The 536,501-nt window shown below is 39.3% G+C and overlaps 1 protein-coding gene across 7 annotated transcripts; it reads right to left on the bottom strand.

Annotated features, from left to right (window-relative positions):
- Positions 1–94,088: 94,088 nt before the first annotated feature.
- Positions 94,089–494,500, bottom strand: VAV3 (vav guanine nucleotide exchange factor 3). Of its 7 annotated transcripts, none has more exons than XM_033862681.2 (27): positions 493,825–494,357; positions 410,106–410,222; positions 318,216–318,274; positions 315,752–315,817; positions 311,058–311,166; positions 308,926–309,018; positions 306,427–306,495; positions 303,922–304,025; positions 302,530–302,629; positions 298,524–298,619; positions 294,391–294,459; positions 292,664–292,750; positions 289,647–289,732; positions 288,005–288,137; positions 287,499–287,608; positions 249,687–249,788; positions 249,281–249,381; positions 237,617–237,642; positions 232,026–232,071; positions 188,092–188,228; positions 144,430–144,495; positions 134,786–134,820; positions 123,115–123,231; positions 122,464–122,551; positions 116,571–116,700; positions 96,987–97,138; positions 94,089–96,324 (listed from the first exon to the last, which is right to left on the bottom strand). In XM_033862681.2, the coding sequence occupies exons 1-27, from the start codon at positions 494,347–494,349 to the stop codon at positions 96,283–96,285; spliced, it is 2,865 nt and encodes a 954-aa protein (XP_033718572.2). In that variant the 5' UTR covers positions 494,350–494,357; the 3' UTR covers positions 94,089–96,282. The 7 variants fall into 7 exon arrangements, with proteins under 7 accessions (XP_033718572.2, XP_019774906.3, XP_033718573.2 ...); XM_019919347.3 differs by having other exon boundaries at positions 311,070–311,166; positions 493,825–494,356; XM_033862682.2 differs by lacking the exon at positions 144,430–144,495 and having other exon boundaries at positions 493,825–494,370.
- Between the last annotated feature and the right edge of the window lie 42,001 nt (positions 494,501–536,501).

Genomic DNA, 536,501 nt, shown 5'->3' with positions numbered 1-536,501 from the left:
GATTGATGTGATCATGTGACTCTAGGGATGCTGATCTATGTATCTTTCCAATTACAGTGTTTACATGGAGTATCATAAGAGGCAACCTGGGGAACCAGGAAAGTCGCAGGGAAATTGAGTGATTAGCAATTTGACTTTGAATATATTCAGACTAGGTATTTACAGAAATATCAAAATATACAGCAGCAAGTAGACATAACTGCTGTTCCTGAGAATAAAGTTTGTTTTAAGTACTGCCCAAGGTGTAATCAATTCTTGTTTCTGCCTTTTATTAGGCCAATTACTGTGCAAAACAGCAAGGCAGGGAGAGGAGGGGAGAAGCACTGCAAAGTTTCAAAGTGACTAAAACAGTGTGTATTCCATTCCCAGCACACTGTTGTCCTACAGGTTACAAATGTGTTCGCAGCAGCATCTTCTGGCATCAAAAACAATGAACAGCCCAAGCCAGAGTCTGGAGGACAGTGAAGTCTTACATGACTTGGTAGAGCAATAGCCTATGATGGTGTTAGGTCAGAAGCCCACTTCCAGTCTGAATTCTTCACCCTCCTGCCACTCTTTGCTGAAATTGGGGTAGGGGGAGTCTTCTGATAAATATCCTCGGTAAAAACTAGACTAAGGAACAGCGTGTCTTATTGGTTTTGTTCCCAGAAAAACCAATTCAAAGAAGGCAATAAAAGGTAAACAGGTAACGCCTGTGCTGCCTGCCATCCCACGTCTAAGTCGATTGAATGTTTGTTATTCAAACCCACAGTCTCTTTTGATGTAAGAAATAAGAAAAGATAGAAATAAATTAGAGCTCTGGCTTAGTGCCGGCGTGGCCAACCAGAAATTGGAAATTTACATTAGAAGCATAAACAGCAAATTATATTTCAGGCTCACCAAAGACTACACGTGAAAATGCCGATAACATACAGTTTGAGATTACTTATAATGAGGTGGATTTCTAATATTAAAATTGGAGTTGTCTTATAGTTTATTAGCACAAACCAAAGGTAGACTGTGTTATTTCCAGCAATGATGCACTTTATCATTACCCACTCATGGCTTTGTCCCTATGCTCAGGAATCAGACTGCACATTTCAATACATGGTATTTGAAAGCTAATTCTAACATTTAATGAAGGCCTGATCTAAACCAATTCATCTGCCTTTTATCTTTATGAAGCTATAAGGATCTAAATTGATGAGGCATATCTTGCATTCAGTGTATTTAGATATAGTTTTCTGAATTTCCTAAAGTGATGTGACCTGCTTTTAATAAATTCACTTTTAGGTATATAACAAATGGAAATGAAATGTTCTTTTTAATCTGGATTCTCAAATTCTTCTAAAGGGTGCATTACTTTGGTGAAACCCCAAATCAGTAGATTTTATTCATCTGCTGTTTTCTAGCATTCTTGCAAAGCTGGTTCCATCTACAATATTATGTCTAAGGACAGGATTGGGGTGAAAAGTGGATACTAAGTTGTTCACATATTTAAGGTCCTAATTCTTGCTTTGTCTCTACTTGGATTAGCCCTTAGGATTGGTTAATCTATCAACTTTGCCACAAATACAATTTCTTCCGTCAACACCTCTGATGAACATAAAACTTCAAAGAAATCTTTGTCCCAAGGTTCAGCTATATAGAAAGTGTTGGTATTTATAGGAACGTAATTAGACTGCCCTGTGATGATGTGGGATTGATTCATTTCTGAGCCTGTGCACAGGGTAGAGGGGGAATTTTAGTCCCAGAAAAGAGCAGCCCTTGCTTAGTGGGGCCCATTCTGACCCTCCTCCCATTTTGTCTCAGTAGCCAGGAACCTAGAATTCTGTCCTCCACCTACTTTTAGGGTGTATACGCCTCTTCTGAGGGTCCAAACTCCTGAAGGCAGGCAGCATAATGAGTGCACATCCTTGAGTGCAAGAGGTGGCAAAGGGTGAATATGTATGGATAGATGAGTGACTTGGGCCTGGGAGTATATGCTGGGGAATTCACACGCGAGTGAGAAGAGGCTCCTTGCAGTGAAACCCAGAGCTCAGGGATAGAAAAGAAGGGGCTAAGGGGTGGGAGAGAGAGTAGGGCTGCCTCAGGGCCAGGGTCCAGTACAGAACTCTGAGCAGTCTAAAAGATTCTACACCTATACCTGGGTTTCCGATTGTTATGAAGGTATTTGTGTTAAAACAGCAGAATGGAACATAGTGTTATGTAACACTATGTTAGCTTGATGTATAACTTTTAAATATTTAAGACATGTGGCCTATGGGCTTCCATTGGTACTTTTGTCCTGGCCCCTGCCTGGTGGGTCTGCCGGGAGATGAACACTGCATGAGGTGCCCTTGAGTCAAATGACTAAATGGGTCAAATCACTTACCCAGGTACAGGGTTGGGAGAAGGCATACCGGTCACAGTTCAACAATTCCTATAGTTAATGCTCCACTTCACTTTTTCTCCAACCTGTGGCCTTACTGAATATAAGAACATTTGGAGGGACTGGGGGCAGCTGTGAGGAAACCCTGAAATCGGATCTTTTGTCCCATCATCTTCACTCTCCGCCATCAATAATCCAGTATTTTGGGGATGTAAGGACCCCATATTCTGAGATGGGGTGCTCTGTGTTATACGGGAAATGGGTTGTTGCACTTCACCTGTTGTTAAATACTAAATAAAATACCTATTTAACAGTTTGTCTGCTCAGAGAGTTCCACAGAATATGTGAGAACTTTGAACTACATGTTCTATATATTTGTTATGCATTGAATTCTATCTGTTTATGATCTGATGCAATTTAGAACTTCAGCTTCTGAACTAGAATTTCTTACCCACCATTTTGATTCCCAGTCTTTACCAAGAAAGATGACAATGGTGACAGCAACTAAGCTGCATCTTAGAACAATCTGAATAACTAGGTAAAACTCTAGGATTTTTTTTTTTTTTTTTTTTTTTAGAAAATCTAATTGGGCACCCTTAATGGCATATAGGAATGAAAAACACAGATAAGGAACACCCCTAGAGTGTGGATCCAAATATGTGGTTGTGAAATTTTCTTTCTTTGCCTCAGGAAATCAAGACTGGATTCTATTCAATTTTCTTTCCAAGAAATATCAAATGTCCACTTGGTATAAATATTCTGACAGTTCTGACCATTTCCATATGGAAGAATTTTTTACTTTTAACTATGTTTTCCCTTTTTTTACACTAAAAGTAGTTTTTTCCTTTAGTTATCTAAAACAGTTGCCAATAAATTCTCAGCATAAACTGCACATAAACATAATGTCAGAAAGAGTTAAGAATGCCAGTTATCATATTTTGAAGTTTCACCAACGATCTTGGGAACATGGAGAATTTTTATTCTTTACAACACCTGGTAAGGTGTGACTCACATATTATCATCTTCATTTTGCATCTGAAGAATCAAATAACTAAGAAACAGACATATCCCTTGTATAAATCATGTTATTGCATTTAACTAGAAAAGAGAAAATAACATCTGGGAAAACTTTATATTAATATTGAAAAATGCAGTTATTTGAGATCTATTATGGCAGAAAAATTCTACCCCTAATACATTTTTAGAGTAGGTCCTGGAATATGTCTACCAAGAAGACTTAAATGATTTTAGGGGGTGTTGTTTAGATTAATACAGTTGAGCATTTAACTATTGCTGGAATCCCCTCTCTGCCTTTTCCCATCACCCAAGAGCTCTTTTTAATTGACGATTGAATTAAAATGGAGTAGTAACATTTAAAATTATGTGATGTTTTTATTAACCTGAAATGATAGCTGGTAAAATGGGCCATTATTCTGCAAGACCTAATTATGTTAACACTAAAGATTTAGCTAGGCTGGCTGGAGCAAACTGCCGCGAACTGGAAGTAAAAAATAGTATCATTTTCTTAACCTAGTCTCATTTTTTTCAGAGGTGTCGCTTTTAACTATTATTTAATTAGTGAACTATGAAATCTATGGGAAAAAGAACCTGACTGGAAGAGAGAAAAATAATAATTACTACCCCTCCTACATCTGTCTGAATAGACGCCAAAATTCCTGTGTGGCGAGAATGTGTCATTATGTTAAAGACACAGTGTACCATGGTGTGTATCCTCTAGCCACCCTGCCCTGAGAGTACCACATTACAGCTTTGCTCGTACCGGGGGAAGTCATTCAAATCTAATAAAAGAAAGAAAATGGCAGAAAATCACACACCGGAAGTCCTGTTAAGAATAGGTGATTCTTTTTGACCCAGACAGGAAAGAACACAATGTCATCTTTGTTTACTTGTATTTTGCTCTGAAGGAGGGGTCACTCCTGTAGGGGTATGATTTTCCCTCTACCCATGTGAAACATGGCAAGAAAACATTCTCCAAGGAAATAGCATTTTGCTATTTACCAGTCGTGCCTACCCCATGAAGCCCTTAGTAATCGTTTTGGCTTTCATGGTGTGATAAACACCTAAAGGCAAGAGATTAGTGGCATCACTCTTCGTCTCTTTTTCTCTCCCTTTGGAAAAAAAAAAAAAAAAAAAGGGTCCAAATATAGAATGATGCCATTTGCAAGAATCCTTCAGTTAGTTGATGCCTAATTATGAAGACTCCAGCTAAATATTTAGTTTATTAAATTAATAGTGTGGCAAGTATTGGAGCAGCTTTACAACCACTTAAACTTGTGTTTACATCCTGTGTGATTACAATTCATAATTGGGAAAGCAGTCAAAACTAAATGCATTCTGATCAATGGTTCCCATTCTGCAAATAGACCCAACACAACACGTTGCAGTGAGTGACTTAAAAGCGGGACTTCTGTGTCTAGAGTTCCAACTAGACTTGGGAAAGACAATGGAGGGATTCCAGCACTGAAGTGCTTTAACTTAGGTGTAAGATTTTCTGTATAAGTGATTTTTTTTTCTGGGCAGAGGGTCTATTATACTCTCTTTCTCTTTTTTAATTTGTAAAAGGCCTGAAAATATAAGGATAACTGCACTAAAACCTCAGGTTAAGATTTACCCTAACTATGGAAGTTTTTTTTTTTTTTTAAATAATAAACTGTTGAAAGGGGATGAATGAAAATAACACGTTGGTACTTGAAAGCACGTATTTTCCAGCAATTGGCTCTTTTTTCATCTCTTACTGACCTTATCTCTCCTGAGCTGCTAAGGGCATCTATATTCTCTTTTGTAGATATATATTTTAACATGTTCGTGTTTGTTCTGGAAGCCACGTGAAGTAAAAGTGAAAATAACCTAGGTCAGGAGTGTAGTGTGAGTGGCAAATGATGAAAATGTCTCGGCAACTCTGCTATATTTCTCATGGCAGCATGTAGTATCAATGGACACTCACTTCCTCTGGGTCCCTGGGTCAACCTTCCTTTAAACTTTGAAGAATATTGGTTCCAATAAAGAGTCCCAAATAAAGCTCTTGGGAGAATCTGAATAATATAAATATCTGCATTAATATGTTGATAATAAAAGCCTCATACCTCATAATCAGTTCCAATTAAATGGTAACTAAATCCTGGCAACTGGATATATATCATTTTTCATTCAATCTGAATATGTACATATTTCTATGTAAATTCTCACTTTAATGCACACAACATATTTTCATTTACAATCACATACCTGTACTATTAAGTGTGGGCTACCTCTAATCAAAGGCAGGTATCACTAAGTTGATTTGAGACTTGTCTATTCGAAGATGTTGCCACTGAGACTTAAATCCCTCCACATTAGTCAGTTTCTGTCACCTGAAATATGAACACACTCTGAAAAAGTCAGAAATAATGTGGGTTCTGATGCTGTTCTCAGGGTTGTGAGAAACACAACCACTCTGACTTCTCTGTTGCAGACATTTTACTAGAAAGGGCTCAAACTTGTACACACTTGTACATTTAAAAAAAATAAAATATGTGTGACATTGGAACACACTCAGGTTGAATGGCACAAACTTATTTTCCTTTTGGCTGGTTTGTTTCATTTTTATGGTGACTCTCGCTACAAGCATCAGATCAGGAGCAAAGGTCTTTCTAATTGTCTGTATGGTTCCCTGAGTTGTGAGCACTATTCTCTCTGTTCTGTTTGGGGGCCCTGATTTACATTCCCACCCTGTGCCCTAGACCTGTGCTATTCAAATCGGGAGCTACTAGGCACCTATGGCTTTTGAGCACTTGAATGTGGTTAGTCCAAACTAACATGTCCTGTGAATATAAGATACTCACCGGATTTCAAAGAGTACAAAACAAGTGAGAAAAGAATGTGAATTATCTCTTTAATCATTTTCCTATTGATTACATGTTGGAATGATAATATTTTGGACACACTGTGTTAAATAAAATATATTATTAGAATTGATTTTAACTGTTTCTTTTTCCTTTCTAACGTGGCTACCAGAGACACTTTAATCACATAAATGGCTCACATTATATTTTTATTGGACAGCTCTGCTCCAACCACCTAATTTCCCCATCTCTAAAATAGGGCTAATAGTATTCACTCTCCAGAGTTAATGTGAAAATCTAAGTGAGCTAATGAACGTGAAATTATTGGCAAATTGTAAAGTGTAGGAAGTGTCTAAGAGTGTTGATGACCATGATGGTGATAATCATGATATTTTCAAGCTGTAGTTCCACCTTTCTAGATTTCTCTGGAAATTTTCAGCCAGAGGTCTCACCAAAACTTTCTCTAAAATTGCTCCAGGGCAATGAATGCAAGGTTTTAAAAGTTTTGAATGTGACATATGACCTGAACAAGAAGCTTACATTTGTAACAATATCAACAAAGAGAATACTAATGGTGGTAAAAAATCATAGTAATAGCAACCACACAGCTAATCTTTGATGAAAGCCTTGAGCCAGGAACTGTGTTAAGTATTTTCACCATCTTTATTCTAAATAATTCACTGCGTTTCTGTTAGTGCCGTTTACGAGCATATTGCTGACTCATTTTCTTTCTGCACACTTAATTGTTTCTAAGTTCTGTATGTAGACAATGAATGAAAGATGGCAAATTGTGACTTAGCAACAGCAACTCAGGGGACAAAGGCAAAATGTGAGTCGACAATATGTGCATAAACTTGCATAACAGTTCTCGCATCGTAATGTGCACGGTGTTAGGATTTCTATATAGGCATTCTTCATTTTACTGCACTTCACTCTATTGCTCTTTGCAGATAGTGAATTTTTTACAGACTGGAGGTTTATGGCAACCCTGAGTCAAGCAAGTCCATCAATGCTGTTTTTCCAACAGCGTTTGCTCACTTCGTGTCTCTGTATCCAATGTCGGTAATTCTTGAAATATTTCACATTTTTTCATTATGATTATATGTGTTATGGTGATCTGTGATCAGTGATCTTTGATGTTACTATTTCAGAAAAATTACAATTCACAGAAGGCTCAGATGATCGTTAGTGTATTTTAGCAATAAAATATTTTTAATTAAGGTATGTACTTTTTTTTTAGATGTAATGCTATTGCACACTTAATAGACTACAGTGTAGTGTAAACATAACTTTTATATGAACTGGGAAACCAAAAAATTTGTGTGACACTTTATTGTGATATTCGCTTTATTGTGATGGTCTGGAACCAAACCCGCAAGATCTCCAAGGTATGCCTTATAGTTAGATTCAAGTGTTGACCCTCTCGTTAATTTAAATTCTGTCTGCTTAAAGGATGGTTTTCATGAGAGAACACTTTTGTTATCTCACCGCTCCATTCATAGCCTCTTGAGATAAACTGCTCACTCCGTAGCCTTGAACTCAATCCCCACCTTCATATTGTCCTCAGTACACCTCTCTAATCCATGAAGTCTGAAAATGCCCTGCGCGTTCTCATCTTCTTGACATGTTTAGGTCTTTTTTTTTTTTTTTTTAAGATGTTGGGGGTAGGAGTTTATTTATTAACTTATTTATTTTTGGCTGTGTTGGGTCTTCATTTCTGTGTGAGGGCTATCTCTAGTTGTGACGAGCGGGGGCCACTCTTGATCGCGGTGCGCGGGCCTCTCACTATCGCGGCCTCTCTTGTTGTGGAGCACAGGCTCCAGACGCGCAGGCTCAGCAGTTGTGGCTCACGGGCCTAGTTGCTCCGCAGCATGTGGGATCCTCCCAGACCAGGGCTCGAACCTGTGTCCCCTGCGTTAGCAGGCAGATTCTCAACCACTGCACCACGAGGGAAGCCCCATGTTTAGGTCTTTTTAAAAACCTGGAATGCCTTTCAACATTCTTCACCCATAAAAATCCTACCCCAAGTCAAGTTCCACCTCTCCAAGAAGCCTTGTCAATCATCCTCACTACTTCTACTCATGCTTAACGATCTGACTCACCACTTAGCTCTTGTTACATGTGATTTATACTGATTTACTTGTTATCTCTCCTAATAGATTATCATTGTTAATACTAACATTACACATATAGACACACACACACACACACACACACAGGATTTTGCTTATAACAGGGCTCCGTACATTCATTCACAAATATTTATTGAGCACCTATTCTGTGCCTGGCACTGATCTAGATGATTGAAGCAACAGAGTCTAATACAAATTTGAGTGTGTCCCTCTCATTATATTTAAATAGTGCAATTTAAGTAAATTACTATATTAAATAGTATAAAATAAACTGAATTTCTGAAGAGAAAATGTGTATACATTAGATTTATAGATTGAATATCATTTTAAATACTTTAGGGGAGTATTCCTAATTAAAACCTGTGGTTTTAATTAGGAATACTCCCCTAAAGTATTTAAAAAGCAAGCAGTCCTTTATAATATCATCAATGTATCCCAGTTTACCTTTACTAATTTCAGATTTTGATATACATTGCTTTTTCTTAAAATAGAAACATCTGTATTCCTCATTCTTTGTTGTACTTTGCCCTTGAGCAAATCGTTGTCGACTTGAGCGTGCACCAGAATCATCTGGGGGGCTTTAGTAAAACCGAGTGCTAGAGCTAACTCCTGAGTTCTGACTCAGGGATTCTGAGGTGAAGCCCAAAGGTTTGATTTGTAACAAGTTCCCAGGTAAGGCTGTTGCTGCTGGTCAAGACATCAACCTTTGAGAAACATTGCTTTAAGCTAATTAAAAACCTGATGGCAATTTCCTGAGAAGCTCACAGGGCTTAACCTAACTCCCCTTCCTTGAGACTCAGTGACCTAACATTAAAATGGGTATCATGATTTTCACCCCACAGACTTGTGATGAGGATTAAATGAGATAATGTACATGAAACTGTCTTATCTGAGGTTCACATTCAGGAAATGTGATTTGAAACCACATACTTTCAATTTAGCCATAAAATAAGGCAAAGGCATTTATTTCACTAGATTCTCTCACTCCAGCAATTCAAGCTATCTATTAGGAATTCTGGTCTCTAAATTCAACTGATTTCACCTACAAAATGATAAAATAATAGGATCTTACAGTCGACAAAGACCTTAGAGATTTCTGGAAGGAGCCGTTAAATGTTTCGGACCAAGTAAATCGTCAAAACTTTTTTGTTTACTTTCTTGATTCAATAAAGTGATCAAGACAATTGAACTGGTTGCTTGCATCTTTCCTCAACTTGAATATTTGGTTCTTCCTAAATTGAATTATTTGACCGAAACAAGCTCCATCCAGACTAAAAGAAAAAAAAAAATAAGATTCTCGTTCTTCTTGTCAGCTCATGGTTGTAGCTTCCACACGGAAGCTCTGCGGCCCTTAATTAAAGCCCAGTTCCTTCTGACTCCGGCTTGCCCTCTAACTCACTCTGTGGCCTCGCTCTGTGATGTTTCTCTACCCACTGGAAGGGCTCAGAGGGCTATTAATGCAAGGAATCAATGATCAAAAATTAATTTTGAAGCCTATGTTAAGAGCCCATTAACAGTGCAGCTTGCCTAACCAAGAGTCTGAGCAGTGCAGCTGAGATCTTCCAAAGGATTTGAGAGCAAAATTTTGCAGGTACAATGTATCTTGAGAATAATGATGCATGTCCCTAACAGCCTAGTGCTAAGTTATAAGCCTAAATTGGAGACTTTAAAGAGGAATACACAGCCTCTGTAATTTCCAGTTTGGTGTAATAATATGGAAATGGCTTTTGATGCCGGGATTGGATCAGCCTAAATGAGCTGGAATTGATAGATGCCTGTAATACCAGGGGCAGGAGAGAGTGATCACGTCTGTGTCCTTGCTGACTTATCTAGGGCTCTCCAGACGTGACAGTTTTAAGGAGTGAGACTTTAAATGTGTTACGGAGACGCACTACACTATCCTTCAGCACAGAGCAAGGTACTTCTAAAATTGCCTCCACGAGAATACAGAATGGGGAGGCTCCTTTCCAGGAAGGGAAAAGGGCTTTTGTTCCCTGTAAAAAGTAAAAGGAGATGGTAAATTCAGAAAAAATGTGATGGAGGTGTTCTGAGGGCACAGAGAATTAGCTCTTCCTCTAGGAGACCCACAAGCCCAGTCCACCCACTCTGCCGCCTTGAAGTGATAGCATTCCAAAAGGCAGACACCTGCACCCTTTGGGGGGGGCAACGTAAGGGACACTCAAGGGCAAGACAGTTACACTCATGATTAACATGTTAAAACAGCAAAATTCAAAGCCTGTGGTGACATAGGAAATAAGGAGCTTCTTTAGTTTCTGTATAATCGATAACATCTAAAGTATTACCTAACAGTTTCACTAAGAAGTTGTCACGGCATGGATAAATCATCAGGATGTGTGGAACAGTGGCAATTTTAGACTAGCCCAAATGGAATCAAACTTGATGAGATCCTTACAAAGCACATAAGACTTCCTATTATTTGTTTGCTTCAGCCTCATCTTCTTGCCAACCTGTGCTCCAGCTGAGTGCGGTGATGGCAATTCCCTGAAGGCACCAGACTCGGGTGTCCCATGCACCTTTGCACTTGTTGCCCCTTCCATCTGATGGGCACCTCTCCATTGTGTCCATCTAGTGAGCTCATCCCTTAAGACCCAGTGGAGCTACCTCCTGTTTCATGTACCGTTCCGGTTATTTGCTGTGTACCAACCACCCAAAAACTTATTGGGATAAAACAAGACCAGAAAGGATGGTTTGTCCCTCCTCCACAATGTCTGGTATCTCAGTTGGGAGTGACTCAAATGTTGGAAGACTCTCAGCTGGGACTGGGAGATCCACTGAAATATCTGGCATGTTTTCAGGGAGCTTGAATGCCAAGCTTAGCTGGGATCATCAACCAGACTACCTACACATGGCCCCACCGGCATACCAGCCATAGGGTTGTCAGGTGTCTTATATAGAGGCTCAGTATTCCAGCAAACAATATGGAAGCCAGAGGCCTTTTAAGACCCGGCTTCAGAACAGATATAGTATTACTTTTTTCACATTCTATCACTCAACACAGTCCCAAGATTCAAGAGAAGGGGACAGACTCTGCTTCTCATTGGGAGAAGTGTCAAAGAATTGGGGACCTTTTTTCTCCTCTGATCCTCCCAAATAGGGTGGTACTTTCTCCTTTACCCACCCCTGTACCATGGGATCTCTATCAACACCTGCTTCTGGCTGTACTGTGTGGCTGTTTAGTCCACTGGCTTCCACACTAGACCCTGATATGCTAGCAGCATCGTATTTGCAAGGCCTGGCAAAACTCACGTAAGACATTGGACAAAAAGTGCTTAATGAATACTTCTCAAATGGAGGGTCTGTTTTACATTTAGATTCCAAACAAAAACTCTTCCACCAAGGGGTGTGTAACCCCTGCCCCAAGCGCAGCCCCACTGTGCTGTGTGGAAGAGCAGTGTTTGTGAGCAGAGGGCATGGTGGCCAGGAGAATGTAGACTCAGACTTCTCAGTGAGAGGGACCACCAGAGGCCACAGCCCACAACCTTGTTAGGGCGAGTTATCAAAGGCAAATGCCAGTAATGATCAAACACCCACCAGGGCTGTCAGAGGCACAATCTTGCTGTCATTCTCCTCTGCCATTGCCATCTCAACCTTCCCCTGGAATCCAGCCTCATGTGTCCAATGGCCTATGGGACACCTACCTGGATGTCTAATAGATGTGCTCTACCAGCATGTCTCAAATACCAAACTCTCATGTGCCCACCTCCTGCAACTCCCATCTGCTCCTCCTAAGCTTTCCCATCTCAGGTCGTGGTACCTCCTTCCCCACCCCAGTTTCTCAGACCCCAAGCTTCTGATCTTCTCATCCTATCATATCTCCAGTCAGCAAGCCCTTCCAGCTCCACCTTCAAGTTCCATTCCAAACTCAGCACCTATCCCACCTGGTCTTCTGCAACAGTGCCCTTACTGGTTTCCTTTCTTCCAGGCTCACCTCTCTTCAGATCTCCCCTCAGCAGGCAGAGTGACCCTTTATATAAGGAAATACGGCCGTGTTCCTCCTCAGCTGAAACCCACCAACAGCGTCTCCTCACACGGAAAGTCCAAAGGGATTGCTAAGACTCAAAAGGCCTACATGGATAGCCCTCAGCTACATCTCTGCCCTAACTTCCCACCACACCACCCCTCACTCTTCCCACTTCACACGCACTCTGCCTTTCCCTCCAGCATACTCCAAATGAAACCTCTCCCCTTGTTGCTTCCTCTTCCTGGAATCTTCTTCCCTAGATATTCTTCATAATTCATTCAGGACTTGACTCAAATGTCTCCTTGTTGGAGAGGCCCCTCTTCCTCACCAATCACCTTTTTTTTTTTTTTTTTGATGTGGACCAATTTTAAAGTCTCCACTGAATTTGTTACAAAGTTGCTTCTGCTCTATGTTTTGGTTCCTTGGCCGCAAGTCATGTGGGATCCCAGCTCCCTGACCAGGGAGCGAACCTGTACCCCCTGCATTGGAAACCAAAGTCTTAACCACTGGACCGCCAGGGAAGTACCACCAGTCACCTTCTATTCCTTCATCCAGCTTTATTTGCCTTCTTACCGCTTATCACTACTGACGTTATATTTACTATCTGTTTGTTTATTGTCTATCTCCTTCCACGAGAATGTCTGCTGTGTTTACTGCTGCATTCCAAGCATTCAGAACAGTGCCTGGCATTATAGAAGGCACTAAATAAATATCTGTGGAATTAATGAAGAAATTAATGAATGCTCCTGGAAGACATGGATCACAGTGCTCTTGCCTGCAGATAAGGCCTTAGGACCCCTCTGATCTGTGCTCCAAGTGACCACTAACAATCTAAAAGTATTTTGGTTCAAGAAATGAAAAGGATATGCCATCCCTGAATGAAACTGTGGGATGCTTTTGTTTTTGTTTTGTTTTCTTTCTTTACAACAAAAACAGTTTTGTCTCTATATTCCCAGTACCTCACAGTGTCTGGAACTAACAGTACTTGATAAGTGTTCGCTGAACTCATGCTCAGTAGACTAGAAGTACACAAGATGCCTTGATGACTTACCATGTGTAAAAATTAACCAGTGAAATCGTAGCCCCAATTTAATTCTGCAAATACTTCATTGACACCAAGTATGTATCAAGCATAGTGCCTCCGGCACCGTGTTTCTCCCCTCTCTGCTCCATGGCTCATTTGAGGGTTTGGAAGAAAGGAGAAAGTGGTCCTCACTGCTAACCAGCTAGTTCCAGAGAAAAGTGTACCTGGATCCTCTTACCTTCGTTAGCACAGCCTCTCTCCCAGCACAGGCTAGAGTGATGTGGCTGGTCACTCCATGCTGGCATCTCTCCCTGAATTTCAGGGAGATAAGAAATAGTGCTGTCTTTATTCTGTGCTTACATATATATAGGATAACTTTTAAGGAAATTAATGCTTGAGTTGGGACAAAAGCCCTTAATTTACATTTGACATTTCCTGTCTTCGGATGTTAACATTCAGTCACTCAGGTGGCGTGATCTTTCAATAGTCCCAAGACACTGTGCTTTCTGCATTGCTTTTTGCCAGAATGGCCCTCTTACGATAGGTGCTAAATAAGGACAAAGTGAGACGGGGATGCTGCTTTGTGTTTGTAAAACTTCTTTCAACCCAGGCTTTCCAAGCATGGTACAAACATTAAGAGAAATTATTATCCCCACTTGACAGAAAGAGGAGAAACGTTTGATTTCTTTAGTAATAGCCTCTTATAACAGTTTCCAAATGTAATTACATTGGTTGGAAATGCCAACTTGTGCAATGAAATTATCAGCACATTATGTGAAACAAGTAAAGGGAAACAGTACTTCCTAGGACGTATCACGTACAAGAGGAGTCTCCTCTAGATCCTGACTCCCACTCTAGCTGGGGGTAAAACACCAGCGTCGCCATAATGAAGAAATCTGATTCATCTTTTTAGGTCATGGTCGAATGTTCTAGCATTATCATTTGAACATTATTATTTGGGCCCTGACTAAACCTTGCTGTGCCTCAGTTTCTTCACTGCTAAATGGGTTTAATAATTCTACTTCACACTGTTATCATAGGAATTGAATGTATCACTACAGATTCCATTATGGAGGTGCTATTCAATCAGGAGAAACAGAACCAAAGGAATGACCATGGAAAGGTTTCCAATACTACCTTAATTTCCCAATTATAGGCAGAGTTCAACATTCTAAGTAAAATACAGTCATAATCAATGACACCTGGGTCCCTTTGCTTTCCAAGCCTTCCCCTCTTTTTCTCAAGACCTCTTTCTCCTTGGTATAGCTGCCTACAGATAAGACCAACTCACAGTCTCTAGATGATATTCCATCCCTGACCTACTCCTGTCACTATAAGATGGGAAATTGTTCTCTGAAGACAGAAATGTGCTTACAGTACATATACACATTCTCATCCCCTTTGGCAATAAAGCCTTAAGGAAAAAAAAATGTGTTTTTGAAGATGTGGCCATAAAACTATCTGGTAGGACCTTATCATCTCAGGGCCAAGAGAAAAAAAAATAGCACAAAAAGGGAAATTTCAATCAATGTTACAGAACCACAGCAGTAAAGAAGCTGTTTCCGGAACAACATAATTGCTGAGCCACGTGACCTTTGCTGTCACGTGAAGAGCGAGGAAATTCTCTAAATTAAATCGGTCAGAATGGTGAACCCGAGAGGTGCCTCCTGATTGAGACCTCCAGCGGCAGGGCAGAGGGCCAGGCTGGGAAATCAAGCAGAATTGAAGTTTCCCTGAGAGAGCAGTAAAGAGCCAAATGGTAGGTGTTTATAAGTTTTGCCAAGTCATCTCTTGCTGACAGACTGTTGCTTCTCAATTGAGTATTCCACTTCTGTTCTATGCTTCTGCTTCTGTGTCATGGCCTTGCAAATACCATACTGTAATCACAGCTTGTTTCCATCCTCTGAACCTGTACCAGAAGGTAACTCCCAGCTATGTGTGTGTGTTGGGATTAAAGACCAAACAGGCTCATAGCCTCGTGATACTCAGATACACTTCTTTTGAAACAAGGCATTTGGGCTGAGCAGATCTGGGCTTCATATGTACCTGGGAAGAAGAATAGATGACGTCTCCCTGACCTTATTTACATATGGCCGAGCTGGAGCTCAGGTGCTGTTCATTAATGGTGTTAAGAGGCACCTTCCCCCACTCAGCCAAGAATGTTTAGGGCTCAGATGCTACCAAGGAGTGGGGTAAGGCAATGTCCTCCATTCTTGTCCCTCCCCACCCCCATGTACCAATTTGAGTCTCCAATTTATTAGAATGCTAACTTGGAATGGATCACACCCAAAATCATATTCCAAGAAAGGACATAAGGGTCCATGGGAGGAAAATGACTTTGGAGTCAGTATCACAGCCTAAGATGCAGGGGAGAGGTTTGGAGTCCAGTCCAGTCAACCTCCTGCTATGGGGGGTGCCTTGAGGAAATGGCTCTGGGTATAGTCAGAGTTCCAACAGGAAACAGACATCATGCTCTAGGAGGGGGCAGTTGAGGAGAATTTAATGAGGGGACTATGTTCACAGACTTGAGCTAAGAGAAAAAGAGTGGTGAAGTATCTGGGTTTGGGGAAGAAGCTACCACCCCTGGGCCAGAAGGGCAAAGGTAGTGAGCCATCCCCAGAACCTGGAGAGACTGGTGGCTTCGGGAGAGGTGTGGGCTTCCATAGAGGAACCAGCCTCTGCCAACCTGCATCCTGCGAGAGGGGATCCTGGGGAAAATCTCCAATACTTCTCTGCCCTTGAGTCTCTGTCAGTGAGAAGCTCTGTCAGTGGCCAAACTCAATAGGGATCAAGAGGGCAAAGGAGCCTATATGATCCATGAAGCATTACCCAAGCCAGAAAGAAAGCAGAGAAGAGTGGTGGGTAGGTCTGTATGTGCACATGGAGAACGTGCAGCATCATTCTTCTCGCCCCCCAAGGTCCTGGCCAATTGGGGAAATCTGAGACTCTTCATGGAAGTCAAGCCAAGTGACTTGATTAGGCTTATCTCTGAGATGCTGTCTTGGTTGGCAGCACCCCAGAATGTTGACAAGTTTATGGTTCTACCAATAGCAACTAGGACATTTTGCAACACGGTAACCAGTGCAGAGGTGGGTGGTGGAAACTATGGCCATCAGGAGTGGATGATCCTGCTACAGTGGCCCCTCTGCAGGATGACTGGAGGCCAGCAGTTTCTGAGCCCGGCCTCAAAGGACACATGCAAACTCCCAGTTCCCCAAAATGGACATCTGTAGAGCAATGACCAGAGTCGACATGTAAGCACCCTAGGGGAACCTCAAAGATTCTGGAGGCGTGGGAATAGGGCTCAGCAAACTTTTCTGTAAAGAGTCATATGGTAATATTTTAGGCTTTGTGAGCTATATGTTTTCTGTTGTAACTATTCAATTCTCTCATTGTAGCACAAAAACAGCTACAGTACAGCTACTTTACAGACAAGTAAACAAATGAACATGGCTGTGTTCCAATAAAACTTTACAAAAATAGGTGGCAGGCTAGATCTGACCTTCAAGTAGTAGTTTGCAGACTACTGGCTTAGACCATTGAGATTTAGGGGGTTCATGTAATCCTGACCTCATTTGCACCTGCAAGATGGCAAGGCTGGGGTCATATCGGTTTTATGTATTTACATATCTGATTTCTATTAGGTCGTAAGCCTCATGAAAACAGGAGCCATGTCTTATCGTTCTGGGCATCCTTAATACCCAGAACGACACAAATGAATGAATGAATGAATGGATATCCACAAAAGATTTACTATAATTTGTAGTTCCATTGTAGTTCTTGTTAAGTTAAACCTCCTGCCTCGTTCATATATTAAAATATTGAATGGTCAGAAGATAGGTAGAGAAAAAAAAACTTTGTATGGGTCCTAAATCTCTCATAAAATTGAGACACAGTTTTATGTGCTGACTGGTGCTGCTTTACTTCAATGAAAGTGGAATAGGTTAACTCAAACAAACAACTGTTGACAGTAGAAAAGTAAACAAGATCCTAATTAATGCCTTTGCTAATGAGACTCCCTTAACCATGACACATGAATTAGGTGTTTATTCCTAACATATGCTTAACTTACGGGGTTGGGTATTTGGTGCTTTATTTATCACACATGGCCTTCAAAAACTCCAGAAAAAAAAATCCTTGCAACTCTGTTTTTTTTCATTTTTATTGGAATATAGTTGATTTATAATGTTGTTTTAGTTTCAGGTATATGGCAAAGTGAATCAGCAACTCTTTTTTATGATCTTGCATAAGTTCCCTTTCTATTCTCCCTTCCTCCCACCCCAGGGTACTTATGGTGCACCTGCTATCATTAGTGCTCTCATAAAAGATAACTTTGGAACTGCCTGTGAGACACTAGTCTTAGCATCCCAACCACTAGTGCAGATCCAGGACTATATAAACCCATTTGCAGTGAGGTGGAAAGAGCTGGAGAGGAGAACAGCAAATAGTTTTTGTAGTATAAGGTCTCACCACCACCCTCCTTCCCAAGTGAAAAGCAAAAGCACATATGCCTTCCATGTAGTCTGATTCTTCTTTGTGATGAATGGAATACGGCCAACAAAGAAATGGAAGAGTGCTTTTGCTTTTTACTTAAACAGTAGTTTGAATCATTTGACCATAAAATCTTGAAATAAGGGAGTTCTTAGCTTTCCCACAGCAGAAACAAATTTTGGGGGATGGTGGAGTTTAGGGAGCCCAAAGACTCTAGTAAATGTGTTTTGACATGAGTGGTTGGAAATGTCTATGATCAAGCATCAAGAAAGAGATATAACCTTCTAGGTCACTGAATTCACTCAATAATATTTATTGTGCATTCACCAAGCACCCAGCAGAGATGAATCCGTATCTGGATGCTGGTACTTCATCCAGTCCTTTGTTGAGCCTACATACAAACTGTTTTGCAAACTTCTTAGAAGGTATATATTTGATACTTGTTTGATAGTCATCACAGAATCAGAAACAAGTTCCCTGGACACTGACACTCTTGTGTCTGTGTTTGTGTCATGTTTTGCCATGCCTTGCCTTGACATAGCTAGCCAAGGGAATGCAAAAAAGAAAAATTGTAGTTTATTGACAGGCAATTGATAAAGTATTATTCTCATTTGTTGGTGAAAACAAAAAAAACTTTTGTAGTTTATTTCAATCTAAGTAAAATGTGAATTTCATCTTTTTATTTTTTAAAAGGGCAACATTTAATTCTTCATAAAACCTGTGGTCCAAGTATTCCTATTTTGATAAATTATAAAATGACTTTCTCTTCTCCCACCTTTTCCTGCTGAGACCTGGCACTACCTAGATCTTCCCTTCTGCCCTTGCAACCCCTGGTGTATGTCTATTACTCAGAGCACCAAGTGGAGGTCAACAAGTTACTGAAAAAGGCCAGACTAGTGAAAGAAATCCTACTGCTTCTCAGTGAGTGTTGGCCTGAAAGCACAGTGATTTGTTTTACACTGGGGGGACAAGTTATTGTATGTCAGCCTATGTATGGCAATACATACAGTAAATGAGCCAGACTAATAGCAATATTAAATTGTTTAGGTGCAAATATATTTAAAACTCTATGAAATAAAAAAGGTACCATCCTCATTCTTCTGCTAAAATTAATTCTTATGAATAGTATGACATGAACACAGACCATGAAAAATACTGGAATTTTAGATCAAATAACTAATGTAACTAGAGCTGATTGGTGGCAGATAGTTACAAATTGAAAGGCAAACTTAAATCAACTACTTTCATGCTGTTTCTGGATTTCCCATTTACTTTGAAAAATAGTTGTTTGGTTCTAAAGGAGCTATAAGTGTAAATAGTAGAAGACATACTCAGCTGTGGGTGCTGAACCATCAATGAACAGCATTATTGATACCATCAATGAACAGGATTATTGAGCCATCAATGAACACCATTATTGATACCATCAGCTGTGAATTTAAAGCTCTTTTAGTAAGAAAACAGGCATATTTTCAATTCAGATTGACACTATTCAAGATACAGGCACAACTGACATCTCTTAAGTAATACTGTACTAAGATATATCACAGGATCTGAGAAAGTGTCTGATACTTAGAGGAAGCATTAAGTCAAACACTGGGAAAAATACATTCCAACTGCCACAGATGTTCTCAGCAAAAGTGTGTAGGATGTTCAGCTGATGGAAAATTCAACATAAAAGCACTATTTGATGAATTATATTATGTGCTTAAAAAATATTATCCAGGTTTCTGTGTGGTGTGATTCTTTGTTTTGAATTTGCTAATTGGAGATAAGATATAAATGCTAGTCCTCGTTCAGCTGTTATATCCCTCTGGGTCATCTTTAAGAGAATTATGTGGGAGAGAAGGGGTTTTTAAATGCCATTTTAAACTCTCTTTGGGGAAATGAGGCAGTGGACTAAAGATATGGATTTGACAAAAGTGTTTGAGAATTAGAGAGCTCAAAATATGATCCTGTGATTGCATGAGAGCATTCTAGTTTGAGTGTGATAGTAATAGAAATATTGAATAATGTAGTCACACAGCACAAAAATTGTTTGATTTGGGTAGCAGGTTAAGACACTAAAATAGAGACCAGAACTCAGATGATCAGTCAAGGGGCAAAGATTACACAACCAAACTCAGCACATGGAATGTGATTCCTACTTGCCAAAGAAAATGCCAAACCCTAAATTAGAAGCATCAGCAACTGAAAGAATGTTGGTTATATATCACCTCCAGCCCTCTTACCCTAGATCCATTATTTTGCAGATAGAGAGACCAAGGTCCAAAGAAGAAAAGTGATTCCTCTGGTCATATTTTTGTATTCATTCATTCACTCAATAAGTATTTAATGAACATCTATGATGAGGCAGGAACCATGCTAAATAGTAGGCAGGAGTAGATCTGTTACTGAACAAAACTTGGGTCCACCTGCCTACACACAGTAAAGCCAATCTACTGACACCATGTTGTGGTGAAGGAAAGTGCAGCGTTTATAGCAGGGCACCAAGCAAGGAGTACAGGCAGCTAGTGCTCAAAAGGCTCAAACTCCTTGATGGCTTTCAAGGAAAGGTTTTTAAAGACAGGGTGAAGAAGAGGGTTGTGGGGTGTGTGATCAGCTCATCTTCTGATGGTTTGGTGGTGATGTAATCAGGAGTCAACATCATGAGACTTCTGAGGTCTATGTGCTTGTGGGTAGAATATAGTTAACTTCTTCTACCTAGTGGGGGTTTCAGTATCTGCAGAACAGCAGATGTCCTTTGAAGGACATGGCTCAAGATATTATCTATAGCCCTTGAGGAGGAATTAAATGTCCTTGACTTTGTTTAATTGCTAATCTATTATTATTTTGTCTTGCTTGACTATTTTCCTCTCTTTCTGCATTTTTTCACTTCTCTGGTTAAATTTATTCTTTGGAACTCAGGGAAAGCCTTGGAGGCTAAAGTTTTCTTCATGCAAAACGCAGGTGGAGGACATGGGGGGATCTGTCCCAGGAAGGCCCCATGGGGTCCTGCTTGGTTACAGATCCAGCTTTGTGAATCCTGAAGCTTATATAGTTTTAAGAAAATAATGTAACTAATACAAATTGTAAATCAACTATACTCCAATAAAAATTTTTTAAAAAGGAAAAGAATATAAAATTATGTCAGAAAGTAGGCACTCATGTAGAATAATAGAAAAATACAAATGAAAAAAAAAGTTAAAGCCAACAATCAATCATCACAAGCATCACAAAATCCAGAAAAATATTTTTATTAATTGCCTAGCACACTTTTTTCTTTTTTTAAATTTTTATTTTATATTGGAGTATAGTTGATTAACAATGTTGTGTTAGCTATCACACTTTTATAATATCTTTTCCTGACAATTTTGGCTGCATATTCATTGATCACCTTTTCAATGACAATAATTTTATAATATTTTCTATAGACAGAAAGGAAAAATATTTTAGTCTTTCCTTCGACATCATTGACCAAAATTTGTTTCTGATAATTGGCAATTTGAAATGATTTTTTTCAGCTTTACAACTCATTATTGGTTATATAATATAAAATTTCAGAATTGCCATCAAATTGGGGAAAACATTCATCAAGGAGAGAACTTCTCATTTGATTTGGTTCCAGCAATGAGAACAAAACCCTCTATCACTTTATACAGCTAGTGATTGGAAGAATTTTTCATAGACTAACTTCTGGCGCCATATAGTTCAAACCTTGTTTCTCTTCTACTGCCCCCTTACTCCTCTGCTTGAAGTTGTAAGAACACACTCATTTCAAACCACAACCTCTGGTCCTTCATCGTTATATCCCAACCCCAGATGAGTGAGCTCAGAAGGCAGTAGGATCCTATCTGGAAGCCGTTCTTAGACTGGATCAGCAAGCAATAACTTAATGATACAAAAAAGTGAATATGAACCACGTAAATATCTCTCATTAAACCAAAATTAAATATATACGCAACTCAGCTCTTTCTTAGCTGAATCCAAAAATCACTGCTGGACCTACTAGAGAATGGGCTTGAGGACACGGGGAGGGGAAAGGGTAAGCTGGGACAAAGTGAGAGAGTGGCATGGACATATATACACTACCAAATGTAAAATCGGTAGCTAGTGGGAAGCAGCCACATAGCACAGGGAGATCAGCTCGGTGCTTTGTGACCACCTAGAGGGGTGGGATAGGGAGGGTGGGAAGGAGGGAGACGCAAGAGGGAAGAGATATGGGGATATATGTATATTTATATGTATAGCTGATTCACTTTGTTATAAAGCAGAAACTAACACACTATTGTAGAACAATTGTACTCCAATGAAGATGTTAAAAAAAAAAAGTCACTGCTCGTCACATAAACACTTCTCAACATGAGGAAAGTGTGACAGAGGGGAAGTCAGTGGGGAAAGACCTGTAAGTTTAACTGATTGTGTTTGAAATATTTTACTTATGCAAAGTTTACCAAAAATAAATGGCCATGTGAACTTTTGTTAAAGACCTCACAAGTAAAGGGACAATGCAAGTTGGGAACCTGAAGCCTAAACCACACTAGCTTTATGGTAAATGCACTTCAGGTGGTAGTGATTCAATAATGAACATCAGGAAGCCATTTGAAAACCATCCAGTGGCTCTCAGTCTAAACCAGTAAATCAGCAATTACCACACAATGTGTTATTTGCTGACATGGAGAATAAGCACGTGGTCTACTTATAAAAACACTAGAAAACATATCTGTTCCTCAGACCTGTCAGGGAACAAGGGAAACTGGTTATAATTGAAAGTAGAACCCAGTCCCATTTCACTTTAACCAGTGCCTAGAGCCAGATAAAAGATATTTTCCAAAGGCTGTATGCTATTCTTTTTTTTAATATAAATATATATATTTATTTATTTATTTATTTTTGGCTGCATTGAGTCTTTGTTGCTACGAGCGGGCTTTCTCTAGTTGCGGCGAGCAGGGTCTACACTTCGTTGGGATGTGCGGGATTCTCATTGCGGTGGCTTCTCTTGTTGTGGAGCATGGGCTCTAGGTTCGTGGGCTTCAGTAGTTGTGGCACACGGGCTCTAGAGTGCAGACTCAGTAGTTGTGGCGCATGGTCTTAGTTGCTCCGAGACATGTGGGATCTTCCTGGACCAGGGCTCAAACCTGTGTCCCCTGCATTGGCAGGCGGATTCTTAACCACTGCACCACAAGGGAAATCCCCCAAAGGCCGTTTGAGCTTATGATGAGCAGAGTTTTAGTTTATGATCCACATGATGGCCACTAACGAAGGACACAGTGAAGCTAATTGATAAAGGAGTCTTGTTAGATTTTCAAGAAGTGATAAACTAGATAGAGCAGCCCCCAAATTATTTATCATCTGCCAAGCAAATTTTCCAAGAATTACATGTTAGAGATCAGCATCTTGTCCCTTAGACAACGTCTATAGCCCCTGGAACCCTGGCACCCATCTATAACGCACCTATAACTGCTTTGTATTGACCACTCATCATCAACAGGCTCTGGGCTAAGGGCTATATACATGGTGTGCTACATTTCATCCATTTGAAAACCTTCCTGTTTGGGATTCTTAGTCTCTTTCCAAATATGGAAACTGATGCTTCAGGAAGTTTAAATGCTTTGCCCAGGATATACAGATAGTAAGTTGTGAAATGGGATTTGCGATAAAGACTTTCTGACTCCAAAGCCTGTTTTGGGCTTACTATGTGTCAGGCACAGTTACTGCCACAGGAGATAAACAGGTGAAAATAACAGTCCCTGTCCTCACAGAGGACAGACTAACAAGGAAAAACAACAAAACCCCAGGCATGTCGTATCTCATGGGTGATAAGGGCTGTGAGAAACTCTGTTCATCCCCAGCTATCACTGCCCCCCCTCACTCATTCTGCTCTATCACTCTAGACTCCTTACTTGTTCCTTAAATACACAAACATTCACATCTCAGGGCTTTTGTGTTCGATGTTTTCTTTGTCTTAGAACAATTTCCTCCTAGTTTCCATATAGTTTATTCCTTACCTTGCTGAGGTCTCTGCTCAGGTGTCATTTCCTTAAAGAGAAGTTTGACCAAACTGCCTGCCTTTCACTATCTTCTTCCTCTGTTTTATTTTTGTTCATATCACTTAGCATTACCTGTATGCATGAGTTTACGTACATTTACTCATTTATCTGCATTGACTTTCCCACGAGCATTTGAACTTCATGAGATCAGGGCTTTTTTTTTTTTTTTTTTTGATAAATTTATTTTTATTTATTTATTTTTGGCTGTGTTGGGTCTTCCTTGCTGTGCATTGGCTTTCTCTTGTTGCGGCGAGCGGGGGCTGCTCTTTGTTGTGGTGCACAGACTTCTCATTGCGGTGGCTCCTCTTGTTGCAGAGCACAGGCTCTAGAGCGCAGGCTCAGTAGTTGTGGCACACGGGCTTAGTTGCTCCACAGCATGTGGGATCTTCCCGGACCAGGGCTCGAACTCGTGTCCCCTGCATTAGCAGGTGGATTCTGAACCACTGCGCCACCAGGGAAGCCCCAAGGCTTTGTTTTATTGTGTCTCTGTCTCCAGTGCTCAGAACAGCATCCAGTCTACTGTAGGTGACTGGTGAATATTGGTGAATAAATGGATGTGCCTCCTGTGTGGCCTGATATCACGAATGGTCAATGAGATAGTCTGTCCCTGAAAAGCAAAAGCAAAAGAAAGATAAAAGTCCCTATCGACCTGTCTTTCCACTAAAGGTCTGGATCTATAGTCTGAGTTGTTAAGAGTCCCAGAGAAGCCTCCTGCTTCTACAAGACAACATTCTTTTTCTTGGTCAGGTAAACTCTTTTCCTGTGAGAGGGCCAGATTTAAGACCAAAACTGAGATTCTTGGCAATACATTTGGTACTCACACGGACTTTAGTACTTTGCCATGAGTCACACGTACCTCTACTTGACAGCAAGTCTGACTCTTAAGTTATACTTATTGTGTTTCTCTGGGAAGCTGTTTGTGATATTTAGAACAACTTTGTCTGCCAGGTTATAAAGTAGACATGTGCTATGGAAAAATGGCTAAAGTTAGTCATATATGCCTAGTGGAAGTGGGACTAAGGATTTACTTGGCAAAAAAGCTGGCTTTGAAACTATTGTTCCTTGGGCCCTATAATGATAGCCTCCTAGTAATAACACATTTAATGACGAGGATGCATTCCAATGAAACCCTTAAATGCAACAATTCATCAGAGGAGTAATGACCTGGAAAGTGGCAGGGTGTGCTCCAGCTTTGGTGACTAGTAAGTTGCTTCCATTTTCCTAGATTGCCTAAGAACAGAGTGGGTTCAGACAGGCCAGTGTGTACAGAAGCATCACTGCAGCTCCATTCCCCAGTTGAGGCCTCAGCCTCATCCCCTATAGCCATGGCTACCAAGAATTTGTGTTATTAAAAATGTACCATTACCTTTTAGAACAATGATGTACTTTATAGATACCGGATGCTCCTGAAATCTTTGCTGGTGAAACCTCATCTCTTGCCATTTGACCCAACCCTGGACACATAGTATGGTGGGAAAATGCATTTATACTCCATAGGCATAGATATTGATTTAAAGCCTTAATTTTGGGGAAGGATTGCCATCACGCCACAGCAGTACAGGAACACCTCCATGCCCTGCAGTCGTCAGGTATGATTTATGAGGTCAGAGGTAGGGCTGGGGAGATAAGGTCCCCTCTGCTCCTGGGGCTGTACCAAATTCAGTCATTAGGATGGAAACAGCAAGTTGTGCCTTGCCTGCGCTCACCTATTCTCATGACTGGGCAAGGACCTATCTTCTTCTCGAGATAAATTCCCTGCATCTTCAGATGCTGCCTTGTTCACCATCACCTCAAAACATAGACATTAACTGGAATTGAATATTCAGTAAATTCTTTGAAGTCTGAGACCAGAAATTCTCTAAGCCCACTCCAAACGCTGGTCAAAGGATCTTTGCATCTAAAGGTCTATAGACAACTCTTATTAATTGAGCCCTTTACTATTTGCCAGTAACGTTGATGCGTAGTAGGCAAAGGACAGAAACATACCAGGTGAGGGCAAACAGGTAGTTAAGGGCCAGATCAAGAAGAAACTGTTCATGAGGATTTGGGACACCTCCTTTTGCACTAGGTCACAAAACTTGTTATTGACAAAGCTGGGACAAATATCCAGGCCAGTCTGATCCCACGGCCCAAACTTTTAACAATAATGATGTATCCCTAACTGTAGTTATTACCGTTATAAGTCAATTGCCTATAGAAATTTCAGTCTTATTTGTATTTTATCTTATTTCTGTTTCCAGTCTAATTTCTCATTCTTTTTACATCCTTTCATTTGATGAATTTCTTAAAATAGCTATCTCTACCCATTGCCTCCCAATTCTCACCACCTCTTGCTCTCTGTCTCTTAAAATCTGTTCTCTGCTCTCAATAATCTCTCATGAAACCCCTTCCTCAGAAAGTTCTAGTGTGGTTATTGAACTTCAGCTCTAATGGGATTATTTTAGTCCTCATTTTTCTCAGTGTCTCCACAATGTTTCATACCCTTTCCTTCCAGAAAGCCCCTTCTCCTTTAGCTTCTGTGACACAGCAACACCCCCTCCTTTGCTCCTTTACTGTCTACTCTTCCTTTCCTGCCCCTAAATGTGTGATTGAGCTTCTGTTCCCAGTCCTCTTCTCTAGGTCATCATTTTCTTCACTTCAATTACCACCTAGACATAGGTGATGCCTATGCTCTGGACTCTATCCTGAATTCTTCAATTTTAATTGGCCCCTGGACCAAATTCTTCTTTCCTCTCCAACTCATTGTTCCTACTGCATTTCTTATTTCTGCTAAAGGCAACTTAATTCTTCTAGTACCCCAGGCTGGAAAACCTAGTCATCCTAGACACTCTGCTCACCTCTCACAGGTAACCATTCAACGAGTCCTGTAGATTCAGCCATGACAATATTTCTCCTATCATCTCTCTTCTATTCCACTGTCAGCATCCTAATTCTTGCTCTCACTATCTCTGACCTGGATTATTGAACATATTTTCCTGCTTTCCAATAAACTGATGTGAGAGTAGTCTTTCAAAAATGTAAGTTCTGAGCCCATATGCCACTCCCCTACTATTTAAAAAATAACACTCCAATTAGTCCTCATTGCCCTCATAACAATATTGAGACTCCTAACCATGACTTGTGTATCAATCAGGACAGGATACAGTCTGCTGAAGTAACAAACAATCCCCAGTGTCAGAGCCCTTTAAAATAATGCATTTATTTCTCATTCACACAAAGTCTGATATGGGTTCAAATGGCCCTCCAGGGACAACATCCTACATGTGATGGCCCAGTGTTGAATTTTCATGTCAACACATGTTTTTGTAATCTCATAACAACCGAACCAGATATAGAGTTAGGCACCAGTAATTAAATGTTTCTTCCCACATGCCTCCCATTAGCCAAAGGAGATCATGTGGCCATGCCTAACTTCCAGGAATGCTGAGGGACAGTCCTCCCATGTTCCCAGAAAAAGAGGGCAACAAGACTTCAGTGAACACTAATAAGGCTGTCCACACCTCACAAACATTTGCATGGTCTGTTCCCTGCTTATCGAGCTAAGCTCATCTTTGGCTACTCCATCTCCCTTTGACAATCTAAGTTCCAGCATTCCTGAGATAATTTCAGTTTTCCCAAATATGAGATGGCTTCCATATATTTTTTTAAATTCTCAGGCCTCAGAGTTAAGGTCATCTATCCAATAACCCTTTTCTGACCCCTAAAGAATATGTTAGGTACCCTAGTAACATGTCTGCATAGACCCTGAATTTATTGTATTTCCATGAAGTTTTCCTTTTGTACTATAACTGCTTTTTGCATTGTGATATCATCCTCAGAAAACTGAAATTTCCTTGAAAGTAAGTAGCATATCTTATTCATAGGGCCACCCATTTAATAGATGCTCAGTAAAAATTGGCTCAATAACAGCATCGTCTATCACATAAAGTCCAAGATTTTTGGCTTAACCAGAATCTGACTCGTATCACCTTTCCAGAGTTATCTGCATTACATGCCTTCATGAACCTTATTTTATCACACAGTTATGTTACTTAATACATCCACTACATGCCCCACATTTTCCCATCCTTGTATCTTTGTTCACACTGCTTCCTTATCCTGGAAGCTTTCCTAACCACATTTTTTTTTCATGTCCTACAGATATTTCAAAGACCAGCTCTAAAGACAATTCTCTTTCCATCCTGAAATAATGTCTCCCTCCTCTGAACGCCCATCAAATTTTACTCATAGCCTGTAATACCACTTTATCATACAAAGTGCTCAATAATGGTTTGTGGGATGAATGTTGAATGCTTTAAGTAGTATAAAATCCTTTCCATTTCCTCCCCACCTCAGAAACAAGATGTGGACATCAAAAATCTATGAAATATTCAACACCCTATTCAGTCCCTATTAACAAGCTGCTGGAACAATGACCCTAGAGTGCAGAATTATCTGTGAAACTTTAAATGAGTTATCAACAATCAACATTTGCCAAGGAAGACCAATAGGTATATCGTATTTGTCGTTTTGCCTATTCTTTCTTCCTGTTGGACTTATTAATGCCCATATCATCAGAGATATAATAAGCCTTAAAATTAATGTCTGATGTCTTTTATAGCTTAAGACTTAATGTATTGCCCAAGCCTTAGACTCTGGCACAATTAGGTTTGATACATGGGCATTTCTGCTTACGCGGGACTTAGTAGTAAAGGACTCCACATTTTGAACAGCCTCATAAATATATATTGAATTTAACTTTCTAACATGCAAAACCCATTTTTCTGTTGTTTGGAGGTTTTTCTGGCTTGGGGTAGAGCAAGTTTCTATAAGTGTTTTTGTTGTGTGCCATTAATTAGTTCATAAATCAAGGTGTCTTAGAATCGCACAGATTACCCTAAAGCCAATACGGTTAGCATCGCAACGTACAACTGCATTCTTCGATCTCACCTAGGTCTTGCAAAGGTTTTGTCCCAAGCAATTAAGATTGCTAGGATCACTTGGACATTAATAAGGAGTTAGTGATACTTCAACAGTTTTTACTGAATTCCTTTTTTTAAAAAAAGGTTAATTTTTTTGTTATAAAATTTTATCTATGAAATTATGAGCCACTAATTTTCCAAAGACTAATGAGCAAATGTTACTATCTTAAATTACACAATTACATAAGTTTTCCCAAAAATCGGTGGAGAAAGATAGAGAAAATACTGATGAACTAAAAGATAAAAAGTTGAGTTAATGTCTCCCAAGCTTCTCCTACCCAGAAACAGCCACAATCAATATACATATATTTTATTACATCCCTTAGACCTTTATTTGTGGGTTTTTTTCTTTCTCATTTATGGTCAAACTGCCTTATCTGCTTTGTTGCCCACACTCCTCTGTTGGTTGTTATGCATATTTTTGATGAGGCTGTGAAACTGTGAATTCTCTCACTCCGCGATAGAGGCAAATAGGAGCAAGACACTCAGAGGATAGGAACTCTCTTACACTGGATATTCTCCAACACTTCTGGTTTCACCAAAGCAACAAATGGGTCTGGCTCCATTATATCCTTCTTTGGTGTAGCCACTCTACCCTCACCTGGGCACATGCAAGGAGTATGCCCAGAGGCCATGCACTACCATTCCTGGCCTGATTTTCACTTCTGGCTTTGGAATTGATAACTTCAATGAGGAAGCAAAGCCACATGATGGAGAAAAATAACAAAAGATTGAAAAGTGACTTTGGCTGAAAGCAGGTTAGCCTAGAGATAGATTCATTTATTTTTCTTTACCTCCAGCTCCCAAGCTCTTAAAGAGTTAAATAAAACCAAAGTGATCATCACTGACCATGCTTCAGGGTAGTGGTCATTAAAAAACAAGTATGCACGTTATCCAGATACTGTGTCTGGTTAACTACCCCAGCTCCCCCCAACCCTCCTAGAGTATGATTGCACAGAGGATCTTTAGATGGGCCTGAAAAGCTCAATAATACACCCCTGATTTAACAGGAATATAGAAGAGTAGGCCCATTCTCATTTCAGGTCATCCCCAAAATACAGCCCCAAGCTTTCTTGACATCTAGACCCACATAAACCTTATTTTCTAATTTATGAGGTAAATTCAAAAACTTATAATACTTATTCTTTTCTCAGAGATGGTAAGACTGATATTTTCTCTTCAATCATCCACTAAAATAGATTAGTCACGTTAAGGTTTAAAAACAAAAGGAAGCAGAAAACAGAAACATTTGAAATAAAGATTTACCAAATATGGGCAACAGAAACTTCTTTATGAGAGATACTGGCAAGTATGGCTGCAGTACAGGGTTGGGTAGAAGAGATTAGCATGCAAAACTGAACAGGAGAATAAAGAATGGAGAAGAATTGCAGGGGAGCAGAGCAAGAGACATTTCGAGGTATTCAAACAGGTCAAACAGATACACACAGGGGAGTCTTCAGGAAAAACAAAATAAGCTGATATACCTTGGGGGGAAAATATTATAGCAGAGCATGCTATATGTCAATAATTAAAAGAAGAGGAGAGAGAAGGTGAAGAGGCAGAGTGAAGGAAGAGGCTGAAGAGGAAGAAGTGAAAGTGAGAAGGAAGTAGATGGGGGGAAACTCCCAAGCATTCTGCATGCTTCCGCATGTGAGAAATGGACTCGAAGCTGCCTTTCACATTCTTACCAAGGCCTTGAAAAAGGAACTTCATTGAGGGAGAAAAGCAGTGGCCATGTCTTCAGTTCAACTTGAAGTATAATTTTCTATGTGGCCTACGATGAAATCTGTAGTGCAGATGTTGCAATGTCTCCTCTTATGTTTTTCCATATATTCAGCATCTATTTTTTTAAATAATTATAATTATTTAAAATAATTGTAATTATATTATATATAATTATATTAATTATATAATTAATTATATAATTTATAATTATATAATTAATTATATTATATATTATAATTATATTATAATTAAAATAATTATAATTATTTAAAATAATTCCTACTCTTTAGTAAGTAAAAAACAATTTTCTAGGCCAGAGAGGCCTCCTTAAGTGATGACACTGTGACCATGGAGAATCATGAATCCATCCATCCATTTATGCAGCCATTCTTTATTCATTTATCACCTGTTCAATTATTCTTTATCAACTCTTATTTATCCATTCTTTATTCCCTAAAGGCCCTGATATTAGGCATGAATAGATCAATAAGATGAAGACCTTAAGGAGTTTACTCTCTAGGATATCATTACATTTCTATTCTGGTAAAAACACACAAGTTCCTTGTTTTTGTCTTAATCCTGTGGTTCCTAAGATTATATTGCACATGCACACACACGTGTGCACACACACGCACATACACACACAGCCCTCTTCAGAGCAATAACCTAATAATTTTCATCAACTTCAGGGAAAAAATTATATTTGTACATTTTTCAGAGTTCAACAGGTTTCTTTTACTAGAAGAAATAAATCATGCCAAGCTCCCAGCCTTACATTACCTGGCATGCAGTGAGTAGCTGACTTTTACTTCCCTTTTCTCTTCCCCCTGTAAGAGCTGTCTTATGGGATGTTCACATCCACCCACCCTGTGAGTTAAGCTGAATAGGGTTTGATCACTCTCATTAACATATGCAGAAAAGACAAATCTAAGAATAACCAAAGTGACAGAATTGGGAAATCCATGACTGCTGACCCCTAATCCAGTATTCTTTACACTCAACATGAAACAGCTATTGCTAGGACAATTATAGGGGGGAAATTGCAGTGCAAAAGAAAATCCGGTTTGGAGTTGAATAGTCAGAGCTGTTACATCACAGTGATTTTTCTGACCCTGCTTCTACATAACCGACCACTATCAGCTCACTCTCACGTTGATCTCTCCAGCATATGAAGTCCTCTACTGCGACAGCAGCAAGAACTTTGGTTTGCTGTCATCTCAGAAATCCCATGTCAGATAGAAAGAGAGCACTTTCTCAGTGACAACCACTGCCATTCCCTTCTTATGCCATCAGCATAAAAACCAAAGTTTTCATAATGAGCTTAAGGTGAGATGCCGTGAGGCCCTCAGTCTTCTGCAACACCCCCTTCTCTCTGCTCCAGCCACACAGGCCCCCTTGCGGGTCCTCAGAACAAGCTAGGCCTACTCCTGCATTCAAGCTTTTGCTCTCCTCTTTTCTCTGCCTGGAACACTCTTTTCCGAAATATCCTCATGGAATCCTTCCATACTGCCTTCAAGTCTTTGCTTAGAGTCACCTTTTCCATAAGCCTCACCCTGTCCATTATACTGCAAATGTCAATTACCCCACCCCTGCCATTCCGCTTCCTCTACTTTTTTTCCATAGCGCTTATCATCTTCTGAAGTATATATTTACTTACTTAATATATTTATTATTTATCATCTGTCCCCACGTCCTTTGCCAGTCTTATTCAAAGATACATCTAAAGTGGCGCAGAGGAAATGTTTATTAAGTTTTTGTTGAATGGATGAATGAACACATCCCTAAACACATCCCTGAAGAAGTCAAGGATTTGATTAAGATGGATGCATGGGAGATATTGTTCATATACTGAGATTCATAGGAGGACTCAAGCCTTTCAAACCTTACTTTTTATAACTATTACAGTTACTTAAATATCTTTGGTTCTGTTTTTTTCCCCTCATGAAAATAATTCCCAAAGGGATCCGGAGTTCCTTTAATCCTGCATTGTCTCCCTGTAGGAGCCAATTTCCCCCAGGGCTGCCAGCGCTGTCGAAGCAGCATGGGCGTTGCACTAATTGGCGCTCGTTCCTGCCCCCACCTGAGACAGCAAACGCCTTCAATCTGCACGCAGTCTACTTGCAGACACACTTCAGCGCCCAGTCAAAGCTGGTACACCTGGGCTTGCCTTGCCAGCAGCATGTTTTCCCGTTCAATCCGTGTTAACATTCAGTGCAATCTGTCCTAACTGGCACGTATTCTGTCTGATAAACCTCATCCTCCCCCTTCTGGCTTCTGGCTTCTTTTCTCTTATAGAAACGTTATTTACTTATAACATTTGTAACAGACATCTCTACAGCCAAGAGGGAAGTGTACTTCTCCCTAACAATCCCCACATAAGATACTAAGGGTGATATTTCCACTTGCAAGATATAGGCTAGGAAAGTAGCATAGGTTTGACAGGAACTGGAGCTGGAAGGAGAAGAGATGGAGATCCGAGGAAGCCCCTGCATCAGGGTAGGTTTGCTAAGCCATCTCCTCACAGAGCCAGCTCCGCGTGCCTCAGCCTCCCAAAGCACTCAGAGTGCTTCTTCCTTCACATGACTCTGATGAACATTTGGAAGTGGACAACGCTGACCTCTGATCTGTTTGACTGAGCCGTACCCCACAGAATATATCTTGCCGGGAAAGGAGCAAAAACAGCCTTTAATTTTCTTTAATTTTCCATGGTTTTCATTTCCATTTGAATGGTAGGTGTCAGAAGACCTCTGTGTCTTCCCCTTGTCATCACATCCTCTCCACAGTCAGCCTCATGCCCATGAACTACACCCTGGAGTCACTTCTGGCAGGAACCCATCCTGCCTGAACTGCCTGGAGATCACTTCCTAATTCACATTTGTTAGTGTTATAACGAAGCTCCTGTGTGAACATTTTTAAGGGAAGGGACATGTGCTTTCAGGATGGTGTTTTGCTTGGCACACAATAAATAATTATTGACCAAATGCTTAACCACATAAGACGTTTGTAATCTTGCCATTATGTTGCACATCTGGAAGGCCACACGATCCATTATTGAAGAGAATCCAATCTTACACTTAGCCAATCACAAACATGATTGGGAGCCAGAGAAGGGTGCAAACAGTATCTTTATTGCTCTCCTTGGAAACAGAGGGAAGCCTTCCATTCTTCCTCCCTCCTTTTTCCTTTAGGTCTCTCTGCTCCCCAAGGTCCTGGCTTCATCTAGTTGTGGCTCCCACATCACAAATCTATGGGATGCATTTCTGGCTTCATTTAAAGAAGTGAAAACTAGGTAGATAATCACACTCTTCAGCATAAAACATCCAAAAGATGGACTTTCATTTGCTAATATCTATCATCTCTCAAGCATAATATTAAAAGCTACAAATCAATGGAGTTCTGACTATATGCCAGGCATTGTGCTAAGCCCCTGACATGTACTATCTCCTTTAAAGTTCATGAAACCTATGGGTTGAATACTATCATTTTTCTGATGATTTCCTAAACTAAAAAGGTGAGATGTGGAGATCATACAGCTAAGTATTAGTAAAGAATTCAGAATCCAAACCCAAGCCGTCTAATTCTAGAGCTGGCATGCAGTAGGGTCTAGAGCAGTGCAGAGGAGATTAAAGGAGCTGAGACATGCAAAGAACTTAAAACATTGCCTGGAAATCATGAGACTCAATGCAAAGACATGCTTCCCATCAGGGACAAACGTGGAATGGAACCAAATGGTAAAAAGGAAAGGAGAAGCGAACGTTGCCACACACTCGTTATTTGGAGAGTGTATGTAAAGAATGAAGGTGAAAAAAAAGTTGCATTGGGAAGATTTCTTTCCCTTATCAAATATATAGAGAGTAGCTCTCATACTAAGGGCAAGGCCCTGTGCTAAGTGGAAAGATTCAGCCTAATTTTCACCCCAAAAGAGACAGAGGAAGAGACTGATAAATGGATAAGCCCATGAAGTGGCATAGGCCTTATTAGAACAAGATTTATAGAGAAGGAGGGGTTGATTCCTCCAGGGGCAGGACTCAGGTAAGGAAGGACTTCATAGAAGTGCCACTGGCCAGAATAAAGACCTCCAATTTATAATACAACTGCCATAACAATAGGGGTATGGAAATCAACATTTTCCTCAATTCCATCTGCCAAGACTGGAAGCACCCAGAAGCCACTCACAGAAGTCTGAAGGGTATTCCTGGTCACATTCCCCCTCATCAGTACAGTGGGAAGCAGACATTCACTACCATATGCTTAATGAAGGGTAGAGATTAAATCCAAACAGGCAGTCACATAAACCTGCTTCAGCTTGGATGACTAAATCATCTCTTTCTTTTGTTCTAGAAAGGTCATGTTCACTGTAGATATAAAGAGGGTGTTAGGCAATGAACTTGGGTTTACATTTCAGTGTTGTTTTGTGTACATAGCCCCCAAATTCTAATAATTTTCTATTATAGCCATATTATCACGTTTTCCTGTTGTCGATATACTAAGTTAAACTGACTTATTTCCCTGTCTAAATTTTATACTTACACAGTTGGAATAAACTCAACAAAATGTGACACAGTGGAAAGGATGCTGGACCTGGAGTTGGATGGTTTGGCATCCAATCTCTGCTTTTCCATTTACCAGCATCACTTTAACTTGGATTGCTCATCTATAAAATGGGTTTTATAGATTCTCTCTTTTGAGAGCACCGGATCACAACTAACTGCTGAACGGTCATCGACAGGAAGACACTGGAACTCACCAAAAAAGATACCCCACATCCAAAGACAAAGCAGAAGCCCCACTGAGATGGTAGGAGGGGCGCAATCACAATAAAATCAAATCCCATAACTGCTGGGTGGGTGACTCACAAACTGGAGAACACTTATACCACAGAAGTCCACCCACTGAAGTGAAGGTTCTGAGCCCCTCATAAGGCTTCCCAACCTGGGGGTCCAGCAATGGGAGGAGGAATTCCTAGAGAATCAGACTTTGAAGGGTAGCAAGATTTGATTGCAGGACTTTGACAGGACTGTGGGAAGCAGAGACTCCACGCTTGCAGGGCACACACAAAATAGTGTGCAAATCTGGACCCAGGGGAAGGAGCAGTGACCCCATAGGAGACTGAACCAGACCTACCTACTACTGTTGGAGGGTCTTCTGCAGAGATGGGGGTGGCTGTGGCTCACTGTGGGGACAAGGACACTGGCAGCAGAAGTTCTGGGAAGTACTCCTTGTTGTGAGCCCTCCCAGAGTCCACCATTAGTTCTACAAAAGAGCCAGGTAGGTGTCAGGGTTGAGTCACCTCAGGCCAAACAACCAACAGGGAGGGAACCCAGCCCCACCAATCATCAGACAAGTGGATTAAAGTTTTACTGAGCTCTGCCCACCATAGAAACAGCCAGGTCTACCCACCACCAGTCCCTCCCACCAGGAAATTTGCACAAGCCTCTTAGATAGCCTCATCCACCAGAGGGCAGACAGCAGAAGCAAGAAGAACTACAGTCCTGCACCTGGTGGAACAAAAACCACATTCACAGAAAGATAGACAAGATGAAAAGGCAAAGGGCTATGGACCAGATGAAGGAACAAGACACAACCACAGAAAAACAACTAACTGAAGTGGAGATAGGAAACCTTCCAGAAAAAGAATTCAGAATAATGAAATTGAAGATGATACAGGACCTCGGAAAAAGAATGGAGGCAAAGATCGAGAAGATGCAGGAAATGTTTTACAAAGACCTAGAAGAATTAAAGAACAAACACCTAGAAGAATTGAAGAACAAACACCTAGAAGAATTAAAGAACAAACACCTAGAAGAATTAAAGAACAAACAAACAGAGATGAACAACACAATAACTAAAATGAAAACTACACTAGAAGGAATCAATAGCAGAATAACTGAGGCAGAAAAATGGATAAGTGACCTGGAAGACAGAATGGTGGAATTCTCTGCCATGGAACAGAATAAAGAAAAAAGAATGAAAAGAAATGAAGACAGCCTAAGACACTTCTGGGACAACATTAAACACAACAACATTTGCATAGAGGGGTCCCAGAAGGAGAAGAGAGAGAGAAAGGACCCGAGAAAATATTTGAAGACATTATGGTCGAAAACTTCCCTAACAGGGGAAAGGAAATAGCCACCCAAGTCCAGGAATCACAGAGAGTCCCAGGCAGGATAAATCAAAGGAGAAACATGCCAAGACACATACTAATCAAACTGACAAAAATTAAAGACAAAGAAAAATTATTGAAAGCAACAAGGGAAAAATGACAAATAACATACAAGGGAACTCCCATAAGGTTAACAGCTGATTTCTCAGCAGAAACTCTACAGGCCAGAAGGGAGTGGCATGATATATTTAAAGTGATGAAAGGGAAAAACCTACAACGAAGATTACTCTACCCAGCAAGGATCTCATTCAGATTTCACAGAGAAATCAAAATCTTTACAGACAAGCAAAAGCTAAGAGAATTCAGCACCACAAAACCAGCTCTACAACAAATGCTAAAGGAACTTCTCTAAGTGGGAACAACAAGAGAAGAAAAGGACCTACAAAAACAAATCCATTACAATAAAGAAAATGGTAATAGGAACATACATACTGATAATTACCATAAACATGAATGGATTAAATGCTCTAACCAAAAGACCCAGACTCGCTAAATGGATACAAAAACAAGACATATATATGTTGTCTACAAGAGACCCACTACAGACCTAGGGACACATACAGACTGAAAGTCAGGGGATGGAAAAAGATACTCCATGCAAATAGAAATCTAAAGAAAGCTACAGTAGAAATACTTATATCAGATAAAATAGACTTTAAAATAAAGAATGTTACAAGAGACAAGGAAGGACACTACGTAATGATCAAAGGATCAATCCAAGAAGAAGATATAACAATTATAAATATATATGCACCCAACATAGGAGCACATCAATACATAAGGTAACTGCTAACAGCTATAATAGAGGAAATCGATAGCAACACAATAATAGTGGTGGACTTTAACACCTCACTTACATCAATGGACAGACATCCAAACAGAAAATTAATAAGGAAACAGAAGCTTTAAATGACAAAATCGACCAGATAGATTTAATGGATATTTTTAGGACATTCCATCCAAAAGCAGCAGATTACACTTTCTTCTCAAGTGCGCATGGAACATTCTCCAGGATAAATCACATCTTGGGTCACAAATCAAGCCTCAGTAAGTTTAAGAAAATTGAAATCATATCAAGCATCTTTTCTGACCACAATTCTATGAGATTAGAAATCAATTACAGGGAAAAAAACATAAGAAAAACAAACACACAGAGGCTAAACAATACATTACTAAATAACCAAGATATCACTGAAGAAATCAAAGAGTAAATCAAAAAATACCTAGAGACAAATGATGATGAAAACATGATGATCCAACACCTATGGGATGCAGCAAAAGCAGTTCTAAGAGACAAGTTTATAACAATACAAGCCTACCTCAAGAAACAACAAACATCTCAAATAAACAATCTAACCTTACACTTAAAAGAACTAGAGGAAGAACATACAAAACCCAAAGTTAGCAGAAGGAAATAAATCATAAATATCAGAGCAGAAATAAATGAAATAGAAACAAAGAAAACAACAGCAAAGATCAATAAAAATGAAAGCTGGTTCTTTGACAAGATAAACAAAATTGATGATATATTAGCCAGAATCATCAAGAAAAAGAGGGAGAGGACTCAAATCAATAAAATTAAAAATGAAAAAGGAGAAATTACAACAGACACTGCAGAAATACAAAGCATCTTAAGAGACTACTGCAAGCAACTCTATGCCAATAAAATGGACAACCTGGAAGAAATGGACAAGTTCTTAGAAAGGTATAACCTTCCAAACTGAACCAGGAAGAAATAAAAAATATGAACAGACCAATCACAAATAATGAAGTTGAAACTGTGATTAAAAGTCTTCGAACAGGGCTTCCCTGGTGGCGCAGTGGTTGAGAGTCCTCCTGCCGATTCAGGGGACAGGAGTTCGTGCCCTGGTCCGGGAAGATCCCACATGCCGCGGAGTGGCTCGGCCCATGAGCCATGGCCGCTGAGCCTGCATTTCTGGAGACTGTGCTCTGCAACGGGAGAGGCCACAGCCGTGAGAGGCCTGCGTACCGAAAAAAAAAAAAGTCTTCCAACAAACAAAAGTCCGGGACCAGATGGCCTCACAGGTGAATTCTGTCAAACATTTAGAGAAGAGCTAACACCCATCCTTCTCAAACTCTTCCAAAAAATTGCAGAGGAATGAACACTCTCAAACTCATTCTTTGATTCCACCATCACCCTGACACCAAAACCAGACAAAGATACTACAAAAAAAGAAAATTACAGACCAATATCACTGAAGAATAAAATCCTCAACAAAATACTAGCAAACAGAATCCAACAACACATTAAAAGGATCATACACCATGATCAAGTGGGGTTTATCCCAGGAATGTAAGGACTCTTCAATATATGGAAATCAATCAAGGTAATACACCATATTAACAAATTGAAGAATAAAAACCATATGATCATCTCAATAGATGCAGAAAAATCTTTTGAAAAAATTCAACACAAATTTATGATAAAAACTCTCCAGAAAGTGGGCATAGAGGGAGCCTACCTCAACATAATAAAGGCCATATATGACAAACCCACAGCCAACATCATTCTCAATTGTGATAAACTGAAAACATTTCCTCTAAGATCAGGAACAAGACAAGGATGTCCACTCTTGCCACTATTATTCAACATAGTTTTGGAAGTCCTAGCCACGGCAATCAGAGAAGAAAAAGAAATAAAAGGAATACAAATTAGAAAAGAAGAAGTTAAACTTTCATTGTTTGCAGTTGACATAGAGGATCCTAAAGATGCCACCAGAAAACTACCAGAGTTAACCAATGAATTTGGTAAAGTTGCAGCATACAAACTTAATACACAGAAATCTCTTGCATTCCTATACACTAATGATGAAAAATCTGAAAGAGAAATTAAGGAAACACTCCCATTTACCATTACAGCAAAAAGAATAAAATACCTAGGAATAAACCTACCTAGGGAGACAAAAGACTTGTATGCAGAAAACTATAAGACACTGATGAAAGAAATTAAAGATGATACCAACAGATGGAGAGATATACCATGTTCTTGGATTGGAAGAATCAATATTGTGAAAATGACTATACTACCCAAAGCAATCTACAGATTCAATGCAATCCCTATCAAATTACCAATGGCATTTTTTACAGAACTAGAGAAAAATATCTTTAAATTTGTATGGAGACACAAAAGACCCTGAATAGCCAAAGCAGTCTTGAGGAGAAAAAAACAGAGCTGGAGGAATCATCCCTGACTTCAGACTATACTGCCAAGCTACAGTAATCAAAACAATATGGTACTGTCACAAGAACAGAAATATAGATCAATGAAACAGGATAGAAAGCCCAGAGATAAACCCACACACCTATGGTCAACTGATCTACGACAAAGGAGCCAAGGATATACAATGGAGAAAAGACAGCCTCTTCAATAAGTGGTGCTGGGAAAACTGGACAGCTACATGTAAAATAATGAAATTAGAACACTCCCTAACACCATACACAAAAATAAACTCAAAATGGATTAAAGACCTAAATGTAAGACCAGACACTATAAAACTCTTAGAGGAAAACATAGGAAGAACACTCTTTGACATAAATCATAGCGAGATCTCTTTTGATCCAACTCCTAGAGTAATGGAAATAAAACCAAAAATAAACAAATGGGACCTAGTTAAACTTAAAAGCTTTTGCAAAGCAAAGGAAACTACAAACAAGATGAAACGACAACCCTCAGAATGGGAGAAAATATTCACAAGAGAATCAACGTACAAAGGATTAATCTCTAAAATATATAAACAGCTCATGCAGCTCAATATTAAAGAAACAAACAACCCAATCCAAATATGGGCAGAAGACCTAAATAGACATTTCTCCAAAGAAGACATAAAGATGGCCAAGAAACACATGAAAACTTCTCAACATCACTAATTATTAGAGAAATGCAAATCAAAACTACAATGGGGTATCACCTCACACCGGTTAGAATGGGCGTTATCAGAAGATCTACAAACAACAAATGCTGGAGAGGGTGTGGAGAAAAGGGAACCCTCTTGCAGTGTTGGTGGGAATGTAAATTGATACAGCCACTATGGAGAACAGTATGGAGTTTCCTTAAAAAACTAAAAATAGAATTACCATATGACCCAGCAATCCCACTACTGGGCATATACCCTGAGAAAACCATAATTCAAAAAGACACATGCACCCCGATGTTCATTGCAGCACTATTTACAATAGCCAGGTCATGGAAGCAACCTAAATACCCATCGACAGACGAATGAATAAAGAAGATGTGGTACATATATACAATGGAATATTGCTTAGCCATAAAAAGGAATGAAATTGGGTCATTTGTAGAGATGTGGATGGATCTAGAGACTGTCATGCAGGGTGAAGTAAGTCAGAAAGAGAAAAACAAATATTGTGTATTAACACATCTATGTGGAACCTAGAAAAATGGTACAGATGAACCAGTTTGCAGGGCAGAAATAGAGACTTAGATGTAGAGAACAAACGTATGGACACCAAGGGGGGAAAGTGGTGGGGTGGTGGTGGGATGAATTGGGAGATTGGGATTGACAAATATACACTAATACATATAAAATGGATAACTAATAAGAACCTGCTGTATAAAATAATAAATTAAATAAAATTCATAAAAATAAATAAAATGGGTTTTATAATAGATACAGAGCGAGTCGCTGCTCTGGAACTTGGAGAGACATAAGATTGGCATCTGGGAACTCAACTAGTAGAATTCCACACAATGGATGTGACAAACATCTACGGTAGCAAACCAAGAGATTCTCTGTGACTTGTAGCTTTAGAAAGATCCCAAATTCCGATCAGGTTGCTCTCAGGGAGGGTTAACTTGAACCTAATTAAGATTTAGTAGTAGAAAAAAAATCAATCATATTGAGCCCTTTTTGTAGAAAGATTTTGTGAACAAGGAGATAATCTAGGACAGGCCGGGGGTTGGGGAGGGTCAGTCATCCAGTATGGCTCATGGACCAAATCCAGCTTGTTGCTTGTTTTTGTAAATAGAGTTTGACTGGAACATTTGTTTACATATTGTCTATAGCTGTTTTTGTGTTATAATTACAGAGTTGACTAGTTATGGCAGAAATCATATGACGCACAATACCTAAAATATTTACATCTGACCTTTCACAGAAAAAGTTTGCTAGTCCGTATTGTAGAAGATCAGTCTTTGATCTCTTCTGGCTCATCTCCAGAATAAAATATACTCCCATTGGTTCCCAAAATGGGGCTGAGCGGTCCTGGTTCTTATCAGTATCCCTTTGTGTGGGGTGTACTTATAAATGTCCCCTAGTGTGGATATAGTGATAGAAACTCCAGAGTTTCCAAGTTTGGAAATGTTTACGGTGAGATGCCTGATGAGTCCAATACAAGAAGTTAGAGCACCTAATAGCCACATTCCCATCTTAGAGATGAATGCATCAAGCTATCAGAGCTTAACACTGTTTAGTATTCAAATATATAATTCCCAGGTCTATTCCACACCCCTAAAGCAATCTTCTAATAATTTGACTTGCCCTAGAGAGCTGGTCAAGTTGACATCTTTCTGCTTGCCTGTTGTACTGCTCTTTACACATGGCTGAATTGCTGTTCTGGCATATCTTTGTCAGTCTCTGTGAACTTGGTTTTTGTGCCTCAGTCCCTGAATGGGAGACACCCTCTCAATGTACTAATACATTCAGGGTTCTGAACCCACAATGTTGTCATGAGAATTATATAAATAATGAGCATGGACCCAACTTGGTAAGCTATAAAGACCCACTGTGCTGCTTTGATCCCAGTGTGCATAGTTAGTAAAAGCTGGGGGAGGAGGGTGGGACTATCCTCTGTGGAAGAGGCTTTGCTAATAGTGGAAATAATGTCATACAGTTTGTTAACACTTTTTTATTGAGGTGACTGGTAGAAACTTATATGCCAGTTTCAGTTCAAGTTCTTATTTAAATGGCTTGTCAATCTATCCTGCCCTCCCCCTTAGCCCCCTCCCAACCCTCAGTGAAGCCCTCGTCATTTCTGACCTGGGCCTGCAACACCTGCCTGCCTCGAGTCCAGCCACACCAAGTGATCTCTCAACCACCAAGTAATAGACTGCTCTACCCAAACATGGAGCTCAGTATGTTGGCCCCATTCAACTTTTTTCAGTAATGTACTTTCAGACTCCTCCACATCCGGGTCCCACCCCGCCAGACATCACCGGCCACACCGGCCATGATCCAGCTACCCTCCAACATGTACAAATTCTCCAACTCAGTATTCCCATTAACTCCTTTACTATGACAGGCTGCTGGTTGTTCCCGACAGCTCATTCTTTCTTTTCTCATCTTATTAAAAATACATTTCCCTGCCTTCCCATCATCACTTGGTAGGCTCCAGTTCACCATTTTTGCGAAGAACCACGATGCCCTCAGGACGAAGCAGAATTAATCCTTCCTTGCCTATGCACTCCACAGCTCATTTACTTGATTATATCACCAACACCAGCCTGCTGTAATTTGATTTTTGACAGTTCAGATATACATATATATTTTTTATGGCTGCGCTGTGCAACTTGCAGAATCTTAGTTCCCTGACAAGGGATCGAACCCAGGCCCTGGCAGTGAGAGCGCCGAGACCCAACCACTGGACCCAGGGAATTCCCTGTAATTTGAGTTTTGGCTTGTCTGCTCCATAACCATACTCTCCCATCAGCAAGGTGAGAACCATTTTTAGTTCATCTTTGAATCTTTAAGCCAAAGTTTAGCATGTGGTAGGAAGTCAATATGTTTTAGAAAGTAAATGAATAAAAGCTCATCTCCTCATCTTCTAGCTCAGCAGGAAGGAGCATTTGAAGGGCCAAGAAGCAGAAGACAGCAACTAGAGAAAGAGGGTAAATTAGAAGGAAGGAGGGAAGGGTGAGGCATAGACCCTTCCCTCCAGGTCTTCTGCATCCTCACCAGCACCCGGCCCTCTGTAGGACACAATAACCGCTTATTGATTGGACCCAATCTTTGCTTGTCATTATTGCTTCCTTCTGTCGGATCCCAAGGAAGCTGTTATAGGAAGTCACTCAGGAGACTAAAAAAATAGTGGGGGCAGGGTGTCAGATTGGCTGTTAATTAACAACACCCATCACTCAAATCATTGAGTAAGCACATCTACCTTAGATGTATGCATGTGTTTGGACATATGGCTTTATTTAATTCAATATATTTCAGTTTATAACATGTTTCACAATTACATGAAAGTTATTAAAACCCGTTTCTTTATACAATATCATCGGATTTTCAGACAGAAACTTTCAAAGGAGATTTCTTCTCTAACTGATCCTATTTCTTTCCTATAGTCATGTCCACTCATGATACTCTGTAAATACAGCACATGTTGGTTGTATTAACACATGCTAGTGAAAGAGCTGGGAAACTCAGTGGCCTTTAATTATTCAGGATTTAATCATGCAAGCATGTACAATCAATATTTGTTCACCTTAATCTGATTACCAGCTAGTGGTGTTCAGTACCTCCATCAACAGGATAACAGTATGACACATCTCATAGACTTTCCCTGGACTTTTCTAACAAGCTTATTGGGAGGATTTTAATCAGCTAATGAACTCATCAACGGCATTTTCAGGAACCAGTGCACCTTCCTGCACTTCCATCCCATGACCATACCTTTCTGACATCTTGTGGCCACAAGGAACATGACAGTCTATAAACCCAACATCTGTACCCAGTGCGAGCAGCATCTTTGAATGCTAATGTCAGCATTACAGTTAGAGCAAATACGAAACTGCTTAGAAGATGTGTGACATGTAATTGTTTCATCTAATTAAAATGGAAACTAGCCTTTTTGTTTTATATTTATGAGTCAAGTTGGAACACGTGGTTCAATTCTTCTCTAGGAAGGAATGGGGCCTCTACCCAGGCTATACATCTGGCTTGATGTCAGCTGCCTTGGCCACAGAACATTTCTCCTGTGAAAGATCCACCAGAACAGAATGTGGCTCACTGGGCTGAGGAAAGAAAACATACCTGCAGTCAGCTCCTCTGGGAAAGAGGATTTCAAGCGGGGATTGTTGGAACAAAGAGTGAAGAATCCTCTGAAAGAGGAGACTGATAAAAGGATTTATTTTCAACATATATAGTATAATTTCGTGGCTCACAAACTTCTTTTTAGCACTAGAAGCATTTTGTTTAAAACCAAGTTTAGTGTGGAGTCCTATAATATAAAGCCGGGGGGAAAAAAGGTGCTTTGATTGAATCAGGGGTTCTGAACTCCACTGGCTTAGCTTTGCTCACCGCCCTGAAAGACCTCCCCAAATCCATACCTTTAAGGAAACAGCTTGATAACCAATGGAAAGATGGAAAGAGTTTAGATTTGAAATTGGGACTCCTAGCTTTGTATCCCAAATCTAGTCCTTAGTAGCTGGAGCATCATTTAATAAGTCATTAACCTTTCTGAACCTCAGGTTCTTCATCTATAAAACAGGGGAAATAATATTTATTCCACAGGGTTATTGGGAACATGAAAAAGAGGCAGTAAAATGAAAGTGCTTTGTAATTACTAGACAAATGATCATGTTGTCATCATTAGGCAACCATAATAGGCAGTCACACAACCAAGAGGAACAGGCGCCAGACAGTGCCTGGCCTTGTCTTCTTGCCAAGCTCCATGGAAATCCGGAGGAATCTATTGGAAGTCTTGATGGATGAATATGTGTCTGAATAGCTTAAAATAGCTAAGACACAGCAGAATGCTCTGAACACTGGTATATAGGGTCTCCAAACACATGTTGGTTCATTGTCATCACGTTGTTTGTGAAGGATAGCTATCCCTGAATCCGTTACCCACTCCCACCTTATGTGATAATGAAATCAGAAGATCTATACTTATATGTCTTAGAAGAAGGTACAGATACAGAGTCACAGAGAGGATGTAACTTGTCTCTGAGCATACAGCAAGCTTATGACTGAATTGGGACTAGGTTGCATTTCTCTTGTCACTCCAGTGACCATTCACCTGCCTAGGACAGCCTGTTTTATAAAGAATACGTGTCTATGTCAGTGAAGGAAGGATGGCGAACTAGTCAATTTCAGAATCACTTCTAGGAGCTGGGAGCTGGCTGAGGACAGCAGATAAAACAGCATTGAAACATAGCATTTGCTTCCCTTGCGAATTTAATGAATGGGGGATGGAATCTGTTCTCTCTGCTGGGAAAAGGACCAGGAGATATTTCTAAGTGTTTCCAAGGGAGGAACACTCTTCACTGATCAGCAGTAGGATGTCAGCCCTTGGAGCCCATGACTCTGGGCACACAGCACCATGAGTGTGTGACACCAGGTGAAGAGATGAAAGGAGGTGTCACTATCATGACAGCCAGCTGGGTGTTACCGGTGAGCTAGGATGTGGTCAAACACATAGGACCTGGCTTATCCCCCAGCACACCTTGAACACTTTAGAGTAAATTCTCAAGGAAAGGTATATAATTTCCAGTGGAGAACTTTACAAATAAGCTGTCCGATGTGTGCTCCTGACCCCAAAAAGAAGATATAGGCAGAATCAGCTTAACACCTTCCTTTTAAGCTGAAAATTATATGGTTGTATTGTGCCATTAAAGATAATTTTAAAGAAAATGGATATTTAATTTAAAGATCATTTCTGGCAAGGCTGACCCCTATCTTCACCAGCATTTGAAGCTATTATATAAACCAGCAAATTCAGAACCACGGCAATCTTGTCTATTAATGGTCCACGCACTAGTGCCTTTTCTCTCATGCTCTTTAATATTTGCTATTTCCTTTATTTGAACCAAAAGGAGAAAAAGCTCAGTCGCAGAAATAGAACATGTCACACCTGAATTCAGTAGAGTCTTTTTTTTTTTAAAGACTCTTCCGAGGCAAAATGATAAATGGCTAATAAGAAACAGGGGTGCCTGGGGGCTGGCGAGGAGGGGCTAAGTGCACATTGGAGAATTCAGGATTCAGTGATAGGGAGATGCCGTTTGTACCCTTGAAGAAGGAGCTATTGATTCCCTTTTAAGGAGAACAGTTTGGATCCTGGGCACTGCTGAAGGTGGAGCGGCCGCTTCTCTGAGGCTGCCACACCGAGTGACCTTTGCACAGGGCCGCAGCAAGAACAATGGAGAGGGGCCACTCCGAAATTACTCACTGGGGCTGTTTGATTTGTTTCTGTGCCAGATGTTTTCTCGTTGATCCCTGCCTGGCCCATATGTCCTCTGTGAACAAGAGAGCAAGCAGAGCCAGCAGCCACCACTTCAGAAGCAGCCACCAGAGCGGGCTAATGGAGTCCTTGGCAGGAGGTTACCGTCTGATTGGTTCTTCAAGCGTTTCTCTTAGAGATCAAGGGCATTATGTAGACAGCACACCTGCCCACTCCCGGGGCCAGGCTCAGGGCAGCTAGGCAGCCTTGATTCCCACTGAGCTCTAGTGAGCGTCACGGAGCCCCTCAGCTGTGTCCCTGGACCGCTCCCTCTTTTCATCTCCTTCACAAGAAGCCCCTGTGGAATTTAATAAACAGCAGCGGCCGTGTTCAAAGTGGGACCTAATCTGGCCAGCAGGTTTTCTGTTCCCACTAGCAGTATCCATCTGCTGTTCACCGAGCTGAGGTCGGGGGTGCTCTGCCATCCTCCGAGTGAAGGGGGGAGGGGGATTACCATTTTAAACTGGCAGGTAGAGACAAGAGACTTGAGGGCTTGTTCATTTGGGGAGTAGGCTGGGTTTGTCCTTTGTTTCAAGAACTGCATTGTGGTGTAAAAGGCAAATGCACCTTTCCCAGCTTCTCACAAGGCCTGTAAGGGACATCGCTTTTGTCTGCTCACCTCATCCCCTTCTGGAATAGCTGCCTCCCCCTGTTCTTGGGCACCTATCTCATGCTGGAAATCTAAGAATTTCTCGGCAGTTTTCAAAACAAAACTGGACCGAGAGTCAGTCCTGCTCCAGGAATGGGAACTGTAGGATGTGAGTCTCATGGCAGAAGCCAGAGTGCCATGAACAAGGCTGGGTAGACACCAGCAGTGGGCCAGCCCATTCCCAGCCAGCGACTGCTGAGGCCCCGCTGCAGCTCTGCCCTTCCCGTTTAGCTGTCTGACCCTTCTTTCAATTACACAGGATACTCCCATAGCCTTCTAGTAAATTACTATTTTTGCCAAAGCCATTTTGAGTCTCTGCCCTTGAATCTGAAAGAGTCCTGACCAGTAAATTGATCACATCAAATGGAAAAACAGGACAGTACCCTGAAACACCACATTTTTGAAAGCCAACTCTCTGATTAACCAATTTGCCAAAAATCAGATCCTCAGATAATCTATCAGTATTTACTGGGAGACCTAGTCACAAAGCTGAGGACTTCCCCAGACTTCGGCTTAGCAGTGGCTTCTCTGAGGCTGTCACCAACTTTTAGCTATGATGTCATTCAGACTCTTCTAAGTCTGAATGTCAGTTTCCTGTGGATTTCCTATCTTGAATGCCAGGACGTTTTGAAGAGTAGAAGTTTTATATGCAAGTGAAATGTTTCCCTTAAATACAGTTTGCCAACTTTCTAAGTTGAGACCTTATACCCCTATTTCTGCCTGTTTCTTTCCTTCGTCTTCTACGGCTGCTGCCTTGTACCTCATCCGTATCCATGCCCACAAAACAGTTGTGACGAACTGTTTGAGATCCAGTTAAAGATGGCATCTGACCAATTTTAGTAATCTGATCATTCACAAGTTAGTCTTCAGGCGAAGTGTGAATAATTTATTTCCAGTGACTTGACCATGATCCCAAAAGCACCCTTACCATTAAGGATAGGCTGGAAATCCAAGAGGAACCTACATAACCCAGCTTTTATTTACGCCTTTACCCTTCCCGTTCAGTAGTCTAGTTCATTCACCTCGGTAGTAGCTCTCCCCATCCTCCAAGACAAATTCTGAGCCTGTTCTGTAGGGTCTGTCCTGTTGCCCTGAGAGGGCCATGGCTCCCTCTCGGACTGGGCAGAGTGACTGCATTACCTATACCCTCATTATAGCTGTTACTTCTTCACAGCACATCAGTCAGCTGCATTCATTCATTTTTAGTTATAGCTATTTGCTTCCTATATCCTTCCCCGCTAAACTGCAAGTCCTTGGGTGCAAGAACAAATTCAGTCCGGCGTCATCAACGTATTCCGGGTACCTGGCCAGTCAATGGCACCGTTTGGAAACGATCCTATCTTCAGCTTCCTGTACCGACTCTGCCGTTGCTCACTTAAACCTTCTGTCTTCAGCAGACTGAGGATCAGACCCCAGTCATCCATGCCTTCTCTAGCAATCCTGGCTCTTCCAATGGCCACGTGACTGGAAGAGCCTGGTCTTACCTGCTGGACAAGCCCAGCCTAGGCTTCTGCTTCCAATTATTTGACCTGAGCAACTGTTTCCTTCACCTGTCAGGTAAATCTTTGCCACTTCTGGGTCTACCCAAGAGAGGAGCATGAGACACCTGACACCCATTATCTGCGATGACAAGAGAAGGAGACTCAGGGAGATGCTTCAGAAAGAGCAGGGACTGCTCCTGTGGAATGAATTGAGGTTAATATCAGGTTCTATCATTTTGCGTGATGTGACGTATTGTGAAGAAGAGTTAATAATAACAACTGTTTCACAGTGGCTGTTGTGAAAATAAATACAGGAGCAAATAGAGAATGCCTGGCCCAGAGTAGATGCTCATTAGTATCCTCTCCCCCTCTGCCCCCTGTTGGGTCACACTTACCAGCTAGCTAAAGAGATTTCACACTTAGAGTCTCTGCCTGAGCTCACACCCTTGGCCCCTAGGACTTCCTACACTTCTCTTGCTTTAAGGGAAAATTTAAAAGCCCTGGAGAAAGTGTGACTGGTTTTAAAATTACCATCCAGTCTATACTCACATCAGGCCAAAGTCGGGCTGGACACAGAGGTGCTGCCTACAGCTTCCCCCCGGACCCTGGTGAAAGCCAGTTTCCTGATTTCCCCACTGACTGAGGGGTCTCTGCAGCTCTGCACAGCAAGCCTACTTCCTGAGCAGAGCCTATGTGTCCTGTGCAGCCCACCTCCTCTAGGCTGCTGCCCACCTGCTTTATTTGACCTTGACCTCTTAATTTAGGGTGGACAAATTTAGCAAAGAAAAATATAGAAATACAGAGTATCTATTTAAATTTCAGATAAACAACAAATACTTATTTCATGTATGTCCCAAATATTCATTGTTTACCTGAAGTTTGCATTTAACTGGGTGCCCTGTGTGTTTTCTGGCAGTATGTGACTTTGCTGGTTTCATTCTCTTATGTGGCTTCCTAAATACTCCCTACCCCGCCTCTCCACCCGGGTCTCTCTCTGTCTCTCTGTCTCTCTCTCACACACAGACAGACACACACACACACACGCACACACACACACACACACACACTCGTAACCCAAGCAGACCCATGGAGAGAGCTCAATAAAGTGAATCCTCTCCCCACCCTTGCCTGTCTGCCTCAGTCAGGAGTCTCTAACAACAGTCCTGTTCTTACTTGTTTATCCAGCTGCTAGCCTCACTTTTCCATGTCTGATCATTTACACTGGGCACTAGCCTGGTTCAGGCCCATAACAAACCATGCCCTTGGCCCAATACCAGCCGTTTCTGTAGCCAGAATGGGTACCGTTTTTCCTTATGCACTAAAATGTAAGAAGAATAACTTAACCCTTTCCATTTCAAGTCCCTGTTTTGCATCTCCCTCTAAAAAAGTGATCACCCAGCAAGCAAGGAATCATTCAAGGTCCTGCACTATTTCGTTTTCCCCCTCTTTTCTAGGCATCAGTGATATATTCCAGAAAACCTCTCTGGCCCTCACTTTCAGTCTCTGCTGAGCTCTTTGTACTGCTTTCGTAAGGTGTTTTTGTTGTTGTTTTGGGTTGTTTGCATGAAGCTACACTCCAGAGTGCTTCCCTGAGGTAAAATTAAGGAGGGGCAGACTGTATCTGGAATTCTCAAGTTTGAGAGTTGATAAGTCTTGGATCTCGGACTGGAAGAATGCCAAGGTCTGGTAGTATATCCAGAATTCTTTCATTTGACTTTATGATTTCCAGAAGCCACAGATTTTCATCTGAGACTAGAAGAGCTACAGTTTAAATTGTCAGAGATCCCCAAAACACAAAGCAAGCCCCAGGCCCCATGACCTCATGATTCCGAAGGGAAAGAGTGAGAAAAAAATCAGAGAATCTGAACCAGTGCAGCCTGCCAGATATCAGAGAGAAAGAAACACCTGCTCCAGCCACATTGAGGACAAAACAAAGCAGTGCTCAAACTAGAGAAAGAAGGAAAATCTTTTGTCATCGCACACGAAATGTTTGGCAACTGAATGAACTTACGCATCAAGCTCATTTTGGTAAGGGTTATAAATACAAACATCAAAAGATTTTTTTCAGCGTGCCCAAGAGAGAGCAGGCGTTAATGAGAACGAAATTGTAGCAAGGCAGGCTGAATTTTGTTTTGTCCTGGTGTGGCATTATTAGTTCATCACATCCACTTAGCACTCCAGCCTGTGCAGAAAAGAATCTATGCAAATAGTCTGGGCTACAGAAGCCCTGATCAGAGTGTGTTCCTGGGCCACAGGCATCAGCACAGCAGAGGAATGTGTTAGAAATGCAGTTTCTTGGGTCCCCCGTCAGGCCTGCTGAACTCAGGCAGTGGGGCCCAGCAAACCCTGTTGCGAGCCCTCCAGGTGACCCTGATGTACTAGAACAACCACTCAGACATCACCTCCATGGTTCATGGTGATTGCCTGGAAACTCACACTCTCTAAGGCTTTGGGACAAAAGAAACGGCTAGTGGTTTTTTTTGTTTTGTTTTTGATTTTGTTTTTGTTTTAAATATGGCCGGAGTCTAACTTGGTCCCTACCTTGCTTTGCATCAATATCAAAGTCCATGTGGTGTTAATTCCGGACACAAAGAGTTATTTATTTAGTTACCCACAAATAACAAAAGCATTGTTTTCTTACTCCTTACCCTTGTCTGGAGTTCTGAAGAGGGGGAACCAGAGGTAGAGAGAGAGAGAGAGAGAGAGAGAGAGAGAGAGAGAAGGGTCCAAATGCCTGTCTGTCGATATGGAGCAACAGTAAATGAAAACAGGTCTCTTAGGGGTTGCAAAACTGCCTTTACATATTTTCCCTGACCCTGAATACAACTGACGTACCAGTCAGTTTACTTAAGAAAAGCAAAAGGGGGACTTCCCTGGTGGTCCAGCGGGTAAGACTCCGCGCTCCCAATGCAGGGGGCCCAGGTGCATCCTTGGTCGGGGAACTAGATCCCACGCGCATGCCGCAACTTAAGAGTTCGCATGCCACAACTAAGACCCAGTACAGCCTAGATAAATAAATAATAAATAAATATTTGAAAAAAAGAAAAGCAAAAGGGAGACAGTGAAAGGGCACCTGTGCCACTCACAAGTTTTTAAGCCAGTTTCCCACTGTGATGGCAAAATAACTCTAGGTTTCTCTTGAGGCTGATTGATATTTAATGTAAATTTGATAAAGTGCTCACAACTTCTACGCCATCTACTTTTCCCCTACATACTTCACTATAATATTTCTGAGACACTCTTTACATTAGAAAAAAGATTCGAATTATGATTTTTTCAAAGACATGATGTTCATGAAATGACTCGTAATTGTTGCCAGCTGGGCGGCCCCTTTCCCACAAGGTGAGGGCTCCTAAAATGATGAGGAAAGCATCCGAATTTTCTTTTGCAGTCAGTGAAAATCAAGCTTTCGAATGAGAATTAAGCTGGCATTCTAGAATGTCTAAATGTCTCCGTTTTCACAGTGGAAGACTTGTGGCTTTGGTCTCTGTCTCAGAGGTCAAGAGGTGAGAGTGAGGTTGCTGTGCTTGAGATCTAGTAGGTGGCTCGTTGCCCCTGACTCAAGCCCCATCTCAGCACATACAACCTCCATCTAGATTATTTTTGCCCTGTTATATGGTTCTTAATTAGAAGCCCATACATTTTTAAACCTTGGGTAACTCTACTGATCTTAAGCAACGATTCTTGGTAGAGGCCTGACAGTGAATGAGTCATATCATACTCTATGGCCTTCCCAAATATAACTTTGCATTAAAAGTATGCTCACAGGGTCCTAAACTTCAGTGTGTTTATCAAATATTAAACACACACACAGTGAGTAGTGAGATTTTGGGGTTTTGTCTGTGAGATTGGTGAAACTCAGGCTTTCTGCTTTACATTTACTTTTGTGATCAGGAAAAAAAAGTCGATTTCATTTTAAAATAATAAAACTATTTGGCTTCAAAGTAACTCCCCCCAAGTATTTATTAATTTCTGTGGTGGTTTTAGCATATGTTCACCTTCCTCCTCCCCCAAGTGTGGGCTGGAGTTAATGTTTCTCTTCAAAGGAATAAAGTAGGGAAAGGGAAGAACAGTAACTTTACAGTGGAAGGTCCTGGAAAGTACCACCTTAACCAATCCAAGGAGAACATCACCAATAATAAGTCATGGTGATGTCATGTTGATATCACGTGATGGGAAGGTTAACTCAGTGGCATTCTACCCTGAAATCCAAAACCCCAGTCTAAGCATGATAAAGCATCAGACACACACAAATTGAGGGACATTCCTCAAAACACCTGACCAGTACTCTTCCGAAGTATCAAGGTTGTAGAAAACAAGGAGAGACTGAGAAAACATCACAGATTGGAAAAGACCAGCCAACTGAATGCAGTGCGGCATCCTGAACAGGATCCTGGAAGAGGGAAAGGACATTGGTGGAAACAGTAGTAAAATGTGAACAAAATCTGTCTCAGTGTGAATTTCTGTGTTTTGAAAAATGTACTGTGGCTGTGTAAGGTGTTAACATTAGGGGGAAAGTATATGGGAACTCTCTGTACTGTCTTTACTTCTCAAATGATTTCAAAATAAAAAGTTAAAAATATAATAAGGCTGGGGGCATTTATAAAGACACTAAGCCATCCCTCTGCCAACCACAGCTTATGTACCTAGGAAGCTATTATCTGAGGGCATTGCAGTCAGTCCTTACAGACACAAGAATGCTCATAACTTTGAGCATCCTTTTGACCACCTCCCACAGGAACAGCACATCCTAAGAAGATGTGAAATCACCCTCTGCTTGGGGAAGAGAGGAGTTGGGACAGGAATTCTGCTCACAGCATGCCCTGCATGGCTCCACTGTGGCATGCCCTGTACCTTTCTTGTGGCTGCCCTGGAAAAGAAAGGGTGCATCTGAATATTCAGCCATTTCATCTCTTCCAAGCGAGCCCAACCAGCCAATCTGCTTAATTCTCCATTTGCCATAAACACAAGACTAGGACATTTTAAATGCACTTTTTGCTTGGTTTTGTTTTTTTCTCCCAGCATGAAAAGAGCTCTTTTACCTCTGAGGGTTTATGTTCCGTCATTTCATGGGCATTGATCTCTTTGCCACATAGCCCAGTATTTCAAACGCCTGAAATCTCTCCTCACTATACTTTGCCACTGGATTTCATTTTCTATACTAGTTCCCAGGGATAGCTTCTCTTTTTTGAAAAACAAAGGATCCTGCCAGTACAGCAACCTTGCTCATAACCTATTTCAGGATGACATCTGACCCAGGAGGTTTGCGTTTTAGCTCAGCTGTTGCTGGTACTGTCATCACACAAGATTCTCCCGTGAGCAAAAACCCTCCTACGCCTCTGTGGATCGCAAAGGGCGTAATTGAATAGACAAGAATGGTAACAACGGGCATCCGGTATCTACAGGGCACTCCACCTTTGGAGACCACTGGCAGTTCATCTTTATGATCATTTGCAAATATACACTGAGGAGACTTTGATGAGGAGATAATGAAAACATTGAACCAGACAAAGGAGAACCTGTCTCAAAGGTTCTGGCCATGAATTCTTACTAGGTTCCTGAGGCAAGTCAGGACCAGAGGAAAAGAATGGGAAGAGATTAATCATGTAAATATTTGGTTCCCTAGTCTCCACCTAGTCTCAGTGGAGACTCACATGTGCTCCAAGGAGCGCTGACTTTTTTTTTTGGCCGGGGCGGGGGGGGGGGGGGGGGGGGGGGGGGGGGCGGGGCAGGCGGGAAATATTAGGACATGCTCAGAAATGAGACTCCTGAGTCATTGTGGGTTGATCTGGGAGATGAGATCCTTGCTGACAACGTCCATTGAGCCATGCGCAAGTATTGAACTCCAGCTCTGCAACTCAGCAAGATAGTGCCTATGATTATATAAGACGGAAACTCATTTGCTTCAAAAACAAAAACAAAACCATATTTATCTTACTTGTTTGCATGCTTAGTTTACAAGTAACATTTTCACAATATTTTTTTTTAAAAAAACACCATAATTCCAACATTTAGCAAGTCAACTCTTTGTTTATTCAAGTGCCCTTCTAGGAGTTGTTCACGTATGGCCATGTTTTACAAAATTGTAATCATAGCATAAACAGATTTTTAAATTTTGTTGTTTAGATTTAAATGACACAGCATTTTTCTAAGCTCCTATAAAATATACCTAATTACTGTTTTTTAGTAACTGTACAATATTCTGTTTTGTTGGTATACTGTAACTTATTTAACTAGCCCTTCTTACTGGGTATGAACTTCTTTCCAGTTTTTTGCTATTATAAATCAGAATTCAATATGTGTGGCTTTTCTCTTTTTCTGGATAATTTATTTGGGATAACTTCCCAGAGGTTGAATTTAGAGGCTAAGGAAAACTTTTTAATTTCATTTTTATAGCTCATCAGTAATTTTCCAGAGGCATTATCTATAATATGTTTCCTTGTCTAAATGAGTCGAGAAGGCTGGAGATAAAAGTGGAATAGACATGCAGCCTTGTTTCTGTTGAGCACCGGAGCCATATATCAAAGTGTCTACTGGACATCTCTCTTTGGATGTTTTGTAAGTATTTTAAATTCAACATTTCCACAACTACAGTTGTCGTATCCTTCCCACCTCCTCAAACCTGCCCTCCTCCGGTGCACCCTGGCTCAGAGAAAAACATCACCATCCACCCCATTGCTCAAGCCAGAAGCCTAGGAGTCATCCCTGATTCCTTCTTTGCCCTCACCTCTCCCTCCATCTAATCAATCATTATGTGCTGTGGGTTCTGTCTCCTGGGAATCCCTTGAACCTGACCATTTCTCTAAATATCCACAGATCCCATTCTAGTCCAAACCCTGTTGTCTCTCACCCGAACTACTGCACCATCCAAGTAACTGGACCCCATGCCTCTGGTCTTATACCCTTCTAATGATTCTTGTTGCACACAGGCAGATCTTTCTAAAGCATTTCATTCCTGTGCTTAGAATTCTTTGTTTTGCCATTTCCCTTTGCATGATTCTAAACTCCTCAACCAGATTCACAGGGCTATGTGGGATCTGACCCTTTCCAATCTCTCCAGTTTCAGTATGAGTCATTCTCCTCCTTGTTTTCTCTGCACTAGCCGTTCTTGTCTTATCTTTGTTCCTGAAATGGCCCTTGCTCCCTCTTGCCCTGGGGCTTACACATGTGCCTTTCTCTCTTTTACCGCCCCCTGACCCCCACCTCCTAATCCTCCTAAATCCTGCCCACCCTTTGTATCACATCTCAAATATGTCTTCCTCAGAGAGGGCCCCGGCCTCCATCACTCCCACCACCTGGACTGTCGTAGTGGAGTGATACGCTCTCGTAACACTCTATGCCTCTCCTCCAGTAACGTTTATCTCACTCTGTTATTAAACATCTGTCTCCACCCACAGATTGTTAGCTCCATGAAGGGAAGAACTGGTTTTTGCCTTGGTCATCACTGCATCCTCAGTGACCAGCATGCATTTGAGACATAATAGGTACTCAATCTATATTTGTTCAATGAATGAACAAATGAATGAAGGGCCTAACCCTATTCTCAGACCCTATTTTTAAGATGTCTCCCATCACATTAAACAGGATATTCCAAGAATCCTACTCCCAAATATATTGCTTATGATTCACACCTCCACATTTTATACTGAATGTGCACTAAACTGCAATAGGAATATTTTAACGGTTGACTTTTCTCCCCCCAAGTGGATAGATTATTAGTACAACAGCAGACCAGTGACTAAAGGTAAGGCTAATCCTACGTATTTTCTCCTCTTCCCTGCTTCTCAGACTTGTCCTTTTGGAGAGGAGTGATAAAGCGGATGGATTTAGTTTTTATGTCAGTCATCATCCGCTGAGTGGAGGTTTTCTGTGTGAAAGGAAAGGCTAGCATTAAACTGATTGATGGTTCATTTTTCCTATTTGCTCCTTGGCCACTGGAGTGACACAGGGAGGGCTGTCTAGTTAGAAGTGTGCGAGACAATGGCTCTGACAAAGGCTGTTACACACACAGAATTCATTGCTTATAACTGATCCCTGGAAATGAGCATATTCACACGTAGTCACCTGCATGTTGAACTGCTTGGGAAAATCCATCCTGCACTTATTCAAGGGCTATAAGAAATTAACATTAGCATGTAATCTCACAAGGAATATTTGTAATTGTATTTCTCTAACAAATGGGAGATGACAAAGAATTCATATGTATATTAATAATTTCACCTTTGAGTTTTCTTCATTTCTCGTCACACCAGGTCCTGTAAGATATGCAAATATGTGATTTCCATGCACTGCTGTAGTTGTATGCGGCACAGGTGCTGTATCCTACCAAACTTCAGCCTTAGAGCCTATTGCTGTTATCACTTCCCTTATTAAAACATCCACGGTTTTTGCCCTAGAAGGTGAAGCTCCAGGCAGAAAGAAAGAATTCACCAAGTGGATCCAATATTGTCTACCAGGGTTTATTTTCCCCCTGGGGCTTGCTCACAGAAAATTCCTCTGCCACCAGCCTGCCACCGGAAATGGCTGCACCCTCTTGAATGCTCCAGCACAAGTGGGGACAAAATCTTCTGCCTCTGGCTGTCCTTAGCACAGCTAAGCCTGGCTGGGCCTGTCAAAAAAATTAAAGTACAAAAGGAGCACACAGGAGGGATAAACACAAAGAAAGCAAGAATGATAAAATGCCCTGCTTAGAAAGTACAGATTTCTGAGCCTGCCTTAGCCACCTTGTTCTGGAGGCTCAAAGGCCCCTCTCTTTCTATAATTTTCCCCTGAGGATGATGTTATGCTTTAACCTGAAAAGGGAGCAGTGCACCTGACTTCCTGGCTTCTCGGCAGTGGTGTCACTAGTTCCAGACGAGCCTCCATCCGAAGTCCAAGTGAGTTCTCCCCTTGTTCCTCCTGTGCAGACAGTATAAGAGTATCTCACCCCTCTCCTTCCAGCAGGAAATGTGAATATATGAATAAGAGCAACCATCTGTTGGATTCTGGTTCTGGGCCCAGCATCGCAATAAGAGAAGTTTCTTAAAGTAAGGGGCAGGGGTAGGGTGAGAGGCAATAGGGGAGAACTTGTTTTGTGATTCACAGGAAAGGGCAAGTTCACAAGAAATGGAACATGAGTCCATGGGGGTCATTGGTAACCAGGTCTCTTGTTTCTCTCTTCCTCTCCCTTTCCCTCACCTTCTCGGTCTCTCTTTCTCCCTATCTATCTATTATCTATCTATCTATCTATCATCTATCTATCTATCTATCTATCTATCTATCTATCTACCTATCTTTGGAACTGCTAATGGGAATGTATACAGATGCCAAATGTGGCAATTATCTTATGCCATACCTACTGGCCTGCTGGTGAGAAACACGCTCTAGACCAGCGCTGTTTGCAGTGATGGAAATAGTCTGTACCCAATGGTGCTGCCCAAGATGGTAGCCACTAGGCTCATGTGGCTACTAAGCACTTGAAATGTGTGACTAAGAAAGTAAATTCTAAATTTCATTTAATTTTAATTAAAGTTAAATAGGCACACACGGCTGGTAGCCAATGTTTTAGGCAGTGCAGCTCAAGAGGCTAAATGTGTCAGGGACCCAAATGAAAGTTAGGTACAGCATCTCTGCCACAGGGGTGAAGTCCCACACCCACCAATCCACTTGTCAAGCCATCTGGCCCAACAAAAGAGACTCTTCAGGAACCCCTGTTTATTTCATGAGACCTGCACACATCCTTGATGATGTGCTCTCACAGCACTCTGTGATTTTTCCTTTGGGGCACTTTTCACAGCTGTAATTTAGAAACCATTTGTGAGATTCATTCATTATTTATTTTGTTTAACAAACAGATATTTATCTAGTGTCCCAGGCACTGTTTCAGGCACTGGAAATGCAAAGTGATCAAAGTAGGTAAAGACCCTCTCAGGAGCCTGCTTTCCCGTTGGCAGAGCCAGACCATAAACAAGTAAAGGAATAAATGTATTTATTTACCACTTCACTCAAGAAATTCCAAGAGTTTTACGCGTTTTGTGCCAGGAACCAGGGATGAAAACCATATATACATTACTAATATTACAATGTCACATCATTCTTTTACCACCATTACCATAGAGTAAGTAGTCAATAAATATTTGTGGGCTAAATGATTTGCAGATAGATGATGGCAGGGGCAGAGTTAGGGGAGACTTTGCACCTTCTAGCCCACCCTCTGTATTCACTGTTGCCTTCACACTGACCTAGCCGCGGTCAGGTTTTATGAGCCATGGCCAACCATGCAAGGAGGCAGGTGAGTTGCTATGAGCGAGGTAGAATGGCAGGAGTGCCCCTTGGCCACCCTTCCCATCAGTTGACCCCGTGCCTAGTTGACTGAGAAGCTGGAACAGCGTGGTGAGGAAGCAGATGGAGGGCGCAGCGGAAGAGGTGGTGTCATGGCTCGCGCTGGCTGCTGAGCTCCATGGGGAAATGGATGCTGACGGCTCAGGTGGGTGGTGACAGGAGAAGCCGTGTACGTTACGAGCTTGCTCCGCATTTCTGTAACAACAACGATGAGGGCAACTGTATCCCTATCCTCCCCCAAGGAGAAAGGTTGGTTATGCTCCCGCGCCCCACTTTCACCTCTTCCTCCCGGGCAAGACAATGCCCCCAGTGTGCCTGGGTCTAGCAGGTATATGGGGAGACTTCACGTGGGGATGAGACCTGTACATCCTCTGGTTCAGGATGGGCGGAGGGGGGCACCCTTTTCCCAGGAGCCTGATGTAAGCACAGGACTGAGGAAGCAGAGCTGCAGCTGCCCTCCCTTTCCTGTCCCTCCTCCAGGAAGAACCAGGTGCCGCTCCTTCTGCTGCCGCTGCTCTTACATCCCGGCTCCTCCGCGGCTGTCCAGTTACTAAAAGATAGTTGCCAAACGCCCGGCCCGAGCCCCGCAGGTGACGCACACTGAACACACAACAACTTCAGCCGTCTGAAGGGCCCATCCTCCACCTGCAAGGGGTACCTGAGTTACCAGTTACGTGGAGATCACAATGACCCCCAGCGATTTGTATGCACCGCCCTCTCGCCACCACCCGACTCCGAACCAGCAGCGACCGGAGAGTGAGACATAACTTCTCACGGGGCAAACGTGGATTTGAGACATGCAAGACCAGACTGAAACCCTGGGGAAGGGCACCGTGACCGCTGCTCAGGGCTGGCCCTTCAGCCTACACCTGGCCTCTGGACTGAAAGGTGAGAAGTTCCCAGGCAGAAGCGCAGGGAGGAGGGGGAGGGGCAGCTGAGATGGAGGCAGGGCTGGAAGGAAGAGAGCAGACCAACAACAAAGGCGCCCGCATGCCAGGCGGGGAGGGTCTCCTTCCAGCCTCGGGGCTCTCGGTGAAAATCCAGCAGAAGGCAATGTGTGAAACTCCCGCTTCTCCTAGGGGTCCGGCCCTCCTGCAGCTCTCACGCACCCCTACCTTTCCCCTGTCACATGGCCTCACTGCTCCCTGCCACGTGGCCTCCAATCCTCTCCTGTGCTTTGCACCTGCTGCCTAACTGAGTGATCATCCAGGGCTTTAGGGTCCCCAGAGGGAGGCTCCTCTTCTATTTTACCTCCGTTTCTAGAACCTGCTGCATCATCACGGTGGAGACCAAGAGCTAGACCCTACACCTGGGGAAGTAGGCTGGGTGGAAAGGGTGGAGGATTGACTGTGCCCCACCACCTCAGTTCTTACCACGTTCCCTGTCATGGGTGCTAAAGCAAGGATGAAGACGGAGTGTGGTGCGAGACACAGCCCTCCTCTGTGGGCTGTGCAGCACGGCCTCGTCAAACCAGACCCTGGACCACACTCTGCCCCTGACTCTCAGACATCCATCATGTCCCTGACTTCAAGCCCCACAGTGTGGAGCTCCTCCCAGGGGAAGGAGAAGGTCCAAGGAGGAGCTGGGAGGAGACAGAAACTCAGCTCAACTGGCACATCAAGGTCAGGGGCCTCACCTCTCCTGCTATTAAAGAGGAGGTTCTGTAAGCAGAGAAGGGAAGCCAGCTGAGTGACCTCTGAGTGGAAATCAGGGCAGAAGTCTTTTGCAACAGGATCCCCATGGGAAACATGACAAAATTAGTAATGGGAATGAGGTCTCCCTCAGAGGATGTAAGAATCACTGGCTTGAAAATAACCGCAAGGTCTAGTCCAGCTGCCACCAGTTGCCTGAATTTTTCCAACAAATTTTTGGACAAGCAGTTATCCAGCCTCACACAGCAGCTCAGTGCACCATGTGGCAGCCCCTCCTGTTGGGGGACAAGGTTTTAAAACCCCCTGCGGGTCTAGCACTTCCAGGGGCAGCTCACGGTGGGCAGAGGGCAGTACACAGGGGCCTGGATCCAGCACATTCCTTCATCAGGCTGGTGTGCTTATCCTCCCCTGATTTCCAGCAAAGACCCTTGGTGAGATCAAGATTTCTTTACTTTGGCCTGCTTATGTGGCTGCTTTAGTGAACCAGTCTTAAAATGTTCCCCAGGGGAGGCCAATCTTTTGTTGTTATTGGCTTTTATTCTTATGAAAGCTCTGGGAATCATGATTTCAGAACCAGAAGAAACTTAGTCATCTAGTCCAACCTCCTCATTTGACTCATGAAAACTGAAGGGAGCCATGAGCCTTGGGGTGGAATTCAGACAACATCCCCGCTGTTTCCACCCAGTGTGTCCTCTGAGGTTGCAGCTCCTGTAGCTCTGGGACCCTCATAAAGGTGTTCAGTGCCCTCCCTTCAGTTTCCCATTACCTGATCCACTGGAGCACTGGCCCTGTTGACTCTTCCCTTGTTGTCAAAATCCTCCTTCCTTGGGCTTTGCATCACCGTTCCTGGTTTCCACTCACCTTCTTTCCAGTCTTCTCGGCTGGATGTTTTTCTACCTGCCCTGTAAATGCAGGTATTCCCTACAGCATGCTCTGGCCCCACCTTGCTACTCACTCCAAATATTCTTTCTCTTGGTTACAATCACTGCCTATATATGGATAATTTATCCATATCCGTCTTCAACCCACAGCTCTCTCCCCAGCTAGTGGTTGTACTTCAGAGCCATTGATCCTACCACTTACTGTTTCCTTCTCAGTGTCTCATAAGCATCTTCACTCAATATGTTAAAAAATGGCATTCATTATCCACTCCCCCCAACCTTGTTCCACTCCTGCATCCCCTACCTCCCCGATACCTGCCTCTAACTGTCATAACACTCAAACCCAGAAGTTATTCTAGACTTCTCTATTTCCCTCAACTCCTACTTCCAATTTGTGCCCACCATGAAGAAATGATGGAAGGAGTACAGCAAACGATTGCAACAAGACTGAGGAAAGTGGACTTGCTTCCCAACCTTGAGGGATGTCAAGACTGTGACAAAGAACAGATTCTCAGACTCTTCTGTTAAGGTCAGCAGACAAACCAGGTTTGCATTACCTCCTACCATTGCACAGGGCAAGGTCTGGGGAAAGGATGTGCAGCTTCCATGCTCTCTTTGAGGGCATCACCTTCCCCATGTCTCCATGTGTTCACAGACCTAGGAGCGCTCCAAACCCTCTCCTTTTGGGTTTTTTATGGAGGCCTCATTACATAAGACATGCTTGATTAAATCATTAGCCATTGATGATTGGACTCAATCATCTGCAGCCTCTCTCCCCTGCCAGAAGACTGGGGCTGGAGAGGGGCTCAGGACTGAAAGTTCCAACCCTCTAATCATGTGGTTGGTTCCCCTGGTAACAAAGCCCCATCCTTAGATGCTTTCCAAAATTTACCTTATTAACCTAAACCCAGTTATGGGGGAAACGGGCTTGTTATGAATGGTAAGACATCCATTTCACCTGTATGGCTCTGAAGAGACTTTAGGAACTGAGGACAAGAAATCAAATATTACAACAAAAGATGCTCCCATTCCTCTTATTGCTCAGGAAATTCCAAAGGTTTTGGGAGCTGTGAGCTAGGAACGATGGAACCAATATCTATGAGAAATATATTTTGGTCATCTGAATGAGCAAATAAATATTCTTATACATCACAATATCTCAGGCTGCCAACGTCTGCGCAGCCCCTCCTTGACCACTGCCTCCTCCAAACATTTCAGCCACTTAAGCCTACTCACCTTAAAAATAATGTGCTCATTTGGGCAGCTTTGCTCCACTGATTGTGCCTCTCACAGCTACATTTCTTATCTCCTCTATGCTTCCATTTCCCCACCTTCCCTTCTCTCACTGCCTTATCTGCCTTATGCCCCAATGCTCCCATGAAACTGCTCTCACCAGTGGCCTCCATGTTCCTAACTCCAGTGTTTACTTTTAGCCCCTGCCTTGCTTGATCTCTTCATAATATTGGGCACAGCTGACTGTACCTTCCTCTGTACCCTTGGCTTCCTTGACATCTTTTTCTCCTAACTTCATGGTAGCCTCTTTTGCCTACATGACCCAGGCCTTGAAATGTTGGAGTCAGGTGGCATTCTGCCCCAGCCCTCCTTCCTTATTCATCCTAACCCTTTCCTTGTGGCCCCATCCACCCCAATGACGTGGCTCACCATCTGTCTGTAAACTAATGGCTCTTAATATCTGTTGCACCTGCTCAGGCTTGCTCCTAAGGCAGGAATATCACCACAGGGATGTTGCCTATGTATACGTCACACTCAGAACCTTCATGTCATGACTCAGAACCTTCTCCACCTTCTCACCCTCACCACCATATCACTCTGCATCCCAAACCCCACTTACTTCAGGAAGCCTCCCAGAAAATGACACACACCTGCTGTTCAAGGCTGACCGTGAGGTTCATCTTTAACCCCTCTCACTTCCAAATCCACCCAAATCCTATTCAAACAGGCTCTAAGTTCATGTCCTTCTCTGTAATGCAGACTGCCCCAGCCTGTGACCATCACCTCTCAACTGCACTACAGCAATCACCTGTCATCACATCTCCCTGTGTCCACTCTTGACCTTTCCCAACCCATTCTCACACTGCATCCAGAGAGGACTTTATAAAATGTACACAGGACTATGTCACTTGACTGCTTAAAAGCCTTCGATGGTCCCCATGGTTAGGGTAACACCCCAAACCAACAACCAAATCAACGTGGCTTAATTTCTGTCTCACAATGCCATTTCTCAAACCCAGCTCTCCAGCTTAATTCAACATTTTCACTTCTTCAAACGCTTCAATTCTTTCTCATGTCTAATTAATTAATTACTATTCCCACCCATTAGACTTGAAGATCCATGAGGTCATGAATCTTTGTTTTGTTCACCACGGTATATACAGCAATAAGCACAGTGCCTAACACATATTTGGGAAATATATCATTTATTTATTCAGAAAATAGCTTTTGGGCTTCCCTGGGGGCACAGTGGTTGAGAGTCCGCCTGCCTATGCAGGGGACACGGGTTCGTGCCCTGGTCTGGGAAGATCCCATATGCCGCGGAGCGGCTGGGCCCGTGAGCCACAACTACTGAGCCTGCGCGTCCGGAGCCTGTGCTCCGCAACAAGAGAGGCCACAGCAGTGAGAGGCCCGCGTACCGCAAAAAAAACAAAAAAATAGAAAATAGCTTTTAGGTGCCTAATGTGTATCAAGCTCTATTCTTGGTTCTTCATGATATGGAAATAATAATTTTTTAAAAGAGAGACAAAACTCCTTGCCCTTAAAGGAGTGTATATTCTAGTAGAGAGAGACAGAATAAACACAATGAGAAAAATATACAATATATCTGATGGTGATAAATTCCACAGAAAAAAATTAAGTGGGGAAGGAGGAGGAGGATGGAAAGAGAAAGAAAAGGAGGGAGAGGGAAAGAGAGAGAAAAAACCAAGTGGATATTTGGAGGAAGAATGCTCCAGCAAAGGGAGTGGACAACTTCAAATGTCCTAGATGAGCATATGGCTTCAGAGTTCATGGGCCAGAAAGGTCAGTGTGACTGGAGCAGAAAGAGCCCGGGGAGAGCCATGCAAGATCAGTGCAGAGACACAAGGGGCTCCCTGACACAGGAGCTGAGGGAGCTTTCATGCTGTACAATGTGGAGCCACTGAAGTGCCTTCAGTAGAGGAGTGCCATGGTGTGTCAGGGATTCCAGCAGTCTCACTCAGAATGCTAGGTTGGGAATCGACTGAATGGGAGTACATATGGGAGCAAGAGTGCCAGGTAGGTGGCTTCTGCCACCATCTGGATGGCAGCTCCAACCAGGGTGGTAGCAGAGAGGTTGAATACCATACATATTTTGAAGGTAGAATTGACAAAGTTTACTGATGAACTGGATATTGCATATGAGAGGAAGAGGAAGCAAGAATGATTCTAATGGTTTTGGGCCTGAGCAAATGGATAGATGGAGTTGCCACTGAGATGGGAAAGACTGTGGAAGGAGTAGGTTTGAACATATTAATTTTAAGCAGCCTATTAGACATTTGAGACATTTCATGCTGATCAGAGTTGCATTTTTTTAATTAAAATATCACTTGTCAAAATGCCTGATATCTTTTTGCATGAGTCTCATTCCTTTCAGGTCCAAGGCTCTGGCCCTATCCCAAACTTTATAGATGTTGTAAAACTCGTCTAAGGGGATACATTAGTTTGCTGCCGTCTGTGGTGCCAGATCTTCAGAACTGCTGTTGTCTAGATTTACTCTGAGCATCGTTTTAAAAATTTAATAAGCAAAACATTCCTGGTTGTGCAGAAGGATTGGAACTACTCTTCACTCTAAAACTTCCCAAACTCAGAGGTATTAGATGAGGTTTTCTTGGCCAAACCATGTGCCAGGTCCTCTGATAAACCATCTGCTAGGAATCTGTCCTTCCCTAGCCCTGAGCCAAGCTCTCCAGATGGGGCTGGGAAAGGACTCCAGTCTGGATAACGAAGGCAAAGGAATAACCATGGGCATGTTTTCAAATCATTGTGCCCGGGTCAGCAAGGACATCTTCAGCTAATGCCCTTTCAGGCCTTTCTTAGACTGGTAAAATCATTGCTGGTCCAAGGATGGGATATTTAAGCTCAGCAAGTCCCTGAAAGAACCTCTGTGGGTAAATTGGGGGCAGATGTTGCCCCCATGAGTAAAGTGAAAAAAATCAGAAAACTCCAACCTGCTGAAAGACAAACGTTTTATCTCAAATCTACAATGCTAAACGAGTGAGTGCACTTTCTTTTCTTAAAATAACTTGCTTGCTAAGGAAAAAGATGTGCACAGTTCTGAGACTCAAAAGTGCATCCAAGGAAAAGAGCCAAGTTCTACAGACAGTGCATAACCCACCCGCAGGTTCTTGTGACAGACCTTCGGGTGATTCAAATTTTAGTGTCTCTGTTTGGAATGAGTGGTCCCCTCTTGAAGAACTTATGAAGCAAGGGGTCCAGCTGAATTCCTAGGGTAGTCCTGGACAGTACCTCTCTTGCTATTCTCATATCGAATAGAGGAACAATATTTCCTGGTGCCGGGGACAGGAGTATCCATCAAATAACCAGCCTGGTTTCTCCGAGAATTAGCTCACAGGACTGATTAGCAACAAGATTTCCAAACCCTTCAGGGAAAAAGGCAACAGCAATGAAATGGGGATAAAGCTCTTCAAAGGGAGGCTTTGAAGACAATAACATGCAGTTGGATGTAGAATCACTATAGGTTTACTGTTTAAAAATTCATCTAGAATAGATAGGTAAGTAATGCACTGGGTAAATAAGAATAGATGGAGTCATTTTATTAATAAATGTGTTAAATAACATGATACTCATCTATCTAAACTTTAAAAAAACAATGTAAATAGTTCAAGTAGATTCTGTTTTCGTCAGTATCTAGGGTAGGGGTTCAAATGGGGAGACCCCTAGAGGGATGCACGAGAATCTCAGAGATGTAGAAACCACACTTGTCTCTCCCAACCTGGAAACTGTGATCTGCTGCAGGTACAAGACCCATAACTCTATCCCCACAAAATACCCGCAGGGGAGCGCGGGTATTCTCCAGCTGCACTGGGGCAGATAAATTTTGGGAATGAATTGATGTGTATTCATCATAATGTACATTTGTAAATTTGTGATGGTAGGTGGCAGTGATCCTGTCCTGAAAATTACTCTGGAATCATGCCCGCAACACTGACACGCTAATCACGTGTTTGGGGGTTTAACCAGGGAGGCAGGGGTCCTATGTGGGCCACTTGCTAGCTGTGTGATCTTAAGCAAGTGAAGAAAGCTTTATGTGCTTGGTCTCTTCATCTGTAAAGTGGGTAATAATAGTACAGCCCTCATAGGAAGTTGATGAAATGACTTAGTATGTACAAAGCTTTTCTTCCGGTTCCCGGCCCATAACAAGTGCCGTATAGTTTTTGCTATTTTAATGTCCCCATCATTGTTGGCATAGACACAGATCCTATACAGAATCTGACCAAGAAATGGATTAAAAGGATGCAAGCAAACAAGTCACTGTGTCCCATATCCTGAAGTGACTGCCACCCGAAAATGCCCAGGAACCAAGGCAGGATGGGAAATCACAGAGCGCAGGTTGAGCACTTTTAGACCCTGCTGTGCAGGGAGAATGAACTGGCAGAGCTTTGTGGCTAGAGGACAAAGAGGGAGTTCAGACAGCTTTTGGTCTTTTACAGAAATTGAAATATGGTAGTATCGTTCTCTCTTCCACCATCCCCCATCAAAAAAGAAAATAACCCTAAAGACTGTGGCATCAACGTGTAAAATCAGAGGAAAACATGAAATTCTCAGCTTTTTCCTAATCTGCTGATGTTCCGGACAAACACAACACATTTAAAAATTTTGCATTTTAATGATTTTAGTAGATCGGGCCATATAAAATTGCTGATCTGTGGATCAGATAAGATGAACTATCAGCAATTTTCATAGGGGTCAATTTATAATATGCCCTGGATATTGCTATTCTGTGCAGTACACTTTAATTGTTATTTTTTATGCTTTGTACCTGAGGGAAAATTTATTAAAAGGCATGTTTAAAAAGATGTATATGAAATAAAAACATTTCAAGGCTGACCTATGGCTACATAAACATTGAGTTTGCATAAAAACTTCCATTTTTTCTCGCTGATACATGGAACTTCTAAAATTGGAAGGGGCTTTAGGGAACACCTTTTCTAAACCTTTCTTCTGATGAGGAAACTGAGGGGTCCTGAGAGGTAAATGTATTTGGTCAAGGTTACAGAAAGTTTCATAGCCAAGAACAAATCTGAGGTCCCCCGAGTCCCTATTCAGTTTCTCTTGTGGGAAAATCGAATCTCTATTGTCAGGAAATTTGTCAGGTGCAGGCTGTGTTCATAAAGAAGCTATATTCATGGTGTGGGTAACACGGGTCTGAGCAGATCTACTCTGACCTGAATGCCAAGACCCACCTTCTTCTTAGCCAGGCTCCTGATTCTGGGCATAATAAAGCTTGAAAAAAGAAAAGCTATCTGTATCCAAGAATTCTCAAACCCCTTCAATCAAGTGATGCTGCTGTTACAACGTCCAGGAAAGAAATATTGAAAAAGAAGGTGTAAGGGCATCTACCGTGCTTTCATGCAAGGTACCTGATGTTACCCCTGCTTTACAGATGAGGAAACAAGTTCAGAGAAGCTTCCAGCACCCATGTCTGTCCATATTAGCATAGAAAGAAGGGGCCACGTTCCTTCCAGCTTCCAAATCTCACAGGAGTATATTCAGTTGGGAGAACTTCATGGGAGAAACCTGGTCTCAAAGAGCCTTGAACATGCAGTGGTTAGCCTTCTAACCTCCCAAACTGAAAAAAAACATAAAATAGAGATAAAGGCAATCCTAGGAGGAGGCCCTGTACGGAATGCCTGGTACTGATTGGTTTGGGTGTCTTTCCCTGACCCAATAACAGAGGCATAGTCTGATGGCCTTAAAGCAATCACGGTTTATTTCTTAAGCTGAGGGTTTGTTCATTTCTTGAAGTACAGCTGAGCCTTGAACAACACAGGTTTGAATTGCACAAGTCCACTTATATGCGTATTTTTTTTTTCAAAAAATATATGGGTAAATTTTTTGGAGGTTTGCGACAATTTGAGAAAACTTACAGACGAGCCCTGTAGCCTGGAAATATACAGAAAATTAAGAAAAAGGTATGTATGTCATGAATGCATACAACATATGTAGATATTAGTCTATCCTAACACAGGCATGAGTGATACTTAACATAAAATTCATAATGTGTTACTTTTCTTACTGTTTTATAACTTTGCTTTCGAATAATTACATTATCATACAGTATGCCTCTCTTGTCATTGTGAAACTGAGGGTTAAATCCACTTCATCTGCCTTCACTAATCAAGGTAGTTTTAACACTTGCATGTCCTCGTAGCAGCACATAGCCTAAACAATTAGATGTTTGCCCCAGTTGTTTTCTAGGAACTTGAAGTCAGCTGCGTCTAGTTGGAGCTGAGCTGGTTTAAGACCACCGACCCTTCAACTGGGCATGCGCGAGTGACCTTTGCAGCCTGCAGAGGCCTGTAGCCTGGTTACGCCTGCGCAGAACCATGACTACCGCACCTTTTTCCAATCACTGTCCGCGCACCCTCCAAGTGCCCCACGCCTCAGACTGCCTTGCTGCTTTGTTCGTTACCCCATAAATACCCCGAGCTCCCTTGCTTTTGGAGAAGCTGATTTGTTCTTCTGCCTCGTCGCTTGCTGCCTTGCGAGTAACCTCCACACACCCCTCTCTTTGCTGCAAACCTCGGCGTCTCAGCGTTCTGGCTTGCGGTGCATTGGGCAAGGTAAACCTGATTCAGTAACAATTGACGCAACTGCATATCTGTTCGTTTGTTTGTTTGTTTTAATGTAACATGTTTCCAATATGATATTATGAATATGGCTATAATACTGTATGCCATAAAAAATGTTATAATTATGCATTCATTGGTGTATAGGCTAGGCCGCCGTGAAGCCAATTGTATCGATTACACTAAGCTGCCGTAAAGCAATCATGTTGCTGTTTCTTTGTTATCAATGCATGAATCGTTATATCTGTAAATACAAGTTTTTCACATTTTTTCATTTTTGATACCTAGTGTTGGTAATATGTGTGATATTGACTGTCTTTTGTATGAGACAATATTGACGTAGGTACCGACTATCCATCTTGTAAAGAGATGACAAAAGCTTACGGTATTGATAAATACAGTACAGTTCTTGTAAATGTATTTTCTCTTCCTTATGATTTTCTTAAAAACATTCTTTAGTTTGCTTTATTGTAAGAATACAGTATACAGTACATGTAATATACAAAATATGTGTTAATTGACTTTTATCAGTAAGGCTTCTGGTTAACAGACTACTAGTAGTTCAGTTTTACTGAACTAGGGGTGTCGGCAAAGTAATCCCCACATTGTTCAAAGGAAAACTGTATATGCGCAGGTGCCGGTGTAGGTAGGAAGAATACCCAAATGAAATGTGATATTCTTAGTAAACGGAAAGGGGAAATGGGTGCTGGGTAATCAGCCAACAGATACCTGGTAGCATAGCCTGTATTTAGATATGCTATAATTTATTCAACAGATTTACTACTGTTGGACACCTATGTTCTTTCTGATTTTTCAGTCTTCTGAGTTGTCTCTGCAAACACTTTGTTGGTAGCTCTACATTTGTACACATCCGTGATTATTTTCCTAGAACAAATTCTTAATGTTGAATTGCTGGGTTAAAGTAGATGAATGTTTTAATTTTTATTGGCGTATAGTTGATTTACAATGTTAGTTTCAGGTATACAGCAAAGTGAATCTATTATACATATACATATATCCACTCTTTTTTAGATTTTTTTTTCCCATATAGCCCATTACAGAGTACTGAGTAGAGTTCCGGGTACTATACAGTAGATCCTTATTAGTTACAAAGTAGATGAATATTTGATTTGGTCTTGATAAACTTTCTCCCAGAAAGTTTGTTTCCCACCAGTTAATACCTCATAACCCTGGGAGTTGCACGTGTACACACACACATGTGCGGGTATGTTTTAATTTTTGCAAATTTGATAGGTAAAAACCTGTGCTTCTCAGCTTATGTTCCACAGTGGTGTGCTGGGGTGTGTGAGGCCACAGAAAAATTGTCACATCTTCATGCAACTGCAATTCTTTCAGACTTACAGAAACTATTTTATATTTCATGATATCATAATGCAGAATGAAAAATCCGTACAAATTTTATTGATAAAACATGAATCTTCAAATGAATTTCCTGTTTACAATGGGGTGCACCTATCATCTCCTTCCCAAGATTCTCCCTAATTCCAGAAATTCACTTTCCTCTGTATTAAGAGACCTTGGTAGAAATATTGAAATAATTGCTCTTCACCAGGGTTCTCTGATTATAATCATTGATTAAATAAAGCTGTGAAGATGCAAAGAGATAGTGCTGGCCCTGAGCGTAAGAATCATATTCAGAGGCAAGAAGTAGGAGAAAGAGGAAATGGATAGAAGATGCTAAAACCTGACATCAGAGGGCAAGTAGTTTCATCAAGGGTAAAGAAATTACTCCAGAGGTTTAATGATAGAGCCATGGCCTACCGTTTCTAGTGACAGGATCCAAGGCTCTTGCTTTTTGCCTCAGGAAATCCCAGCCTGCAGTCGCCAGCAGATTGGCAGGGGGATGAAGCCTGGCAGCTGTGTGTCCCACCATCATAGGGAAACCCTTGTTAATTCTCAGCACAAGTCAGTCCACAGATTCTTTGTGATCGTATGCCATTTATCTGGTTAAAATGGTTTGAATTGTTTTGCTTATAAGAATCACATACTATTTGGAATGCAGTGACATTCAATGAAAACTCCAATGGTGAACGAGGAAGAGGTAATATCCAATTCAGTTCACTTATGAATAGCAGGTGTCATTGTGAAGGCATCATTGATGGGTTTTCTGCTCCTCAATTTTCCTAATGATAAAATTCCTGTTCTCTGGGCTGTCCCAAATTGTAGGGGTCCCAAAACAGTTCAAAAGGTTTTTTCATGCACTGCAGCTAAATTAAAAATCTATGTCATCATAGCTCTTAAAGACAAAAAAAAAAAAAGACTTCATAGCACTCAAGCCAAGTGGTTTCCACCTGAATGAATATTTGCACATCAAGGTTAGCAAGATAGTAGCAGATAGAGCTTAACTGCACCCTGCTGAGTGAAGAGTGCCCTTTCAGGCACATTCATGCAGGATGTCTCTGATAACATGTAATAGCATGGTGATTACGTCTGGGATAAGACTAGTTTTCTCCCCTATAAATCTGGATGCAATAGCCTGTGTGGACATCCTATTTGCCCCTAGATCCATGCTCTACCCTGTAGGCTATAGGCAGCTGATCTTTATGGACAGCATCAACCGGAGGCCCTTGACCTCTTGCTTACGATTGTGTTTGGAAGTGGGAGGTCCTGGCAGAGATGGGAGGGTGGAAGACATTGAAGCAAAGGTATTTATTCCCCAGACCTCTCTGTAGGGCTGTGGGTTGGCAGTGACTCGTCCCAGGCCCTCTCCCCAGCTTCCTCCACCAATTCGAGTTCCTGAAACCACTCATTCCTCTTGCTCCTTTGGTCCCTTGTTCTCCACTGTTGCCAGCCCAGGGATGCTTCACCAAGCCTCACTGGTTTCCTTTAACCCTGTCCTGGGCTCTGTAAACAGTCTCTTCATTAAACTCTCCATTACTCATGTGCCGTATGTTTCTTGCTGGGACCATGACAAATGAAGCTCTTGTAGATGCTTGAAATGAAATGTAATTCCATGATTTACATTGCATGAAATGTAATTCCAAGAAGTGCTTGGGGAAAGTACTCGATTTCCCCTAACCCACACTCTGAGTAGAAATGAGCACTTGACCAACCAAGAATTTATTTGGGTTTTTGAAAGTGTTTTTACTGTCTTTCAGAGATGACACTAGTCATCCTGTTCATGACTTGGTGTCCTTTCCAGTTGTACCCCCAAGAGATTAAGTAGCACTGATACACAAACTCTCCTCTAAGGCCAAGGGTATTGGTATTATTGGAGGGGGTGGGGGGGGGGTGCCTAATACTCAAAAAAATTCTAACATTAAAGAATATGTTATAACAATACACATTCCATAAAGAACAGTTAGTGTCATTAATGCGACCTTATTTTTGTTTGTTTTTGCGGTACGTGGGCCTCTCACCGCTGCGGCTTCTCCTGTTGCGGAGCGCAGGCTCAGCGGCCATGGCTCATGGGCCCAGCCGCTCTGTGGCATGTAGGATCTTCCCGGACCGGGGCACGAACCCGTGTCCCCTGCATCGGCAGGCAGACTCTCAACCACTGCGCCACCAGGGAAGCCCACGACCTTATTTTTGACTTGTAGTAATTGTTAAATGGATTAAGGGAGGTCTTTGGCACTCCTAACTCTGGTCTGCAATAAAACATTAAATGTCTTGTCTATCCTTCCAGTGCCTAGTAACTTAACATGAAAAATCCAAAGTTGCGTGAAATTTTGATAACAGAAAATGCATTCCTTGCCCTTCTCCTTGTAACCAGTCTCGAGAAAAAGTAAAATGCTCTCAGATCCTTCTCATGTGGGAACTTATAGGGCTACTGTGAGAACAGAGATGGTCAGGGCATTAGATGTTGGACATAATGAAAGTTATTTGTGGAGAATTTTAGCTAGTGAATCTGCCAGTGAGGGAAGTGGAGTCACTATGAATATTATGAGATAAGGGCTTTATTATAGGAATTAGACCTCACACAACAGCAGAAGTAAAGGTTGGAGGGGAGTTGGAGGAATAGAAAATAAGTCACAAACTATACCTTCTGAAGCACTGGAATGGTAGGCAGGTCAGAGCAGGAATATCTAAGAAGTCACTGGACCACAAAAAGGAAGCTTGTGGAAAGGTCTAGGAACCTGTTGCCTTTGTGGAGCTACCACCTCTGTGGTTCCACCATCAAGCATCTGGTAAGAGGCCTAGCACTGCTGTTGGTCCATAAGGCCAACCAATAGGAAGAAGAGCAGGAGGCAGAGTAGAGGAGAGTTGGGAAAAGCTGTAACCTCCCAGGCTCTCCCATGCTTGTCCATCACCATTTATCCAACATGACTCCTTCTGGGAGTAATGGACACTGTTTCCTTTCTGTCTTCCAGATCTCAGGCAAGTTCCTTGGTTGGCTCTCACTGGGAACCACACAGAAAAGGGAATTCTGGGAAATGTATTTCCCAGATTAACCAAGTCAATACAGCATAATCCAGCACAGTTCATTCCTTTTCAACTATACATTCCTCTTCAAGCATATTTAACTTCTGAATAAAGACAATAACAAAATCATGCTTCTACCTAACACAGAACAACTGTTTGAAAGTGTACAACCTCTCCTCCAGAAAGGGCATATGAAAAATCTCCTATGTCACTTTATCCACCTTTTGGTGATATTCATTCCTCTTCTGAGTCACACTCCCACTCTGATAGCCTAAAACCTAAATATTGAGATGTGAGGTTAATCACTATGAATACATCTTATGTTCGATAGTAGAAAAACTGGTTAAATATGTCTATATCATCTATATATCAGTACATTTATATAAAAGCAAGAATGGATTTATCACTACTACATTCCTCATTTCTGCAGCTGACCGTGTGATTACTGGTATTTCTAACTTCTTTCCTCCACTGTTTATTCCATATCCCTATTTTTTCCTAAGTTGGTCATAGTTCCTTCTTTGATGAGTCGCCAAACTTTGTGCATGAAGGGTTTGAACATTAATAGTTTACTGTTCTGTTGTAGCTTTCCATTAACTTTTATCACAGGTTATGGTAATACTAATACACAGCCCAGAGGAACTCTGATTCTAGACATACTCTTCTCTGACCTGTTGTGCAGTAGCAACTTAATTTCCCCTTGATAATCAGGTCTCAGTATAGTAATCTCCTTTTTGCCTATTGGCTCAGTGACTTGAAGCCAAATGGCCAGGTGGCAGCTTCAACTTCCAGCTTAATGGATTTGTTGAATCCCCTGGTGGAAGCATTCTGCCTTAGAAACTAAGGAGTCAATGGGTTTAGCCCAGAACTAACGGGATAGGAAGCAAAATTTCAATAAGGGTCACTAAGGGTAATTGTGAAAGGACCCACTCCCATATCTATCCCTTGATTACCAGACCTGAAAATCTTGGCTATGGGAAAAACAACATATATTGATTCCTATACTATACTGGAGAGTATTACCCCAACTTTATAATATTGCCAGCCAGCTGGACCCATAACTGAATCTTTAGTTCCATCAGGTCAGCTGCTTCAGCAAGATGGGGAAATATGGTAATACCAGTAAATTCTGTGAATACAGGCCACTGTTGAACTTACTTTGATACAAAATGAATTCCTTGGTCAGAAGCAATGCTCTATAGAGTAATAAGACACTCTACAAGTCCATAGATGGTGATTTTGGCAGAAACACTCTGGGCAAAGAAGAAATCCATATTCAGAGTAAGCATTTATTCCAAGGAGAACAAAGCACTGCTCTTCTATGATGGAAGTGGTCCAAAGTAATCAGGTGGCTGGCTGGTTCCCCTGGGGAATGGCGCCATATTTGGTACTCAGGCCTGGTCCCTGTTGTTGGTAGGTTGGGAGCTCAGCATAGGCTATAGTCGGATCAGCCTTGAAGAGTGGAATCCCTCGTGGCCGAGCCCATGAATATCAATGCCAATAACCAAGGTTTAATCAGGAAACTAGAGCCACTATGACTGTTATTGGATAAGAGATTTATTACGGAATTAGACCTTATACAACTGTGGCAAATACTTGAAGTTTCAGCCAGAAGGGAATGTTGGAGGAACCAAGACCGTTGCCAGTCAGTCCTCTTGAAGCACTGGTGTAGGGTGGACGAGTCCAGGCTTGCAGGGAAATCTAGGTGACCCTACAGGAGCTGCAAAGGGGAAGTTTTTGATAGTTCTGTGGGAAGCTGTGGCCTCTCTACTCCTGACTCTGTGCATCCTAAGCCAAACATCTGGTTTTGAACGTGAGAGTCAGGTCTAGTAGTTGGAAAGAAGAGCTAGATAAATAATGGAGAAGAGAAATGACAATTGGCATCCCCTGGGCACTTCTGAATCTGTTCTCTACACATTTGACTGAAAGACCTTCTTTGAGTAATGCCTATTGCTTTACTTTTAGTTTCCAAATCTTGCACTAGTTCATGTTTTGCCAGCTTTACTCCAGGGACACGAAGGGAATGAGAGTCTGGGAAATGTAATTCCATTTTAACCAAGTTGATCTGGCACAATCCAGCACAGCCCCAGAGGAAAAGACTGGTTAATCATTCGTTCATTAATTCAAGCAAGAACTCTATTGTGCCAATAAGACTCTAGGTACTCATTTTGCAGACCTTAAAAACAGCCTTAATGAACTTGAATAATAGTGGGACAGATATTATATGTGAATTTCAAACACTGAAATCCATAATTATAAACATGATAGTGTAGTGATGGAAAATAAGATGAGACCATGAGAGAGCATGACAGAGGAAGAAACCTTAGATTGGTCAGAGAATATTTTGCTGAGGAATGACATCTAACCTGAGACCTAGAAAAAATGCAAGACAATGTTTCAGAGAAAAAAGTAAGACAAAGACATTGCAAAATGTCTTGAAAGGAGTTGAGGACGCTTGCTATAGACTCTTCCTCACCTGCCATTGTATTTGGAATCCACTCCACAGTTTTTTTATCCCTTCACTAAAACTCATGATGTCAGTGTTACCATCAAGCCCCTAACTGTCAAATCCAGTGGTTAATTCACAGTCCTCATCTCCCTTGATTGCTCAGCATTACTTGTGCAGCTGATCACCTCCATTTTGAAACATTGTCTTCACCTGGCTTCCAGAATGCCACTGTTTGTCTCTACCTACTAGAATGTGCTATGCCTCAAGACAGCAAGGGCTTTGGCTTGTTCGCTGCTGTATCTCCAGCGGCAAGGACAGTGTAGGCCCAGAATAGGCGCTAAGCATCAATACTTAATGAGTTAAAGGAGTCTAGGAAGAAACAGCTAGGGATATAGGAAAGGGAACAACCAAAAAAATGGTGTTCTAGAAGCTAAGTGAAACAGTTTATTTCAAGAAGGAAAATGTAATCAGCCATTTAAGTGCTGCTGAGAGCTGACTTTTGGATTTGGCACTGTGGAGGTTTTATTTATTTATTTTTAAAATTTTCATTGAAATATAGTTGATCTACAATGTTGTGTTAGTTTCAGGTATACAGCAAAGTGATTGTTTTATATATATATATATTTTTTTGTTTTACATTCTCTTCCATTATAGGTTATAACAAGATATTAGGTAAAAAAAAAAAAAAAGATACTGAGTATAGTTCCCTGTGCTATATAGTAGATCCTCGTGGGTTCTCTATTTCATATATAGTAGTGCATATATTTTAATCCCAAACTCCTAATTTATCACTCTCGCCTCCTCCCCTTTGGTAACCATAAGTTTTTTTTCTATGTCTGTGGGTCTCTTTCTGTTTTGTAAATAAGTTCATTTGTATCATTTTTTAGATTCTGCATATAAGCAATATCATATATTTGTCTTTATTTGTCTGGCTTATTTCACTTTGTATGATAATCTCTATGTCCATCCATGTTGCTGCAAATGGCATTATTTCATTCATTTTTTTATGGCTAATACTCCATTGTATATGTGTACCGCATCTTCTTTATCTATTCATCTGTTGATGGACACTTAGGTTGCTTCCATGTTTGGCTATTGTAAATAGTGCTGCTATGAACATTGGGGTGCACGTTTTTTTTTTTTTTCTTGCGGTATGCGGGCCTCTCACTGTTGTGGCCTCTCCTGTTGCGGAGCACAGGCTCCGGACATGCAGGCTCAGCGGCCATGGCTCACGGGCCTAGCCGCTCCGCGGCATGTGGGATCTTCCCAGACCGGGGCACGAACCCGTGTCCCCTGCATCGGCAGGTGGACTCTCAACCATTGTGACACCAGGGAAGCCCCATGTATTTTGTTTTTAAATGATATCTTAATATATTTTCTTTACTGCCTAGGCCATTCATTCAAGACCAAGTAGCACAGTAGTATTCCTATTAGGGACCACAAGTCCTAATGAAGGAAAATTATCACTAATTCTCTTTATTTCCATTGGTAAGTTTGAATTCAGTTTCAAAGGTTTGAAAGGTGTTTTATTATTTTTTTAAATAAATGTATTTATTTATTTATGGCTGTGTTGGGTCTTCGTCATTGTGGTGGCTTCTCTTTTTGCAGAGCATGGGCTCTAGGTGCACGGGCTTCAGTAGTTGTGGCTTGCAGGCTTCAGTAGTTGTGGCTCACGGGCTCTAGAGTGCAGGCTCAGTAGTTGTGGTGCATGGGCTTAGTTGCTCCACAGCATGTGGGACCTTTCTGAACCAGGGTTTGAACCCATGCCCCCTTCATTGGCAGGCGGATTCTTAACCACTGCGCCACCAGGGAAGTCCTGAAAGGTGTTTTGTTTTTTTTTTTAAGTATAGTTGATTTACAATGTTGTGTTAATTTCTGCTCTACAGCAAAGTGACTCAGTTATATACATATATACATTCTTTTTAATATTCTTTTACTTTATGGTTTATCCCAGGATATTGAACATAGTTCCCTGTGCTATACAGTTGAAAAGTTTGTACATTTATATCCAGAAAAATGATAGAGATGGGAAATTATGATCAGGAATGTGTTCCCTCCTGTGCTCACAATGTGTCTTACAATAAATGGATGGAGAGTTACATAAAGTTAAGATCACTGGATGAGATGGACTTGGGATCAGGCAAACAAAATCAGAAAAGAGAGCCCTCTGAAACTGATGATCATAAAAATAATGACTAGAATCCACTGTAACTCAGGCTACATCACAATTTGGAGAGTGCTTATAAATGAAATGAAGCTGCATCCTTTCATAACATCAGAAAACAACTACTTTTTTTTTCTCATGCTAGATTCTTCCTTCTTTTATTGGCGTATAATTGCTTTACAATGTTGTGTTAGTTTCTGCTGTACAACAAAGTGAATCAACTATAGGTATACCTATATCTCCTCCCTCTTGGACTTCCCTCCCTCCCCCTCCATCCCACCCATCTAGGTCATCACAGAGCACCAAGCTGAGTTCCCTGTGCTATATACCACAGGTTCCCACTAGCTATCTAGTTTACACATGGTAGCATATTTATGTCAAACCTAATCTCTCAGTTCATCCCATTCCCCCCTTCCCACCCTGTGTCCACACATCCGTTCTTACATCTGTGTCTCTATTCCTGCCCTGCAAATGGGTTCATCTGTACCATTTTTCTAGGTGCCACATATATGTGTTAATATATTTGTTTTTCTTTTTCTGACTTACTTCACTCTGTATGACAGACTCTAGGTCCATCCACAACTCTACAAATGACCCAATTTCATTCCTTTTTATGGCTGAGTAATATTCCATTGTATATATGGACCACACCTTCTTTATAAATTCATCTGTCGATGGACATTTAGGTTGTTTCCATGTCCTGGCTATTGTAAATAGTGCTGCAGTGAACACTGGGGTACATGTGTCTTTTTGAACTATGGTTTTCTCAGGGTACATGCCCAGTAGTGGGATTGCTGGGTCATATGGTAGTCCTATTTTTAGTTTTTTAAGGAACCTCCATACCATTCTCCACAGTGGCTGTATCAATTTACATTCCCACCAACAGTGCAAGAGGGTTCCCTTTTCTCCATACCCTCTCCAGCATTTATTGTTTGTAGACTTTTTGATGATGGCCATGCTGACTGGTGTGAGGTGATACCTCATTGTAGTTTTGATTTGCATTTCTCTAATAATTAGTGATGTTGAGCATCTTTTCATTTGCTTCTTGACCATCTGTATACCGTCTTTGGAGAAATGTCTATTTATGTCTTCCACCCATTTTTTCATTGGGTTGTTTGTTTTTTTGATATTGAGCTGCAAGAGCTGTTTGTATACTTTGGAGATTAATCCTTTGTTGGTTGCTTCGTTTGCAAATATTTTCTCCCATTCTGAGGATTGTCTTCTCATCTTATTCATGGTTTGCGTTGCTGTGCAAAAGCTTTTAAGTTTAATTAGGTCTCATTTGTTTATTTTTGCTTTTATTTTCATTACTCTAGGAGGTGAATCCAAAAAGATATTGCTGAGATTTATGTCAGAGTGTTCTGCCTATGTTTTCCTCTAAGAGTTTTATAGTGTCTGGCGTTACATTTAGGTCATTGATCAATTTTGAGTTTATTTTTGTGTATGGTGTTAGAGAATGTCCTGATTTCATTCTTTTACATGTAACTGTCCAGTTTTCCCAGCACCACTTACTGAAGAGACTGTCTTTTCTCCACTGTATATTCTTGCCTCCTTTGTCATAGATTAGGTGACCATAGGTTTGTGGGTTTGTCTCTGGGCTTTCTACCCTGTACCATTGATCTATATTTCTGTTTTTGTGCCAGTACCATACTGTCTTGATTACTGTAGATTTGTAGTATAGTCTGAAGTTGGGGAGTCTGATTCCTCCAGCTCCATTTTTCTTTCTCAGGATTGCTTTGGCTATTCAGGGCCTTTTGTGTTCCCCCACAAATTGTAAAATTTTTTGTTCTAATTCTGTGAAAAATGCCATTGGTAGTTTCATAGGGATTGCATTGAATTTGTAGATTGCCTTGGGTAGCATAGTCATTTTGACAATATGGATTCTTCCAATCCAAGAACACAGTATATCTTTCCATTCATTTGTGTCATTTTCAATTTCTTTCATCAGCATCTTATGGTTTTTGGAGTACAGGTCTTTTGCCTCCTTAGGTAGGTTTATTCCTGGGTATTTTATATTTTTGGTGCAATGGTAAACAGGAGTGTTTCCTTAATTTCTTTCTGACCTTTCATTGTTAGTGTATAGCAATGCAACAGGTTTCTGTGTATTAATTTTGTATCCTGCAACTTTACCGAATTCATTGATGAGCTCTAGTAGTTTTCTGTTAATATCTTTAGGATTTTCTATGTATAGTATCATGTCATCTGCCAACAGTGACAGTTTTACTTCTTTTCCAATTTGGATTCCTTTTACTTTTCTTCTCTGATTGCCAAAACTATGTTGAATAAATTGGCTAAGGGGTACATCCTTGTCTTGTTCCTGATGTTGGAGGAAATACTTTCAGTTTTTCACTGTTGAGAATGATGTTGGCTGTGGGTTTTTCATATATGACCTTTATTATGTTGAGGTAGGTTCCCTCTATGTCCACTTTCTGGAGAGTTTTTATCATAAATGGATGCTGAATTTTATCAAAAGCTTTTTCTGCATCTAGAAATGCTGAAATGATCAATGATCATCATTGAGATGATCATTTGTTTTTATTCTTCACTTTGTTAATGTGGTATATCATACTGATTGATTTGTGGATATTGAAAAATCCTTGCATCCCTGGCATAAATCCCCCTTGATCATGGTGTATGATCCTTTTAATGTACCGTTGGATTTGGTTTGCTAGTAATGTGGAGGTTTTTAGAGGACATTTTGTTGGAGTCTTTAGGTCAAAGGTCAGATTGGAGTAGTTTCAAGAGAGACTAGAGGAAGAAGTAATGGTAGCTACTTTAGCTCTTTTGAGGAGTGTTGCTTTAGAGGAGATTGTAAAATGGACAGTAGCTGGAGTGAGATATGGCATGTAAAGGAGCTTTTCCTTAATTTTTAAAAGAAATTTATATCCTGATGAAAAGGGTCTGTTAAAGAAATGAAGCTTGAATTTTCAGAATGGAGAGGGCTAATCACTGGAGTGATGTCCTTGAGGACAGGAGAGGAATGGGATTCCATGTATAAGTGAACTGGTGGGCTTTGGACAGGAACATGGACAGTTCATGTAACAACAAGAGGGAAGGATGTTGGTGCAGATGGGAATAGTTAAGCAGTTGTGGTAGGGAAAGTCTGTGGATGGGCTTCTGTGCCTTATCTCCAATTCTGGCATCTTCTCCACCTCAACTGTAAACGCTGGAATGCCCCAGGGCTCAGTCACTGACTTGCTTCTCCTACATTCGTTTGCTAAGATGATCTCATTTAGTCCCATGACTTCAAATATGCATCTCATTTCCAAATGTTTGTATCCCTCCTCAACCTCTCAAACCACCAACTCATACCCAACTGTCTACCTAGTGTATGTGCTTAGATGGCTAACAGGCATTCTAGGCTTAATGAATCTACACCTGAGCAGTTGACTTCTCATCTCCCTTCCCAAATCAGCTGCTCACCCTTCACCATGCATGCACATGCTTAAACATCATTTAAGCCAAGATGTTGACATCAGCCTTAATGATTCTGTTTTTCACATCATTCCACATTCACACTGTAAGCAAGGCGAGCAGTGATTTCAGTATATATCTGAGATGCCAATACTTCTCACAATCCTATGATATCATCCCAGTATGAGCCACCATCGTTTCTCACCTGGATTACATGATCATGATTTTATGGTCTCTGCTTCCACTCTTGTCTCCCTTTAGTAAAACTTCCACCAATAAGCCAAAATGACTCTTTAGAAAGAAAATCGGATCATGCCACTTCCCTGCTCAAAACTCTCCAATGAGTTTTTCAAAATTAAATCTAAATTTCTTTCCATTTATCTGCAAGGCCCTCAGTGATCTGGTTCAAAATTAGGTTTCTAACTCATCATCTGCCCATCTTTCCCTTGTTCACTCTGCTCCAGAAGCACAGGTCCACCTGCTGTTACTTGGAAATACCAAACCAAGCACACCCCACCCCAGGATTCTGCACTGGCTCTTCCCTCTGCCTGCAGTGCATTTTACCCTGATATTCGCAGGGCTCCCTTCCTCACTTCTTCAGGTCTGTGTTCAGATATTGCCCAGAGAGGCCCTCCATGGCTACCATGTCTAAAGTAGCACTTTCCTCTATCTCCTTCCTCTGCTTTGATTTTCTTCATTGTATTTATCACTTCCTAAAATTGTTGTGTGTATTTGTCTGTCTCCCTGTTCTTGCCAATAAAAAGTAGGCTCTACCAGAGCTGAGAGTTGTCTGTTTTGTCCACCACATATCTCCAACCCCATGCCCATACGTCAGTACTCAGTACATGCATTGAATGAATGGGAGCTGTTGAAAATTTTGAAAACAGAAATGAAGTGATATAATCAAAAGAATGGCTGCCTGTTAGGGGCTCTTGCAATTGTCTAGGTGAGATGAGGTTGACTTGGAGTAAGGTAGAGGGAGTGGAGCTATTAAAAAGAGACTGAGTTAGGTCTTCTGCCTTTCAAAGTTGTACACCCCAATTTTGTTTGAGCCTTTCTCTGACCCATTTACAAATTTGATTCCCTGGCCAAATATCTATCGAATGTCTTGGCACAGAATAATAGAATGCTAAAACTGGAAGTAGGCACATAAATTATCAAATTTGATGCCTTCCTCCTACAGATGAGGAAACTGAGCCCCAGAGAGATTAGAGATTCCACTCAGAGTCTCTTGACTTGTTAGTGGAAGGAGTCAAGACTAAACCTGCTTTGCCTTATTCTCACTCCTATGCTTTCACCTCCCCACTTGTTGTATTACAGATTTTTAAAAAAAATTACATGTACTTGTAACATCTTAAGGACTTTGAAACTGCTAATTGTTTTAAAAATAACTTGCTATGTGATTACAAGTTCAAGTTTGGCTTTTTGCACAATTTTAATTGTATTTTGGACTGTGCTCAGAAGTCCCAAGAGAGTATATCAGATTTTTGTTGGAATCTTTCTGTTCAATGGCTTCAGACTAGTGGTGCAGCAACCAAGGCATCATTCCAGGGTTGTTTATCCCCCCTTTCCTTTATGATCCTCCTGGATATCTACTCAGTGTCATCTTTGAGGCAGGATCTTAAAAAGTGGGATTATGTCCAATGTTTTAAGGAGAATGAAAAATAAATTGAGTGGTATCAGTAGACCAGACAGTCTGAATAAAGGTAAAGGTAATAAATTTTTTCACACTAATGTAGATTCATTTCATCACGTACCATTAATGTAAATTTTCACCTTCAAAGCACCCAGGCAACAATACTGTCAATGTTAAGTGTAATAAATGCTGAGGGCATTTTCCCGCCTCTCTATAAAACCACAGCACACTTTTCCTTCCTCCTTCATATTATGCAGGTCTAATTTGCACAGGATTCAGGAGCATTTCACTAGTTCATTTAAATAGGTTGCTTGTTCCTAATGAGCTCATCACACAAGAGCACTTAAGAGCTTCCCTCTCCTTAGCGAGATGATGTGTGACCCTGACATACAGGGTGAGAAAAAAAGGGGTCCTTCACTTGGGCCTGATGGCCTGAGAAGCTGAAAAATAAATGGGTAGAAGTAATATTGTTTCTATTGGCAACTACTTAATATCTACTGAAGTTTGTCTTTGGTTTACACCCCTTGAACCTGAGCAATACAGACCCTGGATATGTTTGAGAGGTGTGGCTTTGGCTTCCCTTTGCCACATTTTATCTACCCATGCTGCACCTTCTCCCTACTAATCTCTGCTGAAGCTGTTTATTTTAATTAATTAATTAATTAATGTGTCTGGACTTCGTTGTGGCATGCGGGCTCTTCGTTGTGATGCGTGGGCTTCTCTCTAGTTGTGGCACGTGGGCTCCAGAACACGTGGGCTCTGTAGTTTGCGGCATGCAGGCTCAGTAGTTTTGGCACATGGGTTTAGTTGCCCCGCAGCATGTGAGACCCTGGTCCCCTGACCAGAGATTGAACCCGTGTCCCCTGCATTGGAAGGTGGATTCTTCACCACTGGACCACCAGGGAAGTCCCTGAAACTGTTTATTTTCTAGGAAGCTGTCATATTTTGAGAATATGAGGAAGAGAGCTGTTATGGGTTGAATTGTCTCCTCCCAGAATTCATATGTTGAAGTTCTAACTCCCCAATACCTCAATGTGACCTTATTTGGAAATAGAGTCCTTGCAGATGTAATTAAGTTGAGGTCATACTGAAGAAGGGTGGGACCCTAACCCAGTATGACTGCTATCTTTACAAAATGGGGAAATTTGGACATACACAGGGAGAGTAGCATGTGAAGATTAGTGTCATAAACCAAGGAACTACCAGAAACTCAGAGAGAGCCCTGGAAACAGATCCTTCTCTAGTGCCTTCTGTGGGAGCATGGCTCTGATCACACCTTGATCTTGGACTTCTGCCTCTAGATCTGTAAGACAGTAAGTTCTTGTGTAATCCACAGGGTATGTGGTATTGATACATTGTTACAGCAACCCTGGTAAACTAATATGGGAGCTGCTAATGGAGGAGTGGCAGAGTGTTAATTTCACAGGTTTAGCTCTGTGTCAGGCCAAACCATCCCCTGTAGCTTCTGAAATGTACATGGGATCATGTCACTGCCCAGCTTAAAACCCTCCAATGGCTCTCACCTCCCTCATTAGAAGGCCTACAGGACCTACCCAATCTGCCCCAAGAAACTCTCTGACGTAACCGCCTGTTACTCTCTTCTTGTTCAGAAACTCTCTGACGTAACCGCCTGTTACTCTCTTCTTGTTCACTCTCTCCAACCCCACTGCCCCCTGCGGTTCTATACAAACTCTAAGCACTCAGGTATTTACAGTTTTCCTCTCACTTAAATTTGGGTTTTGTTCAAAAATAATTTCCTCGACCACCCTATGAAAAATAACACTCTTATTTTGCTTTTTCCCCCTTCAATAACACCTATCAGTACCTAACTTGATGTATCTCTTTATTACTTGTCACCATCTGCATGCGTATAAGCTCCTCAAGTGTAGGAATTGTCAGGTTTGTTGTTGGGTCCTCCAAGCCTTTGAATGGTAGAGTACATCAGAGGATCTCAATGTATCTTTCTTGAATGAATGAATGATTTGCCAGATATTTGGATTTTGTAATTTGAAAATTTCAACAGCTATACTTCCAAGGCATGCCTGGCTGCTGCTTTCACTTTTCTGTTACTGTGAGATTGATTCCACTTCCTATGTGTCTGAAAATTCTCCTTTCTCATTCTCTCCCAACACTTTGAGCCTCAGGAAGGGCATTTTCTAAATGAGAAAAGACAGAAAATTAGCTCCTCTGAGAAGTCATTCCTCTCTTATTCTTTCCTGTATCCTCTGCAAAGCCTTGCACACAGTAAATATTGATTTAAGGAATCAACAGGAATTTTTTTTTTAAACAAAGAACCAAATTTTAATCAACTAAATTTCTCCAAAGTAACCCACGCTTTCCAGGTGAACCTCATACTTGGCTTAAATGATCTTTCAATTTACCCACCCATGGTAAGCAGCTGTTGCCATGGCTCACAGTGATCCTTTGGTCTTGGTATTCACGCCTTGGGTAATCCCCTCCCCTTGAGTGTAAGCTGGTTTAGTAGCTCACTTCTAAGGAATAGACTGGAGCAGAGTGATGGGCTGTCACTTCTGAGGTTAAGTTATAAAGAGGCTAGCTTTCACCTTGAGTCCATTTGCTCTTTCCCTCTTGGATGGCGCGGTTTGGGGAGAGGCCAGCTGCCATGCTATGAGGCAACCACGCAGGGAGGCCCACATGACCTAGCTTGAAAGCTGATTATTCCCCACTTGAGCCATGAGATGACTGCAGCACTGACTGACTTGATTGAGGGCTCATGGGAGACCCTGAACCAGAAACCCCGACTAATCTATTCCCCGATTCCTGACCTACAGAAACTGTGGGATAATAGACATTTGTTGTCCTCAGCTGAAAGGGCTGGACTAATTTGTTATATGAGAGTAGATAAGTAATAAACCATGTTTAATTTGTGCTCATCACTTCTAAAGCACTACTGATGTGAAAAGTTATCTTAAGATGTTTCTTCCAAAGGCTAATATACATACAAGAGGGATTTTTTCCATGTCTGAGTTTAGTTTGTAACATTTATTTTTGTAAAATGGCCAAAATGCAAATATAAAACCTCTGTTTATACATGTTATCCCACTTAATCCTCATGAAAACTGTCTGAAATAAGGTGCTATCATCACCGCATCTTTTTTTTTACATCTTTATTGGAGTTTAATTGCTCTACAATGCTGTGTTAGTTTCTGCTTTATAACAAAGTGAACCAGTTATACATATACATATGTTCCCATATCTCTTGCCTCTTGTGTCTCCCTCCCTCCCACCCTCCCTATCCCACCCCTCCAGGCAGTCACAAAGCACCATGCTGATCTCCCTGTGCTATGCGGCTGCTTCCCACTTGCTATCTACCTTACGTTTGGTAGTGTATATATGTCCATGCCTCTCTCTCGCTTTGTCACAGCTTACCCTTCCCCTTCTCCATATCCTCAAGTCCATTCTCTAGTAGGGCTGTGTCTTTATTCCTGTCTTACCCCTAGGTTCTTCATGACATTTTTTTTCTTAAATTCCATATATATGTGTTAGCATATGGTATTTGTCTTTCTCTTTCTGACTTACTTCACTCTGTATGACAGACTCTAGGTCTATCCACCTCATTACAAAGAGCTCAATTTTGTTTCTTTTTATGGCTGAGTAATATTCCATTGTATATATGTGCCACATCTTCTTTATCCATTCATTCGATGAAGGACACTTAGGTTGTTTCCATCTCTGGGCTATTGTAAATAGAGCTATAATGAACATTTTGGTACATGACTCTTTTTGAATTATGGTTTTCTCAGGGTATATGCCCAGTAGTGGGATTGCTGGGTCATATGGTAGTTCTATTTGTAGTTTTTGAAGGAACCTCCATACCGTTCTCTATAGTGGCTGTACCAATTCACATTCCCACCAGCAGTGCAAGAGTGTTCCCTTTTCTCCACACCCTCTCCAGCATTTATTGTTTCTAGATTTTTCGATGATGGCCATTCTGACTGGTGTGAGATGATATCTCATTGTAGTTTTGATTTCCATTTCTCTAATGATTAATGATGTTGAGCATTCTTTCATGTGTTTGTTGGCAGTCTGTATATCTTCTTTGGAGAAATGTCTCTTTAGGTCTTCTGCCCATTTTTGGATTGGGTTGTTAGTTTTTTTGTTATTGAGCTGCATGAGTTACTTATACATTTTGGAGATTAATCCTTTGTCAGTTGCTTCCTTTGCAAATATTTTCTCCCATTCTGAGGGTTGTCTTTGGTCTTGTTTATGGTTTCTTTTGCTGTGCAAAAGCTTTGAAGTTTCATTAGGTCCCATTTGTTTATTTTTATTTCCATTTCTCTAGGAGGTGGGTCAAAAAGGATCTTCCTGTGATTTATGTCATAGAGTGTTCTGCCTATGTTTTCTTCTAAGAGTTTGATAGTTTCTCGCCTTACATTTAGGTCTTTAATCCATTTTGAGCTTATTTTTGTGTATGGTGTTAGGGAGTGATCTAATCTCATACTTTTAAATTTACCTGTCCAGTTTTCCCAGCACCACTTATTGAAGAGGCTGTCCTTTCTCCACTGTACATTCCTGCCTCCTTTATCAAAGATAAGGTGACCATATGTGCGTGGGTTTATCTCTGGGCTTTCTATCCTGTTCCATTAATCTGTCTTTCTGTTTTTGTGCCAGTACCATGCTGTCTTGATTACTGTAGCTTTGTAGTATAGTCTGAAGTCAGGGAGCCTGATTCCTCTAGCTCCGTTTTTCGTTCTCAAGATTGCTTTGGCTATTCGGGGTCTTCTGTGTTTCCATATAAATTGTGAATTTTTTTGTTCTAGTTCTGTGAAAAATGCTGGTGGTAGTTTGATAGGGATTGCATTGAATCTGTAGATTGCTTTGGGTAGTAGAGTCATTTTCACAATGTTGATTCTTCCGATCCAAGAACATGGTATATCTCTCCATCTATTTGTATCATCTTTAATTTCTTTCATCAGTGCCTTACAATTTTCTGCATACAGCTCTTTTGTCTCCTTAGGTAAGTTTATTCCTAGATATTTTATTCTTTTTGTTGCAGTGGTAAATGAGAGTGTTTTCTTGATTTCACTTTCAGAGTTTTCATCATTAGTGTATAGGAATGCCAGAGATTTCTGTGCATTAATTTTGTATTCTGCTACTTTACCAAATTCATTGATTAGCCCTAGTAGTTTTCTGGTAGCATCTTTAGGATTCTCTATGTATAGTATCATGTCATCTGCAAACAGTGACAGTTTTACTTCTTTTCCAATTTGGATTCCTTTTATTTCATTTTCTTCTCTGATTGCTGAGGCTAAAACTTCTGAAACTATGTTGAATAAGAGTGGTGAGAGTGGACAACCTTGTCTTGTTCCTGCTCTTAGTGGAAATGCTTTCAGTTTTTCACCATTGAGGACGTTGTTGGCTTTGGGTTGTCATATATGGCCTTTATTATGTTGAGGCAAATTCCCTGTATGCCTACTTTCTGCAGGGTTTTTGTCATAAATGGGTGTTGAATTTTGTTGAAAGCTTTCTCTGTATCTATTGAGATGATCATATAGTTTTTCTCCTTCAATTTGTTAATATGGTGTATCACGTTGATTGATTTGTGTATATTGAAGAATCCTTGCATTCCTGGAATAAACCCCACTTAATCATGGTGTATGATCCTTTTAATGTGCTGTTGGATTCTGTTTGCTAGTATTTTGTTGAGGATTTTTGCATCTATGTTCATCAGTGATATTGGCCTGTAGTTTTCTTTCTTTGTGACATCCTTGTCTGGTTTTGGTATCAAGGTGATGGTGGCCTCGTAGAATGAGTTTGGGAGTGTTCCTCCCTCTGCTGTATTTTGGAAGAGTTTGAGAAGGATAGGTGTTAGCTCTTCTCTAAATGTTTGATAGAATTCGCCTGGGAAGCCATCTGGTCCTGGGCTTTTGTTTGTCGGAAGATTTTTGATCACAGTTTCAATATCAGTGCTTGTGATTGGTCTGTTCATATTTTCTGTTTCTTCCTGACTCAGTCTTGGCAGGTTGTGCATTTCTAAGAATTTGTCAGTTTCTTCCAGGTTGTCCATTTTATTGGCATAGAGTTGCTTGTAGTAATCTCTCATGATCCTTTTTATTTCTGCAGTATCAGTTGTCCCTTCTCCTTTTTCATTTCTAATTCTATTGATTTGAGTCTTCTCCCTTTTTTTCTTGATGAGTCTGGCTAATGGTTTATCAATTTTGTTTATCTTCTCAAAGAACCAGCTTTTAGTTTTTATTGATCTTTGCTATCGTTTCCTTCATTGCTTTTTCATATATTTCTGATATTTTTATGATTTCTTTCCTTCTGCTAACTTTGGGGTTTTTTTTTGTTCTTCTTTCTCTAATTGCTTTAGGTGCAAGCTTAGGTTGTTTATTTGAGGTGTTTCCTATTTCTTAAGGTAGGATTGTATTGCTGTAGACTTCCCTCTTAGAACTGCTTTTGCTGCATCCCATAGGTTTTGGGTCTCATCACCCCATCTTAACTATAGAGAAACTGAGGAACAAGCAGTGTAAGCAGCTTGCCCAAGGCCATCCAGCTAGTAAGTGGTGGAGCCTAACAGTCCAGTTCTAAGGCTGACAACTTGACCACTAATCTGTGCTGCTGCTTAGATGAAAAATTCGATTGTAATATTAAAACAGGCCAAACTGCCTTAAAAACTAGCTCTAGCTCTAGTGTAGAAGAGTTACTCTCCAGGACTAGAGTTTTCATGATTCAAAGATGGGACGTTACCAACCTTTGAATTCTTAGAAAAATTACATGAGGTGAGATTTAAAAAAAATATCCAAATGGGAAGAGACAAAACCTAAATTATCATTGGAAAAAAACAGAAACATTTCCCTCTCTGAGGCAAAGTCATTCAAATCGCTAGAAAATCCAAAAGCATTCGCTGATCAGACTTTGAGTCATTATGAGATTTACTGACACACTTCCAAGTCCTCAGTATGTGCTGACAGCAAGAGGCACGAAGATTTTTGACCCAGCTGCACTGCCACCTGACCTAGGACCTCAGCAAATGCACACAGTGTAGACAGCAGCTCCCCAGAACGACTCTCTGAAGAAAGGCCTTAGGAATTCTGAAATCTTGGAAGCTCCTGTGCATTGTCGTATCACAGATGAGGTTTGCCCTACCTGCCTTTCAGGGCTGTGCTGCTCCAAATTCAATGAGATGAAGTATGTGAAAAGGCTCCGTGATCTGTAGGTCTCAGATGAAGGGAGACCTTTTATTTTTTATCATTGGCAGAAGGAAAAGGTGACTAAATGAGATCATTTGTATTGTGCCTTCTGTGGGCAGAGAGCAGTACAACTGAAATGTACTGCTGTGGTGGCAGGGCTGGTGTGCTGTCCAGAGCACACGTGCCAAGCAGTTAATTCAGAAAGAGAGAGAGGTGGCCGGTGTCATGACACTGGCCAAGAACTGGCCAGTCTCCAGTGCAACCATGAGTAGTGGTGGTTTCAGGGGTTCGATTGTAACCATCCACACAGAATTCAACTGCTGGAGTCAAAGCCAAAGCACATTTAGCTGTGTAGCCATAGAATCTCGAGCTAGTGCCCACAGGTCCCCACATAGGAGTGCTGGGGACTCGCTCACTGTACAAACATCCCCTGACTTCTGGCATGTGGTCGTGGACAGGTGCTAAGGGTACCAGTGTGAGTACAGCAGACCCTCGGAGCTGCCCCTGTGCCACTAACAGCCATGAAATGACTGTGCAAAGAATTGTGAGTACAACTGGACAGATATTTGACTTTCACAGTTAAGTGCTAGCATATCTTAAAACCTCTGCGTTTCAATGAAGTCTTTGAATTTCTTTGTGTTTCCTCCATGGTTCAGAATAATTTCGCAAAACCACTGGAGTTAGGATGGAGTCACAGTTTTCAACCAGTTAACCCCTTCATTCTCCAAATACACAGGGGCTCTGTGTGCTTTGCCCAGGGTCACTCGGCTGGTGAGGGGCGATGGCTGTGCCTGCAGAGGGCAGGTCGGCCATTCTGGAGTTCACTTTCCCCCTCAGGACTCAACACGGACGCCAGTGTCCGTTAGCGGACAGGGCATGGAGTGACTTTTGTGTTCATTCTGTTTCTGCTCTGAGGTGTCTCGATTTCTGGGTCACTGTGATTGTATTGTGCCTAGAAATTTTGGAACCTTCTAACAGGGCCAGTCTAGAGTGCTTCAGGAGGAACTGTTTGCTCTTCTGTCACTATGTCCCCGAATCCTAATTGATGGCGCCTAACTAGAGAAAGGATTCCTTTCTGACCTGTTTTTCAGGACTTGTTCATTACTTACAATAAGGTACCTTCCAAAGTCTGCCAGATGCGAGTGCATAACGTTTCTAATCAGAGTCCAACCAATCCCAGAAAACTAGTTTCAGTGAAAAATGAAGTGACTAATGGACTAAGTTTAAATGATTATGAGCTGGGTGAAAATCTCATTTTTCTAGTCAAAATAGTGTGGAGCTGTTAAATTCAACTTCTGAGATTGTCGGTTTGAATATTAATCTTCCTGAACACACACCTTTTTATTCCATCTGTAATTGGAATGCTTAAAGTGTAATCATATGCAAGAAACAAAGCATGTGCTCTAGTATTCAAAATAAAAACTGCCAGTCCATAATTTGGTTCTGAAGTATTTTACAGTTCTTCAGGGGAAGGGGACCAACATTTCCTGAGGACCTACCATGTGCCAGGCTCTTTACTGGCATCTTTTTTCATATGTTATGGTTTATTCTTCATAACAGCTCTCTCAGACACTTATGATTATCCCTTTATTATAGAAGATGAAATTGGTGCTCAGAAAGTCACTGACAGGGCTGGGGTTTGAAGCCAGATGTGACTGCTAAAACTTCCACTTTCTATAATACCAAACGATTTAACTTCCTTCCTGGAGACACTGTCTAACTGAGAATCTATAGTTTTGCCCCTTAATCCAGTAAGTGAGTCTGAATTATACTGAAGGAATTCAAAGATTAATATAGCAACTACCCACATTTTGCCAGCAAATCCATCTGACAATGGTAGCCATGATGATGATGATGATAAAAATGGCTCAATGTAAGCAAGGCACCATTCCACTTTATATCCTACGTATGGCCTCAGTTGAGTCTCACAACCATCCTGTGAAGTACCTGCTGTTATTATACTGATTGGCTGAGGCCCTGTGTGGCAAGGATGGGATGTGAACCCAGATACGCAGTCTGAGGTCTGGGGTTATGCTTTCATCACTCTTCTATACAGCGGTCAAATTAAATAGAACAAAGCAAGGCACCTAAAGACTAATTATCAACATATTTTACTTCAATTACTTGATGGAAGACAAAATATTTGAATGTTTTATAAAGGATATTCCCATGTTAACTAATAAATCGAGGGAGTTCTTATCATGATTGGCAGTGGTGGTGAGAGTGGTGATAATAAGATACAAGGTCTAAAGTCACATAAATGTTAACATGTCGAAGAGAATTCCAAAGGAATCAGCCCTTCAAGTAAAGGGAGTAAGGGTTGGGATAACCCACTGTACTATAATGAAATAGGGGAGATCTTATATTTCTGAGCATAGTGGTACTGGTGACATCAACCAGAAGCTACTACCGTGGAACTGACTTTTCCTTAGAAGGAACGGGCTTCCACCCTCTCCTGAGCTAGCCGGTCTCCACCACTGTGGACAGCCCGCAGGCCTGCTCTGCCAAGGGAGACTTGCCTCTGTGTCTCTCTGGCTTAGCAGTTCATCATTTTCTGTGGAAAAGTTGAATCAAAATAGAAAAAAAGCTCAATCTCCTCTGACACCTCTCTCTCCAGGCAATATCTGTTTGGGGCTTTGTTTTAAGAGGCAGGAATAGGAGAACATTTCTGAATTCTGTGTTCATCTTCTATCGTTACGATATCTTGTATCATAGCTTCTCAGCTGTGCAGTCTTAGAAACATCCCTAATATCCCTCTTGACCCTAGTCTAAGTGTCATGGTACAGGCTCTGGAGCCGGACTGTCCAGCTTGGAACTCCATCTCCGACGCTCGTCAGCTCTGAGCGCTGAGTCAAGCTACAGCCTTTTGAAATGCCTGTTTCTTCACCTGAAAAGTGGAGATAATATGGGATTATACCTCCTGGGGTTACTGCAAGTTAAAACACATAAAGCATTTAGAACAGTGCGAGGCACATGGGAAGCATGTCAACAATATATTATTTGCAACTACTGAGTATGTCTTACAGGCCACTGTTCATAACTGTTCAGGCAGCAAGCCTGAGCTAAACCAGATCAAAGTTAGGGCTTCTAGTCCCGTGTTTCTGATGAGGTTGGTACATGTTGAATTATGTATGGAATTGTTCTATGGAAAGACTTCAACTCTCGATATAATGCAAGTAGTAACTATTTATTATATTGACATATTTACAAAATATTACAAAGTGAAATACCACTCTAATTCACCATATTACACAGGGCTGCATACAGGCAAGACAAAGTATGGAAAAACATTTACTTCTGTCTTTGGTATTAGAAATCTACACAAATTCGCAGCATTAAAGTTTCCAATATGAAGTATTAAACATAGACAAAGATGTAATTGGCAACGTCATGAAAAGGGACTCTAATATCCTCTGCTGGGAAACCCCCAGGCCCATGAAATGCAACAAGAAAGAGAGGGAGTCTATCGGCTAAAACAACAATAAAAGAAACAGCACAAGTTACAATACTGTACACAGGAGTGTTTATGAAGCTGCCCTCTCCATAACATTTGGCAGACAGTAACAGACAAAACATTCCCCAGACACAGTGTTGCAGATAAGACTTTATGGGAAAGAATCCACTCCAAGATACACCTTGAGGGTATAACTTTACTGTACAGAACATCTTATAAAACTCAATTTCATGATCATTTACACATATACAAAAACTTAACTGGTTTTTGCAAATAACTTTTCTAAAACACAATCACAGTTTACATAATTCTGAGGTAAAGGTCCTGAATCTATTCTATTTAAGAAGTCCTAGCCCACGAGGGTCTCTAAAGGGAGATGTGTCCAATGAACATCAAGTTCTGGCCCTCAAGTGGGTTGGGGAGAAGGCCAGCCACGCCCACCTCATTTTAGAGATGGTCCAAAATTTCAGAACTAAATGTTCCTACTTTGGCTCTATTAAGTTAATGCTTTTAATGTTCTCTGCAAACACTCTCCGAGTCTTGTCAGAACATGACTTCCGCTATGGAGAAAATATTTCATCAGGAAAGGGCCAAGTTAGTGTCTTAACTTGACTGTCTTGACTGGGCACTCTGTACATCCCAGGAAAAATGTACTTAGACTCCTCACATAAAGGGTGAAGACTTGGTCAAATAAGTGCACTGCAGACTGATCTTGCCACTGGTTAATACACACCCAGAAATGGCCTCAGATGGGAAGAGCCTCAGTGAGAGCTGGGATCCCCCAGTGAATAAGACCAGAAAAGCCTAGTGACCCTCCTTCTGTCCCTGAAATGCATAAAGGACCTTGCTGTGCTTTCCTTCAAAAATCCTCGACAAGGTTGTTTGTGCTACTGTAAATCCTCTAGGAAAATGTGGGAATCAGCAATATATCGCAGGTCTTTTTTCTGTGGGTGGGGGAGGGGGGGCTGGGGGGGAGGTGTCAGGGGAGAAAAAGGCATATGTTAATAGATGTTGCTTCTCTAAAATGACTTACTATAAATCATAGCCCTTGGTCTGTTTCTGTAAACAATGCTACCTTAATTCAGATTATTTGTGACTACCTAAAACATACCCAACCAAGATTATCTCATAAGTGAAGTACTACATTTCCAAAATAACCCTATGAAATCATGAAGGTTGTGAAGATTTAATATGAAGATACTCTTTTATGTACTCTTCTGTATGTCTTCTTTTTATGAAAAAGTTTACAAATCTCATCAGGACACCAAATGAATAATGGACCCCCCCTCCCATATAATATCACTTATGAAGCAAACCTGAGCATTTGTCTCTTATATTTTAACATGAGTAACATCGGGGGGTAAAAGTGTTTGCCAGGCAATGAGTCACCTTGTGAAGCAATTTAAGACAAGTAATGCTGGATCTTTCCAATAAGCTACCCCAGTGGCAGAACTCCCATTTTTCTTCATGCTGGGAAAGGCAAAATTAAACTTCTGCTTCTATGTACCATCAAAAATTCTGGTGAATGGCACGTGAGAAGAAAGTAACGATGTGTTAAGCATTTACTAATGGCTGGCTGGCATTCATGGCGTCTGACTGGACGAAGGAAAAAGAAACATGAACCAATGTGTTTGCAGGAGGAAGAAAAGCTTTTGGCTTTGCCCTGGTCCCTGACGATGACAGGCGGGCAGGCTGTTTCTTGCACAGCTCTAGGCGAGCCATTAATCTGTCCGTACCAGCATCTTTAGAAACCCCAGCATTAAGACTTAGGAGGGGAAAAAGAGGGAGGATGTTGAATAGCCAGAAAGGCAGCTTTTTAAACACTTCAGTGAATTCATAATGCTGTGCAGGCTTCTGTGTATCCCTTCTCTGAAATTCCTGGTGCGGGGCGCAACGCTGGATTGGAATTTATTCATCTTCTTCCACATACGTGGATGGAAACCAGCCCACCTAAAAGGGAAAAGCAACCAACACAGCAACGTGACTCTGCATCTGGCACTTCAAAGGACTCTACAGAGCATTTCATTTTCATAACACTCCGAATTAATCTGGCCTTTTATGCCCACTGCAGGTGAAGAGGATCGGTTTAAACTGCTCCTGAAAGCCCAATAGAGTGAGTGACAGAAAGGGAGGAATACAATACCCTTAAACGGTGTTCTAACCTGCTAGCACACAAATATGTAAATTAAGGGACTCTACTAGTTAATGCTTCCTATTTCTGCTGTAGAACAAGATATAAAGACAGAGGTCCTATGCCCCACTCTTTCCAATTTAGATCATCAGCTCTTACAGATATTTTGTACTCCACATAAAGTTTATGCTCTAGACTTAAAAAGAGGCTTAGAGACTCAAAAGAACTGATATGCTCAACCCTTTTCCCAACAGAAAGCCATCAAACTTGCCCAAGTAAACTTTATCGATGCCCCTATCATATTCACTCAACACGTTTTTCTTGAGTGCCTATTTTCAGGAAGGAGCACCACCGTGCGGAGCCAGGGCCCTGGGGGGTGAAGCCGGCCACACGGTGTAGGGTTCCCCCCACCACAATGGGCGCCAGCGGCTGCCCAGCCCCCTTCATTCATGTGACGAGCACATTGAGAGGGACAGCTCACCCTGCCATTTACTTCTCCTCTCCACCAGCCATTCGCACTCATCTTCGTGTAAATCTTCACCACATCGCCTTTCAACAAGGACAGTTCTCGCATGTCTCTTGCACAGAAGTCATACCGAGCGATGGCGATGCCCAGCACCTTTGGACTTAACACTGTAAAGAAAGGATGGGGCGTCAGAATTGATGTGCAGTTTACCAACCATAAGCCCCTAATCAGATGGATGTCATAGATGCTGTCAAAATGCGCGGCCGTGATTTTGTCACAGACTAGTGATGATGGCAGAGGGGCTTGAAAGCAGCAGAACTGCTGTTTCAATTCAGTCAGGTGTAGTCAAGTTCATTTCACCAAGTTTAAAAAACTTGTTCTGTTTTCACATTCTTCATAGGAACTTCGAAACAGGGACTAGTTTTTGTAGTTTAAAAAAAACAAAGGCTAATATCTAAGTTACTACCTAAGGAGATAGAATCTCAAATAACTAGCATAAATTTCCTATTGATGGCATAGTGATCCATTTTTAACTTGAACCTCTATGGTCAAAGCTTCACATTTTTATCTTGTAAACTTTTCAACTTAAGACTCAAAGCAACCAACTTTTTTTGCTCTGAAAGTCTCTTGTTGAATCCATGTCATCACTTCTATCCTCCCCCCTCCCCACGAACAGCCTTTGCTTTCAGTTAAAACTATTTAGGGACAGTTACTCTTTTATATATAATTGTACTCGTGAAGAAGCTTAAATCATGTTTCACAGAATAAATAGATTAACACCATCCATTTATCTTGTTTCAAACAAGTACTGCCTTATAGAAAACCTTTACTGAAATACTTAATCAAAAAGAAGATTCAGGGCATCTGCTTCCTATATTCAGTTTTTTTTTTTTTTTTTTAAAATGGTAGGAGAGGAGCTAACTTCCTCCCTGCCCTCACCTGCCTGTCCTGAAAGGAAAATTCTGTTCAAGCTGGACATTTGTTTGCCTCTAGTGTTTCAGGACACATTTTATATTAACATCTCTACCTGTTGCTCCTTGGGGTTATAAAGTGTTTTCAATCATATGTTCAGTGATTCTGAGAATCACTCACTTGAGATTGGTGGGACTTTATCAACCTTAAATGGTAGAGAAACTGAAGTATAAGGAAAAAAACATGGGAAACGCCACACATCCATATTTTTAACAGTTCCAAGTGCCTAGGCAGCTGCAGTTATGGCCTGTTACCCTGGAAGAGCCTGCCCACTTGGAGACCGGGATCTCTGGCCTATTTTTCAGGGCTCTGCAATGACAGAAATTTTTTTTTAGTCTCCAGGTGTCCGTCATAAGATAAACGAATAGCAATGCTGTAGATTTCAGAACTGTAAAGGAGCAAAAATAGGTCATTTTATTTTACTGTTCAGACACAAACCACTTTAATAGTTTTCTTACTGAAAACCATCCCATTACTGGGGCACTACTCTTAAGAGTCGTGCACATAAAAACATCCCAGTGATGGAAAAACCCATCCTCAACTTAACTGTGTGACCTTGTACAGGTCTCTAAACCCTTCTGGGCCACATTCTCTTCACCTAGAAAATGAAAGGTCTATACTAGATGACTTGTAAGGGCCTTCTGGTACTAAATTATTCCACTGGGACTTAGAGGTTAATTTTTAAAAATCTGTAAGAAAACATACTTTATCCAGCCATCATGTACTCCCCTATGTGTCACATAAACAGCCCTTACATTCTCTGGCTAATGACAGAAATCAAGACCAGAATGCCCTGCACAAACTGATGGGCACAGTCATCCTTTAAAGCAATTTGGACCGAATTGTACTCTTATATTTGGAGATAAAGTTGGGATTTGGGTCCTATTTATTTTCTTAATGGAAATACATGAACACTGGCTTTTCTCAACTCAAATTTCTGATCCTCAGGAAAACTAGTTTTATGGAGTGCTTCATTCCCCCTTTATACTTTCGGCTCTCAACTCTTTCCAGCTGATGAAAGAGAAAATGTCTTGCTGAAATACATAACATGAGCACACACACAAAACCAGAGGAGTGGTATGTCAAGACAAACGATGACTTGATGACAGAAAAGGCAAGTGCATGGTGGGAATGGGACTCGAGGGGCTGTTTGTGAGGAGATGTATCTACATGAGAAGCCATACACAGAAGTCAAAATATTTTATTTGCAAACAAAAGCAAGTTGAAAAGACATATAAAAGCAGTAAAGCAGTACCTGACCAGAAAGGAGTGGAAGAAGGGGGGACAAAGCTGTAGTCTGGAGGAGTTACAAAAGAAAACCCACAGAACAAAGAAGGGGCTTAGAGAAGGAAAGAAAAAGAGAGAAGCAAAGACCATTTAGGTGTTGGCAAAACATATTTCGACACAGCTATTTCGTTGTCTATAACCTTAAGAAAATTGTCATATCAAAGTTGAAATATCAAGCTTTGCTTTCACCCACTTGTCTCCTATCACCATTTCTAAATGAAGAACAAGCCAGATTATTACATTTTTGACTGACATTAGTTCTGCAATTCACAGCGATCTGTCCCTTTATAGGTGAACACAGCATACCCACTCTATCCAAGGACGGCCTTCTCCTCTTGATGTGGTGCACAATTCCCACTTTGTCACATCAGTGGAGAGGGGGATCCTGTAAATTCTTAACGTAAAATATGCTTCACATCAAAACTGATACAAGAAGTAAGAGCCTATAGGGTGGTGTCAATGAAACATGCAGCGCCCGTTGAAAATTCAAGAAAATCACTCAGACGATTTGTTAGGAACCACACTCACCTCCAAACAAGCATGCACATGCTAGGTTACTTCCAAAAATAAAATGTAAACCACTTTGAATTATATCTGGAAAAGAAAGTAAATCTATCCCCAACTTGTAGGAACGTACAGAAAATTTCTATGCATTTGGATGCTCAAAAACATCTCACGTTTTAATAATCAGAGCTAAAATGATCAAATGGTTTGGAAGTGTTAGATGCCATGCTCAATGTTTTATATTCATTTAATTATCACAGCAACGCAAAGGGGAAGGTACCATGCTATTTCTTCTTCAGATTTGAGAACAACCTAGATTCAAACCTAGGCAGTGTGACTCCAGAGCCGGGGCTCTTCACTGCTACCCTGCTCTGCATCTACCCCTCTGCTTCAGGTACCACCTTAGGCAGTTTTAAAACTCTCCCTGCTGATACCATGGTGCCATTGCAATGGAGAAGGAAGGTGTGGTTGTAAACTTTCTCCCAATATTTATCCCTCCCTTAATCCATGTAATAGGTTATTTTGTTGGGCTATGTTTGCCCAGAAGGGATACTAAGTTCTTGCTACTGGGATATATACAGAAGTATCATAAGGCAACTTCTGGTACCTTTCCTGGGAAGGCAGCTGGCACACACCTTCACCCTTCTCTTTGATTCTTTATTCTATGCTGCTGTCTGGAATGTGAAAGCTACCATTCTGCTTCTTGAGGAGGCTGCCCTCACCTTAAGGATGAGCTTCAAGGAAACTGAGTTACTGAAAATTTTATGGCAGAGATACTCCTGTCAAGAAGGGGCCCTAGAGATACTAAGAACGTCAGTAGCTCATTAACGGGATACTTAGATTCCAACCAAGTAAACTGGGGAAAGGAATTGGAAGGAAGGGTTCAGACGTTCTTTGGTTCATATATACATTGTTGCATTCAATGACACTTTTCTCATAAATGGCTTCGCATACTTACTTTTAACCTGCCCTGAAGTATATCCTTGTTAATAATCAAGGTTCTTTTCTAATCCATTGCATGTTCCAAGTTACACTTTTTTATTTTAAAATGCAGCAGTACATGCTATTACAGCTAATTTTACGATCTGCGCAATTCACTTATTGCCATGCAGTGTAACTGGTTTGTTTCGTGTTCCTCGAGATCATATTATACCCACTGTTAGACAGAGGAGAGGATGTCATCTTTAATTTAAGGAGGAAAAGGCACCCTAACGCTACTTTCGGCAGAAAATCTAGTGCCAAGATTCCTACCCCACGTTTGTGAGAACTTAAATGAGAACTCCTCATTCTCTCCATTACTTCTTTGTAATGAGGGGCATTTTCTCCCCAAACTGCTTTCTCAAGTGTCCATCCCCGATTCTATCTCTGGGACTATTTATCCATGGAGTAATAAGAGCAGACAGTATTTCCCCAAAATTTCTAATGAAGGTAATTCAAGAGTCTGAAATATAACAAAAGATAAGTTAACTCTAGAAGGAAGAAATAAGAAATCAGTGAAAACACTATTAAATGCTATTTAAATCTCAAAAATAGGTTATCTAATCTATCTACCTTTCTCTCATCTTAAGATATCTGACATTCCTGAATATGGATAATGCCTCACTAGAGGACTTGAATCTGTTCCAAATATATAACATCGCTGTGCTACCTCTCTCTCCTAACCCTAAAAGCCCTGCAAACATTTGCATTCATGTCAAGTACCTATAATTTGAACCATCTGAAATCTTATCTAAACATTATCATCTTTACTAAATGGTAGCTCTTCCCACCGTGGTTAGGCCTCCGCTCCTCTGCTGGCTTCACTCTAATTTTTTCCCCAATGAATGGAACAGATTCTTGGATATGCCTTGGGGCTCCTCCCCTGAATTCCAGTCTGTGATTTCACACATTTTCATCACCCTGCCATGAGGTACAGTCATGATCTCTGATTTAACTTGTCTGAAACCAAACTCATCATCTTCCTCCCTGTAACCTAGCTCAACCTCCCACAATTGTGTTATTTTTCCAACTACTCCCACGTTCTCTTTGCAAACCATCTTTGCAAGGTCAGTATGCCTCTTTAGCTCTTTCTGTCCACTCTCTTCTTCCTCTGAGATATAAAGTTGTTCCTTCACTAAATTCTCAGTTCCACCATCCCAACTCAGGGACTTACACCATTTCTAAACTAAGACAACTGCCTCCTAATTGGTCTTCTTACTTTCAGCTTTCTTTCCATTGTATTCTAAATGCCGCCTCTCAGCTACTCATCATAAACAGACTCATCATTCCTTTTCCTAAATTATAAAATCCTAACTCTTGACTTCAATTCCATAGCAATTCGTAGTCTGGCTATATCCTGCCTTTCTCACCAAGTCTTCCATCATTTACCCACACAAATTCTTTTCATCCCAGCTTCCTAAATGCCCCCCACCCTCCAAACACCATCCCCACCCTCATTCTGGCACGCTGTTCCTTCACCTTGCTTCTGCGAACCTTAACCTCCTTGTCTCCGAAGCTCAGCTCAGGCCCTTCCCTGACCAATCCAGATAACACTCGTCCCCTTTTCTGTCCTCTGCAGCCATCTGTTAGGCACTTACATCATGGCGCTCCCCGGCCCTGCTGTTTAATTACTGCATGTGCTCCTGTGTTCTATCTCAATGAATCGTTGATTCTGGAGAGTAGGGACTGGCTCTTACGCTGCTTCTGCATCCCCACGGGATCAGGCCCAGGACTAAGCAACTGAAGCTGCTAAGTGGATGAGGATCTCGGCAGGCTATTTAATTCTGCAAGCTCCTTATTTCTCCTCCTCCTGTTTGTTGAGCTCATCTTTTGCTCACTTAACTGCTCAAAGACTTCCAACAAAAGCCAGCACAACATAAAGGGAAGAACGTGAAATACGTTCAGGTTTTATTCCCCAGGATCCCTGAGAGCCATAATCTATCCATGATATTCCTACAATAACTATAATATTTCTGAATGTCTCATGGCATTAACCATACTGTACACCTGAGGAACCTTCTCAGGAGAAACTGATTAACCTTTTGCTGCTGTCACCCAGTATGTAGCTCTCAGCCAAACACTTTAAAGCTTGGTAAGATGCTTTCTACTTCTCTACACAGTATAGCGTGACTTATTGTTGTCGCTCTTTCTATACATAAAGTTTCAATGTGTTTGGGTCCTTAACTCTCGTAAGCTGGCAAAACAGCATTTGAATGTCTGGCACCTATGCAGACGAGTATGAAATAATGTGTTTCCCTAGGAAAGTATGGATTTAAATCTAGATGTAAGCAATGTCAGAATAAGGTATTTGATAAAAATATTTTGCAGAATGGTTTAACCTGCAAAACATATTTCTGTCCATACTGAGAATACATCCACCTATTTCTACACACACATACAGATACGTGTTTTCTTCATCAGACTCCTCCGACTATACCGAGATGACGCTAATATAAGAATTATTGGTATGTGCAGATCCTGGAATGGAATAGAAATAGCTGAGTAACAGTGACGTTCAGATGGGAATGTTGAGGGATAATTATTTCCTATCCCTTCACTTCCCCGCCTAATATTCACTTCACCACCTGATATTATAGGAAGCCTGCTGCTAGTACATTACATTATTCTGGGAAGCTTCTTGAGAGAAAGAACTTTTATTCATATCTGTATCCACTGAGATAATAGTAAATCTACGTTGAGACCTTTTTCATTGAAGTAATCATTTGCAAACTGCATGCTTAGTTAAGGGCCTAACTTTCGTCCTTCCTCAAATACTTCCAATTCCTTATTAGCACAGACAAAGGAGAACCTTGCTCAGAGAGACCATCACACTTAGGTGGGGGTCTCTGGTTATTTTCACATGATACCTGGCACTCAAATGGGCTAATGTTCATGGAACATTAGCAAATAAGTGGCTCATAGTTTAGTGACTTAAAAGGTCTCGTTAGGAGTTATTAAAATATTAACTCAAATATTAAGTCAAATATTAACTTTTCCAAGTTAAATGAAACTTGAAGTACTAAAATTCTCTAATTGAAACAGAAGCTATTAGCATAGCCATAATAAACTGACTGGTACATCATAAGTGAATATTATCCAGTTCTGAGACTTGACGGAGAGGACAGAGCCACAGAAGCATGTCAATTAAAAGAGGAACACAATGTTCACAGAATAATAAATTACTAGTGAATTGGTATCTGATACCTATACTTTTGTTAAGGTTAACTAAGCATTGCTTTAAAGTATTATGCTCTGCTTTGATTAGGCTATTCATGTTCACAAGCAAATGAAAATCCACTCAAATTTCAATAACATTTGAAATTTGTACACAGCAGAGACCAAGCTCAATCAACACTAGTCCTTAAGGTACTGGTGACCAAATCAAAGTATTTTTGAACTACCACTTAATTATCCATTATATGTATAAGTGAATATGATACTAAGCATTTGCTAATTATTCTCTGGGATAGACATTACCTAATGCTCAGCCTTAAGATGTAACAACCACATGTGTTTACACTCAGTTATGTTAAAAAAAAAAAAAAGTAAAAATATCAGGCGGTTGTACCAATGATACCATCATCAATACAGCTATCCCTGTGAGTTTGGGGCCCAGCAGTGGCCTAGAGATTTTCCTGAAGGACTACGTCCCCATGTGGGACACTTTGAGGGATCCAGGAGGTTCCTTTTACCAAGATTGTATACAGATGGCCTAACAGCAGAGAACATGCTGAGAATTTAATGAATGTTTAAATTTGTGACCCTGAACCTGGTTTTATTTTAGAACGTAGCCATGTCTTCTTCTTAGACTCCCAGAAACATTCATAGACATAGTATCAAATATGTGCTCCCCATCTCCCTCAAATACATCGTATTTATAGTATATTTTATATATTGTCACTGAAAAAGTAGGAATGATTCAGATTGGTTTCATTTAATTGAATGCTGACATCTGGTAAATGGACAAATCTCTTTTAACCTAAAATTCAAAGATATGACAAGGAAAACTTAGAATTATTGTGAAAAGAAACAGCTACTTTATATTCAGTACTGCACAGTCTAAATACATAAAGCCATTAACAAGCAAAAATATGAGTATAAGGCCTTATTGTTATGGAAAATTAGATCATTTGACATTTCAAGGGATTTTGGATTATTTCTAGGCATCTAGTTTATCAAGATGTGACCCTGATCCTAAATCCTTACTCTTTAATGATAATTGGCAGACATCTATTAAATAACTACTAATGTGCCAAGGACTGTGCTAAGGTGCTATTGGAGATTAAACAGATAAGACAGAGCATCGACTCTAAAGGAGCTTACAAATTAGTAAAGAGACAGACACAGAGATGATACAGAGATATGGAAATTACCCATCTTGGATAGAGTGCTATGACTAGACTTTAGGCTCCATTTGAGCCTTTCCCTACAAAAATCTCCAATCTTCCGGTTGCTCAGGCCAAAAGCCTTACAGTCACAGCCTTGGGTCTTCTCTTGCTATTCTGTCTTACGTCTGATGTGTCTGCATGTCCTGTTCGGTTACATATTATAAAGGTGACCCATCTGGCTACATGTTGTTCCAGGCTGCTACCATCTCTCACCTGGATTGCTGCATGAGCCTCCTAACTGGTCTTCCTGTTTTTACACAGACTCCAGAACAATCCTGTTAAAGTCAGACCGTGTCTCTCCTTTGTTTAAATCCTTCCAATGGCTTCCCATGTCTTCTGGAACAAAAGCTAAAGTCCTATAAAGCCTCACAGAGGCTGGCCTCCCTTGCCCCTCTGATTCCATCTCTGCTGCTCTGGCCACATTGCACATGTCATACATGCTCCTTACTTTGCACTGGCTGTTCTGCTCGCACTTCCTTGAATCTTTATTCAAGTGTTACCTTCACAACGAGGCCTACCCTGATGCCCCATAAAAGAGTCACAGACTCATAGCACTTGTGCCATGTGGTGCAGAGAGAAAGCAGGGTTTATGGGGGGAGGGAGTGATATACAAGCAAAGAAGTAGGCAGAGGGTCCTCAATCCCCTAATTTCCCACTGTCCTACTGCTTAAGTTGGGCACGGATGGTCTGTACACGCCATGGTCAGAGTTCCAGTAGCCTGCTCTTCAGATGGACGGGGTATTTATATGAGTTTATGATAGCAGAAACTCCTTGTTTGCTATGGACCGGATATTCGTGTCCCCCTCCAGACCCCAAAATTCATATGTTGAAACCTAATGCCTCATGCCATGGTATTAGGAAGTTCGGCTTTTGGGATGTGCTTAGGTCATGAGAATGAAGCCTGCATGAATGGGATTAGTGCTCCTAAAAAGGCAATCCCGCAGAGCTTCCTCGCCCCTTTCCACCATGTGAGGACACGGGTGCCTTCTATAAACCAGAAAGCAGGCTCTTACCAGATACCAAATCTGCCAGCACCTTGACCTTGGACTTCCCAGCCTCCAGAACTGTGAGCCATAAATTTCTGTGGTTTGGAAGACACTTGGTCTATGGTGTTTTGTTATAGCAGCCCAAACAGACTAAGACGCTGGTCATACAAATGACCTTGTTAGAAAGGGGAGCTTCGGAAGCCAGTGGCTAGTATTAGCCTGTTCTACTGTTGAGAACTGAAAACTGCTGCACCGGCTCTCTATTAAGCTACCAAAAGGAGGAAAAATGAATCTCTACTTTTGTTCCTCATCATCTGACCACCCCAGTTAAAATCATAAACCATCCCCAGCACTCCTGAGTAGCATTACATTGTTAGATTATCTTTTCCAGAGCACTCACCAACTTTAATATACTATATAATTTATTTTTAATCTATTATTTGCCTTCCCCATTATCATGTGAGTTCCACAAAGGCGGAGACTTTTTTTTTCCACTGCTGCGTATCCCCAGCAATTTGAACAGTGCCAACCCTGCAGTAGGCTCTCAATAAAGGTCTGTTGAATGAATGAATGTGGGGACCTGTGGGGTTATTGGTGGGAATGTAATAACTAAAGATGAGATGAGGAGAGAAGTTCTTGGAGAACTGCCCTATGAGGAAGAAGAATAAAGAAAAAGAGGGAAAATTAACAGGGGAAGATGGAGCTTTGAATAGAAAGACTGAGCTTTGAATAGGAAATGATCTGAACGAGCAAGTCAGATATCTTGAAGTGTTTATGCTCAATTCTGACAAATTTGAGTGTATTCAGAGCAGAGTGGCCAGGATGGTGACAGATTTGGCAACCACGTGTATGACAACGGACGGATAAATCTGAGTAGCTTATTGAAAAAGAAAGAAATACAGTGGGGAAGGGAAAAAAGCACATCAGATGAAAGGTAATCACAGTAGAGTGTGTATGTAGTATATTTAACTTTGAGTAATTCTGAAGAGATGAGCTAATGATAGTAAATAGCTCCAATAAGTCAAGTTTCTGGATCAACATAAGCATTTAAAAAATTCTGTTCAAAAAATAAATTGGGGGGCTTCCCTGGTGGCACAGTGGTTAAGAATCTGCCTGCCAGGGGCTTCCCTAGTGGCGCAGTGGTTGGGAGTCTGCCTGCCAATGCAAGGGACACGGGTTCGGACCCTGGTCCGGGAGGATCCCACATGCCGCAGAGCCACTAGGCCCGTGCACCACCCCTGCTGGGCCTGAGCTCTGGAGCCCGTGGGCCACGGGTACTGAGCCCACGTGCCACAACTGCTGGGGACTGCGTGCCTGGAGCCCGTGCTCTGCAGCAGGAGACGCCACGACAATGAGAGGCCCGCACACAGCAACGAGGATCCAGCATAGCCAAAAATAAATAAATTTATTTAAAAAAAAAAAAGAATCCGCCTGCCAGTGCAGGGGACACAGGTTCGAGCCCTGGTCCTGGAAGATCCCACATGCCGTGGAGCAACTAAGCTCGTGCACCACAACTACTGAGCCTGTGCTCTAGAGCCTGTGAGCCACAACTACTGAAGCCCACACGCCTAGAGCCCATGCTCCACAGCAAGAGAAGCCCTTGCACCACAATGAAGAGTGGCCCCTGCTCGCTGCAACTAGAGAAAGCCCGTGCACAGCAATGAAGACCCAACACAGCCAAAAATAAATAAGTAAATAAATTTATAAAATAAATAAGTTGGGTGATTTGTATGGCCGTAGACATAAAGTCACCTGAGTGTCAAGTAAAGCCAGAGGATGACCTCTCAGCAATGTCACAAAAAAATACTTGCTAAAAAAGCCTCTACCAGGGTTGACATTGCTGCTAAGTCTGAAGTGCCTCAATACCAGAGTCCCCCTGCATTCCTGTCCATTGTTCAGCTGTTAAGCTAAACTGTATGTAACACCCAAGGGATATGTGCAGTAGAGTGTTCAGTGCAAGTAGATGCTCAAAAATGTTGAATGCATAAAGCAGTGAATGAAGGGAAACCCTGGCCAAGTCGGACCGGCTCCCTTATGCAGATCTGGAATTCAGTAGGGGAAGCTGCGTATCAGTGGTATATATGAGGAAAAAAAGAGCTCTCAGCATTGTTCCTCAAAGCTAGGAGACTGATCCAAATTTTAGCAAGAAAAAAAGGAATTCCTCTTGATTTATGTTTGTTTTACAGGGAAGAGAGACTAGAAAAACCAAAAAGCCTTGGATCAGGGTTGCCCCATGAGGACACTATAGTCAATTAGGGAACATTACACATATTGAGACCAGTTTTTAATTTAGAAAATAAGGTTTATAGAAAGAACAGTATACAAAATGAGACATATTAAAACACAAGGACTGCTTTTTGAGTTTTGAAACATGAAAAAGGACAGCTTTGAATGAAGTTACTTGAATCTGTAGAATTTCGACCTGCAAGCTGTCGATTTCTGAAGGGACCCTGGGTACTGGCTACTAATTCTTAAAGCCATCAGGTTCAGGATAAAAATCCCTCACAGTAGCTACTAAAGCTCCTGAAACAAGTAAGTAAAAAAGGGAAGCCCAGAATGACCTAATAATGAACATGTTCGGCCGTAGGTGATTAGTTGCCCAAGAACAGCAAGTTCTGTGGACATGATAGACATCCTGAGAAAAAGAGTATAAAAATGCCAGCAACGTGTTAGAACCACCTTAGCCCATAGAAAAGCATGCACAGAGCACTTCCCATGTGCCAGACATTGTTCTAAGTATATCACATACACTAACTCTCTCATGGCTCATAATACAAACATTACACATTATGAGACAGTGCTGCAGGATGAAATAAACTAGGGAAACTCATCACTTTCCTATATCATACAAGCAGCACTTCTGGTACATCTGTTTAACAAACGAAACCTTTCATGATGCTTCTCACAGGACTGGTGATTCATGAAACACTCAGTTGGAGACATTAATATAAGTGAAAGGGGTTTGAAAAATATAGTGTTCTTTTAATCATTAAATTATTGAATATCAGACAGAATTACTAGGTTCTTATTCTATATCAAGTATTTTATATAGTGTTTCAAACAATCGGTCATGTAGACCTTTTTGGGAAACTTTCATTGGCTAGAAGTGCTCTCTCTCAGGAAGACAGTGCGTTTCACTGCAGGAAAGTTACAAGCCATTGAAAACACTTCATTGTATTAAGGTAATGTTTCCCTTGTAACTCCCCATCCGTTGACTACCCATCTGTCCTAATAGTGCAAAGTCCTCTTATAACTCCAATAAAAAACAAATAAGGATGGAAAAATTTGGAGAAAAATTTAAAATTAGTATGATGAGATTATAGTGAGTTGAATGGTGCCTCACCTCCCCAAAGACATGTCCGCCTAGAACCTGTGAATGTGATCTTATTTGGAAAAATGGGTCTTTGCCGATGTAAGTTAAGGACCTCAAGATGAAATCATCCTGTATTATGATGAGCTCTAAATGAAATAAGTGTTTTTATAAAAGAAGAGAAAGGGAGATGACACACAGAGGAGGAGGTTATATGAAGACAAGGCAGAGATTGGAATGGTGTGTCTGTAAGCCAAGGGACAGCAAAATTTGCCAGCAGCCATCCAGAAACTAGAAGAGAGGCATGGTAATGGATTCCCCCTTAAAGCCTCCAGTAGGAGCCAACCCTGCCAACACTTTGATTTCAGACTTCTGGCCTCCAGAACTTAAGAGTAAATTTCTGTTGTTTTAGTCCCCTTCATTTATGGTAATTTTTAAGGCAGTTCTAGGAAGCTATTACAGTGAGATTAAAACAGATATTTAAATTACCAGGATAAAATTAGATTAAATCAAACCCAAATGCCAAATGACCAAGGAAAAAGATGACAAAAGACTGAGGATAAAATTAGGAGATCAGAATAAGAGTAGATAAATATAGATATGTTGAATTACAAGGGCAAGAAGGTAAAAAATAAGTGGATGTTTGAGGAGTGTGTATGAAGGAGATAATAAATATTATCCACTATTACACTGTGATAAAACTAATAAATAATGGTTAAGGCATTATCAGATGTTTCAAGAATTATCAGGAATAAGCAAGTTATATAATGTGACAGTGAGTTAAATAAATATGAATGATACAAATTCTCCAAGTTTCTAAAACACTGGCTAAAATGAAGCTTAAGCACCTTGTCAGATGGCTAATAGAATAACAGGACTACCTGCGTGAAAGGAACGAGACCACAGTAGGGAAAAGCAGCCTGGGCCCTGGCTCTGGCTTTTACTTTTTCCTGCAAGGTCATTCGCACAGTCCCAAAGACCCAGGAAGCCTTTGACAATTTTTGAAGAATTGCTATAATATTTGTCACCACCTCAAAGGATCATGCTGTTCTATATTTTGTTTTCAAGCCCACCCATCTCTCCATGCTTTTTCAAATAACAACTACACATAGTGCTTTTAATACCTGCTATGTCTCCTACAGACCTTAGGCTCTGACTTCACTCATTTAGCCCTTTCTGAACACGTGTTTCATGAAAGGCACTGTGCAAAGTGCAATTTGAGAATGGGAAGCTCAGGAGCCTGGTTCCTAAGGCTTCAGGGAGCAATAGACCAGAAGAAATCATTAAAACTATATAAAAATAATGCTATATTTTATGTAAGCTGAAACGAAGTGTGAGCAATTCATAAAACTCTATCTTCAACTCCAACCACTCTTCTTAGTGTCAAATGCCTACTGAACCACTGAGTGTGCACAGGCACTGAAAGTCTGTGCACAACTGAATGTATTACCTTCTCCTCTATACATGTTATGTCTCTTTTGCTTCTTGATCAGTCCAATGGTTTCACCGTTTGCCAGTCATCCAAGGCAAATAATTGTGTATCATACATGTACCACTTCTACCTCAATTCCTTTATCCAATCAATTCAACTTCCAGATTATACCAAAATCTGCCCACTGTCCTGCTCCACTGTCTCTATTCAGTTTTTGTCCAAACCTCCATCATCCCTCCCTTGGACATCTGCAGTAGTTTCCTCACTCATCTCTTTGGTCCATGCCTCCCTTCAAGCCACTCTCACGGAGTAGGCAGTGATCTTTCAAAACAGTGTAAATCAGTTCATATCATTTCTACTTCTAAAGCGTCAGTACATTCCCAACGTATATATTAGAATCCACTCACTATGCTTTAAACATTTCAACCCCCTTCTAATTCCTTAAACGTGTGAAGTTATTTCCTGTTAAATGTCCTTCACACAAGCTGCTTCTTCACTGTGATGTTTCCCTACCGCCACTAACCCACACCTTGCCAATCCACATAGATCCTTTAAGTTTCGTCTAGATGCCACTTCTTCAAAATGTCCTTCTCTGACCCTACAGGTTAAATAGGCCCTCTTGTTGTACACTTTCACTTTGCTTCTGCTTCACAAGACTTATCAAAATTTGTGATTATTTATGAAGTTATTTGTTTTATGTTTGTTCCTATCCATCTTATTCACTGTTATATTTAGCATCCAGAACAGGACTCGGCACATAGTAAGTGTTGAATAAATAACTGTTGAATAAAACAATGAAGGAATGAGTAAGTAAATACAGTGAGGTTACAGGTAAGGAAGAGATGGTTCAAATACGTCCTACTCCGTACTCTACACACCCTAAAATCAGTGCACCAAGCTGCCCCTGCTCCTGGAACAGGTGAAAGAGGAGAATGCTGCCATTTTCTCCCAATTCTGTTAGTTCTCAGGTAAACGGATCATCTCGAAATTTTAAAACTTTTACTTCTGAAATAGTTCAGACTTAAATGTAGCAAGAATAGTACAAAGAATTCTTATATATTTTTTCACTCAAACTCCTCAAGTGTTAATATTTTACCATGTTTATCATCTCTATATTTTCCTGAACTATTTTAGAATATGTTGCAGACAATGCCCTTTATCTCTAAATATTTCAGTGTGTCTTTCCTAAAAACAAAGGCATTTTCTTCTCTTATATAATCACAGTACAATTATCAAAAACAAAAATTATTTAATCTAGAAACTTATTCAAAATGTGTTAATTGTTCCCTGTGTGTCCTTTATAGCAAAAAGCAAAAAAAAAAAAAAAAAATTCTGGTCCAGGATTCAACTTAGGATCACATGTTGCATGTAGCTGTCATGTTTCTTTGGTCTCCTTCTCTTCAATTTGAAACAATTCTGCAGTCTTTCATGACATTGACATTTTTGAAGAGCATAGGCCAATTATTTTGTAGAATGTCATTGAGTTTGGGTTTCTCTGATATTTCCTCATGATTAGATTCAAATTGTGCACCCTGGGGGGCAGGAATACCACAAAAGTGGTGTTACATCCTTCTCAGAGCATCACATTAGGAGGTGCATGATATCTAGTTGTCCCATTACTGGTGATGTTAACTTTGATCACTTTTAGGTGTTTCTATTTTCCCCTCTTTAGTAATTAATAAGGTCTTGTGACTTTTTTTTTAAACATGAGCCACCTCTGTGGTCCAACTAATTCTCCATTTACTTGGGAAAATGCTTAAGGTCTATTAATAGGTAATGAAACAGCTAATTGTGCAACTTTTCCAGGTGTAACGGTCTATTACCATTCTACCTTACCTCCTTCTCTCATGCATACAAAGAAAGAAACCTAGCATGCTATTTTTTAAAGAACATAATAAAATATCTAATCTCATTCCTTATTCATCAGGTGAGAAAGCTGAGGCCCGAATAGGCTAAGTGACTTGCCTGGGGTCAGACAGCTACTCAGTAGCAGACCTGAAAATAATTAAGCGCTCACTGTACAGAAAGAAAGGCAAAAGTCAGTTCAGTGCCCTTCAAATACACAGGCCCTAGGGGTACACCCGCAGCAGTCTAAGGCACGTTTCCTGCGACCGTTTTTGGAAAGTAATGGGATTCTTACACAGATCCACAGAACCACGGAGCCACTGCAGTTTCTAGGGAAGCACAACGGCTCACTGTTGTGTCTGACTGCTCTTTGTTCTCTTCCTTCCTCTCGTCATCTCTCTTGAAACACTCAAGTCATTGCGGAGGCAAAAAGTCTCACAGCCCTAGGAAAGAGCCTTGCTTACAACGGGCTCCTCACCTACAAATGCTACACGCTCCTTGCCCAATACTCTGGATGTCTGTTTAATTCTAATTAGTGTCTTTATATATGTTTTTTGTTTTGTCTTGTTTTGTTTTGTGGTACGCGGGCCTCTCCCTGTTGTGGCCTCTCCCGTTGCGGAGCACAGGCTCCGGACGCGCAGGCTCAGCGGCCATGGCTCACGGGCCCAGCCGCTCCGCGGCATGTGGGATCTTCCCGGACCGGGGCACGAACCCGTGTCCCCTGCATCGGCAGGCGGACTCTCAACCACTGCGCCACCAGGGAAGCCCTATATATGTTATTTTGCAATTGCATGAGGTAGGCCTGTCATAATCTTACCATATTTTACAAACTTGAGAAGAGTTTTTAATTCTCCCAAGAACATCCAAACCTAGACTAATACAGAAGCAAGCAGCCTCTTCTGCGATGCCCTGGGACTTTCTTTTCCAAGGTGACTATGTAGCATGTAGGAGAAAAATAATAATAAATCGCAGGTTTCGGGAGTTAGAACTCCAATCTCAACCTCCACCCAGAACACAGCGTGGTCCTAGGCTTTGGCTTGCCTGCTCTGCTTCCTCCATTACTTAGAAGCAATGAAGATGCCATGCCCTGTCCTGTATCCCAAGGTACTACTTCTTCATAAAAGTTATTCTGAGATGGTTTTCAGCAGCACACCCAAAGCTGTGAACCAGAGGTAAGGACTCTAAAGACATCCTACACAATCTTTCTATACAGAATATGTAGAGTTTCCTCTTTACCACTTCCTGAGAGACACGTGTGTAAAAATTGAAGCAGTGTTTTACTTAAGGGTTAACCTTTAATCAGGACTTGGTATAAAATAAGCAAGGGGTATTTTAAAAAATCATAAAAGCAACGATGTAAATTGCTATGAGTTAAAACTAGTAATTCAACAATTAGAAATACAGGAAAATGTTTGCTGTGTTAGAGGAGTGACTAGTAGTAGTAGGAAAGCAACAGCTGTGGTAGAAGTGGTAGAATCAGCAGCAGCTGACTTGTATGGCGTGTTTCCCATGTTACCAGCACTCTGCTAAATGCTTTCATGTATAGCACCTCATTCAATGCTCAGAATCATCATAGTGTTCTCATTTCATACGAAACGTCAGCAACAAGTAAATGAAACACTGGGATAATATACACTTGACCTAAGATTATAATCCTGCCGAATAATCTTGGAGTGTAGACCATCAGGAAATTATTGCTGACTGACATACCAACACATGCCCTCACTTCTTTCTGCTCACTTTAGGAGTGAGATCTTCCCTGATCATCCTATATAAAAATATCAAACTCCTAACCCAGACTTGCCAGAGCTGCCTCATTAAAATATAAGCTCCATAAGGATAGGGACTCTGTTGAATCCCAATACCTAGAACAGCGCGTTTTCTGCGTTAGGTAATTATTATATGCTGAAGGAACGAATAACTGAATGTAGCTTGCATGGACGCTCAAAATCATGTTATTGGTCATGCTTCGAAAAAGAAAAAGAGCCTGTAACGCCATCCCTAGTGGCTAAACAAGTTTGAGCACTGAATACTTGGTCAAACACTAGAAAACAATTTTAGCTAGGCAACTTCATTCGTAGTTGACCAATATTCTCTGAGCACCCACCTGTGCCAAGCACAGGAGTGCCTGAGAGTGACCACACAGTGAAAGAGAGGGTTAAGAACCTTCCACTGACTGCGATACCGGCTCTCCCTGACTGCCAGTCCCTCTCACCCGGACTTTCTAAAACTAAGCAAACAACTCAGACAGGATTTTTAGTGTAACTGACCTCCTGGGCAACTTTATCTCCTGCTACTGGGAAGGCAAAGTAAAAGAATTGAAAGTTATACTTTTCGTGTAGGGAAAAATGTCATAACCCTGGTAGGCTTTTAAGAAGTTTGTAGAAAAAATTGTTTCTTAAGGGGAAGTTCCATTTTTTTTCTAGAAGATGTTGGGGGTACGAGTTAATTAATTAATTAATTTTTGCTGTGTTGCGCCTTCGTTTCTGTGAGAGAGCTTTCTCTAGTTGTGGCAAGAGGGGGCCACTCTTCCTCGCGGTGCGCGGGCCTCTCACTATCGCGGCCTCTCTTGTTGCGGAGCACAGGCTCCAGACGCACAGGCTCAGTAGTTGTGGCTCACGGGCCTAGTTGCTCCGCGGCACGTGGAATCCTCCCAGACCAGGGCTCAAACCTGCGTTCCCCCACATTAGCAGGCAGATTCTCAACCGCTGTGCCACCAGGGAAGCCTGGGGAAGTTCCATTTTTGAATGAGCAAAACTTATGGCCTATATGAGCATCTAAGATAACTGGGTAAGAGTGGGCTAAAAACTGAAAGATAAATTTTAATGTTTTTACAGTTTCAACAAAAAGTGTGCTCTGACTACTTTCATTGCACAATCTTGTTCATTTATCACTGATCCTTGTGAAGAGAACAGCTATTAAGTTATTCAAATTGAAAAAAAAATGTCAGTTGATGTGACAAATTACTTGTATATTTACTTTATGAAAATGTTATGAAATTTTACTGGTGGTGTTAGTGCCCTGAGCGTTGCTTCCCTTTCAGTTTCTGCTTTTAGGGAAAAACAGTTATATTACATGATGCAAATTCTTTTTATTTCAAATACCTCTAGATATTCCTATTTTGCTTAGGCTAAACCTTCTGAGGGTAGTAAAATTGTATTCCTTTCTCTTCTAAAAAAGTTTTATGAAATTAAAATAAGAGGATGAAATCACACTTTATTCATAGCATTTTTTCATCAAAGTGTTCTCTACATGCTATATCTATTACAGGAAGATTATATGACATTAAACGGTGACGAGAAAAACGTTTTTGAGTTGAACTCACACTCAAACTATAACACGCTTTCTGTTTGTGTGCTAATCTTTTGTGATTATTTGTGGCACAGTACTCATTCTGAAAAGAAGTGGCTAATGTTTACTTTTAAATATTGGCATCAGAGGAAACATGCTTTTAGCTATTTCAAAGTTCCGAAAGTAATCATTGAAATAGAATCTATAAGAAGACTTGCAGTGCAAGGTTAGATGGGAGAACTGTGCACCAGCCTTGCTTAAATACTGTTAATCAAACAGGATTATGACCATAAACATGTATCAGTTAAAAAGCGTTTGGCTAATGTAAAAGTCAGTGAAAAGTACAAAACTTACATATTAACATACCCTATATTTCTGATGGATTTAACACACACATGATTTTTAATTTGGCATGAAGAACTAAATCTAGGCATGTTCATAAACCTGTTGGTCCATCTGATTCTGCTTTGCTCCAGAAAAATTCCTTGTTAAACACATCAGCATATTAATTGGTTCTATTCCAAAATCTGGAATGAAGATGTTTAATGTTATCATGCCTTTGATCCTTAAGTGACAGCAAATTGTATTCTAAATTACAATACTCACAGCTGTTGCCTGCTCTATTACCCCTCTGTCCAGATGAATGTTCTGGCTCCTTGTATGGAAACTGCAGAGTTGTATCCAAGGTTCTGAATCCTTCTTTAAGAGAGTGATGCTTGTAGTACTCCACAAGTTCCTTTAGGAAAAAAGAATCAAACACATGAATTCCTTGACACGTAATTATATACAATAGAGGGATGATCAATTTAATGCTAAATTTTCCATAAGCCTATCTTAGTGTGAGTAAATGATCATCTCTCCCTGCAGCCTGGAGGTGCATGACACCTAACTACCCAGGCCATTTATAGTGTGAGTTACCCCCTCTTGCTGCCCAACATCCTGCAGTCTTCAGTCAGTTGTAGTAAGTAAAGAGAAGCCATACTAAACCTCAGTTTCAGAGCAGTAATTATTGTTCTTATTTATGAAATAACTCCCTTTATTTTTGTTTAGAAAGGCAACAGCTGTTTTATGAATATATAGCAATTTCTAGCTTCCTGCATTTTCTTTCAACATAAGCAGAAAAACAAACTCAATCCTAAATGTACTCTTCCATGGTAAGCCAAAGTTGTTAAGCTACAAATGCTACTTACTTGACATTGTTTCTGGCTTATGAGGAAGTGTTAGTGCCCTTCTCATAGCTGTCATCTGGTACTTAATGTCATCTGGTACAATAATGTAGTTCTTTCCAATTTTCTCTTATACCTAATTTGCCCCAAATGCATCCAAGCCTAATATAATAACCACCCACCATCTTTCATACTAAAATTTCAGGAAATTTCTTTCAAGATGTTGGTTTCATAGGTTCTGCACAAATCTGAATCCCTCTACTTTAAACAGAAATTGAAAAATGATTAATTCATAATGGAAAAATGCATACTATCATTAGATGAGTACTATAGACGTTTCTTAGAAAAAACTGAAATGAAAATAAAAGCATAATCACTTTTAATCTAATTAGTCAGTGCTTCTACTACAGCACTATTGTTTAAAACAAACAGTATAAAAGCAACTCATTTCTTTAAAAAACCACACTGTCGTCGATTCAGTATCTCCATTCAATGGGTATGTTCAAAGTTCCCCAAACAAATCAGTCGGGCCAAAAATCACCCAAAAGAAGAGAAAGAGGAGCATCAATGATTTATTTATTATTTTTGACCAAACTCGGATGAGTTGTGGAATGCATCGTGTGGGGAGTTCCAGGGGGTCACAGAGATTTTGAAGATAAGGTTCCTAGGTGTCCTCACCCTTGACGGAAAGTGAAGGATTATGGGAGTTCAAAGGCAAGAAAGAGAGCTTCCTTTTCTGAGTCCAGTGGGGAGGATGAGGGAAGAGTTCATGATGGAGGTAGCTTGGCTTAAATTGAAGAACAGGTAAAATTTCAAAAGCCAGGAAGGAGGGAAGGATTATTTTAAGTAGAGCAGTCAGGCTGGGAACAGACACAAACATAACAAAGACCACGTTCATAAACTAAAAGGAGCCTGGTTTGGCTAAAGTACTGGATGAGGCAAATGGAGATTCTTTACCTTTCACATCTGGGGATAATAAACCATTTCACAGGCTATAGCGAAGCACGTATAAAGTGCCTGGTACGTGTGAATAATCATGAGAGTTACCATGATCCCATGTGCCAGGCCTTTTATATAGTTTCTTACAATCTTCAAACAAGAAACAAGAGATGGGCCTTTTCCCCCTGATGCTCAAGGCTCAGTGAGATTAATCAGCTTTGGGCAAGTCTGTATAATTGGTGTCTGGCTCCAAAGTTTGTGCTCTGAACTACATCATATTATTAGCAGATAGTACCTGGCAAATGTAAATATGCAAAAAGTGAAGCAAAGGGAAGGAGCATTTTCTAAGTATCTATGGTATACCAGGAATTTGTTCTCTTAGACCCAAGATGCTGTGGTTTGACACTTAAAAATATTTTCTTCCATCCTTTCTTCCTTGCTTGGGCCCAGATTATGGGTGCCCTTGATGAAGCAAAGGAATGTGGAACCTGACCAACTTAAAAAAAAAAGTTAAAATATCAGAAGATTATATCCTCAAAATGACTTCACTGATCAGAATATGGCATTTATATTATGGTGATTTTAGCATGGCTCGCAAAGGCAATGTCTGGAATTAAATTCTACTTAGAGACCAGTATTATCATTTAATTTCTTTAAATGCAAAATTTTGTAAGGTCTCTGGAAGAACGGTACACTTTATTATCATTTGCATCAGCGACACTATATATATATATATATATATAACAGTTCTCTTAGTCTTCTCATTTAAACTGAATGAAATGTGTTCTTTTCTTTAGCAAAAATGTGAAAATCAACCTGAGAGTAATTATAAGCCAATAACTTTGAACTTCAGTGTAATTTTGTTATAAGTAATATGAATTTTATGCATGATATCATGAATTAGTATGAATTAAGGTTTATGTGAAGTTGGCTAGAAACTACAGAATTATCATTACTGAAAAGGACTTGGTCATCATTTAATACCTACCCACCTCCAAATTTTATGGAAGAAAAAAATGACTTTTCCAAGGCCTAGGGTCATGTGGCTTGGTAAGCTGTAAAACACTTTTTTATCACTTCACTGAGCATGGAAGATATTTTAGTTCCATTTTTACAGTCTTATGAGGGTAAATCTCCCTACATCTTTCTAACTGGGTAGAATTAAATAGTGCCATGGTGGATCTCTTCCAACTTATGCCTTTCAGTATTTTAGTCTAATCCACTTCTGCTTTAGCAATCATTGACCTTCAAGTACTACAAGTAAAGAAGAAGACTCTAAACAAAAGAAATTGCTAAGCTTTCCTTATCTCACACTGACACAGTGGTGTCAACAATTCAGGTCTCTCTGAAAAATAATGAGTGAGAGCCAGTCATTCCAATTACCAAGGAAACAGGCAGTGGAGTTGATTTATAAACAGCATTTGGACATGGACTGTCTGGCATACATGAAAATTAGAACAAAATTAATGCCTTGTAATCTGGATACAGAAATTCATTTAGAATTTGGATTTACTAAGAAAAACAAAGATTTTGATTAACCAAGCCATTGAAACCAGAGGGAAAAGGTTAGGTCATAACCACCTGAGGCCAATCTTCTTTTCGAGAAACTGGCTAATTTAAAACAAATTCTGGATTTCGTTTTCATTTTACATCCTTTCCAAATTAAATTTAATTCCAGGCCCTAATGAGTGTCATTAGGTAGATGAATATAACTTTACCAGCCATGATGGGAAGATACTGAACTAAAGAAAATGCATAGACTGTTATGTACTTATAATGGGAACTGTGTTATTTGACACCAACACGATAAAATGTAACCTCCTTGAGGTTGCATGATGCAGGTTCAGAGAAGCCCCTACGTTCCCAAGGTGCCTATCAACCTTCTCTCTTCTTCCAGAGGGGCTAGTTACTGAGATAGGAGCCATTCCTTCTGATCAGGTATCCATGTGGCATTTCCCAGCGGAGGGTCAAAGGACAGCACCGTTGTGAGGTTCTCAGTACACAGAGATCTACTAATTTGAAAGCTGTTTTGAACAGTTGAGTCCTTTTTGAATTGTGCAAAAGCACAGTAACTTCACATAGTGAGGACTCAATATAAATTTGTTCAACAAATGAACAGAAACAAAGAGGAGGAAGTAGGTCCAGACAACTTCAACACTCTCTTCAGCAACGTTTACAGTGATTTTGTAAGAGCTGACAGAAGTATTCATCTAAGGCTGAGATTTTTCAGCTCCTTGTCTGTCATATCCTTTTGCTGCAGTTTTTTTTTCATTGTAGTTTTGCAGTTAATTCTTAATCCCCTCCCTTTAACCCTCTGCACTATGTACTTCCTTACAAAAGATCCCCAGATATGGAGGAAAAAACATGCATGTGTCTCTTGCAGTGGCATTTCTGATGTCTTACACATAGCATATAAGGGGAGCTTATTTTAGCTCTGTGACAACTACTTTTAATTCCCTTTCCAGAACATCATTGCAGAAACTTTTACTGCTCTCTGGTCCAAGTTATTTGAATTCTGGGTCTTTATTGCTTATACTATAATAACAGCTTTACATGCAGATAGGAACTTGAGGATCTGTGTCCACTAATCCAGGTCATGCAGTATTTACTGGCTTTTCACATCTGACCTTAGAGGATGAGGAACTTTCTTGAGCTGAATCCAGGTGACAAAGAGCTGAATTGATTGGCCCTCTCCAGTGACTATTCCTTTCATCCTCTTCGCTTATCTGCTGTGATGGAAGTCCCTTTTGTTGCTTTCAAAGTCATCAAGGCTGGTAGTCAGCTTTGGCCCTACAGCATTTTTTTTTTTAAAGTCTCATATTAACTATAATACCACGGAGCAGCTTCATTACCAACCACCCTAATTTCTTCAGGTGAGTCAGGCTGGTGTGTCTCGCAGCGATGTGGAGACTCCCTGTTCACGCTTTTATCATGTCTCGGCTGGGGCTGTTACTCATTATTTGTGCATCCACTTGCTACCTCCCTGCTAGGTTTTCCTTTAGGGAAGAACCTCCTCAGGTCCAGTTTTCTCTGTGCACAGCCTGCTTGTTCCAGCAGAACATAACTCACTGCCAGCAGGGAGGATACCTGGATCTTGGTTGCCAACTTGACAGGGTTTACATTTTCCAGGACACAGTCTTGCTACCCATCCTTAGCTTTTGAATTGGGAATGTGATATTTATGTCCAGAGAGGTTTTCTTACTTTTCTTTCAACTCAAGATGCTTCAATTTCTTTAAAACGCTGATTCCTGTCTTGAAGCAGTTCTAAATTTTTAGATAAGGCTTTCAAGCTGGCTTATTTTGTAAGGCTCTCTTATGCTCAGTTTTAACTTTAATGTTAACATCTGCAAAGTGCTTTGAGATGTTTTCTGGAACGATGCAGTGTGTATCATTTGACTGATGGTTCAATCAATGAGTGGTCCTTCCCAATGTTACTCAAAGTACTTAGCAGAGTGCTACAAATGCATCTTATGTCCTATCTCCAAATTCTTCATTATCTCAAGAAATGCTTGCAAACTTGAGAAACACACTTGAGATCATTTTTCATGAAATAAGAACTTTCTTCTTTACTGTCAATGCACAAGCATTGACAGTAAATGCACAAGCATTGACAGTAAATGCACATGTGCACAAGCAACGCACATGTAATGACATACTGATATATGTATTGTTGATATGACATATACTATTCTTATATGCTAAGTTACACTTTTAAAAATCATCAGAATTAATAATCTTTATTTATTTGAAACAACTTGGTAACAACATACTGTTCAATTTAAATGTAAAATTCCTATGAAATATCACTGTCATGTGGTAAAAATGCCACCTTGTTAATGTTTAATTGTCCAAGGTAATGAAGGAGAACTGTAGTACAGGTCACCTAAAATAGCAGAAAATACAAAAAGGTTTTCCATTTGACAGTATGTTTTGCATGAAATGAACCTAAATGTGAGCGGTATTTTACCAATTACAACTTTTTAATGTTATAATTTAAAATATCTTCCTCTGCCCGAATGAAGAGATAGAGGCAGAGGAAGAAAGAAGCACGTTAAAACTCTGCTGTGTGTCATTCAAACAAGGTAAAACACAAATAACTGAAAGTTGATTGTTTTGAACGTGTCTGTGGCTCTAAGAATCTTCTAGTGTGGACTCTGAAATATTATCTAAAACTTGTAAACTTAGTTTACAATGAAAAATATGTCTAGGGCAATATAAAACTTAACTAGAATTCTTACAATTAAAATTTTCAGGATTCTGCTGCATAATTATGGTATGATTCTCTTTAAACAATGTTTCAGTGAGCAAATACTCCAAGAAACTAGAATTAAACTGACCTTTCTAATAGAAGAAAAATAAGGACCACAGATTGAAAAGAACTAATCAATGCTTACCATTAAGCTTTTAAACTTTCTATTTTCTGCAATGTGAAAAAAGCCATCTCTTGTTAAAATCTTGATGTGCTTTGCTTCATTATTGTACCTGTGGGCAATGAATAACTTATGAATATAAATGTGTTTTTAATCAGTAGAAATCAATAGTTACCAGAGGGCATGCCCCAATAACATTATAGGAATTAATTCTGAAGACAAAATATATACCTATGCCAATACACTGGTGACAGCTAATTAAAAAAATATATTCACTAGATTGGTTGAAGATACAACCAATATTTGAAGTGAGACGAGGGGGTTGGGTTAGATTTGATCAATCACTATGCCCAATTTTTTTATAAGATCAATTTGGGAATATGGAAAAACAAAATAAAATCTAGTAATTTATAATTCTTAGGATTTACTAGAAACATACACATATCAAGTACAATGTTATGAAAGAAATGTAGTATGCCAATTAGCAGCCTATAACACAATACCATTTTTTCTAACAGATATTTTCAAGTATTAATGAACTGTCTGGAGAGATGATACATTATTTCTGCTGCAATTAGAACCTTGGTTTTCAGCTTCAGTGTTATATATGTCAGATGATCTATGCAATTATGAAAACAGGAAAGCTATTTCTGTAAAAGTACTTGTCCCACTTACTTAATGCTAATTGCATATTCTCCTGACTCTTTGGTCCTGTGCCTCACAAGGTAAGTACTGTTTACCCTGTTAATAAGTTCAGTCTCTGCCTGCAATCTTTCCATTGCTCCAGCATACCTATAAGAAACAAAGATGCAGAAAATTTGGGTAATGTACCTGGAAGAGAACAGAAGCTAAAAATATGTATCTGTTAGGATTTTAATTTAGTGGCAGATCTGAACTGTTTTTACTTCTGTACCAATTATAGTACTTCAAAAAAATAATGCAGAAAAAAGTCCTTTAGATACGTCCAAACACAAATGCTCTACAAAGATTACAACAGTGAAGTGAATATTGCCTAACATACACTAAATATTTATCAAATAAATAAATGGGACAAAGACAAGAATTAATAGGCATCGGGTTAGAGAGAGAGTTGTGGGGAATTTAAGGACAAGAAAGAAAAAGATTTGTAGGGAAGGGTTGCCCTGCCTAAGACACACACAGATGTACATACACGTATACACACATACACGCACTCCTCCAAAATTTCACCTTTTCTAGGTAAAACAGTATGAAACAAAATTTCCTTTGAGTATTGTTGTAAGAAAATTCAGAAACAATTTAAATTATTTTAAAATAATTATTTTTTGGATACAAGATTAATTCTTGTAGTCCACAATTTTGATAACCAATTTTGTTAAGAAACTGGTAGTAATGAATAAAATTTTTAAAAGGTAGATATTTTCAAAACCAGAATTCAATTCTTCCTAAACTATACTGGTCTTAAGCATACTCAGATCCCATAACAATAATAATAAAAGGCCTAAATTCAATGTTAAAATATTCTTCAATGACCCTTCGCATCAAATACAGGTTTAGCATTTATTGACAAAATATATCAGATTATGGGTAATAAAAGTTAAAGGAAAAACTTTTATGTTGAGATCAGCTATCTTTCAAGTCAATATTCTAGAAAATTTTCTGATTCACATATGGACTCATGTAACCCAGTGAAAATACCCACATCTAATCTATGATAAATATTGGGTTGGCCAAAACGTTTGTTCGGTTAGTGAATATGTTCAATAAAATTCTTTGTGAAAATGAAAAATGTTTTATTTTTATTTAAAACCGAACGAACTTTTTGGCCAATCCAATATTTAAAATACACATGGTAGGCATTTGACAAGTTTGTAAAGGGAGGAGGACATGTGAGGTTTCCACCAAGTACAGAAGAAAAGCTAAGGGCATTTTATGTAGATGGTACCTTGGGTTAAAGTTAGGATAACCACTGACTCATTATTACCTAGTAAAATCTGACTCACATCTTCCTCTTAAATCTTATCTCTAACAAACCCCTTCTTTACTAGTCTCCAGGCTTCTTTCAGGTTCAAGAATTCTTAGAGTTGTGCATGGACTATATTCCTGTGTTGGAAAACTCTCACCCTCTGTCAACCCACATTGCTTCTCATCCTTCAGGTTTAGAGAGTCTTTTCTGACCATTCCAGCTAAAGAACACTGTCCTGTATCTGGCACTCTCCACTCCATTATTCTCATTACAGTATCCCTAATTTCCTTCATAGCATTTATGGCAATTAGCATACAGCATAAGCATTTTTATCAGAGTAACACATGAACGTAATTTTTAAAAGTCAAGTCGTACTATAAAACTATAATGAAAAAGCAGCACTACCCCATCTTATCATATTCTACCCCAAGTCCCATTTCAAGTATTTCACCTATTTTTCCTTGTTATTTTTTAATATCTACTTGAATATTTCTAAATAACATGATTAAACTACAATTTATCAATTTTATTTTTATTTTATTTATTTATTTTTTTGCGGTACGTGGGCCTCTCACTGTTGTGGCCTCTCCCATTGCGGAGCACAGGCTCCGGACACGTAGGCTCAGTGGCCATGGCTCACGGGCCCAGCCGCTCCGCAGCATGTGGGATCTTCCCAGACTGGGGCACGAACCTGTATCCCCTGCATCGGCAGGCGGACTCTCAACCAGATTCAGTTAAACATATACATATATTCATTCTTTTTTGGATTCTTTTCTCTTATAGGTTATCATAGAATATGGAGTAGAGTTCCCTGTCCTATACAGTATGTCCTTGGTTATCTATCTTATATATAGTAGTGTGTGAATGTTCATCCCAAGTTCCTGATTTATCCCTCCCCACAACGTTTCCCCTTTGGTAACTGTAAGTTAGTTTTCAATATGCCAAAGTCCATTTCTGTTTTGTAAATAAATTTATTTGTATCATTGTTTAAAATTAGATTCCAGGGCTACCCTGGTGGCGCAGTGGTTGAGAGTCTGCCTGCCGATGGTTGGTTTCAGATTGCTAGTATTTTGTTGAGGATTTTTGTGTCTATGTTCATCAGTGATATTGGCCTGTAATTTTCTTTTTTTGTGGTACCTTTGTCTGATTTTGGTATTGGGGTGATGCTGGCCTCATAGAATGTGTTTGGGATGTTCCATCCTCTGTGACTTTCTGGAAGAGTGTGAGAAGTATAGGTGTTAACTCTTCTCTAAATGTTTGATAGAATTTGCCTGTGCAGCAATCTTGTTCTGGACTTTTGTTTGCTGGGAGTCTTTTAATCAGTTTCAATTTCAGTACTTGTGATTGGTCTGTTCATGTTTTCTATTTCTTCCTGGTTCAGTCTTGGGAGATTGTACCTTTCTGAGAATTTGTCCATTTCTTCTAGGTTGTCCATGTTATTGGCATATAGTTGCTTGTAGTACTCTCTTATGATCCTTTGTATTTCCGTGGTGTCAGTTGTAACTTCTTTTTCATTTCTAATTGTATTGATTTGAACCCTCTCCCTCTTTTTCTTGATGAGTCTGGCTAAAGTTCTGTCAATTTTGTTTATCTTTTCAAAGAACCAGCTTACAGTTTCATTGATCTTTTCTATTTTCTTCATCTCTATTTCATTTATTTCTGCTCAGATCTTTATGATTTCTTTCATTCTACTAACTTTGGGTTTTGTTTGTTCTTCTCTCTCTAGTTGCTCTAGGTGTAAGCTTAGGGTGTTTATTTGAGATTTTTCTTGTTTCCTGAGGTAAGACTGTATTGCTATAAACTTCCCTCTTAGATCTGCTTTTGCTGTGTCCCATAGGTTTTGGATCATCGTGCTTTCACTTTTGTCTGTCTCTAGGTATCTTTTGATTTCCTCTTTGATTTCTTCAGTGATCCATTGGTTGTTTAGTAGCATATTGTTTAGCTTCCACGTGTTTGTGTTTTTTTACAGTTTTTTTCCTTGTAGTTGATTTCTAATCTCATAGCGTTGTGGTTGGAAAAGATGCTTGATGTGATTTCAATTTTCTTAAATTTACTGCGGCTCGCTTTGTGGCCCAGCAGGTGATCAATCCTGGAGAATGTTCCATGTGCACTTGAGAAGAATGTGTATTCTGCTGCTTTTGGATGGAATGCTCTGTAAATATCAATTAAGTCCACCTGGTCTAATATGTCATTTAATGCCTGTGTTTCCTTACTGATTTTCTGTCTGGATGATCTGTCCATTGATGAAAGCGGGGTGTTAAAGTCTCCCACTATTACTGTGTTATTGTCAGTTTCTCCTTTTATGGCTGTTAGTATTTGCTTCATATATTGAGGTGCTCCTATGTTGGGTGCATGTATATTTACAATTGTTATATCTTCTTCTTGGATTGATCCCTTGATCATTATGTAGTGCCCTTCTCTGTTTCTTGTAATAGTCTTTATTTTAAAGTCTATTTTGTCTGACATGAGTATTGTTACTCCAGCTTTCTTTTCATTTCCATTCGCATGGAATAGAATTTTTTACATACCTTACTTTCAGTCAGTATGTGTCCCTAGATCTGTAGCATTGCTACTGCATCTTTCTTTTTGTTTTCATTTGCATGGATATATCTTCTTCCATCGTCTCACTTCAGTCTGTATGTGTCCCTAGATCAGAAGTGGGTCTCTTGTAGACACCATATATATGGGTCTTGTTTTTGTATCCATTCAGCTAGTCTGTGTCTTTTGACTGTTGCATTTAATCTGTTTATGTTTAAGATAATTATCAATATGTATGTTCTTATTGCCATTTTGGTAATTGTTTTGGATTTGTTTTTGTTGGTGTTTTTTCTTCCCTTCCTCTTTTGTTCTCTTGTGACTTGATGACCAAATTTATAGTGTTGTGTTTGGATTCCTTTTTCTTTTTTTGTGTGTGTATCTATTGTAGATTTTTGGTTTGCAGCTACCATGAGGTTTTGATATAGCAGTCTATATATATACAAGATTGTTTTAAGTTGTTGGTCTTTTAATTTCAAATGCATTTTCAGTATTCTGCATTTGTGTTCTCCTCCACTCACAGTTGCTGGTTTTGATATATTTGTGTGGAAATGATTTCCTACCTTTACTGTATGTTTGCCTTTACTGATGAGATTTTACATTTGTAATTTTCTTGATTCTAGTTGTGGCCTCTTCTGCCTAGAGAAGTTCCTTTGGCATTTGTTGCAAAGCTGGTCTGGTAGTGCTGAGTTCTCTTGGCTTTTGCTTGTATGTAAAACTTTTGATTTCTCTGTCAAATCTGAATGAAAGCCTTGCTGGGTAGAATATTCTTGGTTGTAGGTTCTTCCCTTTCATCACTTTAAATATATCATGAAACTCCCTTCTGGCCTGTAGAGTTTCTGCTGAAAAATCAGCTGATAACCATATGGGAGTTCCCTTGTATGTTATTTGTTGCTCTTCCCTAGTTGCTGTTAATATTTTTTTCTCTATCTTTAATTTTCATCAATTTTATTACTATGTGGCTTGGTGTGTTCCTCCTTGGGTTTATCCTGCCTGGGACTCTTTGTGATTCCTGGACTTGGGTGACTGTTTCCTTTCCCATGTTAAGGAAGTTTTCAGCTATTATCTCTTCAAATATTTTCTCAGATCCTTTCTCTTCTCTCCTTCTGGGACTGCTATAGTGTGAATGTTGGTGTATTTAATGTTGTCCCTAAGGTCTTGTAGACTGTCCTCATTTATTTTCATACTTTTTTCTTTATTCTGTTCCATGGCAATGATTTCCACCATTCTGTCTTCCAGGTCACTTATCCATTCTTCTGCCTCAGTTATTCTGTTACTGATTCCTTCTAGTTTATTTTTTCATTTCAGTTATTGTACTGTTCATCTGTTCTTTAGTTCTTCTAGGTCTTTATTAAGCATTTCTTGTATCTTCTCAATCTGTGCCTCCATTCTTTTTCCAAGCTCTTGGATCATCTTTACTATCATTACTCTGAATTCTTTTTCAGGTGGATTGTCTATTTCCACTTTACTTAGTTCTTCTGGGGTTTTATCTTGTTCCTTCATCTGGGACATATTCCTCTGCTGTCTCATTTTGTCTTTCTGTGATTGTGGTTTCTGTTCTGCAGGCTGCAGGGTTGTAGTTCTTCTGCTGTCTGCCCTCTGGTGGATGAGGCTGTCTAAGAGGCTTGTGCGGGCTTCCTGGTGTGAGGGACTGGTACCTGCCCACTGGTGGGTGGAGCTGGGTCTTCTCCCTTTGGTGGGCAGGGCCATGTCAGGGGGTGTGTTTACTGGGCAGCTGTTTATTCAGGAAGACTTTAAGCAGCTTGTCTGCTAATGGATGGGGCTGTGTTCCCGCCCTGTTGGTTGTTTGGCCTGAGGTATCCCAGCACTGGAGCCTACAGATTGTTGGGTGGGGCCAGGTCTTGGTGAGATAATGGCAGCCTTCAAGAGGGCTCATGCCAATGAGTTTGTCAAACCTGCCACTACCAGTGTCCTTGTCCCTACAGTGAGCCAGAGCCACCCCTGCCTTCACAGGAGACCCTCTAATACTAGCAGGTAAGTCTGGCTCAGTCTCTTATGAGGTTACCACGTTTTTCCCTGGGTCCTGGTGCACATGAGATCCTGTGTGCACTCACCAAGAGTGGGGTTTCTGTTTCCCCCAGTCCCGTGGAACTGCTGTGATCAAATCCTGCTGGCCTTCAAAGACAGATTCTCTGGGGGCTCCCTCTCCTGTTGCCACACCTCCAAGCTGGGGAGCCTAATGTGGGGCTCAGAACTTTCACTCTTGTGGGAGAACTTCTGTGGTATAATTGTCTTCCAGTTAGTGAGTTGGCCACCTGGTGTGTATGGATTTGATTTTATTGCGATTGTGCCCTTCCTACTGTCTTGTTGTGGCTTCTTCTTTGTCTTTGGATGTAGAATACCTTTTTTAGTAGGTTCCAGCGTTTTTTTGTTGGTGGTTGTTCAGTCGTTAGTTGTGATTCTGGTGTTTCCATAAGAAGGGGTGAGCATGTGTCCTTCTACCCTGCCATCTTGTCTCCTCTCATTATATATCTCCCATGAGGTTTTGATGTAGCAGTCTATATATATACAAGATTGTTTTAAGTTGTTGATCTCTTAATTTTAAATGCATTTCCAATATCCTGCATTTGTACTCTCCTTTTCTCATTATTGCTGGTTCTGACATCATATTTGTGCATGGATGACTTCCTACCTTTACTTTACGTTTGCCTTTACTGGTGAGCTTTCCCATTCATAATTTTCTTGATTTTAGTTGTGGCCTTTTCTGTAGAGAGAAGTTCTTTTGGCATTTTTTGCAAAGCTGGTCTGGTGGTGCTGAATTCTCTTAGCTTTTGCTTATCTGTAAAACTTTTGATTTCTCCATCAAACCTGAATGGGAGCCTTGCTGGGTAGAGTACTCTTGGTTTTAGGTTTTTCCCTTGCATCATGTTAAATGTATTGTGCCACTCCCTTCTGGCCTGCAGAGTTTCTGCTTAAAAATCAGCTGATAACCATATCAGGGTTCCCTTGTATGTTATTTGTTGCTTTTAATATTTTTTGTCTTTACTTTTTGTCAGTTTGATTGATTTGTGTCTTGGCATGTACCTCCTTGGGTTTATCTTGTATGGGACTCTCTGTGCTTCCTGGATTTGATTGATTGTTTCCTTTCTCATGTTAGGGAAGATTTCAGCTATAATCTCTTCAAATATTATTTTCTCAGGCCCTTTCTCCCTCTCTTCTCCTTCTGGGTCTTTATCAATTTTAGATGTCAGGATGGAAAATCACTGTTTCTCCACTTATGCTCATGCCTTCATAGTGCTGCACCTCATTCTTTGTGTAACCTCTCCAAAGCTAAGTCATCATCTTACCCAGTTGTGTCATGTTGTCACGTTCGAAGAACATCTGACATCAAAAAACAAGTCCTCGGGCTTCCCTGGTGGTGCAGTGGTTGAGAGTCCGCCTGCTGATGCAGGGGACATGGGTTCATGCCCCGGTCCGGGAGGATCCCACATGCCGCGGAGTGGCTGGGCCCGTGAGCCATGGCTGCTGAGGCTGCGCGTCCGGAGCCTGTGCTCCGCAACATGAGAGGCCGCAGCAGTGAGAGGCCCGCATACCGCAAAAAAAAAAAGTCCTCAAGTTTTTGTTTTGCTCAAACTTCTTTGTCTCTACCACAGATTTTTTTCCAAATTCTCCAAGAGGATTATAAACCCCTCAGTGATACATTTTCAACACCATGTACTGTACATAATAATTTTTTCTATGGAGAGACATTCGTCTTTCCCAAGCAAGCTCTCCACCCTCTTGGTCTAATCACCACTGCTTGCTCTCTAAGCCTGCTGAATTACTGTAGTCCTGGACATCCCTTTACTCCCATTTCCTAGATTCTGTATCTCCCTCTTTTTTGGTTTACTAGCTCATCCTTCAGATTCCTATAAATGAATACATGGGATTTAGTACTCAGAAGGCCTCACATCTATGAACATATTTTTATTTTACTTAATAATCCTTAATTCACAGTTTGGCTGGATATAGAATTATAGGTGAGAAATTATTTGCTTCTCAAATTTTAAGGCATTGCTCTACTGTTCTAACATCCAATTCAGTGCCATCTTGGTTTCCAAGTCTTTGTATGTAATCTGAATTTTTTTCTCCCTGGAAACTCTCAGATGCTTTGTTTTCTCTATGTAGCAAACTTTCATGTTAATATGCCTTTCAGTTATGTGCTGTACTAAATGTTCAATATTGTCCTTGGCCCTTGGTAGCATCTTTGATTTGGAGCCATATACCCTTCAGTTCTAAAAAAAATTTTTTTTTTTTGTTTTTTTTGATAATTGTTCTCAGTTTCCCTTTCTGGAGTTCTAGTAAGTGAAGGCTGGACTTCTCAGGTCACTTGTCTACTCTATCATTTTTTTTCTTTTTTAAAATTTATTTATTTATTTATTTTTGGCTGTGTTGGGTTTTCGTTTCTGTACAAGGGCTTTCTCTAGTTGCGGCAAGCAGGGGCCACTCTTCATCGCGGTGCGTGGGCCTCTCACTATCGCGGCCTTTCTTGTTGTGGAGCACAGGCTCCAGACGTGCAGGCTCAGTAGTTGTGGCTCACAGGCCTAGTTGCTCTGCAGAACGTGGGATCCTCCCAGACCAGGGCTCGAACCCGTGTCCCCTGCAGTGGCAGGCAGATTCTCAATCACTGCGCCACCAGGGAAGCCCCCTACTCTATCTTTTCTCTCATATTATCTCTCTTTGATTTTCTGAAGGATTTACTCAACTTTATTTTCCAGTTTCTGTACTCAATACTTAACTAGAAGAGCTCTTTCTTATTATCTGATTGTTGCTTTTATAAAACATCCATCTCACTTCTATGGATACATTGTCATCTCTTAATTCTGAGAATATAACTTTAAGGCTTCTTTCTTCTGCCCATTCTAATGTCTGTAATTCTTCCAAGTTTCTTTTTCCTATTTATTCTTTACTTCAAGGCTTTTCTCAAATGCCTGGTTACTCCTTGTTGTCTGCTTATATTTAAGAGGAAGGGCATCCAAGCCAAGAACTGACTGGAAGCTCTGTGTGGAGGAAGCAAGGGAGGCTCATTGGGTGGGAACCTGATCGTTTGGCAAGAACCTTATGATGGGGCTGGATTTTAGATTTTTTATTTTGAGTCTATTCTGTTTCTTTAGAGAAAAATCTTCCAAATTCCTATCTGGATGCAAGAAGAGAGTAGTCCATGTGTGTGAGACACAGCTGTCACAGTACTGAAATTGAGCTACACAAAGGAACTGGGAATCATCATCAGTCTGTATATTGACTTTCCTTAATTTGACCCATCTGGTTTCAGTATGACAGCTCTCCCAATCTCTGCTGGTCCTGCTCTTTCCAGGTCTAGGCCCCATATGGCTCAATTTTTCCATGTAATATACCTTCTAACTTATGTCTCCTGCTAAGGTAGGGAAAGGTAAGTTGCCTGACTACTTGGAGGATGAGGTAGGTTCCTTGGCATCTGTATCCTTTTCTTCATAAGGATTTTCAGACAGTTCCCCAGATTTAAGCCCCATGCCTCATCCCTGCCTTCGTGACACCCCAAAACATAGATTGTTGAAGATAATCATCTTGAATTCTGTTTTATTTCATGGCCTATGAAAGAGATAAAGTTTACCTTATGGGAGCAACTTGTTTTAAAATGTGGAAATAATAAATACACCATACAGTTGGTGTTATTCACTTTCTTAATGACTTGAGAACCACAGTGTAATTTTTCTCTAAACAGTTTAGTATTTCTAAAATTGAAGATTTCATTTTCTGATCATTTTGTTCCTTAGCAGAAGTCATTTCACATGAAACTGCCTGCTTAGTGTGAAGAAATTGTCCAAGTTGCTCAGAAAAGAAGAAAAAGTAATTATGAAATTATACTATATCTATTTCTTACTGTTTTCAAGGGTCTTCCCTCATCTGAACATCTTGATTTTTTTTTTTTTTTATCAGTAGGAACGATACTTTTCTAACTGGTCATATATTCAATAGAATTTTACATATTGGCAAGGGTACATTTTAAAACAAAGGGCTCAAAAACAAATCTCCTGTGCCCTGACTGGTTCCCAGGTACCTGATTGGTTTATTTCATAAAATCCATCACAGACGTAGAGAACAGACATGTAGACATAGGGGGAAGGGGAGGGTGGGATGAATTGGGCAATTAGGTTTGACATAAATACACTACCATGTGTAAAATACATAGCTAGTGGGAACCTGTGGTACAGCTCAGGGAGCTCAGCTTGGTGCTCTGTGATGACCTAGGTGGGTGGGATTGGGGGAGATGGGAGGGAGGTCCAAGAGGGAGGAGATATAGGTATGCATATAGCTGATTCACTTCGTTGTACACCAGAAACTAACACAATATCGTAAAGCAATTATACTCCAATTAAAAAAAATCCATCTAGTTTGTGGCTTTAGTATTTCTCATTACTCTTGTAACTATTATGCCTACTTACATGAAAAATAGTAAAAGAAACGAGAAGGAAACTATCATCACACTCTCATGATTTCACCAGTCCTTGATGTTTTTCAGTTTGATTATCCATGCTATCAGCTCTATTCTCCAAACTTAATTTGTCAGGATTACAGTCTTTAATTCCACGAAAAGTAAGACCTCAAATTTATCTTAAACCAGGTAAACATGTAGCAAAGATTTTCAGTTCCATTACAGACCTGCTACAATTTCTCCAGCAAGCTCAGTGCTGAAGCCCAGAGAGGGATGTCAGAGAAAGCAGACAATGACCACAGAAGGCAGAAATTGCTGGGGAGGGAGAGCAAGACTGCTGAGGAGAGGATCTCATACTATGGACAATATATTCCTACAGTAACCCGGCATTTTTCATGCTTTGGTTATATAACAGAAAATGATCAGAATTTAAAATATCAAAGAACTCAGGTGTTAGCTACACCTGCAAACTGAACTAGTACTATATACTCTCAGAATATCTCATTTATATACATATCCTGATATCTAGTTTATATACATATATTTCAATATCAAGAAAGTAAAAATAGATGCAGTCATTTTAAGAGGAGCCAAACTCAAAATTCAGGAAGCAAATATCAATAAGTAAATATGCCCATGTTTTGTACTTTAACAGGTGGTGTGCCAACGTACAGACAGCATAACTTGGAATCCTGGCTGTACCATTTACTAGCTGGTTGGCCTTAACCTTTGTTTCCTCATCTGTAAAAATAATAAAAATAACCTTCCTTATACAGATGTTGGAAAAACAAAACAAAATGTGTAAAATACTAAGTACATACTAAATACCCAGAATATGTTAGTTATTATCATATAATGATTATAACTATTCTAGATTCTGAATAGTTTTTCCAGTTGAGGATATCATTTCCCCTTAAACTCATAATGTCTAAAAAATAATAATCACTATCTACTGCTTCCTTGTTTCTGTTAGTGATACTGCTAACCTCCAAGTGTTATGTGAGCTCCACAGAGACCTAAAACTTTAGACTTGGACACATCTTGCTCCTCCAATATTATGTGTTATAAAGTGTATTTTTGGATCTACTGTCCTTTCTGGGTTAAATTTTAGTTTCAGAAAATGGAATCATACCTTTTTTCTCAACTCCATGAAATTTACTCTTCTAAAATACAATATACATATTTGCCCATGTCCCGTTCCTCTCTGTGGATGGTATAAACTTTGGATTTACAGCCAAGTACATGTGCTTGTACACACACATGCACCACTCTCTGATAAAGATATGGAAAGGTCAGCAATATATAAATTCATTATGGTGTTTTGTTGCATCTGAAAACAGCTTTAGCCAGGACAAATGGAAATGGAATGTACTTTACTACTCCCTCATTTAAGGCGTCCTCGAGCTAAGGGTATGGTATTTCAACTCAGCTACATAAACATTTTTAATACTTACCAGGGTTGGCAAGAATAATCTACTGGTTTGGGCACCTAGGATGTAAAAAGGCAAAAATAGATTAAGTTTACTTAAGGGAAGCTTTTAGAAATCAATCATTAATTCAGTTCAGCTGACTTAGCTCTATAAAACCCTAGGTAGCACAGTCCTAGAATTATCCATTGGCAATATTATACAGAGCGAATCATAGTATATGTCAGATAAGTAGAAAATAATTCATTTCACTTTAATTCTTTCATTCATTTTACTGCCACTGTACCTCTAAAGGAAGAGATAACAGGAAAAATATGAATTGGAATCTTTTGGTATTTATTATCAAGGCAGTTTAATCCTATCATAGAAAATTAAAATGAAAATGTTAGGAAAACCAAATAGCACACTGCTTTCCCAATACACGGGGAAAACAGGCAAAATAAACCATATACACCTGATATAGACTCTTATTGTGTATCACAAATTTTAAACTCTGATTTAGAAGTCTACCAACTGGAAAACCATTTATTTATGAAAAAGTCATAGGAAATACTCATTTTTCCCTTTTCTCCTATGGAGTTTTACAAAAGAGAAAAACTTTATTTTCTATGCAAATAAAGAAAGAAAAAGAAAACTTCTAGTTGCTGATTGCAATTAGAAAATGAGCAAAGCCAAAGAAGGCACACCAATATTCATAAAACAACAAATACAATTCATACTGTGTAATTTTCATGAATCACCTGAATCTTTGATGTATACATTCCATGTTATTCCTGGGCCTTTTAATACTGCGTGATGAAAAATAGTGTTACCCTCACTTGTAACTGAGGTCTGGTTAATGTGACTATATCTCTAGCTATGTCCATTTTCATAATGGGCTGTTAATATTTTGACCTTCCAGGTTAAGAATTATTTGTAAAAAACTATCCTTCTGGTCAGAACATCTCTAAAGTTACTAATCTTTAAATATTTTATCCTATGGATCACATTTTCAATTTCACCACTGTGTAAAATCCTGATACACAGATAACATATTGAAAGTAAATTATACCATTCGACTCCTGCGAATATTTTCTTATACCATTTTGTTTTCGCAAATAGAAATCAATCTTCAACAGTTTCCCTTTTAGTAAAATATACATGACCTCAGAAATCTGATGGGGAAAAAAGTGTTTTCCTCCTTCCCTCTACCTCTCTGTATTCTTCAAATGTATGCTTATTCCTAAACCTATCTCTCTCTTCCTGGAGAACGACAACAAAAAGAGAGAAAGAGGACAGAGCAGGTAAAGACCTTCAACATATTTTGACTGGATTTTCTTAGCTGGGAAGGATCCACAAAAGTGAAGAGTGACATAAAATTCTAAAGTAGAACAGAGATTGAGGCTGTTCCATCCAGATGTGTCCTTCTGAAGCTTTTTCTCTCTTTGGTACATTCTGATGCGTGATGAGCCAGGACTGTCTTCTCAGCTGTGATCCCCATCATCAGAGTAGGATCCTGTCCTTTTCCATCTGACATGAGCCCTCCCCATTTCTATCATGTGTACTTTGGGCCCTCGTCTAGAGGAATATCTCATATATAAGGCTATAAACAATTTTGTTCTCATCTTTGACAGTTTTTCCCTAATGCCTTTTTCTGCCTTCATCATAGGCTGTTTACATTGTTAAAACTTCTGCTGTGGATGTAGCGTTTTAAAAAAAATTTCATTGGGAATATAGCATACATATAAAATTAAATATAAGATATATGCTTCTTCCCAAGTACATTTTATAAAAGCTAGATGAGACAGAAGTGAACTTTCTGTGTTTGTTTGGCTAGAAATGTCATTATTTCATCCTCATTGAGGAAAGATATATTTCTAATTTTCTTTCAAAACTTTGAGTATATTATTCTTACTGCTTCAAATATTGAAATTTCATTGTATAGAATTCCCATTCAGTTCTTTTTTATAGTTCTTATTTCTCTGCTGAGGTTTCCTGTCCATTCATTATAAACATACAGTTAACCCTTGAACAAAACGGGTTTGAATTGCATGGGTGCACTTATACGTGGATTTTTTTCAATAGTAAATACTACAATACAACACAATCTGCCTTTGATTGAATCTATGAATGTGAAACCACAGATATGGAGGAACTGTGAATATAGAGGGGCGACTATAAGTTATAGGTGAATTTTCCAGTGCTTGGAGGATCAGCACCCTAATCCCTGCATGTTTCAGGGGTCAACTGTATTTTCCTTTATTTATGTCCTTGAGCACAATTATAATAGCTACTTTAAAAATCCTTTCTTGCAAATTCTATCATTTGGGACATCTGAGGGTTGTTATCCTTTAATTGTCTTTTCTTTTGAGTGTGGTTCACGTTTTCCTGTTTTTTTGTATACTGAGTGATTTTAGATGGCCTCTTGGACAATTTGAATGATATGCTGTAGAGGCCCTGGATTCAGTTATGCTCCTACAAAGAGTGTGGTTTTTCTTAGAGCAGGCAGTTAACTTGTTTGAACTCCAACTGCAAACTCTGTCTTCCCTGTGGTAAGGGGCAACTGAATACTTCGTTAAGTTCTTTTAGCCTAAGCTGAGCTACTTGAAGTCTGCACCACTCAGAGACTGAGGCAATGTTTATACACAGAATTTGAGGTTCTCCCTCACTCTTCTTTCCTTTCTAAGATTTGTTATCTCCCTTTCCAGACTGTGTTTGCTTCAAACTCCATATTCTGCCCTTCAAGCCAGTAATACTGTGAGGTTTCTATCTGTATTTCAGCCACCCTGCATGGTGCAGCCCAGTGTTTGTCCTTAAGCTAGCCTTAAAGCCAGGAAACTCACCTAGTATCCTTCTTCTGAATGTCAAGTCCTCTCCTAGCCAGTATGTTCAAATAGTTGTTTTTGTAAAAAATATTTTGTCCAGAGTTTGTAGTTATTTTCTGTGGGAGGCTTGGTCCAATAGGAGCTACTTGACAATGACCAGAAGTGGAAACTCCTATTGTTTCCATTATTGCTGTTGTTAGCTATATGTCTAATCATCAACCCTTTATAGGTAATCTGTATTTTCTCTCAGGTTGGTTTTAATATTTTCTCTTTGTCTTTGATGTTCTGCAGTTTCACTAAAATGTATCTAGGTATTGATTAAGTTTAATATACTCTTCTTGACTATTTAGTTTTATCATAAATTCTGGAAAATTCTCAGCCATCATTTGAACATTGCTTTCCCACAATTATTTATATTCTCTCTCTCAATAGACGTATTTGAACTTTATCATTCCATTCTCTTACATTCTCTATCTCTTAATCTTTCTGGACTGTTCACTGAGAAATTTATTCAGATTTTTCTTCCAATTTTCTGCCCAGCTGGGTCTCATACATCATGTAATGTTTCCATTGTTCCTCATTTCAATTGCTATATCTGATTCTTTGTGAAATATGCCCAAACAAGAGTGACTTGTTTTCCTTTTAGACTTTTATTCCCCCTTTTATTTCTTCAACCATATTAAACATACAATTTTGAACTTAGTATCTGATAATTCCACTACCTGTTGTCTTTGTGGGTCTAATTCTGCATTTTATTGTCTCTGCTGACTTTTGCTTAAGGTGGGTTTGTTTCCTCATAAATATAATTATTCCAAATTGTGAATTTATAATCCCTGGGACTTTATCAGTAGAAATCCTTTGAGGCGCCAATCTAGAGAGAATCTGTACTTGCACTGGGAACACAATCAATGTGGCATCATTTTATACTATGTTTCTTTTTAAAAATTTTATTTTATATTGGAGTATTGCTGACTAGCAATGTTGCATTAGTTTTAGGTATACAGCAGAGTGATTCAGTTATACATATACATATACATCATATACATATACAAGTTCTTTCCCCATTTAGGTTATTACAGAATGTTGAGCAGAGTTCCCTATGTTATACAGTAGGTCCATGTTGGTTTTCTGTTTTAAATATAGCAGTGTGTAAATGTCAATTCCAAACTCCCAATCTATGCCTCCCCTGCACCGCTCCCCCCGGTAACCATAAATTCATCCTCTACCTCTGTGAGACTGTTTCTGTTTTGTAAATAAGTTCATTTGCATCATTTTTTTAGATTCCGCATATAAGCGATATCATATAATATTTGTCTTTCTCTGTTTTACTTCACTTAGTATGATAATCTCCAGGTCCATCCATGTTGCTGCAAATGGCATTATTTCATTGTTTTTAATGGCTGAGTAATATTCCATTGTATATATATACCACATCTTCTTTATCCATTCATCTGTCAGTGGACATTTAGGTTGCCTCCATGTCTTGGCTATTGTAAATGTTGCAACAATGAATATTGGGGTGCATGTATCCTTTTGAACCATGGTTTTCTCTGGATATGTGCTCAGGAGTGGGATTGCTGGATCATATGGTAGCTCTATTTCTAGCTTTTTAAGGAACCTCCATACTGTTCTCCATAGTGGATGTACCAATTTACATTCCCACCAAGAGTGTAGGAGGGTTCCCTTTTCTCCACACCCCTTCCAGCATTTATTGTTTGTAGACTTTTTGGTGATGGCCATTCTGATTGGTGTGAGGTGATGTCTCATTGTAGTTTTGATTTGCATTTCTCTAATAATTACTGATGTTGAGCATCTTTGGATGTACCTCTTGGCCATCTGTGTATCTTCTTTGGAGAAATGTCTATTTAGGTCTTCTGCCCGTTTTTTGATTGGGTGGTTTTTTTTTTTTTTTTCTTTTTATTGAGCTGCATAAAGTGTTTATTTTGGAGACTAATCCCTTATTGGTTGCATCATTTGCAAATATTTTCTCCCATTCTGTGGGTTGTCTTTTTGTTTTGCTTATGGTTTCCTTTGATGTGCAGAAGATTTTGAGTTTAACTAGGTCACATTTGTTTATTTTTGTTTTTATTTCTATTACTCTAAAAGATGGATTGAAAAAGATATTGCTGCAATTTATGTCAAAGAGTGTTCTGCCTGTATTTTCCTCTAAGAGTTTTATACTATCCAGTATTACATTTAGGTCTTTGATCCATTTTGAGTTTATTTTTGTAAATGGCATTAAAGAATGTTCTAATTTCATTTTTTTACATGTAGCTGTCCAGTTATCCCAGCACCATTTATTGAAGAGACTGTCTTTTCTCCACTCTATGGTCTTACCTCCTTTGTCATAGACTAATTGACCATAGGGATGTGGGTTTACTTCTGGGCTTTCTATACTATTCCATTTATCTATATTTCTGTTTTTGTGCTAGTACCGTACTCTTTTGATGACTGTAGCTTTATAGTATAGCCTGAAGTTAGGGAGCCTGATTCTTCCAGCTCCGTTTTTCTTCTCAAGATTGCTTTGGCTATTTGGGGTCTTTTGTATCTCCATACAAATTAAAAAAAATTTTGTTCTAGGTCTGTGAAAAATGCCATTGGTAATTTGATAGGGATTGCACTGAATCTGTAGATTGCCTTGGGTAGTATAGTCATTTTGACAATATTGATTCTTCCAATCCAAGAACATGGTATGTCTCTCCATCTGTTTGGGTCATCTTTGATTTCTTTCATCAGTGTCTTATAGTTTTCAGAGTACACGTCTTTTGCCTCCTTAGGTAGGTTTATTCCTAGGTATTTTATTATTTTTGATGCGATGGTAAATGGCATTGTTTCTTTAATTTCTTTTTCTGATCTTTTGTTGTTAGTGTATAGAAATGCAACAGATTTCTGTGTATTCATTTTGTATCCTGCAACTTTACTGAATTCATTGATGAGTTCTAGTAGTTCTCTGGTAGCACCTTTAGGATTTTCCACGTATAGTATGATGCCATCTGCAAACGGTGACAGTTTTACTTCTTCCTTTCCAATTTGGATTCATTTTATTTTATTTTTCCTCTCTCATTGCTGTGGCTAGGATTTCCAAAACTATGTTGAATAAAAGTGGCAAGAGTGGATATCCTTGTCTTGTTCCTTATCTTAGAGGGAATGCTTTCAGCTTTTCCTCATTGAGTAATGATGCTAGCTGTCACATATGGCCTTTATTACATAGAAGGCATCCACACTGGTCCTTTCATATTTTCTATTTCCTCGTGGTTCAGTCTTGGGAGATTGTAGCTCTCTAAGGATTTGTCCATTTCTTCTAGATTATCCATTTTATTGGCATATAGTTGCTTATAGTAGTCTCTCATGATGCTTTGTATTTCTGTGGTGTCAGTTGTAACTTCTTTTTCATTTGTAATTTTATTGATCTGAGCCCCTTCCCTTTTTTTCTTGATGAGTCTTGCTAAAGGTTTATCTATTTTGTTTAACTTTCCACAGAATCAGCTTATAGCTTCATTGATCTTTACTATTGTTTTTTATCTCCATTGCATTTATTTCTGCTCTGATCTTTAGGATTGCTTTCCTTCTGTGAACTTTGGGTTTTGTTTGTTCTTCTCTCTCTAGTTGCTGTAGGTGTAAGCTTAGTGTGTTTATTTGAGATTTTTCTTGTTTCCTGAGGTAAGACTGTATTGCTATAAACTTTCCTCTTAGAACTGCTTTTGCTGTGTCCCATAGGTTTTGGATCATTGTGCTTTCATTTTTATCTGTCTCTTGGTATTTTTTGATTTCCTCTCTGATTTCTTCAGTGATCCATTGGTTGTTTAGTAGCATATTGTTTAGCTTCCACGTGTTCATGGTTTCTTACAGTTTTTTTCCTTGTAGTTGATTTCTAATCTCATAGTGTTGTGGTTGGAAAAGATGCTTGATGTGATTTCAATTTTCTTAAATTTACTGAGGCTCACTTTGTGGCCCAGCAGGTGATCAATCCTGGAGAATGTTCCATGTGCACTTGAGAAGAATGTGTATTCTGCTGCTTTTGGATGGAATGCTCTTTAATATCAATTAAGTCCACCTGGTCTAATGTGTCATTTAAGACCTGTGTTTCCTTATTGATTTTCTGTCTGAATGATCTGTCCACTGTCGAAAGTGGGGTGTTAAAGTCCTCCCCTATTATTGTGTTACTGTTGATTTCTCCTTTTATAGCTATTAATATTTGCCTCATATATTTGGGTATATATATATATTTATAATTGTTATATCTTCTTCTTGGATTGATCCTTGCTCATTATGTAGTGTCCTTCTTTGTCTCTTGTAATAGTCTTTAATATTTTAAAGTTTATTTTGTTTTATATGAGTATTGCTACTCCAGCTTTCTTTTGATTTCCATTTTCATGAAATACCTTTTTCAGTCCCCTTACTTTCAGTCTGTATGTGTCCCCTAGATCTGAAATGGTTCTATTGTAGACAGCATATATATGGATCTTGTTTCTGTATCCATTCAGCCAGTCTGTGTCTTTTGTTTGCAACATTTAATTCATTTATGTTTAAGGTAATTATTGATATGTATGTTCTACTATGTTTCTAGCTTAGTATTATTTAGGTCACAAAGCTAGTATGAATTCCAACCCCCCATGTGGGTGGTTTTTGGATCTAAAGTTAAGAATTCTTAGGGGAGAGAGACTTTTTTTTCTGTTCCCCACCAAGATCCAAGACAAAGATAGGCATATCTTCTCCTGTGGGATAGTTTTCTTCTTGTTCACCCACTGAGCGCTCTGCGATTCACAGAGAGACACCCAAGTTTGCACTGTGCTTTAGCTCTAGGCTTTCTCTCCAGTAACCATATTGCCAGAAATGAAATTGTCTCCTGTGTTTTTCCTCCTTCTGCTTAGCTTCATTCACCTAACTTAACCTACAACCAACAAATGAATCTATAATTTCATTAAATAAAGCAGTAAAAATTTAATAGCTATTTATTAATTTTAAGCTATAAAAACAATCATATTTAGTTGGTAGTCCTACCCACAATTATGTGTTCCTCTACAACTCTTCATTAGCTAAACTTGTAAGCACATTTCTTTTTCTAGTAACTAACCAGATCACAAAATATCATTCAGTATTATCCTATAAGCTGATTTAATTACTATCTGCCATTGTTAATTACCTACATTTAGTTAGGAACTTTTGTTTGCTTTTTCACTTCTTTGTTCATTCATACAACAAAAATTTATTAAATACCTACTATGTGCCATACTATTCCTAAAATAAAACTTCAAATGCTCATTCTATGCTATATTCAAGGAGCTGTGAAAAGAAAACAGTACATGGTACATGAAATGCTTAATAGTTTTTTTTTATTGGAGTATAATTGCTTTACAGTGTTGTTAATTTTTGCTGTACAATGAAGTGAATCAGCTATATGTATACATATATCCCCTCACTTTTGGGCCTCCCTCCCCTACCCCCCCCATCCCACCCATCTAGGTCATCACAGAACACCAAGCTGAGCTCCCTGTGCTAGGTTCCCAAAATCTTAATGTATGTGCCTACATATAAATATCAGTTCTTTAAGCATAGGAAGCCTTAATCTTATTCATATAAATGACAGAAAACTAGCTGAAGAATCATTTTTGCTTATCTAATTAAATGAGAGTGGTATGAAATTTCAATAATTGTTTTCGGGATTACAACATAACCTGAACAATATGTGGCATTAGATCATAGAACCAACAGAAATAGCAAGAGCTTTTTTTCTTTTTGATTCCCTTTGCTTTTGAAATTAATTAAGCTTGAATGAGTGGAGTAAATTATTCTTCAGACTACATCTGAGGTTAAGGATGGCAGACATTCCCATTTATAATATTAAAAAGAATGTTCAGTTTAGAAAACTGGGAAAGACTGAAATAAGGCAAGCAGAATAGTTTAAGAAGGTTTTTTCCCCCACAAACCAATAATTCCATTGTATTAGTAAAATAATTTCCTTTAATTAGAGTTAAGAACTTGAAAAGTGTCACAGAAAAATCTACCCCAAACACCAAATTATGATGATAAAATAACATCACCCTAAACAGATATTTATAAATTTCATAAAGCATCAGAGAGTATATTTTATGTTATATTCATCCATAATAATATTTGAGTAAATATTCATTCTTCTTGTATCTGCCTAACGTGTTTGATGTTTTCAGAAAATGTCATTACGACACTAAATAAGCAGTTATGACAAACTAAAGCACATAAAAATATATTAAGAGATTTGACTGAAGAATCTGCGGACATTCATGCTTTCTAGCAGGCTTTCAAACACACTAGTTGAAGTGCAATCTCTCTGTAACCCAAAGTGACTGGAAATATATTAGACCATACCATTCTTACCTCAGAGGGAAAAGGGAAGTTTGTACAATACATCTGATCAGTAGCTTTAGTTTATTCCTTCTAAAACCTTATAAAAATGTTAATTTTGTAAATTATACTAAGTAAAATTTTCCTGTTGCATGTATTCCCTTAACATTGTTTTTTTTTGCGGTAGCGGGCCTCTCACTGTTGTGGCCTCTCCTGTTGCAGAGCACAGGTTCTGGACGCGCAGGCTCAGCGGCCATGGCTCACGGACCCAGCTGCTCCGTGGCATGTGGGATCTTCCTGGACCGGGGCACGAACCCGTGTCCCCTGCATCGGCAGGCGGACTCTCAACCACTGCGCCACCAGGGAAGCCCCTTCCCTTAACATTTAAAAATATTTCCTGACAATGGAATCATCATAATCTTGGAATATGTTATTAATAAGAAAATAGTAATAGAATTAATGAGGGGCCAGACCAGTATCCTTTGTACTTTCTTGACAATTCATTATAGCATCAAAAAACAAAGTAGAAAGAAATAAAATACTCACACATGGGCAAGGCTTGACAGCATCACTCGGAAAAAATCCAACCTCTCCAGATGTTAAATTTCTACCCTAAATTAGAAAAAAAGATGCCAGTTTTGAGAACAAATTTACTATAATGATGATCCCATAGCAGTAGATGCATAATGTTGTCAGTTGGGATCCTCAGAATTACTTCCACATTGTATCCAGTCCTAAGCATTAACTGACTATGGCTCAGGAAGGGAAGCATAAGCAGAAAGGTTTTAAAATTGTTAAACTTTACATATGGCTTCATATCACAATTATAAAATAAGAATTCAAGTTTGACTTTCCAATCTACCATTCAATTTTGTTAACTTCACACCCCTCAATCCTATAATAGAGATAATAGCATACTATATCTTTCAAATTTATATTCATAAATACAAGTAGATCACATTGGTTTTGTGTAAGCTCATAATTAATTAGGATATTGGTATCCCTAACAGAACTCATGAGAATGTTCCTCCAACAGGATGAGACATTTCAAGACATGTGGAAATGGAAAACAGAACATAATATGACATTTTAGATGATTTTCAAATTTAGGAGAAAGAAACAGGATACTGATTAAGGGAAAGGGACAGTTAAGATGTTGGAAGAAAGGATTACGACTCAAAACGCCATTGTAAATGAGAAAAGAAGGAAGAAATTAACAATAAGAAATGAATTTATTCTTGGAGACCTTTGGTCAAATTCCTCTTTAAAACAATCTCATGGTACAATTGTTTCCCTTTTCTAGAAAGACAAACTGTACTCAAAACATACTGCAACAGAGCTTCCCTGGTGGCGCAGTGGTTGAGAGTCCGCCTGCCGATGCAGGGCACACGGGTTCGTGCCCCGGTCCGGGAAGATCCCACATGCCGCGGAGCGGCTGGGCCCATGAGCCATGGCCCCTGAGCCTGCGCGTCCGGAGCCTGTGCTCCGCGACGGGAGAGGCCACGACAGTGAGAGGCCCGCGTACCGCAAAAACAAAACAAAACATATGGCAACAATAAGCACATGTAATTAAAAAGTTCTTGTGAGATTATTTCTCCTTGTCCAGATATTGGGCTTGTTTTTATTTGCCATTTAACCATTGCTTGCTTCTCAGTAGCTCAGATGAATAAGTTGCATTATAATTGAATGCTACATGCTCTATTATTTTTGACAAAGAGAGTAACAAAAAACGATCAGAAAACATCTCCCTCTTGAAGTAGTATCGCTTTGTTCCCACAGATCTTGGCTATGAGTTTGTGGAGGAAATTTTAAAAAGTGGGAATCTAGAATTCAAGACAATGATGAGGAGGAAGACGAGGAGAAAAGGGAAGATGGGGGAGGTGAGAGTGGGAGAGAGAGAAGGTAAGTGGAGCAGAAAAGGGGGAAGAGTCAGAGGTATGGGGAAAAGGAGGGAAAAAAGAGAAGAGGAAAGGGTGGGGTTAGGATAGAAGGAGATCAATTACGTAACCAAGCAAGGAGAAGATAATAATTTTGGCCAGGTTCTCAAACCACATTGCACTTGCATATTAGGGAAAAAGTAAGTGAACAAGAGGGGTATTCATTCATTTAGTCAACAAATACAGTATCTCATGTTTGGTTAGACACTGAGAAAAATGCAAAAATTCATAAAACAGTTCTTGTTTTCCCCTGTATTTTCAGAAGATATGTATACACCTAATTATAATACAAAATAGAAAGGGCTAAATACTGAAAGAGGTACAGGAGATGCTATGGAAATTCAAAAGCTAAACTGAGTATTGGGGGTTTGCCAAAAAGCTACATGGAAGAGGGGGCACATGAATGTAAAATGTGCAGGGTTTAAACAAATAGAGATGGAAATGGAGAACATTCTGAAAACAAAATACATCAAGAGAAAGGCATGGGGCTAGGAAATTACAGGATGTGCATGGGAAATGCAAATCGTTCCCTTTAAATGGAGTCTAATAATGAGTAACACTATTGTACCCCTAACTGTATGCTAGACACTGCCCTGAGTGTTTCATTTAATCCTTATAATAATCCTTTGTCGTAGGTCCAACTACTATCCCTATTTTAAAGGTGAGAAAAATGAGACATAGAGGAGTTAAGTGATTTGACCATGATCACAGAGCCAGTAAGTGACAGAACCAGAATTCAAATTCAATTGTTCTAACTTCAGAGTTTTGCACTGCTTCTCGCTACAGTGTAAGACTCATAAAAGGGCACAGTAGAAAGAAAGCTAAAAGGTACTAAGGAACCAGTTTGACAGTGATATCTGAAATTATCATTGGCCATGGGGTTTCAATAAAGGGGTTATATTATATTTTAGAAGAACTAACCTGGCATCAGTATGCAAGCTGGCTTATAGATGGGCATGACTTTATAGGTGAGAATAACATTAAAGAAATGGTGTCATAGAAAGGGAAGGAGGTCTGGAGGAAGGGAAACAGGTGCTAGAGACATCATTTAACTACAGTGTTTGGGACCTGCCTATGGATTAGATATGGGAAGAGAAGACTATGGGAGTTAAAGATTGGGGGAAAAGTCAAGGATGGAGGTGATCCATCCAGATAACACAGATTTAGATGGCAGTCATATAGAGGGGAACCTTGAAGTCACAGGAGCAATAACGTTGTGGAAGGAAATGTAGACAGAAGAAAACAATACTTAGAGAAATTAGTCTAATTAGAAGGCAGGAAGGAACCACCAGGAGGGAGGAGAATCAGACACTAGAGTGTGATGGCAGCACAGTAACTATAAGGTTGGAAGGAAATGTTCCTTTCATTCAACTGTATTTACTGAGTGCTTTTTGGTGCTTTATTTTAAGCATGACACTGAGATACAAGTAAGTATAATATTTGGGGACTATATGACTAGCTAGACCCTTATATAAATATAAATGCACCACGATGCTACCTGAGTAGAAAATATAAGGGTGTGCAGGTGGGAACCATGTACTGACCAAGGCTCATAAGTGAAAAAAAGGGTGATTGTTTTAAAGTAAAATAAGACCTCTGAGAGTACACCAAAGGAGGTAAGCCTGTTTTTCAGGGGAAAGGCCTAAGCAAGAGCTTTACAATGGTTTTTTAAAACCTATATTTGAAGATGTATCAACAAATTGGAAAACTTTGGCAATTATAAGAACGGTGAACTGTCAATTCCTATCCTTCATCAGAAAAAGAACGAAAGGTCTTACTCTATTGAATGCAGAGTTCGGGAAAAGCAGTGATATTCTGTGACAGTGCATTTAACGCTATTGGAGAACTCCCAGGAGAAGGAATTTTTCTCACTAAGCAGACTACTAACATCATTCTGAATTTTTTCCTTAATGAAATGTCCTAGCAGTGCAGGCTACATTTCCTTAATGGTCACAGGCATCCCTTAGATGACAAAGAGGTGAGAAAGAATTTAACATAACAGACAGATAGATGAATAAGGTCACATTTCCTCACTAATTTCTATGAGATGTCAGTTTCAGCTATGGGAAATAATATGTGCTATACTTAATGATTTTCCACTTATAAGGCAGTAGCCATCCTACAACATTTGGAAGATTAAAAAACAAAGTAGTGTGTAGGTGGGGTGTCTTTGGTTCCCTGGTGTTTGTGTGTGTGCTGTGCATTGATCACTCATTAATACTAATGGGCGGAGCAGCTATCAATCTCCTACGCATGGATGGAACTGCAGACTGTAGCTATGAAATCAACCATTTTCAAAGGCAATGATTTTGTACACTTTATGTGATCTATTTATGAAATTTTTACTAACCTTGATAAGAGACATGTAGCTGAATTTCCTTTTTCTTTACTTTTCCTGTGTGGCATTTTATTCCGGGTCAGATAATCAACTTGTCATTCCTTTTATGCCTATTACAAATGCCAGAGATAGGGAGTCTTCTTTTCGTTATCCTCCTGTCTGATGTTTGTTTTTGTGAGTCCCTTAACATCTTCAAGGTCAACTTGAAAACATTTACAGTTATGTGTCATCTGATGTACCATACAGTGCTATCATCTTCATATGCATTTAGTCTACAGGGCATTCTCTACGTTATGTGATGGGACTTTTGTAAATCTAACAGTATAGTTTGGGTCATTATGAAAATATTCTCTTTGGAAAGTACCTGAGAGAATAGGTTATGGGCTGTATATGGTAAGAAAAGATGCACCTTTATAGCTTTCATTAAATGTTGCAGACATAAAACAATATTAAATTATAATTCATAAAATAATCCCTTTTTTCCTGAAAAGCAAGTTGCTTCCTGTATAATAATGAATCAAACAGAAAATTGACAACTGTCTCTGAAATTCCTGAATGTCACAAATATAAATGCATAGTCAGACATTTATTCCTAACTGACCTTTGGTTATAACGATTTTTCATTTTTCTTCAATAGGAAACTACAGGGACTCATAATGAATTAAAACCACTTAGAAATGCTGGTAGAAATGATATTTACAATCTACCTATATGGAGAAAAGCATTAATGTATGCTAGAATGGCAGAGCTAAAACTGCATTTTTAAACTCATAAACAAGGATGGCTGAAAATGATAGAAAATATCCTCCAAAAATCTTAATCGTAAATTGCTTGTCTCCTAACTTTGTACAAAGGAGAAAAAATTGCTTGAAGAAAAATACAGAGTGTCTTTTCCCTGTGGCTCATTTATCCCCTTAATACCACCTGGACTGGAGCTTTAATGCACTCCTGGAATAGCACTGAACAATTTGAAACAGATGTGGAAAGCTGAATGTGAAAGGGACAGATTAATGGTTATTTATGAAAGATGGGAAGTTCTCCCAAGTTACAATGCCCTAAACACTTTCAATGTATGCATGATGGTGCTGTGGAGATTACTAGGCGATTTATCACACATGGGTAAGGGCCAGAGCAACTGTCACTCTGGCCACTCTCTCACTGTCAGGAATACACAGCCTGCCATGGGGGGCGGCGGAGGGGAGATGTACAGGGTGGCCGTGAATTATGGGAATACAGGTGAATATACAAATTAATTGACTGAATGGATGGATAAGCTTTTAGCAAGCACTACTTTGGGAATTATTCTGACCGGCTTCTTTTTTTTTTTATTCTTCACTTTTTGTGAGTACGTGAAATGGAACCAAAGGACCAGAAAAGGAGAGAAGACCACGATAAAGAACCTGTCTGAAATTGGCCTTTGGTAAGGAATGATCTCTGATCATAGTTGCAGCCACACTGTAACCAGTGTCATCAGTTAGATATACATCAGTGTTAGTTGTTGGAAAACAGAAAAAGGCAGTATCAGACAGCAGGGATGTGGCATCAGAAGAGCTCATTCTCTTCCCAGCTCTGCTATAAAAATCTGTGCAACTGCAGGCAAGCCTCAATGATAAGGAAGAGGATAAGCTCTGCCACACAGACCTCACCAGGGTGTTACAAGGATCAAAGAATTAACATATGTGAAAGCACTCGGTAAATGCCAAAAAATCCCTATTCTTTGTTTTTTCCTACAATATTGCTTTTTGATTTATCTCAATTTTTTTTACTCCTAAATTTTCATATTTTTTGGTTGGCCTATTCACATGTCATTAAAATAGAAATACCTGGTTCTGCGTATAATCCCACCATCTTTCTTATTTATATTTATGCAAGTTTGCTAAGCCACAAGTAACAGGCTCTCATATGTTTCACCTGAATAGGAATTAATTGCATTGCAGACAGTCCATTTCTTTATCTCAATGCTTTCTTGCTAGTACACACATTTTTTTCATTGTTAATTGCTTCTTGTATGTTGAGTAAGGTAAGAAACACATTTTTCTACACGTGAACACCATGAAAATTTGCCAGACATAATTGCATATGGTTATACTGAATGGTCCTAACAGTGAATTCCAAAATATTCATGCACACACACACAAAGGAACAAAACCATAAACCATGTGCTTTTACCATTTCTCAGTCAAAGGAGAACAGGGTCTTTAACTTTTGTCCAACGTATAAACAGTAAACACAAGGTTTTTCAGAAGGCTGTATGAAACTCACATTCCTGGTATAGTTCATCTGTAGGTAAGTGGCTGTCATAAGCTTAGAATTCTGAATAACTCTAAAAAAACTTGCATCTTGATCTAGGATCTTTGAAATTAAATTTATCTTCACTTTGTAAAGGTTTATAATTGCATCGAGTCATCAAAATATGTGACAAAGGCCTCTTTTATATTTGATGGTTTTTCCAATGCACACAAAATAGTTTATGTTTACTATATCTGAAATTTTGGCAGACAAAAGTGTCAAAAACTACAAAAGAAAAGAATTATGAAATGTACGCTAAGAAAAACCCACTAAAAAGCCATAAGCTGTATTTCTACACTTATTAGATGTGAGATGAATATAAAAGCAGAATGAGACTTGAGACTGCAGTATATTTTTCTTGCTATCCAAAAAATGTATTCTGTGAGGTTCTTGGATTTCTCCAGCAGGGAAGGGAACTCTATAGTTATGGGCGTCTTGAGGCTTTTTCTCCAGATTCTCACTGGCTAAGACACTATACTACACACAGTGCAATCTTGAATCAAAATCTTATAACTGATGAAAGAAAAATCAGCAAGCAAAAAACCAATCTGCATGTAGGTAAGCCAAATCCTAAGTGGTTACTCAGTACAAAATCTGGAAAGAAAAACACAGTTCTACCACATCTTGGAAGAAATCCTATTTGGGGAGAGGCCACATAGTCCCCAAAATAAATCAGGATTACCAAAGGTCCAAAATATAGATATTTGTTTTTCTACTCCTAACAGACAATTGATGAATGTTTTCCTATCCTTGGTGATTTTAATTTTAAGTAATCACAAAGGAAGTATTCTGAGTAATAGCACCTTACAGAGTATATGCTCATGGCAGCATTAGGCATTTTTAAAGAAATTACTCTTCTACTAAGGACAGAATTAGTATTTTAATGAAAAGTGTATTGGCTTCTTTATTTACACTATGCTAGGTACCAGGAGATTAGAAATGAATAACATGGCTACTATCTTCAAGGATCCCATTCAGATCATGTCTTAACTAGCTTTTGATTTGGTTATTTCCATAGAGTTTTATAGAATTTTGGATCAGAAATAAAACTTTTGTGGTAATATTGATAATTTGATAGGTATAGAGAATCAGGAACCCAGTATTCTCTTCCTGGCTTTCAGATCTTCAGTAAGTCATTTAATCATTCTTGGCTTCAATATTCTCACCTGTAAAATGACAGACTTTGAACCATGAATTTCTGAGGTCTCTTTTACTACTAAAGTTCTTTGTTTATATGATCATGTTTCCCAAGTCCCTACAGTTCTCTGGTCAGTTACTGTTACTAAGAAATATCTGAGCTACAGACTCTTAATTACAGATACTACGTGTCAGTAATTTAATCTGGTTGTACTTATAGAAGAGAACAACATTTCAGGTCCTTAATGACTTTCATTCTAACTCAGTGTGAAGTCTTCCATTTTCCAGGGTACACAGGATTGGCTTGTTAGAAATGACATTCCTTCATTCATTCTTTAGGAATTCACATTACCATGAATAATTAAAATTCAATATATGTTATAATCTGATAAATTACTTGGCCCAAAGCCTTAAGGGTATGCACACGTGCACACTCTATTGAAACCCTTCACAGTATCAAATCAATTGCAGATTGATGGCCCATGGAAGGTATTCTGTGCTTGACACAAACTTGTAGTAATTATGACAGAACATAGCTTATATGGTGGTAAAATAATAGAAGAAAAAGGACCAGAACAGATTTCCTCAGAACTTTTTCCTTAATAATGTTACTCTCTGTTTGGAAAAGAAGAGGTAATACTTTACTGTTGGAACTTCTACTTAGACAGCAGAGACTTCATCTAGTCATATTATAACCTACATTTTGCCCTGTCCCAAATGTAGGTTATAATGGGAAACACGGGAAAAGTACCAGTAAGAACTGTTAATCAAAAATGCCTGTCTTGAGAGTTAACAATTAGGACCTCACCCACTTTGTCAGGAGGTTTGCCAATTCCCACAATACAGTCTGTACACTTGGAAACATTCCTGCAAACTCAGTTTATGATCTATTCAATCAAAGCCAGTTGGCAGTTACCCAGGGAAAATGATTCTTATAGGCCTTTACTAATGTCTATTATCTTCCATAATCATCTCTCCCGGGCCTCTCTTGTTCTATTACAGCCACATTCTGCCTTTATCTACTTTCCTGTAATTAGGGACCCTGATTTAGCTCAATATTTTGAGGTAAACACCTGTCAAAATAAAGATCTCATAATTACAGGACATACTTATACCAAATCAGCCTCTACTCTTTTCACACAGCTTCTAATCTTCTAATGCACAATTTCAATTCTGCCTTGGTTTCTCCTCGTTTTACACAAGGGATGAGCAAGTGGTGAGAGGCAGTGTAGAAGCCAAACCAAGATCACCTGAGGAACACCTGGAACCTGCTCCAGTACTGCCTAAAAAGGTATCGCTGTCATGGTAAAAACCAAGTTTCAGATTTCACAAAGAAACGCCCTGGAGTAGGAATCTCACCTAGGAAAAACAGTTCCCAGAGATGTTTACTCTCTGGTTTATAACGCCAAAGCAATGAGTCTTTTGGTATCAGGAATCAAGTTTTCTTAACAAAAGAGATATGATTCTTTCAGAAATATTTCTTTTGTGTTCTGTTTGCCTCTGATGATGATGCAGTCTGACACTCGAATTTTAGATCAGGAGAAAAAAGGCATAGTTTTAGAAAATTCTATTGTAGCTAATATTCTTGTGTGGTCTAGAAGGAATCAGAAAAGTCTCCTCCTTATTTAGGGCAAAGGAAAAGAATGCTTTGAAGTGACTTGACAACGAAAGTAGCAGGCAGAGATGTTGTTGGGAGGAAAGATCCACTAATTCCCCTCCACTTACCTCCCTTCTTTGGACATCAGAGGGTGTCTGGGTCAGGTCCTGTGTTATAGGACAGATGGCTTAAGCACAAAAGGTCAACAGTTCCCACAAGTAAGCACACCGTTCCCTAAGCAAAGTTTCTTTTCTGTAAACCCCTGTCCCTCTGTTTCCTTCCCACTCTCCTTGAGGTATCTAAGGCCTTCCTGGTCCAAACCTGCTGTGAAGAAAGGGCTCATGATTTTATCCTGTTTATGTCAACTATGTCCTTCAGAATTTATCATTTGTGATTTTATGTCTAATTATGAAGTAAAAAGTTTAATATCTAACTAAAGAAATTTCAAGAATTCGGTATCAGAATTGGGTGAGCAGAGTGGTCTTCTATGAGCCTGTGTATATTAGCAGGACTCTTCATATTAAATGTGGGGAAGATGAAATTTTAAGCTTTTTAGAAACCAAACTGATACTCATTTTCCCACTTCTGAAAAATGAAGCTCTTTCAAAATCATTAACAATGATATTTCAAATCAAAAATCTTTCAAAATCATTAACAATTACACCAAAATATACTTTTTCTCCTTTTCAATTTTCTTTCAAGTTTACTTCCTATTTCCTATGATTTTTACAACACCAACATGCTTGTGAGTCATTTAAATATTAAAATCCCCATTTTATAGATAAAGAACTTGAGGACACAAGGTTAAATAGCTTTAAGACTATTCTGAGAGAACAAAGATAAATTTAAATCTGACAAGATGAATGAATACTTTTATGGTTTTTCAAATAACAGCATAAAGTGTAATTTGAGTTAATAAACAATGAATTTGAAAACTTGTAAATAACATATGTGTTATGGAAATAGGAGCTCTAACCAACTATTCATTTTAAACCCATGGACTGAATGCCTCTCTTATTCTAGGCATTAGAGATGAAGATGCGAAAGCCATGGTTCTTACCTTTCTGGAGTGCTCTAACTGGACAGGGAGACGGATGAATAAACCATTAGGATACAGTATGATGAGTTACAAGATAGAAGTCCTTTTGGTTCAGATAATGTGACCCCCAAATTGAGTCTTGATGGTAAAGAAGGATTTATCTAAGAGAATGTGGGTAGAGGGGAAATTTCAGGCAGAAGGTAAAATATATGTCAGTGACTGAAGGTTTGAGAAAACATGTCTCCTATGAAAAAGATCTCTTCAATTGAACCCTCCAATTTTTTCCAAGTTAGAATGAGAAAAAATGCACCTGTAAAAAAAAATCACCTGGATTGTTCGTTTGAACACAAATAAATACAGCAGTCATGTGGGAAGCAAAAGTTCTGACAAGGTAAACTAAGACAAGGGTCAACTTGCTGCAGTCACTACCACTGTGTCTTGAGGGCTCAGACGGTGGTAAAGGGGGATTTAACCCCTTTTTGCCCATGGCCAAGTCCAGGGCCAACCCCACCCCTCCCCCACCCCAGGCTCCTTGCCTCGGGACTCCGTGTGGGTAGGAATACTTCCCTCCTGTTGAGAATCTCCCTAAGCTCAACTTATTTTCTGACTTTTTATTCTTTCCTTTGAGGCAAAGAGTTAAAAAAATTTAGAAAGCAAATACTTATACGTAAAGCAATGTTTTGTTTCCTGATTATTCTACCAAAACAGAACTAAACTGCCTTTAAAAAATGTGTTTTCCTTAAAGGTATAAAAAATTACAAGTGACTCTCCTAAAACAAAGAAAGGATGCTCTAACATATAGAACTAAAGTAGGAGACCAGAACTCTGGAAGAGAGTCTAATTTTAATTCTGCACATGCCGTCCTATAGATGGATGATAAATTTGGCCCTTTAAAAACCACAGTTATAATTTACCTTCTTCATGGAGATTTCTGTGAATTAATCAGAATGCGTATAAAAACATTTTCACTCCTTAGAATAAAGATCATGTAGATGTATGATTTGTAAGTGTGAAGTATCACAACTATTTACTGGGTTATTTAACTTTCATTGTGGATAAAAAATATCTTTGGCACACTGATTACAGTTTACTGCTTATAACCGCCTTTTGGTTCCAATTAGCTTACAAAATTCTCCCTGTGGAACATTTGGGTATTCATAAATGACAATGAAGCAAATAAAGCCCCATGATATAGGACATAGGATCCTCATTGTTTCAGTAAGCTTTATTCTAAGAAGAAAACACATAAAAAGCACTCTATTGTAATGGAAACCATAGATGGCATGGCAGGATGTTATATTTGCCTGTTTCTCTCTCTTGCCCTCTTTCCCTCTCTGATAAGTAGAAATCTGTATCTTTTCTGGGAAAATAAAGTTTCCAATATGAACAAATCTCTTTAGGCCAGAAGGATATTTTCCTCAGTTACTAAGCCCTTATTATCACATATTGCAACACGTTTATCATCAGTCCAATGACATGATCAGGATTGTTCCATATGTTACACTCAGTAAAAACTGTGCCTTACACCTACACTAGGAAACACACTAAATGGCCCATTTCCTATTTTATATTCATTTCACTGGAAGGCAATTTTATAGAACTTTCGAGGAAAGAAAAAGACAACAAAAAAGACTGAGAAAACGAATCCCTTCAATGCAAAGATAAAACAGAGAACATTTTTACAGCTCAAGTGGCAACTCATTGTTTGAAAGAAGTTATAATGAAAATGCAGATAGCCCACTCACTTCAATAGCATTAGAAATTACTGTTGTTATAATAATAATACAGACTAGACGAATAGCTATTCAAAGAAAGAAAGTTCCTGATAGATAGTAGAGGATAATTTGTATTCTCTGGACATAGAGTATGTAGAAAACATGACAGACTACAATAAAATCCAACTTTCTACACTAATGAGTGAAGTGACTCGCTTGGAAAAAAAAGAAGAAAACAGTTTAGTTTAGAAATCATAATTTCTTGAAAATTTCCAAATAAGCCAAAGCACTTAACTAGTACAAAAGACATTTTTGGAATGCAAATGCAAAGCCACTGTAACAGCCCAGTAACAATCCTAGATTAATATCCTCAGGTTTAACTCTAGATATATTTGTAACAATATGATTTACAAAAACTCTTAATTAAAAACTTAAAATGGAAACCAGCTGCATCACTTTATCCTGAGCTTTGAACATTCCTCAGATCACTAAGGCCATGAGATTAGAAACCAGTTGTCTTGTTTGTGGTCCTCCCCGGGTGAAGCACAGTCAGACACATAGTAAGCAATTTATTAGTATTTGCATGGATGAATTGGTGATCATTCATCCCTGAACTGATGAATGGGTGAATAAATAGAAGCTACTGTTTAACGAGCACTGTGCTAGAACTCTTCCATATTTTATTCTGTATGCATTTTACAGATGATAAAGCTGAGGTGCACAGAGCAAGTAGTCTATAAAGGTTATGCTGCTAGATGGCAGAATCAGTAACTAATACTCAGCAAAATGAGCTATAATTTCCTAAATGCTAGCACAGGAAAGAAAAACACTTAACTTGCTTCGCTGGTGTGAATTATGTACAATCTCAAATGAGACCAAACCAACTGAGTAGAGACCAAAGAGAGTTGCTTAAAAACTATCTTCTCAGAAGCAAATGAAAAAGAAAAACTCCCCAATGCAGGAGTCACATCTGTTAGGGTGCAGACCATAAAGCACTTGTCACATTGAACACGAAAACTGGCACATTAACATACATGATCCACTGTAAACACACATACAGACTCACGTGATTTCAGAGAATCAAACCAGCAACATTCTTTATACGCTTAGACCCAACAAGGAAGAGGGTTTTGTTCAGAAATTTAAAAAACATGTCGCTGTAGAGCATGCCACTGAGTAAGTACACATTCAGGCCAGTTTCCTACAGTACTTCCCACATGTACAGCCTGTAAAACAAAAGCTGATTTTATCACGACAGCCTTAAAGTATTGCAAGATCTTAATTGCCTTTTGAATCGGACAAAACAATTGTATCAAGTTCAGTATGAAAGGTGCAGCAACTATATTTTCAATGTATACAGATTCTTTGAAAATATACCCTTTACTCGATATCTGTCAGAGCCAAAGTACTGAGTTCATTTTAACACCATATTTTGTAGTTAGTTTGCTATAAATGACCAAATAGTGAGCTGGGATAATGCCCTAACTCTCATGGAATCTTACCAATTGGATCATCTAGTCAGTGGCTGGCATTAAATTTATCTGCGATTGTATACAATCTACTCACGCCTGGGCTCAACACAGACTAACTGTATCCTAATCTCTGGAAGTGGAGTTGTGTGTTGACATTTTACAAGGCACCCCCTCCCAGATGACTCAGAGTTGTGAGCTCTGCTCTGGTCCAGTCCCGCTCTTGTAACAAATGAAGAAATTAAGCCACATAGCAATTAACTGACTTGACCCAGGCACAGAGCTATTGGGCTACAGATGCATGACTTGAATCCAAGTTTTCTCATTCTGCCACTACTCCTTTCAATAAGGCTAGTATCTGTTAGCTAAAAATCCTTCGACTGGCTTAGAGGTACCCATAAGACAATTCTGACCCACGCTATATCCTTGTCAGAAATACTTAATGAACTTGTAACATATCTTGGAAATTCAAACAGAGCACTAGCTGCCAGCAGGCATGAAGGGTTCTTCTAAAGACAGGCAACCTAATGTCAAACCAATAATCGGAGCTGATAATTGAAGTGTGAGCTATGTCTGAGCAGTGAGTACAGAGCTGATACTCAATACACACTTGCTGAACTGAACTAAATGTGCTAATTGTTTTCCTCTGTTCTAGACATTAGCCTTTCTTGTTCCTATCATATATCATCCCCTCAACAGATACACACACACGTTTTGTCATCGAGTGGTTCTCATTTCTCCGGAGAGTTTCCAAAGCCATTATACGGTCATACGAGAAACACCTCATGTTTCCAGGCTGCTGAAATGAAATGACAATAATTTCTTTCTTATAGTCTAAAGAGAATAGAAGGCAGTACAATTTAGTAAAAGAGTGCTGGGACTTCCAGTTCATCACTCCGTCCTAAGAAGAAAGAAGCTGAATGGGCTGAAAAATCAACAACTTTGCTTGGATCCATAAGAGAGGGGAAGACACAGGACAAACCTTGGCCCTGGAGACCAGAGAGACAGACAGGCAAACACAGGGAGTCACAGAGGAGGAAACTCACCAGCAGAAACTACTACAAGACCCAGTGCTGACGCAGCGGCGGAAAACCTGCACTGTAATTGACAAGTTGCTGGCCCCTTAGTGTCAACACCCCTCAGAGTTAAAAACTCCAGGAGCCCAGTCACTGGGGGAGCCCCACCATATTGTAAGACTTACCTTAAGGAGCTCAACCAGATTCCCATGGTAAATATGAGAAAAAAAATTCCATCTTGGCTACATGCAGAGGGAGGGCAAAAGGCATTCCCCTCTTAACAAGGCCTGCCCTTAGAGGAAACTAGTTAACCAGAGCACAACCTGCTGGGGTATTTTCAGAGCCCACCTGACCTGGGGAAGAAAAACACTCAACTCCAGCCCACTCTAGCCATCCTATACCACCTTAGAGGGGAGAAAGAAAACTGAAAACAAAACAAAACCTGTGAGGTTTATCATCCAGAGGCACAAGCTCACTAAAAAATGGGACCTAATCATAGGACTAATATGTCCCCTCCTGCCACACTTCACCACACCACTAAAGGCCTATTTACAGCAGTTTCCTTTACCCAGTACCTCACACCTGGCTACCCAAGAAAAAAATTACAAGACATACCAAAAGGCTACTTAACTTCACAGTGCGTTAGTTTGCTCATTTATAAAATGGGGATAATAATAGTATTTTTTATAGAATTTTCATTAGCATTATATGTGTTAATATATGTAAAGCGCACTTAGAACTCTACCTTGTACATAAAAAAGGTAAAATGAACACTAGTCATTAGTGCTATTGTTGTCATTATTGTCGCAAGAAAGGAATAAATAAGAGGGAATTCTGTCCAGGTCTGCCAGAAACAGGGCTAGGAGTAAGAAGGTAGATGGGACAGGAAAGGCTTCACAGAGAAGGCTCCAAATGAGCTGGAGTAGCAGCAGGAAGGCGTACACGGGAGGGATGGAGGGCACATAGCATATGGGCCACCCATGAGAGATGAGGTCAGAGAAGCAGGCAAGGATCGGACACAGATCCTCGGGTTCACAAATGCTTCCATTCAGACTAAGAAATGTGAATTCCGTATGGTTGAAGGAAGACCCTGGAAGACTTTAACAAGGGATTATGTAATTCATTGCAATGTGAACTTTGTAGTGGTGGGAGGGTGGCAGGAAGACAAATTCTGGAGGCGAGGAGACCAGTTAGAAGGTGATTTCAGATGTCAAGCAGCAGCTGATTAGAGTAGAAACTAGGCAGCGACAGTAGAGATGGAGAGGAAGAAATGCATTGAGAGCTAGTCAGAGGATAAAAGGAGGCTTATCTGATGACTAAGGAGATGAGGAGGTGGTGAGAGAATGGAAGGAATAGAGAATATACCAAGATGCCAGACTTGAGTGGAGGGCGGTGGATGGATTGGATGGTTATGTCATCAATCAATAAGGATACAGAACACTTGAACAACACTATCAATTACTTGGACTTCATTGGCATTGGTAGGACATCCCACCACAAAAAGTAGAATACACATTCTTTTCAACTGTACACAGAACATTTCTCAAGATAGACCACTTTCTGGGCCATGAAATAATTCTTAATAAAATAAAAATTATTTAAGTCACACAAACTATTTTCCCTTATGATATGGAATTAAATTAGAAATTAAAAGAGAGCGGGGGAAGATGGCAGAAGAGTAAGACGCGGAGATCACCTTCCTCCCCACAGATATATCAGAAATACATCTACACGTGGAACAACTCCTACAGAACACCTACTGAACGCTGGCAGAAGACCTCAGACCTCCCAAAAGGCAAGAACTCCCCAGGTACCTGGGTAGGGCAAAGAAAAAAGAATAAACAGAGACAAAAGGATAGGGACGGGACCTGCACCAGTGGGAGGGAGCTGTGAAGGAGGAAAGGTTTCCACATACTAGGAGCCCCTTCGTGGGCGGAGACTGCAGGTGGCGAAGGGGGATGCTTCAGCGCCGCGGAGGAGAGCGCCGCAACAGGGGTGCGGAGGACAAAGCGAAGAGATTCCCGCACAGAGAATCGGTGCCTACCGGCACTCACCAGCCCCAGAGGCTTCTCTGCTCACCCGCTGGGGCAGGCGGGGCTGGGAGCTGAGGCTCGGGTTTTGGGTCGGAGCGCAGGGAGAGGACTGGGGTTGGCGGCGTGAACACAGCCTGAAGGGGTTAGTGCACCATGGCTAGCCGGGAGGGAGTCCGGGAAAAAGTCTGGACCTGCCGAAGAGGCAAGAGACTTTTTCTTCCCTCTGTTTCCTGGTGCGTGAGGGGAGGGGATTAAGAGCGCTGCTTAAAGGAGCTCCAGAGACTGGCTCAAGCCGTGGCTAAAAGTGCGGACCCCAGAGACGGGCATGAGACGCCAAGGCTGCTGCTGCCGCCACCCAGAAGCCTATTGTGAGCACAGGTCACTCTCCACACCTCCCGTCCAGGGAGCCTGTGCAGCCCGCCACTGCCAGGGTCCCGGGACCCAGGGACAATTTCCCTGGGAGAAGGCACGGCGCGCCTCAGGCTAGTGCAACGTCACGCCGGCCTCTGCCGCCACAGGCTTGCCCCGCATCCGCATCCCTCCTTCCCCCCCCGGCCTGGGTGAGCCAGAGCCCCCGAATCAGTGGCTCCTTTAACCCCATCCTGTCTGAACGAAGAACAGACGCCTTCCGGCGACGTACACGCAGAGTCGGGGCCAAATCCAAACCTGAACCCCGGGAGCTGTGCGAACAAAGAAGAGAAAGGGAAATCTCTCCCAGCAGCCTCAGGAACAGCGGATTAAATCTCCAAAATCAACTTGATGTACCCTGCGTCTGTGGAATACCTGAATAGACAGCGAATCATCCCAAATTGAGGAGGTGGACTTTAAGAGCACGATTTATTATTTTTTCCCCTTTTCTTCTTTTTGTGCGTGTGTATGTGTATGCTTCTGTGTGACATTTTGTCTGTATAGCTTTGCTTTCACCATTTGTCCTACGGTTCTATCCGTCCATTTTTTTTTTTTTACTTTATAAAAAAAATCTTTTCTTAATAATTATTTTTTTTAATTTTACTAGCTTTATTTTATTTTACCTTACCTTATTTTATTTTCTTTTATCCTCTTTCTTTCTTTCTACTTTTTCTCCCTTTTATTCTGAGCCGTGTGGATGAAAGGCTCTTGGTGCTGCAGCCAGGAGTCAGTGCTCTGCCTCTGAAGTGGGAGAGCCAATTTCAGGATACTGGTCCACAAGAGACCTCCCAGCTCCACAGAATATCAAACGGCGAAAATCTCCCAGACATCTCCATCTCAACACCAACACCCAGCTTCACTCAACGACCAGAAAGCTACAGTGCTGGACACCCTATGCCAAACAACTAGCAAGACAGGAACACAACCCCACCCATTAGCAGAGAGGCTGCCTAAAATAATAAGTCCACAGACACCCCAAAACATAACACCAGACGTGGACCTGCCCACCAGAAAGACAAGATCCAGTCTCATCCACCAGAACACAGGCACTATTCCCCTCCATCAGGAAGCTTACACAGCCCACTGAACCAACTTTAGCCACTGGGGACAGACACCAAAAACAACGGGAACTACGAACCTGCAGCCTGCAAAAAGGAGACCCCAAACACAGTAAGATAAGCAAAATGAGAAGACAGAAAAACACACAGCAGATGAAGGAGCAAGACAAAACCCCACCAGACCTAACAAATGAAGAGGAAATAGGCAGTCTACCTGAAAAAGAATTCAGAATAATGATAGTAAAGATGATCCAAAAGCTTGGAAATAGAATAGAGAAAATGCAAGCAACATTTAACAAGGACCTAGAAGAACTAAAGATGAAACAAGCAATGATGAACAACAAAATAAATGAAATTAAAAATACTCTAGATGGGATCAATAGCAGAATAACTGAGGCAGAAGAACGGATAAGTGACCTGGAAGATAAAATAGTGGAAATAACTACTGCAGAGCAGAATAAAGAAAAAAGAATGAAAAGAACTGAGGACAGTCTCAGAGACCTCTGGGACAACATTAAACGCACCAACATTCGAATTATAGGGGTCCCAGAAGAAGAAGAGAAAAAGAAAGGGACTAAGAAAATATTTAAAGAGATTATAGTTGAAAACTTCCCTAATATGGGAAAGGAAATAGTTAATCAAGTCCAGGAAGCACAGAGAGTCCCATACAGGAAAAATCCAAAGAGAAACACACCAAGACACATATTAATCAATCTGTCAAAAATTAAATACAAAGAAAACATATTAAAAGCAGCAAGGGAAAAACAACAAATAACACACAAGGGAATCCCCATAAGGTTAACAGCTGATCTTTCAGCAGAAACTCTGCAAGCTAGAGGGACTGGCAGGACATATTTAAAGTGTTGAAGGAGAAAAACCTGCAACCAAGATTACTCTACCCAGCAAAGATCTCATTCAGATTTGATGGAGAAATTAAAATCTTTACAGACAAGCAAAAGCTAAGAGAATTCAGCACCACCAAACCAGCTTTAAAACAAATGCTAAAGAATCTTCTCTAGGCAAGAAACATAATAGAAGGAACAGACCTATAATAAAAACCCAAAACTATTAACAAAATGGGAATAGGAACATACATATCGATAATTACCTTAAATGTAAATGGATTAAATGCTCCCACCAAAAGACAGACACTGGCTGAATGGATACAAAACAAGACCCATATATATGTGTCTACAAGAGACCCATTTCAGACCTAGAAACACGTACTGACTGAAAGTGAGGGGATGGAAAAAGATATTCCATGCAAATGGAGACCAAAAGAAAGCTGGAGTAGCAATTCTCATATCAGAATATATAGACTTTAAAATAAAGACTATTACAAGAGACAAAGAAGGACACTACATAATGATCAAGGGATCGATCCAGGGAAAAGATATAACAATTGTAAATATTTATGCACCCAACATAGGAGCACCTCAATACATAAGGCAAATACTAACAGCCATAAAAGGGGAAATCGACAGTAACACATTCATAGTAGGGGACTTTAACACCCCACTTTCACCAATGGACAGATCATCCAAAATGAAAATAAATAAGAAACACAAGCTTTAAATGATACATTAAACAAGATGGACTTAATTGATATTTATAGGACATTCCATCCAAAAACAACAGAATACACCTTTTTCTCAAGTGCTCATGGAACATTCTGCAGGATAGATCATATCTTGGGTCACAAATCAAGCCTTGGTAAATTTAAGAAAATTGAAATTGTATCAAGTATCTTTTCTGACCACAATGCTATGAGACTAGATATCAATTACAAGAAAAGATCTGTAAAAAATACAAACACGTGGAGGCTAAACAATACACTACTTAATAATGAAGTGATCACTGAAGAAATCAAAGAGGAAATAAAAAAATACCTAGAAACAAATGACAATGGAGGCACGACAACCCAAAATCTATGGGATGCAGCAAAAGCAGTTCTAAGAGGGAAGTTTATAGCAATACAATCCTACCTTAAGAAACAGGAAACATCTCGAATAAACAACCTAACCTTGCACCTAAAGCAATTAGAGAAAGAAGAACAAAAAACCCCCAAAATTAGCAGAAGGAAAGAAATCATAAAGACCAGATCAGAAATAAATGAAAAAGAAATGAAGGAAACTACAACAAAGATCAATAAAACTAAAAGCTGGTTCTTTGAGAAGATAAACAAAACTGATAAACCATTACCCAGACTCATCAAGAAAAAAAGGGAGAAGACACAAATCAATAGAATTAGAAATGAAAAAGGAGAAGTAACAGCTGACACTGCAGAAATACAAAAGATCATGAGAGATTACTACAAGCAACTCTATGCCAATAAAATGGACAACCTGGAAGAAATGGACAAATTCTCAGAATGCACAAGCTTCTGAGACTGAACCAGGAAGAAACAGAAAATATGAACAGGGCAATCACAAGCACTGAAATTGAAACTGTGATTAAAAATCTTCCAACAAACAAAAGCCCAGGACCAGATGGCTTCACAGGCGAATTCTATCAGACATTTAGAGAAGAGCTAACACATATCGTTCTCAAACTCTTCCAAAATACAGCAGAGGGAGGAACACTACCAAACTCATTCTACGAGCCCACCATCACCCTGATACCAAAACCAGACAAGGATGTCACAAAAAAGAAAACTACAGGCCAATATCACTGATGAACATAGATGCAAAAATCCTCAACAAAATACTAGCAAACAGAATCCAACAGCACATTAAAAGGATCATACACCATGATCAAGTGGGGTTTATTCCAAGAATGCAAAGATTCTTCAATATACGCAAATTAATCAATAGGATACACCATATTAACAAATTGAAGGAGAAAAACCATATGGTCATCTCAATAGATGCAGAGAAAGCTTTTGACAAAATTCAACACCACTTTATGATAAAACCCTCCAGAAAGTAGGCATAGTCGGAACTTTCCTCAACATAATAAAGTCCATATATGACAAACCCACAGCTGGCATCGTCCTCAATGGTGAAAAACTGAAAGCATTTCCACTAAGATCAGGGACAAGACAAGGTTGCCCACTCTCACCACTCTTATTCAACATAGTTTCAGAAGTTTTAGCCACAGCAATCAGAGAAGAAAAGGAAATAAAAGGAATTCAAATCGGAAAATAAGAAGTAAAGCTGTCACTGTTTGCAGATGACATAATACTATACATAGAGAATCCTAAAGAAGCTACCAGAAAACTACTAGAGCTAATCAATTGAATCTGATAAGGTAGCAGGATACAAAATTAATGCACAGAAATCTCTGGCATTCCTATATGCTAATGATGAAAAATCTGAAAGTGAAATCAAGAAAACACTCCCATTTACCGTTGCAACAAAAAGAATAAAAGACCTAGGAATAAACCTACCTAAGGAGACAAAAGACCTGTATACAGAAAATTATAAGACACTGATGAAAGAAATTAAAGATGATAAAAATAGATGGAGAGATATACCATGTTCTTGGATTGGAACAATCAACGTTGTGAAAATGACTCTACTACCCAAAGCAATCTACAGAATCAATGCAATCTCTATCAAACTACAACTGGCATTTTTCACAGAACTAGAACATAAAATTTCACAATTTGTATGGAAACACCAAAGACCCCGAATAGCCAAAGCAATCTTGAGAACGAAAAATGGAGTTGGAGGAATCAGGCTCCCTGACTTCAGACTATACTACAAAGCTACAGTAATCAACGCAGTATGGTATTGGCACAAAAATAGAAATATAGATCAGTGGAACAGGATAGAAAGCCCAGAAATAAACCCAAACACATATGGTGACGTTATCTTTGATAAAGGAGGCAGGAATGTACAGTGGAGAAAGGACAGCCTCTTCAATAAGTGGTGCTGGGAAAACTGGACAGGTAAATTTAAAAGTATGAGATTAGATCACTCCCTAACACCATACACAAAAATAAGCTCAAAATGGATTAAAGACCTAAATGTAAGGCCAGAAACTCTCAAATTCTTAGAGGAAAACATAGGCAGAACACTCTGTGACATAAATCACAGCAAGATCCTTTTTGGCCCACCTCCTAGAGAAATGGAAATAAAAACAAAAATAAACAAACGGGACCTAATGAAACTTCAAAGCTTTTGCACCGCAAAGGAAACCATAAACGAGATGAAAAGACAACCCTCAGAATGGGAGAAAAGATTTGCAAATGAAGCAACTGACAAAGGATTAATCTCCAAAATTTACAAGCAGCTAATACAACTCAATAACAACAAAACAAACAACCCAATCCAAAAATGGGCAGAAGACCTAAATAGACATTTCTCCAAAGAAGATATACAGACTGCCAACAAATACATGAAAGAATGCTCAACATCATGAATCAGTAGAGAAATGCAAATCAAAACTACAATGCGATATCATCTCACACCAGTCAGAATGGCCATCATCAAATAATCTACAAACAATAAATGATGGAGAGGGTGCAGAGAAAAGGGAACACTCTTGCACTGCTGGTGGGAATGTGAGTTGGTACAGCCACTACGGAGAACTGTATGGAGGTTCCTTATAAAACTGAAAATAGAACTACCATATGACCCAGCAATCCCACTACTGGGCATATACCCTAGAAAACCATAATTCAAAAAGAGTCATGTACCATAATGTTCATTGCAAAATGAGAAAACAGAAAAACACACAGCAGATAAAGGAGCAAGATAAAAATGCACCAGACCTAACAAATGAAGAGGAAATAGGCAGTCTACCTGAAAAAGAATTCAGAATAATGATAGTAAGGTTGATCCGAAATCTTGGAGATAGAATGGACAATAGAATGGACAAAATGCAAGAATCAGTTAACAAGGACCTAGAAGAACTAAAGATGAAACAAGCAATGATGAACAACACAATAAATGAAATTAAAAATACTCTAGATGGGATCAATAGCAGAATAACTGAGGCAGAAGAACGGATAAGTGACCTGGAAGATAAAATAGTGGAAATAACTACTGCAGAGCAGAATAAAGAAAAAAGAATGAAAAGAACTGAGGACAGTCTCAGAGACCTCTGGGACAACATTAAACGCACCAACATTCGAATTATAGGGGTTCCAGAAGAAGAAGAGAAAAAGAAAGGGACTGAGAAAATATTTGAAGAGATTATAGTTGAAAACTTCCCTAATATGGGAAAGGAAATAGTTAATCAAGTCCAGGAAGCACAGAGAGTCCCATACAGGATAAATCCAAGGAGAAATACGCCAAGACACATATTAATCAAACTGTCAAAAATTAAATACAAAGAAAGCATATTAAAAGCAGCAAGGGAAAAACAACAAATAACACATAAGGGAATCCCCATAAGGTTAACAGCTGATCTATCAGCAGAAACCCTACAAGCCAGAAGGGAGTGGCAGGACATACTGAAAGTAATGAAGGAGAAAAACCTGCAACCAAGACTACTCTACCCAGCAAGGATCTCATTCAGACTTGATGGAGAAATAAAAACCTTTACAGACAAGCAAAAGCTGAGAGAGTTCAGCACCACCAAACCAGCTTTACAACAAATGCTAAAGGATCTTCTCTAGGCAAGAAACACAAGAGAAGGAAAAGACCTATAATAACGAACCCAAAACAATATAGAAAATGGGAATAGGAACATACATATCGATAATTACCTTAAATGTAAATGGACTAAATGCTCCCACCAAAAGACACAGATTAGCTGAATGGATACAAAAACAAGACCCTTACATATGCTGTCTACAAGAGACCCACTTCAGACCTAGAGACACATACAGACTAAAAGTAAGGGGATGGAAAAAGATATTCCATGCAAATGGAAACCAAAAGAAAGCTGGAGTAGCAATTCTCATATCAGACAAAATAGACTTTAAAATAAGGACTATTAAAAGAGACAAAGAAGGACACTACATAATGATCAAGGGATCGATCCAAGAAGAAGATATAACAATTGTAAATATTTATGCACCCAACATAGGAGCACCTCAATACATAAGGCAAATACTAACAGCCATAAAAGGGGAAATTGACAGTAACACATTCATAGTAGGGGACTTAAACACCCCACTTTCACCCATGGACAGATCATCCAAAATGAAAATAAATAAGGAAACACAAGCTTTAAATGATACATTAAACAAGATGGACTTAATTGATATTTATAGGACACTCCATCCAAAAACAACAGAATACACATTTTTCTCAAGTGCTCACGGAACATTCTCCAGGATAGATCATATCTTGGGTCACAAATCAAGCCTTGGCAAATTTAAGAAAATTGAAATTGTATCAAGTATCTTTTCTGACCACAACGCCATGAGACTAGATATCAATTACAGGAAAAGATCTGTAAAAAATACAAACACATGGAGGCTAAACAATACACTACTTAATAATGAAGTGATCACTGAAGAAATCAAAGAGGAAATCAAAAAATACCTAGAAACAAATGACAATGGAGACACAACGACCCAAAACCTGTGGGATGCAGCAAAAGCAGTTCTAAGGGGGAAGTTTATAGCAATACAAGCCCACCTTAAGAAGCAGGAAACATCTAGAATAAACAACCTAACCTTGCACCTCAAGCAATTAGAGAAAGAAGAACAAAAAAACCCCAAAGCTAGCAGAAGGAAAGAAATCATAAAAATCAGATCAGAAATAAATGAAAAAGAAATGAAGGAAACAATAGCAAAGATCAATGAAACTAAAAGCTGGTTCTTTGAGAAGATAAACAAAATAGATAAACCACTAGCCAGACTTATCAAGAAAAAAAGGGAGAAGACTCAAATCAATAGAATTAGAAATGAAAAAGGAGAGGTAACAACTGACACTGCAGAAATAAAAGAGATCATGAGAGATTACTACAAGCAACTCTATGCCAATAAAATGGACAATCTGGAAGAAATGGACAAATTCTTAGAAATGCACAACCTGCCAAGACTGAATCAGGAAGAAATAGAAAATATGAACAGACCAATCACAAGCACTGAAATTGAAACTGTGATTAAAAATCTTCCAACAAAGAAAAGCCCAGGACCAGATGGCTTCACAGGCGAATTCTATCAAACATTTAGAGAAGAGCTAACACCTATCCTTCTCAAACTCTTCCAAAATATAGCAGAGGGAGGAACACTCCCAAACTCATTCTACGAGGCCACCATCACCTTGATACCAAAACCAGGCAAGGATGCCACAAAGAAAGAAAACTACAGACCAATATCACTGATGAACATAGATGCAAAAATCCTCAACAAAATACTAGCAAACAGAATCCAACAGCACATTAAAAGGATCATACACCATGATCAGGTGGGGTTTGTTCCAGGAATGCAAGGATTCTTCAATATACGCAAATCTATCAATGTGATAAACCATATTAACAAACTGAAGGAGAAAAACCATATGATCATCTCAATAGATGCAGAGAAAGCTTTTGACAAAATTCAACACCCATTTATGATAAAAACCCTGCAGAAAGTAGGCATAGAGGGAACTTTCCTCAACATAATAAAGGCCATATACGACAAGCCCACAACAAACATCATCCTCAATGGTGAAAAACTGAAAGCATTTCCACTAAGATCAGGAACAAGACAAGGGTGCCCACTCTCACCACTCTTATTCAACATAGTTTTGGAAGTTTTAGCCACAGCAATCAGAGAAGAGAAGGAAATAAAAGGAATACAAATCGGAAAAGAAGAAGTAAAGCTGTCACTGTTTGCAGATGACATGATCCTATACATAGAGAATCCTAAAGATGCTACCAGAAAACTACTAGAGCTAATCAATGAATTTGGTAAAGTAGCAGGATACAAAATTAATGCACAGAAATCTCTGGCATTCCTATATACTAATGATGAAAAATCTGAAAGTGAAATCAAGAAAACACTCCCATTTACCATTGCAACAAAAAGAATAAAATATCTAGGAATAAACCTACCTAAGGAGACAAAAGACCTGTATGCAGAAAACTATAAGACACTGATGAAAGAAATTAAAGATGATACAAATAGATGGAGACATATACCATGTTCTTGGATTGGAAGAATCAACATTGTGAAAATGACTCTACTACCCAAAGCAATCTATAGATTCAATGCAATCCCTATCAAACTACCACTGGCATTTTTCACAGAACTAGAACAAAAAATTTCGCAATTTGTATGGAAACACAAAAGACCCCGAATAGCCAAAGCAATCTTGAGAACAAAAAAAGGAACTGGAGGAATCAGGCTCCCTGACTTCAGACTATACTACAAAGCTACAGTTATCAAGACAGTATGGTACTGGCACAAAAACAGAAAGATAGATCAATGGAACAGCATAGAAAGCCCAGAGATAAACCCATGCACATATGGACACCTTATCTTTGATAAAGGTGGCAGGAATGTACAGTGGAAAAAGGACAGCCTCTTCAATAAGTGGTGCTGGGAAAACTGGACAGGTACATGTAAAAGAATGAAATTGGAACACTCCCTAACACCATACACAAAAATAAGCTCAAAATGGATTAAAGACCTAAATATAAGGCCAGAAACTATCAAACTATTAGAGGAAAACATAGGCAGAACACTCTATGACATAAATCACAGCAAGATTCTTTCTGACCCACCCCCTAGAGTAATGGAAATAAAAACAAAAATAAACAAATGGGACCTAATGAAACTTCAAAGCTTTTGCACAGCAAAGGAAACCATAAACAAGACCAAAAGACAACCCTCAGAATGGGAGAAAATATTTGCAAATGAAGCAACTGACAAAGGATTAATCTCCAAAATTTACAAGCAGCTCATGCAGCTCAACAACAAAAAAACAAACAACCCAATCCAAAAATGGGCAGAAGACCTAAATAGACATTTCTCCAAAGAAGATATACAGACTGCCAACAAACACATGAAAGAATGCTCAACATCATTAATCATTAGAGAAATGCAAATCAAAACTACAATGAGATATCATCTCACACCAGTCAGAATGGCCATCATCAATAAATCTAGAAACAATAAATGCTGGAGAGGGTGTGGAGAAAAGGGAACCCTCTTGCACTGCTGGTGGGAATGTGAATTGGTTCAGCCACTATGGAGAACAGTATGGAGGTTCCTTAAAAAACTACAAATAGAACTACCATATGACCCAGCAATCCCACTACTGGGCATATACCCTGAGAAAACCGAAATTCAAAAAGAGTCATGTACCAAAATGTTCATCGCAGCTCTATTTACAATAGCCCGGAGATGGAAACAACCTAAGTGCCCATCATCGGATGAATGGATAAAGAAGATGTGGCACATATATACAATGGAATATTACTCAGCCATAAAAAGAAACGAAATTGAGCTATTTGTAATGAGGTGGATAGACCTAGAGTCTGTCATACACAGTGAAGTAAGTCAGAACGAAAAAGACAAATACAGTATGCTAACACATATATATGGAATTTAAGAAAAAAAAATGTCATGAAGAACCTAGGGGTAAGGCAGGAATAAAGACGCAGACCTCCTAGAGAATGGACTTGAGGTTATGGGGGGGGGGAAGGGTGAGCTGTGACGGGGCGAGAGAGAGTCATGGACATATACACACTAACAAACGTAGTAAGGTAGATAGCTAGAGGGAAGCAGCCGCATGGCACGGGGATATTGGCTCGGTGCTCTGTGACAGCCTGGAGGGGTGGGATAGGGAGGGTGGGAGGGAGGGAGACGCAAGAGGGAAGAGATATGGGAACATATGTATATGTATAACTGATTCACTTTGTTATAAAGCAGAAACTAACACACCATTGTAAAGTAATTATACCCCAATAAAGATGTTAAAAAAAAAAAAAAAAAAAAAAAAAAAAAAAAAAAAAAACTACAATGCGATATCATCTCACACCAGTCAGAATGGCCATCATCAAATAATCTACAAACAATAAATGATGGAGAGGGTGCAGAGAAAAGGGAACACTCTTGCACTGCTGGTGGGAATGTGAGTTGGTACAGCCACTACGGAGAACTGTATGGAGGTTCCTTATAAAACTGAAAATAGAACTACCATATGACCCAGCAATCCCACTACTGGGCATATACCCTAGAAAACCATAATTCAAAAAGAGTCATGTACCATAATGTTCATTGCAGCTCTATTTACAATAGCCCAGAGATGGAAACAACCTAAGTGTCCATCATCGGATGAATGGATAAAGAAGATGTGGCACATATATACAATGGAATATTACTCAGCCATAAAAGGAAACAAAATTGAGCTATTTGTAACGATGTGGATGGACCTAGAGTCTATCATACAGAGTGAAGTAAGTGAGAAAGAGAAAGACAAATACCGTATGCTAACACATATATATGGAATTTAAAAAAAAAAAGAATTGTCATGAAGAGCCTAGGGGTAAGACAGGAATAAAGATACAGACCTACTAGAGAATGGACTTGAGGATATGGGGAGGGGGAAGGGTAAACTGTGACAAAGTGAGAGAGCGGCATGGACATATATACACTACCAAAAGTAAAATAGATAACTAGTGGGAAGCAACCGCATAGCACAGGGAGATCAGCTCGGTGCTTTGTGACCACCTAGAGGGGTGGGATAGGGAGGGTGGGAGGGAGGGAGACGCAAGAGGGAAGAGATATGGGAACATTTGTATATGTATAACTGATTCACTTTGTTATAAAGCAGAAACTAACACAGCATTGTAAAGCAATTATACTGCAATAAAGATGTAAAAAAAAAATCAAAATTAGAAATCCCAAATATTTGGAAACTATATAATGCACCTCTAAATAACCCATAAGAAGAAAGTGAAAGTGAAATTAGAAAGTATTCTGAACTGACTTTAAAATACCAAATAAACACACCAAAATTTGGGTGACAGGCAGCAAAAGTAGTACTTAGAAACTTATAGTGCTAAATGTCTATATTAGAAAAAGAAAGTTCTCGAATTAGGAAGTAAATATTCTACCTTAGTAAACTAGAAAAATAAGAGCAAATTAAACCCAAAATAATAAGAAGAAAGGAAGTAATAACCAGACCAATTCTAGGTACTTTTGCTGTAACCTTTTTTGTTGCACACTTTTTTTTTTTTTTTGTGATACACGGGCCTCTCACTGTTGTGGCCTCTACCGTTGCAGAGCACAGGCTCCAGATGTGCAGGCTCAGCCGCCATGGCTCACAGGCCTAGCCACTCCGCAGCAAGTGGGATCTTCCCGGACCGGGGCAGGAATCCACGTCCCCTGCATCGGCAGGCGGACTGTCAACCATTGCGCCACCAGGGAAGCCCTTTTGCAAACATTTTTGTCACGTTAACTAACTGGTCATAAAGCAACTTTGCAGCAAAAGATAAAACAACTGGTTGACAGGTTTTGGTTTGACAATTTGGTTTCAACTGGTTGAGATGTGTGAGCATTTCTTCCCGTCAGCAATGTTATTGATGGCTTTATCCAGCTGACAGATGAAGTTGATTTGCCCCAAGAGTTGTTTCTTATTTTAAAACACACTGTGTTGGAGGAGAAAGAGGCTGAGGGCCTCAAAGGTGCAGAGTTGAACCCAGATTTCCCCTAGAAATTGTACAGAGTTGAACCCACATTTCCCCTAGAAATTTGTAACATCTATCAAGACATGTGACAATATACCAAGAACAAACAACAGTGCAGAGGCTTTCACAACACAATACAAAGCTCAGGTATGAATATGCATCCTAGTGTTTGGAAACTGATACCCCTCTTAATGAAGGAAGAAATTTTAGTGAAAAAGAGAAAGTGTAATGCCAAACAAAGAGACAAATCAACAAACAAACAATATATATACATATAATACTATGAACAAAAGACTTGGGAGATAAGTGCTTAGGGACAACCCACAAAATAAAATCAGTTATTTGTGCAGTACTGTCATGAATCTACTACACATATTTTATTTTTCATTGTTTCATCTTTTATGGCAACATTTTTTATGGCAAGACTGCCTTATGGCCAATTAATTATGAGGCAAAAATGCTTGTGGCAAAGATGTCTATGGCAAAGATGCTTAAGGTGAAAATACTAGACATAAACCAGGTCAGAGCAGAAATCACTGAAATGGGAAACAGAAAAATAATAGAGGGAACCAATGAAACCAAATGCCGGTTCTATGAAAAGAGCAACAAAATTCATAAGTTACAGGCATACCTCATTTTTAGTGTACTTTATTGTGCTTTGCAGATACTGCATTTTTTACAAATTGAAAGTTTCTGGCAATCCTGTGTCAAACAATTCTATCAGTACCATTTTCCAATAGCATTTGCTCACTTCATGCCTCTGTGTCACATTTTGGTAATTCTCTCAATATTTCAAACTTTTTCATTATTATTTTATTTTTTATGGTGATCTGTGATCAGTGATCTTTGATGTTACTACTATGACTCACTGAAGGTTCAGATAATAGCATTTTTTAGCAATAAAGTATTTTAAAATTAAGGTATGAACTTTTTAAAAGACATAACGTGAGGGTGTGGAGAAAAGGGAACACCCTTGCACTGCTGGTAGGAATGTGAGTTGGTACAGCCACTATGGAGAACAGTATGGAGGTTCCTTCAAAAACTACAAATAGAACTACCATATGACCCAGCAATCCCACTACTGGGCATATACCCTGAGAAAACCATAATTCAAAAAGAGTCATGTACCAAAATATTCATTGCAGCTGTATTTACAATAGCCCGGCGATGGAAACAACCTAAGTGTCCATCATCGGATGAATGGATAAGGAAGATGTGGCACATATATACAATGGAATATTACTCAGCCATAAAAAGAAACGAAATTGAGCTATTTGTAATGAGGTGGATAGACCTAGAGTCTGTCATACAAAGTGAAGTAAGTCAGAAAGAGAAAGACAAATACTGTATGCTAACACATATATATGGAATTTAAGAAAAAAGAAATGTCATGAAGAACCTAGGGGTAAGACAGGAATAAAGACACAGCCCTACTAGAGAATGGACTTGAGGACATGGGGAGGGGGAAGGGTAAGTTGTGACAAAGCGAGAGAGAGGCATGGACATATATACACTACCAAACGTAAGGTAGATAGCTAGTGGGAAGCAGCCGCATAGCACAGGGAGATCAGCTCAGTGCTTTGTGACCACCTTGAGGGCTGGGATAGGGAGGGTGGGAGGGAGGGAGATGCAAGAGGGAAGAGATATGGGAACATATGTATATGTATAACTGATTCACTTTGTTATAAAGCAGAAACTAACACACCATTGTAAAGCAAATTATACTGCAATAAAGATGTAAAAAAAACATAACGCTATTGCACACTTAACAGACTACAGTATAGTGTAAACATAACTTTTATACTCACTGGGAAATTAAAAAAATGTGTGACTTGCTTTATTGAGGTGGTCTGGAACCAAACCTGCAATATCTCTGAGGTATGCCTGTAGTTAGATTGACCAGAAAAAAAGAGAAGACGCAGATTTCCAATGTCAGAAATGAGAGAGATGACACCACAGATTCTACACACAAACTACCAAACTCACTCCAAAGGAAATGCATAACCTGGATAGCCATATATTTACTTAAGAAATTGAATTTGTAATTGAAAAAAATCTTATAAAGGAAACTCCAGGCCTCAATAGCTTCTTGGTAAATTTTACAAAACAATTCAGGAAGAAATAATAATGCTGATTCTTTCAGAAAATTTATGAGAATAGTTCCCAATTCATTCTTTGAGTATTAACTATTACCAAACCCAGACAAAGACATTACAAAAAAATAAAATAACAACAAAAAGGACAATATATCCTTACCAACTGGGGTTTATCTCAGAAAAGTAAGATTAGTTTAACATCTGAAAACCAATGTAATTCACAATATTAACAAATTAAAAAAGAAAAACTAATAATTTCAATTGATGCAGAAAGAACATGACAAAATCCAGCATGCTTTTCTGATAAAGATTCCCAGCAAACCAGGACTAGAAGGGAAAGTCCTCAACTTGATAAAGGGCGTTTATGAAAAACTACAGATAACATAATATCTAATGGTAAAGGAGTTAATGCTTTCCCTCTAAGATCAAAAATAAAGCGAGGATGTACTCTCTTACTACCTCCATTCAACATTTTACTGGAGGTCCTGGCCACTGTCACAAGCCACGAAAAAGACATCAAAGGCATGCAGATTGCAGAGGAAGAAGTAAAACTGTGTTTATACATTGACAACATAATTGTCTAAAAAAAATCTGCTTCAATCTATAGAAAAAAGCTACTAGAACTATGTGAGTTCAACAAGGTTTCAGGATAAAATGTCAATTTACAAAAATCAATTTATTTCTATATGCTAACAATAAACAGCAGAAATTGAAATTTTACAACTACCATTTACAGTAGCATCAAAATGAAATAGGAAATAATTATAGATAAATATAACAAAAGGTGTGCATGTCTTCTACTTTGACAATGACAAAACATTGCTGAGAATTTAAAGACCTAAATAAATGGAGACATGTATCATGGTCAGTAGTCAGAAGACTCAATATTGTTAAAATGTCAATTCTCCCATATTGATCTACAATTCAACACAATCCCAATCACAATCCCAGCAAGCTTTTATTGACAAAATTGTCAAGATATTCTAAAATTCATATGAAATGCAAAGCACCTGAAATAGCCAAAACATCTGTGGACAGAAAAAATGTGGAGAACTAACAATATCTGATTTTAAGACTTACTATTAGCTGCAATAATCAAAACAGCATCATATTGGTACAGATATGGAGAAAATGATCAGAAAAACAGATGGTCCAGAAACAGACCTACACATATATGAAAAAACTTTTGTACAAATGTAAAGGCAATCCAGTGGAGAAATGATTTTCAACAAATGGTGCTGGAACACACTGAATCCATATGCAAAACAATAATTATTATTACCATATACAAAAATAGCTCAAAATGGATCATAAACCTAAATGTAAAACCTAAAACTACAAAGCTTCTAGAAGAAAACACAGGGAAATATCTTTGTTGCCTTGGGGAAGGCAAAGATTTCTTTGATACAGTGCTCATAGCTTCTCAAAAGAACAAATTAACAAATTGGACTATATCAAAAGTAAACACTTCTGCTCTATGCATAACATTATTAAGATAATAAAAAGCCAAGCCACAGGCTAGGAGAAAATATATGGAAATAATGTAATTTATCAAGGACTTGTATTCAAAATATATAAGGGCCTCTCAAAATTGAATAATTAGAAAACAGATAACCCATTAAAAAATTTGACAAAAATATCTGAACAAGCACTACATCAGTGAAGTTATATGTATGGAAAATAAGCACAGAAAAAGATGCTCAATATCAGTAGGCATTAGGGAAATGTAAATCAAAACCACAATGAGATACCACTATATACCTGTTAGAACAGAAAAATTTTAGAAGACTGACCATACCCAACACTGGTGAGGATATACTGCACCTAGAAGTGTAATATACAGCTGGTGGAAGTGTAACTTGATAAAGTCACTTAGAAACACAGTTTGGTATTCTCAAAAAATTAAACATATATCTACTTATGATCTTTCAGTATTTACCTAAGAGAAATGAAAACATGTGTCCATACAAAGACTTACACTTAAATGTTCATAGCGGCTTTTTTTTTTTTCCTTTGAGAAAGGAAATAAACTTTTTATTCAATTAATTAGTAAAATCCAAATTTTTTATTGTATAAGCTCATGTTTTAGCTTTTAATGTTTTATATCTGCAGCTTTATGTGTGGAGAAGTTTATTTAAACTTCAACTCATAATTATTTTCTGTATATTTCCCCATAATAATGTACATTTATGAATTTGACTTGCAGATGTCTATCTGTATAGTTTCTCTTTCAGAACAATAGACATGATATAACAACAACAATCACACATATAGCATTTACTTTGTGCCAGGCATTATCTAAAGTGATTTACATATATTAACCAAATTAATCTTCACAATAAGTTGTGATATATATATTAGCATTGGTGACATTTACATCTGAGGAACTGTTGGACAGAGAAGTTAAATAACTTGCTCAAATATATACAGCAGTTAGTAGTTGGTTAAGATGGATTTCAACCCGGACAATTGCTTCCAAACCCCATACACTTAAATCCTGTCATATTCTCAATACACATGAAGTAGATTATGTTGATTTTGAAAACTTAAAAAGCAGGGATTGCCTTTTCTCACCACTACCCAAATATCCCATCTTGCTATTATTGCCTTTTATCTGTTTTAGCTTGTTTCCCCTACTCAAATGTCCTCTGCATTTTTACGTATAAAATCTCTACTAAACCAACAAGACCTAGACTGAATTATATGTTCCTTTTTAAATTTTTTAACATCTTTATTGGAGTATAATTGCTTAACAATGTTGTGTTAGATTCTGCTGTATAACAAAGTAAATCGGCTATACGTATACATATATCCCCATATCCCCTCCCTCTTGCGTTTCCCTCCCACCCTCCCTATCCCACCCTTCTAGGTGATCACGAAGCCACGGAGCTGATCTCCCTGTGCTATGCGGCTGCTTCCCACTAGCTAGCTATTTTACATTTGGTAGTATATATAAGTCCATGCAACTCTCTCACTTTGTCCCACCTTACCCTTCCCCCTCCCCGTGTCCTCAAATCCATTCTCTACATCTGCATCTTTATTCCTGTTCTGCCCCTACATTCTTCAGAACCTGTATTACTTTTTTAGATTCCACATATATGTGTCAGCATATGGTATTTGTTTTTCTCTTTCTGACTTACGTCACTTTGTATGACAGGCTCTAGGTCCATCCACCTCACTACAAATAACTCAATTTCATTTCTTTTTATGGCCGAGTAATATTCCATTGTATATATGTGCCACATCTTCTTTATCCATTCATCTGTCGATGGACACTTAGGTTGCTTCCATGTCCTGGCTATTGTAAATAGAGCTGCAATGAACACTGCAATGACCTGTGGTACAGGTCTCTTTTTGAATTACGGTTTTCTCAGGGTATATGCCCAGTAGTGGGATTGCTGGGTCATATGGTAGTTCTAGTTTTAGTTTTTTAAAGAACCTCCATACAGTTCTCCATAGTGGCTGTATCACTTTACATTCCCACCAACAGTGCAAGAGGGTTCCCTTTTCTCCACACCCTCTCCAGCATTTACTGTTTGTAGATTTTTTGATGATGGCCATTCTGACTGGTGTGAGGTGATACTTCATTGTAGTTTTGATTTGCATTTCTCTAATGATTAGTGATGTTGAGCATCCTTTCATGTGTTTGTTGGCAATCTGTATATCTTCTTTGGAGAAATGTCTGTTTAGGTCTTCTGCCCATTTTTGGATTGGGCTGTTTGTTTGTTATTTTTTGGCATGGAGCTGCATGAGCTGCTTGTATATTTTGGAGATTAATCCTTTGTCAGTTGCTTCATTTGCAAATCTTTTCTCCCATTCTGAGGGTTGTCTTTTCATCTTGTTTATGGTTTCCTTTGCTGTGCAAAAGCTTTGAAGTTTCATTAGGTCCCATTTGTTTACTTTTGTTTTTATTTACATTTCTCTAGGAGATGGGTCAAAAAGGATCCTGCTGTGATTTATGCCACAGAGTGTTCTGCCTGTGTTTTCCTCTAAGAGTTTTATAGTGTCTGGCCTTACATTTTGGTCTTTAATCCATTTAGAGTTTATTTTGGTGTATGCTGTTAGGGATTGTTCTAATTTCATACTTTTAAATGTACCTGTCCAGTATTCTCAGCACCACTTATTGAAGAGGCTGTCTTTTCTCCATTGTATATTCTTGCCTCCTTTATCAAACATAAGGTGACCATATGTGTGTGGGTTTACCTCTGGGCTTTCTGTCCTGTTCCACTGATCTATATTGCTGTTTTTGTGCCAGTACCATACTGTCTTGATTATTGTAGGTCTGTAGTAGAGTCCGAAGTTAGGTAGCCTCATTCCTCCAGCTCTGTTTTTCTTTCTCAAGATTGCTTTGGCTATTTGGGGTCTTCTGTGTTTCCATACAGATTGTGAAATTTTTTAGTCCTGTGAAAAATGCCATAGGCAGTTTGAGAGGGATTGCACTGAATCTGTAGATTGCTTTGGGTAGTAGAGTCATTTTCACAATGTTGGTTCTTCCAATCCAAGAACATGGTTTATCTCTCCATCTGTTTGTATCATCTTTAATTTCTTTCATCAGTGTCTTATAGTTTTCTGCATATAGGTCTTTTGTCTCCTTAGGTAGGTTTATTCCTAGGTATTTTATTCTTTTTGTTGCAATGGTAAATGGGAGTGTTTCCTTAATTTCTCTTTCAGATTTTTCATCATTAGTGTATGGGAATGCAAGATATTTCTGTGCATTAATTTTGTATCCTGCTACTTTACCAGATTCATTGATTAGCTCTAGTAGTTTTCTGGTAGCATCTTTAGGATTCTCTATGTATAGTATCATGTCATCTGCAAACAATAACATTCTTACTTTTTCTTTTCTGATTTTTATTCCTTTTATTTCTTTTTCTTCTCTGAATGCTGTGGGTAAAACTTTCAAAACTATGTTTAATAAGAGTAGTGAGAGTGGGCAGTCTCGTCTTGTTCCTGATCCTATTGGAAACCGTTTCAGTTTTTCACCATTGAGAACGATGTTGGCTGTGGGTTTGTCATATATGGTCTATACAAAGTTGAGGTCAGTTCCCTCTATGCCTACTTTCTGGAGGGTTTTTGTCATAAATGGGTGTTGAATTTTGTTGAAAGCTTTCTCTGCATCTATTGAGATGATCATATGGTTTTTCTCCTTCAATTTGTTAATATGGTGTATCACATTGATTGATTTGCACATATTGAAGAATCCTTGCATTCCTTGGCTAAACCCCACTTGATCATGGTGTATGACCCTTTTAATGTGCTGTTGGATTCTGTTTGCTAGTATTTTGTTGAGGATTTTTGCATCTATGTTCATCAGTGATATTGGCCTGTAGTTTCCTTTTTTTGTGACATCTTTGTCTGGTTTTGGTATCAGGGTGATTGATGGTGGCCTCATAGAATGAGTGTGGGAGTGTTCCTCCCTCTGGTATATTTTGGAAGAGTTTGAGAAGGATAGGTGTTAGCTCTTTTCTAAATCTTTGATAGAATTCACCTGTGAAGCCATCTGGTCCTGGGCTTTTGTTTGTTGGAAGATTTTTAATAACAGTTTCAATATCAGTGCTTGTGACTGGTCTGTTTATATTTTCTATTTCTTCCTGGTTCATTCTCAGACGGTTGTGTTTTTCTAAGAATTTGTCCATTTCTTCCAGGTTGTCCATTTTATTGGCATATAGTCGCTTGTAGTCATCTTTCATGATCGTTTGTATTTCTGCTGCATCAGTTGTTACTTCTCCTTTTTCATTTCTAATTCTGTTGATTTGAGTCTTCTCCCTTTTTTTCTTGATGAGTCTCGCTAATGGTTTATCAGTTTTGTTTATCTTCTCAAAGAACCAGTTTTTAGTTTTATTGATCTTTGTTGTAGTTTCCTTCATTTCTTTTTCATTTATTTCTGATCTGATCTTTATGATTTCTTTCCTTCTGCTAACTTTGGCACTTTTTTTTTCTTCTTTCTCTAATTGCTTTGGGTGTAAGTTTAAATTGTTTATTTGAGATTTTTCTTGTTTCTTGAGGTAGGACTCTATTGCTATACATTTCCCTGTTAGAACTGCTTTTGCTGCATCCCATAGATTTTGGGTTGTCGTGCCTCCATTGTCATTTGTTTCTAGGTATTTTTTGATTTCCTCTTTGATTTCTTCAGTGATCTCTTGGTTATTTAGTAGTGTATTGTTTAGCCTCCACGTGCTTGTATTATTTACAGTTTTTTTTTCCTGTAATTGATATCTAGTCTCATAGCATTGTGGTTGGAAAAGATACTTGATACCATTTCAATTTTCTTAAATTTACCAAGGCTTGATTTGTGACCCAAGATATGATCTATCCTGCAGAATGTTCCATGAGCACTTGAGAAGAAAGTGTATTCTGTTGTTTTTGGATGGAATGTCCTATAAATATCAATTAAGTCCATGTTGTTTAATGTATCATTTAAAGCTTGTGTTTCCTTATTTATTTTCATTTTGGATGACCTGTCCACTGGTGAAAGTGGGGTGTTAAACTTCCCTACTATGTTTGTGTTACTGTTGAATTCCCCTTTTATGGCTGTTAGCATTTGCCTTATGTACTGAGGTGCTCCTATGTTGGGGCGTAAATATTTACAATTGTTATATCTTCTTCTTGGATCGATCCCTTGATCATTATGTTGTGTCCTTCTTGGTCTCTTGTAATAGTCTTTATTTTAAAGTCTATTTTGTCTGATATGGGAATTGCTACTCCAGCTTTCTTTTGATTTCCATTTGCATGGAATATCTTTTTCCATCCCCTCACTTTCATTCTGTATGTGTCCCTAGGTCTGAAGTGGGTGTGTTGTAGACAGCATATATATGGGTCTTGTTTTTGTATCCATTCGTCAAGTCTGTATATTTTTCTCGGAGCATTTAATCCATTTACATTTAAGGTATTTATCGATATGTATGTTCCTATTACCATTTTCTTAATTGTTTTGGGTTTCTTTTCTTAGGTCTAGAGAAGTTCCTAGAAGTTCCTTTAGTATTTTTTGCCTAGAGAAGTTCCGTTAGTATTTGTTGTAAAGCTGGTTTGGTGGTACTGAATTCTCTTAGCTTTTGCTTGTCTGTAAAGTTTTTAATTTCTCTGTTGAATGTGAATGAGATCCTTGCTGGGTAGAGTAATCTTGGTTGTAGGTTTGTCCCTTTCATCATTTTAAATATGTCCTGTCACTCCCTCCTGGCTTGCAGAGTTTCTGCTGAAAGATGAGCTGTTAACCTTATGGGGATTCCCTTGTATATTATTTTTCCCTTTCTGCTTTTAATATTTTTTCTTTGTATTTAGTTTTTGATAGTTTGATTAATGTGTCTTGGTGTGTTTCTCTTTGGATTTATTGTGTATGGAACCCTCTGTGCTTCCTGGACTTGACTATTTCCTTTCCCATATTAGGGAAAGTTTCAACTATAAACTCTTTAAATATTTTCTCAGTCCCTTTCTTTTTCTCTTCTTCTTCTGGGACCCCTATAATTCGAATGTTGGTGCGTTTAATGTTGTCCCAGAGGTCTCTGAGACTGTCCTCAATTCTTTTCATTCTTTTTTCTTTATTCTGCTCTGCAGTAGTTATTTCCACTATTTTATCTTCCAGGTCACTTATCCGTTGTTCTGCCTCAGTTTTTCTGCTATTGATTCCTTCTAGAGAATTTTTAATTTCATTTATTGTGTTGTTCATCATTGCTTGTTTGCTCTATATTTCTTCTAGGTCCTTGTTAAACGTTTCTTGTATTTTCTCCATTCTGTTTCCAAGATTTTGGATCATCTTTACTATCAGTACTGTGAATTCTTTTTCAGGTAGATTGCCTGTTTCCTCTTCATTTGTTTGGTCTGGTGGGATTTTACCTTGCTCCTTCTTCTGCTGTGTGTTTCTCTGTCTTCTCATTTTGCTTAACTTACTGTTTTGGGGGTCTCCTTTTCACAGGCTGCAGGTTCGTAGTTCCCGTTGTTTTTGGTGTCTGCCCACAGTGGGTAAGGTAGCTTCAGTGGGTTGTGTAGGCTTCCTGGTGGAGGGGACTTGTGCCCATGTTCTGGTGGATGAGGCTTGATCTTGTCTTTCTGGTGGGCAGGACCACGTCCAGTGGTGGGTTTTGTGGTGTCTGTGAACTTATTATGATTTTAGGCAGCCTCTCTGTTAATGGATGGAGTTGTGTTCCTGTCTTGTCAGTTGTTTGGCATGAGGTGTCCAGCACTAGAGCTTGCTGGTCATTGAGTGGAGCTTGGTGTTAGCGTTGAGACGGAGATCTCTGGGATAGCTCTCGCTGATTGATGTTATGTGAGGCCAGGAGGTTTCTGGTGGACCAATGTCCTGAACTCGGCTCTCCCACCTCAGGGGCTCAGGCCTGACACCTGGCCGGAGCACCAAGATTCTGTCAGCCACACGGCTCAGAAGAAAACAGAGAGAAAAAAGAAAGAAAGAAAAATAATAATAAAATAAAATAGTTATTAAAATAAAAAAAATTATTAAAATGAGAAAATAAAAAAAGTAATAAATAAAAAAAGAAGAGAGCAACCAAACCAATAAACGAATCCTTCAATGATAACAGGAGCTAAAAACTATAGTAAGATAAACATAAAAATCAGAAACTAGTCAGTCGCATACAGCAAACCCCAAGTCTACAGTTGCTCCCAAAGTCCACCACCTCAATTTTGGGATGATTCATTGTCTATTCAGGTATCCCACAGATGCAGGGTACATCAAGTTGACTGTGGAGATTTAATCCGCTGCTCCTGAGGCTGCTGGGAGTAATTTCCCTTTCTCTTCTTTGTTCACACAGCTACTGGGGTTCAGCTTTGGTTTTGGCCCCACTGCTGTGTGTAGGTCGTCCTCTGGTGTCTGTTCTTCGCCCAGACAGGACGGGGTTCAAGGAGCAGCTGATTAGGGGGCTCTGGCTCACTCAGGCTGTGGGGGAGGAGTACAGAATGCGGGGCAAGCCTGCAGTGGCAGAGGCCAGCATGACATTGCAACTGACTGAGATGTGGCATGTGTTCTCCTGGGGAAGTTGTCCCTGGATCACGGGACCCTGGCAGTGATGGGCTGCGCAGGCTCCCAGGAGGGGAGGTGTGGATAGTGACCTGTGCTCGCACACAGCCTTCTTGGTGGCGGCAGCAGCAGCCTTAGCATCTCATGCCCGTCTCTGGGGTCCGCGCTGATAGCCGCAGCTTGCGCCTGTCTCTGGAGCTCCTTTACGCAGTGCTCTGAACCCCCTCTCCGTGCGTACCCCAAAACAATGGTCTCTTGCCTGTTAGGCAGCTCCAGACTTCTTCCCGGACTCCCTCCCAGCTAGCTGTGGTGCACTAGCCCCCGTCAGGCTGTGTTCGTGCAGTCAACCCCAGTCCTCTCCCTGGGATCTGACCTCCAAAGCCCGAGCCTCAGCTCCCAGCCCCGTCCCGTCCCGGTGGGTGAGCAGACAAGCCTCTCGGGCTGGTGAGTGTCGGTTGGCACCAATCCTCTGTGCAGGAATCTCTCTGCTTTGCCCTCTGCACCCCTGTTGCTGCACTCTCCTCCAAGGTTCTGAAGCTTCAACCCCCGCCCCGCCACCCGCTGTCTCTGCCAGTGAAGAGGCTTCCTAGTGTGTGGAAACTTTACTCCTTCACAGCTCCCTCCCCAAGGTGCAGGTCCCATCCCTATTCTTTTAGCTCTGTTTTTTCTTTTGCCCTACCCAGGTATGTGTGGAGTTTCTTGCCTTTTGGGAAGTCTGAGGTCTTCTGCCAGCGTTCATTAGGTGTTCTGTAGGAGTTGTTCCACATGTAGATGTATTTTTGATGTATTTGCGGGGAGGAAGGTGATCTCCACGTCTTACTCCTCCGCTATCTTGAAGGTCCTCCCCATAGTGGATTATTTGTTACAGCCCCAAACAGTAATAACCTGAAAGCCTCTCAATAGGCTACTGGATAAACTGTGCTAAACCCATACCTGGAATAATAATCAGCAATAAAAAGAAAGAACTTCTTTCACTTAGCATTATGTCGCCCAAGTTCTTCCATGTTTTTGCAAATGGGAGGATTTCCTTCTTTTCAAAGTCTGCATAGTATTCCATTATGTTATATACCACATTTTCTTAATTTACTCATTCATCCACTGATGGATATTTAGGTTGCTTCCAAGTCTTTCCTGTACTTATATGAGGAATCTAAAATAGTCAAACTCAGAGAAGCAGAGAGTAGAACAGGGGTGGCCAAAGAATGGGGGAAGGGGGAAATGGGGATGAAGTAGTCAAGGGTACAAGTTTCAGTTATGCAAGACGGATAACTCCTAGAATTCTACTGTATGGCACAGAGTTTATAGTTAGTAATACTGTACTATATACTTTCCTAATAGGGTAGATCTTAATGTTGAATGTTATTAATCACAAAATATAAAATAAAAAATAAAGAGGACAGGAGGAAACTTTTAGAAGTGATGGGTATGCTTATGGCATAAATTATGGAGATAGTTTCTCCAAACTCATCAAGCTGTATGCATTAAGTATGTACTTTTGTACATACTTTTTTTTGTATGTTAATTTTTGTATGTTAATCATACCTCAATAAAGCAGTTTAAAAAAATGATAGAACTATTGTTACACAAAGTAACATGTTTTAATCTCAAGATAGTTACATTAAGTGAAAGAAGCCATATGAAAAAGAATACATACTATATGATGTACTATATAAAATTCTGAAAAATGCAAATTCATAGTGTGAAAGCAGAACCACAGTTGGCTGGGGGTTGGGGAAGGGCAAGAAGCAGAGGCAGGAGGGAGATTACAAAGCGGCACACAAAAACTCTGGGGGCTGATTTTATCATCTTGACTAACAGTGCTTTTACTTATATATACATTTGACAAAACTTATCAAATTCAACTGCACTTTAAGTATGTGTACCTGATTATATATCTCAAAGTAGTTGTTATTTTTTTTTTAAGTGGCATTAGTAATCCAAGTAGGAGTAGTTTCTGCAGGAGACTGCATTACGAATAGGACATAAGGAGGCAGAGACTGAATACAGACTACTCTCTCAAGAAGTTCAGCTAGGGAACGGGAGAGGGAGAAGATGAGAGGGAGTGAGGGAGCAGGAGACTGACCTAACTAGACAACACGTTGAGTTATATGTGGTTTTTTTGTTTGTTTGTTTTTACATCTTTATTGGAGTATAATTGCTTTACAATGGTGTGTTAGTTTCTGCTTTATAGCAAAGTGAATCAGTTATACATACACACATGTTCCCATTATCTCTTCCCTCTTGCGTCTCCCTCCCACCCTCCCTATCCCAGCCCTCTAGGTGGTCACAAAGCACTGAGCTGATCTCCCTGTGCTATGTGGCTGCTTCCCACTAGGTATCTACCTTACGTTTTGTATATGTATTTTAATATAGGAGGAACTTGAGCATATTTATAAGCTATAGAAAAGGAGCCAGTGGAGAGAATGAAATTGAAAATGTAGGGGTCAAGAGCCAACTGATGAAATGTGGGATGGAGAACTCCAAGCAAAAGGTAAGCCTTGAGTAAGAGGACTCTTATGCGTACACAAGGTTTGTCTTGTGGTTGGGCTGGGAGATGCAGGAGTGGATGGAAGAGTTAGTAGAATTGAAGTCTGTCATTCTCTCTCTTCCTTTTTTGGGAAGAATGAAGTATGAGAAGAGTAGGATACTTAAGAAGGATGGTGGAGCTCTGGAAAAGCCACTGGCTACAGAAACTGAAATGTGGTTGGAGCTAAATGTCCAACTTAGGGGCATTCTTCTATAACAAGAGGGCAGACAATAAGATAGTTTTGTACAAACAAAATAGCTATCATTTACACATGTACTCAATGGATTATTATCTAACAGTCCTTTTCTGGTCTCTTCACCCCTAGAAAATGTCACTCATGTGCTAAGCTTTCTGTTGATCCCACCCTTTTCTTCCTCAACACACAACACTTTTAACACTCTTTCTTTAAGATGTTGGGAAGTATTTCTAACATATACATGAAAATACAGAATAATTTAATGAACAGCAATGTTCTACCATCAAGCTGTATCAAATCTTATCACTATACCATATTTACCTCAGTTAACAAAACCCTTGAACCAAAGCAGGCTAACTGGATGAGAGAGATTTCATCACCAGCAAACATCAATATACTCACTTACTTTTCACGTTTTATTTATTTCATAAATAATGCCCATGGTATCTGTAATAGCTTCAGGTATTACTGTGGGTAGGCACAAATGAAATATAGCCAGAAATGGCCACTGGCAAGCTAGTAAGGTAGTTCCTCTGAAGTGAAGTGCTAATATGTGAAAGCCATGTGAATTAGATGATACCCAAGGTCCTACTTTTGGAAAAAATGCTCTGTCAAAGTATGAATTCTTAATATAAATGGTAATTCTGATTCATAGCACAGATAGTATTTTCTTTAGTGTTCTAACACTCATTGCCACTTTAGCGTGAGTAAATTTGAGGGTGGTTAATAAAAAATATTTTTCCTCACATCATGTAAAATTTCTGAAGCTTGAAAGCATACAATCATTTTCTAAAGATAGCTTTATTCTCCAAGTGGTAATAAATCATCCGTTAAATCTAAAAAACTGTAATGTGGATAGTACCTGCCAAAACAGACTGTGTGCATCTCCTCTCAGAAGTTCAACTGTATCTCCTGCCTGGATGTGTAATGGGGGTCCTTCATGAAGAGCAGGGGCTGGCATTCCAGTATAGTTCCTAATGGCCTGCATCTTTGGTAAACCTGAAAATAAGCAATACAACACTTAGAATTGAGAAAATTATAAAGTGTGAAGTCCAAATGCACTTTTAAAAAAACCAAAGCTATTATTAACATTAAAGAGGTTTTTTTTTTTTTTTTTTTTTTTTTTTTTTTTTTTTTTTTTTTGCGGTACACAGGCCTCTCACTGTTGTGGCCTCTCCCATTGCAGAGCACAGGCTCCGGACGCGCAGGCTCAGCGGCCATGGCTCTCGGGACCAGCCGCTCAGCGGCATGTGGGATCTTCCCAGACCGGGGCACGAACCTGTGTCCCCTGCATCGGCAGGCGGACTCTTAACCACTGCGCCACCAGGGAAGCCCAACATTAAAGAGTTTTAAGAGCACCAAGTCCAAGGAAACATTTGAGGTAATCACAAATGGAATGCTTTTCAACTTTCTCATTATCGGAGATGGTTATGGAATAAGATACACATTTATCCCCTGATTCCTTACATTCTTTTCGTCTCCCTCACCATCAATCTCTTTTTAGTTGAAAAAATATTTCTTTCAGCTGATGCCTGCTTCATAAAATACACGTCACATACAGTTTAATGGAAAAGAATCATTTTTTTCATCCTCTCTATCCTTTCTGCCTATTATTTTCCTCTTGGGCATTGGCTGATTTCATCACTAAGGAGGCTCACCCTTTCTGTGTATGTATCGCATTGCCCAGTATAAGGCTCATATCTTAAGGTTATCTTTGTAATTCAAAAGCAAAAAGGTGATGGATGTGCCACTGCAATACTTAAGACATTTATATGGAGAAATTCTTCAGGCTCAAATTTAGGCTTGCAAAAGAGACCCAATAATGAGAACTTGTCTAAGCCAACAGCATCAACAAGACTTGAAATACAGATGCAGGCCTTTTTGTTGTATTTCTTGGAATGGGCAATGAATGCCTCAGTTCAGTATTTCATTTTCGTGAACGGCAGCTCCAACTGCACCCAGGCCTGGCTGCGTCGGCGCTGCTCACAAATGGATCACCTCAGTCACCTTTTCATCTGGAAGTGAAAAACTGCTCCTGCCTACGAGACAGATCGCTCATAAACATGGTATCTGTTACACACTGAGGCACTTAAGTCATCGCTTATTACACTTCAAGACTTTTTATTCTAGTGACTGAACACGGTGAAGCTATAATTGGCTGGAAATGTTGCACTAAATAGAGGAGGATGAATGACAGTCATTCAGTTCTAGGTGTCCAAGTTACCTCGAAAGGACCTCGATATCTAAATGAAATGCTCCAGCAAACAGTTTAATAAAGTCCTCAAAATCTGTTTTCCAATAACCATGCCAGGAGGGGAGAAAACAAGGTGGCTAGAAACTAAACAGAACTGAAAAGTTTTAGCCAACACTTTCTCATCAACCCAGTCAACCTGAAGGCAGAAGGGCTGAAAAGCCATGTGCCCTTCACCCCAGTTTAATGGCTGTTAACGGCCAAGACATGTTATGAGCTGCCACATCTCCCCTTTCTTCAGTTCTTATGCCACAGAACCACAGAGGGATGACTTTGATCCCATATCTCTCATGGAGTATTTCCCCACCAGATGGTATAAGGTGGTGGCGCCCTTACCCAAACAGCAGACTTTATCGTCTTTTCCAAAACAACACTCGAAGAGAACTCTTCTCAGACAAGTGTTTATCAGATTCAATCTTAACACACTGTAAATTCCTGGAGCATAGAAAGAGCTTATTTTACAGTTTTTATTAAGATACTGTTGTTAATATAAAATGGAACCTAAATATCCCATGCACACCAAAATGCATTTAGAAGTTCAATATATGGAAGAGGATGCCGTCTGAAGCAGAATTTTTTCAAAGGAGCATGGTTTGCATGATAGTTATCCCATGTTGAGGAGCCAGAATTGCAGTTAGCCTCAGTTTTCCTGAGCACTGCTAGAGCAAGGAAAGCATTTTGTTCAGAAGGATCCCTTGATAATTTTGTTTTTACGTCAATTTTTAGATAAAGGCTGAAGGCAAGAAAGAAGAGTTTTTAAACCTGAAAGAGCTGACGTGACCTTAAATACTGGGATGAGGTGAGTAGTGGGAAGGGGCATGGCCTTCGCTGCAATTGTCTCTGTAGACAAGGCCCACAGGGACAAAAAGAAGCAGTGCCACGTGACAAAAGGTGGAAACAGTAGTTCTCTTATTGCTGATATGTCCAAGTTATTTTCAAGAAGAAATGATTGAAAATGCATAGAGTATTTAAGAAGAAAAATTAAGTTTGATGACATTTCACCAGCCAAATATAGATTAGGGATTAAAATACAGAATGCCCAGGCTACATACAAAGGCTATGAAGTGTCAGGTGTAGAACAATCCTGCCTCATTTATCTTTTTTACTGGACTAGAATGCCCATAACACATGACCTACTAAAGTCATGATATTTAAAGCTGAAAGTAGTACATATATTAATATACTTTGGTCAAGGAATGAGACCCAAGTACTAGTCTTATGATTTACTTTGGACTAAGCAACCTTCAGAATGATGGACTTGGTTTTCATAGTCTTATTTATTCCTGATTTTTTTCATTGACTCTATCTTTTCTGCTATTACTTTCTTCTTGGTTATGAGCTTCTTTTGGAAAGTTGATTGAGTAGCACACTAGCATAGTGTGTGTTGCTGATCTCATTCCTAAAACAAAAATTGTGTGACCTCGCCAAGAATTATGGCTGAGCCCAGGTTATAGTCAAAAGGACATTGCTACTGGCCTGAATTCAGCCATACGTGATTTGCAAACTACAATGTTTATTTGACCCATATGCTTTTTTGTGGGATGAGTTATGGACCTATAATATAATGGAATTTATATCTCTTAGTCATTTGTTAGGATCATCTTTGGCTATTTATTTCTGATTGGCCAACACATCTCATTTCAGGATGACCTGTCAGGGCTACAGGGCTATCTACGGAGATCGAAAGATAAAAGGAATGAAACAAGGGCACAGGGACAGGATGAATTCTGACACTCTGCCCCTTGCTTCTGACACCTGCATATAGTAGAAGTTCTACAGTACTGGTGGGATGAATGGTTGCTTTCTAAAAGGCCCCTTTATATTACTTCCTTTTATTAAAAAAAAAAAAGACACGGTGACATTGCTAAGAATATGAATATAATCACATTAACTGAGAGATAAAAATGCAATTAAAATAAGAAAAGAGGGAGTGGGTTAAACTTCATGTCAGCACTCAGCCATCAGTATAATTGTTGACACAATCTACTGCCACAGCAGGCATTCACACCTCATAAATGAGATCAAGAAGGGAGAAGAAATTAGATTTACAGATGTTCATATTTCAAATAGCCATTTAGTGTTGATTTAATGTAGGTTTTCTTCTCCCCTTATAAAATATCTGACAGGTTTTAACCTCTGTTTAAAAATGTCCAGGACAGAACATTCACTACACGTTCCTATGACAACTCAGTCATTGTTGCATATAGTTTATTAACAAGCTCTATCTGAAACTTATTCAAAACTCTAACTTCTCTCCGTTGACCTGCCTCCTTCCATCTGGAATTATGCTGAAGAAGGCAATTCTCCTTTTTATAGATTAGCCTTTCAAAATCTGTTCAGGCTTAAAATTCCTAGTTCCTCATTTAAAAAAAATAATCTTATTTTCCTTTGGTTATCCATACTTCAAGGGATTCTGAGATGCAAAACAGTATAAAGCTACAAAAGCAGAACTGTAGTTTCCCTCATTGATACTGAGCAATCAGCAATAAATAGCTAAAAGTTATTCTAAAAACTGATTAAAATATGTAAATTCCATTATATTATAAACTCATAACTCATCCCAGAAAGCTGCTTTTTTCTTCTTGGTTAAACATGGACCCAATAGTTGGTTGTTTAGTTTCTTTCTGCTCCAGAGCTGAATTTATAATGGATATATTGGTATAATTACAAGACTGCTCTTCAAAATCTGAAAAGTTATACTGCAACTACCTTCAGATATTAAATGCAAAATAATCATATGTAATGCCAACATGTACAGGTAAGCAACTGTGGAAGTTCCCAAAACTTTATATAATCAAGAATCCTTATCTAAGGGAATATAGTTAAAATGGCTGAGACAAAATTAGATCTCCTGCCAAATGTTTAGTCATTTCAGCTTGTTTTATTCCCTTCAACAAATGCTTTGATGTACAGCCAACTATATCCTTAATGCATAACTTGTGGACAATTGTGCCCTTTAACTTTTGTTCACACTAGCAATTATGCTTAGTCTTGGCGTCAGACAAGGTCCCCAAGTCATCCTTATGCACGAAGAATTAACAAACAGAAGGATCAACAATATTAAAATGACGGTTATACTCCAGTAATAGTCACGGGGTTCTCGTTAAATAAAACCGAAGCCAATGTAATTATGTGGAACACTAGGGTTTTCTAAAACAATACAGAAGTGTTTTTAAAAAGGGGATCTGAAGCAAGATTTCCTTTCACATCTGAATTCAATACCACTAAGAGTGATATATGCCAAGAAATGATTTAAAATGTACTTTTTAAAAAGGAGTTAATTCTAGGTAGAGTTCTATTGGAAAGTTGCTAGATATAAACTATTTCACTGATAATTTTCACATAAACCCTCAATGAACTTAGCCTACTGTACCTGTATCAGCCACTGTGGCTTCTGAGAAGAGTGACCGTCACAATAGAGATTAGTATCTATTCACGAGGCTGATATCACTGCCCTAATGCAATGGGTTTCCCTGGGGCAATAACTTAGAGCAGAGTGCTGTGTACTAGATAAATGAGCTGTCAGTAATGGTACTGGCCTTTCACCTCTGAGGCCTAATTTAAAATCTAAACACAGCCGCATTAAAAAAGAATTAGTTTTGCAAGATGTCAGAGGATGTGGTTAGTTTATCCTGGGAAACTGATCATAAGCATAACATATTCATTCATTCCTTAAATGTCTGAAGCACTCCCTAAGTCCTGGGCATGGTGGTCTGAGAACAGAGCAAGGCCAGGCTTCCTGCCCTCAAAGAGCCTGTAGTGCACTGAGTAGACAGGTGAACTAAAGACAGTAATACAATTGGGCATGGGCTCTTGTCCAGGGGGACCTTTTTCCAAATATGCCTATTAAGAAAAATTTCAGGGGATTGTTTTTGTAAGTCTTCAGTAGGACCCTGAAATAATGTATTTTATCTTTTCTGTAAGTCTCCTAGGTGTGGTTTCCAAATCCTAGACAGGTATGGGAATCACATTCTCATGGGGACAGGAGCAGGTCCCATGACCAACATCCACCACTTCCAAACTTGCATTTGAGAAAACTGTGCTGCCTGGCACATCTCAGCTCTTCCTGACACAAGTTTACAATCTAACCAGCAGGTCTGATGATCAGGCTGAGTCGACTGAACTGCTGGCAAGTGAGGCGGCCCGGGATGCTGGGCCTCCCCTGCCCATCACATCTTCCAGGGCTCTTCCCCGCGAAGCCACGCACCTTCGTTCACTTACTGATCTTCACGGAGGAGCACGTGGAGCCTTATAATGGAAACCATCTGTTACAACAGAAGCAGACAAGTTGGTGGAAAACAAACTGGTCTAAAGAACTAATTGTTCACAAAGGGAACACTCAATGATTTTGAAGATTTTCACCCAGAGGATCCTACTTTAATTTTATAAACAATGATGAGTCAAGTGAAGGAAACAGCACTGTCACTGCTCACATAAAAACAAGCATCAGACAGAGATACTTCCCTCCAACTTTATAAACACTGCCTAGTCACTCTTTGGCACTATCTATTGGAGTATTAGTGAACCAAGGGTGAAAGATATAATAATTCCTTTTGGAAATTGTTTCTATTTATTAAAAAGATTTTAAAGGCTACCAATTATAAAAGAACTATACAATTTCATGTGTCTCTTTAAAATCCATGCAAATTTAACATTCTGTTCTGTTGAATAAGTGACAAAAAAATGTTTCCCTAAAATCTTAAATAAAATCAAAGCTCTAAAAGCTTGTGCCGTTTGTCAGACCCCTAGAAAACCACCACTCCTAGGGGTGGGAGGAGAGCCATCTGAGGAGTGCAGCCTGAGCTATCTCAGGATCTTCTTTAAAGACAGAAAGAGGACACAGTTACACAAGTTCAAGGTAAGAGCTCTGTCACCTAGTCCAACCACCTATGTTTCTACCTTATAAAACTCTTAGACTTGCCTCCTAGTTCAGTCCTCCCGGGTACAGGCCAGTCATTCTCTGCAACCTGCAGGGTACAAGGTTGTGGCAGAGAGGGGTCTCCTGATATCAACTGATACGTGTTTGGGGATCATCTGAATCCCTGCTGGGTATGCAGTGTTATCCTGAGGAGCAGGAAAAGAGGAGGAAGAACTCTCCTTCCAGTGGGGAAAGATTGAGAGCTCCCAAGATTTACTAAATTCTAGGAGGAGAATAATAACTCTCACTGGTGTATTCTAAAGACAGAGGCTTGAGCGCCTCAACTTCAAAAAAAAAAATTATTCTTGACAAGCTATGGAACTCTCAGTGACTGACACGTCCCCATGCAGCTCTGTGGATCTGTGAACAAGTGGCCACATGAAGTTCTTTCTACAGTAAATTAGTATCACTTAAACCACATCATTCTGCTGTTCTGACCGCACCCGAGTGGATCAGGGATGGTGATTAATCCCAAGGTTGCAATGAATATGCTGACCATGTGAGACACGAGTGGCTGAAAAGGAGCATTGAAGGGAGACTGCCCAAAGGGCGGCCCTCAGAATGAGGGCCCTCAGAATGAGAATGAGAAACAAGACAGTCCAATTTGCTCTCACAACATGAAAGCAGCAGGCAGATACAGGTCAACAGGGAACAATGGTTTCTGACCTTAGAGAAGAAGAGATGACTGGGATTACTAGTTTCCAGAACTGTTGGTCCTGAGAGATTCTTATATAAGCCTGCTGTACCTTTCCCCTTCATGGAAAGTACTGAGATATGGAGTGACTATTGAGAAGATTTCCTGGGCTGTTTTCTTACCCTCTGAGCAGAAACCCGCGTCTCCCAAACCACTCAGCACGTTTCTTTCTTGCAACCAAAATAAACCTTTAATAATCCAGTCTTAAAGGCTATCTAAGGAATAAAATAAAGTAAAAGTAAAAATGATTAAGGGAACTCTGCAATAACCTAGTTTCCATTCTTTGTTCTATGAGTTCATTCATTTATTCAACAAATATTTACAGATTATTCATCATGTGCAGGTACTGGCCTAGCCACTGGGACTGCAGCTGTAAATAAGAATGAGTTAATAAAACTCACATTTTAGTGGAGAAGACAAACATAAAAACAAATGAACAAATACAATAATACCAGATTGAAGTTATATATAGAAGAGTTTAGAGAAAGGTACTGGTTTAGAGAGTGACGAGGGTGTATGTTTGAGTGGTGAGGACACGTTTCTTTAGAAAGTGATCAGGTGAAGTTTAAGACCTGAGGAGAAAGCAGTGATCATTTGGGGCACAGCTGGGGGTTGGGAGGTGGAAGGTGGTAATTAAACAGGCAAGCGAGACAATAAACATGAAGACTCAGACTGCAATGACCTTTAAGTACTTGAGGGACAGAAACATGGCCAGTGACATTGCATGAAAGCAACTGATAAATTTTAAATATACGCAGTCTTGAGAGTCTGGCCCATTTCATCAGTTCTTTCATACATGCATCCTGTTGAATTATTTGAAATTTATTAAACAGGTCAAGTTCTCATTAACATGCTGCCCCTTCTTCCTGGCATATACTTGCTGTTGTCTGTACACCCAGGTTACAACGCACCCAAGGAGGGGGGGAATCTAACTCACTCCTCTCATTTTTTTAAAACTCAAATACGACTTCTGCTAAAAAAGCCTGAAACATACGCTCCCTTAGACGTTCATGCTTCCTGCTTCAATACCACTTACCACACCAAAATTACTTATCTAGCTAGTATCAAATGTAAATACTAGACCATAAGCATCTTCCTATGTACAGTCTTTGTAGAATTTATATATTAGACTGTGACCACCTTGGTGACAAAGATTGTGTTCTTTGTCTTGATGAATTCTTTTGGAAGAAAGAAGGAAAAAGGTAGCTATCCTCTCCCAATAGCCACCCTTCCAAATACACACACACACACACACACACACACACACACACACACACACTGAATTACACCCAAATCAGCTCTCTAGTCAACCATTTCTTCCCATTTTTACTTCCTCCCATATTCAAAACTTATGTTTCAAATTGGCCTTTCCTCATCCACTCTTATAATCCTTGACTGTCCTGCACAATGCCACCTGAATGACTTTTTAGAATGTAAATTATGACCTCTCTCGCCTGAGATGGTCTGCATTCTGCCTATGGAATGTATATCTCTCTAAATAACTTGCTTTCATGTAAATATATATATTTAAATAAATATAAATATATTAAAAATATATATATTATAAAATAGCATTCTCTTATGTAAAACCCTTCCCACTGCACTCAGAATTAAATCTGACCTTCTGGCCACAGCCCATAAAACCATATACTTTTAGGCCCCTGATAACTCTCCAATCTCATCTTGTTCCAATCTCACACTTGCTCACTGTTTTCCATCCTACTGAGCTTTTTATACTTGCTTAAACACGCTGAGCAAGTGGGTCCAGCCAAGACAGTCTACGTTATGAACCCTGACTTGTAATTCTATACTTACTCATTTACTTGTTACCTGCCTCCTCTCTTTTCATTTTCTATATATTTGTACTGCCTGTTTGTATGATAAACATTTATTATTTTCATAATCAAATTTGGTTTTTATTAAACAAACTGCAACTTCATCTTTAGTTTTGATTTGCTTTTGAACTGTATTTATTTGTGCTTTTATCTATAACTATCAGTATGCTACCTGTAACTGAAATTTTGCAGGAAATAAAATTATTTTTAAGGTACAAAATTGCTAATATATTTCATAAAAGCCCTTAATAATGACTCTCTTAATAATTTATAGTCATCCTGAATATCTTTAAATTAGGTGACTTGCCTAATTTATGGAAAAATACTTTTTTATTCCTATACAATCAATTGCTGATCAGCATAAAAATAACACAAGTCCTAACATAAAAAGTGGCATATACTTTCTCGAACAGTCTGCCCTAGCTTCTTCCTTCTACTCCCAGGCTCTTCTCTATTATTCTCTTTTCTCTTGACCTCCCTACTTCCTGCGATCCCTTGCTTGAGTAGCAGAGAGCATATTCAGTTGCATGCCTAAAACATTCAGATGTGCACAGACAGGGTTTATTGATTTGTAAGTTCAAATGAAGAGCATGGGCAGTTGGTATTCCTGACTGCAAGTTTCAGAGAAAGCAAATGACTCTGGACAATCATTTTGATGTGCTGATTATCTTTTTAAGAGGTCAGGGAACCCTTAGGTCAGAGACCAACGATCAACGTATCTACATAAAAATGCACAAAAACTGAACAGTCTCTTTACCCTTCTTATGAACATTCTTCTATAATAAACTTCAGAAATAGGAAAAAGGAAAATTAGAAGAGCCATCTCCTCTTTCTAAAATGGCACAACACTGAAATTATTGACTTGGAAGAACTTCCAATCTGCTAAGTCTTTATAAACTGTTATGAGCCCATTTTCAAACTCTGAGAATCCACAGTCATCACATTATCTGACAGGGAGCTCTGAGGTTTAGTTTCTGCCCCGTTGTTTACCTTGATTTTTTTTAAATCCTCTTTAATCTTCTCCTGAAATAAAAAGTAATTCAGTTCAGATAGAACCATTTAGTTACAATCTTATGAATTCAGATGTGAACTGACTGAGTATAAATTTACCTGTTTGAAATCAAGTGAATGTATAACTATTACTCAAAGCCAGCAATGTTTCATAGGAGCAGACTAGATACTATCTTCATTTCAATGTGGTAAAACTGTCTTTGTTCACATTCCCTTTGCCTGGGGCTACCGATCAACAACCACCATGTCTACATAAGAATGTACGTAAAATGAAAACATTGTCCCCTTCTCGGGAAATGAAAACATTGTCCCCTTCTCGGGAACATTCCTTCTTAACACTATCTATAAAAAGGAGAGGGAAAGATAACAGAAACCACACTGTTGTGTATTGAGTATTGTTGTATATTGAGTTGTGTATTCTTTTGAAATAACGCTGTTCTAGCAAAGGAAACACTGCACGCTAGCATGGAATGTGATTTGATCAAAGACGCTTCTTAGGATAATTTAGTCAAACATTTTTATTTACATATAAAACAACTCAAGTCCAGTTGCTTATAGCCAGCTAAAAGCAAAAACTGGTGTTCTTTCCAACAACAATCTGTCACCCAGTGAGGGTGACTAGAAAAAACAAGGGAAGATTATGGAAAGGTCATATATGATTGTTTCAGATTTAGGTATTTAATGAATAAATCACTACCTTTCCCCAAGAAAGGGAAAAGAATCAGATTCAAAATGTTCCAATGGGAATGAGTTTTTATATGCAACAGAAGACCCTTCAAACTATTATAGGAAGTTCAGAGATTGCATTTCAAAATCTCTATAGGCCAGAGGTTATCATACTCAGAGTATATATTCTGTCTCCTTCCTATAAACTGACTAGGAATACTAAAAAGTTAAGGTATTAGCCTATAAGCTTTTGTCCTCTATAGTTTTTCAATTGAAAATATTTCAAATATATGTAGAATATTGACTTTAGAAATAGTACTGGAGTTTTTTTTCGGCCCTTCAAAATCTTAACTTTTTTTCTCCCTCTCCTATCAATTAGAAACTATTACTTCTCTTCCTAGTCTTTTTTTTTTTTTCCCTCTGTTCTTACTTTCCTTAAGGTTAGCCATATTCGGTCCCCAAATTTTTAGCTTACTATCTTTTTATTCCTACATAAAGAGCTTCTTTCATCAACCTTAAATACCAAAATTATGTTACGGTTTCAACTTGTTCAAATTTAGCATAATAGGCTATTTAAATGGTTAGACACCATTGCTTCTAATCATCTAAAAAATGGCAAAAATTAAATGAAACCTATATCCTAAGGGTATAATAAAATATAAAAGTAATAATTATTAAAATGTAAACTGTGGACTACAAAGAAAAATATAAATGTTAAAAATAATAAGAAATTGTGCCAAAAAGTTATGAATCATCTAGAAGGCAGTTACACAGCTAAAAGCAGGACTGTGCAAAGAAAAGACATACTGAGATAGTGTTTCATTCTGCCTCACTTCTCGAAGACCATTGAATACAAAGACAATGTATCAAAGAGACATTGAATACAAAGTTCACATACAGTTTATAAAAACACCTGATTATAACATATACTAATATGGCACATAACTCTAAAGTCAAACCACTGACTTCTCATTAACTTATACATCATGAAAAAAATGTCTGTTCCTAAAGATGACCTTCTCCTGAGTTCTTGGACAGAGTCTGATCATTTCACTTAGGTGTTTCTTGCTTCTCAGTTAAGACAAACTCCTGCAGAACAATGAACAAAACTTCTCTTTCCTTGCCAATATCCCAGTGTTCATCCCATCACAGAAGTGTGATATACACTGGGTTGAGCCCTAGGAATTGGCTGCTGTTGACTGTTTTTGAAGTACAAAAAAAGGCAGTTTCCTATGGCTTAACCTAAGATTCTTTCAATGCACATGTATTGAGTACCTAATATTAATGAAGTCGCAGCAAAAAGGCCTGCTTGAGCTCAAATATGACAAACGCTGGCAAAATTCTGTGTAGAAAAGAACACTCCATGTAAATCTGTACTTGGGCATTGGCTCTGTGGAGCAGCATTAATTAGTAACTCTGTTCAATAAATTCAATAAACATTTTTTGAGGCCCTTGTTCCCATCTACCTTGGAGCCATAACTCTTTTGAAAAACCTAGTTACAGAATTTTTTTTTCAGGTTTCAACAGTAAGGATATCCTATTTTGCCCTTTGAAGCTGGGAATATAATTGGTGACAGCAGAGTCCCTATTTATTTTATTCCTGTAAACATTTTTTCCTTCTATAGAGAAAAAAAATTTTTTTTATCTATTACAAAATCACAAAATAATTATTTTTGTCTTTAGAGCAGAGACTGCTTAAATCATTTATCTTTGTTTTATTAACTTCAAGCACAGTGCTTGGTATGAAGTAAAAACTTGGTAATGAGTGATTAAATTTAATTTTAAAACAAACATACATGGCAAAACCAAATTAATATTTCTTTTTCCTGTTATCTTAATAGATTTAATAATTTATGATATTTGTTCTTAAAACACTTTGATTTAACCACTAAGAAACAGAAATCATGGCAGTAATTTCTGCATTTTAGTTATCAAGTTTAATTAAACATCAAAGAGGGCATGGTAAACACAAAGTTAAAAAAAAATCCAGAGTGTCCACCTGAGTAACTGAGGCAGTACATTCTTTCTCAAATTCTAAGATTTCTCCAGGGACTATTTCATCAAACAGATAAACTCATAAGCTAGTTCCCCAGTATACCATGTATACCAAGCTTTCCATTGTCTTCCAAATTGTTTCCCCTTTTTCTGCCTCCTAAACTGAAAGATCCTTATAGAATATATCTCTGTTTTTGTCAAATTTCACCAAGACCAAATAAAATGATTTCGCACAAAACTGAGAAGTTAAGTTTAAAAATGCTTTGGGGGCTTCCCTGGTGGCGCAGTGGTTGGGAGTCCACCTGCTGATGCAGGGGACACGGGTTCGTGCCCTGGTCCGGGAGGATCCCACATGCCGCGAAGCGGCTGGGCCCGTGAGCCATGGCCGCTGAGCCTGCATGTCTGGAGCCTGTGCTCTGCAACAGGAGAGGCCACGGCAGTGAGAGGCCTGCGTACCGCAAAAAAAAAAAAAAAAAAAACTTTGAAAAGATACAAGTATTTTCCCACATATATAATACTTTGGAATCTACAGATATTTAAAACATATTCATTGACAAGTTTGGTAGATTCTCTGACTCTTGGTTGTCTAATTCAGTCGTAAATGTGAGAGGCATTAGAGATGCAATAATGAGTAAGAGATAAAGTCCCTTTCCTTAAGGAGCTTGACATCTTGTAGGGGTAGGGAGGAACACATACACTCCTACACAGAGTGACACTGCTGTGATTGTGACCAACGTGTTGCTATGGAAATGCTCAGCAGAAGCACCTAAATCAGGGAGCTTAGAAGACTTTCGGGGGAAGTAGACTCTAAGCGGAAACTGAAGTATAGATGGGCATCAGCCAGACATAGGAGAGTATATACATTGCATCCCACTTAAAGAGGCACAAATCTTTGTGCTTGTATGACTTCCTTCAGCAGGACTCTGCAATTCAGCTGCATGAGCAAAGACAGGCTGATTCAGAAAACAGCACAAAAGGGTTCAAACGTTGGACCACAGAAACTAAGCTGATCAGGCAAGGCAGCAAACAGAGGAGGGGCTGATGAACAGAAAGGCAGCAGAGGCGCCAAGGATTGAGGTGAGAAAATGAGATATTTGAATTTAAGGTTTTAGAAATGGAACGACTCTGGGTGATGACAAGGCCCCAGGTGAGGCTGACATGGAGAGGGGCAGAGGTGACTCAACATGAAAATGTCAGTGTCAGGTGAAATGAGGCTCGGGTTTGGTGAGTCATCTACAATGTGAAGTCATGCAGGTTGAAGACAATATACTCTTTTTGTGTGAGATAAAATCACGGAGAGGATCCCATAGGAGAGGGCAGTAAGTGTAATGGTCATAAACACGAGTTTTGTATCAAATAGGTCTAAGGCTGAATGCCATAAACACTTCATTACCACGTCTGGAAAATGGGTATATTGATAGCACTAATGATTATGTGAAATAATTAGCATTTAGCACACTGCCTGCCATGTGGTATGAGTCAAAAGATATTTGACCCCTAACTAGTTCTATGTAATCATTCTTCTGTAGTAAGTTATTTTCATTAACCTACTTTACCTGAGTAACTTAGATCCAATATTCCTATGCCTCAAAATGTTACAAAAACAAGAAACATTTATATGTGATAATAATATCAAGCAATCTTCAGGCAAAATACTTTTAATTTCAATGTAATTACTAAAAAGTATAGTCATTAAAATTTTGTGGTATTAGTGTAAGGATAGAGAAACATACCAATGGAACAGAGTAAAGAGCCTAGAAACACATCATCTATGTATCCAGATGACATAAAGACGAAGTGTGAAAAGCAAAACTGTAAAGCTGGGGTTTCCCTGGTGGCGCAGTGGTTGAGAGTCCGTCTGCCGATGCAGGGGACACGGGTTCGGGCCCTGGTCTGGGAGGATCCCACATGCCGCGGAGCGGCTAAGCCCGTGAGCCACAACTACTGAGCCTGCGCGTCTGGAGCCTGTGCTCCACAACGGGAGAGGCCGTGACAGTGAGAGGCCCGCGCACCGTGACGAAGAGTGGCCTCCGCTCGCCACAACTGGAGAAAGCCCTCGCACAGAAACGAAGACCCAACACAGCCAAAAATAAATAAATAAATTTAAAAAAAGATCAGATTGCCCAAGTGTTGTAATTGGTTGAAGCTAGGGCTCACTACATTATCCACTTTGCTATTCTGTATATTTGATATTTCTCATAATAAGCAATATTTTAAATGTAATAACTTATCTGGAATTGGAAATTAGTCCAAAAAACTGTAAAGCTTTTAGAAGACAAGATATTAAACCATCTTTATGATATTAGGTAGAGAAGGATTGCTTATGCAAGACATGGAAAGAACATAATGAAAGATCACTAAATTTGTTTCCATTAAAATTTAAAACTGAAAAAGAGACCACTAAAACAGCAGATGCATACAATTAAGATAACCAAAGGATTAGTACCCCCAATATATAAAGAACTCCTAAAAATCAGAAGAAAAAATATAAACAGCCCAACCAAAAAATGTGAAAAGACTATGAATAGGTAATTCACAGATAGGAGAAACGGAATGAATCTCACACATGTGAAAAGATGCTCATTGTCAGGTTCAGGTATTTATTTCGGAGGGGGGGCAAAATTTAAAACAATGAAATAGCAATCTAGACTATTTGTATTGGTAAAATCTTACAAATCAATAGCACAAAGCATTGTTGAAGATTTAAGGGAACAGGAACATTTTGAACAGGATCTAACAAATAGCAAAATGTTAATATCTATTTACTCTTAGTAGTAAGTATTACCTACATCTATCATATTATTTTTGGTATGTTTGAAACGTTTCACAAATGTATTTTTAAATTTTATTTAAAGGTTTTTGATCTAATAAAATATTACCTTTTTAAAAAAATTAATTAATTTATTTTTGGCTGTGTTGGGTCTTTGTTGCTGTGCGTGGGCTTTCTCTAGTTGTGATGAGCAGGGGCTACCCTTCGTTGCGGTGCGCGGGCTTCTCATTGCAGTGGCTTCTCTTGTTGCGGAGCACAGGCTCTAGGTGTGCAGCCTTCAGTCGTTGTGGCACGCAGGCTCAGTAGTTGTGGCTGGCGGGCTCTAGACCACGGGCTCAGTAGTTGTGGCACACGGGCTTAGTTGCTCTGTGGCATGTGGGATCTTCCCGGACCAGAGCTTGAACCTACGTCCCCTGCATTGGCAGGCGGACTCCCAACCACTGTGCCACCAGGGAAACCCTAAAATACTACTTTGAAGAGTTTTAAATGACCTTAAAAGTAGTTTATCTTGTATTTATCATGAATGCTATAAGAAACACAGAAAAAAACTGTAGTTTCAGTGAATGTAAACTAGCAAACACAACTTGCTATGCACTGCAATAGTGCTGTTGCTACTTTGAACTTTATTTAAATCTTTACCATTTGAATATATCTGAACTTGTTGAATACGATGCTATGACTGACAGCAGAAAGTACTAAAGTGTTAAAAAATGCGAGGTCCTATTATACAGAAATTATCCAAGCTCCTGGCTCCCACTGCGGCGCCTTTTCTCCCCTATATACACTCTGACTACCTGTGACAATCTTTCAGTAACACTCTCAACAAGGGTCCCCACAGAGTGGAAGCTGAGTAAATGTTACTCTGACATACAAGCCTAACCTCCAGCTTCAGCATAACCTATCACACATATTTCAAGGAAGACAATCATTTCTATTTCTTGAATAGTTAATGTAAGACTTCAGTTTATGAAACAAAACAATCTAACAAAGGTCAGGTCAATATGGTAGAAAGGTGACATTTATGAGCAAATTCACATCTATAAAGAAAGCCACAGCCTAAAAATAAGAATTATTTTTTTTAAGCAGAATTTCAAATTTCATAGCCTATGCTCTCTCTATTTTCCCTTTCTGGCTGTCTCAGGTAGTAATGCGTGTCATAGAAGAGGGCGGCTAAGAAAGAATTGTCACACACAGGACTTAATCTCTCTCTACATTTTGTCCTCAGACTGGCCGCTGGGCATATATTGTCTTTGACACCACAGTGGTTCATATAACCTTGAACATATTACTTTTGATCTCACCATGACATGGCTCCAGAGGTCAACTGCAGTTCTACACAGCTACAAGAGGCAGGGCAAAACACACAATTCAATGTAAAGATTGCAACCAAGCGTTTTCTTGGAATTCACAGAATACATCTTATGATGAAAGGTCTATTTATTAACTGTAAACATGAAAACAGAGCTAAAAATTAAGACGGCATTTTCATACTTGCTATTCAGTGATATCTGCAGATGTTTCACAAGAACTACTGAAAATGTATGTCCAGCAACTTAAATACTGAATCACTTTATTAGTACAATCACACAAGAGAAATTGCCAACTGATTGCTATTAGTACAGGTACACAGGGGAACTATAACTAGAAAATCTATAATTGGGGTCCTAGTTTTTATTTTGGCATAGAATTTATAGGAGGACACAAGCATTTCATTAAATGTCATTTTCCCTCAATTCTCCTACTGGGCACAATACTTCAATATGTCTTTTTAGTGGAAAAACACTCCTGTTCAAATAAGTGACCTCAATAAAGTTACTAACATATAAATATAGAACATAGCACTATAAACATACAGCTACAGAATAAAAGGTTTGTTACTTAAAAGCTGTACATAGAAAATACGACTGGGAATTAGATAAGTTCATCAAAGAAATTCACTTGTATAAATAAATAAATGGCTAACAGTTGCTCCTGTCAAAATGAAGAACCACTTACACTTCTAAGCATCCTACAGACTACAGCACTTTACAATATCCATAAGGAAAATGTTGCGGAAGTTTCTTCTTTAAGTACTCTGGAGTACTGATAACGCGATTGCTCTTTTGTAAGGAAGCACTTATATTTTTATGTAAATATAACTACATATAAGTACCAAATACAAAAAATATTTTCTATTTTTACATAACATTCTTGGCATCTATAGAAATGTATCCCAAATTAGTCTTTATTTCTTTTAGGAAATACTTACTAAGCAGCTACTATATATCACCTACTATGTTAGGTCTTAGGGATACCTGATTACCTGTTCTTTGTTTTCTGCTGAACATTTCTTTTCCGCTGAAGGTTTCTTTTCATACATGAGTTTAAATATACAACTAGTTTTCCGTAAAATCTACTGAGTAGGTAATGAAGCCTCTAAAAAAAGTGGTGAGGGCTAAACCAGACCTTTCCTATGGCCCATCTTCACAAGCTTAACTGACAAACAGAACAAATTTAAAAGGGCAAACATTTATACTTTTCTTTCCCCTACCTCTATACAAGGAAAGCTTCCAAAATGCCATCATGTACAAGGGAAAGCTCTCCTACAACTGAAATTAAAATTCTTTGGCATCTGAAAAGTATTGCCACAGATAACCTGATTCATCTTTAATTTACTCACTTCTTTCCCCACTCCATGTTTTATCTTCCAGAGTTTATTGTCTCTTTAATTTCAGGCTATAGCATGTTGAAAACTCTGCAGTGCTTAGAGAGGGGGGATTCCTTTCCTTGAAGACCTCTTTCATGTGGCTATTATTCTTTGAATAACAGCATTGACAGTGAACCCCACTTTCAAGGTGCTAAACTTGAAGATTTCTTTTTGCTGGGCTGTTGTATAATTGTTATTTTCATGTTAACTAATCTCCAGTGAGTGGGAAGGCATGTTGAGGTTTAGTTCCCTTGGCTTTGAAACAAGATAACTAGAAAAGAAACTAATGCATGTGCCAGTTTTTCTAGACATCCGTCTATCTCTTCACAGAAAGACAGAAATACACATCAGGCCACCACAGTGACCAATGGCTTTACGGCTTCCCTCTCTAACACATGGCGACTCTCACTTACATCCATTTACCCCTTTATGAAACACATCATTCACTATGGCTGCAAAGTGATGGAGACCTTAGGAGGTAATTTATTTGTTGATACTTTGGCTTTCAGTTTCTGTTTGTTTATCTTTTCCTAAGGCATCCATTTATCCTTGTATTTATTAATTAAAAAAAAAACTTCCAAATGCTCTCTTTATGCTTAGAATGGGAGTAATAAATAAGACAGGCGTGACTTCCCCTATAAAACTTGGAATCTAACAAAGAAAAAGAAAATTATACAATTATTATAAAACATTTTGAGTTTTATGGTGGAAAAATTGCAAATGCTGTGGAAAAGGCAAGAGGGCATAATCTCATCAGGGTTCAGGTCAGGAACCTACGATAGGGAAAAAGCCCTGTTACTATGAGAGCTTGTCAGCATGACTGTAGTTTATGTAATGTGATGCAGATGAAATGTTTTTCTATAAGAAATGGGATTTTAAAAAATGCTCTTATTAAAGTTATAAAAATTTATGGAATCTTAAATAACAATTTAAAGTTCATTTCTAAAACATAATTAGGATTATCTTTCAAACATTCATTCCAGTGCAGTTTATGATATGAAAGAACTGGAAACTATCTAAATGAATAGCAATAGAGAATTGGTTAAATTAAATTTAGGGTACATCCTTATAATTGAATAGCAAGCTTAAATTTTAAAATAATGTTACAGAAGACTGCCTAATGATATCGAATCATGTTCAAAGAGGTTGTGGGGAAAAAAAAAAGCAGGTTGCAAAACAGCAGTGTCATAGTAGACCTCATTTCTTTGACCAAAAAAAACAAAAACAGAAACAAAAACCAGCATAGAGAAGCACAGGAAAAAGTTAGCGAAGACACTTACCACAATGTCAATAGTACGTATATTAGGATAAGAAAATTTTGAGAACTTGTTGCTTATCTAAATTTTCTACAGTTAACATCTGCTTCTTTTATAAAATTTTTAAAACTTGTTGTTGTTACCAAAATCCTTCCAGGACACCTTGGTTGCCTGCGAAGTAAAGGCCAAAACTCTCTGTACTGACCATAAACCCAGACCCGGCCCAGCTCTTTCCCACTCCACCATTCCAATCGCCAGCCTCCAGGGCCGCCTCTAGTCAATACTGCAGCCATATGTGACTCACGGTGAGCACCCTCTCAGGGCGGGCTTTGGCGGGCAGAGGGCACATTCGTACATAGAAACAGCTCTCCTGAGATGCTTTGGGAAGACACTTTCCCATGCCAGGACCTGCAAGGCCCTGAGGAATGCAGGTTGGAGCTCCGTTCACTAGGCGCCTACGTGAAATGCACCCAGGCCACACCACCCTTGCCATTCCCCGTGATGCACCCGAAGTGCACACGACCTTCTTCTGCCAAGTGGTCCAGGCACTGTCACATTGCAGGGCCCTGCTAATAGTTCTGTGATCACTGCGGTCCCACCGACTCTGGGACGCCTTCTGAGCCCTCCCAGGCAGATAGATGCTCCCCTCTGTTCCACGGTGTTTCCACAACCTTTTGCATCACTGTGACAGAAATGACTGCGGTGAGCATAAACTGCATATTAGTATTTCGTTCCTCCCCAGTGGGATATAAACTTCACAAGGTCAGGGACCATGAATTACTCAAATGTCTAACCTTACTTAGTATGGTGGTTGGTAGCCAACAGTCTCTCAACACACATCCATTGAATAAATAAAAGGCTGTGTGAATGTTCATCATTAAAGAAAAAATTTGTAAGAATAATTTTAATAAAATTTTAAAATGTATTTCTTGACAAATTCTCCTTGTACAAATAAAACAGCAACATAGGACCATTTTGTATGTTCCATATGTGTTGTTGCCAAATTCTCTATTTCAACTGAGTCATGACTTAAGACTCCGAGGACTTACAACAAAGATCATGAACCTGGAGTTCTAGTCTATACCTAACATACTCTGGGACTCAGCATTACCCTGTTTCTCCAACTGGATCTGCCAAGAAAAATAAAACTGGCACCCTAGATTGGTTGGGAGAAGTATTTTTCTCTCCTAAATGAAAAATAATTGCTTAGATTTTCCAGTCATTATGTGTCTGTAAGCAAATAATTAAATAGCTCTGAGAGCAAATGAAATTATAACTCATAATGTGACTAACTGCTTACATGGTATAGACCTGAAATTTTAACACCAGAGCACTGTGTTTAAAGTGACTGTGTCATTAAAAAAAAAAAAAAGTTGGTTTTTTTTCAACATTGAATCCACTTTGCAAAATGACACTGTCAACAAATTTATATGCCCATACCATCATCAATACGGAGGCATCCAGGCCCCTTTCTCCAATTAAAATTATATTTAAAAATATGACAGTGTTTTAAAAAAAGGTTACAATTAAGGCTGAAACATTGGAGAAGCTCAAAAAACATGTACAGAAGAATACCTTCTCAATTTTTACTTGGCTCAATTTGGATTTTTCCTTAAAGAATTTCTATAGGGGGAAAAAAAGCATCTGCCTGATGTAGTGATGATAAGGTCAGTGGGGTATAAGTTATCTCAGACACACACAGAGCATTTCCAGAGCCCAAACGCTGCTGCTCCTCAGATCAATGCTGTGGATGGAGGGCCACCAGTTATCTCTCCTCCTTTATTTTTTAAAATATTTTTTGTTTTATTTTTTTTGGTATGCGGGCCTCTCACTGTTGTGGCCTCTCCCGTTGCGGAGCACAGGCTCCGGACGCGCAGGCCCAGCGGCCATGGCTCACGGGCCCAGCCGCTCCACGGCATGTGGGATCTTCCCGGACCGGGGCACGAACCCGTGTCCCCTGCATCGGCAGGCGGACTCTCAACCACTGCGCCACCAGGGAAGCCCTCTCCTACTTTATTAAAAGCACTGAGAGTTGAATGGATTTTATTCAAGGACACTGGTCTTCAAGCTTCTTACATCCCCAATCCAACCAGACTGACAGATTATATGACAAGGTTTTAGCAAGAACATTTACTAACCAAAAGAAAACTCTGCAATACACTATGCTTTAGAGAAAAATGCTAACAGAAGCATATTCTCTGTGTGCCTAATGGGTAGAAAAAGACATACTAGTCATATGAGTAATGGGCAAGGAAATGAAGCTAAAAGTTTCTAACTCTATCCAACCACTGTTTAAAATACTGGCAGTTAAAAAGCTCTTGGAGAATGGGACGAATGTCAGTCAGAAAGCAGGAATTCCCAAACATGGAATGAGATGCCCACTATTTACAGCAATGTCCTGCACATCTGCTTCTATCTGCTGAGGCTGGTTTGTCCTCCTATAGCTTCCCTGGGTTTTTCATTGTTCTTTATAAACCTAATCATATTTTAAATATGCCTAGGAATTTCTGTTTTAATGAGATCAGTGGTAACTGCTGTATAAACCAGGGAATGCATTTATAATCGGGACGTGTTACTGCAGCTCAGCCAGTTAGGAGTCATTGGAAGCCTCTGGGGAGGTGGTAATTACCTAATGCAAAGTTCATCAATGACTTTAAAATATACTTTCCATTTGTGAATATTCAAATGGAATTTTAACATATGAACTTTTATACTGTTGAATAGTCTTGTGTGAATCGGAGTTATAAAGAAATTTTATAATTAAAAAAAAGGGTTGAGAAATGCATTGTCCTAAAATCAAATATTTCTAGGAGAAAAAAAAATTCCTCCTAACAAAATAAATATACATAATATTCCATTAGGGTTTTGAAAATATCTCTGGGTCTTCTGTAACCTCTACAGGTTAAGCTTAAACTCCCTCTAGATTTTTGAACTTTAGGTACATTTGGATTGAAAAATAAACATAGTGAAAAAACCACGACTGTCTAAATTCCTCTTCCATCAAACTTATTAAACTTAGAAGAATGTGAGAGGCAAAATTACATGCAACTTGATTCAAGATAATTGCCAATCAACTGGTCAGAGTTTCCAAAAAATGCCAATTTGCAAAATGAAGAGTTCACTAGTATTTTATCTCTGCTGAAAAACTGGATTGTCTTGCTTTTCTGTATCAGTAAATTCCCTACTATAATTCCAGCAAATAATGTTACAGTGATATTCTATCACAGCTATTATAGATCCTAAATGCAACTCTTATTGTTTCAATTTGGCTCTAGTGGTTGATATTAGAAACATGATTTCACTTGAAGATTCTTGTAAAACTTATCAAAATATCACTTTACACACATGCCTGTGTTCTGTATTGCTATGGGTTTAGAATCTTTTATTCGTTGTTCTTGTGGTTTGAAAAACAATTAACAAAGCTAGTGCAGACTCACTAATATTCAATATTTTTGTTTATATACACTAATCTGAAAAGTAAGCATTTAATAAAAATAGGGCTGCTGGCCTCAATAACAAACCATTTTCTTAATTTCCAAAGTATATATTAAAAAAAGAAGCATACAGCAGTTTGCCAAAGAGGTTAGAGAATCTGCACACCAGAAATCAGTGTTCCCTTGCATGCAGTTGAGCACACAATTCAGTTCAACACAGTTTTACTGAGCATCAGCTATGTTCCAGATACTATGGGTATAAGTATGAAAAAGATGAAGTTCTAGCTATTAATTAAGGAGCTTATGAAAATTTTAGAAAACAGACATGTACCCAAATAATTTCCAAAAACTTAAAAAATACTATGGCGGGGTTGTCATGGGAGAGGAACCCATATAGCACACCAGCTGTGAGATACTGCAAGATGAGTTTCTTGGACTGAGTTTAGATGGATAAATGATAGATGAGTAAGATGAATAAAATGTATAGATGAATAATATTTAATCAGATGGAGAAGGGGGGTAAGGTTATTTTGGCCAGAAGCAAGAGTGGGAGCCAAGGTACAGAGGCAAGAAAGAAATCTGTGCATGTAGAAAACGACCACATATATCTCTGCTATTGCTGAAGAGGGCTAGGAATGAGTTCAGTAGGAAGCAGACCTTGGGAGTCTTATACACTTAATATCTTGTAGCCTGGTTCTGAGGATGAGCTGAACAGTTGAAGCCGGGCAGGGGGCATGTTGCCCTCTAGGTTAATCATTTTTCTGATGGCACGGAGGAGGGAATAAGGGAAGTTAGGATTAGACGAGGAGCAGCTAAGAGACTATTACAACAGTCAATAAATTGAATAATTATTTACTGTCTACCTGTGCGGGGTGTGTATGGGAAAGGCTGCAGGAAAGTAAGGGGGATTGGCATGTTCCACACCAGGCCACATAATAAGGGGGGGGGGGGCATTGTCTAAGGAGAATTTTAAAACAATAATAAAACTGACTAGGGCTTCCCTGGTGGCGCAGTGGTTGAGAGTCCGCCTGCCGATGCAGGGGACACAGGTTCGCGCCCCGGTCCGAGAAGATCCCACATGCCGTGGAGCGGCTGGGCCCGTGAGCCATGACCACTGAGCCTGCGCATCCGGAGCCTGTGCTCCACAGAGGGAGAGGCCACAGCAGTGAGAGGCCCGCGTATCGCAAGGAAAAAAAAAAAAACTGACTAAAAGTCAGTTTGATTTTTTTTTTTTTTTTATCACCATGGGCCAGTAATTCTAAGTGAGGTCAGTGATAAAATATTCCTCCTGCCACGGGGTGGACCATTCCCACAGCACCAGCCTTCTTGGTTCATCACAGCTACACACTTCTGTGCAAGGGGTCCTGCACTAAGACTCTCTGGGAGCTGGAAAGATAAAGACCAAGTGCTTGCCCTGAAAGGAGCTATCACCTTAGCAGGGGAGATAAGGCACACACCCCGATAACCATAACTCACAAAGAGGCTTCCTACAAATCTGCCCTTCTCCAGTCAGACCGCAGGATCAACGGTGGGAACCAAACCAGTCTTCCATCCCCTGCTTGCACATGGCCATCCCTGCTGAGGGCAGAGCCCGTGTCTTTCAGGTCACCTCTGAGACCCCCGTGTTCTGACCTGATCCAGAAGGAGGGTGTGATCCTTCTACATCCAGTCCTGCTGTGCACCTGCCATGTTCCTCCCTTCCGAAAAGTCACAGAGCCAGAAGGCACAGAAGCTTTCGTTGTTACTGCTTTGTACCCACACTAGCGATGCATAAATAAGGAAACAAAAGGCGATGGATATCATCTCTGAATGCACTGTTCAAGGGAGGTAGTGGTAACTGAGAGGGGAAGACAGCACACTGCAAAATCAAAGAACAAGAGGGAGGAGTGTCTTTGGACAAAGCTATTGAGGTCTCTGTATTCATAGCAGCAAGTGCCCCATAGAGGACAGGCTTTTATGCCATTGTTTCTCCCCCAACCTTCCTCTGTAAATATTTTAGGATACTAAGACCAGAACAGGCATTGGAAATCACCAAATTCAACCCAGCAATTTTCAGGCGTAAAATAAAGCCCAGAAAAGTTAACTGACTTGCCAAAGCCACACAGCTGGCTAACGGCCCTCAGGAATAACTAAGACAGTGCTTACTCTCGAGAGGAAAAAAAAAAAAACACAGGTTAATGTCTGATTTCTTAAAAGCACAGGCCCTTGGAGAATAAAAAGCGACCTGAAGCAAGGCAGTGTCTACAGTTTGGGAAGGGGTGGGTGGGTCTCTAGGACTGCAATGTCAACGCCCCTCCAAGCAAGGGGGTGAAATTCTTGCTGCCTGGACAAGTGCCACTCTTCCAAGAGCAGCACAGTAGATCACCAGGGCTCCCAACTTGCCACTCGGTCTTTTGTACTCCTGTAGCAAGATCATTTACTGAGATCTGAATTTGTATGGGTTCTCCCAGTATTTTCCCTTTCTCCCTCTTATAATCAGGTAGCTCAGGTCTTTGTTTTCTTGCCTTAGTGAACACTGCAGGGTAGAGAGCAAAGGCTTTCAGAAATCACTGATTCGCCCAGCCCTCTGTAAAACCTGAGTTACTGAAGAGATGATGCTAGGTGTGTTCCAGAGGGGAGAGGAAAGAAGGGTCAGCCTTTGAGAAAACCAACAGAGGAAGGAGGAGGTTCCCCAGAGAGAAAGGGGACAGAGGTGTGGGGATTCCAGGGCACCCAGGAACTGCTCACTGCTCTGGGGCTTCTCCAGGGGGAAAGCAAGACTTTGGAGCTGCATGGACACCTAGCAAGGTTGGCCCTGAGCCTCAGACACCCTCCTGATCAGGAGTAGACAGTCTTCAAACATCAAGGAGAGGTTTAAGGCCATGGAATTAAGCTGATTTTAAGAAAAAAAAATTTAAATGGTGTCATCTCTTGCACTCTTAAATTTATGGACTGAAATTTCCACCAGCTGCCTTCTGAAGTGTGTGTCAGTCTGGAGACATAGTAGAGGGTTCGACATCCTCTAAGACAGCCAAGCTGCGCCTCGCTTCTTATCCTGAAAACGTTGCACTACCTGCCTGGCACTGTCAGCTCCCTTTAAATATTAATCTACAGCCTTTTAAATATTATAATTACCTCTACATATGACACACTGCTACCATTATCCCCTGATAACTGAAAATCTTTTACTTTTAAAAATAATACTAGCTAACACTTACATAGGACTTACCATGTGTTAGGCCTTAAGAGCTTAATACATATTAACTCATGTTAAGCCTCATGATAATCCTATGAAGTGAGTCTTATTATGATCCTCATTTTAAAGAAGAGGAAGTTAAGGCACAGAGGGGGTAAGTAACTTGAACAAGGTCACAGAGCTGGCAAATAGTGGATACTGTGTTGAAATCCAGGCAGCCTAGCTTTGGAATCCATGTACTATTAATTTCCCCCAAAACATTATAAGCCAGACATGCGGGAGCTAGCAGCCTGTTCTGCTGCCTCTGCTCTAATGGGACTGGTTTCTTAAAAGCAGAACAAACAAGACCACAGCATCGCCACCGGCCTCAGGAGTCTGAAGCCTGGGCCCTACCTCTACAGGTCTCAGCTCGCCTTCCACACCTGCCCAGATCCGGATCCTGAAGACGGTGGTGATGACAACAGATATGATTTATTCAGTGCACACAAAGAGCCAGACGCTGGGCTAATGCTCTACGAATCCCTCCTCTCAGTTAATCCACGTACAGCAATTATGGAAGGCGGATACCAATATTACTCCTACTCGACAGAGGACAGAATAAGGCAAAAGAGGTTGAGCGGCTTCCTAAAATAAAGGTGCACCGCTAAGTGGCAGAGCTAAGCCCTGAGCCAGGCGATGCCAACGACAAAGTCTAATTTCTTAACCACTTATACTGTCTGGCCTCCTACACAACGCACGTAAGAGCATGCCTGTGATGGAGCAACAATGCGGGAAATAGAATCCAACAAGGTCTCCGTATTTGCCTGGGAAATTAGATATAATTTATACTCAAAAGAGTGTAAACAGATTTCTTATAAGGAATATTACCATAATTAAAGAGTGAGACCCTTGACTGTTGACAGTTTATGTTAGGATTACACACACACAGACATGACCAACAATAAAGCATGGAAAAACATAATCAACCTCTATAAATGATTTAAAATACCCAAATCATGCCCAAATCCTGTTTTCTACACAAAAACTAATGAAGATATTAAGGAAGAAGACAGTATGTATAGAGAATAAACAGAAGCAACATTTATTACATTTGTTTGGGGTCATTTCCTGATATTTTGCTATGATTTTATTATCTAATCCTATTAAAATCAAAGCAAAGACACACTAATGAAAGCTCTAGAATGCTGTAGGGAATGAGCTTCCTTTCCTGGCTGGAAATGTAGTGACCCTGGGTTGGCAGGGACTCGAGGGGCCATCTATGTTCCTACTTGCCTTGCCCATCCCTGCCCAACTGGTGGTCCTCTTTCATCTAGGACCCAAACATTCATCCATGCAATAGCAAAACTCCCCCTGTCCAGAAGCCCTGACATCAAGGTCATACTCCTCCTTCCTCTGGAGATTAGCAATTCAGAGTGCATAGCCTTCACTGTGACCAGAACTGTCTCCCTATAGCCTTCCTCAGCCCACTTCGTCCCTCCCCTGAGCATTGGGTGTGATCCACAGCTGAGGCCATCCTGGATACAACATAAATCTCCTTGAGAAGTGCACTGATTTAGCGAATGTGCACTCCCCCACCGACTCCCGCCTCCCACAACAAGAATCCTAATATTTAGTTAAAAACATTTGATGTGTTTACTGGTTATGGAAACACATATATAAAATTTTTATAAAACTGTGATTGAAAGCTCAGCTTCAGTCTTTACTATTTATGAGAACTCGAACCCATGCCTTAAACTCTCAGGACAGCTTCCTCATCTGTAAAATGGGCATAAAATCTACCTCGGAGGCCTTCTTGTGAGAATTAAATATAAAGTATATAGAAATTCCTGCACATGAGTAATTATCACTAACATTCACCCCATGGTGAATGTCTACATCAGATATGTTAAGAATTAAAGTTGTGGCGTACAATGAAATGTGTAGCACACCAGCAACTTCTCCCTCATGGTATTAAGAGGAGGGAAAATTGGAAGCAAGGTCCCTGGGATCTACGTTTGTGCAGATTGGAAAAGAGGAAAGTGACAGTTCTAGAAAAAATTTACTCTCAAAGGAATGTACGTGGTTCCATAGGAATTTCTAAGGTTTAATATTAACTTTAGTTTATATTTTTAAGTGAAGCCTACAGTTAGGCATGCTACACAGGAAATGGAATTTTCAGCTTTTAGTTGGCAGTGCCTTATTCTGGAAGCATCCTGTAACAGTTAGTTCCCAAGCTACTTACTGCAACCTGTTTATCTGAATTCTCTTCAACTCTTTTGTAATAAGGGTGTGGCGCTTAGGATTTCTGTGGAAGTCAGTGCTGACTGTGCAGAGAAAATCTCCCAGGGAGAAAGTCAAGAGCTGATAAGAAGGTCAAGAAGAATGCAGGGAAAAAAGAGACGAGTGAGGATGGCGTTCTTTAAAACTGAAGACAGAAAAATTCTTGCCTGCACTTTAATTCTACTTCACCTTATGAAACCCTCCTGCTCTTCTACTCTGCTCAACCTCTTCTTTCCAAACTATTTCGACTTAAAAAATGAACTAAGCCTTTCTACGTGTCCATATGATTACTTCTTGATCCTTTACTGTTTTATGGGGACAAAAAGAGCTACCCCTGCGCTGGACGCTACCCTTGCCTGTCTCCTGGAATTTTTCCAAGGCCCCACGGCTGCATCTTCAACCATAACCTTAGAATGCCTTGTCCTTCCTTTGGCTTTTAACAATGCTTCTCATAGCATGGGCCATAGAAACGAACAAGAAAGGGCAAGTCTTCTGATAGGGACAAGTAAGAAAGCAACTAGTTTTCTGAAGTACCTGAAAGCTTCACCATCCATCCATTCCTACCCCCTGACACTTGGTAGACAACGGGCTGTAAACAAAAGCAGGCAGGACCCACTTTTTCTTGCACATAAGCTTTTTTTATTCTATTTATGATTGATTGAATCAGTGCATTTGTCTTCTCACATGTGGTTTGTATTATTCCTTTCTTTTTTTTAAGATTGTCATCATTTTCATCTACTGGCTCAGTACCCTGTTACTCAATTTTTTCTTATTTGTAAATAAGTTTTAAAATTAGGAGACAGGAAAAAAAAAGATGTAGAGCCATACTAACAAAGAAAGAACAGTAACATTTTCAGTAAATGATAATTTAAAGATTGCATAGAGGATGTAATAACTACATGGCTGACCCTAAAATTCCATCAAAACTACAATCAGCTACAGAATTCTAACACTGAGAGACTGAAATATATGGCCAAATAATGAAGATTTCACCACTTGGCACCTATTTTTTACTTTATTACACAAGTTTGTATGTCATGACTAGATTCAGTTTTCTATCTTGACTAGGGCATTATCTCATTTGTGCTAATTGATAATCCTGCAATGTAGGTAAGGCAACTATTTCTACCCCCATTTTACAGATGAAAAAACTGAGGCTATTCACTTGCCCACAGATTTACACAGAAGCCTGGAATGAAACCCATCTTTTCAAACTTCAAGCTCATACTGCTTCCTACCAGTCAGAGTAAGAATTTCTGTCACTGCCGGTCATTGGCCAGTTACCCTGTGCCAAGCACTGTGACTGAAGTGTTCTGCATGTTGTGACCACACAGGCAGGAAGTAACACAGCCAGGAATCTTTATCCAGATGTCTCTGATTCAGAAGCCTAAAGCCAATCAATATACTCTACTGCTATATGCTATGCACGGGCATCCTCAGAGCGTGTTAAATTTACATAACATTATCACAAATTAAATAACAGCCAAATTAAAACCTTTTCAAATGAAGATAAAAAATAGGAAAATAGAGGGATTTTTTGCCTTTTAGAAATGTTACTGAAAAATTGGCAAGAGACGTGAAGTATGTTTGTTCTTGTGCTTCGACGATGATTAATGAACTCCGTTTTGGAAAGGCAAGATCTGCACTTGGCATTAATATTATAAACTTTTCTCATTGCAGTAGCTTCCCTTTAGGTGGGAAAACTGGTTACATAAGGCAGTGATTAATGAGATGCCACAAATGTTGATTTAGTCCCAGACATGGGTTTTTTTTCTCTCTCAAATCTAAATGCTTCACCAAAATTAATTTTAAGTCACACAACAAATATGAGTAAAGTACTGATTCAAGTTGAAAATACATCACATGCTCAACCTGAGTCCATATGCTTTTTTCCAATTTCTTCCTGTTTTGCTAGAAAAAAAACATTCTTGAACAGTCTGAGATTCCAAGAAGGTGTTGCCATTTTGTTTTTTCAAAACCATTGGCCAGATTCTGTTCTTGAAAACTGTTTGAATTTAAATGGGAGATACATAACTTTTAAAATATCGGATCTCCAAAGCATGGCAATACAGTTTTTAAATGGCAAGTTTCTTCTTCTGGGAGTTAACAGTTGCAATATTAGCAATACGATAGTAGGTGAGTTGGAGAAACACATGAATATTTTCATTTTTCATCTATCTAATCCTTACGATGTACTCTATACCAAGTGAAGGAAGAATTCTTAGTCCCAAGAAGGAAAGTTCTGTCCTTAATTAAAGGTATCACATGATTCCTTTGGGCCATTTGAAACAGTAAGAAGCTACCAGCAAAACTGCTGGTATATGGACATCCAGAGGCATGCTTCCTGAACATATCATTAGTAGCAACACACCAGGTAGGAAATCAAAGTCGTTATTCTAACTGCTTACAATTGGGTCCCCCAAGAAAGACTATTTATTAAACACCTAATGTTTTCATGGCAACATGTAAAACTTCCTAAATAAGAGCTCTAAAACATAGAATTTCTACATTGTTTTGGAAATGAGGATATATCCTCATTTATAGATATATCCTATGGCATTTTTCAAATAAAGTAGAAGTGAAATTTTCTTACTTTGATGAAAAATTATTAAAACTAAAGATCTTTTTTTTTTTTTTTTTGCGGTACGCGGGCCTCCCATTGCTGGGGCCTCTCCCGCCGCGGAGCACAGGCTTTGGACGCGCAGGCCCAGCGCCACGGACCACGGGCCCAGCCGCTCCGCGGCACGAAGGACCCTCCCGGACCGGGCACGAATCCGCGCCCCCTGCATCGCCAGGCGGACTCCCAACCACTGTGCCACCAGGGAAGCCCCAAAACTAAAGATCTTTTAAAATAATAGGTTTAGGCTTAGCCCCAGGAGCTGCTGTGTAAATTTAGTTGAGAAAAGAGTGTAAGATTACGGAGGATGTATATTTACAAGGGGAAAAGAGATTAACGGGAGGTGGGAGATACTCTGAACTCAAATGAATAGCCACAAAATATTTTTTCCTCCTACTTCCAAAGAAAGCTTAGGAAAGGTAATCTTAGTCTGTAATAGTTTACCAACAAAAAAGCATGATTATCTCAATATTAAGTACCTGTATTTGTTTAAAATATTATTCCCTTACTATGTATACAGAGCATATATCATGATATATTTTGCACAAGATAACTTATGATCTAAGCAAAATATATGTAAAATAAAGCACCAAATAAAAATTAAACAATGCAATATCGTTGTTTGGCAACATATAAAACAGGTAAAGTTAAATTTTGTAAAATGTTGTACTATAAATCCTTAAAAATATTTTGATGTACGTCTTGAAACTGCTCACAGAATTTTCATCTATTACTTAAATAAAAATAAGCTAAATGGCATGGGTGAAATGTTACATAAATTAAATAATAAGACTAGAAGTAAGTATTTAACAAAATTCAGAATCAGAGAATTTTCTAAGCATAAAAGTAACAAAAACAAAAAAAAACCCCATAAATAAAATACCAATAACTATGACCACATGCGAATTTAAAACTTTATACAGAAACAAATAATAAGCTAGAAAAATTTTTTTGATAAATACGACCTTTTCTGGAGCAACCCTCTTGTCTCCACTCATGTTCTGTCGACCCCCTACTCATAATATGGGCTTCAGTTTCGACACCATTTCCTGATGTTCACATCCTTAAAGTATTTGCCCCTTTTAAGCATAGGCCCTGCATTTCCCTGATCTCAAATCTTACACTATTACCTTTGCTCCATGACACTGTGTGTTGTGTGAGGGAAAATATTGAATACATCTTGTTCAATGGTGTAAACTTCACACCAAGCCTGCATACTTGTCAAATGGTTGAACAAACAAATGAATAAACAAATATTCTCATGAATAAACAAATATTCTCATGAAACAAAGTCAAGTGATAAAAGCAGGACATTAAATTGAAAATAGAGACATTTTATAAACACATGGCTACACACAAAGAAAACCAGTATTAGAAAAAAGTGTATAACAAAACAAAACTGTAAAGGATGATTATCTGAGTGAGGGATTACAGGCAATTTGTCCAGGAAACTTTTCTATACCTCCTTAACTTTTTCTGAATTTTTAAGAATAAACTTTTCAAGGTGTAAAACTCTATTTTTCAATTGAAGAACAGTTCATTTATAATATCATATTCATTTCAGGTATACAGCACTGTGATTCAGTAGTTTTACAGATTATACGCCAATAAAAGTTATTGTAAGATAATGGCTATAACTCCTTATGCTATATAGTATATCCTTGTTGCTTATCTAGTTTACACATAGTAGTTTGTATTTCTAAATCCCATACACCTAATTTGCCTGTCTCCCCTTCCCTCTCCCCTTTGGTAACCACTAGTTTGTTTTCTATTTCTGTAAGTCTATTCTGTTTTGCATATACATTCATTTATATCTATTTTTAGATTCCACATATCAGTGATATCATACAGTATTGTCTTTGTCTGACTTATTTCACTAAGCATAATATTCTCTAGGTCCATCCATGTTACTGCAAATGGCAGAATTTTATTCTTTTTTATGGCTGAGTAATATTCTACTGTGTATATATACCACTACTTCTTTATTCATTCATCTGCTGACGGGCACTTGGGTTGCTTCCATATCCTGGCTATCGTAAATAGTGCTGCTGCAAACACTGGGGTGCATGTATATTTTCAAATTAGCTTTTTTTGTTTTTTTCCAGATAATGCCCAGAAGTGGGATTGCTGGATCATATGGTAGCAGTATTTTTAATTTTTTAATGTCCCTCCATACTGTTTGCCATAGTGGCTGCACCAATTTACATTCCCACCAACAGTGTACAAGGGTTAAAACTCTAATTTATCTAAGAAGTTCAAATGTCATTAAACAACAACAAAAAAGCATGTGCTACCTCACCTTTAAATTTAAAAAACATCAAAACAGTAGGTATATATAAAAAATATGAAATATCGTGACATGAAAAATATGTTGACAACAAATATCTATGGTATTGGTCACTACAGTTATACAAAAGACAACATTCCAAAATAATGTGAACACAGTTTTCCAGAACTGCATGTTATTAAAAAATTATACATTAAGTTAGTTAACTCCTTAAAATGGCTTTCTTAAAAAAACATCAATTGCATTCAAGTTTAATATTCAGACTGCCAGAAATCATTCTTTCCATTTCAAAACTGTTAAGCAGAGTGAGTTCTGCTGGGTGTTATCCACCCAGCATGTTTCAGTGCCAGTGTCTACAGTTGTTTGTTTCAGAACCTCTAATTAGCTGCCTTATCTTTTGCAAGGGATTCTTCTGGTGCTAAGTTTTAATCGTCCAAATTAATTGAAATACTGTAGCAATTTCAGATTAACATTTTCAAAATTAACAATGCATAAAATAAAATCACCCATAAATCTGCTTTGTAACAGCAGCCACTAATGAAGTCTGCACAACATACCAGATCACATTGCTAATTTGCACTGTTCTACATAGCTAAACTTTGGGAAATAAGCTTTCCTCTGTCCAAAGGTTGGCATAAGTAGGGTACACAGAAGATCCTCTAGAAGAATGAGGTCTCTGGAGCCAAACACTGCAGTTAAGTCCTGGTAATTGCCAGGTGCTGTGTGACCTTGGGTAAATTACTCACCTCTCAGAGCTTTGGTTCCCTCCACTGAAAACTAACAGAATCTCCCTCTTAGAGTTTGTAGCAGACAGACTCTAAGATGAACCCCAATAATCCCTGCCTCCTGGTATTCACATGCTTATTTAATCCCTTCCCCTGAATGTGGGCAAGACCTGTGACTTGCCTCTGGCCAATAGAAAGGTGATGGGATGTCATTTCCATGATTTTGTCATATAAGACTTAATTTCCCATCCTTCTAGGAGACTCCGTCACCTTCTTGGCTTGTACACTTTGATGAAGCAAGCAGCCATGTTAGGGAGGCCCATGTGAGGACAGCCTCTGGCCAACAGCAAGCTAGGGATTGAACACCTCAGTTTAAGAGACCAAAAGGACCAAATCCTGCCAAGCTGGGAATGACCTGAGCCTTCAGATGAGACATAGCCCTAGCTAACATCTTGAGTGAGGTCTTATGAGAAACCCTGAAGCAGAAGACCCAGCTAAACCTCGCCCAGACTTCTGACCCACAGATACTGTGAAATAAAAAACATGCTGTTTTAAGCTGCTAAATGTATGGTAATTTGTTACACAGCAATAGAAAATTAATATAGGCGTATTTAAGTATTAGTAATCACCACCACCACCATCACTTACAGAGCACTTACTATGTGCCAAACCTTGTTGATAAATGCTTTACCTATTACCTCATTTAATCTTCACAATGACAGCAGGAGATGTCTGCTACTATTACCCCCCATTTTAGAGAGGCTAAAACAGGTCTACAGGTCCAAGATTGTACAACTAGTTAAGTGGAGGGGCAGGATACAAACCCAGATCTATGACATTGCACAGTGCTCAGTCTAAACGGCTGTACAGGGCTGCCTCTGATGATCAACAAGTGTCCATGTAAGTGAAAGTGCCTAATACAGTTGGCCCTCCCTCTCTGCAGATGTAGAACCCACAGGTAGGGAGGGCCAACTGTACTATGCAATTTTGTGTAAGAGACTTGAGCACCCACAGATTGTGCTATCTGTGGGGGGTTCTGGAACCCCCGTGGATACCAAGGGGCGACTATACAGACAAAACTAGACAAGATTCTTCCTTCTCCTTCCTTCCCATGATTCTTTTATTGCCACAGAGGCAGGTTATGGTCTAAACTTAATGCCTCAAGGGCTGCAGTCTCTGGCTCTCTGGCACTCTCATCCTGACCCTTCCAGTAGGGAGGGAACATTTCTTCCCACCTGCCTCCACAAAACATGCCGTCTTAGGTCTTGTTTCCCCAGTTCTCTAATTCGATGGACCAATCTACACTAACGTGTATGTAGCTAATGGTGGAACAAAGGATTATCTCCTTATAGAAACAGAGTACCTCTATCTAAAGGAGAATATCACATTGGTATTTTAGGTATAAAGACAGGGTTATAAGAAGATACTGTGATTCAAGAACCCTTCCTTTTTGGTATCCCTGCAAACTAAAGCTGTGAGTACGGATGAGCTTTTTGTCAAGACTCTCCAGTTCCCATTTTAGGTACATTCCTCAGGATTTACCTTGTCTGATACTAGAAAACAATCAAATAGAAGAGACTACGAATGGAAAAAGGCCAAGGTAGAAGAGGTGGAAAACCCAGCCACAGTACGCCCAAGGAGGACAATGTCTAAAACGCATACACTATAACAGATGTACATTATAATCTGCTCAAACCAAGCTGCTCTTCTTTCCTTCCCCCATTCTTTTGTAAGCAAAGCTGTTCTTTCTTACAGAAAACAAATTTCCTGTGAACAGGCTGGGTCAGGCCCTCTCTGCATGCTAGAGGTGGACACAGAAGCCACGTGGCTCATCACATGTACCCTGGCTGCAGTGATGTCCTCAGAGATGATCAGAGATCTGGGCCAGGCCAGTTAAAGACAACTTGGGATTTTTGTTAGATTTACTGGGGCAAAGGTGTCCAGTTTTCTCTGAGAGTGCTAGCTGTGGGGAACTGAGAGTTGCTAGTGGCCAACTTTGCTTCCAAGTGAGATAACCTGCCTGAGGTGCAGGTTGACAAAAAATCAACAGAAAAGAAAGGAAAACTGAGACACAAGGAGAAATGGAACATGATATCATTTGAGCCCCTGGATCTAACTCTGCCTGAAGCCAAACATGCTCCCCTTTAGTTACCTAAGTCAGTAAATCCTCCACTCTTTTTTTTTCCCCTTAAATTACAGATCTTCCTCATATGATGGGGTCACATCCCAATAAACCCATTTTAAGTCAAAAATATTGTAAGTTGAAAATGCATTTAATACACCTAACCTACCAAACATCAGAGCTTAGCCTAGCCTACCCTAAACGTACTCAGAATACTTACATTAGCCTACAGCTGGGCAAAATCATTGAACACAAAGCTTTTTTACAATAAAGCGTTGAATATCTCATGTAATTTATTAAATACTATACTGAAAGTGAAAAACAGAGTGGCGGTAAGTATCTTGGTTGTTTACCCAGCGATTGTGTGGCTGACTGGGAGCTGCAGCTCGCTGCTTCTGCCCAGCATCTCTGAGAGCGTCATGCCACATATCGCTAGCTGGGAAAGATCAAAATTCATCATTGGAAGTACGGTTTCTACCGAATGCATAACGCTTTCACACCATTATTAAAGTCGAAAAATCTTAAGTCAAACCATCTTAAGTCTGTAGTTTTTTTTTTTCTTCTGCTTTTCAACAAAATGAATCAGTTATATATATACATATGTTCCCATATCTCTTCTCTCTTGCGTCTCCCTCCCTCCCACCCTCCCTATCCCACCCCTCCAGGTGGTCACAAAGCACCAAGCTAATCTCCCTGTGCTATGCGGCTGCTTCCCACTAGCTATCTACCTTATGTTTGGTAGTGTATATATGTCCATGCCTCTCTCGCTTTGTCACAGCTCACCCTTCCCCCTCCCCATATCCTCAAGTCCATTCTCTAGTAGGTCTGGATCTTTATTCCTGTCTTACCCCTAGGCTCTTCATGACATTTTTGTTTTCTTAAATTCCATATATATGTGTTAGCATACGGTATTTGTCTCTCTCTTTCTGACTTACTTCACTCTGTATGACAGACTCTAGGTCTATCCACCTCATTACAAATAGTTCAATTTCGTTTCGGTTTTATGCCACTTGACAAACAAGAGCACACTGGATGATACAGAATTGAGGTCAGAATATCAAACCTAGCAAGAGACTGATAACTTTATTTAAATATCTGTAGTTGTATATAAATGCACTTTTATTGATGTACTTGTTAGATACCTCGTCTCCCTGTCCTGTGCCCTTCTTTAAACCACAATGAGTCTCCTTCACCCTGCCTACCTAGTCAACAACACCATTCATAAGTGACCACACACACTTAGGTGGTTCCTCATACACCACACGCTATTGCTGTTGGACATGTTTATGTCTGTAGGTCCTATCGCTCCAACAAAATTCCAAGGTCCTCAAAGACAGGGAATCTTCCATATATTTCTAATATCTCTGCAGAAAAAAGTGAGTCTCAAAAGTTATCTGTAAAGAACAATTTAAAAAAACCCAACAAGCTTTTCTTTTCATTCAGATAATTGCCAGTATGAGTCATTTTGGTAGAAATTCCACAAACTCCATTCCAATGTTCTAATTAATTTGATAACCATTCTCACTATTTGTGTATAGATTGACTATAAAATTATAAACAGTTATGATACTAAGGATTACTTTATCAGTGTCTGTCCTCTTTCCTGGTATCAGGGCGATATTACTTGTATCAAATATTGTTATTTGAAGCCAATACTTTTGCCTCAACTGGTTCCTCTCATTTACCTCACTTCAGACTAAAGTTCTGGAACAAGCTTACCTGATTCTCATAAGTTGTTGGCTCATAAGAAATTTGTGAAGTTTCTTTGTCTACTTAGCATTATATGGCATGTTCTTTTGCTTCTGAAATGGGATAGTATTTGACTACCAGGGCCGTAGATATAACAAAGGAAGTCCAGGCCATACCTGACCTTCCAAGTGAGGAATGATTTTTCAATGATAAAAATGTTAAACAGTTCACCAGGTTCAAGATTTCCTTTTCAGAATATTTTTCTAAATATTTAATAAATGTATACTTTTTTTTCTAAGACATAATTACTCTAGTAATAGAAATTATAAGTTAAAAGTACATAAACGATCCAGAAGTGGGTTCAGTATATAGTACTCCAAATGTTTTTTAATTTCAATAATCACATTACTGAGGCCATGCTTCCCATCTAAAGGCCCCCCCCCCCACCCCATGTACGTCTTCAAATATTCACCTTCCCCTCTTTTTCCTACGCCGGAGGTAACAGAGCCGTGTAAAAGACTGGGCTCGGCAAGGCATGGGCAAACCTGATAGATGACAGCAATAGTGACACTTTGTGAGCTCGGAATGAGCCTTCAAAGGGAAAAATAAATCCTCCCCAAACGAAAAAAAGATGTGAGGAAGGGACTGTGATGTACGTTTCAGAAAAATATCATCATGGTAAAGGGAATTAGGAAGGCAGTCCTGAAAATAACTACAAGGGGATCAAATGCCTTAGAGCAAAACCAGTCTTTGTGTCCATAGTTTAATAGAAACTTGAGAAAATCAGCTATTTTAAAAACCGGAGCAGGCTCTCCAGCACTCGTGCACAGCTTGGATTTCTCATTTCTCTGCAATGAATCTTAATCACTAAGTTCTATTGTCCCAGTTTTTTCACGTTCATTCTTTCAATGTGAAATGTATTTTTACAGTTTTACAATTATGCTCCTAATATTTAGATTAGGATTTATGTTTGATGAGAAATTCATTTTAGAGGTGACAGAAAAGACAGAAGTAGGTTTGACTGATTAATATGGAAATATTGTAATCTACAGATACTTTATTACTTATTTACTATAGACAAAAGCTCACTTACTAAAACTTCACGAATATACATTTGTCTCCCTCAAAAAAAAAAGGAAAAAAGAAAAATGTAGTTTTAGATAAATAATTTTAAAAATCCTGGGTTGCTATTTTTCTCATCAATGTTTTCTACTCGAGAATTAAAAAGATAAAAGTTCTCTATCGAGCAAATTGGCATTATGTTTAAAAGCAAGTCTAAAAGAAATCAACAATTCTGTTTAGATCTGGAATGAGTTTACCAATAATTTGAAATTAAAACATTAAGGAAAACTGTATTAAGTTGTAATTCAATGCAAAAAAACAGCATAACAAACATTTTATTTATATAAATGAAAACATATGTAGACAACTCAGCTTAAAAGCAATCTTAGCCTACATTTGCTTCTCTCTTTTCCAATTCCTTTTGCTTTTTTGCACTAATTACATAATTAGATCTTTTTATATGTTTACCAGACTATTCCCTAATTATTTTTATGACACTATGCCATACTGTAATGAATCAGAGTATAAAATAGAATATTAAAATATTTTATATGCACACTCATCTACATGCATTTATGCAATCAAGACTCTGTGCCTGTATCTACTCCCTCCTTAGGCAGAATATAAACTGTGGAGGGGGGCCATGCTTTATAATTAATGACATTGCTGGTGCTTATTGTTGTATAAGATACGAAGTTGGTAATGAAAAAAAGATGTCTTGAATTCCTTTCTTCATACAGGAACAGATAGGAATGGCATTATCTACCAATCCTATCCGCCTGAAAGAGAAAGTGACCATCTTTGAAGATGTCTCTTCTAAGAAACAGTAAGACATCTCCTCGGTGAACAAGAAAAAACACTGTTTCTAAGCCACATTTTTCTCTTCGTAATCAAGAGTTTAAAAATGAACACATGTGACGCAAGAGCTCTCAGAAAGAACTCTGTTCACTTACTATTCAAGGTTATCACAAATCACATGAGTAACGTAAGATCAGAAGGAAAATGCGGTACCTAAACATTTCCCATCTACTACATCTAATCTTTAGGTAGTGCAACACAGAACAACGGCCTGGATTTTTTAAAAGCTAGTGACTGTGGACTTAAATACGAGATGCTATGAGTTCCACAAATATGAGATAATTCTGCAATAGTCTAAAAACACAGGGTTGATTGAAAGAACACATATGCTGGTATATAGATTTGCCACATGCAAGCTAAAATAAATCTTGTATCTTCTCTACTCAGACAGAAGAAAACTTTTAAAGCTCAGTATTAAAATTTAATTGGTAACTTTGACCTTGGGTTCCACTTTAGGTGAAATATATTACACCAGTGCTCAGATTTTCTTGAGATTTATGATCTCATGTTCTTGAAAAAGGCCTAGCACCTCCGTGTTTCTGAAATAATTGATCTGTCTCTTATAAGTGTTATTTTCTTGAAACCAACATCTGTCTCAGGAAGAAAAGTACAAACTGATGAAAATACCCTGCTATATTTAAAAAATCCAAAAGAGCTACCAGAATTTGCATCTAACACATTACTATTACTATATTTATAAAAGCAGCCAAGATCATAAATTGATAAATTTCTTAGCACATAACAGAAGACAAGAAAAAGTCAACTAAACTGCAAAGCCATTTGTAAATATTATCTATAAAGATTAACTACAATTATTAATAAAAAGTAAAAGTTTTAAATATGCAAATAACACACAATGTAAACCTCACATCTTTCGTGGTTTGAACTGAACTCCACAATATTTGCTTTTAACCTTGGGAGTTTTTCTTTCTTTGTTTCTTTATTGCAATCACAAAGACTACTAACTTCACCAAAAAACTCTCAACCACCACTGTTGATTGTGTCTCTTCTTAAAGATAAGCAAAATATCTTGGAAGCCATCAGGTAAGTAGGGAACAACAGCAAATCTGAAAATGACTGTGATAATGTAACTTCTAGCTTCATCTAGAATTCAACATAAAATTCTGAGTTTCTTTGCAAAGAAATAATTGGCAAATACTTTTGATTCTCCTACACATGACAAAATGTCCAATATTTAACATGCTCTACCACAAAGTAATTATTATAATAATTGCCACCTCTTAGCATTTACTACATACTTGGCACTGTTATAAGTACTTTTCATGTATTAACTCATGTAATGCTCAAAACAAGTTTGTAAGGTAGCTACTATTATTAATCTCCTTTTACAAATGAGGAAACTACAGAGAGGAAGCAAATTGCCAAAGGTCAACAGCAAGTAAACAGCTAAGTTGGGTCCTCAGCCTAGGCAATGTGGCTCAGAGCCATGCTTCCCACCATTGGACTATTCCATATTCCTTGAGTATACTGGTCCACTTTATCAGCAGGAGGAATTTAAAAAGCAAGAGAGCCAGTGCATGCAGAAGTATATAGCCATTCATTAATTCATTTAACAAATATTTATTAAGCACCAACTGAAACTGTATGCAAGCCCCTGTGTCCTTGTCCTCTGAAGTAAAAGGCTTTTGCTTTAATCTCCCAGGCCTCCCTTGAGTCTCAAAAGGCTGGCCCAAGAGTTAATGATTGGGAAATGTGAAGATGATAGAGAAACAAAGAATAGCTGTTGGGCTGGGGAACTGGTAACAATTTAGACTATAAATCCACCACATGGCAGAATCACAGAACTCACAGTTCCCTGAAAGATACAGAAAAAGTCCTGACACACATTCCTAAGTTGTTTTTACAGGGAGCAGACCCCCTCCAGATGAAAATTGCTGATCACAAAAATGTACAACCTAGACTGGTTGAAACCAGAAGGCTGATGATACTTGAAATTTCACCCTGATGTCAACCAATCCAAGAATTGTGCAAGAGCTGATCACACACCTTGTAGTTCCCTCCCCCACACTGCCTTTAACACCCCGTCCCTGAAAGTCTTTTGAGCATGAGCTGCCCATTCTCCTCCCTTGGTGCCCTGCAATAAATGCTGTACTTTCCTTCACCACAACCTGGTGTCAGTAGATTGGCTTTACTGCCCAAGGATGAGTGGACCTAAGTTTAGTTCAGTAACACTACTACCCAAAGAACTATGCATTAAGTTCCTTTCCAGAACAAAAGGTCTATGGAGAAGATATGTAATTTACTTTGGACAGGGCTCTGAAATTTGGACCTGGTGAAGTGGTTACATCTGACCTCCCAAATTCTTTAATCACTTTTTTTCTACAAGCCACTCTAAGTGAGACCCTGGAAAGTAGTCAGTGTGTTAACACTTGGAAAAGACAACTAAAATAGCTAAAAGAGAAAAGATTAAAGGACCTTTCATAGTAAAAACACTGATAGCAAATAATGCTCCTTGGAAGCAGTCTGTCCATGCTTAGGAGGTCTCAGTTTTATTGATCCCTTGTTTAAATATCCTGGAGTGAAACTTCTCCCACACAACTGTGAAAATCTTAACAATAGTTACATCAGGATCAACTCAGAGTAAGACAGTCAGTCATCAAGCTAGGGTTAACTTTGAGCAAAAAAGCTTTGCAACTTGCCAAGAGAAAGTAATAAACAGAAATAAGCAGAAATAAGCAAAGATAAAAAAGACAACCAACTCTAAACACAAAATTCAAGCCTAACATCAAAAGACATTCTACAGGGAGAAATGATTATTACATTAGGATCTACAACAGGCAAGATCATCAACTATTTGCTTTCTTTTCAAAAGTGTGGAAGAATGAGAAAACACATATGTATTTACTATACCTAATGGAAAGCTATGTGTGTGTGTATATATATATATATACACACAGCTATGTATATTATATATAATGCATATTTTTCCCCCAAACATAACATATGGCACTACTTCTTTTGTATTTGTATGTTTATTCTTCATGAAGTTCTAAAAACTTTGGACAAATATAAATACCGGAAGAGCTATACCTAGAGAAAGCCATCACCTTTAGGATAAAGGAAGATAAACTATTTTATTATTGGTCCACTTTGCCATATTTATAATCTGTGAATTCATTATACCTCCCTTTAAATAATCTAAGGGCTCCTAAAAATTCTGGCTATAATGTACATAGTTAAAAGTCAAATGTGTTCCTACTGACACACTGTATATATAGAAATGCATTTCCTTGGGGGAGAATAGATTAAATGAAAATGCCCACAGAAGAAAGAGAAAATAATATTTATAAAGTTTAGGTAATTTTCAGAAACAGAAATACTATAACTCATACAAAATAAAGAAAAAATATTATGTTCACAGTCATACACTCCTACTAAATAGAACAGAAGAAGTCACTTTTAAATATTATTGTAGAGTTTTCTGCAAAGGGTATCATCTTGGGAAAGTCAGAACCAATAAAAAAGCAAACCAGAACCCCTAATTTTTTTAATGGCCTTAATTTTGTTCTGTACTTAAAAGATTTAAACTGATCTCAGGACACAAGTGAGGCAATTTCTAGCCAGAGGCAACAAAGCTCCCATAAATCTTTTCAAACAGCTCATAAACTGGCATGGCTACCAGGGGTGTGGTTTCAGTGAAAAGCTATAATGCTTTGAAAGCTAAACTTTACAACTAGGTGAACACTGTTTACGATGAGAAAACAAAACACATAATCCAGATTCTTTTCCGGCAAGACTACTCTATATTTCATGTTCTACTTGATTTATTATTAAGTTCATATATTTGGAATCCTTTAGCCATGAATATCTTTTACTCACAATAATATGACCATATACACAACAAATTTTGGGTAATTAAACTATGGAAGGCATTGCTTAATGGACAAAAAATAATTATATGAAAATAATGACAGGGTCAACCTCATGATATTAAACAGGAAACAACTGAACACCCTCTGCAGACAAAGAACTGGTCTCTGGAGAGGACACTTGTTCACAAAGTCCTTAAACTCATTCTTGTATTATAAAATAATATAGATATAGGATAAAGAAAAGTATTTTCCCAAATGGGGAGGGTACCAAAGTTGTCTGGTTTATGACCTCCCCCCATGCCCTCAGAACATGCTGATTTTTTAAGTGCTGGTTGATTTTTTCCAGGTTTGGGAGGGAGCAGGGAAAGGGTGTTGGATATGTTAGCATTAACCAGGCACCCTGAGGCTGTTCAGTAAGCAAATAACCAGCTCAACTGCTGATTGCGGAAAGACTGTGGTACTGATGGTTACTCATCACATGACCCTGTCCTAGGTAAATGATTTACACAGTAGACGGTCACCTCCTGGTCACACATTATATACCAAACTGCGAGGAACACAGGCCAACAATCTGTCTGACTTTCTACAGCAATTCCCATATACTTTCATAATCACTTAACTGAAAAAATGATTATAGATGTTTAATCACACACCTGGATCCACCTGCTTGGGGGTTCTTCGGAGTCCATTGGTCCGTTTCTGTACAGAAAGGTAAAACAAAGAACAACAAAGATTTCGTGTTATCAAATTGTATTATTTTGTGACACTTTGGAAGTCCAATGAATGTTGCACTTTTTCCATTTAACACTACGACATTTAAAATAGATAACCAACAAGGACCTACTGTATAGCACAGGGAACTCTGCTTAATACTCTGTAATGACTTGCATGGGAAAAGAATCTAAAAAAGAGTGGATATGTGTATATGTATAACTGATTCACTTTGCTGTACAGCAGAAACTAACACAACATTGCAAATCAACTATACTCCAAAAAAACTTTTTTTTAAAAGTATGACTAAATTTGATCAAAACACTTGGTTCTAAGGTTTCTTTTTATAATTTTTGTTTCTCTAATAAGTCTTCCACTTGAACAACACTGCATTTGATAAATCATTGATATAACACTATGGGAAAGAAATATCTTTTCATTCACCATCTCTGGCGATTATGACTCATTTTTTTAAGTCATAATGACTATAGGAATTATGGAAACAAAGCCCAGGCAGCCATTTTTGCTTAGAAAATGCTCCCAACGAAGAGTTTTGATCTCCAAAACTCTAACGCAGCTATTTTTGAGGCCTGACAGACGTGGAGAAAGTCAGTCCGAAAGACAGGGACTGGAGAAATTATACAACCTCCAAACAAAGATCTCAAGCTCTGACTTTAGCAAACACTTAAATGAGAATGGTGTTTTAATTATGGATCAGTGATATCTGAATATTTTAAGAAACAAAACAGCCATGCAGCTTGTGAACCATGAAAGTAAATTCTTATTATAGAAAAGGAATCCATAAGAAAAATTGTGCATTACAAAAATCATAGATAAGATGCAAAACAAAAGAGGTTTTAAATCTTTGAAAATGCCAGTTTACACATTCGATTTCACAAGCATTAAATTAATTCCTACCTAATAACTATGGTAATCTGACTAATTAATAAGAACTTGATTTTCACTTTTCGTTATATAACTGGATGAAATGTTCAGTCTGTAACTACCATATAATTCAGATACTCACAAAAGCAATTTTCTTTCTACATGTGTTGGGGTTTGTGCCTGTGTGTGGAGACTTGGTTTCATTCAGAGCAGACTTGGCTTTGCCAAGCACACTTTAGCCATGGGTTTTTCTAGGGTTCTTCCTGTTGTTTTTATTCATAAGTTAAATGGGCCTCAAAACAGATGTCAGGGTTCTCAGGTAAAAGCAAATTGGAGAATTATTAAAAATATAAATTTTGTTTTTAACCCAACTACTTTTAAAATGGATTTGTGAAGGCCTAATATGATCATTAAATCAGCATTGAAGCTATACTGAACAAGGTGGATGGCTATACTGAAAAAAAAAAAAACAACCCTAGTATAAAGAGAGCGCTGTGAGTGAGGAGAAGAAAATATCACACTGGGCTTCTTAACAGCCAAGCACAAAACGGGGAAGCATGATGAGTTATAGGTTCATATCCAATAACTTGGAAGAAAACTGCTTTCAAAAAAGAAATCTTTTCTGTCTAAAACTTTATAAAATTTTTGGAGCTCTCTACATAAATGACAATATTTTCAACAGGAAAATATATAATGATGGATGTCTTGTGGCTATTTACCTCCTGCATTTTCCTCCACCTTCTTAATGTACAACAGAAGCTGTTTTTCTACTACTCTAACTCCTCTTACTATCACAGTGCTTGGAAGGCAAGAAAGAATTCAAACTTTGGGTCTTATTCCTACTAGCCCTAAACTAGTACTATTTAAAAACTATTAACTTAGAAAGTGTAAAAGGGAATTTCAGTTCAAGAGCAACTCCATATGACCCTGAAGTTAGGATTAAAATAGGGAACATGGTGCAATTATTAAGAGTATGGATTCTATATAATCTGACTGCATAAATTCAAATTCAGACCCTCCCTGTCACTTGACACCTGTTTGATTGGGAGCAAATTAGTTGAAGTCTCTGCCTGTTTTTTCATCTATAAAATGGGGATAATAATAGCACCTATTTCATAGCATTTGTGGTGAGAGTTAAATGAGTTAATTTATGTTAAATGCTTGGAACAGTTCCTGACACATAGTGAGGATTATTAAGTGATAGCTTATTATTATTGATATAATTGTCATTATTATTCATTTCATGATATTTTGAATGTTTAAACTCAGGTAAATGATACATTTTGCTACTAAAGTATTACCCTACTATTTATATTTTAGGTTTTTCCTCCTGAAAGTCATTGCAAATCAGTGATCCTGAAAACAAACATTTCTACAGGAAGAGTAGGCAGTGGAACAAACTATGATCTGGTGCATTTTAAAAAAGAGAGAAGCGACTTAGACCAAGTACATTGGAGAGCTTGAGATTTATTATACTTAAAAAGCACCCAAAAAGTATTTTATATTGTAAAAAATTTGGAAATGTTTAGCAGAACATATTTAAACAATGTTAAAGTGCAAATTTCACCTGTTATTCTACCATATCTTATCCAACATACTCCTCTCCCCCACCTATATTCTCAAAAGCCTGCGATAGAGCTGGACAAGATGCCGTCCCTAGCAGGGAGAGGAGGGCACATCCAGTTGCCACCCCTGGGAGCTCTCAGTTACAGCCCCATGAGATCCGACAATCAGTCTTCAGCACATTCTCAACTTCTTTGGTCTACCGAGAAGTAGGGGACGGGCGGGTGGGGACAACCAACCAACCTGATTTTATTTCTTGCTTCATTACCTATTACCTTGTCTTTCTCTAAAAGAAATGCCTTTATCGTCCAAGAATCTCTCTTCTTGCCTCTTTTAGGAGAAACCTAATTCTCTCTGTTGATTTTACCAACACAACGAGCAAAGTTTCATTTGCTATATGAAACTGGCTTTGGTTCCTCTACCTATTTTAAAAGCAGAACAACCTACGTTAAGGAATAGCTTTGAAGTAGATATATATTAAATAGATATGTGATGATAACCTTGCTTCCTGGAGCTAGAAGTGGCTTCTGAAGGTCCACTCCAGAATGGGAGGCAAGATGAACATCCCAGGTTAGGGAGGCCCAGGGCGATCCTGTGGCTATTGAGAACTGACCTACCTTGAGAATGAAGTGTGAAATTAAAAATTCACAATCATGGCCATTGACAGGGGAACAGAAGAGGACTACGAATTGGTACATGGAGAAAAAGAAGACCTCCAAGAGAGGGGGGAAAACATCACAGAGCTTACAAAAGGTCTTCATTTGTACTTCTGGGAAGACTCCTGAACATCATATAAGCATCTGCCTCAGAGAGTGAATATACCTTCCACAAAGTCTTGGTGGGGAGGTATGGAGTGAAAGATGTTTCTTAACATTCTTTTGCTATACTTCTCCTTTATGCTAAGCTAAAGTTTCCAAATAGGTTGGCCAGTATAAGATTTTACTATAATTATCCATCCAAAGTAGAGATTATTAGCAGAATCACACATTAAATAAAAATTACACTTTGTATAATCAGAAGTTAAGCAAGTCACTGAAGCCAGTCACTAAAATACTGATGCTGCATTTAAAAAAATCAATGTGAAAATTAATTCCTTTCAGAATAGGCTTACGTGTAATTTTTAAGAGTATAAAATGCCTGGAGAGAATTATTTTGTATCATTATTTTGTATCAGTGTGAAAATCATTAACCACTTCTTATTAGCACACTTTCTGTCTGTAAATACGCCCATTTCTCATTGCTTAAATAAAATCAAGTGAAATCATCTCGCCCAGGGCGGGGGTGGGGGGATACATGTATACCTTTATCTAAGAGGATAAAGGTAAAGTAATATTGAGTTAAACTTCAAAGCTCTACGAGGAAATCTGTCTCAATTATCTAATAACAGAGTGAGAGTAAGAGAAAGAAGGCTACTTTCCAAGATCTTCATTGACACTGCTGGAAGAATCCTTACAGTCCTGATGAAAAATCTTACCTATTGACTAAACACTAAAAACAAGTTTATGTTAATTTATTTTAGCCCTAGCAGAACTCGCATGACCTATTTTTTAAATACTATTATCCTGTTATGCATTCCCTGAGCTAGATTCTAAAGTCTAAAATATAGTCAACTGATAACACTTAAAGGGTGCATGTGAATTTCCTCACATCACATTCTTGATACCCTGTATGTACAAATTATATGCTTATGCAAAAAAGTAAAAACAGTTACCTCTCGTTTGACATCTTGCTGTACTTTTCATTATTTTTACCAACTATATAAATGCCAGCCTATTAAAAACATACTAATACTATACTACTCTTAATGAGATATAATTGTCATGTGCTAAAATAATTTGACATAGAATGTTTTTTGTCATTCTTTTACTCTGAAATTCTCAGATTACTATATTTCTGGTTCATATAACTAATCACAGACATTTTACATTTTAATTTTCTTTGCTATGATTTTTTTTGGTGGTCAGGTATTATTTTTGGTTGACGCCCAAGGTACCGGTTGCCTGTAATCTGCTATATTTTTCATTCTTTCATATTTTCTTAAAAGAGCTTTATTCTTTTTTTAAATCTTTATTAGAGTATAATTGCTTTACAATGGTATGTTAGCTTCTGCTTTATAACAAAGTGAATCAGTTATACATATACACATGTTCCCATATCTCAAGAGCTTTATTCTGAGAGGTGACAGGGATCTCGTACTTCTAAGCCATTAGACCTCAGACTCTGTGTGAAACCAAAAGGATATGTTATCAGATTTTGATTTCATCAATAAGACATGATATGAATCACATTTGTGCTCAAATGGAAAACTGGCAGAAACACGTAACCACATCCTTAGATGAAGAACCTTAGAACTTTTTAGTACTAGCGAATGTTGGGCAGTGACACTGTTTCATGATAGGGGACAGGTCTACTGACTTCCTGGGATGAGGGCCACCCTTCCTTCTGTCCTAGCAGGATCAGAGATTCATTCCAAGAGAACGCCTTCAGACGCATTAAGTTTTTATTTTTAATTACTTTTAAATTTTAATTAAAACATTAAAGTAACAAATAGGAAAACACATTTGCTGGAACAACTTTAGATGGTATAATGAGGCAGGAAGTCAGCTTGAACTTACAGTTGAGAGACTGAAAGCGATGTAGTGCATCATTTATTTGATTTATAAATTTTATAAAAGTGAATTGATTTGGTTATGTATTAAGTTTTATAAGCCTCAGGGTTTGTGGAATTCTGTAGCTGGGAACTAGGGAAAGGTACCCCCATATTAGTGCCACAACATTGCTACAATATTTATTTGAAATTTACCTGAATAAGTGAGTACCTAAGATTCTGAAATGTCCCATCTCACACACATTCTTAGATGAAATATTCACATTTTTCCTCTACCTAAGATCTTCAGATGGTATCTGAAAATTCCTCTGATTTACCCTGTGCATTTCACTCACAAGCACTTGATTGCTCACTCTAGCTGTTTTCTATCCATTTTAAAAGGCACATTTAACATTCTAGGAGTTCAAGCCTGCTTAAGTTAGCAAACAATTTGAAAAGCAAAAGTTATACAAAAAAAAATGTAAACGTTAACCTTACCTCGGATGGTTTGAGCGTCCCTTGTTCTGAAACAAATGTAAAAATTGGCATTGTCAGTTATTTTGTTTGGTTAGCAACCTTAACTTGTTCTCTGCAGCGTGGTAAAACACTACTGCTTTGTTTTCCTAACATATCTGTAATATATTTCCAGGGTCCCTCAGGCAGGGCTAGTAATTGTTTTGCAACCGGGTTCTCTTGCCTTATTGGCTTGTCAGGAAAGTGACTCATAGTACTAAATGACTTCTAGGTTATGCTTAACTTTTTCAATTGTTTATTAAGCAATTTCAATCCAACCACATAAAGGTCCTTGAAACAGGGACTTGCACTAAGTTTATGTGCAAAAGAGAAAGCTAGGTGGGAACATTTCTTTCAACACACCCAGTTTTAAGAATTAAACACAAATAATTTACAAACGTAGTACACTGACTATAACAATTGCAAACTTAACACATATAATTTGCACATGAATTTTTCTGCATTAAGGGGCTATTGCTTTTGGTTTTAATTTGGGGGGAATACAGTTTGATTTAAAGATGGAAATTTAAAAAGGACAGGATTCAATTCTAATGCTAATTTTCCTTTCATCTCAGTGTACCTGTCTGTAAATAGAAACAACAATCTCCATTACATTTCAGTTCCTGAAAATGACTAACAGTTAGGAAGGACCCTGCGATCTTCAAGTAAGTAACATGGCAGAGGGCAAAGGGTATCTCTGAAAGGAAATGCACACACTGCATGTGGAAAATGCTGGTGGTTAATATTTTGCTTCCTTTCCCCATATCCAGGAGCACCTATGCATGTTATAATTTCTCCAGACTGTGAAGGAAAACAACTCATCATTTGCACCTATGCCTATACTTTTCTCAACCAGAATGATCCTCTGAAGAAGGATCTGAGAAGAGAAGACACTGACAGAAATATCAGGAGAGAAAGGGCAGCTCTGTCAGCCTAAATGAACCTCTTATAGAGGTTCCAAGAAGCCTCACAACCAGAGTTCCAGGGGAAAAGTACCAGAACACCTTACTAGCTGTCACAGATTGTTTGACACAGGAAGACTGCCTGGGGCATGGAACAGGAGGTTTTGGGGCTTTTTGTTTTTTAAAGGACTATTCCTGATTAATGGAACTGAAGACGCATGAGCAAAAAGTCACCTTTCTGGAGAAAAGCAAAGCCTGCATTTCTTTGTCAATTTCAACCCTAACATACTAACTTTCATACGTAACTCTCTTCTACGAAGTCATTTTTACCAGGTCTGAAGTTGGCCTTTACAAAGGACAGAAAGGTATTTTCCTTTCCCTCTCTGCTAGAAATATGCAAAGTTGCAGAAGAAAGACTGCCTAAGAGAACTGGATTGGGGAGAGAATCTATGAAAGTACCATTCTGCTGGATACTGTGCCCAGACTTAGAACTCAGGTTAGGTGAACTTGGGTTCCTAACGGAACAGTTGTGATACCTGTTTCACTGGTTTGACCAGAAAGACCTATAATGCCAGAAAAGCCCTACATTACTTTCTTCTTCTACTGTTGAGTTAGAGAAAGAGGCTGAACTGGGAGTCACAATCTACAAGAAGCACCAAACAGGAGGGGAGTTTAAGTTTCCATCCAAGGAGACTGAGGAAAGCTTTGATATTTCCCCATGACCTCTAAAATGGGAAAACCTCAGATCCTTCATGGTCAGTGTTTAAAAATGAGTGTGCACCTTAATTTTAATTCAGAAGTATTTTTTTTTCCTGACTCTGCAGAGAAGTGTTCTTATGTCCTGGTGAAGTAGGTCTGTTGTAATATGCTTTAAATGTATTTTATTTTTGGCATAAAACCTATGATAGCCCACGTGGCAGTAGTTGGCACACCACGTTCCAGGAGTGCTCTGGGTTTCCTCAGGAAGAGGAAACGATGGTATCTAAGGTGATGATCTAGCTATGCAGATACTTGCACCTCTTTACCCAGAAAACAGATCTGGGAACAGAAGCCCCTCATTTACAGGCCCTTCTTACGTTGTTGCTTAGTGCAAGCCGGCCAGCTCCCGGCATGAGTGAGCACTGACCACGGAACACAAGAGGCATGAATGCGACTGGCAAAGTGAGGAATAAACTAGACTCGGCTGACCACCTTACCCAACACTCTCTCCTTCATTTCTCCCACTGGCTGTTGTCTTCTGCTTTCTTTCTTTGCATCTCATCAAGCAACTCAGCTTTCCTCATAATTCTTATTGGATGTACCTGCTCTTCACAAAGCCTCCTCTGTGTAACCCAGATAGGAAAATGGAAAATGGGCTTTGTGCTGGATGCAACTCCAGCTCTGAGGACATGAGTCCTTGATTGGGGCTTACCCTTTCCTTGCCACTACTCCCTGTCCTCAGGGCCACCACATTCCCCCACCTTCTCCACTGCCACCCAGGAAAGAGGCCTATTTCTTGCATGGACTTGGCATCGAGCAGTTCACGCTGTGATCTGCTCATGCTGGGCAAAGCAATAAATAATGGCTCTTGAAAGTCTGAGCTTTTATTTCCTCGTATTTCATGGCAAGGTTCTGTAAATATTCTGAGGATAGGGCAAAAGCCAAAGGACTAGAAATAACTCTTAGAATCTGTTCCGAGTTCAGAAATTTTTAGCCAGGCTCCTTTATTTATACTTTTGTACTTGTTCCAGGGGCCGTACCATCAGATTGATTGTCCCCGTTCCAAACACAATCTAAATTCTGATAACCATATTGACGCAACAACTTAAAACTTTCGTGAAACTAACAGTGATGAGAGAGCAGAAAACCCAACTGCAACACTGTTTCATACATTTTCAAAGTAAAATTCAGTTTTGGCTGGGAAAATAGAATAACAACCTCTTCTGATGAAGTATTCTATGGAAAAGTTGCTCTGATTTTGAAGTCTACAACACCATCCTTCATTTCCTCTTGATATACGCCCAAAACTACACTGGTGGGCACTTGGATCTCTAAAACACTCTTCGTGCGTCACAGCGCTGCATCAGGACTAGAATAATAAGGGCTGATGACTGTCAAATTTAGTTTGGCTGAATTCTGACCAAATAGAAAGCTTGCTGGTTGAGATCTGATGAAAAGGTCTCTCTCTCTTTTCTGTCTCTTTTTCTCCTGGGAACTTCCTTAGGATAGTAATTCAATTCTTCAAGTTTTCAAAAGTTTTTAATCCTCAACTTGTCTCTACCCTGCAGCCGATTTTTCAGGCTCCTATTGATCAAACTATAAAATGTTCTTACCCTTTCAAGAACCTTTCTAGGTGGTGACTCACAGGCCCTCGAGGTATTTACACCTTGCGTTCTTTCATCATGTCCCAACTGGTTCAATGTACTTCAGAGAAGTGCTGTTACTGAGGTGCTTGGAGTCTGAGCAGAACCCTATCTTCAATGCCGGCATAGGGTCAGTAGGCATATTTGTGTAAGACAAATGATTTTCACTGAGACTTTAGACTTATATCATATCATTCATTAATTAATTTTTTCTTTTGCGGTACGCGGGCCTCTCACTGCTGTGGCCTCTCCCGCTGCGGAGCACAGGTTCCGGACGCGCAGGCTCAGCGGCCATGGCTCACGGGCCTAGCCGCTCCGCGGCATGTGGGATCTTCCCGGACCGGGGCACGAACCTGTGTCCCCTGCATCGGCAGGCGGACTCTCAACCACTGTGCCACCAGGGAAGCCCTCATTAATTTTTATACATAAACTTCAGTCCTATTATATTTGTTTTCCAATACAAGCAACTCTCGATGCATACATTATCACACAATCTGCTTTGTCTCTTGTCTGAAGTTCTGTTTCTTAAGACTAAACAAATCGATGCCCATTCAGATCATTTGTCTTAAAAGGGGCCACAGAAAAGTAATTACCAGGAAAGCTTTTGAAGGTTTTTTGTCATCATGGCTAATATGCTATTTTTATGAAACATTAAAACTGAAAGACAGTTGGGCTGATCAAGTTTTGGAGGAAGTTGCACAGTGCTGTGTTCACCTCTCAGATCTACAGCAATATTTTGGAGAAAAAAAAACAAAAAACTAATACTTGGAAAGAGGCTTTGATTTCAAATCTTTTCAGGAGCTCTAACAGGAATTCAACCATATAATAGTTTTCAGTTCACTTTAATAATTATTAATATATCATTAAACTGACCCAAATAATTAAATGGAAGGAATAATAACTACCCTTGAGTAAAAAATTGTCTTGATGAGTTAAAAAAGATAACTAATTTATATAAAAGGCTTTAAATAATGTTAAATAGAACCAAAGTTATTTTTTGGTTATGAAATCAATGATCAAGCTTCAGTTTATGTAAAAGTCATGTGATAAAATGCCTAATGGTGGAAGGATGAAATAAAATTATATTCTAAAAGTTCATCTCTTATGATAAAATACTGCAATACTATTTATAAAAGAGCCATTTCAGATGCCAATTTGGGGTGCAGGTCCTAGATAACAATCTTGCAGGTTTAAACCATTAGGATACCAAGGCAACTTCCTTCCAATTAGGAGTGGCTGCAGCACCTAGGAGCAGCAGCTGGCCTAGATAAAAGAGCGATTAAACAGATAAGTAAATGGGGATCTGCTTCTATTAAATATTAGAGCAGCTGAGCAGCTGAGCTGCTCCCACTAAAGGAAAAGATGCAATAAACCGAAGTCATCTGCTCCAGCAATATTTGCCTTCCAATGTTACTTTCTTTGTTTAAAATGAGAGGATGCAAAGCAAGCTATAATATTGATCGTCAAGGTAAGAAGGGGCCAAGAGGAGTTTAGCCATATATTACAGCAGGGAAAAACCACAAATGCCCCCAAAGGTTATAGTCTAGGACTAGACCTTCATGGTGGTGTACTGGGAGAAAGAAATGCCACTCTAGAATTATATTATCTTTGCAGTGACTGGCTGAGAAAGTGTCGCATAATGGAGTTCATAACTATGCATTATTAAGGTTGGAAAGTTTTGGCAGCACACTTCAGAGTCCGTGTACATGTTGATCGCTGAGGTTGCCATGGGGAATGTGAAGAAGTCAACTCAAGTTCAGCAAAAAAGAGAGTGGAATTGCCTGCTCTTTGTATCCATGCAAATCCTCAAATGTTAAGACATAAACTAATCACCAAACCTTCAAGTTTGTGTCCAAGTTGCATAGTTTGTCTTATAAATATATATATAAAAAAACCTTAAAGGACCTTTTATAACACTTGAAATGTACATGAGTTAATAATCTGTCAGAGTCAAATATTAATAAGAATGAATTTCTTCATTCAGAAATGAACTGCATTTTTACCAAGTAATTATTATTTTGAGGATGAATGAAGACTAGACAAATTTCAGGGATATAGATCATGAAATATAAAAGGTTTCTGAACCCAGGGGAGACAACATCCAAAGAAGATGTAACTTCCACAAAAAAGAAGAGCTATTTCAAATGCTTAATGGTTAGTATTTTTACCACATTCAACACTATCAAGGATTGTATTTGGGTTGAAATATTCCTATTTAGGAAAAAGGAGTAACAATTTGAGATTAAGCACCTTGACTTTGGACTTGGTACTAAGGGATAGATACAAAAGATGAGAAACACATGCCCTACAGTGAAGGAGCATATACTCTGCAAGAGGAAATAAAAAGTGGCAGATGGAATTCCTTGGTGGTCCAGTGGTTAGGACACCTCACTTTCACTGCTGAGGGTCCGGGTTTGATCACTGGTCAGGGAACTAAGATCCCACAAGCCATGCAGCATGGCCAAAAAAATAAAGTAAAATAAAATGTTACAAACTTCCATTAAAACAAAAAAAAAGGTGATTAGAGGATGGTTATTCACAGTGCAAAACTCTTAAAAAAATAAAATAAAATAAAAAAGTGGCAGAGACAGTAGTGTTCCCCAAACAGTCCATGGGTTCCATTACTTGTCCAGCTCCCCTTACATAATTAAGTTGAGGCCACGTGACCAGTTTTAACCAATGAACTTCTGATGTTAGAAAATGGATTTGCTCACTTCCAGTCCATAGGTCTTAAGAGCAGCAAGCCCAGGAGCCATGTGTTGAATTCATAGTCACAAGATGGAACTAGCTTGGATCCCCAAGCCATCACTTAGAAGGGAAGAACCCAAAGCAAACAGGGCATGTGTGAAAATTAAACTTGTATGTGTTAAAGCCACTGGGGTTTTGGGTTTTTTAGTTACCACAACACAGCCTAACCTTGGCAAAGACATAAAACCTACATACAAACTAATCAGAGAACAATTTAATTCAGATGACTACTGGGTGGACAGGATAAGGTTAAATGATTGACAAAGAGCTTGGAGAGGAAGTAAAAGAAGGGTAGATATTGGAACTGTAGGGAGAAAAGGGAGCATATTTCAGGGAGGAGAAACACTAAGAGCCATGCAAGAATTCTAAAAATGGGACTGAATGGAAAGGGAGTAGATTTCTCCAGAAATAGAGGCATTTTTGTCATTAGGTGTTCCATGAGCCAGTTCATTTTCTTGCTACTTATTAACCTAACCCAAGTGTCCCTTGTCAAAGGCCTGATGATCAATGCTCAGGGCATGAACCTTAACTTGAATAAATACTAGAAAGGAATGCAAAGGTCTACTCAGGTTTCTATCTTTCGTTCTTAAAGTATCAGCCAGGGATTCAGATCAGGTTTTTATTCCACTTATCCCACAACCACTCGAGCTCTAGTCTCTACAAGGGTAGAACCAGAAACTGTCCAATCCCCCACAGCCTCCTGCTTCTGCTTCTAAGACTACAGTGATTTTCAGGACCCAGAAATCCTGGTACACCACAGTTCTACTCATTACTCTATTTGTCGGTCTGTCCACTCACTCATCTATCCATCATGGCTTCCCAGAGGTCAGAACATCAGTTCAGCATGATTCTTATCAGTGAGAGGCTCACCATCTAATTGAAGTTTGAACATTATTCTGTGAGGAATGGAAGGTATAGTGAACAAATAAGTGACACATCAGACTTGATTTTAATAAAGATCGTGTTGCAAATTGCATGGTGGAAATAAAATTAACAGCAGGGAGTTTGTAGCTGTCCAAACAAGAGACAATGAGCTTTTGTTTAATCTATAGCAATACCATATCAGTGGATATGGTATCTCTCTCCTAGGGAGACTTAGGAGGAGAACTAAGAAGAATAGGTAAGTGAATGAAGATAAAGGAGGCCGGTAAGTCAAGGCTGACACCCAGGTTTGGGTGAGTGTATGAATGGTAGACCTTTAACTAAGACAAGGAAGAGGAGGAAGTTGGTGGTGATGACTAATGAGGTTGGTTTTACATATGTGAAATTTGAGGTCACTGCAGGACACCTGCTAATGGATACATGAGAAGAAAATGGAAATTTGGAATCCAAAGTTCAGGAGAAAAGCCTTAAGTGGAAATGGAGTCTTATCTATCTGGGTTGCAGGTTATAGCTAATGCCCGAAAAATTAATCAGACATACAAAGGATGACCTGGGGGATGTGGTGGATGGTTAATTGTGCCAGATGGTCAAGAAAGGTCAAGTAGGGTAAGGCCTGCAATGTGATGACCAGTGGAAATGACAATTACAAGGTGGAGTGGAAGATTCTTTAGCCTTCATTTAGCTCCTGGGTTACTGTGTCATTTTGTACAACTAGTACCTCTTTGCCAACTGACTGCTCCCTTATCTATAAACCTGTCCAATGTTGAATGAAAATGCTCCACTTTCTGGAACTGTCTTCCACCCCAACTATCCAACGTTTATAACTACTTAGCCATTCCTGGTAGCCGTGGCTTTCTGGACCACAAGTGGACTTTTGACTCACACTGAGCCAATGGGAATCTCTTTTTGTCTGTTGAGAATATAGACTGTGTTAACCAACGAAGCCATAAAGCTCTGTAAAGGTGGGGTCAGTCATCTCAAATTACCGATGATTTCATTTTGTGGGGGAACCTGGATTCTATACGAATTTAAGTTTGCCTTAAACCAGTATTATTCACTTGCTTTAAATTTGGCCGTTGGGATGATTTTCCCCAAAGTCAAGTTCTCTCTCAAGTTCTCTCCTGCATACAAAAGTCCCATTCAAGTAAACTATATCTCTAGCCTCTGATATATCATGTCCTTCCTCCTGCCCTCCTTCCTTACACCCGTTTTTCTCCAGTCATATCACTCATGGAAAGTTACCTTGCTGAACTCCTGCAGGCAATTACTCTTGGATGTTGAAATAAAGAACTGTGCAAAACTTAAACCAATATTGGGAATTGGGATTCTCTATAGGATAGGTAACAGCCCATAAAGTCTAGCTTGTCCATGTCCTCAAAATACTACCTATTTTACCACATTCATAACAGACCCACCAAGCTGAAACTCACACTCTACGCATGATCACTACCTACATCAGAGTGGGAAGGGGTGATGTTGAGGAGAGGGTATCATGACTTCCAACTTTCAGAGAGTATCTTTTTGGAAGTGAGGGACAGAAGGCTACTGATAGAGCTGTAATGGAAGTTCCTCTTCGCTCTGAGGATAGATCCCTTTATTTCTAAGGGCTACCCATCAAATCTTAATCCAAAGGCAAAAAAGGGGAGCCTCCTTCATAACATTAATTAACTAACTACGAGCATTCAATGCTATCAGTCTCTTAAAAATCTTGAGCAGGAAAGGACAGAAAGAGGAGAGAGGATGAGAATGAGGACACAGCTGTGCAAAACATAAGGAGAATGGAGGACAACTAAGGATGCAAAGCAGAGAAATAATCAAGAGAGCAAGGGAATTACGTTCAAAACTCCAAGAAGCAAATTTAGCCAGAGGTTTAAAAAAACTATTTCTTGCTTTATAATGAATTAAATAAGAGTTTAGAGAACAATCCTACCTTTTGATGAATGAGTATAAGTAAGCATTATCTATAATCTGCAAAGCACTAACTGCTATTCTTATTTTCATACTCTTTCTGACTCAGTTTCCTCATCTTAAAATAAGAGGCCCTGGAGCTTAAGGTGTCTAAATTACTTCCAGCTATTAGACATTCCATGGGGAAAGGACAGGCATGGTCCCCAGAGATACCTGAATTTCTTGCAGCACATCCGAACATTTAAACCTAAAGACGTTTGGTAGTTACTAACTTAATTAAATTTAAAGTGTTTCTTGCTTTAAAAAAAACAAACAAACACAGATTAGAATTTCTCTCTCTTTCACAGAGAAAGCCAAGCACTTGATTATGTACTTGGGTTAGGTACTATGCATTCGACACATCTGGCATGTATCATCACAGCTAGTTCACAGGACTGGTCGCCAACCCAGGGGTTAAGAACAAACTCAGGAGCTGGCTTGTCTGGATTTGAATTTTAGGTCTACTGATTAAGCAACTCAGACATGTTACTTATTTCTCTGTGCCTCAATTTCTCATCATTGCTAAGATAAAAATAGCAATAATACCAACTTTACAAAAAAGTTAAGTAACTGGGGGACTTCCCTGGGGGTCCAGTGGTTAAGACTCTGTGCTGCCAATGCAGGGGACACAGGTTCAATCTCTGGTCGGGCAACTAAGATCCCACATGCCATGCAGCACAGCCAAAAGATTGAAAGAAAAAAAAAAAAGTTAAGTAACTGTGGACCAAAGTCACCCAGCTAGAAAATTGTGGAGCCTCATTCCAACCCGACCAAGACTCCAGAGCTGATAGGCTTTAATGCCTTCTCATGCTGTCTCCTTCCATAGAGCAACTCATGCACCAGAAGAAGACACTGAACCAATGACTCTGGAACAGACACTGGGAATATACCACTCTCGTATCTGGCTAGACCAGGAATTCCCAACTGTTTCCTACTGACTTGTGTGTAACGTAAAAATTTTAAGTCCTTTTAATGTCATTCTTGTCTATCACTTCAAAGTTTGGTGCTCACTAGTTTCTCTATACACATTTGCTCCACATCACAAAAACAACCAAAATGCAGATTAAAACCCATTCCTTTCAAAAACCGGCTTCTCATCATAACACCTTGGATGAAAATATTGAATTTTTATTGTGTCCAGGCACTTTGCTAGGCATAAACATTAATTCATATGATCCTCACAATAATCTTCTAAGTTCCATTTTTCAGATGAATAAATGAAATGTTTACATATTTTCCCCAAGCTCATGCAGCTAGCTAAGAGCAGAGCCAGATTTTCAATCATCTCTGCTTGACTCACAACCAATTTCCTACACTATTCCCTTTAGACTGAAAGAACCCTGCCAACTCTGGGGTCACTTTATACTCCTCAGAGACTGAAACTCATAAGACAGGGCTATGGGGGTTTATAAAAATCCATCCACCTACTGTGAGCAAGTAACATGTTAATTGTTCTCAAAGAGATTAAAGGACAGAACACATAAAGATGGAACCACAGAAATTTAAGTGATAAATTGTTTCAGGTAGGCGATTAAATAATAATAATAAATATATGTAATATTTCTTTTATATTTTATACCTTTGTAGATTGTTTCAGACCTTGAGAAACATTAGTAGGTGCTAATCTTGTCTCCTTTACCTAACAGCCCTTGAGCAAGTTGCATAAGCACGGTGACCTCCATCAGAAACTGGGAAGGGCTCTTTTGAGGACTGAACGAGTCCCTCTAGGAAAGGCCCGGCAGAGGCCCAGGCAGGGCAGGCACAGTGCAGGTGCTCAACTAATGTCGGGCTCTCTCTCCTTGCACTGCCCATGCCTGGCATCGACAATGGCTCGTGGGGCCCTGAAAATACATCTACAGAAGGAGCCGAGTGAGAGGAATGTGCTGTGATCTCAGTCCTCTAATAGGATTCACACCTTTTGTACGATTGCCTATTTTCTGAACTCAGCTCTGAAATGAGCTATTATCCTCTGTTTCACTCTTCTTCGTATTATCCAAAATAATTCAATGTCCACCTTTCCCTTTGGGAAAATCAAAGGTTGACGTGGCTACCTTCTGAACACAAGCTGTTAAAGATCCCTTTCTTCTTTTCAAAAAGTTTTACTGATTTTGAAAGGTCTTATTGATAAAACACAGAGCAACTCAGGGGAAAAGGACAAAGAGAAAGAAGAAGAAAGAGAAAGAATAAAGAGGCCAGAAAAGAAAGAGAAGGAAGAGAGCCCAAGAGGAGCAGACAGAGGCAAAAGGCTACTGAATGCATAATTGCCAACAGTTTTAGAAACTGGCTCAGGTCACAATCACGGAGCATTATTTTTAAAAACCAAGGGGAAAATATTTACACAAACTCCAAAGGATACGTGCTCTTTGTTAAATGCTGTAAAATGACAATGTATTCAATTCATGAATTAGTCTGTGTAATGTTTACCCCTGGCAGCATGAGCATTTCGGAGATGAATATTTAAGAGAAAAAAAGGAGAAATTCAAAAACCAAAGACAGAATTAAAGAACCATTTTGTTTTGCTTTGTTTGTACACCTCCATTTGTGTGTTTTGGCTGTATCTGTACAGTGTTGTTAAAAATTTAGGGGTTAGGGGTGGATGAAATGGGTGACATGGAACCTTCCAAGTCCCTCTTGAAGCCCTCAGCCTCCCAGGTATGTAGAAAAGTCACAAGAATTTCCAACAATTTCCTAATTGTGCTCATAAACGATAGTTTCAAAAGGCGATGTGTTATAATAAACATATATTATGAGTAAATTAAGCCTTAATTGTGTTTAGCAAGTTTTATGTTCTCATTAAAAGCAGAATCACAACAATAAACATGACTTACCAGCAGAATTAACTCTGCCGCAATTGTCTACTCTTCCCAAACATTCTTTGTGTGCTCTTGCACCACACTTAACACATAAATAGCCTTGATAAAATGTTCCCCTGCAAGGTAAAATTAGAGGGTGATAGGTTAAAAGGTGCCAAATTCTGCCTATAGGAAATCATTACTGCCAGAAAGCAAAACAAGAGAACACAGTGCTATGCAGTTCCCTTCAGCAGAGGGAGAGGACCTTCCTGGGTTCTGAAGGAACTGTCCAGGCACAAGGCCAAGGAAGGACCTGATGGATCCAAACTCGTAAGGCAATATCCCCACTTGAGAACATTTTGCTGGGACCTTAGCAAAGTCTGATACATTTGGCAATTATACCAGTTCCTTTAAACTGAAAACCAGGATCACACAAACTTACCTCAGGAGCATCTGGCAGACTTTGCAGGATGTAACCCGGTTGAAGGTGTGCATCTTGAACTCATGGAAATTGGAGTCTGCATAGTCTGGCCTTATGTTGGACCTATACAAAGGGAAAAAAGTAACATCCTCAAGAAAGTTTCACAACAAAACCGCAGTCTAATTCATCAACATTACATTGGGTAGAGAGGTGATTCAGTCAAACAGGCTATTAAATATGCAGTGTTTTCTAAGCCAAAGTATGCTTTGCTTTAAAATATGCACCAAAATCTGGTTGTGTCAGAACCAGCAACTTGTAAAGATTGAAGCAACCTAATCCTCCTCAGCATTGAGTGTTCCCAGGGAACTTTACAGAATGGCCATGTAGGTCAACCTGTCAGGATATTCACACTGTGTGATCGTTTCTTTTCTCTAGCCACATCACTGAAACAGAAACGAGCTGCAGGGGGCAGGAGGAAGGGGAAGAGGGTGTGCTGCATTTCCACAGGGTCCCTGTCCAAACAGGTATGTGGATTATGTAATGATCTGTAAAAGTGAATACAATTTTATAAAAAGTGTTGAAACAAAGCCTCAGTCTGATCATTAAAAACTTCCTCCTTAACAAACGGTCCACTTTCCTTGCAATCCAAAAACTAAGCAAAATTATTTTATCCTTTATATTATACACATATGCAAAAGAATACTAAGTATACTGCACAATGACATTCACTGTGTATTTACTCTGTGCCGATACTGTGATAAAAATATGATTTGTTCATTATATCTCACTTAACCTTCACACCAATCCTAACCGGTAGGCACTAATAATATCACTAGTTTACAAACAGGGAAACGGAGGCTTACATTAAAGTAAAGGAAATGGCAGAGCTGGGAACTCCAACCCAGGTCTGTGCTCTTAGCCACCAAAGCTATACTGCAAGGAGGAATTCAACAATATACACCTTCATATAATTAGATTTTCGTGTCTAATAGGCATGTTGGAAACTGTTAAGTTTAGTCATTTCCAGAGGATTTTTTTATATTATTCTTAATTTGTCCATGTCACCAAAGAAAGCAGAAAAATTAGGAAAGGATAACTTAAAAACGAATACAGATCAGAGGTACACCTAGAAAGCGAAGATGATGTTCTCTGAGATGTTACAAGCAATTTGTGAGACTGTAGGAAAAGTTTGAGATACTGATGAGCTAGGATTTCCCCTTTTATAGAACACAGCAACTCTCAACCACATTGGCGTAATGAAGCATGACACAGGCAGGCGACCAGGCATCAATCTCTGAGGTACCAGGAGAAGCCTTATGAAAAAACATTCACAAAGGCAATTGGAGTAGCAGGCAGTGTTGCAGAAGTGTCAGCAAGGTCAGCCTTCCAATCCATCTGCTGAATATGAGCGAGCTCAAAATGAAATCAAATATTAGTGCCATCTGGGATTTCTCTGCTCTGTGCTTCTGGTGACCTCACTTTTTAGGAAAATGTTCCACTGCATGCTGAAAAGCACGGCCGTTTCCATAGAGGCATTTTTTTTGTCACTGATGAAGAAGTAGAGTTCTGCTGCAGGAAGGGAAAAGGTGGGAAAAGATAATGATCTAGAAACAAAACTCTCTTCACATTGTTTAGAAAACATTTGATTCTTGAGTCCATATAGCCAGACGGGAAGGGCCATTGTCCATTTCTCTCTGAGTGTCAAGGTGATAGTCATAGAAGAATTGTCAAATAGCAGCTTCGGTCCCGGGAACTTGAAGAATTCATCACCCTGGAGTTTTAGAATAAAAGTGGGTCTCCTTCAGGCAGGAACTCAAGTAAATAGATACCAAATAGGTAAGAATTTAATTAATCTTAGAAGTCTGCCTGGGATATAGGTAGAACACCTTTCTCCTAGGGTCAACTCAAGTTGTGTGTGTGTGTGTGTGTGTGTGTGTGTGTATCATCATTTGTATTTAACACTTTCACCAACTAACTAGGAATAAGCTGACTTTTCAGAAGACAAAAGCTGAGAGGAAGATGACACTAAGAGGTTAAAAAGAAAAATCTTATATAAAGACAAAAACTCAGAAAATATTGTTAACAGTAGTTGCCGTAAGTTAAGTGAGACCTGAAGTAGTAGGGTAGAATGATAGAAAGGAACTGTTGGAAGTTTTGTTTTTTTTTTTAACTAAAACTGCATATTATTTTAAAAATTTTAAATCAAACATTAAAGAATAAAAGTTAACTCTATGACCCTGCAACTGCTATTGAGACATTATAGAATATAAAAGCATAGTTGAGGGCAGGAATCTGAAATTAGACCACCTGGGCTTAAATCCTAACTTGCAAATCACTAGCAGGGTGACCTTGGGCAGGTTAGTAAGTATAAAACAGGAATACTAATAAAATCAAACTTGTAAAGGAAGGTAATTTATATAAAGTGCTTAGAACTTTGCCTAACCCAGAGTTGGTATTCAGTGAGTCTTGGCTCTAATTTATAAATTGCTGATTCCAAATCCACATTAATAATGATGTGATCAGGATCATGCTTTATGAGTGGTGAAGAGTCCCTTGATAGTCTTGGGAATTTCTAGAGGGTCCCCATTCTCCTGGGAATTTCATTGCAGGAAGGTTGTTGTATGTTCAGTGTCCTTGGGACCAGGAATCCATACATAATGATTTAAGCACAATAAGAAATGGGGTTACTCAGGAGAGGACACATATGCAAAAAGCCCAGGGAATTAGATGAAGTCATATGAAGCACCAACTAAAGAGAAGAGAGACATCAATACACATGGAGATGCAAAAGTCAAACACAGTAAGTTGGCTAGATGGGAAGAGCTAGAAAGGCAGGTTGAAGGAGAAGAGGATAAAGAAACATCAGGTTTATAGATTTGGTAACACAAGGACAAAAATGATCAAAAGTAGAGTTTATTGCACACCTCTAATGTACCAGGCACATTAATTGACTCTTCATATATTTTTTCACATTTACTTCTCATAATAAACCTATAAGGTAGAGTCATTCATTCACTTCATATTTATTGAGCACCTACCATATACATAGGCCGTGAAGCAGGAACAGAAAGAAGAGCCCTTTAGCTGGAGCCTGGTGGGTGAAGAGGGGCAATGTAGGAGATGTGTAAGAGAGGTTGGCAGGGCCAAGGAAAGAGTTGATCTTACATAGGGATTGACCTCACATTTAGTTGACAAAAAAAAAAAAAATCTCTGGGGCTACTATGTAGAGAATTCCTTGAAGTGCAGCAAGAGTGGACATAGCAAGACCAATTATGGGGTTGAGTTGCCTGCAGATGAGAACTGAAGATCCAATATAAGTCAGCTCACTTGCTTGGTCATGCAGCTATACAGAAAGGATTCCATTTTCATAACCTGCTTTGATATACTACAGTTTACTTATGAGAACGTGAGTGGAATCTCATAGATTCCATTTCTTTTGCTTCACATAGGGCCCATTATTAATACAATTAATCAGTCAATCAAATATGTATAGAGCGAGGCACGTTGATCCTCTTAAGTCTCCTTATAACTACATGTTCTCCTCCAATTGCCCCCTCTTGTCACCTGGTTCCATGTGGGAGCCAAGATAAGGACTACACAGCTCGGCTCAGCCTAGGCATCCTCTTCATCCTGCAGATCTGCATTCCAACCGTTCCTCAAGCATCTCAAACGCAGCACATGCAACACTCAACTCCATACCTTTCCTAACATACTTGATTCTTTTTTTAAAAAATAGAAACCCTTGTGTCGAGGGCTGATTTTCAATAGATGACAGCAATGGAGCTGCTATGTATGAAACCCTGAAGCAACATATCTGATTCTAATCAAATTCTGATTTCAATCCATCACCATTCACCCCATCTTCCAGCCGAGAAACTCAAGAGTCATGATGAATTTTTCCCTTTCCCTGAAACCTTCCTACATATTCATTCTCTCTTAACCTCTCATGTTCCAATTTCTCCTTCCCTGACACTGTGACCAATTTCTATTGATTCAACCTTAAAAATACCTCCTCTAAAATGCAAGTTCCATTCTCTCTTCTCACTACCTAATTCAAGCCCTCAATCTCTCCTAACTAAATTGTGACAATGAACTTCTTAATTATTCCATCTCCTACTTTCTCTGCCTATTTAAGGCCATCTTCCATACTATTCCCAGAATCACCTTTAAAAATGAAAATATGATATGTCACTCACTCCTTTGAATATGTCCACTGGTTCCTATTGCCTACAGGGATAAAGTTAAAACTTCTAGCAATGGCATGCAAAGTGTATTAAGCTATAGCTTTATCTACCTCTCACCTGCCTCTTCTTTCCCAAAGACTCACAAGCCATACACTATAGACACACAGACCTTCTCACATTTCTCAAGCATATTCTTCTCATCTATAACCCTCGGTTTTGTAGTCCATTCATTCTAAATGTTTCCCCTAACTTACAACTGTTAATTTACCTAGTTACTCATTTAGGACCAGATTAAAAAATGTGACTCCTTTGATAATATCTTATTTGAGTCTGCATGATAAAGATAGTGATTATCATATCATCTAGATTTCCAAAGTACTTTTTCAGCCTTCTAGTGTAATACTACATTGTATTATAACCACTTACCATCTGCTTCCAACAACCAGAAAGCTGTTCTATGCTGTTTATGTTTATATTACCATGACCTAGCTCAGTGTTTCATATCTAATATATATTAAGTTGATATTATTGAATAAATAAATTAATTAACAAATATCCCTATCTATATACTAAGTATTCTTCTACTTAGAGGGAAAAGGACTGAAAAAAGAAAAAGCATAGTCATCACACCCTCAGAAAGTTGTCCACTGAATTAGAGAAACAAAAACAACCATGAAATAACGAAAATTTATAATTGAGGAGCAAAGAAATAAAGAGGGGAGATCAGTTAGTGGTTACATTAGTTAGAGAAAGTCAGTGGTATTTAGTAGATAAAGGAAAGGGGGAAAGTGATATAAGTTTTGGGGGAAAACAAGACTGAAAGTTCACAAGTGAATATCAAGTGTTCATAGAACAATGGACAGATCAGGGCATCATCTGTGACAGTGTGATGGTTAATTTTAAGTGTCAACTTGACTGGTCCATGGGTTGCCCAAATTTTTGGTCAAACATCATCCTGGGTGTTTCTATGAAGGTATTTTTGGATGAAATTACACTTAAATCTGAGACTGAGTAAAGCAGATTGCCCTCCCTAATGTGAGTGGGGCTCATCCAATCAGTTGAAGGCCCAAATAAAATTAAAAGGCTGACCCTCCCTCAAGTGAGAGAGAATTCTTTCTGCCTGACCACCTTCGAACTGGGACATAGACTCTTTTTGCCTTCAGACTCAAACTGAAACAGTGGCTTTGCCTGGGTCTCAAGTCTTCAGGTCGAAGGACAAAACCACACCATCAGCTCTTCTGGTTCTCAGGCCTTTGAACTCATATGGACTATGCCTTTGGCTCTCCTGAGTCTCAGCTTACTGACTCACCCTAGAGATCTTGGGACTTACCAACCTCCCTAAGTGCATGACAATTCCTTATGACATATAATACACACACACATATACATACACAAACATACACACACACACACACACACACACACACACACATATATATATATATATATATATATATATATATATATATATATATATATACACACACCTTATTTGATCTGTTTCTCTGAAGAAACCTGTTACAGAGATACTAGGAAATAATGTTAGGCAGGATTAGTGGGGCCAATTACCAAAGGAAGGTGTGGGAGCAACACCTAAGTTCAAATTTGTCAGCCTCCATAACATTTTCCTTGACACCCCAATGCCAACTTAATATGAATGACCTAGGCTTTCATTAACTTTGTACAACCCCTAAAAGAAATCACCACATAGCATTAAAAGTGCTTGTTTACATGTCCATCTCACTGCTGGCCTATGTGGTGATTGAGGGCAGGGGGCATGACTTCTCCTTTTTAACTTGGCTCACCTTTACAGCTATCAAACATTCGACTAGGAAAATAAGCTGCTAGACATTTATGGTTGATGGAAATCAGAAAAACATGCTTTTACTATAGCATTTACTTTACTTATTTTCAGAAGGCTGCTTTTGCCACATTATCAGATGGAAATTTGGATGGAGTACAAGAGAGATAAAGATATTTTTACTATGCCAAAAAAATTTTATCTCCCATATAAAAGCTGAAGAAAAACAATGATTAACTGAATTTCAATTAAATGTTGTAATTTATGTTTATTTACCTACATCCTCTCTTCCTTGTGAGAATATTTAATCTTTTTACAAGAACTAGAATGCAACTCATAGATACAAATATATTTCAGTAGTATGACAGGAGTTAGTTATAGTTATAGTCAGCTATTATTTTAAAAATTTATATATTTAAGATTAACATTCTTCTCAATTTTAACTATAAACTGATATCTTTTAGTAATATAGTTTTAGAACACAGGAAGCAAATATTAGCAAAATAAAATAATGTACAATGATCATGACTAATTAGAGTGGAAGATGAGAATCAATTTATGACATCATATTATCTCATGCCCTGTCAATATTACCAACATTCAAATATTCAGTTCATATCTGGGTGCCCACTCCAACAGGAAAAAAAAAATCACCATTATGGGCACTGTGACAATTATGCAAAACACAAAATAGTTTATTTCATCATACTGCATTAAAAGTTAGGTGAGAGAGCTGGCAGCATAAGTTGGTGCTTTGAAAAATACTTGTCTGAATGCAGCAGGCTTTTTTTTGCACCAAAAATACACAGAAAAGTAAAAATATATACACACATAGCTGTATGTGTAAATATTGCTGAAATTCAGAAAATATACATTTTGACAAACACATGCTGGGCATAAAATTACAGTTAACTGTCCCATAAGAAAATGCTGAGCAATCTTAATTTTTCTATGTATTATTCTATTAAATTATTTTATCTTCTATGACATCACAAGATGATGCATCTCACCTTGCATCCTTCTACTAACCTCTATTACTTAAAAGGCAGTAAATTACTATAAGCAATAATACTTAATTTTGTTTTCCAGAGCAAGAATTAAAACCCATTTAAAATAATATGGATACTCTATTACCTTAGGGATACTTAGTTATATCATGTCTCACTTAAAATAAATTTTTTTAGGGATTTCCCTCATGGTCCAGTGGTACAGAATCTGCCTTCCAATGCAGGGGATGTGGGTTCAATCCCTGTTCAGGGAACTAAGATCCCACATGCCACAGGGCCACTAAACCCACATGCCACAGCTACTGAGCTCGCGTGCCTCAACAAGAGAGCCCGCATGCCGCAAACTACAGAGGCCACACACCCTGGAGCCTACGTGCCATGACTAGAGAGAGAGAGCCTGCACACCACAACTAGAGAGAAGCCCGTGTGCTACAACTAGATAGAAGCCCGTGCACCGCAATGAAGAGCTCACACACCGCAATGAAAGATCCTACGTGCCTCAACGACGATCCCACATGCCTCTACTAAGACCTGACACAGCCCCACCCGCCAAAAATATAAAACAAAATAAATTTAAAAGTTTTCTGAATTTTAAAAAATTTTCTATGTATTATATATATGTGTATATATGTGTGTATATATATATATATATATATATAACAATTTCTCAGATTAATAAAGAACCAAAGAAAATGGATCATCTCAAAGGATGTCAAAAAAAGACATAAAATAAAATGTATCATGTGCTTCTGATGAAACTCTAAGTGAACTAGATGTTAGACTAGATGTTAAGGGATGTTTTCATAACACGATAAAGAATATTAAGCTAAAGACAACTGAAAACATATTTAAAACACTATTACAATCATGTTAAAGTTTCCTGAAGTCAACTATACTACTCGACATTTTTCTGGAAGAGCTGATCAATATAATATGACAAGAAAAATAAACGTGAGAGATAAATATTGTTAAAAAGTACACAGAATTATCCTTTGGAGGTGACATTATGAAGACTACTAGGAAAAGCCAAGAGAAGAAACTTAAAACTAATGAAACTAATAAGAGAAAAAGACATATCAGGTGGTGTCTGGAGAAATCCATCTGTAAGCTTCCAACGTTCTCCATCAGTAAAATGCAGTAACACGTGTGTAGTGTTTTTACCCAGCAAGATTCCTTGAGACTCATGGCTCAAGGATTTTTGGGGGGTTGGTTACACAGGCAAGATCAGCCACAATCATTAAAAACTCTCAGAAGGAAAGTAGGTGCCCATCATAAACCATTGTATTATTATTATTTTTTTTAATTTAGGCAGGCTAGCACAATGAAATTCAGTACCCCTGGCACACCAAATAACCTTACCACTTAGTACCATAGGGAAAGGGAACATTTCAAAACCCAAGTTCCCAGATGCCAATCAAGGTCTAAGCCTGAAAGCAGACTTTGCTAAAGATAGCAAACTCAAGCCTGCCATGTTAACTCTTTCCTGAACAAAAATGTGTAAGAAAAATCATAGCATGAAATGTTCAGGTTCTGGATGAATAAAATTTTAAAATTAACTGAGGGAAATAAAAAACATTCAAGTAAATAAAAGCTACATACCAAATTCCTGAATAAGAAGCTTGCATATTTTATTAAAAATACACTGTCTTTCCTCAAGTTAATTTATAAATTTAAAACGATTCCTTCCTCCCAAACCAACACATAGACACACACACAAACACAAATATACAATAAGAATTTTTTGAACTTGGCAAATGATTATAAAATTCAAGTGGAAGAATAAATATGTGAGAATAGTTGGAAAAGTTTTAAAACTATGATGAATTATTATAGGGGGTACGTGGTAAGCCATCATAACCTAAGAGATACTAAAATGTCTTCTAAAGCTAGCATTATTAAATCTGTATGGGGCCGATAACAAAACAAACAAAGATCAATAATAAAGCCCTCAAGGGGATCACACATGTGCAAAAACTCAGTATGCAATTTTTGTGGCAGTTTGTTCATTTATTTTTCCATTCAAAGAAAAAAAAACCTTAATATCTAATACCAGGCAGTGGGATATAATGATAAGCAAAAACAAGTAAAGTCCCTGCCTGTTTGGTGCTGGTAGGGAAAATAAATATCTAAATAACTCTATAAACAATTGTGAAACTGCAGGAGTGACAACTGTCACAAAGAAAGATTGTATTATGAAAACTTACAATTTGGAATGTGACCTTATCTAACAATTATCACAGAAGGCTTTCCTACAGAAACAATGCTTGAGCTGACATCTAAAGATGATCAAGAATTCAGGTGATGAAAACGAAGAATGTTCCAGACAGAGGAAAGATAACAGATTATAAATACATTTTAGAAAGTACACTTCCAGTTTTTTGAAAATGTTAGGAAAGGACATTTCTATCACCCATTTTATAACAAAATTAAAATTTAGGTAATTAAAGATTTATATTATTTATTTGATATATATGTATTACATACCTGTGATGGGCCATGAATACTGCCAGCAATAAGGAATAATAAGATGGACAAAACCACTGCCCTCATGGAGCTTATTTAAATGTCAAATTTATCTATAAATCTATATTTAAATGTAAAATTTAGAGAGAAACCTGAAATTCGTTTTAAGCAAAAAACAAAAACATAAAAGTACTTGAAGAAAATACTGATGACTACTTACATAATCTTTAAAGGTAAAAAATAAAGATAGCTAGATTTATTTATTTGTAAAACCCCAAATTTTTCCTTGAATCAAAACCAGTAAAAATGAAAAGGAAAAGCAGGAAAATATCTGTAATTTTCATGATAAAAGATTAACGTCCTTGCAATATATAAATGCTCTTAAAATCTATAAGGAAAAAAAATGAACACTCTAAATGAAAAATTAGCAAAGAAATTAACAGGGCAATTTATTAAAAAAAAGAAATAAAAACAATTAATAAATACACAAAACATATTTAAGTGACTAGTAACCAAAAGAAATGCAAATTTAAATAAGATATCATTTCACATTAACAAACTGGCAAAAAAGAAAAAAGGAAAAGAAAAAAAGATAATACCTAGTGTAGATGAAGCTACAGAAATATCCCAAACCTTAAAGATGTATTAATCATATGACATAAAATTCTGCTTATTAGAAGTAATCATGAAGGGCTCATTACAACATATGTAATAATTAACATTGGAATTGATTTAATTAAAAATAAGGAACAAGGTAAATTATAGCATATCTATAGATGGAATATTACACAACGATTAGCAATGATAAAGTGAACATACATATTAACCAAGAAAGATATCTGCAATATATTAAAGGAGAACAACTTTATTCCAAACTATATCCAGAACTGTGATTAATATATGACATAACTGCTTGCTAACATACATAGTGAATAGGTAGAGGCATTATGAATTATGAATGATTTTTTAAAATTTAGAGTTATCTGTGTTTTCTAAAGATTTTACAGTGAATATACATTATTAAATTTATTCCTTACACCTACTGTTTCCAGAGACAAAAAAAAAAAAAAAGCAAATACAACCATAACAATCCATAAAAGCTTTAAAGAGGTTAAGCAACTTGACTAAAATGCACAGGTAATAAGTCATTGAACAGGGTTTGAGTCAAAGATTTGTCTCAAAGCCTGTGTGTTTAATCACTATGCTAAAAATATCGCAAGGCAATTAAAAAGCAAAGACAAACTGAATGAAATGTTTGCAGCATATGTGAAAATATTCTTGATAGAAAAGAAGCCATTACAAATCAATGATAATACAATGATGAACTGACCCATAGAAAACTTGGCAAAGGATATGAACAAGGAATTCATAAAGAAAAACAACTCATTGACAAGCCTGTAATAAACTATTCAGCCTCATTAGTAAATGTAGAGACATGGGAAGGCTACAGTAGACACATTGTTTGGAAACTGTCATTCCTGGACCCTGATTGCTTTGCTCTTCCCTTCTCACCCCCCTCAGGGATGTGATCTTTGTGATGCTGCATTTAGTCTAAGAGCTCATTATTTGTAAATATTTCCATGAATGGAAAAGCACACAGACTGTTAGTGCTTCAACATGGAAGGCTAGCCCCAAGTATAGAAGGATAGTACTGCAGCGTGAATTGAATGTTCTGGAACAGGCAAGATGCTGCCCCACGCAGACAAAGTGACTGATAGTTATGGGCTCAAGAAAAGCTAGTTAAACTATGGTGCATTTGCTCCTGCTCTATCTTCTGTCAATAAGACCCTCTATCCTTGACTAATTAAAAAGGATTCTATTCAGACTTCTTGAGTGTGAGGGGTGGGATGGTTTTGGTTTTTGTTTGTTTGTTGTTGTTGTTTTTCCCCTGCTAAAACAGAACTCTTTAGAAAACCTTGGTTTTCAAAAAAATGAAAAATAAAACAATATATATTTTTTACAATAGTGAATAATTTTTAACAAGCTGTGTCCAATGATAAGGTACTGGACATATATATTGTGATACTTCTACATAATGGAAAAACAATCAGCCATTTAATCATATCGAAGAAGAGTTTTCACAAGAAAACATAAGTATAAATGTATTCTAGAGACAGTGTTTATGTACATATGTATATATGTATGTGTCTAACTGTATGTAAATATGTATCTCTGTTACCATAGAAAGGGATATAACACTTACAGGAAAAGAGGAATTAGAACCAAAATAGAGTCTCATAGCATCATGTAATGTGCCTTCATTGTACTTGTAACAATTTCCTTTTTTACATTTCTTTGTATGATTATTTGATTAATGCTTATTTTCCCCCCAAAGAATTTAAGCTCCATGAGGCTGGGGCTGTGTCCGATGTGCCCATTACTGTATCTCTGGCATCATGCAGGGTGCCTAACATACACAGGCATTCAACAAATGTGTTGATGTTTAATGGGGTATCAAAAGAAGATTAAATACATAAGAGTAAAATAAAGTTAGTCTATAAAATGTATCCCAAAATATAATTGATTAATTGTTAAACATGTTACAAATTTACTGCTATACTTCCTAGCAACCAAAGCAAAGAGGAAAACAGGATCACTTGAAAGATAATTGTATAAATTTTCCTGGCACCAAAGTGTAAGAAAAATTGTTCTTATAGATTTTTATAAAAGGGACACTGTGTGAGATATATAGACAATGTCTTCAACAACATCCCTATAAATCAGTTGTACCCCTTCCCCTTCTAGCCCTTCTTGATATGAGTCAAGGGCATAATGCTGAAGTACTGCTCAGCAAAAGCAATTCTATGGGGGGCCTTTCAGGACCTATTCCATCTATGCATCATCACTTAACAGCCATCAGCTCCTCTAAAATTAGATACCAAGTTTGGCTAGTCAAATATTTTTTCAAATTTAATAATTCCAAACGTGAAAATTATCTATAGATAAAACAAACATTTGTGCCAAATCTTCAAATACTAGACCTAGAGGTAGTAGTCCTTATAATTTAGAAGAAATTTCTGAAACAGATAAAAGGCTGTTATCTTAATTGACATTAGCTTATATAAATCAATTCTCTATGAGGACTGAAGACAGGTCAGATAAATACAGAAATCCCAGAGCTTAAAAAAGACCTGAAGTTCTTTGAAACAGAGACACCATTCCCCACACAGTCCCCCATATGCAGGACAGATCCCTGAGCTACCTGGGCAAAGGATCTCACTCAGTAGTGTCTCGTACACCATTAGAATCACCAAGTAAACGTTCAAGAGTGTCCCAATAGTGCATCCAGGTTGTTTTTTGTCAAGTTACAAGCACTTCTGAGGTCCCCAGTTCTGAATAAGCGTACTTCAACCAAGTAAAGTCTTAGCCAAAAATCAAAATAAGATCAATCATTTTTTACCTCAAATTTAGGTTTTCCTGTAAGATCCAACTTTAACAGTCTCATTAAACAGTGTTTTCTTTCCCCCTTCCTTTGTTAACATGAAAAATCCAGAATAAAATCCAAATATTTATTTTTAGAATATCCTACATTGTGAAATTAAAGCTACCAAACAGGTAATGGATAAATACAAAAGGCTTTATTCATAAAAAAAAATCTTTCAGTAAAGTATCCTAAATCCTTACCTGTTTTTTCATAATTTGTTCTCATAATACAGTAGCATACTAATGACACTGCTGGCTATTTGAAAGGGCACAAAAATGAAAAAGAAACAGGTCCTTCAAAAACCAAGTTAAAAAAACAGGGTTCAGAAGGGACATCTTCACCTATTTCTAAGGATTCATAAAAGGAATGAAAACAAAAAAGAGATTTATAAATCACATCCAAATCTTATTCTTTGTATTCCAAATCACGTACCATTTTTTATCTAGGGAAATTAATAAATACTTTCAAAATACCAATAAAAATAAGATAATGCTTGGCTCTGAAAAATAGTATTTTCTTATCTTCTATATATAGCACTTCTTTATCTCATTCAATGTTGACTTTATAGTCAATTTTAAATATACATCCATCACTGAATTTCTGTGACATCTCAAAGAAACTGTTGAATGAAATGTAAAGTAAGTTAAATCCATAATAAATTTAAAGTGGAAAAAATGTCAGACTACATATAATTTGGGTCTTTGTTATAAACTTGATGTGTGGCTTCTGGCACATAACATATTGATATCTTTCTATTTCTAGTCTTCTCACCAATCAAAGAACTCTATCTGTCATCCCTGCTATAGAAGGAAGGCTATGGTCCAGGACTGGGAGAAGGAAGAAGGGTCACCATTTTTGGATCCTTTTCTATTCATCATTCAGATTTCTTCTGAGGATAAAGTGAAAGCACATATATGTACAGCTTATTAAATTTTATTTATTAAATGTGAAAAGCGTTATACAAATGCTAGATGCTATATCTACTATTATTGTTAGTATTGTCATAAGTGACAAGGATATAGTGGAAAACCCTGAGGCCTCATAAAGGTGGAACAAAATAAATGATGACCTACCCATCACCATATCCTGAATCAATGGGAATAAAGCTCTTATTGTATTAAAGAGTTAATAAGTATATTAAAACATTTTTTTTATTTGTTCATACAGTCAAATTAACTAAGTGCCTATGATGTGCCAGTCACTTTCTAACACTGGGAACACAATAGTGAATTTATCTCTCCCCAACCATCACGGACCTCCAGTTAATTTGGATTATCTTGCTTTACTTCAGTTCTTCCATTAAAATAGATTGTTTATGCTCTTGGCAGGCAGGGGTGGGGAGAGAGAGAGAGGGAGAAAGAGAGAGAAGGAGAGAGAGAGAGAGAGAGAAAAGCCATGCATCTCCCACTGTGTTAGCTATTCCATGTAAGGGATAGGTTCTAGAGAATTTGGACTTTCTCATTCTCTGGTCCAGTAAATCTGTAGCATAACTCAAACATTCAAGATAACACGGATTAGGAATGCTGAGTGGACACAGTAAATTTAAGTTCTTGTAGCACATTTTAAATTACGTCCGATAGTATGAAGTTTGCTGTTGAATTAATGTGTTCTAGAAGCATATGGGGATAGAGATGATACTGCTGTGAAGTAGTATTTGGAAACAACAGAAGGAAATCTGAAAGGTAATCTGACAAGCTTCACAAGAACTTCACCTTCAAATTCTATAATGATTATATATGAAAAAAAGAGTTGTTATCAATACTCCCACTTTTGCATATAAAGCCTCTGTTTTACACTAAACTCCATGTGTAGAAGTTCAGGATAAGTTGAGCAGGATTTCAGTACAAATTTGTCATGAACTGAGGCTACTACCATTTATCAAAACCAAAAATCACTCTTCAGCAAAAGGAAGGTTGAAGGGTTAAATATACTTATTTTTTAAAAAAAAGCATATTTATCATTAACATTGCTGTGACATAACAGACAACTAATAAAGATTTTTAAAGTGGTTTGGTAATATTCTAGGCCTCATGGGACTTACAGGTTACAAAGATACTTGTCATCTCTAAGCTTGCCATAAAGTTGTGGAGACATGACTCACACATCGACCACTTGTAAAGAAGGTAAGAACTTGAGCAGTTACAGAACTAAACACAAGAACTAGAGACCAGAGGAGATAGAGTGTGAGAGGATGGGTAGCTACTGAGAGTCCCCATGCCAGAGCTGATGTAACTACAACTTTTATCAAAGTAGGGGAGGAGTAACTGGTGTTCAAAGATGTAAGCTGGGCAAAGCAGAGACTTGTTCAGGTGAACAGCTTGATGCCCAGAGTTCTCAAGTGGACAAGAGAACCATTTATGGGTTCATGCTTCCAGACTAAGTTCAGGCACAAAAAATTGAATCAGGGCATTAAAAAAAAAAAAAAAAACAACCAAGAAGGTAACAGAAGTCAAACAGACCTGGATGGAGGGGTGAGGGGGCAATGTGCCCCTTCAGCAGAATAATTAGAGTCAAATGACTAATCCCAAGGTACAGGCTGCTACTGTATGCCTTTTAAAGAATTTCCCAGAGCTGGTCAGGCGCTGCTAAAGGCTAACAGATGAGAACCACATGGCCAATGACCTTGACCAAGGTCTAGGACCTCTGGGAAGGTTTTAGCATTTGAGCTGGAAAGAATGGAGAAATTGCATTGAGAAGGCAAGGCATTCCAATGTCTAGAACTAAACCAGGGTTAGACAAAAGTGGGGAAAAGGCTGGATAGGTAAGGAAAACAGAGCCTTCAGAAGGTAGCAAACACTCCTGACCTTCAAGGAGAGAAACATAATGAAAGCTGTGCAGAGAAGCCTGAACCCAGCATCATTCTCCACTGTGAAGTATTAGACTGATCCTCTATTCCGGCCTTTCTGATGAATGTTTTGTTTTGTTTTGTTTTGTTTTTTCCTTTTTCCTTCAAAACGAATGACAGTAGAGAAACTCAGAGTAAAATATTCTGCAAAGCAACTTTTCTCACTATCCTTGTCAATGAACTTCAAATTGTCCTGTGATTTGTGATTCTTTATCCTACAGTCCCTATCCACTATAAAATAATTTAAATTCCTGAATGAGGCCCAAAGCACACAGAACATTAAAACTCAAGTGGCTACAGCCCAAACAAAAATCAGAACAGTCTCACTGGCTGGAAATAGATGCATGTGCCAGTCTACCTCGACAAAAAGAACAACACAACCACCCTCCAGAAAGTATCAAGACACTCCAGCAAATGGACTCAATTTCAAAAAACATTTGGGGCTATTATGCTCTGGACAATATATAATAAAAATACAGTTAAACCCTTGAACTTACAGGGTTGCTTTGTGGGTAAAAGAGGACCTGCCTGAGCCAACAGAGCTCTCCAAGCCCCAACACTGGGTGAGGATCGAGGGTGCACAGCAGCATCAGGACACAGTTTCTTCCCTCAAGAGTTCCCCCACTGGGCCTCGCCTCGGCTCCCAGCCACAAGCATCACAGGCCTAAATTACCGCCACAAGCTCCGCTCAGCCCCAGACTTGTGCCACTGCCCTTCAGGGTTCTATCCCCACGCAGACGGGCAGAGGTGAGCACCCTATAAAAACGCTGAAGCCCCCAGTTCAGCCCTCAAGTCAGTTCTCCATTGTGTGCCACCATCCTCCGTCTGGACCCCTCTTGCTTGTGTTGGCTTACACCTAGATTCTCCCTTTGGGCCTGGGCCCTTCACAGATTGCCAGCTCAATGAGAGAGTTAGCTTGGTTTTGATTTCTTTATATTCCCAGAGATTGCCTTTTGGCCTCACACATGAAAGCCTGTAGGAAATGACCGATCAGGCTCCCGGCCACTGTATGCCATCCTCTGGCCAGAACTCTGGCCTGTGTTCATCTGGAAGGAAAAACCCAAACTATCAGCATCAGCAACCTCTAAATGCTCAGGATCTGGATGGAGCATCACGGTAGGTGCTTTCAATATATTTTCTCATTTAACGTCACAACAACTCTGTGAAGTAAGTATTATTAACTCCATTTGTAGATTATAAAACTGAGGCTCAGAGAGCTTAAATAATTTTTTGAGGCTCACCTAACTAGAAAATCTAAGCGTCATGATTCAAATGTTGTCCGGTGATTTCCAAAATTAATGCTTCCAACCTCTTTTTTACATGACTTCGAGTTCAACACAAGAGAGAAATTTTAGGGGTCTTGGTTTCTGGGACTTTCATCTGGCCCATCCCTGGGATCACAATCAGAAGAGCAGTGCCAGCCCATGAGAGAGTCCCCAGCAGGGCATGGCCCTCAGCTTAGGCTTGGGGTCACAACAAACCCACTGACCTCAGCGCTCCAACCACAGGTGTTTGCATTCTTACCACCCTTCCCCAAACCCCAGGCCAATTCCCAGAAGGAGGCTTTCAGTATCACAAGGGGTTTCAGGGTGAAGGTTCCAGCTTGCAAGCTGAAGCTATGCTGCCACAGGGCACCAAGAAGCTTAGTGGGTCAGCCCACAATTTAGCAGACCCAACCCTACCTTGAACCTGAGGGTGCACTGGTACAATTCAACACTGCTGTCAGCCACCCTATACAGAGGGGCTTATTCCTTTCTTACCCCGAAAAGAATTTGGGAGTGTGTCTCTCATTTTTCCCTCTTTCTGTTTGTGGCACCACCATGTTTCCAATGTTGTAAAGTAAGAACAAAAATATATCTAATCAACACAGAGCTGATGTAAAGGGTAAAAGAGTTAACACACATAAAGGGCCCTGCACTGAATAGACAGCCCAGAAACAAAGCCACATACCTATGGTCAATTAATCTTTGACAAAGGAGGCAAGAATATACAATGGGAAAAAGACAGTCTCTTCAGCAAGTGGTGCTGGGAAAGTTGGACAGCCACATGTAAATCAATGAAGTGAGAACACACCCTCTCACCATAAAATGGCTTAAAGACTTAAATGTAAGACATGACACCATAAAACTTCTAGAAGAGATCATAGACAAAACATTCTCTGACATAAATCATACCAATGTTTTCTTAGGTCAATCTCCCAAGGCAATAGAAACAGAAATAAATAAATGGGACCTAATCAAACTTACAAGATTCTTCACAGCAAAGGAAACCATAAACAAAATGAAAAGACAACCTACAGAATGGGAGAAAATATTTGCAAACGATGCAACTGACAAGGGTTTAATTTCCAAAATATACAAACAGCTCATACAACTCAACAACAACAAAAAAACAAACAACCCAATCCAACAATGGGCAGAAAACCTAAATAGACATTTCTTCAAAGAAGAAACATAAACGGCCAATAGGCACATGAAAAGATGCTCAACATCGCTAATTATTAGAGAAATGCAAATCAAAACTACAGTGAGGTACCACCTCACACCAGTCAGAATGGCCATCATTAAAAACTCTACAAAGAACAAATGTTAGAGAGGATGTGGAGAAAAGGGAACCCTCCTACAGTGCTGGTGGGAATGTAAGTTGGTACAGCCACTATGGAGAACAGTATGGAGGTTCCTCAGAAAATTAAAAATAGAGCTACCATATGATCCATCAATCCTACCCCTAGACATATATCCAGACAAAACTCTAATTCAAAAAGATACATGGACCCCTATGTTCATAGAAGCACTATTTACAATAGCCAGGACATGGAAACAACCTAAATATCCACTGACAGATGAATGGATAAAGAAGATGTGGTATATATATATATAATGGAATACTACTCAGCCATAAAAAAGAATGAAATAATGCCATTTGCAGCAACATGGATGAAACTAGAGATTATCATACTAAGTGAAGTAAGTCAGAAAGAAAGACAAATACCTTATCACTTTTATGTAGAATTTAAAATATGACACAAATGAACCTATCTATGAAACAGAAACAGACTCATGGAGATAGAGAACAGACTTGTGGTTGCCAAGGGTAAGCGAGGTTGGGGAAGGGATGGAGTGGGAGGTTGGGGTTAGCAGATGTAAGCTATTACATATAGAATCGATAAACAACAAGGTCCTACTTGTTGTTTAGCACAGAGAACTATATTCAATATCCTATGATAAACCACAGTGGAAGAGAATATTAAAAAAAGAGGGTATATATGTATAACTGAATCACTTTGCTATACAACAGAAATTAACACAACACTGTAAATCAATTATACTCCAATAAAAAAAGGGGGGGGGGTGTCTCTGCACTGTGCCTGACACATGATAAATCCAGAAGAAGTGGTAAATACTGTTATTTTATTTAAATGTTACAACAAACACTGTGAGGTAGATATGATGTCTCCATTTTGTGATTTCCTAACTGAGGCTCAGAAAAGTTCATGGCCAAGCTCATGAAGCTATTAATGGGCTGAGTTCTGATTTGACTCTTAAAGACTACCCAACCCTAAGGGATTTAGAAATTACTATGTAGGTTAGGAAGAGCAACTGAAATATCTTAAATCAGAAAATTACATCTCCAGCAGTAGTATCCTATCATAAGCTCAAAGGAGTCATTTATCTCACTTCAGCCCCAGCTCTAAATTATAATTCCTGGTCATGAATATCCTTCTTTCTTCCCCCCACTCCAAATCCTGTCTATCTCTGTAGTTTGGTCCTCACCTTTTCTTTAAGACTTTCCCAGATCACTGTAGCCCATATGATCTGTGCTTTATCTCAAATCATGTGAAACTTACACTTTATTGTTACTCAGACGCTCTAGTCATTCTTTTATTCAACAACTATTTATTAAATGCCTAATATATATCAAGCACTGTGCTGGGGAAAGAAAGTGCATGGCCCCTGGCCTAAAGGTCCTTTCAAACTAGGATGAAGATAAAGACATAAAAAAGAAGTACATCTAATAAAGTATTCCCCAAAGGTATAAGATATGGTGCCAAATAAAGAAGAGATTGGTTGATCCTATAGTACAGGTGCGGGTGGAAGAAGGCATGAGAGCATGAAAAGAGAGCAACTGCCTGAGATCTGAGTCTTGAAAGATGAAAAGGTGTTCCCTGGCAGACCTCAGGAGGGACTAGGTCCCAGGCCAGTAAAGAACACTGTGATCAAAGGCCTAGAGGAATAAAGGAGCCAAGCATGTTCCGGCAGCTCCCAGGAATTCAGTCTGCTTGCAGCACTGGATATGGTCAAAAACGAGGCTGGACCTGGGCACGAGCAAGACTGTAGATGCCATCTGTGCCTTCTCTGGGAATCTGATCTTTTTCTGTGGGCAGTGAGGGACCACTAAAGGACTGTACACAGATAACCAGATTATGTTTGCATGTTAGAAAGAAAACTGGCAGCCATGTTGTGGGGAGGTGGGAAGACAGGTGGGAAGACAGCATTGGAGACCACTGCAACAGGCTAGGTAGAAGAGTCCGAAGATCTAAGCTAAGACAGTGACATCAGGAGTGAAAATAGGAGTCAAAATGAAAGATAAGTCCAACAAGAGAGAGGAATGCCATATTGGAAATGGGCAATTTAGAAAGGTCACCCTTGCAAAGCCCATTGGGAACTTGTAGGTGGCTATGCTGGCAGCCAGGAGACCAGTTAAGAGGCTAACGGTAGCTTAAAAGACATGATAGGGCTTCCCTGGTGGCGCAGTGGTTGAGAGTCCGCCTGCCGATGCAGGGGACACGGGTTCGTGCCCCGGTCCGGGAAGATCCCACATGCCACGGAGCGGCTGGGCCCGTGAGCCATGGCCGCTGAGCCTGCGCGTCCGGAGCCTGTGCTCCGCAACGGGAGAGGCCACAACAGTGAGAGGCCCGCGTACCGCAAAAAGAAAAGACATGATAAAGACTTCTTCATGTTTCCCCTCCTCTTGATTCCACATGACTGGTGTCATCACTGGGCAGGGTCTTAACCTCGCAAATGGTTTTCTGAATCAAAGGTGTCTGATACCTAAACTGAGCTTTTCTTATAGATGGTGAAAAGTAAATAGAAGTAAAGGACATAAAGTGAAGAAAAGCAGGGGAGGCAGAATGGAGTAAGCTGACAGGATCCTCAGGGTTTACTGGCTTCAGACCAAATGCTGGTCATACTGGGCAGATTTCAATAGCTAATCAGAGCCTGTTTCAACTATTTGGTTATCCCACAGGAATGTTTTCAGTCAACGACAATTTTTATTGACACGTTATTCCTTTTCCTTATAGTAACAAGATAACTATATTGTCCTGGGAAGGATGTACTTTTAAATAGCAATTCTGATAGACGAAGGCAAACACAAAACTCCTTTGAATTTAGGTTATTGCTGGACGAAAAAAAAAAATCTTTAATGAAAGATTTTAATATTATGCTATCAATATCCCTCTCTCAGAAATAAATGATGATGTGTGACAGCCTACCTTCAGGACAGTTGAAAAAAATCAATGATCTTTTTAAAATCTGAGCTCTGATATTTGCAAAGTGCTTTTGGTTCAGATGAGAAAAAGCAGTAGAGTAGTACACATTTAAATAGATAAATAAATCCATTTAAAAAAAAGAAAAAGAAGCTGCTCACAGAAGATAAACAAATCACTCCAAAGCAGATTTTATTAAACTCGACTCAGATCTGATCCTCACACGACGAGCCACAACTCTCCAGAAAGTCTCTCTGAGCTCTGATTGCAAAGGCACACAACACACATCCTTCCCACGGAGCAGTACTGACCGCTAACGGCCAGTTGGCTCACTTCAGTTTCCCCAGTTATGTCTCAGAACTGCCTTTGAAGAAGTCATTGAATAAAGTAATCAATCAATTCTCTATGTACTAATTCTCTGGCTTCTTGTGCTTTTAATATCAAAAAGCCTTCCTCAATAAAAACGAAGAGTAATCAAGTTTCCTGGATCATACACTATCTGTGCTTTTTGATCAAGGGTTCACAGCTAATTTCTTTGGCTTTGCAAGTTGATGTGTTCTACTGAATCAGCACAGACTATCAACCTGATTTCTTTATTGAGGTTTTGAGTGTAGGCAATGCCTTCATTTATAATTAAACTAATTACACTACTTTTGAGTATTACATTATCATCATTATAATTCCACAGATGGAACAAAGCCCACTTAGTGAATTTTCCTGATGGTTTACAGGATAAGTACGCAGAATTTAAAGTACATTATCATCGTTAGGGCATGAAAGCACCAATCTTCTCAGAGGGACCACATTATCATTGTCCAGTATGCGCATTCATGCACGTTCTTGGAAACACACACATATACACATACACACACACAGAGTAATAACGGTTTAATGTAATTTGGAGAAGCAGAAGAGAACAAGCACAAGAGGAAAATGTCATAACTGTTGTGCAGAAATAAAAGAGGATGAGATTCCACTATTATTTTTGTATCACAATTAGCTTCCACACTTCCCACACCTTCTTTTGCCTTTCACAAGCCTTCAACAAATTCAACAAAGAGACTGTACAGAGTCATACATAAGAGCGAATTTTCTAGTGGTGAAGGCAAAAAATAGATCACAAATATTCCTGTCTCCCTTTTAACTAGTGAATGAATTAAGTCCCAGAGAAGGAAAGAGTCTTGCCTGGGTCCCTTGGCAAAGTCAGTGGTTGGACTTGGATCCTGCCTTATCTATTTTCTCTTTGTCCAACACTCTGAATTCCACCAAAATGTCCTCTCCTTTTGGTTCCTATTCTGTTTTTAGGATGATGAATATGATCTCCAAATTAATTCTCAGAATCTTTAAACCCTCATTACTATTCATCATTAACATTATCCTCAGATGCCTTACCTTTCCTCCAAATTATTAAAAATACTACTAAAGCATACTACTAAATTAATCATTAGGCATTTAACCTCTAAACACCTTTATGAAATCAGGTTTATTGGCAACTTTACATACATGTGAATTCTCACTTTCCAAATGAATTTAAAAACCAATTGCAAATAGTCTACTAATAAACAATTAAAATTAATATTTGACTATTTCCCCCAATCAGTCAGATATTCAGATTGTCAACCTACCTAGTATATTCAAAATGGCCAGCTAGCCATATTTTAAATTAAACATAAGCCCATGGGATCTAGCCTTTGTGGACTTTGCACGTTTAGACTTGTGTCAATATCAAGAGTCAATACAAACCTAATACTAAAACACTCAATCTCTTATGTTGAAATTTTATAAAACCAAGGCATCTCTTAAAGCATCAATACCCTTTTAGAATCATTTTTAAAACCCCAAATAAACTCAGTCTAAGGGGAGTTTCATTATAATTGAATATGGAATTGCAAGTTGGACTGTGCAACACATTAAACAATTAAACAAGCAAGAAGTTTAATTAAATTTCCAATTCACTTTGGGCTCACTCTGTCCTGCAATTATAATGTTTCATACTGGTGTCAAGTGTTCAGGAGTCAGAAGTGCCCTGATGAAAAGAAATCTGCAGTGTCAGTGGTGAGCAATGTATTAATGCCAAATAAACAGTGTGATAATGGGTCCCATTGCTGATATCCACTGGAGGATGGTTGAGTTTTCCTCTCTACCCCAAGTCCACAGCTCCCTAGATAGGGGATTCGCAGCTTTTCATGGTAAGGATATTGGGGAAAGAGGTAGACTCGCCCATTTTATGAAAAAGGAACCCGCTGATAGAAGGTTTGCCTTGGAAGAAGAAGAATCGCCAGGAATTAAAGGACTTGGGATCTAGTCTAGTTCCTCTGTTTGCTACTCCTGTGGTTTGGGGCAAGTACCTCTGTAGACAACGTTACCCCGGGTCCAAATGGATACAAATTCTGAAGCCATCCAGTACATAGACATTTAAAGAAAAAAAAAAAAAAAAAACATAATCTGTTAATTGCTCTATCTATAAAATTGCTGAGGTTACAGGGTAATTGCTCCTGACTTCTGTGGTTCCAAATATATGGCTCTTTATTACACTGCCCTGAAGAAAAACCTTCACAAGGAGAGTCTCACGTCTATGTATTATGTACATACATAAATATGTATATGTAGAAATGTGCATAGGAGAAAAACACAAAACGTCCCTAAATCAGCTGTACTGAGGAAAAGGCTTAGCACAGAACTACTTATCAACCTACACAAGTCTAATGCCACAAGTCAAAAGAATGCTGAGCTATATAACTAGATAAAAAAGTGTTTGCAAAACAAGAGACACTAATGCAAGCCTAGGGCTCAAAGTACAGAGTCATCATTGTCACCAAGCATCATTTTAATCTTGATACTTCCTATCTTGAAGGAGTTAGAACAGTTTCTAATTCATCATTCCTGGTCTCCGTGGTATGTGGAAAATCCATTAGGTTGCTCTACAGTGTTTCTTCTAGTAAATCAAAGCCCTGTAAAACAGTTTAGTTTTTTCTCAGTCTGAAAGATGTTTAGGTCATGATAATTAGAAAATGCAATTCAAACCCCGACCACAATTAAACAGGCGAGGAATAGTCTCGCCTTAGTAAACTGCGTATGACATCAGGTCTATTTTGTTATGTATGAAACACTAGTTCCAAGCCATCTAGTTTTAAAATGCATGGACAGCGACAGCTTTAATTTAAGATGCCGGTGTTCGATATGTCAAAGCTCAAATATTCTCTGAGAAGGAGCCTTAATGCATATATATTATTAATGTGCTATCAGAGAACAGATCCCTGAGTAGATTCTGACCAACGAGTCATTAGTCAAAGACTACATAAAGCAAATTTGGTGTACGATAATAGATGAGAGAATTTTATTTCTGGCTGCTCTTGCTATCCAGGGAGAAAAGAAACAAGGAAAAATACAGGAATTCTGCAGTTTAAGGTTGGAAGATAGAAAAACTGGGTTTAATAAAACATCAGGTTTATTCCTTACTAGTCATTGGGCAAGAAACTCTTTGGAGTAAAGAATGGGGAAGGCACATCCTGGGACATGGACCTGGTAGGCTGAAAGGAGCATGGCTGGGATCTCAACTCCATCATGAGCTGTGTGGCTCAGGCAGGTTACTTATATCTCTGTTCCTTAGTTTTCTTATTTGTACAAATAGAGATAACTGCCCCCCTCATGAGTTTTGGGAAGATTTACAAGACAAATATCAAAACCATATAGCATTGTGCTTGGAATAGAATGTTAATGTCAGAAAATGTTAATTCTCTTATGGGATCGATGCAAGGAAGGACTGAAAGAATAATAAATACAGAAGGTTTTTTTGTTTGTTTACTCTAACAAACTTTGTTAAATAAGACAGCATTATTTTTTATGAATTTTTAAATTTATGGAGCCCATTAATTTAGGGCATTTGTGACTTTTGAAATTACCATCCTTTTTTTTTTTCAAAGGGCTGGCTGCTTTGTGTAGACAGTGATGTTACAAATATAAAGATGTGGATTCGACTAAACAATTAAACTAAACCCATTGACCACTGGAATATTCTAATCACTTCTGAGGCGGATAATCTGAGCTCCCAAATCTCAGTGTTTCCTCGGAGAAAGATGTTTAGAAGAAAGCCCGCTATTCTAATAAGCGACAGGTCAAACACATGGTCCAGATAACTTCAAATCTGGCTCTCCCCAGGAAGAAGAAGCTATTCAATGGTAGTCCAGTTTATCCTGAAGGAGAAAAATGACAGTGTTTTCACACTGCGTTCATACCTCCAGTGACTTATGTAACACACAGCCACTGCTACCTAAGTACTGGACGAAAACACACACACATATTGATTTAGAACTCAGCTTAATCCACCTTGAGAACTGGCCAGGGCTTAGTCTCAGACCCTGAGCCTTCTCCTCCCCAATTCTTTTACCTGTAAAAAGGGAATTTAAACTTTGAGACTAAAATCACATAATGCAAATGCCATCAAATCAAATAAAATCAAGTCTTTGCATAAATCATACTAGGCTCAATCCTATGATAAGGTGACCAAAAATCTTGCTATTAATTAACTTGTAAATTAAGACAATTTATTTTACTCTAAGGAAATTCTTTGAAGCCCAAATCATCCTTACTGTTGATAATATTCAATGCTGTTTATTATTTGATTCCATCAAGATAACCACCTCTTACCACATCACTAAAAAATAAGTAGAAAGTAATTAAGTTCTAAATTATATTTTTCACCGAGTGTGTGAATATACTACACATGAATACCTCTTGCTTATAAAACAAACTGATGGAAACTTTCATCTCTGGAGAACAATAGTAGGTATTCTTGCTATAAATGAGACAGCGTGGTGCAGGGGAAAAGCTCTGGACTGAGATTCAAGACCAGTCTCTTTTTCACTTACTAAGTGAAACACACACACAAAATACTTAATCTCTTCTCTCTTTTCTGACTCTATGTTAAAGATAATATCTCCCTGGCTATCTCACAAAACTCCTTAAGAATCAAATAAGGTATTATCCAAAAACACTTTGGAAACTATAAAGTACCATATAAGAGTAAAGAATTATCCCTATATACTACCAGACTCTAAATGCTCTAACATGAAGGAATTAAAACCTGAAATCTTCCTTATAATACTCAGAATCAAAAAAAAAAATTGTCATGCACAATTCAGTCAGAAGTCCCCAAACTGATTTCTGAACACCTTGAAAATTAAAATTGTCTCATTTACCTTTTTGTGGGAATGATAGCAGCTAGCATCATACCTTGCCTATAATATTAGACTGACATTAAACATTCAACTTACCCATACCTTTATCTGATCAGATTAGCATTCTACTCAACTAGTTAACGAAAGAATTCTCCCAAAGTTTCTCTTCATTTATTCAAAGGGAAAGTATGTTTAAAACATGGACTTGGAGAAGAGCTATTCTCAAATATCTGAAGGGTTACCATATAGGGGAAAGAGTTAAGATGTCCTATTTGGGCCCAAGGAGGGACGTTAGGAAGTTATACTTGAATAGACATGTTTCAATTCATTATAAGGAAGAATTCTCTACAGTCAAAGCTAAACAAAGATGGAGCAAATAATTCCAGAGGTAGTAAGTTCCTCATCACAAGAGGCACTCAAGCACAGGCTACAATTAGAAAGAAGTTGTAGGAAAGGCTCAGGTGTTGGAATAAAGGAACATTAAACACCTCTTCAGAGTGTTTATGAGTTCATAAAACATTACAGTTTTTTAAGATCTTGATTATCACAAACTGGCATTCAGAATAAACGGGAGAAAAACCACCTTGAACAAATTAATTTTTCTGAATTACGTATCAGTGGTAAATGATATTTTTCCTAATTATTTTAAGCAAAAAGTGCACATACTTAACCTACAACAGCTTACTTTTCCTAAATTAAAAGGAAAAGGCTTCAGTGCAAATGCCTTCCTTAGATCCTCAGAGGGCCAATAACTCTTTACAAATTTGCCCGAGAGCGTCGCATGCATTGGATTTTTCTATGTTCAAATGTCCAATTCCATTCTCCTTACATCAAAATAATGAGTGGTATAAACTATTTCATGTACCTTGCAATTTATCACTGTTTTGCATTGACATTATAATGCTGACTTGAAAATATAAGCCTTGTTAGAATGTAAACTCAGTGAGAGAAAAGAACTTGTCTTACTCATCATTATATTCTTAGTGCCTAGAATAGTTCCTGGGCATGTATGGGATGCTCAATACACAAAAAAATAAATGAATACAGATACATAATATTCAGTCTCATTCAGTAATTGTTTCAAGTATGACTTTCTTATCTCTTCAACCAGACTGCTACTGCTTACTATCCCATGAAGAAGAAAACTGAAGTTTCTCTCATTGTTCCCACTGTAAGGATGGCCAACCTTCAACTGCAGCTTATTTTGTATTGTGTAGCCCAAAGTAACAATGCCTGTGACCTAACAATTTCTTATCAAGAAATATCTTAAAAGTAGTACCTGTGACATTAACTGTAATATTAGGTTTAGACTTATAAATTAAAGCTTGCTTACTGTTATAGAATTCACTGATTATGTCATTTTCTTAGAGGAAACCATATACACAGTTGACTCACTACAACAAACGGTTCCAAAACAAACTATTCTTTGTGTTAACTTCTATATAACCCAGACAAGCTGGAGAGAGCAGTGACCACAACTGCCCAGTTAAACTCTCCTGCTTGCACTGTTACTGTTCTCATATACGAAGAAGAAACACACACACACACACACACACACACACACACACACACACACAAAATGGATCAAAGGCTCTGTTATAAAAGCTCAGGGACACCAACACTAATTCAGCTGAATTTTATCTGCATTTATTTTTAACCAGAGTAACGCTTGTTTGCTGATGGAAGTTTTGATATCTATCCTTCATTCTTCCTTCTGCCTATGGCTTCTCCTTCCTTATAAGCATGCTCAGGAATGCCAGAAAAATGTCAAATAGGTATTAAATATAAGCTGAAAGAAAGGAGAGAGGTTGATCTCCACTAGGCAATAACAGAACAAGAATAGTATTTAATATTTACTAATGCTTTGTCATGCGTGAAATGCTTTTGCATGTTTCTGGATCAAACAGGCTACTGAAAAACTCCATTTTATGACAGCTGTGATTTTTCTGAGCACTGTCCCGTGTCCTACTTCCTTTTATTGCTGCCAGGAAACTGTGGTTTAGTTTCCTATACTGACTTAACTGCCAATTTTGAAAGGTTATAGACAATACATGAGATCTGGGGAGAGCTGTGCTGGCTTCAACTTGGGAGATTAACGTGAATAGGTCAGTAGCATGAGGCTCAGTGCAGCCTGGGGGGCGATGGATCGTGTCAGCATGGATTTCATATCCACAAACAAATTCTTCATATTAAAAACTGGTAGTGAAATCCTTTAAAGGAGAATGAATAAAAGGTTGTTTTTAGAGTGAATAATTTCTCCCAAAAAACAAAAAAGCATGTGGGCAGACAAACTCAGAGATGCTTTATGGATTGATACTTTGGTAATTGTGCCTGTAAGGTTACCAGTTTCCAAGTAGACACTGATGGGCTTTGGACACTGAAAAAATGCCAAAGCAGGTGTCACTGTAGTCAAATGTCACCCCACACACACACAGCTCATCCAGGAAGGCTCACTCTTGGACCAACTCTTGACACCACCATAGCCTTCCCTCACCCCTTCTAATGTTCCTCAGTGTGCTCTCCAAAGAGGGAATTTCAGAATAAACAACAGGCACAAGTGTCATTACTGGTAGGAAGAAAATGCTTCAAGAGCACAAAGAGCCATCACTGACTAGAAAACTATCCTTGCTGATGTGGTCGACTGTTGAGTAGAGACAAGTTTACTATGTTGTTGCTACTGGCCTGGATTCTTGGGGTCTCATAGTGCTTTCCAATAAACCCCATAATAAAACTTAATGAAACCAGATACCTGGATGGCATTTTTTTTTTTTTTTTGCGGTACGCGGGCCTCTCACTGTTGTTGTGGCCTTTCCCGTTGCGGAGCACAGGTTCCGGGCACGCAGGCTCAGCGACCATGGCTCACGGGCCCAGCCGCTCCGCGGCATGTGGGATCTTCCCGGACCGGGGCAGGAACCCGTGTCTCCTGCATCAGCAGGCGGACTCCCAACCACTGCGCCACCAGGGAAGCCCTGGATGGCATTTTTGATATTCAATTGGTCAGTACAAAATAATGCCAAATACATATAATTCATCCAGGTATTTTTGTTCTGGTTTTGGTGGAGTAGAGAACATTTTGAGGCTAAATCATCATGATGACCTAAACAGGAATTAGCGCTAGTGAGAAAATCACACTTCTACAAAAAGCCACAGCATGGCACCAGTAGAGCTGAGATCCTTTTGTGGCAACACATACTCACTACATTCCCTAGGCCTGAATCATCATCTCTCTGCTGTAAGACAAGGGTCGCTAACTACAGCCCACAGCCTATCTTACTGGAATATACCACACTCACTCATTTATGTATTATCTATGGCGGTATTCTTACTATGATAGACCTGAGTAGTTGTGACAGAGACCATAGGGTCCACAAGGCTGAAAATGTTTACTTTCTGGACCCTGTTCTAAGAGATGAAATTCACAGTCTCAACAGGTACTTATTTATATATTTGAGAAGATCCCAGTGGATCTCCTAATGAAAAAAGCAAACAAGAGGAGGGAGAGGAAGGGAAAGGAAGAGGAGAGAGAAGCAGTAGTACCATTATCCTAGTAGTAGTGGCAGTAGTAGCCAGAGCAGCAGTAGTTTGGGCTTGCTATAGAATTCTCTGATTTAGCTTCATGTAGATATTGGGGGAATCTCCATCTAGGCAAAAATATAAATAAAGTCAGTCTATTTTTTTATTTATTTATGTACTTACTTATTTATTTATTTAGCTGTGCCAGGTCTTAGCTGCAGCACACAGGTCTTCATTGCCATGTACAGGATCTTTAGTTGCAGCATGTGAACCCTTAGTTGAGGCATGCATGTGGGATCTAGTTCCCTGACCAGGGATTGAACCTGGGCCCCCTGCATTGGGAGCATAGAGTCTTAGCCACTGGACCACCAGGAAAGTCTCATAAAGTCAGTCTTTTAAATTTGCACAATAGAATGTCAAATCTGTTGCCAAACCTTTGATATCATAAACATGGGTCTCTCATCAAACAACAACAAGGACCACTTCTCTTGAGACACTCACCAGATTTTTTAACCCTGAATTGATGGGTAACACAACACAGCTTTATCCCTCCAAATCCCGGGATGGCTAGGGGAGGCACCCTCTCTCTGGCCTGACTAGCCACCCCCCAGAGGAGAAACAGTGAGGTCAGGTCCTGGTCCACTGCAGGGAGCAACATATGGTGGGGAGGGTCACACTCCAGGTGCCACTGAGGGTGTTAAGGAGACCAGGGAAATGGGAGAGGGAACAGGCACGTGAAATGAGTCTCCCTTGTGACGCCCATCAGTATCACGACATGTAGACAGTGATTGGACTTCAGGGGCAAAACAGAGAAGAAGCAGAGCCGCTCTTCTGAGTCTGACAGGTGGAAAAAAATTGAGCAGGTCAGGAATCGGGAGTGTGGACAGAGAGAAATATGAGGAAGTAGGTGGCTTTGAGCATCTCAGACCTTAGAACCAGTCTAAGTTCTATATCCCCTACATCTTCTAGAGGCAAGAGGTCCACGATTTGCATATTGTTCTGTAGTTTCTAGCAGAAGTATAGATTAGATCAATATTACTTGAAAGGATCTAGGTGATGTGAAAATTAGCCATCCTGCTTGGTTTTCTAAGTTCATCTAAGCATCGAGTAAGACTGCCCAAAAGAAACATACATAGATGGACAAAAAGAAACATAACCTGGAAGCATCAGGTAGGTGTCTACAAAGATGCCTTTAAAAAATTGCAACAACCTCATTTTTGAGGGATAATTTAAGAAAAATAATAATATATGACATCAACTTCTAGAACTTCAAAAAATTCTAATGTTGCTCGTGGAGAACATGTTTTTCTGTATCTCTTACTTAAGGATCCACGTTATAAAGCCTTCTTATCATACTAGTGAAAGTTTCTTTCCCTCAAGGACTGTTGTATTATTTTGTGAGACAGTAAGAATTTCTTAATTCACCTTTTTTTTTAAATTGACCTTAGTGTCAGAAAACTTAGAGTAGAATTTCAGATTTATAATAAAAATATGATTATCTACTATGTGCCAGGCACTGTGCTAGGATTGATCATGCATGGGAATAGCATTGACAAGATTCCTGTCCTCCTGGTGTTTTTAGTGCACTGGGAGAATAGCCATGAAATAGACAGCTAGATCTAATGGTAATGCCCTCAATCCAAGGGCCCAGGCAGCTCGGCCTTGGGGCATTAAAGGTATACACAGGGCAACCAAATAACCAAAAGGCAATTTCATTCTTTACTTAGCATTTCGAAGGACATCAAAAGGAATATAATTCAGAGTCTACAGAAATGCATTTCAAAAGTCCTTTTTCCCCTTTCCAAACCCCTCAGACCCCATAGCTATTCCAGAGCCTCACTCATACCAAAACCCAAAACTTTCTTTGCATTCCCAGACCCATGAAGCTTTCTTTTTCCCTTCTCCCAACATTATCTATGTATTCAATAGTTCAATTTAGCTTCTCTCCTAATAAGCAATAAAGAATCCTTACTCTTTTGGAGGAGAAAAGACAGGTAAAATAGAGTAGGCAAGTAATAGATTATCTTTAACAAGGAGGGGATTGTCGGGTCTCTAGAAGGCTATAAACACTAAACTTGGATAATTTTTGTCTGGCCATATAATTACAATTGTGAGAGAATACTAGGGAAGTGAGGTTACTCATTTAGCATTGTGGTCAGGAGAGATCTCTCTCACAAAGTGATATTTAAAGTCAAGATCAGTAGGATAAAGAACCAGCTACCCAAGGAGCAAGAGGAAAGACCATCTGGTAAGGAAAGCTCACGGTTGAATGCCTGAGGCCTGTGCATATTCTCCAAAAACTGAAATGCACTCAATCTAACTACGGCAAACAGGTGTATGATGTGGCTGAAGAGATGGGTGGGATAAAACCATGCAGGGCCTTCTGAGGTCCTGGTAAGAATTTTGATATTATACAGAGTGCAGTAAATAGCCAACAAAGGGTCTTAAGTAGGGCAGGACACAGCAGATCACCCTGGATGCTTCTTGAAGAATGGAGGGGGCAGGGAATGCAGAAGCTAATCAGAGATGTGGAAGGCTTAAACCAGGGAGGTGAGGGTGAAGATTACAAGCAAGTGGTCAGATTTAATCTGCAGAGATTGGTGAGAAACTGATTCCATGTGGAGGGAAAAGGCAAATCTTGGCCCTCCATCTAATTACACTTGAATAGATGGGATTGGGAGGAAGAGACTATTTTCATAGAAATATCAAGAGTTCAGTCTTGAAATAAAATCCACTATATATTAACTGAACGCTATTATATTTAGAAGCTACAGTAATTAAATTCAATTGCAATAGCTCCCTCAGTGCTATATAGCCAGGGCTTCCAACAGTGTCTGGCAACAAAGCAAATGCTTAGTAAATATTGGGAGAATAAATGCAATTTCCTCTGATAATTACCCTTCTGGTATTCAGAATCTCTGAGAAATACCTTTAGATTAAAACAAATCATATTGGATAAAATATAATTTTATATTTTAAATGTGAAAAACATACTCTTTGCTTTCATATTCAAACTCCAGGAGGCGAATTCCAAGAAAACGTTCTTATCTAGTGGAGCCTGAGTCTACGGAGAATGCTTTGAAACATTGTTCTGTTTGACCTCTGATTATTTAAATTTTTCTTTTTAATTCTGTGGCATGTGTGCTTTCTATGGTGAGTGACCTCAAATTCCTTCTGGAAGTAAATGGGGAATAAATTAGAAAGCTACACTGTGGCTCAGATGAAACATGATTTGTGAAGTTTCATGGCTGCATTCCCGCCCCTGCCTCACCCCACTTGGAGAGCGCTTCTTTTCAGGGGTTCATCCTAGGGAACGAAGCTCAGGGGCTGCCCCTCCAGATGACAAGGCAGCCTGGTCCCAGAGCCCCTCCCCAGCTCCAGAATTTCCATACTCCCTTTTCCTTGTCTTCTCCCCACTCCCACTAGTCTTAGCAGCTAACAATATATGCTGGGCTCGTATTTTAGCAGACGTTAATGGTCTCTATGCTATTTGTCCTTAGGTAAGCCATGTGGCACTGTTCCTGGCGTGTGGCACACAGTGAAGAAATCTTGGTGTGGTAATAAGGGTATATGCATCTTCAAGGGGGCTTTCTTTATTCAAGGGAGTAAATATAAAATGTTAGAATTTCAAGAATTGGGTGAAGTCAGTCAGAAGAAATTCCAGGCAAAAGGGCCTTTCAGTTCCCTTCAATAAATACTACAGAGGCTGGTTCAAAACCTGCCACTTGCTACCATACGCAATGCTTTTCTGCCCCTGTTCTACTTTTTCTTTCTCTAACTTTTCCTTTTAAAAATCTTATTATTCTATTACTCAATCTCTTTATTTTACCCAACTCTGACTTATTTCTAGAAAACTTAAGGACACTGTCTGATCCTCCAGGTCCTAGTCACAGTGAAAAAAAGAAAAAAAGAAACCTGATTTCAGTTTTAGATAACAGGATTTGAGTCCAGGTGCTTATTTAGCACCTTCCTGGTTAAAAAAATTGCTGGGAACTAAGATCCTGAACTCTATTGTAAATGTTATAGCACTGAACTTGTACAAATGTGCTGAAATACTCCTGCCATTGCTAGTTTCCTGAGCTATAAAATGGGTATGACGTGTTTATCAATTTAAATCTAACAGGAGAAAACATTAAAAACACTTGATTTAAGGGATTTGGGGGAAACACATCCATAGCTTCCTAACAATATTTTGAACATTGCTATGGGCAACGTTCACATCCACACTTTCCAACATCATTATGAAAACTAGCCTAAGCTAATAAAATAACATTTGCCATCCTATTTCACAGATAACTAAATGGAATTGTGGGAAACAGGGACAAAAAGCCCTTCTGAAAATAAATAAGAATAAATAATGTGTATCAATTAGGCTTTTAAAGATATAAATATATTATTTAGAGTGGGATCCCCAGAACTATAGCTCTTGAACATTATTTGGCTCAAAGACTGTTCAAACAACCTCAGAGCAATCAGTCCTGCTACCACTTCTTCTCACAGGGAAAAAAGAAAAGAAGACATCCTTCTTCCTCCCCTATCCAAGTGGGTCACTGCTGCTTTTCTCTCTGTGAAGCCTTTCTTCCGGAGGTTTGCCAAGTTTATGTGATCCAATGCAGATAATGCTGGAAGTGGCTATGGCCAACGAAGGTCAGAGAATAGGGCTACTGAGTGGGGATGGGGGTGTGCTTGGGAAGGACAGAGGCTGAGATTTAGGTCACCTCTGGGGAGATCTGAGTTTACCGGATACTTACTGTTTATTGGTATTCATGCTTTTCTATGGTCCATTATAATAGTCTAAATTAAGAGCAGTATTCTAAACTCCTTAAAGGTGATTTGCAAGTTTTTTAAAATAAAAATGATCCAACCATCCTATAAACAGCAGAATTGCCATCTTCTGTAAATAGAACTGGCAAGCATTTTGTCAGTCTTAACATATCACCTCCCTTGATTTCCTGCCCCCCTCCCACCCATGCCACCCTTTCCTTTTCAAAGGTCCTTAAAGCGACACTCCAGAATGCTCTAGGGGGACCTACAGGGCCCCTGTTAATGCCAAAGAGACTGGAAGAAGCTGGTCTGTGGCGAGACACAAGGCTTACTGTTTATCATGTATTGTCATGAATGCTGCAGGATTTCTCAGTCTTCTTTTTCTCTATGGCTTATAGACTAAGAGTACTTGAACTTTAAATAGTGGATAAAATAGCAAAATTTGAGCCATAGGCAAAGTCTTAAGCTTCAGGACTTAGATTATTCTACTTTCCTGAGCACAAGACAAGCAAGACCTGTCTCACAAAGCTGGAAGCAGGACTTTCCTGCATAACAAGCTTCAAAAGAGAAAGGAGGAAATAAAATAATGGGATATTCTGATGCTCGAATAAAATCCGACTTTTATTTTGCCTAATTTTAATTTACATGCCATACATGGCATAATCCCTGCTTAAAGGAGCCCTCAACTTTGACTTTGAGCAGTTCTCAAATAAGGGTACTTCCACCCTCTCACCATCTGCATGGGCAAGTCAGTGGAACTCTAAAATACAAACAGAGTTTAATGGATGTTTAATTACATTGTTGAGGTGCTTGGATAAGGCTCAAAGATGAAGAACCCCACCCAGTTTCCCTGTGTGTGGTACAGCCATCTTTCCTGTGATGGAACAATTTAAAGCTACCCATACTCTTCCCTTATGTATATACCTATAAGGCAGCGACTGATAGCTGCATACAGCTACCCATTTCTCCTTTCTTCCATAATAGGAGAACCTTGATTCGTAGTCAAGCATATTCCTGCCCAGAATGAAGATGGCATTTCTTGGCTCCCTTGTCAGATGTGGCCACATGACTAAGTTCTGGTCAGTATTATGTAACAGAAGTTGTAGCATTTCTGCAAAGAATCCTTAAAAATGAGGATCACCTTCTGCTGCCTAGAATGTAGATTATATAGCTGGAGCTCCAGCAGCTATCTCGGACAACATGTGACCAACCTTGAGGACAGAAGCCATGCTGACAATGGCAGAGCAGGAAGATCTGAGCCTGGGTTCCTGGCAATACCCCAGAGAGCCCAACCCACCCCTTGTCTACCTACCCCAGATTCTCTTCCATGAAAAAGAGAGATAAGCATGCATTTTGTTGAGTCTCTTGCATCCAGAGTTTAGCTGTTTGATTTATGGCAAGTGAACAGAATATTAAGTGATGCGCCTATCAATACAGTCCAAGGAGCCCACCTACTCTGGACAACAAATTTAACTTCCTTCCTCTGCAGAAATTCCTTCACTCATGTAAGGATCATATGAACAGAACCCGTAAGAAAATACCAGCCCGGCATCCTTCCCACAAGAGCAAAGGTGTGAGATCAGCTCTGCCTTTGCATATTATCAGCAACCCCAGCATCCTGTCACGCCAATCCCAACTGCTCAAGTCCAAATATTGCCTATCACTTGAAACCTCACTACAACAGCACACTAGGTTTATGATGTAGCCCACAATTCATCAGAGACTGGGTGGGCGGAGGTCACCGACTTCCTCACTTGTGACCCAAACCAAAAAGGTCCCTGTAGAATAGCCATTTTATGGATGCATACAACTACTAAGGTCTTTTAATTATTATAATCAATAACAATAAATTTTAAAAACTACAATAGTATACTGGAAGATGTCCTCTGAATTTATAAGTCCCTATAGGTATATTAGGATCCTAAATACAAAACAATATTAATAATAGTGATAACAACAGACACCTCTTACAATTCTATACCGTATCATTGCTGTTGTACTATCTGGCCACCATTCTGCATGACACATATATCTGGAATTCAAAATATCATTATCCCTGTTTTAGAGGAGGAAACTGAGGCTCTGAGAGGTTAAACAAATTGGCTAAGACTATGCAGCCAGTCCATGGCAGGGGTTATTGCTGAACCCAGAATTGTCTATAAGCTTAAAACTATTTTAGCTGCACAATCGTATGTCTCAAAGTGCTAGAGAAAATAATCTAAGGAAAATCTCTATTTTTCTCCCCTCAGAACTACAATAAAATATTCTAATCCTATTTCCATTTTATATTAACATGAGCATTTCCAAAAACGAAGCAAAGGAGAAAGCAAACAAAAACTCTGACAGAATTTGTCTGCAAAAGGTAAATAATGCTAGAATACATATGAAGCAATCACAGAAGTGTTCTTTCTTAATTTCACCTTTTGCTAACAGTTTCAATTTCAGGGTGACCTATATGTTTCCATAACAAGGGTCATTATACACTTTTTAATCCATGAACCTCAAAACTGAAAAGAAACTCCTATAATGACATGTCCTTGTGTAATCACGTCTCTGTATGCATTCCTTTTCGAACATGTCTGATTTATTTCCCACCTCTTTGTTGAGTTTCCACTTTAATAAAAGGAAAAAACACTGAGAGAAGTCAAGCCCTGAAAGCATTCATTGAATACGTCAAGCAATTTACCCAGAATTCAAACAATAAATGAGTTAAAAACAAACAGGAGGAACAAATCAATCTTTCTATTAAAAATAAGATATTTGCATGTATGTATGTACGTGTGTGTATGTGTTTGGGAGTATTTCTACTTAATTTAAAGATATATATAAAACATGGCAATTACATTAAAAGTTTATCATTAGAATAATTAATATTTTCGGGGGCTGCTAAAAGCTAAAGAATTAAAATATGCCCATGAGAAGAAAGTCAAACAGAAGGTTAGAGCTCCCTCTTTCTTTTTCTTGAAGAAATTCACCAAAACATCTCTCCCAGGAGACCAAAGTTATCAAGCTGACAGCCTCGTAGCATAGCACTCATGCTCAGAGCAAAGTGTTTTCACAGCCTCTGTACACATGCTACAAATATTAGAGTATGTTTATTGGTAGTTCATTGTTCATAAGAAACTTATGCAGTAGAAAAAAGCACTTTTAAAAGTAGAAATACTCACAAAGCCATTTCAAACTGTTCCAGCCACTTTTTCTTTAAATCTTTTGTTTTGCAATAAAATTCTAACCCATTTTGTCCTTGGATATGGATGAGGTAGAAGCCATAAGACCACTGTTAAAATTAATATTCCTCAGGTTAATAGGTATCATTGATTAATAACATCATGTTTCCAAATTCACTAACACACCACCATAATCATCCACAAACCACCCATAACATTATCATCAGACAAACTGTGAACAATCAAGACCACTGTAGTCAAGTTCATATCTAGAACAATTGCTATGCCAAGTGCATTTTGCTGCCTTGATCATTGGGGCATTAGAGGGGATCATTATCACCTGTGGCACTGTCCAATTATTTCTCACAAAGGCTTGCTTCTAATTAATCTCTAGAAACAAAAACACCTGGATGGATAAGCGGCCTCTCACATTAATGTATTAGCATACTTTCCTTGAATAGTCAAAGTTATGAGTAAATGACAGTTATTCATTTCCAAGAATTTACCTTTTTATTTTCCTTATCAGTTGTAGGATTGTTGGCTATTTTGTACTGCTGAAGATCTATTATTTCCTTCATTTCATAGTTATCACCTTTCCTTTTACATACAATCACTGCCAAATCAAATAAGAAGATATGCCTGAGAGAGAGAGCGAGAGAGAGATTTATTTAAACGGTTTGGAAGCATGTGTATTAATTCTTCTCAGATAAAATTTAATTTATCCAGTGAGTTAAAGACAAAGGTAGTGTGCACATCGAAAGAATGAACTGTGTGTCCTGGCACTGCCCTTTACTAAATGAATCACCCTGCTGTGCCTCAGTTTTCACAGTTAAAAAATAGGCAAAATTATAATGAGAACAATATGCACAATGCAGAGTTACTGTCAGGAACAATGAAGCCCTAAAGTGTTGTTCGTGAGCTAGTACTTTCTTTCTTCCAGTTTAAAAGCTAAACATTGATGGAATAATATTAATGACAACAATAGCAGTTAACTTCTACTGATGTTACTAGGAGACAGACAGATTGTCTTGAGAAGCGTTCACCCCTTCCACAAAGATGACTCAATTTAAATCCCCAGGACCACCTCCTGAGGTACGTATTATTATCATATTCATTTTACTTGGGAGGAAGCTGAGGCTCAGAGAAGTTAGATAATTTTCTCAGGGTTACACTGGGATGCACAGCAGGATTCACTCTTGGGTCTACTTGGGGAACCTGCGCTTTTACCCTGTATGTTGCTCCTTGTGACTTAATGGACAACCTAAAACACAAATTGAGTGGTACATGACCCAAGTGTAAGCTAGAGAAATTATGGTTAAATTTACATGTTGATATTTCTCTTCTATCTTACTAAAAGCAATGTAATTGGGGGAAAAAAACAGACCTTATAATCCTATCATCCAATACCAATATTTGTATCTTTTCGAAAACTCTCAGTGATTAACATGCATACATTTTTTTAAAACAATAAGAAAGAGACATTCACGTAGCTCTATTACTTGCATCACTTTCAAAGCCTATTTTCCGGGAGAGGCTAAAAGGATGTGTGTCTCCAGGGAGCTACCTTTAGAGCCTGGGTATCAAGGTGGAAGCAAGAGCTGATGCTGCCCCCTACTGGTTGACTTTCTAGTTTCCAAAGTTTCCAGAAAATGGCCATTTCAACTAAATAAATCAGTTTACCACATAATTAGCTCAACTAATCTTTAAGGACTGCACCTACAAATTTCCCTCGAGAAAATCTCACTAAATGGCCTTCACTTGGACTTCCTTAGGACATGTTGTACCGTTTTTAGTTCTTTTAAAATGCATACCAAAAAATAAAATTAAACAATTGTGTTTTTATAGTAGCTGTCTATTATTGCTTTATTGCTACTCTCATCTTAATGTGTACTTTTTTTACTCTAGCTGACATTCTATATTTGTCTATTCCTTCTTAAGAACTCAAACTTAGGCAAATCAACAGATACCAGAACAAAGAGGGGAATACCTAACATATCTATATGAGAAATTAAAAAAACACAGATCGATCTGACCCCTTGTTTTTATTCCTTTATTTCACTCCTTTGTCCTGGAGGAACTGTTTTTAAGATTTTCGCAATCTCCTGATCCTAATAACTTATTTTGAAAATAAGTACCGATCCCTCTCACCTTTCTTGTTTTGTATGCTTGTCTAGAGTGGTTATTCGAATTTCACCATCTCCCTGAGGTCGTCCAAAAAGCAAAACTGGTTGGTTCTAAAATATAAAATGTGCATGTCTCAGTTTTTCATAATCACATAAAAACAGAAATTAACATTACTGAGGCTATTTGCTAGGCACAACTATCTTATAACAACTTTTATCATTTTACCTTTTAACACGCTTATTCTAAAAAGCTCAGGTCTGTACGATACACTTTCAAAAACAGCCTGTCCTTGGTCATCCCAGGAGGCATACTGAAGACATTAATTGATTTTACTTACACCTCTAATGGAGAAGTTAGCTACCAAAAGAGAGAATTAATTGGAAAAATGCAAATCACGAGGAAGTTACAACAACTAATATTTACTGAGCATCCACTGTGTGCTAGCCACTAGGTACAGGACAAAATGACATAGACTCCGCCCTCATGAAACATACTGCTCAGTGGGGGAGCAAATAGTCACAGAAGAATATAATTACAAACATGTGGTTGCCGTGATGGAAGAGCAGAGGAAGCATGCGTATCTGGGGGACCTAATTTGGTCTAGGGAGTCAAGGATGGCTTCCCTGAGCTAAGATCTTAAGAATGAAAATTTCTGACTGGATGATTAAAAATAATGAGTCATTTCCCCAGAGACAGAAAATAAAAAGTTTTAAGTATTTATGAACACCTACTCTACAAGGTGCTAAAGGAGAAGGAACTGACTGAAAATATCACGAACATCTATGAAATTACGTTCTAATAAAAAAAGATATGTAATGAATTAACTGTACTACAAGAAAGTATAAATGTAAATGTTTCTTATCTGTATTTTTTGCAGAAACAGAAAACTCCATCCTAAAACCCATATGGAATTGCAAGGGACCCTTAATAGGTAAAACGATCATAAAAAAGAACAGAGCTGGGATCTCACACTTCCTGATTTCAAAACTTATTACAAAACTATGGTAATCCAAACAGTGTAGAACTGGCATAAACACAGACTTCTAAACCAATGTAATACAACAGAACATCCAGAAATAAGCCTTCACATATATGGTCAAATGATTTTTGACAAGAGTGCCAAGACCAATTCAGTGGGGGATAGGAGAGCCTTTTTAACAAAGGGTGCTGGGGGAAACTGGATATGCACAGGCAGAAGAATGAAGTTGGACCCTTACCTTATACTGTTTCCAAAAATTAACTCAAAATGGATCAAAGAGTTAAAACTACAAAACTTTCAGAAGAAAACATAGGGGAAAAGGTTTATGACATTGGATTCAGTAATGATTTTTTAGATAGGACACCAAAAGCACAGGCAACAAAAGAAAAGATCGATAAGGTGGACTTCATCAAAATTTAGAATTTTGCACAAATAACACTATTAACAGAGTGAAAAGGCAACTCACAGAATGGTACAAAATATGTGCAAACAAAAATGTGGTAAGTATTGATATCCAATAATTCATAAAGACAGAAAGTAGAACGGTGGTTGCCAGGGGCTGGGAAGAAGGGGGAATGAAGAGTTAGTGTTTAGTAGGTGGAGAGCTTCAGTCTTGCAGGATGAAAAGAGTTCTGGAGATGGATGGTGGTGACAGCTGCACAATATGAATGTATCTAACATCACAAAACTGTACACTTAAAAATGGCAAATTTAATATTTTATATATATTTTACCACAATATAAAAAAAATACAGCTGTCCAGGCAATGTGCTATGGAATTACAAAGAGAAGGAATTAGGGATTCTTTCAGATTAGGGAAAGAATTTTTTTTAAATTGGACCTTGAAGAAATTTGATAGGAAGTAATGAAAAAAGATATTCTAGGCTTTGACAAGATTATAATCAAAGGCAGAACTATAAACGCAACTATGTGAAGAGGTAACCAGAGGCTACTGTGATTGGAAAGGTGGCAGATGAGGTCCTGAAAAGGGGAAGTAGCTGTATGTGTGGAAAGAAAGACAGACCAAAGACGTTTCAGAGGAAGAAGCAATAAAATTGCTCTACCAAGAAAAGCATCTTAAATCTATTTATTTATCTGTTTTCTCTCCCCACAGCTTTATCCAAGCCTCCATCAACTCTCTTGAAACGACCTCAATGATTTTCTGACTGGTCTGCCTGATGAAAGGGTTTTCATGACACTTAAATCAGACTGTGAAACCCTCTGGTAAGAACCGTTCACTAGCTTCCTACTGCAATCACTACAAAATCCCAACTCAGCACCTTGCCCTCCAAGGCTGTGGTGTGTAGTTCTCCTGCCCCCACTCCCCCACTTCAGAGCCCACCCTTCTTCCTTTCACTCTCAATTTCCAGCCTCTCTTGTCTTGCTGCTCCTTGAACAGCCCTGGCTCTTTCCCATTTCAGGGCATCTCACTTGCTATGGCTTCTGCCGGGAATCTTCTCTCTGCAGACCTTTGTGCCACTGGCTTCTTCTCATCCTTCAGGTTCAGGTGACAAATGTCTCAGAAGGACTTTTTCTGAGCACCTTATCTAAACTAGGACTCCCCTCACTATCCTCTGTTGCAGCAACCTGTTCACAGCATTCATCTCAATAGAGAGAGCATTTTTAGACTCTCTTTTTACTGTCTCCTCAACCATGAGAACATGTTGTTCATAGTTACAGCCCCGGCCCCAAGCAAAACGTCTGGCACACAGCAGTCACCCAGTAAATATACATAAAATGAATAAATTAACGGGACTCCACCATGGTTACGTATGGGGGTGAGGAAAGGAAAAGAAAAAAAAAAAAATGGGACTGCTGCAGGGAGAGGCATCACAGTGTGATTAAAGTGACAGGGACAAGCAATGGCAGAAAGTCCCTGGACGATGATGTATCACAGGTGCCACTGAACGTTCATCCCCGTGGATGCTGCCAAACAGAAGTCGGAAAAAACCTAGAACAACAGAAACTTGAAGGTAAACTTTTTTTTTTTTTTCAAAAACAACTGCTAGAACATCCCCCAATTTGTGGGTTAGGGGAGCTGGATGGAATGATAATTACATACCAAATTTTCTATAGATAGCTGAAATTGTTTAATTTCACGAAGGGTCTCATTATCTCTTTTCACTTCATTCACATATTGTGCCAAGTCCTAAAGAATAAAGAAAAGGGGAGAAAAAGAAGGCAAGATAAGATTAGACAAGAGATGAGCACTGTTTGAAAGAAAACATCATTAATTTCATTAATAGTAGAAAGTTACCACTATAACTTTTCAATGACAATAAAATGAATACCTAATCGAAGCTGCATCTCAAAAGCAATTTAAAACTGTCTGGAGTACAGCTGGGAAGACTGAAGCCTTGTCATTTACCACACCCCTGAGAAGAGTAAGGATCAAACACAGAAACAAACAAAATATGCTGCCATGCAGAGCAACAAAAAGGAAACCAGGTCGGGAGCGTGTAAATTCTGAACACTGACCTTGAGAGAATCACACTTGAACTTGGGTTAGAATAAGGGCAATCATGAAGGATTAGCCGGGAGAAAAAAGTAACTAAAAGTTAGACAATGAATCTAGCAGGGCTGTTGTCTGCATCCAGTTAAGCATCTCAGTTCCTGAGAGGGTTCAGTCAGGGAAGCCAGGTCAATTTCAAAGAGTTAATAAAGGGAAGTGAAGGAGAGGAGAGAAACCAGGGAGCGTGAAAATGAACTAAAGGGCACAAACAATGCTGGCCCTGTTTCTCCGTGTGCCTTCACCTATTTTAAAATGCCTTTTCTCAAATTTGAGGAAACATTAGCTAATCTTTCCATACTGTAACTAGCTATTTTTATGCTATGTGCTCCAGATTTTTCCTGTTTTCTGGGTTTTCTTTTTTCCCTACCCTCTTATATTTGTCTGCAACAGCAGGAACAGAACTCAGGCAAAAGCAGTTCCTAACTTTGTTCTAAATGAAAGCCCGACTTTTCATAGGATATATCTATAAACGATTTCTTTAAAAAGATTGGAAACTTGATATGATTTTTTTTTATAATAATAAATAATGATGGGCTGTTTCCTGACAGGGTACTAAAGTCAGCTAAACACAGAGCTAACACTGAAACTGGCACAAGGACACAGAGAAGTAATTATGCACTGCTCTGGGCAGAGTCACATTGGCATTTTGTTTTGACAACAAATATCTGTGTCTGTTTTAAGCTAGGGACAAATATTATTTCTTTCAAAAAGTCCGGCATAGCGTGGAAATCGGGGTTTTACAGATTCCCCAATATGTTCAAAAAGCCTGCCTTCACCTACTTCTAGTGCTTGATTTTCAGATTTACCTGAAATAGAAACCCAGACTGATCACTTGTACTGGTGCACAGCATCCAAAAAGGTAAACCTGGCTGACATCCTCACTTGAGAAAAATAAGTCACACCAGTGTTCTGAAGTCATCAGCTAAACTGCTGCTTGCACAAGCCAATAGGTTTCTACTAGCAACCATAAAAAGAATGTGAAACAAAACCATTCTATTAAATCATTCCTGGTAGTTATGGAAATTGTCATACTTTCATAAATACTGAAAGTTATTTTAATATACCTCTTGGTTTTATGCTTTTGTCCAACAATTAAATCCATGCAAGGATACTGATTTCAGTTAAAAATATCCAGCTCTCCCCTCCAAAAACAAACCTATGCAAACACTTATAATAACATCTATTAGCGTATCATACATATGTATTAACAGTTTACATTCTATTGTTTTTAGGCAAGAATTAGAAATACAAACAAGTTAATGCTGCATTCGTCTAACCTTCATCGCATCAAGAGCCAGTTTCAAATTTGCCTTCTCCATAGGATCAGTGGTATGTTTGACCAGCTCCTATTTGGAAGATATATTTTAGTACTACTTCCATCAAATTAAAACCAACACATAAGAAAACATTTTACAAATAAACCATTTTTATCATTATTCTCACCATAATGTGATAAATCTGATTTAACTAGGCTCTGTTTTCATCAAAAATTTCAAACTGTTAAGAAGACCAAATAGATATCAAAAGGACATGAGACAATGGTCAGAAAGGTTTTCCTTTCAAAGTTGAACGTGAATTCTATCCCCCACCATCACACTGACACTCTTGCCAGATGTTAAGAAAGATTCCCCTCCTTGACAACTGAACTGATACTTTTTTCTTTTTTGGCTGTGCCACATGGCACGTGGAATCTTAGTTCCCCGACCAGGGATCGAACCTGCGCCCCCTGCATTGGAAGCATGGAGTCTTACCCACTGGACCACCAGGGAAGTCCCTGAACTGATACTTTTCACTTGTTATCAAACTTGCCTTCTCTATGGCTTTGGATTCTGACAACTCCATCTCTCCTTTGGCCTCAGGGACATCAGGCTCTTCTGTTTGTTGCTGTTATTTTTGTTAGTTCATCTTAAATGTTGCCTATTCATTTGTCTTTCATACCTTCTTCTTTCTTTGCACCTTAGAAATGAGTTATTATTCCCTAGATTTTCACCTTAGTCTTCTGTTATCCGTACGTTACATACTCTGTGAATTCTATCACAACCATTGCCATAACATCGCCTATCACCTAATGTGACAGTCACCCTCAAATGAATGTGCTCAACCCAGAATTCACGCCTGAGTCCCAGACTCATATGTCCTATTAAATTGTTCTACCTGGGTTTCTCGCAAGCCCCTGAAATACAGCACGTCCACACTTCATGCACCTTCACCCGCACCCCTACTGTTGTTCCTGTTTATGTTTTACTGAATGAGGGCACCTCCATCACTTAAGCCAAAACCTCAAAGGTGCCCCTGACTCCTCCCTCTCTCTCACTATGTTCTGTTTGTGTTAACTTTCACCCTTCCCCTTGAAACCTCCTCCACTGGCACTACCTCGGTTCAAGTCCCTGCTCTCTTTCAAATGGGTGACTGTAATAGGCTTCTGATTCATCTTCTGACTTGCAGTCTCTCCTTGCTACAATCTAGTCCCTCGATTGACATCAGAGTTAAATCTCTAAATGTAAATCAGATCCTGTTACTTAGACTTCTGGGAGGTTCACAAAAGCTTCAGGTTATCACGCATACCTCGTAGATGCTTCATGATCTGAATGCTGCAAACCTCTCCCAACTTCTCTCTCCACTTCCTCTCAGACAACCTATGCCCTACTTCTACTAAGTTAACTGCAATTCTCAAAATAACGTTCTAATATCTGATCCCATTAGGCATGATGTTTTCTCTCCTAGAAAGCCCTTGCTCTCTGATCCACCTGTCAAACCGTCATTCTTCCTTCAAAGCCCAACTCAAGAAACATTCCTCTGTGAAGCTTGTTATGACAGAGGCCTCTTCTCAAGCCATAATTAACTAAGTCTTTATTTGTACCACTTCTGTACCTTCTGCATACTTATCACGTCGTATTGTACTTGGCAGATTACATTTCATATTCCCCAATAAAACAGTGAACTTTATCAGTGTGAGGGGGGCTGTTTTACATTGTTGAGAGACTCACACTGTATGCAGCTCATGGGATCCATTCAAAAATCTTTGCTGAGGGGCTTCCCTGGTGGCGCAGTGGTTAAGAATCCACCTGCCAATGCAGGGGACACAGGTTTGAGCCTTGGTCCGGGAAGATCCCATGTGCCGTGGAGCAACTAAGCCAGTGCGCCACAACTACTGAGCCTGCGCTCTAGAGCCCGAGTGCCACAATTACTGAAGCCCGAGTGCCTAGAGCCCATGCTCCACAACAAGAGAAGCCACTGCAATGAGAAGCCTGCGCACTGCAATGAAGAGTAGACGCAACTAGAGAAAGCCCGCGTGCAACAAGGAAGACCCAATGTAGCCTAAAATAAATAAATTAAAAAAAAAATCTTTGCTGAATTCAATACCAGTAGTGTTTCTAGTTGTAAACAGAACCTACAGATATCAAATCTGTTAAGTATAATAAACTTGTCAGAGTGATACTCTTTTGTTTCTATTTTTACTTTTCCTCTATTAAATAATAACAGTATTCTCAAAGTTTCAAACCCCCCCACTATAAAATATTTTAATTTTATAAATCCATGATTTCAAATCATAAGGCATTTCAAAAATGATTTACCCACTAAAATACAGTAGTAAGTAGAAAATATTCAAATTCATACCATATTTATTTAACACATTTCTAAACAGTAGACAAATTAATTCTACTCTACACTATTTTGAAATGGAAAAACATTTCTAGAATTTTTATCTAAGTGTGGTATCCCAGATAAAACTTTTCCTATTTTAAAAAATCATCATGGAACTAAATATACTTTTGAAATTTAAAATATCAAACAACCCAAGAGAAATGAGCAGAAAAAGTTCACTGACTTTCCAAAAGGTAAGGTCATATTTTATACTTTTATAAGTCTGCTTAAAATCTTTTTTTTTTAAACATCTTTATTGGAGTATAATTGCTTTACAATGTTGTGTTAGTTTCTGCTGTATAACAAAGTGAACCAGCTATATGCATACATATATCCCCATATCCCCTCCCTCTTGCGTCTCCCTCCCACCCTCCCTATCCCATCCCTTTAGGTGGTCACGAAGCAGGGAGCTGATCTCCCTGTGTGATGCAGCTGCTTCCTACAGCTATCTATTTTATATTTGGTAGTGTATATATGTCCATGCCACTCTCTCACTTCGTCCCAGCTTACCCTTCCCCCTTGCCATGTCGTCAAGTCCATTCTCTACATCTGCGTCTTTATTCCTGTCCTGCCCCTAGGTTCGTCAGAACCATTTTTTTTTTCAGATTCCATATGTATGTGTTAGCATACGGTATTTGTTTTTTCTCTTACTTCACTCTGTATGACAGACTCTAGGTCCATCCACCTCACTACAAATAACTCAATTTCATTTCTTTTTATGGCTGAGTAATGAAGAAAATAGATATTTCTTGAAAACTGCAACTTTTAAACTCTTCAATCAATATTTGACTATACTAAAGTTACAAGATAAATTATTAGCTTCTTTTGGAGATGTTTTTAGTTTCATGATGTCTCAGAAATTGACTGCCTAAGTCTTCCTTATTATTTTTTCATAAAATGCAATTTGATTAAGTTGCTTTGAGTTTAGGTCTCATAAATGTTTTAACGCATTTGTAAGGAATAATCAGGGTTTGAATTTTTCTGATTTCTCAGTAGAAAATAGAAATGACTAATAATTTTGCAGTTACAGTTCAAGAAATTTAATATACAAGATGTATAAAGCACAGCAAACTCAGAATTATATTTCACATACAGGTAGTAGATCTTTTTAAAATGGCATTTCACAAGCATCAGCAAAGCTGATAGACTAATACAGTAAGACATTTCTTTGGAGCAGAACTAATGAGTCTCCTGGTACAGCTATCAAGTTAAATTTATAAGACTCTCCACCCTCATTAGAAGACTAACCGTGGAAACCATAAGCTTTGGGGTTATAACAAGAATCACTTCAAAATAAATGCAGTCTTATTATAATTTACTATAGCGGAAAGTAACACAGAGTGTGACACAATTCTCTTTCGTTTATGGTTATAAGGCACAAATTCTAACACAATTAACCTGTCAAAATTCAAGTGTATTGCAACACTGAGATTCTAATAAATGACTACTGCTAATGACAGAAGACTTGGTTGAAGGGATATTTGTATTTGTTTTGCCTTGTTTTTAAATTTTTTAATTTTTTTGGAGCCAGTTCTGCTTGAAGAACTCAAAATGTGACTGTGTGCAAGATACAGAATTATCTTTGCTTAAAAGGAAGAAAAAATTTCCAGCTGTTCTGTTATTTCCCACTTAGCTATCCTCATAATTGAAAACTGTAAGGGGATAGGGCTCCAAACATAAAGTTTCTGCAGCTTAGTTGATGCTTCATTAATATTGTGTTGAATTCATGAATGAACAAATAAACAAACAGTTTTAAATTACATACCTGAAGGAGAAGGTGATACTTTAAAACACGCTGCATAGGAACCACAAGCAAGTCTCGAAGAGTAAATTTCCCATTATTTGCTCTTTTAGAACATTCCTAAAGAAATTGTTTTTAAATTGAACTGTTTTAGTTTTAGCAAAAGGAGTCATAATACAAACATTAAAGGATGCAAACGCCATAAGCAAAACTGCTATTATACAATAAATATTTTGCTATTTCCCTTAACAATCCTTCTTTCTTAAAACTAGGAAGTATCGTCAGTTAAAAACCAAAAGAAACAAACAAAACTTGTAGCATTTCAACTCTAAATAAGAATAAATATGTAGAACTATTTTACACATGAAAATTATTTTCTCTAGTGGTCCTCCAGCATTTTCCCCTCACTTACCACTTAACCTTTCACCAGTCTCCCCAAGCAGGCCTGTGGACCAGGCATCAAGAACAAGCCCCATTAATTAAACCCACTATGTTCCCTCCCCACCATCATGCCTTGGTTCATTCGGTTCTCTCCAACTGCCATGTGCTTGGACTAGTTCCCAGCAAAATTCATCATCCTCTTGAAGAACTATACTTCAAGGTTGTTAGTAATAGTCCCAATCAAAATTGTGCTGTCTCTCTGTGCCTTGTGGGTCTCTTAATTATTGTTGTATATGTATAATATCTTCCCCAATATATTATGTCTTTTATACCTCTTAAGAATCTAGTATTTACTGACTAAACATTTGTTGTAATGAATGAAATGGAATGATTGACTCCCAAAATTTGCTAAAGTATAAACCCACTACAGGATTCAAAGTTTTCAAAGCCTCAGATTTTATTTTTTTAATCTCACAATCTCCTTCCTTACAAGTTTATCAAAAAATAGCATTGACGGGTTCACTCTATTGACATTAACTAAGACTTTGAGGAAAGTACTTTGAATTTGCAGTGTCAAAGCCTGAATTTAAATCAAGTTTGGCAATTCTTGTCTGTGTGACCTTGAACAAATTGCTTTTCTGATCTTACTGTTCCTCAAATATTCATGGTATCATCCAAAAAAACAATAAGGTGTCATAAAGATATTTTTATTTGTGAGCAACCTAAGTCCAAAATCCTCAGACAATTACATAACCAAGACCAAGGAATTTTCCAGTTCATGGAAGGGGTTGTATTCAAGAAAATACTCTTTAGTTTCCCTTTTCCCCACACTTAGCTTTTCCAGCACATGGAAGGATATATTATATTATCAGAAGCTATAGAAACAAACACCATTAGCTCCAATGACCATATTGAGTTAATGAGTGCTTGACTACAGCTTTCAAACAAGAACTGGTGACACATCCTGACATGTTAGCTCACATCTTGTCAATTGCTGGGGTTCACTGGACAGATAACTATTTCAAATGATTTCTTGCTTCCACAGATTATAGCGAGTTCTGGATCATGGGTCTCAAATAGGAGGTCAAACTGTTAATATTATTGTAATGAATGGGTCTCATCTTCCCAGCTGCATTTTAAGTTCCTTGGAAATTGAGGTTGTATCTTACACTTCTTATGTTATGCCATCTTAACATAGTGTTAAGAACAGAAATGTTATACATTTAAAATTTACTTTGTTATGTTATGGAAGTCAGTGTAAAACTGTTGGGGAAAAAATTATTTCAAGTTCTAAGTTATAAGCTCAGGAAGTAAAGAAACTAACAGCGCTGGCATTAGCTACAATTAGGGGGCCGAGACTGAAGTGTAAAATGCTTATTAGTATTGAAAGCAAATAAAGGGTAGAAATGATCCTTCCAAACATCCAGTCAAGTGCTTAGCCTCAACTCCAATTCTAAGTGAAAAGAAAAGAAAATGTAATAGGGATGAGCCAGCTTAGAGAACAAGGTAAAGAGACTCTATTACCCTTCACCCCATGTTACTTTGGTTCTACAGTAGGGGTGAAAAAAAGACAAAAATCATCAAGAATAAAAATAACCACAAAAAGAAGACATGAAGGAGGCAGAGAGAAACCTAGTATAAGGCAGCTTTCCCTCCATCATGCTGGGACTTGCAGAAGACAGTTCCAGCAAAGACTATTTGTTGAGGGCTTATAGTAAGTATCTGGTTAAATACTTCCAAATCAGACCCACGGTTAACACAACCAGCATCACCTCACCCTGAGCCTTTCAAACTCAGTCTGAGGTTCTCTCTTTCCCTAAGACTTACAGTGACTACAGAAACTATAGAGTATGCTCACTGGGCAGGATTTTGACAGTGAGTCTGAAAGAAGGGAGAGTAACACGCATATAATGCTGAGAATATAATGCAGGTTTGATTGACCACTTTCTGACTCCTCTCTTGAACCAGAATTATATATCTTTATTAAAAAAAAAAAAACTGCCTAAATGGTAGCTCTATTAGGAAGTCGTTGTGTACGTTGTTAACTTTTATCTTACCATCGTGTTTTAATTTGAGTCAAGGTGGCTTATAGTTCTAGACTTACGAGGCTCTGCTCTCCCAAGAGGAGCAGGGGCCCTTTAGGCTAACAAGGCTGTAAGGATGTCACTTAGTGGTGACTCAAACCATCTCCAGCCATAAGATCCGCATCATCAAGGGATTGTGAGAGGTAAGAAAGAAGGATCCATGATATAGAATTAGTACAGTTACTTGGTAGTCTGTTGATGTGCAAATTTTCTCACCAATAGCTCCCCTTTGTGGGAATTATTTTATTAAATCAGACCAGATACGCTAAACAGTGAAGGGGTTCTGCCTTGCAAATCATCTCCCTCTTCTTCTCTGTTCATCACCTGACCTCACTGCTAAACCCAACAAAGAGCAGCAAGGAGGATATGAGAGAGCCAACCAAGCCACACACAGAAGAGTTGACTATACATCTCTACCTGAAATTTAAGAAGATCCATACATATGGATAATATATTTGAGACGACAATTCATATAACATATAAATAATCGTTTTTCAAAAGATTTTTGAAAGTGCAGACTCTTCTTGTGTGTGTGGGGGGGGAAAGATGTACCAAAAAAATAAATGACCTAACACAGTTTCCAGACTTATTTTCCATTGTTACCATGTGCTCTATTCATACTAACCTACTTGCCATTTCTCAAACTTGCCTGATCCTTCTGGTCAAGACATACCAATTCTTCCAGAATGCCCTACATGGACTCTCATCTATCAAGACTCACCTCATTCTTCAGTGACCTAACTCAAATGCTCCCTCTTCAGATAAATCTTCCACAGTCTAACTATACTGAAGTGATCACTCAGTCTTACTCATGGAGCCCTGACTACGAGTGCTTATCACATACTACTTAATCTCATCATATGTGTGCCTGTCTTGCCTTCTTATGGGCAATATCCATGCCCTTTTTTAATTTTTTATTATTATTTTTATTATTATTATTTTTTAACATCTTTATTGGGGTATAATTACTTTACAATGGTGTGTTAGTTTCTGCTTTATAACAAAGTGAATCAGTTATACATATTCCATGCCCTTTTTATACGTTTTCCCCTAAATATCTTTTGGCCGTGTTATGCAGCATGTGGGATCTTATTTCCCCGACCAGGGATCGAACCCACGTCCCCTACACTGGAAGCACAGAGTCTTACCACTGGACCTCCAGGGAAGTCCCAATATCTTATATTTTTAGTAAACAGTTTACATCTACATACATATTATCTCACATACATCTTACTCATCCTGTACCTTTTACTACCCTGGGCAACTTACTCATGATCTCTCTGAACACTGGCTTTCTTAACCATAAGATAAAAAAATTAATTGTATGTATCTCACAAAGTCATGAGGATCTAATGAGATAAGACATGTAAAAAAGCCATAAATCTTCTATCTCACTACTGTTATTATTACTGCCACATTATTATTTTATAGAGCTATATATTAAAATATTTTATGAAATTACACTTAGAATTCATAGAAATTTGCTGTTGCATAGATCATGAAAAGAATATGTTGGTTTTAGTTTATTTTACTCTGTCATAGACACACAAAAAATAAACAGGCACCTCTAATTTCAGTTTGACATCTTCTTTTGTCTTAGAAATGTAGTCTAAACTAGAGATGGCCAACTCCACTCCACTGCAGTACTGCCCATAAATAACCAACCTGAAAGGAAAAGAGAGAGAGGAAAAAATCTGAGGACAAAAAGGCAAGAATAAAGTGGAAGAGGAAATTCACCTATTTAAAACCACAATTAGGCATAACCAAAGCAAATCTCACTCGTCCTGCACCTCTTACTTTCCAGGTAACCCTGGGCATATTACTCATAATTTCTCTGAACCTCAGCTTTCTCGTTTCTTTTTAAGACACACCACACATACAGTTATAGAATGAAAGTCACTCATATTTACAGTATTAAAAATGACTATTTTTAATTTCCAAATTTGAATGGGATTGATTCCATGCATGTTTTTATAGCAGGTAGATTTTACAAACTGGCTTAATGACTGTTAATATTGTTTGAGTGCATATAATAATCAAAAACAAAATTAAAAACTTCTCTTCAAGTTTCTATTAGAGACCAACTTTTACACTGTTCACGCTCACTCAGGAACAGTTTTATTTTCTACTACTGTTTCACTGTAATCACTACTTACAACTCTACTCATTAATAAACCTCCTACTCCCTCCCCCGTTTTAATTAAGAAAAATACATTATTTGAAAAGTGGGAATGAGAGGGCTGAGCTGTGCTGGCTGGGAGATAACTTATATTGCATGGGGTCTGAGCCTGCTTCGGGAAGGGTATCTCTGGGGTAATACCGATTTTTGCAAAGAGCCCGGTTAATTTATTGTTTCTTTTAGCCCTCTACTGGAAAACAAAAAAACTACTACATTAATATTTATCTAATGTTGATGTAAGCAATTAATTAGCTACTTCTTAGTACTAGGAACTATAGTGCTTGATTTTAAAAGAGAGCGCTCTATTTTAAGCAAAATTCCTTGGTACTTCTAATTTATGTGAATTGTTCAGAAGATTTTTTTCAAATTCAGAAAGGGAAACTGACGTTGGCTGTGAATGTAATACTCCAAAATACAGAATTATAAGGTATTAGAGTTGGAAAAAGCACTACGTACCAGATAATCTACCCCTAACATTTACAGATGGAAAAAAGGAGGCTCAGAGAGTTAAAATGACTTCCTGAAGTCTACAGGACTCAAGAGTGACAGAAACTGCACCTTCTGGTTTTCAATGCAAAAGTCTGAACCCTTCTTTTTTTCTTCCCTGATACACATATAGAGGTCAACCACTACCCAGAAATTAACTGTCCCATGTTCTAATTACTGCCCAGACAGTATCTTAATGAACGATAGTAATAGCTACTTATGAGCAATTTTAGTACTAACCCTCACTATAATTACAAACTAATAGCCACAAAATTTAAAATCCAAAAGTTACCTTTCCTTGTAGTTAATGAAAACTTGATACAAGTTCTGGTCGTTTTTATTTACAATGGAATCATGAATCTCTTGCATTAGGTTCCGATGAACTTTTACAAGTTCCTTAGAAAAGAAAACAGTGGCAAAGCAAATTAGGAATCTGAACCAAAAAAATCACCCGGAGCCCAGCATCCCTATTGCTGCCAGACTTGCCATTCAAGGATATGCTGAATACCCTCAATATATAAACCTGCTACCATCAGTAAAGAGGAAAAAAAGGAGGGGAAAGAAGAGAAAAGAGAGAAGGGGAAGGGGAGGGGAGGGAGAGAGGGGGAGAAAGACAGGCCATGTTCACGGAAAATAGCAATTTCAGATCTGACTGTGGAAAAAGAAATTCGCTCTCTAGTTATTAAAGGGTAATTTATTCCTTGTATAAAAATATGTACAGTTCAGTTTCATCTTATAATCACTTTAAATTTTTAAATAAAACTATCCCAGTGCTTAATGTTTTACTGACAGGATAAAGTAATGATTCATGTCCTCGAGACATAAAAATGTAGATTTGTACTTTGGTCAATTAGTGGTGTCCTGGAGCTAAGCTAACAATAATCAGACTAAATTACTTGAAACCAGCCAACTAATGTCATAAATAAGCAGCAAATAAATTGTAGTAGGCAGTTTACTAGGGCAACTCAAAAGATAGAATTTCACATTTTTCCTGATAAGCAAGTAATTTTCGGTCAGACAGTAAAATACATGTCACAGCCAGGAAATGAGGAGATCCGAATCAAGGTGCCAATTCTCCCAGGATCTCTTCCCGTGTACTTTGGAGCACACATTGATGCAGGGCATGCCCTTCCTTAGGAGGTGCTAAGTGAAACATGAATATGTTGGCCCTGTCACTTTTCTGAGGAGCATGGAAAAGCTATTAGAATAAGGACTGTCAAATGCGTTCTAAGTTACAGTGAGCGTATTTAGGTGGTTTAAGATCCTCATCTTCCTAAAATGTGTGGTTTGTTTTATGCTAAATATTCATTTGATATTGGGATCTTTTTCTTCCTTCTACGTTACAAATCAATAAGAATGTCTTCATTTGGCCAAAATCAGGAACAAGGACAACATGCCATAGCTAAACTGGTGCAAAGCAACACTAAATATAAAGGAATCAAAATATTAGAGACTTTACAGGTGATACAAGCAAGCCGGTTCATAAAAGCTTATATACTGTATATAAGAGCGACATATTAAAACTGAGGGACTACCCTGATGGTCTAGTGGGTAAGACTCTGCACTCCAAATGGAGGGGGCCCGGGTCTGACCCCTGGTCGAGGAACTAGAGCCTGCATACATGCCGCAACTAGAAGTCCGCATGCCGCAACGAAGGTCCCGTGTGCCACAACGAAGACCCAGCACAGCCAAAATAAATAAATTAAATAAATAAATAAATATTAAAGGAAAAAAAGAAAAACTGAGGCCAGTTCTAGAGGTCTAAGAACTTGAATCTTGCCTAGCAAGACCTTACATGGTATTGCATTTGGCTTGCCTCTATGCTTTTGGGTACATATCCTTTTAGGACTGTCAGATAATAAGGTACCCTGAAATTTGAAATGCTATGTAAATGTGAAGAAAAGCTCCTCACATCTTACCATTAAAATAGACTGTTATATCGGGCTTCCCTGGTGGCGCAGTGGTTAAGAACCTGCCTGTCAATGCAGGGGACACAGGTTCGAGCCCTGGTCCAGGAAGATCCCACATGTTGCGGAGCAACTAAGCCCATGTGCCACAACTACTGAGCCTGCGCTCTAGAGCCTGCAAGCCACAACTACTGAGCCCATGTGCCACAAGTACTGAAGCCCATGCGCCTAGAGCCCGTGCTCCACAACAAGAGAAGCCACCACAATGAGAAGCCTGGACACCGCAACGAAGAGTAGCCCCCGCTCGATGCAAATAGAGAAGGCCCACGCAGCAAAAAAAACCCAACACAACAAAAAATAAATAAATAAATAAATTTATTTTAAAAATAAAAGACTGTTATATCATAAAGAAGCAGTGTATTTCAGAAATGAGAGTTTAGGCTGATGCAACCAGAAGAAAACACCAAAAAGCAGAGGACAAGGAAGTGTAGGAATGGAGGGAAGTGAAGAAGACAGATGGAGCCAGGACAGTGTCTGTAAGATGGGGTTGGGGGGCTGAAAGAACAATAGAGCAGGCAATGGGGCAGAAGGGGATTCCCACAAGAGAAAGAGACCATAACACCAGGGATTAACTGAGACTACCTTGTTGTGACAAGCAGTTAAGTATAATACATCAACCTTATCCTTTTGCGTTCAGCATACATTCTGACTTTTGCTTGACAATAAGACTTACTAGTTATTTCCAGAAAATAAGACTATAAAAACTCAGGAGACAGAAAATTGGGTTAAAATTCTTTAAAAATACAATAGAATGTTCAAATAGGGACCCAATAAGAAAAGAGGATTTTATAGAAGTGTACCACAATTTTAGCTAGCATGTTTTTACTTACAGGAATGTTGATGAATACTGAATCAAATTCAGCTGCTGTCAGAAATCTTTTTAATGGTGCCATGAAATACTACCAGGAGAGAAGAGAGGGGTAATAATTAAGCACAACTTATCCTAATCTATATAATAGTTTTTCATCAATGAGCAATAAATATTACTGAAGTTAATCAGTATTATGAATACCAAGAAAAAAGCAGAAACTATTTTCTCTACCGTAAAGATTCTATATTTGAACAGAGATATGAAGACATAAATACAAGTTAATACATTTAAAATATAAAATAAAAGATTTGGGCTATAAATCCTTCTGAAAGCAAGAAAAAAAAGAAGAGAGAACACCACTGGCTGAACTGGCAACAAATGGCAACCTTCTGGAGATATGTTTGAGGACTAATTCAAAATATCCCTCAAATGCTCTGTGAAGATTCCAGATCCCTGAGACCAATAATTTGCATATACAATTTATGGATCATTCCCCTTCATTCTTTGAGAATTTTAGTTCCTGGCCTACCATATCTCTGTCCATTACTACTCCCGTCTTCATTTTTGGTCGTATCAGTATCTGTGCAGATGGTCCTTCCAATAGCCTGGCCTCTCGGTTCCCTGAACTCCAATAATCTGTGCCCTATCCTAGCTCAGGTCCTCCTGTGGTCATAGCCCAAGACCCCATCATTACCAACAACTGCATATGCTCCACAGAATTAAGTTGAAGCAAGCAAGTCTCTGACCTCTACCCTCCTACCTTTATAGCTCATTTCTCCAAGGACTTCTCCAACCCACTGGGTCTGCCAATCCCCTGACCATCTCACTTCCCTCATGTCCACATTTCCCTTTTTACCCAGTTTACATTCCACGAGCCATCATCAGAATCACTGCCCTACAAGTACCCTTACCCTCTCTTCTTTCATTCTGGAAAAATGAAAACCCTGGTTAAATCTAGCTTGCCATATATTTTGTGCCTATACCTAAGAAGTTAAACAGAAGCTACACTGATAGCTAATTAAAAATATAATCACAAAACCCAAATGAGCCTGTAATGCTACATTATCCTAGTACATTTACCCTCTCGTTCTCCTAAACAACTCTTCCATGCCTTCATCTCTCTTTTTAAACTTCCAAAACTTTCTCCTGGTTCTCATTCTCCTAGCCTCCAAATGTGGAAGTCACCAGAGGTGACCTGAAACCTCTTCTCTATCAACATCCATTCCCTTGGTGATTCATCTAGTGCCATGGCTTTAAACACCACTGCATAATGATAATGGCCCAATCTATACACCCAACCTTTCCCCTGAATGTCAGACTCATACATCTAACTTCCTCCTCAATACATCCCCTTGGAAGCTAATAGGTATTACAAATTTAGTAAGTCCCAACAGACTCGTGATTCCTACACCTGTCCTTCTCCATCTCAGTCACCATCTTCACCATTTACACAGTTACTCATGCTAAAAACCTAGCATTGTTAGGAATTCCCACTGGGCAGTCCAGTGGTTAGGACTCTTGCACTTCCACTGCTGTGGGCCCAGGGTTCAATCCCTAGTCAGGGAACTAAGATCTCACAAACCGAGCCATGTGGCGTGGCCAAAAAAAACAAACAAACAAACAGACAAAAAAACAAGAACAGAAAACCAAGAATTCTTGATTGCTCTTTCCACACATCCTTTACCTAATCCATCATCAAATCCACTTGGCTCTACTTTCAAAATTTATTCAGAATCTGACCACTCCCTGCCACCTCAACCAATTCCACCATTTTCCATCAACTTAATTATTATGATATCCTTGTAACATTTTTCTCAATTTCCACCCTTGCCTGACAAGAGTCAGAATGATCTGTTAAAAACTTACATTAGATCCCATCACTTCTTCTACTCAAAACGCTCTAGCTTTTAGCCAGGTGCTCCTATATGTCCCCTGTGACCTGGGGGCTCACAAAGTCTCTGATCTCACTGCTCCACTGCACTCATTCTGCTTCAGCCTCCTGGGCTGTTGCTGTTCCCTGAAGCACACTGAACACTGTCCCACGTGAGGACCTTTCTCCCAGGGATTGTCCACTCTGGGATATTCGCATGGCTTACTCCCTCCATTCACAAAGCTCTCTGCTTAAATACGATCTGACCACAGAGGCCTTCCATTACCACTCTATAAAAGGTAACACCAGCCTCTCCCATCACTCACTACCCGCTTCCTCCGCCTTATTTTTCTTCAGAGAATTTATCACCACCTGGCATACTCATTTGCTTAAATTATAAACCCTCCCATGAGAGTGTCATGAGAACTAGAGCTTTGTTGTGTTGACTGCTATACCCCCAGTCCCTAGAATAGTGCCATTCACATACTAAGAAATCAATAAATCATTGTGGGATGAGTAAATCTGCTTTGAGATCTTTAAACCCAAAGTTCTGCTGAAAATCAGGATATACAGACACTGTAGAAACACTGAGCCTAATGTATTAGCAAGGCAGTATTGGAGCATCAAGAATGATACCTAATGACTTACTTTTTCTATTGACTCCAATGTTTCTGTATATTTTTCCTCTGTCTGCTTGATTTCTGCTAGGCAGCAACTCCGTATGTCATTTTCTGGACATTTCTACGATTAGAATTTTCAAATTAACATTATTTAATCAAATTCATGTATTAATCTTTCCAGTAGAAGATAGAAATAAAAATTTTTGACTTTTTTAAGTGTTCCATTCTAATAAAACACATAACTGAAAGATATATTTAACTGCATTTGGGAAGGATCTTTGCTTTTTAAAAGAATTTGAACAAATGAAAAAGTTTTAGATAATTAAAAATATACTTTTGAGTATACTCTCTTTAAACTGAAACATCTATTTTAGTATAAATGTTACTGAATCTGGAGACATCATGAATGGTCTTATACAGTTTTCTTAATGTACAGCATACTTTATAAGTGCTGTAGAAATACTGGAAAAATCATAAAAGGATATTTGGTAAGTAAAAAATCTTAAAATATTTTTTCAAGAGTTAACATCTTGGTGTTTGGCTCTCTTACGGTTTAAGACTCTAGGCAGTAGAACATAGTAGGAAGATCAAAGTTTTGGGGATCAGATAGAATTTGGTTCAAGAACCAGTTTTGCTGTTATTAGTTTGTCTAATCTCTCTGTGTCTTGGTTTTCTCATCTATAAAACAGAATTACAGTACCCAGCCCAAGGAGCTGTAAATGAGATAACCTGTGTAGCGTGCTTAACACCCTGAGGAATGCACAAGAAGGGCCCTGTGCGTTCAATCATCATCACTGCTCACCCTGGGCCACAGGAACAGCCCAGCACCGTAAGCTCAGTGAAGACGGTCCTTGGGAAAGACAATGAAGAATTTGCTGGTGCCCAAAGAAGTTGATAATTAAAGGGGTATGGACGATACTCCATCACCTAAAACACTCTTAAACTGCTGCCACAGGCGTCCTGTCAGCTCGTGAAGTGGGTTAAAGCACACATTCATGACGTTTACTGAACACAGGCCAGCCAACTTGTTTCCATCCCACAGAAGCTACTGTCCCCTATGTGGGCACCGGACAACCCGCCGGCCCTTTATTAAATGCAAGAGGTCCAAGAGAGCTGAGCGAATTCATCAAAGCACTGAAGAAACCTAAAGTACCACCCAGCTGATGAAGAAAGTCTTTTGTGTAAAGAAAATGTTAATAAAAGCTTAAGCAACTGACCTTATTTTTCATTTCAAATTATATATGAGAAAATCATTCAAGGTAATTCTGAATGTTTTAGATATTTTAATGCAGATAAAGCTTTGTGGGCTGCTGTTGACTATGGCAACATCTGAAACTAAGTTCATAAAATAGTAAAAAATGCTAGGAGACCTATAATGAAACAAACGACAACAACAAAAATATCTCATATCAACCCCTAACAAACAGGAAGAAATATTCTTTAACCTATACTTTATGCCACATCAAACTTAAAGCTGATTTACCTGCTTTGCAAGAGATTTCCTTTCATAACAATGTAATTTCATGATCCCCTGAAATTATGTTCTATTGGCACTCTGCAATTATTTAGCTGTGTGGCATGCCGTTTACTTGTTAGACTTGATTTTCTTACTAGTAAACGGAGAGATTTAGACCAGAGACTTCCTATGGTTGTTCTGAACTGTAAAATGTCATGTTTACATGTCTCCAAATGCAGCAACACGTCATGGTTATACAGTTACAAGCAAGTAAACATAAAAAACAAACAAAAAAAAATCCCAGCAGAAGTTACATAAATAATTATTGTATTATAATTATGCTATTATTTTATAATTATAATTAATATACTTATAACATAAATATTATTTCATATTAATTATAATTATTGTATTCATTCGTCTTTCAAATAATCACTTTCCTAATAAAATACTCAGAATAACAAGTCATGATTATAGAGTTATAAGCAAGATAAAAAAGAAAAACAACGATCCCAGCAGAAGTTACATAAATAATTATAACCATTGTATTAATTATAATTATGCTATTGTTTTATAATTATAATTAGTATAATTAAAACATAAATATTATTTTATTAATTATTATATTAATTAGTCCTTCCAATAATCACTTTCCTAATAAGATACTCAGAGTAACTTAAAAAACAGGCAAGTCAAAGTCCTACAGGCTGATGCACCTCCTCTGCCTTCATCAAGTCCTCGTACACTTCGCCACCTTCGTCTTCCCCATAAACACAGTCGTACAGACCCTCTTCATCTTCCACACGGGTTTCACTGAAGCAAAAGGTATAACATAAACGTCATTTTCTAGCATGCAGTAAATACAGTAGTTAGAAATAGCTTACTGGTTATCAACAGAAGATCCAGAGAGCAAATCAAATACAGTGGAAGGAGGCAAAGGTTTACATTACAGCTCTGCCCCTCCTAATAAGAACAAGGACAAACGACAACCACAGAATCTGACAACGATGGCAGTGCCCTAACCTCCACTGGGCGTTTACTACGCCTCTCTGCATGGGTTATCTCACCTGGTTTGCCCAGGTCCAGCATTAATTTTGTTATCAGGTAGGCACTGTTGTTTGGCCAATTCAAGTGACAAGGACTTTGAGAGAACACAATGTTCTTTGACTTGCCCAGGATAACACAGCTAATCAGACAGCAGAGCCAGGATTTAAAACCCAGTCTGTCTTACACACTGAGTGTTTTAACTGCTCTATCATACTACCTCCCATTTTTCATATGTCAAGACCTCAGTTTCATTACCTGTATTAAAGGGTATAATATGGAGAAGACACAGGAGTTGGGGAGGACCTAATATGTTATAAATAATCTTTATAAAGCAAAAATTTCTGCTGATTATAATTGTCAATATCTAATGCAATGGTTTTCAAACCATGTTCCTTCAAGGCCACTCAGAGGGTACCCACAGGTTTGATTCTTTCAGATTCTGCTTTTATCTGTTCTATTTGTATTTTGCTTAAAGAAATGGTCCCAAGGCCACAAGACGTTTTTAAAAGCCATTGAAATTCTTCTGCTGGTCTCCTGGCAGTGGAAAATAATCCCTATTTTTTTTTTAACATCTTTATTGGAGTATAATTGCTTTACAATGGTGTGTTAGCTTCCGCTTTATAACAAAGTGCATAGGTTTACAATCTCAAATTGTAAACCTATGCACTTTGTGCATAGGTTTTGTAAAGGAAGGTGCCTTAAAGGAGAACGCTCTGGTGGTGAGAGAAGTTTCAGAGAACCTGCTGTGAGAAAAATTCATTCCAGGATTACCTGTCCACCCATCCACCCACCTACCTGATTCTTAAACTAAGAACCTACTGATTGCCAGACTCACCAGTGCTAAGAATGCTAAGATCCAAGGGCTCTCCCATAGTCTAGTGTGGAAAACAGCACATAAACACATAATTCTATGAGTGCAGAGGGAAGAGTAAGAATAACTCTGACTAAGGAAGGCAGGGAAAGCTTCATGGAAGATACTACATCTGAACTGGATCTTGAGTGTATTTATTTATTCAATAGGTATTTGCTGAATAAATACTATGTTCCAGCAGATATAGCTGCAGACAAGGCAGACACAGTTTCCACCCTCCAGGGTGACACAATGAATGAGAAGAGGGGATGAGCATTCAAAGGACCCCAACCTGTGCGATGGCAGAGAGGTGTGCAGAAGCTGGCGACGTGAGGGGTGGAGTCCCGTCCAGTGGGACCAGGTGAGTGAGGGGAGCCCCAGAGGGAAGAGGTGAACCAATCTGAGAAGGGCCCTGCGCTCTGGGAGCTCAACCTTACCTGGGCATCTGAGGACCACAGTGGGTTATAGAGGGGTAGTGTGGAGGGTCAAGAAGCCAAGCAGGGAGATAGAGAAGCCAAGAAATGAAATGCTGTGGGTGAGAGGTAATGAGTACCATAACCAGGGTAAAGGCAGATGAGGAGAGAAACAGACTCAGGAGACCGTGTCAGCTACAACCAACCAGACTTGGGGACCAATCCGGATTAGGGAGAGGGGGGAGGACTGAAGGATGCTTTCAGCTCTGTACTCTGAAAAACTGGGGAGACAGTGAGTCTTATTGGCAGTTCCAGAATTTCCATACTGAGGGGCTTAGGCAGGCAGTCTCGCCTTAGGCAGTCCCGCCTGAGAACAGTGGGGCTGTTAAACTGGTTCGAGCACTTTCTATAACTCATCAAAGGGTAGGAAGGTCTGATGAGTTCATGAAGGAACTGAGATTAAAGAAATGATAAAGGAGTAGGTTCTGTATCAAAGGGGATCCTGTTCAGAAGGAAAACAGGCTGTGAAATCCTTTTCCTCCCTCAGACCCTCCAACCCCCACCCCCAAACCAACAAAAAAAAGCCAAAAAAACAAACAAAAAAATCACATCGTCTTTCTTAAGTCTTGCTATCGACTATTTTGCATGAGGGCAGAGGTACATATGTATAAATTCACACAGATTCTTCTCTAAGAATTGTAGGAGCGACACACACGCACCCACACACATTGCAACTGGGCTAGAACAGTTTGGGTTTTTGTTATTCAATCCCATACTAAAGCTGTTTTTCTTGCTAACAGTTTGGGCAGTAATCTCTGATTTGCACAAAATGAAGAAGGGAGAGAGGAAAAAGCTGTGATTCTTCAAATGGTCAATAAATCAACAGCAATCTATATTAGCTTTCCTGTGTCTGGGCAACCTAGATATGGTCCCGTCTGACACCCTGGTCATAAAGGTTGAAGGAGCAAGGACACTACCGTTTAGCCATCTTACACGCTCTCCATTCCATCCTGTGTCTCTTTCTCTCCACGTGAGGATAGAATGACTCCCCCTGCCTGGGGAGCAGACCAGTGTTTGTTCTGGGGCCCTCCCTTCAAGCGATTCACCCCCAGAGGTTAAAGGGAAGTCTATGAGCCCACAGAGATCATAACAAAGCCAAGACTGAAAAGCAAACCCTCATAGCAAACTCAAAAGCAGGCATTTGCAGGAAACACACGACATTTGGACCTCCGACCACCTGGTGAAGAGGTGAAGCAGACTGCACCTCCCAGAGCATGTGAGTTGGCATCTCAGAGCAGCCAGTTCAGGGGCCCAAGTTTTCTCCAAACTTGCATCCTCACAGGATTTATCTTGGCATCAACAGAACAAGACGAGGGAAGACTATAAAAATGAGTAGGTGTAGGTGGGGAGTTAAGATAGAACGTCATCATAGCACTGGAAATAATATTCTTTCTAAGAGGACAAGGAATTCGATTATCTGATAAGTAATCTTATAGTCACTTTATGAAGATTGTAGCCAATTCAATGAGACAATCAGCAAGTACCTTGCTGAAGATTAGTGAGTTCTTGGAGATTTTAAGAAGAGATGAGAAACCATTCTTGATACACATGTGAAATACAAGACTTCGAGGCCCATCCAAAGGCAGCCTACTCTGGGAAGGGCTACCAGCCTTGCCGGTGGCTCCTGCTGAGAGCTCTCAGAGGAGCGAGGCCTCTGGGAATCAATGCAGTGAGTAAGAGCCTCCACGCTAGAATAAGAACTGCCTGGGTTCTAATCCAAAGACTACTATTACTTATGATCTTCAGGAAGTTATGATCTTCAATATGATCTTCAGCAAGTTACTTAGCTTTCAAGCCTCATTTTCTCATTTGTAAACTCTGGTGATACTAGGAACAACCTCATAATGTGGTGTTACATGAGAGACGCGTGTAACATGGTTAGGACAGAAACACGCACTCAGTAAGCTCCTATGAACTGATAGATGTCTCATGATAGCTCCAGCCTGAAGCATCATGCCTGGAAGACAGTAAGTGCTCAATGCAGCTTTGGCCTATTAATTCAGAAAACAGATACTTACTGAGGACCTACTAGACACTAGACACTGTTTGAAGTGCTAGGAAAAGAGCCAAGAACAAGGTCAAGTTCCTGACCTCATGCAGCAGGCCTTCTGATGAGGAGACGGACAAAAAGTGAGGCAAGCCGAGACTGCCTCAGGTAGAGGCGAGTACCGTAAAAACACAGAGCAAGGTGAGGGTGGCGGCAATTTTAGATAGGAAAGGCCTCGCTGGCAGAGCCATCTGAGCAAAGACTTGGATGGCGAGGGGTCAGCCACATGGGCAGAAGGGACAGCCAGTGTAAAAGTCCTAGGGCAAGAACAAGGTCCGTGTGCTGAGGTATTAGGATCGATCAGTGGATGAATTTCCACAGGATCTGAATCTCTCCTGGAGCAGAATCTATGTCTTCTTATAATTCTTTGCAAACATACCTGATCTTTGGCATCAGCTCCTTGAGGGGTGAGGATCAAGTTTTACCTTTATTTGTAATCTGCACAAGTCACTCAATCAGCAGAAGACAACCAGCTGCAAAGACCTTTAGCCTCTCCCAACTATTAAATGATACAGCCCCAAAGGATTCTCTCTTCAGAATCAACACCATCTAATGAAACATCCCTGAATAACTCCCACCCACACTGATCTCGTTCGTCCTTGAACTTACACAGCGAGCACTATCTGTCCTACAGGTCCGGTGGTAGATTCTATTAATACTCCTCTCGTTAATTGTCTGATTCCAGGTTTATCTACTACCTTTCCTATGCCTTTGAGAAACTTCCAAATGTTACTTCATTGCTGTGTTTCTTTACTCTCCATAGAGACTTGCACAATGCAAGGCACACAAGAGGAATTGAAAGCCAGTTGAAGTACATTTTCTCATGAAGCTTTCCATCAGGAGTCTGAGGTTAATTCTCACATGTCTTAATCACTAAGCCACGGTTCCCCTTCAGAGAGCTATTTTAACACCCACGGTTAAAATCCACAAAGGATGCAAAAATTGGCAGTGGTGTACTTTTGTTGAAAATGCTCAACATACTCTATTAAATCAGGCAGGCTTTTGTAGATGTCGTCATCATTAACGCTTTCTTCTGTCGGGAAGGGCCTAGGAGGGAGGGGAAAAAAAAGAGTGAATAGGCAAAAACTAGGCTGGACGTTTACCTCTCACGAAACACATACGCTCAGCTGCTGCCAAAGTGGTCAGATCAGTCACCATGTTTCACACGACTTCTGGGGCTTCTCCCAAAGTGCCTGGCTGTGGCTGTGTCAGGGTCCCCCAGAGGGAGGCATGGCACCTGCTACCTCAAATCACCTGCAGCGATCACGGCTGGTCACCACAGTCATGTGAGCAGTCGTGGACGTGCTGAGGTGCTCATCTGACCTCCCACCAGCCACACACCTGCAGCTCCCCAGCTCAGAGTGGGTCCTTGCCTTTAGCACCATTCAGATTCTTTGCACTTACAGAATCTGATCTGACAAATAACTTGGTAATTAGGTAACAACCATTCTAGCATGACTCAATTCACTAGTATAGATGAGAATTAGAAAACAAAAATGCCATGCCCTTTATATATGATCATTGACTCTGATATACTTTTCTACTCAGACCGTAAGTTGTGGGAGTTGTATTTTTTATTTTTCATCTATTGGACAAATAAGTCAAACAGGCCTCAAAAAGAGTACGATGTTTTCTTTGTCCCCTGCTCAGAGAAAATCACTTTAGTTTCTACCCTATTCCTAGCCATTGGCTTCCCTTGTCTGCTTCGTACTATGAACTTTATTCATAATACCAACATAATGCCCTAAATTTATGTCTAACAAAATCACAGTGATTATACTATAGTGCCAAAAGTTTTACCCTCTTTTACATGAAGTCAGCATGTCATATGTTCCATAAAAACAAGAGGATCCATCAAAATAAAAAATAAGCACTAGATAATTACTAAATAATTATATTTAGTATAGTGAAAACATTTTCACATTCGTTTATGTATTAACTTAGTACTTAAGACATCTGAGGAACATATATTTTTCAAATAAATTAAAATGTGTGAGAAATGCCAGTTTCAAAATCCTTTTTTAAATAAATTTTGACACATTTTATTATACTCTTATATACAAGTCTATTGTAGTAAAAAATTGAAATTATAAGTAAGAAGGAAAAAGTATAAGGAACAAGGAAAAAACTCTTCTATATATAGTTTCAGAACCAACAATATATAAATACATAAGGATAGAATCATGCTATTTCAAAATTTGCTGTTTGCATATAAAAAAATATATGTTGACATGGAAAGATAATCATGTATTGAAGAGAAAATGACAAGGTATGGAACATTTATCCGGCCTAGAGACTACTGTAGAAAGCTGCCAGACTCATGGCCCATTTCTGAGGAAGGGTCTGTGGGTGTCTTCCCCAAGATCACTGTGCTTTGTACCCAGGGACTGGGCTGTCATGCTCGGATCCTCTCTGTTTGAATCTGAATGTGAACAGAAAAATGGAAGCAACAGAAGAAGAGACCCAGGGTCACAGAGCCCCATAACGGCTGGAGACTGAATTATGGAGCCCTGAGGAAATCAGGTAAAAAATGAGATCCATTCCATTTCCATGTGACCTGGCTGTGTGGCTACTGAAACTGTTTTTCTGTATTTCTAACATTCCTAATAATACAACCTTCTGACTGACCTAACTTGAATATGCAGTATTTTAAACAGAAAAGGCCCGACACAACATAACACATCTACCTTTCCATATTTAACTGACTGCATAATGCTTCACTGCATGGAGAAGGTATAATTTAAACAATTTACAGTGAACCCTTGAACAACAAGGTATGAACTGCACATGTCCACTTATAAATGGATTTTTTTCAATAGTAAATACTACACGATCCACAGTTGGTTGGAACCACAGGTGCAGAGGAATTGAGGATGCAAAGGGCCGAATATAAGTTATACTTAAATTTTCAACTGTGTGGATGGTTGGTGCTCCTAATTCCCACGTTTTTCAAGGATCAACAGTACTTCCAAGTTTTTCACTTAGTTCCAAACTTTCAATACACCTTCTCGAACATATATTATTTTATACTTGTCTGATTATTTCTGAAACGCCTAGAAGTTGTGACTTATTGTTATGGCCTACAGGATATAAATGTACTGCAATATCTTTTTTTAAAATATCAATTTAATTAAGCATTTGTGTTTTTCTTAATGAATCACCTGTATAGGAATGTTAGAGGGAGTTAAAAGAAAGAACTGTATCAGTGACAGTCACCAGTGAGTTGAGAACGATGTTTAGCCAATGTGTCTTATTCAACGCTACGACTCAGTTCTTACTTGCTCGATAAATTTCAAATGTCTATTGAGCACTTATATACCCGGCCACTCTTCATGAATGAGATGTGGTCCCTGTATGCAAAGTGCTTTACACATAGTAGCCATTCAATAAACAATCACTTCATTGAACTGAACAGGACGTACGAACCACAGAGAAGCTAGCTTACCTGATTCCTGTGGCCAGCGCTACAGGTGTGCGAGAGAGTCGCGATAATGTTTCTATAACCTGAGAAAAGAGGAAAGGGCTCACTGGACGTGTATTTCAGAAAAAAATATTTTTTTCTCAAAAACAGTAGTTTTACAATCCAATATTAACAATAGCAGTGGAAACGTAAGTTTGCAGGTGTCACCAAAGTGCAGAAAGGGAAGAGTTGTAACCGAGAAGTATATACACCTACCTATAATTTTGTCCCCTTCCTTAATTTTCTGACTCTACTTATAAGTTTGTCCCTTTCCTTAATTTTATGACTCTAAGCAGGTTACTAACCATGTGGTTTTCAGTTTCTTGATCAGTAAAAACAAGGAGTTAGGGTAATTCTAAAGTTCTCATGTCTCCCCTACTACATGATCTGAAAGACCCTGTAACGCCGCTCTGTCCAAAACAGTAGACACTAACCACACAGAGGCTATTTAAATTTAAATTAATTAAAATTTTAAAAACAAAAAATCAGGTTCCTTAGTTGGACTAGCCATGTTGCATGTGCTCAGTAGCCCATGCGCCTAGTGGCTACGGCATTGGACGACACAGACATCAAACACTTCCGTTATCACAAAAAGTTCTATTGGACAGAACTGCTGTATAGCAAAGTGGTTCAGAGGGTGGGCTCTCCAGCCAGACCACGTCATGTGAGTTCTGATCCCGACTTCACCATTTATTAGCTGTATATCCGTATGCAAACTACTTAATTTCTCTGGGTCTCAGCTTTCTCTTCTGGCTACTGCCTATAATAATTAAGTTAGGTTATTAACAATCACTATCTTATTATGAGAATTAAAAAGATAATACATGTAAAGCATTTATATGGTAGCTATTCTTTATAATTGCCAACTTCAAGAAAATTACCTTATTCTAATTCTGAATATTTTCAGAAAAGGAATTTCCTAAATTACCCTTAATTATCTGTATCTGTTTCAAAAATTCTTCATAAAGGTCTTCAGTACCTAACCCTCGATGTGCCCTGCTAGATCTTTAGCGTTAGTACATAGCAACTGTACCCTTCCTTCCCACGTTTACACCTAACAGCATCTCTTTCAAAGACTTACTGAGGAAGCTAATGAGCTAAAATGTGTTTTTCTCATGAAACCTCTTTCTATGATAATAGATATAATTTGTCTTAAGTATCTAAACAAAACGTAAATACATTCTACTACAAGGCCTATTCACAATGAGAAAACAGAAAGAGAAAAGGTAAAAATCTATCTCTAGGTTGAGGTAGTCTTTGAATTCCCCAGTTCAAAGATGGAAATGTTTCCAGTACTAGGAGTCACATAAGGGTATTAGCCACACATATACTCATTTATCACCTAACTTCAGGAGGCAGTATATTGTTGTGGTTACAAACTCTGAACTGAGAACACCTGGATGAGCTAGGCCCACCTTCACCAGCCTCTATAAAATGTGGATAATAACAACTACCTACCTGCCTCACAGAGTTACTGAAAAATTAAATGACACGATGCCCATCAAATGCTTAACTCAACAAATGTGAACTGTTATTAATACATAAAATAAAATAATCATTACATACAAATGAAATTTAATCAATCGAAGGCCTTTATGCAATTTCTTTCTGGTTTAACCTTGCTGAAGAGCAAAAAACAACCTCCTAGGTAACACTTGATATCGATTAATATCCATAAGAAAGATAAAGCAACTTCAGTGAGTCTGTAAATTCAGAAGATCATGAACGAAATAATACATTTATCAAAATAAACTGATTCAAGATAAAAATAATCATCTGCTAAGTTTCCAAAAATATGCATTATTGAGTGAAAAGTCTAGCTATTGGAGGAGTCCAGGATAACCTGTGGAGTAATATTTAGACTGCTGAATTAACTACATTGTTGCATTCTAGCATGAGCCTTATCCTGATGTAGCACTGTTCTAAAGTTATGGGGTGAAGTCGGCTTCTAAATCGTTTTTTCACAGCAGTGTCACTACTCAATAACAAGAGAAATAGTACAGCATTAGTACTGCTATGTGTTTTACTACTGCTATTATTTAACACAAATGTTAAAACACCAGAACTAGTCACAACCTGTCCCCGCCACACAAGACTATATGTAGTTTGATTTTTTTAATACAATTGTCCACCAGAGGGAGCGAGACAATAGTCTATCACTTCACTCCTGCATTGAATGTAAGTACAAACATTTCTGAAAATTAACATGCTGAAACCAACTGTTATTTACTTAAAAGGATTGTCTAGTCTATTCAATGATAGAAAAATAACATAAAGATAAAAGTTCAGTGGATGGGACTGAAGGATAATAGGTAGCATGTCTTAAAGTGAATCTCCCAGGGGACTATCACTCAGTTTTGTATCTATCTTATTGTACATCAAGTCCATCCATTAACTCAAGTTTAGCCAAAGCAAATAAGGACTGTTTGGTCAATGTAGTGTTTTTAGAACAGTGTGTATTCTATATAAAGGTGGAGTGTATCCGGATTTGGAATAGACAAGTACACAAATTAATGCCAGATTCTGAAGTCCTCTGTGTGGAGAATGACCTGCTGTTAGAAACATCCTTCAAGTATATTTACAAAAGAAAATAGCCCCAAGGGCGGTAAGAAGACTATTTGCCTTGAAATGTCTTAATTTCTAAATTGTTGCCTCAAATAACATGACATATGGACATTTACTCCCAGAAAGGGGGATAACAAGTTAGAATATTTGCAGGTTAATAGGCTGAAAACGAATGACTAAATCCACATCATGGATTTTCTTTCTCTACCTACATCCATCCCTTGTTTGATAAGAAGAATGGCATTTGCAAAGAAGTGAAAAAATTCCAGATAACAAGAATAAGAGTTACCGTGCGAGGAAGGTGGGAGAGGCGAGCAGGGCTTCTGTGTGTCTGCTTTAGAGGGGTGGGTTAGATCCCAGAATCTATGAAGGGTCATTGACAAGTTTAAGGAAGATAGCAGGGTCAAAACTGCATTTTTAGAAGATCACTCAGCAAAGTGAAGGACAGACCGGGGTAGGAGGACATGGGATACAGACAGGGACCAGGAGACCCACTGGGGGTGGGGGGGTTCTCAATCATCCAGGTGAGAAATGAGAGGTCTACAGGAGAGCTAGAGAAGAGGTGGAAATATGCGAAGTATTTAGGAACAGCGGCTGACACACCGTGGAGGCTGAGGAAGGAGGAAGAACCCGGGACCACCTGGGCCGGCTGTTACAGCGTAGAGGGGCCGCAGTGCTCCGGGATGCTCCCGAGCAGGAAACCCTCGTCCTCGGTTCCCTCCAAACGCCTGACTACATTCATCCTTGTCTCGGCCAGGCTGGTCCCCACCCAGAGCCTTCTCTGACCATCTCCCTCCTCCAGTCTGGGTTCTTTCTGTCCCTGCAGGACCCTGGACATAACTCTGCGCTAGCACCTATCCCCTTATTCAAAATTTATCTGCTGTTTAAAATATTTCAAAAGGACTCGTGTTTATCTTTTCAATTGAAATAATGCAGAAATACATAAAAGTTGCCCACCCCCCCACACACACACCCCTCTCTCACCTTCTGCCTAAAGGAGACCAGAGCTAAGAATCTGGTGTGACTCTTGCAGAATTGTTTTTTTCTTTTTCTTTATGATTATTATTTTAGGTAATGTGTTTCTGTTATACAGATTTCTCTACCAACGTGCTTTTGTCATTTACCAACATATCACGTATAGTGGTGTCAACACATACAGATCTTTATTCATTTTAATGAATTCATTCATTCATTTATTCATTTGAATGTTGTATCACATTCCAGCGTCTGTATATAACATAATGATTTAACGCTTCCCCTGCCAGTGAACTTTTTCAACATTTTGCTACAACAATGCTGCAATTACCATCCTTGCCAAATACCTTTTCAATTGTGTGCAGGTATTTCTATAGGAAGGATTCCTAGATGGGCTGACTAGGTATAACCATTGCTCTTCAATAAGTATGCACAAACTCGCATTACCCCCGAAGAGTGTGTAAGAATACAATAAGGCATTCTAATGACCTGTTTGTCTGTCTTTCCCATCCAACAATGGAAAATACCTTAAGGGCAGGGAAACTGCTTCTTCACTGTTCTATTCCCATCACTGCACTCACAGCCAGCCTCCAAACAACCACTTAACACAAAAATATTTGTTGCTCAAACAAATGAATGACTACCACTTACCCTGCAAAATTGTTGTGCGGATTAGTTATAATATGTGTAAAGATATGTAAAGAGTTTAGCCTGCCACAAGTGAGGAATGAATGAGTAATTGAAGAAACCCATTATGAAAATTAAATATTAAGTATGAGAAACAGTTGCTTATCTCCTCAAACCTAGAGACAATGTACACAGTGGCACGCCCCTCCCCATCAAAATTTTCCCCCTAATGATAATTTTTATTTAGCTTGGGCTCTTTATTTTTTCCATCCCCATTAGTCAGTTTAAAAGCCATGAAAGAAAAACAGTTTGCCAAAACTGAATGGCAACACTGTACGCCAATAAAGCTACCCATTTTACCTCTTCTCTTCATGAGACCTTCTGGCTAATTCTCACCCTCTGCTTATCTGGCACATTAGTGCTGTTGATATCGTAGTTTGTGAGAAAAGCAAGTCAACCGTGCAGAAGCAGTTTGCCGTAGCTCCTTCCAAGGTCATGAGTTAAGGAAGCCATGGACATAGAGAAGAACTCAAGGAACCATGGGGACCAGCACACAGGTCTGTCAAGAAGTACTAATTAATTATGGCTTTACCTCCTTGAGCTCTCTACTCTGAAGTTGTATCTCTTAACTCTCTCCCTGAGCCAATGGGAAGGCTATAAAGATTCCTGAACAGGGCTCTGGATTCAATAGGAGCTCCTGGGGAAGTGCTTCTTCCAGGAAGATAGGTTGAAAAAGGGCCATCAGGTGGCTTCAAGCTTGAGCCCCAAGCACCTGACAAGCTTGGCAGTTCAAGAACGGTCTGCAGCATTGCAGCACCACAGCACGAAGCTACCACCTAGCAGCTGAAGCTATGGGCAGGGATGCTGCATCATGGTTCCTACAGGCTCAGAGCAAGTGCCCTGTGGGTTCACGGAGGAAAAACCCAAACCCCAGAGGACGTAATCGGAAGTGTGGGCCTGGGGGTGCTGGGCTGAGTAATTCAGACAGGATGGGCCTGTAGACTAGACTGAGTGCAACCAGAAGCAACCCAGAGATCTGGTATTATGCAGGCATCTGATTCTCTGCCAGTGAGGCCTAACTCTAAATCCAACCAGATGGTGAGTTTCAGGCTAACAATATATCTCACTTTCTCCTAGGAAATCAACAGAACTCATTATCTTAATTTCCTTTGCAGTTCTAATCTCACACAGCAAATTACCCCATTAGGATACACTGCAGCTTAGTGTCATTTCTAGCAACATGTTTACATCTTTCCTAAAATAGCTGGTTGTTGCTTTGAATACTGTAGAAGGCTGTTGAAAAACATCCCTAGCACTTCTTCTGTGGGTAAAGCAAAGCAGTACAACTAGATAAGATGAATAAAACATTACTTCTGTATCAAGAAGATTATGAACTATGGGAAACTCATTTGCATTGTTCAGAAGAGTAGAGTATCTATATGGGTTTAAGTGGTCCAAATTACAGTTTGTGCAGACCTTGATACTGATCATAAATGCAAGAATTATTCTGTATGTATTATTCTGAGTCTTCAAAAGTAAAGCTCTATAGAGAAAAAGAACCTCTCTTTAGGAAAGTCATATACTAGACTGGTTAAGATGCAGGCTTAAGACTCAAATTTTCTGGACTCCCATCCCAGCTCCACCACTCACTAGCTGGGTAACCACAGAAGAATGTCCTGTACTTCTACTGCTATTTCCTAATGCCATTGTTGCCACCATCATCATTGGTAAAGTAAGATTTGGTCTTTGCAAAGCACTTCAGAAAATAACATGTGATGTCTACCTCAAGTTATCATAAGATACAAAGGAAAGCTTTCTAATGGCTGGGAATACATTTAATAAATTATGTTGTACATTCGAGTACTTGATGGCTAGCGTTTGTTAATAGTTGCCAACAGTTGCTAAGCTTGTCTAATTGTAACACTATGCTTTTTAAAAATGAGGACTGTTGACAGTAAATGTTTTTCTTTTATTTAGCATTCATTTCCTGCTTCCGTGTAATTAATGTTTAATCAAAATAATCAAATAAAAAATATAAACTCCTGTCATACCAAAGTATGTCTAACAGGCTAAAAACAATTGCATTTGACCTTGCTACAGTGAATTTTAGTAAAAAACAAACAAATGTTCCACGCCTAGTCTGTTCGTGAAGATATAACACTAATAACAACCAGAATCACATCCAGCTCATAAAAGAGCTCTAAGAACTGACAGTACAAAGAGATGGGCTCAGAGAAGCTTCAGCACACATCGCCCCACAGTCCCCATCCCCTCCACACCTCACTGCCTCAAATAAATATAAAAATCTATGTAACTAGAGTGTGTCTGTCATTTAACCACAATTTCAGGACAAGTCCTTTAGCTGAATCCCCATCCCCAACCATATGACAATCCCTCCCAACTCCATCCTCTACAGAAATTCTAGAGCCATCCCCACATTTTGTTCAAGTGATTCTTTGAGAGGCTGATGAAAGTTCTTGGTCCTTTCCTCAGAGGGAGGGAAAATAAAGACTGTATATACTAATACACAGATACACATAGACATATAAGTATACATAATTCTGCATTTTATCTCAAGAAATCCAGGGACCTCTTGAAGACCATTCATGGATTTCCTAGATTCTCATTCCATCTCCTTCTTTGCCTATAATAAAACCAAGGCCCAGAAAAATTAACTAGCTTGTCCAAGGCCAAAGAACTGAGAGCAACAGAATTGGTACCAGAACCCAGGTCCCTTTTCCTCTACCCAGGCTATTGCTCTTTCCAACTCACCATCCTGCCCATGGATCTCCTGCGTTTACTCAGGGAACATCTGTGGAACACTCACTATGGGCTAGATACACCTGATAAACTCCATTTTGTTATACTGAGGATAGCAAAATGGAGACTATATAATTCCTACTCTCAAAAACCCACCATCTGTTGGGAAAGACCACAAGGGTGGATAGTGGAAACACAGACCTAGTATTACAAAGTGCGTCCATAGCCCAGAGGAGAGAGCAAGGCCAGCTGTCCCCCTCAGCCTGAAGAACAGTCAGAGAGGCTCAAAAGGGTCTTTAGAAGAGGTGACCCTGGGCTGCATCTTGAAGGGCAACAGGGAACTTCCCAGACTCTCTGCAGGTTATAAGAGGTCTGATGGGTGAGAACCATCATGCTCTGGTTTCACCTCCTCCCTCATCGCATGCTCCAGTGAGAACACTTGCCCCTTACTCTCTGAGAAGCTCTTTGTAGTTGCCATTTCCTGAATAATATTTTCCTTATTTGGTTGACGGTGAATAGTTTTCAGGTTCTAAGAGAGAGGTCACTAAGCAAAGCTTTTCTAAACCAAACAGACCAGCACTTGTCTCATGAGGCACTTCAACACCATCGAGGTCTTGCTGTCTCTGCATTCTCGGCCTCCACACTCGTCCCCTGAAGACCCAAAATAGAGCATCTTTCCTTCAAACCTGTTTCTGCTCCCTATTCCCAAGGAGCCCACGGTCTCACTCCTCTCCCTCACCTGCCCAGACAGCCAGGAAACTTTCTAGACAGGCACTTCTTCTTCATACCCCATCCTACCAATTCTCCCTTTTAAATGTATCTCAGATCCAACTCCTTCTCTCTTCCTGTGCTCAGGTCCTCTCTATCTCTTGCCTCAATCACTGGAAAAGCCTTCCAATTCATCTCCATGCCTTCAATTTCACTTCCTTCATCTTCTACATGGCTACCACAGAGGCTGTATGACATTTCAAAACTGTCAATCTGGGCACACCACCATCACCACTCTGCCCACCTTAAAATTCTTAAATGTTAGCCTTCGTGCAGAGATCAGATTATTTAGCAGGACACTCAGAGCCTTCAATTGATTGGATCTGCTCCCCACCCGCTTCCAGCCTTCCCCTGCCACCAACTCTCCCCACATCTCCTGTTCAACCCCATACAACCACCTTGCCTGCTGTGCCCCAGACAGACTCTAGAATTTACTCCATACATGTAAATTCTACCAGATCAAAACATTCTTTTTACTAAAATTCACAGAGGTGGTTTCAAAATGAACACTTTCAGACTAAAGAGCAGGCAGGGAAAAAGCAAACTGGTACCAGCAGTGCTAATTTTCTCACACCAAGTAAAAAGAAGTTACAATTTTTCTTCCACACTGTTCTAACCATCCCCTGGGTCCAAATACCAAAGCAGATGAAACCTGAAATTCATCAGTGCAGAGTTAGGTGTCTGGAAGCACAACTCTCTAGTTAGACATCAGAACAAACATAAATACTGCTTCTCCTAAATTTACACTGGTCTGTGAGGATGTGTTGAAGTTAGTACACCATAAAGGATTCAACTTTTTGTAGGCAACTAAAAAGAAATACTTTAGCTTGAAAACATAATCATATTTGCAAATCATTCCCTGCCTTTACGCAGAGTAGAGATACAATCTACAAAATTCACGTGGCGCTTTTAATATCTTCACTACTACAAAAGGAAATCTAGTTGTGGGCCCTGTAGGTAAACACTGATTACTCACTGTACAATTATAGTAATGACTCTAGCTCAGCACTTGAGGTGGTAGCAGTGTTATTACCAGCTCACTAAGAACCCACTGTGGCTTTCACACAACTCACTTTAAACAGATGTGTCCTATGTGTTAGCATCAGGCCAGAGGACAGGTTGTTTATGAGACCAGAAATAGACTGGGGGAGTTCTATGTGACTTAAGGGACTTGGAAAATAGAATGAATTTTCAAAGCTGCCTACAAATCATTCAGCTGGGTCAAAGTTAACATATTTTCCAAACCCAGCTCACTTTCAAAGTCACGCAGAGATCTCTGCTTCCTGCATGCTGCCCCCATGGCTATTCCCACTTTAAAGGCTGAAATCACATGGAGTGCAGGAACAAACAGGCAATGCCAGGAAGACAGATCCAATGGTGGAGTAGAACATGTCCCTTTCTGCCAGCCTGGAGATGCTCCATCTTTAGTCCCTACCGCGAGACTGCTCACAGAGCAGAAGGAAATGTCTGCAAAAGTTATTCTCATATTTCAAATCATCTAATAGAAATTGCACCTTGGACTACAGGACTAGGAGAACAAAATGACGGCCCTTAAAATGTGTCTTTGTTCTGGCTGGTCTGGTAACGCTGGTCATTTCATACCGCTTGGAAATGCTCGTTTTCATACGTGCTTGAGCAATTAAAAAGCAGGTAAACTCATTCTTTATTATGTAAGAAACAGTTTCTAGACCAGAGCTGACCATTAGAAATATGTGAGCCACACACATAACTTTAAAATTCTAAGAAGCTACATTAGAAAAAATAAAGACAGGTGAAATTAACTTTAATCTTATACCTTATTTAATTCAATGTATTTATAATAGCATCATTTCAATATGTAATCGATAAAAAACAAGACATTTATATTGTTTTATTTTTTTATTCTAAATCTTCAAGATCTGGTGTGTATCTTATAGCACATCTAATTCAACCAAGGCATATTCGAGCGCTCAAGAGCCACATGGAGTGAATGGCTATAGAGTAGACAGCCCAGGTCCAGACAAAACCCTTCCGAGCGCTCACAGCATACAGGAAAAGGAGTCAGATCCGTAGTGAAGAAAAGGTTGGGCCGAACCTTTCATTTTACAGATGCAGGTGGTAGCTACAAGTGGCACGGCCCCCTCGAACTCCACAGCTCCATGTGCTTGAAAGAGAGCCAGAGCCTACACATCTGGACGCCCAGGGTCCGTTTTAGTAGAACCAGCGGGGTGCTAAAGAGACCCTGAAAGGGAGTGGGGAGCCCCCGGGGGAGGAGGAAACTGCCCCTCCCCACAAGCCTTCTCTATTTCACATTTCCCCGCCATCTATAAGTGCCAATTGTTTGATCATTCTCTCCACCTGCCAATCTGACGGTCACCCACCAGGACATTCATCACCTATCCCAGGCCAGCCTTGGCCCCGCAGACACGCGCTGAAAGCTGGTCAAGTCCTCTGCGCCCAATGTGCTCGCAGTGGGGTTGGGAGACAGACAAGGAAATAATCACAAAGATCCAGGTAAGGCATTACACAGGTGGTAACAGCTGTGGAGGGATGATGTACAGGGCTTGTAAGAGCAGAAGGACAGACAGTCTTTGTCTAAGACTTCAGGGGATGCTTCTCTGAGGAACGGACATGGAAGTTGAGATCTGAATTTCTAATGAGGTTTTTAAAATTTTTGTTGGAGTATAGTTGACTTACAATGTTGTGTTAGTTTCAGGTGTACAGTAAAGTGAGTCAGTTATACATATACATGTACCCACTCTTTTTTAGATTCTTTTGAGCAGACGCTCCATTCCAGCATTTTTCACACAAAAGCATTAATGTGTTTAGTATGTGCTATAGCTTGAATGTTTGCATCCCCCAAAATTAATATTTTGAAACCTAATCCCCAATGTGACGGTACTGGGCTGTGAGGCCTTTGGGAAGTGACTGGGTCATGAAGGCTAATGGGATTGGTGCCCTTCTAAAAGAGACCCCAGAGAGCTCATACCCCACTTCCACCATGGGAAGACACAGCGAAAAGACATCTATGAACCAGGTAGCAGTCCATACCAGACACTGAATCAGCTGGCACCTTGATCTTGGACTTCCCAGCCTCCAGAACTGTAAGAAATAAATTTCTGTTGTTTAAAGCACCCGGTCTCTGGTATTTTGTCATTACAGCCTAAATGGACTAAGAAAATGTCTAGCATCATTCCTTCTTTCCATTTATTTCTAACCCTATTTCTTCTTGTTCTTTCTCCCAAACAGGGAAGGTCACTGAGTTCCAGAGATCAATAAACTCACCGAGTCTGTGAGCCGGTGCGACTGTGATGAGAATGGGCTCCCAAATATCTGCCTCCGACAAGGGCTTCTCCCCTCTGACCTGACCGCATTTATCAGACTTGACAAGTTACAGTACAATTTCCCAGGCATCCTGAGGCGGGTTCGATCCAGGCTGCCAATGGCCATGTAGAAGTTAGGACTGCATTTGATAGGCCACAGAGTTAAGCAAGGTGTTTAAGGAGGACGGTAACATGTTCAGATTTGTTTTCTAGGATAACTGTAACTGTGCTGGCTGTTCAACAGATTAACTGAAAGAGAAACACACTCGTAGAATGGAGACTAGAGAAGAGAGACAACTCCAAGTTCAGGTGACAAAGCACACAGCATGGCCCGGGGCACTATGATGTGAAGGAGGGAATACATTCAAGGGCATTTCAGAATATATTCAAGTAAGGTAAGACAGCTACACAAATGTGATTCTCAGATGGCTAAGACCCATGTTTTCCAACACTGGCTGAAAGTCAGAAACAGCTGAGGAGCTTTTAAAAAACACCTATATCCACGCCTTGCTTTCATAAAATATGACTCAGTCTGCAGTGGGGGTCCAGCATCAGGAGTTTTAAAAAGCTTCCCAGGTGATTATAATATATAGCCAGGGATGAAAACCACTAGCTTGGATACTAGAACAGCTTTTTGAATCCCTAAAGTCAAGCAGAAACAGTATGTTTTTTAATCTTTAATTTAGCAAATAAGTATTAAGTGCTTAAGATAGGCACTAAATTACGTGTTTAGGTTTATTTACTCCCATAAAATCTGAGTTATGTGATTTTCTTATTTTAATACAATAAGAACCCTCTAAGGGTCAGAAGTGGAATGATTTCTAGGAACATGATAAGCCAATAGCAGAACCTAGATTTGAACCCAGATCTGAATACTCAGATCTGCTAAAAGCAGACGATGCTGCCATTACCTTTAGAGTTGGGCCTTTGATTGTCATCTGACTTATAGTGTTCCATAATTTGCAGATATCTTGATCCCCAAGGAGTGTAACCACCTCAAAAGCTAAACCATGCTCCATGTTCCACTGAACCCTCAGCTGTGTCTAACACCATGTGAACAACAGTAGCATCTAAACTCACCTGCTACTAAATTCACCATCACACTGCTGAAGCAAGGGTGGGCTATCTTTTCCTTATTTTGCCAAAACAGAAACCTTGACTATATTTTCACAGAAAACCTTTTTCAGGGTTACAATACACAAAGTATTATGGAAATATAAATCCTGTATATTCATAGCATAAAACAATTCCTTTAATAGTGTAGTTCAAATTCATATGAAAATATAAACATGTCATAACAGTAACTTCCTGCATCTTTTTGTCTGAACAATAAACAAACAGGAAACATATACTATTAAAGTAACCACCTACAAAAGCCCATGTAAATTTCAACAAGTAACAAAGACATTAATATTTACTAAACAAGGGCTGCCTCATTATGCAGTCATGCTAACTGCTTATGAAAATTTATTAGTACATTTGCTCTGTAACATTTAGGTACTAATTCATGTATAATAAAATGTCCAAGAAAACGTGTATGATCATAATTAATTCTAAGTTATTTCCATATCTTATTTGTTTGAAACTCAGAGAGCAGAGTTTAGCTGCAGAAATAATTAATTTATATGTAAAATTTTCTCGTACTGTCAAATTGAACACAAGAGGAGCAGTTAACACAGCAGAACCCACTTAGAAGGGTCTGACTGTTCAAAGCTAGAGCCCGTGGGCTCATGTTCCTCCATCTGGTTGGTAATTAAGTAGACTGTAAGGAAACATAGTATTCTATTTTCTCTAAGGGTTATTTCTCTGTTTAGAAGTATAAATATTTATATGGATTTAAAGTTAACCTCATCTAAACAAAAATAACACTGGTAAACAACTGAGTGCTATTATATATTATATATATTTACACGCACACATACACACCCATAGATGCCAATCTTTATGCTGAGCACTTTATTAAATGCTCACAACCACCTTATGAAGAAGATAACGTCATCATCTTCATTTGAGAGAAAGCTAAACTGAGGAACAGAGAGGTTAAAGAGGCCATACTCCAGAGGCAGCGAGCAGTAAAGCCAACAGCTGCACACAAGTGATCTGACCCAGAATGTGTGCTCTCTTGATCACTACACATGCTGCCTCCCATATGAAAGTACGGATGATACATGGTTTGGGAGCTACAAAGAGGTGAAAGACACTGTCCTCGTGGTCCAGAAGCAAGAGCTCTGCCTGTTGGAACTAAGCAAGCCCACACACGCTCAGACCCACATGCTGGAAACTAAAACCATGAAAATCAAGACAGCTCGTGATTACTGCTAGATAAATGGTAGAGCCAACTAGGGAAGGTGCCTGTGCTATAACTCACCACCCTTTCCATATTTGTCATAACTTCTCACATTTGAAATATTACATATCTGTTTATTATCTGTCTCCCTGAACTAGAGTATAAGCTCCATGAGAGCAGGGGGTGTGTCAGCCCTGTTCCCAACAGTATTTACGGCCCCTAGAAACCACAGAGCTCACAGATGCTCAATAACTATATCTGAACAAGGGAAGGACTGAGGAGCACCCACAAATAGAAGCACAATAGAAGGAGATGGATTCACGATGGGGGATTTTGAAATAGGACTGAAGAGGCTAGCTGGAAGCACATGGTATTAAATGTTAGGCTAAGGGCTTCCCTGGTGGCGCCGTGGTTGGGAGTCCGCCTGCCAATGCGGGGGACGCGGGTTCGTGCTCCAGTCCAGGAGGATCCCGCATGCCGCGGAGCAGCTGAGCCCGTGGGCCATGGCCGCTGGACCTGCGCATCCGGAGCCTGTGCTCCGAGACGGGAGGGGCCGCAGCAGTGGGGGGCCCGCGTACCGCAAAAAAAAAAAGTTAGGCTAAGGAGGCTGTTTATTTATGGGGAGCTAATAAAGATTTCTGAGCTGGAGAATGAACTGTCAGAAAGCAGTATGTTGGGCTTCCCCGGTGACACAGTGGTTAAGAATTGCCTGCCGGTGCGGGGGACACGGGTTCGAGCCCTGGTCCGGGAAGATGCCAGGTGCTGCGGACCAACTGGGCCCATGTGCCACAACTACTGAGCCGGCGCTCTAGAGCCCGCGAGCCACAACTACTGAGCCTGCATGCCACAACTACTGAAGCCCACGGGCCTAGAGCCCATGCTCCGCAACAAGAGAAGCCACCGCAATGAGAAGCCCACGCACCGCAATGAAGAGTAGCTCCCACTCGCCGCAACTAGAGAAAGCCTGCATGCAGCAACGAAAACTCAACGCAGCCAAAAATAAAAATAAATAAATTTATTTAAAAAAAAAAAGCAGTAGTTAAGAATACTAATCTGGTAGCTGTACAAGACAGTTCGGAGGAAGGAGCCTGAACCTCGGAAGTTGTTTCAACACTCGCCTAGCTCTGAATTGATTACAGAGTGAGCTTGGGAGGTAGCAGAGGAAATGAATATGGTAAGTGTTATGAAAAAGGGATCAACCCAACTTGTGCACTGGATACACAGAACCCCAGAGAAGCAAGTCTAGCTTGAGCAAACTTCAGAAAATCTGATCTGACTCTAGTTCATTACAATGTAGAAGATGCACTAGAGAAAGGATTAAATCCAGGCATTTTTTAGAAATATGATTCTATTCCAGTAGGGGACAAAGATAGCTCTGGTTGACAAAAGCTGAAATAGCTGACCCAGAACTGTCTTGAATCTCAGAGACCCATGTGACTGGGACATTTCACATCAGGGCTGCTGACCTGAACCTGTGTTAGGCTGGATTCACAAATCTGGGGCTGGCCCAGAAGTAGCCTGACTCCTACTGAGGGATTTGCGTGTGTGTGTGTGTGTGTGTGTGTGTGTGTGTGTGTGTGTGTGTGTGTGTGTGTGTGTGTGTGTGTGTGTGTACACGGACCAGTACTAATAAAGGAAAATTTTTAAGGAAATATATTTGATTCATAGTTTGTTTTTTTTTCCCTTCATCTTGCTTTTCCTTTTTAGCCTTTGCTGAGGATCATTTGCAAACATGGTATGCTGTTTTCCTTCCCACCTAAATTACATTGGATTTAATCAGCTTTTTGAAATTCACTTGCACTATGATCTAAGGAAAAAAGCTGAAGATTAACTTGTGTTTTTATTATTTAATTTCACTTTGAGATGTCATCTCTATTTCATTCCAGGTGTTTGCTGCTGTCCTCTTTAGGAATAACTTTAGCTGAATTACTTAAATAGCTATTTTTGAAGTAGTACAACAATATCTGCTGCTTTAGAATTCTGTTATCTGTGGCTTTTAAACCCTGAAAGGGATTTTACTTTAGGAGCCCTGGAAGACTTCTCTTTCTGGAACTTGGATACTTTGCAATGAGCAAGGAGTACTTTTTAGTCATTAGCTCCTCTGAGTGTATGTGGTTAATCCAGGATAATCTGAATTTTCCTTAGAATCTGAGTATTTACCAAGAACTGGCACAGAGAAAATAATCCTCTCAAAGTCTGTAGAAATGGAGCTCAGCCCTGATGGGCAACATGATACCAGTGAGCATGCAGGGCCGCGCTCTGGTGGTCCTGGTCCCAATTTTTCCTCTGATGCAGTTTTACATTTGGTATTTTGTTTGCACTTAACCTCAGATAAAGTATTTCACCTGGAAGAATGGGTACAGTTTACTTACAGGACAAAAAAGAGAGGAAGAAAGAAAGTCAATAAAGTTCACAATTCTTTCACCAGAGTTATTTGGGAGTCATCAGCCCTCTCTTCTGAAGCTGTTTCTCAGATACTCTTTCTAGTCTCTTTTGAAAAGAGACTCAGACATGGAATATACCAGAGACACACTGCCTAGCAGCCGGACAGTGCTTGGGTTCCCCTGCCAAGCAGGTTTGCCTCCTGGCAGTACCCAGCAATGGAACAGAACTCCCAAGTGAGAAAATAGTCATATACAGAGGACATTATTGAGATAACTCATGTCTAAATAACTTAATAAATTATATCCTTTAAACCCTTGCCATGATGGCATCCTTCACATATCGGTTGTGCTGTATCAAAATCCCTAGGCCACATTAGTAAAATTCCTTGAATGGAACCAGGCTGGATCTACCCTGTATTGGCTTCTATGCAATGATAGATTGTACTCTGATAATAATAGAATGTTTCTGTTTTAATACTGTTGTCCTTTTTCTTTTTATAAGCTTCTGTCTTAAACGTCCCCCCAAAATGAATATCCAGTCAAAATATGGCATATTTAAGAGGTTTTGAAATCTGGATCATCTTTTACGGTTATTTCTCCCAGAGAATACTTGATAGCACCCTAAATCAAGAGGACAAAACCCTAGAGTGGCAGCCCAGACTCAAACATTTATATCCAGTTATAAAAATTTGCTTAAGTCATGGGTCTTTTAATACTATACAGAGAGGAAACCTGAGCTGATACAAAGAGCCCTCAATGAAGTAGAACATTCAGATCCTTACACTTTGTCCAAAGGGACATTTTGAATGGGATGTTTCAAAGCAGCTGTTTTGATGAGGCCCGGTCAAAAGAGCTGTGCCTATTAGGAAGTAATGAACAGAAAGATACTTCTGACCCCATCAAACCCCTGATCCCTGTGCTGATCTTTACCTCATTCCTAACTCCCAGCCCATCAGAATCTAACTCTCAGAACTGAAGATGGGGTAAAAGTTCAAGAATGAGGCAACTGATCACTTGATTTAAAACAAACAAAAAGAGGCTTCCCTGGTGGCGCAATGGTTGGGAGTCCGCCTGCCGATGCAGGGGACGCGGGTTCGTGCCCCGGTCTGGGAAGATCCCACATGCTGTGGAGCGGCTGGGCCCGTGACCCATGGCCGCTGAGCCTGCGCGGCCGGAGCCTGTGGTACGCAATGGGAGAGGCCACAACAGCGAGAGGCCTGCGTACCGCAAAAAAAAAAAAAAAAAAAAAAAAAAAAAAACAGGACAGCTTCATATTATTTTTTTCAGGCCACATAAGTCCCTAATATCAAATGGTTTATCAAAGTGGTTCCTAGGATGTGAGGGCGATCTGGCTGCGACATCTGTCACCCCATTGATCACCAGGGTTGATTCGGCTTATCTGGCTGGCTAGGCGGGTGTCCCCTTCCTCCCTCACCGCTCCATGTGCGTCCCTCCCGAAGCTGCGCGCTCGGTCGAAGAGGACGACCTTCCCCGATAGAGGAGGACCGTTCTTCGGTCAAGGGTATACGAGTAGCTGCGCTCCCCTGCTAGAACCTCCAAACAAGCTCTCAAAGTGGCTCCTACACAATGGCTTTGTTAATATGACTGCCTCAAAACATCATGCCAAGAGAATAGGACTCCACAGAGATTTGGATTCTGGTTCCAGCCATGACTTGATGTGAGACCATGCTCAGACCATGTGGTTTCTCTGGGCCCCAGGCCCTCATCTCTAAAATGACGGGCAATTTGGATCTCTAACCTCAACTCTACCCATCTAAGCTGCCACAGCCCCACCTGCTAACAGTGAGCCAACAGTGGCACAATCTTGCCACTTTTTTTTTTTTTTGAAGTATAACTGATTTACAATATTGTGTTAGTTTCCGGTATACAGCAAAGTGATTCAGTTATATTTTTTTCAGATTATTTTCCATTATAGGTTATTACAAGATATTGAGTATAGTTCCCTGTGCCATATAGTAAATCCTTGTTGCTTATCGATTTTATAAATAGTGGTGTGTATCTGTTAATCCCATATTCCTAATTTATCCCTCCTCACCTTCCTTCCCCCTTTGGTAACCATAAATTTGTTTTCTATGTCTGTTGTCATTTATTCTTTTATGGATCAGTTCTCTTAGAAACAAGACATGTATATTGGTGCAGTGTACTGGACTGTTCATAAATGTTATATAATTTGAGGCAAACGATTCAGTGGAAAGGCTCTATATTTTTTCTACTAAATATATATAAATACTAGAATCCCTCAATATATGATGGGTACAATTTTTTGAACCCTTAACCCATTTAAAGAGCATACGAATCTGGTTTCGATCTAAATAAGGATCAAAGTTTTATAAGAGAGCACATTATACGTGAATGTAAAAAAATACAAAATCAATTCCTGGGAATCATGGCAGAGTCAATATTTTTTGTAGTAGTCTGATAAGTGGAGTTTGAAAAATAGGCATATACTGTTGCTTGTTTTTTAAAAAGTATAGTTATGCAAATTTACCACATAGCAACCTTCTTTACATCATAAGTGTACACTGATTAACAATTTTTGCCGCCAGTATATTTGATTCATTTTTCTTACCTTCTCCTCCACAAAATATTAAATAGTTTGATTCAATCACATTTATCTGCTTTTTGGTTCTGATGAGTAAAATAACTTTGAAAGATAAGTGGAAATTTATATATAGTATGACTCTGAGGTAGGATAATAAAAGTCTTAAAAATACTGAAATGCACAAAAAGGCACTAATTATATTATGATTATTATTAGCTACCATTTTTCAGAGCTAACTGTGTGCCAGGAACTCTACAAAAAACTGTGAGGTGGGAATTATGCCAACTTTACATAGTAGGAAACAGTATCAGAGAAATTACATAGCTGTCTAACAACCAGTGGAACTCACACCCAGCCACTTTAGCTTCCTTATAACACCAGTTTGCCCTACAGTAATTCTCAACTGGAGAAGCTACTATTTTATTGGTTTTCACTTCATCCTTCACCTAACATATATGTATTGAGCATCTGCACATGCCACGAATTCCAGTAGGTATCAGGGATAGAAAGAAGTCAGTGATGCATCTCTTTCCTCAAGGAATTCCCAATAATGTGGAAAAGAGAGAGACATGTAAACCAACCCTACAATCAAATGTGAAGTGCTGTGAACAAGGTACTCACAGGGCTCCAAAAAGCACGAGTCAAGACCACCTGGATCTATGGGTCAGGGGAGGCATTCCAGTGAGTTACAGTGGAATAGAGTTTTAAAAAATGATTAGAGATTTGCTATGCGAGCAGCAGTGGACAATGACACTCAAGACAGAAAAACAGCAAAGACATAAAAGAGCACAGAACTTTTGAACGACGTTATGTCTCAATAACTGCATTATTTCTAGGTTGGGGTAAAAGTGAATGGAGAATGAGTGGGGAAATACCATGTTAAAAAGAATTTTAAATCTTTGCCTTTATATAGCACAGTAGTTCCCAAACCTTATCCTGCATCAGTATCACCTGGAGGACTTGTTAAAATACAGATGCTGGGCTTCACGTCCAGAGTTTCCAATTCAGCAGACCTAGGTGAAGCCTGAAAATTTGCATTTCCAACAAGTTCTAAGATGCCACAGATTGTCAGACTAAGGATCACACTTTAAGAACCACTGATATAGAGAAATAAGCCATGAAGAGATTAATTCAAGAACACAGTATTTTTTAAAGTTATTCCCTTTAGTCCTCTGGTTTCCCCTAAATGTTAATCTAAAAAAGTTCTTGATTTAAAAACTGAAAAGTAACTACATACAGGTCTACTTGATGTAAACAGTCTTGCAGAAGGAACACAAACCAACAGAGGAATAAGGAATTGCATTTTTTTGGCGTTCACTCCAATCCTACCTTCTAAAGTGAGGTTGTGTGAGAAGGTCTCTTGCCTTCCCACTGCTCTATCAAGAGGAAGAGGCCTGTGTAGAAATAGGAGAGGGTCCTCTCAGACCTGTACTGCACCAAGGTGGGCCCCTGCCCCCATGCTTCTCATCCAACCCCCAGCCAAATGTTGCCTGTGCGTCCAATAAACAGGATGTTCAAGGGCATACATTGCACTGTCAACAACAGTGGCTATCTGGGGAGTGGAGCTGCTATGCATTTCGCTGTTGCATTTATGTATGTATGTATGTATGCATATATGTATCTATGTATGTATGTTGCCCCGGGTCTTAGTTGCGGCATGCAGGATCTTTCGTTGCGGTGTGCGGACTGTTGCAACATGCATGCAGGATCTACTTCCCCGACCAGGGATCGAAGCCGGGACCCCTGCATTGGGAGCTCGGAGTCTTACCCCTGGACCACCAGGGATGTCCCTACTTTTATTGTTTAACATTTCTATATTGTTTGAAGGTTTATTAATAGGTGTACATAAACTTATTCGAAAAAAAATTTTTTTAATACAAAGATGTTTTCAGGATTGTACAACAAACAGAAATGGTTTTCAAACTCTCTTACTGCTCTGTGGTGCCAGTCCTTGGTTCAAATAAAATATTGTCAGAAGCCCAAAACTTAAAACTGATAAAAGAAGAGCTGGTCAGGAAAACGTGATACTCTAGAGGTGAAAGACCCAAAACTTCTTTGAGGAACAACCACCTTATTGTTTCTCGAGATAATTACAGTACTTTGAAAGAGTACTTTTCATTTAGCTATGTAAGGCCTGGATTTTACTTTAAGTTATGTCATGTTTGTACCTTATACAATCTATTGGCTTGTGTTGAAAAATCAATTAATCATTCAAAATTTCCTGATTCAAAATCAGTTTCCTTATTTGTCTTTTCTGTTTCTGATGTTCACTCAACAAAAAAAGAAAACAAAGATGTCAGGTTCTGTCAGGTTGAAAAAAAATCTAAAACTGTAATAACACAAATATAACTTTGTTTTCTATTTAATTTTTTTAGATCCAAATTTGTTAGAACGGTAACTGAACTAAGTATAAAACAAGTTACACACACACACAAACGTGGGGGAAGTTTGTCTGGCATAAATATAGACTAATATGTAAATTAATATAGTAACTTACTTTCCACTAATAATGACTTCTTTCTATTTTCAGTCCTTGAAGGTAGGAACATACTTTGGAATATTTGGCACAATTTAACTTGCTGTGAAAACACTAGTATTTCTAATTTGAATCCTACATGATAAAGCATGGCAAACAATTCTAACTACTCGTTATATTTTTTCTCCAAATGAGGTTTCTCTCACTCTAACATTGTAGAGCAAACCTGATATAACCACAAATGTGATGAAGTGCGGTGGATTTTTTTTCTACTGTTCAGCAGCATCATTCAAAAAATAGCTACTGTAAAGCCACTGAAACTCTTGGTTTCTAGGTGTCAAAATGATCACTTCGAATCAGAGTACTTTTCCAACACAGATTATTTCAGTGCAAATGCTACTGCTTTCTTCTCCATCCTTTCTCAAATAGATATATGAAAGGGGAGGACTAGAAACTATAGTAACTCTCTTTCCATTACAGTCAAGACTCAATGTTTATTAGAACTTAACTCTATTGCTTTTCTCCTTATATAGTGGAGACTGTTACTAATCTCTATACTAAAAGATAATCTGATTTGTCCTCTGCTCTTACATATTGAAACAGGGTTTTTAAAGAGAATCACATGAGATCTGATTATGCAGCACCGATTTGATCCCACATAACAACCCTGCTCCTCCAAGGGACAAGCCAGAAGGAGGTCAGGGTAATGGTGCTGGAGGGCCACTGCACAGGGCCTTGTACACTGTGCACATAGTAAACCAAGAAGCGCATCCCCTAGCGATGAACAGTGCATAACTGGCTTGATAGCCTAGACCCACTACTCTTCACACCCACTCCTACTATCTGCCTGCCTAAGCTCGGCAAAAGCCCAAGACCAATGCCGGCGATCCATGTAAAACCTCGGCCTTTTGACTTTGCCTTGAAAAAGCATTAAATGTAATTTAACTTTAAAGAAATGTTTCTTTAAAGGCAGTAAAAAATGTTTGTTGGATTTTCTTTTTCCTCTTTTGTAGGGAATGTGGCAATATATTTCAGTGTCCACGTCCTGGATCCAGGGGAACAAAAATTGAGCAATGTTATTGTTCCCCTAAAGAAACTTATGCGTTTACAAATAAGGAGCAAGCGTGGGGATTTAATAATTGACAGAAATGTAATGCTCAGATGATCAGGCAAGACATAATTTTGGCTATTTTCACACACTTGAACGATGATGACTGATTTCAGAATCTAAATACTTGTTTAGAAAAATGCTTTCAACATACATATTTAGTTAGGTCTCAAAATGGAGATAATTTACACAGTGTCCTGGGAGGCTTAGCTGACACAGGATTTCTGAAAGTTTTGACGCTAAAATGTCCATCTTTAGTATGAATATGGGACACATATGGGCTAAGCAACGTTAATGCTTAGCTTAGATAACGCTCATAAACCAGGGCCAGTATTGAACACAGGAATCACAAACATGAATAAAGAGAACATGCACTCTAGGCCTGCTAGACCTATGAAGAAAGAAAGTGCTTTTAATGAAAAGTGATTAGGAAGGAAGGAAGGAGGGAGGGAGGGAGGAAGGGAAGAAGGAAGGAATGAAAAGTGATCAGAAGAGACAAAAGCAGTGAACGCACACCAAATAGCAAATTCTAAAAAGCCACATCCTTTTTCAAATTGCTTTTAAAACTCTATAAACATGATTTTCCTACACTATAATATTTTTGTTGGCATATTTTTTTTCATGACTATCGGAAAAAGGAAATTATGCTAAGTGTAAAAACTGAGAAATATTCTGTCACTTTAATTAAATGGGAGGTCACTTTTGGGCCTTGCTCTCACACCTCACAGTGAAGACACTTCATGATCCAAATCAGCTGCCCCTACGAGTCATCCTCAATTCCAAGACACTGTGACACAGGTCACAGGAAACTCTAGATCTGTTCCAATTTCAGATGTCGCCCCAATGACCCAGAGCACACCTTATATTTTTATACATACATATATATATATATAGAAAATGATTGTCTTAGGGCTACACAGTATACTATAGAGGAAGAGGTTACAATGCATTTAATCAACATCGTACTGTTGAACACATGAGGTTTTCCCCCCAACTTAACACAATTACAAACAATGAAAAGAAGAAAACTTTTGAATCTAAATATTTGTCCGTGTGTCTAATTATTTCCTGATAATTATTCCTAGAAGTGAAGTTTCTGGGCCAAAGGGGATGAACATTTTTAAAGTTCCGGATGTATACTGCTAAACCATAGAGGGTTTCTTTCTTTATAACTTCCCTACAAATAAGCTATTCCAAACTGCTCACAAGGCTAAGTGGAACTTGCCCAAAAGGAAGGGGATTGTTGTATTATTCAATTGTGCCTTTGATCCTTGAGAAGCATTCTGAGGTGCTCCTGTGATTTTTCTCCCCCCTAAAGCGATTCTAGTGTTATTCTTGGCCACCGAAAAATAAGCAAAACCATACAGTTCCTTTCTTAGAACTATTTCCTGAAGGTTTCCTTTGTCCACTGTCAATTCAGCAATGTTTGGTGGTGGAGTCATTACCATAATTAGACACCACCTAAGAGTCTGGGAAATTGACACTACCTAACTTCCAATGAAAAGAAGAACATGGAATGAATGAAACATTTAACACATTCAACAAGGAAGATTACATTTCTAGGCAGAAAAGAGCATTGTTGTATCAGCACTAGGTCTTTAGTCCCTGAATGGTAACATGGCATCGGCATCACCTGGGTTCCTGGGATCCTTAACACATCTCTAATTTATAGACAAGTCAAATCACAAATATTTTATGAGCATTTACAATACGCAAGATCCTGTTTCTAAGTATTATGAAGGAAACAAAAAAAATCTATAAACCAAGGAGCTTATAACTTAGGGTAGGGGACCAGAAAATTACATTCAAAATGCATTAAAAGAGAGGAGAAGATATTTAAACATTCCAAAACAATACATAAAAGTCACAAAGCAAAGGCACTAATTTGTGCAATTACCATAGATGACAACCTTTTTGTGGACACATTTTGTTTTATCTTATACATTAGAATACCAACTTTGTGATCAGGTTACAATTCTTTCCAAATAACCCCAACATTATGAAATTAAGAATGACAGAAACGATTAACAAAACATCTTTTTATTTCTATACATTAAGGCAAAGAAAACTATTTGTATTCAGTGATTTGAATTTTTCAGAGAAACACTGTTAGAAAGATTTTAAGAACACTTAAGTTACAGCATAATTTACTGTTACTAGAAGATGACATGTCACAGTAAAAACAACACCTTCTCAATTGCAAAACATTTCTAGAAGCTTATATTTTTATAAAGACCGTATTTTCTGAAATAATTTCTCCCCTTTTAACAAACATTTTGCCACACAAGAAAAAGGTGATAAAATTCTGCTGACAGGACAAATCCTAGAGATTCCGACAGCAGCAGCCTGGACCGGGATTCTCAGCCCCAAACCTAAGCTCCAGCCTTTGGGAGTCTGGTAGCAGACGCTAGAGAGAGATGGGCGGTCCTGCTCTGACAGGGAAGCTCATGCCTCCCTATCAGCCTGCTTCCTACACTTTCAGAGCCGCAGAACAGAAGAGAAATACACAGAAAGAGGTGGCAGGGGAGCTGCATGTTTTCTTCTCAGAACCAGAAGAGAAGGACACTCTTGCGTAGAGAACTGCGCTCGTCAGACTTTCCAGTTACACTTTCAATTTCACATACTCTATTTGCATCTCTAACTAAAGAAATTATGACCGTTTTATAAATTGGTATAACCCCAGGAAATTTTACAATTTCATGAAAATTCATAAAATAGTCTCATTTGAATGTTGCTTTAATCATTATATTTACATGACAAGACTAAAATGTGTTTTCTTATAATTTGGGTTTTTTCAGTTAGTAAATCTATGGGATAGTTTATTTTCTTTTCCTCCATACTTCAGCTGGACAATTTTATCTTTCTGTCACCAAATAGGTAATCATGTTACAGTGAAGCTCCCAAACACATTTTTTCCATTCATCCGGATGTCCTGAGATCACCCCACAGTGAACAGTAAGAAGACAGCAGGAAAATGGGTGAAAAACAGGAACATTAGGCAAGAGGACCAGACGTCAGGGAAGGAAGATGGACAATAAGGGAAAGGTAGCATGAGAACCACCAGGACAAAAGAAAAGTAAAATTAAAAAAAAAAAAAAAGGAAAACATGTAAAAGGCCCAAAAGTAATTTTAAGAAACAGGAAATAAGAAACTTAATAAAAAATAGTACTCTCAAAAGGTCTTTTCATTTCAGGAACATGTGTATAATTCAACTGTTAAAAGCCCCTTCCTGACACATGAACGTGTTCTGAATGAACAATTTAACTTTCGTCTAAGACAGACACTGAAGGCCACATAAAGAAGTTGAAAGAAATAAAATTGACAAGGTTTGGGGTTTGACTTTGTTATTGTTTTTCCTTTTTAAATCTCCTTTCATGCTCAGGAAACAAGGTCTTAATTATTCTAAAGCTGTTTAGAAGGTGAACAAATATCGTGAAGTGACACGCCAAGGCTCATTCTCTGCCTTACACTCACAGATGACCTGGACAGAGAAAGAAGGGGCCTGACAGTCAGACCCACACTGGATGTGATACTGAGCATGATTACTCACCTGCACAAATGAAGAAGTAGGCTGACATTTTATTTAAAAATAGGATGACACTTTGGGAAAGCCTCATATAAAAAGAAAAGTAGAGAAAAAGCTGGCCAGGCATCAATACTAAGTAAGAGAGAACTGGCTGAATACAATCTGATTTGTAAAAAAAAAAATCAATTACTTCCTCACCATACACCAGAGAAATTCTAGGTCATTAAAGATTTTTCAAACATGTTTACCATAAGATTAAAAATATCTCATGATGGGGAGAAATCATATGGAACATTTCAACAGATTAGAATTCATAAAAATGTAAAACTATTACATGGTAATATAATCATAAACAAAAGCAAACATATTAAAGACAAACAGTTAATGCTTTTTTCTAACCAAACTCTTACAAATCAATATGAAAACTATTAACAACCACAAAGAAAAATGGAAAAGAGCAAATCCAAGGAAAAGAAATATGATGGCTGTTAACATACTATGAATCAGAGCTCCTCTGAGAAATGTCTTTTGACTTCTAAAAGAGATTTCTATGAAACAAGAATAATTCACAGATTAGATAATTTGGACAGAAATTTTTATTTTGTTTTAAGGTTTTTCAAGTTGCAACAAGAAGGCATGAGCTCACATCATTTTCTACAATTTCTACAAGAATTTCGACAAATTCACCACACTACGCTTCACACCAAAATGCTTGCCATTATAAGAAGCCATTAGTATTACCTCTTCCTCTGGAAGCAAACACAAAATTTAAAATGGCAAGTACAAAAGTAAACAAAATCACATAGTCTTAGAATATTACATTAAAAATATTAAAATTGTACCATTTACAAAAGTTTAGAGGGAGGCACAGTTCTACAAGTCTGGCTTGCAGGACGGTGTTTAGCACAATAGCTGAATACACTAAATTACAGTTCCGTCAGATGCTGCATAAATAGGATCTGTGCACAGTGAATAACAATCCCAATGTAAAGATGCCCCAAGGAAATACAGAAAGTGGGAAATCCTATAATAGATACAAGGAAAAATCCTAGGAAAAATAACCTGTCAACTCCTTTGTTTGTTACATGTATTTTATTACCTAAAATACCCTGACAACTGCTGTGCTTTTTCTGTATTATTTCTTACACAGATTTCCAAAGAGTAGGAATAGTGGACGTTAATACTATGTACCTAGTCAATGTGAGACGTGAGCAGTTGCAGCTCAGGTTATATATACAGCACTATTTTTAATGTACTCAGCATAAACTTCCGTATGGAAAATCACATGCACAGAGCTCAGAAGTCCAAGCAATGATTGATCCAGAACTGCTAAATCAGATTCCTTTCCTCCAATATCATTAACAAAATATAACACTAACTAGAACATACATCCAAGGTTATATATTTCCCATTCAATTCATCATTAGTCAAGAATCTGTTATGAATCTAACACCAAGAATAGAATAAACATAAGTACATGTCACGGTTCTTCCCGTTAAGACTTGGGGTGGGGGGCAGGGAGGGGTATAAGAATATGAGAATTAAAAACACTTGATGAAATTAGAAATGCTACTAAATAATAAACTATGAACTACAGATTATAAATATATAAGTAGCAAAGAAAGAAAGATCAATAAGAAAGTCTGGGGCTTCCCTGGTGGCGCAGTGGTTGAGAGTCCGCCTGCCGATGCAGGGGACACAGGTTCGTGCCCCAGTCCGGGAGGATCCCACATGCTGCAGAGCGGCTGGGCCCGTGAGCCATGGCCGCTGAGCCTGCGCATCCGGAGCCTGTGCTCCGCAACGGGAGAGGCCACAACAGTGAGAGGCCCGCGTACCGAAAAAAAAAAAAAGAAAGTCTGGAATGATACGGGGACTTCACAGAAAAGGAGAAACAAACTATACTCAAGAAAAGGTAGAATCTAGACATTTGAAAGATCAGGTATCACACCCTAGACAGGAGACAGCATCAGCAAGAGCAGACTTCCTCTCTGATACTCTCTTTCATCAGCCACTAACGGGATGCAAATCAGAAATGATCCACATTAGCAAATCACTTATTAAAGGTCACTGACTCCTGAATCAGCCAATGGTTAACCATAATAATTCTGAGCAATGAAGAGGGATGATGAAAACAGCACTATGGAATAGTATTCTGGCAGGAATCTGCAGAATGGATCCAAGAGAAGAAACTGGTATTGGAAAGACCAGGGAAAGAGATTATGGGGAAAATCCAAACTCAAGGTCTTGAAGACCCAGCCTACAGTGATGCCCCAGTAATAGAGAGGAAGTGGTAGACCTGAACCTGACTTAAAGCATCAGTAGAATTTGGTGATAATTGGTTCCAGATGAGGAATAAGAGAGAATGCCAAAGTTTCTACCCCAAGAGAATGAAAAAAACCTATCTCAGTTTTCTTCTTATAAAAATGAGAAAACTTACTCTATAAATTACTCATAATCTAAACATGATTAGATGCCACTGTGTCTATCTGTCATTCTCTTTGGCTACTGTGTATCTGAATCATCTTCCTATGTTTGAAGAACACCTGCCTATCTTAGGAGGACGAGCCCACCTCCTACTCTATGAATAAAAATGCCCCATACTCACACCTCAGCCTCCACTGCAGCTATGGCCTGGGCTCATGACCTACTTTCTGCCAGGGAAATACACTAGCCCCAGACTCTGACTAGGAAGTTTAGAAAAATAAAAAAACAAGACATGTAGACATACTGTCATGTCAACTGGTGGCAGCATCTAACTCAGGGTTCCAGCAGCAGTGGCTGGAGTCCAGGACAACCATCAAGTTGCATGGACAGTGTCCCTGGCCAACTCATCACCAGGCAAGTTCAATGGTACGATTTTAGGGACAAATCCTGGCTGCCTGCTTCTAAGGCCCTCCCAGAGATTCTGTGAACCACTCAACGCACTTTAACTGACTTCCTTTTTTATTTAAGCCAGCCAGAGTCTGCTTCTGTGGCTTATAAGTAGGAATTCTGATTGACAGAGATGCTAATGAAAATAGCCTGTGAAACAGTAGTAAAAGTGCTTTTAAGAAGATGGGATATTTGGAATGAAGTTCAAGCACTGTCTGCCAATAATCAGGGCACTCTCTGTTTAAGATACAGATACTATACCTCCAAAACCTTCCAAAGCCCTGGCCTCTTCCACAGGCACACATAGGCACGTATTCCATTGCCTGACAGAGAGGCGATATGATGTACTGACAAAAGAACATGGGCTTTAGAATCTGATGAACCTATGCTCAAGTAATGACTTGAATATCTGGTGACAGAGTAACTTTGGGCAAGTAACTTCCCTCCTCTGAGCCTGTTTTCTCATATATAAATTTGAAATAACTATGTTAATTCCACAAAGTGGTTGCTGGGATTGGATGAGATAGTTGATGCAAAAGCCCTCACCAAGTAGATAGCGGTACTCAATTAAATAACTGTCAGTCTCTTAATTGATTTATACTGGCCACACGCAGACTTTCAGTTTCACAATCCTGTCCTGACCCAGGTTATACAATCTCATCTCTGCCCCTGATTCTGCAAACCTCCCAGAACTGTACCATCAGTCACTTAGAAACTTCACTCCAACGCCAAATGGGCCTATCTGTTGGGACTCTCTGATATTTAGGCTTAACATTTTTTCTGCTGGCTCATTTACTTTGGCCTGCTTTGAGTCATAAGAACATCAACCTGGCAGCTCAAGTGTCTAAAGTAATATATTCTCATTTTAGATCATTTGGAAAGCACAGAGAAGTGTACAAAAGAAGAAATATCACAAAACGTTTAGATTTGGAAGAAACCTAAAAGAATGACCCTTCAAACCCTCTTATTTTTTGAAATGAGCCAACTGGAGCACAGAGAGGCTCAAAGGATGGTTCCAAGTTCACAGGGACCATCATTTCATACATAGCAAACTTGTACTGAGCATCTCTAGGTGGCAGCATCGGTGACCAGGGCCAGAGCCCACGCTTTAGCTCTCCTGACTCCGTTGCGATATCCACTCCATGTCCAGAGGCTGAGGCTGCCCACCTCCCACCAAACCGCCACAGCAAGAGCCCTTCAACAACAGCTGCTAACTCCTGAAGAGAGAGGAGGATTCCCAGGGCAGAGAAGGGCATTTGGTGCAGAGGCAGGGGCACAACCAGAGGTGTGCGGCGTGCCAGCGCACAGTAGGTCCACAGACAGTGAACCAGCAGGCACAGAAAGGCCCATGTGCCAGAAAAGACAAGACATGGAAGTGGCCAAGCCAGTCAGGTCAGGCCAGACTATGGAGACCCTTCAAGGCTGCTTTAGAGACTGTGAGCCTTTTCCTCTGAAGCAGGAGGAGACGTCAAAGGCTCAGGAAGAGCAGAGGAGAGGCAGGATCAGAGCTGGGTTTCAAAACTACCCCAGTTGGAGGGGACACAGAGGGAATGAAGGAAGGCCGGGGAAGTGACCACCAGCAGCCCAGGTAGCAGAAGAGGATGCCCCTCCACAGGCCAAGGTTGAGGATATGGTGGCGGAAGAACGCTTCTCCAGTAGCTGGCAGAACACAAGAGGGCACTGACAACAGGACAGGGCAATCTCTCTCAGAGATCCCAAGACTCTACAGCTGTGCCACGGGCACACACTGAAGAAGAGAAAGGGGAAAAGGAAAAGGCAAAAAATCTCTGAGATTAGCAAATGGCTTTCAGAGAAGAAAAATGCAACTGACTAATCTGAGTTCACTCTCTAGACTCAACTTCACAATTTCATCTGGCAACTGATGACTTAAGTGACCAGATCCCCAAGGGCCAACCCCACAAGCTCTAGACACCACTCACATGGAGGCGATTAATTCAGAAAGGATAACAGGTATACCCTTGTCATTAAATGGCACAGGGGGACTCCTGACCAGGCCGACTGTTCTGATGAGGTTGCCACCTGGGCCAGGTTTTAGGGGATGAGGGGAGCAGAGCAGGGTCGTCTGGACCTTGTGGTAGAAGCAACCCTCTCCCAGAGCTGATGTGAAAGCCACAACGACTCAGCAGCTCATGGCAGCACCCAAAGGCAGGTCTCCCAGAGGAAAGACTATCTGCCTTCCTGTTCAATCTCATAGTCTCCATGGGCCCAACACCAGTCAATCAGGATCCATCTGGAACGCGGCTGCATTCTCTCAGATGTATTCTCCTCAATTAAATTTAGTGGGAATGCACCCAGGGCAATTTTTACCATAAAACGCCAATCGTGCTTTCAGTAATAATGACTCAGGAATCACACAAACACAAGTTTATTTGTTTCCTTTAAAGGAAGGAAGGAAGACTAGATAAACAGTAGGATATGTCCTATATTGGTATTATCTAGAACAGTTAACATAATGTACTAGAACTATATATACCACCAGAGATTTATCTCAAAAACGTTTTTTTAAAAAACCTGATTTGTGTCATTTATGTAAATAATATATGTAGGTAAAACGCACAACTAGCATAAAAGTAGTTATGAGTATATACACAAGTAATATATAATATATAATTATATAATATATAATAAAAGTACAAAATATATAATAAAAGTACAAAATAATATCACACAGGTGAAGGCTGAGGACATTCCCATGAAGCCAGGTCTCCAGGCAGCCGATTATGTAGTCTCCCTCTAGATCCCTGACCCTTGCCATTTCACGCTCATCATTAGGCGAAAATTAAAAAGGCATTTACTCCATAGGCCTCAACTCAAGTACCTGACTTCCCTGAGAATTTTGATTCTTTTAGTCAAAAGACATATGGAGTTTTGTTCAATTAAATTTTATGACATCAAAACTGTTTTAAATCACTTATTACTGTGTAGATTTTTTCTGTTTGTTGTATTAGTGATTTTTTTATAGAAATGAAACTGATTTACCATATTATATTAGCTTCAGATATATAGTATAATGACTCAATATTTTTATAGATTATACTCCACTTACACTTATTACAAAATAATGCCTATATATCCCTGTACTGTACAATATATCCTAGTGATCTCTGTTTTTAACTCAAGTTTGGGAGGGAAAAGAGGCTATAAATTTTTCTGAAACTTTGATATAGGGCTCCAGCTGAAAGAGCAAAACATACTTCATCAGAGAAACTAAATATATATATATATTTTTTTAAATTTATTTATTTTTGGCTGTGTTGGGTCTTCGTTTCTGTGCGTGGGTTTTCTCTAGTTGTGGCGAGCAGGGGCCACTCTTCATCGCGGTGCGTGGGCCTCTCACTATCGCGGCCTCTCTTGTTGCGGAGCACAGGCTCCAGACGCGCAGGCTCAGTAGTTGTGGCTCACGGGCTTATTTGCTCCACGGCATGTGGGATCTTCCCAGACCAGGGCTCAAACCCGTGTCCCCTGCACTGGCAGGCAGATTCTCAACGACTGCACCACCAGGGAAGCCCGAAACTAAATATCTTGTCTTTAACAATTTAACTTTCTTTCTCCTTCAAAATGTATTACTGTCAACTTCCTACAAAGAGGGACTACTTTTTCCCTTGGTATCACACAGATTAAATATATATAGATATCCAACTCTCGGGAAAGAGAGAAGAAAAATCATAGGTAGTATGGAAGCTTTAGCTGTATATGGGACATATTTTTATACAGAAAAGAAAGTGACATGAAACAAATAAATGTAGTATTTCTTAAATCTTGGTGGTGAGAATATGGATGTCTCAAATTGTACTTTTCAGAGTAATGGAAATATATCATTTTTAAGTTTTAAGTAGAAAAATACGAGGGTGGGGGAATTTGTTACATATATATACTGCCCAAGTACTTCCTCCAAACTGTTTTATCATCACAGAAGTATGGTAAGTGTAGGATTAAACTCTATGACAACACTTTCAACAACAACTGCCTTGTCCTTTTCTCAAGTCTGGGGTTGCCAGACAAAAATATCTGACCTTCATTTCTCTGATAACCAATTTTTAAAAATCTTTCTAATCCAAAATACTTAGAAGAAAAAACAGTGGTCTAGGCCCTTTTTAATTTACAATGAGGAGCATATGTTACTTAACACCTATGTAACAGAAGGAAAACAACGCAAACTTCCTAATGACTTAGATAACTAAAAGAATAAAAAAGCAGTTAGTATAAATCCACTGTCTTGTGTAAGTCATGCTTTGGGAGATACCTCTTTGACTGATAAGCTGTCTCTGGAGAAATACAATATAAAGAAACAAATTTCGGGACTTCCCTAGTGGCGCAGTGGCTAAGAATCCTCATGCCATTGCAGGGTACACAGGTTCGAGCCCTTGTCTGGGAAGATCCCACATGCCACGGAGCAAATAAGCCCGTGCACCACAACTATTGAGCCCGCGCACCTAGAGCCTGTGCTCCACAGCAAGAGAAGCCACCGCGATGAGAAGCCCACACAACGCAATGAAGAGTAGCCCCCGTTCACCCAACTAGAGAAAGCCTGTGATCAGCAACAAAGACCCAACGTAGCCAAAAATAAATAAAAAATTTTTTAAAAAAAGAAACAAATTTCTACTTTAGACTTGCTATGGATGAAGATATGACAGAAGCATTACTAATCACAGCATTCAAGTTTCCTAAAATAATCATTTCTGATGCAAATCAAAACTACAATGAGGTACCACCTCACACCAGTCAGAATAGCCATCATCAAAAAGCTACAGATAATGAATGCTGGAGAGGGTGTGGAGAAAAGAGAACCCTCCTACACTGTTGGTGGGAATGTAAATTGGTGCAGCCACTATAGAGAACAGTATGGAGGTTGCTTAAAAAACTAAAAACAGAGTTACCACATGATCTAGCAATCCCACTCCTGGGCATATACCTGGAGAAAACTCTAATTCAAAAAGATACATGCACCTCTATGTTCATAGCAGCATTACTTACAATTGCCAAGACATGGAAGCAACCTAAATGTCCATTAACAGATGAATAGATAAAGATGTGGTGTGTATATACATACAATGGAATACTACTCAGCCATAAAAATAATGAAATAATGTTGTTTGCAGCAACATATATAGACCTGGAGATTATAATACTAAGTGAAGTAAGTCAGACAAAGAAAGGCAAATACCACTTATATGTGGAATCTAAAAAAATTAGACAAATGAAATTATTTACAAAACAGAAATAGACTCACAGACATAGAAAACAAACTTATGATTACGGAAGAGGAAAGGGTAAGGGAATAAATTAGTAATTTGGGATTAACAGATATATATTACTATATATAAAATAAACAATGAGGACCTACTGTATAGCACAAGGAACTGTATTTAATATCTTGTAATAACCTATAATGCAAAAGAATCTGAAAAAGAATATATATATATGTGTGTGTGTGTGTGTATACATATGTGTGTATGCATATATATCTGAATGACTTTGCTATACACCTGAAACTAATACAACATTGTAAATCAACTATACTTCAATAAAAGAATAATAATCATTTCTGTTATTACATTTTTAGAACACAAAGTTGTGAAGACAAAGTGCTTTCAGACACCTGAAGAGAAATACAAATGTTAGAGCATGTGTATTCACTGATTTGACAAATAAGCACAAATTGCCAGGAAGTGTGAGAAGCACTAAAATATGAAGAAGAATAAGAAAGACAATGTCCCATTCTAATGAAGCCAACATGGGAAGGAAACTTCATAAACAAAAATATAAAACAATTATAGATTGGTGCTACAAAGAAAACTTTTCTCCGTGCTCGGTCAGTCAAGGATGGAAACCCCATCTCAGCTAGACAGGGCCTTCCTGAAGAGATGACATGTGAAGTCTGACATAAGAGAAGGGGCTAGCCAGATAAAGATTGGAGAGGAATGTTCCAGGAAGAAGACCAGCAAGTGAAAAGACCTAGAGTTGGGAGAGTGTAATTGGTGTACGCTAGGAGACAGCAGACAACCTACATGTCCACAGAATGGATGAGAGGGAGTAAGATGAGGTTGAAGGGATATGCAGGGGTCAGTTCACCCAAGGAAAAGCCACTGAAGAGCTTCCAGCCAAGGAGAGCACAGCCTGAGATATAGTTTTAGAAGATCATGTTGGCTGCCTTATGGAAATGGATTGGAGGAAGTCATGAGCAGAAGTAGGAAATGCAAAGTTAAGAGGCTACTGCAGTAGTCCAAGCAAAAGATGATAATTAGCTTGGACTAAGGTGGTAGTAAAAGAGACTCATTCCTTCTACAATAAGTATCTTTTGAATACCTACTGTGTAGTAGCACTATTATAGGTGGTAGAGATATAGTGAAGAGTCAGGCTAACAAGGTCCTTGTTCTTGTTAAGACGACATTCTCAAAGAAGAAGATGAAAAAAAAGTAAACAAATAAACCACAAAATTTTGGATGGTAAGATGCTTTGAAGACAAAAAAGAATACCAGGTGGAAGTGATGGGAAGGACTATGTGTATGGGGAATCCATAGAGACTATTTAGCCTGGGAAGTCAAGAAAGGTAATCTTTTACTGAGATCTGATTGATGAGAAAGTGCCCAGAAGTACAAAGGAGATGGAGAAAGGTGTGTGGACCGGAATACTGCCTGCCATTCCGGTAAACAAAGTGCTGCCTGCCATTCCAGGAAATAAGGATCAAAACATCAGCCACTGCAGCCACCCACCTCCCCACTCTGAGGGGAAATCAGGATAGAGAAATCAGGAAGCATTACATGCTTTGGGTACTGGCCCTAGGCAATTAAAATGCATATCTACAGAATAATTTCAATGACCCCAGAGTCTAGCACCTTCCCATACACAGAAAAGCTCTAAAATCATCAACTATGACGATCAACTTGATGATCAAATCATCAAGATGTCTGTTTTTGTGATTAGCAATAACCTTTCAATGTTCAACTACATGGTTTTTTCCCCAGAAAAACAACCAACCAACCAACCCCCCTATATATCCTTACCTCTTTAGAGCAGTTCACCAGAGCTATCTAGGAGCTGCCTACCGGCCTTAGAGTCCTCAGTCAGGTCCCCAAATAAAACTTAGCTCACAGCTTTTAGGCAGTGCATTTTTTCTTCAGTCAAGAGGTGGAACCAATTCAAGATGAATCTTGCAGATAGAGTCAGCCACACTGGCTTACATGAGTGGTGAGAGAAATAAAGGAATCAGAATAATGCCCAGGATTATGATTTTAGAAACGGTAGATAATGGTACCATCTTCTAAGATGAAAGACTGGGGGAAAAGAATCCATAGGAATTTTGGAATTAAGGGTTCAATTTTGGACATAGTAACTTTGAGATCATATGAGATACACATTGTATGTGAGTCTGGAGGTTAGAAAGAGCCCTAGGCTAGAGACAAAAATTGGGGAGAATCTTTATAGAGATGGTAAGTGAAGCCATGGGAATGGATAAAACTGCCCAACTGGGCTGTGTGGCATGAAGAAAGGACAGGGCTTAGAATAAGGCTTGAGGAACTCCAAATTTTAGAGATCAAGCAGTGGAAGAGAAGCCAAGTAGAGAGGCAGAGGAATGGTGGGTGGGATAGAAGGAAAGCCGAGAGAATGTCTGCTATGGACTAAGTGTTTGTGTCCCCTCAAAATTCTTCTTTTGAAGCCCAACCTCCAGCACGGCTGTGTGGCTGTATTTGGAGATGGGGCCTCGAAGTAAGTAATTAAGGTTAAATGAAATCTAAGGGTGAGGCCCTGATAGAACAGGATTAGTGCCTTTAGAAGAAGAGACACCAGAGAGCTCCCACTCCCCCACCCCTGTTTCTGTAAATAAAGTTTTATTGGAACAAAGCCATGATCATTCAATTATGTACTGTTTATGGCAGCTTTCCTATTACAGTGGAAGATCTGAATAACTGCAACATAGACTATATGGCCCAAAAAGCCTAAAATATTTGCTAACTTATCCTTTACAGAAAAAGTCTGCTGACCTGTGATCTAGATAATTTGCAAAAGGGCAGGGCTGCCACATAGAGATCTGTCAGTCTAGAACAGCTGTGTAGTGAGTAGCATCAATCCTATCACCAGTAATGGGTATTTATTGCATCTTCATGTGACTTTTCTGTAAGCTGTAAAGGTTTCTAAAATAAACTGATGAAAGTGGGGAGGAATAACAATGAAATAACAGATAAAAAGAAAACTGAGAATCCATACAAATACTCTTTAACAAATATGATGACTAATTCCAAAGACAGTACCCTAGTGGGAATAAATTTCTACAGCCTATTCCTCCTTAGTAGACCAAGGAAGAAGGAAATGTAGGAACACTCATGATAAGAGAAAAATCTAGCACTTTTTCATTCCCATATGAATAAAGATAACTACTCTCCTACAGAAATCTTCCCATTCTATCAAATTGGTCTACTGTCCTACCCACAAACACTTTGACTCTTCCTATCTCAATGCCTTTGCCCAAATAGAATTCTTTTATCTCCCATCAAAATAAAACAGCTTCTCTCAAAATGTCTACCAGTCTAAATCTCGGTCACCTTAAATGTCACCTGCTACCTGAATCTCTCTCCCTGTTCTTGGCCAAGGCTGACTTTCCCTTCTGGGACTTAGGTAATCTCATCTTTCTCAGGACACTTATCAAACATTGCTTTACAATGTTGTCAGTTATATCCATCCCTTCACAACCAGGTTATAACAGGCAAGCTAGAGGGAAGGAATCATTTCTTGTAACGTTTTCTATCCCTTACAGCAACAATAATAGATGAAATGCCTAAAGACATATATCTTCTTGAGGTTAATGGTAACAAGATCTCTAGCTATAAATATTTACCTTGTTATTTATTGTCTTAAGGTTAGTAAGTTTAACTTGATGAATTTTATTGGTGTGAAATGTTAAGTATTTTCAACTGTTATTGGAACACACATGTTTAAGGCTAAATATTTCTCTCTCTTTACACTACTGCTTACTAGCCTTAGAGAGTCATTAACCCTTCTCAGTTTCATTTGTAAATAGAGATAATAAGAATATGAGCCCTTCTGCCTAATAGTTCACAGTGGGGCTCAATGCAATAATTTAAGTGTAAGTGTTCAGAAAAACTGAAAACACCATTTAAGATGTAAGGACGTTTTTATCATTATTGCTCTAGTGTGCTGCAACTCTGCAAACAGCCCACTGATTGATGTTATACGAATGCTTCTCAGGAAGAATCTCGTTCCAATCTTGGTGAGAAATCAAGGGCTTTTCCGGGCACTTAAGCTTTATGATACTCAACAGACAGGTCAACTGATCATTATAGCCAAAGAGCTCTCACAAAAGGCCTTATTACAGAGGCTATGAAGGTGAAGTCTTTTTTTTTTGGAAGGTGAAGTCTTTGAGATCATGTCTGCCTGCATTAATCAAATTGATTTTCCTGATAAGGTCTGAAACCAATACTAATATAAAAAAGGAAACAAATGGAAAATAAATGGCACAATGCTAGCCTGAGTCTATATTTTTTTGAATAAGTAACAGTAAGCACAAAATATTCACATTTTTCTAGTTTTCTGTATTAAAACTATTCAAGTTTTCATTGCAACTACCATTTGCTCTATAAATCTTTTAAAAATCTTTAGTAAAAATTAATTCATTAATGACCTAAAACTTAATATACTACAATTTCTCATATATAACCTCTCATATTTTTTGTCTTCTCTCCAATATTTTAATATAAATATATTTTTAGTTGTATCTAGTCTTTTCCTACTCTGAATCATCCATGATGACATTCAGTCAAGGCTGCTCTAAGCAAAATAAAATTTGCTGTGACTAAGCCAGAGGTAAAAAGAAAGAACTGCTTGCCACAGGTAGGAACGGACAAAAAAGCACTATTTGTCACTTACTCGTCTCGCCTTCCTTTAAACCCCTCCTTCTGTTCTCCAGGTGTGAGTTTATAGAACTAACCTACAAATGAAGTTAGCACTTCCTGCACTTCACATTTTTAAACTGTCATCACACTGATCATTTTGATTCCATGAAGGAATGTGAGTGGGATCCAGTACATCCAGCTGGATTTATACCTGGCTGCAAAATCACACTTGAGAAATAATGATTAAAGAATTGGTTGATATCTGGAGAGAAATCTCTAGGAAGTAGATGAGCACTGCTCCCAGCTGCCCAAATCAGTCAGGATCAAAGAACTCTTCTTACCTGATCAAGGTCACAGCCACAGAATCCTTTTCAACAATGTTCCATAGAGCTCTTGCCAGAAGATCATATTTGGCAGATGAGTTGAAACATATTTGAAGTCCCTGGATTAGATTTTCTGAGGGATATGTCCTTGCCCTCATCCAATCTTAGATTTTTTTTATCATTGATTTTATTTGAGATACCCTTATTAGTTCCATCAAGACTAATTTTTTTTAAGGACCTTAGTGGGAAGTCAGAATCAAAAATTTTTAAAAAGCCAAAAGAAAAAACATTTTTAATATCTTGAATTTATTTTACATTTATTCATGGCCAGTCCTCATTCTAGACTAACTCGGGGCTTTAGACTGATTCGGAAAGGTGCCTATGAACTGTATATACATCCACAGATTATCTGGGATATGGGAGTCAAGACAGGAATAGATTGGACACAACCCAAGACAGGAGGACACAACCCAAGACAGGCAGTCACCAACTTCTGGGTACTCCGGGCAGAGTTTTAGATACTCCTGAATCAAAATGGTTTTGGTGAGCTTGAAGAACTAAACAGTGCAGCAAGATTGATTCTGCTATTTAGTTTCTCTCTGGAGCATCTGGTGCTTACACATTAGTCCTCAAGCACTTTCTGAGGGGCTCCCATTCATCCATTCCTGGGTTACATCTTGGGGAAGAATAGCAAAGTGGTTTCTGCCTTTCAGGAGTACATAATTTGGTGATATAGCGCTTACCACCTGAGTAAAGACCTAGACTGTAAGGCACAGGTCTGGGATCTAGACTTGGTTTTATTCTTAACGTGGTGAGTACATTAGTTTTCCATGACTGGTATAACAAATTACCACAAACTTAGTGACTTAACCCAGATTTATTATTACATTTCTGTAGCTCAGAAATTCAACATGGGTCTCACTGGACTGAGTTAAAAGTGTCAGCAGGGCAGTGGCCTTTGCTAGAGGCTCTAGTGGAGAATCCATTTCCTCATCATTTCCAGCTTCTAGTGGCTCAAGGCCCTCTTCCTACATCTTCAAAGCCAGCAATGTTGCATCTCTCTCTGACCCAGATGGGAAAGATTCTTTGCTCTTAAGAAGCCACGTGATTATATTGGGTCCACCAAATAGCACAAGATATCTCCCCATCTCAAGGTCCTTAACTTAATCACATCTGCAAAATCCCTTTTGCCGTGTAAGAGAACATCTTCACAGTTTCCAGGAATTAGGACATAGACAACTTTAAGAGGCCATTATTCTGCCTACCACCCTAAGCAGCCTTGAAAACAGAAGTTTACCTCTCAGTGATAGACCTGCAGAATGAGAGATGTGGACTATACCAGTTCCAAAGCTCCTTTCAGCCCTATTTTACACAGGCGTGTCCATTTGAAGAATTCTAACAAGCAGCTTCTCACATCACAAATTACAGATGCTGGAGACCAGCAGGCACACTGCTCTCCCTTCTAGCCATGATCCATCTGCCATGATGAGCCAATTACACAGAGAAATGTTAGTAAGACAGACTGAATGATTTGTGAAAAGAATGACAATAGGACAATTATAAATCTACTGCTAGTCTCCACAGCAAATGAAAGAGGGTGATAGCTCTGCCTACTACAGCACTGTGTTTTAAATCAGGGTTGACTCCTTGTGTGATACTGTCAAAGTCAAACAATTGTCCCTCAACCATCTGTTCCCATTATTTACATAGCCTTTCTGTGGTCTCTTCTCCTAGCTGCATACTGCTAGCAAGCCACATAAAAAAACAAAGTCACTTCATGCTTTACATTAAAGTGTTTCAGAATTAATTCTGAACATAAAATCTAGGAGCAAGGTTTATCTATACCAACTCATTTTTACCTCAAGTGCAAAGTACACCGTTAAGTACTAAGAGTATTTTAGTTTCTTGGTGGGCATTTCCTTTACAGAAACCACAGTCCTGTACAGCATTTCCTGTAAAATAACCACATCTTTTTTTTTCTCAAAATGAGGACATTTGGCAGTTGAAGTTGCAGTTTCCTACCAAAGTTTTCTCTACTTACTGTAGCCCAGTATACCACCTAAAACGTCGACTGCACATATAAGAACAAAATTAGAAATGTTTAAATCTTGATTTTTAAACCTTAAAAAACAAAATCTTCATAATGCCAAAGTATGGCTTAAAATTTTTTCTAATATAATTATGGAATGTGTTTAATGTCAAAATAGATCACGGTCTTTCTCCGTATCATTTAATCAGAACAAACGAGGGGCCTGTCACACAGCCCTTGTGAATGAGATTTAAGGATCTCAGAGTTAAGAGATCTGCTATTTCACACACTCTGTACATGTTTTATTCCATTTAAAGAACTAAAATTTAAGTGAAACTGTATATGGAAGCACTCCTTGTTAATGTAGGAAAACTACTTGTAACTCCTTCAGCAAAGATAACAGCCTCCTTTCAAGGGAAGTTCCTCTTGATCGTGGATGCAGCTTCAGGAGGACCGTCCTACAGGACAGGAACATAAAGCCAGGAAAAGCTAGATAGCCCTCACGTTCAAAATGAATACTGGGCACATTAAAACTGCACTTCTCACCACCTTCTACATTTTATTATATAGACTCATCTGTAAGGTTGCTGAAATACCTGCATAGATAAATTTAAAAGTATATGCAAATATACTTAAAAGTTTCAAGTATCAACCAGAAAATAGCTAATCAGATAATCTGTGATAGATTTTAAAAAGCAAAGAGAAAGAAAAAATAAAAGCTGTACCCGAATATCAAGAGAGGGAAGGTACAGGAGTACTAAAAGGATAATGGCAAGATTATATTTAGGAAGAGTTTAAAAAGTGGCTTTCTTCCATAAGTGTGATGGAGAAAACATCTAGAATTTAAGAGAAACAATTACTGATTAGAGGACTGGGGGGATTTCCCAGGTCTTACCTTGAATTTTAAACCTCACAGTTCATTATTTTTGAGTGGGTTAAATTTAGTATTAAAATGTCCTTTCTTCTAATAAGCTAGACTCATGTGGCTTTTGCTCCTGCCAACTTTTAAAACTCAGTGGTATTTCTGCCATGGTCAGAGAAGCCTGACAAACAGAAGCTCCAGAACCCCGTGTTTCACAAGCACACGAGAACATTCACTGTTTTGTAAATAAGATCAAATTAAATAAACACTCCTTTAAGTAGTCTAAGAAGACTGCAAATCCAAGTAAGGAAGGCTTACTTTGAGGTTATATCTTTATTAATTCAAAACTAGTTTATCTCAAAACTAGTGGTAGTAACTTTCACTTAAAATCTTCACTCAATAGAAGTAAAGCTCAAATGTAGGAACGGACCACAATATTTCTAATAAGAACTTGCTAAAATAGTGGGTAGATGGTAGAAAGAATTTAGGATTTCTTTTTTTTTTTTGAAGAATATTAGTACTTCTTTTCAGTATATAGTCTTTTAAAGTATTCTTATGAATAATATTGATACACGGAAAACAATATGTGGAAAATGTTTTAAAAATTATATATGAAATCCATCTCAGTAATACCAATTTGATATTAGCAATGTGAGATGACTGGAAATGAGTGAATTGAGACTGTTTCAGTATTATTTATGAGAAAGGGGTTGGCTACAAAAATTGAAATGCAACAGAGCAAAGATAAGCAGAGCTCATATGCAAATAAACACTAATAATTAGAAATTATCTTTCCATATTTATTACAAAGTTTATTCCCAATATTTTCCTTTCAGACTGGTCTTTCTTTTCCCTATTCCAAATCGTATCTGACCTTAGTAGCTCATCTCAAGCTTTACTCCATCTATAAACTCTTACATAATTTACTCCCCTCCCCTTTATTTTCAGCCCTTTGGGTCATGCTATCCATTTGGGTACTTGGATATATTTTTCCTCACACATTTATGAGTATGCTTCATCCACAATGAGAACTTAAACTTGTTCAGAGCAGAGCTTATACTTTAAATCTCTATTTTTAGGGTATTCTGGCCCCCAACATCATGTTGGTATAGGAGGCCCCAATACACGAGAAATAGATTTAGATTGGTTTTAGAAATATTTTCATGTAGGCACAGCAACAACCAAACTTTTATCCACAACTCAGTGGGCGGTTCTGCGGAGTTTAGGTATGTAAAATTCCCCCGCGCTGGAAAAGCTCCTTGAGGAACCTTGACCAAGCACTGATGTGAAACCTAAACCAGAGCCTTGCCTATAACATCTGTTCAGTCCTGAAGAGCTTGCTGAATGGGATCACAGGACTGATTTAAAACAACCAGTATGAGGCTGGAGGCAAAGGCAGTCATCCAGGTATGAAGTAAAGTAGGTCTGATCTGGCAAGTAGCCGTGAAAGCGGGGTAAAGGGGCAACAAGGGTGCAGACTAAATCTGGGGGTACGTGTGTGATCCCGTGATATAATAAAAAATATATATGTGGCCTTCATTCCCAGTTCCTGGCACAGAGCTCTTAAAACCCTTGTAATTTTCTGAGTGAAAGGGATGATAGGAACATCTTTGTTACAATATTTGGTCTTTGACCCCTGGTCCTGACAGAGCTTCTTAATCCCTTGGAATTTCACAAGTGACAAGAGCACCTTTTGTGCTGATGAGGTAACTCTTGTTGGGCCCCTAGATAGCTTCGGAATGGGGGCTGGTTGCCAGAAAGACCAAATTTTGATTAGAAGCTTGGAACTTCCAGCTCCACCCTCAAACTTAAGGAAGGGGAGAGGGCTGGAGATTGAGTTTTTAATCAATCATGCCTACGTGGTGAAACCTCCATAGAATGCCCTAACGGTGGGGTTCAGGGCTCAAAGAGCTTCTGGGTTGGTGACACATCCACATGTCAGGAGGGTGGCACATCCCACTCCACAGGAACAGAAGCTCCTGTGCTCAGGACCCTGCCAGACCTTGCCCTATGTACTTCATCTGGCAATGCATTTGTAGCCTTTATAATGTCCTTTATAATAAACCAGTAACAGTAAATAAAGTGTTTCCCTGAATTCTGTACCTAGAAAATTATCAAACTTGAGGAGGGAGTTGTGGAAACCCTTGATTCTGTAGCCAAATTGGACAGGAGTGTGGGCATCCAATTCTTGCAATTGGTATCTAAAGTGGGAGCAGTCTTGTGGGACTGAGCCCTTGACCTGTGGGGTCTGCGTTAACTCTGGGTAGTTGGTAGTTTAGTGTTGGAAGTGAACTGAATTGTACAACATCCAGTTGGTGTCAACAGTGAGAGAATTTGTTGGTGTGGTGGGGGAATAAAAGTGAAACCTACCTATTTGAGGTCGTAAGTGCTAAGAGTAAAAACAACTCAGAAAGAGCAACACAAGAATGGGCAGGGGAAAGTTACTAACCCTCCCTGGACAGCTCCCTCCTCTGGAAAATTACATCAGAATTTAAGATGTCTCAGGTCTCCCTCAGCTTCTAAATCCAATGCCTGAGGAGGCAGAAAGGCTCACTGTGATCTTGTAAGTGCCAAGAGTGTCACTAGAGCATCAGCAGAGCTGTGTGAATTAGAACAACAGAAGCACCTTCAAAGATGACCAGAACCCACAGGTCTGGTCATTAATCTCTGAAAATTAACTAGTAAGCCTAGTGGCAATCTGAGAGGCAATCCCACCAAGGGTCCTCTGTTTTATCATGGCAGCATTTTCAACTTCACAGTTTTTCATTTTTATCTGAATTTTTGTATATAAGAATTTACAAAGCAAACCTTAAAGTTTTTTTTTAAATAAACTCTTTCAACTGACCAATCCACAGGATGTAACACAATGGGTGTCTTTAACACCTTGCTAGAAATAGCTTGCCTTGCCTCTATCTTCCAGCTAATTTATATTTTCTAGAAGGTGTTTTATGGTCCAATGTTCATATTCAAGCCACAGCAATTTCAAAACAAAAAATCATAGAAAATATAAGTCCCTGAAATTATACTCAGAAAATAACATAACTAAGTCATTATGTGAATGCATTCATGTCCCTTTTCTGGTTTGTAGAAGATATATGAATTATTTTCGGCACCCACAGAAAGTTTTTTTAATTAAATAATTACTGAGAATATCAGTCTTAATAAGAGAGCCTCATATGTGATGTCTAACTAAAAATAAAACAAACACTAAAGGGAACTTTTCCAAATCTAAAATGTTATGGTTCTATGATCAGACCTGAAGCCTGGCTTTAAAAGAATCAGCTCAGTTCCTGATTACATATGCCTGACTACCCAATGGAAAACACAAATAGAAACAAACTGACATACTTTTCATTCTATTAACAGAGCCAGCAGCTTCCAAAAGCTGAGTTTACAATCGGCACTGCTAAATGATTGGTGTCTGCTGTACTCTTCCATTTTGTGAGTTTGCAGTTTTCACTATTAAAAGGTTTTTAAAAGTTTGATATGAAAGTGAAAACCTAATGAGAAAGGCACAGAACTTTTCAGTATCTAGCAAATGATAGGAAAAAAATCATGTAGATAGAATTGCATTAACATTTACATTAGGAGGGCCTACTAAGAATACAAGCGAAGGTTAGACAGAGACCCTTCATGTGAATTAAAATTATTTTAATTATCAAATAGATATGCAAATAGGCTTATAGCAATGACAATTTGCAGAAAACCAGAGTTAGGCAAAGAGCTAGAATATCAAAATTAATTTATTGTCATTAATGGAAATAAAATACAATTCCAATTGCAAATCAGGTTTCTAATACCATAAATTCATTTGATTAATTTACACAGAATGAAAAACTCTCAAATAATTATTCAAAACAAAAACATTCCAAAATTCCTAGATGGGGGAAAAAGAAGCAACTTTTGCCCTTGAATAGTCTAAGATCCAATGTGCTTAATAGTTGGAAGAAACCTGACAAAAGACAAAAAAAATCCTTAGCAAAGTTCCAATTTCTTACATCCTCTCTTTATCCTACAACTAGACATTACAAACTCCTATTCATCTAAAACTAAACTCAGACCCAAATAGCATTTTCTTTTATCAGTTTAGCTCAACACACATTTAGTGCCAGTTATATTCCAGGCACCATATTAAGTACAAAGATGAATTTAAGACCCTGGAGGAACTGGAGTTCATTGCTGATGATGTTCATATCTGTGCCCAGGTTTGATTTTGGCTGGACCTTCAGTGACATGATTCAAGGTCTGATCTATTTCTAGGTCTGTTTATATAATGCACAGACAGCACAATGCTTCTATTTGAAATGATACTTTATGAACATTTGTACTGCTATGAAATACTATGATAGGGTTCAAGATAAGCGTTCAACACATCTGTACTATGAACCTATGGCATGTCCAACTCTGTTAATGTTCAGAACACAAAAGGAAAAACGGTGAGGTTCTTCTCCTCCACCAATCCCAGTGTCATTAAAGCTCTCCCAATTTTGCCCATCTGGACCATTCCTACCTCCTTTAGAGCTCATTTCTGGCATTAACTAGCCTAGAAATCCCTTGCTAGCCAGACAAAGTAAGCTCTACTTCCTTTTGGATTCCTTAGCATTCTGTAAACCTCTATTATCACTTTTGCATCTTCTCTTTCACAAACAAGATCTTGAGCTCCTTGAGAACAGAAACTGATCCTTCATTATATTTCGCCAATATCTGGCACTGAACTTAAGACTAGGGAGCCCTCAGTAAATATTGAAAGAATAGATAAATCAATTAATTAGGGTTTTTAATAACTGTGATAGTACTTGGGCACTGTAATCACTATGCAAATATTATCCATTACAAAATATTTAACATTATATAGTATCACCATTTACATAGTGATAATAGTATAAAACACTATCACTTTAATTTTAAATAGCAATAAAGCTGCATGGGAAAGAAATAGAGAACATGAAAAAGTAAGAAAGTTAAATCCCTAGTTATTATGTTAGTCAACAGGTATTTTTTTAATTAGTAAATTAAAAATACCAATGTAAATATATTATTTAAAGATACAATGGTAAATACAAAAAGGCATAGGTAAAAATAGTTACTTTTGAAGAGTAGGATAAGGTGAGGGAGAGTGGCACAAAGGACTAATGCTTTTTTTAAGTTTTTGAGTTTTTAAAATATAATAGGTACCATTTTGATAATCTAAAAATTTGTTAAATTTTCTAATGAAGATCATAGAAGTCATTCTACAAATATCACTCACATACATAGAAGTCTAGTTCAAGTTCCCCTTGATATGTAAAACAGAAACTACATTACCTTAAATATAGTTACCATTTCAAATTTATTATTTATTGAGACTGTCTTGTCGTCTTCCCACTGAGAATCATATGCATTAAAAGTTAACCCAGAACCTAATATATTCAACAGTCTGACTTCTGAGTAGATTCCAGAATGCCCGGAATTAATTTCATAGTAACCTCTGTACTTAGCAATTAAGTAGTTCATATGGAAGTCTATCATCAAATATTAAAGAAAAATAATGAAGAGGCTAATTTCTATGAATTCAGCCATCCAACTGAAATTCCCTACTGTTCTTAGTGCTTGACCTAACATGAAATCAGGTAATAAAACCCAGCAATGTATGACAGCATTTCCTGGTTTGTTAAAGAAATACAACGTTTAGACTCCAAGGATGTTTCTACCAGCACAGGGAATCTATGAAATTTAATATTCAATAAACATCAAACATATTACATGTACATAGTACATGCCATATATTGGGGGAAAATTCAAAAGCTGGAGTTAGACCAATATTACTATGCAGTTGCATTGCCTATTATCTCTTTTTCTACACTTTCTCACTTATAACTGAAACCAGGAAATTTTTTTTTAAGTTTTATTTATGTACGTTTAATACTTACCTACCAATATTCTATATTTATTCATTCCAAAAGCTCACACTCTTTTGCAAAGTAAGTAAGTTCTGAATATTCAGGAATCAATTATAGAATATGTTTATTACTTGTAGTCAGTGCCCATTTACCACCTGGCCAACATTTTGCAGCCCCATTGAGCCATAGTGAAATTTACATCATTCCACTGTCCTTGTTATTTTGAAACTAGCAAAGGTCTGGTGAGCCACTCAGATGACAATGATGGCTTCAGAAAGGGTGCTGGAATTATCCGTGGATTTTAATTAATTGTCCCACTTCAGCTCTTCTCTGACTACTATGAATAACGAATCATTGGCTATGAAAATACTTATTTACAAGCAGTTTTATTCATCATGTTCACACCTTAGGTTTATTTCACACATGAAACAGTATCAGATTTCAACAAACCATAATGAACTTTTGGTTCTTTTTCAAAAGTAAAACATATTCAGTGTGGAGATTTTTAAAACTATAGGGAAATGTACTGAAGAACAATTTTTAAACACTTGTAATACCATGGCCCGGGGTTATAATTACAGTCAACATTTTGGTATAAACTCTTTTTGTTCTTTCACTATGAATTTGTGTGTGGGCATGTACAAACCCATTTTAAAATGGCATCATTATGTACCTACTCAAAACAAGCAGCTTTTAAAGGGAAATAAATGCATGTCACACCCATCTATGACTCAAACGCCACATTTTCTCATTGTAAATGTCTTTAGTGTGCAGTGCCTCTGATATTATCAAGTAAAAAATTAGCCCCTTTAGGGAATGGCACTCATACTTTTAAACCACTGGACCCCATGTAATGCTCTGAAGCAGCAGTTTTTAAAGTGTTCCATTGCAGAAAGTCAGTAAGGACACAGTACTATCAAATAACTTTTTCTTACTGACATTTACAGAATATCCATCCAATGATAGCAGAATATACATTCTTCCCAAGCTCACATGGAGCTTGACCACATTTTGAGCCATGAAACATACCTTAACAAATTTTAAAGAAAAGAAAGTATACAAAGTATGTTCTCAGATAACACGGTAATTATACTAGATATCAATAACAGAAAGATAGCTGGAAAACTCCCAGATATCTGGAAATCTGACAAAATATTTATAAATAACCCATGGAAGTCATCTCAAGTAAAATTTAAAATATTTTAACTACATGAAAATGAAACTACAATTTATCGCAATTTGTGGAATGTAGCAAACACAGGCTTAAAGGAAAACTTTATAGCATGGAATGCATATACTAGAAGAAAAGAAAGATCTAAAATCAATAACCTAGGCTTTCACCTAAGGAACTAGAGAAAGAAGCGCAATTTAAGCCTGAGCAAGGAGAATAACAGAAATAATAAAAATTAGAGCAGAAATCAATTAAATTGAAAACAGAAAATCAATAGAGAAAATCAACAAAAGGCTGGTTCTTTGAAAAGCGCAGTAAAACTGATAAACCTCTAGCTAGGCTAACCAAAAAAAAAAAAAGAGAGAGAGAGAGAGAAGACACAAATTACCAATATCAGAAATGAAGGAGAGGCCATTACTACTGATCTGATCAACATTAAAAGGATAATAAAGTAATACCATGAACAACAGTATACCCACAGATTTGACAACTTAAATGAAAGGGACCAAGTCCTTGAAAGATATAAATGACAAAACTCACACAAGGAGAAACAGATAATATTAATAGTTCTCTATCAGCTAAAGAAATTGAACCACTAATTAATAATCTTCTGAAAAGAAAACACTAGGCCCACATGGTTTCACTAGTGAATTCTACGAATTTAAGGAAGAAATACCAATTTTCCACAACGTCTTCCACATGATAAAAGCAGCGAAAACACTTCCAAAAGTGTCCCATTGAAAGTTGTAAATATTTTGCTGTTAAGGAAGTAGGTGTGACTGTTTTAAATTCAACCCATGAAAAGCTGCTGCTTCAGTACAGTACACTAGAAGGCATTGGGGTTACTTTTTGCTTCCTATGAAACTCTGTATATTTTAAGGATGTTGTACAAGACCTTTTTTGATTGGCAGCACTTAAAGACATAAGGTACTGAAAGACTAGACCAGCAGCCCCCAACCTTTTTGGCACCAGGGACTGGTTTCATGGAAGACAATTTATCCACTGACTGGGGTCGGGGTGGGGGGGGATGGTTTTGGGATGATTCAAGTGCATTACGTTTATTGTGCACTTTATTTCTATTACTATTACATTGTAATATATAATGAAATAATTATACAACTCACCATAATGCAGAATCAGTGGGAGCCCTGAGCTTGTTTTCACTTGCCACTTACTGATAGGGTTTTGACATGAGTCTGCAAGCAATTGATTTATTATGGTCTCTGTGCAGTCAGACCTCTCTGCTAATGATAATCTGTATTTGCAGCTGCTCCCCAGCACTAGCAACACCACCTCAGTTCCACCTCAGATCACCAGGCATTAGGTTCTCATAAGGAGCACGCAACCTAGATGCTCCGCAGGCGCATTTCACGGTAGAGTTCGCGCTCTTCTGAGAATCCAGTGCTGTCACTTATCTGACAGGAGGCAGAGCTCAGGCAGTAATGCGAGCGACGGGGAGCAGCCATAAATACAGATGGAGCTTCACTCACTCACCCGCCGCTCACCTCCTGCTGTGCGGCCCGGTTCCTAACAGGCCATGGACTGGTACCAGCCTGTTGCCCGGGGGTTGGGGACCCCTGAACTAGACTATCAAAGAATGTGAGCACTGGGTCCCTTTTCTCTACAGTTCTCATACTTTGACAGATATTCACTTTTCTCTCAACCATAAATGCTGCTGCATTCCAGGGTACTTGACCATTGGCACATATGCCAACTGTCTTGCTTTGATGACATTTCATTGTCTGTTCATATTTCATAGGGTTTCTATAAGCCATCAGCAAAATGCTCCTAAGTTAAAGTTCTTTACAGCAGGTCCCAAGGACAGCTAAAGAAGTAGCAAAAGTTGAGTCAGGGTTCTGGTCAGGGCAGAATGGGAAAAGGGCATCTAAGAATAGAGAATATGTACAAAGAAATAGGAGAAAGCCCTGAATGCATTTTAAAAAATCAAACTGTCCAGTTGGCAAGAGCACAGGATACAAATATAACACATTACAGATATCCCTAAAAGCCACTGTGAAGAAATATAAGCCACTGGAAGGAACTGAAAATTCTGAGCAAGGAACTCACATATTCAGAGATGCTTTTTAACATTCATGTGGCAGTCATTTGTCAAATGGCTTTAAGAGAAAGGCTGGAGGCAGAGAAATGATGACGAGGCTACCATAATGGTCTTGACTACAGGAACTGAAGGCTAGAGTAACTCTGTGGTAGTGTGGTGGGGAAGAGTGTGGGTACCAAAGGAAGACCATATAGGATGATGATAATGATGATGGGAGTATCTGTGTACATGGCAGCAGTGAATTCCACATGTCTTAAATCTTTCATTCACACTATCAGGAAATACTAGGCACCTTCTATGTGCCGGGGACTGTTCTAAGATGTAGTGACATAGCAGTGAATACAACAAAGTTCTTGCCCTAAAAGAGCTAACATTCTTGTGTGTGTGTATGTGTGTGTGTGTGCGTGTGTGCGTGTGTGTGTGTGTGTGTGTGTGTGCTGGGAACAAGGGGGTGCTAAAGAAAGACAAACAATTTTTAAAGTATATATGATATGTCAGATGTAACAGGAATTACGGAGAAAACTAAAGCAATGTAAAGGGCATAGGAATTGTCAGAAGGGTGAGGGGAAATGGTAGAGGTTGCTATTTTGTTTCAAATGTTCAGAGTAGCCAGATGTAATGAGGACATTTAAACAGAGACCTAAAGGAAGTGAGGAAAAAAACCCTTTTCCACTACACCCCTATTGTGGTAAACTTATTTCAGAACTAAAAGAAAAGTACCAGTAATGTTTGGCTACAGACCAAACTAAAATTATGCTCCAATTTAAAATGGGTATCATTAACATATAAAATCACAAAATAAAAGCATTACATAGGGCATTTTTTACCTGGGCCAAGAGGTATAAATATATTGCCACATATAGGAATACATTTTAGGTGTCAAGTATTATTTTTATCCATTACACTAAAATGACGAGATGACTATCCCTGTCTCTAAATCAGAACTGAACACTTGAAATGTCCAATACTACTGAACACTTGAAATGAGGCTAGGCTGAACTGAGATACACTATAAGTACAAATGCAAACAGAACAAGAAAATGAAGAATGTAAAATATCTCATCAATACTTTCTATATGATTGCATGCTGAAATAATACTTTGGATGAACTGGATTAAATAAAATATACTATTAAAATTAAATTGACCCATTGCTTTGCTTTTTTAATATGGTGACTAGAAAATTTTAAATTACACACACAGCTTGCATTTGTGGCTTGTTTTTCTGTCAAATAGCCCTGTTCCAGACAGTTTCATTACTTATTACTCAACTTTTCTATACTTATGTTGCTCATGCAGCAAATCACTTAAAAACAAACATCAACTTAGCAAGAATATGAAAATCAGAGAACACTGAAAAACAATTTCTAGAAAATATTTCTTTTTCTTAATATGTGTATTGTCTACCCACTACCTCCCTCTTCTTCCAAAAACGAACCCCTCTTCTTTCAGACATTGTTATAAACATTTAGTCCAGAGGAAGCTATCAGGAAATACTAGGCACCTTCTGTGTTCCGGGGACTGTTCTAAGATGCAGTGATACAGCAACCAAGAGGAGGCTACCAAGTTCTAAATTAGTTCAACACCCTGGACATAGGTGAGTGGCCAAAGAAGGGAGTGGGGGGATGGGACGGCAGAACCAAAGTACCCTACACTGTTGGCCACAGCTGAGTGGTCTGGGTGGATAGCTGACCCAAACTGGGCCAATTACAGCCTTTCTCACTGATTTTTAGTCTTCCTGAATCATTTGTTTTAGTTGTGTCTCTGGTATACAGCATACAGTTGGGTCTTTCTTCGTGAATCAAATTGTAAGTATTTTCGGTATTTTTACCCAGAGAGCACACGTTCTCTTTGGCAGTAGTTTCACATTAACCTCAGGCCCAATCTTCTGTCTTGAGGTTTTTCTTTTTTTGTTGTTTTTAATCATTCTTGTTCATGGCAACGGTCTGATGCAAGAATATGAGAGACAGCTTAATGAGATTTGGGTGGGTTTTTTTTTTTTTCTTTTGCTTAGAGTTAATTTGAAATTTGGGTATCCTCAATCCTTGTGTTGTTATTTTTTCTTCTTGTTGCTCTGTATTGTTTGGAGGACCTATTGGGAGAGGGCACAGACTCAGGCAGCTGGTATTATCTATGTATCTAGAAGTTTTTCCCACTGATTTTTTTTATAACTGCAGCTGAGAAAAAGTCTTCCAAAGGGAGAAGCTGTGAAATACTAAGGTCAAGATCTACCAGTGGCCATCTACCATGTTGAAGAATCTAGTCAACAATGAGAGCTAAAGCCAGCATACTGAGAAAAAGTATACATAAAAGACAGTGAGAGAGAGAATGGTATTTGAATTCCTGGCTCCAGTTATTCCTGAAGCTCATCTCTCTACTCCCCAGTGGTTTGGTTGTTGCAATTTATAGTGGAATCTATGAGTCAATAAATTCTCCACATTAATGTTCTGAGATCAGCATTACAGCCCCTAACAGCTCTGGAGTCAAACAACTTGGATTCGAATCCTGGCTCTAAGACTTGCTATCCTAAGTTGCCTTTAACCTCTTTGTGCCTCGGTTTTCTCATATATAAAATGGGAACAATAAAAGTACCTACCTAATAAAGCTGTTATTAGGATTTGACAGGATATTATATGTGAAGCCCTTAAAATAATACAACTGCATATAGTTAATGTTTAAAAAACTTTAGCTCTTAGTACTAACAATAACTCAAATTAGACTTCTTTCATTTACAACTTTAAGATTCCTCACTAATCCAATACAGAGTTAGACTACTGTCCCTCAGAATTATTTTTTGGTACGGGAAAAAGATAAATTTGTGTATACACGTTTTGAAGGAGGTGGTTCCATTAACTAGCAATCTGCTGCAAGAATGAAGAGGCATATCTGCAGCAATGTGGATGGACCTAGAGATTGTCATACTGAGTGAAGTCAGACAGAGAAAGACAAATATCATATGATACTGCTTATATGTAGAATCTACAAAAAGGCTACAAGTGAACTTATCTACAAAACAGAAATAGAGATACAGATGTAGAAAATACTTATGGTTACCAGGGGGGACGGGGAGGTGGAGGGATAAATTGGAAGACTGGGGTTGACATATACACACTACTATATATAAAATAGATAACTAATAAAGACCTGCTGTATAGCACAGGGAATTCTACTCAACCCTCTGTAATGGCCTACATAGGAAAAGAATCTAAAAACGAGTGGATATATGTATAACAGATTCACTTTGCTATACACCTGAAACTAACACAACATTATAAACCAATTATACCCCAATGAAAATAAAAAAAACAAAAAAAAGAATGAAGAGGCATATTCAAACCTCCACACTAGTAAGGAGGAGATGCAGAAAGGGTTAGGTAATAGAAAGCCAAGCCTCATCCCACGTTGTCTGCACCAAATTTCTTCACCCCCCTCTCTTGCCATGGTGTTATTCTGAACTGATAAATTCAAATACTGGCAAACATATTGTTGGAGGAGCCTTGTGTCCTGTGAATTGTGGTAACTAATCCTAGGGTGAAACATACCCCTACAGAGGGTGGAGATTTCCACCGTGGAGGTTGAAAGAAGAGGATTCTTCCTGGAAGAGGGAGAAGAGAAAAGAACTTCAACAAAGGAACAGGCTGGGAACTGAGGAGTATTTATGATGGGACTGTCTTTAAAAAGGTTTCAATTTTTATTAAAGTTTTCCTTTTTTGAACTTGGAGAATTATCAGATTGATCAACCATTTTTTAAGATTTTTCTTCCTAACTACAATTCTTTCCTGTTATCTACAAACATCTAACAAAGTCTATCACAAATATATTTCCTTTTGGATAGCTGTACGGTAGGAGACCAGGTAAAGATACCCTTGGCATACACAGCAACAGAACTTGGAGAAGAATTCTCCTAGAATTCTAGGTAGTGACCAGCAGCACAAGCAGAAAGGGACCAAGGTGCATCTGGGAACAAGGTAGAGCTGGATGAAGTAGAGAAGTAGCTGTCACATGGAAACTGAACAGACCTTCATTCCCAAAGCTACAGGAAGGAGACTGGGGATGGGGTGGGTGCTGACTTTGGCTTCCATGCATTTTCAATCATCGGTATCATCTGGCCTTGAATAGGGCCATTTTTCTAAAATGGTCATTCCCATATCTATTCAGTTTTACTTCAATTATAATGACTAGCCCACCTTAACTATAAAAACACACACACACAAAAGCCAATTTTATGTTTCAGTAGTGAATTTTTATTTTGCCTTTAATTTTAAATGTTCTTGCCAATTAACTTGGAAAGCATTTTATTCATTTTAGATTTAGGCTCAGGGTAAGATATTTGTTTGCAAGAGAAAAAAGTCACAATACACCCTATACTTGTTAAGAGTTCTTTAAATAAACAGGAAGTCAAAGGAAACAGAAGTGCTCCCACAGGATGCTGTCCCCAAAGGGAACAGGCTCTGAAAAATAATTCCTCCCAAATCAGGATGTTGCTGGAACTAAACAGATAATAGATGAGTGTTTTTTAAATGTATCTAATGTCACCATTAGGTAACATCAGCTAAATGACTTTCAACAAATACATGAATCTACCCACTCACAAAATGAGTAATCAAATCAATATAGTATTTTCATATAATATTCTGAGAAATATGGAGAAATTGCTTCCATTTTACTCATTTGCTGGTTTAAAAAACAAACAAACAGTTTTTCAATAGTTTCAGGTTTAACTAGATACCATAAAATAGAAATTTGATATTCAATTACACTACAATGAATTTTTTCTTTTTTTAAATCCGTAACTCTCAACGAGGAGGAGCTGACTGCTGGAAAGGCTGTGCCTGAGGGGGCACAAATGAATTATTATACCTCCAACCAGGGATTCTGGTGCTAAGCAACTAATGCCAGAGGAATGACTACCAGAGGTGTGAACTGTTCATTAAAATGAAACTGAGAACTGCACCTATACCTTTAATAAAAATTTCTTATAGGAATATAGGAAATGTTTCTCCCCATAAGAATAATGAAATTTCCTGATTTTTTACCTCTCTTTTTTGTTCCTTTCTAAGACTACACAATCTTCCAAAAAATAATTTGAATTCAGTTATTTTTCTAAAAGACTTTTCAAAATCTTCTTGTGTTTTTGAAAACATTTTTCTTTCTTACTAAACAAAGTAAGACATATTCATTGTAGGCAATTTGTAAAATATAGGGAAAAAACCACCTGTAATCTAACTACTTAAAAATAAAAACAGTTAACATTTTGGTAAACTTCCTTCCAGGTATATACATATGATCTCAGTAAAACTGGGATCATAGTCTACATGCTGTTTTATAATCTACTTTTCTTTAATATATTGTGAGGGAGTTTTAAAAATATTATTCTATTATTCTACCAAAATATTAAATGGCTGCAGAGTACTCCATTGCATATACTTTTGAAAACTCATTTAACCAATTCTCTTATATGGAATGGCTATTGAGTTACTTCCATTTTTTTTATAACAAATTATTAAATTAATATTGTGTCTATCAACCAATATCAATATCTAAATATGAGACTTTATGAATATATATTTCCTTAAATTATTAAAAGTATAGCTATTAAGTCAAATACAATTCTAAGGTTTTGTATATAACATGAGAAATCCTGACCAAAAATGATGTACCAGAAACCACTCCGTACATGATAGAAAAAAAGAACATTTTGACTCCAGGACAAGATGGTGACACAGGAGTCTCCTGAATTTCACTCCTCCCATAGATGCACCAAATATACACCTATACACAGAGCAACTCCCTCTAAGAGAAATTCAGAAAAGAGCTGAGTGATTCCTATAAATTGGGTGACCGAGAAAATACTCAAACAGAAACAGGTAGGAAAGGCTGAGATACACTCTCACTATAAACCCCACCCCTGACATAGCACGATACAATCAGAAGGAAACCCCCACTCCATTCTCCCTGACGAGTAAGTGGCTTGGATCTCACATCTAGCACCCCAATTTTTGAGGGATGCTCCCCAAATCACCTAGCTCTGAAAGCCAACAAGGCTTGCGTTCATGAGTCCCACAGAACTGTAGCAAACAAAATAGCTGTTGGTAACAAGTGCACCAGCACTTCCCACAGCCATCCTCCCAGGACTCAGAACAGAGAGAGCAAACAAAAGTACCCATCTCATAGTCCTTCCCTGAAAGAAGTCTGAGTGTATACTTTACAAGCTGCTGCCTCAGAGTCCAGCTTCTAAACATCATGCATCTAGGTGCCAGAGCCCAAAAGAGACAGTAGGCACCTCGCCCATGTTCTCCCTCCAGCTCACTCCAACACTAAAACCAAGTCACCAGTGCCTCCCTGGAAGGAACTTGTCCACACATCTACCACCCCAACTTTTACAGCTGCCACCCAAGACACAGGCCCCCAAATCACCTAGCTCTGAAAGCCAACAGGGCTTTCATTCACAAGTCCCACAGGACTAAAGTACTCAATGCAGCCATTTTTTAAAAGACACAAAAATATCACCCCTGGCTATACATGCTGGCTCAGCAAGCAAAAATGCCCAACTCCTAATTTCTCCCTGAAAGGGGTTTGACTGCATACTTTCCAACTGTAGCCTGAGGATCTAGATTCTAATTAGCCTGCACCTAGGTGCTGTGATCCTCCCCTTAGGGACAATGACAGACCTTACAACACCCTCAACTACTGTGAACCACCTAAGAACAAAGAGAGCAACTTGAACAATCACAAAGGTTTGAGAGGCAATCAGAAGCTTTGGCCAGGCTGATTGATGAGGTTCATCTCCTGTAGAGACCACTCTGTCAAGCCTAGGAAAGGAAGCTATTTTATCTAATGTGCAGAAACCAACACAGAGAGTCAAGAAAAATAAATAAACAAAGAACCATGTTCCAAACAAAAGAACAAGATAAATATCAAGAAACTGATCTTAATAAAAAAGAGATAAATGATTTACCTGATAAGATTCAAAATAAGAGTCATGAAGATGCTCACAGAGGTAAGGAGAGCAATGCATGAACGGAAGTGAGACTTCAACAAAGAGACAGAAAATATTTAAAAGTACCAAGCAGAGGGCTTCCCTGGTGGTGCAGTGGTTGAGAGTCCACCTGCCGATGCAGGGGACACGGGCTCATGCCCCGGTCCGGGAAGATCCCACATGCCGCAGAGTGGCTGGGCCTGTGAGCCATGGCCACTGAGCCTGTGCGTCCGGAGCCTGTGCTCCACAACAGGAGAGGCCACAACAGTGAGAGGTCCACGTACTGCAAAAAAAAAAAAAAAAAAAAAAAAAAAAAAAAAAACGACCAAGCAGAAATCATAGAGCTGAAGAATACAAAACTGAACTGAAAAGTACAATAGAGAGGTGCAACAGCAGACTAGACAAAGTAGCAGAAAAGATAAGCAAACTTGAAGATAGGGCAGTGGAACTCACAACCAGAGCAGCCAAATGAAAAAAGGGTGAAAAAGAATGAAGACAGCTTAAGGGACCTATGGCACAACATCAAGTGGTCCAACATTCGTGTTATAGGAATCCCAGAAGAAGAAAGAGAGAAAGTGGCAGAAAACTTATTTGAAGAAATAATGGCTGAAAACTTCCCTAACCTGGGGAAGGAAACAAATATCCAGATTCAGGAAGCCCAGAGAGTTCCAAACAGGATGAACTCAAAGACAGCCATACCAAGTTACTTTATAATTAAACAAAAAGAGAATTTTAACAACAGCAAGTGAAAAGCAAATTGTTATGAACAAGGGAATACCAATAAGACTATGAGCAGATAATTCAGCAGAAACTTTACAAGCCAGAGGTAGCAGTAGTATATATTCAAAGTTCTGGGGGAGAAAAACTGCCAACCAAGAATACTCTACCCTGCAAAGCTGTCCTTCAGAATTAAAGGAAAGATAAAAGAGTTCCCAGACAAACAAAAGCCGAAGTAGTTCATCACCATTAGACCAGCCTTAAAAGAAACTTTAAAGAGAGTTCTTCAAGATGAAACAAAAAGATGCTAATTACTAACATGAAAATATATGAAAGTATAAAACTCAATAGTAAAGTCTATAGTTACCTTGAGAATACTCTAATATTCTAATAGTGATGGGAAAATCACTTATAACTCTAATATACAGTTAAAAGACTAAGTATTAAAATTAACTACAATAATATTTTTTAACAGATACACAATATAAAAATATGTAAATTATAACATTAAAAACATAAAATGTGAGGGAGGGAGCTTAAAAATGTAAGGATTTTTTATGTGTTGTATGTGTCCAAAGTTAAGTTGTTGTCAGCTTAATATAGACTGTTAGAACTATAAGATGTTATGTGAAAGCCTCTGGTAACCACAAAGAAAAACCTATAATAGATACACAGGGATAAAGGAACCAAATAAAGGAAAGACAGGAATCAAAGCATACCACTACAGAAAACCATCAAATCACAAAAAAAAAAAAAGAGCAAGGAAGGGCATAAGAAACTACAAAACAACCAGAAAACAATTAACAAAATGGCAAGAGTAACTCCTTACATATAAATAATTATTTTAAATGTAAATGGATTAAGTTCTCCAATCAAAAGACAGAAAGTGGCTAAGTGGATTAAAAAAAAAAAATCCAACTATATGCTGCCTACAAGAGACTCACTTCAGCTTTAAAGACACACATAGACTGAATATGAAGAGATAGAAAAAGATGTTCCATTCAAATGTAAACAAAAAGAAAGCTGAAGTAGATTTACTTGTATCAGACAAAATAGCCAAAAACTGTAACAAAAGACAAACAAAGCCATTAAATAATAAAGGGATTGATTCGTCAAAAGGATATAACAATTGTAAGTATTTATGCACCCGACATTGGAACACCTAAATATATAAAGTAAGTATTAACAGATCTGAAGGAAGAAATAGACAGCAATACAACAATAGTATAGGGGACTTCAATATATACTTTCAATAATGAATGGATCATCCAAACAGAAGAAAGTGTATTTTCCCACTCTTGGATGGAATGTTCTGTATGTATCCTTTAGTTTCACTAACTTAACATGTAGTTTATGTCCAATGTTGCTTTGTTAATCAAGATCAGGAACAAGACAAGAATGCCCACTGTCACCACTTTTATTCAAAATACTCCTGGAAGTCCTAGTCAGATCAATCAGTTAAGAAAAAGAAATAAAAGGCATCCAAATTGGAAAGGAAGAAGTAAATTTGTTTCTGTTTGCAGATGACATGGTATTATATATAGAAAATCCTTAAAACACCAATAAAAAACAGAACTAATAAATGAATTTAGTAAAGTTGCAGGATACAAAATCAATATGTAAAAAATCAGTTGCATTTTTTCTTTTAATTCATTTATTTATTTACTTTTGGCTGTGTTGGGTCTTTGTTGCTGCATGCGGGCTTTCTCTAGTTGCGGCGAGCGGGGGCTACTCTTTGTTGCGGTGCATGGGCTCTAGACACATGGGCTTCAGTAGTTGTGGCACGCAGGCTCAGTAGTTGTGGCTCACGGGCTCTAGAGTGCAGGCTCAGTAGTTGTGGTGCACGGGCTTAGGTGCTCCACGGCATGTGGGATCTTCCCGGACCAGGGCTCAAACCCGTGTCCCTTGCATTGGCAGGCAGATTCTTAACCACTGCACCACCAGGGAAGTCCTACATTTTTATATACTAACAATAAACCACTGGAAAGATGAATTTTTAAAAAATCCCATTTACAATTGCTTCAAAAAATAAAATACTTAAGGATAAATTTACCCATGGAAGTAAAAGATCTGTACAATTAAAAATATAAAACACTGGTGAAATAAATTGAAAAAGAAATAAATTGAAAATGTTCATGTTCATGGATTAAAAGAATACTGTTAAACTGTCCATACTATCCAAAGCAATCTACATATTCAATGCAATTCCTATCAAAATACAAATGGCATTCTTACGGGGAAAAAAAAAAACTCCTAAAATTTGTATAGAACTACAAAAGACCTGAATAGCTAAATGCAACCTTGAGACAGAAGAATAAAACTGGAGGCATCACTCGTCCTCATTTCAAACTATATTACAAAGCTATAATAATCAAAACAGTATGGTACTGGCATAAAAGCAGACACAAAGAACAGTGGAACAAAATAGAGAGATCAGAAATAAAGCCATGCATATTTGGTCAATTAATTTTCAACAAAGGAGGCAAAAATATGAAATGGAGAAAGGCTAATATCTTTAATAAGTGGTCCTGGGGAAATGGGATAGCCATGTGCCAAAAGACTGAAACTGGACCCCTATCTTACACCATTCACAAAAATCAACTCCAAATGGACTAAAGATGTGAACATAAGACCTGATAGCACAAAACTCCTAGGAGAAAACATAGGGACAAAGCTCCTTGACATTGGTCTGGCAACAATTTCTTGGAATGAGGTCAAAAGCAAAGGCAACAAAACTAAAAATAAACAAGTGGGATTACATCAACCTCTCTCTCTCTTTCACTCTCTAATATATATAAACACACACGACACTCTCTCTATACATAAATATTTATAAAATATAAATATAATAAAATTATACATATATTTATATAAATAAAAATACTTATAAATGTATATATAATAAATAAGAAGGACAGAAACAGAGATGGGGTGGGGCTAGGGTTACAAAGGAATATTTTTCAACCTTAAAATAGAAGGAAATGCTTCCATTTGCAACAACATGAATGAATCTGGAGGGAGTATGCTAAGTAAAATGAACCAGACAAAGAAAGACAAATACTACATGGCATCACTTATTTGTGGAATCTGGAGGTGAAAAAAGAAAAAAAAGGAAAATAAAAAGTCAAACTCATGAAATCAGAGAGTACAATAGTGGTTACCAGGGGGTGGAGTTGGTGGGGGACAGAGGGAGAAGCTGGTAAAGGGGTACAAACTCAGTTCTTAGATGAATTAAATTAGGTTTAAGGATCTAGTGTATAACACAGAGATTATATTTAATAACAGAATATTTTATAATTGAAATTTGCTAAGAGTAGAACTTAAGTGTTCTCAGCAAAAAAAAAGGAAATATGTGTGGTGAAAATGTGTTTACTTGATGGTGAGAATCCTTTTGTGGTGTACATGTATATAAAATCATGTTGTACACTTGAAATATATTACAATTATATTTGTCAATTACACCTGAATTTTTAAAAAAAGAATACATACATAAATGCTATGAAAAGAATATTGGATCACCAATATTTCACTCCACCTTTGTCAATTCTCAGTATTTCCATTTGGTACTAAAGATTTGGTAATCTTCCTCATGGACAAAAATTAAGCCTTGTAGTTTGTTCTTTATACTTGTGTTTGTTTTTCCCATGATTTTCAACAACTTTCAGGATTTTTATTGGTCATTTGTGTTAATAAATATATGCACGTGAGTGTGGTTCTATGTGAATGAGAACTGGCTGCGTCCTTGGAGCATTCTTCTTTTGACTTTTTCATTTGTATATTGACGAAAGCAGTGGTTAAGAGCTTGTGTTCTGGAATCTGACCACATGTATCGAAACCCCTGCTCTACCACTTATTAGTTGCATGGCCATGGCAAGTTACCCAACCATCATTTGTAAAACTGAAATAATAAAGTAGCTAGAAGTATTAAATTCAATAACCTATGCTGGAATACAGGAGGAGAAACATGTTTTCTATTGTAATCTATATTTACTCTTTACAAAAAATAAAACTTTTAACACTGTATTTGCCCTAAGTATCACATTTTGTCAGAGTCTGCTATATATGCCTTTTATTTGGGGGTACTTTAGAGGCTCATAAGTTTTCTTAAATTATACAGGAAAACCTATCAATGTTTTTATTTGAGTTCCTGTTATCACACTTAGAAAGGTCTTTACCATCTCATGTGCAGGGAAAAAAAAAATCATCTATATTGCAGCCAGTTCTTTTAATATGTCATTAAAAACAAAAAACAGTTATTCTTTATGACAAAGAGGACACCAAAAACATCCAAGAGAATAGCCAGAGAAACAATAAAAAACTGACTAAAAGATAATCAGGAACAGTGAAGTTATACAACATTCTTATTTCTAAATATAATCCTATATTAGGGCTAACTCTACAATGTGATTAAAGTAAGAGAAGAAACACAATCTTTCAACTCCCTCATTAAAAAGTAACTAAAGAGGCGGAGTCAAGATGGCTGTGTGGGAAGATGCAGAGTTAGCACCTCCCCACACCTAGGGTGCCTGCCAGCCACTGGTGGGGAACTCTAATGCCCAAGGAGATGGGAAGAACCCCAAAATGAACTGGTAGGATGTAGAGGGACGGAGGCGGGGAGGAGAAGTGGAGGCCAGACAGGATCAGAGCCGTGAAGCCAGGGAAATCAGGAGAGACAGGTGGGAGGGACTCTCTGGGAGGAGCGGGAGAGGAGCGGAGGGCCATCACCTGGCCCACTTGGGCCGGGGAGACTGCTGAGCTCCCAGGACGATCCCCTGCCCTCCAAAGCCTCCTGTAGGCCACATGGGTCCTTGGGGGCATAGGAGGGAGGCTGGTGAGATCAGGAGAGGCAGGCAGGAGGGGCCCTCCCAGACCAGAGGAGCAGAAGAGGAGGGCATCTGCCCCGCCCATTGGAGCCCAGGAAGCCTGCTGGGTTCCCAGGTGAGGTCCCCTGACCTCTGAAACCAGGGGTTGGGGGCACGCCTGGGCCCCTTCTGTTCCTTGAGCCTAAGCCCTACCCCCACAGCTCCCAAGGCCTTTTCCAGCCCTGTGGGTCTTAAGCATTGGCCCTGCCCACCACCGAAACCTAACCCTTGCTTAGGCCATGCCCTCCACAACCGAGTCCTTCCCCTCCCATTTAAAATTTTTTTTTTCTTTTCCCTCCTCCTCTTCTTTACTATTGTGGTACTGATGTACCTTCTGGTTGTTGATTCATCTATATTTTTATTGTTATATTCTTTCTAACATATCTGTTAGTTTCCTAGTCTAATTTTATTTTTTACTTTGTTATTGTTCTCTTTTTTTGGCCATGCCACATGGCTTGAGGGATCTTTGTTCATGAGACCAGAGTAGGGGTGAAGCTCCTGCGGTGAGAGCTCTGAGTCTGTACCACTGGACTGACAGAGAACCTCAGACCCCAGGGAATATTCACTGGAGTGAGGTCTCACGGAGTTCCTCATCTCAGCACCAAGACCCAGCTCTACAAAATAACCTACAAACTCCAGTGTTGGAAGCCTCAGGCCAAACAACCAGTAAGACAGGAACACAATCCCACTCATTAAAAAAAAAAAAAAAAAAAAAAGGAGACAGCAAAAAAATATGTCACAGATGAAGGAGCAAAGTAAAAACCTACAAGACCAAATAAATGAAGAGGAAATAGGCAATCTACCTAAAAATGAAATCAGAGTAATGATAGTAAAGATGATCCACAATCTCAGAAATAGAATGGAGGCACAGATTGAGAAAACACAAGAAATCCTTAACAAAGATACAGAAGAACTAAAGAACAAACAAACAGAGCTAAACAACATAATAAGTGAAATGAAAAATACACTAGAAGGAATCAAAAACAGAATAACTGAGGCAGAAAAACGAATAAGTGAGCTGGAAGACAAAATGATGGAAATAACTGCCGAGGAGCAGAATAAAGAAAAAAGAATGAAAAGAATTGAAGACAATCTCAGAGAACTCTGAGACAACACTAAATGCACCAACATTCAAATTATAGGGGTCCCAGAAGAAGAGAAATAGAAAGGGTCTGAGAAAATATTTGAAGATACTATAGTTGAAAACTTCCTTAACATGGGAAAGGAAATAGTCACCCAAGTCCAGGAAGCATAGAGAGTCCCATACAGAATAAAACACATGAAGACACATATTAATCAAACTAGCAAAAATTAAATTCAAAGAAAAAATATTAAAAGCAGCAAGGTAAAAACAAAAAATAACATACAAAGGAATCCCCATAAGGTTATCAGCTGAATTTTGAGTGGAAACTCTGCAGGCCAGAAGGGAGTGGCAGGATATACTTAAAGTGATAAAAGAGAAAAACCTACAACCAAGATAACTCTACCCAGTTAGGATCTCACTGAGATTCGATGGAGAAGTCAAAAGCTTTTCACACAAGCAAAAGCCAAGAAAATTCAGCACCACCAAACCAGCTTTGCAACAAATGCTAAAGAAACTTCTCAAAGTGGGAAACACAAGAGAAGGAAAGGACTCACAAAAACAAACTCAAAACAATTCAAAAAATGGCAATAGGAATATACATATCAATAATAACCTTGAATGTAAATGGATTAAATGCCCGAACCATAAGATAGACTGGCTGAATAGATACAAAAAAAAGACCCATATCTATGCTGTTTACAAGAGACCCACTTCAGACCTAGGGACACATACAGACTGAAAGTGAGGGGATGGAAAAAGATATTCCTTGCAAATGGAAATCAAAAGAAAGCTGGAGTAGCAATTCTCATATCAGACAAAACAGACTTTAAAACAAAGACTATTACAAGAGACAAAGAAGGACACTACATAATGATCAAGGGATCAATCCAAGAAGAAGATATAACAATTGTAAATATTTATGCACCCAACATAGGAGCACCTCAATACATAACGCAAATGCTAACAACCATGAAAAGAGAAATTGACAGTAATGCATTAATAGTAAGGGACTTTAACACCCCACTTACACCAATGGAGAGATCATCCAAACAGAAAATAAATAAGGAAACACAAGCTTTATATGACACAACAGACCAGATAGATCTGGTTAATATTTATAGAACATTCCACCCAAAAGTGGCAGAATACACTTTCTTCTCAAGTGCACATGGAACATTCTCCAGGACAGATCACATCTTGGGCCACAAATCAAGCCTTGGAAAATTTAAGAAAATTGAAATCGTACCAAGCATCTATTCTGACCACAACTATGAGATTGGAAATCAATTACAGGAAAAAAAACGTAAAAAACAAAAACCACGGAGGCTAAACAGTGCTCTACTAGATAACCAAGAGATCACTGAAGAAATCAAAGAAGAAATTTAAAAATACACAGAAAAAAATGACAACAAAAACACGACAACCCAAAACCTATGGAATGCAGCAAAAGCAGTTCTAAGAGGGAAATTTATAGCAATTCAATCTCACCTCAAGAAATAAGAAAAATCTCAAATAAACAATCTAACCATACACTTAAAACAAATAGAGAAAGAAGAACAAAGAAAACCCAAAGTGAGCAGAAGGAAAGAAATCATAAAGATCAGATAAGAAATAAATGAAAAAGAAATGAAGGAAATGATAGCAAAGGTCAATAAAACTAAAAGCTGGTTCTTTGAGAATTTAAACAAAATTGATAAACTCTTAGCCAGACTCATCAAGAAAAAAAGGGAGAGGACACAAATCAATAAAATTACAAATGAAAAAGGAGAAATCACAACTGACACTGCAGAAATACAAAGGACTATGAGAGATTACCACAAGCAATTATATGCAAATAAAATGGACAACCTGGAAGAACTGCACAAATTCTTGGACAGTTACAAATTTCCAAGACTGAACCAGGAAGAATTAGAAAATATAAACAGACCTATCACAAGTAATGAAATTGAAACCCTAATTTAAAATCTTCCAACAAACAGAAGTCCAGGATCAAATGGCTTCACAGGTGAACTCTATCAAACAATTGGAGAAGAGCTAACACCGGATCCTTCTCAAACTCTTCCAAAAAATTGCAGAGGGAGAAACACTCCCAAATTCATTCTATGAAGCCACCATCATCCTGATTCCAAAACCAGAAAAAGATATCACAAAAAGAGAAAATTATAGACCAATATCACTGATAAACATAGATGCAAACACTAGCAAACAGAATCCAACAGCACATTAAAAGGATCATACACCATGATCAAGTGGGATTTATCCCAGGGATGCAAGGATCCTTCAACATATGCAAATGAATCAATGTGATACACCATATTAACAAATTGAAGGATAAAAACCATATGATAACCTCAATAGATGCAGAAAAAGCTTTTGACAAAATTCAACACCCACTTATGATAAAAACTCTCCAGAAAATGGGCGTAGAGGGAACCTACCTCAACAAAATAAATGCCATATATGACAAACCCACAGCAAACATCATTCTGAATGGTGAAAAACTGAAAGCATTTCCTCTAAGATCAGGAACAAGACAAGGATGTCCACTCTCACCACTATTATTCAACATAGTTTTGGAAGTCCAAGCCATGGCAATCAGAGAAAGAAATCAAAGATGACATAAACAGATGGAGAAATATACCATGTTCTTGGATTGGAAGAATCAATATTGTGAAAATGACTACACTACCCAAAGCAATCTACAGATTCAGTGCAATCCCTCTTGAACTACCAATGGCGTTCTTCACAGAATTAGAGCAAAAAATTTTACAATTCATATGTAAACACAAAAGACCCCAAATAGCCAAAGCAATCTTGAGAAAAAAAAAACGGAGTTGGAGGAATCAGGTTCCCCAACTTCAAACTATACCACAAAGCTACAGTAATCAAGACAGTATGGTACTGGCACAAAAACAGAAATATAGATCAGTGGTACTGGATAGAGTGCCCAGAGATAAACCCATGCACATATGGGCACCTAATTTACAACAAAGGAGGCAAGAACATGCAATGGAGAAAAGACAGCCTCTTCAATAAGTGGTGCTGGGAAAACTGGACAACTACATGTAAAAGAATGAAATTAGAACACTCCCTAACACCATACACAAAAATAAACTCCAAATGCATTAAAGACTTAAATCTAAGCCCAGACAATATAAAACTCTTAGAGGAAAACATAGGAAAAACACATTTTGACATAAACCACAGCAAGATCTTTTTTGACCTACCTCCTAGAGTAATGGAAATAAAATAAAAAATAAACAAATGGGACTTAATTACATTTAAAAGCTTTTGTACATCAAAGGAAACCATAAACAAGACAAAAAGACAATCCTCAGAATGGGAGAAAAATATTTGCAAATGAAACGACAAAGGATTAATCTCCAAAACGTACAAACAGCTCATGCAGCTCAATATCAAAAAAAAACAAACAATCCAGTTAAAAAATGGGCAGAAGACCTAAATAGACATTTCACCAAAGAAGACATATAGATGGCCAAGAGGCACATTAAAAGATGCTCAACATCACTAATTATTAGAGAAATGAGAATCAAAACTACAATGAGGTATCACCTCACAGCAGTCAGAATGTCCATTATCAAAAAATCTAGAAACAATAAATGCTGGAAAGGGTGTGGTGAAAAGGGAACCCTCTTGCACTGTTGGTGGGAATGTAAATTGATACAACCACTATGAAAACAGTATGGAGGTTCCTTAAAAAACCAAAAATAGAATTACCACATGACCCAGCAATCCCACTACTGGGAATATACCCTGAGAAAACCATAATTCAAAAAGAGACATGCACCACAATGTTCACTGTAGCACTATTTACAATAGCCAGGACATGGAAGCAACCTAAGTGTCCATCAACAAATGAATGGATAAGGAAGATGTGGCGCATATATACAATGGAATATTACTCAGCCATAAAAAGAAACAAAATTGAGTTATTTGTAGTGAGGTGGATGGACCTAGAGTCCGTCACACAGAATGGAGTAAGTCAGAAACAGAAAAACAAATACCGTATGCTAATGCATATATATGGACTCTAAAAAAACAAAAATTGGTACCGATGAACCTAGTTGCAGGGCAGGAATAAAGAGGGAGACATAGAGAATGGACTTGATGACATGGGGTGAGAGGGTGAAGTTGGGGTGAAGTGAGTGTAGCATCAACATATATATACTACTGAATGTAAAACAGTTGGCTGGTGGGAAGCAGCAGCATAGCACAGAGAGATCGGCTCGGTGTTCTGCGATGACATAGAGGGGTGGGATAGGGAGGATGGAAGGGAGGCTCAAGAGGGATGGGATATGGGGACATGTGTATGTATATGGCTGATTCACTTTGTTGTGCAACAGAAACTAATACAGTCTTGTGAAGCAATTACACTCCAATAAAGAGCTATTAAAAAAAAAAACAAAAAAAGTTCCACAGATGCAATGGTCACTTATGAGTTAAATTTCTATGTGTTTAACAGCTACTCTTGTACTCAGATGAGGCTGTAAAGTGTGGGGGTGACTGTAACATATTTTTATCCAAACTAGCCCACCACTAAGAATGAAGACAGTATTAATGATGCTGGGTTAAAGGCATAAACCAAGTTCACCCTGGGCAAACACAGATGTATGGTTACCTACCATCATGTCAGTGAAGATCCTCGCCTTTGGCTCTTTCCACAAATGGCTTCAACAATAAACAATTCTCTTGTTTTCCATGAATTTTACAATCCTATGGTTATGTTGCTGGAATCTATTCCAGTCAATATATTCACTCACTGTCTCCACGAGCTCATCTACCACTCACTTTTCATCCTCCTGCAACTGGGTCTTCTGCCACCCCCAGTCAACTGCAACTGTCCTAACAGTGGTCTAGTTGCTGCTAAATCTAACGGCATTTCTCTGCAATTTTTCTGCAACATGTGATTATAGTGACTTCTCTACCCATCTTGAAAACATCTTCTCCCTGCCATAGAGGATCATGAATATTGATGTAAGTGCCTCATCTCTCAGGTGTGTGAGAGTGAAAAAGGTTGAGAACTACTGGAAAATGATGTGAAAGTGTAACACTAACTTCTGTAACAAACAAACCCCCAAATTTCAGTGTTTTAACATGTTGAAAGCTTATTTTTGTTCACATAATAATCCGAGTGTTCCTGGTCAGCAGGCAGCCTTCCCCTACATAATGATTCAGGGACCCTGTATCCATACATTCTGTGGGTTCCCCATCCTCTAAGGCCTCAAGGACCTCTATGTTCAGTTGGTAGATGGGAAAAAGCAAACACACGTGGAGGATGGCAGTTAGAAAGATTTTACGGGCCAGGCCTCGAGATGGTAAATATTACTTCTACCCACATACATGCAGTCACATGGCCACACTGAACTGCCACGGAGGCTGGGAAATGCCATATAGCTATGTGCCCAAAAGAAGAAACAGGTTTGGTGAATAGCATGACAGTGTCTGTCACAAAGAAGGCTTTTCATGAAATCCACAGTATTTTAAAACTCCATTTATACGGTAAATTCCTTAAAAGCAGGAGCAGGGATTGTGTTATTGCTAGAACCTACACCAAATCTTTGTGTTTCAGCCATGCCTGACTTCCTTGTTATGACTGGTAGGTGACTCACCATAAATCTAACTGCTGAGGAACCTAAAGAAAAATAATTCATCCTAATGACAATATAACCAGAAAGAAAAAAAAGAGGACTCAAGAGCAGGTCTCCCACACACAGAGGGAGGAGGTCCCACAATAGCATAACGTGCTCACTTGTTCCTTCGTCTCTACTGTAGGGACATCTGCTGATCCCAGAGAGGGCACAGACTACAAGAGAGGGGAAAAGTGGAGAGCACTGAGAAGGGCAGTATCCTTCCACTTCTGCCCACAATAATACAGTGTGGCTCTGCTGCCCTGAGGGATTCCAATGGCCCAGCTGGGCCTCCAAGGCTTCACTGGTGGTATCCCTCAGCCTTTCCTGACAGGAACCACAGAGGCACCTAGGGAACAATGGAAGAAGAGCCTAGAGCATCTTCTGGAGCATCAGCTGATCCCGAGCACACTCACAGCAAGCTCACAGGTGACACTGATGATACCAGGTGGAGCAGCTAAGGAGCGAGATGACAGACACAGAAAACCTTGTAATCAACTACAAGAATGGCCACGAATTCTTCCCCATGTTTTGGTAATCAGCAAACAGTCTGAGAATTATCTTTCTAAAATCACATGCCAAAGCGACAAGACTACTAAACTAAAATATTCAATAATCTGAACAAGATTAGCCTAGATGATTTTTAAATGCTTAATAGGGAAAAACTATCACTTTCAAATTCTCCACTTGATCAAGGGAAATAGAATTAAGTACAGGGAACATCTATAAACTTATGTCATTACCTTTCCCTGCAACCATGACGTTTATCTTCAAAAAATAATAAATCATCATTAGATTTGCTCTTAATAGATCTGCTCAAAGACTGTGACACAATTACATGGAACAGAAAGCTATCAATTTATTTGCATGTGATTTTGATATATTTGCGTAAGATTTCAAAGACCTATAACATATTCTTTATTGATTTTCAGGGTTTGTTTCAATACCACCCTTTGAAGCAGAGTAATATTTTGATACTTGCAAAATATGTGCTGTTAAAAAGAATGCCAGATATGGACTACTTTGGGTGTTACCACTGGTGAACATGGGGAACAGCAAAAAATGTTTTCCACAGTTCTTATCCTAAATTCCTATATTAGAATATTTTTTCTTTTCCAGAAAAAAAAAGCTTAGAAGAAAACTTAACTCCCTATCTTTGACTCTACAAATCATTATTCTTGAGGGAATTAAAATCTGGTAGGGCAGACATAATATTAAGCAGTAATTACAAATGTATATTCATTTATCAAAAGAGCAATAAAATTTCACAAAGAATCAGGGAGATGAATACAGACCTTATGTTAATTAATACACACAGCTTCTTAAAAGCAAGCCCAATTTATGATAATTTGGATTTCCAAATAAAGAATCAACACTAAATTTTTGTTGACTAGCCAAGAAATAATGTAACAAATGAGAAGGCAAACAATCATAAGAGACAGAACTGGAGAACTCTTTATTACACCAAACCCAGGTCTCCTGACTAATTCCAAGATTTTATTTTTCTATTACACAAAGAGAAGCAATACTGTTACTGTTTCCAAGTTCCCCTCTATGTTAAAGGAAAACCACACTTGCTACAACATATACTCATTTGGTTCTAGTTTTACACCCCCCCAAAAAAAGGCATGTAGAAAATATGAACTATACAAAGATGATATGAACATCGTCTACACTGACAGCCCTCATTTTAAAACAATCATCTTTTCTTCATAAGCCATCTAGAGCCAAAATATTATGTTAAACCACACAAACTGCAATTTTCGTCAAATATTAGCAATTTCATATGGTTCAGGCTATATATAATATACTTCAAGATGGGTTATGAATTATGGCTACTGGTTATTACTGAGCAATCAGTAGTAAACGTTTTATGCATTTTATGTTTTCATCACTCACGTATTTGGTTCCTCAGAGAAGTTAAATGTATAACTTTGATCTCAAATTGATGCAAATACAAACTGTAGTGGAAAGAGAGGTTTCTCTAAGAGGGAAGTTTACAGCAATACAAGCCTACCTCAAGAAACAAGAAAAATCTCAAATAAACAATCTAACCTTACACCTAAAGGAACTAGAGAAAGAAGAACAAACAAAACCCAAAGTTAGTGGAAGGAAAGAAATCATAAAGATCAGAGCAGAAATAAATGAAATAGAAACAGAGAAAACAATGGCAAAGGTCAATAACGCTAAAAGCTGGTTCTTTGAGAAGATAAACAAAATTGATAAACCTTTAGCCAGACTCAACAAGAAAAATACGGAGAGGACTCAAATCAATAAAATTAGAAATGAAAAAGGAGAAGTTGCAACAGACACTGCAGAAATGTAAAGCATCCTAAGAGACTACTACAAGCAACTCTATGCCAATAAAATGGACAATCTGGAAGAAATGGACAAATTCTTAGAAAGGTATAACCTTCCAAGACTGAACCAGGAAGAAACAGAAAATATGAACAGACCAATCACACGTAATGAAATTGAAACTGCGATTAAAAATCTTCCAAAAACAAAGGTAGCTGCTGCTGCTTATTTTTAAATAAGCATATATATATATATATATATGTGTGTGTAACTGAATCACTTTGCTGTACACTTGAAACTAACACAACATCTTTAATTAACTATACTTCAATTTTTAAAAAAACTAAAAAAAAAAAATCATCTATATTTTGAACCTAATGAGTTGAACCTGCAGAAGGGGTATTGGAAGGCCTCTGCCAGGGATTTGTGTTGGCCATAACATGTTTGTTTTGAAGGTGAAGCTTGGGTTGTAACGGTTTTTAAGAAGGCACCTGGGGACTTCCCTGGTAGCACAGTGGTTAAGAATCCACCTGCCAATGCAGGGGGCATGGGTTCGAGCCCTGGTCTGGGAAGATCCTACATGCCACAGAGCAACTAAGCCTATGAGCCACAACTACCGAGCCGGCGTGCCACAACTACTGAGGCCACACGCCTAGAGCCTGTGCTCCACAACAAGAGAAGCCACCTCAATGAGAAGCCCATGCACCACTACGAACAGTAGCCCCTGCTCTCCGCAACTAAAGAAAGCCCATGTGCAGCAACGAAGACACAACGCAGCAAAAAATAAATTAATTTTTTTAAAAAAGAAAGAAAAAAATAAGTCATAATAAAATAGAAGAATTATAACAATATACTATAATAAAAATTATGCGAATGCGGGAAAAAAAGGAAAGGTTTCATTTTAGGATAGAGGAACAATATGTAAATATACAAAAAAAACTGCCTCTGTCCAATTAATTATGTTTAAACATATATTTCATCAATAACATTTTTCTAGCACACATTCACATGTCAGGCATTATAGTAAAGACCTTACATACAACATTATCTGTTTTAATCTTCTCAGAAACTGTACAAAGTAGATAAATTGGTTTTCTTGGTTAATTAGCTGATATCATTGCTGAAATCCTGCTTGCCTTCATATTTTAATCACCCTATATGCCTATATTCACTTAGATCAAATTTGTATTTCACTGATATAAATATATGCACTAAAGAGGAGCTATATACGAAGGTAAAGATTGCCTTGTTATTATTAAATTGCTAATGTGTTACTTTTATTCTTTTCTCACACACCCCCAAAAAAGCGTATCTCCTTTGACATGTAATAATAAATTAGCATCATCCCTATTGTTTTACTATTCTTATTAGAAATCCTAAATAATAATCCCTAAACTAGGGATTTTGTTGAATCTTTTAAAAGTTAGTAACATATTTTCCATCATAATGAATAGTGAAGGTTTAGGAACAGGAAGATATCAAGTGTAGAAGAGTTTATATTTCAGTACTTTTTCAACTGCTGTTTCATTGCTGTAAAGCTTCTTGCGGGTATTTTGTGGGGTTTTTTTTTTTTTTTTTTGGCACATCTGGGCATTGTGGTATTTTTTTTTTTTTCTGCAACAAAACTAAAATCTTTTTTCATGAATTATTCAAAATGAATGCAGAAGGAAAGGGGGGAAATTACTGACTGACTGTGCTTGATTCTCATCTCAGAAAAAGTGTTTACCAAACACTGTGCTGCACTTCCTAAAGGCAGAATGAAGAATGCTTTCCAGATTCCTTTTAGATCAGCTGGTACTAGAGACAGAAAGAATGTCAAATAAGATTGTATGGATTACATGGGAATTTTTCATGGAAAAGAAAAGGATATAACTATTACATTATATCACTGACAAGACTCAAAGTAGGAATAGGTTTTATGTATTTAACAAATGATGTGTAATAACACAGGAAGACAAAGGGTTATCCTGAATAAACTACAAGTACACTGGCCCTATAATGAAGAAGATATGCTTATAAAATTTTATGACTTTTTGTTTGTTTGGTTTTGGTTTTGTTTTTGGTTGGTTGGTTTTGGCTACACCGCACAGCATGTGGAACTTCCCCAACCAGGGATTGAACCCATGCCCCCTGCAGTGGAAGCACGGAGTGTTAACCACCGGATAACCAAGGAAGTCCAAAATTTTATGACTTAAATTTTGGTAATTCTTGTCAATGTAGTAACTCACTCTTAATATAACAACAATAAAATTTAAATTAAAGGGGGGAAATCCACCCAGTTATAAGAAAATCCCCTTGTTTCCATTTCTTTGCTACTAAGGGGATAAGACTAAAACATGACCTTTATTTTGAGATTGACATATGGTACCACTGACATATAAGTTCTTCCTAAGAACTATTCTATTCTCCTCTAATCTAGTCCTCAAAATTATTGCTTTTGAAATTTTAATACATTCCTTAAAACAAAAATCTAAGAAAAATTTAAATATAATACCATGCAAGGAAAAATAAAAACAGTGAAACCTCTCTATCAGAATTTCCTGGAATTGTGAGCCATACATAATAATATTTGGGTCAACTCTCCATGGAAATAAAATCCCATGGGTAGGAATATGACATCCAACTCTCTAAATGTTCTTGAAAGTATAGGATTCTTTCACGCAGGGCTGTATCAGAACACTGACATTTTTGACAAGGTCAGAATGGCTTAAATCCTTTCTAGATAATATTTTTTGAGCCAGATAAAAATCTTAGAACTCAAGTGCCCATGACTCTCTCAAGGATTCTTGAGTTTCCTGACAAAAGAACATGTTTTACCAATCAATCTATTTGTCTACAACAGTATATTCACTGTACTTGAAACTCTATATAAAAATATATTGAATAATGCCGGATGGTTGTTTCAGAGCTTGGTACATAATAGCAGTCCTAAAATACTTGCAAGTTGTTTACCATTATTGGACTTAAGTTATTTGATTCTAACGAAAACATTTACTGAGCCCCTCCTTTAGTGAATGCAGCCAAGGCTTTTAAAAATGCCCTAGATTACAGAAAACTCAAGCCTGATTCTCAATCAAAAAAAGAACAGTAGTTTTAGTCCAATAAAAACCCATCAGAAATGATCATCACCTTTGGTAGGTTATCAGAAAATTAAACACAAAACAAAATATGTATAAAACTGAAGAAAACATTTTTCTTTAAGAGACAACAACCAAATACATTGATTCAATCCTGGTTCAAAGAAACCAGCTATAGAAGATATTTTAGGGGTAACTGTTGAAATCTGAGTATAGTCCAGATATAATAAGAGATATGGTCTAGTGGTATTAGGGAAGTATTATTCATATTATGTGCAATAAAGATTATTATGGCTACATAGGAAATAGCCTTATAAAGCTTGAAATATTTAGGAGACAAATGCATGATGGTTACCTCTAATTTTCTTTGAAATGGTTCAGGAAAAATAGGAAATTATGTTTATATAATAATACTAGAAGAAGCAAATATGGTCAAATGTTAACAACTTTTGAAAAGTGGATATATGAGTGTGATCACTGTAGTGGTCTTTCTATTGATACATTTCTGTGTGTATGATTATCTCCTTAATATATATTTTTTTAATTCATGGGCTTATTCTGTTTTTTTCCAAATTCCACCAGGCACAAAGGTTTAAGGCCAATTCAAAAGCTCACTTTTTTCATTTATTGGGTTTTTTCCTTGACTTCAGGACAGCTGAGAGATAAATGCAATCCTCAAACTAGCCGGTATGATGACAGTGTCCCTTCCTCAAAAGAGCTTCTAATCTCTTTCAATTTTCAATGTTTTAATCTTTAACTGCTCTGTTTTATATGTGTTGTCATGGTAAGGTGTCTCAAATTATTCTTAAACGTGAGCAGGTTATAAACAAAAAGGAAGGAATTGAGGATATTATGCTTATTTCATTTAAAGAAGAAAAGACAGAGGAGCATGAAAACAATGTTAACGTATTGGAAGGATTTTTCTACAGATTCACGTATTTGAAGGATTTTCCTACAGAATATTTATAAATTAATTCTATGCTGCTCCAGGATCAATAACTAGAAAATGTAGGTAGACTATGATTTATCATTAGTGATGATTTTCTAAATAGTTCATTATCTATAACTGGAATTGTTGCTTCTTAGGGAATTTCTGGGCCTTCACTTGGAACTTTCCAACTACTGTACAAGGGAGTAAAACTATGGACCCAAAACAGTATAGGAAAAAGGATATATGTGTTTGATTGCTTATTTATCTACCTAAATATCTATTTTCTTATGAAAATCTTAGGGGCAGTCTACTGACCAAAATCCAAGTTACAACAAACATGAAAAACCCTTAGTGATCTTTTGGAAAACAAATGCTAATTAATATCATCTACCTTTTATCATATTTTGTAGTAGTTTCACTACAATGCTCTGAAATTTTCAACTACTAGTTCCCTAAGAAATTGTACATCATCATCTGGCAGTAATAAATAAACATTCATCTGCTGTTTCCTCCCCAAAACTGAATAGGCTATTAGAAAAACATCAGCAGGGATTTAGCAAAGGAATGCTAAACTTCATAGACAGAGTTAATTCTAATCTGAATCTGGCCTTCTATGCAACTTTTCTTTTTATTACTTTACCCAATCCAATGCCAATGCTATCAATCATCATCAAAACTTGACCTAGACAAACCAATAAAAATGGTGCACTATATCCTCCCATATCATAATACCACCATTCTAAGGTGATCATTGTCTAAGATGAATTATGAGTAGGCAGCTACTTTAAAAAGACAACTTCAAGAGTAGAAATTACCTACAAGGTACCTGCCCACTCAGAAGCAGCAAGCACGATCCTATACCCTTTACACAGAAACGTAAGAAGAAAGTAGCAAGATAAAGCCTTCCTAGGGTCACGAAGCACATTTAGTATGAAACTGACTGTGTGCACACACACACACAGTTCCAGGGGAATACTCCAGAAGATTTAAATGCCATTCATTCATCTAACCCGATGATTTTTGACTGCTCTACGCCCTGGCTTGTCCCGACACTATGAGTCCTCAGACACTATGTTGATTCAGCAGGACTTTTCACACACAGAGGGCACGAGGATGGGCACTGAGGCAAACCAGAGAAAGGCCCCTAGTCCATCAATAGTTCTCCAATGCAGTCCTCCAAAGACACAGGTGCTTTAGGTGGAAAACAAGTGACTCAGATACTAAACTATCCGGAGGAAGCTTGTGTGGCCGGACTCCACACAGCTGCAGTGACTGCCAAGCACTGTTCCCTATTGTTTTCTGGGGCCCGTCATGCTCCTGAGGCGCACTTCCTCCGCTAACCCTGTGCAGACAAGAGCATTCATCCTGCTCCACCCACACGCTCCGCTCCCTGGGCAGGGAAAGCAAATGCCAGCACTCCTTTATTCCTACAGATGTGCGTAAGCCATTAAAAAAAAACAGCGAGAAGTAAAGATGGAAAGTGACATTCTCCTTTTCTAGAAGATCCTGTTGAGAAGAAATACACAGGCTCAATAGTTGAGGACTAAAGGCCAAGGGTTTTGCATCACTGCTGCTTGTACAGGCTATTATGATATCATGCACTGGGGTTAACCAATTCTCCTTGTGGAATTCTCAACTGTCATACTCACAATAACAATTTGTTTGAAAGCAAATTAGACTCAATGAACTCCATATGTAACTTGGAAAAACTGTACCCGACCTTTAAACCAATGTGACAGGGTTAAGGATCCCAGAACACAGCTGAGATGGGACATGGCTCAACAGCTAAGCTAGGAATAAGAATGTGAATACTAATCTGCGTGTATTTGCCACAGCCTTGGAAATGCGGACACTTTTCCTAGAAAGCTTGCTATTACAAAAAATTCAATTTTTAAAAGAAATCATGAAGCCAAAAAAAAAAGGTTTTTAAGTGTTCTACCAGAGACTAAGCCTCCCCTAGATAATCAGCAAGTGAAAAAAACATCAAAAGTGAAATACAGGGAAAATTTAGAATGGTCAAATATAGTAAAAAAAAAAAAAAAAAGACCTTTGAAAAATAAGACAGACAAAATACCTACTGGGTTGCAAAATATATCTACAGAAAGTTAGTTAGAAATGCCATTAGAATTCTTTTGCATTAAACCCACACATATACAGTAAGTTACAGCTGCACCTGCTCCATTATTTCCCCCTTGCAGTGAACTCTACTTCCCCTCCAGTCATCCAGGAGCAGCTCAGGAGTCAATGTTCTCTCTTCTCTATCCTTACCCGTTCATGGGTCACATCACTTCCTAAACATCACAAAGCTCTCAAACTCTGGCCCATCTTGCTGTCACTCTAGTAAAGGTCTGCATACTTTTCAACCACACTGCTTGGGTCTCACATCTGCTCTTCCAACCGCTGCCATTACAACCATCCAGTACAGCCTCCCCCGTCAACTGACGGAATGCTTGGCTCAAGTGCACAGTGGGTCATCTCTTGTCTCTCTGCTAAAACCACTCACTCGCCCTTCATCAGAATCAATGCACACCCTTCAAGACTCAAGAGCCCTCCCACCATGGCCCCAATCTCTGTGGGACCTCGAGATGCAGCTCACCCCAGTTGCATCTTAACTCACGCTAGGATGACTCTCTGCAGAATCCCAAACATTCCAGATGGATTCCCCCTTCTATATCTGCCTACTTAACGGCCCCTCAATCTAGAAGATGCTTCCCCACTTCTGCTTGGAAGCAGCGCAGTAAAATCATTAAGACTGTGGCCTCTGAAGTTAGACATTGACTCAGATCCATGCTCCATCACCTACAAGCTATGATTTTTTCTTATATTTCTGAGCCTGTTTCTTTGGCCATAAAATGGAGATAAATACCAACATCATAGGGTTCCTGTGAGGATAGAGTACAATGGTAATAAAAGAACATGGCACTGGTAAGTGCCTAATAAATAAGAGTCAGCAGCAGTGCCTCCTATTTTTTTTGCCTAGATGAAGCATGAGGATAAACTCTAAGGCGCCTTCCTTAACCACACTGAGGATGAGCTGATCCCTTTCCTTGACTTCCTCCACCCCATCTTTTGTCAATTACTGCATTTAGCATGTCATATTGTAATAATTTATTTAATTACTTATATAATCTGCAGTGTGGGGGCATTCCTTAAAAAGGATTAAAAGGGCTTCCCTGGTGGCGCAGTGGTTGAGAGTCCGCCTGCCGATGCAGGGGACACGGGTTCGTATCCCATTCCGGGAAGATCCCACATGCCGCGGTGCGGCTGGGCCCGTGAGCCATGGCCGCTGAGCCTGCGCGTCCGGGGCCTGTGCTCTGCAACGGGAGAGGCCACAACAGTGAGAGGCCCGCATACCGCCAAAAGAAAAAAAAAAGGATTAAAAGCATGCCAAATACATGCTGAGTAGTACACACAGTCTTATTCCTTTACCTTGCTACTTTGGTTTAAAAGCCTCTTCAAAAAAGCTTAAATTATGAGTATGATTATAATTTTTGTGACTGTTTGAATTAAAAAAGAAAAAAAGCTTAAATTACATATAAACAACATTAACTAAAAGTATAATGAGGTTCAGGTATGTCATCATGTGATAGAAATTGCAATGTCTAGCTATACAGTACTTAATATATGCAAAATAAAAATCATGAATTATGTTTATGCATACACTTATAAGCATAAGGTTCATTAAATAAGTTACTACAGACAACCTGTTTGTAGATACATATACTTTATCTTGGTATATCTATTAACCCATATCTGTGTGAATATTTACATGTATATTAGGAATCTAATAGAGAGAACTTAAAAAAAAAAAAAACCTACCCCAAAGATTCAGTCTTAGTTTCAGGAGGAACCCTGGAGACAGCAAAGACAAGGTGAGTTTCAATTCTCAAACTAGGTTTCCATTTCTGGAAATAACATTCTTATAGCAATACAAAGAGAGGATGCAAAATCAAAGCAATATTTTTTTATCATGCTTTTATCTCTTTATAACGTCTTTATCTCTCCAAATCACATGTACAGTTAAGTCTTCATAACTCTCAAAATTTTAAAGGAATGTCAATATTATTGAAAATAAAGTAGACCTTAGCAAAAAAAAAAAAAAATCCTAAGCTTAGGTGTTTTCAGAGAGGATTACACAACTAAGAACTATCAAAGCAAAACATTACTTTATGAAATAAAGTATGTGTACTATGTGTACATATTCTTTTACCAATAAGTGGCATTTTAGAATTAGGAGGGATTTTAGATTTGACAAAATGTCAAGTTAAAGGACCATCCCAAAGGGTTCTGCTGGAAGAGGTGGGACCAGAATCTAGTTAAAATGTGCTTTACAAGTTATGTAAAACTCAGTGTGAATAAATAGGCAGTAGTACTGGTATCCTTCTCCCAGTGGGTCTCCAGTACTTCAAAGGGGTTCTTCGTTCCACCCTAATGTGGCTTTTGTAACCAAGCAGGACTCTATGGGGCCTTCCCAGGACAGACCCCTCCCCCATATCCTCTGCTTTAGCCCCTCTGTGAAGTACTTAGATAATATAATAGTAACTGATGCACATTTCCTGAGTAGTTTTACAGATGCAAAAACCCCACCAAATGGAAGACATTAACTACTTGATGACCATGAGCATGTAGCCCCTAAGCCTACCGGGGCCTAATGGGTGATAATGTCAACCCCTCTCACACAGCCCTGTTACCTTACCATCAACCAGTCAGAGAATTGTGCACAAACCCTGGGACTCCCCTCCCTCACCTTGCCTTTAAAAATGCTTTCCTGAATCCCACCAAGGAGTCCTCGGTGTTCTGAGGACTAGCTGCCTGGACTCCTCCCTTGGTGCCCTGCAATAAACACTGCACTTTCCTTCACCACAACCAGGTGTCCGTAGAGTGAGTTTATTGCAGGCAGGTGAGCAGACCGAAGTTTGGTTCGGTAACAACTTCCTCCAGTCGTTCATCATTTTACTGTTTATTTCCTTAATGGCACTTATCACTGGGTGTAATTATCTTATTTATTTATGTTTTACTTGTTTTGTTTCCTGAACTTAAACAGCATCTTGAGGGAAGGGGACTACCTGTCCACAGTGGTTAAGCAGCACTGGCCATGAAACCATACTCCTTCAGATGGGACTCGAACCCTCAGTCTCTGACTCAGGACAGGACTCAAACCCAGGTGCGCCTCAGTTGGGACTCAAACCCACAATCTTCCAACTGAAACTGAAACCACACAACTCAGATGGGACTTGAACCCATGTGCCAGGACTCGAACCCATTTTCGCCTCAGTTGGGACTCAAACCCACAATCTTCCAACTGAAACTGAAACCACACAACTCAGATGGGACTTGAACCCATGTGCCAGGACTGGAACCCAGCCAGAACCCAGACCGTGGGACTTGAACCCACGGTCTTTTAATTGAGATCACACACCTGGTCTCAGGATTTAATGAAGTTCAGGTTCTTCACATCTCAAAGAATTCAGTGACAGACAAAGTGATAGGTAAGAAGTGGATTTATTTAGAAAGATACACATTCCATAGACAGAATGTGGTCCGTCTCAAAAGGCGAGAACGGCCTTGGGAGAAACACACTCCACAGACAGAGTGTGGGCCATCTCAGAAGGTGAGAGGCCCCAAAATATGATGTGGTTAGTTTTTATGGGCTGGGTAATTTCATAAGCTAATCAGTGGAAGGATTATTCCAACTATTTGGGGAAGGGGCGGAGATTTCCAGGAATTGGGTCACCGCCCACTTTTATGCCTTTTGGTTGGCTTCAGATATGTCATGGCACTGGTGGGTGTGTCATTTAGATGCTAATGTATTACAATGAGCATATGAGGAGGCTCAAGGTCCACTGGAAATCGAATCTTCCACCATCTTAGACCTAGTTGGTTCCAACCAGTTTTTGTCATGTCCTATGACTATGTCATTCTTTTAAAGGTTGTGCCCTGCCCCCTTCCCTCCTGTTTCAAAACCACACAGCTTGTCTCAGGACTTAAGGAAGCTCAGGTTCTTTGTGCCTCGGCACAGGAGGAATCAGGCGAGAGACAAAGTGATAGGCAAGAAGTGGATTTATTAATACCCTTTGTAAAGAGGTTGCAGGAAAACGGGGCATGAGAAGATGATCATGTCCCAGGTCTCACGTGAACCCCTGGGACAGGCACCAAGTGAGGGTCCTTGGCTTCGCACAGGAAAGAAATCATGAGTGAGCCACAGTAAAGTGAAAGCAGAGATACACATTCCATAGGCAGGATGCGGTCTGTCTCAGGAGGCGAGGGCCCTGAGGTGTGGCAATTTTTATGGTCTGGGTAATTTCACAGGCTAATGCGTGGGAGGATTATTGCAACTATTTTGGGGAAAGGGCAGGGATTTCCAGGAATTGGGCTACCACCCAGTTTTTGGCCTTTTATGGGCAGCCTTGGAAATATCTTGGCACCTGTGGGTGTGTCATGTAGCTAATGTATTACAATGAGTGTATAATGAGGCTCCATCCTCCGCCACCTTGGGCTGAGTAGGTTCTAACCAGTTTTTGTTGTGTCCTCAGTGACTGTGGCATTCTTTTAGTGGTTGTGCCCTGCCCCCTTCCCTCCTGTCTTAGGCACATGCCCAGCAGAGGAAGCATGCAACCATTTGCAGAATGAAGGAAACGATGGGTGAATTGCTCAGGAGAAGTTACCACTGACTGAGCCTCTGCCAGACACTGTGGCAACTGCTTTACCATAGGATGTGATCCACACTCCTCACTACAATCCTGTGAGGTAGGGATCGTCATTGGGGCCATCATACAGATCAAAACATGGAGGCTCTGAGAAGCTGAGCAGCCTTGCTCCCACATAGGGAGCTATGGGCAGGGAAGGCGAAACCCAGGTGAAGGTGAAACCTGAGATCAAAGTCTCAGGAGCGGAGGAAGAGAGCCTGTTTAATGTGCCAAGGCCACACATCTGTAGGACACAGAAGGAGGACGAAGGTCCAGCTAGAACGAAGGGAATGGGCAGGAACAAGTCAGCAGAGTCAGCCCAGGAGGGTTCAGTACATCCAAGAACCAACTAAAGCCCAAGCTCTGGATAAAGTGGTGTGTGTGTATGTGATCTTTAAGTCACTGGAGATGAGGGGGTGAGGGATAGGGAGAGGAAGGGGCATCCAGGCAAAGAAAACAGTATTAATAAATATTAATCTGGAGAATGACGACAACATAGATAATTTGGTGGGACTGAAACAAGGAGGGTGATGGAGCTAGGAAAGCAAGACAAGGAGCCCGATCATGAATAACCTTGTGTGGCTTGAAAAGGGTTTGGATTTTATTCTGTTATAAGCAACAGAGATCCACTATCAAGTTTTAAACATCTGAGCAACACGATCAGCTTTGCATTTTTGCAATATTACTCCGAAAATGAGTTTGGAGTGATTCAAACCTGAAGTCAGATTTGGGAGACATTTCAATAACCCTTGTGATGGGGGCCTTAACTGTTTACTTTCTGGTAGAGTGAACAAAGGAACAGCTTTACCCAAATAGAAATGGGTTTGAAGAGGAAAAAAAAAAGTAGTCCAGTTTTATACACAGTGAGTTTGATGTGATCATGGGATATCTAAATTGCTACTCACATACACATTTGAGAAATCCTAGATTAATTAAAAGTTTAACTGTTTTCCTCACTTCAGGACTTTTCAGTGCCTTCATCATGCTATATCCCGTAGGTAGAGGGAGGATGTAACGTGCAGTGTTTACCAAACTTATCTGAACAAGAATATTTTCCCCAGACTATTAACATTTCTCAGGACAATGGGGTTGCTTAGGAAATGCTGTTCTAGAAGTTTTCAACTGTATTAAAATTAGAGAACAGTGACATTTTTTTTGAACTGTCTCAAAAGCAGTTAGAAAGCAGACCAAAAAATGAGCCTGAATAATCACTAAGGTGTAAAGAATGAGCCTTGCATGGCTCAGCTTCTTAACGTGGTAAGAGTGGGGAAATCTGCCTAGTATTAAGGACCCCTGTGAAATATACTATCAAAGAGAGTGAAATCGATGTAGAGATTGCTTAAAAAGTCAGCTCTGTCCAAAAGCAAAGGAGAAGAATACTGCTAATGACACAGAAATTGTCTTAACAGCCAACTAGACATACACATTAGGGAAGGCTAGAAGCTGTTTCCTGGGTCTCAGCTTAAATAGACACAAATGAGGCCCTGGCACAAGCTTTCTTTGTTCAGGAAGGAATCCATGGAGAGCTCTCCCTTAGTTATGTAAATATAGGCAAGCCACCTACTGCTCAGGGGGGGAAAGTAAAGGAGGCCTTTGTGGGTGGACAGAGGTTGACTCTTCACAGTATCCCTGCTAGGCTGTCTGCTGGAGGCTGAAAGTTGGCTGATTTGCAGGGCAAGTCCAGGGCCGCCTTGGACGAAAGACCAGAGATCCCGGATGCTGCTCTGAGAATGAAAGTTGGTACCCCTGTGGGGGCTGCCTAAGGAGGCCCTGACCCTAGATCACTGGCAGGAAAGGATATCAGGAGCTCCTAGACAGAATTCGCTACACAGCTAGAGAAATTTGGCCTGGCCAGGCTCAATGCTGAGGCTAAAATGCTGTGGGGAAGGCGGGAAGCAGGCTTGGGTAGTGTGGGGCTAAACGGGGCACGCCAGTATCAGAGCTGTCAAAGGCACCACCAAGCAGGGCCCGTCTTCACTAGCACCAGGCTAGTGGGCCATCGACTGGAGGTCGAGCTTCTCATGGTGCTTCGAAGCAAGACTGATTAGGGCCCAAATGACCGCAAAAGCCCCAGAGACTCCTGAATAATTTAGGATGGGAAATATTTTCAGAGAGAAATGTCAAACTTCTAAAAAGAGTAGGAGATCAAACAAATAATTATAAAAAAAATACCAAATGATTCATGCTGGGTACCTAGGGATATGAGAAAAAATGTTTCTAATTGTTGATCAACGTTCATGCAGTAGCCAATAAGGATCTTTCAAACCATGCCACGGTGAGGTCCCTGAGGCCACCCATGCCCAAGAAAAGCTCAGGAGCCTTTGGTTGGGAGGGTTTTCTTATAACCAGGAAAGCCCAGGTAGATTGCCAAGAGACATACAGGTAGTAGGAAATCATTACAGATGTTCAAGTATCTAGTTTCACTGTGTTGGGATGCAACGAAATGCACTTTGGAGGGTGCACTTCCCAATATACACATAGGACTGGAAGCGGGGAATGAGGATATGGAGATTACCCAGTCATCCAGGTATAAGTGCTGAGGAGCTGGCCTGGGGTATTAGTACACACTGAGCAGGAACAGGTCCTTGTACCCTTCTTTCTACATGTACCCTGAGGTGTACAATTCAGGCTGGGAAGGGTGAAAAAGTGGAAACACATAAAGGACACATCCCGAGCAAATACTCTCATAAGACATGATAAGGCATTACAGATGAGACAGAAATTGAAGAAGAAAGGAAGCCCTATTCATTTCCAGGTGAAGGATTTAGCAGCCTCTTTAAGTCTTTTTACCCTGAAGTTTTAAGGCAATCTTCAAATCATTCTGTAGGGTCCAAATATATATACTCAGCTGGGGGCCTCAGGAAGAAGTGAGTTCTCATCTGCAGAGGCATGCATGCCCATTTTCTTGACCCTGTAGAGCACAGACAAACATGGGAAGGATGCCTGATGACTCAGAGCCTCTTCCAAATCTGAAGAGTATCTATGATACTCCTTGGGTCAAAGGTAAGGAAGAGAAAGCATTTACCACGAAGCTCGATGGCCCTTCTATGTAATTATTTACATGCTGCAAAACAGAGATGTTCTATGACTCTGCGTATCTCCTCTTCTGTATATGACAGAAGATGGAGACACTACAGAATGGTTTCCAAGTTGTGTGGAACGTTGGTAACAGAAGAAAGGTTAACCTATCTACACAACTGAAATCATGTGATGGACAAAACCAGGTGACTCACTTAGATTTCTCTCACTACTGGTTGGAAAAAGTAAGGAAAACTGGCCTGAGGAAGAAGAAAAGGAAGACTGTCTTGGTTCATGTCACAGAAAAATCCACAGATACATGTATTTGGCTTTGGGCAGAGCATGAGTCCAGCCTCACATGATACCACTAGGATCCTTCTCAGCTCTGCTCTCACTGAACTGGGTCTGTTTTGAAACTACATGTGGTTCCCAGATGGCCCTAGCCCCTCCAAGGCTCGTATCCACACAGTTCCATGGCAGGTGGAGAGCAAAAACAAAACTGGCCCTGCCAATGTCTTAAACCATCATACAGGTCCTGAGTGACCTGCCCCATCCCCGAACTCATCACTATGTCCAAGGGGATGGGATATTATAATTGATTAAACCACCCAAACTGGGCTTCCCTGGTGGCACAGTCGTTGAGAATCCGCCTGCCGATGCAGGGGACGTGGGTTCGTGCCCCGGTCCGGGAGGATCCCACATGCCGCAGAGCAGCTGGGCCCGTGGGCCATGGCCGCTGGGCCTGCGCGTCCGGAGCCTGTGCTCCGTGACGGGACAGGCCACAACAGTGAGAGGCCCGTGTACTGCAAAAAAAAAAAAAAAAGAAAAAAGAACCACCCAAATTACATGATTGGCAAAGGGAAAAGGGAAAAGGGTGCTTTCTCAAAGGAGATCCAATGTCACAGAAGGAGGGAGAAAGACAGCTATGCAGGATAAAATAGATTAACGCTGTAGCACAGTAGAAAGAACAAAGTTTATTTCCCAAGCTTGCTCCTCCAATATCATTAGTTCTTGCATTCAATTCAAAATTCAACTCCTATGTTTACCACTGAACCGGAAGCCCATTAACACCAGTAATTATAGTTGTAATAATAGTAACAATAAGAGTGAGAACAGCTAATATTTACCAAGTACTACACACTTTGGACCTGGATACTCTTTTTAAGCACTTTACATACATCATTTCATTTCTCACCTAACCTCAATTTATAGATGAGGAAACTGAAGCTCAAAGAGATTAAGTAGCTTGCGCAAGATCACATGCCATAAGGAGTGCAAACTGCAATCCAACTCAGAAACCATGTTCTTATTCTTAGCCAAAACACGACACCACCTTCTCAATTAATGTTCTTACCTGAATCCTTGAGCCACACCTTAGCCAATGCTCTGAATTCCTTTAGACAGTGCTTGTCCTGAACCTGAACACATAGAAACTATCCTACCGCTACTAATACCAGCTGGAACTACCTTCAGCCAGTTGTGATTCTCTTTGATTCAAGAAAACATATCACCTTACACTTGTCAGGTGCTTTACAACACTTGAAACAACAGACGTGACATCTGTGGGTAGCGGGAAGTAGGCCCTTATATCCACCTAGAGCTGCCAGGGGAAGGAACTGACTTCATCACTCATCTGCACAGCAGCAGCAGCCTGATTTCTGTTACTCACTAGAAATGTTCTCATTAAAGAAAAATCCCATGTGTTTCTGCACTGTAAGTGTGCCAACAGACAGCTCAGCAGGAAATGTTTCCAAACAACAAAAGTGTTAATCAGAAAATGACAATCTGAACAGAGGAACGGAAAATCCTTTATATGCAGCATGAAAGTGCGCAAATTTACAGATCTTGTTGCAACGTAAAAAGTAATTAATAATTTCTAACATTCCTGGGGGGAAAGGATTTTTTTTTTAATTACATTTCTCAAGCAGAGAGGTCAACTAATAAGATTTTACTTTTTGTTCTTGTTGTTACTAGAAAGCCAGAAAAGGATCCATCTTTTTGAAAAGTAAGAAAGTAATGATTTTTCAGCATCACACAAAAACATAAACCCAAAGGCAGAGAGAGGCGGTAAAGGCTCTTAAAAGGGCACTTAAGCTCCTCCCACCTCAGAGCAGGGAGAAGACTCAGCAGGCTGAGGCCAGGACTCCACCTCTGGCGGGAACCTTATTCAGCATAGTTGACCCTTCAACAACAGAGGGCGGGAAGGTGTTGGGGGCACAGATCTTCCCCACAGTCAAAAATCCGTGTATAATTTAGTCGGCCCTCCATATATAAGGTTCCTCAGTATTCACAGTTCTGCATCTGCAGAGTCAACCAACCACGGATCGTGTAGTATTTATTGAAAAAATATCTGCTGTAAGTGGACTCACACAGCTCAAACCCCCATTGTTCAAGGGGGCCAACTGTATTTAACAATCCTGAGAGTCAGACTTAACCTCAAGGCCTCTCTCTGCTGACTCCTGAATCAGTTCAAGTTACTAAACTCATTCTCCATCCCTGCGTGATTTTTAACCAAAGTACAGAAAGTGTTCAGAACTATTCTAATTTTTGTTGCCATATGAGTTTGAATTAAAATCAATACCCTATTTTCAGTGGGTAAAGAGCTCAATACTAGAAATTAAAGTTAACACTGAAAGGCAAAATTATCATAAGCCCTTTTAGAGCACCCAAGATGTGTGCTCTTCATTATCTCATTAGTGAAAAGGAAAATTATCATTCATTCGTGTTAACACACGCAGTATCCTAAATATAACTCATGCAGTATCCTAAATCTTTCCTCTCTTTCTAAAGTATAATTAGATTCCAAGTGACAGATCACTTGTGCTTTTTAATTTCATATGTTCCTTTGGTGTTTCTCCTGTGAGTTCATCCTTTTCCCTGAGCAAGCATCCACACAGGAGTGAGGTCCAAAACGTAGGCAGCGGACAAGAAAAGCAGAGGGCTGGGAAGTCAGAAGCCCTGAGCGCCAGATCCTGCTCCGTCCCCAAGCAAGGAGAACTTGAAGTCACCACTTAACCTCCCCACCTCCCAGTTTCCTCATCTGAAAACTGGGAACACTTGCTTCCTTCCTTCACAAGACTATTATGAGAATCAAATGAGGTCAGTGATCTGAAACACTCTCCAAGCTTCAAAATGCTAAAAAAAAATTAGATACTGTTATTGCAATTAATATATTCCTAGGTGAAATGGTACCAAGTATACATGGATTCTAGATTTACTATTTGTATGAATTAAGACAGACAGGGAGCAGACAGAGATATTTTTCATTTTAAATTAATTGAAAAAATTTAATTACACCTCAAGGAACAGAGAGAAACAAACTAACCTGTCTACATCCTGCTAAAATTGATATTCACAATCCCAGAAATTACTTAGTCTCTAAATTAGCAACCTACTCATTTTTTTTAACTTAAAAATGTTAAACTGGGGCTTCCCTGGTGGCGCAGTGGTTGAGAGTCCGCCTGCCGATGCAGGGGACACGGGTTCGTGCCCCGGTCCGGGAAGATCCCACATGCCGCGGAGCGGCTGGGCCCATGAGCCATGGCCGCTGAGCTCACGGGTCCGGAGCCTGTGCTCCGCAACGGGAGAGGCCACAACAGTGAGAGGCCCGCGTACCGCAAAAAAAAAAAAAAAAAAAAAAAGTTAAACTGCATGAATTGTCCAAGATCCATCACTTACGATCTAGGATTTGTAAATGGGGACAATACTAGAACCTACATGGTAGGACTGATAAAAGAATTGAGTCAATACTTGCAAAGCACTTAGGCCCATGCTGGTCCAGGGTACTGGCTACGGGAATGTTTGCTCTGTTGTGCAGCAGTGGAGAACCAGTCAAATCTGGGGTCAAACCACTGCTCCAATCTCTACTAGATATGTGGATTTCAGACACAGGTTTGCTTATCTGTACAAGGAGGAAAATAATACTGGTACGTACACCTTGTAGGGTTGTTATAAGGATTAAAAAATATATTTGAAGATTGAAAAGATATCTGCTACATCAAAAGGGTTCAATAAGTGGTGGCATTGGTGGTTTGGCTTAGAGATTATGCTTAGTAGCAATAATACTGGTAAATTATGGAACAGCCCCTTAAATTCTTTAATTTTCAGTTGTTCATTTAGGTCAAATACAGTTCAGAAGAGATAGCTGCACCAATCTTGGCAGTAGCAAAAATGTATGTAATTTTAAAGTGATAAATATAGGATCAAGTTCTATCCGCAATTCCAGGTTTAATTCTGTTTCAGACCTACCACTGCCAAAATATTTTAAGAAGCCAGAACTATGATTACCCATGAGAAGCATACGGTTAATTCCTTTATATTCAACTTTCTATAACCTCAACTCTCCTACAAAGCTTCCACTGCAGGAAGCTAGCATGCAATGTTATTCCACTAAAACAAAGCCATGCATTCCTAAACAATTTTTATGACTTCACAGTCTTAACACCATTTTGTGCGAATTCGAACAAAAAAAAAAATGAAGAACTTTTTGAAAAGCTTTAAAAAGTCAAGACTTTTCATTTTTTCATTTCCCCAAAAGAGATGGAGGAAATAAAGGAAAATCAAAGAAGATTTTTTTTAAAAACTAGGAGGAAAGGTCAAAGAACAGCAAAAGATATCTTTATAAGCTATTAAGGCATTTTTCTGGGCCAACAGCTTAGAGGACTGTCCACTTCACCTGGGATTCTCTCTGATTGCTCTTTGTCTTCATGGCTTCACTTCATGGCCATAGACAAATGTGCCACCACTTCTTTACAAGGAGGCTTGGTTTTCAGTTCCTTGTAACTATCACCATATGTTATCCTCCATCACTTTTTTGGACCTCAAGACAACTAAATCACAGCTGGTCAGAGAAAGAGGAATCCTAAAAACCATATCTTTATACCCATTTCCTTTTGTACAGACTTCTAAGCGGGAAGGTGGTCTGATGATGCAGAAGACTGCTGAAGTCCAGATCACGAAGTGACCAAGAGCGAACCCACGCCTTCTTTCTCCCTGGGTAGGTTGGCTTCCCCATACTTGCTGCATGTCAGCATCAAATTTTTTACATTTCTGTTTCAAGTTTGTGTTATCTATTCCCATTGCCAAGCAAACTAATCCATGGTTTGCTTTTTATTTTATAATAAAAATATTACACTTAGAGGGGTGGGATAGGGTGGGTGGGAGGGAGGCTCAAGAGGGAGGGGATATGGGGATATACGTATGCATATGGCTGATTTACTTTGTTATATAACAGAAACTAACACAGCATTGTGAAGCAATTATACTCCAATAAAGATGTATAATAAAAAATATTACATCTTAAAAATCAAATGAAGTGTCACTCTCAAACAGCCTTTTGATGAGATACTAGCCCCTGAATTATCAGAGTAAGAGCAAACTTCTCAAGATCTTTTAGGTTTTTCCCTGCTTATTTTCATAATGCAATTATGACATCAGGGGTTACCTAACTGCCTGACTCTTTTATGGCTTCTCAGACACAAGAAGTTTAACTTTATGCCCAATCACTTCAAAACAAATGAATGTAACTTTTAAAAGCTTGATTTCTATCCTTTTACTTTTGATTCTTTTGAAAGGAAGTCACCTATTATACACGAGTGCCTGGTGTACATATAAGTAATAAGAGCAAACATTAAAACCAATTTACATGTGACAAATATCATTGAAATCTAACAATCTAACATATATCTGCTGAAATCCAAGCAATAGGAGTTACTCAACAATCTCAAACATTTCAGCGATTTCATGTGTTCTGCAAGTCACCTACCCAAATGCCAAAACAGGCAACAGAACATTCTCAACTTCCAAAAATTAGAGGCCTTTCAGGTTTGGAGAAGACTGGAGGGAAAGAATACTGGTCCTCAGTCATGACAGCCCAACGAACTATCTAAAAGATGGGAAATAGTAGTCCTGCCCTCCGAGATAACCAACAGGAAAAGTTACCTCTGGATAAAAAAACTCCCCTTATACTGCTTTAATTTAAAAAAATAATAATTCCAATCTCATTTGGACAGTTGTTGCTATTATTTTTTTGGCTAAGCCACCTACATGTAAAATTTAACTACATAATGCAGATACCACTTCAGTCACATGTCCTACTTCAAGATAAGAAACAACAGTTATTTGATAAAATGTTCTTGAGTTTAAAAATACATAAAAAATAAAATGTAATTACCTTTCCAAAGTCACGGACATCAAACAAGTCAAACGCCTCAAAGAGTTCACTCTTTCTCATTCCAAACGTCTCGCAACAGGCCGTGAGGAATGTCCTTATGTTCTTCAAACAGAGAAACTGAGGAATGGGAAACAGCTATTAGTATATAGCGAATCATTCTGAATGCTACCTATCCTCTGTCACGCCCAGAATGCTGGGGAAATGCCAACGAAGAATCCATCCACTTTTCAGGTTGTTTTCAATTACTCCTTCATCAGTACTTAAATGATTACCCACTCTCTCCCAGGCACCAGTGACACAGCTGTGAACAAGCAGACGGAAGTCTGCCCTCAGGATACTTACATCCTAATAAAAGGAGACAGACAAGAACAAACTCAGCAACAAAAACAAAAAAGTAAATATTTTTATTTTCATATGGTGATAAGTGCAATAGAGAAAAATAAAGCCAGGAGGAGGGATCAGGAGTGCTGGGTGAGGTGTGGGGAGCTTCAGCAAGATGGTTAGAGAAGGTGTCAGTGAGAAGGGGACAGATAAGCAGAAGAGATTTCAAGGTGGTAAAGAACCAACCATGCAGAATTACAGGACAGAGTATTCAGACTAAAGCAGCAACCCATGCCAAGGACCTGAGGCAGAAGTTTCTGAGGTTACGTCTGAGGAAGGGGCCAATGTGGGTAGAGCAGAGTGGATGACAAGGAGCAAGGCAGGAAGTGAGCTGGAAAGGCAATGAGGTCAGATGATGAATGACCCTGTTGGACAGGCTTTTACTCTAAATGAGATGGGAAGTCATTGGAGGCCTTGGGAGAGAGTCTGATATTTTAAAAGTTTTGTTTTTCTTTCTTTAAAAAAAATTTTATTGAGGTATAGTTGATTTAAAAACTATACGTCAATAAAGTTTCAGGTGTACAACATAGTGATTCAAAATTTTTATAGATTATACTCCATTTAAAGTTAAAAAAATACTGGCTGTATTCTGTGTGCTATACAAGATATCCTTGCAGCTTATTTTTTTTCTAATAATACTTAACTCTGTATTAAAAATACTACTATTTCAACAAATGATCAACATAAAACATTTAAATGAAATTAGTTTTAGTACTAAATCTTTGAAATCTAGTATACATTTTACACTTAACAGCATATCTCAATTCAGACTAGCCCCATTTCAAGTGTTCCATAGCCATACGTGGCTAGTTGCTGTCATACTGGACAGCACAGTCCTAGAGTTTCAAGTGCAGGTTTGTAAACAGGTCCCTCTCACATATACAAAATATGCACAGACATAGCAAGTTCAAACTTTTAGCTGAGCTTTTAAGGCCCTCTATAACGTGCCCCACCATTGCAGTCAGGCTGTTCTCCTTGTTGGTGCTCGTTAGTCCGTGTTCATTCCTGCCTCTATGCTTGAACTTTGTCGTTCCTCTAGCCAATAAGCCTCTCTCTTTTCCGTTTTCTATTCTAACTCCCAGCCCAGCTACAGTTCCATCTCCTTCTGGACTGCAACAGTTCCTACTGCTCTTTCTTCAGAGCTTCTTTTTTGTTGTTGTTGTTGTTGTTTTGTTTTATTTTTTGAATATAGATCAAAAGGGGCTGGAGCAAGACTAGAGACAGTAATACCAGACAGGAAGCTATTACAATAATCTGGGTGAGAGACAGCCATGGGAAGTCCAGGTGTTCAATTTTGACTCTTAAATTTGAGATGCCTATTAGTCATCCAGTGGGACACAGGGCAGCAGACAGCTGGATATACAAGTCTGGAGTTCAGGACACAGGTGTGTACTCCAGACTTAAATCTGAGAGTCTTTAGAGTATAGAAAACATTTTTAACCATGATGTTATCTGAGATGACTTTGGGAGAAAGAAGAGGGGAGGAGGGGACCTGGGGCCAGGTCATCTTAGATCAGGAAAAAAGGAGGAGCCCACAAAGGGGCAGAGAAAGAGGAACCAGTAAGGAAGGAGAACAACCAGGTGAACATGTTTTTCCTGAAGCCAAGTAAAGAAGGTGTTTCTAGGAAGAAGGGGTGATAAGCTGTGTCAGCTGCTGCTGCTACTCAAATAAGATTTTGACCAGGTGCTGTCCTGGGAATCTGGCTGTGTGAAGGTTATGGGTGCACCTTGACAAAAGCAGGTTCCATGTGGAGGGTGGGGGTGGGGAAAGGCTAAGCAGAGCAGCTTCAAGAGACAATGGGAAGAGAGAAAGTAAAGATAGAATATAGATTCTTAGGAGTTTTGCTGCAAAAGGGAACAGAGGATTGAGGAGGTAGTCAGAGAGAAAGAGGTCAAGGAAGGGCTTTTTAACAATGGAAGCTGTTACAACATGTTTCTATTGTGACAGGAATAACTTGATAGAGGGGAAAGATGGTCACGCAAGGGAGAGGGACAGCCGCCCAAAGGAAGTCCTTGAGTGGGCAAAGGAGAAGAGTCTGATGCTCAAGCAGAGAAACTGACCTTGAAGAACATGCTCAGCTCATCGATACTAACAGGGACAAGGGGGAAGGCAGACGCTATCACAACTTAGACAACCAACAGAATTTACTTTCAGTATCTAAAATGCAGATCCACCTATGCATAGTACACACATATCCTGAAAGTGAATTTTGGAAATAGTAGTTGCAATGGCACACGTAAAAATAAAATTATTAACCTCCAATAAGTGAGAGATCTATTAGCTAATTATTGCATCTTTGCCTTTTTTTTTTTTTAAAGCACTGTCAATATTTTATTTTGTTGTTCTGTTTTCCATCTTGGTTTGTTTTTTAATTTGCAGAAAGCACATTTTACTTCTTCCACTTTGGAAAAATTCAGATTTTTCATGGCCTTAACGCAGACATAGTTTTACCCTTTACAGGAATCCTTCTTGAGGCTTAAGTATTTCAGGAGGGGTTAAAACCACAGGGGAAGCATCATAAACCCTTTGAAGTACAAAGGCAGCAGCCAAACTGCACATACAGTTACTGCTTTCATTTTAAAAAATTCATAAGAGACCTTTACAACACGGAACCACTCTACATGTAGCTCTTTCACATAGAATTGCTTATTTACAGATTAAAAGCCTTGCATTCTGCCAAGATAGACAATAATTACTCTCTTGGGGATTATGCAACATCTCTCTTGCAATATTTTTTACATAATTAAGTGCCCAACTCATAGCTCACCAAGGAACAAAGCATAATTGCACATGCTACCCTCTGAAGATTTCACACTAAACTCAAATTTTCCCCTGTATAGGAAAAACTACAGTAGACCTCCATTCAAGTGCTTTGATCATTAATTCAAAAAAGTATCATTACTGAAAGTAAAAAAAAAGAAAGAAATGTTGTCATTACTGTATGCATACAAGAGATGATTTAAAAACAGAACTTTCCTTCACTTCTGGAACCAATCTTAACCTTATTCGCCCCTTAACTAATTCAATTCTATTTAATTCCACAAATATTTACTGGATTTGAAGAACATCACTGGTATGCTCTCGCATTTCCAGGCAATCATCAAGTTTGGTCACCCCTTTATTTATGTATTTTTTCAGTCAACAGGTTTTGAATGCCTACAATGTTCCAGACACTGGAAATGCTAAAAATGAGTAAGACAAGCTTCTCTATTAATCACAGTTGAAAATTTTCATAGCTTTCCCAAAATTGGCTAATAACACTAGGATCACACTTCCCTTAATGGCTCTGTGCTAGTACAGGAACAGAGTTGAGGGATGGAGGGAGTGGGCCCTAATGCCATCACAGAAGCCCTGGACAGAGCTGGACCTGTCAACCTGTCTGCCCACCTACCATCAGACTTTTGCTTTGTTTTCCTTACGTTGAACTTTCTCTTTTTCCAGTTTATTTTCTAAAATTTCAAACCAAAAGAAAAGTAGAAAGAATAGTACAATGAACACTCCATTTACACAACAACTGTAACATACTGCCATATGGGTTTCTGTGTGCCAACCATATCTCTATATATTTATAAAACTTCATATATGAAAGTAAGTTCAGACACCATAGCACTTCACTCCTAAATAACTCAACATGCATCTCCTAGGAATGAGGATATTTTCCTAAATACCTACAACACCATTACCACCCCGAGAAGATAAACAACAATTCCATATTATTTCATATCCATTCCATGTCCAAATTTCATCAGTTGCCTACCCCATGTCTTTTTTACACTATCCCACCCATCCACACCCAATCTAGGGATCAATTCCGTTTTACCCATTATATTTGGTTGCTTAATTTTGCAGTATCTTTTAATCTAAAAACACTGCTGCCTTTTTTTTTTTTTAATGACACTGTCTTTTGGAAGAGTCCAGACCTAGGTATCTTATAGAATGTCCCGCATTTGGCATTTGTCAGATTATTTCCTCATGGTGTCATTAAACTTATTTCCCCATCACTTATATTTCCTATGAACCAAAGCTAGGTCAAGATACAAGTTAAACAATTTTGGAAAAAATATTTTATACTGTGAACTTCATAGTCCATCATATCAGAAGATACAAAATTTAGGGTAACCCATTATTATTGATGCTAGGCTTGATTACTTGGTTAAGATGGTTATTGTCACATCTCTTTATTGTAAAGGTACATGTTCCCCTTTACATTAATAAAGTCTGGGGGTGATAATTTGTTACCATGTGGCTGTCCTATTTCCCAATAATTTTTCACCATAGACTTAGCATCCACTGATAACCCTTGCTTTGATTATTCCATTTGGGACTGCAAAATTCTATCATTCCTTCCACATTTATTAGCTGGTATTCTCACCTAAAGACAAGCTTCCCCTGCCCTCCACCCTCCTTTTTTAATCTTTGTTTGTGTAATAATTAATTGCCATCATTATTCTTTTTGATGTTCATATTGTCCCAAATTTGGCCACTGGGGGTCTCTTCTGCGACCTTTTGATGACTCCATTAGTCTTTGTTTTCTTACATCAAGCTGTCCCAGGCCACGTCATATTTTCTCTGCCCAAGTTCTGTAATCAGCCATTTCTCCAAACAGTTCCATTTCAATTTATATGGTAAATAGTAGTATTTAGAAAACAAAGGCTGAGTATCAGACTACTCGCAAATGACATGAGACAATTATATTAAATGAACCAGTAACTCCACCCTTTGCTTAAGCAATCTATCACTTGCAACAGAAAGAGTTAATGTAAACAAGAATGGCCTAATTGATCTTCAAAATACCTCTCCAAATCCTATCATCTTCTTTATGGAATACCTAATAAGCAAACTCTTATCTCACTTTGTTAAGAAAGAGAAAACTTGAATTCACTGAAGAATGGTGAACAGAGAGTTTCTTTCCGCCTAGGGATGTTGTTGGTGTTTTGACAAGCTGATAGTCCTTTGTAGCATCCACAGTAGCTTAAAACCTTCGGTATTCAGACCCGATGCACAAAGACAGATATACCTCATTATTTCAGTTCATAACCATACCTTACGTTTGACCAAAAATTATATAACTTTGCTAAATCACCTAGTTGATTTATAAGAGAGAACTTTAGGATTTTTTAGAATTTAGGATTAGGATTTTAAAAACCAGAATTAAATAACTCTAGGATTTTTTAAATATTAAATATATCCACACATGATAGTTACCAAAATCAAGGACACACAAAAGGTCGAAATAGCATTTTCTCTCTTAACAAATATTAATGAGTTGCCTTTTGTGTATCCAGGATACACAAAAGGTCTAAATAGCATTTTCTCTCTTAACATATTAATGAGTTGCCTTTTATGAAGTTTCATAAAACGTCATAAAACATCGCCCCCCTCAATTGGGTACTTATTTATTTATTTATTTATTTAATGCTGTCAACCAGTGCTTGGCAGTAAGTTGTTTTTCCTTTTTTAAATTTTTATTTATTTATTTATTTATTTATTATTTTTATTTATTTATTTTTTGGCTGCATTAGGTCTTCATTACTGCACGCAGGCTTTCTTTAGCTGCGTTAAGCGGGGGCTACTCTTCATTGTGGTGCGCGAGCTTCCCATTGTGGTGGCTTCTCTTGTTATGAAGCACAAGCTCTAGGCACGTGGGCTTCAGTACTTACGGCATGTGGGCTCAGTAATTGTGGCTCGTGGGTTCTAGAGCACAAGCTCAGCAGTTGTGGCGCACGGGCTTAGTTGCTCCAAGGCATGTGGGATCTTCCCGGACCAGGGATAGAACCTGTGTCCCCTGCATTGGCGGGCAGATTCTTAACCACTGCGCCACCAGGGAAGCCTGGTTAATTGAATGAAACTGCCAAGAACTGGGTATTCTTAAAAAAAAAAAAAAATATGACCCAAACTCTGCCCTCAAAAGAGATATTGTAGTCCAGCAAAGCGTACAGACAAGTGAACACGGAGTTACATAACAACATGGCAAATGCTATGAAGATGGCATTCAAAGGTCCCTCGGGAGTCCTGGAGTATCAGAGACAGCCTTCTGGAGTAAGTGATCAAGGATGACTCCCACTCACTGCAGGGTGAGTGGGAGTCAGCCACAAAAAGAGGGAGAGTGGTTGATGTTCAGGGAGCAGAAGGGAAAGTGCCAGACTTGGGGTGTGAGGGTGTCCAGGTAAACGGCACAGGATGGCACGAGGGTGAGACAAGACAGAGAATGGACTGGGGGGGGGGCGGGGGAAGGGGTTCAGAATGGACACAACCCTCTGGGGGGCAGTGAGAGCAGGACTGGACAGGGGAGCTGGGACTTACTGAGCAAGCCCAAGGGATGTGGGCTTTATCCTAGAAGAAACATTGAGGTTTTTAAATAGGAGAGTTGGAATTCTCAGTTTTGCATTGTATGACTACTGTAGTCATTTTTGAGTGTTTGCTATGTACCAAGCTCTATGCTAAATGTTTATGTCTTTTCATCCTCACAACACCTCAATCAGGAAAGTTTTATTTTTTTTCTTTCGTATATACAGAGGCTTAGACATTTACCCAACTTTACATAACTGCATATGCCAAAGTAATGGAGTCATAATTCAAGTCCAGACATTCTGGCTACAGAGCCTATATCCTTATGGACTCTGTTATACTAGCTCCATTTTGAAGTGTGCAGAATTAACCGCTTTTCTTTTCTCTTTATTAAGGAGATTATTTGGAGTAGATAAGACAAGAATAGGATGCTGTCATATTCACTTAAGGAAAAAAATCATGGTGATTTGGACTAGGAGGGTAGAAGGAGAAAGGGAAAGAACTCTATAAGGTAATATGGAAAGGAAATACCTGGTAACTGATTGAATATGGGTGGGGTGAAGGGAGTGAGGGAGAAAAGAAGAATTAAGAAGCATACCCAGAGCTCTGTCCTGAACACTGCAAGGACACTGGGGGTGTTCCCTGAAAATGGTAACTTAGCAAGTTAGGGAACAGGGTATGTGGAAAGGGGCCACAAATTGAGTCAATTAATTCTTGTCTTTATCTGAAAAGGCCTGGTAAGGAGACACTCCACAGCCTCTGTCTCAGGTATATCCAGTAACAATAACACATTCTAATATAGCCCACAGTCTTCAGCCACCATGCTCACCCTCTCTGCTCCTTCAGAAATTCATCAACAGCTTGCTTATCTATTACGGGTTGAAAAGCACTCAATAAAGACGCAGAAAACCTTCAAAGAAGAAAGCTTAACACGTTCAAGGTCTGAGACACCCTGAAAATTATACATCAGGCCAGAGCTCTCTAGATTAGAAAATGTTTCATAACCAAATAGCTATCACAACAGAAGAAGCTAATTGGCTTTTCATGGCCCTGCCTCTTAATCTTAGCACTTCAATGCTAGTGATACTGATGTTACAGAAAGGAAACATTTAAAGGTCAGGCTGCTAAAGTTCACTATAAAATGCTTAAAAACTCTCTTTTCCCTCTACTCCTTTTATAAAGTATATGGTTTCCTTTCCCTCTATGTGTGTAGAAACCATTTTGACTTTTCTCAACAATATGAATGCAAACAGGATCGCTTCCCTTTTTTATTTGAAAGAATAAACATGTACTTCTCTAAAATTGTTGGCAATAATGGTCTAAAGTTAACTGAGGCTACGTAACAGGAAAAACCTCCACAGCTTAGGAAATGAGTTATTTCCATCTCAGCTGAGAAATGGTATCTTGTGGGAAGGTCGACAATTTCTAATACAGCTTCACAACCCTGCAGACGTGCTGACTTACTATAATTTTTATAGGAACCACCAACAGCCAGGCTGTCAGATAAAGAAGTCTTCAGGGTCTCATTTCGTGGTGGGCCACTCATCTCATTTGAAGGAAAGTCTCTGAATTTGAGATTTTGGCATAATTCAAATTATGAGTGGCCATTAACAGGCTGATTGACAGTTTTGAAGGCACAGAAGAGACCACGATGAAGCTCATCAACAAATATTAAGGTACAAGGAGAGCTTTCCTTCTTAGCTGAGCCTCTGTGTAGACTTACTCAAGCCTCTGCCTAGTACCCCTGTCAGATTCTAACTCCTCCTAACTGCTCACCTTTTGTAGAACTAGCAGGCAGGAAGGCATGGAAGGGAAATATTAAGAAATCAAGTTTCTCCCCTTACTGGGGTTTTCTACCTCTATCCCTTTTGCCATATCTTCCCCTCTCCCTCTACATCTGTCTTTTAAAATTAGGTCAGCTAAATCTTACATCTTTTGGAAATTTTTTTTTAAAAAGAAAGAAAAGAAGAATAATTTTTATTTGTATGAGGACCTCATTTGTCTCTTTCGCTTGTGAGTTAGTAGGTCCCCATAGAAGAGGCATCATCACCATTGTTCTATGAAGAAATCATATCTACAGATGCCTTCTGAATAATTATAAAATAATTATGCTGAACTCAGCATCAATTCAGGACTGCACAATATCTTGAGTTTTCATCTTGGTCCTATTATTACAAATACAAGAAGAGCTTAAAGGACACTCAGGAAGAAGACCAGAAATGGAGAAGGACCTTTTCTTAGCTCCAATTTTGCACTCAAGTCCCTAAACTAAAACTGCCATATTTTCAGTAAACTAAAAGCCAATATTTCCACTTTGATTATTGTCCAGGCTGCAATTAATTTTTAGAGGATAAAATTTTTTTAATCAAAAATATAATAATTTAATAACGTAAATTTACAGGGTTTTTTTTTTGGATTCTCACAAAAATTCTTTATGATAGAGTAGATACAATTTTTATTTTATGCACAAAGAAATCATTACTTAAAGAAGTGAATTGACTATTCCAATATATAAACAGCACGTGTCAGCATACAGACTTTTTTTTGAATTTTATTTTATTTTTTTATACAGCAGTTTCTTATTAGTTATCCATTTTATACACATCAGTGTATACATGTCAATCCCAATATCCCAATTCATCACACCACCACCTCCACCCCCCCCCCCCCCCCGCCGCTTTCCCCCCTGGTGTCCATACATTTGTTCCCTACATCTGTGTCTCAACTTCTGCCTTTCAAACTGGTTCATCTGTACCATTTTTCTAAGTTCCACATATATGTGATAATATACTATACTTGTTTTTCTCCTTCTGGCTTACTTCACTCTGTATGACAGTCTCTAGATCCATCCACATCTCAACAAATGACTCAATTTCGTTCCTTCTTATGGCTGAGTAATATTCCATTGTATATATGTACCACATCTTCTTTATCCATTCATCTGTTGATGGGCATTTAGGTTGCTTCCATAACCTGGCTATTGTAAATAGTGCTGCAATGAACATTACGGTACATGACTCTTTTGAATTATGGTTTTCCATAATTCCCAGGGTTATATACCCAGTAGTGGGATTGCTGGGTCATATGGTAATTCTATTTTTAGTTTTTTAAGGAACCTCCATACTGTTCTCCATAGTGGTTGTATCAATTTACATTCCCACCAACAGTGCAAGAGGGTTCCCTTTTCTCCACACCCTCTCCAGCATTTGCTGTTTGTAGATTTTCCGATGATTCCCATTCTAACTGGTGTGATGTCTTTATTGTAGTTCTGATTTGCATTTCTCTAATAATTAGTGATGTTGAGCAGCTTTTCGTGTGCTTCTTGGCCATCTGTATGTCTTCTTTGGAGAAATGTCTATTTAGGTCTTCTGCCCATTTTTGGACTGGGTTGTTTGCTTTTTTAATATTGAGCTGCATGAGCTGTTTATATATTTTGGAGATTAATCCTTTGTCCACTGATTCGTTTGCAAATATTTTCTCCCATTCTGAGGGTTGTCTTTTTGTCTTGTTTATGGTTTCCTTTGCTGTGCAAAAGCTTTTAAGTTTCATTAGGTCCCATTTGTTTATTTTTGTTTTTATTTCCATTACTCTAGGAGGTGGATGCAAAAATATCTTGCTGTGATTTATGCCAAAGAGTGTTCTTCCTATGTTTTCCTCTAAGAGTTTTATAGTGTCTGGTCTTACATTTAGGTCTCTAATCCATTTTGAGTTTATTTTTGTGTATGGTGCTAGGGAGTGTTCTAATTTCATTCTTTTACATGTAGCTCTCCAGTTTTCCCAGCACCAGTTATTGAAGAGACTGTCTTTTCTCCACTATATATCCTTGCCTCCTTTGTCATAGATTAGTTGACCATAGGTGCGTGGGTTTATCTCTGGGCTTTCTATCTTGTTCCATTGATCTATGTTTCTGTTTTTGTGCCAGTACCATATTGTCTTGATTACTGTAGCTTTGTAGTATAATATGAAGTCAGGGAGTCTGATTCCTCCAGCTCTGCTTTTTTCCCTCAAGACTGCTTTGGCTATTCAGGGTCTTTTGTGTCTCCATACAAATTTTAAGATTTTTTTGTTCTGGCTCTGTAAAAACTGCCATTGGTAATTTGATAGGGATTGCATTGAATCTGTAGATTGCTTTGGGTAGTATGGTCATTTTCACAATATTGATTCTTCCAATCCAAGAACATGGTATATCTCTCCATGTGTTGGTATCAGCCTCAATTTCCATCATCAGTGTCTTATAGTTTTCTGCATACAGGTCTTTTGTCTCCCTAGGTAGGTTTATTCCTAGGTATTTTATTCTTTTTGTTGCAATGGTAAATGGGAGTGTTTCCTTAATTTCTCTTTCTGATTTTTCATCATTAGTATATAGGAATGCAAGAGATTTCTGTGCATTAATTTTGTATCCTGCTACTTTACCAAATTCATTGATTAGCTCTAGTAGTTTTCTGGTGGCATCTTTAGGATTCTCTATGTATAGTATCATGTCATCTGCAAACAGTGACAGTTTTACTTCTTCTTTTCGAATCTGTATTCCTTTTATTTCTTTTTCTTCTCTGATTGCCATGGCTTGGACTTCCAAAACTATGTTGAATAATAGTGGTGAGAGTGGACATCCTTGTCTTGTTCCTGATCTTAGAGGAAATGCTTTCAGTTTTTCACCGTTCAGAATGATGTTTGCTGTGGGTTTGTCGTATATGGCCTTTATTATGTTGAGGTAGGTTCCCTCTATGCCCACTTTCTGGAGAGTTTTTACCATAAATGGGTGTTGAATTTTGTCAAAAGCTTTTTCTGCATCTATTGAGATGATCATATGGTATTTCTTCTTCAATTTGTTAATATGGTGTATCACATTGATTGATTTGCATATACTGAAGAATCCCTGCATCCCAGGGATAAATCCCACTTGATCATGGTTCATGATCCTTTAATGTGTTGTTGGATTGTTTGCTAGTATTTTGTTGAGGATTTTTGCATCTATATTCATCAGTGATATTGGTCTGTAATTTTCTTTTTTTGTAGTATCTTTGTCTGGTTTTGGTAGCAGGGTGATGGTGGCCTCATAGAATTAGTTTGGGAGTGTTCCTTCCTCTGCAATTTTCTGGAAGAGTTTGAGAAGGATGGGTGTTAGCTCTTCTCTAAATGTTTGATAGAATTCACCTGTGAAGCCATCTGGTCCTGGACTTTTGTTTGCTGGAAGATTTTTAATCACAGTTTCAATTTCAGTGCTTGTGACTGGTCTGTTCATATTTTCTATTTCTTCCTGGTTCAGTCTTAGAAGGTTATAACTTTCTAAGAATTTGTCCATTTCTTCCAGGTGGTCCATTTTATTGGCATAGAGTTGCTTGTAGTAGTCTCTTAGGATGCTTTGTATTTCTGCGGTGTCTGTTGTAACTTCTCCTTTTTCACTTTTAATTTTACTGATTTGAGTCCTCTCCCTCTTTTCCTTGATAAGTCTGGTTAATTGTTTATCAATTTCCTTTATCTTCTCAAAGAACCAGCTTTAAGTTTTATTGATCTTTGCTACTGTTTTGTTTCTATTTCATTTATTTCTGCTCTGATCTTTATGATTTCTTTCCTTCTGCTAACTGGGTTTTGTTTCTTCTTCTTTCCCTAGTTCCTTTAGGTGTAAGTTTAGATTGTTTATTTGAAATTTTTCTTGTTTCTTGAGGTAGGCTTGTATAGCTATAAACTTCCCTCTTAGAACTGCCTTTGCTGCATCCCATAGGTTTTGGGTCGTCGTGTTTTCATTGTCATTTGTCTCTAGGTATTTTTTGATTTCCTCTTTGATTTCTTCAGTGATCTCTTGGTTATTTAGTAACGTATTGTTTAGCCTCCATGTGTTTGTGTTTTTTACATTTTTTTCCGTGTAATTCATTTCTAGTCTCATAGCGTTGTGGTCAGAAAAGATGCTTGATATGATTTCAATTTTCTTAAATTTACTGAGGCTTGATTTCTGACCCAAGATGTGATCTATCCTGAAGAATGTTCTGTGAGCACTTGAGAAGAAAGTGTCATCTGCTGTTTTTGGACGGAATGTCCTATAAATATCAATTAAATCTATCTGGTCTACTGTGTCGTTTAAAGCTTGTGTTTCCTTATTAATTTTCTGTTTGGATGATCTCTCCATTGGTGTAAGCGAGGTGTTAAAGTCCCCCACTATTACTGTGTTACAGTCAATTTCCTCTTTTATAGCTGTTAGCAGTTGCCTTATGTATTGGGGTGCTCCTGTGTTGGGTGCGTATATATTTATAATTGTTATCTCTTCTTTTTGGTTTGATCCCCTTGATCATTATGTAGTGTCCTTCCTTGTCTCTTGTAACATTCTTTATTTTAAACTCTATTTTATCTGATATGAGTATTGCTACTCCAGTTTTCTTTTGATTTCCATTTGCATGGAATATCTTTTTCCATCCCCTCACTTTCAGTCTGTATGTGTCCCTAGGTCTGAAGTGGGTCTCTTGTAGACAGCATATATATGGGTCTTGTTTTTGTATCCATTCAGCAAGCCTGTGTCTTTTGGTTGGAGCATTTAATCCATTCACATTTAAGGTAATTATCGATATGTATGTTCCTATGACGATTTTCTTAATTGTTCTGGGTTTGTTTTTGTAGGTCCTTTTCTTCTCTTGTGTTTCCCACTTAGAGAAGTTCCTTTAGCATTTGTTGTAGAGCTGGTTTGGTGCTGAATTCTCTTAGCTGTTGCTTGTCTGTAAACCTTTTGATTTCTCCTTTGAATCTGAATGAGATCCTTGCTGGGTAATCTTGGTTGTAGATTCTTCCCTTTCATCACTTTAAGTATATCATGCCACTCCCTTCTGGCTTGTAGAGTTTCTGCTGAGAAATCAGCTGTTAACCTTATGGGGGTTCCCTTGTATGTTATTTGTCATTTTTCCCTTGCTGCTTTCAATAATTTTTCTTTGTCTTTAATTTTTGCCAATTTGATTACTATGTGTCTTGGTTTGTTTCTCCTTGGGTTTATCCTGTATGGGACTCTCTGTGCTTCCTGGACTTGGGTGGCTATTTCCTTTCCCATGTTAAGGAAGTTTTCGACTATAATCTCTTCAAATATTTTCTCAGGTCCTTTCTCTCTCTCTTCTCCTTCTGGGACCCCTATAGTGTGAATGTTGTTGCGTTTAATGTTGTCCCAGAGGTCTCTTAGGCTGTCTTCATTGCTTTTCATTCTTTTTTCTTTATTCTGTTCTGCAGCAGTGAATTCCACAATTCTGTCTTCCAGGTCACTTATCCGTTCTTCTGCCTCAGTTATTCTGCTATTGATTCCGTCTAGTGTAGTTTTCATTTCAGTTTTTGTATTGTTCATCTCTGTTTGTTTGTTCTTTAATTCATCTAGGTCTTTGTTAAACATTTCTTGCATCTTCTCCATCTTTGCCTCCATTCTTTTTCCGAGGTCCTGGATCATCTTCACTATCATTATTCTGAATTCTTTTTCTGGAAGGTTGCCTATCTCCACTTCATTTAGTTGTTTTTCTGGGGTTTTATCTTGTTCCTTCATCTGGTGCATAGCCCTCTGCCTTTTCATCTTGTCTATCTTCCTGTGAATGTCAGTTGTTTTTTTTTTTTTTCATTTTCTCCAATGATGAGGCACTTTTATGGATTATATGTAAATACTGAAATGATTAAGCTCATATGTGTAGTGCTAAGTTGTAAAAACACGTGCATCCTACATACCCTGTAGCACCTGGTTCACACCTGTGATAATAAGTATCTTGACTATATCTGTTTGCCCAACTATTGCTACATGAAATAAACATTTTTGAGATCAGAGACTACATTTATTTCACCTATGTATCCCCACAGCTTTTATAACAGAAACATTTTTTAATAAATTGATGCATGAATGATGATGCAGTTTATCTGCATAAAAGAATAAATAATCATCATTCCTTGGTAGCCAGCAAACTCATATTGAAATTTTACATTAAACTGTCACCATATCCTCTTACTTACATGTTAATATATCAATATATCTTCATTATTAAATTACCTCAAAGTGATGTTCATAATTATAAATAAAATAAACACTTTAAATTATTAAGCAGTTTTGTTCATAAGCATCATCTGGGTGGCCAGCCCAGATGATGGTGTATAATTCAGTGGTGGCCTGCTAACTGATTTTCAAACAGCATCTTTAATCCTCTTTATGTGTTTCTAGTCTTTGCACTAGAAAACTGAATGGCTGGGAAGTACAGAGGTCAAAATTAGCCTATTTTACTGTGTTCATTAACCTGCTAATGAAAGCAATACCTGCTATGGCCTTTAATAAGAAAAAGTAACACTCAACCACATTGTTACCTGGAACACAGCTAGTCTAAAGCACATTAAAAATGGCCCAATCCACATTCCAGAGAAGCCTGGCTTACAAGGTTCCCTATTGTGGGTACAGAAAAACAGGTATTTCTTTCTGCAGGGGCCACTAAGTGACAGTAGAACGCAATAGCTAAACGTCAGAATTTTGATATTGGTAGGAGTAGTCACAGCAATAGTACCAGTGACAGCAATACCAGTAGAATGGAAGTCGTGGTTGTGGTAGGAGTGGCAGTGATGGTGGAATCAGCTGCACAGCCAAGGAAGCCACTCCCTGTGAAGCAGGGAGTGAGAGCCACCATGACTGGGTTACCCCAGAAGGCAGGCAGCTGAGGTGGGTCCTCACTAGAAACAACACTCAAAATGAGGAAAAGTCCTATGGTACACAAATTTGTGCTGCTTTTGGAGATGAGCCTTGGAAATCCATTAATCCAGAGAATGGGAATAAAGTTTAGTGTGAGTCTGATCTAAAAGAAAAAAAGAGGTGTATGCAAACAGAAACAAGGAGGTCTGACTGCAAACACCTCACCTCATGCATCACCCCGTACAGACAGCCACCTGGGGAGGCAGCCACAGAACTCCCCACATTTCACCCAAGAACAACTGAGGAGTCCCCACCTCCCTACTCTCTGTGCCTGGACCCATTGCTGCCTGCACACCACCCCGTGCTCCCCAGCACGGCCAGAGCAGGACTGAGTAGCGGGAGACACCAAAGGGAAGGAAAGAGTGGAGGGGCAAATGAGCCTGTGTCTCTCCCTCCTCATTCCCTCTACCCTTGATTCCATGGACTGGGTCCTATCATAATTGCCACTTACGGATGAGGTGACTGAGGCACGGAGAGTAAAATAATTGGCTCTAGGGTACATGGTCAGTAAGTCAGAGAGGAAGTTTCACAGCCATGTTGCTGGCTCCAAAGACCACACCTCTAACAACTATGACAGTCTGTCTCCTACGTAGCAGACTCTGCCCCAAGCCAGGGAGCTGGCAGCCACAAATCCTACCCTCCAAGGGAGGACAGTCCCGTGAAAGAGAGAAACAAATGCACAGAAAGCGCACTGCAATCCCAGTGTAGTAAGTCCAGAGGCAAGCACTGGGTTAGTGAGAGCACAAGGGAATTGCTCCATCCAGTGAAGGAGGCAGGTTGAGATTCATTCCTCCAAGGAAGTGGCTGAACTGAGTGTCAGAGGATGAACAAAAGGTCATGAGAAACCATATGGTGAGAAGCAAAGGCCTGGCCTTTTGGAGGAAATGCAGAAACTCACATGGCCTCCACAGTGAGTGCAGGCAAGAGAGCACAAGAGATGAATGAGGCTGGAAAAGTCGGCCAACACCAGATCCCAACTGGAACTCAGAACTCATCTCTCCAAAAGCACAAGGCAGTGTTTCACAATAATGCCTATGACTCTACAAACAGTGAGTGTAAACATGTATGCCCCAGGTGTGGCACTAAGCACATCTGTGAAGAATCTCAGTTAATATACAACAACCCTATGAGGAAGACACTATTATTCCATTCTATCCATAAGGCATTAAGAAAAAGTAAATAACCCAAGGTCCTGGTAGCTGAGAAGTAACAGAACCAGATCCAAGCCCTGCCAGGATTCTTTCCTGCCAAGCTGTGTCGTCTCCATGGAGCATGGGTGTGGGGAAGCTCTACAGCAGGATTAGGACCTGACTACAGGTGCCTATGACTTAAACAGACTTGGGGTCTGCCCTAAGGAAAGCCTAGGAAGACATCACTCCACAGGAAAATATTACAGCCACTTCAACTATTGGACTTCCTTTATTCTCCTTTGCCCCCAAAGATTTAAGAAATCTAAGAGGACTGAGCTAAGATGGGTTCTGTACAGTGGATGATTTCCAAAAATGCTTTTGTCTTCCTATGAATCTCATTCACCTAGGTTTATATAGACTTGTACTTTCTACCTTCAATTCTGCCCATGCTGGAAACTCTGTCACACTGTTCCCCGCAGTTCACTCCCCCTAACACACATCCCAGAGATCATACTTTTATATTTGCCACTGCACTGCACCAGGATTCAGTATAAACTAAAATTTTTAAAAAACAAAAAACAAACCCAAACTTGGGGAAAACTTTAAAAGAAGAGGATTTTTTTAAAAAATACAACAAAAACATACACCTGAAAACATTACACTAACAAATGTTCTACCAGTTACATTTTTTCAAAAGCAAGAAAATAAGTTCAATTTGCCTTCGTTAAATACAAGCTATTAAGTTAAACTAGAAACAGACAGCATATTTGTTAGTGATTTTTTTTTTTAAATATCTTGGCCGTGACCAGAGATTGAACTCAAGCCATGGCAGTGAAAGTGCTGAATCCCAACCACTAGGCCACCAGGGAACTCCTCTGTTAGTTCTTTTTCATGAGTCTAAGAAAACTCTTCTTGGAGGTGTGCCCACAATGCAAGGCTCTGGACCAAATCCACACCTTGGTCAATGTCAGAGCAGCGGCCTGGGGCCCCACCCTTCACTACGGAGGCTCCTTAAGCCCAGCCAGTGAGCAGCAATCACCGTGACTGCCAAGCAGCATATTTCAGGAAAGCTCTGGGAAGCCGGTTTCTAATTGGATCACTTTGATCATCGACTGAATTTAGTACAGTTGACCCTTGAACAACACGGGTTGGAACCATGCGGGTCCACTTACACAGGGATTTTTTTCAATAGTAAATACTACAATACCATACAATCCGTAGTTGGTTGAATCCAAGGATGTGGAGGAACCTCAGATACAGAGGAACCCTGCGATACAGAGGAGGTTTCCATATGGGAGGACCCTCGGATAAGGAGAGCCGACTAGAAGTTATACGTGGATTTTGACTGCGGGTAGGGTCAGCACCCCAACCCCTAAACTGTTCAAGGGCCAACTGAACTTTTTTTTGGCTATAGTGACCTACCAAGTGAATGTTGTTAAAACAGCAATATCAAGTACACTCTTATCAATAAATTTAGTTTGAGAAAACCTAACTTCTAACATTCTGTCCTTCTACCGCCACAATAAATGCCTCCCAAATCCTCATATTGGAATATCCAAATTACATCTCTCATACTGCCTTTCACAAAGAAGATTTTTTTAAATACTTTACCAGCCTCATGTCTTCATTTTCAGTCCAAAACCCTTGCTGTTCACATAAAGCCAGGGCCACAAGATGCCCCAATGCACACACCACCCACTCAGATACTTGGGTGTATCAGACACTTGGCTTTCTGATGTCTCCTGACCCCACTCTTTTTGACCTCCTTACCAAAATGACATACATTTATATTTTTCCAGCACACCTTTAATTTTTTCAGTTCATTTTCTGCTTTGTCATTTCTTTGTGTTACAATGAAGTGGGCAAGTCACATTGTTAAATTTGAAATAATTATTAATTTTATAAAATACCAGATTATCTGGGCTCTAGCCAGTCTGTTAACCTCAAAATTTTGGGAGGCTTTTTTTGTAAAATATCCTTAGGAGTACACTTAACAAGAATACTGTGTTAATTCCTGTATATAAAGTATATATAATAAAATGATTGATGGCTGCTTTATAACTTCAGCAACATTATTATACCTACTGGCATAATGAAGTAATACGGAGAACATTGTTATTAACCATATACTGTCGTATCAACTTTGTTGAAAGAAGTCATCTGTGGTGCGACTAAAAATGAAGTGTGACACACTTCCCCAAGTAATTTCAACTTCAGAAAACAGAGGCAGTTTAGAGAAAAGACTTTTCTCTAAATGTTTAAACTGCCATTCAGATCTGCAGCATGTTTAGCTCTAGACTAAGCAACCTACTCCCCTTCTTCCCTCACTCCAAAGGAGAACATCACTTTCTTTTTTCTTAGTGCCTTTCAGTAGGCTTCTTCTGCACACTGAACAACTTTGAACAAATCTGAATAACTGAATAACTTTGGAACAAAATTATTCTCATATAGATCACTGGGGTTTGTTTGTATTTTTTTTGCCAAATTACATTCTATTTTCTGCCCACATTTCTAACCTCTCTAATTGTTATTCTATCTGCATATTAGAATAACAATTAGAATAGAATTATTCTATCCCACACCCCCTCCCAATTTAGCATCATCCCCAAATTTTATGCAAACTGTATGTATCACTTCTGATTTTATTACTTGACAGAGAGACGTCTTTATGATTTATGCTTCAGGTTTTAGCTCTGCCCACGATTTCACAATATATTTTATTAAAATAAAATTGTAGTTTTTTTCTGAGTTAAATAAGGGTACGTAGAATTTGCACTAAAATCACGGTATTATCAAGAACTGAACTACAGGTCAGATTTTTATCTGACTTATAAACGTTATCTGTATGCTTACACACACACATGCACACACATGAATTTTTTTTTTCCAGTAAATACTACTACTTCTATATAATACTTCCTTCTGGAAGTATTAACCAAGTAGAATACTTAACCAAGAAGAAATACATCCTAATTAAGTACAGAAAACGCTCCTTGGTCTTTCCTTTTTCCCACCTTTTTCTTAGCTTCCCAGTAAACTTTTCATCTCTAAATCCAGGAGATTTGTACTCTGTTTAGAAAACCTGTTAATCAAACAATCGCTAATACTTCTCACCACACCTCTCCTGAGCTCAATATCAAATTAACAGTGTTTTATTTCCAGGGGCAATAGAAAAATCTAAAAGAAAAAAATAAATGGATGTATTAACCCAAGTTGTTAATTTCCACAGCCGGATACCTTTAGTCTTCCTTTTTTGAGTCAAATCTCCCACTGAACTTCTGCAAACTCAAATCTGCCCGCAACTTAGCCTTTTTCCTACCCAAGAATTAAAAATACTTTCAGGTCATACAATTTGAACAGACTGTACTACATCACTCTAGAACTGTCTTCTCTCTAAATAGATGTTCATTGGTTGTTTCTTCAGCAGTAGTTACCCACTGTCACCCTAATCTTATAAGGCAGTTGTGGACCGGGTTTTTGTTTTTGTTTTAATTTTATTTTTTATCTAACACCAATTGAAATGCTATTGCATGATTTTTGAATAGTCATCTGTAAATATAGTTCCCTCTGCCTCAAATGGCATTTCCATAGGAGGACCACTGTCCTGATTTACCAAGCCCTATTGTTCTGCTACAATTATTGATAATATTCCTATCATTTAAAAAAAGTTGTTTGTACAATAAATTACATCACCATTCCTCTTCTTCCTCTTCCTAGAACATCCCTCACCCTTCACAACACAGCATTCATGTGTTAAGGCTTCCCTGGCAACTCCAGGGAGAGCTGGTCATTCTCTCTTCTTGTTACATCACTTTCATCATATATCTTTCATAAAGTGTACCATATTGTATAGTAACAAGATTTGATTTTTTATTCATTATTATATGTCCCAAACACAGACTAACACAGTGCAAGTGTTGTATATGTATACACACACATACACACATATACAGGAATACACACATTCATTCATACACACGCACACAATATACACACACAATAGACACTGGATACAAAAGGGAATAAGAACTAGGAACAAAGTACCTGGATGTAAGTCCTGGCTCTGCCATCAAGAATTATGTGGTTGTAAGGAAGTCATTTAGTGTAATGATTAAGAAAGGGTTCAGAGGTCAGAAAGTCCTGCACTCAAATGACTCATCCACTGGCCAAGTGAACTTCGGAAGCTTACTTGACTTCTCTAAGCTCCTGAGTTTAAATTGTAGACAAATTCTGTCTTCCTCATAGGACTGTACTTATTTTAGTGAAATTATGCATGTTAAGCATAATTTTAGTAAGTATTCCTAAATATAGCTTATTGCTTTTTATAATAAAGTGATATGCCAATAAAATAAAATACATTCCTAATTTTATATGATTAATATGTCATTATGGAATACCATTGTTAGCAGAATTATCATTATTAGGTAATCACTTAACCCATATGAGTCTTGGTTTCTCCATTTATAAAATAGGGATAATCATACTTCCCTACAGGTCTGTTGTATTAGGTGAGATAATCTATGAGAAATCTAAGTTCATTAATTCATTTCATTCATTAAGCACTGACTGAGTGCCTAAGCGTGAGGCATCATTAAAGACAGGCTGATGCCAAAGACACAAGGCTGATACAAGGATATATGCCAAAGACAGAAGAGAAGATAGACAAGCCCCTTCTCCCAGGGAGTTCACAGTCCAAGGATTACCACTTAACCTTAAGGAGTTGTAGAAATGTAAGCATCATTACTATTCTCTTCACTTTCCTATAAACTTCCTTTCTCTGATGTTCCTGGTTCTCTCTCTCTCTTTCTCGCTCTCTCCCTCCCCCCATGTCTCTCTCTCTCTTTTTTTTTCAATTTCTTCAACCAACTTCTCTTACTATCTGAATTTAGGCAATATTTAAAATGTTACTTAATTTGTGCAAAAAAAAAAAAAAGGACAAAAAGTGAGTTATGAAATCAGTAGGGGACAGACTACTATCTATCTATATATATATATATAAAGACTGCAATAAACGCACTGAATTAATACACATTCATTAAAAATGATAAGGATCCCATGAAATTCTTTTGTGAATGAATATTTTTTCCTTGGATTTCTTCAAATCAAGTATTAGGCTTGGTCATTTCATACTCAGGCTCTTGAGCTTAAAGAAGGCAAAGATACTCTTTTCTTGGTCTAGTTTTTCCCCATTCCTATACCTATTTTATTTTTCCAGATTTATTAAGATATAACTGATGTAACTTTGTGTAAGTCTAACATGTACAACATGGCAATTTGATACACTTACATATTGCAAAATGATTACTACCACCATAAAGTTAGCTAACACTTCCATCATGTCACATAATTACCATTTCTTTTTTTGTCCTATACCCATTTTAAGAGTCAGCATTAGTATTCCAAGATTAGCTTTACTTGTCTCTTTCCCAGGTGCCTGCCTGCATGTCATTTAGGACTAGGCTAAGTGCTATGTGGGCTCTAGTCCATGGCTAATAAAAAGGATCTTCCAGATGATTCTGGATGGAAACAAGAATAGTTCAACCAAAACCAGGAAGTGCAAAAATTTTTTAATGTATTTATAGTAAAAAAAAAAAACTTGGTCAAGTTGCTAAAAGCTCAAGTGTCACCCTACAAATAATACTCATGTGTCAGATGTTCGTACTGTCGGTTATCCTGTCACTGAACATTTTCATTTTTAGCACTGTAATTTTCTTTTAGAACATATTCTGTAAGACTCTATTTAAAAATTCAAAATAATTTTTCTATTAATATTTTGCTAGACTAAATGCTTCTTTTTAAAGTTTGATTTTTATATGTCTAGAAAAACACTTTTCCCATGAGTAGTCATCTCCAACTTTATAATAAAAATCACAAGGTAAAAGAGTGTTTGCTTAAATGTAATCTATTTTTGCAGAACCCATGTGTTCTTCTGAGAAAGGTTATCTGGAACCTCTTTTTAAAAGATCAAATGCCAAATATGGCATTCTTCTTATTCACCATATCCAACATTTTTCCTAACTGGTGTCTATATGCATTAATATTCCCCCACAAGATCATAAAACGACAAAGTTCCCACATGACATAAATGTCAAGGCGTGTCATCTGCTATTGTAAAAATCATGCAGGAATCAGAATAATATTAGTAGAACTAACGTTTATACAGGTCTTACACTTCATGCCAGGCACTATTCTAAGCATCAGTGTGTGCACACCCACACATACACACTCCTCCAATCCTCCCATTAATTCTTGAGTTAACTATCCCCATTTTACAGATGAAGAAACAGAGGCAAAGAAACGTTAAACTCTTGTCCGAGGTCACACAGTCAATAAGTAAAGGGAGCAAGGGTTTAAACTGAGGCAGCATGCCTTCAAAACTACTACTCTAACCACGACATTATTCTAACGGCACAGGAAAGAAAACTTTAGGTGCTTGCCCAGTTTACTGACTTCTGTATACTCTTAAAAGACTGATAATAATAAAAAGAGTAACCTTATTTACATTCTATTGAATAGTAATCTCATTGATTGTGTGTCCTATTTGCTCAAAAATCAGTTATGTATAGACTTTTGCATACTTCTGCACAACTGTTAAATTTTATATCTAGTAAACATGAATCACACAGAAATATAAGAACTATTCTTATTGTGCATATGAGGCTCACAGGAATTTACCCATGAAGTGATTCAGCAGAGGAGTGCTGCTGCATAGAGAGGTGTGTAGTAAAGAACACTGGAAGTGTCATGCATTTGCTCCAGCGGGGATCCATTCTCACCTGGGACTCCATATAGGAAGTGACTCTCCCTGTCAGAGCAGGGGCCTCACACTCCCTCCTCCCCCTTGGCCACAGCACATGCAGGACTCTGATTCCACCAGGACAGCACAGACACATAATGTTCAGGTCAGGAAGCCAGAGAACTGCAGAACCACAGAGCCATTTCTATAAACTATTAGGAGGCAAACTGCATTTGGCACAAGATACCAGATATAAATCAAGTGCTAAAAAGAAATCAATTGAGAAAGCTCTCTCTCCACTTAGAGACTTAGACTTCACTTGAACATGTCCTTAAACTGGCCTTTGGAAAAAGACAAGCATGCAGAGTGCCCCCAACCCTGTCTCCACTCAAGAACTATGTGCCTCATCCAATATCATCAGAATCACCACTGCCTTTACTCATCAAATTAACTGCATAGCAGCCAATATTACCAATTTGATGTCTTAAATGCTGTGTATATTCTATTTAGTGTACTGCTTTTATTGTTCAATGTTAGTCAATGGAAAAAAAAAACTTACATAAAACTTTAAGGTATTTACTCACAAATTTGCTCCCATTTACTTTTTATTTACTATAAAGTCCTTTAGTTCCTCAAGTATAAAATCTCCTACCACAAAGAAACTTATGAACCCAAGCCTAATATACTAGAATGGGGGGGGTGATATTGGGGGCATGTGCTTCTATATGGTGTTTGTAATCTTACCTTTAAAACAGCTGGTATTCAGTTATTAGTCAGGGATACAATCTCTAAAAAATTATGTTTATGAGAATATCAGATTCTATTTATAACCCCTTTCCAGACCTATAACCCACTGTTTTTTATTATGTATTAGAGAGGGAATATGATGCACTTGCAACTTAATCTACAATTTAGGCCATACATGAGACTAAAGAGTTTGACTCTTTTTAAGAGTTTGACTCTAAATATTGATCAGATCCTCAAAAAGCCCCTCCCGAGAAATGGACAGGAAACGAAATTTACTCTGTACAAGACACTGCTTGGCACTCAACAGATATAAGGGGGAAAAAAACAGACTGACCCAAAGAAATCTAAAACCTTCTGAAAGGCTTAAACCAGTACACAGAGTGCCATAACACAAGGAACAGGAAGCAGCCATGACAGCTGCCCATAGTGCTAAAGACCCAAAGCCACTGCCACAGCACCGAGAATTCCCACAGCGGAGGCTGGTGGTGTTTTTGCATCTCTGTTGCCTAGAGAGACACAATGATTCATATATGTTTAATGAACTAAATTAATAAATGCTTTTGACTATTTCACCAACAACATAAGGAAAGAGAACTGTGTCTTAAAGATCAGCTTTTCTTTGCAGGGGAAACCCAAAGAATCGGAAAAGCAGAGAAAGGGGAAAAAAAAAAAAAAGCAGAGAAAGGACAAGGAGAGGCAGATATGAGGAGCAACAGGGGAGGGAGCAGCCGCAACGTGGACGGCAGGGGCGTGGGGACGGCAGGGGCGTGTGGAAAGCCGAGGAAGCCGATACCCGAGGAAAGAGAGGAGGTGAGGCAGGAAGGGGCTACCCGCACAGCGACAAGGATCCCACAGTCCCAACTACGTCCGGAGGCCTTTATCCTACTGGACAGCAAGTCACATCATTCAACCTCGTGCCGCACATCATGGGCACACATCCTGCTTATTGCACAACAGCTCATAAGTGCAAATCGTGGTGGGTCCTCAGAACTGCTTATCTGAGCCCTCCTGGTGGTACTTCTAGCATTAGGAGACTATACCCTTCCCACGTTGATGGTGTTAGAATCACTCCTCTCTTTTATAAAATGAAGGTGACAGAAGACAATAAGACATTTTCTATGATTTTATAACTGCCATTCCTTGCTACAATTGTCTCCCCAGCGTTTTCCCCACACTGGTCAATAAAATCCAGCTTCTCAGAACCACTTTTGTATGCCACATTTTAGAAATTTTTTTTCATTAAAAGGAAAAAGAGAAGTTTAAAATATGAGTAAGTAGAACCTTACCTAACTTGGAAACTATTAGGTATTATGTTTTATTCCCAAGTGATTTTATAGATAAAAGACACTTTATTATTCTTGTGAATAAAGAATGTCAGTACAATTTGGAAAAAACTGATAAAATCACTGACATTATTAAGTTTAAAAAGCAAAAAAGCAGATAAAACTCAACACCTGTAGAATGACCTCATTTTGTAAAATATGTGTAGGTGGGTGTGAGCATGTGAACACACATACATAACACATGCATATATACATGTAAACTTGTGTGGAAGTACCTACAATAAATTCGATAATGGTTACCTCTGGGTAGTAAGACTTCATTTTACCTCCACTTTCCTCATAAATAGAAATCACTTTTATAAGTAGATGTATTCTTCAACTACAAGTTTGAAAAATAAAGCTGTTTTAACTTTGGAAAAATAATTATATGAGAAAAAAATAACATGAGAAAATAATATTTATCATCAACTCCCTGAAGAAATAGTGAGTTTCCGCCATGGCCAGTGGCCTTCTGAGTGAAGCATGGTTCTTCTCCCCTATATGCCAAGCCTGGTAGACAAGCATCTCTTTATAAGTGCATTTAATACATCAGTTTACACTAATAATGAAAAGACGACTTTCCTAAAATAAAGATTTCAACCTCTAGGGTCCCTGCAGGGCAGTAGGAAACAGTCAGCAGATTCCTGGCTTATTATGTTTTATTATACTTAACAACTCAAATACTTCACAGCACTGGGAATTTTGTTGGTATTTAAAATATATCTCCTGTAGGGCTTCCCTGGTGGCGCAGTGGTTGAGAGTCCGCCTGCCGATGCAGGGGACACGGGTTCGTGCCCCGGTCCAGGAGGATCCCACATGCCGCGGAGCAGCTAGGCCCGTGAGTCATGGCCGCTGATCCTTCGCGTCCGGAGCCTGTGCTCCGCAACGGGAGAGGCCACAACAGTGAGAGGCCCGCGTACCGCAAAAAAAAAAAAAAAAAAAAAAAAAAAAAAAAATATATATATATATATATATATATATATAAAATATATATATCTCCTGTAAAACACATCTACAGAAAACACATCTTCCATAAATATCTAAATAAAATGTGCATGCACTGGATTATACATTATACATGAATACAAATAACTGAATGTTATATTTGGATGTGTCCTGTAAAGAAGAAACAAGCACTAAACACCTTTTAAACTATTCTATACAGTGTAGATCAATTTGAAAAGTCCTTTGAGTAATGGGAAGATTCTTCATCCTATCACAAAATTAACAGATCAGCATTTCAGTCTGAGAAAGGAAGATACTCAGGCCATCTATGAACAAATACCCTCTGAGTACTGAGGATGCAGAGATGAACCAGATGCAAGGCCTACCCTCAAGGAGCTTATTATCCATCAGGGAAACAAACACACAAACAAATACAAGTTCAATATGATGGTTCAAGTAATATGATGAAGATGATGGAAGTATGTACATGGTTCTCTAAGGGCACAGAGAACAGAATGATTATTCTACCTAGAAGGGAGGGGTCAGAAAAGTTTCCTAGAGAACTTTTTCAATGCAATTATTATTTCTCACAAATGAATTATGATGGCATCTATTTCTTTCACTAAGGGCTCAGAGAGAGTGTCAAGGGCACAGTCACATAGATATAGTAACACAAAGAGCCTAGAGGTGAGCTGACGGAGGTAAGTAGTCATCCAGTCACGTCATTCGCTCCATGTCATTTTTGAGCACTTAAGTTCTGTGAAGGTACTGAGTAAGGCATGGTTCCCTCCTCAAGAACTGTACAGCCCACTGGAGGAGAGACACGGGGACAAATCATCACAATACAATTCGGTAAGGGCTATAATAGGGGTGTGTTCTCAGCTATGGGAATACAGGAGATGACAGTTAATTACACAGTGAGAGTTCAGGGAAGGCTGAAGAAACGAGCAGCCATGCTTGAGCTCTGAGGACAGGAAAGAGTTCACCCAGTGAACTTTCTGAGGCAGTAGGATGTATCGTATCAGGGCTGAACAACGTCCTTTGTACTGTTACTTCATCATCCTTAGCTCATTCTAGGAAATAGGTATTGTTCCCATTTTCTAGGTGAGGTACATGTGGTTAGACAGGTGAAGTAACCTGTCCAAAGCCAAACTAATACTAACAGGTGAGGCTGGGTTATGAAAGCAGATCAAAATTCTTACTTGGCTCCTTTGGCTTTTCCCAGACAGGTAAGCAGAAAACGTAAGGCTTACTTATCTTGACTGGTTTCAACCTGATCTCTTCAGGAATCTCCTTTAGGTCTTTCAACAGTTCTTTCTCCATAAAATTTCTATTTCTTCTATAGGTTCATACATTTTCAGCATATTTATTATATATATCAGCAGGCATTTGTAACTCACTAAAATTATCTCTACTTCCTCCACTTTTCCAGAAACTCAAACCTGCTCCAGACACACTGCAAAGTAAAACTCAACTCTTGATATTTCCAATAACTGAAACAGTTATCTATGGATAGACATCCATTTGTTTCATAGCATATAAGCTACAGCACTTAGGCAACCCACTAAAAATTAACAAGGTATGTGAAGGGAAAACATGATACAGTGTAGTCACAAAGTAACACTAGCTACAGGTTATGCACAGGAGGTGAAAGTTATCTGAATGTCCCCACCACTGCATGCAAATTTTATATTTTCCCTATGTTTTTCTGGGAAAAAATGTCTGTGCTACTGGTTGGAAGTCATAAGTGCAATATCTAAAAGTTGTTTTTAGGTCTTCACCATTAATAGGTAGAGATGAGAAGTTTTCTTTTCCACACAAACAGTGAAATGTCACACCTCATAAAGCCTACACACTGAATCAGACCCACTTCCAATCTGTTGTCAAGACAAGCCTCTAAACTGTGAGAGTGTAAGAGTTAATGTTACAGAATGACCACCGCCTCTAAATCACAACTAAAGACTGCTAAAATAAGCAGTGTGATTGACACTATTTTTCTAAATGGCCTTATAAAAGATCTTCTGAAACAGCTATCTTCACCATGACATGAAGAAAAGTTGACAGTTAACAGAGGTTACAACATCACAGTAGGGACTTTGGGGCCTCTGTGAACTTACCAGGCTTATATCTTGCACACAACTATTTATGTTGTTGTTGTGTGATTAAACTCCCAGGAAAATGGTCCACAAGTTCTCTATTCACTCAGTCTCATGTCGTTAATAAATTTTTTCTGCCTTGTGTGTTTTAAGTAAATACAATTTCTAGAAAGCCATCTGCTTTATAGCAGAGACTCAGTAATAACTGTGTCACCCACTTACACATAAAATCAAACTGCCAATAAAATTCGTGATGCTGTACTTAATAAAGATTACTAGACTGTAAATACATGTAAGTCAGACCACCAGGGGAAAGTATGACTATAAAAACTGATGATATGACAAGAGAAAGATCATTTATATTGACTGGGCACCCAGGCAATATATCTGACAATTTACCTGGGTTATTACACAGCACTTGGGGGCAAGTAATATCCAGTCTCTCTCCCATGATCTACTAGCTATAAAATTATTGATCTATGGGTCCCAGGATATTTTACATTTTCAAAAAAACTCACAGGAATACTCCACATCTTTCATATACTGCATGCACTACTGGCTCAAATTAGTATGCAGTTCCAACACTAGATCACACTGCATTCCTTTCAATGACACATCTTTGTGAAGCTGGATATTCAGCAGTTGCTGTGATTTAAAAAAAATAATACAGTTGACCCTTAAACAAAGCGGGGGTTAGGGACACGGACCCTCAGTGCAGTGGAAAGTCAGATTATTACTTTAGAGTCAGCCTTATGTAACTGTGGTTCCACATCAGTGCATTCAACCAACCACAGATCGTATAGTCCTGTAGCATGTACTTAGAGAAAAATGATCTGCATATAAGTGGTCTCACACAATTCAAACCTGTGTTGTTTGAACGGCAACTGTGCAGCACATCAGTGAGTTTGGAACAGGAAACGAGGATATAGTGATGTGTAACCTTATTCCAAGATTTGAGAAGCTGTGTAGTGACCAACAGGCATACACATCCCATAGCAAGTAATTGTGAGTATATACGAAATAAAATTTATTTTTCCTTTCAATTTATGTGTATTCTTTCTTTTCAAACAACTGTGAAGTTGTCTAGAGCTAACTACTTAAAAACAAAAATGCTAGGGTTTTTTGTTTTGTTGTTGTTTTGACCTAAGGGTGAAATGGAAAAAAAAAAAAATCACAGACACTAAATGTGCTGTAAACTGAGAAAGTCTGAGAACCTCTGCTGTAGATGGATTCTAACCTTTCAAGCCAAAGGACAGGAGGCTGAACTGAGGGTCTCTCGAGGGTTACCTAGTTTTCTGAGCTAAGTTTCTAAACTGATTGACAGAAAGGCCACCTGTGACTGAATGTACACCATCATTTCACATTATCAGTGTAATGGATGACAACGTAGCTGTTACCATGTTTCCCACCCTTACATTGACTTTGCCCATTATCCATTCTGTGCCACTTGTCTAAATACGACGATTAATATGATGTATAATTTTTCTTTCACATTCAGGAAGAATAAATTACATTTCTTTTTGGTAACAGCCCATCTCCCACCTTTTCAACAACTGCCACGCATAGAAGTACTGCTAGACAATAAGCACACAAAGGGGTTTAGGTGAATTTCCTCTGTAGTATGCATTTAATCTGTAAGTAGACTGTTAAGATTTCCTCTTGTTTTCTACACATTTGAGGTCCTACATGTTCAAACCTTCAAGAAAATATTTATGACATTTTCCTAAAATTTATGAAATTATGCCAAGTACACATCAACTGCCATGAGATTATAAATCTTATTATATAGAAGGCAGTAGGATGCCAATGAAATTAAAATTAAGAAAACAACCTTCACTAACATATTTGTAGAATCTCCTGAAATGAGGCAACTTGCTTATATATAGTCATACTCGTGTTTGCCGAACCAAATAAAGAACTTATTAATAATTTCCCAGCCAGAGATACTGATATTATCGTACTAAGGGATAAATCCCAATGGCTAACATATCTGCATTACTAAACTAGTCTTAGGTTAACTGTAAAGGCAGAACTGATATGAAATCATCTACTAGTGTAAAACAGTTTCACTGACCAGGCAGAGCTAAAGGTGATCGATCGCCTTCCTTCTCAACAAGGTCAGGTGATACACAAAAAGGAAAGACAAGTCAAAATTAACGTGTGGAAATGTGCTGTTAAGGAAAAAAAAAAAAGAGAGAGAGAGGTAGCAGGATATTTGATTTTTAAAATATCTGAGCAGTTGGTCTAGAAGAAAAAGCACCTTAGGTCTTTCAGAAGAAAACCAGCATCCCCAAAAGGATTCTTCTGACAGCAGGAAATGTCTGCAGCTGTATCAAAGGTTTGAGCAAATAATGTTTGAAGTAATGAATGGAAAACAAAGTCTGTGAACAACAAATACCATCTTTTCCAGAGATGTGTTACTCACTCCCAAAGACTTCCTAATCAGCCCCCAATGTGATGCCCAGGGATGAAAGCAGAAAGGAATATGCGTTAATGATGAGGGCTTTGGAGGCAGAAAGGCCCTGGTATGACCTCCAGCTCTGTTACTTACAAGCTGTGGGGTGCCAGGCAAATGGTAAAATCTCTCTAACCTCTAATGGAAATTATAACAACACCAATCTTACAGGGTGGTGTGAAGGGGGCAGTCACCTCACAAACTTACCGCAGAGGCTAGAGCAGAGCCTGCATCTTTAGGACCATCTCACAGCTTCAACTAGAAAGTGAAAAAACTGATTCCTCTCCTTTAAGTTTGTTCAAAAACTCCATCTACCAGAAATTCCTATCTTAACATCCCCCTGCCATCTCAAACTAAGCATAGCTAAAACTGAACTAACATTTCATGAGACCCAACACCTCCATTTATGTTAAAAAAGGAAATTGGGGGCTTCCCTGGTGGCGCAGTAGTTGGGAGTCCGCCTGCCGATGCAGGGGACGCAGGTTCGTGCCCCGGTCCGGGAAGATCCCACATGCCGCGGAGCAGCTGGGCCCGTGAGCCATGGCCGCTGAGCCTGCGCGTCCGGAGCCTGTGCTCCGCAACGGGAGAGGCCACAACAGTGAGAGGCCACAACAGTAAGAGGCCCGCGTAACACCAAAAAAAAAAAAAAAAGGGAAATTGATTTGCCTCACCCTCCCACCCTTATGACCTTAAAATCATTCTCAACCTCCTTGTGCTCTCAGTCACACCCAAGCCATCACCAGATCCTCCTGACCCTTTGTATCTGCCTCATGCTACTCCTTTGCTTTCCACCCCTGTTCCCCCGTCGCCCTGCAGCGGGATCCTCTACTCCTTTCACTATCAGCCTCTGCTTTTGGCTTCTTCTCAGCTAACCTATCTCAACTGGAACTGTAGATAACACGTTTCACTTACAACTTTCTGTCACACAATACTTTCCTCTTTCTTCTACAAAATCAGTTCCAATAAGAACTTGTGGTGCCGTCTCCACTCGGGGCCACTGAACGGACACTGCCCACCCACATGGCCCCTTCGTGTGAATCAGAAAAGGCACCCTTCCTTCCTCATGATACTTTATTTCCATCTGTTAGAAAAATTAGCTGAAGTACTGATTTCATTTAAGAATGCCAGATTACTGCTGTACACCGAGATGTTGCTCTAAATAAGTGCTAAAGTGTGATGCAATTGAATGACGAGCAGCAGGTGTGACGGCCATCATGTACAATCATACACAATGTGGTGTCCTTGTTTCCTTGGTTCTTTTCTAGTACTGACCCCCATCCCCGTGTCATCCACACTCTCCAACTGAAACAAAATTCACCGATGACATCCCAATTGCCAAATATGATGGCTGAATTTTTATTTCTTTTCTTACTTGACTGCTGTATAATTTTGCATTGTGATCACTGTAATTTTCCACTTTCTCCTGGATTTCTTCCTACCCCTCTGACAACTGTGTCACAGTTTCACTTACTGTCTTCTGCCCTTTCTGCAATATAAATGTCACACCTCAGGGTTCCATCCTTGCCCTTTTTATCATATATACAACCTCGGTCATGACTTCAGTGACTCCCAGAGAAGCCCAGGTGTCCCATATATATTCCCTACTGATACTGCCTATTACAATTTCCCTCTAATATATACCAGAATAGTGAAGTCACTATTCTCGACATCTCCTAAGCTAGAAAGATCAGAGACACTTCAAGTTCAGTCTGTACTTATTCACTCAAGAAATATCTGAGTGTGTACTGTATACCAAGATGATGTTCCAGACACTTCGAATATATCAATGAACCAAAAATGGATAAAAGAACAATTTCTCTACCATCACGAAACATTAATTTTACTAGGGGGTAGATAAGAGAAGCAGACAATAATAAACATGCTAATTAAATGTAATATAATTATTCATTATATTCAATATTTATAGATAATGTTACAGCATGGTAATATGGGGGTAAAGGAAACATTTTTACATTGGGTGCACAGGTAAGCCTCATCATAGAGATGATATTTGAGTGAAGGCTTGAAGTGGGCATGAGAGTTGAGCACATGAATATCTGGGGAACGAGCATTAGAGGCAGAAGGAATAGCCAATACAAAAGCCTTAAGGCAGGAATCTGCCTGGGATATTCAAGGAACATCAAGGAACCAGAGCAGGTGGAGCAGACAGACTACCTACATAAAAACTGTCACAAAATATACACAAATCTGTGATGGGAACAAGCCCCTTGAAATGGAGTGCCTCGTGCACTGCATGACCTGGTATGTCAGCCTTACCCAGAATTCCTCCTCTCCTCACTGTCTCAGGTCAACCCTCACTTTATATACCACTTTCTCAATGAGGCATCCCAACCCCAAATCATGGCCATCATCAAATTCTCTACACTCCTGTTTGCACATGGTTAACCACTGCTTAACACATATAAATACATGCTACCATCTATTTATATGCGTTTTTTCTTTCTAGATATAGCCTTGATTATATTTCTGACTAGACTGAAAACTGCTATAGAGCAATACCTACCAAAGTGCCTTGTATATAGTAGTCTTATAATAACTGTTCATTGAGATGCTAAAGGTCCCTGACATTTAAAAATAAAATTCCAGAATACTTTTTGATAAATCAAACTTTATATCCACACCCAGATAACAATCCACTGAGCCAAGATACCACGATGATAAAGAAAATACTTTAAAAGGCATATTTACAAAGTACATTGATTTTTTCAGTTGATTCCATTTTATTGATTTCATGAAATAACTTAATCATTCATATTTCACTTCAGATAATAAATGGGTTTGATATTGCTTTCTAAGATACAAAATCTTTAATCTTCCTAATAAAATTAAATCTTTTAAAAAAAAAGAAACAAAAATAAAGTATTCCCTTCTAATAAAGACACACGTAAAAATCAAAAGACCAGTAAATATATTCAAAGTCAAGCTTGGCTACCCATGTAAATACTAGATAAAAGCTGGTATTGTAGAGCTGATTTAAACACAAGTGAAGAATCTATTGAAGACCAGAGTTCCACCAGAATGTTGAGATTACCAATTCAATTTTGTGATACAATTTTATGATACTGTTCCTATATATCATAAAAGGAAATCTCCTATAACAGAATCTGACCATTTTCTGATCACCTTAAGTCTTACCACCAATGATGAAGTGCTTATTCCTAGTGGATCCATTGATGATCCCCCCAGAAAGGCTTAGAGAGAGACCTTCCGGCAACCCCTGCCCATCAGAGCCACTTCCAGCAATGCAGAGGGCTTGTGATTGTAACCAGAAGTCACAACTCAGCCAAGGCTTCTTAATCACAGGATGGCTTCCTGAGGCCTCCTGTCTTGCTGCTGGAAATGGCCAGCAAGGAACACATGTCAAAGTGAGCTCTACAACTGGGACATCTCGTCTAAAACGACGGAGGTTAAGTCTAAATACTGAGCACCCAGCTCAGGACCCTTAATGAATGTCTTCTGTTTGTTTGTTTTTAACGACCCCAAAAGAAAGGACAGAGGGAGGGAGGAAGACAAAGGCAGAAATCCCCGAATATGTGACATGGTGTCTACGGTCTATGGGAGCTGCTTAGACAGTTATTCCTTATGGTAGGAATTATTGTAATCATAACTCTAAACTGCTATTTAAATGACAAACATTCTACATATCACTTACAACAAAACATGTAAGACATGCATTTAGGGTTTCTTAATTTGTGCAAAATCTGGTATCTATCAAAGCAACATGACAAGCCAGAGGCTTCTAAATAATCCTATAAAATAAAAATAAAAATAATTTTTAAGAAAGCTAAAGGAAACCATCAACATTGCCCTCTACCTCTGGGCAGGCCTATGCAGCTATTCAAAACCAAATGGTGCTTATTTTACGGTTAATGTTTGGGGTTTTTTTTAACATCTTTATTGGAGTTTAATTGCTTTACAATGCTATGTTAGTTTCTGTTGTATAACAACGTGAATCAGCTATATGTATACATACATCCCCATATCCCCACCCTCTTGCGTCTCCCTCCCACCCCTCCTATCCCACCCCTCTAGGTGGGCTCAAAGCACCGAGCTGTTATTTAAGCAAAATATTATCTGAACTATTTGAGCTCACTCCTAGCTTATCAACTTTAGCAATTTCCTAATTTAAAGCTTAAATCAATTTTGTTACAGTTAAAAATGATTTCTTTTTCTACTAATGTGACAGAGAAGCACTATTAATTTTTGTATAGGTATCAAACTTTAATAGTCTTAAAAATTATTATGTGATTTCTTTCTTTACCTAAAAGGTCTTCTGCTCTATACCTTAAATAATACTTTTGTCCTTTCTCGGCACGCAAATTAGCAAATAACAGGCCATGTTGGGATCAATACCCTCTCACCACACACACACACACACACACACACACACACACACACACACACACACACACACACACAGAGTCATGCAGTAGAAACATCAATGTAGTTCTTAGGGAGCCAAGAAAATTCACAATTAGAAAATACTAGTATTCACTCTCTATAATTAACATTTGTAAAATACTTTTATGAATTCAGATGTCAAACGTAATTCATAAAATGGAAAGTTGTCATTATCACGCCAACCAAATAGAGAATCCCACACTAGGTGTGCCATCCCAGGAGTCTTCATCCATCCTAATCTCTCCAGGGCAGAAAGAGAGCAAAACTGGACCCACGTCCTCGGACCCACATCTTTATTAAACTCCAATAAAGATGTTAAAGATGTTTACACAAGGCGTAAAATACCCCCAATGAATGCTCTGAGCGCCAAGATGAGTCACAAGCCACATCCATAACTACTTAGCTGGCGTTTGTGGAGAGCTCACCAAGTGCTTTATGTCTGATTACCTAAGTAGATATTCATAGTAACTTTATGAGGAAGATAACATTTTCCCCATTTGACAGATAGGGGAACTAAAGCTTAGAAAGTGAAGCAACTGGCCCAAGATCACATAGCTTTCAGAACAGTGCTGAGTTTTGAAACTTCACAATCTGGTTTTATTTGCAGTTTCATTTTTGCTGTTGCTTTAAACAAATTACCAACACTGTAAAATTATAGAACATAATTTTTAACCTCACAGCACTTTTGCATTTAATTTTGCTCTTAACCACCATACATATTCCCTATCTCTGCCCTTGAAATGCTCAGAGGACCATGCTCTTAGGAAATATGAACATAATGCCCAGGGCCAGTGAGCTGTTCATGGGCCTATAGAAAATATCTAAGGCTGAGGGGGGAAAAAATATAGTGTCTCAAAATTATTGAAAGAAAATTTCCTAACTGAACTTAATAAATGTTTGCCTTAAATGTCATAAATGTCACAGGTTCTAATGACAATTGCTCAATTTAGCATTCAAGAAAGTTTAGTTAATTTTGAAAACAGTTTTTAAGTTTAACTCTTCTTACTCTAAAAGAATCCCCAGGGACTTCCCTGGTGGCGCAGTGGTTAAGAATCTGCCTGCCAATGCAGGGGACACGGGTTCGAGCCCTGGTCCGGGAAGATCCCACATACCACGAAGCAATTAAGACCGTGCACCACAACTACTGAGCCTGCACTCTAGAGCCCGCAAGCCACAACTACCAAAGCCCGTGCACCTAGAGCCCATGCTCTGCAACAAGAGAAGCCACAATGAGAAGCACGCACACTGCAATGAAGAGTAGCCCCCACTCACTGCAACTAGAGAAAGCCCGCGCGTAGCAACGAAGACCCAATGCAGCCCAAAATAAATTAAATAAATTTAAATAAATAAAAGAATCCCTAAATACACATAATGATCATGGAGAATTACAGCCAACTGTAAATTAAATGTGTTATTTATAGCTAAATTAATAATCAAACCCACAATTATTATTAACATTTACTGAGCAGTTACTAGATACAGGCACTATGCCTGCTTTCTTCATGGAGTTGTGAGGATTACATGAATTCTTTCATTTAATCCTCACAACTCCATGATGAAAGCATGGTTATCATCAGTTTGCAGATGAGGAAATGAACTTGCAGAGATTAAGTGGAATGCCCAAGATCACACAGCTAATCACTGGTGTCAGTGGAATTTTTATCCAGGCCTATCTAATTCCAAAGCCTTACCAATACCCAAACTAAATCCTTCTTTGCACCATTAAGAAACAAGCAAAACTCAACATCCTCCCTGGGTCATCAGCTATTAAAACACTTACAGGAACATAGATCACAAAGCCCCCTCTCTCAGATGCTGAGGAAGGCAACCACATATATTTCACTCCAAGAAGAAAGCTTTCATACTACCCTTCAGAATTTAGTAACTCAATCCATATAAAATGTTATATACTATTTGTTTTCTCTAAGCTACATGATTAGAAGCCCCAGATTAGCACTACTGTAGTGGCAGCTGACAGCAAGGGAAAAGTTAGAAGTACAGTAACCGAAGGTCACAGTATAGACCCTGATTCCAGAAAAAAGTCAAACTCAATTTACTATATTGTCTTTAAATCACAATAAATTTAAACATATGCAATACTAAAAAGTTTTCATCTCAAGTTTCAAAATTTCTTAATGTTGGCTTTTGAAGGATAGGCTTTGAGTCACATGAAATTTTCTTAGGCAGAATCTCTGACTACTTAACACCAGACAAATAACAACATTACTCAACTGCTTATTGCCCTAAAAATAAAGCAGATTCTCTTTTTCTCCCAACTTCTACAACACAGCGGCAGCACACAAAAATATAATTCATCATCATCAGTTACAGTTAAGGTTTTTAACAGATTTTTCTGATTATAAAAGGAACATGAGCAAAGCACATAGAAGCTTGAAAATATAAAGAAATGCAAATTAGAAAATAAAAGTTACCTATAATGCTACTAACATTAACATCTATATCTGTATATTATAGTTTTTAGTCTTTCTTGTTCTTGTGAGCTATATATAAAACATAAGCTTAATATAAGTAACTTGCAGACAAAGAAAGAAGGAGTTGAACACAGGGGGCAAATTCAAGATTACAGTGGCTCACCCAGGTAGAAATTTCTAATGAAATAAACATGCTGTGCCTCCCACGAACACCAATGCAGGAAAATTGATTCTGAAGGCTCTGTAGCAAGGGTACTCTCTGAAAACTGCTTACACCATTTTTAAGTCCTCAAAATGGTTACGATAAATAAATAAAACTTATATCTAATAATTTAAAGGTACATTTGATTTCTTCATTATAGTTTAAGGAGAAAATGTTCTATTATGCGTCTTGGAACAATAGGCCACCACAGAGATAGCTGCTGTAGCTAGAAAAGTGACACTCTTTATCAGCCTGGTGAGAATTAACTGTTAGCAGCCTGGTCAAGTGAGAATGAAACTGGTTCTGTTATAAATAGTCAACCAACGGAGACGTAATACCAAGGAGGGAATAAAGCAAAACCTCCTATCAGCCTGAGTTTAAACACTCTCTAACCCACAAATTTAGCATAGACAATTGGACGGGTCCTATAGATTCCTCTGTTCTTCGATTTTATTATCTAGAAGCAAATGCTACATATTTACTGCAAACAGCACTAGTTTAGACAAAAATGTAGTAAATGTTGATAAGAGGTAACAAGTGCCATGATATAGTAATAAGATAAAGCAGCCTCACTGGGACTAAACAATTGGGGAGTTTAGAAGAAGTTTTGTTTTGTTTTCCACTATTTTTCTATGAAGAATGAAAGCTCTGTGAAATCTGTGGAATATACTGAAATCATACCTAAAACGACCACGTTCTAAAAAGCAAATGTTTCACAAAAACCTTTTTTTTGACACAGAAATAACAACCTGTAGGACAGAACGATATTTTCAAAAGAGAATCAACCCATCAATTTAAATAAATAAAACTATTGATTTTTGTTTGTTAGTTTTCTAATTCTTTTAAAACCTCAGGTTTTAGTGAATTCCTTGGTGGTCTCGTGGTGATGACTCCGAGCTTCCACTGCCGGGGGCACAGGTTTGATCTCTGGTCGAGGAACTAAGATCCTGCATGCCACAAGACGCAGCCAAAAAACAAAACAAAATAAACCCACGCACACACATAACACTTTGGGTTTAAAAATGCATAAGGAAATACCACCAAGAGCAGATAGTGACTAATATTTAATATTCGTAACACAGAAAAATTTCCGCAAAAATCCATACCTAAAACTTAAGGGCTTATCCTCTGATTTTCCAATAGATCTTGGAAAATAAAATCCCAAGAACATTAAAAAGCATGTGTTGGGCTTCCCTGGTGGCGCAGTGGTTGAGAATCCGCCTGCCAATGCAGGGGACACGGGTTCGTGCCCTGGTCTGGGAAGATCCCACAGGCCGCAGAGTGGCTGGGCCCGTGAGCCATGGCCGCTGAGCCTGCGCGTCTGCAGCCTGTGCTCCGCAACGGGAGAGCCCACAACAGTGAGAGGCCCGTGTACCGCAAAAAAAAAAAAAAAGCATGTGTTGAGGGTGAACAGGACCTCGGGATTCTAACCTGCTGGGACAAACTGTAGAGAGAAAAATCAAAAAGTGCTGCCACCTGAGGTCCAGATTCCAAACCAATCTTTCTGGCTGTTCAAGCTCCACTACTCTCCCCCTTGTCTCATCTCTCACATCACTAATATTAACCACCATAGACCTTAGGTCAAATTTTGCTTCTTATTTTGTTAAAATTGTATCTTCCCCAAATATCCACTAGCTCCTCCAGGGCAGGGACTAGATATCTGCATCCACACTGAGAATGATACCAAAGGGTCCCTCCCAAAGTACCAAGTCCATACTGGGCAATTGCACACTTGGTTGACCATCAGAAACCGAGGCTCTCTAGCAGACTCCCTTGTGAAAAGGTCGCCTCAACTACTCAGCTCCAGCTGAACTGAAAAACCGCTACCACACTTTCCATGGCACCAAAACCACTCAGTACAGTGGCATTATGTTTAGAATCAAGTCAGTATGCCTCTTTCTCATTTCTCTCCAGGGCTAAAATGAAGACTTCAATCTCATGTTTATCTACCTCTAAGCTAACCTATTACAATTTCTTCTCCCGTAGGTTTGTTAAAAACTATAAATAGATTATATCCCCTCAAGAACACAGACTTAAGACTGTCTTTTCTTTGCAGAGTCTACACTGTCTACAGAAATCCATGCTTATATTTAATATTTTAAAAAGTTAATCATTTAAAAAATGCTTTTGGCAACTGACTGTACAAACCAAAAGCAAAGGAAATGTTTAAGATGAATTTCACAACCTATATTCCCTCAGACAGACATCAGAAGGCCACAGATCAGCTTCAGTGGGAACTACCCAGTTTGATGGTCCTTTGGCATTTCCTTGTGCCCAGGTGTATAAAAAACCAAGAGTATAAAAATGAAATTACACTGCTAACCACCCGTAGAAATAGCAACAAAATGTTAAATGCTACAAATTTTAATCAGATAACTAGAAAAACGTTTTCCTATCCTGCAGCAAAAACTCAATTCATGAGACAAAAGAAAGGAACTGCATTTCACCTTAAAAGTACTGGTAAATTTCCTAGGCTAGAACCCCTGCCCCAGATGATCAGGATTGTTTTTTTGTTTCTGTTTTGTTTGTTTTGTTTTGTTAATCATTCATGAAATACATGAGAGCACAAAAGGGTCTCTTTCTCAAAATAATGATATGTGAATTCTCTAGCCCAAAGCTGTCAAGGTGGTTATCCACCAACCTATTCACAGTAACCCTCAACCTAAGTAGAGTTAATAATTAAGAAACCACTAACAAAAAGTTTATAACTGTCACAACTAAATTTTTTCTATTATAATTTTTAAGACTTCAGATTGTTTTATACATAATAACTACAGATGTCTATACACATACGTACAGAGAGATGATGATGATGACGATGATGATGATGAAGATGATAGAGGAAGAGAAGACAGATAAATACAAACATTGGTAATTTTTATAATTACCATAAATATTGGTAATCTTATGATTACCATATAGCTAATTGATAGTGAAACTCTAGCAGTAGAAAACCAACTTGATTGTGCCAGCAGAGCCAGACAGATCAGAAGTACGTGCACGGAAATATTCAAAGGGCAGCTGACACGAGAACCTCAATTTTATGTTGCAACAGTGATGTGCAATTAAGGATCCTGGGCCCAGCCCAGTTGCTCCAGTCCCTCCTGTGTGCACTGGACTCACATGAGCTGTCTTCAGGTCCCAGCTCCAGCTATCTGCTATACAGGCAAAATATTTGAGCCCTAGTGCTATCACCTCACAATGAGGATAAAATGATCCCTCCCCCATAAAATTATTGTGAGGATTAAGTGAGCTAATAGGCACATGAAAACACTCTGTAACTCTTCATGCGCACAACACAAATGGGATGCGTCTCTGTTTTACTAGAGAAGACTGTCTCCTCCGGCCACCTTTCTCCAGGATGCCAAAATGTTTGGAAAACACTGAGGCTTTCAGATATAAGTAGGTAGTACAAACTATAATTAAAGTTACTTCAACCAACATTTAAGCACTTCGTAGGCATGGCCATATGTCTAGCACTGTGCTAGACACTGTGGGAGACAGAAAAAAAACAAAAGCAAAAGCAGGATTTAGTCCTTTAACTCCAGAAATTGAAAGTATCACTAGTGAAACAAAACCAGTATATGTGAAATAGCAACAAGGCATAGAGGCCAGCACGGGACTAAGGGGCTAAACTTGCAGGTGGGACTTACTTCCGAACCTAAAAGGAAGGGAAATGTTTTTAATTTTAACTGACAAAAAGTTTACAGAAGGCATTCCAGCAGGGAGCTGGATTCTAAACACAGGTATAAAGGCAGGAATGTATCTGTGGGTCTGATTAGGGATTGTCTTAAGTAGCGAGTGGCAAAGGGGCAGAAATTCTTCAGACTATGGGGGACCCAGACACCAAGAAAAAATTTTAAACTTAATCCAACAGGCCTAAAATGAAGATCAAATAGATCTAAAGGTCACACAAAAATATCGCCATGGAAAATTTTGCCTGTGGTAAGAGTCGCAAAGGCAAAGAGGCTGAGGCTGATTGGGAAAGTTTAATGAGATGCAAAACCTCAATCAGCAATAGGCTCATTTTCAAATCTAAATTCCTTGCCCCATTTTATTTTTATTTATTTAACCTCTTTATTGGAGTATAATTGCTTTACAATGTTGTTTTAGTTTCTGCTGTATAACAAAGTAAATCAGCTATATGCATACGTATATCCCCATATCCCCTCCCTCTTCCTTGCCCCATTTTAAAATGGAAACCCCAAAACGCATGAGTGGAAAGAAACAGATGTGATTTTTGATAAGCCAGGATAGACGTAAGATGTGACCGTCACTGCACGTGGCTTACCAGGCTGGAGGCAGCACACGTTTCAGGAGTAGCATCTGGAGATCAGACAGAGGCAGGTTCCAATCCTATGTGAACCTAAATAAATTACTGGACCTCTCTGTTCCTCAGTGCCCTCATCTCTAGAGTGAAACTGTACATCTTCCAGGGCTATTTTGAGGTTTAAGTTAGAAAAAAAACTTCTGGAAACTTTCAGCAGCATATAAATGGTAATTAAAGAATTAAATTGAGCACATTTTGTGAGTTGATGAGGACTCTGAGGACAAGGGCTGTGTTTTATTCTCCAGTGCAAACCCAGCACCTAGCTCAGTCTCTCACATCTACAGGAAAGCAACACATCTTACGTTATTGAAGGAGTGTCAAATTTAATGCAATGCATTTTTGGTGAGCACCCATTATGTTCTGTGCACGGAGTAGGTCCTGGGTCTAGAGTGGTGAAGAAAACAGAAAGAGCTTCTGCCCTCACAGAGCCTGTGGTCTAGTGAGGAAAACAGGCACTATATAAGTAATTACAACCCACAGGATGAATCAAAACAAGAAGCACAGGGCTGTGGAAGTCTAGAGCAATGAGGGGAGCATTTAACCTAGTCTACAAGGTCAGAGAGGAGCAAGTAACAGTCATCAATTACTTCTATCATTTCCCAGAGTAACAAAAGCTATTAAAAATTAACTGCCTATTGATTTAAATATAGCTTTTTTTTTTCAAATATTGATTTGGACAACACGTTAAAAGGGGGAGGGGGAGGCTGTCCAAAAAAGTTAGATGGAAGAAAAAGGTTTCCATGTAAGTTCAAGTGACATCAAATGTATCCTACCTACCATACATAGGAGTAACAAAAGCACAGTGTTCACCCACAATCAACTTTTTACCAGAAAAACCACAATTACTATAAGCAATCTTCCTGTGTAGTTACAGATCTTTCTTCAAAGGGAACCCGTTCCTAAAGCATAAAGATGTATGAATCTCCCTTATTTCAAATACATTCCAAGTAATGCTTCTGATTTTGAAGCTGTAGTTTTAAAACTCAAGCCATGAATGTGACCCTCCAAAATTAACCAGTATTTGAGTTCCTCCTCTGTGTAAAACGTCAATAAGACATTAAAGAAAATATTAAAAGCCTTAAAATAATACCCAACTATCAAGAAATTTACAATCCATTGAGAAAAAGAAATACTACAGGAGTTCAATAAATAAATGCAAACTACAAAGATAACACAGGACATGATCCTCTGTCAACTCTGATACAAATCCAAGTTCCAGGGAAGCCTCAGTCTTTGTCTTTTTTGTTCACTGGTGCATGCAAGCACCTAGAACAGCATGTCTCAGCAGCCAGTAAGTGAGTGAGTGAGTGAGCGAACGAAATTCATGGATTAAGCAGGGAGAGCAATGTCACAAGAAAGGGTTCAGGAAAAATTTCACGGGAAAGAAGAATCAGTGGCCTTAAATGATAGGGAATCTAGACAGAAAAAAAAAGGTCGGGGTGGGGGTAGAGGAGAGTGTCCAGCACTAAGACAAGTTGAAGAGATGGAAAGTGTGAAACTGTGACTAGAAATTCATGCAGAAGAGTCCAAAATACGGCCAGAAATGTTGGTGAGGATCAGACTGTCCAAAAATTTAAACGTCAAATTGAAGTGTACAGACTTGACCACCGTAGCTACAGAAAGTCATCACGGTTTCTTGAGAGGAGGACAGTGTGATCACCATCTGCCCATTGGTAGAGTCCTGCGTGGGCGGGAATGGGTGGCACTACTGCAGTCATTCACGCTAGAGCTGAGAACACGGACTAAGTAGGACAGAAGCAGCCTGACTGGAAACAATGGGAAAGATCAGAAATGCTAACAATCCTCCCATGACTCACTGGAAATCACAGCTGTCGGGAGACAACTTACTCAGCATTTACCATGTGTCACATGTACCGCACTGAGCACTTTCATGCATATTTTGACATAATTCTCAAAAACAACTGCAAGGTGATAAGAATTTTATAATAAGAAAACTAAGATTCAGGGCTTCCCTGGTGGCACAGTGGTTGAGAGTCCGCCTGCCAATGCAAGGGACACGGGTTTGTGCACCGGTCCGGGAGGATCCCACATGCCGCGGAGCGGCTGGGCCCGTGAGCCGTGGCCGCTGAGCCTGCGCGTCCGGAGCCTGTGCTCCGCAGCGGAAGAGGCCACGGCAGTGAGAGGCCCGCGTACCGCAAAAAAAAAAAAAAAAAAAAAAAAAAAGAAAGAAAGAAAGAAAACTGAGATTCAAGGAAATTAAGTAAGTGTGAGGAGTCTGGCTGTGGTCTGCCTCACAGCTCACTGATCTGAACCAATATGCTCTCTAAGTTAGGAAGGGGTACCAGAGATTTTTTTAAATATGAGGTATTATTTTTAAATCCAAGTGACTAAGAGAAAGATGATACCATCTCTAAAAACAGAGAACACAAGAAGGACACTGAGATTCAGACACATCATGTTTGGGGTTACATTAGACAGCTAAGGAGAATTGTCCAGCAGGCACTTGAGAATGAAGATCAAAGATGGAAGAACTTATTAGGGCTGGGATGTATAGATCCAAGAATTAACTTTTAAACAGTAGTAATGGAATAACATTCAATTATTTCGTCAATAAATATTTTGTGAGCACCTTTCCTATGCCAAGCACAAAACTAACTTTGGGAGGTAAGTAAAACTAAAAGTTTCTGCTCTCATGTAGCTTAAGCGGCTAAAAGAAGGGAGTTAATGAGACCTGAATACACAGAGTATAAATTACCTTTGGGGAGCATCTACATGCAGTGATGGGAAAGACGGCACGGGAAGAAGAGGACACCAGACTGGAAAGTAAAATAGTACAGAGTGAGAGGAAAAACCCAGTCCCGTGATTTCAACAAAGCAGGTGAAATAGAAGCCACAGTGCAGGTGACAATGATTTTAGTAACAGCAGACCTGGTAAATGGGACTATGGAACTCAGAAGGTCTTGCTGCAAACCTGAGTGGACGTATAAAAATCCTTAGCTTTCTGTGAGAATATAATGTTTCAAAAATGTAAGCCTATATTGTTAAAAACCAAACCAGGGTACACAAAGAAGAGGAAGCTAAGGATAAAAGATACAAGACACAGAAGAAACAAAGTATATTTTTGTGCATTCCATTTCAGAAGTATTTTCTCAGTGTATCTGAATTAAAGTAACTGGATATTTTCATAGAAAAAAGAAACTACTCCATGAAAACAAGCCATAAAGTAAAAAGTTCTTTTAAGGCATATTTTTAAATGTATTTCCACTGTTTCATGTACCATATGCAGAAATATTATATCAAAAATATAACTCAAAGTATCCATATCTACTAATAAACTAGACACAGTTTCACTCAAGTTATTCTCCACTTTATGCTTTAGTTACAATTTATAGAAATAATAAACCATTAGTTATTGGCTATACGTTTATATTTCAGTAAAAAATCGCTGACTTGAAATATACTCTATATTTGTCCTAGAAAATGAAACATTTACCTTTAGATGACAATATATTAAATTTTTATTGAACAGTAATGTATTTTTGTAGAGAAAATTTAGTAAAACTATTGCTTAAATCAAATTCACTCCGGAATTATTATACTACTAATCAATTTAAACATAAAATTTCATTCTTAGAGGAATAGAATATAAAACATATTGAATCTAGAGTAATGCTATTACGTGGCTCCAATGAACCTATTTTAATGATATTTCCATGTAGCAGATCAATTCTAAGAGTTTATCTTTTAGCCTATTCTTAATATAAGTTGGGAAGTTGTCTATAATCCTGGGTAAATCAGACACCTTGAAGTACAAAATGCCTAAGAAATTATCTTTTCTAACCCCATTGTGTTAAAGATGAGAAACCAAGACGAGGGGAGGTTAAACGGCTTTCCCAAGTTGACAAACCTGATTTTAGATGGATGGATGGATAGATGGATAGATAGAGAGGGGAAGATATACATTATGCATGTATTTCCTTTACATATTATGACATACTTTATATACATATTTTAAAACAGTTATACAAAAAATAATAATAAAATAAAAGTTATACATATAAACATAATTAACATGTTTATACACAAACATATAGAATGCTTATTTCCATAAATATGTGAAACAGTTTAACATTTAAATCAGCTTACCATATTAAACTATATAGTACCTTAATGAGAACAGACATAAAATTGAGAAACAGAATAAATGTTCCAGAAACAGAACTCAGAAAACAGAAATATTTGATATATAATAACGGTAACCTAAAGAGAAAAAAAAAAATCAGTGAGGGAAGAAACTGACCCTGTTTTGATCAGTTAAGACAGCTTATTTATGAAATAATTCCTTGAAATCACTTGAATAAGGGTGGGGGGTTCACTGATAATCTTTTCTTTAATAATGCCTGGTCTTATCTCATATTGCAGAAGTAGCTGTAAGGTCTTTAACTTGCATTTAAACCAGACAGGAAACCGCCATGCTTTCTTTTCAGAACACTTTGTATGAAAACTTCTTCAAGATCTACAGCTAAGGGAAAGGGGATGCCCTGCTGAATCTCAGGAACATGGTAAAATAAGAACAGTATGGTTACAACGTTAGCATTGAAGGGATTTATTCAACTGAGGTTCATTTAACAGTTGAAACACTAGATAAAATGCACAGGAGTTCACCACTACCACCAATGACAAAGGTATAAATGTGGCCACCCACTATGAAAACTTTGGGACAAATAGGCACAAAACTCTTTTCCACTAAGTAATGAGTAAAAAAGTGCTATTAAAAAACAAGCAAATAAGCCATACCTGGGAGAACTGTTCAGCTATAAATCAACATTGCCTTGATACCATTTAAGGATAGTAAACATGTCCACCAACTATTGCCTTGGAAGGAGAGACAGCATTCTGCGCATCTAAAAAGCTATGGTGATCTTTAAAAATTGATATATCTCTGGATAATCTACTTTTAAAACATAAAAAATTCTGCCCAACTAGTTGAACTCTCCAAACTATTTCTCTTTGATTAAGAAGCTCCCCCACCTACCCCTTATGTTTTACCATAAAATGATTTTATGTGTTTTTAAAGAAATGATTTATTTTAATTTTTAAAGTGAATGCAAAGAAAATGCAAACATTTCCCTCTCCTCTAGTCAGAAGAAATCCTTTTACTGAATTTCCCCGCAAGTTGTTTGTACCTCTTACAGTGATGATCATATGTTCCCTTTATGATTGTGCGTGTGTGCATGTGTGTGCCTTTATTTCCCTTCCAGCTTTTAAATTAGCTGAGAACAGATGAGAGCCTTATCTACATTTTCTGCTCCACACAATATCTTACATCGTATTGTACATACATATAAATAGCATAAAATGCTTATTATATCTTTGAATTAATATTTTATTCTGTACAGATACCATCACAAAACTTTTTAGCTGGCTTCCATCTCCACTGCAATTCACCTTCACACTGTTCCTTAAAGGATTATTCTAAAACAAAACTCCAATTATATTATTCCCCTACTTAAAATCCTTCAGTGGCATCTAAAGGATGAAGTTCAGAGACACGCCACATATTGCTATCACAATTCCATCTCCTCTCTTAACATTGCCACAGAGGAACCACAGCCTGGTCTTAGGAAGCATACGTCATTCCTCTATGCCTTTGCTCTCTCGTCCTAGTCTACCAGGCACATTCTTACATATCAACACTTAACTCCAATCTTCAAAGTTCATCATGCACTCTCCTCAAACACACTGCATATTACTATGCTTGTGCCTGTCCTATAGCACTTCTCATATTGCACAGAGCAGGAAACTGGGAAGGTAAATATGGCTTTTTCTCCCCTGAAGTTACAAGAAGGTCATTAGGTGATGAAAAGTTAGAAACCATCTGCAAGAATGTTTGCCTAAATCCCAGAATTAAGCATATGACCTGGCACCAACAAAATTCCAGAAGATAGTAGGAAAGTTTATTCTACTCAAGCATGGAACCTGCCTGACAACTGAACCACCACACTATAACCAGTCATCACTTCGGGATGCATTTCCTAACCTCGACAAAGCACCCGGGCTGTGTGGGGGTGGGGGAGGGGGGGAGGCGGATCTTAAATGGAAATTATGATGGTAAATGCTCTGTAAACACATAAAATAATTTCTTTAACTTTCCAAATATTTAGTTTCTCAAGTAAAATTATCTACTCTAACATGCTAGAAGAATTTGCAAATAGGAAGGCATTGTATTTATGGTTTTGATTTTCTTAATCTACAAAAACCAGGTGTTAAAAGCATAAAAAAATAGAAATATCACTGCTGTTCCTCGCTACAACACCAGTTAACAATGCAAAACCATAAACTATTTATTTAACAACTTAGCTTTTCGTGTGTAAACCAGCCTTCTACCTCGCTCACAAACATGACCCATAGAATAAAGACTAAGTTCTTCTGAGGAGGTTCAGTACTTAAGAAATGCACGGATTAGATTATTTATCTTCTTGATCTGTCAAAATTGCATTTGGGAGGACCATTTCTTCATACATCACATCATCCCCCACTCCAGACAGAGGGCTAACCATTCCCTCCACTGGGCTACCACTCGGCCTCACACAGACCTCGTGTCCCAATATCAGGTTGTATCATAATACATGTTTACACATCTAATTGCCAAAAACAAAAATGAAAAAACCTCTATGGGGGTAGAAATTATGTCTTTTCTTTGTATCTCAGGATCCAGAAAAAAAAAAAAAAAAAAACTTAATTTACCCAGGCAGTAGGACATCAAGGGATATTTTGAGGCAAATTTTACTAAACTAAGTTAAAAACTGAAACTGTATTATCTAACAGAAGTCACCATATGCTGAGCACATTGTGAGATTTTTGTTGTCTTTCACCTTTTAAAGATGTATATGGATATCTATACAAGATATACTGTATATAATTAAATATATTGGCCTCATTTTTTGTTCTTACAATATAGCCTAGAAAATCGTGATTTTTCTAAGCATCACTATCAATTTAATTTTTAAGAATATTGAGAAAAAATTTTATATCATGCCTATTTTAAGACTGAATAACCATGCCTAAATAACAAACTATTAAAAATTCTGAGCACATAAAGAATTTTGATTATTACTAAATGACAAAAGTCAGCTTAATAACGAGTTTTACCTTCCAGTCAATATTATGACAAAAACTATTAACTTACAAAACATTTTTTTAATGTTTTCTGATTCTCTGGATGGCTGACAGGTCTCTAACGGCATGAAAGTTGCCTTATCAGCAAAGAGGAATTTTGTCTCCTGGCTATCTTTCAGTTTTTGCCAACTTCTCAACATCTTATCACCAAAAATATCTATGGCATTTGAATTTCTGATCATGAGTGTACAATATACACTAAGAAAATCTAAGAAGCTGTAAAAGCTCATATATGACCACGTTCATTTTATTGACAGCAGCTATGAATAGTGCCTTCATACCTATTTGGAAAGTCGAGGCTATGGTGAAACTGTTGATCCTGTTCCTTTATAGATTCCATGGGGGTGGGAGGAATAGGACCATATGTTCCTTAAGAATACTTGTTGCATTAAATATTAAATAGTATTTAAGAACAGAAGGAAAATTGAGAAGAATAGTTGGAGAAACCTTGGCAAATGCTGTGTGGGACAGTAATACATCTAGAGTTATATGACAAAGCCACTCCTAATTCTATACCCAACAGAAAGATGTACATATGTCCACTAAATTACATGTACAGGATGTTCAAAGCAGTATTTGTAACACCAAAATTTGGAAACAGTAAAATGGATACATTGTGGTATATTCATAATATGAAAAAATTGTGCTACAGGAACAATGTGGATAAATCTCAAAACATAATATTGAGCAGAAGATGCCAGACATAAAAGAGTACATTATGTATGATTCTATTAATATAAAGTTTAAAATAAGAAACAAGAAAAACTACAGTGTTGAAAGTGAAAATACTAAGGGGACAAAAGTCCCCTTATTACCAGCACCCCTTAGGATTCTGGGGTGCTGGTAATATTCTATGCTAATCATAGAGGTGAGTTTGTGAAAATTCAGTAAGCTCTATACTTATATACAGAAAAGTGCACAAATCATATTACACTTTAATAAAAAATTGAATTTGTACTCCCATGTTCATAGCATTATTTGTAATGGTCAAAAGGTAAAAGCGGGCTTCCCTGGTGGTGCAGTGGTTGAGAGTCTGCCTGCCAATGCAGGGGATACGGGTTCGTGCCCCAGTCTGGGAAGATCCCACATGCTGCGGAGCAGCTGAGCCCATGAGCCATGGCCGCTGAGCCTGTGCATCTGGAGCCTGTGCTCCGCAATGCGAGAGGCCACAACAGTGAGAGGCCCATGTACCGCCAAGAAAAAAATTAAAAAAAAAGGTAAAAGCAACCCATGCCCATCAGCAAATAGATAAACAAAATGTGGTACATATACACAATTGAATATAATTTAGTCTTAAAAAAGAAGGAAATTCTGACACATGCTACCTGTGGATATAAGGATAAACTTTGAAGGGTAAGCCAATCACAAAAAGACAATTACTGTCTTTTATATAAGGTACCTAGAGCAGTCAAATTCAAAGGGACAAAAATAGAATGGTAGTTTCCAGGGCCTGAGGGAGGGGGAATGAGGAGTTTTTGTCTCATGAATACAAAGTTTCAGTGCTGCAAGATGAAAAGAGTTCCGGAGCTGCACCGTGATAGTAGTTGCATGACAATGTAGATATAGTTAATGCCATAAGACTGTACACTTAAAAATAGTTAAAATGGTAAGTTTTATGCTATATATCTTGTACCACTATTTTTAAAAACTGATGTAAAAAAATAGTTCCCAGAGTCAATAAGGGGTCCCTATTGGCTAAACATAGGACAGTTAGAGTATCAAAAAGAATAATGACTACATTGATGAAAACACATTTAATAGATAAAAACCCACTAATTCAGAATGAGACTAAAAACAAAATAGAAAGAAGCCCCATCCCTACCTCAACCCCAAAAGAATTCATTGGTCATTACTGGAAATAACTAGGGTACCAACTCCATACTCTGAAAATTGGGAATCAAAGGGAAAGAACTATTTTTTCCCGTCTTTCCCATATAAATTACACTTCAGAGTTACCAAATACCTAAGATAATTAAAGAAGGCTCTTCTTTCCTTCCTGAAATATTCCAGTCAAAAAATGTAGAAGAAATAATGACAATTTTTTAAACACACAACTTCACAAATCAATAAAATAATTGTTTTAGGCGAAGATTAATAATCCATGACACAGCTGATGAAAAGGTGATAGAAAACTTCACATTGAAGGCATGAGGCTGCCACCACCTGAAACCACTGATCAATCTTAGCATGTCTATAAGTGGGGAAACTAGACCTTATTTGTCCATTGAGACGATTTAAAGTGAAGTGCACTGCACCATCTTTGCAAAAACAGGGGAACATCAATCTATTCAAACCTTTGGAGCTAATATTCAGTTTAAAAGAATTCTAGTGAATAGAGGAACAAGTCAATGACACCGTGAAGAGGCAAAACAACAAACCCAGAATGCAGGATGCTGTACAAGTGACCAGGTGTATTTCTCATGTCACCTGCTTGGAGAAAAGGACCACTCTAGAGTAAGAGACTTAGGACATGTAAAATCCAAATGCAAAGTGTAGATCTTATTTGAATACTGATTTGGGACAGACTAAATGTTAAAAAAAAAAAAAAATTGAGACAATCTAAGAAATCTGAATCCAGACCATATGTTAGATTATACTGAGACACTGTTCATGTTAGATGTGATAATGGCATTCTGGCTAGTTAAGAAAATGCTCCAATGTTTAAAAGATGCATATCAAAGCATGAAAGGACTAAAATGACATGACTTAGGCCAAAAAAAACAAAAAAACAAAAGGCATGTCATTGAAGCACATATGGTAAGCCTGGTAATTGTTGAATCCAGGTGATGTGTTGTAGGAGTTCATATTCTTCCCTCTTTGTATATGTTTGAAATTTTTCATTAGAAATAATTTTAGATTTTTCAGTTGATACAGACTATGCTTACATATATACTTCAGATTGCCTATGGATATTAAAACAAAAAATTAAAACATTCTAATAAAGAACTGTAGTCAGATACCCCTTCATGTTATAAATAAGGAAACTTATTTATAAAAGCCCAAAGAGCTTAACTGATCTGCTGAAAATCCTAAAACTATCAGTGATAATCAACACCTGAACAACTAACATTACACCACAGAAGCCTGAATTCCATGTCTCAGATTTGAGGGGTTGGTAAAGGAAAAAAGGGATGAATTCTCAGTAATTTAACTCTCATACTATTTCAATTACAAATCTGTACTTTTGAACATTAAGCACTGTCCACGTGTAATTCATTTGAGAAACAGCTCTACTTATACATTAATCTTTATGTTTTTATATTAATATTATAAATCTATCACATGCTCAAATATTTTTCTCACGTCCAACTACTATAGCACATGGACGGCTGTGATGCTCACTCAGGCAACAAGAACCTGCATGGCACACTGTACTGGGCATTCCCGGTGCCTAAACTGTGCCTTCCTCCATTTCAGTGACCTATGCCACAGTGACCTATGGTTCATTTACTCTACCTGCCATTATTTTATGTGCTAGTGATGACTAACTCTTCATAACAACTAACAAAGACATGCAAATTGTAGTACTAGAAAATGCCCCACAAGTGCCAAAGTATTAAGACATAACTTTTCAGGAGTTCAAAGCAAATGACGATGTAGCTGAAGACACTGTGATTTGGTGAGCTGTGAACCATCACAGACGGACTGGCAGAAGGTCTCTGCAAGGGAGGGAGGGAGGGAAGTTCGCATAGACAGAACCTGAAAAATATTCAGAGACATGGCAGACTTGAGGCGATTTGAAAGGAAACAAAACAGTAACCATGAAGTATGCTTTGGGAAACCCAGCTCTACAAAGAGTATGCTGTGAAGACTTGTAAAGTACTCTGTGGTGGGGCTGAATGACGGCCCCCAAAGACACCCCCATCCTAATCTCTAGAACCTATGAACACAACCTTATGGTAAAAGGGGTTTTGCAGACATGATTAAATTAAGGATCCTGAGTTGGAGAAATTATCCTGGATTATCTGAGTGGGTCTTAAATGCAATCACAAGTGTCCTTATAAAAGAGAGGCAGAGTGATATCTGACCACAGAAGAGAAGGCGAATGTGAGGATGGAAGCAGAGATTGAAGTGATGTACTCTGAAGGTGGAGAAGGGTGTCACAGGGCAAACAGTAGAGGTGGCCACTGGAAATTGAAGGCGGCAAGGAAATGGATTCTGCCCTTGGAGCCTCTAGAAGGAACTAGCCCTGCCGTCATCTTGTCATTAGCCCAGTGAAAGTGATTCCAGACTTCTGGCTTCCAGAACTGTAAGATGATAAATCTGGATTGTTTTAAGCCAATAAGTCTGTAGCAATTTGTTACAGCAGCAACAGGAAACTAATATACTCCAATGATGAGGAACATATCCCCACAATAAATAGAATATGACTGTATAAAAGAAATTTATAACAAAGTAATGAAACGTATATGAATATATTTTAAAACCTCTTAATATTTTGAAGCTTAAATGAAAATAGTATCAACAGTTTTTTTCCAGAGTGTTTATTTGGGGTGGGGTGACGTGTTTTGTTTGTTGTCTTGATTTGTTTATACTACTCACGTTTGAGAGAGCCTAAGAGGCTTGTTTTGCTCGTAGTGGTATTTCACTAAAAGACAGTCTTTATCTAGAAACTACTTGGTTCTCCTCTACTTTCATCAGCAAAGAACATCTTGGACCCATGGTTCTTTAAAATCTGCTCGTAAAATTCTTGGACCCATGGTTCTTTAAAATCTGCTCGTAAAATTCTGAATACGAATGTCCTCAGAGTCAGTTCCCATTAATTAGCTCACTTCCAAATGTAGGGACTATTAAAAGGGGGGAGAAAATGAAGGCTCATCTACCCATTTCCTGCAATCGCATTTGCAACACTTTAAATTTTAACTGATGCATATAATTTGAATCTCATTCTTTGATAAATGTGGAAAAAAATAAAGCATATTATCAGTAAATAAAGAAATGTTCCTGTACACACTGCTATATTTAAAATAGGTAACCAACAAGGACCTACTGTATAGCACAGGCAACTCTGCTCAATACTCTGTAATAACCTAAATGGGAAAAGAATTTGAAAAAGAATAGATACATGTATGTGTATAACTGAATCACTTTGCTGTACACCTGAAACTAACACATTGTTAATCAACTATACTCCAATATTAAATAATTTTTTTTAATTAAAAAGAAAAGTTCCTTCAGTCATAGGTAAGAGGAGTATACACATTACATTTTCTTCTTTGACCCTTAGCAGAAACCTGGTTCACAACAGTGATAGGATTAAAATATGACAGCACCACCACTGGTCTCAGGGCTGCCCTGTTTGAATGGCAAATACAAAATGGTTTTTGACGTTATCATTATGACCGTACTCGGAAGGCCCTATTTATTAATTTCAATTCAAGAAACTTGGATTTACTCAAGGAAATTTCGAAGGGGATTTATATGCTTATCTTGGGACAATAACAACGCCACGGTTTATTTCATTTTAAAAATACAGATACCTTTCTAAACTAGTAAGGATAAACTCTTGTCATTCTGTGAAATGGCTACATATAAATGTTGCAAAACTCCAGACTTTCCCAGACATCCTCTCTAGGACAGAAACAGATATACCTCTATTGAGCTTAAAATCATAAATTCTTTTAGGTGATAGGAAAGAATCCTGAAAAAATGTTCATCTGGACCAAAACCCTGAGAACAGAAGAGAATATTTTTCCCATTCCTTCTTGCCCTACAAAAGCACAAACAGAGCTAAACAGATTCCATATCTTTCATACGTGGAATTATTTTTCTGAGCCATTACCACTGAGTCATAGAAACAATTACTTAAGAATTTCTGATTATTTCAGGCAAAGACGAGTCCCCAGGAGGAATGGCTCATAAGAAAAGTATAGTTCTAACCAAAAAGTCAAAAAGCTCTGTTAAAAACTATACCCATCTTACACAACAAAAACAACAAAAAAGTCCTGTAAGGCTCAAGATGGAGATTTCGAAGTTCCTGGTCTTAGCATCAGGACAGACCCATTGTTAGCTCTTGCGAGTAGTGTATGATATTGCATTTAGGCAGAGACAAGTTCTTAGCCCAGGCCCCAAATCTCTATGGGCAACATTCTGTTACTGATTACTTGAATATATGGTTTACAAAATTCAAATTCCAGTGGTCTCACCAAAAAAAAAAAAAAAAACTCTGCATCCCAAAAGAAAGAAAACCTGCATCTCCAAAACAAGTTGTGATGAAAACTTAACCACTTAAATTATATGCTGTATTTAGAATTTCCAAGTATTACATTCAGAAAATTTCAGACTACATACATCCTCTCTGGGGAATTTTATAAATCACTGGGTTATTATTAAGACAAAGCCATATGCTAAACAAAACATAGCTGTGCACCAAGGCATGTGAGAGGAGAAGTACTGCAAGAAAGAAACTCCTAAAAAAACCTAACTACAAGGATATCTATAGCTTTGAATAGATCACAGGAGGGTGAAAACTTCCCAGGGCACTTAGTTTGTCTAAGAACCCATCACACACTAGTAATAACAGCTTTTAAATTTCTTCAATCCCTTTCCTCCACACAATATATTTACCTCTCATAGATTAAGCTAATTGATGGAGCCAGGTTACAGTTGGCAAATATTTCTGTGAGCCAATTCGTCAAGGAGAATGTTGGAAGGATTCTATTTTCAAGATAAATCCCTAAGGTTTTCTCCTTGGGCAACAACAGCTGCACAATTCAAGTTTCCTACAGCTCCCCAAAGCAAAGCAGTTGCTTGTAATTCACTCATTCATTTTAAAGCAATTATGTCAAACGTGATTTGATTCCATCCAAGTCAAACACTGAGCTCCTCCTAAGATAAAAACCCTAGAAAAACAAAGAACTTACACTTCAAGCAACAGCTAAATACAGTGATGAGGTTTAGGAAAGATGTAAACATAATTCTACAGGAGTAAAGAGAAGCAGCAGCATCTACTGTGCAAAGACCACAGTAGTCTCTGCTACAACGTTTGGGGCAGCAAAATACTCAAGGAATAAAGGAAAAAGAGAAGCAAGGGTCTGACAAATACATAAATCTGGTCCCCAATCACAGAAATTAGGATACATTTCCTCATCAGAATAATGAGGAGAAACATTTCATCCATTCATCCACTCACTCACTGCAGTTACAGAAATGAATAAGAAATCACCTTTGCCCTCAAGAAGTTCACAGCCCAGCTGCGGAGAGACAGTTAGGGTGTGGTAAATGCTATGACAAAGAAGGTATGCTAGGGGAGCAGAGAGAAGAGGTACCTAAAACTGCGTGACATCAACCAAGGCCATCACCTGTTATGAGTTCTGAAGGCATGGTCTGGGAGTTAACCAGCATATCTGAAGGGGAAGATGTTCCTTTCATAAGAGTGGCATATGCAGGGACAAGGAATGAAGGATAACATGGCCTATTCAGGCCAAGGTCTGATGGAAGAGACAGGTGTTGGGGAGGGAGGCGAGTGATGAACCCAGTAATGTAGGCAGGGCTTTGTTGAGTTAAAATATTGGGTTGGCCAAAAGGTTCGTGCGGTATTTTCCTTAAGATAGCTCTAGTAGCACTTAATTGTCTTTAAATTCATTCAAAACAATTTTGTTGGATTGTATGTGACAGCTGTCATAACAGCATGAATTTTTTTTAAAAAAAACTTATCAAAATTGGTGAATTTTTGTGTAGGCACTTAATACTGAAGATGGAAGGAAAAAAGCAACATTTTCAGGATATTATGCTTTATTATTTGAAGAAAGATAAAAATGCAACTGAAATGCAAAAAAAAGATTTGTGTATATGGAGAAGGTGCTGTGACTGATAGAACATGTCAAAAGTGGTTTGCAAAGTTTCGTGCTAGGGATTTCTCGCTGAACGATGCTCCACGGTCGGGTAGGCCAGTTGAAGTTGATAGCAATCAAATTGAGACATTAATTGAGAACAGTCAACATTATACCATGCAGGAGATAGCCGACACACTCAAAATATCCAAATTAAGTGCTGAAAATCATTTGCACCAGCTTGGTTATGTTAATCGCTTTGATGTTTGGGTTCCACATAAGTTAAGCAAAAAAAAAACATTCTTGACCGTATTTCCGCATGCGATTCTCTACTTATGCATAATGAAAATGTTTCGTTTTTCAAACAAATTGTGACGGGCGATGAAAAGTGGATACTGTACAACAATGTGGAATGGAAGAGATCGCGGGGCCAGTGAAATGAACCACCACCAACCACACCAAAGGCCAGTCTTCATCCAAAGAAGGTGATGTGTGCATATGGTGGGATTGGAAGGGAGTCCTCTATTATGAACTCCTTCCGGAAAACCAAACGATTAATTCCAACAAGTACTGCTCCCAGTTAGACCAACTGAAAGCAGCACTCGACGAAAAGCATCCAGAATTAGTCAACAGAAAACACAAAATCTTCCATCAGAATTACGCAAGACCACAGGTTTCTTTGATGACCAGGCAAAAGCTGTTACAGCTTGGCTGGGAAGTTCGGATTTATCCGCCATATTCACCAGACATTGCACCTTCAGATTTCCATTTATTTAGGTCTTTACAAAATTCTCTTAATGGAAAAAAATTCAATTCCCTGGAAGACTGTGAAAAGTACCTGGAACAGTTCTTTGCTCAAAAAGATAAAAAGTTTTGGGAAGATGGAATTATGAAGTTGACTGAAAAATGGCAGAAGGTAGTGGAACAAAAGGGTGAATACGTTGTTCAATAAAGTTCTTGGTGAAAATGAAAAATGTATCTTTTATTTTTGCTTAAAAACTGAAGACACTTTTTGGTTAACCCAATATTTGGGATATTATCCTGAGGATACTGAAATGTTTCACTCAAGAAATATCAAAACACAGGGACTTCCCTGGTGGTCCAGTGGTTAAGAATCTGCCTTCCAAAGCAGGAGATGCGGGTTCCATCCCTGGTCAGGGAACTAAGATCACACATGCCGTGGGGCAACTAAGCCCGCACGCCACAATTAGAGAGAAGCCCAGGGCAGACAAAATTTTTTAAAATAAATAAAATAAAAAAAAGAAATATCAAAAAACATGAATGTTTTAAGAAATGTCACTGTACGCAGAGGGTAGAGCACCAAGAAGCAGGAAGACCACGTGAGAAAAGAAATAAGTCTCTGAACTACAGCAACATCAGAGAAGCAGAGACATCAAAAAGGTGAAATATCTGAACTCTGTTGTTGTTAAATCTGAAGCAAGTTGACTGATAAAGGAGAGTTTTGTTTTTTCAACATGTGAGAGTCGAGGGCACATTTATGTCCATTTTGGAAACAATATAATTCTGTAATTTGGGGGGAAAAATGAGTGAAGGAGATAATTAAAGTTCCTGGATTGGAAGAATATTTTTAATGTGAAATGCTAAATAAAATATCCTGAAAGTACACAAATATTTTTTAAATACTTGGAAAATAAACTGGAAAATAATCAACAAATGCCTTAATGCAACTTACATTTATGAATAGTACTGGAAAACCCCTATGACTTATATTTGAGGAAACTGCGTTTGGCCAACGAAAAATTCTGTATTTAATGTATGAGTTAATTGTGCATAGCATTAGAATTAGAATAGGATTAGATTAGAACCAAAAGGTAAATCAGATTCCAGGTCTGATTTTTAGACTATAAAAAGAGATCTAGGGCTTCCCTGGTGGCGCAGTGGTTGAGATCCGCCTGCCGATGCAGGGGACACGGGTTCGTGCCCCGGTCTGGGAGGATCCCACATGCTGCGGAGCAGCTGGGCCCATGAGACATGGCCGCTGAGCCTGCGCGTCCGGAGCCCGTGCTCTGCAACGGGAGAGGCCGCAACAGCGAGAGGCCCGCGTACCGCAAAAACAACAACAACAACAAAAGAGATCTAGATTCTAACACTAACCAATTTTTCTTAGAGAATTTTTAAAAATAGGACAATCTGGAGAAACAGCAGTGACACTATATGCAAATTACTATCCTCCATTTAGCTTTACTTTGCAACTTGTGCTTTTGGTCATTTCATTCACTTGCTTAATTGACTGTAAGGACACCAAAACTGGTCAAGGGAGTCACGAATGAGTCACATCTCACGTCCTGGAGCAGCCACAAGCCTGACTGTGGCTCACTGCACCAAGCCTGAATTTCAAGTTGAAGAAGAATGTTGGGGGGAAAAACGGCAAGGGCTGCCAAGGATGCCAAAGAAATTGTTGGGAGAACAAGGACATCTTGAGAGCAGGCTTCCCCGCACATACTTTTCCAGGTCGGAATTTATGGGCTTACACCTCATCCCTAACCAGAGACAAGATATACCTGCATCCAATCTGCTCCTTTCCCAACTGATGTTGTGACTTCACACACGGTCATTTGTTAAAGGGAAAAGACGAGTAAGAGTGCATTCCTGATGCTGCCTTCCTAATGCCGCCTTCCTAATGCCGCCAATCAGACTTGCAAACACTGTGTGAAATGGGAGGACCAGAGTGACTACCCAGACTGCCACACCTCACAGACAGGTGGGTGCACATGGGACCCACAAGATCACAGTATTTGGAGATATGAAAAACAGATATCACAAAATATATATGATGATTTATTTAGAAAGGAAAAAAACAAAACACCACCACCATCGAGGTTACTTCCTATAGAGGCAGGGATGAAACCAGTGCGTGACAAATTGATTCCTTCCACGCTGACTCAGGAACGCTCCTGCCTTTGTACGTAAGTGTGGCTAGTGACTGCAGCAGCTATAAACATAGCACAGAAGTTTTTCTTCACACATCCACATCTGCTTGCCCAGTACTAATATGTCATGTCCTTCCTGCTGGACTCTACCATTTCTTCTCAAGGACAAGGACCATGTAATTCTTAAACTTACACCGCTGGCATCCTCTACCATTTGAATTAAGCAAAATGCCTCCAACAAATGTATGTTGAATGGGAAAGGAGTGGGAAAAGCCTACAACTGTTTCTTGGCTGTTTACCTCCCAACTACCACGCTAACACAATGCTGAAGAACATATAGCATTATCCCACTTTCAAGCATTATAGCCAAAACGCTTTTTAAGTTCACCATAAGGTTTCCAGGGGCCAATCCAACAATTTCGTAAAATGTTAAGACACTCAGGTTGAGGCTCACAGTCCCAATCGTTAATACAATATAAGTATGATATTAACACCCGTATAGGTATATATAAGCCTCAATTTAACAAAAAATTTTAAATATAGTCCATTAAAGTTTCTAGTCTTTAGAATTTCTAAATTCTACATTTTCCCAATAAGGGAATACATTTTTCCAATAAGGTTAAGGTGGTCATGCTCTTAGGCCAGCAGCCAGGAGCCCTCACTTCAAAATGAAGAAACTGAAAAGTGAAATCATTTTGGCTTTACTTCCTTGCTTTTCAACGTGATAAAATGCACTCATCACATCAGAGCATGACTGCCGACTTCTTGGCATGTCTGGTGTGGACCTAAGCCCTAACCCTCATGGGAAGCCAGGGAGGGGGGATCCTTAGGGCTATAACCATTCCAGACTCCTCAAATATGAACAGACTGGGGAAGGGGGTGAGAAGAATGAAAATAGGGAAACAATGATGCTAAAGAAGAGGGAGAGATCCTGAATCAGAAGACCAGCCAACCAACTTAAAGAGATGCCTCTCCCTTCTATACTTCAGGCACAGGGCCAAGGGAACCCCTGCCCAAGGGAGGCTGAGGAGGGAAAGAGCTGCCAGATGGGACCACAAAGGCCAGAGGCAAGAGGCCCTCTGGGATCTACTAAGGGAATCTACTAAAATGTCAGGAATAGTTGTGGATACATAGGGTGAATTCCCAGAAGACTGAAATATATTTCCCGCAGAAGCAGGGGTATAGACAGGAAGGGGGAAGAACAAGAGAAAGGGAAGAGGAAGCAGACATGGAAGGAAGAGAAATTCTTGCATCTGAAGTAGTGAGTTCGAGCCTGGGACATAATTAGGATATTAGAACAATTCAGATATGCCCAGTCCAGGATTAGCCGTCCTATTCCTCAATGTTTCCTGTTTGGATAAGCCCAGAGCACCTGTATGCTATAATCTCCTACCGCTGAACCCATAACATATTCAAATTCCTTCATGCCTCCAAATACATATGTAGCTTTGATTACCTCAAGGGCTCCCAATGTATTGTGCATTTAATAAGTACTTACAGAAGAACAATGACCAAAAAAGAAAGAAAGAGGATGATGTATTGTCCCTTGTGTAAAATGATGCTCCTTTAGTATGCTCTCAGTAATTCTGCAAGTGAACTTGTGTGTTTTATCACTGAGTAGTCAAATAAGCTGATTACGATGTTAAGCACCTCCCTGTCAAAAGAAAAAAAAAAAAACAGCAGGGAGGAGGGAAGGATGGATACTTTTGGTTCCCTTTATTGCTTTTACAGGTCATTTATATCCACTATATTACATCACGTATATATTTTAATTATATATGGGCACAATCATTCTTCCTAAAAGATCTTTCCTCCCCAGATGCCAATCACCTCCGTCTTTTATAATTTCAAATTTGGCTTAAATGTCCCTACCACAGTGACACCACAAGAATGCCCCCTAACCTTTCAGCCTCAAATGCTCAAACATGAAGAACTTAGGGCAATCAATAAATAACACTCTTTGTCTTCATCTGAATTTAGAACTGAATAAGCGGTAAATGCCTGAGTCAGAGATAGAGACAAAAAAGTTAGCTTTTTATTCTTTAAAACTTCATTATTATCTCAAGTCTCTGTATGCCCCTACTTTTAAATAGCCTAAAGCATTACAAGTGACTGGCCCACACCCATCCCATTTTAAAAGAAGTCAAACCTCAGGCCTGGGCGCAGCTATCCCAAGCAAAATGTTCCCAGAACCCAGTACTCGATATAATCCAGACCCATTCAACTGCTTCCAAAGACAATGGCAGAAACTCCAGGGCATCCGAGAGATGGAGGCGAGAGATGGCAGGTCAACAAGAAGAGCACGATTTTTGCCAAGATGTCTGTAATACTAGGCCAATTTTCCAGAGCTTAACACTCAATTAGAGAACAAGTATCCACGGATGGATAAATGTGGTATACACATGAGAAGCATTATTACTTAGCCTTAAAAAGGAAGGAAATTCTTATAAATGTTATCACAGGGATGAACTTTGATAATATTAAGCTAATTAAAATAAGTCAGTTACAAAAGAACAAATACTGGATGATCCTACTTATATGAGGTACCTAGAGCAGGCAAATTCATAAACGATAGTTGCCAGGGGTTAGGGGGAGGCTATTGCTTAATGGGAACAAAGGAGCTTCAACTGGGGAAGATGAAAAGGTTCTGGAGATGGCTGCACAATGATGTGAATGTACGTTAATGCCACAGAACTGTACCATTAAACATGGTTTAAAAAGTCAATCTTTTATGTGTCTTTTACCACAATTCTAAAAAAAGCTCAGCTCAGAAATCTCCAAAAGCCTGCTAATTTTGGCCCGATACATTAGCACACAGAGGTAAAAATCCAACTAGGCACCTTCTTCTAAGAGAGTGGCATTGAGGTGCCTTCTTTAAAAACTTAGAGATGTGCAATTGTGGCAGCCCCAGGTCCCTCAGGCCTTAACTGTGGAATCTTTCTTTCCCAACTTGCATGTCCAAAGCTTCTTAGCTGCACTTGCTCTTTGAGCCCCCCTTTTCTGGCACTCACATAGTGAATGAATGCAGGCTCTGCCTAGTACCATCAGCATCTCCACAATCTTTTATAAGCAAGAATGTTTAGCCCTGAGCCACAGCATCTGCTGCAACTGCCTTTTCTGTGTAATTGCTTCGGGCTATGATAAGTGCTTCCTAAGGAAGATGGTCTTTTTCCCTACATTTCTTCCAACTCAACTTCAGCAGATTCCAACACTCTTGGAGGTCTGTAAGGAGCTACATCTTTGCATGGGCATCTCAAGGCACTAGAGTTCCTACACATTTTAATGATCAGGTCCTCAGTACCTTTCTTTCTTTCCTTTTTTTTTTTTTTTTGCCAAAAGTAAGGCCTATCCCTCTTACTTAATTTATCTCTGCTGATCCCATTTTCTTTTGAGAAGGACTCAGAGGCCAATCCCTTCCCTTCTCTTCCACTTTAGAGCTGTTGGGTAGAAATGAACAGTTTACTTCTCAAATTAGATAATCCGAGCCAGGGGATACTCCCATCAGGCCACTCCAGCCTAGAACATGCTTCATGTCTCCCATGCCTTTCTTTAGAATCGTAACTCGTAACTTGTAAAGAACCTGAGCTGGAGCCTTCAGGGCACAGGTGATACTTGCTGGCCCGATTAAAGTAGCTCCCTCACCTTGAGACTCACTTAATGAACTCTTCAGTATTTTGTGCTTCCCTCTCAAATGCAAATTTTCTGTAACCACTAGGTTTTACTATCCCAGAGCCACCACCACAAGGCTTTAAACACAAAGAAGAAGGTGCCCCCTCAGGGGCATAAGTAAAACCTGGCCTGGATCCACAGTGAAAAGAAAGTCAGTTGCATTTCATCATCTACTAGCAAAAATCTTTATGCAGTACACAAAATGCAAAACCACACCCAGCTCTGAGCCATGACAATCTAGTTTCCAGCTGTTCCTACTTCAGATTCTAGCTGAATCTTTAAAGGGGCACTTCGTAATATTTTCTGGATCTTTGTGGAAACCTTTCATAAATTGTCCCATATGGACCTATATTTCTACAGGCCCATTACCCTTTCTAATTGTTGCTGTTAGGGTGAATCTCCTTTCCTTTTTGTACCTGTCTATCCGGTCTTAAGACCTCACCTTTCCCTTCATTTCTCCCATTAAGATGTGAACCTCTCTCCTAGCTTAATTAGTCCTTTCAGTCTGCCATTGCTCCTTTTCTGATAAGATCAAGCATATGTTTCAAACCACTCTAGTACCTCCTTGATTTCCTAAGAAAACCTGACCTCTAAAATCTGAGCGTTGCAGGCACAGGACTTTGTAATCATCATTTTAGCGTTTGGCTTTGCAATAATTTCACTGACTCATTGGTCTAGCTAAACCCAAGAATGTAGCATATGCTTAAGTAAGGATGTTCCTCTTCTTCTGTATTTGCTTCTTAAAAAAATCTACAACTCTTCTATAGGTGAAGCCACAGTTCTATGATCCAATGGTGGGAACTTAAGTAACAAATCCAGAGCAAATCTAAGTCATGTTTCACAGAGCAAAGGAACTTATTATGAGTGTCAGAGCACGGCTTCTGTCCCGCTAGGCACTGTGTGCCTCGGCTCCCTCCAGGGCTGTCTCTGAGGCCTGCCCAGCTGCAGAGATAGCGCTTTCCTGATCTGCTGGAGCTGGGTGGGTAGGTCAGTTAAGGTTGGTCATAGGATAGGTGGTCTATTAAGATCTTAGATAAACAACAAAAAATTACCTATGATTAGTCCCTCCAGGGCCTTCCTCTGTTTGGCCTGGAATGAAAGTAACTGAATGTGATGAGGCCAATTTATCACTTCCTACCTTAGCCTCATTCTCACAATTCAAAGGAGGAACCTCACATAACAGCACCCTTGAAATTTTATCATTTTTGCAATTTGAACTCCTGGCCTGCAGCTTTGACTGAAACACAGTAAAAGCAGCAAGTGCTATTCCACCTGAAATAACTAAAAAGATCCAGCCCCTTCCCTGGCCTCACCTGCAACAGAAATCCAAGCTGAACCCGCAAAAAAAACCCAAAGTACACACAAGTGCCTCAGCTCACCCAAACAGCCCAGTGAGGTTCACTGCATCCTGCACTTGCTAAGGCCTAAAGCCCCGTCACAAACAGCTGTCTGGTGAAGTCATTTGCCTGTGGGCTAAGCCATCACAAGCTTCACAGTCCCTCAAAGGCAAAGCAATAAATGTTCCCCTTTCCTGTTGAGTGAGAAACTTAATGAGCAATAGATAAAACAGATACAGAAATGAGATGAATATGTGAACTTTTTATGATAAAAGCTAATATATATTGGAAAGTGTGGCTTAGGGATGCTGGTTCTCCTCTTGTTCCCCTCGCCCTCCAAAAAATACTGTAAGCCTCCCCCTGGACATAACCTGCTCTGCTTAGCCTACCTTATGAATGAGAATAGACCAGAAAACCATCATCCTCTTTGCAAGTAAGTAGGTCTCAAAAAAGAAGATCCAGAAGAGGTTGAGCTGCATGTACGCAGGTACTACTCTAACACTATAATAGATGTTTTTCCACAGGGAAACAAAGGACGGGGAGAGAGCTTATCCTCCAAAATAGACCTCTCTTATCCCTTGAACTCTGTTACACCTTCAGTGCCTAATCAGAGTTGTGAATATAGTACAAGTTCAATAAATCCAGAGAATGAACTCTACTTCTGAATGAACAAAATGCAGTTTTGCACTTGCGGAAGTGAACGGCATAATATAAAATAGTTTGCACTTCTGGGAAATGCAAGCCAAAATGGTTGGAGGTCTCAAGTGCAAAGAAATGGACCGAGTATAATCTAATCTCTTAGGAATGCTCAGCATCGCCATCGAGTCCTTCTGCTGTTTGTTTGGCTCAGGACGGTTCTGTGCCTGGCCTCGATGGCTCAGGTGATGTTATTACAGGTCTTGGATGAACAGTGTTGGCGAAGGTGGAAGACTGCTAGATGCTAAACTATGCTTGACACCAGAATGTCCCCTCTTCTCTTCAGACTTGCCCTCATGAACATGAAATATTATACAAGAGAAAAGCAAGCAAGATCTTAACTACCAGATATATTCAAGTTTTTAAAAGGTCCTTGGAAAACACCTAGACATTTAATTTCACAGAGCAATTTGAAATCACAAATGCTTTTTAACAAATTATACCCAAAATTATTTTCTCCTGTGTTTACTGCTAATAATAAGTTACTACGTATTTAGTTATTTATACATTCCTAAAGATTTACTGAGTTCTCCATGCTGGGCACTGTGCTGGTCCTCAGAATGCAGCAGTGTATAACATCTCAGTGGGCCCTGCCACCATAAGGCTTAGGTCTAGCAGGAAAATCGGTCCTGAAGCAAATATCTCCGCCAATGATGAGCTGTATAAAAGGAGAATTTAAAAACCAAGAAACAAAACAAGATGGCAAGTCTCAAGTCTAGAAGAAAAAAAGCGGGGTGACAAATTCTGGCAATGGAAAAACACCCAACATGGCTGCAGCAGAAGGAGCAAGAGAGAGGGAAACTGAGGCTGGAGAGGACGGCAGGGTCAGATCACAAAGGGCCCTATTCAGGATTTTGGATTTCACCCTCAGAGCACTGGAAGCTTTCTAGGAGTGCTAAAAGGGTTCACATGATCAGATTTATGTTTTGTTTTTAAGACTGAAGATGCAGTTGGGAGAACACACTGGCATAAGGTATATACCAGTTCAGGGGAGGCAGAGGTCCAGGTGAGAAATGATTGAGTTGGGGAGGAGCACAAATGGGCTTAAGACCGACAGTGAAGGCTGAGCACGAAACACCTTGCACCAACTAAGTACCTGACAGTTATTGTGAGGTAGCTACTTATAACCCAGGTTACAGATGAGCAAACAGACTTAGTAAGGTTAAGTAATTTGCTCATTCAGCAAATAAGTGGCTGAGATATGAATCAAATCGAAACGACACCAGAGTCCTTGTTTTTAACCAAGACTTTGGAAATTTGCCCTTCTTTGTCCATTAAAAATATTTCTCTACAAACTGTCTGCCAGTATGTAACAAGAGCTGCAAAAATGTTTATATCCTTTGACCTGGAAACTTCCCTTTGGAAAATAAAACTGAAGGAAATCATCTGTACAAGGGCATTTATAATCATGCTATCTATAAAAGAGAAGAACTGTAAGTAACCCAAGTGACTAATTATATAAACAGGGAGCATATTAAGAAGAAAGACTCGTCATCATGTTCACAGCTACATACTACTCCATCATCACTTCTTATGTGATCCTGAGAAATTACTCAGTCTTTTCTAAAATATTCAGCTGTAATGATTAAGTTCTCTTAATGAAGCTCTCAACCACCTAGGGAAACTTGCATTAATAATACTAACCACAGTTGTATTTAGTGGAGGAATTGTTATTACCGCTCTCTGATTATGAGTTTATAACGCGCAAAGCTCTGAGGCAGGAATCTGTCATACGTTACCTCATCTAATCGTAGCAACTTACAGCATGGACGGTGCTGCTCTCAGCAGGCAGCTGAGGGAACAGAGAGGCGAAAGACCTGCCCTAGATCATACAGTTAATTAGCAGCACATCCAAAACCGGAACTCTAAAGCCCGTGTCTTCTTCCCTATACAATGTCACGCCCTGGTTATCAGAGAAAGTGGAGGTTCAGATAAATTGAGCAAACTGAGGCTCAGAGATCACAAAGCTAGGTAGTGATAGAACCAGATTTTGAATGTAGGTCTCCCAATTCCAGGTAGAGTGTTGTTTTTCTACTTGTGTCACAGTTGTCACATATGAGATCACCAACAGATAGATAAAATTATGTAAATTACATCACTTTAAAGCTACAATACTCTAAAGCTTAGATTCAACTGGCCTAAATAAAACATCTGCAGGGCTTCCCTGGTGGCGCAGTGGTTGAGAGTCTGCCTGCCGATGCAGGGGACATGGGTTTGTGCCACGGTCCGGGAAGATCCCACATGCCGCGGAGCGGCTGGGCCCGTGAGCCATGGCTGCTGAGCCTGCACGTCCGGAGCCTGTGCTCCGCAACGGGAGAGACCACAACAGTGAGAGGCCCGCGTACCGCCAAAAAAAAAAAAAAAAAAAAAAATCTGCAGAAAGATAGAATATTACAGAAAAGAAAAATTTGCCAAAGACCAACAAAAGATTATCTATCCAAAAGAACTGTGGGAAAAGCCCTATATCATGAAAGGATTAGATGGGGTGGGAGACAAAGGGCCTCCCATTACTACTAAGTGCCTACTGTGTCCTAGTCCTGTGCTAGATATTTTGCCATCAGAGTTCACTTGCTCTTCCCACCACTCTGTGAAGATTAGGAAGAATTCTATTTCACAAGCAAGAAAACTAAGATGGTGGCAGATGAAGGGATTTGTCCACAATCACTCAGTCAGTGGGGTATGATTTGAACCCAGGCCAGTCCGATGCCAAAGTCCACATTTTTTCAATATACCACACTGCCTTCCACTGCAACACGACTGGCAGAATTATATTTTCTGCATCCTTTGATTAAAATGAAGCACACAATAATATCTGGCATTCTTGTCCAAACAATATTAAGGCTAATGTTAGGGATTCATTAAATAGTCACTCAACAGCCATTCATAGGAGCACTCACTCTGTGCCAGGTATGAGCTAGGAACATAAAGTTGAACAAATGGTCCCAAATTTCATGCAACTCTAGGAGAAATAACATGTCTTGGTGTCGCCATTAAGGATCATTCATATTCTTGGGAGTGTGGGACACATTTGTGTCATCTGGTTTGAAATGGCAAAATATCAAGCTCTCTTAGGAACTGAGTGATTCTGGATGGCTAAGTTTCTGGATAGCTGAGAATTTACTCTGTTAAGCAACAGATCTTCGATTTCACAATTTTTATTGCTTAATCATTTCTCAATGCTTTGTCAATTCTCCCAGGGCATTCTGAGCTCCAAAGTCTAAGATCTTATAATCCCCATTCTCAGTGATTCCCCTTTACTATCATAGCCAATGGATGGATGGGTAGATAGATGGATGGGAGAGAATAAGGTCTTTATAACAAGTATTTCACATGAGAAATTCTGAACTCAAGCACTTTCCAATCTTTCTTAAAGAGTTCTTTAAATTTGTTTGTTTGTTTTTAAGGAACAACACGATTTAAACTTCTCTTGAGGGTTGGGTCATTTTTAGCATTCTGTTATGAGAAAAATAATGTGCTATGATTCAGAAAACCAAGTAACCTTGGGCAAATCATTGCATATATTAGGAACCTTAGACTGCTCATTTTTAAAATGAAGGAGCTGAGCTAGAATTCTCTGAGGACTTTTCCAGCTCCATAATTGTATAACTCTTTGAACAATAAAATTAGTTACTATAATGGTCGATTCAAACAAAACTGTCCTTCTCCAGAGCCTTGTGCTGTATGTGAATTCGTTTGGCTGTGTTCGCCGCAGTCCGAGATTAACATGGTTTTGAGTTCTTGAGTCCAGGATTTATAGTTTTTACTATTGCCAACCTAACTTTCAGCTCTCCCGCTTTCTCATTTTAACTTGTAACCTGTAATCTCCTTCAACTTAAAAAAACAAAAAACAAACAAAAAACAGGCTTAATGAAAAGGAATGGAACCTACATTTATGAGTACCTTCCAAGTGACAAAATATACATTACTTCAATTAATTTAATCTGTATAACACTGCAGATAGGTATTATCTCATTTAATAAATGTGGAAATCCAAGATCAGAGTTGTCCAAGACTGTCAGTGGCAGAGCTAGGAGTCAAAGCCAGGTTGATGTATCCAAGGCCCACAGTGCTGTGTAGTAGAACAGGGAGTAAATTAAAAGTCCTCAGCCTTGAAGTCAGAATCTAGGAACTCTAATGGTTACATAAACTAAGCTTAGCTTATTGCATTTACATGAAGTTTAAGACATTCATTTTATCTCTTCTTTGTAGAGAAGGGCTTTATTTTTTTTTAAATAGTAAGTGCTATTTTTCTAAGCACTTTTTTACTTAGCTTATTTTATATAAAACCCAGGAGGGCTTTAGGTAGTTATCAAATGGGCAAGGATGCCAAAAAGCTTAGTGCTAGCTAGGTAAGAAATTAATTTATATGTATTATTAAAACTGGTGAATCATGTATTAAACATTGAAGGGAAAAAATTAAACCCTTTACCAAATTTTACTACTTTTCTCTTAACTAAGGTCATTAAATATAATTATATATTTGAAAAGACTGAAAACTCAGTAAGGTTTAACTATCAGGGCTGCTGCATAAATAACGCTCAAGAATCCAGCTTCATGTTTTAGAATCTACTGGGATGGAACTTTTAAACAGCAATTATGTCACATTCTTTCCTTAAACAGTGTCTCTGGAAGCACCCAAATCTTTTCATGTTGGCGCTCATTCTGAGCTCCAGAAATCTCAGTTCTTGCTTCCCCCTCACTGCGGATGAATAGCTGTATTCTACTGAATCTCCAAGTACAGTTTATGGGCAAATGAAAGACTCTATTGCCAAGTACTCTGTCATCATAAATAATCTGAAGTCAAGCATTTCTTGTGAGGCTGCCTATGAACTAAGTTAACTAAATTTCTCTAGCCAACAAATACTTTCTCATATTTGCAGGTCAAATGCCAGGGAATTTAATAATCTTCTGCTGAATCTACACTTTGGAGTATCAATAAGTGATGGATAATTCTAGATCCACGTTCCTTTGTTGTCAGGCCCCACATATACGATTAAGTGAATGTTGCACTAATTGAATGATAACATTACCATAAAAGAAAAGGCTTACTAAAATAAGCAGACACTATGAGCTGGTTGCCAGGGGGCACATGCAGCCTCAGACCTGCTGGGAACTGATAAAAATGGCTTGAGAGCTTCTGGTTTGTTCAGTGGATGTTCACTAAGTCACACCCCTGGGCTCTGCAGACCACAATCCAAAAGAAGTACTGCTAGTGCACAGAGTTGAACTTCTCAGAATCAGTGTTTTCATAACACCTGGTTGCCTCTGGGATTTTCATTGATTAAGTATTCCCTTCAAGACCCCTTGGTAGTCAGAAGGTCAAAAAATGTACAAATGTAACTTGTAAAGTTTGCAACAGTCGTTCCCTCTCATGACAGTAATAATGGTCACCATCATGGGTAGTGGATGAGATAGACTGAGGCCAAGTCCAAACTCAGGAGGGCTGGGTGGTAATAATGAGAACCAGGTGAACTTGCAGGGACTGGGGGAGAGTCAGGGACTCAGGAAGTGTGGCTTTAGAGGGTTGGCATCTGAGGGAGGGAATGAGAGGAAGCCAAAAAGACATGAGGCATGGCAAAGACGTGAGAAAAACAGCATGAGGCTACAGTGAAGCTGGACAGTAAAAACAGGCTGGTGTGCTGACGTTGACAGCTCTCTTCAGCTCACACGCGAGAACAGGAAAGACTGTGGAGAAGGGTGCTCCAGCCTGGCCCATCTGAGGTCACAGAAGGTGAAGGGGATTGGGGGTGAAAGTGGAATAGCTGACCGCACAGATCCAGACAGGACTTTGGAGTATACAGCCAAGGACAAAAGGACCAGGGAAGGAGGAGATGTCAATCAACAGAAGGGCACAGGGAGGATAAGGAAAGGTTCTGACAGGTGGGAGGCAGAGGTGGCAAGCCAGGAGGTTAGAGACAGAGTGAGAAGGCCTCCAGCTCTCCGTGCTTTACTTTACGTGCCCACTAAGCAGTCTGACTCTGTAGTCTCTGCTCCCTCAGCTTTTAAGATATTCAAGAGAATAGGCCATCCTCTGATGCTCCAGGCCACACACCAGGCAGATGTAATTGAACATCTTCACGGCCAAATGCCAACGGTACAGCCCTAGTCCAGTACTAACGTTATCAGTGCTCAGAATAACTGCCTTCTTTGGGGACATCACCGAAGTCTGAATGTCTCTGTACATCCTCCGTCTCACACACACTCTCCCCACCTAGTTTTCTTTCACAAACCTTCTTCCTCTCTAGTAACCACTCATGTCTGTCCTCTTCCGGGTCTCATCTCTCTCACCCAGCTGCGTGCACTTTTGCACCGGCCTTGCAGCATCCAGTGACTTCCTTTCTCATTCTTGCAAAAGCCTCGCTCCAGGGTCAAATCTGCTTTCTCCCAGCCCCTCAAAAGCAGAAACTCCGTGTCATGTATCTTTCTGCTTTCAGTGCCTCGCACGGAAGAGGAGGTACTAGACAAAGGTCTATGGAAAGGAGAGCTATACCATGGGCCAGGCACACACATAATCCATTCTGTGATGTTAATGTCATGCCCTGAACATCAGCAAATTAACAATGCATCCAAAAAAGCATCACCCACCTACCCAACATTTGCCACGCCCATCACTCTAACTCAAGTCTCCCTTCCCATCCCCGCGTTTTATAAGGGCATGTCTGAGGTAAAATCCGTGCTGTGTAGCCTAAAAGCAACACAGGGTCAGGGGTTGAGTTTTATTCACCTTTGAATCCTCAGCATCTACTACAAAGCCCAATATTTAGCAGACAAATGGATAATTTGATGAATCAATCAACCATATGCACAAATTTCCATGAAAACAGAACCAAGCAGAAAGCAGAAGAGCTTTGAAACTACCAAAAATCCAATAAGCCACAAACTAGATAATCAGACTCTAAAATAACTGAAATCTGGTTTCATTATTTTAGATGTTTCTATTTTAAATACAGCAAACTTCAGTGCAAAATAATAATGTCATTTTACATTTGCAGAACAGGCCTTGCTTTCTCCAAGCATGTTCCCAGTCATTTGCTCATGCAATTCACCATCTATCAGCTGAGCTTGGTAGCAGGAATGGGAAACTTCACTGAATTTAGAATTAGGACAATTGGACTCAAGTCCTGTCTTTACCACTTCCTATCCGTGACCTTGAGAAAAGTCCTTTAGCCAGTGCACATCTCAGCTTCCTTCTCTGTAGAGCAGAGATAAGACCTTGTTCTTCCTGCCTCTTATGAGGATCAAGGAGGTGGGGGGAGAAGGAAGGAAATAAAATCTTGCCGAATACCTACTATGCCCAGGCATTTTACATATATTATTGAATTCTCACCACATCCTGCAAAGTAGATTTTACTATTTCTTGTCTATTATAGGAGGAAACTGAGACTCAGCAAGGAAACTAACAATTCTATGACCTTGGGAAAGTTAAGTACCAGAGCTGGGATTTAAACATTTCTGGCTTGTCCCAAAGCTCTCCTCATGAAAGGTGATGCCTCCTAGCGGGGGAAGGGTAAGCTGGGACGAAGTGAGAGAGTGGCATGGACATATATACACCACCAAATGTAAAATAGATAGCTAGTGGGAAGAAGCCGCATAGCACAGGGAGATCAGCTCAGGTGCTCTGTGACCACCTAGAGGGGTGGGATAGGGAGGGTGGGAGGGAGACGCAAGAGGGAGGGGATATGGGAATATATGTATACATAGAGCTGATTCACTTTGTTATACAGCAGAAACTAACACAACATTGTAAAGTAATTATACTCCAATAGAGATGTTAATAAAAAAGGTAATACCTCCTAAGTGAGATCTAAATATGTGTAAAAAATTTAGCTGCTTTTTAGCACATTGCCGTATATGTAAGTATTTTCTATCATTGCTGTAAGTATGGAAGGTGGAGACAAAGAGAAGCAGGTATTTGCTAAGGTCACATGTCAGGGACAGAGCTGGGACTAGAACCTGGGTCTCCTGACTCCTGGCCTGAAGTCTTTTCATTAAACCACACCCCCAGGAAAAGGCTCCTGACTTAGTGGGCACAGAAGCATGATGCTTGTTTATTCAGGCCAGCTGTTCCAGACCTATTTTAAGACAAGCACTTTGAAAATCATGGAAGGTGAGTATCAAGTGTTTCATTAAATATTCCATATTAATTGACCCTTTAGGGCACTCCCCTGTGAGCAGCATATGCTGCCGGCTTCCTGTTAAGCAAACCACTCAAAAGCTGACTACACGTCTTGCAACACGTATTTTGAAAGCACATTCAGACAGCAGCATAAAATACAATTCTAAAATAGATTTTCCATGAAATTCAGAAGTAGCTGCTTCCTTCACTTTTCATGGTTCTGTCCTGTAAATGCTTGAGACGGGGAAAGGCAGAATGTGAATTTGTGACTGTCCTTAATATCATTCAGGGTCTGTGTTAACGGGGAAAAAAGAGTGGGATATAGCATTCCAATTAACAGCTAACAATAGATGCCTGTGAATTTACAAGAAGAATGATTATAATACATAAAAGAAAAAAAAAGACAATCACTTGAAAACATGCCATTTAAAACAATGGTGTTCCTGTTGCCCAGGGAAATGCAAGCAGTCCTGACCCTGCTCAAGAGTAGGGCATTAAACTATGTGCTCGAGACCAGCTGTCACGAAGCACAGTGTTAAAAGGCCGAAAGGGACCAGCATACACTCATTTTCTCCTTTCCTTGCGTTAACTTTCCTTCGTTTTTCTATCTGCTTTTTTCCTTTCCCCACTGCATACCTGTCAAAAGCCTATCTCCCATTTCATACTGATTCGTGTGATCAATGTGTATGAAACCGTCCAGTTGGTACATTCAATACCCTAAACCAAAATTATTACTCAGTATCCAACTCAGTGTGGAGGTGCTATAATCAACAGCTCCAAAACCAATGACAGCGTTCCTCCACAGGAATGCCCCGAGAGCAAGAGAGTGAAAAGAAAAGTCCTCACAGTTCACATTCAGATATGCCAACAGCCTTGTGGATGGGAACTCAGTTCGCTATAAATGTGTTAATTCTCATCTTGCCTCTACCACTACTTGTCAGTACAAGTTACTAACTCCTCTTAGCCTTGGAGAGTAGCGCGGGGATGAATATCAGTGCCCGTCTCATGGTGTTGTGATGACTGGATGACATAATGCAAGGAAGGTGTTAACACACTGCCTGGAGTGTTTCTGCAGAAACAGTAGTAATAATTGTAGTAAAAGTAGTAAACATTTATTGAGCATTTGTTATGTGCCAAGCATAGGGATAATTAGTTCATTTAGTCCTCACAACCACTGCAGGAGGTAGGTTCTTTTATCACTCCTGCTTTTGAGATATAAAGAAGTTGAAGAACAGACAGGTTCAGGCACTTTCTGGAAGGCACTCAGGTGGTAAGTAGCAGAGTAATGTTATCTGCTATTATTAGTAATGCCACTTAAAGAACAGATGTTTTGGGTTTTTAATGACATAGTACTTAGCACATCTTATTAAATTTTATATAGGTGTGTTTGACAAGGTAGTAAACTAAGAGTTATCATTTTCAGTAAGTTTCATTAATGCCTACTTATGTATGTATGTTTCGTATGAGTCCCTGGGTCAGATTCTAGAGACGTATATAAATGAAAAAGCCTATGATAGCCTCAAGCAGGTCACAGCCTGGAAGAGAGAGGTAAGAAAAAGACTGCAAAACAGTGTACGGAATGCTGCCCTCCACCCACCTACACTATACAGCGTGGCACAAAGTAGTAAGTGATCAGCTACACCTGCGGAAGGAATTAGGCAGCCCTCACTGCAAAGGGCCCTTGAACCAAGTCTTCCTTCAGACTAATGAGAAAGGACCCTTCAAGTAGAGAAATAGGCAAACGCAATAGCAGCATAGTTCATTTGAGAAGCCACGAAAAGGTCAGGAGCACACAGTTGAAAGAGCTTTGAGACATGAAGCAGGACCAGCCCACGGGTCCCTGAAATGCTTACCAAGGAGCTTGGATTTTATCCCATGGTCCATGGGAACAGTTATAAGGAGGTTATGCTGACCTGCCCCAGTAGTTCAGGTCAAACTTTAGAAGTCCTTAGTCACTCTCCTTCATACCCAACGCTCATCAGCAAGTCTTTGTGGCTCTACCTTGAAAATGTATCCCGTGCATGCAAACAAAAAGATCCAGGAGAGAACGGAAGATGTAGGAAAGCACAGAGATAGAGTGAAGGAGGAACTGGCCTTTGCTAGGAGCATTGATAATTCACCCACAGAAGAGGACAGAAAGCATCCTCTACGGGCAAGATGCGGGAAGGTGGGCGCCTGAGGAAGCTCTCCTCTGACTGTGTCTGTTTTCTCGGTGGAATAGGAAGCAAGATCACCAGTTGAGAGGGAGAATGAAGATGCAGGTTCAAGAAGAAAAGGTACCAGACAGGCATCTGGGAGAGTCAGAAATTGGATGGTCTAGGGCAGTTTTCAAATTGGTCTCAGTACCCCTTTACACTCCTAAAAAATTAATGAGTAAGAATCCTCAGCAGCTTTTCTTTATAGGGGTTATATCTACCAACACCTAATATACTAGAATTCTAAAATGAGAAATCTTTAAAACATACACAAACACACAATCACAGGTCAGCAGCATGTAGCTTTGGGAAAACTCCACTATACGCTCGTGGGAAAGGAAGAGTGAGAAAAGGCAAACAGTGTCTTAATAATATTTTTAAAAGAATGTGCGACCCTAGGGAACCCCTAAAAGCATTTTAGGGACTATCAGAGGCCCCCAGATCACACTTTAAGAATGTCTGGTCTAGAGACAGGTACTCAGATGGCTGGGTTGCCTGAGGCGCCCACCTGAGGTTAGGGATCGTGAATTTAAAGTGAGAGCACTCAGGTGGTATGGGTTTTCCTCCGCCCGTCAGGTTCAGCAGCTGAACTGCAGGCAGGGAGTAAGTAGAGAGTTGGATTTAACCAGGGTTATATTTTACCCAAATGAGTATCACCAACCAAGAGAAGCTAAGGAAGTAACTATAATGACTGTGGTATTTAAGCTGAGTAGGAGGGAAATGAAGACACGAAGGCAGTGAAGAGGTGGTGGGACCAACAGTTCAAAAGATTGTTGAATTTTAGGTATTAGTAGAATAATCCAGAAAGGAAGGATTAGTAAGAGAGTAGGATGCTTGAAACAGAATACGGAAGGTAACTAGTAACAACTTCAAACTCAACATCCAAAACTGATGGTGCCCCTTCCCTTTGACATCTGTACCTCCTCTCTATTCCCCTAGTCACCCAAGCCTGAAACCTGAGGCTCATCCTAGATACTTTCCACTAGTTCTGCACCTAAGAGGTCCCAAAGTCTGGTGCATTACAGCTCTTCATTCTCTCTCATCTTTCTCATTCCTTCCTATGCTTCCACTCCCACCCCTTCTCTGGCCTCGCATCCACTGGCCTCCTCCTCCCCTAACCGAGCTTCAGCAGGAGTCTTTCTCATGCCCAGCTCCACCCCATCCAATTCATCCTTCACTCTGCTGTCGCTGAACTTTCCACAGTAAACTCTGATCACGTGATTCTCATCCCTCCATCCAAGCAGTAACTGTAACCACAGAGGTGGGGGCATAAAACAGGCAGATATAGGCTGTCACCATGAACATGCGGTCCATCAGGGTATGAAAAGGAGGTAACGCCACAGTGTCATGAGATGATACAGGGAAGAGGATACGAAAAAAGGCAACGAAGGAGAAAACTCTAAAATTCTTAAGGTATGTTTAAAGAGAAGCCAGCAAAGGAAGCTGAGAAGGAATACAAAAGGTACAAGAGGGACTTCCTGGTGGTCCAGTGATTAAGAATCCGCCTTCCAATGCAGGGGGATGCGGGGTCGATCCCTGGTTGGGGAATTAAGATCCCACAGGCCGCAGGACAACTAAGCCAGCGTGCCGCTACTACTGAGCCCGCATGCCACAACAAAGATCCCACGTGCTGCAACTAAGACCCCACGCAGCCAAATAAATAAATAAATAAATATTTAAAAGGTACGAGAGAACCAGGAGAGTATAGTGTGATGACAGTTAAGAGTTTCAGGACGGAAGGAAAAGTCAATAATGTAAATTGCCACTGTGAGTTTAAGAAAAATAATCTAAAAAGAGTACATTGTATTTGAAAGTTAGGAAATCAGTGGTGATCTAGACTAGATCAAGCCTATCTGCATTACAAACATGATGTAATTTTCCCCATCTTAAAAAAAAAGGCACTTGCTCATTTTGTTCACTCTGACAACCATGGGATTGCACCTCACCAATTAAGTTTCAGCACTTCAATCCTTTACCCCAGGCTCTGGTTCCTGGAGAGCCCAGGTTAAGCCATCAAGTATGCAGACAGAACAAGTGCTTAAGATGCCTGAGCTACTTCACAGGAAAAGATCTTGATCGGTGTCAAGTTTAAATTTATGCTGGCCAAGAGAATAATCCAACAAATGGCAAAAAGGTTACTGACTCCTGAGAAGAAAGGTTAAATAATGACATTATTTTCTGAACTGACTGGCTAAAAATATAACTGGCACACCACTCTTTTTGGACAATGACAGCCTTTTTTCTCTCTTCTGTATAACCCAGTAATCTTCACACAGCAGTACCTGGGGCGGGGGTGGGGGGAGGGGGGAGGATGCAGACACGCATTTGGGAAGCACACCTTAATGCTAAAACTCATATAATAATAGTTTTAAAATAATGTACAGTTATGTATAGCAGAAATAAAGCTCTCTTTAACTTTAAGAAGTAGTAACAGCAATGAAAACCCAACTGTGTGTTAGGAGCTTGGAAGGAAATCCTGGGAACAAAAGTGATGAATTCTTTTAGAAATGCTGCATCACCAACACATGGTGCTCCGCGGAAAATACGCATTAAATATATTTCATTTATATTTTCTTATATACATACATATTTTTCCCACACATATACATATATACCAGTGTGCCATATGACAAAATTTGTCTAAATCTTAAAAGAGTTCTTATAATCGGTATTAAATAAAAATTCTGTATGATAAGAAAACCCTCTTGATCTCTTTTCCCCTACTAGCCACTACCCCATTTATCTGCTCTCTCCACAGCAAAATCACCCCCTAACACATGTCTATACTCGTGGTCTAGATCCTCTCCCATTCGCCCATCACACACCAAATCTGTTTTTGCCAAGGTCACCAAAGAACTTCATATTGCTTAATACAATATTCTATCTTCAATCTTTTTCCACTTGAAGAGCAGCATTTGACGTGTCTAATCACTCCTTCTAGAAACACTTTATTCACCCGGTTTGCTAGAACCATACTCTGTTGACTTCTCTCCTTCCCCGTGGCCATTCCCTCCCAACTCCTTACAGGTTCCCATCTCTCTACCCTTGACACGTGGGCAGGCCCCATGGCTCACGCGTCTGATCTTTTCTTCCTACACTACTCCCTAGGTGATATCATCCAGTGCTGAGATTTTAAATACCACCTACACCCTGATGACTGCAAACCTTTCCTCTCCCATCTCCAATTTCTCCAGCTGCCTGCTCAGCATCTAGATGCCTGCTGGGCATTTCAGACATAACTAGCTCCAGACTGTCCTCCCCCTCTCCCTACCCCCAACCCCCAAAGCTCTTCTTCCTCCCATCTTCTCCATCTCAGTAAATGGCAACTCCATCAGTTCAATTCCTCAGGCCAGAAACCCTGGATTCATTCCTGGCTCCTCTCTTCTTCTCATACTGCTCATCTGATTCCATCAATAAACCCTGGCTGGCTTTATCTTCAAAATATACCTGGGGTTGGGTTCCTTCTCACCACCTGCCCTGCTATCACTCTGGTCAGAGCCGCCATCACCACTTGCCCGAATGATGGCCTTAGCCTGACTCTTCCATCCTGGCTGCTCTGTGGTCTATTCTCAACATAGCAGCCAGAGTGACCCTGTTGAAAAGGTAAGTCAAGCCACGTGATTCCTATTTCACCCAGGGTGAACGTCCTTACAATGGCCCACAAGTCCTAAAAATCTGGCCCCCATTTTCCCTCTCACCTCATCCCTACGACCCCTTCCCACACTCACTGTCCTCCAGCCCACTGGCCTCTGGCTGTTCCTTCAGTTTACCCACCATTTAATTACCTCAAGACCTTGGTGTTCCCTCTGCCAGGAATTTTCTTCTTCCAAACATCCACATTCCTGCCTCCTCTCACTCCCTTCAGGTCCTGCTCAATTGGCATCTCCTGAGAGAAGCCTTTCTTGACTACCTTCCATAAAATCAAATCACATTTCCCTCTAGTCCCTTACCCAGGTCCATCTCTCTTCACAGCACATCACATTCTACAGCCATTTATTTATTTATTGTCCCCCACTAAAATATAAGTCCTTTTAGGGCAGGGACTCCATTGAGTTTGTTTACTGCTCCATGCCAGTGCCTACAACAGTGCCTGACACATAGTAGGAACAAACATTTGTTCAAGGAACCCTTGAAACCTGAATAAGTCATTTTAAGAAAATTCAAAGTTTACCTACATGGTACATAGTGGTCAGTAAATTTATCAAATGTGTTATTCCCATCCTATGACATAATATAAAGCAAAATTTAAAATTACAAAATAGTAAGATTAAGCTAATTTCATTGATGATACATCCATGGTTAATTATAGGCATTTATGGAAAACTTCTTAACCACCAAAAGTGACATCAAGCCCACAACCCACAGTCTTCCACGTTGCACCCCCAGTACAACCAGCACAGGGAGGCTCTTCTCTTCCAATGTCATGTATGTGCTTGGTATCCTAGCTAGAACACTGTTTTAGATGAAAAATAAATCTGTCTACTATACACAGAGACCAGATTTCACGGATTGTGTGGATTTTCATGGATCATCTGGGTTTTATTTCATTTTTTTCTTTATAATAAAAGGAATATGTTAAATGTGTAACTAAATGTGATTAGTGTTTACCACCTTAACTGATAAAAACAAATCTAAATCAGGGTTACAAAAAAAAGGACCTATTTTGAACTAAAGAAGATTGTCCTCTTACCAACATAGCAAGACCCAAAAAAAGGCTGATGTTCAAAAAGAACAATTACTAAGTAAGAGAATCGGGGTCCCATTTCTAATTTTATTTTGGAGGACAATTGATTAACTTAAGACTCCAAGATTCAAACCTAAAATTGTTTAATTATTTGCAGGGTTATTATTTTTTAATACAAACAAGGCAGAAGGCTAACAGAGTGGAATAAATCCCACTCATTGGAGGTACACACTCTTATTAAAAGAGGCTATTCATAGCCTCTTTCTGAAAACTTAAAAACAATAAGACATCTATACGCTAAAATTTTTTGTGTGAACATCTGTTCATAACAGTCTCAAATACCACAAAACTCTGAAGTGAGAGCCTCCAGTTTTTTCCTGGCTCAGAAGATCAGGTGCTAAAAGGAAATCGTTTATTTCAAGTTATTATCTTCAACAGAACCTAAGCTGGATGGACAGAATGAGTCGTCGACATGGGAAAAGCCACACATACTAGTAATGACAGCTCTAAATTCAGAAGAGTAAAGTCTGCTGGGGCGTATGTCAGGGTTTCACTGGGTTATTAGGTTATTCACTATATAGTATGGATAGAGCTCATGGCACAGAAACCTTATAACCAGAAGCAGCCAGAACCTTCACCAAGAAAGATATGAGTAGTCAGAGGCAGAAATAGAGATGTCAGCCCAAAGGAACTTGTAGACCTTGCAACCGTTTTAAAATTTTGATTATAACCTATTACTCTTAATGTGACAATAGCAGAAAAAAAATGTCTTAAGTAATTATGCTAATAGTGAACACCTATTAAGTGCATAGTATCTGCTGGTCACTGTAGGCATGTTAAATACATCAATGAAGTATTTAATGAAAGCATGCACTAAATCTCATTTAAGGATTTAAGGACAACCTCTATAATACAAGCTCACCTGTCCAGCACTCAGCTGTTCAGAAACCTTCTCTCTCTGCAATGTGGCCAAGAATCAAGAAGGCAACAAAAAGAGACATCACCATATTCAGGTACTAACTTTCCACGGTTCACCTGTGGGAGAAGCCCGCACTCGCAGAAAATTACTGCATTGAATTTGGAACCAGAAAGCTTAGGGTTAAGAGCCCAAAAGCACAACAGCCTAAGAAGGTCAATTCAGCTGTTTAGTTCATTATAACCTGGTGGCTTATATGATAGAGCAGTGTAATAATTCCTTTAGGGCAAGGATCCTGAGGTGTTCATTGTGGTACTCCCAGTAGGGAATAGAGTTCTTAGAGCAGCATATGTGCTCAATTTTCATTAATGATACTTATAATGACAATCCTTTGTCAACAAAATGATTAAATTACATCTACTATATTCTACAAGGGGAAGAAAGAGCAAAAAAAATTTGAAAAAAATTTCATCCATTGTTACAATTCAAGTAAAGGTTAGAAGCTTGAAATAGGGAGATGCTCAGCTGTCCAGAATACTTCATTATTGAGAACAACTTACTGAACAGCCCCTAGGGGTTCCGGGCAACTGAAGTTTCAGGACACGAGCACAGTACTGTACTCCCTGCTGGTGGGCCAAGGCATCCTGAGGCCGTAGGCCAGGTGGAAAATGGGTATCTGCAGACTGGATAATCACCTGCAGCTTCCTACAGAACTCTGTTGAGAGCGGCAACTCCCAGCTTAATGGAAATGTCTGTTAAACCCTTGGGCAGGATATCCTGAATTGGGACAACACTTAAGTGGTCCGTAGAGTTAGCAGTCACCACCCAGGCTCATGGCAGAGTACGAAATAAATTATCTCACTTCTAAAACCATATGGCTCTCACCACTTAACAAGCCTGTTCTTTCTTGGGGACCACTAATCAGCAGGTTGAAGGTAGACAGGCAACGGATGCAGAATTTGAGGTGCAGAGAGGCCCTGATGAAACGCTGACATCAAGAAGAGAGGAATGTGTGTGCCCTAACTTTAGAAACATAGTTATTCGTTATATAAAGTCAGTTCCGCTGTAAAAGGCACTGTTCTGGTTGCTAAATAGCTGAGGCTCTGTATCATTCAGGATTAGTGGTAAAGTGTGTCATGGAAGGGACTGTTTCCTCTCCCTTGTAAGTTGAAAGTGGTTTTTTACATTCTGAAAGAGAAAACAGATGTATTGACTTGTGTTTAACAGCTTTCTGCATGCAAACTTTCTGACGGGACCAAGAAACTACCATTCCACTGAGTTGAGACTTTTGAGTTTACTCTAGGGTGCACACAGCCTTCCGGAGTTGCATTTTTTTAACCCCTCAAAGAGGCACCTCCAGGAAAGGCTCCAGACACAGGAGCCAAGAGTGCACCACACCACCTGAGCAACCACCAAATGAAGGAAAGCGGAATCTGGAGCGAAACTTCTCGTTTCCTGTCGCTGCTGGGAGAGACTAGACTTGCTCCTTCTCACGTGGCTTAAGCCTAGCTATAAACCCAACCATGTAGCTTGCCAGCTGGCCACAAGCTCAGGGGGCTTTCGGGGCAGCCGCCTTGTTGTGCTCCCTTTTCCGCCCTTTGGTCAGTGTCATTCCTGTACAGATAACGGTACCGGAACGCCCTCCACTTCCTAGAGTCCTCTTTATGTCATGGTTCCGCTTTCAAGAAAACATGGGGACGAAACGCAAAGCAAAAGAACAGACTAAAGGCAAAATTATCCCCATCAGCTCCTTTCATGCCTCTCCATCGTTACTATAAAAGAGCTGGATCAAATTCCTTTCGTTGCCTCCCGCCACACACACGCGCGCGCACACACACACACACACACACACACAGGTAGGTGCAGGGCACCCTAAAACAGCTTGTTCCCGCCTCACAGAAAGCCCTTACGAAATCCTCATACCGTCTCAGGACGCAGGGCCCTAGCCTTCAGCTAAAGAGCTAAACCATCTCAAGCCAAGGTACAAGAAGCCGAAGTGGTCCGCAAAGCAGAAGGCTGCGAGGCAGGGGAAACCGAACGCACCTAGATGTTTGCATTTACACAAAGAAATTACCCGGCTGATTAATGCGATTTGCCGGCTGGAGGCGGAGGCGCCCGCGCCGGCCTCCTTACCTGGGACATCTGCGGCCTCAGGTTGATCTCCTTCAGGTTGATGGAGTGCGCCCGGAGGTTGTTGAGCAGCTGGCAGAGCAAGACTCCATCGCGGAGGGTCTGAGCCAGGTCGAACACCTGCGCCGAGTCCCAGGTCACCCGGTGGTTGGCGGGCAGCACCTTGCAGTGGATGAGCCACAGCGCGCACTGCTTCCACGGCTCCATGCCCGACGGCTCCGGGACGCTGCCGGGCAGGGGCAGGCGGCGAGGATGCAGCGGCGGCCGCCGCGGTTCCTCCGCCTCCCCGACGCCAGCCGCGGTCGGCCCGTTTCCTGCAACTGTACGACTGTGCGAGAGAGCAGGAGCCGCGGCAGGCGGACGGGGTGCCCCGCGCGGGTCTTGGTTCCGGTCTCGGCCCGGGTCCACCGCCGCCCGACCGCCGCTGCAAGCGAGTCCCGCGCGCTCTTCGTGCGCCCCGGCCGGCTCGGCGGCGGCGACCGAGCACAGGCTTCCTACTCGCGAGCCCGGCGCCGGGCGACTGAGCATGCCCAGCGCGCCGGCCAGTCTCGCTGCCGTCTGCGAATCCCCAGAGGCGCGGGTGGGAGAGCGCGCGCCGCCCTGGCCTGGGGTCGGCGGCCCGGGCGGGGAAGGGGAGGGGAGGGGAGGGGAGAGGGGCGGTGGCGGCCAAGGGGATCCCAGGGCCCCCGCCTACCACGAGCCCTCAGGTTGGCGGAGCTCACCCAGCTCCAGGCGCCCGGGGATCTTCTCTCCGGACGCCTCCCCGGTTTGGGGAGAGCGCGTCTGAACAATGTAGTCCGGTGGGGGCTCCTGTTAGGACCTCCTAAACGGCAATGACAGTTTTTAAAGGGCCCGAGAGGTGCCAAGGATTAATTGGGGCATCCGTACTCCCCAGAGAAATGGAAAGAAAAAAAAAGGCAAAGGGCATGTTGAGAACGCAACGCTTAAAGTTACAGATATTTTTACCCCCTCACCCCCTTCCACCTTCTAAATTCTCTTCCCACAGATAGTTCCTGTTCCTCCAAGTTAGTTGCTCGTAAAGATGTTTTGGCACCTTAAAGTGAGTGTGTGGAGACGCCTGCTGAAACCCTTCCCCGCCCCCCCCCCCCCACAAGCCTATTTCGACGCGAGGTGTTTTTCACTTAGAGATAGTTTCCTTCTGCCCTCTCAGGCTCGGAACTGTTCGGCGTCGCAGTCCGAGCCCTTCAGCTGACAGCCCAAAAACCTGCCGGGGAGAAATAGGCCTGTGAAACGCCCACGGAGCCACGGCGGCCACACTGCGCATGCGCCGGCGACGGGTCCGGGTTTGAGCGCAATTAATCTCAGTCCTCAGCTGCACCGGTTGCGCTAAGCTTTGGGACCCTTAGTGGAACATGACCCCAGAACTCTAGTGCTGGCTGAGCAGCGCATTCTCATTTCTTAAATTTGGGGGGGGACTCCTAACTGCCCCTTTTACTCCCACTGCCCCTCAAAACCAAAAATAGTGTTTAAATTATTTATCGCAAAATATTGCCACATTGAACTCTTGCTGCTCTCTGTAAATGTGGTCCTGGGTCACCGTTTAGAGATATATTCTTTTAAATTTTGAAAATAAAAATAAAATATGAAATCACTTGGGATTTTAGATCATTTTTTATTGTACTATAACATTACTGTAGCTCAAATTTTCTATTGTGAACCATATTAATCTTATAAGCAGGTCAAAATGTTATTTTTAAAAGTATATCTGATCTGTTAAGCACAGAGGCTGCGTCCTTTCCCACTAGCCTGTGACAAGCTAACACACTGTGTACAGTGAGCATTAAACAATAAATCAGCCTGAGGATTTCCTTTCCTCACGCTGATCCTTCCCCACCAACTTCCTCGTGTTCAAACCAGATTGCATCAATGGTACAATGTTTCCTAACCTGTAATTTTGGCAAATAAATCATACAAAACTTTTTTGCTGTACACCTGAAACAAGCAGCATTGTAAGTCAACTATACTCCAATATAAAATAAAAATTAAATTTAAAAAATAAAATAAACTTTACATATGATCTTTAGAAACAAAATCTAACACAACTGAATCACTATGTAATACAAGGTCCTGTATAAAGAGAAATCAAATTAGCAAAGAAGTTTCATAAAAAAGGAAGGAATAGTCAACAAAAATATAAATTTTGTTTCAGGTAGCATCAGATCACCTTTGGGGGTTGTAGGACACTTCCAAAGCCCAAATGATATATATCAGGAGGCAGATCTGGGTTTAGAGTCTGAGCATGGCAAGTTTCTAGCAACATGACCTGGGGAAAATGATCTAATTCCTCTAACCTTCAGTTTCCACATATGTAAAATGGGAAAAATAATATTCACCTCATAGTGTTGGTGTGAGGATCAAATGATACAGTGCCTTGCTATTCAAGATGCAGTTTATGGACTGACAGCATCACCCAGGAGCTTGTTAGAAATGTAGACTCTTGGGTCCTACCTCCACACTGAATGAATCAAAACCTACATTTTAAAAAGATCCCCAGGTGACATATATTTACACTAAAGTCTGAGAAGCACTGATATAATGCCAGGATATGCGATGCCTATCACTTAGTGAGAACTCTATAAACATTAATCAATAGCTTTTAGTTCACAAAAAGGCAGCAATGACCTACTAAATTCTATTTAACTTTTTATAATTTATATATATTACATATGACATATAATATATACATTAAAAATACAACTTCAAAACATAATATCTCTCAAGTACAGTAAGCCAGAGAGTGGAGAGAAGGGCAACAGGAAAATATAAGGAAGGCCTAGAAGAGAAGGAGGCTGGTGGAAGTGCAGGCATCTTCAAGTAAACAAGGAGCTCAGTGGCAAAAGTTGAGTCATGTGCAAGACAGTGTCAGAAATTCATATGAGAACAAAAATGGCCATGGGCTTTTTTGAGCTGTCATCTGTGGTCCTTCCCTTAAAACCTTACAACTTAATGACAATGATAAGTTGAGTGATAGGGTACTAAGTTCTGTCAGTGGTACCTCCTTGTCATTCCAGGGCCCCAGTGTTCCAATGAAAGCCATTCTTGCACACATGACATGAGACTCAGGACACAGTGGTCCCACTGCCCTGCAGGCCTATGTGAGCACCTGAAGCACATCCACACTCTACCATTTCCTGAATGCCAAGCCCTCTATTGAGCGCTTCACGTATATTATCTGCAAGTTAGAGGAAATCACCACCACCACCACCATAGATGAAGAACCAAGATCAAAGGCATTGATCACCTTGCTCCCGGTTACAAAGCTCAGTAACAGCCTGAGTTGCATTGGCCTCCACAGCTATGCTGTTTCTGTTCGAAACTGCTGCCCATCGTAATAATTACCTTAGCAAGTTTAATTACTGGTTGAAATGTCTTTCTCCCTGCTAGACTGAAACACCTTGAAGGCAGGAGCAATAACTTATTCATCTTCAAATTCCCAGAACCAGCCCTGGTGCTTGGTACACCACAAGCACTCAGTAAATATTAGTCGAGGGAGTAAATGAATGAACAAATGAGCTATGTTGCCTGCTTTTACTCCTTCGGTTCTCTCTTCCTGGTAGAGCAAAAAGATCAGGAATTATTCACACCGGTATTTATTTCACCAGGTATCAGGGCCCCATGAAAGGAAGGTCCGTTGCTTCCTGTGTGTCTCGTTAGCATTTCTGGACCCTCCAGCATAGCAGGCAACCTGCTCCTCTCCAGCATGGCTCTGCGGTTTGGATCATTGCCTCCGCCCTACACTTTATACAAAAGGGAAATGTGATGAGTGGCATCCCGACTTGCAGGAAAGACAATAAATGATGGATGTCACATTCTAGGTCTCTTTCCATGTTCAAAATTACACCATAATCAGAAAAGTAAGGATTAGAAAATTCACTAGATTATGCCTCAGTCCTAATGTACCAAATGACTGAAGTAAAGCTGGTGAGCGCCACGTAAATCCACTGTTCGCTAGAATCTGTGTTGTCGCTCAGTCCTTACTATTTTTTCTTCTTATTCTTTCAACTCCTAAGTTTAGAAAAGCACTAAGATTTATCTACCACCAAGAAATTGAGAAACCCAAATTTCTTATTCCTTATTTATTTCTTAATTTATGACACAAAAGAGGTACATCATTTTGAAGCATATTGAAGATAAATCAGTATAGGAAAGAATTAAAAACACAAAAAAATAAATATTGTATACTGCAAACTGAAATCCACTTCTCCGTCTGTTAGGTTAATTTTCTTCAACTACAATCAAATGTTGGTTGGTTTCACATAAACATTAGGGATGCAGGCTTTAAGTTTCTAGTAATTTGATACTGCTTTAAATGTGAGAGAGTGGCATTGACATATATACACTACCAAATATAAAATAGCTAGTGGGAAGCAGCCGCATAGCACAGGCAGATCAGCTAGGTGCTTTGTGACCTAGAGGGGTGGGATAGGGAAGGAGGGAGGGAGACGCAAGAGGGAGGGGATATGCGGATATATGTATACATATAGCTGATTCACTTTGTTATACAGCAGAAACTAACACAACATTGTAAAGCAATCATACTCCAATAAAGATGTTTTAAAAAATAAAAACTGATGCAACAAAAATGAATAAATAAATAAATACCACAAAGCCGTTGTGAAGACAGAATGGGGGTAGATTGGGATTTCTATAACAATCATTCTTTTAATAAATGTTCCCAATTCAGTGTGAACTTAAAGATTTTTAGGTACAACTGAGCAGGATCTTTTTAGGATCTCAGGATATTTTTTCTCTTCTGACCTGTTTAAGTCCTGATAGTAATAAGAACAACAACAATGAAAATAATGTCCCTTTTCAAGATGTCACTTAGAATCTAACAAAATAAATTTACGAGAAATAATTTATGACACAAACAGCTTCCAAAGAAGCAGCTTACAAAGGGCCATAAGAACATGACCCTAAGTCTTTTTGTTACAAGGGATGGACTAATTAGGTAACTAATGTGCAAATAAATGAAAATACAACTGTTCCCCCTTTCTCTGCGGGACACACACACACACACACACAAAATGAGGCTCCAAAGGTTTAATTCACCAAGTTAATTGCACCTCAGCTGGGTCTTCTCAGAATCTGGTTCAATTAAACATGCTGTACCCCTCAAGCTCTGCTTAGACATTCATCCATTGTTAAACATTAGCTGTGACTCAGGTACACATTATGTTTTAAAGATGACTGAGAAGGTCGAACTTACAGGGAAAAGCTAAATAGTTATGTATTCCTGTGAGTAACTAAAGGTCTTAATCTAATTTGGGAAACATTTCAATTTCATTTGCATGTTGATATAAACAAACTGTCAAAGAGAGAGCTCTTCACACCGCGATGGTGAATATTAAAATCCAATGTAAGGAAACTTTTGTGGGAAGTCCTTGGAGCTCCTGTTTCCAAATTCTATGCATATCTCAATCATTATACTAAGTTCCTTGCAGAATAATTATCTTTGTCTGACACCACAACTACCACCATCTTCCCTGTACCCGCACCATGACCCTCCTGTGAGCTCCTTGGGAACAGGGATTGTATTTAATTCATGTCACATCTCCAATGTCTAGCACCTAGTAGGGGATAGAGGGAGGGAGGGAAGAAAGGAGGGAGAGAGGGAGAGAGGGAGGGAGGGATGAATGAGATGAAGAAGATGCAAATCATACAATGATAGTGATGCTGGGAGAGGAGCGCAGCAAGGCTAAAGTTCCCTTTACCATTTCCACATTTCACCCAGATTTATTCCTGCCGCCAACAATGTCCTTAGGAAAATAAAGCAATTCTGCAGGACTGATTGGCTTTATCCATGTGAAGAGAGTACAGAAGTATTAAAAAGCCCCCTGGTTTTTGTTTAAATTTTCTTTAACAATTGAAATCCATTATCACACAACTGAAAACTCCCTGGAAAAGTTAACGTTTAGTTAAATTCATACCTCATGCCTGAGAGCAGATAACAACAGCTATTATTTACTGAGATATTATGAGCACTGACAGCTAGCTATTGAACATTCTGTGCATTGTTTTGTTTGATTCTCAACGTCTCTGAGGTAAGTACAATTATTTACCTCATTTCAGGGATGAGGAAACTCAGGCTAAGAAAGCTCAACTATTTTTCCTAAATGCAAGCAGCCAGTAAGTGGCAGAACCAGCATTGGAGCCCAAGCACCCTAATGCCAAGATCCACACGTGATCGACACATCCACACATGATGCCATTCTGCCTACCTGGAGATTTATCCAGAGAGATTCCCAAGAGCAGACTGCAATGAGATGGCTTTATACATAACCAACTTTAGATGCTCCACACCTGTGCAAACTCATGACTAAAGTACAGTTTTAATATTTACATAAATGACATTCCCCCCCCCTACTGCTATTCAGCTATCAGGAAAAGAATCTAAGTCTGTTTGGTAAAGGAATGTTATTTTAAATCTTTGTTTTTATTCTTAAATATTCTATTTTTTTATTTTTAAAATGTTAAGCATTCCATTTATTCTTTTCTACTATAACCCTTTTGTTTTATTTTGTTGTGTTTTGTTATGCTTCAGACTAACATCAGGTTTTGAAACACTGTGGTTTAGAAAACCTGTAGGTATCTTTTTTGATCATCAGACTCATTTTGACAAGACGGGAGTGATTTAATAAAGAGGTTAACCAGCTTTTCTGGGAACTGACATGAGAATGCTAAAAAGCACCAAAATAGGGACTTTCCTGGTGGCGCAGTGGTTAAGAATCCGCCTGCCAGTGTAGGTGGCGCAGTGGTTAAGAATCCGCCTGCCAGTGCCTCCAGCCCTTGTCCCGGAAGATCCCACATGCCGCGGAGCAACTAAGCCCCTGCGCCACAACTATTGCAGCCTGCGTGCCTAGAGCCCGTGTTCCACAACAAAGAGAAGCCACCGCAATGAGAAGCCCGCGCACCATAACAAAGAGTAGCCCCCGCGCGCCGCAACTAGAGAAAGCCGGCACACAGACACGAAGAGACCCAACGTAGCCAATAAATAAATGAATAAATAAATTTATTAAAAAAATAAAAAGCACCAAAATGGAAACCTAACTGCCTTATTAACTTCACACATGTGCACACACAGACATTCTCACATTCATGTATTTGTAGACAGTTTACGTTCCATTCTGTAATCGTGGCATTAGGTTACCTATAAAATCATAATCTGGTTTTTATTGCCCAAACACAAAAGGGAGACACCGGCAGCACTAAAAGAACACCATATCTGATCAGAATGAAAACACAATAATTACTTCTGTTTCAAACTGTTTGGTTTGTTGCTGGCTATAACTTTTAAGTTGTTCTTACAGAAAGTTCCTAGATTTAGGAAATAACTCATGTGTTCTGCTAACTTTGTTTTCACCCCTCGCTGACATATTTCAGGAATTAAAATTCAGGGCTGTTTAGATCAGAGCATAGTGTTGAAAGAACAGTAATAATTCAGATTATTTTAAAGAGAGAAGAGGATGAAATTGGTAGACCTGAAGAAAATAGGACAAGTACTTTTTTGTATATTTTAAATGTCATTACAATATAGGAAGAACAATCATTTCCAAAAAAAGGGTGGAGGGGGGATTACTGTCCATTACCAAAAAACAAAAACAAAAACCCTGCCAATATATCAAATCTGATTTTCCTACCACATTTAATAAATATTTAGCACTTTCTAAGTGCAAAAACACTCTTTTGAATTTTATGTGAGAATACAGAATAAAAGTGACACAGGGTTCCATACTAAATCTCTGTGAAAATTTAGTTAACACTACAAGGCAAGGATATTATAGTTGGCACAGAGACCCCAGATTTTTCTGTGCAGTGCTGTTTTCATATTTAATATCAACTGCTTATAGTGGTTGAAACTAGAGTAAACTTATGAACACGTACCGAGCTAGGATTGCTAGATAAACCAAACACAGAATACATTTTTCTTGAGGTCTGCCGTAGGCCTAGAAGAGCAGCCAGCTAAATGAAGTCTATTATCTTCTAGAATCCTGCTATCTCCACCTTTATGTCCCTTTCCCTCTGTCTACTTAATCACTCTAAGTAACAGGAACCAGGAATAACTTCTGGGGTGCCCCCAGGCCCAAAAATGTTGACACCTGCAATTCGATGAAGCAAAAAGAGTTGATGGCATTAATTAAAAACTCGGAAGTGTTGAAAATCCTGACTAATCAAGGTAATTCACAACAAACCCCCCTCCTCCTGTATCAGCACTCATCTCCCAAGCTACCCTGCTTCAGCACTAAATGGTTCAGATTTCTCATAATACAATGGGAGAGGGGCGGGTGCTGGCCACTGGGGAAGATGAGTGATCAATACCAGCACAAGGGCTATGGTCTCCCAACCTCTCTCCATCACACTGATGAGGAATTGAGTTACTTGAATCAAAGTGAATGAGATTTTGCTGCTCGCTGCCTATCAGTGCCTTTCATTTTGATCTTTTATTTGAAAGTGCCTGGGAAGATGTGGTCACTGGCTGAAATTTCTCTTTCTAGCTGCGTGCTGTGATCTGTATGTGGATGCTGGATGACTGTGACCCTGCACCTCCACTGAAGCTACCAGTTCAATTTTTAGGAAAAGGAAGAGGAGTCATTCTGCTGACCCAAAGCCAGTGGGTCTCCAGCACTGGAATGAGGATGAACAGAAAGGTCTTTCCTCACTACCACATCCGGTTTAGACATTTTATGGCAGATATCTGCCTCATAATTGCTTTTTCATTCTCATTACATCTCTCACATTCAGAGATTAAAAGTTCTTTAGCAACTCCTTTTAGAGTATATACGAAAGTGGCAATAGTTTCTTTATAGATTAAAAAGTGTTTACCTCTGAAGAGCCAGAAACTAGTATCAGTGAAGAAAGACTCATGTATCTCTTACATAATAATCTAATTATTTTTGAAATCAGATTTAACTACCCTTTTTCACTTCCCTGCATTTAAAGATAGAGATAATATTTTGCTGCTTGCGAAAACAGATTCAAAGGAGATATAGGTTTAAAGATATTGTCTATGTTTGATCTGTCTTTCCCTCTAGTTTTTCTACCTGGAAGTTCTCCACAGTATTCTCAGACTCTGCAGATAAACTGGAGAAGCCCCTAGCCCTGAATTCCACTTCTTCAAAGGATCTTTCAGGAATGAGCTAAGCAATGGTCCATTTGCAGCTGGATTTAAATCTAAACTGGCATCTCATTCAAGTTACACACCGTGGCAAACCAGAGCAGTTGTTCAATTAGCGTTGCCTGTGGACTCAGTTCCTACAGCTATATAAGCCTTGCTATGCTTCGTGGCCACAAAATGTGGCTCTAACCTAAGCCAGATCTGTAGCCTATGCATATGATGAGTGGGTGGGAGGGTTCAGTTAGGCTGAGGCATCTTTCTCTGCCCGCATCAGACTCTGGTAAGCCCAGGTAAAGGCTGCCTCCTCAGAGGACCCGCCCTGGTAATCAGTGACAACCTCATCCTTGCCTCACCACCACCACCATTCACCCATCCCCACCAGTGTCATTTCTACCTTGTCTTGTGGTTGGTTTTAAGAGGAGTCCTTAAGGAAATACAGTGTCTAGTTCATCTGGGAATTCCCAAGAACCCACTAAATATTTATTGAATGAATGAACAAGTGAATAAGTGGTCTCGGACCTATTATTATAGACAGTTCTACCTCTAGTCTTAAGCTACAAAAAGTTTTCATGTTATTTCCAGCGTTCTTGTGCATATTTAACCTTCTGTTGCCTAGATTTTACATTATTGAAACAGTTTTCTCTAAAAAATTTGGAGAAGAGTGTAAGAAGAAGTCTAGAAGGAGTAAAGTGAAGGTTTAGGGGGTAGTACTGGCTGAAGATAGAGGACAAATATAGCTCAGAAATGGCATGATTCATCCAATTAAAAAACAAAATTACTCCAAAAGTGCTAAAGAAGATAAACTACCTAGTGCAATTGTGGTGGTAAATGTTATCTATTTAGTTATTAATAAGCAATTACTATAAACAAAAATGTCATTAAAATAAAAATATGCTTATAGAAGTCTCAGAATTCTTTTTCAATAAGCCTAAATCATACTTCATTCTAGAAGGGGTAGTTTGTTTGTTTTTCAAAGCGATTTTCTCCATAATGGCTGAACTATACATGATTTGTGTGAGAGAAATAAGCTCTTCCAGCTGTTGAAAATTAGCTTAGTCGCCAGTCTAGTGAGACCGTCCATGAAATACCCTGATTATTGACAATTTGTTATCTCTGAGCTCTTTAAATTAAATATGGTTGCAGTTCATTCCAAGAAGAGGTCAAATCACTTAGCAGAGCATAAAGAAGAGAGGATGTGTCAGTACTACTCTTAATCAAATTCTTTCACTTTTTAAATTCTTTTTATTCTTGGTGTTGGTTGCCTAAATTCACCTTCAGGGTTATAAATGGTCATTGGCCATTTATCAGAACAGGAGTCCTTCTTGAAGGGTGCAGGATTCTGGGTTGTTTTTTTTTAAATAAATTTATTTATTTGTTTTTGACTGTGTTGGGTCTTCGTTGCTGCGCACGGGATTCCTCTAGTTGTGGCGAGCGGGGGCTACTCTTCGTCATGGTGCACGGGCTTCTCATTGCAGTGGCTTCTCTTGTTGCGGAGCATGGGCTGTAGGCCCGTGGGCTTCAGTAGTTGCGGCATGCAGGGCTCAGTAGTTGTGGCACACGGGCTTAGTTGCTCTGCGGCATGTGGGATCTTCCCAGACCAGGGCTCAAACCCGTGTCCCCTGCATTGGCAGACAGATTCTTAACCACTGCGCTACCAGGGAGGTCTCAGGATTCTGTTACTTTAAACATATACTGGGCCTCTGATTTTGAGCCATGAACTGAACTACATGTTTTACACATCTTATTTCACTTACAGTAGATCTGTGGAGAAGATGTTGTGTCCCAATTTTACAGGTCAGGAAAAAGGTTCAGAGAGAGCAATGTTGACAATAGCCTGACTATAAAAAACAAGATTCCTGAATCTCACCTCAAACCACTAAATCAGAATTTATGGGGCATATCTAGGAATCTATTGAATCCGAATTTCTGCATTTTTTACTAGTGCTCCAGGGTGATGATGATGACCATTTATTATGAAAATTTTCAAACCTATATAGAAGTAGAAAGAACTTTTACTAAACCCCCGTGTACTCATCACCAGTTTCAACAGTTATCAACCAAAGGAGTATCTTTTCAGTTGTTCAGATTTTGCTCTGTGATGCTATAATTTCTATGTCTATTGAATGAAATATCCAGGTGATTCTTTAAAATAATAAAATTTGAGAACCTGTGGGGTTTCCTGACTTTCTCATTGTCACTTAGCCGGGGAGCAGCTGAGCTGGGAAGCAAATCCAAAATACGCAGCTCCAAATAGGGTTTGCTTTCCATTAAACCATAGCTGTGTTCATCAAGTCCAGAAATATTTATTGAGCTCCTTTATATTCATACGGCACCAGGCTGAGGACTAAAACGTGTATAAAGAAATAAATGTATAGTATTGTTTTTTTAACGTGTATAACGGAGAAGATGAAATAGACAAATTTAATAGCTAAATATTTCAAAATGTCCTGTGACCAGAAAAGCAGCATAGATAATAAGCCTATTCATGAATCAGAAAGTGGAAGATCAAAGAAGAATGAAACCATTTAAAAGTCTTTATAGAAGAGGTTAAGACTTGACTTAAACCCTCAGCAAGAAAAGACTTCACAACTGAAGAGTAATATGAGCAAAAACATAGTATTCAAAACAAACAAATTATTTCTGGAGGACTAAGGAAAAAGAAAAGGGGCTGGCTGGACCAGAGGGATCATATCAGGAGGCAGTACTGGATTGTCTGAGGGGCCAGATCTTGGAGGTTCTCAAAGGCAAGATAGAATAGGGGGAACAAGAAGACACTGGGAATTTTTGAATAGGAGAGAAATATGGTCAAAGTGGGAATTCAGGAAGAAAACTCTGGCCGCAGTATGTTTGGAAAAGATAAACTGTGGAATCTGGGTGACCAGACAAGAACTTATTGCACTGAATTGGGCATAAGATGAAAAGAATCAAGACTTGAGAGTGGCTGTGGAGCATTTTATAGAGTCAGCTGAACTTGGTGGGGACAACATGAAGGGAAGAGTTAAGAAGGATTCTGAGGTTTCGTAACTGGGTAGTTAGAAGAACTGAGGAATATCAAAATGAGTTTTACTGAAGACATCAGAAGATAGGAGATTAGTGTTTGGGTGAGAATTAGGATGGGAATATTATGGTTGAGAGTCATCAGCATAGGGAATAGTTGAAACAGAGATAGATAGGAAATCAAGGGAACGGCTCACTGGAAACTTATAATGGGATTCAGGAGACTGCTCACACTGAGGGAAGGAGAGAAAAAGAAAAGCTAGAGAAGAAATCGTTAGTGGCACTATGGACGTCCCAGTGGGGCTGTCACTGAATTACCGTAATCCAGGTCAGTGTCCACTGAAGGACTACTTCAACATTAGTTCCTGTGAGGTTGCCCATTATAAAACTGCCCCTGACTGGTGCTAAGTGAGTAGAAAGCCCTGCTGTATAGCTTCTGTAGTGACTTCCAGATAATCAGTTAGGGCCAACCCTCATTCAATAGATCTGACTTACAGAGCATTCAAAATGTCGTTTAAATTTTGGACTGTAGAAGATAAAAGAAATTAGCAAAAAATAATCGAAGCAGCTCAATGGTAAACTATACATGTTTCAGAAAATATTCACTTAGGCCTATTCCATAGGTGTCTTACAGGTGTGGTCTTGTTGAGCCGTAATCCCTCCTCCCCCACAATGAGGAGATCTACAATAGAGGTAGCATTTCAATTCTGCTTTAGGAGTTTATTTTACTTATCTGAGTCCATTTGTTCCCCTTCTAGGATTCCAAATTGGTCTGTGACAATTAAGTCATTTATTAAGTAAGTATTTATTGATCATCTATCTTTTCTAATGCTGGAGATTCCATGGTAAATGAGACAGACAAAATCTTTATCTTCATGGAGTTTACAGTCTCCCTCTGACTTTGCTCAATGACTAATGATCTACGAGTATACTCATCCAGAATAAAGCAGACTTCCTAACTGTATCAATTGCATGTGCTTTTGCTGCCTTTGCCTTTTGGGCTATGCATATATTTGAACTCTGATTTCACATTTGAACTCAAAGCTGTACTTTCTCCTCTACCTGCTAAGAACAGCATCAGACCTTCTGATTGTGAAGGCGTCCACATTCAGTTAAATTGCCACAGGGCCAGTGACATATCCCCAGTCCCCTGAATAGCCTCTCTTTCTGCTAATACCAAAGACACTGACTACTCCTGATCCCCCATTGCTATTACACCTCAGTGTTCAACCCTCATTCCCAAGTCCTCGTGACCCTTGTAGTTCTAATGCTGTCCCCTGCTGAAACAAATAGTCTTACCCTGTGAGGCCTCAGTACGGTGCTACTAGGAAGAGTGACACCTGCCACCAAGAAACAGTCTTCCCCCATTTGTACCTCTCTCTAAACCCTTGGCAAATTCTGAGCCCGTAAAAGAAAATTTAAAATCAATGATTCTGACTACAAGCAGCACAAAAAATACTTTACTTCTTTCTTTCCTCCAATATCCAAGTTGCACTGTATCTCAGAGATCAAGATAGAAGAGAATTTCAAGAAGGATGGGGTGACAGACTCAGAGAACTGGGCCCAATTTTGGCAGGGCTCTCTGGTGCCATCTTGCACTTTCCCACCCATGTATTAGAAGCAAGAGCAAATCACTTTATAGGCTCTTTTAAAAAACCAAACAAGTTTTGTCACTTTTAATTAAATGGATTGTATTTAACCAGGAAAATTACTTGTTTCAAGAAAAATGCAGTACTTAAAAGGATATCTACTTAGCAGATAAAAACTACTGTATATAAAATAAACAACAAGTTCCTACTGTATAGCACGGGGAATTATATTCAATATCTTGTAATAAAATATAATGGAAAAGAATCTGAAAAAGAATATATACATATTCTTATTCACATATACATATGTGAAGCACTTGCTGTATACCAGCAACTAACACAACATCGTAAATCAACTATATTTCAATTAAAAACATAATTTTTTTAAAAAAAGGATATCTACCCAGCCTTGCTAATACATTAAAAGAGAATGTTTCACTTTAGTGAGAATACATTTTTAATCATATCCTTTTAGAAACAAGCATTTCTATTTTTTCCTAATCATATATGAGCTAATATTTTCACCTCTCATTTAGGAAGCTTCCCTGCTTAAGTTATCCAGACAACTTTTATATTATTTTCTTCTAAATGACATTGATTATAAAATTATAAAGAATTTTTCTAATTAACACATGGTAAATTAAATCAATCCTGAAAAAATTTTCTGAAAAAAAGCGTATTATTTTATGCTACAAAAATAACAGGACCAAAATCCAAGTTAAATAATTCTCAAATGAATTGTTTCAAAAGGAACATATTTCCTCTTAAGATGCACCCATGAAAAGTAAATTGTTTGCTTTGCTGAGGCTCCCAAGGGAAAAGGACTGTCCACAGACATGAGGTTTATCATTGGAAAGAAATGCTGTTCTACATTTGAAGCTTTGTTCTTTTTCTAAGTTTGGAGGAGGCTCAGAAGCTTAAATCTTTTATTAAAAATTTATATGGCAATTGTTACTACCTTATTTCAGTTTTCTTTTTCTCTTATCTTTCATGAATTTTGTATGATGAGGAAACAACCCCTCTGCTATTAAAAAATGCTTTTAACAAGAGAGCGATGTTATCAGCTACAAGAGGAAGGGATCAAATGATAGATTTAATTTCAGTGTAGAAAGGAGAGTTTCCCTCAATGGTCAAGAAAAGAAATACATTTAAAAACACACAATCAAATTTGTAGTTCTCATGGCTTTACAACAATTAGGCTCCCATGAAATTCTCACATGAAAACATGAATATGTTTTCATGTGAGAATTTATAAAGTTCACAGCGTGAGGTAAAAAAGGTTTTTCCTTCCCATAAAGAAAAATCAGTGCCCAAATTCCCATCAACACACGCTAAATGAAAACTTTCATGTTAATATGGACTATCTTATCTTGATTTATTTTAGCATAGAACTTGTAACTTCAATTAAATATGGAATACATATTAAATTATGAAGTGTTTTAAACCCTGAGGCTTCTATGTAGAAGTAATAAATTAATCCTGTAGAGCCACATTACACATTGCTATCCTCTGACTCTATCTCAAAAGAGAAAATGTATCAGAAATTCAACAGAGGGTTATAAAGAATTATCAGGATATAGAGAAAATCATTCATTAGCATACTCTCTAAATAAAAGTGAATGTTTTTACAGTTTCTAGGTGAATAACTATCAATTCTTAATAAAATAACTACCAATTCTTAATAAAACTGCATGCATAATATCTGAATCTCTGGAAATGAAAAGAAAAATGCTCTTCCTTCAAAATAAACTGGTTTCAATCAATATCCATCCAAATCTGCTAACTTCTGAGAACAAACTTTAACACAGCTGACATCCTTTCTCTACATTAGGAGAAACTGTAAGCTCAGAATCATCATCTGCACCCTTCTTCTGCCTTCCCCACCAAGAAATGATCTGGTAAGTTTCTCCCAAAGTGACTCCTCTTCTCAGCTTCCCATTTCAGTCACATAGCTGATCATGACTTCAGAAAGTACGGTCCTGAATGCCTCATATGCCTCACACACAGACCAGCCACATGGCATCCATTTACTAAAGCAATGCTGTAAATTCTAGCAACTGTCAGCCAATCTGTAGAAGATCAATATCACGGCAACACTCTAGACCAATGGTGGACAACAGGGTTCTAGCCCTAACTCCTCCACATCTGCCCACGTGACCTGGGACAATCTCCTGGGTCTTGGTTTTCCTTGTCCTATTGATTAAATGAACTGGACTCAATTATTTCCAAAGTCCCTTCCAACTCAAAATTCTGATTCTAAAGGCACCCACACTCCCTCCCAGTCCATCAGACTCAAAAACATGAGATTTAACTACATTGTTTTCATCTAAATTATCATCAAGCATCTTTTGGTTGGTTGGTTGGTTGGTTTTTCATCTTACTTGGACTTTATCCTCTTAGGCATGCTCCATAACCTTGTTGACTCATTCTTCCCATGTTTCATATCCACTTCTCAACATCTTTCCTAACTCTGAATCTTCAGGGGTTCCCTATAGCCTATCCTATTAAAGATTCTTAATGAGATGATAATATGCTACATTTTGAGAAATAATTCAGCTCCAACTCATCAATACAATCTTATTCTCCAATACAGCAGAGACCATCGGCTCATCTCATCTCCAGCCTTTCATTTGCCATGGTCTCTCATCTTGAAAATACTCCATTCCCACTCCCAAACCTAGCTTGTTAGAATTCATATAAAATATGTATAAATTCCTACATATTTTTGAAATTCTTCACCCAGGTACTCAAGACCTGCTGCTTTCAGCTAGGGCGAGGTAGCATAGCACAGTGGTTACGAGTGCCTTGGCTGAAGTCACATTGCTTACATCCAACTCCTGGGTCTGCCACTTGCCAGTTCTGTAACTTCAGATATGTGACATAACCTCTCTGTACTTTGGTCCATACAGTGGGGATACATTAATACCTACTGGATTGAGTTGCGGTGAGGCTAACAAGTTAATATGTGTAAAGCACCTGGAACAGTGCTAGGCACACAGTAGGTATTCTAAAAGTGTTTGCAATCACTATTACACCAGACCCCTGTAGCATGCTTGGTCAGGAACATATATTTAGGCGTGTATATTTAAACTGTCATCTGCTGCTCACTTCTCTTTCTCTCGACTAATTATAAAGAGAAGAGGAGAGCAAGAGGGATGCTACTGTCTCCACGGGCACAGAGTACTGTTCAAACTTCCAGTATCCACAACCAGAGAGAGAAGTATGAAACTACAGAGGAAAGCTGTAACGATGATTAAAGGGTTGGAAAGTGATGATTACAAGGAAAGACTAAAGAGCAAGGACTAGTCATCCCCAAAATGGAACATTAAAGGTTATTTAAATAAAGGTCTTTAGAATACAAAGGGCCCTTGAAACCTCACTGGGAATTGTTTGCTGTCCATTTTCAATTTCCCTATATTTCGTCCTTCCTTTCCCTCCCCGTGACTGCGTTCCTGCCAGGTCTCATTCTGTCCCTCTACCCTGGCTTACCTCAACCATGTGCCAGATACACATATGCATTATGCTCACTACTATTCTGGAAGGTGGATTTCATTAAGCTTTTTATTGGAGCTTGATGATTAAAAAGATTGCCCACTGTGCCAGTAAGTAGCAGAACCAGAATTTAAACACAGCTCTGTCTGATGCTAACACCCAAGGTTGGCCCGCAACACACACCATCACTCCTATTTCTCCTTATAATTCCTGCTGCCTTATGCCTACCACTCCTCCCAACTCTTCCAGCTTTGCACAGTAATAGGCACATAAAAAAAATATTCACTAAGAACTTGCTGCTTCAGAAGAAAGTACTGAGAGTTTTAAATACTGCAATAATTCAAGAAATGGGGAAATCTTTTTTTTGAATAATTAAGATTAATACATTAACTAATTAGTTAATTGGCTCTCCAGTGTGTAAGCTGGATTAAGAGTCTAACAGGAAAGCATCTGTCTTGACAACTTTCCGAGTGCTTTTTGGAACCAAAGCTTTTTATGTTCATAGAAAATCCAAGTTGTGGAAAATTCTTTAGCCAATAAAATACAATGGCTGAAAATGACACCAATTTAGAAAACCACATGAACTCTACCAGGGGTTGATAGAGATAATTAATCAAGAAATTTAAAATCGAAGCATTTTAATCCCCTTAACACAAACAAGAGAAAATTGATGAACAAGTTGTTTATGCTAACCACTCATGCAAAGGCGAGTGGGTCTGTGAACTATAGAACTTGCTCAGTAAATCAAATCTTTATAACCTTTGCCCAAGTTTCAGGAAAATCTACATAACAATTACAGAAGATCACCCATCTGAAAATGTTCCACTATTTCATTTAATGACCACAAAATAAAAAATCTTGATACTCTTTTACGATATGTGAAATCTGTTCTGAGTCTACGAACGTCTTTATATTTAAAAGAAGCAAGCAAACATCCCAATACAGGAGGTTGAGATAAAATGAAAAGCTTCCTTTATTCCATCAATATATGTTGATTTGATCCTTTGACCTTCCTTAAAACTGAAATTAAATTAAACATGCACTGTATAAACTCAGGAGAAATGTAGCAGGCACTACAGATCTGACCCTGTTAAAAGATTTTCTTTGAGTGGAACATAAAACAAATTAGAACCATTTTATTGTCATAAAATCAATAGTGAAAAGAAACCCAACAATGTCTTTTACTACTGTAGCTCTCAAATATTTTTCTCCTGTATAATTATTTAAATCTAACTTTACAAAAGCAATATATAATCAATCCAGAGAGTTTAAAAATATATATAATATAAATAAACAGGAATTTCATCTCCAAAAGACCTTTAACATTTTGGTGTGCATTCTTTTCATTTTTTCTAATGATATATATATATTTAAAAAAATAAAAGTGCCCACTTACTGTACATGCTATTTTAGAACATTTTTTCACTTAGCACTCTGTTAAGGTTTTCTCATATTTATATAATCTATTATTTGTTTTATAAACTCCCTTTATGCATTTAATACGATATACACCAGTAGTTGTATTTTGTATTTTTAATGTATGTGAATAAGTCAATAAGTTGTTTAGAAACACAATTAGCTATCCAGCACCAAGATATTCTGGTTATTTATAGCCATGTTATCTTGCTCTTAGATCCAAGGGTATCCAGCTTTAAGCAAATCCACATAACATGAGATGGAAAAAAAAAACTGTATAGTCAACTAGAAGGAAAATACTTTTTAGGTAGAGCAGGCCAGCCTGGAGCGAGAGCACACATGGAAGCCACACATCATATATCTAAATATTTAAAAGTTTTAAATCAAACTAACAAACTGTTGAATCAAATATGTTCTACCTTGACAAAAGTACTTTCAAAATCATCTGAGAGTCAGGTGAGAATGAAGAACTCAGACCAAACATGGAGGTACAGGGAGATGAGCCTGGCCCCTGTCCATCACCCATAGCCTATGGGCCACTTCTCCTTCTCTTCACATCCCCGGCTCTGTCCCACCCCACCAGGGACTCACACACAAGCGTGTGGACAACTCAGTTCTGTCTACAACTCTGCCCACAACTACTGTCCCTTGGCCACACATCAGGCCTGGGAGTGTGCCCTCAGCAGCACGTCAGCCCTCAAGAAGAGAGGAAGGGCGAGGGGAAGAGCGCTGTGCAGGCCTTTGGAAGCAAGCTGGAGGGAGAAGTGGCAGGCAATTTGAGGATCTTAGGTACCAAAAGCACAGTGTAAAAGAGGGGTGTGCAGATTCCCAGGGGAGACATCCCCTAGCCCTGTGAATTCTTGCTCTTGATGTGTACGTTTGGGGTGTAGGGTATGGAATGCAGACCCAGGGTCAGCCTTCTACAGCACAGGGCCCAAGGCAGGGGCCTCTTCTGCCTGTGTCTGAGGGCAGTAGCAGGGCAAGCCCACTTTTTGAGGGTTTTTTTTTTGACAAGCTCATTTGAAGTAGATATTAAGACCGTGAAGGACAAAGTCTGGGGAGAGAAGATCTAAAAGAGGGAGAATAGTTAAAAGTCTGAAGGCAGAGCCCATGTGATTAAATGCTAAATAACAAAACCTTCTGTTACTCATGAAACAATTATTGGTAATGGGAATTTTTGCACCAAGATGGAAAACCATGAGAGTTTGAACCTAGTTAACTTAGGGTTATATTAGATTGACACACAGAATGGGCGAAGATGAAATAAGCTCTCTGGAACTTTCAAACACCCTAAAGAAATCTCTGGACTCTCAAAGACCATGAAAATAGTTGGCCATGGGAGGGAGAATGTTAAATTGATATATGCTGACTTAATGAGGGACAGAGACATGCCAAGTGACATCTTGGTAATATCTATATGAAATTTGCATTAGAATAAAAAAAATATGAGTGCTTTTTCACTTTGTAAATACAATAATTCTGTGATTATTTTTAATGGAATGGTTTAGTACTTTTAAATGATTACATTTTAAAAATGAGGGTGACAAAATAAACATTTCTTTTCTTTTCTTTTTTAACATTTTTATTGAAGTATAGTTGTTTACAATGTTGTGTTAGTTTCTGCTGTATAACAAAGTGAATCAGCTATATGTATACATATATCCCCATATCCCCTCCCTCTTGCGTGTCCCTCCCACCCTCCCTATCCCACCCCTCTAGGTGGTCACAAAGCACCCGAGCTGATCTCCCTGTGCTATGCGGCTTCTTCCCACTAGCTTTTACATTTGGTGGTATATATATGTCCATGCCACTCTCTCATTTCATCCCAGCGTACACTTCCCCCTCCCCATGTCCTCAAGTCCATTCTCTACATCAGCATCTTTATAACTGTCCTGCCCCTATGATCATCTAAACCAGTTTTTTTCCTTAGATGCCATATATATGCGTTAGCATACAGTATTTGTTTTTCTCTTTCTTACTTCACTCTGTATGACAGACTCTAGGTCCATCCACCTGACTACAAATAACTCAATTTCGTTTCTTTTTATGGCTGAGTAATATTCCATTGTATATATGTGCCATATCTTCTTTATCTATTCATCTGTTGACAGACACTTAGGTTACTTCCATGTCCTGGCTATTGTAAATAGCGCTGCAATGAACATTGTGGTACATGACTCTTTTTGAATTACGGTTTTCTCAGGGTATATGCCCAGTAGTGGGATTGCTGGGTCATATGGTAGTTCTATTTTTAGTTTTTTAAGGAAACTCCAAACTGTTCTCCATAGTGGCTTTATCACATTACATTCCCACCAACTGTGCAAGAGGGTTCCCTTTTCTCCATACCCTCTCCAGCATTTACTGTTTGTAGGTTTTTTGATGATGGCTACTCTGACTGGTGACAGGTGATACCTCATTGTAGTTTTGATGTGCATTTCTCTAATGATTAGTGAGGTTGAGCATCCTTTCATCTGTTTGTTGGCAATCTGTATATCTTCTTTGGAGAAATGTCTATTTAGATCTTCTGCCCATTTTTGAATTGGGTTGTTTGTTTTTTTGATATTGAGCTGCATGAGTTGCTTATAAATTTTGGAGATTAATCCTTTGTCAGTTGCTTCATTTGCAAATATTTTCTCCCATTCTGAGGGTTGTCTTTTGGTCTTGTTCATGGTTTCCTTTGCTATGCAAAACTTTTAAGTTTCATTAGGTCCCATTTGTTTATTTTTGTTTTTATTTCCATTTCTCTAGGAGGTGGGTCAAAAAGGATCTTGCTGTGATTTATGTCATGGAGGGTTCTGGCTATGCTTTCCTCTAAGAGTTTTATGGGATCTGGCGTTACATTTAGGTCTTTAATCCATTTTGAGTTTATTTTTTGTATGGTATTAGAGAGTGTTCTAATTTCATTCTTTTACATGTAACTGTCCAGTTTTCCCAGCACCACTTATTGAAGACGCTGTCTTTTCTCCATTGTATATTCTTGCCTCCCTTATCAAAGATAAGGTGACCATATGTGCATGGGTTTATCTCTGGGCTTTCTATCCTGTTCCATTGATCTATATTTCTGTTTTTGTGCCAGTACCATACTGTCTTGATTACTGTAGCTTTGTAGTATAGTCTGAAGTCCAGGAGCCTGATTCCTCCAGCTCCGTTTTTATTTCTCAAGATTGCTTTGGCTATTGGGGGTCTTTTGTGTTTCAAAAAATTTGTGAAATTTTTTGTTCTTTTTCTGTGAAAAATGCCATTGGTAGTTTGATAGGGATTGCACTGAATCTGTAGATTGCTTTGGTAGTATAGTCATTTTCACATGTTGATTCTTCCATTCCAAGAACATGGTATATCTCTCCATCTGTTTGTATCGTCTTTAATTTTTTTCATCAGTGTCTTATAGTTTACTGCATACAGGTCTTTTGTTTCCTTAGGTAAGCTTATTCCTAGGTATTTTATTCTTTTGGTTGCAGTGGTAAATGGGAGTTTTTTCTTAATTTCTCTTTCAGATTTTTCATCATTAGTGTATAGGAATGCCAGAGATTTCTGTGCATTAATTTTGTATTCTGCTACTTTACCAAATTCATTGATTAGCTGTAGTAGTTTTCTGGTAGCATCTTTAGGATTCTCTATGTATAGTATCATGTCATTGCAAACAGTGACAATTTTACTTCTTCTTTCCAATTTGGATTCCTTTTATTTCTTTCCCTTCTCTGATTGTTGTGGCTAAAACTCCCAAAACTATGTTGAATAATAGCGGTGAGACTGGGCATCCTTGTCTTCTTCCTGATTTTAGAGGAAATGGTTTCAGTTTTTCACCATTGAGAACAATGTTGGCTGTGGGTTTGACATATATGGCCTTTATAATGTTGAGCTAAGTTCCCTCTATTTCTACTTTCTGGAGAGTTTTTATCACAAAGGGTGTTGAATTTTGTCAAAAGCTTTTTCTGCATCTATTGAGATTATCATATGGTTTTATGCTTCAGATTGTTAATATGGTGTATCACATTGATTGATTTGCATATATTGAAAAATCCTTGCATTCCTGGGATAAACCCCACTTGATCATGGTGTATGATCCTTTTAATGTGCTGTTGGATTCTGTTTGCTAGTATTTTGTTGAGGATTTTTGCATCTATGTTCATCAGTGATATTGGCCTGTAGTTTTCTTTCTTTGTGACATCTTTGTCTGGTTTTGGTATCAGAGGGATGGTGGTCTCGTAGAATGAGTTTGGGAGTGTTCCTCCCTCTGCTATATTTTGTAAGAGTTTGAGAAGGATAGGTGTTAGCTCTTCTCTAAATGATAGAATTCACCTGTGAAACTATCTGGACCTGGGCTTTTGCTTGTTGGAAAATTTTTAATCACAGTTTCAATTCCAGTGCTTGTGACTGTCCTCTTTATATTTTCTATTTCTTCCTGGTTCAGTCTCAGAAGGTTGTGTGTTTCTACAAATTTGTCCAGTTCTTCCAGATTGTCCACTTTATTGGCATATAGTTGCTTGTTGTAATCTCTCATGATCCTTTGTCTTTCTGCAGTGTCAGTTGTTACTTCTCCTTTTTCATTTCTAAGTCTATTGATTTGAGTCTTCTCCCTTTTTTTCTTGTTGAGTCTGGCTAATGGTTTATCAATTTTGTTTATCTTTTTAAAGAACCAGTTTTTAGGGTTTTTTTTTTGTTTTTTTTTTTTTGTTTTTTTTTTTTTTTTTTTTTTTTGCGGTATGCAGGCCTCTCACTGTTGTGGCCTCTCCCCTTGCGGAGCACAGGCTCTGGACGTGCAGGCTCAGCGGCCATGGCTCATGGGCCCAGCCGCTTCACAGCATGTGGGATCCTCCCGGACTGGGGCATGAACCAGCGTCCCCTGCACTGGCAGACGGACTCTCAACCACTGCGCCACCAGGGAATCCCAGTTTTTTTGATCTTTGCTATTGTTTCCTTCATTTCTTTTTCATTTATTTCTTCTCTGATCATTATGATTCCTTTCCTTCTTCTAACTTTGGTTTTTTTTTGTTCTTCTTTCTCTAATTGCTTTAGGTTTAAGGTTAGGTTGTTTATGTGAGATTTTTCTTGTTTCTTGAGGTAGGATTGTACTGCTACAAACTTCCCTCTTAGACCTGTTTTCCCATAGGTTTTAGGTCCTCGTGTTTTCATTGTCTTTGTTTCTAGGTATTTTTTGATTTCCTCTTTGATTACTTCTGTGATCTCTTGGTTATTTAGAAGCATATTGTTTAGCCACAATGTGTTTTTATTTTTTACAGATTTTTTCCTGTAATTGATATCTAGCCTCATAGCATTGTGGTCAGAAAAGATACTTGATATGATTTCAATTTTCTTAAATTTACCAAGGTTTGTTTTGTGACTCAAGATATGATCTATCCAGGAGAATATTCCATGAACACTTGAGAAGAAAGTGTATTCTGTTGTTTTTGGATGGAATGTCCTATAAATATCAATTAAGTCCATGTTGTTTAATGTGTCATTTAAAGCTTGTGTTTCCTTATTCATTTTCATTTTGGATGATCTGTCCATTGGTGAAAGTGAGGTGTTAAAGTCCCCTACTATGAATGTGTTACTGTCAATTTCCCCTTTTATGGCTGTTAGCATTTGCCTTATGTATTGAGGTGCTCCTATGTTTGTTGCATCTAGAGAATTTTTAATTTTATTTATTGTGTTGTTCATCATTGTTGGTTTGTTCTTTAGTTCCTCCAAGTCCTTTAAATGTTTTCTGTATTTTCTCCGTTCTATTTCCAGATTTTGGATCATCTTTATTATCATGACTCTGAATTATTTTTCAGGTAGACTGCCTATTTCCTCTTCATTTGTTTGGTTTGGTGGGGTTTTACCTTTCTCCTTCATCTGCTGTGTGTTTCTCTGTCTTCTCATTTAGCTTAACTTACTGTGTTTGGGGTCTCCTTTTCACAGGCTGCAGGTTCATAGTTCCTGTTGTTTTTGGTGTCTGCCACCAGTGGGTAAGGTTGGTTCAATGGCTTCTGTAGGCTTCCTGGTGGACCGTACTGGTGCCTGTGTTCTGGTGGGTAGGACTGGATCTTGTCTTTCTGGTGGGCAGGGCTGTGTCCAGTGGTATGTTTTGGGGTGCCTGTGAACTTATTTTGATTTTAGGCCTCTCTTCTAATGGGTGGTGTTGTGATCCTGTCGTGCTAGTTGTTTGGCATGGGGCGTCCGGCACTGGAGCTTTCTGGCCGTTGGGTGGAGCTGGGTCTTAGTGTTGAGATGGAGCTCTCTAGGAGAACTCCTGTCGATTGATATTACGTGGGGCAGGGGGCCTTTGGTTGTCCAATGTCCTGAACGCAGTTCTCTCACCTCAGAGCCCCAGGCCTGACAGCAGGCCGAAGCACCAAGATCCTATCAGCCACATGGTTCAGAAGAAAAGCGATAAAATAAGAAAAATAAAATAACTTAAAAAAAGAAATAAATTTTAAAAAAGAAATAAAATAAAATCAATTTACTTAAATAAAAATATTATTAAAATTTTAAAATTAAAACATAATAAAAATAAAAGGAGAACAAAAGGAGAACCAAAGTGATAAACAAATCCACCAATGATAACAACCGCTAAAAATTATACTAAGATAAACATAAAAATCAGAAACAAGTCAGTTGCAGACAGCAAACCCCAAGTCTACAGTTGCTCCCAAAGTTTACCAACTCAATTTTGGGTTGATTCATTGTCTATTTGGTATTCCACAGATGCAGGGTACCTCAAGTTGATTGTGGGGATTTAATTCACTGTTCCTGAGGCTGCACGGAGAGACTGTGCTTTCCCTTCTTTGTGCGCACAGCTCCTGGGGTTCAGCTTTGGTTTTGGCTCCACCTCTGCGAGTAGGTTGCCCTCAGGCATCTGTTCCTGCCCAAACAGGAAGGGGTTAAAGCAGCAGCTGATTAGGGGGCTCTGGCTCACTCAGGCCGGCAGGAGGGAGGGGTACGGAATGCGAGGGGAGCCTGTGGCAGCCAAGGCTACCACGATGTTGCAACAGCCTGAGGCATGCCATGTGTTCTCCCAGGGAATTTGTCCCTGGATCATGGGACCCTGGCTGTGGTGGGCTGCAGGGGATCCTGGGGGGGAGCATGTGGATACTGACCTGTGCTTGCACACAGGCTTCTTGGTGGCTGCAGCAGCAGCGTTAGCGTTTCATGCCCGTCTCTGGGGTCTGAACTGATAGGCGTGGCTCACGCCGTCTCTGGAGCTTGTTTAGGCTTGCTTCTGTGGGCAGACAGGGAAGGAATCCTCTCTTCTCATGCACCCCGAAACAATGGTCTCTTGCCTCTTAGGCAGGTCCAGACTTTTTCTCGGACTCCCTCCCGGCTAGCTGTGGCACACTAGCCCCCTTTAGGCTGTGTTCACACAGCTAACCCCAGTCCTTTCCCTGGGATCCAACCTCCAAAGCCCGAGCCTCAGCTCCCAGCCCCGCCCACCCTGGCAGGTGAGCAGACAAGCCTCTCTGGCTGGTGAGTGCTGGTCGGCTCCAATCCTCTGTGCAGGAATCTCTCCACTTTGCCCTCTGCACCCCTGTTGCTGCGCTCTCCTCTATGGCTCCGTAGCTTCCACCCTGCCCACCCCTATCTCTGCCAATGAAGGGGCTTCCTAGTGTGTGGAAACTTTTCCTCCTTCACAGCTCCCTCCAGAGGTGCAGGTCCCGTCCCTATTCTTTTGTCTCTGTTTTTTCTTTTCTCTTTTGCTCTACCCAGGTAGGTGGGGAGTTTCTTGCCTTTTGGAAAGTCTGAGGTCTTCTGCCAGCGTTCAGTAGGTGTTCTGTAGGAGTTGTTCCACATGTAGATGTATTTTTGATGTATTTGTGGGAAGGAAGGCGATCTCCACGTCTTACTCCTCCACCATCTTGAAAGTCCCTCCAATAAACATATTTCTAAAAGGATATGTAGAAAGTCAGAGTCAGAGATAAACAAGGCTCTGAATTCCCTTGTGCTATACAAAATCTGTAACTTACTCTCCCTCTCCCCCTTTAGGACACCAGAATTTTGCAGTTGATGCTAAAGTTTTCAAATAAATTTCAAGAAGCAGTTTTCAAGATTTAACACCAATGTAAAAACCATCTACATTTTCATGTAATGAGCTATCTGTTTCTAACAAGTTTTAGGGGCACTCTTTCCTTTCACAGAGCAGAGCAGTAAGACACAGAATGATGGGTTAGCTCCACACAGAGAAGTGGGAAGCACAATGTATTCTTCACTTCCTTTAATGTACCTTGTGTTTTTAGCCATAATAGACCTGACTTCTATAGTAACAATGGCTGGGGCTTGTTCCCATTAGTTTCTGGGCCTACAACCATAGCTCCTATGAGAGAGCTCTTCAGAAATATTAGTTATTACCCAAAGAAAAATGTGGGAGACATCAAACCCTTCCTAGTCAAGACATCTTCTCAATTCAAGTACTGTCGTCAGTAGTTTTCAGTCCTGACAATTACTTTAGATCCTTTATGACCTCTATGAATTTATGTTGACTCTATTTTTGCTAAACCACTTCCCATTATGATCATTCAAATTCACTGAGCATCTGCTGTGTGTCAAGGCTCATTATCTAGTCAGGAGACAACCCAAATGCATGATTATAAACAACAGAGCACCAGGGTAGAGGTAAAGCCAATTGCTACAGAAGCACAGAGCAAGGGAGGGACCAGCTGCCTGTGATGGGATAGGTGAACAGGTGGGGAGAGAAGGTTTCACCTGGTGGAAAAGTAGGTGGACAGGCATTATAAGAATAAAACAGCACAGGGCTTCCCTGTGGCACAGTGGTTAAGTATCCACCTGCAAAAGCAGGGGACACAGGTTTGAGCCCTGGTCCAGGAAGGTCCCACGTGCCGTGGAGCAACAAAGTCCGTGCGTCACAACTACTGAGCCTGTGCTCTAGAGCCCGTGAGCCACAACTACTGAGCTGCATCCCACAACTACTGAAGCCTGCACGCCTAGAGCCTGTGCTTTGCAACAAGAGAAGCCACCGCAATGAGAAGCCCGTGCACCGCAATGAAGAGTAGTCCCCACTCATCTCAACTAGAGAAAGCCCGCACACAGCAACAAAGACCCAACACAGCCAAAAATAAATAAAAATTTAAAAAAGAAGAATAAAACAGTACACACAAAAACTCAGAGGCCTAAATGTACTCAACAAACTCAGAGACCAGTAAGTTTTGTGGAGGGGCCAATATATTGTGTGTATGAAGTGAGGGGAAAGGATTGTGTGAAGCTAACGGTTGGAGGTGAGGACAGAAGACAGACAGAGCCAGACTGTAAAAGGTCTGCAGAGGAATCGAGAGCCTCACTAGAAAGCTGTCCTCAAAGCCCACACCTAACAGGTGAAATCACCTTACAGTGAGATTCTTTTCACATCTTGCCAATGAGACCCAATCTGCCAATGAGTAAAATTCAAAGTTTATGCTGAATTTTTTTCTCTAAGGAATTGTGTTAGAACATGATTCCGTAGCCCTCTCAGAGGAGCCAATGGACTGCAGACTGTTTCTAAGACCTTGCAGTGCCTGGCTGCACAGAGGAAGAAAGCTGAACACACCAAACTCTTACAAAGACCTTTGTATAACTAACCTGGGAACACAGGGAACCACGTGATAACAGAGATGGAGAGGCCCACGGGAGATCCTGGGAGAGATTTCGGGAAAGGCAGTCGCCTGGTAGGTTTTTTTTTAGCATAAGGCCATATGTGCCCAAGGCACAATTACTAATACAAACAGCGAGAATGTGCGTGGGCACTCCTGAGGGATGTAGAGGTTCAGCCCTAAGTACGTCAGTCTAAACATCTGAAAGCTGCCCAAGCTAACAGGATACAAACACCCTCTGCCTGCAGCCTTGGAGCCTGTGGGTTCTTACACGTCCTGCTCTGTTACACACATAGCGGAACACAGATGCCACTGTGCGGCTCCACCAGCAATCCAAATATTCAAATACGAAAGTTTGAGTAAAAACCATAACTCATTGGCAACTTTCAGTTTTAGAGAAAATTGTTTATTTTTACTGCCCAAGTTGAATTCTAGGCTATAAAAAACTAAAACTAAGAAAATCTTTCATAGTAATGTCTAGAGATGCTTTCGAAGGTGACAAAGGAAGCTTCATTTTCCTTTGGTGGATGTTTGCTAGTCGTGCCTGAGCAGCATTCGCTTTCCCTTCTAACGACTACTTTAGGGGCATATCCTACACTCCATGGCACACAGTCTTGGTGGATGGTCAATAAAGGTGTCTTACCAAGGGTACGTGGGTCCAGCTAGACCAGTCTCCTTCCCAAAAGGGAAAAGGGAAATATTTAGTAGAGTGACAGAGAGCAAGGAGTGGTTGGAGTTTTCACCCTTCCTCTCTCTTTCCTCTTCCTCTCCCCAACTCTTTCTCTAGGGTCCCCCCGCCCGCCCCTCTGACTCTCTCCCTCATTTTCATTGTGTTAAGTTAACCAGGTTTGGTCTCTTGCTTGCAACTAAAGAATCCTAAAGAATACATTGCAGTTCACACATCTCAGTAATATTGTGAATCTAATGTAATGATCAGAAGGGCAACCACAAGGGAAAGACAGACAAGGGAAACTTGGACATTGAGTTTATAGCTTTATAGAAAGTTCACTAGAATTTCCAACTTGCTTCAAAATGGTATGAGGGGAGGAGGTGGTGAAGGTGTGGAATGGAAAATTCTACAGGCATGAGCCAACAGAGGCTCTCTCGGGTGCTAATCCAGGTTCTGAGAAGCATCTCGGGCAAGGCACGGCAGTCACGTGACTCAGGACAGTACCATTGACCAGCCAAGTCACCACCAACACTAAGGTAAGGGCAGCAGCAAGAAGGCAGAGTTCACCCACCGTGGCAGCATTATGGAATTATTCAGGGCGATACCAGTTGGAGGAGGCAGAGCCCCCTGGAGCAACCAGCCAGAGCCCCCGGGAAAGGCATACAGTACTTGCTGCAGTAAGTGCAGAAGCTGAGGGCTGCTTGCTCAGCCATGGCAGGAGCCTTCCTGTCATCTCTGACCTAGTGTCCCCACTGGTAATTTTTCCAGAAAATGCAAGAGTTCCCAGGGCAGTGCAGGTGCCTCAGAGGCTCTTCTAGACCACTGCTCTTGCCCTCCGGTGGCTGGCGAGAAACCCGGACCTCAGTACTCTTCCATTTCATCTACAGTTTGCATATTCGGACCCACAAAGAGCAGGATGCCCCAGTACCTCACATTCTAGAGTCTTTGTCTCTAAGGAAGAGTAATAGGCATGAGGACCAGAACACAAACCCTGCATCCTCTGCCATAGCTGTACAGTCCAGAGGAGCACGACAGCCATCTCTCAGGGTTGTTCTGAGGATAAATGAGATGCTGTATATCACTCATTTAGCCCAGAGACCCACACACAGTAAGTGCTCAACAATGCGAGGGAAAGTGGCAGCTAAACACTCACTGACGAAACCAGGAGCAGCTCCAACTCCTTCACTGTTGCTTTCAAAGTCCTATTACACATTGTGCGTAAGAAAAAAAGCCTGCTACTGTGTCCTGCACTCCCCGCGACCATCAAGTGGCCCTAGAAGACTTCACTGCAGGTGGAGGGGTCAGGAGGGGGTTTGGCTCTTGCTTCAAGAGGGGGGAAGGGGAGCATCTGGCAGCAAAGTCCCTTGAGGCCAAGTGGCAGCTGATTCACACAAATGGCATTTGGATTGAGGTGGAAGGAATAAGAGAGGAGACTGCCCCTGCCTCCCGGAAACTGGCCCCTCTCTCATCATCACAGCTGCCATCTTTCATCACCCAGGCCTCCCCCAGATGTGGCAGCCAACCCGCTCACAGAATCCCCTCCCACGCCAGGAACATGTTGAGACATTGCTGCCTGCCCAGCGCTCTTCAGAGCTGTGCTCTGGTCCCTTGCATAAGAGACAGAGAGCAACAGCAGAAGACATGGGGGGGTTGGAGGAGGATTAATAATTGTGTTTTTAACGCAGCTGGACAAAAAAATACGTTTGACATTTAGGTAGTCTGAATATTAGGATAAGAGAAAGTGCCCTTTGAGAAGACAAGGATCCATGTTCACAGAGAAAAATCAATAGTTGTAACAACTAACAATGCAGAAAGACAAAATCCCTGCACTTGTACAATTGCTTCCAGTGAGCCATGGCTGGGACAGTGTTGGCTCCAGAATCAGTGAGACAGTGATATTTATGATGGACACAGTGAGAATTAATTGGTTTCATTCAAAGTCACACTATAACTATAGAGAAAAACCCTAAACTTTATTTGGGTATTTGCACTACATTTTTTTAAATGTAGAAACTTCCAAATATTTTTTCTATGTTTATGTCCAGTTGTTTTACATCAGTAAAATCCCACTTAGGAATTGTTCTACCATTACACTGTCCCTTTGGAAATGGTCCATGGGAAATCAGTGATGCTGAATTCCCATTTCACTCTAAAAAGTTCCCTGGAGGAACTTAAAGCTCTCATTTCCAGTGGCTTCATACCTGAACTCCAATAACAATGTTCGCATATGATGCATAGATTTTTTTTAAGTGCTGTTATTTACTAAGAGTCCCATATCCTGTGCTAAGCATTATAAGCATTGTCTAATTTTGTAGATTATAAAAAGGAGGCTCAGAGAGGTTAACATTGCAGAGCGGAAGAGCTGGGACTCAAATCTGCCCTAGTTTTTTACAATTGTTATGTGACCTTGATAGAACTAGAAGAACATGTTTCACAGCCCCAGTTTTTGTATTACTGTCTCTATGTCCACAGTAACTGGCATATATTGTGTGCTCAATAAATCTTTAGTCTTCGTCATTGGTTTTACTTCTATTAGGATACACCTGAACTTCACCTCCTCTTAGTGTATTCCATCTCAAGCTAACCAAAGAAAGCACTCAACATCTGTAGTTAGTTCTCTCTCTAGAATTCTAGGAGTAAGATTAGAGTATAAAATAGGAGTTAACCAAAAACATAAAATGAACTTTTTGATAGATTACTGAGAGAAGTAATTTGAATTCACATTGGTGTTTTGTTGTTATAGATTTCTTCACAGCTTTTCAGTATTCTCAAAGTCAAGAAGGGTAAAGGATGAAGGGAAATAAACTGAATTACTAAGGATGCAACCTTAATGGGAAGAACCAGATGGTCTAGATGGACCACAAGTGAGTGGAACTCAGGTGCCAGCCATCTAGGTATCCATCCACGTAGTTGCACTTTCTCATCCCAGATGCCAACACGGGTATCAGAGATTCTCTCCACTTCATCCCTGCCCACACCCCATGGCAATCCTGTGAGGATAGAAATCTTGTCAGCCCCATTTTACAGATGAGATCACTAACTTAAAGGAGTCAAGCAGTTTACCTAAGACCACAGAGCCACTGAGTGGCAGAGCTGGGTTACAATCAGTTACCTCTGAGATCTTAAGACTTTTAACTAATACTCTGTTTCCAGCAAAACCTTAGCCTGTTAAAAAAAAAGTTACCCTTCAGGAACCTTCCTGGCTGAGATGGGTAATGACCTACAGAGACTGCATTTCTGATACAAATCAAACCTAGGCTGAAGGAGACAAAGCAAGGGCCTAAAACAATGATTCATTGCCTACCTTGTGAAAGATGATGGTAATTCTAGGTCAAAGTCGAATGAACGGATGTCCGCATACCAATTAGCACTGCCAGGCACCTCGGCTGGCAGGCTTGGCAGACCAGCTCTGGATCGTCATAGAAACGGACTCCTCTCTCTCCTTCAGAGGAATCCACTCAGCTGATCCAGGACAGAGCAGGCTTCTGCCAAGGACTCCCCTTCTCCCCCAAGCTGGAATCCTGCCCCTCCAACATCTCCCCAGAGAGAAGCAACTCACAGAGGGAAGGTCACAAGAAGATGGGAGAGTTGTGCCTGTTAGTAACAATACACTTCACCCTTCATTTCATTTAGTTGCTTTAAAACTTGAACTGGCAGCTCACAATTGCCCCCAAGGGCAGCGTCTCAAGTCCGCTAATGAAAATTTAAGTAGAATCAACTTAGCTCAGTATATCCCATTCTGTAAGAGTCATCATTTGTAGTCAAGAATGACAGTATTAATGGAACTAAAAATATATCCCATTAACATTTCATCTTATCTCTATAAATGTTTAAGAGTCTTCCTGATTCTCTTAAAATTTTTTCACCAAGCAATGCTAATCTAATTAGCACTCGGGCCATTAGTTATATATGTTATCATATATAACTAAAATTATATCTTTACTATCATTTATAGTATATGGCATTACTTTATAAATCTACCTTCTCTTTTACTGGGAAGATTAAGTGAAGGAACCAAAATATATAGAATGCCTAGCATGAACTGAGCATTTGATTTAATCTGCACAACTCTATGAGAAATTTCTTATTATCTCCATTGTATATGAAAAAAAATGAGATTCAGAGACATTAAATAACCAGATCTTCATCTTACAGACAGTGTGTAGAGCTGGGATTCAAAGCCAGGCCTGTTTGACTCCAAAACATCTGTCCTTTCTGCTACAAAATTTCACATATATTTATTTATAAATTTATTTTATTTTTTATTTATTTTGGGCCGTGTTGGGTCTTTGCTGCTGCACGTGGGCTTTCTCTAGTTGTGGTGAGCGGGGGCTACTCTTCGTTGCAGTGCGCGGGCTTCTCATTGCGGTGGCTTCCCTTGTTGTGGAGCACAGGTTCTAGGCGTGCAGGCTTCAGTAGTTGTGGTGCGCGGGCTCAGCAGCCATGGCTTGCGGGCTCTAGAGCAAAGGCTCAGTAGTTGTGGCACATGGGCTTAGTTGCTCCGCGGCATGTGGGATCTTCCCAGACCAGGGCTTGAACCTCTGTCCCCTGCATTGGCAGGTGGATTCTTAACCACTGCACCACCAGGGAAGCCCCACATATATTTATTTTACTTTGCATGCATCTACATCTGGGGTTACTCTGCAATACATAAATTATAGAAAAATTCCAAAATTTAAACTAGTTGGAACCCAATTAATTAGAATTTTGAATTACATGATTACTCCTCTTCCATCCCCCAATCCTTTGCTACCATCTCATACTAGATGTGTAGGAATAATAATTAAATAGTGACAGAACAACTAGGACCTATGATTGTTTTTAATCCTTAAGGTATGTCATGAGGTAATACAATATTTAGCTCAACTTCCTAAACCTATTTTATTACACCGTTATGCAGGCATTGCTGAAATGAGCCCAAGGCATTGTGAAATTCTAATTATTTTTAAAAATTTTAATTGGAGAATAGTTGATTTACAATGTCGTGTTAGCTTCTGCTGTACAGAAAAGTGAATCTGTTATACATAAGCATATATCCAGTCTTTTTAGATTCTTTTCCCATATAGTCCATTACAGAGTATTGAGTAGAGTTCCCTGTGCTATACAGTAGGTCCTTATTAGTTATCTATTTTATATATAGTAGTGTGTATGTCAATCCCAATCTCCCAATTTATCTACCCTGGTATGGTTACCCCCTGGTAACCATAAGTTTGTTTTCTACATCTGTGATGCTATTTCTGTTTTGTAAATAAGTTCATTTGTACCATTTTCTTAGATTCCATATATAAGCAATATCATATGATATTTATCTTTCTCTGTCTGACTTACTTCACTCAGTATGACAATCTCTAAGTCCATCCAGGTTTCTGCAAATGGCATTATTTCATTCTTTTTTGTGGCAGAGTAATATTCCATTGTATACATGTACCACATCTTCTTTATCCATTCCTCTGTCGATGGACATTTAGGTTGCTTCCATGTCTTGGCTATTGTAAATAGTGCTGCAATGACAATTGGGGTGCCGTATCTTTTCAAACTGTAGTTTTCTTACCCAGCAAGATTCTAAATTATTGAAGAAAGATTCAGTTAAGTTCAGAATATACTACTTAGGCAGTGAAATGGACTGATGAATTTCCCAAAGTTTTGGTAGAAAGCTGAAAGGAGTAATTTGGGGGGGGCCAGGGGGCTATCTAGAAAATTCCATGACACAGTTCCTTGATCAACTAGTCTATGTAGTTAGATACATTTTAAAAGAAATCCTCATTTTCTTACAAAGGCCTAAATTTTACCATGTAGATGAGAACAAGTGCCATTGGGCGATGAGGCAAAAATGACCAGGTTCATATCCCAGTTCCATCCCTAGTCAGCCTTTGGACAACTGGCAAGGCTTAAATCTTTGGACATCAGATTCCCCATCAATGAAATAATGAGTTAGAATAAGATGATCTCTAAGTATCCATACAGGGGTATGCATTCTTTCATTCAGTAAATATAAGTCTTTTTATAAACAGAATGTTCCAGTGTTTGATGATACCATCTTGACATTATCACTACCATCAACATTACATAGTTATATTTTAGGCACCTGCCATATTAGCCATAATGAATACAAAGAAATGACTGAGTCCTTTCCAAGGAGATCATGAGGGGAACCATGGTGTATACAACTGCAGAGGGTAGCCCAAGGAAAGTTCCAGTGGTTGGTATGGGGGGGGAAGCATTACAGGATTTTCCAAGAATTATTGAAATTTCTTTTTTTTAAAAATACATTTGTTTATTCATTTTTGGCTGCATTGGGTCTTTGTTGCATGCAGTCTTTTCTCTCTAGTTGTGGCGAACGGGGGATACTCCTCGTTGCGGTGCGCGGACTTCTCATTGCGGTGGCTTCTCTTGTTGCGGAGCACAGGCTCTAGGCACGCAGGCTTCAGTAGATGTGGCATGCAGGCTCAGTAGATGTGGCTCACGGGCTCTAGAGTGCAGGCTCAGTATTTGTGGTACACGGGCTTAGTTGCTCTGTGGCATGTTGGATCTTCCCGGACCAGGGCTTGAACCTTAGTCCCTGCATTGGCAGGTGGATTCTTTTTTTTTTTTTTTTTAACATCTTTATTGGAGTATAATTGCTTTACAATGGTATGTTAGTTTCAGCTTCACAACAAAATGAATCAGTTATATATACACATATATTCCCATATCTCTTCCCGCTTGCATCTCCCTCCCTCCCACCCTCCCTATCCCACCCCTCCAGGCGGTCACAAAGCGCCGAGCTGATCTCCCTGTGCTATGCGGCTGCTTCCCACTAGCTATCTACCTTACGTTTGGTAGTGTATATATGTCCATGCCTCTTTATCGCTTTGTCACCGTTTACACTTCCCCCTCCCCATAGCCTCAAGTCCATTCTCTAGTAAGTCTGTGTCTTTATTCCTGTTTCACCCCTAGGTTTTTCATGACATTTTTTTTTTTAAATTCCATGTATATGTGTTAGCATACGGTATTTGTCTCTCTCTTTCTGACTTACTTCACTCTGTATGACAGACTCTAGGTCTATCCACCTCATTACAAATAGCTCAATTTCGTCTCTTTTTATGGCTGAGTAATATTCCATTGTATATATGTGCCACATCTTCTTTATCCATTCATCCGATGATGGACACTTAGGTTGTTTCCATCTCTGGGCTATTGTAAATAGAGCTGCAATGAACATTTTGGTACATGACTCTTTTTGAATTATGGTTTTCTCAGGGTATATGCCCAGTAGTGGGATTGCTGGGTCATATGGTAGTTCTATTTGTAGCTTTTTAAGGAACCTCCATACTGTTCTCCACAGTGGCTGTATCAATTTACATTCCCACCAACAGTGTAAGAGGGTTCCCTTTTCTCCACACCCTCTCCAGCATTTACTGTTTCTAGATTTTTTGATGATAGCCATTCTGACTGGTGTGAGATGATATCTCATTGTAGTTTTGATTTGCATTTCTCTCATGATTAGTGATGTTGAGCATTCTTTCATGTGTTTGTTGGCACTCTGTATATCTTCTTTGGAGAAATGTCTATTTAGGTCTTCTGCCCATTTTTGGATTGGGTTGTTTGTTTTTTTGTTATTAAGCTGCATGAGCTGCTTATAAATTTTGGAGATCAATCCTTTGTCAGTTGCTTCATTTGCAAATATTTTCTCCCATTCTGAGGGTTGTCTTTTGGTCTTCTTTATGGTTTCCTTTGCTGCGCAAAAGCTTTTAAGTTTCATTAGGTCCCATTTGTTTACTCTTGTTTTTATTTCCATTACTCTAGGAGGTGGGTCAGAAAGAATCTTGCTGTGATTTATGTCATAGAGTGTTCTGCCTATGTTTTCCTCTAAGAGTTTGATAGTTTCTGGCCTTACATTTAGGTCTTTAATCCATTTTGAGCTTATTTTTGTGTATGGTGTTAGGCAGTGATCTAACTTCATACTTTTACATGTAGCTGTCCAGTTCTCCCAGCACCACTTATTGAATAGGCTGTCCTTTCTCCACGGTACATTTCTGCCTCCTTTGTCAAAGATAAGTTGACCATATGTGCGTGGGTTTATCTCTGGGCTTTCTATCCTGTTCCATTGATCTATCTTTCTGTTTTTGTGCCAGTACCATACTGTCTTGATAACTGTAGCTTTGTAGTATAGTCTGAAGTCTGGGAGCCTGATTCCTCCAGTTCCTTCTTTCGTTCTCAAGATTGCTTTGGCTATTCGGGGTCTTTTGTGTTTCCATACAAATTGCAAAATTTTTTGTTCTAGTTCTGTGAAAAATGCCATTGGTAGTTTGATAGGGATTGCATTGAATCTATAGATTGCTTTGGGTAGTAGAGTCATTTTCACAATGTTGATTCTTCCAATCCAAGAACATGGCATATCTCTCCATCTATTTGTATCATCTTTAATTTCTTTCATCAGTGGCTTATAATTTTCTGCATACAGATCTTTTGTCTCCTCAGGTAGGTTTATTCCTAGATATTTTATTCTTTTTGTTGCAATGGTAAATGGGAGTGTTTTCTTGATTTCACTTTCAGATTTTTCATCATTAGTATATAGGAATGCCAGAGATTTCTGTGCATTAATTTTGTATCCTGCCACTTTACCAAATTCATTGATTAGCTCTAGTAGTTTTCTGGTAGCATCTTTAGGGTTCTCTACGTATAGGATCATGTCATCTGCAAACAGTGACAGCTTTACTTCTTCTTTTCCGATTTGGATTCCTTTTATTTCCTTTTCTTCTCTGATTGCTGTGGCTAAAACTTCCAAAACTATGTTGAATAAGAGTGGTGAGAGTGGGCAACCTTGTCTTGTTCCTGATCTTAGTGGAAATGCTTTCAGTTTTTCACCATTGAGGATGATGTTTGCTGTGGGCTTGTCATATATGGCCTTTATTATGTTGAGGAAAGTTCCCTCTATGCCTACTTTCTGCAGGGTTTTTATCATAAATGGGTGTTGAATTTTGTCAAAAGCTTTCTCTGCATCTATTGAGATGATCATATGGTTTTTCTCCTTCAGTTTGTTAATATGGTTTATCACATTGATAGATTTGCGTATATTGAAGAATCCTTGCATTCCTGGAATAAACCCCACTTGATCATGGTGTATGATCCTTTTAATGTGCTGTTGGATTCTATTTGCTAGTATTTTGTTGAGGATTTTTGCATCTATGTTCATCAGTGATATTGGCCTGTAGTTTTCTTTCTTTGTGACATCCTTGTCTGGTTTTGGTATCAAGGTGATGGTGGCCTCGTAGAAGGAGTTTGGGAGTGTTCCTCCCTCTGCTATATTTTGGAAGAGTTTGAGAAGGATAGGTGTTAGCTCTTCTCTAAATGTTTGATAGAATTCGCCTGTGAAGCCATCTGGTCCTGGGCTTTTCTTTGTTGGAAGATTTTTAATCACAGTTTCAATTTCAGTGCTTGTGATTGGTCTGTTCATATTTTCTATTTCTTCCTGATTCAGTCTTGGCAGGTTGTGCATTTCTAAGAATTTGTCCATTTCTTCCAGATTGTCCATTTTATTGGCATAGAGTTGCTTGTAGTAAGCTCTCATGATCTCTTTTATTTCTGCAGTGTCAGTTGTTACCTCTCCTTTTTCATTTCTAATTCTATTGATTTGAGTCTTCTCCCTTTTTTTCTTAATGAGTCTGGCTAGTGGTTTATCTATTTTGTTTATCTTCTCAAAGAACCAGCTTTTAGTTTTATTGATCTTTGCTATTGTTTCCTTCATTTCTTTTTCATTTATTTCTGATCTGATTTTTATGATTTCTTTCCTTCTGCTAGCTTTGGGGTTTTTTTTGTTCTTCTTTCTCTAATTGCTTGAGGTGCAAAGTTAGGTTGTTTATTCGAGATGTTTCCTGCTTCTTAAGGTGGGCTTGTATTGCTATAAACTTCCCCCTTAGAACTGCTTTTGCTGCATCCCACAGGTTTTGGGTTGTTGTGTCTCCATTGTCATTTGTTTCTAGGTATTTTTTGATTTCCTCTTTGATTTCTTCAGTGATCACTTCATTATTAAGTAGTGTATTGTTTAGCCTCCATGTGTTTGTATTTTTTACAGACCTTTTCCTGTAATTGATATCTAGTCTCATGGCGTTGTGGTCAGAAAAGATACTTGATACAATTTCAATTTTCTTAAATTTACCAAGGCTTGATTTGTGACCCAAGATATGATCTATCCTGGAGAATGTTCCATGAGCACTTGAGAAAAATGTGTATTCTGTTGTTTTTGGATGGAATGTCCTATAAATATCAATTAACTCCATCTCTTTTAATGTATCATTTAAAGCTTGTGTTTCCTTATTTATTTTCATTTTGGATGATCTGTCCATGGTGAAAGTGGGGTGTTAAAGTCCCCTACTATGAATGTGTTACTGTCGATTTCCCCTTTTATGGTTGTCAGTATTTGCCTTATGTATTGAGGTGCACCTATGTTGGGTGCATAAATATTTACAATTGTTATATCTTCCTCTTGGATCGATCCCTTGATCATTATGTAGTGTCCTTCTTTGTCTCTTCTAATAGTCTTTGTTTTAAAGTCTATTTTGTCTGATATGAGAATTGCTACTCCAGCTTTCTTTTGGTTTCCATTTGCATGAAATACCTTTTTCCATCCCCTTACTTTCAGTCTGTATGTGTCTCTAGGTCTGAAGTGGGTCTCTTGTAGACAGCAAATATATGGGTCTTGTTTTTGTATCCATTCAGCCAATCTGTGTCGTTTGGTGGGAGCATTTAGTCCATTTACATTTAAGGTAATTATCAATATGTGTGTTCCTATTCCCATTTTCTTAATTGTTTTGGGTTCGTTATTGTAGGTCCTTTCCTTCTTTTGTGTTTCTTGCCTAGAGAAGTTCCTTTAGCAGTTGTTGTAGAGCTGGTTTGGTGGTGCTGAACTCTCTCAGCTTTTGCTTGTCTGTAAAGGTTTTAATTTCTCCATCAAATCTGAATGAGATCCTTGCTGGGTAGAGTAATCTTGGTTGCAGGTTTTTCTCCTTCAACACTTTCAATATGTCCTGCCACTCCCTTCTGGCTTGCAGAGTTTCTGCTGAGAGATCAGCTGTTAACCTTATGGGGATTCCCTTATGTGTTATTTGTTGTTTTTCCCTTGCTGCTTTTAATATGTTTTCTTTGAATTTAATTTTTGACAATTTGATTAATATGTGTCTTGGCGTATTTCTCCTTGGATTTATCCTGTATGGGACTCTCTGTGCTTCCTGGACTTGATTAACGATTTCTTTTCCCATATTAGGGAAGTTTTCAACTATCATCTCTTCAAATATTTTCTCAGTCCCTTTCTTTTTCTCTTCTTCTTCTGGAACCCCTATAATTCGAATGTTGGTGCGTTTAATGTTGTCCCAGAGGTCTCTGAGACTGTCCTCAGTTCTTTTCATTCTTTTTTCTTTATTCTGCTCTGCAGTAGTTATTTCCACTATTTTATCTTCCAGGTCACTTATCCGTTCTTCTGCCTCAGTTATTCTGCTATTGATCCCATCTAGAGTACTTTTAATTTCATTTATTGTGTTGTTCATCGTTGCTTGCTTCATCTTTAGTTCTTCTAGGTCCTTGTTAACTGATTCTTGCAATTTGTCCATTCTATTGTCCATTCTATCTCCAAGATTTCGGATCAACCTTACTATCATTATTCTGGATTCTTTTTCAGGTAGACTGCCTATTTCCTCTTCATTTGTTAGGTCTGGTGGGTTTTTATCTTGCTCCTTCATCTGCTGTGTGTTTTTCTGTCTTTTCATTTTGCTTATCTTACTGTGTTTGGGGTCTCCTTTTTTGCAGGCTGAAGGTTCGTAGTTCCTGTTGTTTTTTGTGTCTGTCCCCAGTGGCTAAGGTTGGTTCAGTGGGTTGTGTAGGCTTCCTGGTGGAGGGTACTAGTGCCTGTGTTCTGGTGTATGAGGCTGGATCTTGTCTTTCTGGTGGGCAGGTCCACGTCTGTTGGTGTGTTTTGGGGTGTCTGTGGACTTACTATGATTTTGGGCAGCCTCTCTGCTAATGGGTGGGGTTGTGTTCCTGTCTTGCTAGTTGTTTGGCATAGGATGTCCAGCACTGTAGCTTGCTGGTCGTTGAGTGAAGCTGGGTGCTGGCGTTGAGATGGAGATCTCTCAGAGATTTTTGCTGTTTGATATTATGTGCAGCTGGGAGGCCTCTTGTGGACCAGTGTCCTGAAGTTGGCTCTCCCACTTCAGAGGCACAGCACTGAGTCCTGGCTGCAGCACCAAGAGCCTTTCATCCACAGGGCTCCTTAATTTGGGATGATTCGTTGTCTATTCAGGTATTCCACAGATGCAGGGTATATCAAGTTGATTGTGGAGCTTTAATCCGCTGCTTCTGAGGCTGCTGGGAGAGATTTCCCTTTCTCTTCTTTGTTCTCACAGTTCCCAGGGGCTCAGCTTTGGATTTGGCCCCGCCTGTGCGTGTAGGTCGCCGGAGGGCGTCTGTTCTTTGCTCAGACAGGACGAGGTTGAAGGAGCCGCTGATTCGGAGGCTCTGGCTCACCCAGGCCGGGGGGGTAGGGAGGGTCACGGAGTGCGGGGCGGGCCTGCAGCGGCAGAGGCCAGCATGACGCTGCAGCCTGAGGCGCGCCGTGCGCTCTCCCGGGGAGCCGTCCCTGGATCCCGGGACCCTGGCAGTGGCGGGCTACACAGGCTCCCCGGAAGGGCGTGTGGCTAGTGACCTGTGTTCGCACACAGGCCTCCTGGCGGCGGCAGCAGCGGCCTTAGCGTCCCATGTCCGTCTCTGGGCTCCGCACTCTTAGCCGCGGCTCGCGCCCGTCCCTGGAGCTCTCTCAAGCAGCGTTCTTAATCCCCTCTCCTCGTGCACCAGGAAACAAAGAGGGACGTAAAAGTCTCTTGCCTCTTCGGCAGGTCCAGACCCCTCCCCGGACTCTCTCCCGGCCAGCCGCGGCGCACCAACGCCCTGCAGGCTGTGTTCACGCCGCCAACCTCAGTCCTCTCCCGGCGCTCCGACAAAAGCCGGAGCCTCAGCTCCCAGTCCCGCCCGCCCCGGCGGGCGAGCAGACAAGCCTCTCGGCTGGTGAGTGCCGGTCGGCCCGATCCTCTGCGCTGGAATCTGTCCGCTTTGCCCTCCGCACCCCTGTTGCTGTGCTCTCCTCCGCGGCTCCCAAGCTCCCCCACTCCGCCTCCCGAAGTCTCCACCCGCGAAGGGGCTTCCTAGTGTGTGGGCACTTTTCCTCCTTCACAGCTCTCTCCCGCTGGTGCAGGACCCGTCCCTATCCTTTTGTCTCTGTTTAGTTTTTTCTTTTGCCCTAACCAGGTACGTGGGGGGTTCCTTGCCTTTTGGGAGGTCTGAGGTCTTCTGCCAGCGTTCAGTAGGTGTTCTGTAGGAGTTGTTCCACGCGTAGATGTATTTCTGGTGTATCTGTGGAGAGGAAGGTGATCTCCGCGTCTTACTCTTCTGCCATCTTCCCGGAAGTGGCAGGTGGATTCTTAAACAATGAGCCACCAGGGAAGTCCTAAATTTCTTTCATTATTTTAGGAGTTACCCTAAGACGAAGGTGATGATCTATGGAGGACTCCTTAGCTTCCACATTGGACATGGGTTTGTATTTGACATTTCCTCTGCATTTTGCCCTCATCATGAAAAGCACATGTACCCAGAACAATAACTAAATGCAATCAAAGACAAATGGTTACGTGCACATAGAGAGTCTTCACAGGAAAATGTGAACAATTACATAGCGAATATTCATACACCATATTTGCCTTCAGTGTGGCGTTCTAGTAAATGCCTGCTCTGTGCTTGGTGCTGAGAGGGCTATAGAGGTAGAAAAGAAAAGACCCTGACCCCTAGGACCT

The sequence above is a fragment of the Tursiops truncatus genome, chromosome 1, assembly GCF_011762595.2.
Source record: "Tursiops truncatus isolate mTurTru1 chromosome 1, mTurTru1.mat.Y, whole genome shotgun sequence".
NCBI classification, from domain to species: domain Eukaryota; kingdom Metazoa; phylum Chordata; class Mammalia; order Artiodactyla; family Delphinidae; genus Tursiops; species Tursiops truncatus.
Note: the sequence above shows the minus strand (reverse complement) of the source record. Positions and strands in the feature narration are given on the sequence as shown.

What these genes read in the sequence shown, in the direction of transcription:
- VAV3 (XM_033862681.2), bottom strand. Translation starts at nt 494,349, where the DNA reads ATGCTCAGTCGCCCGGCGCCGGGCTCGCGAGTAGGAAGCCTGTGCTCG. An exon ending in CTGATAAGGAAAATAAAAAG is followed by an intron (nt 287,609 to 288,004) that starts GTAAATTCTTGG and finishes TAATTTTAACAG; the next exon opens with TGGTCTTATGGCTTCTACCT. An exon ending in CTGTCAAGCCTTGCCCATGT is followed by an intron (nt 134,821 to 144,429) that starts GTGAGTATTTTA and finishes TTTACATCCTAG; the next exon opens with GTGCCCAAACCAGTAGATTA.